A 548149-nucleotide genomic window follows, 5' to 3' on the forward strand; every position below is an offset into this window, starting at 1 on the left:
ATAATTAGACTTTCATTTTTATCTTCTTATGTTTCTGCTCTTCAACCAGGTTAAACCACCACTCCAGGAATACAGGTATATCCTAATATCTTCTTAAGTTGTCTTGGGCTGGACATCTGCTTTACTTTTAAATTAAATTACTTTTTAAAATTTTAACTTTTAATTATTTCTGCTGCTTTAAAGTTCACTTTGAGGCATTATTTTAAATAATTTGCATGAGAATTTGATTGATCCAAATTATTTTCTACTTTATTACACCAACTTCCCAGAATCCATCTCAATCATATTGTTTATACATTTAAAACAATTCGAAAACCCTATAATATCTGTTGATTCTTGGTTGATTGCTTGATGAGGATAAAGAGACTCTCCTTAAATCAGCATCTCATTTCTTTAAGTCAATGAATCAGTGAGCATTTATTGACACTAATATTTGCTAGGCATTGGAGTTATAAAAAGGTGAAAAAGAAAAAAGTAAAAAAGTCCTTGCCTTCAAAAGACATATCATTTTTTAAATTAATTTTTATTATTATATTTATCAACATGAACTCTTTCATATACAAACACATAAAATTTACATATGAAACTATTAATCTACCATGTATAGAATGATTTTATTTAAGTATATATTAATTCTAACAAAGAAAAAATCAATGCTGTCCCTATCTGTGGCTCCTTTTAAACATCCTCTGGTGCCTTCTATGTATTTTTCAACGTGTTTCACTGAAGCTTTTTTTCTCTTTTTTTTTCATTATTAGCTCTATTCTCCTTTCCACTTCCACCCATATCAGAATCTCATTTAATAGAGACTACCATATATTAGATTCATGTGTGTAGTTCTGTCTACCAATTAATTAATAAGCACTTATTTAAAATCTACTATGTCCAAAGCACTGGGAAAACAAAAACAAAAATGAAATAATCCCTACCTTCGAATCCAATTAGAAAGATACTGCAAAAGTCCAGGTAAGAAAGGATGAAGGCCTAACTATAGTAGAAGTTGTATGAGTGCAAGGAAAGAACAAATGTGAAAGATTTTGTGAAGGTAGGACTCCTTCCACCAAATTGCAATTTAGAGTCTTAGGGAGCTGCCAGGGCAAACAGCCTGTCAAGTCTTCCAGACACTGAAGCCAGTTATCAATCCATATACCATACTGCCTCTTTAAATTGGGACTTTCCTACAAATCCTGGAATCCCAGAATTACAGACTCAGAGATCATCCAAAATTCATTCATGTGTTCATTCATCAAATACTTACTTAAATACCTACTGTGTATATAGTAGTAAGCTAAGCTTTTAGGGAGATTCAAAGGTTATGTATTCCCATTCGCTGCCTTTCTTAGGACTTAGAATTGAAAGGTACCTTAGGAATCATCAGTCTTTTGATTTTATAGTTGAGTAAATTAAAGCTCAGAGAAATTAGATGAAGTAGCCAAAATTGTGCTGGAATAAAGGACAACAAAGCCTCCTGTGATGCTCCTGAAGTCTATATATGCTTTAGATTTACTTCCTTAAGCCCTTCTAATACTGTTGATTCAATGAAGCAGAATTACTGCTAGAACCCTAATGGAAATAGAGGATTTTCTGCATCAGCTTGAGCCCCCACTTTGGAACATTTTTCCCAATATCACTTGCCAGGCTAGTTAATATCTTTTCTATATTGTCAATACCAATTATTAGTGCCCCTTTATCAATTTAATCCATTGATTTATAAATATTATTAACTAATTAATATCAATTAGCATATTTATTGGAAAGATAACAATGGCCCAAGGTCAAAAACATTCTCTCCTCCCCTCCACCACCTCCACCTAATGGGATATACTTTGGTCCCTTGGAGAGTGATCCCAAGCTTAAAGTAGCAACCAAAGACATTCATTCCATTACAGAGTTTACTTCTGGATTTAATACAACTGATGAACAGATCACTCCTTACTTCTAGGACATGACATTTTAGCTGTCTGATCAATCTATTGCTAGGCTGAATTAAACTGATTGGTCTTCAGGGCTGGCCTGGTGGGCTCAGCCACTGGTGGCTCTACCATTCTTTGGAAATCTCATTAAGCCCATACCAAAAGAAAAAAAAGATATAAATTAAAGATGTTCCCATCACAAACACAGGCTTGCATAGGAAGTTCACAGATCAGTCTAATAGGAGAAGGGTACTCTCATCTCTCACCAGAGAATTCCAAGAGTTATACTTGCACCTTGTGGACATAAGGAGTGAAAGAGATTTAGTTTCCCTATTAGAATCTTTTATATTCACTCTCAGTACAGCTCAACATCCAATTTAAAGGAATTTTACCACATAGTAAATAGACAGGAAATAGTAATAGACTATCTGTACATGCTCTGAATCAAAGGCAGGGCTCCTTAACTACATAGCATCATGCACTTCCAGAAGCAATTTCACCAGAGCATATGCTCTGAAGATTGGATTCCCAGTTGGCCAGTCTCCACATTATATTATTATCATCCCCATTTTATAGATGAGGAAAATGAGGCAAAGGTTAAGAGAATTGTCCATGGATATACAGCTAATAAGTGGCTGAGGCAGGATTTAAATTCATCTCCCAGATTTCAAATCTGTTGTTGTTGCTGTTGTTCAGTTATATCTTCCTTTTTATGACCTCCATTTGGGGTTTTCTTGGCAGATAGTGGAGTGGTCTGTCATTTCCTTCTCCAAACCATTTGACATTTAAGTGGGATTTTTTTTATCTTATTTTATTTTATTTTTTGCTGAGGCAATCAGGGTTAAGTGCCCAGGGTCACACAGCTAGGAAATATTAAGTGCCTGAGACCAGATTTGAACTTGGGAACTCCTGACTAGTGCTCTATCCACCACGCAACCTAGCTGCTCCTCAAATGGGGTATTTTTAACTAACTTTTTGTAGAGTTTTGTTTGCAACATATAGGAATGTTGTCCTAGTACTTCACTAAAATTATTGTTTCAACTAACTTCTTAGTAGAGTCTTTGGGATTTTCTAAGTATTTCATTATATCATCTGCAAAAAAGATATTGTTTTATTCTCATTTCCTATTCTAATTTTTTCTAATTATTTTTCCTCTCTTATTCCTATTGCTAGGATTTCCGATACAAAACTGGATAATACTGGTGACAGTGGGCATGTTTCATGCTTAATCTTATTGAGAACTATTAATAGTAGTAGTGGTAGTAACAGTAGTAGTAGCAGTAACAGTAGTAGTAGGAACAGTAGTAATAGTGGTATTAATAGTGGTAGTATTAGTAGTAGTGGTAATAGTAGAAGTAGTAATAGTAGTGTTATTAGTAGTAGTAGTGGTAATAGTAGTGGTACTAGTAGTAGTGGTGGTAGTGGTAGTAGTAGTAGTGTTATTAGTAGTGGTAGTGGTAGTTAAATAGTAGTGGTAGATAGTGGTAGAAGTGGTAGAAGAAGCAGTAGTTAATAACAGCTGTAGTGGTGGTGATGGTAATGGTAGTTAATTAGTAGTAGTGATAATAGAAGCAGTAGGAAGAAGAAAGAAGAGAAAGAGGAGGAGGAATTAGCATTTAAAGCACTTTAAAGTTTCCAAAGTGCTTTATATATGTTTTCTTATTTGATCTCTGCCAAGCCCTAAGAGGAAGGTGCTATCCATTATACCACACTACTTTTCTGTGTGAATATTTTTTTTTGTTATTCAGTGATCTCAGTCATGTCCAACTCTTCATGATCCCAAAAGGGGTTTCTTGGCAAAGATACTAGACTGATTTGTCATTTATAGAAATGTGTATAAGAGAGAGATATGATGTGAATCCTGGGCAGAGGTGAACTATCATGGGCATATGACTCCTGAAGCTCCTCTCAATCTGTTAAATTATATCCCCAGTCAAAATAATTGTCCCCCCCTCCTTTCTGTCAGATGTATTTATCCAAACAACAATGACTCTGGATTTGATTTCTGTGCCCTGGAGTTGGTGTTAACTTAGATGTAAGTGAATTGATGTCAACCTGCCTCTGGAACTGACATCTAATGGAAAGATATTATTCTTAATTAAGCTTTTGTTGTTCCTCCTGTCACTAATGAGTTACCATGGTACCCTCTAATTTGTTGGTACTGGTGCTTTTCTATATTTCCGTAAATGAAATTATCCAGAAGAAAAAAGAAAGATCATTTTAGGAGAAACATTCTTTTTAATTCAACTCAAATTCATTCAAAGGAGCCTAAAGGAGACATGAAGTCATCTAGCCTGATAGTCTGCCTTCAGGAAAGAGTGTGGCTAAGGCCTCCTAGACAAATAAGTATTTCTCCTGTTTGGGTACATATGCCTAGAAAATAAGCAACTTGAGGGCAAAGAAGCTGTCTCTTCATATTCAGTGAGTGTAAAATATGTGAGGCATTTTAAAAACAGGACTTAATGATGTAAACTCATCAAAAGTAGACTACAATTGCTAATAATTAAAAAAAAGAAAAATAATACCTCAAACTAAATGGGCAATTATAGCAATGAGAGTCCATTTACTGAGCTCTTAAGGGAAAACATTAAAACCAAAGATCACAAAATGAGGAGTGAGCATGGAACCTAAATTTAGCAGCTTTCTTCACCTCAGAATTATACTGCCTCTAACCAGGAAAACTGACCCATCAAAAAGCATAAAACATAGAGGAATAGATTAAACAGATTGGTATGTATAAAACAGAAAAAAATCACCGTGTAACTTCCCTGCTCTTGACCCATGTACATCCTATCTGCCTCCCTAAAATATGCCTGCATAATTATCCAATGTATTAACAAATAATAGATTACCTGTTGGTCCCCTAGAGGTGAATTTTCTCTTTCATCTCAGGATATATAAATCTGATGGCTACTTTGTGGTTCTAAATATGAGTCAAGATATTATATAATCATAATCTTTAGTTTAAAAGTCCATTGAAAATATCCTAAAGTCACAAAAATTCTAGATGATTAAGGTCAGATACAAAGGGTAATTATGAGAAACAATATCAGAAGACAGGAGAACATTTAATTGTGCAAATTCTCTAATACTCCATTCTTGAGCCAAAACAACTTCTAGAACCATGTCTCAGTTCCATGCTCTTGCAGACTTTACTGGAGGACTCTTAGCCACTTCTATTTCTGGACTAGCTCACTCAATCAAACCTGCTCTCTCTCTTTAGCAATTCTGGGTTTCCCAAGAGGCACCACTATGTTGCTTGGACTAAAATTCTCTCAGGATTCTGGAAATTAACCTCTTGCATGTTTGTGCATGTTAGGGGGTCAGACAATTAGTAGTATATACTTCTACTGACCATAGTTCTTGATCCCCCATCGATGTGTTTCCCAAACACATAGAATCTGTCACACATTAATTCATAAACATAAAACATTTACTTAATGATAAAATAAAAAGAAGAATAATCATCAAGTCATCGCCCACTTAAAAGTCTGAATCACTTTTTCCTCTCATATATCCAATGTCTGTAGGATAAAGTGTTGTTTGTTGTTCAATCATTCACTCATGTCCAAATCTTTGTGATCTCATGGACCACAGCACTCCAGCTCTTTCCATCCTCACTTTCTGTCAAATTCTGTCCAAATACATGTGCTTTATTTCCATCTTATTTCCATCTTTCCATTTTAACATCATCCATCTCATCCTCTGCATACATAAAAACCTTTCAAGAAAATAAGTGGGTAAGGAAATTGATGAACTTAAAGCCATTCACAGTTCTGTACCGCAGACTTTAAATATCCTTGGTCCCTTCAAAAACAATCTGAACTACATAAGATCACTTCTCTGCAAGCTGTTCATCTGGTTCCCACTGCAAATCCTCTCCTTTTCTGGGTGCTGATAGCATCATTCTATCATAATACTAAGATACCTTAAGCCAGAGAAAGTTCCATACTTTGGCCTCCTAGAAAATTTAGACAGGTTCAACTAGCTCTTCACTGGATAGGATTTTGAATTATCCAATCATCTCTCAGCATCTAGTTACAGAAAAACAGATGCAAAATAAGAATTCCCCCTAAGTTTCTCTTTCTTAGGAGGAAATAAAAGTCAATAGCTCCAATGACAACAAAGTTTTGCTCTCTTCCAATCAATAGTCTCCAAATACAAAAACTGAAGTCTTCTTGTCAACTTACTCTCCTGCTATGTTCATGTTGCTCTTTCTGGAGTTAACTCTGCTCCATCATAGCTTTTTCACTTTCTGATTTCTTCACTATTCTCCATGACCCAAATAAGAGTTTCTTTCAACTCTGAAATTAAACTCAAGAAATATGCCTTTTTTCAGTTTTGAAAACAGTCTCATTTAATCTTCTCATAATTTCCAAAAAGTTATTTATTTACCAGTTTTAACCTCTCCAACTCTAAAAGCAGTCATATTCAAATGAGCTGAGAGATCACAATGTCCTAAGCCTCAATTATTTCCTTGCTCTCAAATAGGTCCTTTCATTTTATTCATATTAGAAGCTGTATTCCATATGGTCCTCCTAGAAATGTGCATCTCAATTTTAATGGAAAAGTTATGTATATTCACCGAGGGATTTTATAAGTTTTCATGTACAAAACTTATTGTTCTGCCCATTTCAGCAAACTATTCATATGTAAAAGGGACAACAGCAAATACTTTTAACAACATTTTGTTATCTGAAGAGTCTGTTGTGTAGTTGTTTGGTCACTTTAGTTGTGTCTGACTCTTTATGACCCATTTGGGATTTTCTTTGACAAAGTTACTACAGTGGTTTGCCATTTCCTTCTCCAGCTCATTTTACAGATCAGGAAATTGAGGCAAAAAGGATTAAGTAATGGAAGAAGTGAAATTGTAAAGTTTGTTAAAAAGTTTCATCACTCTGATGCCATAGTAGAAAAGAATGTGATAGAAGTTTTAGAGTCAGTAAATCCTGGCTGAAAAGAATTAAAAATTGTCTTGTCAACAGAAATAATCTTAGGTGCTGATTGAGTGCAAATGACCTGGGTTTATGTCACAGGCAAGCAAAAATTTTAACTGAGCATGTTTAATAAGCCTCTTCCTTTGAGAAGGAGATCCTATTCACCATTTTTGAACATATGATGATGTGGCAAGGAGAGGGGGATAGAAACATATCAAGGAGTACATGTATGCGAATGTCATGAAATAATGGATTTTGGAAGGGTCCTTTTGCTGGTTCTGGCTTCTGTAAATTGTGTTTGTGTCGCCTCAAAGGGATACGGTGCCTGCTTCTTGCAAGAAATATATAACACCTTCCTCCACTCACTCCAAGAATTTGATCTGAAGTTTTCATTTCTTACAAGCAAAACTTGCCAGGGAGCACACAGCTAGTAAATGTCTAAGGAGAGAATTGAATTCAGGAAGGTGAGTTATTCCAGACTCCAAGTCAAGCATTCTATCTACTGTACCAACTAACCATCCCACATATAAAGAGATCAGAAAGATCTTAGACTGATTTAGTGTTGAGGAAGTAGGACAAAGATCATCATCATTTCAGTATTTTTCAAATATCAATCTTTATCATTTGCATGTAATAGAAGATGATTAAGGAGACTGAAAGGAATTTTTAACTATCTCCTTTTCTCTTTGAGGAAGTAGAATCCTCAGAATATTTGTCCCAGATGGAGATAAAGAGGGAGTATGTTAAGAAAAAATTAAAATAGATCTCTGACCATAAATCTGATGAAAGTTAAATTGAAGAAATAGGATGGTACTGTAGAGCAAATAAGAGTTCAAAGAGCAGATGTAATCTTAACCTGGCCATCTGCTGCCTTGTATAAACAGCCCAATTGAGGAGGAAAGCTTCATAAGTATTAGCGGGAAGAGGGTTGTAGATCTCTCATACAGGAGAAACTTACTATCTGCAACATCTTTCATATGGATAATAGAAGGAGATATGCGCTGAATAACAGGGCAGTAGCCTTCCCTTGATGGAGCAGCTGGGTGGTGCAATGAATAGTGTCAGACTTGAGTTCAAATCTGCCCTCAGAAACTAGTTGTGTGATTCTGGGATAGTTAGGTAACACAATGAATAGAGTGACAGGCTTAGAATCAGAATGCTCATCTTCCTGAGTTCAAATCTGGCCTCAGATACTTCCTAGCTGTGTGACTCTAGACAAGTCACTTAACTTTGTTTGCCTCAGTTTCCCTATATGTAAAATGAACTGGAGAAGGAAATGGCAAATCACTCCAGTATCTTAAAAATAATCCAAAATGAGGGCATAAAGAGTCAGACACAATTAAAAATGACTAAACAATAGTATTTTTTCTCTGCAGATAAGAGACTTATCAATTATATCATCCATTGTTGATGGCAGAGCTTTAGGGGATTCTGAAGAAGCAGTCAAGTGGCACAAAAGTGCTGAGCCTGGAGTCAGGAAGTATCATTTTCCTAAATTCAAATCCAGCCTCAAACACTTACTACCTGTGTGACCCTGAGCAAGTCACTTAACCCTGTTTGCGTCAGCTCCTTCCCTATAAAATGAGCTTGAAGAGGAAATAGCAGACTTTTTCAGTGTCTTTGCTGAAAAAAATCCAAACTAGGTCATGTAGAGTTGGACCCACTAAAGAACAAAAATAACAACAGATACGATAACTGTTGGGGAGTATACAGGAGAGAATAAATCCATTTGTAAGCAGAATGATAAAATCATTAGATGTTACATATCTGTAGTAATGAAGATGTGAATTGTCTATAAATATGTATACACTAGTCATATATCTTCGCTGTATATATATATACATATATATATTTTATATGTCACATGTGATTTCTTTGCATATCTACTTTTTGCATATCTCTCTATGAGAGAGTTCATATTTTTGGAGAATATGCTCTAGTTTTATGAGGTCAGGTGAATGTTGAGTTTTTATTTTTATTACTATGCTATTTCATTGAATTATTTTTCTTTGAACTAAGGGCATCTTCTGGTTGGCAAGTAAAAGTAAACACATTCATCAGGGTTCATTAGCTATGATTCAGAGAGGTGTCTGATCTACAAAATAGCAGTAACTTCGAGTAGTGTTCTGGAGCTTCATGAATGGGGAGGGGAGGGTATCTCACATAGGGGAAATGGGTAATCAACTGGAAAGTATGGCTTAAATGCCATTAAGAAAGACCTTTCTATCTAAATAGCCTTGTCTGCAATTACAATTATCCCTCTTTTGATGTAAGGCATTAAAGGCAATTGCAAAAATACAAAGTTACATGAAAAGTAAGATGCATTAAGTCATTACTGGCAATTAAGACATTGGCTTAAATTTATCAGATTGATTAGCCTGCCACCAAGTTGGGCTTAGAATAAATGAGACACAGGACAAGTTTTGATGCAGATAGGGAAATGTACAGAGCATAAGAAATTGACTGAGGCTTGCTGAGCTCCCTAATGACAGAATTTGGTAGAGATGGAGCAGCATGGAGACACAGGGCAAGGTAATCAGAGCATAAGGAAATCAAAAAGGACTTGGGAGAACTGATGATTAAGGAATGGAAGAACAATAAAAGCAAACTTCATCTACTTCATAGTTTTGTCCAGGACTAGCCCTGCATGTTTAGGTATACTGATTTTTTTTTTGGCCACTATTTTTTATGTTTCTCAACATTGAGTTGCCATAGTTTTTGGAAGAACTATCTCTAGCTCTTTTGATCCAAGGAACTTTTTTTTTTGGCAGCCCTTGTGTACTTTTAAATTATGAGGTAAGAATTTCTGGATATCTGCCTTCTTCCTAGCACTCAACTCAGCAAATGACCTTTCAAGGGGAAAAAATGGGAACAATAAACTAATGATTCCCTAAAATTATTAATGTCCAGCTTGATTTGGAAAATATTCAGTTTTTTTAATATCCAATAACTCATTGCCATAGATCACAGTTCATCTATCTGCTATTGTCCATTGTCATCAAAGGTCACATGATAGCTGAGCTGTTTTGTAAGAAATAGAGCCAGCCCACACAAATTTTACAGGCCATGAGTCAAACTTATGTTGATTTTGGTACCTCTGAGTAATTTTTAATTGAGTGAAAAGTTGGTTCCTAGTTTTTCTATCATTGTACTAAATTCCAGAACTTTCTTCTCTCCAGTGATATAAAACTAATTTCAAGGCAGATATTGCCCTGACCAGAGAGAAAATATATACTGAATAATCCATACAGAAATTTCATCAATAATTAACAGGTAAGAATTAAGAATTTAATCCAGAACCACAAAGTCATCAATAGATATTACTTTGAATCTTAGTTATCATCTTTGTAATATTCTATATCATTTTATCCTTTTGGTTGATGATAAATAATAATAGTGACCTCTCTACAAATAACTGGACATCCCTGGGTGGGGGAAAAAAAAACTTCCCATATAGATCTCATGAATTTGCCTTTAAAAGCTCAGTAAATTATTTAATAATGGAATTCCCTACATCAAAATGTATTTGAAAGAGTTGAACATAGAAAGCCCTTTGGGAGCATTATGTATCACTTGGTAAGACAATACTAGATAGCCGGTTTTCATTTTGCTGAAGCACTGCTCTGTTGGAATATCACCTTGCATTTTTGTGCCTTTCTTTGGGCAGATAAGCTTTAACACAGATTAGAAGTGAAAGGATTTGGGTCCTATTCCAGAATTTGCTGTTGAGTAACTGGTATGACCCTAGATCAGTCACTTAACTTCTCTGACCTAAAGTATGTTCACTTGCAAAATTAGCATGTTGTATTAGATTCTCTACTTAAAATCCTACATTCCATAAATGACTTATTTTATGACCCCCTAGTTTACTATAAAGACTAAACCTGGGACATACAATCACATAATTTTTAAATTAGAAGATCAGAACTCATAGTTAAATAGCAATTCTCCTATAACATCCCACTTAAAGACCTCTCTAAAATGTAAAAGACTGCTATCTCTAGAGTCAGCCCATTCTACTTTTAGACAGTCCTAATTATTAGAAAAATTTTCCTGATATGAAATAAAAATAGAATTCATTTCATTCAATTCATTTTAATAGAAATCGATTAAACATCAACTATGTGTAAAGCACTATGCTAAGTTCTGGGGATACAAAGACAGGAAACATCAGTCTGAGTCCTTAAAGAAGGATAATTCAATAGTAATCAAAATATGAAACACACAGACACACAAATAAATATGCTACAAGATAGGATAGAATAAACAAAGGAAAGATCCTGATGAATGTTCCAAGAAAATCTGAGCGAAGAGAAACCACTCATTGTTACTAGTTCTGCCTTTTAAAGCCAGTCAGAATAGATTGATGTGTCAACCTTCCAGACAAACGGAAGACTTCCCACCTGTCTTTTCTCTTCCAGACGAAGTTTATTCCTTCCATTGGTCTTCAAATTGTTGTTGTTGTTGTTGTTCATCCTTCCAAAAAGGACCAATGATATCAGGAGGGTGATGTCTTGACTTGCAAGTGAATTGAATTTAAATGAGGCAAAACTGTGCAGTTATCACTTCTCTCCACCACGATCGCCAGAGTCCAGTGGCAATATAGGTCAGGATAACTTACCATAGCCAAAGACACAGTGGGAGACTTTGGCCTTTCAGTCTTAGTCTGAGGCAACACCCATTCAGTAATTTAAAGCTAGGTAAAATTTGAGGCAGAACATGATCTAAAGGCCTATACAAAAAAATCACTCTTGGAGGGGAAGACCAGAATAGAAACATTATTATTTGTACTTATTCTGAACCATCAGAACTCAAAACAATGGCAATGGCAGTCTCAAATTCCCATGACAATGTGAAAAATCCCTTCTTAGATACTAAATTTACAATGTCTTTCTAAAATGGGATTCCCAAAATTGAAAACAATGTTCCAGATAAAATCTCACTAGGCCCGACCATTATTTTGAGGAGTCTAGACATTCAATTAATTCAGAATCTTCCTAACTATACTGTCATATATTTTTTTCAATTTAGCAGAATTATGCCTTCCACAAACATTTCAAGCTTTTTGTAGTAAACTTTTGCTCATGTCCATAATAACATAGCCTCAATGCAGTAAACAGGTTTTACCAGGGTGGTTTGCGCTAGAAATTAGCCATAAGGGTAAAACATGATTGCTAACTATATGAGCAACAGAAAATTGAGTTTTTGAGTTCCCAAATAAAAGAGCAAGGTAAATTTGCTAGTGACCCTTATACTACATTTTTGTACTACATTTTTGTTTCTGTTGACATCATTGTAGAATAAAATAATTTCTAGAGACAAAGTTTTGAGATAAAGTATAATCAATTTTATTAATCACAACCAGTAAAGGATTGACAAAGGGGGGCTCCTCATCCTCTTGATTGTCAGAAGAAGCATGGCCAGTTCCTGAAGTTTATGTGACCTAGGACGAGAGGTGATCCAGCAAACTGTGATCAACTCTGACTGGTTAACAACTGATGAGAAGTGGACTTTACAAAGAGCTCGCTCCAATGAGCAGCTGAACGTGACATCATATTACTCTTGAACAGAGAAACTATCCCAATATCCAGAAAACCCCCAGCCTTGGGCAATTTAGACAAAAGGATCTATCCCCACTCCAAGTTTGAGTGAATGGAATTCACCTTGTAAGGTAGAGTGGAGTTGAATAGAGGAAAAATTTAGCTCAACCTTCAGAGATTGAGATTTTGAAATGAAGGTAACAGAAAAAGGGGGAACTCTGGATCTTCCCCAGATAATTATTAATAATCTTTTCTCTCAGCAAGTAACAGCTATATTTGTGTAAAATTCATGTTGATCTCCTAGGCACGAGAGGAAGTGACTTGTTTAAAATGATTCTTTAAATCCAAGTGTTGGGCTTTACAATTCTTTGTGTTCACTTTTATCAGATGCAATGTATTTGTGTAGACTATTATGACCTTTGTAGAGCCCAACAATATCATCCAATCTTAGATCTCAGATTGAATAAGTATGCCATCTATGCTTTCATCCATGGCACTGACAAAGATGCTGAAGAGAATAGGGCACAGAATTGATTCTCCAAGTACTTTCTGTAGAAGACTTCCCTTTAGGTTGACATTGATCCATTAATCATTATTTTGGGGAGTCTAGACATTCAATTAATTCAGAATCTCCCTAACTATATTGTCATCTATGTGCTCCTAAATTTCTGAAGCAGATGGATCAGGAAAAAAACTTGATAAACATGACGAGTACACATCAGCACATCAGTTTAAAGTATGGGTTCAGAACATAGTTATTTTTCAATTGTCTTTCAGTTGCTTGACTCTTTGTGACCCAATATGATAGGGCATGTTTTTCTTGGTAGAGATACTGGATGGTTTGCCATTTTATTCTTCAGTTTATTTATAGATGAGGAAACTGATTCAAGCAAGGTTAAATGATTTGCCCAGAGTCACATAGCTCCTATCTGAAGCCAGATTTTAACTCAACTCTCCCTGAATCCAAACCTATTCACTACCATTTGGAACACAAGTAACCACAATAACATTCCAAAATTATGAGATGAATCAAACAAGTAGTCAGCTCTAAAAAATACCCTGCTTCCTTCTCAATGAGTTCTACAATCTTTTTCTTTGCTTCCTTCTCTATTTAATGTTTTTTTTTTTGTTTGTTTGTTTGTTTTTTTACTTTCCAGCCTCCTGGCAAGGCATCGCTCTGTTTCTTCAGATTTCATTTCCTTCTGTTTTCCTTTTGAAGTACATCTTACATTCTTTCAAGAAAAAATTTCCCTCTATAACTTGAAAGCTGAGGCTCATCCCTCAAACATTTTCACCTTCCTTTCTAGTTGAGAGACCAACCTGCATTTTGCACAAATATAGTTCCTACTTTATGATGTATGTATATATATATATGCTTATGATGATTTTTGCTGAATCATTTTCAGGACCAAGTATTCTCTACCTCATAGAGTCTTTCTCCTAATGGCTACTTCCTCTTGGTTAATTGTGAGTTTCACTATAGAATTCTTCTTTACCCTTGTTAATTTACATAATAATTAGTATAATTTTGTAATCTGTGATGGATATCTTGTCTTGGTTGTTCCATGTCATGAACTAAATAGCTATTGTGATATTTTCATATAGTATTTTTTTCTATTTATTGCTCTCCCAAAACTATTTCTATTTACCCCTCCTGCACGTATTCTACCTCATCAATACTATGTTAAGACTCCAAAGTTCTTTCTCTGGATATGGACAGAATTTTCCATCATTAGTCTTTTAGAACTATCTTAGATCATTGTATTGCTGAGAAGAACCAACTCTAGCATAATTGCTCATTGCACAATATTGCTGTAACTATGTACAATATTTTCCTGATTCTGCTCATTTCACTCAGAATCAGTTCACATAAAAACCTCCAGGTTTTTCCTGAAATCTGCCTGCTCATCATTTCCTATAGTACAACATTATTCCATTACATTCATACACCACCACTTGTTCAGCCATTCTCCAATTGCTGTGCATCGCCTTGATTTCCAATTATTTGCCACCAAAAAAAAAAAAAAAAAGAATTCCTATAAATATTTTTGCACATGTGGATTTTTTTTCCCTTTTTTATGATATCTTTGGGATACATACTTAGTTGTGATATTCCTAGATAAAGGATATGCATAGTTTTATAATCCTTTGGGCCTAGTTCCAAATTGCTCTCCAGAATGATTGTATAAATTCACAATTCCACCAACAATGTGCTTAGTGTTCTAATTTTCCAACTTCTCCAGCATCCATAATTTTCCTTTTCTGCCACATTAGGCAATCTGATAAATGTGAGGTGGTATCTCAGATGTACAGATACATTTCTCTAATTAATAATGATTTAGAGCATTTTCTGTGTGTGTGTGACTATAGATAGCTTTAATATCTTCATCTGAAAACTGGCTATTCATATACTTTGACCACTTATTTATTGGCCAATGACTTGTATTCTTATAAATTTGACTCAGTCCTCTATATATTTGAGAAATGAGTCATAATCAGAAATACTAGTAGTAAAAATTGTTTCCCAGCTTTCTGCTTTCTTTCTAATCTTGGTTGCATTGGTTTCATTTTGCAAAACCTTTTTAATTTAATGTAATCAAAAAACATCTATTTTGTCTTTTATAATGTTCTCTATCTCTTGTTTGGTCATAAATTTTTCCTTTCTCCATAGATCATCTGACAAGTAAAGTATTTCTTGTTCTGTCTAAATTGCTTATGATATCACCTTAATATCTAAATAATATACCCATCTTGGCCATCTTGCATACAGCATGAAATATCTCTACTTTCTGTCATAATTATTCTCCAGTTTTCTCAGTAGTTTTTGTCAAATAGTGAGTTCTTATTCCAGAATCTAGTCCCTTTGGGTTTATCAAACAACAGAGTACTATAGTACTCTTGTGTACCTAACCTAGTCTACTGATCCACCACTCTTATCTTTTAGCCAGTACCAATAATTTTGAGGATTGCCACTTCATAATATATTTTACATTGGATGCAGCTGGCCACCTATCTTTGCTTTTTTTTTTCTTCATTAATCCCCTTGGTATTCTTGATCTTTTGTTCTTCCAGATGATTTTTAAGGATGTCTTCTTTACTTAATTTAGCTTTTCTTATATCTTTAGCTTCATTTTTATGGCCAAAGAATTTCTTCAGTATTTTATATATTTCCTATTTTTTATTTTATTTGAAGAAATATAATAAAAAACAAACAATCAATTCAAAATAAAATGAAAGAAATCAAAAGAAAACATTGTAACATGCCCATCAAAAACATCAGGGAAGTTTCAAAATATAAAACAATAAATACCAATTTAAGAACATATATATGTAAAAGAAATTATATTCATTAGTGTCAATCTTTTCTTTATTTCCTTGTAAATTGTTCTTTTGTTCTCTGCTGCATACCTTATTCACTTTATTCTTTTTTTCCTCTTTTATCTCCCCCACGTTCCCCAAGCAGGCTAAGCTATATTTATGTATTCATATGTGAATATATACATACATACACATACTCACACACACCCCACACATACACATGTGTCTTTCCTATTCCTGCTGACTTTTTCATTAAATTCTACTCCATATCTTGGTTTTCTATTACTTAACTTCCCCCAATCCAGGGATCCTTCCCTTGTCTTCTTTCCTCATCCTTTGTCTCCCTGTCCACCCATCCCTTCCCCCTTATTTCTTTATAGATTTTTACTATATCCTTCATTTACTATATACTATACATTGTATGTATAATATGTAGATGTTGCCTATTGAACCCATTTCCGATGTGAATAAGTTTTCAGAACTATAAACCCTCCTACCTCTTCTAATGCCTCTATGTCTATTCTTCTGCCCCTCTTTTGTTTTACCATATTTAATCTTTCTTTTGAGCTATCCTATTGTTGATGTGAATCTTAAACATATAGTATACATTTCCCATGTAAAAAAAAAATAATTTGTCCATGTTTAAACAGTTTGTCCATGTTGAGTTCCTTAAAGTTGATCTTTGATATTGGCTCTTATATGTTAAATTTTCTGTTAACTTCAGGTTTGGTTGAAAGTCCTGAAAATCTGTAAATTCATTGAATGTCCATTTTTTCTCACTCAAAAATATAGGTAATTTTGCTGGATATGATATTTTTGGCCATAGTCCTAGTTCTTTTGCTTGTCTATAGATAGGATTCCAGACCTGCAGTCTTTTATTGTAGCTACTGATAAGTCTTGCATAATTCTAATTGTAGCTCCAGTGTATTTGAACTGCTTTTTTCTTGTTTCTTGCAAAATTTTCTCTTTGATCTGAGGTTTTTGAAATTTGGCAATAATATTCCTGTGTGTTTTCCACAAAGAAATATTTCGTTGAGGTGATGATCTGTGGAGTTTTTTCTATTTCTACTTTCTCTTAATGTTCTATTCCCTCAGGACAATTTTCTTGGATTATTTCCTGCATTATTGTGTCAAGATTCTCTTTTTGATCACAACTTTCTGACAGTCTAATTATTCTTACATTTTCTCTTTTTGATCTGTTCTCCAGATTTTCTTATAAGATGTTTCACATTCTATTTTCTCATTCTTTATAATCTGTTTTGTTATTTCTTGGTCTTTCATAGCTTCACTGGCTTCCCCTTACCCAATTTTCATTTTCAAAGAATTATTTTCATCTTCAAGACTCTGTATCTTCTTTTCTAATAGGTTAATTTTTTTCATAATCTTGTTTTTCTTAAATGGTTTTGATTTTTTTCTTTACTTTTTTCTCAATGTCTCATTTGATTTTTGAATTCTTCTATAAATTCTGAGTAGGGAACCTTTTCACATGACTTTCGCATGACTATTTTTACTCCTCTGAAGATGAACCTCAGTTTTCCCTCTTCCCCTAACATGCTTCAATAGTAGTATTCTTTCTTCTTTGCCAGTTCATTTTTTTTATAAGAGCTACTAGTGTAAGCACCTCTAATAGTGGTGGGGGGATGGTACCTCAAGCTTCTCTCCAGCTTTCTACTCTGACCAGGAACCCCAAACCAAGAATTCCACTCTCCTGCAAGTGACCACAGTCAGCAGCACTCCTGCTTCTGCACTCACCAGGTGCTGATCCCTTCTTACCCAGGACCATAGTACGGCTGGTCTTGGCATTTCCAATCAGCTGAACTTCACTCTGTCTTCTTGGACTCAAACTCCAACTTGACAAATAGTCCAATAGGTCAAAGTCTCTGTGGTTCCTGCTGAGAATCCAGCCAATGCAGCCAATCTCAGATGTCCTCACTTCATATTTTCTAGCTAGTCTGGTTAATTCCCAGGATCTTTTTCCAGATCTTGTTGAGTTGTATCAGGAGGACTCCTTCTAAGTTTTCTTAATTTTTCATCAGTCTATGTTCACCTTGAGGCTCAGATTTGTTCTATTTGTGAGGGAAATCCGGACACCTTGAAATTTACCTACCTACTCTGCCATCTTCCCAGAATCCACCCTTCCTATTCTTTTTAAAACATGATTAATGTTTTTATTTTTATAATTTCTCTGTACATCCTTTGCCTCCTTCATCCCAAATCCTCCCTTTTTCACCAACTTTAAAAAAAATTTCAAACAATATTGACCAATGTCAGTCTATGTCATCCACATTCAAAGTCAATCAACAAATGAATTTAATATTACTCATTTAATTTATCCTCAATTTAATTTTTTGTTTGCTATTTGCCATATATGTTTATTATTGAGCTGGTATTAGGTGGGGAAGGGGTAAGACTTAAATATAGAGCAAGGGGATTCCCTTCCCTGTTCTGACCAAAATGACAAAGCAATAATAGTATTTGTACAATATATAAGGGAGCAAATATATTTAGATATATTTGGGATCCCCTCTTTCTGAAGAGAACAGAGAGATGTCCTCCAGCCTCAACTACTTGATTCTCTTTGAAGGAACTCTTGGAAAATGGTTGGGAAAGAAAAGGATGGAAGTATATATTCTGCCTCCCTTTGATATACATACACACAAGAACAGTCCCCTTACCACAAAAGGACTTTTCTATACATGTGGAGCCCCCGTTTTCCTCTCTAATCAATGGACACCCACTTTGTTTCTGGGTTTTTGCTGCCACAAATACTGCTGTTGCTATAGATATAGATAGATAGATATAGATATAGATATGGCTTTTATTTGCTTTTTCCTTTCTTGGCATACACTGTGAGATTGCAGAGCCAAAACTTATGAATAGTATAGTCATTTTTCTCAAATAATTCCAAATGATTTTGGACCTATTCACAAGTTTACTAGCATCGTATTTGTGTATCAGACTTCCCAAAGCCCCTATATCATTTCTCATCTTTGCTATTTTAATTAAAGTGAAGTAAAACATTTAAGTTGTTTTGATTTTTGCTTCTTCAAATGTTAGTGTTTCAAGAGCATTTTTCATATGGATTTCTTCTTCTGAAAAGCAAAATTCATCTCCATTCTTTGATCACTTAAGTCTTGGGGTTCTTCGCTATATTTTAGTGGCAATTTTTTTTATATAATAGAAATTAAGCTTTATAAGTTATGATTGATAAAAAGGTTATTTCCAAATCTTTTTCTTTTTCTTCCTGTAAATTTATTCATTCATGCAAAAGCTCTTTAATTTTGCTATAGAATTTTTTTATAGAAAATTTTGAAATTTTCTCTGTGCATTATTTGTTCTTCCCCTCTCCCCTCCCCCCTCCCGAGTCAATTGGGGTTAAGTGACAGGGTCACAGAGGTAGAAAGTGTTCAGTGGGGGGGGGACACATTTGGACTCAAGTCCTACAGACTTCAGGGCTAGTGCTCTATCCACTGTGCCACCTAGCTGCCCCTGTGCATTATTTATTCAAGAATTCTTCCCTTTGGCATAGCTATACAAGATGCAGTATCCTCTTTTTTTATGATTTGACCTTTAATGTTTAATAATAATATTTTATTTATTTACTATGTTGTTTTTACTATGTTTACTATGTGTTAGGCACTGTACTAAGCATTTTCCAATTTTTATTTTATTTGGTCTTCACAACAATCAGGGAGATAGAATTATTATTGTCCTTATTTTAGAGGAGATTGAGGCAAATATAGAATAAGTGATTTGGATACGGTTACAGTTAATAAGAATCTAAGATCAGTTTCAAATTAAGTCATATTTAAACTTAGCTTTTCCTGACTCTAGGTCTGACACTTCACTCACTTTGCCATCTAGCTGCCTAAGCTGTTTAAGTCCATTTTTCATTTATATATAGCAAAATTCATTATAGCATATGACATAATTTTCTGCCAAATTGCCTTCTAGTTTTCCCAGAAAAAAAAATTATTTGCCTTATTAATTTGCATTTTTAGGTTCATCAAACACCCAGGCTATTATGTTCCATTTATCCAACTTCATGCTGGTCCATTATGTTCCACTGATCTGCTTTTTAAAAACAATACCAAAATGCTTTGAGGACTACTGCTTTGTTGTATAATTTGTGATCTGATAATACTTCATTATCACATTTTACTTGAGATTTTTGACTTTCTCTTCCACCAAATGAATTTTTTCTTTATAGGAGGTCAATATAGCATTCAACCTATAAATTAATTTTAGCAGTATCATTTTTATTATTTAGTTGTACAACCTAATCATGAATAATAACTCTTCAATTGTTTTATTTTAGTACAAAATGCTTTATCTAAATCTTTACTATGTTTCAGTTTCTGTGGAATTTTCTAGAATAGTCAATATAATGGATTTTAGGGAAACAATCCCAATCAGCGGTGAAATAGTTTAAAAAAGAGAATTTTCAAATCCTGGGGAATTCCCGTTGTCTGCCTGGCTGGGGCAAAATGGTTCACGGTCCTCATTTGCGCAATCCAGCAGATAGCAGTAGAGAGTAGCAGCTAGCCCTGCAGAAGCTAGGTATTTTAAATCCAGCAGATTATTAGCGAAGAGCACAGCTCAGGAACCACGAGACCAATGGACCTCCAACGATAAAGACATAATTACAATCTGAAATCATTTATTCAGCAGGAATAATATTCCCCATAGAAAGTAGAGACAAAATGTAGGAGAGGAGGAGAGAATGCTACAAACCTTAGAACCTCAGGACCTCAGAAGAAAAACCCCAAATTAACCATAGGCATCCTATTTGTGCAGAGGGGTGCAGAAACAAGGAAATAAGGTTAATTTGCCGCGATGTGAACAAATGTAAGGGAACTTTTATATAAAAGCTGCTCTGACTACTCTGGCTTAAGAAATAATTTTGGTTTTTGTTGGTTTGTTTTAACAGAAGCAGTCTGATATGAGAATAAAAATGTTATATATTTTAGGAAGCATTCATTTGAGCACTATATGGGAGCATTGGAGATTTAAGTTGCCTCTGCCGTGATATGTCCTGACCAGACATATCCCTATATGTGTGCCCTCAATTCGTGCATCCTTGAACACACAGTTCCTTCTGCATGTATGTGTGAGAAAAAAAGAACAATCTTTTCTTTTCTTTTTTTTAATTGAAGCTTTTTATTTTCAAAACATATGCAAGGATAATTTTTCACCATTGACCCTTGCAAAACCTTGTGTTCCAATTTCCCCCCTTCCCCTCACCCTTTCCCCTACATAAAAGTGATCCAATATTTGTTAAACATGGTAAAAATATATGTAAACCCAATATATGTATACATATTTATACAATTATCTTGCTGCACAAGAAAAATCATATCAAAAAGGAAAAAATGAGAAAGAAAATAAAATCCAAGCAAACAACAACAAAAGAAGTGAAAATGTTGTTATGATCCACACTCAGTTCCCATAGTCCTCTCTCTGGGTGTAGGTGGATCTCTTCATCACAAGATCATTGGAATTGGCCTGAATCACCTTGCTGTTGGAAAGAGCCATGTCCATCAGAATTGATCACTGTATAATCTTCTTGCCGTGTACAATGATCTCCTGGTTCTGCTCATTTCACTCAGCATCACTTCATGTACATCTCTCCTTTTTGAAATTATCCTCCAAATCGTTTCTTATAGAATAATAATATTCCATAACATGTATATACCATAATTTATTCAGCCATTTTCCAACTGGTGGGCATCCACTCAGTTTCTGGCCTCTACAAAAAGGGCTGCCACAAACATTTTTGCACATGTGGGTCCTTTTCCCTCCTTTATGATCTCTTTGGGATACAGACCCAGTAGAGACACTGCTGGATTAAAAGGCATGCAGAGTTTAATAGCCTTTGGGGCATAGTTCCAAATTGCTGTCTAGAATAGCTGGATCAGTTCACATTCCATCAACAATGTATTAGTGAAGATGCTACTATAATAACATCTCCGACTTTAGACTATAAAGTCAGGCTTTATCTCTTAGAGCAATTCTGGGTAGTTGGTACCACAAATTTAGTAAAGACCAGCTTATTTAAGAATTAATGTCTAAAACATAAGAGAAATGGTAAAGAGACAGTAGAATGATTGATAAGATAAGCCCCTATTCTGAGCTCAAAATTGTAAATAGAATAGATATACCATCTCTGCCCAAGGACTTCAGAACATAAACTTCAAACAAACCATAGACATCTTGTCCAGTGCAGAGGAAATGGAAGGAAAGAAGGTTAATGTATTACTATGTGAGTAAGTGTGAGAGAGCCTATGTAAAAATTCCTCTTATTCCCATGGCCCAGAAAAAGAAGCATTTTGTTGTGTTTTTACATAAAACTCTGATATGGGAATAAATATGATATTTATTTTAGGAGACATGTATTTTCATGAACAATATTTTTTTAAGAGCATGATCTATTTGTTTTCTCAGTATTCAAAGGATTCTAAATAAAGACCACAGACTTTGTCTGTCAGGAATATAGTGATTTAACAGGATTTATTATGTTTGTATAGCTCTCTTCAAAGCTGGCATAATTTAAAGTGGCAATAAGAGCGGGGAGGGAAGATGACTGATTTAGTCCATCTGTGCTCTGGTCTCCACACAGAGTTTGGTGGAAATTATTGCAGAGTTGCCAAAGTCATTGTTATTTCTTCTAGGCATTTCAAGTGAATAGATACTGAAGCCAAATGTAGTCAGTTCTCAACTACTCAGTACCTGGTTATTCATTTTGTGTATTCATCTCTTCTTCCTCTTACCTGCCTTTTGGACTTTTCTTGTGAACTTTTTTCCACCAGAGAAGAGATGAAACTCAAAGTGGTCAAAATTATTACTGGTTTGACAGTATTTATCTATAATCTCATACCAGCATTTAATTGTATTAAGCAAATACAACATTAAGTTTCTACTGTGTTCAAAGAATTGGCCTCCGTGGTTTATATTAATGGAGGTATAGATAGCATGTTTATCAAATGTGCAAATGACAAGAAGCTAGGAAGAATAATTAATATATTGGATAAAAGAATTGAGATCCAAAAATATTAAAGTAAACTGTATAACTCAAAACTAATAAGATTAATTAAATAAGAATAATTGTAAAATCCTGTATTTAGATTAAAAAGCAACAATCAGTTCACAAATTAAAATTTAACTTGCATTTATTAAGCTTATACTGTGTGCAGAGCATTTTATTATACAAAATAAAATAACACTTCATGGAACTCACATTCCAGAAAGAAACTATTACAAATTTAATATATGTTTATACACATGCCTTCCCATAAACATAAGTAGTGTAAAATACAATAGAATACCACAATTACATAAATAGGAGGCAAACATAGTGTTATATAATATCCAACAAGATAAGATTTTTGCCAACAGGGATGAAAGTGAAAGAAGACTCAGAAATGGTTTCCCAGAAAAAGATAGCATTGATTTAGGCTTAAAACAATAGATAAAAAGTCTATGGAGTGAAGAAGAAAAGATTTTCCAGGCATAGAAGAAAACACAAGGCAATGAATAAAGGGTAGGAAGTAGCTCAAAGCATTAAATTAAATGCTAGAGCATTTAATGCATTAATCAGAGTAGCCTGAGCTAAAGTAAGAAAGATATGGTACTAGTCTGCAGAGCCCTTGAATCCTCACCTAAGGAGTTTCAACTTCACACAGTAGGCAGTCAAAAGCCATCAAAAACGTTTGAGCAGTGACTGTAACCACCACTGTGCATAAAAAACATTAGTCTGGTAATAAAGTGAAAGATGTGGTGAAGAATGGAGAGAGGTCTATTAGGAGGTCATTTAAATAGTCCAGACAGGAATCAAGTTGAGATTGTGGATGGAAGATGTAGTTTGAAAGCATAACTCACATGACTGTAAATTATTAGATATGAGAGATGAAGGGAAATTGAGTACATAGACTTTGGGAGCCACACTAGGACAAAGAAAAAGCAAGGTACCAGCTAAGTGATTAGAGAAGCAGAAAAACCATGTTTCCTTATAAAATCTAAAAGAATATTCAGTAGGAGAACAAGGGTTAGTTCTATGAATTTCTCAGATCTGTAGAGAAGAAAGGAATTTGTGGCCAAAGAAGAACTAGAAAACATTATGAAATGAAAAATGGATAATTTTGATTATATAAAATTTAATGTTTTTGTACAAACAAAACCAATGCAGCTAAGATTAGAAAGAAAGTCAAAACCTGGGGGGGGGGGGGATTTATATCCAAGGGTTCTGATAAAGGCCTCATTTCTAAAATATATAGAGAATTAACTCAAATTTATACAAGCCATTCTCCAATTGATAAGTTGTTAAAGTACACAAACAGACAATTTTCAGATGGAAAATTAAAGCCATTTCTAGTCTTATGAGAAAATGCTCTAAATCACTATTGATCAAAGAAATGCAAATTAAGACAACTCTGAGGTACCACTACACACTTCTCCAATTGGCTAATATGACAGGAAAAGATAGTGACGAATGTTGGAGGGGATTATGGGAAAACTGGGACACTAATACATTGTTGGTGGAGTTGTGGGCTGATCCAATCATTTTGGAGAACAATTTTAAAGGGCTATCAAACTGTGCATATCCTTTGATCCAGCAGTGTCCCTACTGGGTCTATATCCCAAAGAGATCATAATAAGGGGAAAAGACCCACAAGTGCAAAAAATGTTTGCCCTTTTTGTTGTGGCAAGGAACTAAGAACTGAGTAGATGCCCATCAGCTGGGGAATGGTTGAATAAGTTAAGGTATTTTAATGTAATGAATATTATTGTTCTATAAGAAGAGAAAGGAGAGACTTACATGAACTGATGCTAAGTGAAGTGAGTAGAACCATATTGATAGCGACAAGGAGATTATATGATGATCAACTGTGAGGGACTTGGCTCTTTTTAACAATGAGGTGATTCAGGTGAATGCCAATAGACTTATAATAGAGAGAGCCATCTGCATCCAGAAAATGGACTATGGGGCCTGAATGTGGATCACAACATGGTATTTTCACCCTTTTTGCTGTTGTTTGCTTGCTTTTTTTTTTCATTTTTTTCTCTTTGATATGATTTTTCTTGTGCAGCATGATAGATGTAGAAATATGTTTAGAAGAATTGCACATGTTTAACATATATCAGATTATTTGCTGTCTATGGGAGGGGGTGGGAAGAAGGAAGGGAAAAAATTTGGAACACAAGGTTTTGCAAGGGTGAATGCTGAAAACTATCTTTGCATATATTTTGAAAATAAAAAGCTATTATCAAAAAAAAGAAGAATATTCAGAAAATAAAGGATTGTGGGGATGGAAGCTAAATTTCAAAAGTTTGAAAGAATTGATGGAAAACAAAAGATTATCCAAAAAAAATTGGTAATAAGGGGTAGAAAGATGTTTATACATGGATGAAAAAGAGCCTATCAATGCAGTAGGATAAATTGAAATTGATGAAAACATGAAGGGCTAGAGATTTCTGGAACAAAGTCCTAGAGGAGAATAGAATTAAATTAAATTGATATCTGGAAATAGGAATATGGTTGTCCCGAAAATACGAAGAAACTAAAAGAGAATGGAAAATGATGCTAATAAATTTAGAGTAATAGAATGCCAAAGGATCGGTGTTAGGAGAGAAACTTAAAAGTTTCCTTCAGAGAGATGGCATTGTTTGATGTATACAATGCTAGACTCGGAGTCAGGAAGACCTAAGTTCAGGATCTGAATAAGTCACGTAACTTCTGCCTCAGTTTTGTCAGTTGTAAAATAGAAATAATAATAGCACCTACCTCCCCAAGTTGTTATAAAAATTGAATGAAATATTTTTTAAGTCACTTAGAACAGCCTGGCACATAGTAAGTGTTTAATAAATGCTTGTTTCCTTCCTTTCTCTCAGTCTCAATTTCCTCATTTATAGATTGGGGGGTGGGGTGGGGGGAGGGAAGGAAGGAGGGATAGATTGGCCTATTGGAGTTCCTTCTAGATTTAAAATTATAATCCTATGATTCTATGCCTGGCCTAAATTTTCTTAGTCAACTACGAAGGCTGAATGTGGCAAGGCAAGAGAGACATAGAGATAGATACAGAGATAGGGTGGGGTTGGAGAGAAAAGGGAGGGAGGGAAGGAGGGGAGAGGGGAGGTTGGGATGTTAAAAAGCTTTCAAGTGAGTCCTGCCAAACAGAAGAAAGCAAGTTAGTAAGTGAATGTTAGCTACTGTCTTCAACAGCCTTTTAAGCAGATGCTTTGCTTCCTAGTGGGTTGGTCAGAGAAGTATGAATTTCTAAAGCTAGAGCCCAGGAGGTCAGAAGTGAAATTTGGTTAGAATACTGTTGTGGTGATTTTCATCACTTTCTTCTCAAACCCAGCTATTAGGAAAACTCTGGGATCTATTTTTGTGTTGATGCCCAGGAGAATTTATTCAGAATTAATTTAAAACACTTCTATCCTTGGGGGAAGGGTTCGTTCTCTGTGTCAGACACAGCCCTCAGCATTCTATGGGCACTTAATAAAGGATAAATAATAGGGCTCCATTCAGAGGCTGCTAGTCACACTCAGGAAATACTGACAAGCAATCAGGGCACAAAGAGCAATTGCAGGAAAGGCCAAAAATAGGTTCAGAATATTTCTGTTGTGTATTTTTTTTTATTTCACCTGCCCATATAAAAATTTTACCAGTCCACCCATACTTACCAGGGATACCCCCTACACACATACATACACTTCTACACATCCATCCCCTCCTATTTTTCTCACATTCCTCAACAAGGAAAACATTAGCATCTGTCTACAGTGAAGTATGCTCACAGTATACCCACAAATGCATATTTCCTTGAAAATCTAATAGAACAGTGCTAAGAAAAAAAAAGATTTGAGATTAGCCAAGAAAATGTATTTCCAATGATATACTTCAGCATAGAGAGGAAGAATGGGAAAGACAGGGATTGGGGAGGGGAGGAAAAAGTTAAGTAAGCAAAGCAATAGGCAGTTTATTAAAAATTATTTTAGTGACACTGCCTAATATATTTTAATCTCACTGCCTACTTTTTTTCAGATGTAGTACAATTTTTAAAAATCCCCAGGCATGCTCATTTTTACTGTTGAAATAAACAGCAAGAATTAAATAGCGTTCTTCAGACAGATGGACCAAATTTCATTTACTTTGCTGTAGCGATATAATTACTTGCAGCCAAATACTTGGGCCAATTCTAAAACGACTTATTTGACTCAAAGTCCATATGAATCTCTCCTACCTGCAGTGTTCAATTTGGAAATGCAAATCAATTAGAGAAAAGTGGTTACCTCTTTTATCTGTGCCTCATATTACCTCTGCGTTAATTTAAATTCTTTAGCATCTTAGGTAATATGAACCTTACTTAGTTTTTTTGTTGTAAGAACATGCATCAAATAATGTACTCAAGTGTAGTAAATTAAAAACAGGCAAAATGGCTGCATTTCTCAACATTTGCAGCTTCTTGTGTTCTAATGGAAGAAAATAATTTTAGAAGGATTTTTTTTAATATCCACATTAATTTCTGGACAGTTAATAATGAATTAGATACTGTGTTTCTTTTTAACTACACTATTCTCAAATTTAAAAAAATTTTAAAAAGTAAATGAAGGAAAAATTTATTCCCAGAATTGTCATGTTTTTAAAGGTAGTAGGTATATCAATATAGAAATACACAAAAGAAGAAAATGGTCTGTTGAATTCAGAAATAGGATAGGGAAAGGAATGAAGATTAAGACATGATTTACATTTAAATTATATGTGAATCAATACCTCATGATAATACTTATTAAGCCACTGTTAATTATATTATATTAAGTAATGTAACTGTGAGAACCCCAAAGCAATTGTACCTACAGCTTAGAAAGTTAATAAAAAGAAGTTTCTTGATTTTTAAATTGTAAATTTTCTTAGTAATAGGATGACTGGTGAGAAACTGTCTTAAACAGCAAAATGATTATAAAGCATATTGAAGACTATCCTTGAATGTGAGAGAAGGAAATGTGTAATTCATAAACCAAAATCAATGGGAACCCATTGGCGTTCTTTACTTCATTTACATTTGTTTTTAACCAAAAATATCATTTTTGTAGTCTCTTAATTATTGACCACATGTCAAATACTATCACATCCAAGATGAGAAGAAATAACAGTGAAATAAATGCAAATGCTACTTCCATGAGATATAATATCATCCTTTCTTTATAATTCCAGGATAAAAATTAAGATTTTTTAAATGATTTTATATTGTTCTATAGCTAATAAAAATAGCAAATACAGATCAATATTAGCTAGAATTCCAAATATGGTCAGGTTGTATAATTTTGTCAACTCATCATTCTCACAATTATTGGCAATATACACACAAGGTCAATTTGATGGCACTTCCCCTCCCCCCAAAAAGGGATGTTTTATTGCATACACAATGAATTTCTCTTTTTACAAACACAAGTGTGGATTTTAATATACTTAAATTTAATATACTTAAGATTAAGCCATTTAACTGACTTAGTTTTAGATTTACATTAAATCATAACATATATTTCATGAATAAAAATTCCATTTGCTCATAGTAGAACAACTGTAAGAAGTGCGGGGGGGGGGGGAGAGGGGGGGAGTCAATCTTAGAGAAAGCTCTATTTGTCATCTCTTTTCTGGCCAAGGAGAAGTGACCTATCACCTTGCAGGAACCCAGGCAGATTGCATTATAACTTACAGTTTTAGGACACTGAGAGACCAAGTGATTGCCTCACACAGTCTGTACCTGTCAGAGGAAGGACTTCTAGATCTTCCTGAATCCAAGACTTTCCTCTATGAATGGCTTCCTATCCATAGTCTCTCATTTTCTGACTTGTTAATGTTATTCAGTCGTTTTATGTCTGATTCTCTGTGACCCCATTTATATTTTTCTTGGCAAAGATAATAGGAGCGGTTTGCCATTTCCTTCTCCAGATCAGTTTACAGATGAACAAACTGGCACAAACAGGGTGAAAAAACTTGCATCCCCTTCTATTTCTCTTCTATTCCTCAACAAGGAAAACATTACCATCTGTCTACAGTGACGTATGCTCACAGTATACCCAACAGATGCATATTTCCTTGAAAATCTAGTAGAACATGCTAAGAGAAAAAAGATCTGAGATTAGCCAAAAAAATGCACTTCTAAATGATATATTTCAACATGAAGAGGAAGAATGGGGGGAAAAAATAGTGAAAATAGATAGCTAGTGAGAGACTAAGGCCATATTTGAATTCAGGAAAAGGACTCCAGGTCCAGCATCCTATCCACTGTGCTCCCTACCTACCCCAATTCTCTAACTTTAGATAGATATAAAAATTCACCTTGATTTCAGGAAGTTCAAAAGTTTTGAGACTTCACAATATAAAGGGTAATAGCAATAATATTTAATTTTATTCTCACAGAAGGAACAGAAGAATAATTTCCAAACAGCATGATTTAAAACTATCATCTGGCCTTCACTACTTTTGAAAAAAAGGAATGGTTTTGGTCAGAAAGGAGAATGTAGTCCCCTTTGCAAATATCCCTTCAATGTTGTAGTTGTTTACCTAAAGTTAGCTTCACTGTAAAGTATCTCAAGGTTTGACTTGCTCTGTGACTCTCTTAAAATGGAAAGATAAAGTACAAATGGCAAATGAAAAAAACTGGAGAAAGATGCACTTAAAGGTGATGATTACTGCCTCTCAAGCAAGAAGCCTGAATTGTTTGTAGGTTTGCATTCTAAAACAGAAGAGTCCATGTGACCACATCATTAACAAACGTGTATCAAAGATAATGCATCTTGAATGACCCCTTTGCACAATGTCCCTGTCAAAGTGTTAATGAATTTCTCAAAGAACATATCGAGAACACTCTCTATACAAAATGGCAATCTTGTGCTCAGATGCATCCTTCGCATATTGTAGTTATGAGGACCAAATTGATATGCCCAGGAGCCACATTTATACCATAGATTCTCATCACATCGCTTCAATCTTTCAGAGATGAGAAATTCTTCTCAATATAGTTATATATCTTAAAAGCCAATGCTCATGGTCGATTTAGTAAGTAGCTAATGGATTCTGAGAATGAGGAGGGAAAGGTAGCTCAATGTTTCTTTCTCTGATCTCTTGGCAAGAGGAAGTATCTTTCTGAGCAGTTTTATAGTCCAATAAAATAATAGCAAGTTTCCAGTACATAATCAAGCTTGTATAGAGAAAGCTACAAACATTTATTAGCATGTGAGCAGCTAACTACCTAACTTTTATTATAGCATTTAAAGAGGCATGCAATTATTATTTTGCAACTGCAACAGAGCTGGGTTATTAGTCAAATTTATTATATTTAACTGCATGGATTTTCATAAGGATAAGAAAAGGGCCAGTGATTTCATTGCTATAGGCAACTCGCAGGTAAGGAAATTCTCTGTCAATGTAGGAAAATGTCTTCTCTGCAAACTCTAATCTTAGAGGATTGCCAAGAGCACCAAAAGGTTAAGGGTTTTTTTAGAGTCAGAAGACTGAACCCAAGTCTTCCTGGATGAATGCCAGCTCTCTATTAACAAGACCATACCTTCTCTCTAAGTTTTTTTTTATATTTAAATACAAAGTTTTAAGAAAGAGATTTTAGATTGAGCTCTTGGAATCTGAGTAAACTTTAGTTGCTATGGGTTCCTAATTTAGCAGTCTGGTGAAACCTATGAATCTCTTTTCCAAAAAATAATAATAATAATAATAATTTATTATATTTGTGTGTATATAGAGAATGTATAATATATACATATATTATATATGTATGTATGTATGTATAAAACATATGGAATTAAAAAGAAGACCAGTTGTACTGAAATACATTTATTAAAATATTTTATAACAAGTTAATGCTAATGTGGAAATGTTTAAGATGATTTTACATGTAAAACCTACATAAGATTTTTTTTGAAAAAAAAAAGGAGAAAAATTAGGAATTTAAAATCTTACAAAAATGAATGCTGAAACTATTTTTATACATAATAATGTTATTACTATTACTTTTAAATGAAAAAAAATAAGACTACAGACCTTTAATGAAGAACCCCTACTCTGGAATTTCTGGCACCAAGAGGTAAACCTTTTCCCACTAACCAGAGGAAAGCCACAAAGAAGAGTAGAAAATTGTGTGTGTGTGTGTGTGTGTGTGTGTGTGTGTGTGTGATATGTATGTGTGTATGTATATATGTGTACATAACATGTATGTTTGTGTACACGTATGTGCATGTGTATATGTTTGCATATATATATGTGACTTCTTTACTTTCCATGGAGCCAAAGAAAGTGGTCCCTCAAATTCCCCATCAGCAAGTCATTACCAAAATTCTCAATAATGGGAGGAACTTTCTCTACCATTTATTACAACACTATTGTTCACTATTCAGGAAACATTCCATAGACAGTTCTAATAGTGGAAGGAACTTTCCCTACCATCTACTACAATCCATGATCAGTATTCAGGAAACATTTCATAGACATTTCTAATAAGCTTGAAATCACCTACAGTTGTGAGGGAAGACTCACTATGTTCTAAAGTATCCACTTATAACTTTGAAAAGCTCTTAAGTGTCTGAAAAACTTCCCTAATTTGAAGATTAACTCTGTCTCTATAAAATCTTCACCCTTTCTTCTAATTCTTGGTCCCTTTGGGTCCAAGTAGGAAAAAGCAATCTTTCTTCCACAGGATAATCCTTCAAACACTTGAAGACAAGTATCACATTTTCTCCCCTATTCTAAAGAGATTCAGGTCTTCAGGCTAAACAGCTCTAGTTTCTTAAACTGATTCCCAAATTGTTGTTTGTCCTTTGTTCTCAAAGAGGATCAATAACATAAGGAAGGTGATGTCTTGATTTGCATGTGAATTATATTTAAGTGAGGCAGAGCTGTACAAAATCATCATTCTGTCCTCCAGAATATTCGAGTCCAGTGGCAAGACATAGGTCAGAGCAACTAGTGATGACCCCCACTGATTCCCATATGACTTGATCATTTAACAATATCCTAAGTTACACTCTACCCTTTCAGTGGTGACCATCCAGAGAGAGAGAACTATGGAGACTGAATAAGATTTGAAACACACTATTTTCATCTTTTTGTTGTTTGCTTTTTCTTTCTCATGGCTTTTCCTTTTTGTTCTAATTTTTCTTTCACAACATGCAAAAATGGAAATGTGTTTTAAATGATTGTACTTGTATATCAGTTTTTGCTGTTTTAAAAAAGAGGGAAGACATGGGGGAGGGAGAAAAATTTGGAATTCAAAAAATCTTACAAAAATTAAGGTTGAAAACTATCTTTAAATGTAATTGGAAAAGTAAAATACTATTGAAGGAAAAAAAGAAACTATAAGTAATAGAGCTTAGTGTTTTCACAAATAACTTTTTTCTATCATACTTTGTATATGGAAATGGGATTTGAGGATTCATTAAATTCTGAATAAAAAATTAAATTTTAAAATAAAACAAAAAATTAAACGTGATTGAGGAAGTTAGGTGGCACAGTGGATAGAACACCAGCCCTGAAGTCGGGAGGACATGAGTTCAAATCTTATCTCAGACACTTAACACTTTCTAGCTGTGTGATCCTGGGCAAGTCACTTAACTCCAACTGCCCCAGCAAAATTAAATAAATAAATAAACAAATAAATGAATGAACGAACAAATAAATAAATGATAAGTAAGTAAATAAGCGAATAAATGAATGGAGGGGATATTATACCCTATTTTTTGGACACTGTCTCTGAAGAGAGTAGCTAATAGTCCCAAGGCAGAGTTGGGATGGAATTTAATAGGGTGAAAATAGAAATTGCAAGCCTCGGAGTAGTAGGAAAGTGTGAAGAAATCTCAATCCATAAGCAACAATTCTCTACCTTCCCCTCATCGTTAAGTACATCATCTGAATTTATACATTCAATAAGCATTTATTAAGCAACCTATCATTTACATAGCACCATTAGATAAATTTTTTAAATATCTTGAAGAATGAAATAAAGCCAAGAAAATAACATACACAAAAACTTTTTTTTCAGTTGTATCTGATTCTCCATGACCCCATTTAGGAGTTTCTTAGCAAAGACATTGGAGTGGTTTACCATTTCCTTTTCCAGCTCATTTTGCTTATGAAGAACTGAAGTAAACGGTTGACTTAAACCAGGATCACACAGCTAGCTAGTAAGTGACTGAAGCCAGATTTGTCTAGCTCTGGTGCTCTATCCACTGCGCCACCTAGCTGCCTGTCGCGATTGCTACAATAAGACAAATGGAAACAAGAATAAAGCTGAATGAAGAGATACGAGAAAATGTCACTACCCCATCCCTTTGCAAAGGCATTTTGCAGGAGATTCATTTGCAAAGGTCCACAAATGCATTATGTTGCACATATTTTCTAATTTTTCAATGTGATGACAAGATTTGATGATTTTTTTTCCTCTTCCTTTTTTCTCATTTTAAAAATATTACTTGTTATGTATTAGCTCCCCATACTTGGGGAACTTGTAGTAATACAAAAAATATTAATTAAAGTTTTTCTTTAAAAAAAGAAAAACGTGAGACAGTTTTGTTTCTTTGTTTTGGAAGGGGGTCTTTTTGTTTTATTTTTCCCCCACCAGATAAATAGAAACAATTTTAGGGAAATAAAACATAGACACATGAGTAGTTAAATAATAATGCAAGGCAACAAATCTGATCAAATTCTGATATATTTGAGGCAATATGATACAGTAGAAAGAACACTGGGTTTGGGGGAACTTACATATGAACATCAACTCTTTAATTTACTAGTTATATGAATTTAGCAAGTAATTTTTTTTGTCCTCAATTCCTACATGTATAAAATGAGATTTGGTACTAAATTATGACTATAGAAAGTTCCCTTCCAATCCAATACACTCTGGACTTGCTATCCTGTTTTCCATCCCATGTTCTAAATATTTTATGAATAAGAATCCTCTCTAAACCACAGTTTTATTTTTTAACCTATCAACTAGAAGACAAATAGTTCATAACAAGAACATTTTAATTAAAAAGCAATGTAAATTTATAAAAAACAACGACCCCCTATGATAAATCTTGAAATTATTCTTCCATCAACATATACACACTTAACGGGAAGAGTAGATCGACATAAAAATTATGTTGGGGCTATCCATGTATGGGGAATACCTGCAATCAGGGCACACATAATGAAGAAGTAATTTATGTCTCTGGTGTGCAAAATATTCTGTCTTTCATTAATATCATTAGCTCTTGCCAACAGATGCTACTCTGTGGCCTAGCTGGTTATCCAGTTCAGCTATCTTCAGTATCACTTAATACTCTGATCAACATCACTATGGATAAAATGGTTACAGTTCTTTCATCAGTTCTATATATAGAAGATGGCAGCAAAGTCTGGTAATGAAGGATGAAGATAAAAGGTTGGCATGGTCCTGTAAGAATATTGTCGGAAATGGTAGCAGTCAGAATGAACCGAGATTGACAAAGAAAGCTAAATTCACCAAAGTAGAATTTTAAGCTATAGTCAAGAAAAGAGGATGATCAAAGAAAGGATGAGGCAATAATCACAGATTACAGAGTTATTCAATTCTATTTTTCTTTTCTTTGTTAAAATGATATTTGGACTTGAAAGAACCAACAAATGGTTAATAGAGAGTTAAAATACAAAATTAGTAGGGAGATAAGCAAGAAAGCACTTAATTGGATGTGATAAGTATATGTAACAGGATCAGATAATCTAAATCTTAAAATATCTTTAGGCCAGGGAGATATATCCATTAAGCCACTTTTAGAGATCTTTGAAAGATTATACAGAATGAGACTGATGTCAAAGGACTAAAAAAGGGGCAAAAGATTTTCTACTTTTCAAAAGTGAAAAAAAAAATAGAGTCTATAAACAATAGCGTCAACTTGATTTCAATTCCTAGTAAAACTCTCAACTATATTATTAAGATAGAGAATATTTTAGTGAAAATTCAGAAAAGGAAGCAGTGATAATAAAAAGAGGCCATGTTGTGAAAATTGGTATCAAATTTTTAAAGTTAAAGTATATATCTGTCCTTTTGTTACAATTAATGAACACAAAAATAGGAATTAATATGTATTATCAACTATGACCACCGTTTTAAATTATATTTCCTAATTACATTTATATAATGTACTTTGTGAAGTTATTTTTATGTTGATTGAGACATGTCTATTGAATCCAAAATTTTATGTCAATTTTTTTAAATTAAAGTACTTTAAAAAAATTTTTAAATAACAGATTAACCTGAATTCCTTTTTTGACATGAAGTTTTAAGAAATGCAATAGATGAAGCTCAACTATATTTCAGCAAAACATTTAAAAATATCTTTCTTGAAATTTTCTTTTAAATAAAATCTTGTTTAAATCCTAGTTTTGATAACACTAGAATTTCTCCCAGTCTCCTTCTCACAGAGAGGCATCTCATATAATAAATGACATTTTTCAAGAAAAATAAATGGAAAAAATCAGTAAAAATAATTATTACATTGAGAAATCCTGAAAATATAACAATGTTCTACATCTATGAATCTTTCATGTGAAAGTGAAGTGGGGGTGTTTTCTCAAATCTCTTCTTTGGGGTCGTTTGTTTTTTGTAACTTTGAAACATTAACTGCTGTTTATTTTGTGCTTATTCTTTCTATTTACACTGTTTAAGTCATTGATTATATGGTTTGCTTGGTTCGCTCTTCATCAGATCATGTAAAACTTTCCATGCTTCCTTATATTCATCATATTTGGGGGGTTTTCTTACACCACAATAATATTCTATTACATTTATGTATCATAATTTGTTTAGCCATTACCCAGTCAAAAGGCATCTACTTAAATTTCAGTTCTTTGCTCTCACAAAAAAAAAAAAATTGCTGTGATAGTTTAATGTATGCAAATCTCTCTTACAAATCCTATGGACAAATGGAAATATAGACAGCAAAGTGAGGATTGTGGATAGAGAGGACTTGGAATCAGAAATACCTGAGGTCATAACCCACCTCAGATTTCCTAACTGTAGTACTCTAGGGGATTTTGTGCTATTTTTAGACAATTTTTAACAATTGCTTGAATAGAAGTAGGGAGGCATTCTTACCAAATTTGCAGATGATACAAAGCTGAAAGAATTAGTCGACAAGCTGAATAACAGTCAAATTCCAAAAGACTGCTGATGGTATAGAATTGATTAAAATTTAATTGAGTTAAATGTATAATATTATGCCTGTATTTTAAAAAATCAGCTTTAGGAATTCATAAATCTAGCCTAGTCTAAATGGAAAAGAAGACAGAGTTTTAGTGAACTATAAGCTCGTATGAGTCAATATAATATGATGGCCAAAAATCTTGCAATCTTAAGCTAAATCAGAAGAAATATAGTATCCAAGATTAAACAAGTGATCATACTGTTGCACATCTCTATTGGTCAGGCCATGTATAGAATATTCTATAATGTTCTTCTTTGAGAATTAGTTGGAGTAGGGGCAACTAGGTGATTCAGTGGGATAGAGTACCAGCCCTGAAGTCAGGAAGACCTGAGTTCAAATCTGATCTCAGACACTTAATACTTCCTAGCTGTATGACCCAGGTAAGTCACTTAATCTCAATTGCCTCAAGCCAAAAAACAAAAATAAAAACAATAACAAAAAAAGAAAAAACTAGTTGGAACTGGAGGCATTTAGTTTAGAGAACTGAAGGATGAAAATGAGTTTGGATTGGAGAGGAAGAAAATACTTTTAAGTTTTCAAAGGGTTTCCTTATTCAAGAGAAATTAGATTATTGGAAGTTATTGTAGAAGAGGAATTAAGCTGCATTTGGCCTCAGAAGACTGAACTGGGAACTACTGGGTAGAGTTGCAAGGAGCATAGTTTGGGACTTAGGAAAAGAAAAATAATTAGAACTCTTCAAAGGTGGAATATGATGCATCAATTTCTCCTTAATAGAGGTCTTCAAGCAAAGGTCAGATGACCATTTGCCTCTATGTCATGAAGAATATTTTATCTGAGTTCACATTGGACAAGATAGTCTATGAGACTTTTAATTAGGGGATCTTTGTTATGTTGGGAATGTATAAAATAGACATTAGCTTTTTTTTTTCTCACCCTGTTTATTCCTACTATAACTGTAGCCTTTTATCCATTGCAGGTCTTTTCCCCATGACCATGCCTCATTCATCCTGTACGTGAACAATCAATTCTTTGAACTCAAGTAAAGAACTTTGTATTTATCCTTATTAAATTTCATCTTACTAGATTCAGTCCCATAATTTTTACTTGTTGGAGCCCTTGGAAGTCTGAGTCTGTCATCTCACAAGCTAACTATTCTACCCACCTCAATGTCCTTTGTAAGCAGGCCATCTCTGTTTTCATTCAAATGACTGATAAAAATATTAAATGCTCTTGTCCTCCACTTTCTTGAATAGTTTCATCATCAGTGCCAGAGAAGGGCCTAATTGAAGATACTAAAATGTCTCAGAACATTGTATTCAATTTTCTCAGGCTTACATCTAAACTATATTTCAAAAATGAAATATGGTTTTCTGGCTTAGTAAGATGCCAAGAAGTTAGTGAGACTTTACTAGATCAATTATGGTTTCTTTTTTTAATTAAATTAATTAAATCACTTGAATAGTTTAATTTTACATATGAATACATTTGTATAAGTAATATTAATAAGCAAATCTTTCACAAAACATTTTGCATTTGGAGAAACCTGAATTCTACTATTTATCACCATAATGCCATTTGTCAAGAAAATAGTCAAAAACAAGTCAAAGTGGTAAGTTAGATTTATCTAAAATCATCAGTAAGCACAATCTGTAATGGAAATAACTTAGAAGTCTTTCCAGTTAATATGGGGTGAAGCAAGGATACCCATCATCATCTCTATTACATCTCTATACATATGTAAGCTATAGCATTAAGAAAAGAAATTAAAGGAATTAGAATAGGCAATGAGGAAACAAAACTATCATTCTTTGTAGATGGATGATGTTATATTTAGAAAATTTTAGAGATTAACGTAAAAAACTACTTGAAATTATTAACAACTTTAGGAAAGTTACAGGATACAAAATAAACCCACAAAAATCAATGACAGTTTTATATATTACCATCAAAGTCTAGCAGCAAAAAAATAGAGAAATTCCATTTAAAATAATAGATATTATAAGATACTTGGGATCTACCTGTCAAGAAAACTCTGGGACTATCTAAACACAACTATAAAAGACTTTTCACACAAATAAGATTGGACCTAAACAATCAGAAAAACATTAATTATTCATAGGTAGGCTAAGCTAATATAATAAAATAATAATTCAACAAAAGTTAATCTATTCAGTGCTACATCAACAATCAAAAAATATGTTATGGAGCTAGAAAAAAATAACAACAAAATTCACCTAGAAGAACAAGAGCTCAAGAATATCAAGAAATCGGTGAAAAATACGTGAATGACTGTAGTCTCACTGTACCGTATCTTAGATTGTATTATAAAACAATATTTATCAAAACAATATAATACTGATTAAGGAACAGAGTGATGGATCAATGGAATAGATTTGGTACAAATTATATTATAGTAAATGATCATAGTAATCTAATGTGTGATAAATACAAAGGTCCAAATTTTTGAATAAAAAACTCATTATTCGCAAAACTTGCTGGGAAAACTGGAAAACAACATAGCACAGAAAAGATTAGATCAACATATCACACCACATACCAAAATAAGATCAAAGTGATTTATACATAAATTTATAGATACCTTTACAAGCAAAAAGATATAGAAAGCATTACAAAATATAAAATAACAAATTTTGATTACATAAAGTTAAAAAGGTTTTACACAAACAAAATCAATGCAACCAATTATAAGGAAAGCAGAAAAATGAGGAAATTTTTGGCAACAATTATCTCTGATAAAGGCTTCATTTCTTAAATATATATAGACCTGAATCAAATCAATAAAAAAAAATAATTACTCAAATGATAAATGGTCAAAGAATATGAACAAGAAGTTTTTAGACAAAGAAATCAAAGTTATATATAATCATATGAAAAATGCTCTCAGTCATTACTGATCAGAGAAATACAAATTGAAACAACTTTGAGGTTGTACACACGTATCAGGTGGCTAATATGATAAAAAAGAAAAAAAAGAAAAATATTAGATGTTAGAGGGAAAGTGGGAAAATTGGAACACTAATGCATTACTAATGGAGTTGTGAACTTTTCCAACCATTCTGGAGAGCCATTTGGAAATAGGCTTAAAAAGCTATAAACCTGTGCTTAAGCTTTGATCAAGTTTTATTGCTACTAAGTCTATATTCCAAAGAGATCACAAAAAAGGGAAAGAACCCATGTGTATAAAAATATTTACACCTATTCTTTTTGTGGGTGCAAAGAATTGGAAATTGAGGAGATGCCATTGATTGGGAAATAGCTGAATAAGATGTGGTATATGAATGCAATGGAATACTATTGTTCTATAAGAACTAATGAGCCAGATGATTTCAGAAAAACCTATAAAGATTTACATGAACTGATTTTGAGTGAGTGAAGTAATCAAAACCAGAAGAATATTTTACACAATAACAACAACATTGTACAATGATCAACTAGGATAGACTTAGCTCTTCTCAGCAATACAATGATCCAAGCATACTATTTGTCTCCAGAGAAAGAACTAATATTGTTTGAATACAAACTGAGTATGCTATTTTTTACTTTCTTTGTTTCATTTTTTTCTTTTATTAGAGTCTTCTTATACAAAATGACTCATATGGAAATGTTTTATATAACTGCATATACATAACCTGTATCTAATTCTTACCATTTCAGGGAGGGAAGATGAAAAAGAGGGAAAGAGAGAATTTGGAACTCAAAATTTTATATAAAAATGTTTTTAAAATTGGGGAAGGGGTAGCAGTTTATAGTGTTTATCAGTTTGTCATCAGATTTTGAATCAATAAAATAATAAACAAAATATAGGGCCTTGACAGAGAGTCAAAAGTATTAATAATGTTTTACAGAATTAATCAAAATTCCACTGGGGAAAAAAAAAACTAAGTTACCAAGAATAGTCCTATGACACACTAATTTTAAATGGCATCACAGAGAACAGTGGCTGGGCAGTCCTCCTCTTTAATCCTTGTCTCAACAACTTGGCACAGTTGGTAAGAGAATTAGAAGTTCATCCTCCTATTATAGGAAACAAAACCATTGTTATACTTTTTTAGGCAGATAATATGTTGTATTGCCTTTGACTAGGAGCATTTTGAAGGTTCAGCTGGCTTTGTTGGTTAACTATTGTCAGAAAGAGCAATTTAATATTAATCACACCAATATTTTGGTAGGAGGTGTGTATTCAACAGATTAAATCATAAAACTATTTTAAGATATACTTTTTGACATAATAGAGAAATCACTGTATCTAGAATCAAAAAAACTAAGCCTGAATTCAGGCTTTATCACTTAATGCCTAAATGACTTAAAGCAAATCATTTAACTTATATGAGCTTTGGTTTGCTCAATGAGTAAAATGATTGGATCAGATTATCTCTGAAGTCCTTTCCAGCTATAAATCTATGTGATCTTATTGTCAGAAAAAGCAAATAATGTAATTTCCTTTTTTAAGAAAAAAATCTATTATTGGTACCCTTTGTTTTTAGGTATATCACCTCTTTCTTCCTCTCCCAATGAGTCTTCTCATGTTGCCAAAAAAAAAAAAAGTAAAACAGCAATTTTTTCTAATAATTTATGCAACATTGTATACTCCATCTTTTCAACAAAAGAACCATAGAATTTGAGATTTGGAAGGGCTCCTCCGCATTCATCTAGTCTAACCCATATACAAAGAAAACTTTATTGCAAGGTATCCAACAAGTAGTTGGCCATCCTCTCCTTGAAGAGCTAAAAGAGAGGTCTACCATCTTTTAAGGCAAGCTACTTCCCTTTGGGACAACCCTAAATGTTTTTCCTGACAACAAGCCTAAATTACCTTTTTGCAGCTTCCACCCACTGTTCTTCATTCTGCCTTCCGGAGCCAAATATAACAAATTTAATCCTTCCTCCCATGACAGTTTTTCAAATACTTGAACACAACTATCATGAACCTTTTGAATCTTCTATTCTTCAAGTTAACTATTCTTAGTTCCTTCCATAAATTCAAGGCTCTTCACTATCCTAGATGCCTTTTTAGCCTTATCAATGTCCTTAAACCATGGAGTCCAGAATTGAATATAGGACTTCAAGGGAAGTATGAGATTATCAGCTCTTTTACTACTGAATTTCATTTTATTAGATTCAGACCAATCCTCTAGCTTATCAAAATCCTTTTAAACCATGACTATCATGCAGTATGTTAACAATCCTACTCAACTTAATATAAATTTAATGAGCTTACTATATATGACTTTAGCTAACTCATTGAGAAAAATGTTAACCACTAAATACTGATCTCTGGGTTACTCCAAATGGATACCTCATATCATATCAATACTGTATCATTCAATAACAATTACTCATTGGTTTGACAATTGTCAATGCTGTAAAGTTACCCATACATATAACCTGTAAATAAAAAGCTATTAAAGAGAAAGAGAGAGAGAGAGAGAGAGAGAGAGAGAGAGAGAGAGAGAGAGAGAGAGAGAGAGAGAGAACCAAACTTGGGGGAAAAAAATTATTCATTAAGTCTAGCTAACCAACTTGTCCAGAATGCATACAACTGTATTTTCACTTTTTCATATCTCTCCTCATCTCACAAGAATGATAATATATTACCAAGAGATTTGATAAAAAGAAGATAATCTAAATCTACAATATTACCCTCATTGGCTAATTTAATAATCTTGGCAAAAAGAGAAAGAAAGAAAGAAAGAAAGAAAGAAAGAAAGAAAGAAAGAAAGAAAGAAAGAAGAAAGAAAGAAAGAAAGAAAGAAAGAAAGAAAGAAAGAAAGAAAGAAAGAAAGAAAGAAAGAAAGAAAAAGAAAAAGGAAAAAGAAGACATGTAGTCTGGTATGAACTGTTCCTAACAAGTTATTTTATTTTTTGTGATCCTCTCTATTCCTCAGTCAGAGATATAAATTCTCCCTTTAGCCAGTAGCTGTGAATGTTACCTGATACTGTTCTTTTCTCATTGTTTTAATGGTGTAACCTTTTGATTTAGGAGGTTTATTCATTTTGATCTTACATGTAAAATAACAATTTTTGCAAACTACTAATTTTCCTAACAAATTTATTTCTGAAAATAACATGCTCTACAGGTTTTTATGTTGAAAAATTTCTAACACTTGCCATTTTAAAAACATAAAACAACTTGCAGCACCTACCCCCCAAATTTTCAAGCTAATGTAAATTTTTCAATTCTTTCAATTGATCAATTTATTGTCCTCTCAATTTGAATATTTTTCACAAATATTCATCCAATGATCAATTGTGATGGATGTGGCTCATTTCAACAGCAAGGTGATTCAAGCTAGTTCTAATGATATTGTGATAGAGACAGCCATCCATATCCAGAGAGAGGACTGTGGGGCCCAAATGTGAATCTACATAGTATTTTCACTTTTTTGTTGTTATTTGCTTGCTTTCTGTTTTCTTTCTCATTTTTTTCCATTTTGATCTCATTTTTTTGTGCAGTATGATAATTGTTGAAATATATATATAGAAGAATTGCACAGTTTAACATAGATTATTTGCTTCTAGGGGTGGGGTGAAGAGAAGGAAGGGAGAAAAAATTTGGAACACAAGATTTTGCAAAGGTGAATGTTGAAAACTATCTATGTCTATGTTTTGAAAATAAAAAGCTTTTAAAAAAACAAATATTTATCCAATTCATCTCATTCATTTTTAATTGTATGTAATAGTCAAAATAGCTCCTAGTGGTTTTTTTGTATCATTTTCAATTATTATGAATCCTTTATTTTCATTTTCATTACAATTAGATTTTTTCCCTTTTTTTAAATGACTAGCTAATTGTTCAAACAGCTCAGAGACCATCTAAGATGGCATAATTGAAAGCACTACAACCCAGTTGTTGAAATCTAAAATTCTAACCAACTTCTAAAAAAGAATGTCATACCAAGTAGTAAATAAAAAAATCTAAAGAGAAATTGCAATAGGTCATCTTTTCAGTCCAACCTCACAAATGTAACTCACAGGCAAATAACCCATACAGGAACTATGAGACAGAAGCAGACCAAGAGTGAAAGTCAGTAACAATATTTACTTGAAGTCAGGTGGAGAGAAGCAAAGTCTGCTTGATTCACTCATCAACGTATAGTGAGGTAAATGCTTTATAAAAAGTGAAATGGATTTGAGTGCACTCTCTTCATGTTAAAAGGATAAGTGTGCTCCCTGGTTTGGGAAGGAAATATTTTGTATATTTGTACTTTTAAGATCAAAGTATTGCTTCATAAAAGCTTTTAAAAAAGCAGCTTACGAAAAGTATAAAATACTTAGAAGTCTGTCTACCTACATACACCTGGAACAAAATACTCTTTATCTGAATAATGACATATCTAAATATTTAGAGACATATTAATTATTTATAAGTAGACTAAACCAATACAATAAAAATAATAATGCTACTGAAATTAATTCACTTAGTACTGTATGAATCAAACTATCAAAGGATTACTTCATATAACTAGAAAAATAATAACAAAATTCAAATGGAAGAAAAAAATGTGAAAAATATCAAGCAAAATGATGAAAAAAAATGGGAAAGAAGGGGGTCCAGAACATTCAAATCTCAAGCTCTAGTACAAAGTAATAATCAAAACAATTACTATATTAAAAAAAATGAAGTCAAATCTGTGGATCAGTTGAAATATACAACATAGGGTATTTAGTGTTTAATAAATCCCCAAACCCCAGGTACTAGAGTAAAGATATAGGAGCAGCTAGGTGATGCCATACTGTATAGAGTATAGGACTTGAAGTCAGAAAGATCCATTTTCCTGAGTTCAAATCTGAACTCAGACACTTACTAGCCATGTGAACCTGAACAATATACTTGAGTCTATTTGCCTCAGTTCCTCATTTATAAAATTTGCTAGAGAAGAAAATGACAACCCCCTCTAGTATCTTTGCCAAGAAAACTCCAAATGGGATTATAAAGAATTGAACATGACAAAAAAGACTAAATCAAAAGAGATAAACTATTCACTATTTGATTTTTTTAAAGATCCTAGGAGAAATTAGGTTTAAGTGAACAATTCATACTAGGATAAGCTCCTAAAATTAACTTGACTTAGCTGTTATAGGTCACATCTTAAACAACCTAGAAGAACAAAATAGAAATGACCATTCCAATATATGGACAGAGAATCACAAAAGATAAAATGGAACATTTTGATTACATAATATTTTAAAGTTTTTACACAAATAAATCCAATGAAGCTAAAATTAAATGGAAAATAAGTAATTGAGGGAGGGGGGAATGTAATGCATTTTTTCTAACAATCTTCTTTAAATATTTGAGAAATAAAAATAAAAACCATTCACCAATTGGTATAAATGATCAAAAGCTATGAACAAATATTTATAAAGGGAATAAATCAGTTATCTATATCATAATAAAAACATTACACAATACTAAATATTACAGAAAAATTAATTAAAGCCTCTCTAGGATTTAACCTCATAATCATTAGATTGTTAAAGTTGAAAAAAAAAGAAAAGGAAAATGACAAATGTTGGAGGAGTTGTGGAATAACAGAAATAAGATACACTCCTAGTGAAGCTATTAATTGTTATAGTCATTCTAGAAACCAATTTGAATACACTCTTGATGGAATTACGAACTGGCCCAACTATTTTGGACAGCAATATGGAATTCTTTCCAAAGAATTATAAAACCATGTATACCTTTGACCAAGTAATACCATTATTAGGTCCATTTCCCAAAGTGATGAAAGAAAAAGGAAAAGAACCCATATTCTTGTATTATAGTAACTTTCTTTGTAGTGGCAAAAAACTGGAAATTGAGGAGAATGGCTAAATAAATTGTGGAAGATGATTGTGATGAAAGAAATGTGCTATAAGAAATAATGGGAAGGTTGATTTTAGAAAATGACAGAGTTACATGAAATGAAAGTGAAATGATCAGAACCAAGAGAACATTGTATATCAGTGGTTCTCAAATTTTTGTTTTCAGTATCTTTATCCTATTAAAAATTATTGAGGATCTCTCCAAAGCGCTTTTGTTTATCTGGATTATATTTATAGACATTTATCATATTGGAAATAAAAACTATTTTTGAATTTGCCCTCTAAAAGGGATTCAGAGATCCCCAGGATTCTCTAGATCATACTTTGAGAACCACTGTTGTCTGTAGTAACAGCAAAATCATTCAAAGAATAACTTTGAATAATTAACTTACTTTGAGTATTATAAATATTCAAGTCAACTACAAAGAACCTATGGCAGGAAGATACTATCTACTTCCATAGAAAGAATTGATATATAAAAGTATGTAAAGTATGGTTTTATATATACATATGTAAGTTTGTGTGTGTATATGTTTAGGAAGTAGATAAAAGGAAAAATAAATGCTATAATTGAAAAGTAAAGGAATTTGTTTTACTTGACTATACATATTTGTTACACTGATTGGGACTTTTTGTAACTGATGGGGATAGGTGGAAGAAAAATTATTTTAACTTAAAAAACCAGAAAGAAAAAATAATAATAAATATAAAAGCACTGAATTTTATTTATTAATCAATTGATTATTTTGCTTTAAGTTGTGTTACTCAACTTGTATTACTCTCTTCTTTGATTTTCAGAATTTCAACTTTAGTATTAAGTTGGCGGTTTTTTAATTTGATATTTTTCTAGAATTTCCTTTAGTTACATACCCAAGTTGTTTATTCTTATATCTTTTTTAATATCATTTAGAGGTAGAAATTTTCCTCTAATCACTACTTAACATATATCCTTTAATTTTGGTATGTTATTCCAATGTCATTTTCTTTGATAAGATTTTATTGTTTCCATGATTTGTTCTTTGTTCCACCTATTATTTAGGATTCAATTATTTAGCCTCTAATTTTCAATCCTTTCTCCAAAAGTTTTTTTTCAATATAATTTATTGCCTTATAAAAAATAAAATGTTTATTATTTCTGCATTTTTGCATTTTTCTGCATTTTAAAGTTTTTGTGTACCAAGACATGGTCAATAATTGTAAAGGTACTTTGTTTAGTTGAAAAATATGTCAACTCATTTCTGCTCCCATTCGGTTATTACCAGAGGTTTATCATATCTATGTTTTTAAAAGTTCTCTTTAACTTCTTCCTTTAAAAATTCTTTAAAAGTTTGTTAAGTTTTTCCTAGGTCTGAAAGAGGTACATAGAGATCCTTTACTATTATCACTTCACTCCTGCAATACAATTAATTTTTCTTTTAATACTTTTATACCAGTCGTTCAGAGCAAATATATTTAGTAACTATTTTTTTTATGATATGGTCTCAAAGCCCTTGTTAGCCACAATTGTTACTGACCTCCCAGAAACATGCTAACCAGAAGTGAATAACAATTATTCTTTCATTTGTACATTCTCCAATTAATATTGCTACTAATTATGATACTATGATTACCAACACTTTTTTTCTTAAAACAGCTCCTATGTAGTAAGTGATGCAAATAATGTATTATCCCCATTTCACAGATGAGCAAACTGAAGCATAGAAGTGACTTGTCCATAGTTAGGCAACTAGTAATCAATCCCAACCTTAAAGCAGAAATAATAGTAAAAATTCCGATATTTGAAAACAAGCTCTAAGACAAATCTTCTTTTCTAGTCTAAATTTTTATTTTTTTCTCTTGCCCTAGACTCCAATTTGATCAACTTAGAGAACTCTGTATATAGAAATAGCCAGATTGGCAACTCCTCTTTAATCTATTATTTTAGGAAGTTGCCTGGTAAATCATGGCAGTAAATTATTTACCTGTGGTCATAGAGCTAACATGTATCAGAGGAAGAAATCTTCCTGACTTTAATGCCAGTCCCCTATCAATCAAAACATTATTAATTCTTGTCTAATTATTATGAGATTCTCCTTTTTCCCATCATTTTATTTTTTTCAAATTTTCTTATTTTTTCTCAGTACTTTACTAACACTAAACAAAATAAAAATGCCCATTACAAAGTAGAACAGAAAAGAGCATTGTACTCGAAGTTTAAAGTATTATGTACAGAGTACTTTTTTTCTTTAAACATAATAAATACAACATACTTTAGGCACAAAACCCAATACTTTAGGCACAAATATTTATTAAGCATTTACTACATATGAGGCAATGTACAAGGGATATAATGGCAGCATTTGTTATATCAGACTTCTCTTAAATTCTTTTAAACTACAAAAATTCACCGAAAAGCATCTTATCTATCTTTAGTACAGTATGTTTGCTTGTCATAAAGTGCATTTGAAACCTAAATTGTTAAAGTTTGAAAATCAATTTGTAAGTGGCATGCTCCTAAGAATTGGCGAGAAATTATCTAGACTATAGTAGCACAGATGAACATTAATCTTCTTGCTTTTCTGAAAAAATATCATCCTCAAAGAAATAAGAAGAGAAATTAAAGTGAGATATAAATAAGAAACTTTATAAAAATCATTTCAACTTAAATAGTTCTCTACCAAACTTTTTCATAATAATTTTAGACCAAAAAAATTGAATAAAAGTTGTTTGTTGTAAAAATGAAAAGTAGGTTGGTCATTGGGGGAGACAGTATGGTAGGTGGAAATAATGGCAGCATTAGCATTACATTCAAATATTCTGACACTTCCTACTCTTGGGATCTTCAAGTTACAACTTCTGGAAGCCTCAGTTTCCTTAGCTGTCAAATGAGAGGCTAGAACTAGATGATCTCTAAGGTCCTTTCAGGCTCTCAGTCTATTAGACTGTGTCCATATTTTTTCATACATTTTAATGTTATGGAGTATAAGGTATTCTAAAATTTTCCAATACAATAACCATTTTATTTTATGTCTATTGTGTGTATGCTTATTGAATTTCTCAGAAAAGTTAGAAAACATCCCATTTTGAAACCATTTTCAACATAAGTTATATTTTATATAGCAAGAAAGGGAAATGTCTTGTTATTTACATGAAAGAGGTAATTTGGTTTCTCAAGAGTTGAATTGCCTGGACTCCCTATTTTTTCATCTCAAGTTATACTCTCCTATTTATAATTTCAAAAGTATTTTCATAGCAACAATGGCACAAACAATTACCATAACAGATGAGGAACAAGAAATAAGTACAGACAAATTCTTAAAAGCATATTTCCTTTTTTTTTTATCAAGATATGTCCAGGAACTAAGAATTAGGGACCCAAAATAGACCAAGAACCTGTTATTCAGCAGCACATCTAATGAGATGTTATGCCAGCTTTTTTAGAAGACTCCTCAAGTCTTCAACCAAAAGCACACAGCTTTCCTCTGGCTAGTAATCAGCTGCCAATGAACACAGCCATCAACAGGCTGAGCAAGCAGCAACTGTGGCGGAAGGAGGGAGAGGCTTTTTCTGTAGGTGGGATCCAATTCCATTCTAAATCTGAGAGTGATACATTCTCCTGGGGCTGAGACAAAGGTTGGCCTGGGATAAGAGGAATCATTCACAGATCTTCAATGTCCTCTGCTGGAGAGGTCATCTTTTGACAAGACTATCTTAATGGTAGAGCCTTCAGGACATTTGGGAATTGTAAAGGAGAAAGCAATTTGGCTTCCAATTTTTCACTTTTAATAATCTGGTTCATGTTGAAGAAGAAAAATATTTCATTCTTATCATGCACATGTACTGAAATATGCAGGACATCACATTTTCCTTTCAAATATGTCAAAGCATGTAACATTTGAAGACCAAACAGCTAAATCAAAAGCTTCCTAATGTAGGTCCTGCTCCTCATCCTCAATATTGTTCATCCTCTTTCAAAGATTAATATACTAATTTTTAAAATATTTTTTAAAAAACTATCCAAGTTCATTCCTCTTCATATCTCACTTCCTAAGTCGAGTCCCACCCATTGACATTTTTCAAAGTCCCAACATATCTATACCTACCTTTCCCCTAAAAATAATTGTAGCCTATATATATTTTATTTTAAAAATGTAGCCAATAAATTATAATCTATAATTTTTTCCAGACCATCCTACAATAATCAGAATAAATAGTAATGAAATTTCTGATACTGATAAGCATCAGTAATAGAAAGAAGCAGAGTTCTAGTGAAATTCATTGTATTTTTCCACTTATATTAATACTTGCTGGAAGTCTTTTTTTTTCTTTTAATAATCATATAATCTTAGTCCCTAAGCCTATATATCCATGCTAATTTATAGCATATATTTATATATATAGCATATAATTTGTTACATGCATTTATATATTATATACTATATATTTACAATAATTGCTCTTTACATAAATGGTATTTATTATATTATTATAATGTCTATGTATATATTATATATATATGTATAATATTTATAGCATAATTGTCACTTATATCTGTTCCCCCTTGCTAGGGACTTCTCAATGGCCTTCCACTATACTGTATATAGTTTATACATACATTTTTTGTATGCTGTCTCCCCCTTAGAATGTAAACTAATGTAGGCAATATATTTTTGCTTTTCTTTATATCCCCAGCACTTAGCAAGTTGTCTATCACATAGTATACCCCCAACGAATGCTTAATGACTGACTTCCATTACCTTCCTGCTACCCACTGACTTTATCTAAATTTTTTTCTTCTCTTTAATATTATGAAACCTCCTCTGCAGAGTACTTCCTTAAGTAAATAGTCCTCTAATTATGGTTTCCCCTATAAGCAAAAGGAAGAGAAGGAAAATAAAAAGAGAAATGAAAGAAAATACTGAGGGAAAGCACATTACCAAAAAAACAAAAAACAAAAAACCTTACATAACAGAACCATTTTCTAAGAAAATCCATTTCTAACCCAATGACTTGGATGCAGATTTAAGACTTTTTCTGAAATTATTTACAAAACTGAGAACAGTATTTCTTAGAAATTAGAAAGGTACCATGTAGATTTCTACAGACTTGAGTCTGCTTGAAAGCCTACTGGTTGGTTTGTAGCCTAGTCTCTTACTGAAGACAACCTTGGAGAGCCTCCCCCAGGCAGAAATTATTCAAGGTCACCACGGCTTTAGTTAGGATAGCCCATGATCTCATTTCCTTCTCTTAATGAGGCAATTCTATGATGGGGACTTTCTAATATTTATCTGCAATCCTAAGTATATTCTTCTTTCCTGAGCTCTGAGGGCCAAAGAGGTAGGGTGATTTCAGGTCACCAGACAAAATCCTAGGAATAATAATAGCGGCCAAAAAGACAGTTTGGTTTTTTGAATTGTTTTTCTAATTACTACTTTATGATACCCTGCTTATGTCTGTTAAATTTATAGTTAGTAAAAGACAGAGTTTTATAAAAAATAATTACCCAGAGCAATATGATCAGCAAAATAATTAATAAGAGGCAGGCTAGGTAGTTAATAGGACTCCAGTTTGGGAATTAGATGGCTGGTATCTAATTCTTCATCTGCTATTAATTGACTTTGTGACCATGGGCAAAATAACCAATTCTTCTAGGCCTCAGTTTTTTCATCTCTAAAATGCTAATTATCAAGATTCCCTTCAGTTTTAGAATTCTAAATTTTAATGGGTCATTTATCTGAAGCTACAGTTTCCAAATTTATGAAAATGTCAATTCACTAAGGGATCCTTTGACCTCTTCCTATCCCACACTACTCCTTTCCTAAAACAAATACACTGAAACAGGATTTCCATATCTGAAGATGAACAGATAATAACTACCTTTCTTTTTTTAGCTCAGGAAAGTAACAGGGCTTGAAGGGGGGAAAAGGCAGGCCATAGCAGGTGACAAAAGCAGAAGATGATAAACAACTCTGCACAGAGATTAATAAATGCTGTTGACTGACTGTTGACAAGAGGGAGGAGAACAGAGGCCATCACTATTGGGGGAAAAGTTTTGCTAAGAAAGTTTTGAGAACAGCTGCCACTGTCCCTGAACAGCTGTTCAGAACTATCCTTTGGAATTTACCCACAATCTTTCCAGTCTCACTGGGGGTCATGACCCATACTTTAAGAAATGCTGTTTTAAAGTCTATCTTGAGTTAGTATCTCATTTACCTTACAATTAATTTGACATTTTAAAAATAAATATTTAGAGGGCATTCATGATAACCAAGCCACTTGGTTATCAAATCAAACTGACATTTAATAAAGCATAAGCTCCTTAAGACAGGTACTATATCACTTTTTGTATTTGTATCCCTAGTGTCTGATATGAATGTTGTTGAATTGTTGATATGATGTTGTTGAATGAAGATAAATATTTGAGATTGATTTTTACTGAAATCATTTCAGAGTTTTATCATAGATAGCCAAATATAAAAACAGGCTTTGATGTTCATGGAGAATTTCCTCCCACCCATCTCCTCAAAGCCCCCAAAAGGATATGTTAAATCTATAAAATCCCATTTGTCAGAAAAAAAAAAAAATTACAACTTGCTAACATACCTAGTCTCAGCTATTTATTTTCTTCTTGTCCACTAGGTGGCACCTACTACATACAATGATCTTTCCTTTTGTTGCAACTAAAATTCAGTGTCTAAGAATGTTTTATAATGCCATTTATGTATATGTATATATATTCACTTATGTATGTGTATATATCCATTCATGTATGAATTCCAAGTGTTCCATATGATTACACAGAATAATCAAATGTCTTCCATTACCCCCATCAATATCTTTTAAAAGAATTGGAGGATGTATTTTCATATGGAAAAGAAAAGCACTGTGAGCATGCAAATTAATTTGGAGACTGACTCTCAGATTACCACACATCTTGGCCTGTGCTTCAGATTAAGCATAGAGAAAAATGCAGATACTTTCAAGAAGTCAGGAGAAATGGAGCTAATTTCTGTTACCTTTCTTTTTACATTTGCTGTGCCTGAATCCCACAAAGAGACTATTCCTCAAAAGCTTCCAGTCAAAACCAACGATGCAAGGGGGAAAAAACCTTGAAATTTCTGGCCTAGTTTGTAAATCCTAATCTATTAGCTAATTTTTTTAAAGGATGTTCAGGATATCTAAAAAGAAATATGAATCAAGGGGCTTATATTGCTCCAATTCCACTTAGTCATTTGTTCTTCTTAAAAGTTTTTTCTGTACTTTACATGAGTGGGCAAACTAGATAAAGTCTGGAAGCATCCTGATTTTGGTGGGGAAGAGCCTAGATAGAATAGAAAGAACTATGATCTAACTAACCTATTAAAGAATTTCTACTGTTCAGACTCCCTCTACCATTCCAGAACTATAAATAATGTAATTTGAATTTGGGGAAAATTGCTTGACTATAAGATTAAGTAACCATCCATGGTCACACTAATAGTGTCATATGTGTCCGAGATAGGAGTATCCTTGACTCTGAGCCCGGCTCTCTAACCAGTGAGTTGACTCTCTCTCTTTCTCTCTCTCTCTTTTTTAATTATCATAGCTTTTTATTTACAAGATATATGCATGGATAATTTTTCATCATTGACAATTGAAAAATCTTTTGTTCCAATTTTTCCCCTCCTTCCCTTACTGGCAGGTTGACCAATACATGTTAAATATGTTAAAGTATATATTAAATACAATATATGTATACATGTCCATACCGTTATTTTGCTGTACAAAAAGAATCGGATTTTGAAATAGTGTACAATTAACCTATGAAGGAAATCAAAAATGCAGGCAGACAAAAATAGAGGGATTGGGAATTCTATGTAGTGGTTCATACTCATTTCCCAGAGTTCTTTCACTGGGTGTAGCTGGTTCAATTCATTACTGCTCTATTGGAACTGATTTGGTTCATCTCATTGCTGAAGATGGCCATGTCCATCGTGCTCTCCTGGTCCTGCTCATTTCACTCAGCGTCAGTTCATGTAAGTCTCTCCAGGCCTTTCTGAAATCATCCTGTTGGTCATTTCTTACAGAACAATAATATTCTATAATATTCATATACCACAATTTATTCAGTCATTCTCCAGTTGATGGGCATCCGCTCAATTTCCAGTTTCTAGCTACTACAAAGAGGGATGCATTGGCTCTCTCTCTTGAGATAACTTTCTAAAGTCTCAGGTTTTTCCAAATAGCCTAACTGCAGAATGTTGAAAAGAAAATCTTGTTTATGCTTTAATTTTCTGAATCATCCTATAAAATTCAAATCTAGCCTCATCCATTCATTTAACAAATATATATAATTTTTCCTGAATATCTACACATATTTAATTATACATGTGTATATATGTATATATACATAATCAAATAAGGAAAAAAATTAGCAAATTCTCAACAACTATATATATAAATCTTGGTGGCACATTATAATTATTCAACAGCATTTATTAAATATACCTGTATGTGTAGATGATCCCTGCATTCTGGGAGCTTCCAGGCTGCAATATTGATGAAAGCAATTATAAAGGACATAAAAATAACCAAACATTAAATATGAATTGTTCAGATTAATTCATATGTATTAACTCCATATGGCATGATAAAATATTGTGTATCTACTTCAGAGATGGGACTTTAAATCCAAGAATTAATAATGATAGTAACAGAAGATAACCTGTTGGTAAAAGGATTTTAAAACTTTTTCATTACCTTGACATATTTTGGATTCGTCATAAACTAGATAAAATTCCAATTTGCCTTTCAAAAAAATTTTAAGACCATGATGGAAAATGCAATTGTTTTTGTTTAGTCACTTTGTCATGCAAGTGACATCTTTATATGTCAGGTAACAGATGGAAATTCTGGAAATCCATGTATTTGAAAATTATTGCACTGAGAAGAAGCTGGATTCATTCAATGAACAGGAATGGATCAGATCCTATTTTCTGCCTCCAAAGCTATGGGGCATGACCAACAGGATTAATGCCTATGAATGGTTAAGTTAACATGTGTTGTACTTGGATCTGCCCTCTGTTCTTTCTACAACATACCTTCAATAGCACCCCTGCAGATTTTGCCCCCTTTTCATATTAGACTACAAATTTCTACTTAGTCAATCAGTCAAAAAGCATTTATTAAGGCTATACTGTGTACTAAAAACAACAACAACAACAACAACTTAGTCCCTGACCTCAAGGAGCACATATTCTATTGTTGTTTCAACATGCAGAAAATTATACAGATAGATACAGGGTAAATGGGAGATAATCTCAGAAGAAGACAACTGCAGTAGAGGAGTTTATAAAAGGATTCTTGCAGGAGGTAGAAATTGAGTGAGTCTAGAAGGAAGCTGATGAAGTAAGCAAGCAAAGGTGAGAAAGGAAGATATATCAGCCATGGGGATCAGCAAATGAAATGGCAGAGAGTCTGGGGACATAGTGTAGTTAGCATACAAGGAACAATAAGAAAGTGACTTTTGTTGGATCAGAGAATATGAAGGGTAGAAGTGGGGCTGGGAAGATGGATGAAAGGAAGTGTAAAGCCCTAGCTAGCTCCCTGGAGGCCTCAGAATCAGCCAGAATCAGGATAAGCAAAAGTCCTTGGCCTTTTGGGAGAGAAGTGAAGGAGATGAACAAAACTGCCAGGACTTTTACCAAGGATCCTTCCTTGATTCTAGAGTCCAGAATCTCCACACTTTTCTCCTCCTCCTCCTGAGGCCAAGTGAAGTTCTCTTGCTTCTCTCACTCTACCTTTTAATCCTTACTTACAATTCTCTTAACCCCAAGCATTGAGCTAGCATCAACTGTTTGAAGAGAAATTCCAAACATATGCTAATAGAGTTATTGTCCAATAGATAATTAGCCTTAAGTGCTCTGCTGTCTGATTCAAGCACACCTTTTAAGAGTTTCAGCCCTTTACAAGGAAGGGTTTAGATTGTAAAGTTCTTTAAATTTTAAAACCAGATGATTTAAAAACAGAGAAATGTTGTTCCTGTCTCATACTCATAGTTCCTTGCCCACTTGTTCTTTAATTATCATCTGATCATAGTAAAAATGAATAATAAATAGAAGGAACTGCATGAAACCTGGCACAGCAAACTATTAATAATAATTACTGACATTTGGCTAGCACTCTGCAAAATGCTTTACATGTTTTCTCATTTCATCCTCACAATAAATATGTGCTGTAGGTATGAGGTATCATGTTCCCCATTTCACAGAGGAGGAAACCAAGGCCTAGAGAAGCTAAGTGCATTAGTTGCCCAGGGCTACACAACTAGTGTCTGAGGAAATATTGGAACTCAAATTTTCCTAGTTTTGGGTCCATAATGTTATCCATTTTGCCATGCAAAGACACAGCGATCCTAATATCAGTTGTTAGGATTCTAGTAATCATATAAAAATAATTATTTTCTTATATTTCTAATTCTAGAATTTCTCCCAACCTTCCCCTATCACAATGCCTTCTATCCCACCTCGTATAATTCCATATATCTTTCAAGATCAAAGGCTATGTTTTCCTATGACATTTTCCCCTAATGATCTCTCCCTCCACAGCTATCTTGGGGCACTTTATTTGTACAGATTCTGGTCATTTATCCTACTCTCAATTATATTAGAATTTTCAGTTTGATTTTCTCAATTCCCCTACTAGATTGCAATTTGTTTGAGGTTGGGGCCATTGACCTATTTATTCCTGGTGTATTACCCAATGCTTAACATAGTGCCATGTGCTTAATAAAAAATTTGAGTAAGACAGTTTGTAATTTCATAGTTTAGAGAAGAAAAATTTGTATTTCTTTCCTTGCCCAGAATGGAAATTAACCCTCACAGATTTCCTAGGATATTGGAGCTGGTTCAGACCTTTAAGATAATCTTCAATCACTTTTTAGATGAAGAAATTAAAATGCAGAAAGATCACATGATTTGTCCAAGTTGTTCCAACATCTATTGGCAAATCTGGGACTAGAATTTAATTTTTCAGATTCCTTAGCCAATGGTACTTCACTCTATTTCCATGCTAAATGGAACCTTCCTGACTGATGCTAAGATAATAAAATATTTCATCTAGTGGAGTCCAAAGAAGACTTGTGTAAATGTATCATAAATGACATTTGAAAAGAACTAAAAATAGATAGTCAACAAGATCCTTGGGAAAATGTCTTTTTTATAAAGTTTTCTTCTTTCCTCTTTACCAGAATTTGGTATAATGTTTCCCTAATTGTTTTTGCATCCATTTTTTTTCTTAAATGAATCACCTTTATGTTACTTTTTCCCCAAATTCCTTTCTTCTCGCTCATGTAGATTCAGAGTCAGGTTCAAGTGAAAAATTTCTCTCCTTGGGTTTCTGTCTGATTTTCTGGCTATTTCGGCCCCTCTTTGAACATGACAGTGAACTTTAAAATCTGGGACTCAATGCTTGAGTAAGCAACTGAGGGATTTCTTTTTCCTCTAGACAACAGAAAGGGAAGTTGTGAAGTTCATTTTAGGTAGGAAATCAAAAAATAAAAGGAGGAGAATAGGACTGAACTATGTGAAAATTGGGTTTTTTTTGGGGAAAAAAAAACATTTTTCTAAAATTGAGCTCACTTCAGAGAAGATATCAGAACTGTATACATACTTTGCTTAGGTTTTTTTTTGGGGGGGTGGGGGGTGATTTTATTTAGTAGCTATTTTGAGAATTAAATCATTTATTATGAGCAATAGATCATTATCAAGGACTTTTTGAAAGTTCTAGATGGAATAAATCCTAAATAAATTAAGAGGCACCTGTCACTGTTACCCCCTTGCTTTAAGATAATTGCTCCAAAAGAACAAGTTGGATTTCTTTGCTCTCAAAGAGGCAAAAACCAAAACAAAGATGTCAATAACTATAAAATTCCCTCTAGTTAACAGAATACAGATGTAATTTGTTCTAGACACATAGGATCATAGATTTGGTGATAGAAATGAACTTAAAGATGATCTAATCTAAACTTATTATCTGAGGAAACTGAGTCCAGATCAATTAAATGGTGTGCCCCAAATTATCCACCCGATAAGTTGCAGAGATAGAATAACCTTATATCCATATAGCTTTCCACTACAGTTGAAATTGCAAACCTACCTCTTCCAAACTAATACTCCATAGAACTAAAAACAAATCACTCTGTACTTCCTAAATATCTACCTATCCCTGACTTTTACTATGTAATCAGATTTGAATGAGGATATGCCCAAGGAGATTAGATCAAACAGGCTAAATAGGCTGTTTCCTGAATGAGGCAAATAAAAATACCATCTCTTGAACAATTTGCGGTCTTCCATTTATTACATTAATTATCTCTATAACAAATTATCTCAATTTATCCAAATTTTTAAAAATCTAGGCTCTGATATGGGGAACAAGGAAAGGAATTGCCTACAGGAGTTGGGTGGCTCAGTGGATAAACCACTTGGCACGGAGTCAGGAAAACCTGATGCCAAATTCTGTCTCAGACACTTACTACTTATGTAACCCTGGGAAAATTATTTACTCTCAATTTGCCTCAGTTTCCTCTTCTATAAAATGGGGATAATCATAGCATCTGCCTCTCATGGTTGTTTGAGGATAAAATGGTATTTTTTTTATGTACTTAGCACAGGCTGGCACATACCATGTTTCCCTGATAATAAGACACTGTCTTATTATTTTTTTGGACAGAAAAACACCAGAGGGCTTATTTTCAGGGGAGGGCTTATTTTAATGAACATTGACAGCAATTTTAATAAACAGGTAAATGTGAACAAAAAAAAGTACCTTTATTCAATAATGATCATGTCATCTTCTTCAACAACATCATCATAAGTGTCCATACCCTGAATTCCATCCTGGATGTCTTGCGCCTCTATTTCCTTCAGAAGAAGTGGACCCAATCTGTCATGTCCAGCAATATAGCTCTCTTTAAATGAACACATCTTGTTCAGGTAACCTGCTCGTAGTGCCTTGACGACACAGCTGTCAGTAATTTTATCCCATGACTTCTTCACCCAAGTCATGACTTCTTGCAGACAGGGCTTCACAAAGTTTCCACGCTGATTTCTTTCCATTCTATTTTCAATGTAGTCATTGACTTCCATGCGCAAATGGTCCTTGAATGGCTTGTTTATTGCAATATCAAGGGTCTGGAGATAGGCAGTCATTCCTGCAGGAATTATTACTTGATCTATTCTTCTCTCTGCAAGGAAGTTCTTCATTTCTTTAGCGCGGTGAGAGCTGGCTGAGTTCTTTTATCCTCCATCATGCCCTCTCACTCCCGCTTATCTTTCAAAGATAAAATGTGTATTATATATGATAAAGATTTATATGTAAAAGCCCCTTTTTTTATTTTTGTTCTATTATGTATTGAGAAATGTTCATTTTATTTGGTGTTTATTAAATTCAAAATGAAAATTTAGATTTTTTTAAAGATGATCAACCCCTTGAGATAGATAGTATTTTATCAAGCACCTTGAAATTCCTGTTATATAGAACAAGGAAGGTAAGAAAGGTTTGTAATAATCTAATCAATATCATCAGCATAATTCAGGTAAGAAAGAATTCCTTCCATCAAAGAGTTTATTGCCAAATAAGGTAAATAAAATATAAATATAGAGAGCTATAAAACAATATATGATAAACAAATGAAAAATTCCCAGAATAATGTAAAATCTTAGGCATAAAGTCATTACTGTTCTGCAGCAGCAGGAAGGGCTTCTTGGACAATCATTTCTTCCCATTTAAGTGTTAAAACACTTTTTCAAATTTATCCCTCACCTTGGTCCTTTTGGCAAACAGTTGAATACCTAGCACTGAAATCCATCAAGATGGATTCCTCACAATTTAAACCTGAATCTCTGAAGGTCTAGATAGGATCCATGGGCTACAAATGCAAACTTTAAGAATACTACTTTGTTTACAGATCCCTGGTTTTATTATTTCCAAAACTGACTATACTAACATGAAGTCCTCAAGTTTTATATCAAAAAATAAAATAAATGTCTGTTATAAGTTTTGGGTACAATTTTTTTTTCCAATAAAAACAATAAGGTTTGTCTAAAATTATTACCTGCTTGAACGAAAAGCACATTTTGTCTCAGGGAAACAATTATGCTATTCAATTTGTGGCCACAAAGATGTACTGTAATATAAAGTAATAAAAAGAAAAACAATATAAAGTAAGAGTTAGACATATTAAATTACCTAATAGAAACATGAGAGAGAAGTAAATGTTGGTTGTTTTATTGAGAAATCTTTTACAAATCAATAATAAAGTTTATACTTCCTGTCGTGACGATTAAAAAATTCTTCTATTTATTAAATAACTTTACATTACTTTGAGAAAATAATGAAACAGCTGCAATGAATATAGGTGATCATTTTTCTTTTATAGAACTGACAGTATTCTGGACAAACTCTTCTGCATGTAGGTACTCATTTTCCCAAATAATGACCTTACATATTGAGGTTAGTTAAATTTATCCCAATTTATATCCCTGAGGAGGGGAAGAAATATAGGAATGGCATCAATTATTTTTAATTGTCTTTTTGAAATCACTGCATCCATGTCATTTGTTAAATCAAATAACATATCTATGATCTGAGGAAGTTTTCTACTCCAACCTGTAGCTACAATAACAAAGGGCTTTAATATACACACAAATTCAATATCTGCTGCTGGAGCTATGGAGCCTTTAGGCCAGGCTTTTCCAAATAAGACCCTAATTCACTCTCCAAAAGATGTTCAACTTGTACTTTTTTGAAATGTGGCCCAAACCACCAATTCCTCCAGGATTAACGCATTACAGCAGCATCAAGAACTTTATGTACAACACTAATAATGTTCAATTTACTTTCATAAAAGTAATAAAATTTTTCTTACCCAGAGCACCTTGATTTCTAGTACATGTCAATCAGTCAGTTGCCAACTTTCTATCTCCCCAACATCGCTCATAATCACACCTTTTTTTCCCCTCTACCATGTCTTGCCCTTCCTCAGCCATTCCGGCTGAAGAAATATGCTAATATACTGAAGGAACAGATCTGACCATGTCACCCTACCCAACTCAAAAAGGTTCTGTGCTTGTTCAGTCACTTCAGTCATGTCTGACTTTTCATGACCCTCATTTGGGATTTTCTTGGTGGAGATACTGGAATGGTTTGCTATTTTATCTCCAGTTCATTTTACAGATGAGGAACCTGAGGCAAGTAGAGTTAAGTGACTTGCCTGGTGTTACACAACTAATAAATGTCTGAGGTCAAATTTTAAACTCAGAAAGATGAGTGTTTCTGACTTCAGGCCTGGCATTCTATCTATGGCTACTTATTTCTTCTAAATTTTTGTCTGCCATTCGGAGACCTTCACAGAGAGGCTCCAGCCTACTTAAATGAATTTTACCTACTTCTACTCACACATTCTATGCTTCAACTGAAGTGGCTACTTGATGTAACATATATTTAATATTCCCTCTCCGATCTCCATGCCTTTGAACGTTCAACAGGTCATCTGACTTACCAACAGCTAAGAGGATTGGGAAAGACCTCAAGGAGATGACAGCACTTTGTCTGAGCCCTGATTGTAGTGGCAGGCAACAAGAACTATTGACACCATCTTACAAAATAGGGCAGACTCTTCCCTCTTACGGGAAGAACTTAGTCCAGTGGAAAGAACCCTGGCTCCCAAGTCATTGGACTTGGACCTATATTCAAATTCTACCTCTGGCATCTACTCCCTTGATTACATAGCTATGAGAAAGAACTTGGCTGAGGACTGGAGACTGAGTATCTCAAACCCACCTCATCTCCAGACTCCAGGAATCTGTCAACAACTGCCTTGACTCTTGGGCAGGACCAAGATTTTTCATCTTTTCTACTGCTTCCCCAATATCTCTATCCTTCCATCTCTTACTCACGGATTTATAATCAAACCAAATTATCACTGCTACTATGAAGAATGTGATGATCTATATTCATCTTCCAGCTCCATTCAGAATCTCTGTGATTATGAGGTATAGGCTTTCTGGGCTTAGGCGCTTCCCGGGCCACCACCACCAATTCCTTCATATCCATTTATATCACCTCATCCTTCCCCTATTCCTAGTCATTCTACCTCATCCTTCCATTATGCCTTCTAGAAACCCCACCCCATTGTTAACACACCATCTTTCTAATTAGGCCTGTGATTATCTCTCCCTGGAAACTAACTTGTACATATTTTGTATTTTTCTCTATACTTATTTGTCCTTCCAATAGAATAAAAATGCTTTGTCAGCAAGAACTGCTATATTCTCTTCCTTGAAATTCAGCGCCAAGCACAATGTCTGGCACATGGGATGTATTTGATTCATACTCATTGAATTGAGAACCAGGAGGATAACAATGTTCTCCTTAGCCCTAAGAGAGGATCCTTCTCTTTAGTACTCTAAGGCTGTCCATAAACAGAATTATAAAGTAGAGAAAGCCCAAGCATCTGAGCTAGTGTACTTTAAAGTGGTTTCTTATATTATGTTACTACATTGAGAGAAAAGAGCAAGAAAGATAGAAGATCTATCTTTAATTGATAAGATATAGCAGCTCTAAAGAATGGTTACATAGGTGTCTCTCTTACTTTGCTTGTTTGTCTTTTTCTTTGTTGCAAGTATCCCTGGGAAATATCTAATGCATCATGATAATATATATATATATATAAAATACATGTATATTTATGTGCATATATGTGTATATATAAACACACATACATGCATACACACATATAAATGCACAAATGGTAATACATTTATGATATGCAATATACATATAATGTAACATATATAATGATACAAAGTAGCAATGCAGCATATATATACAATACTATGTATTACTGGGAAATGTCTAACAAGGGTCCTCAAACTACGGCCTGCGAGCCAGATGCAGCAGCTGAGGACATTTATTCCTCTCACCAGGGTTATGAAGTTTCTTTATTTAAAGGCCCACAAAACAAAGTTTTTGTTTTTACTATAGTTCAGCCCTCCAACAGTCTGAGGGACAATGAACTGGCCCCCTATTTAACAAGTTTGAGGACCCCACTCAATCCATACAGTAAACTGCCTAAGATCTTAGACCCAGAATACACTCAAGGCCTTATTGATAAACATGCTACATCATAAAAACAGCAACAGCTGTTTCTTTTAACACCTGAGCCCTCTCCTTTTTCTGGGAGTGCCTGTGTTAGAACTAAAAGGACATTCACATACCCTTCCTTTCTTTGATCTTTTTTTCTGGCAGTGATACTAGCTCCTTCATGATGACCTTCTAAATATTTAGAATGGAAGAAGGTTTCATTTGCTAATATCTAAGTAGGATGACTTTTAATAGTATAGATCAGTAGTTCTCAAACTTTTTGTGATATAGATCCTCTTTACTATTCTGATGAAGCCTATGGATAACTTTTGAAAATAACATTTTTAACTGCATAAAATAAAATACATGGGATTATAAAGGAAACCATGTAAACTGAAATATAATTATCAAAATTATAATTTAAAAAAACAATTTCACAAATCTCAAGTATCCCAGTATAAAAAAGTGAAATCTATATACAAAATCAAAAATTTAATTCAGAGAATCAACTCCTTTCCCCTATCAAAGCTGTTAGGAGAATTGCATAGAACTGATTATAATTTTCCCCTTTTTACTTCTTTAAGCTCCCTCTATAGAGTTAGTAAGGAATAGTAAAACACACTTTCCAATCCCATCCTACCCCAGCCCACCCTAGCAAATGAATCAATTGCTAAAGGAAGACAAGGCAGAGTAATCCCTAACATGGTCAAGCAGACATTGAATAGCACAGAAATTCAAATAATTTTTGTTACCATAGGTTAGTACTTATTGCTTAGCACAGTCTCTCACACATAGTAGGTGCTTAATAATGTATATTAGTTGATTGGTGTACATCATGAAAAACTCTGGAGAATCTGTTCAAATTTCCAATTTTCCACTCACAGATATTAGCAATAATTTCTGCTTTTTTTTACTCCCTACCCTCTTCACATCTAGCTACATTTGGATGCACAACAAAAAGAGAAAAGCATTCTCTAAGGCAAGGATTTCTAAACTTTGGAATGTACACCCTTTCCTCATTTTATTTCATTATATGTATCTTTCTATTTCTTCTGATAATGATATGTGACATATGTTTTCTTTCATCATGTCCCAGGATACATAGTCATTTATCTCTTAGTGGTCACATGGACGTGAACTCAACTGGAAGAATAAGATTCAGACTTTAGGCTGAATATGTGATACAAAGTTATAGTGATTCAGCTCCCCTTCCTAGTATAGTGTCCAGAGAGGAAGGAATATTGCCTCCTTATCCCCATTCAGGGAGTAGCCCATTAGGACATGCCCAATCAAATCTAATGGGACTTTCCTCCATGTTGTCACATTAGGATGTGCTATGTCTTGGTTCTAGAACAATTCAAACATATAATATGGACCCACAGAGATACCTAAAGAACACACACTTACATACCACGTGGGCTTCTGGTCACTTCCCTCAGAGAATGTGCTTCCAGGCATACACACAAAAAAAGACAGAAGAGAAAGCCAAGCTCATGAACAGACCACTGGTGATTTGTGTGTTCCAGAATCCGCACATAGGGGAATCTATATTTCAGCTATTAGCCAGTTTGATGATTCACCATCACTTCTTTCAATTCTACCTGCAACACTCATACTCATGAATTCCTCTGTAAAGCTAGATGATAAGCATAACGGCAGATACTAACTAAAATCTGAACAAAATTGACTTCTTCCCCAACATCTTGCAGTTTGCTGAACAGTATTTGCATTTGTAAATGCTCAGAGCAGTAGGTCCTGGTCAGAATGAATGAATTATTGAATGAATGAATCAAGAATTAAAATTAAATGCCAACCTTGTGCAAAGCACTCTGCTAAGTTCCAAGGATATAAATAGAAAAGCAAGATAGTTCTTGCTCTCCACATTCTAATGGTAAAGAAAATAAATATGGAAGGTTTGAGCTGCACATCAGATGGAAAAGTCCCATGATCTGTAGGATACAGTGGCAAATCTGATGATAATGCTTCTTCTTTAACATCATTTCCACTAATAAAATCATGACAAGTTTCCTGATAACAAGACTTTCTTTTCTGCTTCTTCAATAACTATGGCTGTAGCATTGTAGGAGCAGTTGTCCCACTATATATCCACAGAAGTTGCTTCCCAGTGTGATGGCTGAGGGCACTGGGACGCAAGCACTGTTATTAGAAAGATTCTTGTATTCAGGGACTGTCTCCATGAGAATCCAGTGGTCAAAATGGTGGTTTGATTTAGCTGGCACATCCTGCCTCCTGTCTTTCCCTCAGGGTTGAATTGCTGCTTCAACTAATTTGGTCTGCATGCTTTGTGAGTGGTGATCCACCAACTGGTAGAGGACCCAGATAGTTCTGGATGAGAAAGTGAGACGTGATCTTGCACAGCCCTCACTCACTCAAATCTAGTTCACACGCATGTCATGGCATCACCTCCCTGATGTTAGAATCATCTTCTAGAATGAAGAATAAATATCACCAGACTTGCCTCCCCAGATAATGGCTATGAGGATTGGGCTAGAAGCAGGACTGGTGGGTTGAGGTGGGGTATGTGTGGGGGGACTGCCACTCTCAGTGCTCATTTTCTTATCTAACTATTAATGGAAGTTGGTCAATAGTCATATCTGGTGGTGACAGTGGGTCCCTTGTCCATGATGAACTCTCTCCTCAATAATAGCTGCAGGGAATTGTCTGGAAACAAGTAAGGGGACACTACTATTCCCTGAACCCTTAAATTCAGGGTCTTGGGTTGTCTGCACCAGGATCTGAGGGGAAATGAGGGGCAAAGTGATGAAAGTGATTTGTCTTCCCTGGCACATGATACCATCTATGTCTAACTAATTCATCCATATTAAAGTGGGGCAGAAGTTATGGGGATTGTCCTCCAGCTATGTTCCTCTTCTCCAAATCTCAATGCTCTCTACTAATACTTTTTTTAAAAAATTAAAGTAAATTATCTTTGTCTACAACTTTAAAATACCCCTGGAGAGATAAATACCAAAGAATATAGCAAAACTAGCATTAGGAACCACTGTTCTAGGGAAGGGGTAACTGCTTCTACTTAAATGACTCTACAAAGATATTTACAAACTTTTCGGCATTAAATTAAACATCTTCCCCTCAAAGTAAAAATCTGGATGACAGTCATGTTCAAGACATTCAGGATCAGGTCATAATCCGTTTTGGTGCAAATATGTTTATGTGTTTTTTGAAATAATTACACTTTTTACAACTGTCGCCTCTGCTAGACTTCCCCTAAAGACTAGGGGCAGATGAAATGGGAGACCCAAATATACAGTCTGCAGGAAAACTGATTTAATATCTATCACATAAAATCAGCATGCAGTTTTGTTATCTACTAATAAAACTTTACAATTTATTTTCAGTTACTTTTCCAGTTGAAATCTTAATTATAGCTACTTTCTAGTTTTCTTAAATATTTCTTTTCTATTTCCTATCTACTATCTTACTGTCTTGATCCAGATCCTCTATACAGAAATGTATGGCAAAGAGAAATTACAAAGCATGAAAGAAATCAGAAGAATAAGGATAGAAATCCAACCAGTGATAGAATCACAGCAGCATAAAATGTCAGTGCTAAAAGAAACCTTAGAGTTCATCTAGAATAATCAATTCATTTTACTTTATGAGAGTAAGAGAAATTAAACAATTTGACCAAGGTTACACTATTCTAAAGGGATCAGATACAAAACAGAAAATAGAAAAGTCTCTGGAAACCCCACTCAAATGCTTAATGGTATAGGTGAACAGGATTCAATTTTGCTTCCTATGTAAGGATTATTGAAAAAGATGAGATTAGTTTGTCCCAAAAGTAGAGCTGCTCTATAAGTCACCACCAGATGATATAGTATGAAAAGGAATATGACCAGAAAAGAACACTGTCAATTTGTGACTACACCATTAGCAGTACAGTAAGATCTCTTGAGCAAAGAAATACAAACTACAGAAATAGTCCTTTTATGAAATATTATTTTTATGACTTGCAGCATAAATCTATATCTTCTCTGCTGCTTCTATGATCTTCTGCATATCTATTCCCCAATAACTTCCCAATTCCATACATACTTACTTGCAATATAGGAAAATACCAGGATATTTAAGTCTAGGACATGAGTTCTTAAGTCTAGGACTTGGAGTCTTAAGATGCACATAAACAGCAAAGGAACCCACTTATCCAAGTTGAGAGCAAAACAGAAATCAGAAATTTGTTTTTATTATGTTGATAACTGCATTTCAATATAATTAGTTTCCTTTGTAATTCTATACATTTTATTTTATGCCTTTAAGAATATTATTTTGATTCTCTGGAGAAAACTAAATGAAGACAGAAAGGAGTACACTTTCTTCTCAGCAGTTCATGGAACCTATACAAAAACTGACCATATATTAGGACATAAAAATCTCAAACTCAAATGCAGTAAGGCAGAAATAGTAAATGCATCCTTTTCAGATCACGATGCAATGAAAATTACATTCAACAAAAAGCCAGGGGAAAATAGACCAAAAAATAATTGGAAACTAAATAATCTCATATTAAAGAATGGTTGGGTGAAACAGCAAATCATAGACATAATTAATAACTTCACCCAAGAAAATGACAATAATGAAACCTCATACCAAAATATGTGGGATGCAGCCAAAGCGGTAATAAGGGGAAATTTCATATCTCTAGAAGCCTTCTTGCATAAAATAGAGAAAGAGACCCAAAGTAGGGATTTTCTCAGGAAAAGAAAAACAACTCCCAGGAAAACAACAATGAGAGATTTGAATTAACCAACTTGCTGTAACATTAAGCATTTGTAGGCACCAGAAATAGAAAAGAGTTGATTGGCTTTGTACTGAACCCTAAGTCCACACAGCCTAGAATCATGTTTGTAAAACAGCCCAAAATGTGGACTTAAAGGAAGGTAAAATATACGTGTATACATGTCTGTCCATACAGATAAAACATATTTATGTAATGCATATGTATGTGGTGCACATGAGTACATATATATTCAAACTAAAATAACTAGGCTCATTAATTGAGCCAAGGGAATTGCACCATAGATCACCAGATACTAGAGTATCTTATGGTGGAGAGGCAGACTTAAATACTTTTCAACAGGGAAGCACAGCCTTTAGCTGCTAAAAGTTGTTTTGCATAATATCCAAAAGTCCATAGAGAAAGCTGGAGGAGACTGTGGGGAGGATTGGCATCTGGTCAGAACTGCAGGCTTTGTCTCTAGGTGCAGCAATGGGGAAACCGGTTTGGATCTGCACCAATTAAGGGATCAGTTGGGATCAAAGCCAGGTAGTCTGTCCCTTCTGATATCTGCATTCAACATTTTTTTAACTGGTTTTGATAATTCTACTGCAGTTGATTTCCATCATCCTCAAGCAACTGGTAGCTCTAGGATCAGTGGAAGTCAGCTGCCACATTCAACTGTGTGTGTGTGTGTGTGTGTGTGTGTGTGTGTGTGTGTGTGTCCTCTTTTCTATCCTTAACCTTCTCTAAGAGATACTTTAATTACTGCCAGGAATGGAAGCAGAAGTTTGGAACCAGAAGCTTAGACACTTTGCTCTCTTCAGAAATAGAGGGTACCAGGCTAGAATTATATCTAACTGCTTCTTTAACTATTGTTAGCATAAAAGACGTGGTTTTTCAGCTTCAAACTAAATTCTTGATCCTCATTTATTAATGGGAAAAAGAGGACCCAAACTTTAAACCCCAAATTTGACTCCCTTCCCACCAAATATCAGTTTCACAATGAACATATTCATATAAGTAGCAAAAGAATCCATTTATACAAGTTGATAGTAAAAGAAAAATCAGAAACAATATATGTAGCAGAATACATATCAGACAATACAGACTGAAGGAGTTTTCCTATTGGGAGTGGAATAACTCAGTTTAACCAAAAAAAAAGTCATAGATTTCACCCAAGGTAAAACTCCCCAGTCTTCAGTGTAACAAATTGGAATAGGGACATGATGGAGACTGTCACCTCTTCTCATGTTGGTTTTCCCCTAGCATCTTATTTTCATTTCTAAAATCTGAAGATTAACATCTTTTCTCCCTTAGAGCTCTCAGGAGCACCTTAAGTAACTACAAGGCCTGAAGAAAATTGAAGAAATTGAAGAGATTCCAAGAGACTAAAGAGATTTGAGGAAATGAAGACATTTGAGAGTTCTTCTCGCTCTCTCACCAACTCTGAAACACCTCTCTAAAGGTAAGAGGCATTGATTTTCACCAATAAAGAGAGAGCCCTATTTCAGATGGGCTTTGGGGCTCGGATTCCAGTTATAAAAGCTAGATATAAAATGTGGTAGTGATATTCCATAGGAAGGATATTCTAATGGTCAGGGTAAAATCAATAGGGAAAATATTGCAAAAGGAAATATAGTCTCTCAATCTAACAAATAAATTGAGACATTTATAAATAAGTACTTGAAAACAAAAGCAAATGATCTAATATTTGATAAGACAGAAGACTTTATGGAATTTGAGGAGAACATAGAACTACAATATGCAACTAAAAGAAATGGAAATTATGAGAGCATAATGTATGGCCTGCACTTCAAAAATAGTGAGCAAAATAGAAAAACTTGAATCTGTCCTAATATTAGGTAAATTTTGCAAAAATACTATGTGATGTTGAGAAATATGTATATTATTTAGAAAATGCCATATTTTTAACTTCAGTTTCTCCAGAAATTTATACTCTATATTTTGTCTATATTACATTCTTTCTGTTAAACATATCCAAAATTGAGAGGGATGTTGAAGTCTCCTGTCATTACTGTATTGCTGTCTATGTTTCTTTTATGAATTTGTATGCTAATGCACTTAGAACAGAGAAGCTTATTACTTATATTGCTTTGTTGACTATGATTCCTTTTAGTGTACTATAATTTCCTTATTTATCCTTTTTTATTTTTTGAATGCTTTTGCTTTGTCAGAGAACATGATTACAAGTCCTACTTTTGGGGGATTCATTAGATGCATAATAAAATTTTCCCCCCATCTTCTCAATTTTATTTTGTGCATGTCTTTGTCTCTTAAATGCGTATTTTCACCATTTGCCTCAAAATCTCCTTCCTGATTCCATGCCCTTTTCCTGCCTCACATGCCATTTACCCCTAGAAGTTCCAGTTTCTGCTTTCCTGAGGCAGAATTAATAGTCCTTTCAAGCACTAAATCCCCCAGATAACACCCAACACAAGGTCTCTTCCTTTCACAAAACATCCCTCCTTACCCATAAGAGCATCACTGGCAGAACCTCCTTCTACCACCAAACCAAAGTTTCCCTCTCTCTCTCTTCCACATCTTTCTCTCCCCTTCACCTCCAGATTGTTCTCTTGCTAAGAAACCACAGGAGTCATGTCTCTTCATTGACCACCACATTATATATAACGCTTTATCAAGACTCCTGCCTCCTTCTACTTATTATCCACTTTATTCCACTTCCATTTTGAAATGTATTCTTCCCGTCACCACCACCACCAAAAAAAGCCCAAACAAAAACCAAAAAAAACACACATCATCCCACAGGTAGAATGGCTCAAAGTTCTAATTATAATACTCCAGGTATTCTAACCTTCACTGATTTCCACTTTCATCCATTTGTATACATTTAGCAAGAAATCTATTACTGATCTCTATGCCCTCATATTCTCTCTCTCTCTTTCTCTTTCTCTCTCTCTCTCTCTTTCTTCTCTTTCTCAGTCTTTCTTTTTGTGGTGAGGCTATTGGAATTAAGTGACTTGTCCAGGGTCACACTGCTAGGAAGTGCTAAGTGTCTAAGGCCACATATGCACTCAGGTTCTCCTGACTTAAGGATTGGGGTCACTCTCTTGGAGTTGCTTTTGTCTGCTACATTTGTCTATCCCTCCCGCATTTCAATGTCTGGGACATTTGGGAACAAATAATCTTTTCAGGTCTGGTTTTCTTTCTAAAAATATTTTCAAATACCTCTTTATTATTGAATTTCCAACTTTTTCATATATGGTCAAGCTAATTGCAGGGAGGGTCACCCTGGGTTGCATCCTGAACCCCACTGCTCTTCAGAATATTATTCCATTCTCATCTTCACTTTCTTACAAGTACAGAATAGTTTTATGTTATTCAAATTTCTAAAAAGTTCTTTTAACTGTGAAAGGTCTCAGAAAAAACCTGAAAGAACTGTAAATAAATGGTATCACAGAATCCAAAGATCCCAAATTATATATGTTTATTGATTCACATGCTATTTTCTGACTATTTGCTATGTCTCTATTTAATTCTTTTAGGTTTATTTGCTTATTTTACTATGCCTATCGAATACCAAAATCTGTTAGCTATATGTTGTTTTGCTCATTATTTATTTGTGTATTTGGTCACGTTTATAAGTACATTGTTATAACTATATATAGTGTTTTAGCTGATTAGCACTTATTTTTTAATGACTATTTGTTTGAGTAGTATAGATATGAATATGCCTTTAGAACATACAAGGACTATCTTGAATGAAATCTAGATAATTACCAAAGCAGTCTATCAAGTGGTGTTTTGTATAGTGCTACATCTGTTTTATGTTCTGTTAATGCACATTTGTTCTCAACATTACTGTTAGATGGTACCTGTGATACTAGGATAATTATGCTTGTTATTTTTAAGTCTTGATGTTTATTTGAACTATATTTTCCAGATTTCAACTATACCACAATTTTTGCAAGGAACTAAATTTCTGGTCTGGAGGAGGAATGTAGCTCTGTGTTTCCAGACTCCCAGACTGGATAGTATTGCCATGGAGATGAGACACTCGGACACTAATTAAATTCACCACTTGGTGACCGCTATGGAATTTGAATTTATGAGACTTTGTTTTTGGAAGCTTCTGGGAGAAAGAAACCAGAAACCAAGTGGAATAGTCATTCTCAATCTCTAACAAAGAGGTAACACTGGGTAGAGTTGAGCAAAATGCCTAGTAACTGAATACAGTCTCCCTTGCCCTTTCCTCTACAAATCTACAAACCCTTGCCTTGTTGGAAATTTTGATCTGGAGAGTAACTCTCCTATCCCCGTGGCTGAAACATACCGGTGAGACTATAGAGCAACTGGAGAGTGCTTTGATTTTCCCTTCCCTTGTCCACTTAAGAGGAATTAGTTCAAAGCTCATATCTGCTTTAAACTAGTTGAGTTCAAGGAAAAGAGCAGATTCTATTCCTAGTTTCAAGCAGCTGTTTCCTTACAAATAATTTGTTCTTCAATTGCTTTCATTACTGTTATTACTCATGAATCTGTTCCCCCTCCTTGATATAAAAGAAAATATACCGGCTACTAAATCCTTGTCTATTATGATTAATGATGGCACTGGGTAGAGATTTAGGAAGGGGTTTTTTTTTTTTTTTTGCATCTCTGTATATGGCTGAGAAACATATCCCCATTACAGTAACACAAGAGGAAGAAAAGCAGACAATGATTCCATGTGGAAGATGCAGTGCAGTGGAGACAATATCCACTAGATATCCATTATCATAGACATTAACAGGAAAGACTATAAACTGAGGTTTACATACATATACATACACATATATTTATATATACATATATATGTATATTTAATGCATACACACACACACACATATATATAGGCAGGTATGTGTGTGTGTGTGTATGGGTCTTTGTGTGTTCCTGGATAATAGAAATAAGTACTTGAAGCTAAAGGAAGCCATATTTGGGAAAGGAATATACATGTTACTCAAGATGTGCCCACTTGCAATAAGGGAAAACTTTCCTTAAATTCTTTACAAATCTATACTTAACAAAAAGTATTTGCAAATGCAGTAGTGCTTTATAGAGCCTTGGGTAGTTTCTGATAAATCCTTTTGAACCAGTGCTTTGAGTTAGGAAGGGAATTACTCAAAACCTCACTTTATGATGTCAAGGTTGGTCTCTTGGTATCCAAAAATGTAAGTGGAAATTTTTCCCAAGCAAACAGGGCAAGTTTGAGGAATCTCAAAAAGCCATGCCTACAAACTTCCAGTCCGATTCAATTGTTCCTGTTGAGCAAGGCATTTGGTCAATTGTGTGAGACCAAAAGCCAGAAACACAAACTATGACAAGTACCATGAACTTTAGTTATATAGTAGCAAATGACAAGTTGATTTTGATGATGTGGAAGCAACTTTGTCACAAATTCTACTTTCTGGATCAGCCAAAATCAGAAAACAGCCACTGCATACATGCACATATGTATGTATGTATATATGCATATAAATATTGATTGGAATTTGAAGAGAATTTGGAGATTAAGTAAACCAATTGCCTTTTTTTTTTTTACAAATAAAGAAATTGAGTCCCAAGGTTTTGCTCAAAGTGACACAGTTATTGTTAGAACCAGGATTCAAACCTAGGTCATCTAATAGAATACAAGCTGCCTAAAGGCAGGGACAGTTTTGCTTTTGTATATACAGAACCTATCACAGTACCTGGCACATAGATGGAACTGAAGCAAATTCTCATTGAATTTATGAATGAACGAATGCCCTAGAATCCTATACCCATTCTACTATACTACACAGCCTGCTGCTATATTCCCCCAGGAAGAGAACTTTAAAATTAAAGTCCATTTCCCAGTCACTAGAAACCAGGAATATAACTTTAGGATCCTAGATTTTAAGCTGCATTTTAGAAGTCATCTTGATGTGATATAGCTTCTAGGGGAGACAGCAAAGATTTTGAGGTCTCCTGACCTTAGAGGGCTTCTGTTCTAACAATAAGTCAGTGATTCTAAGTCCTCTGGCTTTGGAATCTGGGCCTCGGGACCTCCATACCCAATCTAAGAATACTACTGATCTAACAATATGTCTGATTCTAAAGTCTTGTGGCCTCAGGAGTCCCACAGATCAAACTCCTCAGACAATGGTGAATAGACCACTCCTCTGTTTATTGCTAACTGTTAGATAGATAATCTGTTGGTCAGTGATAACCAAATTCCAGAGATCAGTCCTTGGTACTACCTCTCCGCCATAAAATTAACATATCTATGACATAAAGAACTAGATAAAAGTGGTCTCTTTGCTTCTGTTGCTTTGCTAAATTCTCTTGGAATTTCGACAGCTTCAATGGTGTTACAATTACAATAAACTTGCCCCTTGATTTGGAATGGGTTCAAGCCTGTAAACTCTTTTGAGATATCTCACGATACCAATCTGTGACTCCCTCACCCCCAACCTATTGAGATCCCCTTTCCCAACCTCAACAATCTTATCTAAACACTTAATTTTATGTAAAAGGAAAATGAAGTCTGGAAGTTTCAAAATCATGCCAATAATGATCGAGTTGAAAATTAAATCCAGATATTCTGATGACAAACCTAAGACTTTTTCCACTATATTCTACCACTAGCCTTTGAAGTGTCTAGGTAAGTTTAAGAATCCCAAAAGTCTTAATGAAGTTTAAAAAAAAAAAAAGTTTTGGTAACAAATTTCATTAAGACTTTTGAACACACTGTTAATAAAAATTGGGATCAGTTTCAGAAAGGGAAATTGTTCTCAATATCTTGAACAAGAGAAAAACTGATCACTTAACCCCTCCCCCTCAAAAAAGAGGAAAATTGAATCTCTATGTCTTTTAAAATATGATTATACAACATATATAGAAAGCTCATATTACTTTGTATCTAGTGGAGTGGCTAATCTTACTTCAGCCTTTGAAGTTTTTGTTTTTTGAAATGTTTCTTACAATCTAATGCTATTATTCCCCAAAATGTGAAAAATCTGGAATTCTTCTTATGACAGCCTATAAGTACTACAAGAAGAGAGAAGATAAGTTGCAAGGAGAGAGGTGGCAAATAACAGAGACTGAAAAGGGTCACTCTATAGGAAACTATCAGTTATTAGAAACTCATAGTTGTTTAGTTGGGGGTGGGAGAAAAGAAGACCTAAAGTTATTTCCAAATTATGGTCTGTTGTGCAAGAACAGGAAACTTAAAGTATAAGCATTGGATTGTACTCCACAAGATTTATTTGGATGCCAATGGAGGTCCCCCTGAATTAGTCAAACTGCCAAGAAAAGTTTGGGAAGTACTCAGCCAAATGTACTCCAGGAAAATATAGACACTTCTTTGTAACTAGGAGGAAGAAATCTAATCTTTTTTCCACAAGAAAAAGAATCACTATTGAAGAAAGTTCCTAAGTACTATAATTCTCTCCTTGGCTCTCAAGCTCTCAAATCAGGGATTTTGTGTAACCTTTCATAAAAGTTAGAAGACTAAAAAAAATAAATAAATAAATAAATAACAGGCTGAGAATCTCTTCATCTGCTTGCCCATAATAGCAAAAACTATGTCCTTTTATCCTGTTCCCCAGCTGCCCACCAAAAATAGAGCTACCCCAGCAAGCTAGATATCAAATGACATTCCCAAGTAGTATATCAAACCACATGCATACAACATAATTCTCATGTGGGTTTTTAGAGCATTTGAACATGGTCTACTTATAGCACAATATTCTGCATCTGTAAAATGGGGCTAATAATACACCTACCTACACCTCACAGAGTTGTGAGAAAGGCACTGGATAAATTTTAATTTGTGTCACATAAATGAGTCATTACTAAAGCTAGAAACTTTTTACTCCCATTTGGCCCTTACAGAGTCATAGAACAATGGTGATACAAAGGATCTTAGAGAACATCTTCATTTAACAAATGAGGAAACTGAAGGTCAAAAAAGGAAATGGCCTAAGATGACATGATTTTTAAATGTCAAATCCCACATTTGAACCCATGCTCCTTGGTTGAATATACTATTACCATAGGACAGATATCTTTATATTTACAGGAACTCTAAAAATTTCCATTTTTGAATGGGATAGTTTTGGTTTTTTTGTTTTTTTTTCCAGCCTCAGGTTATAAATTCATTATGGATGCTGTGGTTGTTATTTTCTTATATCAAATTGATTTATGTTAAAACTTTTGCTTTAAATGTTTTCTCCCTATCTCCATTTTTTCCCCATTCACAATTTAACTTTAGTGAACTCAAAAGAAATGTTTATGTTATTAGTGAGGACAAAGAAAAGTTAATTAATTATAGGAAACAAGTGTACAATTTAAGAAATAAGGAGGAAATGCTAGTATTATTATAAAAGTGATTTTCTACTCCTGTAATGTGGTAGATAATTTAGGAGAGTAGTCAACAATTGGCTTAATAGTATTCTTTGGTTTATGGTCAATAAGGAGCATAAGACATCAATACATATAACTATGAGAGAGAGATAGGGAGAGAAAGACAGAGACAGAGACAGAAACAGAGAGAGGGAGGGAGAGAAAAAGAGAGAATAATTAATAAGTACTGGGTAGGAGCCAGACACTGTATATATTTGTTTTAATATAATATATAATAATATAATATATAATAATAGTATAATAGAGAATTACAAAACAATTCTGGCAGAGAGAAGAGGTCATTAATAACTTAGGGGAATCAGAAAAAGCTTCATGTAAAAGATGAGAAGTACCACTTGTGCCCCCTAAGTCTTCAGATTCTTGCCTAAGACTTTATACTTCTATTTAAGACTTTTGCAATTGCAAAAAGGACTCTTCTTTAATGGACATAAATTAAGTGATCTTGTTTGTTAAAAATGTATACATGCATACACAGTTAAACATAGCTATAATAATACTTGAGGCTTCCTTCTCTCTAAATAGGGGATTCTTGTGCCTTAGAAGTTGGCTTCAGTTGTTCTGTTTTATTTTTTTGCTTTATAGAAATCTCTCCACTCCTAGAATCTTGGCTAGTATTTATTCATATATAATGACCCAAATGAAAGCTGCAAGCCCTTAGGACAAAGGACCTTTGTCCTTTCATTTGAGAAAATATTCCAGAACTCACTCATGGAAATGGCCAAGCAATTTTAAAGTGAACTCCTTGTAAAAATTGTACCCATACTATTTATTTATTACTTTGCATATTCCATATAGTTTATATTTTTTCCAAATTTTTTCTTCTATATTACTGAGGTCACCCACTATTTCTAAAAGTATGGCTTCACAAATGAGAGTCCACCAGTTCCCAATGATCTCATAGGATCTTGAGCCACAGATAGCAGCTTTTCTCATCTTTTCTAACCCCACTCTCCTTTGGGGGCAGGGGTGGGAGAGAGAGAAGAGGAGAGAATATGTATTCCAAATGTCCTTCCTACCATTTAATTAATTACAATTCTCAAAAATCCCATAGATTTCATAGATTAAAGAACAAATATAATATTTTGCTTTTCTACCTAGAATTCATAGGAAGCATGGAAAAACTGGGACATTATAGAAAAAGTTAAGAAGCTATCTTTGAAACTCCTTACCTTCTCTCCAATCCCACAGTAAATTGTATTGGATGCAGAATTGGATATTTGCAGCACTAAATTTTTAGCTTTCCTACGGTATTAGGCAACTATAAAGAATATCCTATAATAAACTTCATTTGAATATCTGAGTTTAGGGATAAGGAATACATCTTTTTCCTTTTCTAATCCCGAATGTTAATTTACAAAGAACTACTCATTAAAAAAGGAATTTACTGCTAAACATAGGAAGTGAAATGGGTAGGAAAATCTGATTAATTCTCATTCTAAGCAAAAATCCTAAGGACTTAGAAAAATAGCATGATTACTGTAGCATAAAGAATATATATACATATACAGATATATATAGATATACTTCAGAAAATGTATGCTCTCAATAAGAGATGGATCATCATATAGTAATACTATAGTATAACTGATAGATATTTTGCATACTATACATTTGAAAACTAGACTGTGGCCCCCAAGATGGGTAGCATCCTATTAAGGACTCACAGGAAGATGTAAACAGTGTTTAGAGTTGGGTGAGCACACCCTGAAGGAGCATTAGGGTACGAGTAGCAGTGATGCTCCTTCAGAATATACTCACACATGTAACCCATGCAGATATTCATGGAAATAAAGAATCACAGTGTGAGAAGAAGGTACGAATGACTTGTTATCTGTACTTCTGGAGAGGGTATCCATTTTAGTGAAAGAACAAATCCACTGAGGTATTTTTAAGTTTTATAAAATAAATGTTTAATAGTAAAAATTTCATGAATAAATTTTTATAAAATGCTATAGAATGCCAGTTATGAAACATTTGAGTAGAGGCAAGAGCACTTCTGTGTAGAGACAAATCACGAAGTGACTGATTCTAGTCTCCATTCTTCCACTCCTACAGTATATGATTAGAGAAGAATATACCCTAAGAAAAACATTATAATTAAACATGCCCATTACCCTAAAAACTACAGAGCTAGTCATAGCACTGAGAGGAAGATCTGAGCTCAACCTTATTCTCAAATACTTATCATGTGTGATCATGTACAAGTCACTTAACCTCTATCTGCAAAATAGAAATAATAATAGATACAATCTCTGGGTCTATATAGGCACTATGAGGCTATTAAGAACTTATTTGGTAAACCTGAATTGTGGAAACAGGGGGGAAGACCTCTGGTGATTTCATGGTATAAGGCAAAAAAGAGAGAGATAAAGATATAGAAACACATTTAACAATAATAAATCTCAGCATTGTTGCAGGATCCAATGACATATTGGTAAATCACTTTGCAAACCTGCTACCATCATCATCATCATTATTATTTATTGTTGTTAATACACTCAAGCAACACTATCTTGGGGAGTAGCATCCTCTCTCAGCCAGTTGATCAATTAACAGCTAATCAGTTAGTCAGGCAAATAAAAGAGAGTTGCATTGATGCATAGAAGAGAGCTTACCCTCTATTGGTATATAGTTCAGTATATAGTTTACCTTCACTTCCTTTTTCCCAGATTTGAAGGGAAAAGGAAGCTCACTATGTTATTCACTGAATTAAAATGCCAACTTGTCTACATGTATTGAGGAGGGGGAGAAGCTGAATTAGCTTGAGTAATCAGGTTGGCTTTGGATAGGAATGTTTAAAATGGGTCAGAAAGGAACCTGGAGATAATCACCTACTTCATATAACCCAATTTTGATTCTGTCATTCTGACTGTCATTAGGATATGGCAATTCAACAAAAAAGTTCACAAAACTATAGAAAGAAAATGTGTCTTGAATCATTTGCATCACTGAAAAATGGGAAATTATAAATGTTTGGAATGTATAGAAACTCATTTTTCTCCTATTGCAATTATTTGTTGTTAGCAAACAGAAAGAAGATTGGAAACTCAGTCAGTTCTTTCAGAACATGCCTATAGCGTAACCAAACAAGTATATCAGTGAGTAGTATTTTATATCCTCAACATCTGAAACCATTAAGTTGTATGTGATGGTATGCTTGGGCTTACACACAGAATTATACTGACACTGTTTCTGCCCTATATCTTTAATATTTCTTTTTTTTATTTCATTTCAACAAAAGACACATAAAAGCCATGTTTCTATAAGTTAAATGCATGAGAATGATTTGAAGTTCAGGATTAAGAATTGATTACATATTTTAGATACTGGAACTAGATAGCAATTTAAGTTAATGCCTTGGAGGTTAATAATTTCCTGAAATTTGCTGCTACCTGACCTCTTGAAACTATACCTATGTCCTTAAGATAATTTATGTTATATGGTGCCAAAAAAGTGGCTTTAACATTAACTGTTCTATTATAGTTTATTCATCCCATTTTGGCTTATTCGAAAAATTGTGTTATAAAAATTGGTTTATTTTCACAACTCAATGGTTAGTCTATGATCTGTTCCTCAAACAAGGTACCCTCCTTTGTATTAATATCTTCCATTAACATAAGTGGGAAAAGGATAGTAATTTATAGAATAGTTTAAAGGTATATACTATGCTGGGTTACACCTACTGAATCTTACTGAAACCATTTTCTAGTACCCTCTACCAACAACTTACTTTGATACATTGTGAAATTACAATGGATCCTATTGCACTGGAAAGGCCTTGTGTGTAAGCTCAGAATTTGGAGCTACCCAAAGATCAGTTTAGCTATATTATAATGATTTAATAGCAGACGTTTAAGAAATGGATGATGTATCATTTTGGCTACAGATTTACAAAGACCATCTATTGCTAAGGATAGAAGGGAGTTTTCATCCCAGTGAAATCATGACTCTTTTGAAAAATATCATTGAATTATTTTGTTGCATATTTGAAAGAAATAGTCAAGTTGTACATAGATTTCAGTTTCATAGGCAATCATCCTTTTAAATTGTACTATATAATGGAAAATTTGTTTTATAAATTAAAAATAAAATAATTTTTTGATCAGCTAATTACTTAAAATTTTATTGATTGCAAGATAAATTTAGGCTTATGTCTTTTATAATTTATTGACATACACAATTCACTCCCAGACATAGTGAAACATGTTAAATGCAATGAATCAGTCTTATTCTTCCTAATAATCAATCCCATAATAGTCATTTTTTGTGATTTATCTAATAAATCAATAATGATTTCCTCTGCATCGGTTTCTTCATCTGTAAAATGGGGATAATGATAGCACTTATAGTTGTAAAAAAACTTTCAAAGCTTAAAAGTACTACATAAATACCAGTTATCATCATCATCATTACTGTTACAATTATTGTTGTTTCTAGGAGTTATGTCCTAGGCACTAGGGATAAAAAAATAAAACCATCTTTGCTATTAGAGACATTGAATTCTACTGAGGGAAAAACATGTGTATATATATAAATAAACACAAAATATATTCAGGGTTTTTTTTAATATATGTTAAATCCAATATATATAAATATATTTATACAATTATCTTGCTGCACAAGAAAAATCGGATCTAGAAAGAAAGAAAAAAAAAACCTGAGCAGAAAAACAAAAATGCAAGTAAACAATAACAGAACGAGTGAAAATGCTATGTTGTGCCCACACTCAGTACCCATAGTCCTCTCTCTGGTTGTAAATGATTCTCTTCATCACTGAACCATTGGAACTGGTTTGAATCTTCTCATTGTTGAAGAGAGCCATGTCCATTAGAACTGATCAACTTGTTGTTGCTGTGTATAATGATCTCCTGGTTCTGCTCATTTCACTTAGCATCAGTTCGTGTAAGTCTCTCCAGGCCTCTCTGAAATCATCCTGCTGGCCATTTTTTACAGAACAATAATATTCCATAACATTCATATACCATAATTTATTCAGCCATTCTCCAGTTGATGGGCATCCATTCAGTTTCCAGTTACTAGCCTCTACAAAAAGGGCTGCTACAAACATTTTACACAAAATATGTTCAAAGAAAAAAATTTTTTTAAATTATGGGAGAGAAGAAGCAGACTAAGCTAGAATGTAGTCAGAAAAGGTCATAGGTAGGATTGGGTGGGATTTGAAAAAGGAAATGAGGCATTCTAAGAGGAAATAAAAAGGGTGTGAATTCTAGATATAAGGGACAGTCAGTGCAAAAGCATAGCAGATGGCAGGAAACTGAAGGTAGGGCATCTAGGTGGCAAAATGAATAAAGCATCAGCCCTAGAATCAGAATGACCTGAATTCAAATCTGACCTAAGACATTTACTAGCTGTATGACACTGGGCAAGTCACTTAACCTAATTGCCTGCAAGAAAGAGGGAAGGAAGAAAGGAAGGAAGGGAGAGAGGGAGGAAGATGGAAAGGAAGGGAGAGAAGAAGGGAGAGAGAAAGATAAGAAAGAAGGGAGAGAGGAAAGGAGAGAGGAAGAGGAGGGAAGGGGAGAGGGAAGGGAAGAAGGGAGAAGGGAAAGAGGATGAGTCAGAGTGTGAATATGGTTTACAGAGATTATAATACATTTATTGCCTGAGATGCAAGTTGGAGCTGTGAAACAAAGTTTTCAGCTACTAAAAGGGAAGGGGGAAAAGAGTGAGGCATTAATATATATTTGAGGTATTTATGTTTAAGGTATTCGTGGCAAAGCAAGGGTTTAAAAGAGAAACACAATAGATCAGAAAGTCAAAGAAGTAAGGATTCAGAGAGAAAACATCTAGAAACACCACAAATGAGAAAGTAGGATGTTAGCTGTTCTCTGAGCTGGTCAAGAATGTTTTCAGCAGTTGCAGGCTTCTCTGAGTTCAGCTAATGGTTATTCCCAAAGGATCACTAGTATGTCAAGCAGCCCTGAGCTTCAGACATCCTCCTAATTGGCTTGATGTTATGCTATTCTATTCTCTGATTCCTTTGTGAGAAAAAGGGAAGCTCTAGCATATCTAATTGTACAGTCATTACAGAGTTCATGTTCACAATATATATGGGACAAAATGGGAGATTTCAACAGAGAGGTCACTAATTTTAGAGATATTAGGAAATGATTCTTTAAAAAAAAACTGTATAATAGCTTTTAATTTTTCCAAATACATGCAAAGATAGTTTTCAACATTCACCTTTGCAAATCTTTGTGTTCCAAATTTTTTTCTCTGCCTTCTTCCTTCCTCCTTCTCTAGACAGCAAGCTATGGGTTAAACATATGCACTTCTTCTAAACATATTTCCATATTCATCACTCTGTGCAAAAAAAAAAAAAATCAGATCAAAAGGGGAAAAAACATGACAATTAGACTAGATTTCTGATGTATTTTTCAATTGTACATCTAATGAATTAGGCATATGATACTGCATCAACATCAGTCATTCATTCATTCAACAAGTATTTATTGAGTGTTAACTATGTACAAAGCACTGTGCCAGCCACTAGAGGGAAACAAAAATAAATTAGATCCTACTGTCAAAAAGATTACAATCTAGTACAAAGGATGAGACTTGTATATAGTTGCAATACCAAAAAGTTTTATAAGTATTAAAGAAGTGGTAGAAACAGAGAGCTATAGAAATTCAGAGGAAAAGATCACTTTGAGTAGCATTTGAGCTGAGTCTTGAAATATGGGTAGTCTTTCAAAAAACAGAGTTTTGAGAGCAACATTCCAGCAGAGAGAATAGCAAAAAGAAAGACACAAGAGTGGTAAGCATAAGGTTTTTATGGGGGGTATGATAAATAATTCAGCATAGAACCTTTATTTGGAGAAGGGAAAAGCCAACAACCATTCCCTATACTCTGTTTACATCTTTAAACTACCATCTGCTATATCTCCTCTTTACCATCATTCTTGAAAGAAATCTATGGTGCCTCCACTTTCCCACCATTCTCCATTCATTCCCTACATAATCCTTTGAAATCTGGCTTCTTTCCCATAGGGGGCTAAGCCTAAAACAAGCTGGTGGAAACTTGTAGCTTTCCTAAATCAATAATTAACAAAAAGTTTACTTAAAAATATATAAAAAAAGGATCCTTAATATCATTAAGCTAATTGATTGCAACTCCCCAACCTTCACATTTGCCATGGTGACAAGCACGATTAGAGTATGTGTTATGCTTAAGAAAACAGTGTGTGCTCAAGCACTGATCTCTTATCATAATTAGTAGTTAGACACAGAAATAGTTAGCACCTTAGCATTCTACACCAATTAAGTCTCGAGAATGAAACATCACCAAAGCAATGAAATTCCTCTTTCCCATAGAACCCCATGGTTCCCTGTCTTGAATAATCTGACTGGTTCTAGTTGAATTTCTCATCACCTTTCCTCCAGACTCAACTTAATTTCAGCAGCAGGTTTTCAGTGTCCTCATTCTTGCCTCCACTCTCTTTTTTCTTCCTTCACATAACTGGGCAAGATCATTTCTTTAAACCTCTTGTAGGTAAAGGGTGTTCACGACACTGCTCTTTCACTGACCCACTGCCTACTTGAAAAGTCCAAAATAATTTTCTTACTCCTCATCCTCTTTGACATCTTTGCAGCCCGTGGAAATGTCACCCTTAGAATTATAGAACCTTAGAGTGAGAAGGAATCTCAGAAGTCATCTAGTCCAAATCCTACCAAAATCCTGCACTTAAGCTACAAGGTTCTTGACATGCAGTGATTCACCCTCTGCTTCAGGAGCTTCAAAGAATGGGAAATTGCAATCCTGAGTGGATCTACTAATTCCGTTTTTAGATAATTGCTATATTTTCTTTTTGAAATTTTCCTCTCCCTTGAATTTATACGACCCTATACTTTCCTAATTCCATTTCAATCTCTTCCTTCTTCCACCTTATAAGCTTTTTGTTACCAAGGGTTCTGTTCTCAGTATTTCCTCCTTGGATATTCTTATCTACTCTTAAGCTTCAACCATTACTTACATGGATGACTCCCAAATCTGTGCCTCTAAGTCTGAAATTTTCTGCATACCAAATCAGCATATCTAACTATGTCCTAAAAATCTCTGCCAGGATGTCGTGCTGGCACTTCCAATTTCATCAGCTCAGAACTGAACTCATCATCTTCACTTTACCAAACCTTTGCCTCCTTCTGACTTTCCTTATTTTGGCCAAAGGTAGCACAGCACATCATACCAGTGACCACTTTAAATAATCAGTGCAAAAAAGTCAATTCAGATGATGAATTTACATCTATTTTTCCAACATTTTTCAACTAAATAACTACAGTTATTTTGAGCAAAATGGAAAGGAATTATTTTCTGTTTATTGATAAAATACCATTTAATCCCATAGCAGTCCAACCCTTTCAAGTTACTATAAAGGCTTCATTGGGTCTTTGATATACGTGTGTGTTGGGGAGAGGAGGGGAGAAGATTCCAAAAACTTAAAACTTCAAGGTGGAAAAAAAATAAAGAAGACCCCATATCTAGTTAATGGATCAATTTTATTTGGCTATGTTTACCTTATAGTTATTGTGGATTAGTTCTTGAACATGGAAATAAGGGCTGTACAAAAGAGAAATGAGAAACATTTTCTCTATTATCAACAATTGCTCTCAGCTGATAATTTTCAAACTACTACAACTTTATGCATGTGGATCCCATTTATTAAACACTAGAGATTATTAAACAAACAGCTCTGAAATTTAGATTTTCCCAAAGTGCCAAATCTTTCCAAGATTTATGAGATATTTAAAATTTTCAGGAGTGTCCATGGAATTTCTTTCTTTTTCCAAATACTTTTTTAGCAAGCATTACATGATATCATTCAACTTGCAGTTAAAATTTTCCACATTCAATATGAAAAGGTTCCTTTTTTTCTTATTTGGTATTTGTTCATCTGAATAGTGGCAAGTGGCAACCCCCTTTACCCTCAGCAGCTATTGCATTTTACATGCTCTAACCTACATAAATTCTTAATTTTTGACTATACTTTTTGCAATGGAGATGTTATTGGTAAGGTAATAAGAAAAAGCCCCAGTTCTACAATGTAATGTGCATTTCTGCACCTTATGAGAATATTGAATAGACTTCATTATTTTTTTCAATACAAGGCTGAATTCTACCATTTGATTACCTGAACCAAAAGCATTTCAATATGCCATCCATCACCCTGACCAGTGTAAAATGCTGAATATTCAGATTAAATTGGAACTTTTTTTCTATGAATAAGGAATTTGATTCAATTCTATAATATACAGTGTCTCTGGGGAAAGGAAATTGAGCTGAAGGTCGCTGAAGGCAAGTGAGAAAATTGTATTATCCAAATACAAAATTCTTTTCCTTATCATCAAAACCTGAAATACAGCCATGGGGAATAAGGGGGTCAAGAGAGAATTCAATTAGAGATGAAAATGGAAAAGGTGCATTTTTTAACTTACCTTTCATTTTTCCAAACAAGTGGCAGCGATGAGCCATGTGAGGACAATGAAATATTTGTCAAGTGACTTTAATTTTTTTAAAATACAAATCAAGAAACATTCTTGATTAGTTGTAAAGAGACCAAAAAGAAAAGTCTAAGGGGTTACAGAGCAGTTTAGAAGTATTCCATTATTTCAGTCAGCTATAAAAATCTGTTTCCTGTTTTTCCACAATCTAGAAAACACTAAATGATTAATGACATATTTAAATTATTTTTATTATTTCCATCTCTTTAGAATTTGTATAAGATATTGATGTGAGTATATCATTGTCCTAATTAATTTTAATAGATAGCATTGTGTGTCTGTTATTTTCTTCCATTAAAAAAAAAAACAAACCCTGATATTCAATCATCAATTCAAGCTGTTAGGAAAAGCTTTAAATCATGGGGAAAATATATAAAATATTGGATTTAGGAATTCTTTTCTTCTTAATCCAATTCTTTTTTATGGGCACAAATATGAGAGTATTCTTTGCTGTCTTTGGAGTATGAGGATTAAATACTTTTAGAGTTGTGGTCTACATTAATCAAATGTCAGATTATTCTTTCTTTTATACAAATCAAATCCTATAATTCTTCTGCTCAGAACTGTTCAATGGCTCCCCATTTTCTACATAACAAAATCCAAATTTCAATTCAACAAATATTAAGTGCATACTATGTGAAAGACATTATGCTTAGACATTGGGAATATAAAGAAAGATAAAACAAAGCAATCTTCAATCTCAAGGAATCTACAGCCAGGTATTGCCCCCCAACCACTAGGAACTTAAATTCATTACATTCCTTGCTATATGGCTCTTTGATTCACTTTCCACAAAGTCATTATTTTATAGAGAATTTAAGATTAGAAAAAAAGTAATAAAGAAACGTTATTTGCATATCAAACAACAAGCTTTGGCAGAATAAATTGGAATAAGTAAGACTAGAACAAATAATCCAAACGAGATATAGTAAGCGCCTGAGTTAAAAATGGTGACTGTGTGAGTAGAGAAGTTGCCTGAAACTGTTTGACAAAATCTGGCAACTAACTAGATATGTTGGGAGAGTGAGAGTTGGGAAATCAAGGCTAGTGCCCAGGTTATAAATCTGGGAAACTAGAAAAATACTGATGACCTTAACAGAAATAGAGTTTTGGGAAAGAAATAATAAGTTTTATTTGGGACATGCTATATTTGAGATTTCTTAAGAATATCCAATTTGAATGTTTGACAATATATTTAAATAACTAAATAAAGCATTTATTGGAAATACAAATAGAGAAGAAAGACAGTCAGATCTCGAGAAGTTCACATTCTATTGGAGAGTCAACATAAATAAATTTCATTTGCAAGTCAAATGGAAAGGTTTCATGGTCTATGGGATGCAGTGGGAAAGCAGATGGTGATAATGGCTTTCTTTAAGGTCAGTTCCACAGATAAAAAAATATCAGTTTCTGATATTGAACCATCTGATACTGGGCTAGAGTGCATTACTATTTCAAAAGCTCTTCAATTCATAGTTCTGGGCTGTCTCCATCATAACCAACAGACCCATAGATGAGTCAGAATGATGTCTACCCTAAGCATGTGAAGATATCTCCTAGCAGAATGAGCAAATGAGAACAATTTGTTCTAATGACTATGAAGGCAGCTACAGCAGGTACTATGGAGCACTCACAAGTTGAGCAATCAATGAAGATACCAAAGTCATCTACTGCAATCCCCAGTCATTCACAGCCATCTTGACTTTTGTCTTGCCACTAAACTCTGATGAATCTGAAGGAGGGATTGAGGCTTAACAACTTTATGCAACTCTGCCTTTTTAAATGCAATATACCCATAAATCAAGACATAACTTCTTGATATTATTGATACTCTTTGAAAATAAAAGATAAGCAACTATGAAAAACAGCTGCTTTGATACTAGGCATACAGCACTCCCCCAAAAAACAACAACAACAACAACAACAATTCCTGTTCTCAAGGAGCTTACATTCTATGGGGGAAGGAAGGTGGGGGAAGAACATATATTTATAAGCATATAGAGAATAAATAAAGGAATAAATGCAAATAAATATAAGGTACTTAAGTAATTGGAAAGATCAGGAAAAGTTTCATGTAGAACATATTTTAAGTGAGTCTTGAGGGAAATGAGGGATTCTTTAAGATAGAGATCCCTCTATTACAGGGATCATATTTGATTTGACTTTAAGTTTAAAAATTAGGTTATTAAAACCAAGTTCTGATAGCTTACCTTAGGAAGTCATGTTTGTATCCCCTAATTAGATGAAATATGTTGCTTTCTAAAATGTATATTGGGTAATTTGTAAAACTTATGAGCTATGCTTTAAAATTTTGTCAGCTCTCCTGGATGTATGCATAAGTTTTATGAAATTTGGTCCAAAATTATTTAGATATTAGCTATATTATGAATCTTAAAGTCTAAAAAAAAGATGATTTTAAAAACAAGGGACAAAAAGATTGATTGACAAAAGCAATTGATAGTTTGAATGGAACACCTAGTTAGAATATCACGAGGTAAAGTATTGATTTTTAAAATAACTTTTTAATTGGTATATATGTTAAAATTGGAAACAACTTAAATTACATGAGATTCCTATCCATTTTTGTGATAGGCTATGTTATGTTTATTTGGCTATCACTTATGAAAAATTGTGAAATTGTTAATTAAATTATTTGGGGTTATTGTCATAACATTGAAACCTAAAAATGTTAGATATTATGTGGGTTAGGTAGATACCAGATGATGATAGGCACCAAAGTTAGGATTCAGTCATGTAAGAAATTCACACTGGCCATTGTCTTTGGCAAAAGGTAGAGTTATTATGCAAAGGGAAAAGTTCCTAGTGGAATTTACCATTTGCCAGGGGAAAGGAGACACCCTGTGAGGTAGGGCATGTCCTTGGTTGATGGGCTGGATCCTGAGGGGGACTTGGCACTTTAAAAGAATTAGCTATAAGGAAAAGTGGGGTCAGGAAGCATGATGAAGTTAGAAGAGACACCATGTGGAGTGAGGGAAGGGGAAAAGGAAAGATCAGTTATCTTGGAAATGTGAAGATTCTTACATGAACTGAACCCTAACTTTGGTGCCTTAAATGAAGTTACTTGAACATTAATTGCTTTTATTGTTTAAAAATAGCTTGCATTTATACAGTGTTAATAACTAAATGCTTATTTTTATTTTTTAAGTTTATAGCTACTTTAAGGCAAGGTCATTTTGATGCTGCATCAAAGATTACACTGCTTAGCAATGCAAGAAACTTTTAAGAGGCTTGTTACAACTGCAAAATCTCTTAAAATGATTATTTCAACTAAAGTCCCTATTTGTCTTCAGCAAATTAGTTAATATTTATTTAAGTACATAGTGGTCTCCTTGTTTAATAAAAATGATAACAAATATGATCTATGGCTTTCTTGAAGAACCCAGAACAGAATTTTAACCTGATATCCTTGCACTAGTTTTGACTGTGTCTTGAAGGCACATTTGTTAAGCACAATGATTTGTAAGATTCTTTTTGTTTTGTTTTTATATAGACATGAAGCCCCTGACTAATGAAACTTGCTATTGAGATGAAATCTCTTAGGACTGTAACTAATATTATTTTGAGTTTCAAATTTGGATGATTGCCTGATGGATCATGAAATCAGTGATCCACCATCTGAAAGGGGGATACCTTACAGGTGGAAATTAGTATCTGGGCAAGAGCTGGGAGAACAACCTTAGCTTCTGCTTAAGATGGGATTTTTCTGACTCAGTTTCCCAGTTTTGTTTCTTTGTTCCCACCTGATTATTCCTGAGTCTGACTATGAGATGGAATTATAACTGTAAGATTGGTTGTCAGAGCTAAGGATGCTTTATCCTGTCATGTATGTACTCTCAGAGTGAGGCTCTGAAGAATCAGTTGTGACTGATTTTATTATATTATAATTATATCTCTGCTTTTTTTCCTTTTATAGCAAATTTCTCTAATCAGAGCAAGTGGTCAATGGAAGACCTGAGGCACAATACAAATATGAAGATATCTTGATCTGCATTCAGCTCTGGAGGCTTCTCTGGCTGTTGCCAGAAAACCCTTAACTTTCTTCCTGGGGTGAGAGTGTCTTTGTCTGAAGGCCCATTTTGCTTAAGTATTTGGGCCATCTCCCACCTCCAATTTGCTCACTAAGACAGGAAGCAGACAATCTTATCACAACCTGATCAGGCCAAAGTTTTTAGGACCTTGAAAGCTAAACTAATTTCTTGCTCCGACCTTAGTCCTACCTAAAGTACCTTTTACTTTGTACATTGATGGAAAGTGAGGCCAGGTCCTAGGCATCTCTGGAACTCTAAGATTCCTTACCTACTTCTCAAAGAAACTTGGTGTCCCTGGGGTGACCTTCCTGCCTTAGAGCTAGCTGCCATAGCCCTTTTAATTGAGGAAGCTCCTAAGCTTATCCTGGCCCAGTCTTTGGAGTTTCTGGCTCCCCACCAGATTTGGAGCATTTCTGCCTAAATCAGACCTTTAGAATTGGGGAAATATCTATATCTCAATATCTATACTGATTCCAAATACATTTTTTTATACTGATGAGGGCTATATAGAAAGAGGATTTTTGACAGCTAAACATTCCCCCATTAAGTATGTAGGGAAACAATTACTGCAAGCTGTCCATGGACCTAGAGAGATTTCTGTTGTGTTTCATAAGGAAGAGGGATTCATTTCAGGCCAAGGGAAACAGGATTGCAGATTCAGTTGCCTGTGCTGCTGCCTGTTTGCCCCTGATCATGGCACCTTTAATTCCCCAACTCCTGATCCCTGCATTCCCTCATAGAAGCTCTCAAGCAAGTAAATTCTGAAAGGACTATTAAAAAGGCCCACACATATGCCTCCTTGCAGGGGCTTCAAACTGTTTTAGGTTTTGTTTACACCTGTATTAATTAGGTAAAAGCCTTCCCTTGTAACACTGAATAATCTCTAAGATTTTTGCTAAAGGAGATCATACTCACTTTAGGCCACAATGTTCCACCCATTGCCCCTACTCTTTTGAGGAAACAAAAGGAGGAATTTTGGGAAAACATTCTTAAGTATTTATCCTAGGAAAGCTATCTGGATGAGAGACATTCGTGACAACTTCATCTTCCCCCCTAGTCTTCATCTGGGTAGGGCTGAGTTACTGTCCTTAGTAACCCCCATATTAACTCTACTTTTGTTTATTCTTTTTTTTTTTTTGATCATATTTAGTCCTTGCATTTTTAATCTATTTGTGATAGTTGTTTCTTTCAGACTCCAAGCCATGATCAACCACTTGGTCAACCTGAAATTACTTGATACCTAATTCTGACATTCAGCACTTAACGCTACTGCTATTACCTATCCATCACTTGTCTCCCCTTCTCAATTCGGACCCCACTAGGCAGGGCCAGCAATACACCCTTTGTCAGCCTGAAGCAGCTCCAGAAGATGAGAGCTTCGTCCCTTTGTCCCAAATGAATCTGGACTGCTTGAGGTGGGAATGATGGGATAATGGCCCTGAGCCCCCCAGGCCTCCACAGTGCTGTAGTTCTATGGCTGTCAGATGCCAGTCTGTTGATCTGTGATGATAGGGTTTCCAAGACAGATAATGGGAGTTGATGGAAGCTGGCTGAGGCCTGCTCATTGCTTTAAGTAGCAATATCTTGTCACCTTATGCACTTAATCACTAGAATAGTTCAAGATTTCTTAGCTAAAGTGGTTCCAGAAAGCTTCCACTGATGTGTGGGGGTTGATTCTAAATGGTAGTGGGTGGGGTACAGTTAATTCTGAAGAAAAGGACCAGCCTAAAGGCCCAGATAACAAGGATGCCCAAGTGGAAGAAATATATCAGGATTAGGGTGAGAAATCTTCAAACGTATGAAAAAGAGAAGGAAGTGAATGGGACCAGGGCAAGATTTCTGAAAAAGTCTATGGGATGGAGTGGGCCAGCCCCTTAGGCCTAAGCTTTAGGAAGTCATGAGACCCATAGGAAGTGGACAGCATTGCTGATCATTGGTCAATGGTTACTTTCTTTTCAGTCTATCCAATGAATCCAAGTCTTTTGCTAGTTAACCAAATTCATTATTTTTGGCTCACCAGGCCAGGTACAATGCTGGGAGATGGGAGCTGAGAGGCTCTGGATCTGCTCAACAGGTGTGCTCGGGCCTCTCCTGGCAAGAACTGAATAAATGCTTCCTGTTTGTCTTTGAAGATGCCTCTGAGTAGTCAGTTTGGGTTAAAGGGGTCTAGTACCCCTTCCACACACATTTCTTTTAAGAATTTGGATAATTTGAATTTTTGAGCCGACAGCACTGACAGCACTATGCATAATACTGCTTTTTGACATAGCAAATGTGTTGTTGGTTGCTTCTATAAATTTTTAAGCTTTTTCTGGTGTGTTTTCTGTATTGGTAATATTCTTCATTAATTATCGCTATTTTTTAAAATTAGCTCATAATTCCAGTTTGATTTCTTTCTGTAATGTTTTAGATTTTTCTCAAACTCTTCTTTTACTTGGTTGTATAATTTTCTAACCAATGCTAATTCATGGTTGATTTCTGTGAATATTTGATTTTTTCATTTGAGCACATCTCAAGAATTTCTCTAAGTACATATTGAATTCCTACTCCCAACTTTTTTCCATTTAATTAATAGTCAATAAACATGCATTAAGCACCAGGTGTCAGGTACTGTTGCTAAGCATAGGACACACAAATAAAAGGCAGTCCCTGCTCTCAAAGAACTTATAATTAAAGAAATGCATAAAAGGAAGCTGAGAATGCAAGAGGGAAGCAGAGAACACCAAAGAGTACTTGCTGCCCAGGATTCAAACCAAGAAGAGCTTTGTATATATTTATTTGCATGTTGTCTCTCTCAATAGATTTTTACATCTCCAATACCTGGCACATAGTAGATACTTAATTTTTTTTTTAAATTGATTGGGAAGCATGAGTCAATGCCAAGCAAAGTAGCTAATATTTTAGCTGATTCCTTTGCTTCATAATATTCTTTTAAAAATAAAATTATATCAATATTTCCCTTGCTTTTTGCATTTTAAAATTACAGAAGATTTTTATTGGTGTGTATTTCTTTAAATATTTTTCTGTTTTGTTCCTCTGGGGAGAGGGGGGTTAAGCACTACATGAGGAGCCTGGCTCTAATTCCTTTACTTTACCATCTGGTAATGGAAGTCTAGTATTTATATGTGAATAATAAAAGCTTTGTGTTTTCCATGTTGAGTTCTATATGTTTTCATGAAGTCAAGATCTGGAAATGTTCTCCAAATTATGGATGTGTTTTAGACAGAGGAGAAAAAGAGATAGGCTTGAGAAATATCTAGAAACAGATAGTAACTGAAATCATAAGTGGACCACTAATTTAAGTTAATTTAAAGAAGGCTACCTCCCAGAGAATTGTCTAAAAGCATCTTTCACTAGAGGAAGGGAATAGAGGCAGGAAAGCAAGTTAAGAAGACCTTGTATCTTTGGCTACACACATAAGAGAAGGAAGAATACCCTATTTGTTACAAAGCACACAGGCCCTGTGGATGACCATAGATTTTATGTGGTCACATGAATAGTTTTTTTAAAAAGGTATGATGTGGGAATGAGATACCAGACCATTCATGGGCATGAAAGAGAGGCTAACATTACTTTTTTTTAAGCTAAAAATAATATTTGTGTTCTGATTTGCCATGTTTTATTGAACAAACCTATGATTTTCTTTTCCCAGCTGTGTATTGTTCGCCTTTGTTCTCACCAATGAAAATGGGACTATTTAGCTATAAATTTACATCTGTTTGATTTCAAACGGCTTTGTAACAAAAGAATTAATGAGGATTTTGAAAAAATAGACTTACAACAATAGATTGTTTTTAGGTTCTTTTTTTGACCTGTCTTGGTAATGTCTGAGGTTTTTGTTAGTGTGTTCTTTTCATCATTTTTCTTTCCTTTCCTTTATTTTACTAGTTAGCAATTTCCCTTTAACCATGGTTTCATTTGCTGCTCAATAAAACTTGCTTTTGTTTGATATATTTTTTAGGTAAACAAATTCACTAACTTTCAAAAAACATTAATTATATATTTTGTCACAGAGAGGAACAAATTTTTGAGCTGATTTTGAGCTCTATTTTTTATGACCCGTAGAAGTTCAGTTTATTGTCACTGCTACATTCCCGTATCCTAATTGCCAATAATCTCTCTATCCTATTCCTATACCTGATTCAAATCAGATCACTAGTATAATATTTGAAGTAAAAATATTTTTTTTCATTTGACTAAAAGTAGGTTTTAAATATGGTTATCTCAGAGATAAAAGGATGAATCAGTTGAGCTCTTTTCAAGGCTCATAGCTTTACTACTTTAAATACTACAGGTTTCCAGAATATATTCAATGAAAAATAAATTAAAGGGTTTCATATCTGCACTATAGATTTTTGGAAATATGTAAAAGGTATAATATATTATACTGAGCCATAATATTTTTGTTTGTTTTTGCTGAGGCAATTGGAGTTGTGACTTTTCCACGATCACACAGCCAGGAAGTGTTAAGTGTCTGAGACCAGATTTGAACTCAGGTCCTCCTGATTTCAGGGTTGGTGCTCTAATCACTGCACCACTTAGCTGCCCCCCCTATACTTTTTTTAAAAGAACAAAATTATTTGAATCAGGGAAGGGAAATCAGACTAATATATAGCAATGCTAATCAAGCTAATATCACCCAGGAAGATGAAAAAATTTCCAAATCAAAATCAGACCAAATTGATTTAGGCAAGGATCCCTGAAGTATTTGTTATCCTTTATTTTCTTTGAATTTTACTGCTGTGGTCTAAACATTAGACATCAAAATCCTTTGTGGGAATCTTGTACAAGCCTTATTTTCATGGTTAAAGTTGAAGATCCAAATCCTGATATTAAGATAACTCCAAAATATGGATAATGCTCACAAACTACTACTACTATTACTACTACTAGTACTACTAGTACTAGTACTACTACTACTACTACTAGTGGGATATGGAGGGTGTTGAAGTGCAAGGGAATAGACAAATATGACAAGCCTGGGTGAATAGAAGGATGGTAGTACTCTCAAAGGAAAGAGAAATCTAGAGGACAAGAAAGTTTAAAGAGACTATCTGGGTAGAAATTCAGCATGTCCAAAATAATACACATCTTTTCCACCAAACCTACTCCTTTTCCAAATTTCCCTATTTCTGGAGATAAAAATGGACAATGTTAAATATAGAAAATTGAAATAGTTTATATAAACAAAACCAGTACAGTTAAAATTAGAGAAAACAATTAACTAGCAAAAAAAAAAAAAAAAAAAAAAGCTTTACACTAAATTTCAATGATACAAAAAAGCATGATATCCAATGTAAATAGCATGATGATTTAAATGTGTAAGAATTATTTTCTAGCAGATAAATGCCAAAGGATATGAACAGGCAGTTCGCAAAAAAAAAAAAAAGAAAAAAGAAAAAAGAAATGCAAATTATCAGTGATCATATGAAAATTCATTAAAAATAAGAAAAATATAAATGAAAACAATTCTGATGTTTCACTTTATAACCATTAGATTGGCAATGATGGTTTTTTCTCTTTTTAACTTTTTTCAATAGTATTTTATTTTTCCAAATACATATAAAGAAAGTTTTTAACATTCATTTTTATAAAAATTTGTGTTCTAAATTTTGCTCCCTCTCTCTCACTCCCCCAAAGATAGCAAGCAACCTAAAAGTTAAAAATGTACAATCTTTTAAAACATATTTCTACATTTGTCATGTTGTTCAAAAAAAAAAAGAAAGAAAAAAGAAAAACAACAAAGAAAAAAAGATCAAAAACCAAAGAAAAGTGAAAAAACTATGTTTCAATCCATATTCTGTCTCTATAGTTTTCTCTCTGGATATGATTGGCATTTTTCATCCCAAGTCTATTAGAATTGCTTTGAATCACTGTATTGTTGAGAAGTGCCAAGTCCTTTACTGACCATGACATAATCTTGTTGTTGCTATGTACAATGTTCTCCTGGTTCTGCTCACTTTACTCAGCATCAGTTCATGTAAGTCTCTCCAGACTTTTCTAAATTCAGTCTGCTCATCAGCCATTCCACAACTGATGAGCATCCAATAAATTTCCTGATTTTTTTTTTCTTTAAAGGAGAGCAAATGTTGTTACATGTTATACGTTGTTACACAAAAATGTGAGAGAACATATGCAGTTATACAATGTGATTTGTTCTAGCCATTCTTGAAACTAGTTTGGTATTAAATGCCAGAAATCATGAAATTGTGTGGACAGTATTCAGGATTAGCACCACTAGTGTAAAAGGTTGCTGGGCTCTTTTCAGGACTACTCATCCACTTTCGATATCTACCTTATTACCCCAACTCTCACTTGTGGCTCCCAAAAAACGCACTCTGGTAAACCATCTTGGCAGACAGGCTAAACCAGGTTGAGGGTAACAGGTCTCAAACTTGTTGGTGAGTAAGGGGGACATCTACCCCAAGCATGTGAAGACTTTCCCTGGCAGATGAGAACAATATGTTCTAATAGCCATGAAGGTAGCTGAAGTAGGTAGTTGTGAAGTATTTGAGCTTGGTCAGACTCCCAGGAGGCCAAGATCATCCACTGCATCTTGGACCACTGATAGCATGCTGATTTTTGTCTTGCCACTTGATCTGCTAACTGGAAAAGTGAGTGAAATTGATGACTTTGTGTAACTCTGCTTTACTTAAATCAAATTCACTCACAAGTCAAGATATCATGCCATGATGTCATCTTTGTCCTATTTAAAATTGAAGAAAAACAACACCTTTTGATCCAGCAATATTGCTACTTGGCACATAATCCAAAGAGAAAAAAGAAAGAGTAAAAGGACTTATATGCATAAAAAATATTTGTTGAAGCGATTTCTGTTGTAACAAAAAGCTAGAATCTAAAGGAACATACCAATTGGAAAATCACTGAACAAATTTTGGTATATAAGGAAAAGATAAAATCAAAGAAACATGGAAAATTTGTACAAATCTGTGAAGAACATAATAAGTAGAAGCAGTAAAACAATTTATATGACTAAAGCATTTTAAAGAAAAACAACTCTGAAAGACTTAAGAATTCTGATCAGTGGAATGATAAACAAGACTGCAAAATGTCAATTTCAAAGCATGCTTTTCAAATTCTTGACAGAGAGGTGATGGACTGTAAATACAGAATAAGATATACATTTTTAGCTATGGCCATGCATGGGTTTGTTTTACTTTACTATATTTACCTATTATAAAGGAAAACTGGGGTTGGAGTTGGGATTCTTGACAATAGAGCAAAGAAAAAATGAAAAGAATATCTATGAAACTTTTTTTAAAATGCACAGAATAGAAGGAAATTCAAATATAACCACAGTTAAGCAAGACTAACATATGAAATCTGTTGCATTGTTACATTAAAAAAAAAAGCTACATGTAATAAGAGATTCCCCCTTTTAATGCAATCTTCTTTTTTGTCCTTTGCATATTGAAGTTTTTATGGATATTTGTCTACATCTCAATAATAAATTTTTAAAAATTCCTTAATTAAAAACACCATCATTCTTCCAGTCTTCCATAAACTTGGTATTATCCTTAGCTCCTCATTCTCCTTCACCACACATATCCAAACAATTGACAAATCTAGAATATAATAAATGAATAAATGGGAGTAGATAAAGTTCACTAAGAGAAATAGAATAATGAAAAAAGTGAATCCAGGAAACAGTCATGGAGAGATATCCATGATTAAAAGGTACAAAATGGAAGTTAATTCAATAAAACAAGCAGAGAAGGAATGACATGATTGAAATGGAGAGCACCATCATAAAAGTAAAGGAAGGAGAGAGTATCCAGGAAAAGAGTATAAAAATTACAGAGATGTTTAAGAAGATGAAGACTGGGAAAAAGGCCATCACATTCAGTAGGTGAAAGATTTTTATTGATAATCTTTGATTTAAAAAAAAAAAACAGCTTCAGTAGATAGCTGGGATTAGATTAGTGGGAGAGTAAGAAATTATGAAATAAATAGTTGGTAAGGAAGTAGCAATATAGAAAGACTACTTTTTCTTGAAATCTAGTAATAAGCAGAAGACACAGGATCAAAAGTATAAGGGATTAGTAGCATCAAGTTAAGATTTTTAAAGGATAAATGAGATATGAACATGTTTGTAGGCAATATGGATGGAGCTAATAAAGAGGAAAGACAAAAAGATGACAAGACAGTATTTATATTTTATTCTGTGATAATTTCATTTTAGATGTCGATTTATGTTGTCTTTACTAGGAAGTTTAGGATTCCAGGATATGCAAAAATGGCTTATAATATCAATGACAGCCCATGTTAATGTAGTGCTTCAAAATTACAAGCCATTAGATATGTTATTTCATTCAATCTGCACAACATGTAGAGTAAGCAGGAGAAGATTCATTTTCTTTCTTATAGAAAACTAAAAAACAGGCTCATCAGGTTAAATAATTTATGTGCGAGCACCTATGTAGTAAATTATAGAGTTAGGATCTAAACCCAGTCATTTTAATCTTAAATCCAGATGCATGTTACATTTAAGAAGCAATCAAATCCAAAAATAGATAAAATAAGCAGAATTATATTCCTATTTGAGAGTAAGGTTCTGCCTGTCACAACTCTCTCCACTCCCTTCTTATCCAAGGAAGCAGGCTTAAACCCAAGACAGTACCATCTTTGTTTTCCAAGACCAACTGCCTTCACAGGAATCAGCCTCAAGTCCCTCACATGGTACAGGCTGAAGAGTGATTCTGTATTTTTTCCTTGGTATTTATTTCTGTTGTGTTGGCAGCAGCACAATCAATGCATTTTGGTTAACTAATGTGCCTGAGCATATAAAGCAGTCTTGTGCAGGCACTCAAAACAATTTTTTTTTCCAGCTGGGGGTAGGGGAGGGGAAATAATATTGATGAATTTAATAGTGATATGCAGCTTATTCTCAAGACCTTCAGTGAAAAGCAGAATTTGTACTGTGAACACATTTTGTATATAATAAACTCAAATGGAGATCTGTACTAATATTAATTGCCCTCTAGAAATAAAGCATCATGCATAGAAACATTTGCTTCTTTCATTTTTGTTTGCAGTTAATGAAGGTAACTTCACAGCCTTCTTACTTTATGGTTCAATCTTATTCAAAGATACATGGATTTTAACCTACAACTATAAAATATGAACCTAGTCTCAAACCATAATACTGTCAAACAAAATAAAGCTATGATTTAAGTATGAGAAGTTAGTATGTCTGGCTAGCTTTATACTGCTGAAATTCTGAAAGACTGATTCATAAATTCTTCGTGTTAACCTTTTAAAAGGTCAATGAACTGACAGAAAAAAAATTTAAAGCTTATGTTCAGGTAGCATAGGTAATCTGAATTAAATATTATATAGTCAGTCAGTCAACAAGCAATTTTTAAGCACTTACATAGGAAGAAAAGAAACATTTTACCCCGTCCTTCTCCAAACAGACAAAGCAAGTAATTGCAGCAGATTTTGAAATTCAAAAACATAAAAAAGAGCAATTAATAGACTCAAAGATGATGGTTGTTACATTGGTATTAAGAAATTTCAGTACTTTAAGTATATTCTGAGGCCTTAATATTACTTATAACTTAAAATGAAAGGTTAAATTACAGTTGCTAGCATGCATGTATAAAATAACAAAAATTCAAGGATGGGCAGATTTAATAAGGACAGGATGCAAATGAGGGCCGGGAACATGTTGATGCACAGGTATAAAAAAGAGAGAATAAAAGCAGTAAACAAAATAACTATTTCAAGGATTCAATTAAAATCTATTAAATGCTTATTTTGTATAAGCCTAGGCTTAAAGATACAAAGAGAAACTGAAAACATTCTTACCTTTTGGGAGCTTATCTTCTATTCCTTCACTAACACTCATAATAATAGAATTATTATTCTATTAATAATAGAATTCCTAATAGAATAGAATTATTTTATAAATTCTATGGAAGATTCTCTAATGGAGTTCTCTCAATTAATGGCAATCCTCACGAGCAGCTAGGGCTAGTCTTTTGAAAATTTTGCACAAAAATAAATTTGGTATTATGTGTAACCAAGAAAAAGCTTAAAACTGTTTTTTTACCTACCTATATTTTAAAATATTTGAATCTGATCATTTCTCTCAAATTACTAAATCAGGAGGCTAAAACCAGCAGTCTTAGTTTACCTTTCAATTGAAATGATCGAGTTACTAAACCAGCTTCATAAGCTATTCCACATCCTAAAATATTTACAATTGAACCCACTCATTTCAAAGCCATTTGTCTTAAATTCCATTGAAGAATACAATGGAAAGCAGACTAGATGTGAAGTTTGAATTTTGAGTCTCCTTCTGTAACTCTGGGTAAGTTACTCCTTGTATCTCGGATTAATTTTATTTCCCTATGTAAAAAGACAAAATTGGATTAGATAGCTTCTGAGCTGCACTCTAGTTAAAGTCACTTATACCCTAAGTTACAAAATGTTTCAGTTAAGCAAATCTTTACCTCTCAATTTCATCTTTTATAAAAAGAAGAGTTTGGTTTAGATAATCCTTCTGTGAGGTCCCCTTCCAGTTTTGATATCCTGATGGTTGCAATGGATGGCCTGAAAAGGCAAACAAAAGTGTTTGGCAAGAAAACTATACAAAGTGAGATAAAAAATTCAGATATTAGGATATGCTTTCACTTTGCAATCTTATCAACTCCCATACATTTCTTTTATTATCTTTTACAGATTATTCTCAGATCTATATATCCAGCCTCTATGTTTCTGTTCAGCTCTAGTCTACCTTACCTACTGGGCATATGATCTCAAATTCAGCATATCTAAAACAGAATTCCTTCTTTTCCCCAAACCTGCTCCTTTCAATCTTCTCTATTATTGTAAAGGGCACCATTCTTCCAATCAACCATAACTTCAATGCTATCTTCTATTCCTTCTTCCTCATCAAATATTCAATGCATTGCCAAATCTTGTAATTTATTTCTTCCCAATCACATAGCCACCACTCTTTGTCTGGATCAAGGCAATAGCATTTCTCCAGATTCCCAGCCTCATTTTCCCCCACAGATGCCAGAATGACTTTCCTAAAGCAAGTTTGACCATATCATTCCACCCTTTCAAGAAACTGGTATGCTTCCCTCTTACTTCTAGGATCAAATACAAACTCCTAATATTTACATCTCTAGACATCTCAGGCCCTTTGTCTCTTTCCAGTATTCTTAAACATTACTCTTCTTCATGTATTCTATGGTCAAAACATACTGTTCTAATTGGTTTTCCTCACACAGAATGCTCCATCATGTCTCCGTGTTCTGCACTGGCTTTTCCCATGTCTGAGATGTTTTCTCTGTTTAGCTCTCACTCTTAGCATCCTTAGGCTTTCTTTAAGATTCAGCTTAAATACTTGATGTAGGAAGCTTCCCTCTTCCATATACTTCCTCCTAAGTTACTTTATGTGCATTGATTAATGTTGAAATGGCAGAAACTACTACTGCTTTTACTCTCTTTTTTTGGCTGTCCAGACACTTAATTAGCAGCATCAGCACAAAGTTTATACTTAATGACACTTAATGATTAATTGAAAGGTAAAGTGACTTGCTCACATTTAAAATGTTAAGGAGAACAGGACCATGTAGAGATACTTCAGGCAAGATCTCATTCCAGGCTGGCACTGATCCTTTGAGATTCAGTTAGTCAGTCGGGTCTGTGTCTACATAATTATATTAACATCTAGCTCACATCCTTTCACTTTGTTCCATTATTATATTATCAGAATTTGTCAAATGTTGTGCTCAACTTTTCCTATCAGACTCTGTATTACTAAAAGCTGTTATTATGCACATCATTCATTGCTAGCCTCCAATCATCCTAAGTATTAATATTCTTGACATCACTTCTTACAAAATCATACTGTTCTTGGATTTATCATCAGTTACCTGCCCTTAAGTGCAAAAGGAATATGAAGTGTTATAAGAACAGATATAAAAACAAAGATCATTTATAATAAGGAACGATCAGTAAAGGCTTTAGTGCAGAACTGGTTTTCAACAGGCTGAGATATGTGATGAGTTTTAGAAGGGGTTTCAAAACATAAAGAAATGCACAAGAAAGGTTGTAGGTACATGTAGGTACAGCTGGGCATGATATCAGCAGTCAGCTAATGTGCATTTATTTAGGGTTTTCTATGTGTCGGGCACTGAGCTAAGCATTTATTTTTAAAAAGGCAAAAATATAAATCTTATGCTCAACTAGCTCTCAATGTAATTGGGAAGACAAAAGCAATTATGTACACACAAGACACAGATATACATAAAACACATATGTATACACACATATACATAGTAAATAGAGGGAAGAGTTTGTGGAGATAGGAAGTAGGTGAGGGGATGAAGAAAAGGCCCTATTGGGGCTGCTAGATGCCACAGTGGATAAAGCACTGATCTTGAAATCAAGAGAACTTGAGTCCAAAATCCCATCTCAGACACTTAATACTTAATAGCCTGACACTGGGCAAGTCACTTAACTCAAAATGCCAAGCCAAAAAATAATAATAATAATAAAAAGGTCACTAACAAAAGGTCTTGAAGAAGGCCAGGAAGCAGAGGAGAACACAGCCAACATGGGGGAGATGCAGCAGCAAGTATGAGAATAAAATTTAAGAACATTGTTAAGACAGAAATAGGCCAGATGGTGAAGGGTTTAAAATACAACCACAACATTGCTTATTTCATCTTGGAGACAATAAGGAACCAAACAAATTAACAAAAGAACCAAATAAAATAGGGGGCATGGAATAGTAAGACTTGTACTTTAGAAAATCACTTTGGCAACTGAGAGGAGAATAGTTTGGAGTTAGGAGAAATTTGAGGCAAATAACAATACGAGCCTATTACAAGAGTCCAGGCAGGAGGTGATGGTTGTATTTGTAGAGAAGAGGATGTAGGAAAAATATTGTGAAGATAAAAATAATAAGACTTGATGACAGATTGGCTATTTTAGAGTGAGATATCAAGGATGACACTCAGATTTTGAGCGTGAAAGAATAGTAAGCCATTGATGGCAAGAGGTTAGTTGGGGGAAAGGAAGGGTTTGAAGAGAAAGATGAGTTCTGATTTGGGACATATCGAGTTTGAAATGATTACGTAATATGCAGTTTGAGATAATCAAAAGGCAGCTGGCAATGTGGAACTGGAACCCAAAAGAGAGATTAGGGCTGTAAATAGAGATATGTGAATCATCTACATACAGATAATAACTGAACTGATAACTGATGAGATTGTCAAGTGTGATTGTAGAGGGAGAAATGGGATCAGGACAGAACCCTGGAAGACACTTATGATTAGTAAGCATTAGAATAGCTGAAAATCCACTATATAAGAAAAAATAGTCACAGGTAGGAGAAACAAGAAAGAGCAAAGTCCTGAAAACCTAGAGTAGAAAGTATTCATGAGAAAATGATCAACAGTATCAAATGTAATAAAGAGGCTAAGACTGAAGAATTAGAAGAGGGAAAAGGTCATTAGATTTAGCAGTTAAGAAATCACTGGTAACTTTGGAAAGCTATTTTAGTTGAGTAATGAGGACTGCAGAGGACTTTGAATAAAGAAAGGGGAGAGTAAGCACTTGAACTCAGTAGACAACTTTTTCATTAAATTTAACTAAAAAGAGAGATAGAATGGTAGGTAGCCAGGAGGAATGGCTGGATCGAGGGTTTTTTGTTTGTTTGTTTTGTTTTTTGTTTTAAGGATGACAAAAGCATAGGCTTGTTTTAAGGCAACCAGGAAAGAACCAGTTGATAAAAAAAAAAAAAAAAAAAAAAAAAAAAATTGAAGATTAAAGAAGGGCCAAATGGATTATCTGAACCATGTGGTATAAATGGAAAGTCTTTACAATCTGAGGATCTGAATTACATTTTTTTCTTTGACCACCTACTACTTGTGTGACCTTGGACAAAAAAACTCTTTCTCTCTGGAGCTCAGTTTTCTCATCCACAGAATGAGAGAGTTGGATTACATGATGGTTAAGATCCATTTACTTCAACAAACATTTTTCAAATTAAATTTTATTTTTTCCAAACAATCTGCCTCCTTTTCCTTCCACATTTTCCCATCCCGTCCTTCCCAAATTGGGAATGCAAGAAAAATAATGGTCTTGTTAAAAACAAGTAAAACAAATTCCCAATTCATCCATGTCCAAAAAACCTTCTATGTCTCTATCTTTGCACCCATTGACAACTACCTTCTCACATCCAAATCCAGCAGTTATTACCTGTGATCTTGGACAGATTATTTAATCTAAGTGCCCCCAGCAACTAAGCACTTAAATTAAAAAACTTATTGGCTGATGGAGGATGTTTCCAACATAGATGAAATCCCAGGCCCAGATGCACCCCTTATAAAATATGCAAAGCTTTGTGCTAATTGCAGGAGATAAGACACCCCCAACTACCCCCAAAAGCAGCTACAAATTAGATTGTTCTTTGTAGTTTATGCTCATCCCAAGACGCTCCCCAATGGTAGAGCTCCATCCCTCCAAAATTACTTTGCATAACTTTCTTTTTACTTTATCTGGGAACAAATTGGTTGCATGCACTCCAAGTTCCTTAAGGGAAAGAAAATGTTTATTTACTTAATATCTCCATTGCCCATAAGGGCTTAATAGATGTTTATTAAATTAAGTCATCAAATCAACAAATATGTATTAAGCACCTACTACATACCAGCGAAAGGGCACCTATACGGAACAGCGGATAGAACTAAGCCTGTAATAAACCTTGAGTTCAAACAGGCCTTAGACACTTCCTAGCTGTGACTCTGAGCAGGTCACTTCACCCTGTTTGTCTCAGTTTCCTCATCTGTAAAACATGCTGGAGAAGGAAACAGCAAACGACTCCAATATCTCTGTCAAGAAAACCCCAATTCGGGCGACTAAGAGTCAGATAATGACTTAACAAATACGCATACAAAAGAACAAAAAACGCGGGGCATATAAAAGGAAAAAAAAAAACCTGAAAATTTCTTGAGATGAAGAATTTAGTAACGGCATTAAAAAAAAATTCACCCCAGTGCCTCACTCTGCAGTGACTTCACTAAGTAACTGGAATGAATTAATTCACCCGTTAACACCCATTCCAATTACTTCCATCATTAATCGATTTAATTATTTAATTTCCCGGAAAGGTGTCTTTATCGCCAACTCTTCCAGTTCGCGCATGCCCAGATCTTCCCTCCCGCCTTGCTCCACAAGTAGAGAAATGCTTTGGCGAGTCCAGCACAAAATAGGTCACACTCCCTGGCTCAGAAAGAGCCTCCGAAACTACAAACATACAGACCTTCCCTAAAGCCTCTCCACGGGATAACGTAACCGCTGCCTGCTTGCCTCGGCTTTTTATATCTAAAGGGACGTTGCGTGATGACATCACTGATGGCGTACGACGACGTATAGTACGCTGACTCCGTGAGGCGGCCAGCGGCGGCGACATCCTTCTGGAGCGGGGCTGGGGGCGCCCGTTTTGAAGCTGCCCTGGGCAGGCTTCCTGTTCGCTTCCGCTCTCATCGGAGCCTCCTTCTCCTCCTCCTCTTTCGCGGGGCCCCTGGGGAAGCCAACCAGCCAATGCGCTCAGCCCCGCACCCGGCTCCGTTCCCCCGCAGCTGCCTCCGAAGTAGTCGGACGCTGTTGTCTCCTCTGGAGGCCCCGGGGCCGCCTGTGCCCTCGTCCGCTTGGACTGCGGTTCCGCCACGCCCTCCTTCGGGGCCTTCTCCAGCCCCTGTCTTTTGACCTCGTGTTCCCCCCCCCAAAACTCGAAATAGCCCCCACTTCAATGCCGGTATTCCGGCGGTGTCTTTAAGGAGTCGAGGAAGGAATTGGGGTCGTGGCCTTGAACAGCTTTTAATATAGACAGTCCGGCCTCCGTTCTTGGGACCAGAAAAAGTGGGTGCGGGTGGTAGTTGTGCTGGTGAAGGAGGAGGAGGGGAACAAGGGGAAAGGAAAGAAAAACAACAATAAGAACAAGTAAAAGACAAACAAAAATGCCAACTGGTAAAGTTCTGCAGCCAGTCCTAAAGATGAAAGTGGATGAATTGTTCCTGTGCTGGTTGAGTGAGACCAACACCCAAGTGATGCTCAAGGACTGCTTGAAAAGAATCAAGAATACTGAAAGGATAGAAATTGGTAGAGGAAATGCTGGAGAGAGTGAACCTTTCTTGACTACTAAAATCGCTAACTCCAAGCAAAATATATTAGATAATCTGATGGCTCCCTTGGTGACACCTTCTAGTCCTTGTGTTTCCACTGCATTGCCCCTGGGTACTTCAACTAGTTCCAGAAGTGGGCCACATGTTCGAGGGACTCGTAGATCTACAGGGACAAGAGTAGTAAGTTTTTCTTCTTAAACATTTCCTAAGTGATAAAATGCATAGGTCATTCGTTTGATTTGCACATTTGCTGTATGACTTGGAATCCGTGATTTCCATTGATTGAGTTAAAGTCTGACATAAAAAGGAAAAATAGAATTGAAATTTGTTCTCAAACAAGATTCTAAATTATTTCTTTTTGATTAGATTTTTGATTAGAAGTTTTAATGTATATGGAATTGCTCTTTATCATCTGTTTCTCAAGTTAGATGTTAATCATTTTCAGGAGAATATAATAATGTGGATACAGTTCAAGTAAATGAAGTAGAGATTTTCTTTACCTTGACAGAGGATTGAATATACAGTAATAAATTTTCTCTAGTGTTTTTGTTAACATCATTTTCTATTTGTAAATATTATATCTGCTGATTTGTAGTATGTATAGAAATAATTTGTCATTTTCAAGTTATCTAAACTTTGTTCTCACTGTTTTTGAAGTGTGTAGATGTCAAAGAAAATATATGATTTAATAAGTACTGTGTATCTACAGTATTTCTGAAGCTGCAGAATTGTTAACTCCTACAATTGAGCATATATGTTTCATTATTATAGTTTGGTAATGTGATATTAAATTACTATAAACTTTGGAATTAGACACTAGATTAAAAGTTTCCTCTTCAGCAGAAATATGCCTGACAACAAAGAGAAGTTGTTGTCAAACATTGGTTAACATTAAACTTAGCAGATTTTCATGTGTCATTCAGTGCAGTCAGCATCCAACTGCACGCAAGGTGGGGAGAAGAGAGAGCATAAAGACAAAAAGAAACTGGAAAAATAATTTCGACGGAATATCAAAAAAAAAGAGAATCATGGCATTTCAGAGATGGAAGGTTTCCTCCATCTCTAATTCAGTCATCCTATTTTACTGATAAGGAAACCAAGTTGCAGAGAGCCAGTTACCTCAGCTGGATGAGAGCCCAAGAAAGTTTTTTAAATACTGGCAGATTTTCTCCAAGTAATAGAATATATTTTACTATTAAATTCTAATCTTTTGTGTCTCTACTTACCTCAATGGTGTCAAAAATTTTGAAAGCAAAATTTATTTTAGTCTGTGATTTAAAAAGTAAATTGTTTTATAATAGTTATGTCCAAAATGGAAAGCCATATCAAACAACGATAATATGTCTTAAAATGGTTGTAAATTGTTGTCCTATACTGATTATAACTCAAATTTGTATAATATTTTAAGGTTTTCAAAATGCTTTCTTCTTAATCTCTCAATACAATAGCTACATATATCCCTATTTTACAGATGAAAACACAAAGACTTTAAATGATTTGCCCAAAGTTACATAATAAGTGGCAAAGCCAGGGCACAAACTAAGTGTTATGATTTGTGTTATGATACAGCCAGTGTCATTTTCACTTACAGCCCTGCCTTTGATAGTAATGGTGTTTTAAATTCATCTGACAATGGTTTGCTGGGTGGGAAAAAGAAGATTTAAAACCTTTTAAGTTGTCGAATTTATTGGGGTAAAATTGGGCAAAGTAACTCCTAATTATTGCTCTAATTTCCTCTTCATTAGTGGCGAGTATCTCCCTTTTCATTTTTAAGACTAACAATTTGATTTTCCTCTTTGCTTTTTTTAATCAGATTTACTAAGGGTTTGTCTATTTTGTTGGTTTTTTCATAGAACCAACTCTTAGTTTTATTAATTAATTCAATAGTTTTTTAACTTTCAATTTTATTGATCTCTCCTTTTATTTTTAGAATTTCAAGTTTAGTGTTTGACTGGGGGTTTTTAATTTGTTCCTTTTCTAGCATTTTTAGTTGCAAACCCAATTCTAAAAACTTTTTTCATTTAGTTCAGATGCAAGATAATTAATGACCAAACTGTTGGCTGCAATGAGAAATAAAAGTAAGAAAGCAGAGAAATTGTTCTGGAAAAAAAAAAAATCAGCAGTAACTGATTTGGTATGGTACATTAGATAAACATCACAGAAAAATTGTTGAATTTTTTTGAGTCAGGGTAACTGAAGACATAGTGGTGAAAATATAAATGGGGGAACTAATTTTGGAAAGAGAAGAACAAAAATCAGAAGATCATAGATCTAGAAAAAAGAAACCTCAGATCACCTAATTGAAGTCGTCCTACATCTTAACAGATTAAGAAACTGAGGCCCAGGGAGGTTGTGACTTACCAATTGTTGCACAAGTACTATGGACTAGATTTTTAAACTGCTCCAGATTTTTTTCAGAAAGAGATGCAAAAACTTGAACTTCAAGAATATTTTAGTAAGAAATTATTGTCAGCAAACAATGTATCAAAATACTCCTTTTGAAGTTCTAGAAAGCGCATCTAGATATGCTTTAATAAGAGTTTATCTTCTTAATAGTTAGAGGTAGATTGGAAAACAATAAAGGATGTTTCAGATAAACTTTAATATAGTGATCCCCTTCTTGCAATATATGTTCTTTAATAAATGGGAAATACAACTAGTGTGAATAAAGAATCCCTTGAAGAGGTTGAATAGTCAAAATTATAATTAAGTAAAATGTGGTATTTTGTTTCATCCCAATGGAAATATGCAGTACAGATTCAATTAATACAACCACTAAAGGAGAATTCATAATTAATACTAATTAGGAACATTTTATGCAGATAAGGCAGCTATATAGCAAAATCTTTTATTTTGACTTATTGTCCTTCTCTCCTGTTGAGCACTTCCATTTCAAGTGGCCTTCCCCTATTTAATAATATGAAGAAGGCCAGTCTGCTGAAAAAATGTATCACATTGTATTGCAAAACAAAATACAAATGGCAGATTTTGATTATCTGTATTCAGTTTTATTCCCATTAACTCATGATTTATGTATATGGAGAAAGATTTCATATAGGGGTTATTGCTATATTCCATAAGTTTTCCTTCTATAAGATCTTAGTGCTTTTTTTTCCTTTTTTTTTATTTGACCTATGAATTCAGGTGTGGGATTGATAGGTATAAGTAACACCTTATTTTAAATGGAATTTCACTTTCTCTTGCTGCTGGACTTCCATGGCTATATACAGAAGTGCTGATGATTTATGTGGATTTATTTTATATGCTGCAACTTTGCTGAAGTTGTTAATTTTGAGTCCTTTTTTAATTGATATTCTGAGATTCTGAATATATATATATATCATCTGCAAAGAGTGATAGTTTTGTTTCTTTGTTATCTATTTTAATTCCTTCAATTTTTTTCTTTTATTACTATAGATAACATTTCTAGCACAATACTGAATAATGGTGATAATAGACATCCTTGCTTATTATATACCTAATTGTACTGAAAAGGCTTCTAGCTTCTCCCCATTACAGATAATGCTTGCTGATGGTTTTAGATAGATGCTACTTATCATTTTAAAAGGAAAGTCCATTTTTCCCTTTGCTTTCTAGTGTTTTTGAAAAGGAACAGGTGTTGTATTTTGTCAAAAGCTTTTTCTGCATCTATTGAAGTAGTCATATGATTTCTGCTGGTTTTATTATTTATGTGGTTGATTATACTGATAGTTTTCATAATACTTAGCCAGCCCTGCATTCCTGGTATAAATCCCACTTAATTATACCATATGATCCTTGTGATATAATGCTGTAATGTCCTTATTAGTATTTTATTTAAAAATTTTCCATCAATAGTCATTAGAGAAATTGGTCTATACTGTTTCCTCTCCACTCTGTTTTAGCTTTTCCTAATTTAAGTAGCAGCACCATATTTGTATCATAAAAAAAATTGATAGAACTCTGCCTATTGTTTCAGAAAGTTTTATATAATACTGGAATTAATTGTTCTTTAACTATTTGGTAAAAATTACTTGTGACTCCATTTGCCCCTGGAGATTTTTTCTTAGAAAGTTCACTGTCTTTTTTCTAAGATAGGGTTATTTAATTATTCTATTTCCTCTTCTGTTAATTTGGACAATTTATATTTTTGACAGTATTCACTATTTTACTTAGGTTGTCGGATGTGTTAGCTTACACTTGGGCAAAATAACTTCACTAGCTTCATTGCTGGTGAATATACCCTTTTCATTTTTGATACTGATAATTTGATTTTCTTTTTTTAAATCAAATTAACCAATGTTTATTTTATTTTATTTTTTAATAAAACTGGTTAGTTCAATAGTTTTTTGATTTTCAATTTTGTTACTCTCTCCTTTGATTTTTAAGATTTCCAAGTTGGTCTTTAATTGGAGATTTTAAATTTGTTGGTTTTTTAGTTGTATGCCCAAATCATTGATATGTTCTTTCTCTATGTTATTGATATAAGTATTTAGAGATATAAAAGTTCTGCTTTGATCGAACTCATGAGTTTTTGCACATTGTATCATTTTCGGCATTCTCTTTAATGAAATTACTGATTGTTTTATGATTTGTTCCTTGACCTACTCATTCTTTAGGATAAACTTATTTAGTTTCCACTTTATTTTTAATCTATCTCTCCATGATCCTTTATTGAATATAATTTTTATTGCATTGTGATGTTGATGAGGTTAGTGGCAGGTTCAGGAACCAAATAAAGCGGTTTGGCTCCTTAAATCCCCCTAGGATTCAGCTCAGGATGGGGAGTTGTAGGAACCCTTTTCTGGCAGCACAGAGGTCCTTCCTAAAGGAATTTACAAACCTGAAAAGCTAGACTAGCAAAAAGAAGTTTATTATTGGCATTGGAAAATCAGCCTTTGCTATGCATGAATAGAAAGACTGAATTCCTTGGTGGCAAGGTCCGACAGAGGTATAAAGTCTTATTAGGGAAATAGGTGAGAAAGATAAAGAGAGGGTAATGCTGAAAGAGAATATCATTTCAGCGGGCAGGAGTTGCCGCTATGCCAGGTAGAGAGAAGTTCATTGGCATGTTAGGTCCTCTGTAAAGAAATGAGTTTAAAATTGCTGTTTTTAAAAGGAAATCTGAGACAGAAGTTACAAGGAAATGAGATTCCCTTAATGCTGTCACTGCCCCCAGGCCTAGATGAGTCCACTTACTAGGAGTGATTTTGAGCCAACAATAGGGGTCAATAGAAATCTAGATCTCCAGCTAACTGAGATTACTTCAACTACTTCCACCAAGATAAACCACTTTATCTTGATTCTCTGGGGTGGATCTCACAGAAGCAGGGTTCAAGGAGAATCTCTCCTTCAGGGAGCTTCTCAGGTGCTTCCCTTGTCAATATGATATTGTCCTTCATTCTTACAGAGAATATTTCAGCTCACACCTGTGCCATCTATTTATGTATATACCTTTTAATAGCCCAAATAATGATAAAGTTCTTAAGAGTTACAGGTATTTTCCAGGGATATATTATAGCCAGTTTAACTTTATTGAATCCCTTAAGTTTTCTCTTTCCTTTTTACCTTTTTATTGCTTCACTTGAGTCTTGTATTTGAAAGTCATATTTTCTGTTCAGTTGTGGTCTTTTCATCAGCAATGCTTGAAAGCCCTTTATTTCACTGAACTCCATTTTTGTGGGTAGGAAATTCTAGGTTATAATCCTAGCTCCACTGCTTTCCAGAATACCTTATTCTAAGCTTTCCCATCCAAATTAATGTAAAATCTGCTAAATCATATATAATCCTGACTTTTGTTTCTTTCTGGCTGCTTGCAGTATTTTTTCCTTGATCTGGGAAATCTGGAATTTAGCTATAATATTCATGGAAGTTTTCATTTTAGGATTTCATTTAGGAGGTGTTCAATGATTCTTTTACTTTCTATTTTATCCTCTTGTTCTGCATGATTTGTTATTTATATTATTAAGGCAGTTTTCATCGATAATTTCTTGAAATATGATACAGATTATTAATTTTTTTTGTTTTGGCTGTCTGTCCAGTAACTTTAATTATTCTCTCACAGATCTATTTTCTAGGTGATTTGTTTTTCCAATGAAAAATTTCACAATTTTTTCATTCTTTTTATTTTGTTTGTGTCTTTATGTTTAATTGAATAATTAAATTCTACTTGCCCAAGTCTACATTTTAAAAAGTTAAATTTTTAAAAATTTAGTGGGCTTTTTTGTCTCTTTTTCCATTTGGCCAATTATGCTTTTTAAAGAATTGTTTTCTGTAGTGGATCATTGTACTTCCTTTTCCTTTTAGCCAATTCTATCTTTTAAGAAGTTGTTTTCTTCATTGAATTTTTGCATATTTTCCCCTCACTTTTTTGTGCTTCCTTTACCAAAGTATTGGCTCTTTTTTCATGATTCTTCTGCATCATTATTATTTAGTTTTTTCTTGTGCCTGTCTTATTTGATGTTTAACATCTTTGAGTTCTTTCAAAGATTCTTTTTGGGTTTGAGACCAGTTCACGTTTTTCTTTGAGGCTTTGCATGCAAGTATTTTTGGCATTGTTGTCTTCTTCCAAGTTTGTGTTTTGAACTCCCCTGTCACTATGAACCTATGTTAATGTTAGTTTTTTGTTTGTTTTGTTTGCTCCTTTTTCCAGCCTATTTCATGTAATTTTTAAAGTTGGTTTTGCCCTCGGGCCCAAGGGACAATATTCTAAGCTTCTTATGGAAGTAGAGTGGGGCTTCTCATACATACTCCTATTCTGGGGGCCCAGGATAATGCAGATGACTTGACTCAGTGGGAGTCAGAGAACCTTTTAGATGGCCTGCTCAGTAGGAGCACGGGGTCTAGCTTCTGACCAGCTGCACCAAGAAATCAGGTCCTCACCATTAGTTTGCTACACTGGGGCCTGACCTGTCAAAAAGTGCTTTGCTGTTGGCTTGCCTGAAAGCTGCCTGTCCTGTACTGCAGTTTTCTTTTACATGAGTATATAATAGGGAGAAAATATAAGTAACCCTTAAGATAAAATTCCTATTTCTGAAGATATTAACAAGGTAGAAAAAGGTAATTGATTAATGAAGTAAATATGCAGTTTTGAAACTCAGAGGATTGATGATTAACCTCCAAACAAGCATAAGTAACTAGATATTGAAAATCATGGGAGAAATAAATTAGAAAGCAAAAGAATTTTTTTTAAGGTAAATAAAACTTAGAACTACTTTTTAAAGGTCAAATCAGTAAACCACTAACTACTTTACTTTCTTCCCCCTAAAAGAGAGGATAATAACATTTTCAAATTAATGAATATGGTGAATGCAAAAAAAAAGTAAATTGTGGACTTTATATACTTAGTTATATAAATTACAAAACTGAGAAATGTATAAATACCTATAAAAGCCCTAAATTAAACCAAACAATAATAGACATCTTAAATCTAATCTCATAAAGAAAATCCAAACAAGCAAAACAGACTATTAAAAGAAAAATTTCTATTACAGACAAATTTACAAATGAATTCTGTCAAATACTGAGTAAGCATCTAGTCCCTATGCTACATAAATTGTTCTCAAAAATAGAAAAAAGCATTCTGCTCAATTACTTTGATGAGAGAAATGTGGTCTTGGTGCCCAAATCATAGAAGACAAAAACAGAAAAAGAGAATTATAATTATACCAATAATACTAGTGGATGCTTGATGCAAAAAAAAAAAAAAAAAATTAACATAAAAATTTGGCAAAGACAATACAGCAATACAAATTTATACCAGAATGTGAAGATGGCTCAACATTAGAGGAAATGATAAATGAGATTTTTTTCTTTTTTCTTTCTTTTTTTTTTTTTTTGCTGAGGCAATTGAGGTTAAGTGACTTGCCCAGAGTCAAACTTCTAGGAAGTGCTAAGTATCTGAGATCAGATTTAAACTCAGGTCTTCCTGATTCAGGGCTGGTGCTCTATCTACTGCACCACCTAGCTGCCCTGAGATAGTCTTTATAAAGCACTTTTAGAAATGCTTTAGTTTTATGTTATTATGATAATTTTTCTTTTTTACACCTTTTGCCAATTACCTTTAAAAGTGGTTATTTATTTATTTATTTTTATTATTGTTTCCTAAGGCATCAAGATTCTTAGTAAATGCTGTATTTTTGTGGTGGTTTTAAAAATATTAAATAGGGTTATAAGAGATGCCTACATCATACTTATTTCCCAGTTTTGAAATTTATTTTAAACAAATATTCTTAAGTAATCATATTCTTTTAAAAAAAAATGATGGATATCTATTGTTTTTATATCACTTTTATATGACTATATCCTTTAACTATTCCCTACTCATGGAGACATCCTTTGTAACAGAATAAGGAAAAAAATACCAGGAAAAATAGTTCAGCAAAACTAACATAATAACTAAATCTTATAGTAGATACAATGTCTCATATCCTTAAATTTCCCACTTCTGCAAGGAAGGGAAAGAGTTCTCTGATCATTTCTTTGGGATTGCATTTGATCACAAAACATTCCATTTTGTTTGTTTGTTACTGTTCTCCTTTCCATTTAGTCATTATTTTACTGGTTCTGCTTTCTTCACTTTGCATCAGTTCCAATAAGCCTTTTAATCTTAATATTCATTCATTTATTTAAATAAATAAAAACAAAATCATAGATACATTCTCATTCTAAGTTTCATGTCTAGTGTTTCTTCGAATCTCCTCTTATTTGAGTGGTAGTTTTAGTACTTAGAAATTTTCATGCATAAAAATGCAAAATGATGTAATTTAATATTCCAAATATATTTTCCATAACTTCTGAACTAATAGCTCCAATTAGAGTTTAAACATTTTAAGTCTTCTGAATCCTAAATAATAGAAGCAAGTATACATGCCACATGCATGTGTGCAACCACATGTATTTACATGCATTGTGTAAAATGCTAGTAGAAGTAGAGTACACTTCATAAAAATTCTCTTTAACAAATACTTTTGGTGTTGGTTTGTGAAAACTGTTTTTTGTCAGCCAGATTTTAGGATAAAATAAAAGAAATTTTGGAGTTGGTTGATATAATTGTAAAATTTTATTGAGTATATTCATCACAATAATTATACTTTTGTGCTTTTCAAAAGTGTATGAATTTTACTCTATATTGATATGATCTTTTTATTTTCCTTTTAAAGTGTAATCTTTTATTTTTTCCTAAAAACTAAATTGTGGAAAGAAAAAAAAAAATTAAATTGTGGGCTTTATTACAAATTATTCCCAAATGTTTCTTTTCAGATCATCATATTGCCCAATTTGTTTATGTGACAGAGGCCACTTTAAGGGACTAAACAACGTAATAGAATTGCTATGTAGTAAGCCTTACTCTCAGTTGGGCACTTCAACAGGTTACAGTTTGGTGTGACAGTAATGAAACAAGCCACAACATACCAGAAGCTGCAAAACTTGTCTTTTTATATTCTTACTTTTCTTTTTTGAGAAAAAAGGTTAGAAGAATGACAATCTACTTTAATTGATCATTCATGTATGATTTAAAAAAAATAATGTATTATCTTTCTCTGAACTTGGAATGTGCGGAGTTGAAGGTCTGGCCCCCAAAGTGACTTTCCAGTCTGCTATGATTCCAGCCAAGTTCCCTTCAATGTATGGAGTATGCTAAGTTGAGCTGGTTCTTAGAATATCCCAGAACCAGAGTGCAGCTGCTGCTTTTAAGCAGCAGTGTGTGTGATAATAGGCTTTGCTATTTACTAGGACTGAAGTGCCTGAACTGGCACACGCAGACATTATATGAAATCTGAAAGCATGAGGATAAAGGAGATTTCCTTGCGGCAAGATCCAGATCTAAGAAAGGAATTGGCATTGTTGGCGAGAGGATGTGATTTTGTTTTACCTTCCAGATTCAAGAAGAGACTAAAAGCCTTCCAGCAAGTTCAGGTTTGCTTTTTTCCTTCTTCTTTTTTTTTTTTTTTCTCTTTTATTTTTTTATTGGACAGATTTGTTTTACTTTCTTTTGAGGTTATCATGTAAGAAGGGAATTAATTTTTAATTTGTTTATTTGACTTCTGTACTTAACTAATTTTTTTTAAAAAGATGCTAAACTATCATAATATTCTATGGCTAATTTGAAACTAAAATTAACTTGCTTCTATGAAAAGGGGTTAGAATAGAAAGCTGTAGTTTGTAAGCATTTGGGGTTTTAAATGTTGGTTGACATGTTGAATTAAATATGTAATTTGTGAATTAAGTACAGTTCTTTTTTTTTTTTTACTTTCTAAAACAAAAATGGAATTTGCATATACATTCTCTTATCCAAAGTTTTAACTCAGGCAATACAAATAAAATTCAAATTAACTAAAAGTAGGTAAAAACATCTCTTCTCCCTTTATATCATTTTCAAAATAAAAAAAAATAGGATCAACTATTCTATATTTTATAGTTGAACTTTGAATTGGTACAAAATCTCATTATGTAATGACTGTCACCCTTGCAATATAGTTGAAAGAAATTCATTTTTTAAAAAAGACTTGAGTATTTGAATGTAAAAGTCTGTTGCTCTTGAATTTTAGATTTTGATTTTACCTCCATTTTAACTATCTAGGCAAAGTCTTGCACCAAATAGCATGCATATTTTCTTAATCAGTCTAAAATTGGCATAATTTAAAAATAAAAAATATATAATTGGTAATTTGACAACAATTTTTTAAGTTGTAGATTTAGTTGTGTTAACTAGCTTGTCCTTAACTCACCCTTTTTATGTTTAGATTACATAGAGTAAGATTAGATATGTATAAGAGAAGGGCATATCACTGCCAAACAGGACCTTACATTCCATGCATACTGAAATTCTTTGCTCTGTCTTGGTTTAGGAACATATGATAATCCAAACACCTGGATTTTCCGTCTCCTTCTGTAATTAAATGCAATATATCAAATAAAAAGAAAGAAAATAATACTTTTTAAAACTTAAATTATAATTCTGTAACTTTCAGAATATTTTAAAGAATATTTCTGATTTATGTTTATGCTTTTTACATGTTGGAAATCTATTTGCCACGAATTCTTAATGAAGAACATTTTAAATTTTTAAGAGAAATAACTTTTTTGAAAAAGACTTAATTTTGAGAACTTAAAATTTTGACTTGATACGTTATTTCATGATAACATGTATGACATTTTCAAACCTTAAAACACTATATAAATGTTACTCTTTATATATATAAAAGCTATACTTTTGAAGTATATAGCTGATTAACAAATTCAAGATTTATTGCTGTTAGACTATTTACAGGAATCAAAATTCCTCTTGATAGTGACAGATTTGATTGATATTTCCTTTGTAGGATATTACTTATTTTTGTAAGTCAGTTTATTTTAAAATATTAGAGGTATCCTGCTTTAAGCAAGCTCAGTTTTATATATGAGTTTGAACTTTTTTTACATGCTCAAAAGAATACATAATAGAATTCCTTTAATAGTAAACTCAATATTTTTTAAAATCTATTTATAAACATTTGATTTAAACTGAACTGTTTAGGGCAAGGAGAACTTTTTTGTGTAAAGAAGAAATAGTTTTGTAAGACAGTGATTAAACTATCTCAGTCTTGTATGGTGTGCATTCTTTGCATCTTGGGAATACAGAAAGATAGAAATTATGGAGACAATGTATAACAATGCATATATATAATACAGTATAGAATTGCTTTTGGATAAATGATATATGCTTCAGTCTTTAGAACGTTTATATAGAATGTGTGTGTACTTATATGTGTGTGTGTATACACACATGTATATTTGTTTTATGGTTTGAATTTTGTTTTGTCTAGACTTGTGATTTTTATCATTGGAAACTTTCAGATATGGAAACTCTTTAATTCTCTGTAATTTATCTATCTTTTGTTTGATTTACTATTATTTTCTAAACCAGGCATAGTTAGTTTAAAATACTTAATTGGTTTTGTGATTAGCTAAATAAGGCTAATAGAAGAAATTTAATTTTGTGAGAACATATTGGTTAATCAGCCAAATAATATTGCAAAGGGGTTTCATGTTCTGATCGGCTTTTGGTAGAGTGTAGAAATTATGTTGGTCGAGGCAATATTGTGTGAGTTTTATTTGTAGTCATATATTTTTCATAACTTCTTCCTCCTTGATAGAGACATCTCAATCTTTCTTCATTTATTGCAGTTCAGCATTATAGCTGTGTTTATGATACCATACCAAATGCTTCTCTGCTGTCTGTTTCAAGTTTTGTTAATAATAAAATTCATCATAATGAAGTTTTTGATTTTTTACCTTCTTATTTGTCAGTTTTGGTGGTCACATTCTGTTGGCCAAGTTTAAAATCTTGGTCATAATATTCAAAATCTTCCTACTAAATTCAGATTCTATGTATCCTGTTCCCATTCCTGATGGATTCTAGCTGTTCCCATACTCCATTTAGTGAAAATCATTTGCTGTGTGCCTGTCATTATCTCGACTGTAATATTGTTTAGTTACCCTTCAGAAGCTCCTTGATGTGACACACTATCTCCTGACTCTCTGCCTCTCCAATACATTCCTTCCTCCCCACTGCCTTTTAGTATCTTTAGTTTCCTTTAAAGCTCATCTCAAGTACGCCCTTCTACATGAGACTTTTTCTTTCTCCTTCCCCCACTCCCAGCTGCTACTGCCTCTCCTATTACATTTATTTTTTGAAATACTTATATGTACATGTTCAATTTCCCAAAAGAATAAAAGCTCTTTGAGGGCAAATACTATTTAATTTGTGTTCCCAGTGCTTAACAATGACCTTGGTCTTTACTAGGCTCTTAAATGCTTGTTCATTGATGATTTGACTCATTGATTACAAATCTCATTTCACTTTGTTCCAGCTAATTTATTTGCTATTGAGTCCTGTTTGCTTTTTCCTTCCTGGCCTCTGAATCTTTGCTCTACCTGTCTGTTTTTTCCCCCCCTTCTTTTGCTAAATCTCATTTCTTTCTTTAAAGCCACCTACTTACAGAAATCAATCTAGCTGTTCTCTAACCCAGTAGCATAATATCTTAATGAAACATTTTGATTAGATTTTTTTTTTGCTTGCCTTGTCTGTATATAGTAATTCAGAAATTTATCTTAAAATAGTAATATATGTACAAATATATTCAATTTAAAGAAATTGCATTTGTTTTGATTATTGTACTTAGTAGCACTCCTCAAAATTCATTGCTTTTAAAAAAAATTTCTATGATCAGATTAAATTCTTTATCATTTAAAACTCTTTAAACCTGGCTCCTTCCTCCCTTTTCAATTACTTCCCTCCAGATATACTTAATTACCCTGCAAATCACTGACTCTAGGCTCCATAATCAAGGGTCTACTTGTTTTTCCACCCAATTCTCTATAAGCCTTTTCACAGTTTGCCTCCATACATGGATTGCACTCCTTCCCTTCACTTCCACTGTTTGAAATTCCTGAATTCTTTATAGACTCAGCTCAAAAACCTACCTTCTTTCCGCATCCTCCCTAAACTACCTTCTTTCCCTCCCTAAACTACCTTCTATTTATTTTGTATATATTTACATATGTATATGTTAACTCATAGTTCCTAAGAATAATGATACTTGTAATATTTGAAGCAGGGAGAAGATGCACAATACATTTTGAATTGAATATTTTGAGAATTAAAGATTAAGAATTTTTCCAGTTTTTCCACTAATGTATTATGAGGAATTAAATGAAAAGCTGGAATTTTATTTGGACTCCAAAAAAGTTTTCTGTTCTTTCAGGTCCAAAAGCCATTGCTTCAGCTTTGGTAACATAAGTATATTTATTTTTGTATTTCTGAAACTGTTACTTCTAATCATTTCACTGTAGTTGTTTTATTAAAAGACTAGTGTCTCTACTATTGTGAATAGCTATGAGTCTTGACAATGGCTGCTATCATCCTAGATCAGTCCTCTAATACTTTCTGTTCTATAGATTATTAGAGGACTAAAACTCCTAAAACAAAATTTTCCTCTCAAAAAAAGAAAAGGAAAGAAATGGAGGAACAAAACTCAACAATGAAAAACCGCCAGTGACATTCTTTAAATCTCAAGATAAGGCTAACATTACAGATATTTAAATCAAGACCCATTTTAGTTGTCCATCTTTATCCACCATCACTTCATCATTCTAAAGTAAATCTTCTATTTCAAATTGTCCAGTTACTTCATTGTCTCTTAAACAAATGTACTCATTCTGTCATTCTTTTGCCCTTTTTTGCCTAGCCAAATTCTCTCAATTTTCCTAAACTTATTCACAATGATTATCTTAGCTACATTAATTTCTCCTTTCTGTGAACTCCTGTTATATACATCTTACTCTTGTTTTTACATGTATTGTTTCATTTATGCCTTTTATTACCCATTTATATTGCAGATTATTTGAGGTTAAGGAGTCTGTATTAATTTGGTTCATATTTCTTTTGTATAACTCTTCAGTGCTAGTAAAGTTATATATTAATGCAAGATACTGAATATGAATAAATAATTGTTAATGAGTTAAGTGAGATAAGTATTTTAAGTAATTCCTTAAAGCCCAACTCTGAAAGAAAATAGCATTGGGTTTTCTGACAATTTAAATGCAAATAAAAAATTGTTATCAAATGATTCAAAACTTAATTCATTTCACCTTAGGTATAAAAATTAGCCTCATGAGTATACATGAGAGCAGATAACCAAGCAGGGGACTTTGTATGTTGGAAATTATGTGTTATGATGTAAGGTACATATTTCTTTTCTGAGAAACAGATGAATCTGGTGTAAGCTTAGAGAGAAAAAGCCTTGTAGATAGGTGTTTTGCAAAAGTCTCAATTATACCCATAACATAACATAATGATATGGTGTGTGAAACTGAAAATAGTTGAGTATTAGAATAGAATGAGGAAATTGGATGTTTTATTTATTTATTTTTATGCATGACCAAAATGTTATTTTGCTGTACAAAAAGAGTCAGATTCTGAAATATTGTACAATTAGCCTGTGAAGGAAATCTAAAATGCAGGCAGGCAAAAATATAGGGATTGAGAATTCAGTGTAATGGTTCTTAGTCATCTCCCAGAATTCTTTCGCTGGGTGTAGCTGGTTCAGTTCATTACTACTCCATTGGAACTGATTTGTTTCATCTCATTGCTGAAGATGGCCAGGTCCATCAGAATTGATCATCCTATAGTATTGTTGTTGATGTATATAAGGATTTCCTGGCCCTGCTCGTTTCACTTAGCATCAGTTCATGTAAGTCTCTCCAGGCCTTTCTGAAATCATAAAGATTGGACATTTCTTACCGAACAGTAATATTCCATAATATTCATATACCACAATTTATTCAGCCATTCTCCAATTGATGGACATCTATTCAGTTTCCAGTTTCTGGACACTACAAAGAGGGCTGCCACAAATATTCGTGCACATACAGATCCCTTCCCCTTCTTTATGATCTATTTGAGTGGATGCTTTATTAAGTGGATATATTTAGTGTGGACATACTCATTTTTTCTTTGAAGTATTGTTAATTCTCAGAATCCTAGAAATATTAGTATTTAAATGTAGAATAATAGTGTATTTTAAAGCTAGCCATAATTGAATTCTAATATTACTGTTTTATATCACTTGCTCCTTTCCATTTGAATTAATAATTGATCATTTACCAGACAGATGCTCTTTTTTAAAAAATTAATTTATTTTTAATAGCTTTTTATTTACAAGTTATATGCATGGGTAGTTTTACAGCATTGACAATTGCCAAACCTTTTGTTCCAATTTTTCCCCTCCTTCCTCCCACTCCCTCCCCTAGATGGCAGGATGACCAGTAGATATTAAATATATTAAAGTATAAATTAAATACAAAATAAGTATACATGACCAAATCATTATTTTGCTGTACAAAAAGAATCAGACTCTGAAATATTGTACAATTGGCCTGTGAAGGAAATCCAAAATGCCGGCAGGCAAAAATATAGGGATTGGGAATTCAATGTAATGGTTCTTAGTCACCTCCCAGAGTTCTTTCGCTGGCTGTAGCTGGTTCAGTTCATTACTGCTTCGTTGGAACTGATTTGGTTCATCTCATTGCTGAAGATGGCCAGGTCCATCAGAATTGATCATCATATAGTATTGTTGTTGAAGTATATAGTGATCTGCTGGCCCTACTCGTTTCACTCAGCATCAGTTCATATAAGTCTCTCCAGGCCTTTCTGAAATCATCCTGTTGGTCATTTCTTACAGAACAATAATATTCCATAATATTCATATACCACAATTTATTCAGCCATTTCCAATTGATGAGCATCTACTCAATTTCCAGTTTCTGGCCACTACAAAGAGGGCTGCCACAAACATTCGTGCACATACAGATCCCTTTCCCTTCTTTATGATCTCTTTGGGATATAAGCCCAGTAGTAACCCTGCTGGATCAAAGAGTATGCACAGTTTGATAACTTTTTGAGCATAGTTCCAAATTGTTCTCCAGAATGGTTGGATGTGTTCACAATTCCACCAACAATGTATTAGTGTGCCTGTTTTCCCACATTCCCTCCAACATTCCACATTATCTTTCCCTGTCATTCTAGCTAGTCTGACAGGTATGTAGTGGTATCTCATAGTTGCAGACAGATGCTCTTAATAATATGTGGTTTTAGAAGATAGGAGTAAATGTAAAACTGTTAGTTGTGATGTAATTTAGAGATTCATTTCCTAGTCTTCTAGCCAACCTGACTTCCTGAATGAAGAAAAGAGAACCTAGCTCCCACATCCAGCAAAAAATTCTTTTAATTATATCAGACCAAATATGATCAGGGACTGAGGCTGACCTTGGCACAAAGCCCTACTTCAGGAAGCTACCCCTGCTTTTTTGACTTCATCTGAAGCATAATAGTTTCTACTCCAGCCTTTTACCTTTACTCTGTATGTATCTCCCTGTTTTAAATGTGTTTCCTGTAAACAACAGATTGTAGGGTTCTGACTTTTGATCCAGTCTGCTGTCCGTCTCCTCTTTATGGGAGAGTTCATCCCATTCACATTTATGGTTAAAATAACCAATTCTGTATTTCCTGCCATCCTGATATCCCCAGATTATACTTTTCTTTTTCTTGCCCTCCTTCCCTTCTTCCCTAGTATTAAACTTATTGGTCCCACTAACATCATGCAGCTCTCCCTTTTTAGTATCCCTCCCTCCTCCCTTTGAATCCCTTCCCCTTTCTTGTACCCTTCCCTTATTACTTTTTCCTTCTCCCTTTTCCTCTCCCACTTTTTAATGAAGTGAGAGAAGAATCTCTGTAAAACAAAATGTAAATTGTTTCCTCTTTGAGCCAACTCTGATGAGAGTAGGTTTCACACAATGTTCCTCCCCCTCTCTAAGTTCCCTCATATATGAAAATGTTGGAGTTCTTGTTCTTCTCAAAACACAGCTAGGTGATAAAAGTTCAGATCTTTTATTGTCTCTAATATAGCCCAGTTAGCTTAGAGCCCTCCGAATATCTCCAAATCCAAGGGTTTTGTCCTTCAGCCTCTGCCTCTGCTTTCTTCTGCCTCCACCCAGCACAAAGATGGAATGAATCTCTTGCCTCCTTCACTTGGGGCTCGGCTAGCTTTCTGGTGAGTCTTTCAGACCAGCTTGGTCTCAGTGGGGGGAGTGCAGGAGCCCAGCCACCAACCACAGTGGTGTGAGATGAAGATGAATCTGGTTGTCCGCTGAACTCTGGACTCCTAGCTTCTTCCTCTGAAAACTCTTTCTTCCACCACCAGCCAGCCAAGTGGAAAATATTCCTTCTTGCCTCGGAGAGAGGGCTTCTGGCGTAATTCCGCTGAAATCTGACCGAGAGCCTCTGTCTGTTTCTTTTATACAAGAGGGAGGAATTGTGGGATATGAGGGAGAGGGATTATGGGTTTTCTCCCATAGTGCTCTCTGGCCCTAAGAGCTTTAAGGGAGGTGTGAATTCACAAAGTTACAAAGTTTACTTTGTGAAGCTGGCATACTTGTGAACTCCAATGAGTTCACAAGAGATAAGTAAACCAAAAAATATATATCTAGTATAATGAAGTGTTATAGATACAGATGCTCCAAAATCCAGCCAAGAAAGAGAGCGATGTCATGGTAACTACAAGCAAACTCAAAGGAAAAATATACTTACTGTCCAACAGTGCTATATGAAAATTCAGAAAAAAATGAAGTAATGGTAACATTAATTAATTTTTTTTTTTAAAAACTCTAGAAGAAAGATTGGAAAATAAAACAGAATGTGATAAAATTTAACCAAGTAACAGAGGCCCTTAAAGAATAGACCACATAAATTAATAATTCCATGAGAAAGCAAGGAATAGTAAACCCGAATAAAAATATTGGGGGAAAAAAAAAGAACGAAACATATAAGGTATCAAATATTTTGAAAAGCAGATGACCTGGAAAATAGAGAAACCTGATGCCCTCATCTCCAAAAGCCTTCTATGCAAAGGAGTCACAAATGAAAACTATCCAGATCTATTAAAGGGTAAAGTAAACAATTCACAGATTATCTTTTGATAGAAACTCCAAAAGGAGGTCTCAGGAATGTCATAATGAAGCCTATAGGAGCAGTACAGGTACCAAAAATTACCCAACACCTGGCAGCTTCTTCTTTAAATGGGACGAGATCTTGGTATACAGCATTCAAAAAGGAAAGATAAAAACTTACAACCAAAAATAATTTAACTCTGCAAAGTTTAGTATAATCTTAGAGGAGAAAAATATATAAAATATACCTTTTATGGAATTGCACTTGAAAGTATTTTTAACAAAATGATCAGAACTGAATAGGGACTTTAAAATGCTAAAACAATAGTTCACAAAACCTAAAGAGGTAGTATATTTGAACAATTTAAGGGGACTATGTGATGATACAGTGCAAGATTCTAAAAGATGGAGAAAAAACAAGTGTCCTATATGAAACTTAATGGCCTGAATGGTATTAAGGAAGTTAAATAAGAAAAAACAAAGGTTGATTGATTCGATTTTAAGAGGGTTTTTCCCCCTGAGGCAATTGGGGTTAAGTAACTTGCCCAGGGTCACATCTCTAGGAAATATTAAGTGTCTCCAGTCACATTTGAACGCGGGTCTTTCTGATGTTAGGGCTGGTGCTCTATCCACTGAGCCACCTAGCTGTCCTGAGAGGTTTTTTTTAAGAGGGAAAAGAGAAAGAAAGATAAAGGGAAGTTGCTAGTATGAAAGGAATAAGGGAATAGAATTAGTTATTTCTCTTAATTGGGGTACTTGAAAAGAAAATCATACAAACACAGAGGAAAGGGCAAGCACCAGTTGAATCCTCATTCTTATCTGAAATGGGCAAATGAGGGTTGAATATAAACATATACATACACATATGAAACACATACTTCAGGAATATATCATACTCAAATGGAAAACATCCAGGGTTAAAGAGAGGTGTGGTGTTCTTTTTCTTCTTTAAAATAATATAAAGGTTCTCTCTGGGGGAGAGAGCAGGTTTCTCGGGGAGGTTTTCTTGGAGGCAGCCTTAGTATCAGTTCAGATCAATAATTACCTCAAATGCAGCCAGGTGATAAAAGTTCAGATCTTTTATTGTCTCCAGTATAGTCCAGTTAGCTTAGAGGCCTATCTCTCTGCTTGGTTCCAAGAACTCTTGCCGCTTTGTCCTTTGCTTCTGCCTCTGCTTTCTTCAGCCTCCAGAGCCAGCACCAAGTTGAATCTGTCTTGCCTCAGAGAGCCTTCTCAATCTTCAGCTGATCTCTCCACTTGTAGCTTCTTCCTCTGAAAACTCTTCTGACTGGCCCCTTTGAAGCTCTATTTATTCAAAAGAGAGGAATTGTGGTATGCCAGAGAGACGGATTATGGGTTTCTCCCATAGTGCTCTCTGGTCCTAAGAGCTTCTAGGGAGGTGTGAATTCACAAAGTTACAAAGTTTACTTTGTGAATCTCCCATACTTGTGAATTCCAATGAGTAAAAGTGTAAACACAAGCATTGTATTAATTAGTTCTAGTACCTTGTTTCAGGTTCTGGCCCAAAACATCTTCTTGTAAAATCAGATCAATAATCTATCAACTCTAATGAGTTAGCAGTTTGTAAAGATTCCAACTGAGAGGGGTTAAAGAAAGGGGTTAAAGGGGAGGGAATAGTTACAAACAGCAAATATGCTGATTATTTCTGCCTTGACTAGGCTTATTTATTATGAAGCTTTTCTTCTTTGCTTTTCATTAAAAGTCAGCAAAAGAAGTAGAGTTTGGCTATTGTAGATCCCCAGCCAAAAAAGAAAAAAAAAAAATGGTCCTTGAAACATTCTTTAATATGTATAAAGGAAAATAAAAAGAAACACAGATGAGCAGGACAGCCTTGAAAATAAGTGCAATTTATTGTATGTATAGTTTTAAAATGCTGTGATTTGAAGTCATGGTTTGATATATATCCATTTTTGTGTTCTGCTGTATAGATAGATATGCTTATTTTTTAGTGCTTAAATTTAGAATAAAATTTTTAGAGAGAAAGAAACAAATGCCTAGATTATATAGTAAACTTATACATTTTAAATTAGAATCTCTGACTTGTATATTGTTCAATTACAATAAAATTACAATTCCTAATAATATGAAAGGCAATTAGGCATGGTAAATAGAGATTTGGCTTAGAATTTGGGAAAAATCTAACTTAAAAGTTTCCCCTCCAACACAGTGGGTGTATGATTCTAGGCAAACCACCTAACCATTCTCAGTGCTCTAGATACTACTTCTAAGACACAGAGAAGGTGCTTTTTCATTGGTAAAGGGAGTACTTGGGAGTACACTATATTAATGAAATAACAATTTCAATTCCTATTCTAATAATAATAAATTGTGTTCATTAGAGGCAGCATGCAATTGTGAAAAACAGATTGAATTTGAAAATAGGAAATCTGGGTTGAAATACTAGCCATGTGAGTTACAGAGCCTCTATTTCTTCATCTACAAAATGAAAATAAAATGTGCTACTCTTGGAGACATGAAGAAAAGAAAGGGAACATGAATCTATTAAGTGCAAAAAAAATACTTTTTTTGATCTTCACAACAGTCCTTGATGAGTGCTGCTGTTACCCCAGTTTTACAATTAAAGTACATGAGACAGTAAGAGGCTTACTGAATTACCTGAAGTCATTCAGTTAGTGTTTGAGGCTGGATTTGAAGTCAGGTTTTTAAATTAAAACTGGAGCCTCAGCATTTTTAAAAGTGCTCCCCCCTTCCCTCCAGTGCCACCCTGTTTTCATATTTTGTAAGCTAAAAAGCACTATATAAATGTAAGCTATTTTTTATTATTCAGAGTAGTTATCTTGTATTCATTTTATTTTATTGTAAGTTTATTGTACTCTGATTTTTTTGAAAGTGGTGATCTATGGACATACATGTATGTATACATACCAATATATGGTGGTTCTTCATTAAGATATATGATGAAAAGACAACAGTTAATAGAGAACTTGACATGCATTTATATCTGCCCATTTTCTACATATCGATTAGCATGAAAATGATGGTAATTATGAATTTCTGCTGAAATTTGAAAATAAGATGCTAATATTCAGCAATATTTCAGAGAAGAATGTCAGCAAATGTTTATGCAGCATCTACTATATATGTGCCAAGCTCTGTTAAGAACTTAGGTTACAAAGAAAGGCAAAAATTATTCATTACCTGTTCACAAGAAGTTCATAGCAACTATGTAGAAGCAAGAGATTATCTCAGAGGGAAGGCATTAAATTAAGGAGGAAAGGGAACAACTTCTTGCTGGAGATGTGGGACTTTAGCTGAGACTTGAAGGAAGCCAGAAGTTGAGATGAGAAAGGAGAGATTTCCAAGCATGAGAGACAACCAGTCAAAACACTAAGAATAGGGACATAGGGTGCCTTTTTTGAGAAACAGCAAGACGACCAATGTTACTAGATCACTGAGGGACTTGGGGAGTCAAGTATAAAAAGACTGGGAAAGTAGGGCAAGGTTAGGTTTTGGGTGACTTTGAAATGGCATGGAGATAACACAGAGCCATGAGAGTTTATTGAATGGGGACAGGACATGGACAGATCTGCACTTTTAGGAAGATCAGTTGAATAGCTGAATGAATCTATTGTGGAATGTGTAGACATGAGGCAGGGAGACCAACTAGCAGTCTATTGCAGTAATCTAGGTGTAAGATAATGAGGGATGGCACTGCTAGGGTGACCAGTTTTAGAGAAGAGAAAGGCATTGAAAAGATGTTACAAACATAGAAGCAAACTTGGCAGTTGAATAGATATGGCATATGAGAGTAAAGAGTTGAGAATGACACTTGGGTTTAGAACTTGGATGACTAGGATGGTGGTGGTATTATGGGGGACATTCTTGGTTAGTAGAAAGGGCATAGATGAAGATACAGCAAAAGAGACAGAAGCAAAAAATCAGAAATGAGAACCAGGAGAGAATAGTGTCATAGACTCCTAGAGAGATTATCAAATGGTTTATCAGTCAGAAAACATTTATTAAGTGTCTGCTATAGACCCAAGATTTTAATAAGTTCTGGGAACAGTCCCTACTGTCAAGGATCTCTTGTCTTATGAAGGAAACAGCTTGCAAACACATATGTACAGACAAGGCATATATACAGATAAATCTGAAATAATAAAAAGAAGAAGGCACTACAATTAAGAATAATCAGGAAAGGCTTTCTTGGGATGAGGAGATTTTAGTTGGAATTTGAAGAAAGGGAAGCCATGAGGTGAAGATAATTGGGGAAAATATATTATATATGTGATTATATACTATACATTTATGGATATTTTGATCAAGTTAGTGTCATTGGATTACTAAAAAAAAAAAAAAAAAAGGCAAGGGGCAGCTAGATGGTACAGTGGATAGAGCACTACCCATGGTGTCTTGAGGTCCTGAGTTCAAATTTGGTCTCAGAGACTTAAACTTCCTAGCTTGTGTGACTATGGGCAGGAGGAACCTTTGTGTGAAGTGCTTCATTTTTCTCAGTAAATTACAAGGCAAAGTTATGAGCTGAGATGGAACTATGAGAGGTTTAAAGGAGAAAAAGCTTTGGAAAAGTCAGTATGTATGTTAAGTGGGATACTCAAATAAGGAAATGTAAAAGGATTTGCCTTGCTTCAGTGAGTACCCAGTTGAGATTATGTAATGTAAATATGGGGTTTTATGATTTTTCTCTAGCTTCATTCAGCTACATATAAATTGGAGCAAAGCAGCAGATGGTGGAAATAATCCCAAACCTTGACTTTAGTAGGGTAATGCCTTTGGAAGAAGGGAAGACACCAGAGGAGAGGATAGTGTGAACTTTTAAACTATTGCATCAAGGAGTAAAGATGAGAGAGGGAAGAGAATGTAGCCAATTCAGAGGTTCAGGAAAGAAGTGAGAGAGAGAGATTGAAGGTTTAGGTATAGGATTTGGGATGGGAAGACAAAGTAGAGATAGTGTAATCACAGTGGGTTATGATTAATAAGGAATCATACTTCTTATAAAATTGATATTTTTCTAAAATCTAGAGATTTTTCCCTCATATTCCATCTGTGGTATTTTGTTATCTGAAAATCTTTAAGAAAAGCAAATGCTCTGAAAGCAGTTACATAAAAGAACTATAGCAAACCAAACCAACCAATCCCCAATATAAAGATACTATGTAATTGTGTGACATTACGTAACAGGTGTCATATAGTATGAAGACTTCAAACTCACTCATCCTGTTACCTTGGATTTCTTTGCTTGTATTCGTTTATCTTTATTATTGCATTCTTAAATCTTTCATTAGTGTCTTGGTTTGCATTCTTCATCTATTCCTGCTATTCTATGCCTAACTCTGTCCTTTGCTTGTTAGCAAGATTACCAGAAGGACTATTTTGTAACGTGGTTGACTTTTTTTCTTTATAACTCTAGCATTTTCATTTTGCAGTGGACATAATATCTGATTGAATCCGTACATTTGGCGGGTATATTTTTAAATTTTATCATTGGCATAGAAAGGGTTAATTGGTTCACTGAGACTTTACTCTTCAGCCAAGCCTATGGGAACAGAGGTGCAGGTCAAGTATCTGCCTGGGGTAGAGAATGTAAGCTGCTATTTGTGTATTTCTTAATTAAGATGTATAAAGTGTGCTGCAATTTTTATTTTTGGCTAAGGAAGTTGGGGTAAGTGACTTGCCTAGGGTCACACAGCTAGGAAGTATAAAGTGTCTGAGACCAGATTTGAAGTCAGGACAACCTGACCAACTGACCAGCTCATGTCGTCCTGACTTCAGGAATGATGCTCTATCCACTGTGCCACTTAGCTGCCCCTGCTATCTTCTAATATGTAACTGACAAAATTTTTGAGTATTGTACTCTAACCCCATTTCTTCCATAAATCCTATGATTTTTATTGTGCAATTTTGCCTAGTGAGAAGTTTTTTGGGAATGAATATGTCACATTATAGCAGAGCTGACTATATTATACATAGGTAACTTAGAGTAAAAGTTTTTCTATAAGCAGAATAGAGTCAAGATTTATGTTTTTTATATGGGGAAGGCCAGTGGATCACAGTACAAGGAATGTTTAAAGAAATTTCTGTTTTAATCCCTTGGATTTTAGTACTTTGAAAACAAAATTTCTTCTAACAGTCTTGGTAAATAACCCAGTCATATTCTTCCGTTACCCTAATAACTGGCATTTATATAACATTTCAGAGTTTGCAACATGCTTTTACATTTGAGCCTCACAAAGAGTCTTTTCGGTTATTATTCCTCTTTTATAGCTAAGAGACTCAGGGAGATGAGTGACTATCCTGTAGTAATATAATTATTGAGTGCAGTTATCTGAACCTAGATCTCCAAGCAAAGTATCTCATAGATTACTGCAATTCCAGAGATTAAAGAGTTTTGGAAGCAGTTGAAATAAATCTTTGAAGACCTGATAACAATACAAGATGTACTTTCCACCTTGTGGGAAGTTAGTTCCTGGCTCAGAAAGCAGATGAAACCAGCTTCCAAAGATAGCACATGGTATCTTCTAGACTTTTTCCTCAGATAGGAAGAAATCTTTCTGAATTGCAAGCCCCAGTGCAGATTGTTCATAGACTACTCTTGAGGATTACTCTTGAGCACAGGGTCCTTTAGGAAAGACTTTCACTGTGTGTTTTCTGCCTTTTAGAAAATATCCAGTATTTGATGTACACATTGAATCTTACTTTTGATCATATCCATAGTTGTGAGGGGTTTTTCCAGCATGATGAGAGGAATGGGGGGAAGCGGGGGAAAGAAAGGAGAGGAAAGGAGAGAGAGAATGTGTTTGTATGTGTACATATTTTAGGATTATTCAATACATTTTTTATTATAGTTTTTTATTTACAAGGTATATGCATGGGTAATTTTTCAGCATTGACAATTGCAAAATCTTTAGTTCCAATTTTTCCCCTCCTTCCTTCCACCCCCTCTCCCAGATGGCAGGTAGACCAATACATGTTAAATATGTTAAAGTATATGTTAAATACAATATATGTATACATGTCCATACAGTTGTTTTGCTGCACAAGAAGAATCACACTTTGAAATAATGTATAATTAACCTCTGAAGGAAATCAAAAATGCAGGCAGACAAAAATAGAGGGATTGAGGATTCTATGTAGTGGTTCGTACTTATTTCCCAGAGTTCTTTTGCTGGGTGTAGCTGGTTCTATTCATTACTGCACTGTTGGAACTGATTTGGTTCATCTCATTATTGAAGAGAGCCACATCTATCAGAATTGATCATTATATAATATTGTTGTTGAAGTATATAATGATCTCTTGGTCCTGCTCATTTCACTCAGCATCAGTTCATGTAAGTCTTTCCAGGCCTTTCTGAAATCATCCTGTTGGTAATTTCTTACAGAACAACAATATTCCATAACATTCATATACCACAATTTATTCAACCATTCTCCGGTTGATGGTCATCCACTCAGTTTCCAGTTTCTGGCCACTACAGAGAGGGCTGCCACAAATATTCTTGCACATACAGGTCCCTTTCCCTTTAAGATTTCTTTGGGATATAAGCCCAGTAGTAACACTGCTGGATCAAAGGATATGCACTTTTTGATAACTTGTTGAGCATGGTTCCAAATTGCTCTCCAGAATGGCTGGATATATTCACAATTCCACCAACAATGTATCAGTGTCCCAGTTTTCCCACATTCCCTCCAACATTCTGCATTATCTTTCCCTGTCATTCTAGCCAATCTGACAGGTGTGTAGTGGTATCTCAGAGTTGTCTTAATTTGCATTTCTCTGATTAATAATGACTTGGAGCATCTTTTCATATGGCTACAAAAAGTTTCAATTTCTTTGTCTGAGAATTATCTGTTCTATCCTTTGACCATTTATCAATTGGAGAATTAGCCAGTATATTTTTACAATTGTGTGATCCATATAATTCTAGGACCTTCAGTTTCAGGTGGTTAGATTCCCAAGAAAGAGAAGATCCTGGCTGGTGGACCAGGGAATAGTAGACAAATAGTGTTTCAAAGACATTTTTCTTAATCTGTAATATTAGAAGTGATTATGTAGAAAGTCATCATCTTTAGTACAGCCATGTGATGTTTATACGCCTGGTGCTATTCCTGTTCATGGTCACCTCTTTTCATTGATATATTCAGAACTATAAAGATTTGCCATTATTTAGCCACACGAAGACATATGGATTCTTAGAAGGTGGAAGGAGTAATGCAACGAGAGATTTACTCTTTCTACAAAAAACATTATTTCTTCTCCTACTTTATGGTTTTGCTACTTTTTAAACTTCTAAAGTCTCTTCTTGATATGATGTCTCCCAAAAATCTGATACAGCATTCAAAAGTTCTCTAGTGAACTCTGAAGGAAGGTCATTTAATGACTTGAAGAATTGACAATTTTTCCAAGCTGCCATCTTGATATATCCAAATCCATAGAAATATGAAGATTTAGGTATATAACTTTACCATAGTCTTTCATAAACCATACTACAACAATAACTCACTGATCTTGTGCATATTTTCCCCACAATTTAACTAGTCGAAGAAAGAAATATTTAACAAAGGAAAAAAAACTATTCACAAAGTTATATTTATTGTATATAGACACCACTGTAAAGGAGACTTCCCATTATATAATTCCATTCATAAGAAATTAGAGAAGTTCCAGCCAATACAGCAACTCAGTTCAGCAGAAGATTTTCTAGAGAATAGTTTCAACTTCAACTGTCATGATCTAAAACACTGCTTATCTGCAGGTACTTAGAAAAATATAAATGCCTGAATTTGGATACCTTGACAGATTAATCATATGACCTAACAAGCCCTTTAGTAAATTAGAAACTTTGAAACAACTACACATGAACCAGATCTAATATTCCAGTTAATGCTCTAACAATGAGGGCAAATTAGTATGCTCAGGTCCCTGATATTTATCCTCCAAATAAGCATTAGTTTTTTTTCCCCTGAGGCAATTGGGATTAAGTGACTTGCCCAGGGTCACACAGCTCCGAAGTATTAAGTGTCAGAGACAAAATTTGAATTCAGGTCCTCCTGACTTCAGAGATGGTGTTCTATCCATTGTACTACCTAGTTGCCCCCAGATAAGCCTTGATTATTGGGTTAATATCCATTGTGCTTCTCTGTATTAGATACTGTCCTAGGAGCTAGAGAAACAAAATGATTGGAACAATTTAGAATATTAAAGAAAGTTGCATTTTAGTGGAGGAAGACAACAAAGATATCTGTCTATCTATTTATAAATATATACACACATATAGGTAATAAGTATGAAGAGAATTAGTAAAAAAAAATAAAAATAATTTGAGAGGGGGCAGCTAGGTAGCACAGTGGATAGTGTGTCAGGCCTGGAGTTGGGAATTTTTGTCATTTCTTATCTGGACATCTTATACTAACTGTGTGACTCTGGACAATTAGCTTAATCCTTGTTTGCCTCAGTTTCCTCATCTGTAAAATGAGCTGGAGAAGGAAATGCCAAATGACTTTGCCAAGAAAGCCTCAAGTGAGATCACAAAGAGAACTGACTGAAAAACAACAAAGTTTGAGAGAGAAAGCACTAGCAAATTGAAAGTAAGCTTCATATAGAAGGTGGTTCTTAGGCATATCTTGAAGGAAGGGAGGGATTTTGTGAGGTGAAGATTGGGAAGAAGGCATTCTAGATTTTTGTTGTTGTTGTCCTTCATTTTTGAAGAGGACCAAAATGAAATCACTAAGTTAGAATTGACTATGTCTAATCAGACCAATATGAGTTCAGAGTGTTCTACTACAGGTTGGACACAAATAGTCCATATGAACATTAGATCAAGCTGCTGAACGGATTTTGGAGTGACAGAATCCACAAACATTCAAAATGTAATACTTTTCCTGCTTAAGATATCTTGGAAGAACTTCAGGAACTGTCTATCTCAACTAACAGGGAGGAATGCTGCCCAGCACAGGCATGGCATGGGGATGCCCAGTGTAAGGAAGCTGGCACAGGCAATCTAGCAGGAGGATCTTAGCCAATATACAGCAGCATTGGCTACTCTGTCCTGGTTTAGAAGGCCAGTAGATCAATAAACCATCTATGAAATCTCCAAAACAACCACAGAAGGCAAATTGTGAGCTTCCAAACCCCATCATAATGGCCAGGACTTGGCCAGGCTCACCCAGTGCACTGGAGAAGCCTGTAGCATAGTCAGTTACCCTGCAGAGGAAGCTCAGAATAATTTCCCCTGTGCCCTTAGAGCAGACTTCAATTTTAAAAAATAAACAAAAAAGCAAAAAGAGTTCTGACCATAGAGAGCTATTGTGGAGACAGGGAAGATCAGAACACAAACCCAGAAGAGGACAGCAAACAGCAAAAAATGCCTTCAGGTAAAGCCTCAAAATATGAACTGGTCTCAAATTCAACAGACTCTTAGAAGAGTTCAAAAAGGATCTTAAAAGAGAGAGAGAAGAAAAATGGGGAAAAGAAATAAGAACTTTGCAGGAGAGTATGAAAGGTTTTTTTGGGGGAAGCCAATACTTTGGAAAAGGAAACACAGAAATTGAGGGAAGAAAACAAACTCTTTTAAAAATAAACTTAGCAAAAAGGAAATATATATATACTGAAGAAAACAACTTAAAAAATAAATTTAGTTAAGTGGGGAAAGAAAACAACTCCTGAAAAAATAGAATTGATGAAAAGAAAAAAATTCACTGAGCAAAACAACTCTTTTAAAAGTACAATTTGGCCAGGTGCAAAAAGAGATTTTTTAAGAAGCTAACTAAAAATCAGAATTGGACAAATGGAAGTGAATGACTCAATGAGATGTCAAGAATCAGTTAAACAAAATTTTTTAAAAAGGAAAAAAAAGAAGAAAATCTAAAATACCTCACTGGAAAAACAGCTGACCTGGAAAATAGATCCAGGAGAGAAAAACTAAGAATTATTCTACTACCTGAAAGCCATGATGAAAAAAAAAAAAAAAAAGATCCTGGACAAATATCTTTCAAGAAATCATCAAGGAAAACTGCCCTGGTATCCTAGAACCAGAGTAAAATAATCCTCTTCTTGATCACCTCTTGAAAGAGACACCAAAATAAAAATTCCAAGGAATATTGTAGCTAAATTCCAGAATTATTACATCAAGAAGAAAATACTATTAAGTAGCCAGAAAGAAACAATTCAGATATCAAGGAATCACAATCAGGATTACCAAAGATTAGCAACTTCCACATTAAGGGATGATATGATATTTTGGAAAGCAAAGGAGCTTGCACTACAATCAGTTATCTAACCAGCAAAATTAAGCTTTATCTTTCATGGGAAAAGATAGACATTCAAAGAAAGAGGGGGTTTTCAATCATTTCTGATAAAAGACCAGAGCGAAACAGAAAATTCATTATCTAAATACAAACATAAAAAAGTAAATGGAAGAAAAAAACACATACTATATTTTCTAAAGATTAGAGTATTTGCAATCTTATATGGGAAGATGATATATATAACTCTTGAGAACTGTTTCTTTGTCAACGCAGTTAGGAGGAGTTTCCTTAGAGAGTGTAGGTATAAAATGACTTAAATATGATGATGTATAAAAAGAAATTAGGGATAGAAGAGGGGTTCCACTGAGAGAAGAGAGGAAAGAGAAGGTAAAATGAGGTAAATTATATCATAAGAGGCACAAAAGATTTATTACAGTTGAGGGAAAGAAGGGAGGGGGATGAGCATTGTTTGAACCTTAACCTCATTAGATTTGGCTCAGAGAGGGAATAACATGCATACTTAGTTTGGTATAGATGTCTCATTGACTTACTTAAACTGATGCTAAGTGAAATGATTAGAACTAGGAGATTATTATACACAGCACCAGCAAGATTATGTGATGATCAATTCTGATGGACATGGTTCTTGTCATCAATGAGATGATTCAGACTAGTTACAATGGTCTTGTGATGAAGAGAGCCATCTGCACCCAGAGAGAGGACTGTGGGAACTGAGTGTGGATCACAACATAGTATTTCACTCTTTTTTGTTGCTGTTTGCTTGCATTTTGTTTTCTTTCTCAATTTTTTTCCTTTTGTATCTGATTTTTCTTGTGCAGCATGATATTTGTGGAAATATATAGAGAGAAATTGTACATGTTTAACATATATTGAATCACTTGCTGACTGGGGAGGTGGAAGAAGAAAGGGGAAAAAATTAGAATACTTTTGTACAAGTGAGTCAAAAATGAACCATGTATCTATTTTGAAAATAAAAAGCTATGATTAAAAAAAAGTTTGTCTCATCCTATAAGGTAGTAGAAATGGAAAAGGGGACAGGAAAGAGAGAGATTAATAGAAGGAAAGGCAGAAGTAAAAGAAAGGGATAAGAAAGAGGGAGTGGCTGAAAAGAAGGAGGGTAGATTGAGGAAAATGATGATCAGAAGCAAAACACTGGTGAGGAAGGAAAGGGGGAATGGAGAGAGAAAAGTATAACTTGGGGAAAATAGGATGGCAGGAAATACAGTTAGTAATTTTAATTGTGAATGGGAATGGGATGAACTCTCCCATAAAATGGAAGTGGATAGCAGAATAGCTTAAAAGCTAGAATCCTGCAATATGTTGTTCACGAGAGACAAATTTGAAGCAAAGAGTAAAGGTAAGAGACTGAAACAGATTCTATTATGCTTTAGCTGAAGTAAAAATAAAAAATCATCAGCAGCTCATCTCAGATAAAGCAAAAGCAAAAATAGATCTACTAAAAAAAAGATAAGGAAGGAAACTACACCTTACTAAAGGATACCATAGATAATGAAGTAATATCAATAGTAAACATATGTATCAAGTGGTATAGCATCCAAATTCCTAGAGGAAAAGTTAAGTGAATTGCAAGAAGAAATAGACAATAAAATATACTAGTGGGGGATCTCAATTTCCCTCTATCAAAACTAGATAAATCTAATCACAGAATAAACAAGAAGTTAAGAAGGTGAATAGAATTTTAGAAAAGTTTGGCACGATAGGCCTTTGGAGAAATTTGATAGGCAATAGAAAGAATTATACGTTTTTTCTCAGTGGTACATGGCAAATACACAAAAATTGACCATGTATTAGGACATAAAATCTCACAGTCAAATGCTGAAAGAATAAATACATCCTTTTCAGATGATGATGCTATAAAATTTATGTGTTATAAAAGCTCAGGAAAAAATAGATCAAAAATTAATTGGAAACTAATCTAATCTTAAGAAAGAGTTGGTCAAGGCAGAGCCAAGGTGGTGGAGTAAAGACAGGAACTTGCCCAACCTCTCCCCCAAATTGCTCCAAACTCTTTCAAATAATGACTCTAAATAAATTTTAGAGCATAAGAATACCCAAAAAGATGTTCTCATTATTGTGGCGGTTAAAAGGAGTGTGTGTGTGTGTGTGTGTGTGTGTGCGCGCGCGCGCACGCGCACACAGAGGACAAGGGTATGAGTTGAATATGAAGGAATAATATCTTTTTTTAAAAATGATGAAATTAAGGAGTGAGAGAGGAATATACTGAAAGAAAGGGAAAGAGAGAAGTAGAATGGTGGTAATTTTCTTCCATTAAAAAAAAAAGGCAAGAAAAAGCTTTTACAGTGTAGGGGAAGAAGGAGGACAGGGGCAGTGACTTTCTTTCATCAGAATTGACTCAGATAGGAAATAACATACATATTCAACAGGGGTATAAAAATCTATCTTATCCTGCAGGAAAATGGGAGGGAAATGGGATGTTGGAAATGGGGGAAGGGTAATAAAAGAGAGGGCATAGTGGAGGAGGAAGTGGTCAGTAACAAAACACTTTTGAGGAGAGACAGGGTGAAAGAAGAGAGAGAATAATAAATGGAGGGGAGGGACATACAATTAGCAGTGGTAATGGTTAAAAAAAATTTCTAAGTAAATTTCTCTGATGGAATATTATTGTTCTCTGGAAAATGATGAGCAAGGTGCTCTCGGGGGAAAAAAAAAACAAACAAACCTGGAAAGTCCTCCATGAACAAAATGAAATATATTGTATACAAAGTAATAGTGATGTTCTGGGATGATCAGCTGTAAATACTTTTATTCTCAGTAATACAGTCATCCACATCTACTCTGAAGTACTTACAATGAAAAATCCTATCCAGACCCAGAGAAGGAACTGCTTGAGTCTGAATATAGATTGAAGCATTCTCTATTACTCTCTCTCTCTCTCTTTCTCTCTTTCTCTCTCTCTTTTAAATTTATTTTTTCTTGAGGATTTTTATTTTCATTAGGGTGGAAGATCAATATTTTCTTCATAACCTTTATGGAAATGTTTTGAATAATTTCATATGTGATTTCTTAATTGTGGGTGGGAATAAGGGAGAGAATCTGAAATTCAAAAAAAATTTTTTTTAATAATTATAACTTTTTATTGACAAAACCCATGCCTGGGTAATTTTTTACAGCATTATCCCTTGAACTCACTTCTGTTCCGACTTTTCCCCTCCCTCCCTCCACCTCCTCCCCCAGATGGCAAGCAATCCTATATATATGTTAAATATGTCACAGTATATCCTAGATACAATATATATGTGCAGAACCAAACAGTTGTTTTGTTGCACAGAAAGAATTGGATTCAGAAGGTAAAAATAACCCGGGAAAAAAAAAATGCAGTTTACATTCATTTCCCAGTGTTCTTTCTTTGGGTATAGCTGCTTCTGTCCGTCATTGATCAATTAAAACTGAGTTAGATCTTCGCTTTGTCAAAGAAATCCACTTTCATCAGAATACATCCTCATACAGTATCGTTGTTGAAGTGTACAATGATCTCCTGGTTCTGCTCATTTCACTTAGCATCAGTTCATGTAAGTCTCTCCAAGCCTCTCTGTATTCATCCCGCTGGTCATTTCTTTCTTTTTTTTTTTTTTTTAAATAACTTTTTATTGATAGAACTCATGCCAAGGTAATTTTTTACAACATTATCCCTTGCATTCACTTCTGTTATGATTTTTCCCCTCCCTCCCTCCACCCCCTCCCCCAGATGGCAAGCAATTCTTTACATGTTGAATAGGTTACAGTATATCCTGGATACAATATACGTGTGCAGAACTGAACAGTTTTCTTGTTGCACAGGGAGAATTGAATTTAGGAGGTATAAATAGCCCGGGAAGAAAAACAAAAATGCAAGCAGTTTATAATCATCTCCCAGTGTTCTTTCTTTGGGTGTAGCTGCTTCTGCCCATCTTTGATCAATTGAAACTGAATTAGCTCTCTTTATCGAAGAGATCCACTTCCATCAGAATACATCCTCAAACAGTATCATTGTTGAGGTATATAATGATCTCCTGGTTCTGCTCATTTCACTTAGCATCAGTTCATGTAAGTCTCGCCAGTCCTCTCTGTATTCATCCTGCTGGTCATTCCTTACAGAACAATAATATTCCATAACGTTCATATACCACAATTTACTCAACCATTCTCTAATTGATGGGCATCCATTCATTTTCCGCTGGTCATTTCTTACAGAACAATAATATTCATATACCACAATTTACCCAACCATTCTCTAATTGATGGGCATCCATTCATTTTGCAGTTTCTAGCCACTACAAACAGGGCTGCCACAAACATTTTGGAACATACAGGTCCCTTTCCCTTCTTTAGTATCTCTTTGGGATAATAAGCCCAGTAGTAGCACTGCAGATCAAAGGGTATGCACATTTTGATAACTTTTTGGGCATAATTCCAGATTGCTCTCCAGAATGGTTGGATTCGTTCACAACTCCACCGACAATGCATCAGTGTCCCAGTTTTCCTGCATCCCCTCCAACATTCATCATTATAAAATTCAAAAACCTTAAAAATAAATGTAAGAAAAAAGTTTTGTATATAGCTGGGGAAAAATATTAAATTTAAAAACACTTTTAAAAAAGAATGGGGGGGGGAGAATGAATGGGTCAAATAACAAATCATAGAAATAATTGATAATTTCATCCAAGAGAATGACAATAATGAGACTAAAGAAGGAACCCCAAAACTCTGAAAATCCTTAAAGCAGAAAATTTCCTTCTACTCTGCCTCATTGAGGGGACTTCATCCCGAAGCACAAACAGTTTCATCTTTGTTATCTGGGTGGGGTCAGCTCAGTCCTGAAATCCATTGAATTCAATTCAAATTCTAGCCCTAGCTAAAACCCAGCTAAGAGCCAACTTGGGACTCCACCCATGAGCCCCCCATCAGTTTGTAGCCAAAGCCCCCTATTATAAAAGAACCAAACTAAAACCCTCTCTTAGCAGAGGGTCCAAACATACGGAGCTATGCTATGCTTGGCACGCCAAGGGCCTCTGCCCACTGGAATACTGTTTCCAGTGCTATCTTCTCTTTACCCTCACCTATTTCCTTAACCAGATTTTAACCTTCCAGTCCCCATAATAAACCTCTTTTATCAAGCTAGGTTTTCGGGTCTGTAAATTCCTTTACAGAGAACCTATGCTTACACTGAATCCCAAAGGATTATAGGGGAGACAAACCCCTCCATTTGATTCCCTGAACCCCGAATCTGCCACTAAACCTCATTTAACTCCCTGATCACCCAAATCTAAACCTCATCAAGACAACATTACCAAACATACCAAAACTTATGAGATGCAGCCAAAGCAATTCTTAGGGGAAATTTCATATAATTAAATGCTTGCATGAATAAAATAGAGAAAGAAAGGATCAATGAATTGAGAATCCAACTAAAAAAGCTGGAAAAAGAAAAAATTTAAAACACGCCCAATTAAATACCAAATTAGAAATTCTGAAAATCAAAGGAGAGATTAATAAAATTGAAAGTAATAAGACTAATAAACAAAACTAAGAGTTGGTTTCATAAGAAAACAAACAAAATAGATGGATCTTTGGTTAATGTGATTAGAAAAAGGAAAGATACTGATACTAAATTGTCAGTATCAAAAATGAAAAGGGTGAATTTACCACCAATGAAGAGGAAATTAAAGCAATAATTAGAAGCTGTTTTGCCCAATTGTATGCCAATGAATCTGATATGTAAATGAAATGGGTGAATACATACAAAATTATAGATTGCCACAACTTACATGAACTGATGCTAAGTGAAATGAGCAGAACCAGGAGATCATTATATACTCAACAACGATACTGTATGAGGATGTATTCTGATGGAAGTGGATCTCTTCGATAAAGAGATCTAATTCAGTATCAATTGATCAAAGATGGACAGAAGCACCTACACCCAAAGAAAGAACACTGGGAAATGAATATAAACTGCTTGCATTTTTGTTTTTCTTCCCAGGTTATTTTTACCTTCTAAATCCAATTCTTCCTGTGCAACAAGACAACTGTTCGGTTCTGCACACATATATTGTATCTAGAATATACTGTAACCTATTTAACATGTAAAGGACTGCTTGCCATCTGGGGGAGGGGATGGAGGGAGGGAGGGGAAAAGTCGGAACAGAAGTGAGTGCAAGGGATAATGTTGTAAAAAATTATCCTGGCATGGGTTCTGTCAATAAAAAGTTATTTAAAAAAAAAAAAAATATATATATATATATATATATATATATATATGTGTGTGTGTGTGTGTGTGTGTGTGTGTGTGTGTGTGTGTGGTGTGTGTGTGTGTGTGTGTGTGTATGTAGATTGAGGAAATAAATTATTTAAATAGCCCCATTTTGGGGGGAAGGGGAGGAGGATTGAGCAAGTCATTAATTAACTGCCCAAGAAAATATCTCAAGAATCAGATGGATTTATAAGTGAATTCTACCAGGTATGTAAACTATTCTGAAAAATAGAGGAAGAAGGAGGTCTTCCAAATTCCTTTTATAACATAGATATCGTATTGATACCTAAATCATGAAGGGCCCAAAGAAGATTATAGACCAATTTCCTTAATGAATATTGATACAAAAATCTTAGATAAAATATAAGCAAAGAGATTATAGCAGTTTATCACCAGGATAATGACCAAATGGGATTTATACCAGGAATGCCAGGCTGGTGTAATATCAGGAAAACTATCAGCATAATTAACCATGTCAATAACCAAACTAACAGAAATTATATGATTATCTTAATACATGCAGAAAAAAACATTTGACAAAATACCACACCCATTCTTTTTAAAATGCTAGAAAGCATAGCAATAGATGGAATCAGTATTGAAGGAATTAGTTCTATTATTCTTTGCAGATGATAATATGATATTTAGAAAACCCTAGAGAATCAACTAAAAATCTACTAAAAATAATTTGATATTTGGCAGAGTTGCACTATATAAAATAAGCCCACATAAATCATTGACATTTCTATATGTTACCAACAAAACCCAGCAGCAAAAGATAAAAAGAGAAATCTTATATAAAATAGCTGTAGATAATACAAAGTACTTGGGAGTCTACCTGCCAAGAGAAAATCAAGAACTATATGAACACAATTACGTAACAGTTTTCACACTAATAAAGCTAGATCTAAACAATGGGAAGAATATCAAGTGCTCACGTGTGGTGTTCTCTTTAAAATATAATGGTTCTCTCTGGGAGCAGGTTTCTCGGGGAGGTTTTCTGGAGACAGCCTTAGTTTTGGTTCAGAGTAATAATCATTCCAAATACAGCCAGCTGAGAAAATCCAAATGTTTATTTTCTCCTTCCAAGTCTTATCTCTTTCCCTGGACTCGGTGAGCTTTCGTAGAGGCCTATCTCTCTACTTGGTTCCAAAAGCTCTTGCAGCTTGTCCTTTGCTTCTGCTTTCTTCAGCCTCCAGCCAAAACAAAGATGGAAGATGGAATGAATCTGACTCCACCTCCGAGAGTGGGCTTATGGGCTTCTGTATCTCCCAGAGTATGCTTTGGCCCTGAGAGTTTCTTGCTTACATGTTGTTCACTGAGTACACACTAATCATTATATCACTGGGAAACCATTATTTGTTGTATGATTAAATCAATGCTAACCTAGATTTAAACATTGTCTCCTCAATTCCACTTAATACCTTGTTTCAAGTTCTGGTCCATAACACTCATGAATAGGCCAAGCTAATATAATAAAAAAGACAATTCTATATAAACTAATTTACTTATTGATTGCCATACCAATCAAACTGCCAAAAAAAAATACTTTATAGAGCTAGAAGAAATCATAAAATTCATCTGGAAAAACAAAAAGTCAAGAATCTCAAGGGAATTAATGAAAAAACAAAGGAAGGTGCATTAGCTGTGCTAGATCTAAAACTGTATTATAAAGTGGCGGTCATCAAAGCTATTTGATACTGGCTAAGAAATAGAGTAGTGGAACAGTGCAATGGTGGACAATAGTCAATGATTGTATTGATCTACTGTTTGATAAACCCACAGATTCCAATTTCTGGGATTAAAAACTCACTATTTGACAAAAATTGCTGGAAAAACTGGAATACACTATGATAGAAATTAGGCATTAATCAACATATGATACCCTATACCAAGATAAGTTTGAAATGAATTCATGATTTGGACATAAAGGATGATAACAGAAGCAAATTAGGAGAAAAAGTAATAGTCTACCTCTCAGATATATAGAAAAGGAAAAATTTTATGGCCAAAGGAGAATTAGAGAATATTATGAAAGGCAAAATGGATAATTTTTATTACATTAAGTTAAAAGGTCTTTGCACAAGCAAAACTAATGTATCCAAGATTAGAAAGGAAAAAGAAAGCTGGAGGGAGAGGGGAGTTTTACAGCCAATGTTTCTGATAAAGCTCTCATTTTTAAAATATATTATTGACCCAGATTTGTAAAAATACAAACCTTTCCCCAATTGATAAATGTTAAATATCCCCAAATGATAAAAAAAATATGTATAGACAATTTTCAGATCTTCATCATTAAAGTCATTTCTAATTATATGAAAAAATGCTCTGAATCACTATTGGTTAGAGAAATGCAAATTAAGACAACTCTGAGGTACCATTTTACACCTCTCAGATTGACTAAGATAATAGGAAAAGATAATAGTGAATGTTGGAGGGGATGTAGGAAAACTGGGATCTTAATGAATTGTTGGAATTTGCTGGTCCTGAAGTCAGGGAGAGCTGAATTCAAATCCTGTCCACTACCATCTGTACAATCATCTAATTTGATCTTTACAATAACCCTGGGAGGAAAGTGTTGTTATGCTCATTTTACAGTTGAGAAAACCAAGGTAAGTGGGTTAAGTTACTTGCTTGGGGTCATATAAATGGAAGTATCTGAAGCAGGATTTGAACTCAAGTTTTCCTCACTCCAGGACCAATACTGTATCTTCCCCCTAACTGCCAGTGTGATTTTCATATTGTAATGTTGGAGAAATTGAGGCAAGATAGAGATTAGAGAGTTTTAAAATATTTTATTTGGATTTCTGAGAGGGAGAGATTGTGCTGGGGGGCATGTTGTCCCCAGATCTGATGTCTAAAGCATCCAGCAGTGAATGTGAGTTCTCAGTGACATATTTATATACAGTAACTAAACAATGGCAGGGGGGTGGAGTCCAAACTCTGGCGAGAGGGGAATCTCCAGTCAGGGACCATCAATCTGGTTCTGACAGGTTGGGGGGTAGGACCATAAATTCTAACAAACTGGGAATTAAAGAGGTATCTAGGTTAGAGCCAGGAAATCTGGACTCCCCCTTATCTTGAGTTTACACATTGATAATTAAAGTAAGTAGCCCTGAGTTATATCATTCTTAATGAAGGTGGGTGGGGGAGGAGGGGAGTTGCAATTAAGGAGGTTGAGGCAGAACAATTGGGGAAACTGAGTCAGGCAATAAAAGGTAATTGTGGCACAACAATATAGTGACATTAGAAGGAAAAATTAGGAAACCCTGGTATGCATAGAAATTAGGAATGAGATAGGTTGCAAAGAAATAAAAACAGAAAATTTGGATTATATTAGAGAAGGTTGGAAAAGAAGACAAGAGGAAAGTTTAGATACTGTGGAAATTATGCTGGATTTGGAATCAGAGGCTTTGGTTGAATCCCTGGATCTGCCACTAAATTCCTGATAGGAATTTGCACTTCACTTCCCCAGATTTTTATTTTTGATCTATAAAATGTAAGAGTTGGACAATAAAAATGTTTATGATTTCTTTTCTTTTTTAATAGTATTTTAATTTCTCCCACTTATATGTCAAGAAAATGTTTAGCATTCATTTTTTAAAATTTTGTTTTATTTAATAATAACTTTATATTGACAGAATCCATGCCAGGGTAATTTTTTACAACATTATCCCTTTCACTCGCTTCTGTTTCGATTTTTCCCTTCCCTCCCTCCACCCCCTCCCTTAGATGGCAAGCAGTCCTATATATGTTAGATATGTTGCAGTATATCCTAGATACAATATATGTTTGCAGAACCGAACAGTTCTCTTGTTGCACAGGGAGAATTGGATTCAGAAGGTAAAAATAACTCGGGAAGAAAATCAAAAATGCAAGTAGTTCATATTCGTTTCCCAGTGTTCTTTCTTTGGGTGTAGCTGTTTCTGTCCATCATTTATCCATTGAAACTCAGTTAGGTCTCTTTGTCAAAGAAATCCACTTCTATCAGAATACATCCTCATACAATATCGTTGTCAAAGTGTATAATGATCTCCTGGTTCTGCTCATTTCACTTAGCATCAGTTCATGTAGGTCTCTCCAAGCCTCTCTGTATTCATCCTGCTGGTCATTCCTTACAGAACAATAATATTCCATAATGTTCGTATACCACATTTTACCCAGCCATTCTCCAATTGATGGGCATCCATTCATTTTGCAGTTTCTAGCCACTACAAACAGGGTTGCCACAAACATTTTGGCACATACAGGTCCCTTTCCCTTCTTTAGTATCTCTGGGGTATAAGCCCAGTAGTAGCACTGCTGGATCAAAGGGTATGCACATTTTGATAACTTTTTGGGCATAATTCCAGATTGCTCTCCAGAATGGTTGGATTCGTTCACAACTCCACCAACAATGCATCAGTGTCCCAGTTTTCCCCGCATCCCTTCCAACATTCATCATTATTTTTTCCTGTCAGCCAATCTGACAGGTGTGTAGTGGTATCTCAGAGTTGCCTTAATTTGCATTTCTCTGATCAGTAGTGATTTGGAACACTCTTTCATATGAGTGGTAATAGTTTCAATTTCATCATCTGAAAATTGTCTGTTCATATCCTTTGACCATTTATCAATTGGAGAATGGCTTGGTTTCTTATAAATTAGGGTCAGTTCTCTATATATTTTGGAAATGAGGCCTTTATCAGAACCTTTAACAGTAAAGATGTTTTCCCAGTTTGTTGCTTCCCTTCTAATCTTGTTTGCATTACTTCTGTTTGTACAAAGGCTTTTTAATTTGATATAATCAAAATTTTCTATTTTGTGATCAGTAATGGTCTCTAGTTCATCTTTGGTCACAAATTTCTTTCTCCTCCACAAGTCTGAGAGATAAACTATCCTATGTTCCTCTAATTTATTTATAATCTCGTTCTTTATGCCTAGGTCATAGACCCATTTTGATCTTATCTTGGTATATGGTGTTAAGTGTGGGTCCTTAGCATTCATTTTTACAACATTTTGAGTTCCAAGTTTTTTTTCCTCCTTCCCTCCCTTTCCCTTTTCCAAAAATGATGGGCATGTTTGTAGTGGCTAGAAGCTGGAAAATGAATGGATGCCCATCAATTGGAGAATGGTTGAGTAAATTGTGGTATATGAATGTTATGGAATATTGTTGTTCTGTAAGGAATGACCAGCAGGATGAATACAGAGAGGACTGGCGAGACTTACATGAACTGATGCTAAGTGAAATGAGCAGAACCAGGAGATCATTATATACCTCAACAATGATACTGTTTGAGGATGTATTCTGATGGAAGTGGATCTCTTCGATAAAGAGAGCTAATTCAGTTTCAATTGATCAAAGATGGGCAGAAGCAGCTACACCCAAAGAAAGAACACTGGGAGATGATTATAAACTGCTTGCATTTTTGTTTTTCTTCCCGGATTATTTATACATTCTGAATTCAATTCTCCCTGTGCAACAAGAAAACTGTTCGGTTCTGCACACGTATATTGTATCCAGGATATACTGTAACCTATTCAACATGTAAAGGATTGCTTGCTATCTGGGGGAGGGGGTGGAGGGAGGGAGGGGAAAAATCAGAACAGAAGTGAATGCAAGGGATAATGTTGTAAAAAATTACCCTGGCATGAGTTCTATCAATAAAAAGTTATTTTTTAAAAATGATGGGCAGTTTCATATACTTTATACAAGTACTATCATATAAAAACATTTCCATATTAATAACAGTTGTGAAAAAAGAGACAGATTCCAGAGAAGAGGATAAGTGAAAAAATATGCTTCGATCTGTATTTGGAGTTCATCAATTCTTTATTGAATATGGATAGTATTTTCCTTCCTGAGTCCTATCATTCTAAAGTTTCTTTCAGCTCAAAATTGATGATCCTGTGAAAGAGAAAGGGAAAAGATGGTAGGTTGAGGGAAATAAAAAGGATAAGGGGGAATTTTTTTTCCTTTTGACTTTTTAAGATAGAGGCTTTGAGAAGAGGAAATCAGTCATTGGAAAGGGAAACATTGAAGATCCAAGAGAAGGAAGTGACAGTTACTGGAGGAGATGAGAGTCTCTAGAATCATGATCTTATGTGTAAGGCCTTCCTTTCAGATAGAGAAATAGGTTAAAAATGTTCAAATGGTAGGAATTTGGATTTGACAATTAGGAGGTCATGAGAAAGAGGTGGGAAAGGGAATAAGCATTTATTAAATATAAATATCTTATTTGATTCTTTTAACAACTCTGGACATTTTATAGATAACATTTTAAGGAATAAAGTTGAGTGTGCTCAATTAGGTTCTTCACTCTTCATAAAATGAAAGGCAAGGCTATCTGTTGAGAATTTGGTGTAGGGGAGAATTATGGAATAGATCCTTTAGCATTTGTTAGTCATCAGCACTTAATAACATGTGCATCCGTTGTCATTAGTTAATGTTATATCTTGAATGTGGAGACTGTCTTATGCTTAGTTTTTGTATCCCATAGCAGCTAGCAATGGTTGAATTATTATTATATTATTATTATTATTATTATTATTTGCTGAGACAATTGGGGTTAAGTGATTTGCCCAGGGCCACACAGCTAGAAAGTGTTCAGTGTCTGAGGCCAGATTTGAACTCAGATCTTCCGGACTTCAGGGCTGGTGCTCTATCCACTATGCCACCCAACTGCTCCTGGTTGAATTAATATTTGGGATTAAGTTGAATAACATGTCTAACTATACATCTATTATCTGTTAAAATAAATAAAGTTGATTTGAATGAATACAATTGAACTTGAATTGGTGTTTACAGAAATTTTATTTTCAAAGGTAAGAGAATGAAGTCAGGACTTTTAAATGGATTTGGTATAAATAGATTCATTGACAGCTTTGTCTTTTTTTGTGCTATAAAACATATTTCATGTTTTCAATGTGGAGCATCTCAACATGTTGAATATTTTACACCTTAGGTTCAAACAAAGAAAGAGGAGCCTCTACCATCAGCAGTGAGCCAAAGCATTCCAACATTTTATTTTCCTAGAGGATGTCCAAAAGAAAAAGTAAATATAGATGCTGTAATTACTAAGATAGAGAAGACTTTTTCTCAGTTTCCAAATGAGAGAGCAACTTTAGAAGATATGGGCAAAGTTGCAAAGGTAAGATTGTTTAACTGTGCAAAATGCTTATTACAATTTCACCATTGGTTGTTTTTCCTCTGCTGATAGCTAATGCTGTGTAAGTGTGTAAAAGGTTTCTATTTCTAAATAATTTCCAGTTTTTAAAAATTTATGTAAATGTGAACTTTCATTCATTCTGAAAACATTTGTTAAAGCTTTGTTTTGTGTAATACAAAGATAAACATGAAAGTACCCTAGGTCGATATGAGAAAATATTAATTATAGTCTTCTTTTGTTTTTGGTATAAAACTAAAAGGTAACTTCAGGAAATATCTATTAAAATATAAAATTATTATATAATTATTATTATTATAGCAATCCCAAAGGAAAATGGTAGGTTTAATATTTTTCCTAGGATTCTTAGAATATAAGTTGTTTAATAAGAACTTTTTCGAAAAACTTCATTAAATGTCACTTTTTGTTAAATAAATTTAAGTTTTCCTTTTAGGAACAATAAAAGCAGCAGTTTAGGTATCTCTAAATAACTAGTTTTGACAAGTTTTAACTAGTGGGTACTGAACTCTGAGTAAGAGTACATATCTGAAATAAGAACGGGAAAAGAGGAATGCATCTGAAAGCCATCCCAACACATTATAGAACTCATATTGGTTTACAATGAAGGTGAAATTAGTGAAAAAAAGTGAAAATTTGACACATTTAAAAGATCAACATATGTGTTTAATATTAAAAAATAATTTTATGTATAAACATATGTAAGGAAAAAAATTAAAGCAAACTTTTTTTTTTAACTTTTGTTACAATGTTCTGAAAGAATAGAGGTAATCAAAATATCCTAGCACTTTTGTGGGCATTCTGCATAATATATCATAACCTCAAATGATTAGAGAATCATTTGAAACCTAGGTAAATTCATGTCTGCAGCTATACATAACAGGTACATTACTATAATGAGGTAAGTGGGGAATGATTTTTTAAGATGCATGTAAAATAGGAGTCATTCTTGTTGTTGTTCTCTGAAAACCCAAATATACGGGTTATCCTGGTGTTACAGAAAAACTTTTATTAAACAAGAAGTCAAAAAAGCAGCCTAGTTTCCTGATACTTTATCCAATCTCAGCACTTTGTACTCCTTTTATGTACTTATTACATTTCAACTTGCATTATTTGTCTGTGTACATATTATATCCCCGTTAGATTGTAAACTCTTAGCGCAAGATACCTAATTATTTTTATTGAATGAAATAGAGGCAGTACTAAGCTAAACTTGAAACTACATTTTCCTCAGAATGTTCTTAGACTTAGAGAACATCATTTAGGAAACAGTAAAGTATTTGCCATTTTTTGTTTGATTTCTTATTAAACCCAATGTCATATATTTATTCTTTACATTTGTTTAGTATATATCATATCTTCAATCAATATTCTTCCATAAATCCTTCATAAATGAGTTATCCTATGCATTCAGTCTTTTGGACTTTTTTTTTCTTTAAATATTTCATAGATATTAGTGCAAACCTGTGACACAGTGATACAATAGAAAGAACACTGAATTTGATGCTAAGGAGCCAAGTTCAAATCAGTAATTCTATTCTAATACAATTTATTTATTTATTTATTTTTAATTTTTTAATAGCTTTTCATTTACAAGTTATATGTATGGGTAATTTTACAGCATTGACAATTGCCGAACCTTTTGTTCCAATTTTTCCCCTCCTTCCCCCAACCCCCTCCCCTAGATGGCAGGATGACCAGTAGATGTTAAATATATCCAATATAATTTAAATAGTAATTCTGTCATTACTTATTTGGTCAAATCATTTAACTTTTCTAGGCATGTAATAATAGGAGATTATACTAGGTAACCCTTTCTTTATTCTCACCATGACCTCTGTTATCTCTGTCACCAGGCTAAAATCCCTGTACTAGCTTTTCTTTCCTTCCTTCACTATCTTGACCTTTTGGTGAACCATTTCCATTCTCCATTATCTGTTTTCTAACCCCCTGGCCAGTTTGTCCTGTCAATGTCAAGCCTACCAAGTCCCAATATTAGATTATTTTCACTATCTACCTCCTTTGCCTCTCTTCATATACGCCCAAAGAGAGCTGGAGGAAATCATGAGATCATGGTGATTGGGGCCACTACAGATGTTATCTAACCTTCTGATCTCAGCTGGCTCTCATTTCAGCAATTTACTTATTATACTCCTTAATCAAGTTAATATTCCATTCTCCACAGTGAGTAGTATTCCAAACCTCATCCATTTCCTTTAGGTCAGTTGTACTTTTGATTCTTCCATTTCTGTAACAGGCTTTTCCTTTTCTTTAAGGCCTTTTTTTCCCCACTTTTTTTTGTCCTGTATCTTCATTACTTAGTTCTTATATAACATATTGCTTCACATTTTAGTAGGAAAGAGTTTTTATATCCAAAGTACTTTGGGGGAAACAGCATGTAACATGAACTATTGGGGGAAGAAGAGAGAAGTGGTAGTGGTGATTGTAGTAGTAAATAATTGGCATTTTATATAGTACTTTATGTATCTCATTTGATCTTCATCTATTTACCTGATGTAAATGCTGTATTACTATACACATTTTAGAGATGAGAAAACTTAAAGCTGAGAGTTGTCATATAGCTAGTAAATAATAATAATAATAACAACAACAGTAATATCTAGCATTTATAAAGTGCTTTAAGATTTGAAAAACGCATTACATCGATGAGCAAGCTGATTTTATTTATTTATACTTTTTTAACAATGAAAGGAACAAGCCTTTATTAAGTGCCTATTGCATACTGGGCGCTGTGCTAATCATTTCACCAATGTTATCTCATTTGATTCTCATGAATATCTTTTTTTTTAAATAATAACTTTTTACTTGACAGAACCCATGCCAGGGTAATTTTTTACATTATCCCTTGCACTCACTTCTGTCCAGTTTTTCCGCTCCCTCCCTCCACCTCCTCCCCTAGATGGCAAGCAGTCCTATATATGTTAAATATGTCGCAGTATATCCTAGGTACAATATATGTGTGCAGAACCGAACAGTTCTCTTGTTGCACAGGAAGAATTGGATTCAGAAGGTATAAATAACCCAGGAAGAAAACAAAAATGCAAACAGTTTACATTCATTTCCCAGTGTTCTTTCTTTGGGTGTAGCTGCTTCTGTCCATCATTGATTAGTTGGAAGTGAGTTAGATTTCTTTGTCAAAGAAATCCACTTCCATCAGAATACATCCTCATACATTATCATTGTTGAAGTATATAATGATCTCCTGGTTCTGCTCATTTCACTTAGCATCAGTTCATGTAAGTCTCTCCAAACCTCTCTGTATTCATCCTCCTTGTCATTTCTTACAGAACAATAATATTCCATAACATTCACATACCACAATTTACCTAACCATTCTCCAGTTGATGGGCATCCAGTCATTTTCCAGTTTCTAGCCACTACAAACAGGGCTGCCACAAACATTTTGGCACATACAAGTCCTTTTCCCTTCTTTAGTATCTCTTTGGGGTATAAGCCCAGTAGTAGTACTGCTGGATCAAAGGGAATGCACAGTTTGATAACTTTTGGGGCATAATTCCAGATTGCTCTCCAGAATAGTTAGATTCGTACACAACTCCACCAACAAGGTATCAGTGTCCCAGTTTTCCCATATCTTCTCCAACATTCATCATTATTTTTTCCTGTCATCTGACAGGTATGTAGTGGTATCAGAGTTGTCTTAATTTGCATTTCTCTGATCAATAGTGATTTGGAACACTTTCATATGAGTGGAAACAGTTTGAATTTCATCATCTGAAAATTGTCTGTTCATATCCTTTGACCATTTATCAATTGGAGAATGGCTTGATTTCTTATAAATTAGAGTCAGTTCTCTATATATTTTGGAAATGAGGCTTTATCAGAATCTTTAACTGTGAAGATGTTTTCCCAGTTTGTTGCTTCCCTTCTAATCTTGTTTGCATTAGTTTTGTTTATACAAAGTCTTTTTATTTTGATGTAATCAAAATTTTCTATTTTGTGATCAATAATGATCTCTAGTTCATCTTTGGTCACAAATTTCTTCCTCCTCCACAAGTCTGAGAGGTAAACTATCCTATGTTCCTCTAATTCATTTATAATCTCGTTCTTTATACCTAAATCATAGACCCATTTTGATCTTATTTTGGTATATGGTGTTAAGTGTAGGTCCATGCCTAATTTCTGCCATACTAATTTCCAGTTATCCCAGCAGTTTTTGTCAAATAATGTATTTTTATCCCAAAAGTTAGGATCTTTGGGTTTGTCAAACACTAGATTGCTATAGTTGACTATTCTGTCTTGTGAACCTAATCTATTCCACTGATCAACTAATCTATTTCTTAGCCAATACCAAATGGTTTTGGTGACTGCTGCTTTATAATATAGTTTTAGATCAGGTACAGCTAGGCCACCTTCATTTTTTTTTCATTAATTCCCTTGAAATTCTTGACCTTTTATTCTTCCATATGAATTTTGTTATTTTTTTCTAGATCATTAAAATATTTTCTTGGAAGCCTGGTTGGTATAACACTATTATATTCTGAGTCTTGATGTTATCAACAAAATATCATTCACAGATAGGAACATCTGAAGAATTTCCCCATCTCCAGAGAATCCCTTTTCTATAACAATAGGAGGTACAATTTTTATTTAAATAATAATTTAAATTTTACAAAGCTCTTTCCATTTCCTTTTGAATTTTGTGCATCCTCCATCACCATGACATACACTTTGTGAACATCTGCCCCTCTTTTATGTCTTTTTTAATATTTATAATTGAAAAATAATTTAATAAATTGTCTCTAAAGTTTTACCTGTGAAGAAATATTGTGTGATCCATTGCAGTTGCCTTGTTGGAGAAGAGCCTTTTTATCTGCAAACTATAATATTAGATGAAAAGGGATATATAGTTTGTGTCATCTTACTGTCAACCTGTTTACCACCTTAATTGAAATGGATGAATTTGCTACCATCTGTTTGCCTAAAATTTCAATTGTATTCCCCACTTTTTTTTTATAGGCCTGTGGATGTCCACTTTATTGGAAAGGGCCATTGTTTTATGGTGCTGGGGGAGAACGAACTGGATATGTGTCTGTTCATAAGTTCATTGCAATGTGGAGAAAGTAAGTAGTATTTTTTTGGTCACAGAAGATGCTGGGTTATTTCATTAGAACTTAGTGATATATTTAGGCTGAAATTGGCTGTTACAATGGAGTATTTGAATGTACTATTACAGTGTAAATAAACATTTTTTATTTAAAAAGAAGACAATAGTTTAATGTGATATTTTTTAATAGACTATTTATTATGGGTTCCCATTAACTGGACATGTGTTATCTGTATCTATGTAGGGCTGCATATGCCTTTGTTTATCTTGTGTTTATGAAGAGATAGAAATGATATTCTAGAGTTGACCAATTTGATACTCTGCATTTTATCTATTTCAGAATCCTTCAGAATTGCCATGATGATGCTGCAAAGTTCATTCATCTTTTAATGAATCCTGGATGCAACTATTTGGTGCAGGAAGATTTCATTCCATTTTTACAAGTAAATTACACGAACATTTAAATTGTATTATTTTGTATAACTTTTGGAGATTGCCTCTGTTTTATAGGGATCTGCCTATGTTTTATAGATATTATTTATTTCAAAGAATTAAAGATTATTACATGCAGAAAAAGCTTTTGACCAAAAAAAATTTTTTTTAAAGTTATTCCTATTTAAAACAGTAGAAAGTATAGAAATAAATGGAGCTTTCCTTAAATTAATAAATAATATCTAAAATCATCAGCATTATCTGCAATAGGGATAAATTTAATAGGAATATGTAATAAGGATAATCTAGAATCCTTCCAGTAAGATCAGGGGTGAAGCACAGATGTTCATTATCATCACTGTTATCTAAATTATATTAGAAATACAAACTGTGACAATAAGACTAGGAAAAAAAAATTAAAACAATTAGAATAGACAGTGAAAAAAAAACCCATCACTTTTTGCAGACAATGATTGTATACTTAGAGAATCAGTTAAAAAACTAATTTTAAAAACTACTTTAAATCAACAACTAGAAAAGTTGTAGGACATAAAATAAAACCACATAAATTATCATCAGTTCTCTATGTAACCAACAAAATCCAACAGGAAGAGAGAAAAGGGGAAATTCTCTTTAAAGTAACTGTAGACTATAAAAATCTTGAGAATCTACCTGTCAAGACAAATCCAGGAACTATATTAATACAATAACAAAATGCTTTTCGCGCAAATAAAGAAATAAAACAGTGATTTTGGGGGCACTTTGATTTTTTAGAAAAATGTTTATTATAGATATTTTGAATTAATAGGGTCATTTGAATTTTAAAAGTAAAAATGGAGATGATAAATTTGTAGAAATGGCTTACAAAACAAACAATTATTGTGTTATATTTTATGGGTAATGAATTTTTTCAAAGTGATAGAACAGTATGACAGTATAACATTTTCAGAATATTATTTTGATTTCCTATTTATCATTTTAAAAGTTTTAAGTTAACTCATTGTTTTGCCTGATAAAAAGTTATTTAGATCCAGGAGACAGCATTATAATTTGTGCATTATATTTATGACTCATTTTTAGTTATCTCAAAAAATTGTAACAACCAAGTTAAATATTTCTAATTTGGAGAATCTTGCATTCCTTTCCTCATTTAATGTGGAGCATCTCATTTACTTTTTTTTTTTAAATAAAAATCATGAGATAATAAAAAGGTAGTGGCTATGTAAGTTGAGAGAGTAAGTGTATACAAGAGATGATGTGAAAGTAAAAACAATAAGACAGCAATAAAATTGGTTGTGTGGATTATATATATATATATATATATATATATACAAGTGAGGAATCAAAGATGATGCCAAAGTCATGCACCTGAGTAACTGGAAAAATGATGGTGCCCTTGCAAGGAATTGGAAAATTAAAGGGAAGGGTGTTTTTTTTGGGGGGAGGAGAGGGTTGGAGGGAAAAATAAAGAATTTTTTGAACAAATTAAATTTGAGATGTTTATAGGGCATCTAGATAAAGATGTCCAAAAGGCAGTTGGTGATGTAGAACTGTAACTTGAGAGAGATGAATACATTTAGGAGAGATTTCAGTATTGTCGGGATTAATTTAATGAACAATAAATATTGTAATACAAATGCTAGCAATAGCAATTAGTCAAGAAAAAGAAATTGAAAGAATAGGCAATGAGGAAGTAAAATTATCACTATGTAGACAGTATGTTGGGATGCTTAGAGAATTTTTGGAGAACAAAGAGAAGAGTTGTACAAGATGAAAAAGCATATAGATGATGTGAATAGCCACAAAAGTGAGATCATCCATCAATTTCAAAGTTTTCTGAAGAATGGTTACATGGTTAGACTGTGTTTATCTATAATGTTTCCCCAATAGAATGCAATCTTCTTGAGGGCAGAAGTTTTTTCATTTTTCTCTTTGTATTCCTGGCACTTAATACATTATATTGTTAATATATTGTATTTGATGATACTTGCTCATCAAAGTAGAAGTTAAATAAATGTGTATTAAATTAATGAATATTGATTCTGTAAATATACTACAGGAGGACATTATAGACTACATGAGAAAATAGGCGTCTCATTTGCCTTTGTATCCTTCAGTATGTAACAAAATGAATTCTCAGTATTAGGCACTTAAATGGTTGAGTGAATAAATATAAAGACATAAAAGACTGACATCATTTTGTATAATAAAAGCTCCTGTGATCATTGAACTTGTAGTTTCATCACTAAAATGAATTGTAGAATATTTATTCCATGTATCTTTTAGATAAATTTTATCTCTTTTTTCTTTTCCTATAGGATGTAGTGAATACTCATCCTGGTTTATCATTTTTAAAGGAAGCATCTGAATTTCATTCTCGGTATATTACCACAGTAAGTCTTCTTTGTATGAAAAATTACCATTGCTCTATTTAGTATTCAGTATCATCATGTAAAGCAATTATAAAAGAATTATGAAAGAAATGGGATTTTTCTTTTTTATTTAATTTTAAAAATTTTAATAATATCTTTTTATTTTCAAAATACATGCAGATAGTTTTCAACATTTACCCTTGTAAAACTTGATGTTCTCTTCCCTCCATCCTGTCCCCCTAGACAGCAAGTAATCAAATGTAGATTAAATATATGCAGTTCTTCTAAACATAGGAAATAGGATTTTTCAAAAACAAAAACGTTTTATCTTTAATTTCTAGGTGATGCGTTTTCTAGGACTTAAAATTGAATGCTTCCTATATGTTGTCCCAAAAGTCTTAGTGCAGCTTTATGCCATTAAAGAATAAAAACTGCACTAAGATTTTTGAGACATGTATTACAACATGAACAGGAAATGTCTTTAATTGATTTGAATTGTATTTTCTGTGCAAAAGAAATACTTGGCAAATTTAAATACTTTTCTTTTAGTATGATTTTTCAGAATATCATGATAAAATTTTAATTTCTGATATGTCATGAGTAAATGTATATGAAAATTACTGTCTTTCAGCACAAATGATAATTAAGTCTATTCTTGTTAATCTAGGTTTACTTAACAATTCATGGTTTTCCTACTTGGGGAAATTTAGTTTCTAAACTGTTTTTGACTACTTCTGATTTTGAAAGGAAGCATGGCATAGTGGAAAGAATATTGGATCTGGAGCCTAAGAACACGGAACTAGTCTGAGAACCAGCTCTGCTATTTATTATATTATGTGACATCAGTCATGTCACTTCTATACTTTGTGGACCTCAGTTTCCTTATCTATAAAATGGAGTTCAATCTGACAATTTTTGCATTCCCCCCAAGCTCTATGTAATGTAGTACAATGATTTTAATGTGAAGATACCTTGCCAGTTTGCCTAGCCTCCAATGAGGTATGATGCTATTAGCCATGAGAATTCTATACCCTACTAAGTTCATGGAATCAAATATTTGGAAATAAGTAACATTTCTTTTGGCCATCTCTCAACTCATATTTTGTGTCAAGCCATTCATCAGTTTTATAATTAACTTTCATACTTACTCCCATTAGCCTTTACCTCATTTATGGTGGTGTAGTACAAGGTGAAAATACAAGGTACTGTGGCATATAATGCTGTACTGTGCTTTTATAAGTCAGTAAAGTGATATCTTCCCACAAAATAAGAAAGATGATTTATATAGGAGCTGATAGCTAGCAAATAGCTACCCATTAAATATATGTTAATATGCAGATTTCCTACCAAAAAAAGGATTGTATTCCAAAAGTTCACTTTTAAGTTTACTGGAACTTGAAATGTATTTTCCCAGGGAAATAACATAATGAATGGTGGTTAGATTCCTAAGCCAGTCCACAAAAATCTACAAAAAATTTCAAAACATCGTATTGTACTAGTAATATCATAGAACCTAACCACTTCCTACAAAATTGTTTCTTTGGGAAAATGTTTTGAGTTTTAGCATGAAATACCAGTAATACATCCATTGCCCTTATCCTTTGTTCTCTCTACCTTCCTATTTGACTCACAGTAGGAATAAGTACTATTCCCTGAATTCATTGTGATGTTGTCCAGGAAAAGCCAAGAATGAAATTCAGGAAGTGAGAAGGGATTAAGGAAGAGAGAAGTAGGCAAGGATGAAGATTTCAAGCAATAAGCATCTATTAAACACTAACCATGTACTAATTAAATTACTAAGCACTGAGGGCATAAATACAAGTCAAAACAAAGATATCCCCTGATCTCATGGAACTTACATTCTAATGGGGGAAGATAATATATAAAAAGGAGAAAAGAAAGGTGAGGATAGGGACAAATGCTCCTTTTGGGAGCTTGATAGCAAAGTTTAGAGAGCCATAAACACAGCTAGAAGAAAAATAAAGTATGGCCAACCAGGGGACCATCCTCAAAAATGAATGACCTGGAAGGAATTCATCAATGGAAAAAAGAGGCCAGCATACAGAGATATGTTCCACAAAGAGAAGGCTTCAGATGCTGAACAAAGTTCCAAGAAGAGAATGCTGCTGAGGCATGATGAAGAAGCTTGGAGAATCACAAGCTAGAATAGGCATTGGGGTGTGAAAAGAGTCCCCACAGTATTGGGAATACTAGAATGCTTAGTTATTTCAAACTAACTATCTCTCTTTCCCTTGTTTTTACCACAATCTCTTGTTTCTTCAAGATACTGTGACTCCCACACCCTCCTCCCCACTTGTAAGATAGGTGATTTCATAGCTTTATCCCCTACCCTTGTGGTTCCAAAGCAAACACATAATTCTTTTGATTTTTCCTCTACTCTTTTACTGCCAGTAGCAATGGAAAATGTATGCAACAGAAAAGAAACCTGTCATCTATGTTGCCCTTTTTCCTCCCCACTAATATAACAAAAGACATCTAGCTGATTTTGATAGATCTTGGGGTATATGAGATAAAGTAAGATTAATCTCCATTTCAAAAAACTCAAACTTGTATTAACCTGGATATCCTCTCATAAGATTTGGAAAAGGACTGTGGGATAAGCAATCACTGACATTTTTGGGAGGAGATATGCCATACCCTAATTAGAAGATGAGTTGGACTGATAATGTTGCTAAAGAGTCTATTGCCTGCACTGTTATTGGAATTTAGATTTTAGTAGTAGCAAGCTTGAGAAGCTACCATGTGAAGGCTCTGGAGGTAAACAATAGATACTAGTGATGAGTAGAGGGTTAAAAGGGAGAATAGCTCCAGACTGAAATGGAATTTGAAGGGAAGTGAATCCTGAACAGGAATGGTAAAGAGAAGGAAAATGCTAATGGCTACATAATTACCTGGTTGAGGCAATAAAGATAACTTGGTATATGTAGGATGTTCTAGGAGGACTAGCGCTTCTGGTGTGAGGACTTGCAAAACCCTTTTTACAGCTGCTTATCCACCTTTGACATCCACCTTTCACCCATCTACCCACCCACCTGCCTGTGGCTCCTAAAATGTTATAGTATGTGCAGTAGTATCCTGGTAAACTATCTTGGCTAAACCAGGTTGAGGGTAAATAACAGGTTCAAGCTTAATAACCATGTGAAAATTTCTCGTGGTGGAATAGGTTGAGAATAATTTGTCCCAGTGGCCATGGAAGTGGACTGAAGCATGCTGTGTGGTATGCTTAGAACTTGGTCAGACATGGGAGATGCCAAGGTGGTTATTCACTGCATCAGAGTCATCCTAACTTTTGTCTTGTCACTATACTTTGATGGCTCTGAGAGAAGTGAAGCTGCTGGTTTTGTGCAGTTCTGCCTCACTTAAACCGATTTCATAAGCAAGTCAGGACATCACCTTGTGATGTCATTGGTCCTCTTCAAAATACAACACATGTTTTCCAAACATTAAAGCATCATATAAATGAATATCATTATATTTGTTATTTTTATTAGAGGCTTTATGATATAGTGGATAGGACTCTAGATTTGGAGTCAGGATAGATTCAGATCTGTACCAGCTATCTGACTCTCTGCAAGTCACTCATTTTCTCTGTACTTATATGGAAAATGAGAAGGTGGGATACAATCTCATCCAGTATTAATTTCAGTTTTAAATTTAATTCTCTTATTATTTTTAAATAGTACCTTATTTTTTTCCCAATTGTATGTTGACAATTTTTAGCATTCATTAAAAAAAAAATTTATAGTATTTTATTTTTCCAAATACATGCAGAAATAATTTTCAGTATTCACCTTTGCAAAACCTTGTATTCCCAAATTTTTCTCCCTTTCTTTCTCTCCAATTTAGCAAGCAATTTGATATGGGTTAACATGTGCAACTCTTCTATCTATATTTTATTTATCTTTGCATATTTGTCATGCTGCATAAGAACAATCAGATCAAAAGGGGAAAAAACATGAAAAAAGAGAAAAAAAGTAAAAAAAAAAAAAGCAAAAAGGTGAAAATACTATACTTTGATCCACATTCAGTCTCCATAATTTTCTCTCTGGATGTAGGTGGCATTTTCCAATCCAAGTCTGTTGGAATTGTCTTGAATCACCTCATGGTAGAAAAGAACCAAATCATCACAGTTGATCACATAATCTTGTTGCTGTGTACAATGTTCTCTTGGTTCTTCTCATTTTACTTAGCATCAGTTCATGTAAGTTTTTCCAGGTTTTTCTAAAATCAGCCTGTTCATCATTTCTTATTGAACAATAATATTCCATAACATTCATATACCATATGACTTATTCAGTCATTTCCCAACTGATGGGCATCCACTCAATTTCTAGTTCCTTACCACTACAGAAAGAGTTAGCATTCTTTTTTTTTTTTTTACAAGATTCTGAATTTCATATTTTTCTCCCTACTTCTTTCTTCTGTCCCCTCCCTTCTCCTCTTCTTAAAATGGTAGGTAATTTGATAGAGGTTATATGTAAAATATTTCTATATGTAATCCTATTATTCTCAAATAACTGTTTACAAGTAAGGGACAAGAATAGAGATTTGCTGGGGAGAATTCTGGGAAGATGGAAGAGTAAGCTGGTAAATTTCAAACTGTCTCGATTTCCCCCACAAATAGAATGAATTTGCACCTCAGGGCAAACATAAACTGGTGAAAAATCAGGAAGACTTGGGGCAGAATAGGGTCCTCCCCATACAACTCAAGAAGATCTGAAGAAAGATGACAGTCTGAGGATTAACCTGTCTGAAGTGCAAACACTTCCTGGATAGCTCCAAGGGAGATACCAAGTAGGGATTGCTTGGGCTAGCTAAGTATGGCTGGAGGGTCAACAGGAACCATAGAGACTTTATCTCCCAGACAATTTGTAAAGTCAGGGTCTGAATTGGGGAAGACTGAAAGAACCTTAGCTATTTGGGAGTACCAGATCCTGCTGTGCTGTTGAGACACGGCTCTAGGTGAGAAGGAACCAGCACCTGGTGAGTGCAGAAATAGCATGGCAGGGATGATGCTGGCTGTGGGCACTTGCAGGAAGGTGGAGCTCTTGGTTTGGGGTTCCTGGTCAGAGTGGAGAGCTGAAGGAAAGCTTGACGCATCATTCCCCCACCCTACTATTAAAGATGCTTCCACTAATAGTTCTTATTTTTCAAGACATTAACCAGCAAAGAAGAAAGAACCCCACCATTGAAACATATTATGGGAACAGGAAAAGCTCCTACCCCAAAGAATAATGTGAAATGGTTCCCTGCCCAGAGAAAATTTATAGAAGCGAAAAAAGAATTCAAAAATCAAGAGACATTGAGGAAAAACTAAAAAGAAAAATAAAAATCATCCAAGAAAAAGAAGATTGTGGAAAAAAAACTTAAAGGAGTTTCAAAGATGAAAATAATTCTTTAAAATTAAAACTGGGCAAAAGGAAGCCAAGAAGACCAAGAAATAACAAAACAGATCATAAAGAATGAGAAAATAGAATATAATGTGAAATATCTTATAAGAAAAACTACAGATCAAGAACAGATAATATAAGAATAATTGGACTGCCAGAAAGTTGTGATCTAAAAGAGAACTTTGACACAGTAATGAAGGAAATAATCCAAGAAAATTGTCCTGGAGTGATAGAACATGAGGGGAAAGTAGAAATAGAAAAAACTCACTGATTACCACCTCAACAAGAACCTTTGTGGAAAACACAGGGATATTTATCCTTTTTTCCCCCTTTCAAATCGGAGAAAATTTTGCAAGAAACAACAACAAAAAAATTCAAATATGCTAGAGCTACAATTAGAATTGTACAAGATTTAGAAGTAGCTGCAATAAAAGACCGCAGGTAATGAAATCATATATACCAACAATCAAAAGAACTAGGCCTGTGGTCAAAAATATATCCAGCAAAATTATAATTTTAAATGAGAAAAAATGGACGTTCAACAAATGTTGATTGCATTGCAGATTTTTAGGGCTTTATATCAACCAAACCCAAACATAACAAAATTTAACATATAAGAGCCAATATGAAAGATGATTTTAAGGTATTTAACATAGACCAACTATTTAAACATGGACAAATTGTCTTTTATATATGTATACACACACACACACACACATACACACACCACACACACATACAGACACATATATAATATGTTTAAGATTCACATCAATAGGATAGCTCAAAAAAATAGTAATGTCATACAAATGAGGTGAAGAAGAAGAACAGACACAGAGGCAATGATGGGGAGAAGACCTCACATCAGCAATAGGTTCAATAAGCAATGCAACATATATACCATGAAGGGTATAGCACCCGCTAAAATCTCTAAAGAAATAAGGGAGGGAGGGAGGGATGGGCTGATAGGGAAGCAAAAGGTAAGGGGAAGAAGACAAATGAGGGATCCTTGGATGATGGGAGGTAATAGTAAGGCAAGTTAGGGAGCAGAATTTAATTAAAGAGTGCAAGGATAGGAAAGACCTGTGTATGTGAGGGAGGGTGTCTTTGAGTATGAGTATGCATGTATATTTCTTCATATATGTATATAAATATATCTTAACTGTTGCATGCCTGGAGGTGGAGAGGGATGAAAGGAGGGAAAAAGAATAAAGTAAATAAGGTGCACAGCAGAAAACAATTTACAAGGAAATAAAGAAAAAGTAGACACCCAGGAATATAATTTCATCTACTAACTTTCTTGATCTGGCAATTTGTTATATATTTTGAATCCTCCTAGGTCTTCTGCTGACAATGTTGTTCTCTTTTGTTTTGCTTTATTTTGTTTTCTATTTTCTATTTTTCTTATTCTGTTTATTCAAATAAAATAAATTTAATAACTTAAAAATTTGCTTGTAATTAATTTGGGGTCAGAAATATTCAATAATTAGTTGGTTTACTGTTGTAATATTTCCTATCTGTCCTTACAGAGCTGTAATTTTTTTCAGATGTGAATCTCAGTCAATTCATATGGAAAATGCAGTAGCAGTTAACTCAGAAAAATAATTCTTCTTACTTTCCATATGCTCTGTTTACCATCTAAAGTTCCTATTGTTTCTCTGTCTTAAGGTAGAAGCTAACATAGAAGAGAAGCACAGCCTCTTATTTTATTAGCAACAAATGGGGTATGACCGTTGTAGGGAGCCTTTAGAAATATTTGGAAAATGAACAAATATTGTTACGTAAAGGCTTAAATAAATTCCTAATTTTTAAAATAATACATACAAGTGTAGTTAGATTTTTTGACAATATTCTTCTCCTACTTTTGACTGTACATTAACAAAAGATAGGCAGTCGATCCGTTCCGAGGTAGGATTTAGCCTGGTTTTTCCTTTCATTTTTCTTTGATTTCTTTCTGATCCTGAGTCGAGGTGTAATTTCCTTGAGATGGTTGGAATACAATAAAATACAAAGTATACGCTGTCAAAAAAAAAAAAAAAAGATAGGCAGGTAAGTGAGCTGACACTTGAGTTAAAATAGGATGCCTTAATTTAAAAACATTTCTTTCTCCATTAACATACGGAGATCAACATTTTAAAGGCTTTTATGAAATATGTATTTAAACTTATTTTTATAGGTGGTTGCTTATTGTTATTGTTAATTTATCATCATCATTATCATTATTTGTTGACCTTTGCCTCCTATTCACCAGAGATTCTTTTTATCTAGTCTTGGATTCCTTTTATTTTGTGATATTTTTTGTGATATTCTTTATGTCCCATTACCTAGGATGGCTATCATAAATCTTAAAGCATTCTATAAATAGTAGTTGATATCAGCATGGTCAGTTCTTAATGAATTGCAAAACCAATGGAACATGAGACTAAAATTAATTTACTCATTTCTTATTGCTTTTACAACCTAGATTTTAATGATAAATATGTCATCATTTGGCAACATTATTATATCTTTTTAAACTCTTAAAATAGCTAGATGATATAATGACACATGGATAACATATTTTAAGGCATAAGCTAATTAGAAAATTTTGGCTTTGTAAATTAGAAATTATTTTACCCCTCTGTACTGTAAAAACTGAAGAACATATCTATGGGAATCTTTTAAAAAAAAAAAAACTTTAAAAGTCAATCAACTTAGATGGACATGGCTCTCTTAAACAATGAGATAATTCAAATCAGTCCAATTGTTCAGTGATAAAGAAAGCCATATACACCCAGAGAGAGGCCTGGGGGAACTGAGTGTGGACCATAACATAGCATTTTCACCTTTCTGTTGATGTTTGTTTGCATTTTGTTTTCCTTCTCAGGTTCCAATTTTTCTTGTGCAGAAAGATAACTATATAAATATGTATACATATATTGGATTTAACATATTTAACATGTATTGAACTACCTGCCATCTAGGGGAGGGGGTGAGTGGAAGGAGGGAAAAATTTGGAATGGAAAGTTTTGCAAGGGTCAATGTTGAAAAATTACCCATGCATATTTTTTATAAATAAAAAGCTTTAATTTAAAAAAAAGTCAAATCAACTTCAAGATTCAGATCAATATCAGATTTTCTTGTGATGCAATGGGAAATTTCCATTTTAACTTATATTGTAAATAAAATATTGTGAATGTTGTGAATAAAAAAGCAGTCTCCATTTTGTAAGAACTTTTGATCTTAGACTAAAATAAAGTTATAGGGTTAGATGTGAGCATTTCTTGGTTCTTGTGTTTTTTATTTAACTATTTCTGAACTGATCAACATGCAAATATTAAAGAGAGGTTGCATTTTTATACTTGTGTTTTAGAGAGATCTTAAAATAAGTTAAATGGTTACAGAAGAACAGAAGAGAATATATAAATATTGTACCATTATTTGAAGTCTAGATTTAAAAAAAAAAATCCTACTTATAGGAACTTCCAGTTTTTAAAGAGAGCTCATTTTAATAAAATAGAAATGATTATTCAACTTGAACACAATTGTTGTTACTTATTGCAGGTTATACAACGGATTTTTTATACAGTAAATAGATCCTGGTCTGGGAGAATCACTTGTACTGAACTGAGAAAAAGCAGTTTTTTGCAGGTATATTTCCTTTTTATGTCAATAACCAATGTAGTTCCTATTAATTCAGAAAATTTGTTGACACGTTACTATCTGTCTGAAGTCTATAGAATTTTGTGTTGCTTTCAATTTTAAATTTGTAAATTTCTGCATGGAAATAATGGCATTCACCTGTTTCATATCACTGTATTTTAAAACACCAAAAATATCAATTATTATTTTGGGTTGGTTGCCAGAACAGCCTCTTTTAGAGTTCAAAATCATGCAATCTTAGCTAAGTAACTTTCTGAGCTCAAGATTTTCAAACACAAAAGTTTAGTTTCATGGTAAAGTAAATGTTGTCCCAGAAGTTTTTGAGTTTCAGATTTAACCTCACCTGTTCCTATCAGAGGACACAAATTGTTTTTCAGCTTTAAAAAAATTTGATTATATAAATTTTCTGTTAGTTTACCTTGACAAATGCAACTATTAAAATATATAAGCAAGAACAGAAACAAAAGAACCCAGTCATCAATCAATTGTGCTTACTATTTGCCAGACACTGTGCCTGGGATATACATGCTATAGGGATACAAAGACAGAAGGCAAAAAGTCCTTGCCTTCAAAGAAGATAATTTCAGAGGAGAAATCTAGTAGCTCAGGGAATCCAGAAATGCCTTCTGCAGTCTTCAGATAAAAAGGAAACAGACAAAAGTAAGGAGGAGAAGCATCATAGGCATCATGGACAGCCAATACAAAGGAATGAAGGGTTACAGGTGAAGAACATAAAATAGGTCGTTATAGCTGGATTGTATAAAATTAATCTTCCCCCAATCCCAAAAAGATTATAACAAATTATGAATATATCTGTAAATTTACTTATTAGTTTTTGACTCCAACTTGAAGAGTGTGGTGTCTTCCTTTTCCTTTTTTTTTTTTTTTTTTGGTGATCCTTGTTTCCTTTTATTCCTCTAACATGGATATGTCACTTAACTTGTTGCTATAATTGCATAGCTGTCAGTGTGCATAGTGTCCTTTTGGACCTTTTTTCATCTTTTTAAGAATTCAAATGTCTTTTTGAATTCTTCATAATCATTTCTGAGAGTGCAATAATATTGCTTTATATTCATGTGATAATTTGACCAACTATTCCCCAATCATTGGAAATAGAGCCTGCTTCCAGTTTTTTGTTATTAGAAATAGAACTACTGAAAATATTTCAGATAAATTTTTTCTTTCCTATCAGTTGGAAATTAACAATAACCCATTACCTCTTTGGAACATTGTTCCAATAGTTTGGTTCCTGGGTCAAAAATTATATATAATTCCTGCTGAATAAATAATTCCATTTTGCTTTTCAAAAAGACTTAGCAAATTTCACTTTCCAACAACAGAATGTGTTTGCTTTACAATAATTGCCCCAACATTGAATTTTCTTTGCTAATTTGATGAGTATCATTGAAGAGTTGGTGTAATTTGTATTTCTCCAATTATTAAAGATTTTAAACTTTCTTTTTGATTGTTGTTTCTTTCTTTCTTTCTTTTTTTAAGAACTACTTTGCCAGATGTCTTAATGGTTATTTTTTTCCCTACAGAATGTTGCACTATTGGAAGAGGAAGCTGATATTAACCAGTTGACAGAATACTTCTCTTATGAACATTTTTATGTCATTTATTGTAAATTCTGGGAACTAGACACTGACCATGATCTCTTTATTGATCCAAAGGACTTAGCCAGACATAATGACCATGGTAAGATAAATAGAAGATCTGTAAGTTTAGTTACACTGTATTCACACTTTATATGCTCTGGCAACTCAATAATCACTGAGTTGTGTGGCAACCACAATCCAAGATGAATTCTAAAAAGAAACTTTCTATCATGATTCCATTATTGTTTAGGTAATTTTGATTTATTTCTACTCTTGTATTTTATCGTAAACCTGCTATGTAAATATCTTATCCAAAGATCAGGTTTTCATAGCTCCTTTTGTTTCTCCTATGGTATCCAATCCCCAAAACATATACAAGAATAAAGTACATAGACATAGACAGCTATTATAAAATGTACAGACAATTTTACAATTTTATTGTGCTTAAAGTAATTCAGAATACAAAGTGTTTGCAATCTAGTAAACTTCACATTACAAATTTAATTTGTCCTGCCATAAAATATTCAATATCAAAATTCTTGTTTTTCCTGTTTAACCCACTTCCAAACTTGTCTTTTTTTTTTTTCCCCTGTCCTTAGTTAATTCCTACCTTTTTTTTGTTGGTTTGTTCATTCACTTTTTCAGGACTCAATATTAACTCCCTTAAACTCTGGAGAAACTGGATATTTATTTTTTTCCTGGCATCTGAGGTCTTTTACTCTCAGATTATTTTTTAAAAATTACCCTCATATCTCCCTTTACATTGAGTCTTTACTTATAGAATTCCCTTTCTTAAAATAGTCTTCTTCCTTCAGTGTACTTAGTATCCTGATTAGCTTTCCTAAACTGAGCTTACATTCTAAGACTTAACCATTCAGCAATGTCTCTCACTTAAAGTTTTCTAATTTCTTACCTCTCTGTTTATTCTACTCATCTTAAATCCTTCATGCCTTCTCCTGTTGTCACCATTCTAGTATTACAGTTTCTTATCATAGATAACTAATTTCTCACTGTGACCTGTTCCAAGAAGTTACTTATTGAATACTTTATCTCAGAATGGCAGATTTGCATAAAGTGTTATTATATCTTCCATGTCATGCAAATTTGTGTTCCTTTTACCTGTCAGTCATAATTGCAATATTTTATTTGACCATTCACCTATCTAAAGTTATCCAGAAAGCTTTTTTAAAGATATTAATGTTATATTATCTGTTAATCATTTATATTTTAATTCCTCTTCCCAAATTGCTTGGATATTCTCAATCCATATAATATTTGGAGAGACTTTAAAAATTTTTCCTACCCTTGATATTAGAGGCTATTGTTACATTAATTCCAAAATTGATATGATAAATTAATTGTATAATTAAATTAAATTAAATAATATAATAGTTTAAAATAAAATATTTCTTTTATTAATGTATTGGTATGTTTCCCATTTAGTAGACACTTAGTAATGATTACTGAATCAGATTGTTGCAGAAACATCTTTTATGAGGGTCATTTTACCTTTCATATAATAGAATTCTAACAGTTCATTTTATTTTACTTTTTTCAATGGAATGTATTCTTAAAATCAGTTTATATAAGTCATATCATATTTTAGACTCCCAAGAGAAGTTTGAAATTTAAAGGATTCTTGTATTGGAGCCTTTACTAAAACAATAATTGTAATTTATTTTTTGTGGATGTTCAGATTTTGCCCATACCATAGATGGATAGAACTAAAATTAGCATTGTCAATCATCTAACACATCCATTCATTTTATAGATAAAGGAGCCAAAACCCAGAGTGGTATAGTAATTTACCCAAAGCTACTTAGATTCCCTTAAAATAAGCAGAGGCAGTATGGTCTGTGGGGAAAATTTAGCTTTACAGTTCTCAAACTTGAATACAAATCCTGATTCTTTCATTTTATATCTTTATGACTTAGATCAAGTCACTTAATCTCTCTGCACCTCACTTTCCTTATCCATAAACTAGAGTAATTAAACTAGATTGACTTCTTAAGTCACTTCGACCTTAAATCTAGGTTCCTCGTATGCCTGTAAATTATGGTTATGCTATATCTAGCTCAGACCAGCTCAAATTGGTAAGTGCTACAAATCTTGGTTTGAGTAAGTGTTTATTGATTGTCTGGTCTTAAAAAAGTGATGAGAAAAAGTTGATAAATGCATATTAAGCTTAAAAATTTAAGTGTGCTTCCCTTCTCCCCCACAAAGAGCTGGTTGTTAAACATTTATTAGCATGCCTCTGCTATAAATCTAGTTTCATAATGATTTCTTAAGTATACTTTTTATAAGTTTTTTATTGTAACATTTGTCAGAATACTTACAAACACTTTTAAAACAACCTTAGTTCTATTAATAACTGTGTACTGATTGATATGCAGTATCATATATTTTAAAGCAGAATTAAGATTCTGAATATTAAAATTAAACTTCAAATATACTCCACAACTGGATGCTCAAAGTATTTTGTGCCTGATCTCCCACTGTATATTTACCTTCTATCTTTTATAGAAGGTACCCACATATGTTATTTCCCCTATTGGATTGTACTGTCTCTGAGATAAGGACTGAATCTGGCACATAGTACCATATTTACATTTATAAAATGAATAAATATTGTTTATAGTGTAGTCTTTTATCTAAATCATAACATTTCCTACAATTTGTAACTTTTGTTGGACCTTTAAAATATACTCTGCTATTAAGATAAAATTTCTCCAGCTTCACAGAATTGCCTATGAAATTAATACTAAAGAATTAAGGTAGAGTCTTCTTAATGCTTGGTGTTTAGCTTCTTCCTTAGTTAATAATGAAGGAGCATCAATAATTTCTTCTTGGAAGCATTGTGTTTATTGCCTGAGATGATACAATTCTATTATTATACATTTCTCCAAGGTTTGAATTATATTTAATTATTATATTAATAATTATGACTAATATTTGATTAATTTATTTGTATATTTTTCTGTGTTTTTAAAAAAGTTTTCCACCAAGTTCTCAGAAAAGAATGATGCCAGATCTCTGTGTTCTGTATTGACCTATTATAAATGATAATGGAAATTTGTCTTTTAAAATAGAAATCAGGATAAATATATAATAAATATAAATAAGACATTTATTTATAAATAAATAAATATTTATATTTAATTTAAATTTAATATAAATTTAATTTAAATATTTATAAATAAAAAATAATATTTTTTAATATATATAACATATATATTAATATATATAATATATATAATATAATAAAAATATTTTACTTTGGAGGAATTTACCCCAGATGTGTTATGAAGGGGAAAAAAAAGCCTATCTATTCAAAAATTCTCACAGCTGCATTATTAAATGCAAAACAGAACAAAAATCCCAACTTAAATGTCCAGCAAGAGAGGTAGTTAAGTAAATGTAGCTGAATAAATTAATATAATCAAGTAAAGTAATTCAGTTAGTACTAAAAAAATATGAAGAATACAAAGAAATCCAGAGAGAATTTTATCCAATAAATGTAAATCAGGAGAAAACACTAAGCATAACCCTATGAGAGAAAAAATGAATGAGAATTAGCAAAGTATCTTAATTAGAACTTTGAGAGATAGAGAAGAAAGAACTGTTATGAAACATCTAGTGGAATTGTTTTTTAAATAAAATTTTAAAATGTAAAAAGTCCATTTAAAAAGATATACAATAATAATAGCTGAAATTTTTATAGTTTAATTTTGACAAATAAAGCACATTAAAATTTTATCTCATTTTATCCTCACAATAACCCTGGGAGATAGGTGTCATTGTCGTTTTTATTTTATAGATAAGAAAACTGAGGCAAACCTTTGCCCAGGATCAAACTGAGAATAAATGTTTGGGGCTGAATTTGAGTCTTCCTGACTCCAGGTCCAACATTGTATTGTCTTAACCACCTACTTCTTAATTTAACTGTTAAAATTTATCTGTACTATTTTACCTTATAGATAGTACAGTGGACAGAAAACCAGTTACATACCACTTATTGCTGTGTGACTTTGGTCATATTATTTAAAATCTTTGAACTAGTCTCCAATATTTTTTTTTTACTTTGTTTTTCTTGAAGTTTGGGGGGGGGTTTGGTGGGGAGAGGGAGGGAGATCTATAGTTTTTTTTTTTTTCACAACATAACTTTTATAGAAATGTTTTGCATAACTTCATTTGTGCTTCCTCAATAAAGAAGGGTTTAGGAGGAAAAGAAAGAATTGAATTCAAAAATTTAAAAACAAATGTAAAATATTGTTTTACATATAACTGGGGAAAATAAAAATATTAAATTAATGGACTAATCTCCATACTGTAAAATGGTTCTAAATAATAATACTGATGATTGTAGCAACGAGACCTAAGCAGTAACTTTTAACCTTAATTTTCTTATCTTTCAAAATGTAATAATATGTAAAGTTCTAAAACAATGTCATAATCAATTACTTTCTGAAAACATAAATTATTTTTTTACAGCTATATCCAGTAGGATGATTGAGAGAATATTCTCAGGAGCAGTGACAAGGTAAGTTTAATGTGTTTTAGTTTTTAATATTTAGTTCTGTAGTCCCAGCATTTCAAGTTTTCTTTTTAAAGGTTATAACCTTGAAATTCTTAATCATTTACTGTCAGTAAGGAAAATTATATTAGCTTCTTTGTAAATAGATGGAATTTTTCCTCCAAATTTGTTTTTACAAAGTGTCAGATTAAAAAGAAGATATTTTAGTTGCATTTACTATCTTTAAATACTCTCTTATTTATACCAGTGAAGTATCCTGGTAATGCCATCATTTCCCTTGTGGATTTCCTTCTGTTCTCATTTGTTTGTTATTGTTGTTAGGAATCATTAACACTTTTCTTTCATTTCAGTATCAGTCATTTCCATATATACTTCTTCATGTCTCCCCTACTGCCCCCTCAAACAAAACAAATCACAAAATAAAAAGCGATGCTATATATTAGTACATATAGGTCCCTTTCCCTCTTTATTTGATCTTTTTGCCTGATAGTGATTTCTCTGGGTTGATGAGCATCGACAGTTTAATGACTGTTGTTTTAATTACAATGTGGAATTTTAATTCTTTATATAATTCTAAATAGCTTTTCAGAATTCCTGCACTTCTTCATACTTTCATCAATAGAGAATTAATGTCTATATCCTTCTACATCCCCTTTAAAAAAGATTATATTTCTTTTCTCTCTCTCTTTTTTTTTTTTGTCATTTTTGTAATTTACTGGGCAAAGTGAAATCTCAGAGTTATTTTAATTTGTATTTTCATATTATGTTATTTGAGCATTTTTAATGCAATTGTTAGTAGTTGGCTTTTTTCTTTTGAGAACAGATTCCATATCTATTTAACACTTAGGTGATGGCTCTTGTTTTTATATTTGAGTCAGTCCCCCTTATATCTTGGATATCAGACATTTATAAGAGTTCATTATAGAGATCCTCCCAAATTAACTTTTTTCCCCTTTCATTTTATTCTAATTGATTTTATTTATGTCACAACTTTTCAGCTTTTATGTAATCAAAATTGATTTTTTTTTGTCTCCTGTGAACCTTCCTATCTCTGATTAAGAACTCTTCCCCTACTCACAGTTAGAAAAGATATCTCCTTATCTGCTCCTCTGATTTGTTTATATGACCTTTTATATATAAATTATGTGTCCATTTAGAGTTCAAGCTATTATATAGTGTTGGTAGATTGGCTTAAATCCAATTTATGCCAAAAAACTGCTTTTTCAAAGTTTTTAATTGAGTATGAATCCTTATCCAAGTATTTGACATGCCAATCAGTACCCAATAGTTTTGAAGATTATTGTTTGTAGGATAGTTTGAGATCTGGTACTACTAGACCATCTTCTCATTTTTTTTCTATTCCCTTTGGATTCCTGTGCTTTTCTTTTCCCCAGTAAATTGTTATTTTTCCTTCTACAAAGTAACCTTTTGGTATTTCAGTATAACTTTGAATCTTAAAATCTAAGTAGTATTATAATTTTTATTATATTTTAATGGTTCAACAATATGTAGTTAATTTCTCTTGTGGGGCAGGTCTATCTCACAACGATAAATAGTTCAGTTTTGAGACTGGGAAAAAACCTAGATGTTCATAAACTATCTTGCAGTTAAAAAAAAGAAATTTACTTAAGGGATAGTATAGAAAGTATATTTAACAAGGATATGTAAATAATTCAGTTGAGTGCAACTTTCTTGCTTATGTGTTTCCCATCATTTAAGAAGCCAGTTGGTATTCCTAAGCTATCTTTTGTTCTTAGAAAAACCACATCACTGGCTTGATCATTTGGAAACTTTATCACTTGTTCCGTTAGACCAACTAAGTCACAAGGCTAGTTTTGCTATCTTTTAAAGAAGATAAAAATTCCAGCCTGCATGGGATAGATATTGTTCCTACAGTATACTGCTTCTTGGTGGCAAAGATCCTAAAGCTAAATCTTAGAGGATCTACCATTTAAATGTTGTAGCTGCTACAGGTTTTTTGACCTGATCAGGTTTTTTTGAAGCCTAGTATAATTAGTACTGAAGGACAAAAAAGAAAACAAATAGATAGCCAAAAAACAACAACAACAACAATCCAAAAAGTAAAAGCCCCCTGAAGGAGTGAGGATTTGGAAAGAGAACAAAGGAAATAAAACCAGGAAATCCTAGGCTTTGCCTCTTAGTTTTGGAAGAACTAAACCCTGAATTTAAAAGACTCCATCCAAATGGTGAGTGATGCCAAATCTCAGCCATTTATCATATGTCTCTTGATATAAAGTTATACTAATGAGCAGAAGCAGCACCAGGAATATGAGGGCCACGAAGTTGATGATACTTCTGGAGTAGTAATCAATCCTTTTCATGAGTCATGGTCATTTATGGTGAAGTAGTTGAACAATAACAGAACTTGCCCAGTATGATTCTTCACCCTATCTTCCTAAATTTCCCATTCCTAGGGTGTTCCATTTGGAAGAAGTACCAATTCTTTATCCCTTTAAGACCTCTGTTATAAGGACTCTATTTTTTTTTTTTTTTTTATGCAGAGGCTTAGTAGACACTTTCAACCCCACTCCTCTGTCATTCATTAGAAAACAAGGCACCACCCAACAATTAACTCCTTTGTCTGCCAACCTGTTGAACTTTGGGTAATATACTGACAGCAGTGTAAAAGGACTTTATCAGTTCCAGATTACACTAGGTGAGGATTAGGAGAGGCCTGCCCAAGATACTGCCTCTGCTGTACCTACTCTTCTGGAGCTCATATCACTACATTGTGCTGCTGCTGACACCTGTAGCAGTACTAATGCTTCTGCTTCTGAAAGTAGAAATAGTTCCTGCTTTCCTACCTTGTCATTGTTGCTGCCAGAGTTATTGCCTATTCCATTCTTTTGAGGCCCCTTCAGGTACACGATTTCACTGGGACTAACAATACTATACATTATTGATTAGGTCTATTTTCCTGCCTATTTCCATTGGGGCCTGTGAAACTTCATTCTGTTTCTGGGCCTATGAATTCCACTGTGGTCCCCTTGTGTTGCCTAGAGATGCCTCCCTTTTGCCAAGATCTTAATATTCCTCTTATGCTTCAGTTAGGCACTAAAATGCACAGGAATATATATCTCAAAATCCCTATTCACCTTTATATGCTTGGGGAGACAAAAATAGAATGGGTAGAATACATGCTGTAACGTTATCAAAAAGTTGCTATCTCTCTGAGAATGGAGGACACATGGGGTCTATGAACTATTTCTTTGGGAGCCCTCATCCAGTTTGCATTGAAACTTCCAATAATAAAAAACATTACAGTTACAATTCACGTTTCAAAACAATAATGGAAATTGATTGTTGCTTTAAATTGAGACAGCCCTTTGGTTCTCAGCCAATAAACTAGTGTGCATTGTCATTTATCTACATACCAAATACTGGAAAGATCTTTCGGGGTATCCTTTCAAGTACTTTCTCCAAACTCCCCTCTTCCAAATTTACATCACCTTTTCATTCTTTCAGGTTTGTAGCTTTATCCTTGACTCCTTACTATTATCCCAATTAGTTACCAGATTTTGCCATTTCTTTTTTCATAAAATCTCTCACCTTTCTATTCATTCAGGTTCTCATTGATTCTCGCTTAAATTATTGCAGTGGCATCCTAATTAATCTCCCTGCTTTAAGTTTTCTCCACTTCTGCAGTCCTCCACAGAGACGGCAAAATGATTTTCCATAAGCACAGGCAGGATCATATCACTTCCCTACTTAGTAAGCTTATGGTATTTTCTTATATCCTCTAAAATAAAATATAAATTCTTCTGTTTTGTTTTTGAAGAAATTAATATGACCCATACTCATCTTACTAGCTTCATTGTACATTCTTGAAACTCTGCAATCCAGACTAATTGAATTCTCTTTTATCTGACATAGTTTCCATCTTTGTGCCACTGTACTAACTACTTAAAGTTCATTTCTCTTCTTATCTTTTTCTCATAGAATCTCTCTCATCCCACACATGTTTTCTTCTCCATTCAAAAATAAGCTGGTGAAGAGTGATTATTTCACTTTTTTTAATCTCCCCAGTACCAAGTAGAGATCCTAGAATTTGATACATATTAATGCATGATATAATATAATACTTAATAGTTGTTGACTAATAAAGTATATAAAAAGACCCAAGTGGTCCATTCATATGTAATTCTTATTATCCAAATTCCATTCTTTAGAGAGCCATGCTCTCTCACAACTGGTGCAATTAGAAATTACTATCACCCCAAATACAAAAGTTGTGCAAATTTAGCATATGACTCTTTATATTTACTATATTTAGGTGATAATTATTAAAGGCCCATAGCCCCTAATCTGCAAATGCTCATAAAGAATTTATCCTTGTAAACCCTCATCATAATATGGGCCAACACTATTAAAAAAGAGACATCAGTGCCACAAAATGCAGAACTTCTATATCAGTGCCAGGTACTTACCTTCCTTGTCACCCTTCTCCACCATCATTGAGGTCAATTCAGTCTAATCCAATCTTGGCCATTAAGAGCAAACTGTATAATTTATTCCCTAAGTTTTAATGTTCTTGTCTAATTCATTGTAAATACCTGCATTTCTACAGCTTTATCAAATGACAGTAGTGACAATACTTCCTTGCTTTACCTTATAGAACAGGGTGGGGAGCAGCTGATTTGCAGGCTCTATAAGGCCTGCAAAATTATTTGCTAAGGCAATCACAAGCAATGATGAGCTGAAAGCTAGGTACAACCACCTCCCACTACTTGAGTTCTGTAAGTTGATCATTCTGTTTGATCCACGAATGATGTTATAAATATCCAACTTATTTTATTTCCTTAAGTTAATTGGGATAAAGACTAAATTATTTGGACAAGTCTGCCACAATGACTTTCCCATTGTTAAACTGATGCTACATTTCTAGTATAAATATAAGATGTTACACTATATATCTTTTTAATGTTGTTGTACTTCCTTCACTAATATTTTTTTTCAATAATTTTGCATCTATATAGTTTTCTTGCTCTTTATCTCTCTCTGGTTTCAGTATCAGTATCATGTTTGTTTTATCAAAAGATATTGTTAGAATCTTTTCCCCATTTTTGCAAATGGTTTATTTGATATTGGAATTAATTGATTTTTTGATGGAAGTAATTTGTAAATATGTCTGGTTTTGTGGGTTTTTTCCCTTGAGTTCATTTGTCTTATTCTTCTTCTGAGATTGAATCCTTTAAATTCTTTCTTTCTTGTTCTATTTATGTGAATATTTTGTGTTTTATAATTTCATTTAAGTCAGTTTTGTTGATATGTTTGGGGAAAAATAGTTTTATTTTATTAATCTCTCTCCCCTCCCCTCCCCAAATGTTCCTTATTTTATTTATAATTTTAATTTTAGTTTTCTCTTTGTCTTCTTTGATTTTTAGAATTTCTATTTTTCTACTTGGTTGGGTATTTAAATTTTATTTTTATAATTTTAGTTGTATTTCTTAGTAATGGATTTTCCCCCCTTTATTTTATAGCTCAGTTTTTAGATTTAAAAAAAATATATATATAGAATGGTTTTAAGGATTACTGCTTTTGAGGATTAATCTGAAATCTGGTATTGCGGGATCTCTTACCTTCTCTCCCTCCCCCTTTTTTCACTCAATGTACTTACAACCCAGAGGCAGCAAGTGATTCAGTGGATAGTGTGCTGGGTCTGGAGTCAGAAAGAACTGATTTAAATTCAGCCTCAGATACTTAACTAATGATGTGATCCCAAGCAAGTGACCTAATGTCTGTTTTCCTCAGTTTTCATATGTGTGCAGTGGTCATAATAGAACTACTTTTTTAATTTGTTGTAAAGATCACTTAAGATAAAATTTTTTTGGGGAAAAGCTGGCACAGAGTCTGGCACATATTAGGCACTATACAAATGCTTTTTTTCCTATCATCTGCTGACTTTGCCCTCATATGCTGCTGGACAAGATCACAAAACCAGGCAGGCAAGACACATTACAAACTTATGTCATGTGATCTCAACTGGCTCTTATTGTAGCAAGGCAATCCTTCTACATCTTCTTAATTGACTATTTTAATCACTAAGAAACTTTTCTTCACCCTGAACCTTCCATCTCTCTCTCTGTCCTCATCCTCCCAGGTGAGACCTTTGACCTATATTTCACGTAAGGCCATTCTCTGAGAACTTCCTCTTCTCCCTTCCTCCTGTCACATCTCCCAGGATCTTTTTGCCATCATCTGCATGTTCATCCCATCTCACATGGAGAGGATGCCTTTTTTTTTTTGTCAAGACAAACCCACCTAATTGATCCCAATTTCAACCTGTCTTCTCTAAGAGAATGCCCACTTTTCACCCCCCTCTCCTTGTCTTTTGGTTGCTTACCTACTGCCTAAATGCATGACTGTCTCCCCATCCTCAAAAAACATACTTAATTCATCTGTATTCCTTAGCTTTTGTCCTTTATCAGTTCTTTTGTGGCTAAGCAGCTTGAGAATGCCATTGACAATTGATGTCTCTACTTCCTTTCCTCTTAACTCTCTTCTTAATACTCTACAGCAGTGGTTCTCAAAGTGTGATCTAGAGATTCCTGGAGATCTCTGAAACTCTTTCAGAGAGTCTTCAAATTTAAAGTTAGTTTTTATTTCTATTATGGTAAATATCTATAAATATTACCCACATTGAAAAAAAAAAAACTCTGAACAGCTCCTCAATAATTTTTAATAGTATAAAGATTATGAGAACAAAAGTTTGAGAACCACTGCTCTACAGTCTGACTTTCAACCACATCATTCAAATGAAATTGTTGTTATTAATGGCCTCTTATTTGTCAAATCCAGTGGCCTTTTCTTAACTCTTTTCCTTCTTCACCTCTTTGCAACTTTGATACTGTCATCCACTTCTCTTGGACATTCTTTGGATTTTCATGATATTGTTCCATCCTGCTTGTTTGACTACTTCTGGATCATAAACCATTTCGTGCCACACAAAGCTCTGGGCTTTATTTTTTTCTCCCTTTATATTATTTTAACTGATGAGCCAGTCAGGTCCCAAAGAAACTAGGGTTCAGCAAGCAGATCTGAGTGTCATTTGTATATAAATAATTGAATTCTTAGGAGCAGTTGATAGTTCTTTTATGTCAGTTATCATGTCTGAAAAAGCAATATTTGTATTTCTTTTTTGTTTATACTTATCCCCTCTATTTCCTTTTCTTGTCATAGCTACAATTAATATACCCAGCAGTATATCAAGGTTTTTTAACTTAATCAGTGAACTTGTTTTTTGAATGCTTTCTATGTAACGCTTTTTTTTTTTTGAACATTCAAATACATTCTAAGAAGGGGTACATAGATTTTACCAGATTGCAAAGAATTCATGTACCAACATCTTACACCATATACCAATATAAGGTCAAAATGGGTACATTTAAACATTTTTAACATAAAGATTTAAATATAAAAAGTGAACCTGTAAGCACATTAGGAGAGCAAGAAATACTTCTCAGATCTATGGAGAAAGGAAGAATTCATGACCAAACAAGATAAAAGAGAACATTACAAAATGTACAACAGCTGTTTATTATATTTATATAATAGTATAATATATTATTGCTGTAATATTATTATATTATAATGTTATATATATGTATTATTAATATAATTTTAATTATATCAAATTTAAAAGGGTTTGCACAGACAGAACCAGTGCAACCAAAATTAAAAACAGGAGGCTGGGAAGCAAACTTTACTATAAATGTCTTTGATAAAGGTTTTATTTCTCGAATATATAGAAAATTAAATCAAACTTATAAGAACATTTTTAAAAAATGTTTAGAACCCCTTTTGCGTTATTTCAAAAAACAGTGATGACAATTTGCTTTTCCTCATATTATCATTGATAAAATTTCTATTGTATCTCTATTATGTATAATACTAGCTTTTGCTTGAAATAGATGCTATTTATCATAAAAGGGAAAAGTCCATTTATTATGGTTTTGCATGTTTTTAACTAAAAACACCATTGAATTTTGTCAAAAAGTTTTTGTTTAATTTACAAATGCACAGTTTTATTGTTTTTATTATTGAAATGTTTCATAGTATAATCTTTTTTTTTGGCTAAGGCAATTGGGGTTGTGATTGCCCAGAGTCCCACAGCCAGGAAGTATTAAGTGTCTGAGGTCACATTTGAACTCAGGTCCTCCTGATTTCAGGGCTGGTACTTTATCCACTGCACCACATAGCTGTCCTCACAGTGTAATTTTTTAAAATATCAATTACCCAGGATTCTTGGTATAAATCCAACTTTGTTATAGTATATTATCTTTTTAATATATTATTGTAGCCTCTTTGCTAATATTTTATTCATTATTTTTGCAACAGTATTCATTGGTGTGTTGTTATACAGCAGAGGCTCTTAACCTTTTTTATGTCATGAACCATTTAGCAATCTAGTGAAGCCTATAGAACCTTTCTTAGAGTAATATATTTAAATGAATAAAATAAAATAAGATTACAAAGAAAATTATTTACATTGAAATAGTTAACTGAATATAGTTTTTAAAACACACACAACTTCACAATTTCATAAATTCCTGGTCTAAATCTGTGCTTTGACTTTTTAGTTTTTTGTTGTTGTTGTTGTTTTAATCAATATTATATTTGTATCAGAGAGAAGAGTTTGTCAGATTCTTATCCTGTTTTTGTAACCAGTTTACTGGTTTATTAATATTCAAATTAATTCCTTTCAAAAAATGTTTTCTTTGGTGTCTTTTGTTTTTTACATCACTGTAATTTCTTCCAGTTTCCCTCGCTCCCCCACTTTCATATCACAGAATATTTTTTTTAAAGAAAAGAAAAAAAGTAAAAATAATCAGTATAATTGATGAATACATGGAAAAATCCTGAAAATATATGTGACTTGCAATAGTTGTGGAACTCCTGCTAAGGTTGTCTTCTCATATCTCTCCCATGGAGTCATGCTTGTTCTTTATAATTTTGTAACATTTACTTTGGGGGGGGGGGGAGTTTGCATGATGTGTGTGGTTGTGGTTGTTCTTTCTGTTTACCTTATCATCATTGTGCATATTATTTTTTTTACTCTCTTTACTTTGCATTACATTCATCATTTCTTATAACACAATAATATCCTATTAAATTCATGTAATCTGTGTTTAGCCATTCCCTAATAGGATGGGCATCTACTTTGTTTCCATTTCTTTGCCATCATAAAAATTGCTGCTATAATTTTTTTTGGAGTGCATGGGATTTTCTTCTTTTTGTTAGCTGCTTTAGAGCATGAGCCTCAATAAGGTAATTTTTGGATTAAAATTTTCCAAAAAACATTTATTAAGCATCTACTATGTGCCAAATAGTAGACTAAGGGCTGGAATAATCCCTGCTTTTGGAGAGCTCACAATCTGATGGGGAAGACAACATCCAAACAAGCTACACATACAGGATAAAAAAGGAAACAATTCATTTGGGAAACATATTAGAATTAAGAGGGATTGGGAAAAACTTCCAGTAAAAAGCAAGATTTTAGCTGGCACCTTAAGGAAACCAGGCCAAATCAGAAAGTGGAGATGATGAGAGATAATATTCCAGGCTTGGAGAATCCAGTGAAAATGCTCAGAATTGGGACATAGGAGAAATTTGTTTAAGGAACATTGAAAAAAGTGTAGATGTTTTAGGCACTTAATTACACCTTGCTTTCTAGAATGTTTGTATAGACTATTCTATAAATATTCATTAAATGAAGAGAAAATAATTTAATGTACTAATAATGTACCAGTGTATCTAATCTCCTACAAGCCCTTCAACATTGATTATTGCCACCTTTTGTCATTTTTGCCAGTTTTCAGAATGTGAGGGTCATTTTGATTTGTATGTCTTATTAGTGATTTGAAGCATTCTTTCATATGCGATTTTTTTTTGAGAATTGTGTGTTTATTGTATATGTATACACACATTTTTTGAGAACTATTACATATATATGTATTTATATATTTATAAATATACACATATATATATAACTTGCTTATATATCTTCAATATTAAGTCCTTTCAAAGTAATTCTTATTGAATGTTGGATAAAATTCATTTTTTGTATTTGTACCTGGCCTTTTTTCTTTGGGGAGTTGATTTCAGACTTGATCATCCTTTTTCTGAGACTGAGTTAATTATATCAACTTCATTTCTTTTTTTCATCTAGATATTTTGCATTTTTATAGATATTCATCCATATTATTTATCAGTTTTGTTGGACTACATAGATGTAAAATAATTTCTATTAAATTATTTTCTCTTCATTTATTGATTTTTTTTTCCATTTTTGATCCTAGTGATTTAATTTTCCTCTTTTTAAATTCTATTATATTACAGTTAATCTAATTTGTGGTTGTTGGGGTCATTTTTAAACCAATAAAAACAGCTTCTATTTTTATTTTAAAAATTTCTTTCAGTTTTATTAAAGTCTTTTATTTTCATATTTTTTATTTCAGTGTTTGAGATTTTATGTATCAGTTTTTTTAGTTGAATGTTAATATTATTATTCACATTGATCTATTCTTTGTTTTTATTAAAGTGGTTTGGAGATACAAATTTTTCCATAAGGGTTAATTTGGTTCCATCCCAAAAGTTTTATGTTAAATAATTTCCTTTAATAAAATTAAGTACTATTTCTTTCTTCTTTGACCCAGTAATTCTTAAATATTAAATTAGTCTTTACTTATTGAGATGGAGCCAAATATTTTTCTACAGCAAAATGTGCATATATATATGTCTTAAAGCCTATGTAGAGGTCAATCAAGAGTTCATTGTTCATTCTTCCTCCCCACTTCCTGATTATATTCTCTTCATAAAACCATACCCTAACCTTATGTTTCTCTAAAGTCTACTCCTGTGGTCCTTATAGATAATGGAATTCTGAAGGGATATTTTTCTCTTCCTGTTGGTAAACATTTCATTACCACATAACCCCTTTCAAGTTGCTCAAATTAATCTAACTTTCTAGTTTTCTCTCCACTTCTGCATTCTCAGCTCATTTCTTTTCATCAGAAATCTCGACTCATTTCAGGTCTTTTCATCTGAAACATTTGAAATTCCCTGTTGTAGTAGAGGTCCATTTTTCCCTCTCATAAGACTATTTTTTATCTTTCAGTGTGAGTTTTACTTGATAAGCCTTTTTGAAAATTGCATTCCAATATTTTTTCTCCTTTATAGTAATTGTAGAAAACCTTCATTTAAGCATGGTTCCTTGGTAAATATGCTCTTATTTTCTTTCTATAGCATTTTTTTTTTTTTTGCAAAGTCTGGATTTAGGCTATGATATTCTCATTTTAAAGTTTCTTTCAGGAAAGGATTTGTAGATTCTTTCTCTTTTCACATTACCCTCTCATTTTTAAGGGATCTGGGCAGTTTTATTTTATGATTTCTTAAATAAGGTATTCAGATTTTTTTTTTTTTTTTTTGGTCATGGTTGTTTTCCTGACCAGTTTTTTTTTAGTAGTAGATACTTTATGTATATATTTTTAATTTTGACTTTGTTCAAATATTTCTTGTTGTCTCATTAAGTCATTGAGTTCTGTTTGCTTCATTCTATTTTTTAGGGCATCCACTACTTCGGCAAAGTTTTTCCCTTTTGTATGAGGGAGTTTATACTGGCCTCCCTAATGCACCTCCTCTCCTGCCTCTACCAACTTCTAGCTGGTTTACCTGAGTTTGAGCTGGCTTCCCTAGGACAACTCCCCATTCCCCTCCTCACTCCCATGGGCTTCCACATTTACCTATACTTGTGTTGTATTCCATGGTAAGATGCCTCCACCAGCTTCTGGCCATCTTTTTTGTTCAGTTCTGGATGAAAGCATTTACTTCTGACTCTTCTTAGTTTTTTAGGTATTTTGTTTTTTAAATTTAAATCCTTGGTCTATATAGAATTCTTTTCAGATATTCACTGGGGCTTACATGGATGATCTGTTAGTCATCATCTTACCTGGAAATCTTCATTAGGATTAACATTCAAATGCACAAAATCTATATTTTAAAGTGGAAGTTATCTGTTTTCTAGCTAAATTCATTTTGATATTAACTGTCTTCTATAGTGTAAACAATGAGGAATATAAAAATAAAAAGATCCCTGTCCTTGAACAAATATATATAATATGAGGTAGAACATGATATGGACAAATAAAGATTCAAGCTAATGTTTTACGTCATTTTAAAAAGGAAGAGAATGCTTTGAGTTGTTGATTAAGACAAGCTAGGGGCAACTAAGTGGGACAGTGGATAGAGCACCAGCCCTGAAATCAGGAGGACCTGAGTTCAAATCTGGCCTAAAATCTGGCCTTAAATCGGAACACTTCCTAATTGTGTGACCCTGGGCAAGTCACTTAACCCCAATTGCCTCAGAAGAAAAAGAAAAGAGCAAAGACAAGCTGTAGGAAGAGGTAACACTTAAAGGAAGAGAATAATTCCAACAGGCAAAGATGGAGCCAGTAGGATGACCTGCAGGGCTGTAGTAAATAGATGATAGGACAGGAAAAGGAGGAAATCAGCATTTCAAATCTGTGAATATGTATAATGTGAAACTAGTTGGAAAGGTAGGTTGGAATCACATTATAGAAAGTCTTAAATACTGTGGGGACGATTTTACATACCTATACTAAAGGCCATAGAGAACCACAAAAGATTTTTGAGTAGGGGAATGATATGGTATAATGTGCATTGAGACAGCTAGATGGCTCAGTAGGAAGACCTGAGTTTAAATCTGCCTTCAGACATTTACTAGCTATGTGACCCTAGGCAAGTCATAGGCAAGTGCTTTAATCTACTGGAGAAGGAAATGGTAAACCACCTTCATATTATTTGCCAAGAAAACCCCATGGACAATATTACAATGTGCTAAGATCCATGGGATTACAAAGAAATGGACATGACTTACTGTCTGGACAACAGCAGCAACAATGTGCATTAAAAGGATTATTTTGGCAGCTGTGTGAAGAATGTATTGAAGAGAAGTATTAGAGGCTATTAAAATTTCAAAGTTGGATGTGATGAAGAAGTAGTATACCTTTGTGAATGGATAGAAAGAGACATTTGGAAAAAGTGTTGTGAAAGTAGAATTAATAGAACTTGACAGTTGATTGGCTGTGAAAAGGGAAAGAGTAAAAAGTAAAAATGAATGGGGTTTTGGTTGTAATTGAGGAGGATAGTAATATCATTAACAGTAGTAGGGCACTTAGAAAGAGGGCCAAGTTTTGAGACTTAAGATGATCAGTTCAGGTTTGGGACATCCAGGTCAAGATTTCTAAAAGGCAGCTGAAGATGTAGGACTCAAAGCTTAGAGACAGAATTGGAACTGCATATACAAATTAACTTTTCATCTGTATTCTGTTGGGGGTGGGGTAGGAAAAAAGGTGGTAGAAGAGAGAAATAAATAGAAAAATATCAGGAAACAGAATGTCTTGTTCTTTCTAGTAATGATATAGTATTTTTAGTGTCTATATATATTTGTACCCTCTTAATTTTTCATTTAAAAAAATTTGAACAAAGCTTGAATGTTTTACATTATTATTTCAAAGGAGTCAGAGTGATAAGAGCCAGTGTACATCTTGCACAGGGTATAAGCAAATGAAAATAGGAACCAAGAACTCAAGGAAAAGGCAAAGTCAGATCAGCAAAAACAGAGAATAGGACAAATCTTTAAAGAAAAATGGCCCTTTGGGAGTTATTTAAGATCTCCTTTGGCAAATGGAATCTCAGATTGGATAAAATTTTTAAAGTAATAAATAAATCTAGTTACTACCAAGTATCCTGAACTTAGATTTTTACTGCTTCACCTTCATCATTTCATCTTGTGGTTTGCCACTTAAAACATGCAAAATTGCATATTGTTAAAGCCAACACATATATAAAAATTAGAAGTCTAGCTTAAGTTGGGATTGTTAAATTACAAGACTATTAGGATGTGTGTGTGTGGGGGGGGAGATAGCGAAATAGATACACATACAATAAACACACATATAATTGTATTTGGGGTAGTTTAAATCAGTTAAAAACTGAAGCATTCAAACCCAACATAGTCAGCTGTATTAAATTTTACTTTGAATAATATGGAAGAGAAATGAAAACTTTCCAGTGTTTGAGAGTATGGCACATAATTAGTTCACTAAAACCTGTCATTTACCCAGGGTTTAGGGTTGTATTTTTTTTATTTTTTTATAAAATATAGAATATCAGGAAGGGAACTACTTAACCATTTTAGCTGATGTTATTTGAAGTGCTAAGTGTTTTTTCTCACATTTTATTGTCTTTTTCTTAATTATTTCACTGAATTACAGGGGCAGAAAAGTACAGAAAGAAGGGAAAATTAGCTATGCTGATTTTGTCTGGTTTTTGATATCAGAAGAAGACAAAAAAACCCCAACCAGGTATTGTGTGATATATTTGAAAGATATTCATTATGATTTATTATGTGAGTAAGTGCTTGGGGAAGGCCAGATTTTCTTTTTTGCCATTAACGTAGCTATAATTTCAGTATCGAATATTGGTTCCGCTGCATGGATCTTGATGGAGATGGAACATTATCAATGTATGAGCTGGAATATTTCTATGAGGAACAGTGCCAAAAACTGGATAATATGGCTATTGAACCTCTACCATTTGAAGATTGTCTTTGTCAGATGTTAGATCTTGTGAAACCACAAAGTGAAGGTAACGCTGTTTTTCTGCATTCATTTTAGAGTTGTCACATCCTTTGTTTGGCAGGTATAGACTAGGTTAACACCTTAGTATTTCCAGAAAACTTATAAATTCATGACTTGTCCATAAGCATTATAGATAAGAACTCAAATAAGAACTCCAATTAAAATAAGTTATATAACCAGTGATATTATTCCTCCTTACTTCCACTTCATAATGTGTCTTGTTTCTTTCAAAATTCAACTTATAGTAGCATACTATATATCTGCATGAAGCCATTCTTGATTCTTTTCCCACCCTTAAAACAACTCTCTCTCCTTGTCCTCCCATCATCCCCCTTCCTATTACTGTTTTGTATATACTTTCTTTATCCATGTAAATGCTTTCTTTCCTAAGAAAATCAATGCTCCTATTGCAGGAACCTTTTCATTCTGTCTGCATCTCCAGTCCTAATGCCTAGCATCTGTTTGATACTGTTTTTTGATTCACTGCCATGGAAATAACAGATCACAAGTTACCCTTGGAATTTGAAAATGGGCATGAGTACTTAAAGGAGATGGCCCTATGAGGTACAAATGAGCAAGTCTAGCCTCATAGAAAATGCCATAGCTCCAGAACAATACTCAGGAAAGAGAGCTTTTATAAGCACAGTTGACTATTTTAAGCCTGGGGTAGATGAACAGCTGTTCTTTCCTGCAAAAGACTAACTCTCATTGGGAGACATTTAAACATTAAAGATCCTTTGGTCTCTTAATCTTGTAGTTGACACATGACAGTGATGACATGACAGATAAAAGTCTTATTAAAATTTGGGGTGCACCTTGATAATTTGAAACTTAAGAAACTATTTAAAATAACCATTGTTCCTAAGAACCCAGAAAGTTCAGAAACTGAGACAGGAGAAAGGTGTAACTAAGAGATTGGTAGGCCATCTTTGAAAGAAAAGTCTTTCCTCCTACTACTTTATATATATGTTTTAGAAAGAAGTAGCCAAACTTTGTTATTTTTTATAGTTAAAAACTAAATATAGTCTTATGACATAAACCTTTCTCAAACAGATTTGAAAAACACTGATAGTTTTGTCTTACTATTCTAATTTCTCAGCAGTCTGTTATCTTGGGACTAAATATGCAGTCATCCTTTGGGTTTTTAAGGAATTTTTTCTGATAGGGTTTCCTCACCCTGGTAATTCCCTAAACCAGTGAAATCACACTTCTGGTATCTATCTCTGTTTTTAATAATCACTGGAAAATGTACAAGAGAAGGAAGGAAGGAAAGAAATAAGTATTAAGTACCTATGTATGTTAGACCTATGTTAAGCACTTTATACATGTAATCTCATTTAATTCTCATAACGGTCCTGTGAGGTAGATATTGTTACCTTCATTTCACAGTTATGGAAACTGAAGCAGAGTAACTTGTTCAGGATCATACAGCTGATAAGGGTCTGAAGATATTCTGACTCTTATCTGGAGCTTTTTCTACTGCTCCCCCTAGTTGCCTGGGTGATTTAAATCCCAAGAGTTTTTAATAATAAAAGGGGAATATTAGACCTTTTCAGAAATTCTCTTCAGCGAATAGTCTTGGTCATCTCAAAATAAACCAGAAACAGAAATAGGCCTTCATATTTCTTAGTTTCCCCTTCTTTACTGACAGACCCATTCTCTTAATTATTTGCCTCAGCCAGTCTTTTCAAAAGATTTTTCTGGGCTAAAAGTTGGTCTGAGTACTCAGTCATTCTCATAGGGATAAAAATTTAATTCAAGGGAACTGATGAAGTCAGCAAGTAAGAGTTGAGAAAGAGAGAACATAAGAGGCTCCTAAACAGACTTTTTGTGGTACACCCGCATCTAGGAGGTATGCTAATGGAAGATAAACTAGCAAAGGAGACAGTGAAGAGGGGATTAGACTAGTAGAAGAAAATCTAATAAGAGAACAGTGTTACAAAAAAACCAGAAAGAGAAGATACTGCTGTCAGATTTGACAAGAATATTATTGTACTGTGAGAAACAACAAGCATCTTGATCGTAGAGAGAAGCATAGAGTTAGATAAACTGATGCAAAGTAAAGTAAGCAGAGCCAGAAAGACAAAAATACTACAAAATAACTGCAAGATAAAGCTACAGTATAATACAGTAACCATAAAACAATCAAAATTGAATAATCATATGTATAGATCAAATCTCCTTTGCATAGAGTAAGGCATATTGGTATGGAATGTAGTATACAACATCAGATTTTTTTTAGATATGTTCATGTTTTGCTCATTTTTTTCCCCTCTTTTTTTTTCTTCTTCATTTTCACCTTTTTTTTTTTTTTTTAAAGGGATGACTATCTGAGGAGAGAGTAGGATACAGGGTACTCCCTGTGATTGTGATTTAGGTGATGTGAAAACAAAAAATGTCAGTAAAATGTATTTTTAAAAGCCTTCATGTTGGTCTAATCTCCATACACTGAACTCAAATAAGAGACAATAAACTATCTAAAATTCTTTGCCGCTGTCACTTAATCAGTGAAAGAGAACATGGACTAATTTGTTTTGAAGATGCAAAGAATACTTAAAATCTGTTAAAGCATAAAGAACATGGGACTTCTTTTTCTGTTCATTCATCTGGCAAATTGACATTATCAGTTGAAACAGATAAGATATTCTGAACATGAAGATCTTCATTCATTAAAAATACAAAAGAAAATGCTCACATAATGGAATGGTCTCCTAGTGGAGAGAATTATGTAGTTGTCATAATAAACAATGTAGACATCTCCCAGCTTCAGATCCCTTAGTGGTAACCATCATTACTAAAAGGAGAATTTTTACTGTTACATTCTATTTTAATTCCATATTTGTTGGAGATTAAGTTGTAAACTTATCTAACTATAATTCACTAAATTGTCCCTATATTTTAAGCTCAACATGTTCTTATTAAAACATCAAGTTATAGTTTAATCAAAATATGAAGGCATGGTCAAAATAAGACTTCCCCATCTTTGCTATATGAAGACTTATGTGCCTTCAAATATATGAATGCTGTCCCCCCCAAAAAAAAAAAAGAAAACAGCACTTTTTGCTGTAAACAAAGAACAAGAGTCCAAAACTAGCCCTTAAAAAAATATGATTCAAGAGAAAAACACTAACAATCTGAGAAATTTGGTTGGACTAGACTAGTGCTAAACCAAAAAAATTGAAAGCCCAGTGTCAACCAAGAAAAGAAAATTGGAAGATATCTATAAAGGAAGAAAGTAAAAATCTCTAAATAAATCATTGAAAATTCAAGAAAAAAATTTAAAAGGAGAAAAATGAACATTAGTAACTTTAGAAAGAGAACAGTTTTAGTTCAGTGGTAAGGTTGAAAACCAGATAAAGAAAATAATTACTGAGAACTTTACTATTTATTAAGCACTTACTCTGTACTATGCTGAGAGCTAGAGATACAAATAGAAAAGCATAAGATATTCTCTGTCTTCAAATTTTAAGTTCATTGGGTAAAATATATATGGGATTGATAGCCAGAGACACATTTTGATCAGGAATAGTGAATTTGGGCATAGGAGAATAAATTGACAATAAGAAGAATTGCAAAATTAATTTGATCGTGGCTTATATTTTACAGTATTAGTTGGAGGAGAAGAGGGAAAGGTGTGCCATTTTCTTTTTTTTTTAAATAGAGTTACTGATATAATAGAACAGCCTCTGGCCTTAATCTCCCAGCCTCTGCTGCCATGTAAGATCCCCAGGGGCTTTGTTGTTGTTCACTTATTTCTGTTATATATGACTATCTGTGACCCCATTTGGGGTTTTCTTGGCAAAGATACTGGAGTGGTTTGCTATTTCCTTCACTGGCTCTTTTTACAGAGGAGGAAACTGTGCCCAGAGTCACACAGATAATGTCTGAGGCTAGATTTGAATTCAGCTTTTCCCGATTTCAGGTCTGAAATTTTATCCACTGTGCCATTTAGCTGCTCCTCCTCAGAGAGCATCTATCTACTAGTCCCTTCAGAATTCTAAGGGTAATCCTGAAAGTACTGGCTTCCTATACTGTTGCTCAAGAGCACCTCTTATTTTCTCTCTAATATAATTTAACTGTTTGATTATCTCCTCAGTATTAATCAGATAATAAAATTTTAGAAGGGAAAGTAGATAAAATAGATACAAACAACATTTTCTAAGAGTTGATACAACTTAAATGGAAATGAAAAAGATCCCTATTGTTCTTAGGTTCTCTAAATTTTTCTTGTTTGGAAAAGTATATGGCATTATACCGATTACAAGAACGTCTAAATTGTTATAAGTCTACTTTTGTTAAATCCATAGCAGAATAAGATTGACTAACCATGTGCAAAAAACAATAGATATGAAGTTATATTACTTAAAAGGAACTTGCTCAGTTCTAGTACCTTAAAATTGATGGGTAGGTAGATGGGCAAATGCTACAGATTGATCGTGAGATTGTTCTAGAACTGAATTAGATAAATTTTTGTAAAAGAGTGGTCATAGATATAACCTATAATTTCATTGATAGAAGATTTTGCTACATGAGAAAACTCCAGTAATGCGGGTCAGCATCTTTTCTATAATTTATAGCTTTAAAATTTTTTGTAGAGCACTGAAAGGTTGTAACATTTCCAGTCTTATAACTTTTATATGGTAGAGGAAGGAGTGAAACCTAAGTATTTCTGGCTTTGAGGTGGCCATCTGTTTGAAAAACATACCTTAACTACATATTAGAACTGTGCTAAAAACATTAAGAGTCTTTTTTTCCCCCCTTTCAATTATATGGATTTCATGTATTTAATAGAGGTCAGAATTTGAAGTTAGGAGATTTTCATCTCAGGTCATACAAGTGATCTTAGCTGTGTAACCATGAGTAACTTGCTTAAATTGTCTGAATCTCAATATCCTTATCTATAAAATAATGGTAATACTGGTAGTATGGGCCTTAGAGAGTTGTGAGAATTAGTGTGTGTACTTTGCAGATCTTAAAGCAGATTAGCTTTTAAATAAACATTTAAAATAAGCATTTAAAAGGAAATTTCCTTATTAGAAAGTTTATCAATAATTGATTTAAATATAATTTAATTGTAATATTTAGTTTTTTCTTGAAATATTAAAAAATAAAAGTTTAGGTCTTGCTCTGCAGAAAAATGCATGAAGTTCTCTTTGTGATAGTATGTGTAAAATAAATAACTATGTTTAAACCATAAATAAATATCTTTTTCTCCTCTCTCTTCAAAATTCCTACAGGAAAGATAACTCTCCATGATTTAAAGAAATGTAAATTAGCAAATGTTTTTTTCGATACATTTTTCAACATTGAGAAATATCTTGACCACGAACAGAAAGATCAGATTTCTGTAATTAGGGTAAGTGCTATGGAGACTGTGTTATGTTACATATTTATAAATGTCTGTATCATACTAAAATTGTCTGTGCTATTTAGGATGCTGAAAGTGAAGGCCAAGAGCTCTCTGACTGGGAGAAATATGCTGCTGAAGAATATGATATTCTAGTGGCTGAAGAAGCAGCTGGTGACCAATGGAATGATGGGTAAGAACAATGTCGTAAGGAATTTTAATAGAATTAAAGTTGAAAAATGTATTTCTGCAGGAGTTATATTAAAATGAAGGTAGCATAAAATATGTAAAGCAAGTGAACTTAAAAAGTTAAGTACCATTTGGATTAAGCTATTTTTCTAAATTTTCTTGTGTTCAAGTTGAATGTTTTAAGATAATAAAACCTTTTAATGCCTCTTTAATTAAAATTGTAGTCTGTAATATTTTGCTGAGCTTCAGGTGACATTTCATTTTAACCAATTCATTATTTTCATCCTTCCCAGTTCCCTTATCTTAAATATACAGGAACTCAACTAACTACCCTTGTTATTCAGAAAATGTTATGATTAGTAAGCTAATTTTAGCTATATTTTCATCACTTTATGTTGCTAAGCCTTTACAAGAAGTGACTAGCAGAACACCTGCTTATGTGTATATATGTATTTTCATGCCTGTATATCCAATATATGAAGTTGATAGGGAATAGGAGAAAACATTTTAGCACTTGATGTTGTTCTCCTAGGAAACTGTTTTTAGAAAGACCAATTTACTGCTTTTTAACATTCTATGCTGTCTTCTTTTCTTCCTTGACCCAGCTCAGTTTCAATTATTCTAGCTATTTTGCTAATTGATGCATGTAAAATTAGTATGCTCTGATCTACATGAAACAAAATTGATAAGCTCAACTATAGGTAATGAATGCCAAACTAAAATAATTTTTTTTAAAAAGAATCAACACTTTTGTTGAATGTAACTTCTTAATAGACAGCCATCTGTACTTCAGGGAATCCCTGTGATAAATTTTCTTCCAACTGCCATCCAAGATCATTCATTCCTCTGATTGATACTTTTTATTAAGCACTTTTATGATTGATAAGTCTATAGTGCTTATGAAGTACTGATCTTTAAGAAAATAAAAAGGAAAAATGGAAGTATTTCAATCTCTAGAGCATGAGGTTTTATTTTTGCCACTTGGAGCAGTACTCAAATCATCAGTGAATTTATTGTATCTTCCGATTTGAATCTAAAATATATGATTTCTACAGTTTATGTATACTTGATCTAACAAAAATAGTATGTTCATATACTATCATATGGAAATTGTTTTTGGAGGTTTTTATATTTTCTTCTGTACCAAATATTGACCTCTCATTGAAAATAGTTTTTCTCAGGCTGTCATCTTTGATATTTTCCTAAAGTCCATATCTTTAGAGCAGTTACCTTTGTGTGAGCAGACTGAATCTTTTCCAGTCTTCCTCCCAGCTCTGTTATGGACTGATTTATATCATTTAGGAAAAAAAGCAAACTAATAATATATCAATCTTTCTCCATCATTGTGCCAAAGTAGGAATGGTGAACAGAAGAACATTTATTAAAGTAACTTGCAGGTTTGCCCTAAGAGGACTAGCCTTCTCTGTAGTACATTGTACAGGTGGGAAAAAAAAAACCCAGGCTCATTGTATGTAGGGAATAGTTGTGGGTGGGGAAGGGTTAAGTACAATCTAAAGCCGCCTTCTACTCCTACATGTATATTAGTATTTAGGAATTTTAAGAGTTAAAAGTTGTGTTCATATCTACCACCTCCATTTTTAAAAATTAAGGATAAATACATATTCAGTATTAAAAGTTTTTTTGAATTATCTTAAGAGTAATGCACTAAAGTAGCAAAACACTGACCTTCCTTCTGTAACTATTGTAGGGATTCTGACTTCTCTGACTACTAGCCTGCACAAAGGTCTAGAGTAAGGAATTACTCAGGTAAGGGTATGCGTTCTGGCAAAGAAAAATTTATTGATTTAGGTCTGCATGTTATCTGAAATATTATATTGTCCTGAATCCAGAAATGATAACTTTTAATGTCCACTATTAAAACATTATCTCTGGATCACTAACTTTCCACTCTGTGGAATATACAGCAAATAATCCTAACCACATCTTCTAAAAGCTTTATATGGATAGTTTCTCTGTGAAGTCTTCAATTATTTTAATTTTTTTTTTGCTATGTAATTTTATCTCTCACCTCAAACCAGAAAAATCTTAGAACCTATCTTGTTTAAAGCAGGTTTTCTTTTCCAAAATAAAACTACAGTCGTCAGTTTGTTTAAAGTGTTTTACTGTGATCATATTTCAAATTGATAAATATGCATCTTTGTCATGTCTCATTGAAGCTATCAACAATGTTGATGAGATTCCATTCAAGAATTAGAGTCTTATAAGGGGAGAATAATTACAGGTTCAAATCTCTATATAATTACTATCTATAATAAAAATAATCCCACAGACTAGAAAAAAATGTCATTAGTACAACATTGCCAATCTGGCTGTAACAAGTTATCCATAATGAATAATCCTTTATATAAAAAGTATCCATTTGGTTCCCTGGCTGTACAATAGCTATTTTATATCAAAACTCCTTGATCCTAGTTGCATTTAAGATAGAATATGAGAGATAAAGAGAGAGAGAGATGATAGTGAAAGAGACAGAAGAGAGAGAGAGAAGAGACAGAGAGACAGAAAGAGATGAGAGAGAGAGAAAGAGAGAGATCGAGAGAGAGATCGATCAATTATTTTGTCATAAGACAGTAATGATTCGTTATTCTGATCTCGGGTAAACCATATTTATCCCTAACAGGAATAAAATATACCTAAACTTTAAAATCACAATTGAGAATAATGAAGCATATTGATACAGATTATGTAATAATCATTTACTGGATTTTTGTACTTGTGTATATTTGTGTTTTTTTTAAATTATCATTATATTCTGGGAAAGAGTGAGTTTCATCTTCATATAAATTTGTTATGGGAAAGCAATTATTCCTGACAATATCCTTAACATTAAAAAAATCATTTTTTGGAAGGAAAATGCAGGTTTTGAGTCATAATCCTCTTCTAACAAAGGAACATATCTTTATTTTCCTCCTTGGAGATTTTTAAAGAAACAGATAAAACAGTTTTAAATATGCATTTAGTATTTCAACATCTTTTTTCAAAAGATGTTATGATAATGGAATGCATTAAGAAGAATACTGTATAAGATGAATGTAAAGATTGTAAGGACCAGTTTGTAAGGAATTTCAAATTTCAAACAGAATTTATATTTGATCTTGGAGGTTATAAGTAATTACTGGAGTACATTGAATTAGGGAATTGGAGAAAATAAACCTATACTTTAGAGAACTCACTTAAGAGGTTGTATGCATTAGAGTAAGGAAAAACTTATGGTATAGATAGCAATTAAGCTAATGTATAATATAAGCCAAAAAGGCATAAGGACCTAAACTAGGATAGTTAAAACATAGTAATGGAAATAAGATGGGAAACTGATTGGATTTGAAGGAGGTTCTCTAGAGTTGTTATGCCACAGTTCTCTTTAACTGTCTTGACTCAGTTTCCTTGCACTAGTTTCCCTTGTCTCAGTTTCTTTAACTGTTCTGTGTCAATCCCCTAAGTTGTAAACACCCATCCACCCACCCCCGGTCTGACTGAGGACCTAAGGTTATAAATTGTTAGCAAGATAAACAAGAGAGTAGACCTCCTGACTCTTTTCTGTCCTCAAGAATTTACAATATCCCTCTAAAATATTCCAAGATATCTCTGTGTATTCAGACATCCTGTCTCTAGGTTTGTTTTTTTTTTTAGGATTTATGGCCTCCCCCATCCTGACAGCTTCTTACCCCTTCCTTTGTTTAGAGAAAAGGTATTTAAGAAGTTGGGGTTCCTCCATTCATGGCTGGAGGCTGATGGCTGGCGGCTGTATGCTGGACGCTGGATTCTTTGAGATGACAGTCTCCTCCAGCCCTGGGACCAACATGGATTCCTTGGTCTCAGTATATCCTTATCTCTGTCTGACTGGATAATTTGAGACAAGAGTCCTGTCCAGTCAATTTTACTCTCCCATTAATAAAATATTAAAAACTCTCTGATATCTCTCCTGCCTCAGTTTCTCCGGCATTACAGAATCCAAGGTTGTGAATGTGAATGACTGAAAAAATACTAGTGTATCCACTGAGTCTGAGATAGTTTGATGACCAGTTTGAAATGTCCAGTCCTGACTATACTCTGATCCAATGACCCTGACTTCTTGCTATATCTCATACGAGACACATTTTCTGACTGCATTTTCAGTGGCCAGCTCCCATGGAATTCTCTTCCTCCTCATCTCTTGCTTTCCTTAGCTTCCTTCAAGTCCCAAATAAAAAAACCACAAGAAGCCTTCTCTGATCCTTCTTAATGCTATGCTTGCTAATGGCTCTCTTCTGTTGATGTTTTCCCCGGTTTATTTTGCATATTGTTTTGTGAATAATTGTTTGCTTCTTATCTCCTTCTAAATTGTGAGTTCCTTGACATTAGGAACTGTTTTATTGCTAAGTTTGGGGAGTTGTTATTATTTTTTTGCCTTTCTTTTATCCCTACCACAGTTCTTGGCACATAATAGATAATTATAAATGCTTCTCAACTTGACACTAGAGCTAAGGAAAGAGACACTATCGCTGAGTTATAGATCTTGCAGTAATTTGCAAGAGATGTAAACTGAACTCATGGAAACTTGTGAGGTAACCAGATGAATAGTGAAGAAAAATAAAAAGGCACAGGACAGTCTTAGTTGTATATTCACATTTCTGAGTATGATATGGACAGTGAACCAAGCAAAGGAGAACGAAGAATAGTTGGGCAGGTAGAAGATATAGGAGAACAATGTTCTGAAAACCTAAATGTCCAAAAGGAAGAACTGGTCACTAGTATCACATTCTAGAAAGAAGTTAAGAAGAATGAGAATTGAGGAGAGGCCATTAGATTGTGCCAATAAGATATCACTGGGAGATTTCCCAGTCACATGAGCAACAAGATTTAGAACTAGATATTTTTTCCTAATATGTATGACCTCTCCAAAACAGAAATTATGTACCAAAAATAAAGCAACTTCAGCATTCTTCATTGCCTAGGACACCTAGAATCCAAAATAATGTTTTTGAAGACACAAAAACTTATGAACTCACACTCACTGACCTTGAACTCACTCAGCACCCCTCCCCCACTTACTTTACTATTAGCATTGAGGCTGCACTAACAGACCCAAAGATCCAAATGGGCTTACAATCTTGTACTCGGTCCTTTCCATATATAAAGATACTCAATTCCAGGCTGAAGAAGTCTGGCCAGGCCAGAGTAAAATATATGGGTGGCATAGTAAAAAAAAAAAAAAAAAAAAAAAAAAAAAAAGCATAATAGAAAAATTAGAATCTGCAATGACAAAGCTCACCAAAGAAACAAAAAAGAGAACAATAGAATGGGAATGCAAATTTACACAAGGACACAAGACAAAAGACATTAAAAGAAAATAGGCTCATGCTACAAGCAAAGGATATTTACCTCAAAGACAGGTTGTGTAGAGACAACATAAGGATCATAGGTCTTTGAGAAGAATAATATGTTAGGACAAAAAAATCTTAACATATTATTCAGGAAATGAATACCAGAACTTTTTAAACATAGACTATAAAATATCATTTAAAAGAATTCAGATAAACTTCAGAAAAAAAAATTCCCAAAATTCAAGACATAAGGTGGTTAAAATTTAACAGTTCAGTACAGAAAAGAAGTTCAAGCAAATGGGAGAAAGATTTTCAAAGATCTAGGAAAGGAAATTTAAATGACACAAACCATTTGCACCCAGTAAAAAGGTGCAGGAATGAATAGACTGTGGAGGAAGAGCAATGGAATTTAGGATGCAGCCCCAGGTGATATCCCTTGCAAATCTGAGCTTGATCATAAATGAAAAAAGGTAGACAATCAATAAAAAGATACATTTGAAACACTTTTAAAGAAAACTATGTTTAAAGAGATTGTTTATATCCAGAATACCCCAAACAACAAAAATGAAAGAGTGAATAAATAAGTATAGCAGCCAAGAACAGTAATAGAGTAGCAGCTGGTAATAAACTTTCTAAATTTATACAAGAAGACAAGGGTGAAGGCAGAAGTCCAGTGGAGATAAATGTGTAGAGGCAAACCCAGGACATTATGGACAGTACTTGAAAATATCCTATCTACAGGTGAATCAGTTTTTTTGTGTGGGGGATTATGTTGTATTTTGGGAGGGTTCACAAAGAAGAGAGAGGCCAAGGGCTAGAAAGGAATGGATGAAGTGCCTAAACCAAATCAAGTGAGGCAAAGATGAAACCTTGTGGTTTCAGAAACAAAAGAATCTATAGGGGAATAGGCCACTAAGAGAGAGACAGATAGGAGGAGGCCTGGCTTTGATAGTGGGAGGGATTTTCTTTGATGACTACTCCTCTAGGTAAAGAGGCATGATATTGTGAAGGGAGATAGAGGCCTAGCACTGGGTGTGGCCTAGAGATTTGGGTGCTTGAAAATTCTACTTGTTTTACTTCAGTATGGTGGAGAATTAAAATTCCTGGGGGCAGTTGGCACCTGGGAGGGTAGGAAAACATGAACTCAAAGAGATTTTGAGGCAAATGTAAGCAAGATCAGTGGTAGGCTGCATAATTCAGGATTGAGGGAGGAAGCTATCATTGGGCAGAGAGTTTTTGCTGGCACATAGAGAGATTGACCTTTTTCTGGAAGTCCAGAAGAGGAATCTACTGGGCAAACTCTACAAGGCAGTGGCAGAAACCACCTAGAAGGGAATGCCTAGAATGGATACCTCAGAAATTTTGATTACATGAAAAATACAGGAAAAGAAAAGAGAGCCCAGATAATTATAGAGGTCATGAATCAGAAAATAAGTATCTAGAGTAAACAGGATAGATAATGAAGAAGGTGAGAAAAATCTTTTTGGGGGAAGAAAGGTGACAGACTGTATGGGAAAACAAAGTCCCTACAATCTTTTGCTTACATGAAAAACATTTCAGAAACAAAAGATATGCACAAAATGAAACAAAGGGATGGAGAAAAAATTACTATACATGAAATAAATTCAAAAAAGCAAGAGTTACAATCATACTGTCTGACAAAGCAAAAACAAAACATTCAAAAAATAAAAAAGGATAAAAGAACTATAAATAACAATCTAGTATCAGTAAAAAAAACCCTTTTAGTTGTACAGTCATTTTAGTCACATCTGACTCTTCATGACCCTAATTGAGGTTTTCTTGGCAAAAATATTGGAGTAGTTTGTCATTTCCTACTTTAGCTCATTTTACAGATGAGGGAACTGAGGCAAACAAGGTCAAGTGATTTGCCCAGGTTTACACAGCTGATAAGTGTCTTAGACCAAATTTGAACTCAGGTCCTCCTGAATCCAGATCTCGCAGTGTGCTCTAAAATCCTTAGCAATGATAAAGGAAATATCTGAGAAAGGAAAGAAGATAGGCAGTAAAACAGTAGTGATAAGAAGCTTCATTATCCCTCTCTCAGTTTTGGATCTGTAAAACTGAAAAAATTGTTGGAGAAAGTAAGATTAAAACACTTACAGAATGTTGTAAACGAAATAGCAAACATACACATCAAACTTGTGAAAAAATGAAATGGCAGAAATAATTAATACATCCTTCACAGACCATAATGTAGTATAAATAGGAATTGGTTCTAGGACCATAAACAAAGAAGATACAGATCCAAATGGAGACTTTACAATGAGATCTCAAGTATTGCTTAGGTCAAAAAAAAAAAAAAAAAAAAAAACAAATCATGGAAACATTTAACAACAATGTAAAAGGAAAGTGATGAAACAACATATTTTTGGATGCAGCTAAAGCAGTCCTAAGAAGGAGGTGGGGGCGAATTGCAGCCTTACAAACATTAATAAAATAGCAAAAGACAATAAGCTTAATATACATTTCTAAAAATGAGAACACCATCAAACCTGAAATAAGCACAAAAGAGGATATTAAAACTGAGAGGGGAAACAAATAAATTGGAATCATAAACCCCCATAAAAATAATAAACTTAAAAGATGTTTTTTTTTAAAGGACTAATTTAAAGGCTAATTTAATTTTAGAGCAAAAAATTGAATAAAATAGCACATTAGCAAGATGAATAACAAAGCATAAAGAAAAATAATCAGCATACAAGTTATATGCTAACAAAACTGAGAACATCTAAGAAACAGAGGAATGCCTTAAAAAAATACAAACTACCCAAACTATTAACTATTTAAAGATCTTAACCAAATCTCAGAAAAGAAAGTATCTGCCTGTAAAGGAATTACCAAAGAAAAAACTCCCTATCTTAATAAGTTCACAGAAAAAGTCCATAAAATTCTTAAAAGTACTAGTACTTAGGAAGTTCTCAAACACTGAAAAAGAGAACATCCTATCAGAATTTTTTTATGATTCAATTTAGCCCCAATACCTAAACTAGGGAAAGATAAAACATGAAAAGAAAATTATAGGCCAGTACCAATTATAAACATTGACTTAAAAATTTTAAATTATTGAAAACAGATTATAGCAATTTATCCAGGCAGTCATTCATGATGACCAAGTGAGATTTATATCAGGGAAGCAAAAATATTGCAATATTAGGAAAAATTAATATAATAATATTAAAAACCAAAGCATCTGAAACCATATGATCATTTTAATAGAAGTGGAAAATATCACAGCAAAGTACATTTGCTTTTTAAATCCTACAAAGTATAGGCTTATATCCACACCTAAGAAAGAACTGATAGTGTTTGAATGCAGATTGAAGCATACTTTTAAATTTGTTTTTCTTTATTTTTCTTGAGGTTTTTTTGTCTGTTTTCTTTCACAGTATGACTGTGATAGAAATTTTTTTGCATGACTACACATATATAGCAACTGAGTTGCTTTCATTCTTAATGTGAAATGGAGTGGAATTAGGGAGGAAGGGAAAGAATCTGGAACTTAAAGTTTTAAAAACAAATTATTTTATATATTTAGTTTATATTTAGCTGGCACCAGCTCTGAAGTCTGGAGGACCTGAGTTCAAATCTAGACTCAGATACTTAACACTTCCTAGCTGTGTGACCCTGGGCAAGTCACTTAATCCCAATTGCCTGAGCAAAAAAAATATATATATATATATATATATTTTAAGCTGGAAAAATAGTAAATAAATTTTTAAAAAAGAAAAATAAATGAATAAAAAATACATAATAAAAACATGAATTAACAAATAAAAATAAATAGGGAAAATATAGGTTTAGAGGGATGCTTTTAAAATATCATAAGCATCTATCTAAAATCAAAAGTCAGCATTGTATTCAACAGGGATACAATAAAACTTTCAAAAAAAAAACAACAATATAGGAGTGAAGGAAGCATGCAACCTTAGTACTAAAGATCACTCTGTGTGTATGTATGTATGTATATATGTGTGTGTGTATGTGTGTGTATGTGTGTGAAAGAGAAAGAAACAGATCCTTGACCTTTCATAGTTGTGGGTACGAGATATAATTTTAATCAAAATAGATACTGAGGCAGTTATAATTTTAGGGGGCAGCTAGGTGGCACATAGGATCTAGAGCACCAGCCCTGAAGTCAGGAGGACTTGAGTTCAAATTTGATCTCAGATACTTAACACTTTCTACATGTGTGACCCTGGGCACTTAACCCCACTTGCCTCAGCAAAAATAAATAATTTTAATTACTTAAAACTGAAAAGCTTCTGCAGACAAAACATACATAGGATAAAAAGGGAAACAATTAATGGAGGGAAAAGTCTTGATATCAGATTTTCCTGATGAAGTTTTAGTATTGATGGAAGAAAGGGGAATTATATAGTGTTTATATATACTATACACACACACACACACACAATTCATGTATGTGTGTGTGTGTGTGTGTGTGTAAACAATAAGTACATGACAAAAAGCCATTTTCTAGGAGATAAATGATCATAGGATATGAATGAACACTTCTCTAAGAACTGGAAAATAGTATTCATAACCACATAAAAGAAATGCCCTCAGTCATTGATAATAAGAGAATTGCAAGTCAAAACAGCCCTGATGTTTAATTTTATACCTTACTTATTGTCAAAAACGAGGGAAAAATTGGCAGTAGTCAATTTGGAGGAGTTGTAGAATGATAGGCATACTAACTCATTGTAGCTATGAAATGGTACAATCATTTTGGAAAGCAATTTGGAATTATTCAAGCAAAGTAAATTAAATATTTATACCCAGAGATTTCATTATGAGGTTTATACTCTAAGGAAGCTATTCATAAAAAGAAAGTCTCCATATATTCTAAAATATTATATAGTAGCACTTTTGTTGATATAGCTTAGAATTGGAAACAAAGTAGATACTGATTGATTAGAGAATGGCTAAACAAATTGTGATACCTGCATGTTTTGGAATGTATCTACTAAGTTGTGAGAGATCCAAGAAAAGACAGAAATTACATAGAGAAAACAGAAAACTATATAGTAAATAGAACGACACACCAAAAGATGAAAAGTAAATATAACAAAATTATTAAGATCAGAAAAAAATCAAATGAAGAAATTGTTTACTCCCCCTTTTCACCCTTTTGGAAAGGTGGGAAGTTCAGTATATTAATCAATTGATTTTTTTTCCTCTTAAAAAAATACTATTTATCATATATAATGGATGACTAGGAGGGGAAAGTGGAAGGACACTTGTGTAATAATCATATTGACATAAGAACAATAAAAACTTATTTAAAAAATCATTGTTGGAGAGGAAGAAAATCACTTTAATTGATTTGTTGGAAGTCAGTTGTAGAGAATAGAACAGATTAATAAGAGAAAGTTGAAGGTGACTTTCTTAGTTTGCCTCAGCTAGGGAAGACTTAAGTATGCTTCTTAAGCAGTAGGGAAAGATACTAATAGGGAAATTTAAAATAAAGTAAGGATGATAGAGATAATGTGCTAGAGAAAATGAAAAGGAATGGATATGTGAAAGGAAATCATCCCTAAATTAAATAAGGTGAGATCATAAAATGATTAATAATGTAAAGTCAACACCTTAGTGTAGATTCTATGTGATATACTAGTTTAATGAGTCAGCTGCATTACATAAATCTGTCTGATGAGCATGTGTTTGTTTCTTTTGACCATATAGTTCATCAAACAAGTATTTTAAGTAATTGAAATTAGAAATAGCTGGAACTAATGGGTGAATCATCATAAAGTTTCTCCCTACCAATTCAGAATACCAAGGAAGTGCTTCTTAGATTACTATACTCATCCCCATTTTTCTCCATGTCAGTGATTTCCAGTTTATCCTACCATGAAAGTGTAGTTAAAATTGATGTATTAAATTCTAAAGCCTTTATCGTTTCACTATGCCATGCATCAAAAAAACAATTTAGGCAATTACTATAACTTCTTTTAATCTTAGAAATATTTTGACCAAAGTATTGTTCTTCTGCTATATCTTTTATGGCTGTGACATTTGCTGTTACTTCATAAATTTGATAGTGCCTTTTCAGTACTTTTTTCCTCTTAAAATACTGTTCTTACAATTTACTCACTGCCACAAGCTTACTGTGCTGTAAAAATCATAGACCTGTACTTCTGAAAATTCTAGGTCAAAAAAAAAAATTTTTGTTTTCATTTAGGTCCACCAGAATAACTTTTAATAAAATAAAATTACAATTTGTTATTTCTCACTATTCTTTCATTTTTCTTTTATCAGCTCACATTGAATTTTAATTTAAGCTTAAGGAGAATCCATTTGGTGGTTTGTGCTTAGCTTTAGGCTATCTCCACAGAATAGAACTTTTGAGCCTTCACCTTTAGCACTTTGAACTAATCAAAGGAAAGACTTATCCTTCCTACCAGAAGAACTCTTATTTTCTTTTGTCTGCAGTTTGCAGAAGAGAAAAAAAAGTGTCATTGAAGATGCCAGTGAGATAACCCCATATCCTCACAATAACTTTTTTTCATCCATTCAGGAGGAAAATAGTTCTCTATTTATTCTTTTCGACTTTCTACTTTCCTCATCTGTTTAGCTTATATATGCAATCTAATTTCTGAACAACTGTTGTTCACTTAAGGTAGCCTAAAAGATACAGGACCTATTATCATTCATTCCATCAGAGAGTGAAAATAAATGTGAAAATATTTGAGCAGAGTTGGCCTCATTTGATTTCAGTTCCCCAAAGGAAAAATGCCTGCATTAATGCATTTTAATCCAGACAAAGGAAATAAAACACCCAGTTGATTACCTCTTTTGTAGTTTTACCAAGGGAATACCTATAATGGTACAAGTATAATAAATCTTTTCATTATATGATATTTTTTTAAAGACAATCTTAACTGAGCAAAGTTTGGAGAATGTAATTTCTGAATTTTGTAATTTCTGAATCTTACCTATATGAAGAAAGTGGAAAATTTATCTTTCAAGATTTTATATGATCATATTTATATTTATTTGTGCACAACTAATAGGTTTTTTTTAAGTGAACAAAAAAGTCATTTGCCATAGAATTGTGGCTCCTGAGAAGCAAATCTTTAACCTTTTAAAAAATTAACTCTACCTATTCTTTTGAGAAAATAGAATATGTATGCAATTATTATATTATTTTCCAAAAGAAATCTCTCAACATAAGTGAATGAATGTAACCTTTACTAAGCACTTACTGTGGACAAAGCACAGTGCTAAATGCTGGGATTACAAAAAAAAAAGTACAGCCTTCCTCTTAAGGAGCTTACATTCCAACCTGGAAGATAACACATGAAAGGCTTCAGCTATAAATCAGAAAGGTCCCCTAGTCCTTAAGGTTCAGCAGCAATGCAGTTGATATTTGATGTCATTTTTATTGTTAAAAATATCAATTTCTGATGTTGAACCAGTTGCTAGCGCCAAGGATTCTGGTAAAAGGAACTGCTTTTCTGAGTATACCATAAATGTGGCACAAGTACCTGTGGGAGCAGTTTCCAAGGTGCATCTCCATTGTGATTTTTTCCCAGGATGATAACTGTGGACACTGGTTAGAATAGAATTCTATTCAAGTAGTAATAGAAGAATTGCTATTTGAAAGTCTCTTGGGTAGGAGTCCTGAGCTGTCTGTTACCTGGTGAGAGGAGACATGCTGCCTCTCTTTCCTTGGGCCCTGCTGCTTCGCTAGGCAGGATTGTCTGCCCAGTATCAGTTCGTGGACAGAGATGGCCTTTTCACTGAAGTTGCTTCCTCAGATGATGGCAGTGAGGGCTAGGAGAACTGGCGGTGTAGGAAGCAGCCTCACTCTGTGTGATGGTGGCAGTGGGTAATCATGCTGCTGTGTGATAAGTAACATGGGTCCTTTCTCTGTAATATCTCCCTTCAACGATGGCAGTGAGAGTTAGTTGGTAAGTAGGTTTCATGGTTTATGGCACTGAGTGGAATATTGTAAAGTCCAGGCTAGCTGTCTGTAGGATCTCGGAATTAGCCCGAGTCCTTAGTCTTATTGGAGGAGTGAAGGAGGCAGAAGGGCCATGTGACTGGTCAAAGATGGAGTCTGGAATCTGGCATCTTCCCTTGTGTCTGTGGCTGAGAGAGTTTGAGTCTGAGGCTCCCTTAATTACTCCAGTAGGATTACATCACTACCTCACACTGAACATGCACAACTGTAGAACATTACATCATCATATTACCCTAAGTATATGTCAACTAGCTTGATTACATCATTACATTACATTATGTGCTTAGAGAACTATTATCTCACATTGAGTAGGTACTTAACTATAAACACCCTGCTGTCCTAGATTTAAATACACCTTTTCAAAGTTTCTGCCCTCTACAGAATATTTATTAATAGTGTACCAGTTTGCCTTCTCAGAAGAGAGATTAGATTGATGCAGTATAACATCAAACTGATCTGAGATATTAAATGAAGACACAGCTGCAGTCATCTATTGAAATATAGGGTTAACAGGAAAATCAGCATGATTTGGCTGCCTTCAGTCATTCCTTTAATAAACATTTTTTAAGCACCTGGTGATGCTAAGGGCCTGTGCTAAGCACTGAGGATTTCTACCCTCAAGGAGTTCACAGTCTAATATCTGAGGCAACAAACAACATATACAAACAAGCTTTATCCCCAAGATAAATAAAAGGGGATTTGCTTTATGTGAGGTCGGGAAAGGCTTCCTAATAAAAGAAAGGAATTTAGTTAGGGCTTAAAGGAAACCAAGGAAGCCAATATCTAGAGATGAGGGGAGAGAACATTCTAGGAATGGGGGACAAAGAAAAAGCTCAAAGCTAAAAGAGAGTGTTGTTCATGGAACAAGAGCATCCAGGAGACCAGTGTCTCTAGACCAAAGAGTAAATGGCACCATAGTTACAAGCTGGGAAGGGATGAGGGGACTAGGTTGTAAAAGGCTTTAACATCAAAAGGGATTTTCTACTTGGTCCTGGAGACAATAAAGAGCCGCTGAAACTTGGTGTGGTTGTTGGGGGTGTTGTAAGGAGGTGTAGCATGATCAGACTTCCTCTTTGGGAAAATCATTTTGATGGCTGAATGGAAGCTGGATTAGGGTAGGTAAAAACATTCCACAAAGTTCAGGTCAGGGTGCTGACAGCGTCAGAGAGAAGGGACCCCATTGGATAGAAGCTGCCAAGGTGAAATTGACAGACCTTTGCAAAAGACTGGAGGTGAAGAGTGAGAAATGGTGAGGAATCCAGTAGGACTCCTAGATTGTGAGCCTGAGGGACTGGGAGGGTGGTAATGCTCTCCACAGTGATAGGGAATGGGGACAGAGAGGGAGGTGCTTTAGAGAGATAATGAGTTCAGTTTTGGACATCCAGTTCAAGATGTCTGAAAGGCAGTTGGGATGCAGTATCCAAGGTCAGCAGACTGGGACAGTATAGGTAGATTTATATCATCAGTATAGATAGTAATGAAATTCGTAGAAGCTGATGTGACTGTGAAATGAAGGACTAGAGAGAGAGAAGAGGGCGCCAAGACAAAAACCCTGTGGGACACCTATAAACAGAGGGTGGGATTTGGAAGAGAATTCCAGCAAAGGAAATGCAGAAAAATCGGCCAAATAATATTAGAGTATCAGGAAAAGAGAAGAGCTTAATCAGCAGTATCAAAGTGTTGGGAAGAAAATGCCAATGGATTTGACAATTAAGATATCACTGGTAAATTTAGAGAAAGCAGTTTCTGTGGGATAATGTCAGAAGCCAGATTATATAAGGGCTTAATAAAGAGTGAGAGGAAAGAAAGTAGAGATTCCTGTTGTAGGTTGCCTTCACCTTGGCTGTACTGTGCCTAGCTGTCAACTTTGTATGTCCAACTTTAATTTAATAATTAACTTTAATTTAATATATAATTACTGAGTATTTGTTACACACCTGCCATATATATATATATGATAGAGTTTAGCACTAGAAGCACCAAGACAGAAATGAAATATCCCTTCCTTCAAAAATCTTTATATTATTTTTAAAAATCATACTTTTTTACATTGTAATTACATATTTTTTTTTAATTTGGAAACTTCTCTTAGAGCATATTAGAGAAAATTTTCTACATATCTTTACTTCATTCCACTGTCATAAGTTGGAAGTATTCTCTGAGTGTATAGTATTGCTGTTAATCTTCCTTTTGTTATTTTCAGAAATTAGCACATGTTTCCATTAACACTTTTTTCCTAATTCTTTAATGGCAGCAAAGATGAAAAGACTGAATTGTAGTCATAGCTTTAAATACTCTTAAAAGTATTTTACTTAGCTGAAACACATCTGCCTAGGCAGTGTCTGCAGTTTAAAAAAAAAAAAAAAGACAGCAGCATTTTTTAACCCTGTGTATTCAGTACTGTGAACTAAATCCCTTTGGGATATAATTGGATAACATTGCTGATAACTGACATTTTATTTTTAGACTATAAAACAGCCAAATTCCTATGGACAAAGTTTTATGATTGCCATGAGAACATTCTTCCTGATACTTTGGTGCTAGATGACCTTTTCAACTGTCCTGCTAAAAATTGCTTTTACCTGCCTTTATCAGGGTGGCATTTGCAAAATAAATGCTTCTGATTGATAAATGAAGACTTAATAAATGTGTTCTTATGAGGACATTGGTTTATTCTGATCATCTGTGCATCCTTTGGCATATACATATTACTTTATAAATTTGGGACTTTTATCTCCAGTGCCTCCCACAATTCCTATTTGGCACATATAAATACTTTAATTAATGCTTATTGAAAACATTTTTTCCCATGGACCTCTGATTTACTAGCTGCTCTGAAAAAGAGTTGTCTGGGGTACTAAAAGCTTAAGCTATTTACCTAAGTCATTGACAGCCACTATATGTGAGAAGTGGACGTTAAATTCATTCTCTGTCATGTTGCATCATATATGTCACATGTGTATACATGTTCCCCTTGTTCCCCAATGTTGGCTTGCACAAAAGCCAAGTATAGCCTGTAATTATACTATTAGAAAGAAAATGACAACTAAGTGAAAAAAAACCACACAATGACAAATTGAAAAGCAACATTTTTTAATGAAAAAAATTTTTTTAAATGTTCCTACTAAAAATGCCTGTTTTATAAGCTAACAGATATAATTATTTTCAATAAATAATTGTGCCTTTCAAAAAGATCTTATTTTAGGACCTGTATTTGAATAGTACATCTTTATCTAAAATAGCAAATAGTCATATTACAAGTCATCTATTTCATAATCAAATTATATATGTACTAAGTCTAATCCTAATAATTTATAAAAAAAAAAAAAAACTGACAATGAAATATAGGAGTGCTTGAAAAACTGTAAACTATGTTTTAAGTTCTCTGTAATTAAGTACAATTAACAACCAAATAAACTTCCTGAAGAAACAACTAAAACATGGTTATCACTTAAAAAAAAAGAAGTGAAATTTGTGTTTAGGATTTTTGTCTTGTTGTGTATGATATTTTTCAAAACTGGTTTGGAGAATAGGATGATAAATCTTGCTATCACCATCTTTAGGAGAGGTCTGGGGCATCTAGGAGGCACAGTAGAAAAAATGCTGGGCCTAAAATCAGAAAGACCTAAACCAATTCAACCTCTGGCACTTATTGGTTGTCTTTGGGCAAGTCACACAATCTCTGCCTTGATTTTATCACCTTTAAAATAGTAATGATAGCACCTACCTTCCAGAGTTGTTAGAAGATCAAATGAAATAGTTGTAAAGAGGATGGCACAGTGCTTGGCACATAGTAAGTCAGGGGTCCTTAAACTACGGCCCGCAGGCCAGATGCAGCAGCTGAGGATGTTTATCCTCCTCACTCAGAGCTATGAAGTTTTTTTATTTAAAAGCCCACAAAACAAAGTTGTTTTTACTACAGTCTGGCCCTCCAACAGTCGGAGGGACAGTGAACTGGCCCTCTGTTTAAAAAGTTTGAGGACCCTGTAAGTAAGTGCTTAGTAAATTCTTGCCTTCCCCTTTGTACTGAATCTCCAAAGAAATAAATGAATCCTGATTAGAAGGTCATTAAGGAGAAATATAGCTAAGGAAGAAAGTTTGAAGCTGAAAATTAAAGAATTGCATAAATAATAGCAATTGCTAGCTTTTATATGGCACTTATTAAAACATCTCATATGATAAAGAAACTTGATAAACTCAGGAAGACATTTCAATGATTTTGCACAGGTTCACATAGCTAGTCAAAGTGTCTGAGGAAGGCTTTGAACCCAGGCCTACTTGACTCTTAGGTCTATCCACTGTACCTCCTTGCTGCCTACTAGGATATAAAGACTGAGCAGATTGATAAGATTTTTAAGAGAGAGAAAATAAGAGAAAAGAAAATCCAACTGAATATGATTGTAGGAGTCTTAAAACTGTAGAAACTCAGCATCCTCTTTGTACAATCAGTTGGGCCTAGTGGGCTTTTTGGTAAACATAAAACTATATTTGGCCTAAGAGTAGAACCTGTTCTGCCAAGGATCTTTAGAACTAGGATGATCCAGGGTATCTAGGTCACATCTTCTAGGTAGATCTCAACTGGTAACTTGGTTATTGAAGAAATACTATTTTTGTACTCTTGACAATTGAATGACATTATTTATATGACTCAAGCTGCTAAATCAGAAGTAAATGCAAATACTTAACAAATACCTTCATGCTATAAAGGTAACAAATATATAACAGGAGGGATAGATATAGGAAAAAAATATTTTATTTTTCTTGGGCTAATGGGTCCCCCTAACATTTCTTCTAGATTATAGGGCATAAGAAAAATTTATCAGACATAATATTTTTTAATCACTGTCCAAAGTTATGGCAAAAATGTGAAAAATAAGCACATTTGGGGTTTGCAAGAGATGTCATGTTTTCAAGGTTAACATTGTTTCAAAGACAGACTTGCCAAAAGAGCATTCACTTACTATATATACAAATGCTAGAGAATAGAAAGACCCCATTGTACCACCTTAGAACAATTTAGCACAAAAGCTTATGGAAATTATGCCTCTTAGTAAAAGTGTAGTTTCCCAACATGATTATTTTTCCAAGTACTTGTTCTGTCATTCAAATATGGTATGATGAGCTCTATTCCAGAACCCCTGTCTTTACTACTTTTCTCCATTAGTATGCAAAGTATGAGTTTTCACCTTCCCTGCCAAGGCTAACCCCCTCCAATAGTGTTCTAATTTCTCAATTCTTGCCTTGCCTCATTGCTCTTATTCTAGATCCTCTGCCAACAAATTTGCTTAGGGCTCCTGTTAATTTTTTTTTAAAGCAGTCAACAGTCAAAGAAGAAAAAAAACACAAATCTTTTCTAAACTGTGAAATGTTCACAAGCTATCACCCAACCCTAAATCTAAATTTTTAGGAAAAAGTTCCTTCAGTGCATCCACTCTTATCATAAATCTTTCAAACCTCTTCAGCCCTTCTCCCTCCAAGGTTATTTATCAATGCCTTTTCCTACTTTGTGTACTTGGGTGCTGTCTTATATATGTCACACTATGAACCATCTCCCTCCTCAATGTGCTCTCTGCTCTCTCATCATACTCTTGTTTCCAAGACAAAATTCCTTAACTAGTTTTTTCTTTTTTCGTTTCTTCCTACCCCAGAATCAGAGTTGATAGGTTGCATAGCTTAACAAAAGCTTTTTTTCTCTTTTTCATCAATAAGTAGTTCTATAACTTGAATATATCTGGTGAGGGAATCAGAATTATAGACTTACTTAGAGCTGAAAAGGTACTTTGAAATTGGCTAGTCTAATCCCCTCATTTTACAGAGGAGAAAAGCTGTGCCTTGCCCAGGGTCATAGACAGAAAGTGAAAGAATCCAGGACCTCTGGAGATCTCTTCATCCTAAGGAAAGCCTGTTCCTCTCTTGGATTTGACTTTCCAATAAGCCTAATCTCTGAAACCTCCCTCTTTACTCCTACTTCTGCTTTCTAGGGTCCACCCGAGTTCAGATTCTGCCATATGATGCACATTAATGATTTCCCATCACCATCTGAAATTCCATCCTTGCCATCAAATGCAGCAAGTTCTGCCTTGAATCTGTCCCTTCTCTGAACCCAATTCCTGCTAGAGGCTAACACACAAAGTCTCTGGATAGGATTGGTTTTCTCTTCCTGAGCATTGAGTCCCACCACAAGAGAAACAAGATTGTTAGTGGCAAGAGAAACAGGATTGGAATTCAGGTCTTGCATTTCAAATGACTACCTTTGGAGTAGGTAGTCTCCTCTGGCAGTAGTCTGCTTCTCTGACAGACACTACTGACTTCCAATGAACATTTCTGTGGAGTTAATGCCATTCTTCTGGTTCTTGTTCTCTTTTCCTGATTTTATCACCCACATTTTACCCCCCCCACCTTAGTAGGGCTGCTCCCCAAGGCTCTTTGGGGTCTCTCTTCTCTGTGCTGATGACTTTTATCACCTTCAATATGTTTATCTCTGTGCATATTATTTATAGATCTGTAAGTGCAACTCCAATCTCTCCCTGAGCCCAAGTCTTGCATCATTAATTGTCTGTTGATCATTCCAGAGATGAGTCAAAATCCTAAACATAATTCATCATTATTCCCAGACCCTTCCCTCTTCTAAACCAAATATAATAGCTTTAAAATTGTTGAATTTATTATATTTTTTTAAAAAAGACAAGCTGCTGTACATGTTGAAATAGCTCAGGCAATAAAGTTCAAGATGGCCATAGTAATTCATAATTTAGAAATAATTTATTTGTAACTGGCCTAGATGGTGTGCATGGCCAGGACGGACCTCCAGTAAGATTCTGGCGTGGTTCTGTCCCCAACTGAAGTAGGGGTAACCTTATAAGCATTCTTGTTCACCTTTGCTGGCACCTTTGACATTAAACAGTGACTTGACTTTAAAGGAGGAAAGATACAAAGGCAGATGTTTTAACATAGATAGGGATTAGGGTTAGGTAACCACCCTTACTGAACAGATATCCTTGGGAGCATTGTTGATCTGGCACTTTGAAGTGCAAAAGAAGTCCCCTAATCCAGCTGAGCAGACCTTTCTCTGCCAGCTCCAGACCCTAAGACTGAGGGAGGGGAGGAGAGGCCAGTCCTTTGTCCATTTCAATGTCATGGGTTCATATGCAATCTTTTTTTTTTCTTTATATATGGAAGTGTTTACTTTCTTGGAATTTATTAAGTCCAGAATAACAAAATCTTGCCCATTTCATTAAAAGTCACTGTGATTCTTCCCGTCACCCAAGTTGATAAGCTCAATGTTAAACTCAATTCTTTGTTCTTCCACCTCCTTCATAATAAATTGTTATATATCTTGCCATTTTTACCTCCACAATATCACTCATCCAACTCCTCCACTTAGTTCTGGTCTTCATCACTTAGTGAGACTAATACATTTGTATTAAATATTACTAATTACATTAGTCTCACTACAGCATTTGTCACCACTTCAGTTTATTTTCTGCTATTGTCTGTTATCTTCTGTAAGCACAGATCTATGTAACTATGTTCAATCTCTGATGGTTCTATTGCTTCTAAGATAGGATGTAAATTCCTGTTTAACTTTTAAAGCCAATCACAACCTGACCTCAACCTCACTTTCCAGTCTTTATATGTGACTTCACTTCTCAAATCTGTGATTTGGCCACCAAATCAATCTATGTAAACAGGATGTCCTAGCTACTGTTTCCACACCTTTATCAACTACTCCCCAAGCCTGGAATATCCTTTCTCTTCTCTTCTACCCCACAGAATCTCTTCATCCAATACAATTCTGCCACTGCCTTCCATTATAGAAAGCCTCTCCTAATTCCTCCCCCTCCAAACTACTATAGCTACCTTCCACAAACTACCCTCAATTTACTACTTGTATTTAACACCCTATTATATACAGGATATATTGAAAGCCTTAATGTGGTTTTTAAACGAGTTTGAAGAGTTTAAAACTATACTAAGACTTTAGGGACTTCCTCTATGCTTATATATACTTAACTCTTCCATTAGAATGTAAGTTCCTTGAGGTAGGGATTGTTTTATTCACTGTCTTTGTATCTGCAGTGCCTAGCATAGTGCTGGGCACTATCATGTATTAAATTTAAACTTGTTAAAATTTTAACTTTTGAATTCACAATACAGATTTAATTTTCATTCTACATATAGATATAATAAAATAGAATTAGTTGCTTAAATTTTCTCTATAAATTGATTTTTTAGCATTAGTATTCAACTTTTCAAAACTATAAATAGCACCTTACGGTCTGCAAAATACTTTGCAAATATCTTAATTCTCACAATCCTGTGAGGTAGGTACTATTATCCCCATTTTATAGGTGAGGAAACCAAGGCACAGACAGGTTAAGTGATTTGTCTGGAGTGATAGCTAATAAATATAAGGCCAGATTTGACCTCGGGGCTTCTTGCTGCTAAGTCCCAGCACTATGCACTGCACCACCAGCTTCCTGTTTTTAAAATTATTTAAAAAAAAAAAAAGAGAGAGAAACTAATCTAGTTTAGAATACATATAAAATTATTATCAGGAATGAGGTAGGTGTTTGGTTTTGAATGTCTGTCTAATCTATCTGCCTTCACCATAACCTTTTCTCCTTTCAGTTATGAAGCAGAACTGAATCCTATAGATCAGAAGGCCAGTGCATTAAAGTTTCAATTGGACAAAAGACCTTTCTTTGAAATGCCTTCACCTCTGGGTGATGTAAATTTGGATGAGTATGAAGATGATGTGGAGATATTATGATTATGACCCAACATAGAAAGACTGCAGCAGGTCTGCTACACCAGAAATGATCAGTGGCTTTGTTTCCAGTCGTAGTTTTTTTGTGGTACAAATTATTTAAAACCTTTTAATTAAGTGCATTTTTATGGAATGATAGTTTTGTATTTATCCAATATTCAAGCTTGTAAAATAATTTATTTTTAGATGGTGCATATCTCCTTAATTGGAATAATTTTGTGTTCTCTAAAGCCTCTGCTATCTTGAGTGAGTATGCACCACCCTTTCCAGTTAATAACATAATATACTGATACCCTGGAGCTGTAAAAGCTGTGAAAAACTACCCATATCCAGGAGTAAGAGGCTCCTTTTATTCAGATCTTTAGTGTTTGCTCCTAAAAGAGGGAAAAATAAATAACATCTTTCTGTAAACCTTATACACCTGGCAAAAAGGAAAAAATATGATGATAGTTTTATTTTTAAAAGCTGTCAATTGACATACTTTAATTTGAAATCTAAGCATTCTGGCCCACACAGGAAATTTTTTCTTAAAGTTTTTTAAAGACTGGTTTTCTCCTGTTTAAATGCAGTTCCTTAAATCAGGTTTACCTTATTGATGTATATCATAAAAGAAGTACTCCTTAACATTTGAAGTTGGTTAGCATTTATACTTGATATTCTGGCTGGATATTTTTGCTCTCTAGAAGGGTTTTTTTCCTTGGCTTTTTAAAAAACATATTAATGTTACTTGATCTGTGATGTGCACTAATATATTGTGGGCATTTAAGGCTTCTATTTCTTCCTCTTTGAAAGGTTAGTTATTGACACATTCCATAAATATATAAACAAAAGTGTCACAGCAGCTTGAATTTCTGCCACCTCACCTGCCTATCTTTATGGCAAGAGAGTGTGTAAAGGATGAGAGATACTTGTTTCAGTTTCATATATCATAAGGTTGTAGTGCCTTGAAATGTACATAACAGTACGCAAAGAATTTGGGTATAGAACGCCTTCAGCAAGTTTATTTGAACGTTTTCATGTAAAATGTACAAAAAAGATGTAAAGTTATTTTTGTTTGCTGTGTAGATCAGTTTAAAAATGTTTAAAAATCATGTTTGTATTTTCAAATAAAGCATTTAAAGATTTTCATCCATGTATCCACTTGTTGTAATATTACCACAGGTATGCCTACATGCAGCAAAGAATTTTACTGTTTCTGGACACATTTCATAGCTTTACATGGAAATATTAACACTGGGTAGAGTTTGACACAATTTTGGGGGAAAACATCTTGGCACCGAAACCAGAATCCTTCATTTTAATTTCCTGTGGAAAACTTTAGATGTTAAACTAGAAGATGGTTACCAGTTTTTGTTACATCTCTGATGATCCTATATGTAACAAACCAACCAAATCAAGTACATAAGGAAAGCATTTACTCTACCACTAACCTCTGGGTTGTACTGACTTCAGGGGCAAAGAGTTGACAAATAAAGATAGTAAATCTTTAGTAGTAAATGCATGTTAAAGCAACAGAAATATAGCCTTTGCAACCATTAGCTGACAATATTCTAAACTACTTTCAAGCTTTTACCACATTTTTTCTCACACCTCAAAAAAATCGCATTTCTCTGAATTTGGTTAAATTTTAAAGTCTCCTCAATATTTCCGTTGCAACTATGTGGACTTAGAAGACAGTCTGAGGATGATTCTATGTCATCCTTTTTTGCTGGCTGACTTTTTTTATTTCAAATATCATGTAGGAATTTTAGAATAGGGCCTAATGTTAAAGCCATTTATTTTCCTTAATTATCTCACAGGATACTTGAAACAAACTTAAATTAAAAAAAAAAAAAAGGTGTATACTTCTCCACATTAACACATATTGTAACTTCAGATAATACTACTATTTACTTGTTCATTAGAAGAACATTTACCAAGGGTAAACTTCATTTTGGAACACACCATTATGAATTATTGTCCTGTACTATTGGCAGGAACTTTATAGTAACCATAAATTGACAAGAAAAGTAACTATGCCACATGGCAACTGTTCAAAAAAATCCATCCAGATCAAACCAATCCACTTATGTTCCTATATGCAAAAGAATAATTCTTGCTTGCTCATCCAACAAAGAGAGGGAAACAATTTCTTTGATCAGAAATATCAAATAACTACATCTTCTAAATTTATTCTCCCTCTGTATCTTCTAAATTTATTCTCCCTATAGTTAAGGCAATGAGTCATATGGTCACTAATCCAGCAGCTGTCTTGTTGCTTTAAATATTACACGTGCGCCATGCGCGGACACACACATACACATTCTTTTTAAAGGGGAGATAGGGATAGGAACACAATACTTTGGCACAATAAACTAAAAAGATAAGGAGGACTCTACAAATGCAGAACACTGTTGTCACACTAACAAAATATATATAAACTATTTCATTTGTATATAAGCTGCTTCCTCACAACTTCTGGGAGTCATATTACAAGTGTATGAAATGGAGTTCAATATCTGGAAATATGCATGGAAGACCTTAATACAACAAGCAGTCATTCATATTTAAGTTCTTCCAGTGTGACAGAAGGACTTTTAAAGAACACGTTACCCTGACCTCCCTAGATTTCCTATCCTTTACTTCAAGAATCCATTATCATCTTATATAAATACTCCCTAGACTGTTGTAAATGGCAACCCTTAATAAATGATCTTTCTAAGTTACTGTGACTGAAATAATTTAAGTCGGCCTATATCTTAATTATAAACTCTTCTGATCTTAGCTAGCTTGGTCCTTGGATGACATACATGTAGTTCATTAAACATACTCAAAAAGTCAAATCAAGGTAGCTTAAGTGTTTCCTCCCTCCTCCCCACCCCCCACTGGTCTGTTATAAGCACCTAGTGTATAATAGGCACTTGATAAATATTTTATGATGATTATAAAACAACTTAATCACCAGAAGATCACAAAAACATGTCTATCATCAACAATAAGAACTGTGGTTTGTTTTGAAAAACAAAGTGCAGAGGCAGTCATGTCTTGCTTTTCCATCAAATAAAGAGTGAAAATGTAAATGAAACACTGTTTGACCTCAGAGTTCACAAGTAAAATGTGAAGAAAAAAACAGACAAACCCTGCCCTGGATACTTCCTGAAGAAATCCTTCCAGCTGAAATTTCAGGCATGAGTCAGAGTTCTCTCTCACCTAAAATACTTCATTCTTCTTTGTGTGCATGCTGTATAACATGGGGGTAAAATAGAAACTCCTTGAGTGTAGCATTGCTTTCATTTTTATCTGGTTCAAGTTATTTATACAAAGGTAACAAATAAATATTGAATTGAAACCACCATAAGTTTTCCTATACACAATGGTAAGAAGGCAAATTTCTGGTTTTGTTTTCCTTCAAAAATAGTTAATCTAATATTTATTAATTTAAAGAATGAAAAGAGGAGACGGAAATAGATAATCTTTCCTTTAGGTTGTCATTCTGAATTCCACCTATTGAATGACATTTAATAATAGTAACCAATACCTTATTGTTAAAAAGGGGAATTTTGCTTAATAAATGTGATTTCTGAATAACATTCTTAATATATAACCAATATCTTCTGTATTTGTTATAAATACCCATAAAAACAGTAACATTATTCCATTTATCACCCATGGTACTGTTCTGTCAAGATGTCATTTCAACTTATGTTTTCACTGAAAAAATAAACTTTAGGCACATTTTATGCCTGTACATAAAATAAGCCAAGGTAGGTGAAAGGCTACCTTGGAGTAAATTCGGAGGGAATTTACTTTTCTTTGGACCTGAAACTTTTAAAAGCCCAAAGAGCACAATGGTCCAGGATACAGGGACAGTCCCACTTCATAAAGTTGCTGTTTCCATTTGTACACATGAAAATCTGAAAAAATCAAAATGTTTTGGTTGTTTCCCAAAAAAGAGCAGTTTTTGATCTTCACCATTTTCAGCTTTTTCACAAGTTTCCCTACAAAAAAAAAAAAAAAAAAAAAAGATTAAGATAAAGTAAACAGTCAAATTAAAGTCTTTACAAAATGAAAATAAACCTCATTTTATTGTGGTCCATGTTGCAAGATCAGATTACAGGTGACCCCACTACATTAAAAGTACCCAGTATTTATAGGAATTAATTAACTTTGCTTAGAACCCAGGATGGACCCATATCATACCAAACTTTGAACCTAATAAAGTATAATATTACAATGTAATCTCACCTTAGACAACTGTATATATGAATGTTTATATATGCTAACATTATCAGTAAGTTTATTTTTTTAATTAGTAAGATTATTAATAATGCCATTAATAAGATTATTTTTTATCAGCAGCGAAACCCTGTAGGTTTCTGACAACATAATTAAAAAAGTTTTAAAAAAAATCTAACTTAAGGAACCTCCTAGATAATGACAGAAATAACTTCCATTATTCTGCTATACTTCAGAAACTACCTTTCTGAATGCTGATGTCAGGATTTGTCAGCATATGTAACCCCAGACTTAAATGGATCTCTGGTATCAGCGGTGTAGATACTCCTCCTGATTATACAAATTCATATATACCTGCTCATCCTGTGCTCATGTTTTTGTCTATGTTCTCTTATATTTTTATTGTGTGTAGGGGGGAGGAAGAGGGAAATTCTTTGCGTTTTCCTGATACTGTGAAAATGCCAGCAGAACACATCAGTCATCTGGTTCTTGCCATGTCCCTAGCAGCTATATATGGTCTTTTTCAAATATAAATTTTTTGATGACATTGTTCACTAGTTTTTATATACAATAGCCTATTCACATCTAACATAAGCCTCTTCACTGTCTCCTAAGTAATATTCATTTTAATTTTTCATAAAATAATTTTTCTTGACTCCCAATCAAACAAAATACAGTATAACGAAACTCTTAAAATGTTTAACATATGTTTCTAGGAGAAGTCTGAGATCAATAAAAGAATTTTGAAATTTCCTTAATGAACGCAATCCACCTTGACATGGTTCAAGACACATCCTGATGAACAAGATTATGACACCTGGTTCAACAAAGATAATAGGAATACCTGTAAGACCTCAATGTAGGACAAGGGATTTACACTTTTTTTCTATCATCAACTACATTAGCAGTAGAAAAACCCAAACACCTTTTCTCAGAATAATGTTTTTAAATGTATAAAAAACAGGATTACAAAACAAATTAATCTTAAATTAATTAATGTATTACATATTTCAATCATTTTTCTAAAGCTTATGGTTTGCAGCTTATGAATACCTGCCTAGGACAATGAAAACCTTTCACAAGCATATTATCTTTCAGCAAGTCAAAAACACAACTTTCTCTTCTCTCTCCAATCTACTCCTCCTCTGAGCTTGGTGATGCTTGTCAAGGATACCACCATCCATTCAGCTTGCAATGTCAGAGTCATTCTTGACTGTTCACTCCCTTTCACCCTAAGAATCTAATAGGATGTCAAATCCTGTTGATGCTACCTATACATGTCTCACAAATCCCTTTCTCTCCACTCACACAATCACCAAGGACTTATCACTCCTTTCATGCATTATAATTAATACATGAACCTCCTAACTTGTTTCTCTGACTTCACATGGCTCCCAGTTACTTCTAGGTTAAAACACAAACTCTTCTGTTGGATGTTTAAAACCCTTCAGAACTTGGCTACTTTTTAAAATTTATAATTTATGCCCTCTACTGTTGGTCACACATGACCCTCAACATCCCATCTCTGCACTAAGGCATAAGCTGCCCCTCATGCCTGGAATAGATTCCAGTTTCACCTCTCTTTCAAAGAACTCATAGTTTCCTTCACAGGTCAACTCAAAATCCCTCTTCTACATAAAACCTTTTGTGATCCTGCCAGTACCCCCCTCTCCAAAAACAAAACAAACAAAAAAAAAAAAAAACCAAACTTGAGTTTCTTTTCTATGTATACATAGATGTATATATGTGTATATCTCCTGCTTACAGAGAATGTGATATTTTCTTGACAAATTACCAATTATTTCACAATCATCTGTTTATGTGTAATCAGATAATTGATTCATTTGTGGACAATCATAGGTCAAATTAAATATGAAATTTGAAAAAAGGATAAAAATGAGAACTATTTCATGCAGTTACATCTGCTGCAAGCCTAACTTATTTTGAAAAATTTTCAAATCTGAAAAGTGGGAAATGAATTAAACCCATTGAAAATAATTATTAATATTTTTTAGTGAAGTTCACCTTATGCAAAATAAATTGGAATTATCTAGCACTAACTTTACATCCTTGTCATGGAGACAGACATGACAAAGCAGAATAACATTGACTTAGTTTTCAATTCACCTTTTATGAAGGTCTTCAAAAAATCTGGGGAGAGATGCTATATTATCAGTGTTTCACAGAGGAGGAAACTGAGGCAAAAAGACATCTTAAGTGACTTGTTCAAGATCACAAAACTAAGGCTAGATTTGAACTCTGTTCTTCCTGACTCCAGGCCTAGCAAACTGTTATCAAGTTGCCTCTATGTACATTATATAGTTTATTAGGCATACCAGTAAACTGGAAATACTGATAACTTTCTAAGTTTTCATTAAAAAAAAAAATCACGTACCACTACACACCTGTCAGACTGGCTAGAATGACTGGGAAAGATAATGCGGAATGTTGGAGGGGATGTGGGAAAACAGGGACACTGATACATTGTTGGTGGAATTGTGAACACATCCAACCATTCTGGAGAGCAATTGGGAATTATGCTCAAAAAGTTATCAAACTATGCATACCCTTTGATCTAGCAGTGTTACTACTGGGCTTATATCCCAAAGAGATCATAAAGAAGAGAAAGGGATCTGTATGTGCACGAATGTTTGTGGCAGCCCTCTTTGTAGTGGCCAGAAACTGGAAATTGAGTAGATGCCCATCAATTGGAGAATGGCTGAATAAATTGTGGTACATGAATATTATGGAATATTATTGTTTGGTAAGAAATGACCAACAGGATGATTTCAGAAAGGCCTGGAGAGAATTACATGAATCGATGCTGAGAGAAACGAGCAGGACCAGGAGATCATTATATATTTTAACAACAATACTATATGATGACCAATTCTGATGGACCTGGCCATCCTCAGCAATGAGATGAACCAAACCAGTTCTAATGGAGCAGTAATGAACTGAACCAGCTACTCCCGGCAAAAGAACTCTAGGAGATGACTAAGAACCATTACATTGAATTCCCAATCCCTATATTTTTGCCTGCCTGTATTTTGGATTTCCTTCACAGGCTAATTGTACAATATTTCAGAGTCCGATTCTTTTTGTACAGCAAAATAATGGTTTGGTCATGTATACTTATTGTGTATCTAATTTATACTTTAATATATTTAACATCTACTGGTCATCCTGCCATCTAGGGGAGGGGATGGGGGGAAAGAGGGGAAAAATTGGAACAAAAGGTTTGGCAATTGTCAATGCTATAAAACTATCCATACATATAACTTGTAAATAAAAAGCTATTAAAAAAAAATCATGGATCACCTCTATAAGATCAGACATTAGAAGATTTTTGTGGAGTTGAAATGTTCTGCTTCCTTACTAAATTAAGATATCCCTTCTTCTATTATCACATTATGCATCCATGCATGGCTCAGGAACCAGAGCTCCTTTTCTTTCTAGTAATTTTTCCTAAGAAATGTCTATAATCAAGGACTTAAAAGGAGCATAGGAGAACTAGGAGTAAAGGTACAAATCCATAAAAAAACAAATAAAGCCTTAAAAGATTCATTGACCTACTGTGACCTTGACAGAATAGGGAGCCAGCTGGAAAGGTGCCACTTGGAAGGTAAGGCAGAGAATTGAAAAAGTAAGACATGACAGCCAAGTCCCACAAACTTCAAAATCTCATAGAATACGATTAGCCTTTGAAAAGTTCATAAACCTCACTAGTTACCTCATCTATTTCAACAACATCAATATCTTCATTGAGGTCCTCTGTTTCTTCTTCATGCAGGCTTTCAGGTGAGTCTCCCATCCTGCAAAAATGCAACACTTTGATTTCAGACTATGACCTGTATCTAGGTCATTTTCTTCTCTGCTACAAAATGAAGCAATAAAAACCTTGGAATATTAGAAGTTTAGCATAAATATATATATATATATGTGTGTGTGTGTGTGTGTATATATATATATATACACACACACACACACACACACACACACATATATATATATATATATTTTTTTTTAAGGAGAAAAGCATGTCTGGATTTTTTTTTTTATGCTACAGTATTTCAACTGTGAATTCTGAACCACTACATAAATTGCAATTCAATGAAATATCTAGAGAATTAGTGGTATTTCAAGGTTCCCTTTTCTCTTCCTGGTTCTATGGGTATGGTTTTCGTTGGTGCTAAGGACAAAATGCTAAGCGTTTAATGTTAAATTTTCTAATGCTGCCAAAGAAGTCAGCCAGCATCACTGACTCCTTTTTCCTATCTTAGCCAGCATCACACAAAAACAAGTGTATTGGCTAGGGATACCAAAAGCTCCATTTAAACAACATACTGCCCAGCAGCTAGACACTCCAAATAATTCCAGCAGCCAAAGATTTCTCATCTGATCTAAGTATCCTCATCACCCACCACAAGTTAGGAAGAAAGAATTCTCCTGGTTGGCCCCACAATTTGAGCTTTTATCTTAGGCCAATAAAGTGAACTATAGCTTAATGCCTCAATATTAAGTAGAAAATGGAATATAGATGAATTGAAAGTTCTAGGAATGCACTCAGTGACTTCTGAAAAAAGTTTCAAAGTAGTAAATACAATTTTTTAAACTTAAATATGAAGCAAGTAAAAAAAAACCTTTTTCTAATGGCTCATTTCCTTTGCTTCTCTCCCCATGAAGGCTTTCCCACAATTAATAAGGCCTCAAACATAGGTCACTCTAAGATACTCTATATGCTGCTTTACAGTAAGGTTCCAATAAAGATATTAAGGAAAGATAGGTTTAACTTTGGGAACAATGTTTCCAGTGACTAAGTAATTGACTAAACAGTTCAGGCTGCTCAGGTGATCCCTGATCTTGATTGTTAAATCTATAAAACAATTTTTATTTTAGGCTTTTTTACAGTCTGATTCAAAAGAGACCAAATCGACTTACTCCTAAAAGCTGTAGGGAATCAGATTTCACTTTACTATTAAGGATTTATATTTTTCAGTTCCAGAAGCTGTCAAAAAAAACAAAAAAAAAAAACAACAACTAGCTATCTTGTGAGGAGGCAGACTAAAAGAGTTTAAGTAGTGGTTATTCTATTAAAAAAAATTTCTACAAAAATTAGGAAACTGGACTGGATTAATTCTAATATCCCTTGGCTAATCCCAAGAATCTATGCATCATAGATTCTTGCTTTGTGCTCAAGTCCTGCAAGCCTGTTAGCAAGGTAGATGGTCTGGTTTATGTAGGAGCTCTTACTTTATTGCCCTCTCCATCAATATAACTGAGAGGATATTTTATCATTATATAACAAACAAAAAATATAATTATTATAATATATAATTACACACACACACACACATCCCTGTGGTCAATGGATTATTTTCTAAAAACTAAAAAACACTTTGAAGAGGACTGTATTCTTTTTCACTCAGAAGCTGGGCTAATGCACTGATTCAGCATATTTCCCACCCTTAAACCAAAAGGTCCAAATCAGCATGGTAAAAGGAAAGTCATTTGGGGTGAATCGTCCCCAATACCTGGGTGCTATATCTTGTTCTGTGGGGCCTGGCTCGTCCACAATGTCTTCCGATGTCACTGTTTTACTTTTCCATGAGAAATAAGAGAGCTGTGAATCTGACTGTAAATCCATTGTTTGCCTTGAACTTCCAGGAAGTGAAATATCCATAATACTTCCTATAAACAAGTAGAAAGAAAGGAAATGTCAAAGATAGAAAAAAACAAAGTAAAATGGAACTTTCAAAGCCAAGCAAATTGGAAATGGTTAAAGTGTGGCTTCCTAGCGATAAAGTAAAGCAACTTGGCTCAACACAGTTAAAACAGAAAAAGTTAATTAGGCTTTTCACAGGATTGCCATTTGACCTTTACCCTCAAACTACTAAATTTTCATTACTGTATCTTCAATTGGGATGTACTAAGTAAAAGGAAAGTCTCCAAAATTAACTGGAGATAAGGGAAGCCAGGACACAGGATTCTGTTATAACAGAATTATGCCTAACCTCCCTATGACTTTCATGAAGAAATAAGTAAGGAAGTTGTATTACAACAATATTATGCCTTTTATTTTTAGGAAATAAAACTGTCCCTAAACAAGGAAGAGAGTTTACCATGCCAAAAGTCTGGGCCTGCGAAGAAAACTGACATATATTGGGAATATAATATGCAATGGCCCTGATCAGGATAGACTAGCTTTTGTCTCAATGATATTTTAAATTTCCTCCAACTTTAACTGGATCTGGGCAGGTTCGTAGTCACCTAGTATAAGATATCCAGAAAACCAAGGGGCTGAACCTTCTTGTTCAGACTTCTGATTGTAGATCAACAGAATGACCAACACCAGGCACAGAAGAGCTACCCACAGTCAAATCAAAGCTGTGCCCCTTTTTCTTGCTATGAATGTTCTTCCCCTGCTAGGGCAAAAATAACATTTAAAAACCTTTAAGTATCTCATTTTGTTCCAGTCTCAGACCAGTTCAAACCTCCTGACTACCCTGGTCCACTCTAACTATAACAACAGAGAAAATCAAATCCTTGTTAAAAGAAAACAATCTTGCTGATACCAAGGCACAAAGGAAAAAATTCAACTATTAATTTCTTTAAAATTCAAAAAAAGACTGATATCATAAGGATGTCTCTGATAAGAAGAAAATTCCCACATATAACAAAAAAAATTATTAGCAGCTCTCTAAGTCGTGGTAAAGCATTTGAAGCAATATAGATGCTCATCTCCTGGAGAACAGCTAAACAAACCATAGTTAGTGAAAGAAATGGAATATATACTATAAGAAATTACCATTATGATGAATACAGCATCATGGAAATGTCTCTGCAATCTGATTTAGAAGAGGCAACAAAATTATATGTGCAATAACTACAGCAATATAAACAGAAGAATCAAAACCAAAAAATAATCAAAATGATTATTTCATACATCAATAGTTAAGTGGTCAAAGGATGTGAACAAATATTTCTTAAAAGAACTGCAAAATATTCACAACCATATGGTCCAAGTTATGAATAATAAGAAAAATGAAATTCCCAAATAATTCAAGTTTCACTTCACACCCTGCAAATCTGGCAAAAATGACAAATGATACTGATAAAGTCTTTGTTGGAGGGGTTATGGAATGACAGGCATGCTAATAACACATTGCTGGTAGAGCTATAAAATGGTTGCAACCATTTTGGAGAGTTATTTAGAATTATACAAAGTGACTTAAATGTCCATAACCTTTCAATCAAAGACTCCATTAGAAGGCTTCTATACCAAGAAGAAAGCTGCAAATATTCTAAAATATTTACAGGAGTAGTTTCAATGATGGCAAAGAATTATATAAACATCCATTGGAGAATGTCTAAATAAACTGTGATACATAAAATGTAATGGCTTTTTACTGTGCTGTAACAAATGGCATATATGAACACAAAGAAGAATGGAAATCTCTATATGAAATGATGCACAGCAAAAAGTAAGCAGAGCCAAGAAAACAATATATATCAAAACTACAATTATACAAATGGAAATAATAATAATATAATATAATATAATGATACACCAAAAATTTATAGGTAAATGTAACAGAATTATAAAAATCGAGCCAAATTGGAATTAAGAATTATGAAAAGATATCCTCAACGTATCCCTTCATGAAAATGGAAGATCCATAAATGCAATCTTTTTACAAAGGTGTCAGTGAGTGAAATGGCCATAACTCTGTTAATAATGCAAAATCAGGAAAACAAGAATTAAGGGGCCAAGGATGAGTTAAAAAAAAGTCATGGTGTCCCTGACTACTAGAAGGAACTCTTATTTGGGTCTATAGAAAAATAATTACATTCTTATTTGAGTTCTGAGTTTGGGTAAATACATAAATGACTTCCAAGTCTGAAACATTAGGCAATATATTTCAGGATACTACTAGAACTATAATTCTAACATAGAACCAGAATAGCTGGTGGATATCTGACATTCTCTGTTCTCACCCTCTGATGTAATCTATTCATACTTATAGACAAAAAGTGCAAGCAAACAACAGGACAAGTGTCTTGTGAGTAAGCTTGAGAATAACTTAGCTCTATAAATAATCTGACTTTTAAAAGGTGAACATTTGTTCTTCAGAACTTAAGTTTATTAAAGGTTGAGTTGTTATATTCCCCCAAGGCAATATAACCCACAGTACTCATATTAAATTTGAAAAAGCCCATTATCAATAAACAAGGTCTAAAATACATGTTGATTATGGACCAAATTTATTAAGTTGCTTATCCAACTGCCTACTTATCTGGGCAGCATTCTTCATCCACTATGTTTTTCCTATGTAGATAGTTAGACTAAACTCTTTTGAATGGTTATTGTGCTTATTTAGGAGGCTGTATAATATTTCAGGATTTCATGAAGTCAGCATGTCATACACAATAATATCTAAAAGATTATTGTGGAAATCTTACATGACAGTAATAAATAACTTCAAGAAATATAAATCTTCCTACTTAATGCTTCAGTTAATATAATGATTAAATACAGAAAATTAATAATGAACCAGTCATCAAAGTTATCACTTCAAGAAATCCAGATTTTTATATATGCAGACTCTTCCATGAGTCCTATATGGTTGCAATTTCTGGAATATCAGTCTCTGAAGAATTAATGTAGCAGGTCTCTCAAAATACTAGTTACTACAAAAATATAAGGTAAAACAACTTTTGAGGTTCCACCTCAGACCTATGAAATTAGAAAAACTGATAATCAAAGGAAAAAGAAAAATGTTGGATACTACATAACTGTTGGGTACTACATTACATAAAAATGGTAATACTGATGGGACAATTGGTAGAACTGAATTGTTACTGTTACTGTTATCCTAGAAAGCAATTTGAAACTGTCAACCAAAATTTACTAAGCTGTATATATCTTTTAATATAACATTACCACTATATCATATAAAATACAAATTCCAAAAAAAGAAGACATATATATACAAAAAACATTTACAGCAGCTTTCTTTATGGTGGCAAGGAACCAGCAACTAAGAGAGTACCCATAAATTGGGGAATAACGAAACAAATTATAGCATAAGAATATAATGGAATACTACTGAACCAAAAGAAATAATGAAGGGAATGGTTTTAAAGAAAACTGAAAAAACTTGAATGAACTGAGATACAGAATGAAGTAATAACAAAGAGAAGAATTTATACATCAAAAACACTGATCAACCACAATTTTCAGAGAATTCATGATGAAACACGCTACCTTCCTGACAGAAGGGTGACAGATTTAAGAGGAAGACTGAATATATGTATTATCTAGCACATGTACTGATATTTGCAGAATGTCAGTAAATCTAAAAGACAGTCATCAGCATGTTACATAGAATCATGTGGAGGAGTCACACAGGATAAGAAGGTATGGGCAGATTATCATATGCATTGGTGGAGGCAGTATCTATAATAATAAAACTGCAGACTTACTGCAATGGGTATCAATTCAGCAGACTATGATATTACAATAATAGCAATCATATGGTATCTTTGGAAGATTCTACATGCAAAAAAAATCCTAAAATTGAAAGAGATACTCTGATGACTACTTTATAATTAATTTCACTGATACTAACCTGACCTCAATGATTTAGGAACCTGGGGGGCATTAAAGATTGTGATATTTTATTATGTACATTATAATTTACACAATGTTTGTGTGATTAGTTCACTTAATCCATATACTATCCCTAAGAAATAAGCAATACTGACATCAGGTAAAAAAAAAGCTCAGAGACTTACCCCAACATCTACACAGTTACTTAAGTGATAAAGCCAGGTCTTCAACTTCTAAATTTTAAATACCTCACTTTGTCCTGCTCAGAATATTTTAAAATATGTCTGACATAAAGGGTGGTTGAGAAGTACTCACCAAATTAGTTATGTTTTAAAAATAAGTTAATATGAACAAAATTAAAATTAAATACAAACCTTACTCTTTGTTATATAAAGAGTAAATATTTTAATATAAAGAAACCAAGGTCAGTAAATAATACTAACATAAATTTGGGTTTTGTTATAATAGAGGGAAAATACTCAAAACAGTAACTGTATATAGTTAATAAATTTCAATCGTCCTATATTACCTTTTAATGTCTGGTCATTTTCTATTTTATGTACGTTAAATACAAAAAAGACAAATTATATGGTTGGAATAATTAACGAATCAGAAGGCCCTCTAGTCCATCCCCTCATTTTACAGTATGGTAGAGTGGATACTTTGGACACAGAAGTCTTAAGTTCACATTCCATTTCTGTTGTTACTCAAAAACTGTGTGATTTCAGGTTAATCCCAAACTTACTGGGCCTGTGTAAAAAGTGGGATAAGATGATGGTCATTTCATGCCAGTGAATACCAGTGAGAATAAATGACTTGTCCAATGTCATCCATGTAGTAAGGACAAGGCAAAAATCCACTCTGCACCTCCAGTTTTAAACTCAAAAAATCTTTTTTAACGGAAATGTTTCTGGCAAAATATTTAAGTGAAAGGATATTACAAGCCAAGATACCCCTCATTATCTCATATTAATTAGAAATTATATCAAACTCCAAAGAATAACAACTAAAAGAAACTGCAGAGAGTCAAAGAAAATAAGTTGCTAAAAAACAACAAAACAAAAAATTACTATGGATAATGAGAATGCTAAGAAAAAATTCTCTAGAAGAAACTAAACTAATTCTGAAATTAGTTATACCCCATAAATAAGAATCTATTGGTCACAAGAACAAGAATAAGTGAAAAACCTAATAAAGGAACAAAAGGAGGATTTAATGAGTGAAATTGCTTTTAGTAAATCACTACTGATCAGAGAAATGCAAACGAAGACAACTCTGAGATACCACTGCACACCTGTTAGATTGACTAAAATGACAGGAAAAGATAATGACAAACATTGAAGGGAACATATAGGAAAACTTAATGCATTGTTGGTGGAATTGTGAACTGATCCAACCATCCTGAAAAGAAATGTGGAACTATGCCCAAAGAGCTATCAAACTGTGCATATCCTGTGATCCAACAGTGTTTCTATTGAGGTTATATCCCAAAGAGATCTTAAAGGAGGGAAAAGGCCCCCCAGATGTAAAAATGTTTGTCACTTTTTAGAGTGACAAGAAACTAGAAAATGAGGGGATACAATCAATTGAAAAATGACTGAATAAGTTGAAGAATATGAGTGCTATGGAATATTATTGTTCTATAAGAAATGACCAGCAGGATGATTTCAGAAAGATGTGGAGAGACTTACATGAACTGATGTTAAGTTAAATGAGCAGAACCAAGAGAACATTGTATACAGAAACAAAATTATGTGATGATCAACTTTAATGAACTTGACTCTTTTCAACAATGAGGTGATTCAAAGAAATTTCAATATAAGATAAAACACACACAAAAAAGAAATTGCTCTTAATAAAAAACTCAAAAATAAGACAAATTGATTGATTCATGAATTCAAGAAGGAGCCTAATATGAGTTAGACTATACAAAGGGAAAAATAAAATATTTCCTGACTTCAAGAAGCTTATATTTTATTTTGATTAACTGATTGATTAAAAAGAAATTGAAAAATTTTATCATGCAGACACCCTAAAAAAAGAATGTAGAAGACTAAGCTAAAAAGATTTTTAAATGCTACAAAAATCATCAGGGTAATATCAAAAGACAATATTACAAATACAATCAAAAACAACTGATAGAGGAAACAGGATTCCAAGAACAAATCTGAGAATCAATTGTCACCCAGGAAAAAAAAAAATGCTGAAACAAATGTGATAGAATTTATGGGAAAAAATTTAATATTTTAGGAAATAAAATTGGCACAAAAAACTAGCAAGCACAATAAAGATCAATGAATTAATAGGATAACCTAAAAGAGGAACCAGAATTGCAAATTACCCAGAAATGTGACTGTGAAGATCAAAAAAAGTAAAGAGTACTTCAAGCAGTTAAGAGATTGATAACTAAGAAATACCAATTGAAGAAAGGATTGTAGCTGAGATTTGAAGGAAGTCAGAGAAGCAGAAACAAGCAAAGAGAACATTTCCACGCGGGACAGCCAGTAAAAATGGACAGAATCAGGAGATTAGGCATTTTTCCAGTGTGAGAAATAGTAAATAGGCCAGTGTCAATTGATAATAGAATACAATACATGGAGGAGAATAAAATATAAGATTAGAAAGGTATAAAGGGACTAGGGTATGAAGAACTTTAAAAGCCAACAATGGACTTTATATTTCATTAGGGAAAGATTAAGGAGCCACTGAAATATGCAGTTTAAAATATATTTTTGAAATCTTACCAGAAAGATTAATGCATTGTTGATAAGAGTTGTGAACTGATCCAACCATTCTGAAGAGCAATTTGCAACTATGCCCAAAGGACTATTAAACTGTGCATACCCATTGATTCATCAGTGTCTTTATTGGTCCTGTATCCGAAAGAGATCATAAAAAAGGGAAAAGGACCCACATGTGCAAAAATATTTTGTAGGGGCTCTTTTTGAAGTGGCAAAGAACTGGACTGATGCCCATCAGTTGGGGAATGGCTGAATAGATTATGCTATATTAATGTTATGGAATATTAATGTTCTATAAGAAATGACTATCAGGGTAATTTCAGAAAGGCCTGGAGAGACCTGCACAAATGAATAGATGCTGAATGAAGAGAGTAGAATCAAGAGAATTCTGTACACAGCAATAAGCTTATATGATAATCAACTCTGATGGGCATGTGTCTTTTCAACAATGAAGCGATTCAGACCAATTTCAATGGTCTTGTGATGGGGAAAGCCATCTCCATCTACAAAGAGGACTATGGGGAGATAGAATGTGAATCATAGTATTTTCACCTTTTTGTTGTTGTTGATTGATTGCTTTTTTTTCCTTTCTTATTTTTTCCTTTTTGATCTAATTTTTCTTGTATAGCATGATCAATGGATAAATATGGTTAGAAGAATCGCACTTGTTTAACCTATAGTAGACTGCCTTCTGTTTAGGAGAAGGGAATGAAGGGATGAGAGGGGAAAAAATTCAGAACACAAGGTTTTACACAGGTGAATATTGAAAACTATCTTTGCAAATATTTGGGAAAATATAAAACTATTAAAAAAAAAAGGTAAAATTTTGCCACACATATACACCACACAAAATGGTTTTTAATAAAAATCTCAAAAATAAAACAAAATGATTGATTTATGAATTCAAAAAGGTACTTAATATGGGTTAGACTATCTGATTTTTTCTTGTGCAGCAATATGTCTAGAAGAATTGCACTTGTTTAATCTATAGTGAATTATTTGCTGTCTTCAGGAGGGGATGGGGGAAAGATGGGGAGAAAAATTTGGAAAATCAGGTTTTGTAAGGGTGAATGTTAAAAATAAAAGGCTATTTATTAAGAAAAAAAAAAAAAGAGGGAAAATGATTTTACCTTACAAAATTGAGTAATCCTCCAGGGCATAAAATAGACATTTTAACTTGCATCTTTTCTTGACTCAAAAACGAAGGGGAAAAAATTACAGTAGACAAGTAGGATTAAGGGAAACAAGAAATTGGGCTGGGATACAAGGGTTATTGAAGAAGGTAAAGTCTCAAATAAAAGAAAGCTGAAGAAGACTGCAATTTACTCATTCAAAAGAAGAAGAGGAAGAGAAGAGGCTACAAATATCTAATGCTCATGTTTTCTTTTTTCCCCAAAAAGGAACAGAAATAGGAGCTGAACCAGTGATTTTATTAATATAGAGCACTCCCAGATTAGAAAACTCATATCAATACAGATTGTCAACTTTTCTCAGTTATAAATAATCTTAGAAAGCTGCTTACATTGAGAGATTAAGTGACTAAGAGGAAGAGATATGAGACTTCTAGCTTCCAGGACATCACTTTATCGGCCAGCCATGCTACTTCTCTTTCAGTAAAAGAAATATTGCAACAAAATTGGACAGAAGATTGTAACTGCAACCCTGAATATTAATACGTGAAAATCTTGTTCAAAAAATTATCAAGCAAAAAAAAAAAAAAGGGGGGGGGAGATTTGGATATAAGGAGCAGAATGGATTAGAAAGCAAAATTTAACAAATTGCTATATAAAAGAAACTCAGATAAAAAGACTTATATAGAGTTAAAATAAGGAGTTGAAGTCTGAACTGTTTTAACTTTTAAAAGTAGAAATGGCTATCACATCTCAGAAAGTAACAGTAAACAGAGAAGTTGAGAGAGAGACTATATATAATTTATAAATCATAAGAACATTTATAATTTTCTTATAATAGTTGAAAATATAAATAATATTGTGTTAAGCAGATATTAATGATAATGATATCTTAAAGAATGAATAAGAGTTCTTCCTCGCAAAAGTGCAAAATTCACAGGAATCCAACAATGCATATATTGCCAGCTTTTTTTCCCCCCAATTTATGACAAGTTTGGGTGATTTTTTTTTAAAAGAAAAATCATCTGTCATAGGGGATGGCTATCTGGGAGAGGGAAATAAAAAAGGATATTGGGGAAATTTTTGGTAATATAAAAGACAACAAAATTTTATTTTATAAAAGAACAGGCTAATTTCTAGTTCTATAAAAAATTGCTCTAAAACACTATTAATTGGAGAACTATAAATTAAGACAACTGTGAGATAGTTTCACCTCTTCCTAGGTGAGACTTCACACCTCTCACATTGGCTAAAATGATAGGAAAAGATAATGATAAATGTTGGAAGGGATGTGGGAAAACTGGGACACCAATGCACAGATGGTTGAGTTGTAAAACTCCAAACATTCTGGAGAACAATTTGCAACTATGCCTTAAGGGCTACTAAACTTTGCATACCCTTTGATCCAGCAGTGTCTCTATTCCCATATAAACTCTCCTACTCATTAGGAGATCATAAAAAAGGGAAAAGGACCCAATATGCAAAAATAATGCATACATAGCAGCCCCTTTTGTAGTGAAAAGGAATTGGAAACAATGAATGCCCATTAGCGGGAGAATGGCTGAATGAGTTATGGTACATGAATGCAATGGAATATTACTGTTTTGTGAGAAATGATGAAGAGGCTTTTTTCAGAAAAGCTTGGAAAGACTTCCATGAACTGATGCTGAATGAAGTGAGCAGAATGAAGAGCACATAGTACATAGAAACAAGATTGTGTTATAATCAAGTGTTATGGACTTGGCTCATCTCAACAATGCAGTGATTTAAGGTAATTACAATGGAGTTGAGATGAAAAAAGTTATCTACATTCAAAGAAAGAACTAACTATGGAAACATAGTATTTTCACTGTTTTTTTTTTCCTCCCAGTTTTTTCCCTTTTGGTTCTATTTTTCTTGCACAGCATAAAAAGTATAGAAATATATTTAAAAGAATTGCACATATTTAAGCTATTAGATTACTTGCTATCTTGGGGAGGGATGATGTATAAGGAAAGAAAAAAAATTTGGAACACAAAATTTTACAAAAACAAATCTTAAAAACTATCTTTACATGTATTTGGAAAATACAATAATAATGAATTTTCTTAATGGGCTTAAGAATAAATCACAGGCATAAAATAACAAGAACCAGAAACAATAAAGAAAATGATAATTATGCAAAAAATTCCCAAATTTGGAGGACATTATTAAAGCAGTACTTAAAAGAAATCTTTATCTGATTTATACTAAAAATAGAAAGAGCAATAAATTAAGCATGAACTTAAAAAAAGTAGAATGTAAATAACAGGAAAACTCATGGTTGGAAGGGTTGTAGAAACACAAGCATAGTAAAATTCATTACTTGTGGAGCTGCGAACTGGCTGAGAACCATTCTGGAAAATAATGCAAGAATTATATAAGAAAACAAACATAAATGTTTATAACCTTTGAATCTACTCCAAGGAGGTTGAAATATGCACAAACAAGAAAAACAATTTACAAGAAGTAACTGATACTATACCCCAAAGAAGTGGGATATAAGAAATTATCCATGTAAAAAAGATCTTTTAAAAATGTTGATAGCAGTGTTGTTTGTAATAATAAAAAAGGTAGTTAAAATATGTATCTAATGATTAGAAAATGGCTGGCCAAATCAGAAAGTGAGCAAATGATGCAATATTATTGTACCACAAGGAATAATAATGATGACAGCGACAATAATAGTGACAATTACAACAATAATAGCAACAAGCATTTATGTAATGCCTACGATGTGCTAAACACTTTATAAATATTATCTTATTTGATATTCAAAAGGACCCTGGAAAGTAGGTCCTCATTTTACAGATGAGGAAACTGAGACAAACAGTTAAGTAATTTGCCCAAGGTCATAGGATTCAGAGAAAGTTAGGATGACTTCCATGAAGTGACACAAAATGAAGAAAGCTGAATCAAAATAACTGTGTATATGATGCTATGGTAATATGAATAAAGTTGATATGAAGAAGAAAAATTCTGGTCAAATAGCACTGTCAAATACCAACACATTATAAATGTATACAGTCCCTCTTTTTCTGTCAATAGATTATTTTTGTCAGGGAAAGGTACATTGTAAGGGGTTCTGATGTGCTGCTTAATGCATTCTGTAGCAAAATAAAATGTAACTAAAAAAAAGAAAATGCCAAAAAGGTATTTTCAACTCTTTGTGTTAAATAATAAAGACTAGAATGAGGGTTTACTAGTTCAGTTTTAAGATTATCTTCAGAACTACTCATTCAGACAGTTCTAAAACACTCAACTAAGCTATCTGGAATCGTGAGTAACATGAATATGACAAAGACAAGTGTCATACGTACCATCAGAAAATTTTCTCTTCGTGGCAAAGACTTTTGATTTGTCAGGCGGAGGCCATTCTCTAAAACTACTTGCTATTGTGCTTTCTGCATCATCATCAGTTCCTATCAGAGAGCTGCGATAACAGTACAATGGATGCCAGTTTTCCCCTTTACAAGTCAACAACATGTGGTCTGTAACAAATTCCTGCAGGTAGTAATACCTGCAGGCAAGAGAAAATGAAAGTGAAACATGAAGCCCACACACTCACTTGATAACAACTAGAAATGTTCACTAGATCATAGAATGTTAAATCTAGAAGGAACCCAAGATATTATCTCCTCATTTATGGATGAGGAAACTGAAGTTGAAAGATGTATAGTCAATTAATCAACAAGCATTTATTAAATGGCTCCTATATGCCATGTATTGTAGTGAGGACAAAGATAAAGGTAAAACAGTCCTTGCCCCAATGGAACTTCCATTCTATAGGGAGTGACAACATATATGCAAGTAAGTATATACAAAATAAATAGGAGATTATCTTTTGGGAAAAGCCTTACAAAATACAGGAGAGTAAGGAAAGGTTTCACATAAGATGTAGTGTTTGAAATGAATTTTAAAGGAAAATAATAGATTTTAAGGAGCATAGGTAAGAAGGAACTGCAGTCCAGGAATGAGGGAGAGCCTATACAAAGGCATGGTTATAGAAAATGGGAATTTTGTTGTTGTTTTTTAAGACAAACAGCCAAGAAGGCAAATTTGGTGGGATCACAAAATACTTAAAGGGAGTAAAATGTAACAGAACTAGAAAACAGGAATCTGATTGGAACCAGATGCTGGAGGGCTTTAAATGCCAAAGGAATATGTATTTGGTCCTAGGAAACAGAGCCACTGGAGTTCATTAAGCAGGGTTAGACTAACATGGACAAAACTGTGCTTTAAAAAAATCATTGTCAATTTAACAAATAGTAGACAATATAAGTGAGAGAGACAGAAAAGTTAGAGAGTAAAGATCACTGTAAAAGTCCAGGCAAGGTCATTCATATTAATCATATACCTGAACTGAGGTGGTGGCCATATGAATGGAGAAAAAATTACAGATTAAAAAAGAAGATGTGGAGGCAGAATCAATAAGATTTGGCAACTGATTGATTACTTGAGATGAAGGAAAATTAAGAAATAGAATGAATTTGAGCTTGAGGACTTAGGCTAGTTAGAAAGAAGTTTGTGCTCTCAACAGAAATAAGAATTCAGAGGGGCAGGTTTGGAGCAAAGATGAGTCTATTCTAGATATGGGATTTTTTACTTAGAAGTGATTTTTGTCTCATTCTTATTAGAACCCCCTAAATAAAATGGTGACTAAAGTTGTTTTCAATTTCTTCACTTCCTCTCTTCTCTTACAATTAGAAAATGAGTGAATTCAGGGAGGATTCCTCCCCCCATATAACGGATACTGGGAAAAGAAAAAGACTGGAAGGTAGAAACAGGAAAATTAAGAATCAAACTAAGATTCTATGAGACCACATGCCACAAACCTGTTCCTACATTTCTTCCATTATCTTCACTATCTATTATTTCCATCAGGACACTCTTTAAAGATAGTATATTTTCTATTACTCTTTATTATCATCCCTCAATAACTTTTTTCTTTCAAGATACACTCAAAATTACTTGTCAAGTCTTTGTTAGGATTGTGATTGAACAAAGAGAAGAAAGCTAGGACCAAAAATATGAGAAGTGTTTTATATGTACTGCTGTACCTCAATGACTTTTCCTCTTCAGAAGTCAATTCAAATTTGTTCTACTCCATTTCATCCTTGCTTCTGCCCTTTACTGAATTTTCACTCATTTTTCCCCCTAAAGGAGCTTAATACCTGGATTTTAGTCTTTCTAACTCATCCTACCATCATCATTAGAAGCTCCAGCAGTAACTTTGAAGATTTCTCCAATAACCTCTTTTTTCATCCCAATTCAACCATACACCAATATAATCATACCTTCCTTCTTCTTACCTTTTAAAACTCTGTCTCTGAGATATATTCCAATTTAGAGAAAGCCTATAGACCCTGGAGATGGTGGAATTTTAAGTTGTCCAGAACTATTAAGTCTACTTTATGAACATGACTTCCTATCCTTTTCTTACTCACTCATATTAAAAACTTAATCTTCAGCTTTACAACATCTGAAGGCTCAATTATTCCTTGAACCATTCCTTTTTTCTCATTCATCTTCCCCAACTTTGGCTTGGTTCAGCTTGCCTCCATAGTTTTGTTCTCCAGGCTTGGAAGATCTGAGTTATATTCTACCTCTCCCACATATGGATGACATCAAGCTAGTCACTTTTGCTCTGACAAATAACTAAATATATATGTTGAAGATTAAGTGATTACCTGAACAAGAAAGGAAGTATCATGTTAAAATGCACTTGGGGAAAAAGAAAAAGACTGAAAGGGGAAAGTACTATAAAGAGTAAACTCAGACTCGAAGAGATCACATCACAAAACCAGTTTCTATATTGTTTCTATTATGTCTGAAACTGTAATACCCATGTACCCAAAATTCTATAAAAATAATTTTCCCTATCTTTCACCTTTAATAATAGTTCCAAATATTTTTCTCAATACCTCTGTTCTATAATAATCACTATAATAATCACTAAATCCAATGATCTTTTGTCTTTACTCATTTCCTTGACTTTTTTATTTCTTATGATTCAACTGACGATCATCTTTGTCCTCCTACTATCAATTTATTTTCCCTTGTCATTATACTTCAACAAATGTTCAGTAAACTTCATAACAAATATAAGTAGTGACTCAAAGGCAAAAATGGATTTTTCATTGAAGAAATGAAAATATTAAAATAAAAGTTCAAGGAAAGAAACAAAAAGGAGAAAAAATATCTTAAAGAAACAACTTTATATGAGAAATACATTCCTTGAATACTAATGACTTAATAAGATAGTAAGAATAAAATTTTAAAATTAGAGGAAAAAACCTGAAGAAAATAAAACATCTAATGTGAAAAACTGACATCAATAATAGGGCAAGAAGAGATAATCTAAGTATCACTAGACTTTCTGAGAACCATGTTTTTTAAAAATCTTGGACACTAGTTTAATGAAAACTGCTTACATGTAACAAGAGGACAAAATGAAAACAGAAAGAATCCACGAATGACCCCATTAAAGGAACTCAAAAAAGAAAAGTCCTAGGAATATTACAGCCAAAACCCATAGCTTTCATATCAAAGGCAAGTAGGACAAGGGAGATTAAGAGGAAGCAATAAAAAACAAAACAACTTGCTGAAGTGGGGAAGAAACAGATTCTAAGGGGTCTCCTATGAATTGGGGAAATGGTCAAATTCTATCATCTATGAATATAATAGTGAGCTATTAGGGTGTCTTAAAAATGACAAAAGAAAAAACTGGGGAAGGAAGGGAGGGAGAGAAGAAAAGAAGAAGGGAGAAAGGGAAAAAAGGGAAGACGGGAGGGAGGGAAAAAAAGGAAGGAAGGAAAGGTTTTATATAAGCCTGTGTTGTTTTATCTAAGAGGATCCTGCCTCCTTAAGGGAAGAGAGTAACCTATTTTGTCTAAGGCCTGTTGGGTCTCTCTTAACAATTTGTCTAGTGTTCAATGAATAGCAACAACATAATGCCTCCAATTTCATACTATTCATTCACATAAAGTTGGAGCTATATTTTAAAAAATAAACAAAAGAACTAGATTTTTTTAACTATGCCAATTTGAAAACATTTCAAACTGTAATTTATGAAGCACTTAGACCTATAAATATATGCCTACAAAGAAATTTAATCTCCAGGCAATTCTGTAAGGTATTAAGGATTCCCAAAATAGAAAGAACTTCTTCAACAAATGATTATTTAGAAATATTTCTTGAACTTCAGGGGATAGCACAGCTTTACTCAGTACTCTGGGATTTCTATTTATAGTTTCCATTTGTTGCTTGTATACAGGTGGATAAAGCAGAAATAGCTGGAGCCACATTAAGATTCTCTGACTTCCTAAAGAACAAGGCCACTACATTTTTTTTCACTTCAGTTTCCACATTGTCACAGTAGTAGAGCTGCTAGATGAGATGGCATCTCAAAGGAGATACAAAGAATGGGAAATCAATCCTGGGGAAATTAAAATTCTAGCTAGTGTACTTTAAGTTTTGGGAAATACAGCAATCCACATCAATATGCTTCAAACAAAAGTACTCTAACAAAACAGACCACAGTACCATCAGTACTGTGGTTGAAATAGGTTAACCAAAGCACCCAAGTAAATGCTGGTAAAAAGAAAAGTCAATACGATTCAGTTGGAGAACCTAAACTCAAATTCGAGCTCTACTGCTTATTATTAAATTACTTCACTTTTCCAGGCCTCAGTGCTAAAATGAAAGAATTGGACTAGATCCTCTTTGAGATCCCAATAGGCCCTAAAAATCTTACAATCCTTTGTTAATAGGATCACAGATTTAAAGCTGGAAGGGTATTAAAAAACCATCTAGTCCAACTTCCTCAATTTACAGACAAAGAAATTAAGGCCACAGAGATTATATGATTTCCTCCAGAGCCAGATTTTCAACTTAAATCAACACAGATTCCAAATCCACTGACTTGCCCCTTTCTGTGCCATACTGCAGGCCTTACTGTCAAAAAATAGAAATTCACTCATTGCTATAATCTAGCCCAACCCTATTTTTCATTTTTCTATACTCCAGTCTATCAATTTTCCCAAAAAAGATCGTGTTTATTCTCTCCTTTGTGCCTTTCCTGATACTATTCCCTTCTAGCTATCTATTCAAATACCAACTCTGCCCAGTTCAAGTATTTTTATACTTTCCTCAAATATTCAAATCCAAAATGATTCCTTCCCTTCCCTTCCTCAAGTAAATTTAAAGCACCATTAATTTAAAGGTAGTACTAAACTTTTCAGTTCACTGTTCTAATCCTGTCATATACATGTTTCCTCTTTCTAAAATTATCAATCACTTGAGGGCATTTTTACATAATTGCTGGTGCTGTTTCTGATTATTCCCCTAAATAGCCAACACTTTGAACAGAGCAAGTACTCCCCCCAAAAAAAAGAAAGGAAAAGGGGGGAAAAAAGTTTTAAAAAATTGGGATAGGTTCCAATTCATCATTTTGCCTCCTTCAAAAGGCTAAATAAAAGATATAACAAGGAATCATTAAAGAAAAATGAAATCAAGTCCTGAAATGTAAGTTTGGCACTTTAAAGATATAAAAATATATAACACATTATGAATCATATCATCAGGATTTATTTACAAATGACAAAACAGTTCTAAAAAGTTCTAAAAGTATATATACCTAGAAAGGAAGGAAGAGACAAGAAAAACTGTTCATCTAGATACAATCTCCTTATCCTGTATAAGACTACAACACTGCCTCTGTAACCAAAATAAAGAGCCCACTGTTATTATCCACAGGAAATGATTCCATTTATTTATAACACACATTTCACACTGTTCATCTGACTCAAGTAGTCATATATAGTAGAAAAAGGAAATAAGGTTCCACAGGTTACAGCTGGCCTTAACTCAATTCATGTTTCACTCTTGCTTTCCTAAAATACATAATCAGCATAGTAAAAACAGAAAGCAGTATTTCAATTCAAAGAACATATTATCTTTATCAGAAGAGACCACATGATCCAACCAAAATAAGGATTTTCTCTAAAGCATAAATTCTTGACCTTTTTTGTTTAATGGACCTATTTAGCAACCTCCTGAAACCTACAGACCCCTTCTCAGAATAAAGTTTTTAATGCATAAAATATAGTACATAAAATTACAAAGAAAGCCAATTATAATGAAAGTTATCAAAATATTAAAATTAATGATCCCTAAGTTAAGAACCTCTTATACTCAAAATTTCAAAAATTGTGTGTAGTCACCCATTTGATTTACCACTCCTCAAGTGAAAAAAGGAGATCTCTAATTCCAACTAATATTCCTTCCCTTCTTACAGAATTCTGCTCTAGTAATCCCTTCATTTTCATACATTTTCAATCTCTCCTATCACAAATCAAATTTTATACACACACACACACACACACACACACACACACACACTCGCTTTATAAACCTTAAAGTGCTATTTAGAGATCATCATCATCACTATTACATGGGATTCTTCCTTTTTATCTTGCTGTAGATATGCTCAATCCTCTGAAATCCCAAAAACATATCCTTCTCCTTGCTATTTCCAACTTATCTCTTTCCTCCTTTTCACTACTTAAAAATATCAATCAAACTGTTTATATTCAGTGTCCACATGTCTACCACACTGTTAATCTCTCAAGGTTTATCAATGATATAATTCTCTCATTCAATGATTTTTTTAAGTTCCCCATCCTCCTTGATTCCTGACAGGTGAATACTGTTTTCCTTCTGGATATATTTTCCTCCCTTAATTTCTCAGATTCTGTTCTCTCTTGCTTCTCTTTTTATAACTCTCATGTTCCTCTTCCTCTGCTTTAGCCTCTTCCTGATCTTTTGAGGGTTTACTCCAAAGTTATCATGAATTTTTTTCTCAACTATTGCCAATCTTTTCCTTAAAATTTTCATTTCTTCTCTAAGTTTTAACCACCCACCCTCCATACAGATGGCTTCAAAATGTAAATATTTATATATACACCCTCATGTTAGTTCCAGACCCACATCTCCAGCTGTCTATATAAGACAATTCCACTAGCCCTAGAAACTCAACAATATCCATATTGTTCCATAGATCCATTCTATGCAGAATGAAATGCAGTATTTCTTTCTAAATCTTTTCTCTCTGATTTTTACATTTCTCTCAGGAACACCATCACCAAATCAGTGATGGCTAAAACTTTGATATTACCTTTGCTTCTTTTTGCCTCACTTGTCATTGATAATGTAAGGTTGACTGCAGCAAACATTGTCACAGTAGTAGAGCTGCTAGATGAGATGGCATATCAAAGGAGATACAAAGAATGGGAAATCAATCCTGGGGAAATTAAAATTCTAGCTAGTGTACTCTAAGTTTTGGGAAATACATCAAAGAGGGAGAATCCAAACCATTCCAGAAATGCAATCAATAATAACCTTATCAGACTAGCTCCCCTCTACAATGAAAAGGAAGCTCAAAAGTTTATTAGATTCTTCTAGTTCTAGAGAACCCACATTCTCCATTTAGGTATTTTCATAGCATCCATGTATCAAAGTAACAATACTCTTATCTCTTTATAACAACACTTTTAAAAAAATTTTATTTTATTTTATTTAATAATAACTTTATATTGACAGAATCCATGCCAGGGTAATTTTTTTTACAACATTATCCCTTGCACTCGTTTCTGTTCCGATTTTTCCCTCCCTCTCTCCACCCCTTCCCCTAGATGGCAAGCAGTCCTATATATGTTAGATATGTTGCAGTATATCCTACATACAATATGTTTGCAGAACTGAACAGTTCTCTTGTTGCACAGGGAGAATTGGATTCAGAAGGTAAAAATAACCTGGGAAGAAAAACAAAAATGCAGATAGTTCACATTCGTTTCCCAGTGTTCTTTCTTTGGGTGTAGCTGTTTTTGTCCATCATTTATCCATTGAAACTCAGGTCTCTTTGTCAAAGAAATCCACTTCCATCAGAATACATCCTCATACAATATCGTTGTCGAAGTGTATAATGATCTCCTGGTTCTGCTCATTTCACTTAGCATCAGTTCATGTAAGTCTCACCAGTGCTCTCTGTATTCATCCTGCTGGTCATTTCTTACAGAACAATAATATTCCATAACATTCATATACCACAATTTACCCAGCCATTCTCCAATTGATGGGCATGCATTCAATTTCCAGTTTCTAGCCACTACAAACAGGGCTGCCACAAACATTTTGGCATATACAGGTCCCTTTCCTTTCTTTAGTATTTCTTTGGGATATAAGCCCAATATAAACACTGCTGGATCAAAGGGTATGGGCATAATTCCAGATTGCTCTCCAGAATGGTTGGATTCATTCACAACTCCACCAACAATGCATCAGTGTCCCAGTTTTCCTGCATCCCCTCCCACATTCATCATTATTTTTTCCTGTCATCTTAGCCAATCTGACAGGTGTGTAGTGGTATCTCAGAGTTGTCTTAATTTGCATTTCTCTGATCAATAATGATTTGGAACACTCTTTCATATGAATGGTAATAGTTTCAATTTCATCATCTGAAAATTGTCTGTTCATATCCTTTGATCATTTATCAATTGGAGAATGGCTTGATTTCTTATAAATTTGAGTCAGTTCTCTATATATTTTGGAAATGAGGCCTTTATCAGAACCTTTAACTGTGAAGATGTTTTCCCAGTTTGAACAACACTTTTTTTTAATACTTTACTGTTTATTGTCGTGAATGGTATGATCCATTAGGAATATGTTGTGGGATATGGAGTAAAGTGCTGATTTAAACCAATTTTTCGTATGATTGCTTTGTAATTTCCCCAGTAATTTTGTCAAATAAGTTCTTTCCTAAGAAATGGTTTTCTAGTTCATTAGTGTATTATTGAATTTCACTGTTTCTGATCCTTCTTTGTCTAGCCTATTGCACCTACCCTTATTTTTAAATAACACCCAAGATTAATCTGGTCTCAATCACTTACTAGCTAGTTGTGTGACCTTGGTAAAAACATTTAATTTCCCATTTGCCTCAGTCTTCTAACTGAGAAATAGATCAAGATTTAAGAATCAAATGAGGTAACATATATAAAATATGCTGCAAATGTTTCTACTGGGCTTATATCACAAAGGTATAAAGGAATATTAAAGAAGGGAAAGGGACTTGTATGTCCACAAATGTTTGTGACAGGTCTCTTTGTAGTGACAGAAACTGAAAACTGAGTGGATGCCCATCAATTGGAGAATGGCTGAATTGTGGTATATGAATATTATGGAATATTATTGTTCTGTAAGAAATGACCAGCAGGATGATTTCAGAAAGGCCTGGAGAGACTTACATGAACTGATGCTGAGTGAAATGAGCAGGGCCAGGAGATCATTATATACTTCAACAACAATACTATATGATGATCAATTCTGATAGACTTGGCCATCTCCAGCAATGAGATGAACCAAATCAGTTCCAATAGAGTAGTAATGAATTGAAGCAGCTACACCCAGCAAAAGAAATCTGGGAGATGACTAAGAACCATTACATCGAATTCCCAATCCCTATGTTTTTTCTGTCTGCATTTTTTATTTCCTTCACAGGCTAATAATACATTATTTCAAAGTCTGATTCTTTCTGTACAAGAAAACAACTGTTAAGACATGTATACTTATGTTGTATTTAATTTATAATTTAACATATTTAACATGTATTGGTTAACCTGCCATTGGGAAGAGGGAATGGGAAGGAGGGGAAAAAGTCGAACAAAAGGTTTGGCAATTGTCAATGCTGTAAAATTACCCATGCATAAAACTTGTAAATAAAAAGCTATAATTAAAAATAAAATAAAATGAAATAATAAAACATGCTGCAAATGTTTAAAGTATATATAAATGCAAGTTACAGTCATCATAATTACCTCATTGTTTTCTTATATAAATTGAGATCTGGAACGGCTATTTTCCCTTACTTGCTACTTTTTTTCATTATTTCCATTGACATTCTAGACATTTCTCCAAATAAATTTTAATATTTTATCTAGTTCTGCAAAGTACCCTTTGGTCATCTGATTGCTACAGTATTAAAATAACCACTAATTAATATAGTAAATTTGGTAGCATCATTTTATTAAATTGTGTTTATTATATTTATATCATTTTTACTATATGAACAATGTTATGGCTATCAACAAAGAATATGTCTCCAACAATTTTAAGTTGTTTCAACAAGCGCTTTGTAACTGAATTTATTCAAAATATTCACTAATGATATTGAACTATAATCCTTGGCTTTATCCTTCCTTGGTTAGTATTAAGACTACTTGTCTCATGAAAAGAGTCTGGTAAGGTGTTTGTTGTTTTCTCAGTTTTTGAGAATGACTTGTATAATATGGTACTAATTGAGCTTTTAAAAGTTTAATAGAATTCTCCTGTGAATTCAAGAAAGGCAGTTTTTTCTGCTCCCTTTGGTAGTTCCTTTTCAGCTAGTTCTATGTCTTTTTCTGAGACTGTATTATTTAAGATCTCTATCTGCTCTTCTATTAATTTGGATTTACATTTTTAAATGTATTTCTTCATTTCTTTTGTGTTCTCAATTTTGATGGCATAAATGCATAGCAGATTCTTATCAATATTTTTATTCTGATTAGTTCTGATTCTCTCCTCTCTTTTTAATAAGGTTAGCTAAAAATCAATTTTGTAAATGTTTTTAAATAATCAGCTCTTAGTTTTTATCACTTCTGTAGTTTTTTTTTGTTTCCCATTTTATCTATTTCTCCTCTAATTTTCAATAGCTCTTTTGTACTTATTTGCTGGCTTTGTGATCCTTTTAAATGAATTTTAAATTAATTCTCTCTTTTTCCAGTTTTTAATGTATTTTTTCAATCAGTACCCCTTCCTGATTTTTTTTTACATATTATTTTTTCCATTTCAATCATAGTATAATGAAATACTTTTTAAATTAGTGATTAAGTTCAATTTTTGAAATTAAATTTTAAAACCTCAAATATTTATTGGACATTTACTATGTGTTCTGTTTTATATAAAAACTGCTATGCTATGGAAGCAAAAAAAATCTTAAACTGAGGAAAATAATAGGGGAAAGAACATGTAAATAACTAGATACATACAAAGAAGTGCTCTTTAAGGAAAAAAGAATTTAAATATAGATTGTCCTTGCTTAAGTGAAAGGGTACCAGTGCTATTCTTTTCCTTCACAAAGCTCTGTGTGGCCTTTCTCTCTATCTGTTTGAGAGAAAGGAGAAACCACTTGAATTTAAAAATGCGAATTTACAAGCTAGTGTTATCTGAAATGAAAGAATATTCAGTGCTCATGACTATTAAGTGCTAATATAATAAAAGGAAAAATACTACCAAAGTCAATTTATTTATCAAAAAAAAAAAAAAAACCAAAAAAGTACTTCTAAACTTCAAATCATAAAGCAGCAATCCTCAAAATCATCTGGAATTAGTTTAAAAAAACCACAGAAGCAAATCATTAGAATAGAATAGGCAAGGGAAAAATCAGGAACATGAAATTCAATATTCCTTTATTTACAACACATTATTTAGAACTTTCTGTTTTAGAAGGGCTACTGGAGAAATTGAAAAGCAATCTGATAAAAATTATGTTTAGACTGATACTTTGCATTACAGTATATAAAAATTCAAAATAAATACATGACCTGAATAATAAAAATCATAAAACAATTTAAAAGAGAAGATTATATATCATTCACAGCTACAGGTAGAAAATGTGTTCTTAACCAAAAAAAGGAGTGGGGGTAAACAAAAAATAAAATATATCTTTAAATATAAGGAACTAAAAAAGTTTTTGCACATACATAAATACAGTATCTAGGAAAAGCAAAAAAAAAAAAAAAAGTCAAATATCAAATTTTCAGAAAAAGATTTTGAATCTAAGATATTTAGATAAATGACATTTATATGAGGCCAAAAGCCATTCTTCAATAGATAAGGGATCGATATAAACAGTTTTCAAAAGAAAAATTGCAACCTATTAACAACTATGTAAAGAATGATCCAAAATACAAATAATAAACCAAATATAAATGTACAAACAAATCTCGGGCCTTAATTTATGGAAAAAGTAACAAAGAAGGGGAACAATCAATGTTGGAGTGGCTATAGCAAGACAGGTACACCAGTACATAGCTGATGAAGTTATAAATCAACATAAATCTTTGGGAAAGCAATACAGAATTATGCAAAGAAAATAACTAAAATGTTCACACTCTTTGATCTAAATATACCACTACTAAGCTTAAATCCCAAGAAGATGATCACCAACAAAAATAAAGTCTACATATGTAACAAAATATATGATAATAAAGAATTGGAAATATAGTAAATATCTACCAAATAAAGAATGATTCAACAAATTATGGCACATGATTATAACAATATAGACACATATGAAAACTTTTTCCATGAAGCAGAGCCAAAAAAATAATATACACAATGACTACAACAATGTAAATGAAAAGAAGCACAAAATATTCAAAACTGAATGCTGCAAAATTACAAAGAACAAGCATGACACCAAAGTGCAGATATGAGAAGACAACTCTTATTCTGCTCGTTTGCAGAGGTGGGAGATGAACAAAGGTGTTATACTGAACATATTTTTCCTATCTTTTCAACATTATGATCATTTTTGCTGATTTTTCCCCTCTTTTTATTTCCTTAAAAATATTATTATATATCATAGTTCTCTAAGATAAGAGATGAATAGTGGGGAAATTTTTGATGATAAAAGATGAAATTTAAAATAATAAAAAAAAATTTATTTGAAAAAAGTGAATGTTATAAAATTACAAAAGAACAGGTGTGACCCCAAAGAAGAGATATGGAAGAATATCTCTCTTTATTCCCTTTCAAGGATGAGAACTCCCCATGTATTAAACATTACTTTAAGACTTATCCAATGTAACAGTCAGTTTTGCTGACTTTTTTCCACTTTTTTTCCTTGATTTATTTTTAAAGTATTCTTCTGTATATGATAGTGCTTTGAAAAGAAAAAATTAAGGGATATAGGGGAAGTTTATGCAATGTAAAAATAAAAAATTTCAATAAAATATATATTTTTTTAAAATCCTACACATATATGGAGTTAAATAGAAGACAAAAACAAAATATATATTTTTTTAAAATCCTACACATATATGGAGTTAAATAGAAGACAGAAACAACTGGGGATAATCAGGTCAGGTTGTCTACAAAAGGTGGGAACTGCACAACATGATTAATATGGAAACTTATTTTGCATGACTACCATGCATAATATCAAATTGCTTCTCTTCCCAATGAGAGGTCCATGGGGAAGGGAGAGCATCTAGAAAACAAAGTTTTTAAAATGAATGTTAAAAATTGTTTGGAACTAAGGAAAAATAAAATACTAAAAACAATTTTTTTTTTTAAAGGCGGGGAAAAAAAGGTGGGAATTGAATGGAATCTTGAAGGCAGCTAAGAGGCATATATGAAGGAAAGCACAAGAGACAGCCAATGCTAAAGTACAGACATAGGAGACAGAATGTGGTGAAAAAGAGAATGCAAAGGTAATGTTTAGAGAGAAGTAAAAGTGTTAAAAGGTTGCAAAGTAAGGACGGTGTCAGGTTTTGAAGAGCTTCAAAAGTCAAACAGAAGACTGTGTGTATTTGAGCCTTGTGGTAGGACTACTTACAAGGAATTGAAACCATCCTCAAGACTTGACTGGCTCAACTGAAAAAGTCAAGACTGTTCAAGAGAATTCCTAGATTCCTGAACACAAAACAACCACAAGAAACTGTAGGTATTTTTTGATGTTTGGCTGGTAGAAAAATGATTGGCAAAGGTACAAAATCTACACTTATCTTCAATGCCTATCTTAAAAAAAAAAAAAAAAGCTATCAAGCTATTTCTATGATTAGATAAAGCTTTAATTGAATGAACTATGATTGTCTCATTTGATTCTACTTGTTCTTACCTTTCTAGTCTCAACTGTCCTGAGGTCTCTTCTCTGTTCTATCTATTGCTTGGTAATCTTATGAGTTCCATGAATTTAATTTTCATTTCTATGAGGATGTTTCTCAGATTCATCCTGAATCTTTCTTCTGAGCTAATCTCTCCATCATCAACTGGTTACTGGACCTCTTGAATTATTAATTCTACAAAGGACTACGAAATGAATGGACTGAGTCAAGCTCAACTCAATTATCTTGTAAGTACAAGGGAACTAATAAAAGTTGACTGCATAGATGGTCACATGATCAAACTGATGCTACAGAACATTAGTTTGACAGCTGAATGATTGGATACTTCCCACTCTCCCATTCTTTTCAGCTTTTTTGTATGTGTTTTCTTCTTCCATTAGAATTAGCTCCTTATCGCTTCTCGTCCTTTTGGCTAAGATCAAGTGTAGAATTAGCTCCTTGAGGGAAGTACTGTCTTTTTATCTTTCTTTGTAGGATAGCATTGAATTTGGTACAAATTAAGTGTTTGATAAGTGTTTACTGACTGATTGTAGAATCCATGATTTATAAAAAAATATACTTGAAACACAATTCATATAGAATTAAAATGAGGGCCTAAAAATGAATCCGTTGTATATGATTTCATGTAAATCTAAAAAAGCAGGGATAACATTTATGATCTCAGACATGCCAAGATTAAAGAGAGGCATGGTTAAAAAGGAAAATGACATTATACTTAAAGCTAACAAAAATAATAATTTATAAATAAGTAATAAAATATATAAGCACCAAATTGCACAGTAAAGAAATCCTTAAAGAAAACCTGCAAAACCAAAAGAAGATAAAACAATTTTTTAAAAACTGCATAGAGGATTCTGGGAAGATGGCGGAATAGGTAAGTAACTTTCAAGATCTCCATATTTCCCTCACAAATTTGCATTTCAGGATCAACACAGATTAGTGAAAGATCATGAGGATGGGGCAGAACAAGAGTCTGGGGATTAACCTGTGTGAAGTACAAACACACCTACAAGCTATCTATACACAAACACCAAGTGGGGAGCTCTGGAGCTAGCTGAGTTTGGCTGGCCCCTCAGCAGAAACTATAGAAACATCTCCAGGGCAGCTTATGGAGTTGGGGATCTGAGCCCAGAAAGACTGAGGAAACCTCTGCTGATATGGAACTCTAAGCCCAGCTGTGCTACAGAAACATAGCCCTGCCCAAGAAAGAACCAGCAGTCAGTGAGTGAAAAAGCCGTAGGGCAGGGATGTCGCCAGCAGTGGCACTTACAGGAGGGGGAAGTTCTTGGTTTGGGGTTCCAGGTCGTAAGGAAGAGGGATTATCCTCTCACCACAGGATTATAGATACTTACCCTAATACTTCTAATTAAAAAAAAAAAAAATGGACTAGGAAAGACAAAAGAACTCATAAAAATTTACTATGGAATAGTGAAGACAGGAATTCATCTTCTACCCGAAAGAATGGTTCCCTAACCAGAGAGAATTGATAGAAGAACTCAAAAGAGAATGTAAAAATCAAATGAGAGTTACTGAAGAAAAACTAAAATAAATAAATAAAAACCATCCAAGGAGAAAAAAAAAGATTATGGGGGGAAAAATAACTAACTACAAGACATAGAATCTCAAAGATAAAAATAACTCTTTGAAAATTAAAATTAGGCAAGAGGAAACCAGTGAAATCATAAGAGACCAAGAAATAATAATTTTAAAAAACAGAACACAATGTGAAACATTAAGAAAAACAACAGATCTGGAGAATACATCAAGAAGAGAAAATATAAGAATAATTGGACTACTAAAAACTGTAACCAAAAAAAAAAAAAAACCTTCACACAATTTTACATTAACAAGAAATAATTAAAAAAAATTTTTTCCTGGAGTGATGGAACATGAAAGAAAGTAAAAATAGAAAAAATTCACTGATCACCATCTCAAAGAAATCCTTTGTGGAAAACACAGGAATACTACTGCAAAATTTCAAAACCCCTAGGTCAAAGAGTAAATTCTGCAAGAAACAAGAAAAAAACAATTCAAATATATTGGAGCTACATTTAGTCAACCACACTAAAAGAATACAGGTCATGAAATCATATAAAGTAACAAACATGAGAACTAGGCCTAAAGCCAAAAATATCATACACAGCAAAATCATCCATAATATAAATTGGGGGGTGGGAGGGGTGGGGGGTGGGAGAGAGAGAAAAGGCCATTCAATGAACTTGCAGATTTTCAGGACTTTCTTTTCAACCAAACCTGAACTGAATAAAAAATTCAACATATAAAAACCAATCTCAAAGATCAATTTCAACATTAACAAATTGTTTATGGTTTTTACTTGGAATTGTATACCTTATGTTTAAGATTGACATTAGTAACTGGGTAACTTAAAAGAAAGATCAGGGCAGAGTTGGGTAAGTTCTTAAAAAAATAAAAATAAAAAAGTAAAACTGCCTAGAAAAAGGTAAAAATAGCAATTATATTATACAAATGACGTGCAGAAGAATAGACAGAGGCATTAGAGAGAGTAGCAGGATTCATACTTCTGAAAAACTACTTATATCATAAATGAGTTAACTAGGAAACACTATATATATGTCATCAAGGATATATAGCACCTTGCAAAATCTATAAAGAAATCAGGAGAAGCGGTGGGTGGAAGAAGATAAGGGAAGCATCCACAGGTTTGGGGAGGGGGGAGGGGAATTAAATAATAGCAAGGAAAGTTAAAGTATAGATTTATAGCAGAAGAATTAGCAGAGACAGAAGAAATAAATCAAATGTAAAGAGTTATTGTTATGCATTTTGAATCCTCCCTGATGTTCTGTGGGGTACCTGACAATGTCCTATTTTTATTTTGTTTTTCCTTTTTTTCTATTCTTTTAAAAAATAATATAAAAATTTAAAACTGCATACATAATAGAATTTATGAAATAGACAAATTATTAGCTAACTAGATTCCCCCCAAAAAAATGATTTTTAATTACAACAAAAAGGAGATTATTAAAAATTATTTTTCACAATTCCATGCCAATAACTTAAATAAGTGAATTATTTACAAAAATGCATAAGCACTTTAATAGAATGCAAAATAGATAATTTTAAAAATCCGAAAAAGAAGCTGAGGAAGTTATAGATGAATTCCCCAAACTCCTAAAAAAAAATCATGGCTAGATGGATTTATAAAATTCCATCAAACACTCAAAAACGGAATATTTTGCCAAAAATAAGAAAAAAGATGTCTACCATACAGCTTCTGTGAGCTACATAAGTTCTTGTTACCTAAATCAGGAGATAAAGTAGAGAAAGAAAAAAGAGACAAACATCCTTAATGAATATGAATGCAAAATTACTGAATAATATGAGCAAATAAGCAGCAATAATATATTAAGCAGATTATATATTTGGATGGTTTAATATTAGGAAAATTATAAACAATTAAAAGCAAAAGATTATATCAATGTAAGCAGAAAAAACTTTTGACAAAAATACAACACATATTAAAAATATAGGAATAATTACAGGCTATTTCCTAATATGGTAAGCCAAATCTACCTAAAACAAGAAACCATCATTACCTCTAAGGAAGAAAGTTCTTTCCAATTAGATCTGAGGTAAAGTAAGAATGCCCATTATTTCCATTATAATTTTAGATAGTACTAGAAATGCTAGTCAAAAGACAAAAAAAGCTAAAAACTAAGTATAGGGAAGGAAAAAACGTATCGATTTTGAAGATAATGTTGATTTACTTCAATGAAAAATAATTGACTCTATTAACAAATTAAGTGATGTAGGATATTAAAAGACCGGCTAATATCTTTAGTCTTTCTAGGCTTCTCTCCACTTCAATCCATCCTTTATCCAGCCACTAAAAGGGATTCTTCCAAGGCTCAGGTCTGATCATGCCCTCTCATATTCAAGGAATTCCAGTGGTTCAATATTGATCTAAGACAAAATCTTCTAAAATCCACAGAACTTTCATAAAGTATCCCCCTTCTATCTTATCAATCTTCTTATACCTTCCCTATACATTCTCTTCGATAAAATGACATTGACCACCTAGCTGTTCCATTTACAAGACATTCTATTTCTTCACTCAGCTATTCCCTGTTCGTGGCACGTTCTTCCTTCTTCAACTCTACTTGCTGGCTTTAAGACCCAAACAAAATGACACGTTTTAAAAGACAACTATCCCAAGCTCTCTTAATTCTAAAGCCTTCACTCTATTAATTATTTCCTATTTATACTATAAATAGCTTGTTTGCATGTATTTTCATTTTGTCTTCCTCATTAGATTTTGACCTTTATGAGGGCAGAGACTGTCTTGGACTACTTTTTATATTCTCTGCACTTCATACACATGGAAAGTACCTAATACATCTTTATTAATTAATTTATTGATATTATATAACACTGAAAATTTTATATACAAATTAATTTAGTCCTATTAGAATTAGAAGGGAAACAGGCCTCTCAAGAGGCAAAGCCAAGATGGAGTAATGACAGGAATTCATCCATCCTCTCCCAAACCATTCCAAATTCCTTTAAATAATGACTCTCAACAAATTTTAGAGCATCAAATATCCAAAAAGATGGAATAGACCAATTTCTAGTCAAAGACAACTTAGAAACTCAGCAGAAAAAGTTTGTGGCACCAGGGTGGAAGTCCAGCATGTAGTCCCAATGGAGGCTGTGCAGCCCCAGCCAATGAAGCAGAAAGAGAATTCTGAATCAGTGGGAGGAGGTATTGGTGGCTTCTAGACCTCTCAGCCCAGAGCACCAAAGAACAAAAATGATCTGTGGCAAGGATAGGAGTCCAGTGCCCAAAGCCAGTAAGTGCATTCCCAGCCCCAACCCTAGACTCTGTTGCTTCAGCACATTGGTTCTTACAGCTACAGTGGAGCAGAGACACACCTAATAGCTTCAGGGAAGAAAAGAGGTTTTGTGGTTAGGTCTCTAGAAGGATCTCTGAAAGTAGCTGCACAAAACACAAACTCAGGACCTTCCACACAGGAAATGGACCCCTACTTTAACAAAGACTTAAAAGCTGAGTAATAGGCTCGGAAAAATGAGCAAACAGCAGAAAAAATCCTAACCATTTAAAGTTATTATGGTGACAAGGAAGGTCAAAACACACACACTCAGAAGAAGATAACAAAGTTAAGGTTCCTACATCCAAAGCCTCCAAGAAAAATAAGAATTGGGTTCAGGCCATGGAAGAGCTCAAAAGGAACTTTGAAAATAAAGTAAGAGAGATAGAGGAAAAAGTAGGAAAAGAATTGAGAATGGTGCAAAAGGAAATACAAAAAGCTGATGAGGAGAAGATGCCTTAAAAAGCAAAATTGGCCAATTGGAAAAAAAAGGTACAAAAGTTCACTGAGGAAAATAATTTCTTAAAAATTAGGATTGAGAAAATGGAACCTAATAACTTTATGAGAAATAAAAATACAATAAAACAAAACTGGAAAAAATTGGAAAGTAATGTAAACTATCTCATTGGAAGAAGAACTCACCTAGAAAATAAATCCAGGAGAGTTAATTTGAAAATAATTATTCAACCTGAAAGTCATGATCAAAAAAAAAAAGCCTAGACATCATTTTTCAAGAAAGTACAAAGGAAAAAATGTCCTGATATTCTAGAATCACAAGAAAAAACAGAAATTGAAAGAATCCACTGATCACTTCCTGAGAGATCCCAAAATAAAACTCCCAGTTATATTATAGCCAAATTCCTGAACTCTCAGATCAAGGAGAAAATATTGCAAACATCCAAAAACAAAAGAATTCAAGTATACTGGAACCACAGACAGGATAACACAGGATTTAGCAGCTTCTACATTAAAGGCCCAGAGGACTTGTAATGTGGTATTCAGAGAACGACGGAGCTAGGATTCCAACCAAGAATCATCTACCCAGCAAAACTGAGTATGATCCTTCAGAGGAAAATGAAATACGGAATTTTCAAGTATTTGTGATGACAAGACCAGAACTGAATGGAAAATCTAATTTTCAAATACAGCACCCTGGAGAAGCATAAGAAGGTAATCAGGAAAATGTTAACAGAAGGGACTTCATATGGTTTATCTGTAGAGGATGATTCTTGTAACTCATTAAAATTTTCTCATTATTGTGGCAGTTAGAAGGAATATAGGCATTCAGAGGTGTAAGTTGTATATGAAGATAATATCTTTAAAAGAATGAAATTAAGGGGTGATGGAGAAGAAATGTCCTGGGAAAAAAGGAAAGGGAGAAGTGGAATAGTGTAAATTATGTACCCCCCTCCCCCCCAAAAAAGGCAAGAAAAAGCTTTTACAGTAGATGGGGAGAAGGGGGGTAGTGAATGAGTGACCCTTACTCTCATCAGAATTGGCTCAAAAAGAAAATAACATACACACTCAATATGAGTATAAAAATCTATCTTACTCTGCAAGGAATGTAAAAGGAGAATGGGATATGGAAAAGGGGAAGAGGGTGATAAAAGAGAGGGCACGGTCAGTAGCAAAACTCTTTTGAGGAAGGATGGGGGAAAGGAGAAAGAATAAATGGGGGGAAATAGTTAGCAATAGTAATTGTAAAAGTAATTTTGAAGTAAATTTTTCTGATCCACTACTAGGCATAAATCCCAAAAAAGAATTTTTAAAAAGAAAAAGGACCTATATATATAAATATTTATAATAGCATTTTTCTCAGGGCAAAAGATTTGGAAATTGAAAAGATGCCCATCAATTGAGAAATTGCTGAATAAATTATGGTATGTGATTATGATATAATGTTATTGCTCTATAGGAAATGACAACCAGGATGTTCTCAGAAAAACCTGGAAAGTTCTCCATGAGCTCATACAAAGAGAAATGTACTGTGTACAGAGTAATAGCAATGTTTTGGGATGATCAATTATAAATGACTTTGCTTTTCTCAGCAATACAATCATCCACAACTACTCTGAAGGACTTATGATGAAAAATCCTATCCATACCCAGAGGAAAAAACTGATTGTGTCTGAATGCAAATTGAAGAATACTCTCTTTTTCTCTCTCTCTTTTTTTTAAAGTTTACTTTTCTTGAGGATTTTTTTTAGGATGGGAGATATGTTTTCTTTTACAATATGACTTCTGTGGAAATATTTTTTAAAAAAGGAAAACAGTTCATTGGGAGAATATTGTAACAAATTTCTCTGATACAATTCTTATATTCAAGATACATAGGAAATTTATACAAATATATATAAAATCAAGAGTTTCTTGACAATAGGAAAATGTTTAAAAGATATTAACATGTAGTTCTCAAAAGAAAAATGACAAACTCCAACAACCACATTAAATAATGGACCAAATCATCAATGATAAGAAGAGAAAATATAAATTACATTCACTAACTTGATAAGAGTGACAAAATAAAATGATAACTGTTGCATGGCCAAAGGAAGGCCAAGCATAATAATTCACTATTAGTATATTAACACAATAAAAACATATTTTAAAAATATATATTAGATAGATAGGAGCACTTTTTGTTATAGAAAAAACGGGAAATAAAGTGGGCATTCAGAAACTGGAGGATGGATAAACAAATCATGGATTATGAATATAATCAAATATTATTTTGCTTTAAGAAGTAATGAGAGGGACAGTCAAAGATACCTAGAAAGATTTATATGAAGACACAGATTGAAGTAATGAACCAGAATAATTTGCAAAATGATTAAAATCCTAAAAAATAAAAATAATTGAAAAACTTGAGAACTATGATTAGTGCAATCAAGATTCCAGAATACTCATGTTTCTCAAAGGGAATCAGAGGTAAAAAATGAGATCTACATTCCCAAACATGGCCAGCATTTGGATTTGTTTTGCTTGACTACATTTGCTAAAAGGGAGGGCTTTGGGAAAGATAGATAGCACAGCAAAGAGCACTAATCCTGGAGTTAGGAGGACCTAAGTTTAAGTCTAGCCTCTCTCCTGGGCAAGTCACTTAATGTCAACTGCCTTGCCCCAAAATAAGTAAATGAAGTAAAATAAATAAAAAGGAGTGGTTGGGCTTTTTGGGGTTTTTTCCCCAAGGGGAAGAAGGCAAGAGGACCAAAAAAAAAAAAAAAAAAAAAAGGAGGAAAAGAAAATCAACGAAACATTAAAAATATACAAATGGAAGAAGATTCTCAAGGGAACAGAGGCAAGAAGTGCAATGTTGAACTACTATGTTAAATTTCATACTTAAAAACAATAGACTTATGTTGCTGTATACAAATTCTTATTATCCCTTATATGAACAAAAATTTACATTAAGCTCACAATAAAAAATATATTTTTTATTATTTATGTAATATTATAATTTTATAAGAAGCAGTTTGACACAATGGAAAAGACACTAGATTTTAAGTTGCAGAATTTAAATTTAAATCCCAATTTTCTGATGTTAGCTGTCTTTGCTCCACAATGGGACAGATTCTTCATATGTAAAATAAAAGAGCAACTTCTAAGTAACCTTTGAGCTCCAAATTTGTGATCTTAGGGTTATATTTTTTTCTGCCTACTAGCTGTCACAATGACACACATGAACTTTTATCATTTCCCTAAAATAGTAGATATTTAATAAATATTTCTCAAATTGAATTCAGGTGACCATGCAGACTCTGATGCCTTCCTGTGATGAGAAGTCATTATTTTTTGAGGCAGCCCTTTACACTTTTAAGTCTAATTGTCAACAAACTTTTTTGTTACACTAAGCCAAAAATTGTCTTTAACTTGTTTGCCCTGGTTAATCACAAATATTCATTATACAATGACAATTAAAAGCACCCTTGTTAATGTTATTTATCAGTTGCTCCAAAATATAAAGCAAAGCATCAAAAAATGTAAACTAAATTTCAATAACTACCATGTGCAGGAGGAAAAAAACCATACAATCTGGACCATTTTATGATTTAATATCTAAACCATTCCTGTATTTTTTATATTAGGTAATAAATATATTATATTTATATTATATTTTATATTATTTATATTCTAATCCGTGCGCTTTCCTACACAAGATTTTTTTTTAAAGATGTAACCATTGATGGCGACTGCCAACCACATGACAGGTGTGACCAATAAATTATACTCCCTTACTAAAGGAAAAAATCAATACTCCCCTGTTTTCAAGATATAGCCACTTAAAATGTATACAACACATAAACACATGAATTTTCAATGCTTTCTTTCAAAGTTTAGACTTTCTGGATATGTCTCAAAAGCTACTTCATTTCTGGGGGCTGCACATCAGGATTGTCTGTTCATATCCTGCCACACTTTCCTTACTCCTTGATGATCTATAAGAGAATCTTAACCTCAGGTCCTGGAACCTGTTTGAAGTTTGGTTTTTAAATATTTTGACAAATATATTTCAAAATAATTTGTTTCCTTTGTAACCCTGTGTATTTTATTTTATGCATTTAAAAAGTTTTCTGAGAAAGGGCCTGTGTCCATAGGCTTTACCAGATTGCCAAAGGAGGTCACGACACAAAAAAGGTTAAGAACTCTTAGTCTACATACTCTATGTTCCAGCCAAATTGGCCACCTTACTGCTGCTTGTACATGACAATCGAGCTCCTAATCTCTGTGCCTCATATAAATATAACAACAGTCTGTCTCTCATGACTGAAATGGTCTCCTACCTTACTTTTACCTCTTAAAAACCCTGGTTCCCTGAAAGCACAAAACCAATGCAACCAAGACCTCTAATCCAGACCTTCCCTGACATGTCAATTTGTAAATGCTCTCCCATCTTAAAAATCACCTTGTCTATATTCATATGCACATATGTTTAACTATATCCCAGAAGAATGGAAGTTCCTTTTAGACCAAAAACTGTTTTTTTTCCCTTTTTATCCCTAGCACCCAGCACAATTCTTTAATTAAATTTAATAAATGCTTGTTGATGAAGCTGAACCGAGTTGTTACGAGTAATTAAAAAGAGCAACAACTCTGCGGGATATATGTTGTCCAGTTATAAAACTGAAACAACACATTTTATTAACTTGGGAAACAAAAACAAAAAGAAAAGAATGCAAATGGCTATGAGAAAGGAGAGAGGAGGAGAGAGGGTAAGGAAAGAGAGGGAAGTAGGAAAAGAGAAAGAGGAAGAGTGGAGAGAGGGAGGAAAGAGGGAGGGGGAGAAGAGAGAGAATGAATAATTGTAATCTGGAAAAAATAAGAAAACTTTATGTAAAAATTACTAAAGAAACTGCCATCACTCAAACAGCAATAATCATACCAACATGCCTGAAAAATTAAGATTCAATGCACAGTCTTGCTGAGTTTCATGTGCCTTTGATTGTGGCACACTATACTCACAACCTATACAATATGGGCAATAACACAGATTATGATGCACATTTCAGACCAAGAACCTCATTTATACAGAGAAAGGTAGACACAAAACATGTTTTAACTCCTAAGTCCATTCACCTACAATGTAAGTTGGTTCCACACACAACCCCTACAAACTTTCCTGTTTCTTACCATTGTTTTATGTTTTGATAGGTCAAACACAATAATCAAACAACATAGTTAAACTTACACCAGCTTCTTGTCAGGTTTGAGTAGTTTATTGGAGAATTCACTGATGATTGCCAAGAAGGTTAGATTGGGAGGGAGGTAATAGTCTATATCTTGACTATCTCCATGAAATGCAAAATCAATTCCTTCTCTGTTAGCAAAAAGAGAAGAAAAAAAAAAAAGATAAAAACCAAAAAAATCCCTATAAAATCCAGGTTGAAAGCAGAAAAACTGCAAAGTAAAATAATAGTATTTGAAGTACATACTTGTGTATCATAGCTATCGATTCCCTGGAGTTCATCTGATCCCAGCCAAATGTGAGAGAAAATCGACGAGCAAGTTCTTTAATACTGGCAAAGGAAGCGGAGGAGTCAACCTGCTTTTTACGACTGTTATTGCTCCGATAGGTTGCCATGTGGTTCTGATATAACTGCAAAATCCAAATATCATCAAACATTTTTCACAGAAGAAAATCCTCAAGAAAATACCAATAGTATATTGAGATCTGTAGACACTGAGGATTTTTATATAGAATTTTAAAAACAGTGTTGGAAAATGATCTTACACCTTTTCCTTAACTACCCAAGGAAGCATGAATTCTATGACATCATAGGTCAAGTGGTCACCTACTAGAAAACCACTAGGTGACAGGGAATGCAATATCTACACAGCAACATTTTTGGACAGTACCAATCATTCCGAAGTAAAACACAAGCAAAACTCAAAGCAGGCCAAGAAATCCTATACTCAGAGAAAGCTGAGGTATATAGAATGCAATATACCTTTTCAGACAAGGCCAATGTGGAAATGTTTTACTTCAACTACATACTTGTTACAATGGTTTTTAATCTATTTTTTCCTCTTCAATATTGCAGGGTGAGGTGGGAGAGGAACTAAAGAAAAGGTGTTCCTTGCACCAAAAAGGAAAAAATATTAAGAAAAAAAGGAGTCATTAAGCATTTAAGGAAAAGCTCACAATAGTTAAAGGTTAACATGCTGAATGCATCATATACTTAAACAGAAAGGCAAGCTGCATGTAAAAGACTCACTATTTCATATACAATACTTTGTATATGAATTTGCTCATTTCATTTCATATAAAAGTTCAGAATAAAAGAGAGAAAAAGGAAGTTCAAAATGGGACAAAGACAAATAGGACAATTTTATTACTATTGTTTAAAGTTTTATAGGTTTTTTTTTAAACCTAATATATGTTTATAATGTCATATACAATCATCATTCTATTCTTTTATAAATTTTTAAATACTCCTATTTCTTAATGTTTACCAAGTTCACTTCAAAAAAAAAAGAGAAGGAAGGGGAAAATGTTGAGGAAGCATCATTATCTATGCTGAATATTTTTTTAAACATGATCTAATAATGGCCCCTTTTCCCCCTCCCATTAAAGAAGAACTATGCCAAGCCATTAAAAATCCCTCAGAAATAGACAATAAGTTCCATTTAACTTCAAAATCAACACAGTCAAACAGGGGTCAAGCTGAAATGATCTGTGTGTAATATATAAACACAGGGTTCTGACAGGCTGCTGTTTACCCTCACCTTAGCTCCTATTTCAGGGACTCAGGCCAGAATATAAAGCATCTGGCAGAATGTGAAATAGTAGCAAGGATTCATGTATCAGTCACTCTAGGAGAAACATGTTCTGCAGCTTAAAAACAGATATGTACAAGTAGATCAGGCTAAAACAGTTGCTAAACTAGATGTCCAGTTTCTCTAAATGATAGGAGCTCAGAAGTCTGAGGTAAAGGGGTTTAAAATTACTAATGAGATAGAAAGGTGGTGGGCAAAATGTAACATTTCTCTTTTCTTTACTATAACTTCAGCCTAAAATATAACAACACTAGCCTAGCTGATAATGAGCACAAACACTGTCAGGAACTAATTGGCACCCATCAAGTGAAGACACATAACCATTGTCCTTGAATAATAAGCATTCCAAAAGACAATCTGTTCCAGTAGGCACTAGTTCATCTCAGTTAAAGTTTAGAATTGCAGACTGTCAAAGAAACACCCCAAGTATGTAGCTGTCTACAGCCAGCATTTTGTTACCAGTCTCTGATGGAGAAATAATAGCCATTTACTTCAGGGACCTATTTGGCAAGCTAGTTAAAGGAAAGTAAAGAATTACTCAGAATTCAGAAAAATACTCTTTCAAGGGAATAGGCCAAAAGAAAAAACCAAGGTATGATCTTGGCTAATGAATTCAACAGTTGCTTAGTCCATGCCATTTATTGAGTACTTGCATGTAAAAAGTCTGAAAGACCACACCAAACACTGCCTTAATTTCACACTAGCGACATGAATATGTTGTTTCATGCCTATGTTTTCCTTAACTTATTAATAATGGAGCAATATTAGAGCACTCTGTCAACCTCAAATGAATGCAACAAAGTACATAGCAAGTACAGAACTATTAGATCTCTGCTTCTGAATCCAATATATTTTTTTTTAAGAAAAAAAGAAGTAAAAATAAGGGGGAGGGCAATCCAGCATCATAAACATACACCACTACAGATATAGGCATCAATTTGATGATGGTGTCAATTATTCAAGATTCTGGAAAAATTCCTGTAAGAGACGGCTCACCTTTCAGTAGTGTGGAAAATCAATCTCTACTTTTATATGTCAGAATTTTACAGCCAACATTGTTTTTCTTACCTCCTGCAAACAAACAATCAACGTCCTGGCACTCTCAATTTTATCATTGTGTCTCGTTCTGTTTATTGTTTCTTTAATAATATCACCAAAATCATGGTATGTCTAATAAAAATATGAAACAAAAGAACAAAATGACACCATTAGAGAAAAATAGTCACAGAAAAACATTCACAAACTAGCCACACTAACTTCTTATCAACTTTATACCAATTAAAAGGCTTATTTTAAAAAGTAAAATTTTATCTTATCATTAGCAGATTTAAAGTGCTTTCAATTCTACAGTCCATCTTAATAATAAATACAACTTATACAAAATAAAATTTAAAAACCAGAGGATACAGCATATCAGCCTATATATAAGCTAATGGCCCAAATACAAAACAAAGTAGTTAAAGGTTACTACAGAAGGCTATAATGTATAATCAGTAACCAATATGTAAGATTCAAGGACTTAGTCTTGGTCCTCTTAAGAAATTGGAACCATTAACAAAACTGAAATTTAGTTTCTTTCTAACAAGCCCTGGACAAATGGCCAAAGATTAATCAAGTCAAAGAGATTCAATTATCCTCAAACTGGAAAAATAAATCTTTAGATAGGAGAAGTTGTGATTACATAAACAGGATAATTTGGAATATAACATGCCAAGCTGTTACCCAAAGATCATATCCAATAATGTCATCCAGGCATTTTACATACAGCCTTGGTCTTGTGAAAAATCACTCTAACAAATATCAAAAGCAAAGCATATCATGAATTTAATCTATAGTGGAGAATCACAGTGACCTGCATATAATGCTTGTAGATTTCAACTGCCGTCATCATTTCCACCACATTATAAGCAATCAGTTTACAATATTCAGCCAGAATAATCCGTTTTCTGTATATTGAATCCAGTCTATGAGTTTCTTCTCTATTCATCTCTTCAGGCAAATCTAGGAAAAGAATTCAATTTATGCTCTTGATATATAACTTGTTGTTCACTTACACTGTATAAATGTGAGCAAATTGAACTTCCAACACATTCAATCTACCCACATCTCTTCCCCTCCTACCCAACACAACAGTTCCTATTTAATAGATACTAAAGGATATTTCTGTAACATTCTTTTCTTTTCTTTTTCTTTTTTTTTTTTTGCTGAGGCAATTGGGGGTAAGTGACTTGCCCAGGATCACACAGATAGGAAGTGTTAAGTGTCTGAGGCTAGATTTGAATTCAAGTCGTCCTGACTTCAGGGCTGGTGCTCTATCCACCTAGCTGCCCCTTTGTAACATATTTTCATGCAGGCTTGGCTTATACATAAAATAAGTCTATAAGTTTCAATTGTAGGAATGACTTCATAACCTTTACAATGCTTGATTCAATATTTAAGCAATAATTTGAAGTTGTTCAGTGCTTTTGGACAATAGCAAAATTATAAAATGAAAATTCCATTTGTCTTAATCAAGATCCTCTGCATCTTTATCAATAGTAGAAGGAGGAAAAGAAAGGACAATACTAACTACAAAGTAGAGTCAGTGAATATTGGTCTAAATTTAAAGGAAAAGAGGAAAGAAGAAGAATTTAACACTGATCTCTTTTCATCAAATCAATACTTAATAATAAATCAGACCTAAACCATTAAAAACAGAAAAATCCTAAATCTCAGCAAGTCAATTCTGACTAAAAGGTTTGAATAATAAGTTTAATCTACTTCATCTAATTCAAAATAAATTCAAATTTCCTAAGAAAAAGATTTCAATGAATTCCAAAAAAAAAATATCAAATATCAAAAAATGCTAGTATTTTAAAAGATAATGGTAGGATGCTATTAGGTTTTTTTCAATAGTTTCAATCATGTCTGAATCTTTGTGTCAACATTTGGGGTTTTCTTGGTAGAGATACTAGAATGGTTTGCCATTTCCTTTCTAGCTCAATTTAAAAATGAGGAAAAAAGACAAACAGCACTGAGTGATTTGCCCAAGTTCACAGAGCTAATAAAGCTGAAGCTGCATTGTAACTCATGAAAATGAGTCTTCCTGTGTCACTGTGTTCACTGTATCACCTAGCTGCTCTCTAGGATAAATTAAGCATTTTATAAAAAACAAGATACTGAGTGTCACTAATTATGACACTTTTAAACTTGGGTAACATTAAGAGGTTTGGAATTTTGATGGAGCCAGGAAGAAAAAACAGACGAGAGATTGTGGCCAGAACTAAGATCAACAGAAAAGAACTAGAGTAAAACAAGGAAGTACAAGGAGAAGAAATGGGTTATTTAAATATTAGGTATATTGGCATCAAGTCTGAAAACATGATCTAAAAGAGACATATTTGGATCTGATGTTATGATGTTATCATTGTGGAGTGCCAATGGCTGATGCCCATGTGGACATGCCCTTTCAAATATGACAAAAAAGGTATAGATACCCCCCCCCAAAAAAAAAAGATTACTTGACAACTCAGAAACTAGAAAATAAATTTATAATTTTCTGTTTATTTTTAAAAAGCCAAATAGCCAATATGCATATCTAATAAAATGACCTCTCCTAAATATGTACCTTAAACATTCAAGTACAAAAGATGCTTTGGGACTAGAAGTTTAAAAATATGTGGGACTGCTATAAAATTCTCCAGATCATGACAGCTGGTGGTGCGGTAGATAAGAGCACTGACCCTTAAGTCAAAATAACCTGAGTTCAAATCAAGACTCAGATACTTAATACTTATTAGCTGTGACCCTGGCAAGTCACCTAACTCCAACTGCCTTGCAAAAAAACAAAAGAAACCTCCAAATCTTTACTTCTGGTTACACACACCCCTTCTCTCCCATGTCTTTCCCTGGATTGATGAAGGCTCTAGAACTTTAAAAAGTATGATTCGGGGCTATACTTACTGTTCTCCCCAAAAACGTGATCCTTGACAAACTCGATCATTCGTGACTGTAGATCGTGATCAGGAAGAAACTTGAGCAATGAAAAATCTTCATCCTCATCCACACCTTGGTGACTTAAAACAATCAGCAAGTCACATAGTAGAATGAAGGCCTAAAAACATAAGCACACATACACAAACAACTTTAGAATCCTGAAGAAAAACACCACTAAATGTACTCCTCCATCTATCTACCCCCAAAATTAAAAAAAAAAAAATCTACCATAGATGTCATCCCACTTCCCATTTCTTTCTCCCTGAGAGACTACATCATCTCTAATAAAACCTTCAGTTTGAAGGTCTTAGTATAAGAGGACAAGATTCACTATAAAGAAAAAAGTTCTTAGAGTAAATAATTATAAGATACAGGCTTTCATTTTTGGTTTGGTGAAAGAAAATAATAAGTTCTAGAGAAAATAGACTGTTAACACCAACCTTTTCACTCACATCCTTATTATGATGGTTGAGGTATGATTCACATATCAAGCGGAAACATGTCATCTTTTCACTCAATTCCGCAAGAGTTTCCTGAAAATATTTTTAGGTCTCTTTAAAAATTAGGGAACTTCTTTCAGAACAAAGCACTTGTTTTATAATTATACTTTAATAAATTTTTTTCTATCAACAAAAATTCACCTTTCTTCCCATCCTATATCCAGCCCATCCTTCATTCTCCACCGAAATAAAAAAACAAACCAAAAAAAACTCTATTACAAACATGCAGAATCAAGCAAAATAACTTTCTTCTCTAGCCATATCCCAAAAAATCTTATTTTCTGAGTCTTACAAGCTCTCTTTTAGGGGGTAGCTAACATGTTTTTCATCATTTAGTCCTCTGGAATCATGGCTGGTCATTATACTGATCAAAATTCCTAATACTTTCAAAATTGTTAAGTTTTACCATATTGTTGACACTATACAAATTGTCCTCTTGATTCTGCTCACTTCACTTTGCATCAGAGAATACAATTCTTCCCAGAAAACAAATTACTTCTAAACCCCCTAACACTATCAACATAAGCTTGCCAAATTTTCTGTTATGCTCTAAGAACTGCATGAATTGCAAAGACCTACAAAGGGGACATCAAAGAAACAATGTTAAAATAAAAAAGATCTTAAAGTCATTCAAGTTCAGAAATTGGAAGAGAACAACAATCACCAAAGATTTCCCTCCTCCCCCAGATTAGAGTATTTAACAAGTTACAATGATATACTTTGTCATACTACAGCTCTAATTCTAAGTTCAAGAAGAACATGTCAAGTATTGTCTCTCAGGCAACTATGTTACATAATAGGTAAAGTCCTGAGCCAAGAATCAGAAAGACCCAAGTTTAAATTTGGCCCAAGACATTTCCTAGCTATCTAACCTTGGAAAAGTCACTTAAAGCTGCTTGCTTCAGTTTCCTTAATTATAAAATAGAAATAATAATGATAGCATATACTTTACAGGGTTTTTGTGAGGATGAAATGAGATAATATTTGCAAAGTGCCTGGCACATAGTAAAGTACTTTATTATACAGACTACTTATGCAAACTTTTTTCTGCAACTGAAAAAAGAAAAGATATCTATGCCAGTCATATAATTTACTAACATTAGCTGAAAATAAAAATTAGAATTTTCAGATTCTTCCTTTTCTTTCAGGACCTGAGGCCTTATTAGTGTCTTTGGAGGGGAAAAACAAAACCCAAAAACAACCAAGCAAAACAGAAAAAGACCCTTTCATCCTTATGGGAAGTATTCTAAAGTGAATTTCACTAACATTAATATCTGGGAAGAGAAAGGGGCAAAAAATCAAATTGCCAATGGTGAGGGAAAATGGAAACATTCCAGGTGGAAATAACCAAGAAATAGGGAATCAAAAATCCTTTTTTGAGGTAATATGGAAGGGATTTTCTAAAGTACACAAATTATTTTACCAGATCGGTTAACAAGTTAACAAAACAATAAATTTCACTTCCTTTGAGGAATGAAACTAAATATCATTATTAAAAAGCACTGAAATTGCCAAAAAGAAAGCAGAGAAATAAGAGACTAGAAAAATTCATAGAAATAATAAGCCTTTTAATTAACAAGATAATTGCAACAAAATGAATTTACTTGTGAAATTAAGAATGCCTCAAATTAAAAGTGTAGGTCATTGACATCTGTAGCACATGGCCCAAGATGTAACAAGTAATATTTTAAAGCATAAGTAAATAATCCCAGTATAGTTTAATACAAGCAGTTCTAAAATTTATTACTTTTAAAACTTCTACTTAATCACATCACAATATGATCTATTCCTTAATATACTTTGCATAACTATATATGTATAATTTATATCAAAGTGCTTATTTTCTCAAAATGGAAGAAGAGGAGGGAATTTGGAATTCAAAAATTATTTTTAAAAATGCTGAAAATTGTTCTTACATGCAATTGAGAAAATTAAAAATTCTTTTAAGAAAAATTACCTTCCTTATTCAATATATGTATCTAAATATATGATAATACAAAATAATTGTGATCTACACAATTTTCAATAGCCAAATTTATTGAAGCTTTTATTTTGTTCCTCTTCCTTCACCTTTTAGCTTTTCTTTACTATGATCTTTATTTTAATAACAAATTAAATTTGTTATATTCGCAGGATCACATAGGATCATAGACCCAAGGAATTGAAAGAGATCTCAAGTCATCTGATCCAAATATCTCATTTTATAGTTAAGAAAAATGAAGCCTAACATGGTAAATTCAATAATTTGCTCAAGATCACACAGATAATAAGCAAAAGTCAATTTGAAGTTGGGCCTTCTGATATTGCATTCTTTAAAATGTATCATCACTTCTCAAAAAAAAAACTTTTTTAAGTTTATACAAAGCCAACTGTGGCCTTAATTTGGTAATAAAGATACTTAATTCATAAACACTATATAATATTAATCACTAACAGAAAGCATAGTCTGTAAGAAATGAGATAAACCAATGATTCCACAATGTTCCTGCTAATATGAATACCACTGACTAAAATCACATGTTTTTGGTAAGGTAATTTTCTCAAAAATTTAGAAGAAAGCTTAATGTTCATTTAATCTATAAAATCCATTATTTTTCAGATAGGGAAATGATCTTTTTTTTTCTTTCAATCTTATCTCCTTTAAAAAGTATAACAGTATCTTACTTTTACATTACCTTTTCCTCCCAATGTCTCTCTTCCCTCCCACACCTAGAGTTCAATCCCTTTTAACAAAGAATAAAACAAAATCAGTAAAACTAGTAAACATATTAATTAATACATTCTATGAAATATTCTACACCCATTACCTTTATAAAGGAAAAAGATGAATTTTTATCTCTCTCTCTCAAAAAGTAAAATAATACAGTGGGAAATGAAAGGGACTTTTAGGGTCAGAGGACCTGGGTTCCACTTCACCTCTGGAATAGTGTATGACCTTGGACAATGAACCTCTCTGGGACCTCATCTATAAAATGAGGATACTGAACTACATGCCTTTCCAACTCTTTTTCTATGATCCAATCGAGGTCTATTATTCTTTGCGGCTATATTTGAGCATTGTAAATGTACATTGTTTCATTTTTATGTTTTTAGTCAGTGTCTATATTGTTTTCCTGGTCTGGCTATTTCATTTATGTGTCTTCCTATAATTGACTTTACTCTTTGTAGCCATTATTTCTTATAGCAAAGTAATACTCTATTATATTAATTTACCAGAACACATCCATCCATTCCTCAAATTGATGGACCTCTACCCTGTTTTTAGTTTTTTGCTACTTAAAAATGAGCTGTTATAAATACTTTGTTGTCTATGAGATCTTTCTATCTGTAATCATCTTTGGAATTAGAAGTTTGGTAATGGGATCAGCAAGTCAAAGTGTATGGACTTCTACTTATTTCTTAACAATTTCAAAGCAAGTTCCAGAATAGTTGGATCAATTCACAACTTTATTAAAAGCAATACCCATATCTATCTTTCCACACCATCTCCATATTTTTTTTGTCATTTCTGCCAATTTTCTGTGTGAAATGAGACCTTAGAGTTGTTTTAATATATATTTTTCTCTTGTTATGTTTAACTAAGAATATTTGTTAACATAGTTAATAATTTGCATTCCTCTTTTGAGAATTATTCTTTGTTTATCCATAGCCTTAGACTAGTTTAGTTATTGATCTAGCAATTCTCTAATTATTATTAAATAATAAGTAATATAATTATTAAACAATAATTAACTAATATTATAATGATTAAAAACAAGATCTTCCACAAAACTTTTAGCATTTTTGATCTTCTATAAAAATAAAATTCTCAAGATAAAAGATAACAGTCTGTCAGCATACCTGGGAGGAAGGTGTTTCAGTTACCAATGATTCAGTAACTAATTCCAGCTGCCATAAGAGAGCAAAGTAACTGCATTGAAGAGCAGGGATTAAAGTCTGAAAGGAGAATATTACCCTCTTAAACAAAAGCAAATTTAATATTCAAATAAAACCAAATAAAAATTTAGGCATTGAAATCTAAACAATGGAGAAGCACAAAGCATACAAAAGGCACCTTAATGGTTTTACTTTTCAACCACAAAAAAGGATCAACAAGAAATGTGTGTTCAAATTTTGAGAAAAAACAGCAATCTGAAGTAAATACACCACTCCCACCCCCTTCTGGATGCCTCATTCAAAAGGAGTATGAAGAATCTTTTCTATTCTTTGCAGAAGAAGGTAGTTTAACACAAAAATACTGGCAGAAAGAATCAAAACTGTTTTTTATGGACCCTTTTTCAAGGAATCCAAAATACTAATTACATTTTCTAATTAAACACCATTAAAAACTCATTCCTAAAAAATCAAAATTACACATGCACGTTACCTCAGCAGGCAAACCCCCATTTTCCTTCTCAAAATTCAGGATTTTCAAAGTCCAATCACCAATGTGCCACCTGGTGAGATCATGTGCACTAAGCCATAAGCAAAACAAGAAATTATTTTGTTGACAAAACAGTAATGCCTCATTTAATTCTAAAATGAATCATGAAGAAAGATCTGCAACCAGAGAAAGAATTGATATATAGAAGATTGCATACAATAATTTTATATATGTTTGTATGTATATACATATATACATCTGCTTGCATCTAATGATAGCCATTTTAGGGGGGGGATGGGAACAAAGACAAAAAAAAGAAATTTACACGATGACTTTATTATGTTTTTTAAAGGAATAGCAAGTTGTACATAATAAATTTGTAGTTTCATGTGCAATCATCTTTTTTATTATACTACATTATGAAAATGCTTGTTTTATTCCATAAATTAAAAATAAAATATATTTTTAAAAATAGAATCAGAAAGCCAGACAAAATTGAGTCTTAAATATAAAATACTTAATTTTTTAAAAAATAGTAAAATGAAATTTTAATCCTTTCAATAACTAAATCATTACCACTGAATGTGAAGAGCTGAGGGAAATTGATTTTAAGCATTATACAAAAGCCATTATATCATGATCATTATTCTTGTATCAACAAAGTCTCCTCTCTCCAGATTGAACCCTCCTTTTGTAACAAAAAGAAAAAAAATTTTCCTGATCTAATATTTCTTCAAAATGTGTGTGAAAATCTGCACTCAGAGGCGCCTGTGTCTACATCTTAAGGACAGATGTTCTACTACCTGCTTGTGGAGCCCTCTGTTGACTTTTCAATGGTTCAGGGCTGAATTTTTTCTTTAGTAATCAGACTCACTTATACTACCACAGTCACTGTGGGGTCTTGTCTTCTTGGTTCTGTTTATTTCACTCTTTCCATGTCTCTCTAAATTCCTCATTATTTCTCATTGAACAATCATAATAATCTTTTCCAGCTACTGAATGAGCACCTATTTGGATGCTGGATCTCTGCATTTATCTCTGACTGCCTTAGTAGTACATGTGAAAATAATACGTTTTGGGATTATTAGGTCAAAAGCTGCGGGGAGACAGGAATCCCTTTTCTTACCTAATTTCCAGTCAATATTCAGAAAACCGAACCACTTTACAGCTCCACCCACAAGGACAATTTTTTGTTTCTAGTCACTTTTCCTGAGCTGCATGGAATTTGGTAACAACTCAAGAGTTGTTTCAATATGTATTTAACAATAATAACAACAAGAAGAATAAAAACAATAATATGGTTTGCAAAGTACTTTACAATTATGCCACTCAATTCTCACAACAATCTGGAGGGTAGGTGCCATTATCATCCCTATTTTACAGAGAAAAAGCTGACAGAGATAGGGGTGAAAATAAGAGGGTCATACAATTAGGAAATATTTATGACAAGATCTGAATGCAGGTCTTCTTGACTCCAAGTCCCATGATCTACTCCATCACCCAGCTGCCTCTTTCTCTTAATGTCAATGATTTGTAACATGTTTTCAATTTAGCATTTTCATTTAACATTTACAATTCTTTGATAACTACTCACATTCTTTGACCACTTACCCACAGAGCAATGATTCTTAACCTGGGTCTGTGTCCTTTTTGAGAAACTGTCTTATAATTATAATCAACAAAACTGGTTTCCTTTATTATTATATGTATCTTCTTTTATGTATATAAATTTTATATATATATACATATATATGTATATACATACACACACATACATATATATAATTTATATATGCATAAATAAAACATCATCCTGAGGAGGGATTCAAAGGTTTCACCAGCAAAGGGGCCCATGACACAACAAAAGTCAATTGTCCTTGGTCTAAAAGAATGGCTTTAGATGTTACGTATTTGGGCCACTTATTTATTTTACTATGCATTTCAGATATTGGGCTTATTGGTAATATTTGACACAAATATTTTCTTCCTTTCTACAGTTTCTTTTCTAATTCTATCTTCATTGATTTTATTCATACAAAAGTTTGTAAATTTTGCACAGTATAAAGCATCTATTTAATTTTTTTATGCTCCAAACAATTTCCTTTTTTGGTTCAAAAATCTCCCCTACTCATAATGGTAAAAAGTAGTTAACTTTTCTTTCTAAATTTTTAAAAGGTATGACCTTTTGTATTCAGGTTATATATAGATTTTGAACTTACTGTGGAATTTAGTGTCAGATTTTGCTTGGGGAAAGCTACTTTAACAGAGAAGCAAGAATGATTTATAAGAATTGACTTTTTTGATAGTTAATTGTACTTAAGCTAGAAAAGAACATGAGGTGGCTTGAATATACAACTCTCATCTTAAAAAAACACAGTATTTTTCTAAAAATGTTGTTTGTGTTCCTTTATTCCAGTAAGTACTTTTCTTTATTTAAAAGCACACAGTTTCAGTTCTTATGCCAATTATCATAAATTGTAAATTGTAACTAATAAGGCTTTAAGTTTATACTTGTTTTTAGTTTTAATTTATTTTTCAACCTCACCTATTCATAGATTACACACAAAAAAATCATAAAACCATTTCAATAACAGGAATAATGGAAGGATTAAACAATCACAATACCTACTTATTAGTTACTACATTCAGTGATCTATGAATATCTTCAATCTCTCTGATTCAAAGTCTAGATGCCACTGGAAATTGTCAAACTTGGGAGAAATTTGATTATATCTGGAAGAAAGAGTGTGGACCTTCAAAAATGCACTTAGAGCTACCAGATGTGCAATCACAATCTTCACTAACTACTCACAATGCACAGTATACTGTCTGGGACAGCTAAACCCATGTTTCAATGATACTTAGGGAAAGAAAAAAGAATAATGATCCCTTCGCTTTTTGATTATACTATATAATAATGGACTAGACACACAGCAGTGCCTAATGTGAAAGGTTTTTGGGGGTTTTTTTTTGTTTTTGTTTTTTTACTACTAGCATAATTAAAACCAAGGGAAAATGATATATACAAAAGATAGGAGTTTCCAGCTATATGACAAAAGCTCTTGCAAATAAATTTATTTCACTGCATTACAGGGTCAATAAAAATTTTATGAATTCATAAACACCATAGGAATCCTAGTTTTGAGGACACATACAGAACGTATAAACAGACATGTTTTATATATATATACATAGATATAAGTAAATAACCCTCTTACTTGTGAAAAGCTGTTAGTTTTTTTAGGATGCAGGACATTCGAAAAATATGTTCTTCACTGATACCCAAACTGTCTTCCTAAATAAGTTATAAAAAATAGAAACGATAAGGAATGAGAACACACATATTGTTCTTCTGCAATCATCAAAATAAAAACAGGACTTGGCTAAGCTAATACTCTTCCCCAGAGGCTTTCATCAGAGTTTACAGTTGTAATGTAGAGAAGCAGAAATAATACTACTATCTTATACTTAAAGAATTTTTTAATTCATGAATACTTACAATACTTTGTTTACATTACTTCTGGGAAGTAAGTAATGCAAGCATTATTATCTGCCTTTTACAGAGGAATAAATAAATGAACAGTGACTTGAGCACCATACAGGAACATGTGGAGTCAGACTTTAGAGCAACTACAAGCTCTGTCATCTCTTAAGCTAATAACCAAAGGCAAGTATTTTGACCTCTCAGAGCATTTCAGTTTCCACATATATAAAATGCAGATTAAAAAATACCTACAATGATGTTTACATAACTACCTCTATCCTTCAGATTATGGGGGAACAAAAAGAAAGAAGAAAGTCCAAAGATATAAAAATAAATTCTTGTCAATCCTGCTTCCCCTCATCCTTTTCATGTCACACAAGGGGAAAAAAAAAAAAAGATAAAGAAATACAAGTTAAAATTACCCTGGCATGGATTCTGTCAATATAAAGTTATTATAAAATAAAATAAAATAAAATATTAAAAAAAAAAAAGAAAGAAAGAAATACAAGTTAACCTAACTATCAGATTTCTCTAACGAGAAGAGAATCTACTCAAGGTCCTAAAACCAATGTGGGAAAGGAGCAGGACGTATCTTTTATATAACTTAATTATCTTATTATAAAGAAAAAGCTGAAATAACAACTAAATCCAAATCTCACTCTCAATGCACTAATTTCACGTACAATGAATTAAATCTAAAATATAGTTAACAACAAATTTTTGAATATAAATTCCTTCCCTACCACTGTAGAGTGACTACCTATCAGAAACTAAACACTAAACATTCCAAAATAGTTTTCTTTCCTTCATGATGAATTCAGCCACACAGGGAAATTCGTGTCTCCCACAGCTATTTCTGCATTTTAAAATGAATGAAAATTTTAATCTAATCATCCTCAAAAAAAATTACTGCAACTTTTCAAACCTGGATAAATGACTGGAAGATGCTTAATAGACAACTAAAAATTAATCCATGGTCATAGGCAGAGATTTTACCTCCTTCTCCAAAGTAAATGTTAAAAATTTCATCTTCATGATCTACTATTTACTACACCATCATCACCACCCTCATCCCCCATTACATCCTTCTTCTCAGTTACCCACTCTGTTTGTACTTACCTCTTGGAAAAATTCACCTATTAGTTGGGAGAAGTCCATAACCATCTCATCTATTAGGTGGTGAAGCGCCTCAGACACAAAAGGGTAAATTGCCAGTTGTTCACCGCAGAGGATGCTGTATACCTTGGAGCAGGCCTCAAGGACATTAAGGTCAGTGTGTTTGTGCACAAGTTCTTTCATCTCCGTTAGCAACGCATCCAAGTACTACGAAGAAATGCAGGATCTCATGAGGAGGGCCAGGTCACCATCCCAATGGTTGCTTAACAACTCTAATCCAAGAAGGAAGAGCTAAGTTAACAAGCACTTGTTGAGCATCCAGTGAGCACTGAATATTGTACTAAGGAGAAGTGAGCAAATTTGAGGGAGGAAAAGGGGAAGAGTATGACAACAACAATTATGAGAACTAAAAAGCTCTCAGAATAATGTAGTGGAAGGAGCAATGGACCTCAGAATCAGAGAATCTGAGTTCAAGTTCTAGCTTCAATCTTGACTAGCTGTATAATCTTAGGCAAGTCACTTATCCTCATTGAGACTGTTTCCTCAACTATAACATAGGATAAAAAAAGTTGTGCTACCTACCTCATGGGGTAGTGTGAGGAGAGTGCTTTCTCAACTTCAAAATAACAAAAAAAAGTTATTATGCAATATTATTACTATATGAATTTTATTAACAATAGTAATGTCTCTGTTGCATTGTATATACTTTACAAACAAGCAATCATGAAGAACTGGAATAACAGGTGTCATTTTTAAAAAAGGAAAAGAACAAAAATGAGCTATGTGGCAAGAGTGAGAATGACCAGCCTACTTCCTATGCCCTCTTGGTATCCTTACAATGTCAAAAGATCAAGGAAAATCCACAGCACAGAAGGGAAATGTATGCAACCTTACCAAGAATGCCATCTTTGCTTAGCAAGTCAAGGAAATACCCACAATGAGACCACAAATTCATTCAAGTATCTAATAATTTTTAGTTTCCCATTTTCTAAAAACACAAACATATTTTATGTATTTACATACACAGGGGTACATGTATGTGAATATATAAATATATCTATGAATGTGTTCTTAGAAAACACACACACACACACACACACACACACACACACACACACACACAGACATAGGACCAGAGATTTAGAATGGCAAAAGACTCAGAAACACATCTAATCCAATCCCTTCATTTTACAGAAGAGAAATTGAGGTCCTAAAAGGTTAAGTGACTTACCTAAGGTCCCAAAGCTATTAAGAAGCAGAATTTGAAGCCAGTTCCTATGCCTCTAAACACAGAGCTCAGTAAAAGCCTATAAATCTCTCAGAGAAGAAAATAAACAGCACTTGCAACTGGACATCTATCTCAGGCAGGGTTCTTAACCTGGTGTACACAGATTCCTAAAGGGTCCTGTATTTCAAGGGGTTTGTAAACTTGCATGGGGAAAAAAAATCACCTCTATTTTTATTAACTTCTCACATGTAGACAACAAAGACAGCAGTATCAGAAGAATCTGTAACTTTTGTCACTAACAAATCATAGATATTTTCATATCACAGTGTTGAAGAATTCTTAAATGATCATTTACATAAATTTATCACTACTTTTGATTTCTTGCTATAAAATGTACTTCAATATCACTAGTTGCCTTTGTAATTCTATCTTATGCACTTAAAAATATTGTTCTAAGGAGACTCCTACAGACTTAAAAAGGAATCCAGGACATCAAAAAAGTTAAGAATCTGTTCTAGGGAACATGGAAGAATGGAAGGAGATATTGGAATAAAGAGAAATTGATTGAGTGTTGGAGATGAGATAAAGAAAATAGAGCAAGAAATCAGGTAATAATAGAAAAAGTAGAGGAGGGTCTTGAAATGTAATATGGAATCATTTTTCAGAATACAATTATTAGCTTGGAAACTTCTCTAGAATTCACCTTATTCTTCCCATCCCTACCCCTCATCCGACCTTATCCCCTAAAACCACAAGGTCAGAATCAGGATTGCTGAGTAAATACTCCCAAAAAGGTAATGAGCAAGCTTCAATTGGCTCCTAGTGACCACTCTTAATAACAAAGTTTTTGCTGGACATGCTTGTCTTTGCAACCAACCAACCAATCAATCAATCAATAAGTAAATAAAGACCTCCTCCCAAAAAAACCTGACAAAACATCACCTGTTACTTGCCCTAAATGTCCCCAAATAGAAGACCACAACACAATCATCACTTCTCTTTAATAATTATTCTCTTGCTCCACTTTACCTCTCAGTAGGATGTCTATATCTGCTATACTCTAAATTCTCTTAGCAGCTAAAAGAGAATCTCTAGGAAAGGCTTTGTAATTTTAATAGCAATTACTTTAAAGGGTACCCTAAAAGGGTGAATTCCTCACCATCATCCATACTGTCAGATCCTACAAAGCTGTTACAAGTGGTTGAGAAACGTAGTTTATAGTTTAAACAGAGTTTCCTGCATGAAAGTTCAAATCATCCACCAGGACATTCAAACAACAGAGAAAGTGACAATTTCATACAATAACAGAATTTACTGAAGATAAAGATTCTGAATTTATAGACATGTATTATATCTGAGGCAATAATTTCTATGATCACCATATTGTTACTTCTCTATCAACACTATCTCCCTGGATCTGCTGAATTCTCTCCAAAAAAAATTGTATCATCTCTCCTCTCCCTCTCTCTCCACCTCAAGTAACTCTCCCCCTTCTTCCTTATTCACCCACCTGCTCTAGATGTCCAGCAACATACACATTCAAATTATAATACTGAGGAATTTGCAGGAAGTTTGTCAGTTTTTCTGTATCTGATGAATACTGTGGGGAAAAAACCAACAACAAAACATGAGAGTGCTATAGGAATTCCAATGAAATATTTAACAACAATTCAGGGAGCAGTTGCTCATTACCTTAGCCAAGAGCTCAGGAAGCACTATAATGAAACGCTCAGTCATTCGGACACATTCTTCCATTTGAGTTTTCTTCTCCTTTGCTGTGAGGGTCTACAGAAAAAGCATAAGGCACAAGACAAAGATTAGACAAGGCTCAATATTAGCAACACTGATTCCATTTCAGAGTTTAAATGTTAGTTTGAATGAATTACACTGATAAATTAAATGGATAGATACTTTTAAAAAGAGAAAATGCCCAGATTAATAGGAAAAGAAAATAGAAAATTTAAATAACCTAATTTTTTAAAAAAAGAAACTGAGTAAGTCATAAATGAATTCCTAGGGAAAAAAATCCTGGAACTCAGATGGATGTACAAGTAAATTAATTATTGAATGGTCAAAAAATAATTAATTACAATATAACAAAAAAAAATGTTTAAAAAAGTAGGAAATACCCTTTTTATAATATAAATATGCTTTTTAAATCTTATGAGTAACACTAATGCACTATTAGTAGAGTTGTGAACTGATCCAACCATTCTGGAGAGAAATTTGGAGCTCTGCCCAAAGGGCTATTAAACTATGCATATACACTTTGATCCAGTAGTGTTTCTACTGGAGCTGTATCGCAAAGAGATCACAAAAAAGGGAAAAGGATCCACATGTGCAAAAATGTTTGTGGCAGCCCTTTTTGTAGTGGCAAGAAACTGGAAATTGAATGAATGTCTATCAGTTGGGGAATGATTAAATGAATTATGGTATGTGAATGTTAAGGAATATTCTTGTCCTATAAGTAACAATCAACAGAATGATTTCAGAAAGGCCTGGAGAGATTCACATGACCTGATGCTAAGCGAAGTGAGCAGAACCAAGAGAACACTATACACAGTAACAGCAAGATTACGTGGTGATCAACTCTGATAGATTTAACTCTTCTCAGCAATACAGTGATCCAAGACAATTCTAATAGTCTTGGGATAGAAAAATACCATCCACATCCAGAGAGAAAGCCATGGAGAGTGAATATGAATTGAAGCATATTATTTTCATCTTTTTTTGTTTGCTTTTTTTCTTTTTTCTCTGGTCTTTCTATTTTTCTCATTTTTCTTTCATAACATAACAAATATGGAAATATGTTTAAAATGAACATGTATAAACTATCTCAGATTGCTGTCTTGGCGAGAGAAGAGGGAAGAAAAAATTTGCAACTCAAATTCTTACAAAAACAAATATTGAAAACTATTTTTTACATGTAATTAGAAAAATAAAATAATACTGAAATTTTTAATAAAATAAAATAATTTAAAAAAAAAAGAAAAGAAACCTTACCAGAGGGAATCAAAACAGAAAGAAAACTATGGACCAATCCCAAATGATCATAAATGCAAAAAAATTAAATCAATTGTAGCAAAGAGGCCATAGGAACTTATTAAAAGATGATGCACTGTTAAAAGCTTATATTTATAACAAGAATGTAGAATTGGCTCATTATTAGGAAGACCATAAATATAAATATTAATGCCAAGAAAACCAAAAATAATATGATTATATCAACAGATGCAAAAAACCTTTTGACTAAATACAACATCCATTTTTGTGTAAAAAAAAATTTAGGAAAAAATGGACCTTTAACTTAAAACAATAATTGTTATTTATTTAAAATTAAGTTCCTGCATTATTTGCAATGGGGATAAATTAGAAGCTTCTCCAATAAAACTAGAAGTAAATATATATGTACATATATTTACTATAGTATTAGTGTGTGTGTGTGTGTGTGTGTATACATATATATATATATATATATATATGTAATCATTATAGCTATATGAAAAGTTCTAAAACACTAATTATCTCAATAAGACAAAAGAAATTGAGGGAATAAGTATAGGCAAATAGGAAACAAGTTATCACTTTTTTACAAATGAAATGATAATCAAAGAACCCTAGAAATTTGACTAAAAAAATTAAAACAATAATTTCAATAAAGTTATAAGATATGACATCAATTCACAAAAAACATCAGTATTTCTGCATGTTACCAAGAAAATCCAGAAAAAAAGACAAAAGAGAAATTCCATTTAAGATAACTATGCAATATATAAACTCTGAAATCTACTACCAAGATAACACATAGAGACTCTATGAATGCAACTCCTAAACACTATTTAACAACAGCTCGGGGATCTATATTAAAGAAATAACAATCTTGTGAGTGGGCCAAGCCAACATAACAAAAATTATAATTAATTATGTAAATAAATTTATGTATTCAGTGCCATAAAAATCAAACTACTAATAGTACACTTTATAGAAAAAATAACAGCAAAACTCAACTTAGAAGATCAAATGGTCAAGAATTTCTTTCTTTTTTTTTTTTTTTAAATTATAGCTTTTTATTTACAAGTTATATGCATGGGTAATTTTACAGCATTGACAATTGCCAAACCTTTTGTTCTAATTTTTCCCCTTCTTCTCTCTACCCCCCCTCCCGCAGATGGCAGGTTAAAATAGTCAAGTATTTCATGAGAAATAATGAAAAACAGTGATAAGGAAGCCTATCACTACTGTCTTTCCAATCAGTCTAGATATTTCCGCAGCTTTATTGTCAGTAGAAAGAGTAGACTACAAATGATTCCATTTCCTTACCTTCAATCCTCTTGAAATTAGGCTTCAATTCATAAGACTTTACTGAAATTGTTTTTTATTAAAGTCACTAGTAAACTCAAATAACAAATCTAATGGTCTGCTTAGTCCTCATCCTTTTTGGCTTTTAGTGTAGCATTTGCTACAAGTGAATATCTTTCTTTTTTCCCCTTGCTAGTCTCTCCTCACTTATTTTCTCCTGATTTTCTTCCTAAAGTGCTGACTTCAATCCTTTTCTCTCTTCCTTAACATGCTCATCCCTATTCCAATGGTTTTAATTTTCATCAATGCAGATTGCACCCAGATCCATGTATAATCCTAATGTTTCCCCCAAAAGTTCAACCTCTCGTTTCCCATTACCTGATGAATTCTGCTAATGGATAACACATGACACTTCCAGCTCAAGATTTCCAAAAGAAAACTAATCATTTTCTCCTCAAACCTGGATTTTCTTATCTGAAACAACATCCTGTCAGTTACTCATGTCAGAGTCATCTTTCATTATTATTTCCTATGCCTTCATAACCAGTTACTAAACTCTAACAATTCTATCTTCATCATACGTTTTCCACAATCTCTTTTTACTCAAAGTGCCATTATAGCACAAAGATGAATACAGAAAGGCTTGGAAAGACTTACATGAACTGATGCTGAGTGAAATGAACAGAACCAGGAGATTATTATACACTTCAACAATATTGTATGAGGATATATTCTGATGGAAGTGGATATCTTCGACAAAGAGAAGATCTAATTCAGTTCCAATTGACCAATGATGGACAAAATGAGCTACTCCCAGAGAAGGAACACTGAACTGTTTGCATTTTTGTTTTTCTTCCCAGGTTATTTCTGAATCCAATTCTTGTGCAATAAGAGAACTGTATGGTTCTGCACACATATACTGAATCTAGGATATACTATAATATATTTAACATGTATAAGACTGCCTGTCATTTAAGGGAGGGAGTAGAGGGAAGGGAAAAGTCGGAACAGAAGTGAGTGCAAGGGATAATGTTGTAAAAAATTACCCATTCATATGTTCTGTCAATAAAAAGTTATTTAAAAAAAAAAAAGAAATGATCCCTCTTTTTCAGAATCTTTCATTTCTCTCTGAAGGAACCTATTTATACTTTTCTGTCTTGGTCAGTTGTATATACATTATATCCCACTATTATAATGAAAATTCTTTCAGAATAGTGCTTTCCATTGAAAAAAGGTCTTCATAAATATTTGTGGAATGAGACTGCAAAAGGAAAAGTGATTACAAAATAATGTCACTGTAATGTGAAGTAATGTTACAAATATAAATGAATTTATATGTCCAAAATAGAAACCTTCAAAAAAAAAAAAAGTCAATTTAGGAAAGTATATTTTTATTCCAAGGATACCATCACTATTCAGAATAGTTTTCAAACTATTTTTTTATAAATGTCTTGAATAACAGAAGCATTTTCTCCTGTCTTCAGTATCAACCAATCTCCACTTTTAGAGGACAAACTTCAATTTGGGGAACTACCAAAAAATCATAAGCAAAAAGGTTAGTTACCAAACTGGGTAACTGCCACTATCAGGATTCTAAAGTTAGAAGGGACCTCAATGCCCAATGAGTCCTACATTATCAATTTCTAGTTGAGGAAAACCGAGACCCTGGAAGATGAAGTAATTTGCCTAAACACTGCAAATAAGCAAACTTAAAGAGAAAAAATTATGTGTAACAAATTGATTTTAGTTTTTTTCCTGTAACATGTAAAAATCTCAGAACAACTAGCCAAAGCCCAACATTGAGATACAGCATTTTTCTGGATATAATTCAATATAATCTGTGTGTGTGTCTTTTAAAAGTTGTATCATATAGTCATATTTCATACTTATTTTATAAATTTCCAAAGGTCTATGAACAGAGAAAGCACAAGAGCTTTGGGATTAGGTGAAAAGAAACTGCACTCACTTTTCTGCTTCCTCGGCCCACTGGAGGATGACCTTCTGCGGTTTGGCGCACTGCTGCTGCAATAATTTCCACAAGAACACTTTCCTGGGCATCTGTAAAGGCTGTGAACACATCAGAATGTCTAATTAGAGAATTACAAGGAGAAAAGGAAATTTATCATGCAATGATAAAGAAAAATAAAACAAATGTGGGAATAGTTCTAAACTGTTTTCCAGAATGGTTTCACCAATTCATAACTCCATCAACAGGGTACAAATATTCCAGTTCTCCACTAATCCCTACAAATAATTGATATTTTTCTTTCCTGGTTTCTCTAACAATATGATTGCTGAAAGGTAGAATTTCAGATTTTATTAATTTGTATTTCTCTATTAGTTATGAATTTCCATTTATTAATTTGAGAATTGCCTGTTCATATGCTTTGACCACTTCTATATTGGGGAAAAATTCATTCTTAAATATTTATACCAACTCTATGCAACTTGGATATTAAACCTCTATTAGAGAAATATGCTTAAGCTTTTCCCCAATTAATTATTAACAAATTGTACATAACAAAGGTATTGTTTCTTATATTCTTGGGTTGTTTATTTTGCATATTGAAAACTTTACAATTAAGATTACAATAAAAAAATTTTATAAAAGAAATGGGAGAAATGGGACGCAATCATGTCCAGACTTTAGCAAATGATTTTGTTAAGAGACAGCACTCATTTTTTTAAAATTAAGTTTGCAGAATTAATTCCTTTTGAAGGAGCGAGGAGTAGAGTGAGGAATCACTCTAATCAAGTTTCTTAAATCAAGTATATGTCACACCCAACCACAGCTTTACCAAGTATATTCCTGAAAAATTTAGTAAAGGAGAGAAAATAAATTTAATAGAAAGGATGCATACTTTTCCTTTATTAATGAAAGTAATAGTGTTTGATAAATGGAGGTGTCTTAAAATGCATCTAATCCAAACCCCTTATAAAGAAACTAAAAATCAGAGACTTTTTAGGTAGTTTGTCCCAAGTCACACAGTGCACACCAAAACTGAAATAAAAACCAAGTTTCCAAATTCCTACTATTTCCATTAGTTCTTGATTTGTTTTCAGTCATGTCTGACTCCTCATGACCTCATTTGGGATTTTCTTGGCAAAGATATTAGAGTAATCTGACATTTCCTCCCTCAGCTCATTTTACAGATAAGAAAAGTGAGACAAACAAAGTTTTAAGTGACTTGCTCAGGATCACATAGTTGAGGCCAGATTTGAATTCAGGAATATTAGTTTTCCTCAGTCCAAGTCTAGTACTCTATCCACTGAGCCTCCTAGCAATTTCTACTAGACCATGTAATAAATAGGGAATATTTTTCTTTCTAAGAAATACTAATTTATTGAATTTCTCAGGAAGTCAACCAAGGAAGCTATTCCTTTTCAATATCTCTTAAAGAATTAAAGTGAGAACAAAGCCTTAAAAAAGTCCATATTTTAGCAACTCTTCTAGAAGGCTGTGTCCTAAAGAAATGACAGGTATACACTTGTAAAAAGGAGAATTACTCAACTTAATCCATCAATGTAAATTTCTAAAATTATACATGCACTTGCTATATTAAGTCAGTTCTGAGACTACAGTATGAAGGACTACAATGACAAAGACATATAATACAGTGTGGCTCCAGTTATAACCAAGACCTAGAAAATCCCCAGGTCAGAACCAAGGAGAAAGATTCTGACTCTATGTAAACAAACCTGCTGCAAAAGATAGCACATGTGGAGATAGGACATGTAACAGAGTCAATAAGATAACATAGAAGGCAGCAAAAAGTAGTGAACTTCATTTTCCTTGCCTGTAGAATAATAACAAGTCACATTTATGTAATGCTTACAAAGTACCCTCAAAAAATAATAACTAAACATATAATAACCAGTTTGACTAGAAAAACCCCTGAGACCCACACATAAACATATATTTTCTGTCAATATATCCAAAATCCAAGTGTTCTATGAATATTCCACATTATTTTGGAAAATCCAAGATTATATGAGCACTAAGGTTCTGCTCAGCTCTAACATCCTCTGATTCTGTCAGTGACAAAAATTCAGCACTTCCACTGAAAAACAGACAGACCCTAACAGTTATTTCAATAAAGTAAATAGGCTACGGTATTAGTAAACTGTTGGAATCTTTACAAATTGTTAAGTCATTAGAGCTGATAGAGACAATAATTATCTAATTTAGCATGGTTCAGTATCATTGATCTGATCTTACAAGGAGATGTTTTGGGCCAGAACCTGAAACAAGGTATTAAAGGTCAAAAATGACAAATTTTGATCTGTAATCAAAAATGGTCTTTTATGCAATTACAACAGACTGGAATGGAAAACACCATCTGCATCCAGAGAGACTGGAGAGTATGGAGACTGAATATGGATTGAAGTATAGTATTTTCACCTTTTTGTTTGTTTGTTTTTTCTTTTTGGTCTGATTCTTCTTACACAACAAGATAAATGTATTAATATGAATGTTGAAAACTAACTTTTTGTGTATTTAGGAAAATAAAATAATACTGAGGGGAAAAAATTGGTCTTCCGTGGTATAACATCAAGTAGTACTTCAGCTAACAACTTTTTTGTCAGAAGAGGATATTACACAGTAAAAGTAACCCCAGGGCCTCACATGTTCTTTAAAGCTACTCATGTTTTAAAATCAAATAGAAAGTAGCTGAAATTTACACTTTTAGGAATCTTTTGGCCAATAAAAGTTTTCAAATACATATTAGTAACTCAGTGTAGGATGTATGTACTAAAAAAAAAAAAATTAACTTCGGTTTATAACAGCTAAGGTTTAACAACAGTTTACAGATTCAGAAAATGAAATTTCATAGAGATTTATCACCTTGTCCCATGCCAGGTCCAGAACAGTGAGGCTTCGAACTTAGAATGAGTATTCCAGTTGGATTCCATGGCTTCTGGATGGTCCCTGGATAGGATAAGCCATCTCCCCCTAAACTATTAGGAAAAGGCATTTAAGCAGACCCCAAAATCTTGTCTCTCACCTTCTTCCTTTCTCATGGGCTTGTCCCTTAAAAGATTTGTCAAACACTCCCAGTCTCTCAGCAAACCGTCTTCCCAGTCCCACAAGCTATCCACCAAGTAGGTGACATGTTTATGAAACTAAAAGAGAATTTTTTAAAATGATATATATAAGGATCAAGGGAAAACAATGCTACAAAAAAGTCTAATATTCTTTACAACTCTAACCCACACCACAGATAAGTTTCCCATCTGACTAGTCAGTACCAAAAGCAGACAGATTTCATGTTTCCATATATACATGGTTACATAGAAGCTAATATAGCATATCCCAAACAAGCAAAGAGGAACAACACTATCTTACAGGGGATTGTATGTTATTGCTTTACTCCAAACAAAAATTGACAAATCCCCGGTGTTTCTATAGTTTATCATCAAGATCGACTTCAAAACAGAGCAAGATGGTTCTACCAATAATATTCAAACTCTTTAAAATATTCTCAGAGCTAGTAACACCACTTCCTGGCAAACAGTCATAATTTTCCTTACCCCATGATTCAAGAAGAAAGTAATAAGTTTTTTCAGGCGCCTAAAGCTATAAACAAACTTATTTTTCTTCTTGGCATTAGGAGGCTCCTCTTCACCTGATGGTAGACAAAAAAGTCTGGAAAGAAAAAAAAAACTATCATAAGATTATTATTCATCTAAGTCATTTACCATAGAATTTGAGAACTCTGAAGTTGCTGGCTAACTTTTAAGAGTCCAAACATTGGCTAAATTCTAACATCTCCTGACATCACACAGTGCAAAGGATAGGGCAGAAAAATGTTGAGTAGCTACCAGTACATGGTCCAAATTGGCAGTGATGAAGTTTTATGTCAAGACTCCTAAGGATACCCCTCAGGAGTCAGAAGAATTTCTATATCTATCTTTTCTCCAGACCAAAAAGAGGACACCAAACATAACACAAATATGGGGAGAAATGACACAGTCAAAAAGGATTTTCCAAAAAAAAAAAAAAAATTCTTATTTATACAAAGCTTTTAGAATCAGCTTTTAAAAGTACCCAAATACCACAAATCCAACTGTGACAAATGATGTAACATGAACCATGATGATGAATCATTTCATATTATGTTGTTATACATAACCAGATGTTTACAAAAAGGTAGACTGAAAATCATGTGTGATGTCCACATGGACACTTTCTTAATTAAGAAGTGGACAAATATCAACCTTAGCTTCCACCTTTAGTAATAACCAAAGATAAATTAAGCCAGCAAAAGAGATTTTCATATATGGGTGAGTAGGGAAGATGAACACTGACAAAAATAACCTACTGTTGAAACTTAGAGCTCTTTCTCCTCTTTTCTCTTCTTAAAGATAAGGTCAGAAAAGAGCCCAAAGAAACAACAAAGACCCTGCTGACTGCTGATTCAGTAGATCAACTGACTACCAAAATGACAAATTTCAGATTAAGTCCACCTTCCATAGGATGTATACCTACAAGAAGACAAAGTCAATTTTTTTTAATTGTATGACTGAGAAAGATACCTTTTGCAGAGCAATTCTCCAGCTACTACAGCTAAGGGTCTATATGTCGCATAAACAAAATGATACATAGCTTCACATTCTTCTGATGATACCGTATTCTCACAATTCCTATGCAAAAGAAGAGAATAGAAATTCTAAGGTTGTAACTTAAAAGTTTTCAAATACCACACTTAATACTATTGATTCTAAAAAGTTCAATTTAGACAATCATTTATATAAAATGATACCAAAATGTTATCAGTGTTATTGTATTGTTTGATTTTAAACTAAATTTGCCATCTAAAATACAATTCATGATTCTAATAGACTTTAGGACTTATTCATCAATAAGTTCTTCAGAAAACTATTTCAATTACACAGTTTAAAAATTCATTATAAGTCTGCCGATTAGTCCATGATTTAGTATTATCCTAAGTCAAATCTGACTCCCAAAAACTGTGTATCATTTAAACATTACACAGTAATGAAGCCTGTTTCTTAACATAAAAAGCCACAGAGGTATTAGTCTTATTTCTAAAAATCACTTTTATAAACATTTGTTTGGTTTGTGTGTGTCTTTATAATAGGTATCACTATTATAAAAGGTATAATAATAAAACTCTGGACTACTGTACTTAAAGCCCTTTAAACATAATAGTTCTACATCATTATATTATAGTATAGTATACTTGCATGTCAGATCTTTATGCCATCTTTAACTTCTAAAGTAAAGTCATATCTATCATACTATAGCATTACTAAATTATTAAAGAAAAGATCACATGTAATTTTGTTATTTCAATAGCATTTAAGTTATTTCATATAGGAAAGGCTACTCAATAAAATACTGTAAGAGGACCAAGAATAAAATCCACAACAAAAATCCAAATAGTACTTCCTCTTTTAAAGCTATCACATTTTTAAAATCTCTTGGACAGAATGTATTCCCAGGGCTATTTCAATATGATCATCCTTTCCTGTGCCTCCACACTTTTCTCTAAATAATCTTCCTAAGTCATAGTCCTGATCAAGAACAGAGGTTCTCATTGATTAAGTAAAAATCTACTAAATAAATAATGCTAGATTCTGGCATTTAAAGTCCTTTAGAATCTACCAGAACCTAGTTTTCTTATCACACATCATCCTACATTTTGGCCTCTCCCATTCTTTCCTTCCCCTCCCTTCTCTATGCCTTTTCTCACCCCATTCCTAAAGAGGGACCTTTGCATTCCTCCACAAGTTGAAGCTTCTCCATTTTTTCATAGACCAACAGACGCCGCATTATCCATGAAACTCTGCATTATGCTGTACTTCTTCTCCCAGTGATCTCTTCCTCCTCCAATTTTTCATGCACTTTTGGTTAGACAAGTCTCTTTCAATTATTATTCTACCTAGTTATTTGTGGGCTTGTATTTTCCTGCCTCTGAAACTTCTAGAGAGTAGGGTCCATGTCACTTATTTTTATCACTGGCATACAAATTAGGCACTTAATAAATACTAAATGTAATATTCCTTTAATGGTGCTTCTCTATTAATAATTCTAACCTTCGGCAAATAAAGCAAAAATTTATTCAGCATGAGATAGTGATGGAAATGTGATTTGGAGTCAGAGGAGCTGGGTTCAAATCTTAGCTCTGCTACTTACTACCTGTGTGATTCAGGATAAGTCATTTCACCTCTCTGGGCCTCAGTTTCCTCATCTGTAAAATGAGGGAGTTCTTCACAGGAGCAGGACTGAGGATAAGAGTATATGGAAATTCTGTGGCAATCTAAGAAATGAGGGTGCACAAGGCATTAAATTATGAATGCCATTATTTCTGACCCAAAACCTACTTTCCATAAAGTGAAATGCATTTATAGTTGAAATAGTATTTAGATTATTGTGAAACCCACAATAATTCTTGCTGGTCCTCAGAAATCTTTTATTTACTTTAGAAAGTGAGACTTATCAAATCAAGTAGTGAAATAAAAGTAGTCACACTTTGGTATTTTCCTTGGGGGCAGTTATGACTATGAAATTGTTATATACAATTAACTCCAGTTGCTTCTGATTGCCTGTAGGATAAAATACAACCACTTATGTTTAGCTTTAAGTTCTTACACAATCTTAGCCCCATCTACCTTTCCAGGCTCACTGAATATTATTCTCTCTCCCATACTCTACAATAGAGACAAAATACATTCTCTCTGCTCCAACTCTTGTGACTATGCCTCCTCATGCTTAGGATGCTTTCTCTCCTTCCTCCCTCTTAGAGTCCTCGTTTTACTTAAAGATGTACTTCAAACTGCTCATCTTCTGCACAAGCTTTTCTGGTCCCTTCAACTGGTAGTGCTCTCACTGCCAACTTTGTATTTAACTACTTTATATATGTTTGCATTTATGTCTTCTTAGTATGTAAGTTATGTACATAAAACTCTTAGATTAGAAAGGAAGCAGAAAGTTGGGAAAAAATTTTTATAGTCAGTGTTTCTGACAAAGGCCTTATTTCTAAAATATATAGAGGCAGAGCCAAGATAGTGGAGTGAAGCCAGGAAGCTGCTACAGCTTTCCCCATTTCCCTCAAAAACCATATGAAATCAAGCTTCTGAACAGTTTGAGGGAATAAAAAACACTCTCCAGCTCAAGATAGATTAGGACTTTAAGAAACATCAGTCTCACTGGGGTAAAAGGACTATACAGCCCAACTCAGACACTCTGGGAAAGCCAGTGAGAGGATTAATCACAGCAGATCAGCAACTGACACTGTTGGTCCTGGCTCAGGAGTGGAGCAGACCAGTAGGGCACCTCGAGTCCCAGTTTGCTAGGCAAATTGCCAGCTAGGAAAACCAAGCTGTTTTCTGGAGAGAGCAGGTGGTGCTACCCAATCCTGTGAGCAAGACATAAAACACAACCAAGGCTCAGAACTGCACAGGAAGCTTGGGACAGCGTGCCCCCTGTACCCCAGAAGTAGAGCTAGACCTTAAAAGGCACAAAAGAGGAGGGGGAAAAAAAAGAGAAGGAAAGAAAATGATCAAGAAACAGAAAATAACCTTAATCATAGAAATCTACTATGGAGACAGAGAAGACCAAAGCACCAACTCAGAAGATGACAAAATGTCTACAGACATTTCCTCAAGTACTCAAAGAGTGATATGAAATAGTCTCGAGTCCAAAGAGGCTTTTTGGAAGTGCTCATATAAGATTTTTTTAAAGCAAATAAGAGAGATAGAAGAAAAAATAAGAAATAAGAGATATAGAAGAGAAAGTCAACAGATTGAAAAAGGAAGAAAAAAATTGACTAAAGAAAACAAATTTCTTTAAAAATACAATTGACCAAATAAAAAAAAATTACCTGAAGAAATCAATTCCTTCAAAAACGCAATAGGCCAAATGCAAAAAAAAAAAAAAAAAGAAAAGAAAAGAAAAAAGAAAAAAAGAAAAGAAAATCCACTGAAGAAAACATCTTGAAAAGTAGAATGAATCAAACAAGAGATACAAAAGCTAAATGAATCATACATTAAAAAGTAGAATGGGACAAATGGAAGCTAATGACTGTTAGACATCAAGAATCAGTCAAACAAACTAAAAAGAATGGGAAAATGAAAGAAAATGTAAAGTAATTCATTGAAAAAACAGCCAACCTGGAAAAAAAATCCAGGAGAAACTTAGATCCAGGAGAGCCAGTTGTAAAATTACTGGTCTACCTGAAGGCCATGAAAAGAAAAAAAGCTTGAATAGAAGTCTTCAAGGAATCACCAAGGATGACTGCCCTGATATACTAAAATAAGAGGGGAAAATAGTTATTGAAAGAATCCATCAAACACCTTCAGAAAGAGATCCCACAAGGAAAATCCCAAATTTTACTGTTGTAAATTTTTTTTATATATACAACAGTATATATAACTATAACAACAGTAAAATTTTACTGTTGTAAAATTACAAACTATAATATCAAGAAAAAAATACTACAGACTGCCGGACAAAAACAATTCAAGTATCAAAGAGCAACTGTTAGGATTACCCAGGATCTAGCAGCTTCTACAATAAAGAATCAGAGAGCCTGGAATCTAGAAAGCAAAGGGCCTAGGGATACACCAAAGAATTAACCACTCTGCAAGACTGAGCGTCATCTTTCAGGGGGAGGATATGGATTTTCAATGAAGTAAGAGACTTTCAATCATTTTCATTGAAAAAAAAAAAAGAACTAAAATTGTTAGAGAATTGACTCAAATTTATAAGAATTCAAGTCATTGCCCAATTCATAAGTAGCCATTTCTAATCATATAACAAATGCTCTAAATCACTCTTGATTAGAGGAAGACATATTAAGACCATTCTGAGGTACCACCTCACACCTCTCACATTAGCTAAGATAACAAGAAAAGATAACGATAAATATTGAAAGGGATGTAGGAAAACTAGGACACTAATGCATTGTTGGCGGAAATGTGAAATGATCTAACCATTCTAGAAAGCAATTTGGAACTACGCCCAAAGGGATATCAAACTGCACGTGCTCTTTGATCCAACAGTCACTACTAGGTCTGTTTCCAAAGAGATCATAAAAGAGGGAAAATGAACTATATGTGCAAAAATGTTTGTAGCAGTTGTTTTTGTAGTGACAAGGTACTAGAGTGAATGTCCATCAGTGGAAATGGCTAAACAAATTATGGTATATGAATATAATGGAATATTACTGTTCTATAAAAATGATGAGCAGAATGATTTCAGAAAAGTCTGGAAAAAAGACTTAAATGAACTGATGCTGAATGAAGTGAGCAGAACCAAGAGAACATTACACATTAACAAGATTAATTAATGATTAACTGTGATGGATTTGGCTCTTCTCAACAATGCAGTGATTTCAAAGCAATTCCAAGAGCCTTGGGATGGAAGATGCCATCCACAACTAGAGAGAACTATGGAGACTGAATGTGGATTGAAGCATAGCATTTTACCATTTTTGTTTGGTTTTTTTTTTCCCTTTCTCATAGTTTTTTCCCTTTTAGTCTGATTTCTCTCACACAATATGAGAAATACGGAAATATGCTTAGAAGCACTGTACATATTTAATCTATACCAGATTACTTGCTGTCTTGAGGAGAGAGAAAAAAAAATTTGGAACACAAATTATTACAAAAATTAATGTTGGGGCAGTTAGATGGCGCAGTGGATAAAGCACCAGTTCTGAAAGGAGAACCTAACTTCAAATCTGGCCTCAGACACTTGACACCTCCTAGCTGTGTGAGCCTGGGCAAGTCACTTAACTCCAATTGCCTCAGCAAAAAGAAAAAAAAATGTTAAGAACTATCTTTACACGTATTTGGAAAAGTAAAATTCTACTGAAAATTTTTAAAAGATCGTTTCTTTATAATTTGTTTCCTCAGAGCCAAGCAAAAGGCTTAGCACAAAGTAAATGCTCAATAAATATTTGCTGATTGATTAAATTCCTGAAACCAATTCACTGAAAATGAATCACTAGATATGCAAGGTACACCACTAACAGAACCTTAAAATGGACATTAGAATGACTAAAAAGAATAAAATTTTTAATAAACTAAACCATAATCAGCCCTTAAACTGCATTTATCTAACAAATTTTGTACAACTGCAAGAAATCATTTAGAAGGCAATGTTGGTATTGAGAAAACTATTCTGTAGTGTTTGTTTAAAGTTGTCTTTGATTGAAAAATCTTTGTCAGTCATTACTATTTTCTTCTAGACATGCTCCCCATTTATCTTACTGGGAAAATGTCCTGCTGTTATTAATAAAATTATCTCACCCTTACTGTTCCTCATTCCCCAATTGCATACCTCCACCACAGGTTACTAATAGAACACATTATAATGTGCACATATGCCACAATAATCATACATATCTCTGTGCTCCATAGTAGAAAGCAGACCAGCCTCCTTACTAAGCCTTTGTAAATGACAATTCTCATCTTACCCACAGAAGGAAGCTAAGGCTCAGTCATGCTCTACATAAGTAGAAGGTGCAACACCAATTTTTTCCTACTAATTATAAGCTTGTGGACAGCAGGACTTCCCTTCATAGCTTTGTATTCCTAACACCCAGTACTTTGAGAATGTAATAAACACTAATGTCATTTACTCCCTGTTTACTACAAGACACAAAACATCAATCATCCTCAGCTTTAACTTTTTTTCACCTTATAATGAAAGATTTCCACTAATTTTGTAATTCTCACAAGGTAAAAATAAATGCTTAGAGTTCATATTGTATAAATACAAATGTGTGTGCCTGCACACACACAGTCATATTATCACATGTAAAACTAAGCATTTGCCTCTTTGAAGCAAGATCCAGAGGATAGAGGCAAATGTTTTTATCTTTGTATACCCAGTGCTTAGGACCTAAAAGGTGCTTTACTGTTTAACATTTTGAAAACTGATTTCAAGTACCTTCATGGACCCCAGTTTCCTTATCTGTAAAATGGATAAATAATGATAAGGACTTTTTTCTTGATGTAACAGTCTGATATGCTATAAACTATGTTAGAGGTAAAAATTATGTTCTTCAATATACAGAGTAAATGTATAATATTGGCTCTTTAAAAAATTGATTAAAGGCTACTTGTCAATGACAGCTGAATATCCCATGACACAGTCAACACAGACAAAAGGAACACTGGCATCTGGCAAAATCATCTTTCCATTTATTGTGCTAAAATTCTGGTTGCATCCTGTACCTGATGGCTGTCTTTTGCAGAGTACATGCCTAAAAGGAAAACTCTTTTCTCTATCAGGCCTATTCACAGCCTCCAAAAGGATCACAGTTTTCCAAACTCTTCAATGCAACAACAGTACATTTTTCCAATTTGCCCATATGATCCAATTACATTCATTCTCCCAGTGAACCACTCAAAACTATTTTCAGAGAGTGGCAGATGGTAAATTAGAAACTCCAAGGAATTTTGCATCTAAGCATAACTTAACAGAGTTGTGGCTTTTCTCTTTAAGCAGAATAATTTTGAGGGAAAGAAGATCCCAAGTTATTTAGATCTATACTCTGCCAGATGAATCAATGGCTCCTTGTAAAAAATTGCTATATCACACATGCAGAAAATTATCTAATGGCAGGAATTATGATAAAAGAAAAAGAAAGAATGAGAAAAGATGAAAGTGAGACTTTCTTGAAGTGGGAAAATAAATTTGTTCATATTAGTGCTAAAGTCAGTCAACATTTCAATGGAAGTGTTTCGCTTAAAACATTTCAATCAAATTCAGTAATTATCAAATGTTTTATTATATACATACTTTGTAAAAGACTCTGGAGTCATGAAAATAATATAAGATACATATGTGGAAAAATAATAGTAATACAAGCAAAATGTGATACCTACAATACAGAAGGCTACAGATAAAGAATATTTGGGAGCAGTGGAAAACAGCAATAAACCCAGAGTCAGATTGGTAATCCAATCAGAAAATAATTTACTTGGGAAATAAAAGATGCATTACAATGGAGAGTTATTAGAATTAGAGAGTTATCTATCTGAAGATAATGATAGGCTCAACTAATACAATGGTAATAGGAATGAATAAAAGAGGTCAGGGCTTGGCAACTGATTAGATAAGTGAAATTAAATGGGGAGAGTAAAATGATTCTTTAATTTTCGATCTACAAAATAATGAAGATTTACATAGTTTTGCCTTGAGTGCCCTGTATTCTTTAACTAGCAAGGACTATAGTTCACTCGGCTTCAAAACTCTGGTGTCATTCTTGACTTCTCTGCTTTATTCCACACAGTCCGTCAATAATCAAATTTTGCCATTTCCACTGTCACATTACTACCTTCCTCCCTTACAAAGCAACCCCTACAATTGAGTCCCTTATCATAACTTGCTTAAACTTTTGCAAATAACTTCTAACTAATAACCCCCTTCAAGTCCCACAATTATGAAAGCCATTCTCTTAAGGATCAAGTATAACCATGTCACCTTCTTCACCCTCCTATCATCTCTAGGATCAAATCTAAATTCTTGTTGGGCCCTGAAAGATCTTTACCAGCTGACTCCATCCTATTTATATAGCTGCATTACACCTAACTCATATTGGTTTTCTGGCTAAGACTTACATAACACCCCATTTCCCACCTCCATATGTTTATATTAGCTATCCCTTCATGCCTAAAATGTCCTCCCACCTCACCTCCACCTCTTCACACTCAGCTCAAGTTGTATTTCTTTTTCTTTTGGTCTTTTTCTATCACCCCACAGATAGATGTTAGTACCCTCCCTCCAAGTCATCTTTTGTATATATAGAGAGAGATTTTGTATGTGTGTGTGTGTAGTCTCTTTGCTTATGATGTACACTCTATGAAGGTATAAACTGTTTCCCCTTTGTATCTCCAGCAGCAAGTCCAGTAGATATTTAGTAGATATTTAACATATGGTTGACCTACTAACAAAGAAAATAGCTATAAGAAGCCTATGGAAAAGGCAGAGTGCCTACCAGAGTGAACTTGAGAAATTCCAGTAATTTTCTCCTTGAGGATTTTGTCTTAATTCACACAAACAGACTGAAGATGAATGCATCAAGAAAAGGAAAAGAAAAAAAACATATCAATCACTTTCCTCCCTCAAATTCATACAGCACATTATACTTTTCAAAGCCCTGTTATACTATATCCTAATACTTTTTAAGACATGAAGGGGAACGTTCTTAAAAAACAGAAGAACAGGATATATAGCTCAGAGGAGAGCTTAGAGATCATCTAGTTCAGCACCCCTGGTTTTATAGACAAGGAAAAGGAAGCTAGGGAACATGAAGGGACTTGACTGAGGTCACACAGGTAGGTAGTAAGCAGCTGAGCCAAAATTCACACCTGGAGTATTCTTGACTCCAAATCCCGTGTTCTTTCAACTAAACTATATTGTTTAGAAATGATATTGCCCATGTACAATCTCATATATTTTATTACTCATCTTAGAAACCAAAGATTATTATGTTTAGAAAAAAATAAGGAAGGAATCAAAGACATAGTCTAAATAAGAATTTAGTTCAAAGTAGGACTGGTTATGAAATTACAGTGGGGAGTTTTTGATGTGACTGATCACTGTCTGTACTTTTTTCTTCAGTTTGACAGAATTTAGGACTTACTATATAAAGTGAAGATAGTTACAGACTTGCAGTACTTGCCCCATGAAACAGCCCTTATTTACTAAGTCCTTTAGCCACATAGAAGTGCAAAGGAATCCATCAACTGTTGCAAACAGCATGTTCTTGTTTACACATTATTATTGGAAGCAAAGGAAGATAGAGATGGCACCTAGGCATGCTGCCAGTCTGTCTCTTGAAGCATGAAAACTATCTTAGCCTTCTAATTCAATTCTCTTGGCAGCCCAATGAAAAAGAGTCACAGAGGCATGACAATCCACTCCTATCCAGCAGTCTATGAGCCAAGCCACTTGTTGACCATAACCATGTACAGAAAGTCTACTACCCTTTCTGTCCTGCTCTACAGCTGCTTAAGACATTCTTCAAATAAAATGAAACAACCCCTCAACTACCAAAAAAGGTCCTCGTCTCCACTCCTCCTCTCTACCCAACCAGCAAAAAGAGAAATGCATAAGTCTGTTTTCTCTCACCTTTGAAGTGTTGCCATCAGTTACGTGTTTGAAACCATGATTTCTTAGAGGGAAAGAAGGTAGGGGAACAGAATGAGAAGGATCAAAGAAGAAGAAAAAGCAGATTATTTTTCTTGGTTTTGAAGGGTGGGGAAAAAAAAAAGAGATACAGAGTTCCTTCTTTTTATGATACAATTAACAATGGTACCATTATTTCTTTGAGATACACACACAAAAAAAACAAAAGAATCAGGGCCCCTACAGAAAAAAACAAAACAACAACAAAAACCATCAGAGAGTAATAACCAGTCTTAAAGTTGAGGAATTCAGAGTGCCAAGTGTTCAATAAAGGTTAAGCCTCCAGGATTTAGGCTTCTAAAAATAAGCACCATTTCTGCATACCAACACGGTGATATAATAAGTGTATCCTTTCCTCCACAGTATAACTATGTCAAGGAGTACAGCAATGGGGGCCCTGGGAATGAGGGAGGAAAAGAACTCCATGAATTCATGTCTGATTGCCTCCCTTTCTCTTATCCCCATAGCAGTCTGCAGATCTTTGGCATCTTACATTCCAAGAAAGATGGCTACAACCCCCACTCTCCATTAATCACTTCTTAAAAATGCCCAAAACTACCAGATCTAATGATATGGCAATTCTCCACTCACAATTAACCTTCCAATAACTGCCAATAAATGCAATGGAGCCACCTTTGTCCCTCATTCAAAAATATGCTTTCTGCTTAAGATTTTCTACAGTAACTGTAAATAGAGCTTGTACACAAACCTACAGGTCATATTTCATACTGTGCCATCCATTAGCTTCTGGGAAGATATATGTGTATCAGAAATAAAAAATTATATGTCTTTCAAAATTATTATTCGTATAATTTACTTGGTGGTCACTACTACTGAAAAAAAAAGCTTCATTTGGCAATCTAAACACAGGTGGTTTCCCATATGATTGTATTTTCACATGCCCAGCTGGTACCTAAAAAAATAAACAAACCATACATTACCTGACCCAAAAGCAGGAACACACCATTCCTAATGCTGAGAAAGCAAGGTAAATCTGGTCAATGGATGGCAGGCCAGTAAAAATATTAACATTAATTTACACCAGCACACAAATCTGTAGGATTTATATTCATCCTATAATATTTTGACTTATATTTTATTTATATGAAAATAATTAATATAACCATGCTAATTGTATTCAAGAAGATAGGATGTCACATCCTAAATGTTGTGCCCTGGATATAAAATCAATGCCAGGAAATGCAACAATGGTGAAAATATATGTAGGCTGGCAGATTTTGAGAGATTATTCACAAGGCTAAATAAAAGCCAGCTTAGTTTTTAGCACTTGTTGCCTTATCACCAGGGTAACTTATACTACTTGATGGGAGCCACAAATCCTCAAACAAACCACCCCCACATCCTACTTAATTTGAACAAACTTAACCCAAGGTCAGGTAACACTACCTCCTTAATTCTTACAGAGGCTTGACTGCCTCTATTTTCTAACAAGTACCCAACCTAGATTCAAAACATTCCCATATTCACTCTAATCTATTCAAAGAAGCGGCTACAGTGGACACACATTTTACTTCCTTTAATCAGTCACTATCCTGAAGATGGAAGTTGTCAGTAGAAAATTAATAGCCTGTTTTCTCCATGCTACTTATGCTGCATGTAAAATTAGGATCACAGCAACCCCATTAAACCTAAAGGGAGTATTTTCCCTTGTTAGAGTGCAAAAGGCTACAGTTATTTTCAGCAGGAACTTGTGTGTCTACTAGGCAAGAAGAAAGAACCTTTATTTAAACATTAATTCTACCAAAAAAAAAAAAAAAGGAAAATTTAAAAAGACAAAAGTTATGAACATTTCTTGCTGCTTCTTCACATTATTTTGAGAAATGTTTATATGGAATTTTGAAATTCTAAACAACAAACATTTTGAACACACACTCAATTTTCCCCCATGCAATAATATCATGCTGTTACAGAATTGTTGGTAGAAATTACATGTTTTAAATACCAGACTCATATGAGCTCTCTCATCCAAGGGTTCCCATCCAAATCAGGTTCCCATTCTGTGCTTTTTTTTAAATAGTAAGAAATGCTACAATAAAGTACAATTCCAGTATGTTCTAGGGGGAAATTCCTATACAATTTCACTTATTATCTTTAATATTACAGCCCAGCAAATTTAAGTAAAATAGAAATGAGGCCTAAAATTAGGTTTTTAAAAAAGGTACTCCCCCAAGATCATGTAGGCTGAACAAAGGTAGAGAAATAACTTTACATTATATTTCAAGTATTAGAGAAATTCCTCAGGGATTTTCTCCCCTAAAAAATATACTGGTTAGAGTAAATTCTAACATCAGTGGGTGGGTAGGGAGGAGTAGAAAAACACAAACACATATAACACACACATACAAACACAAACACACACATTAATCTTGAATTCTTTTCGATCTAATTTCAAAGTAAATAACATATATGACTCATTATAACTGCTCACAGATATAGAGAAGAATACATAAACCAATCAACTTAATATACTATTGTTCCAGCTAAAACATTATTTCAATAGTGAATTAAAAAGATTCTAACCACAAAAGTCAGCTGATTCAACACTTGAAAAAGCCATTTCATCCAAATAGCCATGAAGTACTTATGCATTTGTGACCAAAACTAGCTTTGACAATGAGATTGGTCACAATGAAGTTCTCTAATGCTTTGTTGGAGGTCTAATTCTTGTCCCATGTTCATTTGCTAATAATCTAAATAAACAATTGGGCCTTCTGCTTCAGCCACATTCATAGCATGAAACAAAAATGACAGATGTGATCACCAATACCTGCCATAGATCAGTTAGCAGGAATCTGTTAACAAATGTACACTCAGAGGAAAAAAGTGTTATGGCAGCCTGCAAAATTTTCAAAACAATAAAATATTCATCACTAAGTTATTCAGAACCAGTTGAATGACTAGACCCATGAAACAGTAACTAATAAACTGATTCCATACAAATAACATAATGTAAGTTTACTAGCAAAGTGCCACAAGGCTTTGTCATTGGCCCTGGGGTGTTAATTTGATCAACAACATGAATAAAGATGAAGACAGCATGCTTGTGAAATCTGCATATGGCAAATAAAGCTAAGAGTTACTAACACTAGCATAAACAAGAACCAAAAGATATCTTGGTAAATTAGAATGATGGGACAAATCTAATAAAATGAATTTTAACAATGACAAGTGTATATACTTTCCATGTAAGATGATAAATGTGTAAGCTTTTCATGAACAGTCATCATCAATTACACAACTACAATATGGGGAACTAGATATTCATACGAAACTATTGTTCCCCCCCTAAAAAAAAAAAAAAAAAAAAGAACTAGAGGCTTTAGCCAACTGCCAGATCAATGTATGTCAATAGAATAATGTGGCAGCCAAAAACCCAAATGCACTGTTAAGCTGCACTGTTCCAAATGAAAGTGTTAACAGTGCAAATGTTCTCTCAGCTCTGTTCAGGCCACATCAGGAACACTATGTCAAATTCAGAGCATCACCTTTTAGGAAAGATACTGTCAAGTAGAGGAGAACAATCAGAATGAAGAGAACTAAAGGCAAGCCATACAAGATCAGTTGAAGAGGACAAGACAGCTGACTTCATGTCTTTCAAATATCACAGAGAAGTGGGATTATACTTGGTTGGCTTATTCCTACTATAGAATTAGTAAAGTATAAGCTCCCTGGAGGCAAGCATGGTTTCATTTATGTCTCTAACCATAACACTGAGAGCAGAGTGCTTTGCCCATAAGAAAGCGAGAAGACACAGTCTAAGGCATACTGGACTGGGAGTTGGGAGTGACCACAGATTAGGTCTTACCTCTGATAGGCCCTATCTTCATGCCTATAGGCAAGTCACTGAATTTCCCACCTTCAATTATCTCATCTGTAAAATGGAGGCATAACAACACTTGGATCACAGAGTGGTTGTGAAAAGCTTTGGAAACTAAGAAACCAGAAAAATGGGAGCTATTATTTGTTAGGCATTTTTAAATGTGTATTCAATCAAATTGGGTTCTGCTGAAAATTGAAGCGTCAGATTTTTTTGGTTTAATAGGTCAAAAAAGTACTAACAGTTATAGCTGTTCCTGCAGATGCCGAGTTCAACAACAGAGGAGGTCTTCCTGCAAGGGTTGGACCAGCTGTTATCAGGGATGTTTGAACCAGATAACCTCTGAGATTTATAAGCCAAATAGATTTTCCTTAATTATAAAAAGAAAAAAAAAATCATTGAACTTTGTGTCTAGGTTTTGTACTAGCAATCCAAGCCAAGAAATAAGCTTATCAAAATTTTCAAAAAGATTTTCAACAACTACAATGTAAACACAAAGCTTACTGGTTCCGGAATAGAACAAGGAGACTGACAAGAGCACATTACTGGGATTTAACAATGAGACACTACTCCTAGTACAAGAACAAATAAGACAAAAAGGGTGCTTTGACCTTTCATCATCCAGGCCTTTTATATTTACCAAAAGCCGAAATGTTCCAGTAGAAAAAGTATTGTAATATCCAAAGATTAGTTACACTACTACTGCTCAATTAAATAATTTTATGAGAAACGTGTAAAAAAAAAAAAATTCCATTTAGAGCATTATCTCTCATTGACTTTCCTAAAAATTATTCTATTAGAAGAGAGCTGAGATTACTGATATTTTCCAAAGACTGGTGTATTGGAAAGGAGCTAGGCACCCCCCAGTGGCTATAAATGCTACACACCCAATGATTTTTAGAAAACAGCAGCATCCAAGGAATACCTTTGCTTTTTTGGCATAGTGATATTATGTGACAAGTACTCAACTAATATATAGGAGACCTGTGGAAACCTGGTTTTGACACTGATTCAAAATATGACCCAAGAGAACATTTCTTATTTACTCTCTGGACCTCAGCTCCTTGATTTATAAAAGAGGCATTAAGAGTCTACAATTCTGAGCATCTGCCCTGAAGTCAAATCTGACTTCAAAGACCGAGTTCAAATCTGGCCTCAGACACAATACTTCCTAGCTGTGTGACCCTGGGCAAAGTCAACCCCAATTGCTTCAGCCAAAAAAAAAAAGATTCTACAATTCTTAGGACACTAAAGCACTATCAAGAACAGCAATTAGAATAATTTTACTGAAATGCTGGGCTTTCACGATTAGAAATCCATAAGCTATCATTTATATCTCAGAATCAGAAAAAGGCTTTATCACCCTAGATATTAAATTCTTCCAACTTTTAGGTTGTAAATTTTCTATCATACTATCATACTCTCACTTTTATGAGATGACAATTTCACCTCGAGTATATCTCCCCCTGAACCTCACCCTAACTTCACTCAAGATAACCCCAGTGCTATCTTTTTTTTTTTTTTTTTGACTGAGGCAATCGGGGTTAAGTGACACACAGCGTCACACAACTAGGGCAGTGTTAAATGTCTGAGGCCAGATTTGAACTCAGGTCCTCCTGACTTCAGGGCTAGTGCTCTATCCACTGCATCGCCTAGCTGCCCCCCTCAGTGCTATCTTTATAATGACACTCATAAATAGTTCAAGTATTAATTCCATTTAATAGATGAGAAAACTGAGGTTCAAAAAATTGAAGTGAATTACCTATGGGTGTGTCACTGGGCATTAAATAACGGTGAGTTGCCAGGATTTGGCCACTTTTCCTCACTCTAGGTCCAGTGTTCCGTTTTTTTTCACTATGCCACACTGCTTCCTGGAAGCATCTTAACCCAAATCACACTAATTCAGAGAATACAATCAGCATACTGTGTATTTGTTTTTCATTAGAGAGACATCCCTACTGGCCTCAATATGAATTGGAAAAAAGGAAGCAACACAAATGGTTAAAAAGGGTTTGTCAAAGCCTGTGTTCACTTAATGACTCATAATTGTCAATTTATTGTTCTTTAAAAAAAAAAAAAATCTTTTTTGTATAAAATTATATGGAATGTAAAATTAGTCCTAATCTGAAAGTTACAACACTGATAGTAGGACCTTTTATACAGCATTCTTTTCATTTCTTCTCCAACAAAGCTAATGCATCCACCAAATAAGAACCCATACTGTTCTACAAGCCAGAAGAAAAAACAGCTGCTGAGAAGGCAAGAACACTATCTTTTATATGATTTTGGCAGATTCTCTTCCTATCAACCTAGGCTGACCGAACAAAAGCTGAATAAGCCAGAAAGATACACAATTTGGCCACTAAACTCAGAATTGTTCAGAGCTACTCTACAAATGAAGGGCCCTTGGGTTGACAGTCATAATGTTTTCTTGTTTCCAATATGTTTCTAAAGCAGCAATTCCTTTTTTTAAAGTTCCTTAAAGACGTGTATTGGATTATGGATTTTCCAATAAAAACTTAATTAACCTCTACATTGATTTTTAAAAAGATAGGTTTATTTTTTTAAATTAAACCATCAATGTGATAAGCAATTCTTATTCTCAATTATAGACTATTGATTTGAAAGCCACATTTAGAACACTGAGGCTGGACTGAAACTAGCCAAAGAGAATAATAACCTAACAGATAAGACATTTTCCATTTTTACTACCCAAGTGACCATGAACAAGGCATTTAACCTCTCTAACTTCAGTTTCCTCATCTGCAAAATGGGAAGAGGTAAAGTATTATTGGACTACATGATGTCAAATATCTCGTCCAATTCTAAATTATAAAAATTAAAAATGAGTTTTCTAGATACTTGGGCTCAAGAAAAAGCAGAGGATGATTAAGTCACATGAATGAATGTCAGCTAGTTTCCTATCACTTCATAAAGTTATACAGTCTAGATTAAGAACCTACACATGCCTACAAACATTAACTCCATATATGCAGCTTAGGTTTGCAAGGAAATAAACTTCTCCACAGTTCGGCCACATGGTTTACTAAAACTAACTTTCTTAAATCCAATTTTTATGATTTACACTAGATTTTTTAAAATTCTTTTATCATACAAAATGACAAACTATACTATTATTCCATCAAGCTTATTTGCTTTGAAATTTTCCCCTGATTCTGATTTCTCCCAAAACCTGAAATCTCTGCCAAATTAATATGCATTTACTCAAATATTGCTTGGAATTATCCTTTAGTTGTTCTTTTTTCTTATTTATCCAGCTTATTTACCCATAATAACAAAATCACATAATCTTAAGTGCTGAAAGAAACCTCAGAGATCAGAATATCACAGATCTGTTGCTGGAAGGCACTCATTGGCCATTTATTTTAATGCTCCCTTTTTTAAATCAAGAAAACTGAAGCTCAGGAAGGGTAAGTGAGTTACCAATGGTCACAGAAATTGGAAGCATCAGAGGAAGGACCTGAACCTAGGTCTTCTTAATTCCAGTTCACTTTATAACTGAAGAGAAATCCCCACTGCAATCTCTCTGACAAAGTCATTAAATCTCAACTTGAAGACCTCTAGTGTTAAGAAACTAATGACCTACTAAGACAGACCTTTAAATAGCTCAAATTATTGGTTACTTCCTTATATTTGGCCAAAATCTACCTTTTTGCAAATTATTTATTGCTCCTAATTCTGACTAATGGGGCCTAAGAGAGCAAGTTTAATGCTCCTCTGCACAATAAACCCTTCAAGTACTTCAAAGGTAAAACTATTTTTTTTTTACTTACTAATGTCCTTGGATCCTCATAGTGTCAGGCCCATAGTAGGTCCCTAAATACATAATTATTGAACATTACATCAGACAAGAGGTTTATGGAGGCTACAAACTTTAGAGATGGGCCCAAAACCTTAGCAAAGGAGAGAAGACAGGCTCACACATAAAAAGATATTCCCCAATACACAGAGCCATACATTAACTATTTTCCATCATGAATTCTGCTGATGACAACAAACGCACACCTTGAAGTCTGAGAGTAAAAGCTTTTGAAAGATCCTTATATCTGGTAGAGCTTCTTAAAAACTAAATACAACAAAATAGCTAGAAACATAATTAATATATAAGAAGTAGAATAAAGTGAACTATTAGTATCTAATCACAAATCACTTTACTGAATTTAACAAGGAAAACTTTTTTAAAAAACTCAAGTGACAATAAAGTTAAAACCCATTAACTTTACCTATAAGCTGTTTGGCCTCCACCAAAGGTTTTACCACGTCCTCCCCAAAATGTATAAAAATCAATAGTTTTATGTACAGCTTACTATATGCTATAAGTAAAATTCTCCACTCTTTTATGTTCAAACCTATTTTCATTCACACAATCAAATATATATATTTTGAAAAGATATTTACAGGACCATCAGCATCACAAGTTTCATGGCTTCAACAGCTACTTCTGGTTCCTTGTCTGTAGTCATGGAAACAATTCGGCTCTATTTGATGCAAAATGACAAAGAAAAAAGAAAAGTAACACATTTTGCTCACGATAGTCTTTCAGTAACAAATAATATCTATTTGTCACATCAGTAACAAACATATTCTATACTACTAAATGGAAATTGTTTTAATTTTTTATTCCTTCCAAAATAACTACCACATAATTCTTAAACACAAAAGTTTATTGCAATTGTTCATAGATATCAATTATATTCAAACCATATATTCAAAACTGGACACGGGATAATATGCCTCAATTATACAAAATTTTACATGTATGTAAGAAAATCAATGTAACCAAAATTAGAAGACATTATAAATAGGACAACTATAAATTTGCATTAAATTAAATTAAAAATTAATATAATTAAATGAATTGTGAAACTAACCTCCAAGAGCATAGCACTAAGTTATGTCCGAAACAAAAAATCAGAAATAACTATTTCAGTTCAAAAATAACACATTTTGGGACAGTAAGGTGGTGCAGGGAATAGAGCACCAGCCTTGAAGTCAAGAGGACCTGAATTCAAATCAGACCTCAGACACTTAATACTTCCTAGCTGTGTGACCCTAGGCAACTCACTTAACCCCAACTGTCTCAGCAAAAAAATAAAAATAAAAATTGCAAATTTTAAAGCAATTTGGAATTAAGCTAAGAAAGTGATTAACATGTTTTTATACCCTTTAATCCAAACATTCCACAGCTAGACCAAGGAAATCAATTTAGAAAGGTCTAATATACACCACATATTGATAGAAGCAATTGTTGCAGTAGCAAAATACCATAAGGCATTACAGCAATTAGTGGCTAATCAGACATAGCATTAGGCCTGGAGTCAGGAAGTCTTGAGTTCAAATCTTATTTCAGATACTTATTAGCTTTGTGATCCTGCACACATCACAGAGTTTCTGTGACATTGAATAAGGCAATATTTGTTTTATTTTGGTTTTTAGTTTTAATTTTTTAAATTTTAATTTATGAAATAAAACAAGCAGCATAATTTTAAAAATCACACATGAAACTACAAATCTATTATGTACAACTTGCTATTTCTTTTAAATAAATAATAAAGTTATCCTGCAAATTGGTTACTTCCTTATATTTGGCCAAAATCTACCTTTTTACAAATCATATTTATTCCTCCTAATTCTGACAGAGCAGATTTTCTTTCTCCCCCCCTCTACCCTCAAGTAGATACATTAAATATGTGTGTGTGTTACACATACATATATGTAAAATCATTCTATATATATTTCTATTTACCAGTTTTTTCTCTGGATGCAGATAGTGTCTTCTTTCATATGTTCTGTGTAGTTCATTTGGTCATGAATAGTCAAAATGACTTACTCAAAGTTGTTTTTACAACAATATTGATGTTACATGGATCTACACATTTCACTTTTCTTGATTTCATGCAAATTTATACACGTTTTTCTAAGTCAAGACCATAATTTCTTAATACACAGTAATATTCCATCACAATCATATACCACAACTTCTTTAGCCAGTTCCTATTTGATGAGCATCTCTACAATCTCCAATTCTACAAAGAGAGCTACTAAAATATTTTAGAACACATAGGTCTTCTTTTCCTTTTTCCCTAATGATCTTAAGAAATAAGTCTAGCAGTGGTATTGCTTGGTTAAAGGATATAGGCAGAAAATGTTTGTGGCAGCCCTGTTTGTAGTGGCTAGAAGCTGGAAAATGAATGGATGCCCATCATTTGGAGAATGGTTGAGTAAATTGTGGTATATGAACGTTATGGAATATTATTGTTCTGTAAGGAATGACCAGCAGGATAAATACAGAGAGGACTGGTGAGACTTACATGAACTGATGCTAAGTGAAATGAGCAGAACCAGATCATTATATACCTCAACAACAATACTGTTTGAGGATGTATTCTGATGGAAGTGGATCTCTTCGATAAAGAGAGCTTTAATTGATCAAAGATGGACAGAAGCAGCTATACCCAAAGAAAGAACACTGGGAAATGAATATAAACTGCTTGCATTTTTGTTTTTCTTCCTGGGTTATTTATACCTTCTCAATCCAATTCTCCCTGTGCAACAAGAGAACTGTTCGATTCTGCACACATATATTGTATCTAGAATATACTGTAACCTATTTAACATGTAAAGGACTGCTTGCCATCTGGAGGAGGGGGTGGAAGGAGAGAAGGGAAAAATCGGAACAGAAGTGAGTGCAAGGGATAATGCTATAAAAAATTACCCTGGCATGGGTTCTGTCAATACAAAGTTATCTATAAATAAATAAATGAATGAATGAATGAATGAATGAATGAATAAATAAATAAATGAATAAATGAATGAATGAATAAATAAAATAAAGGGTATAGGCAGTTTAATAATAACTCTTTAGACATAATCCCAGTTGCTCTCCAAAATGGTAGGATCAGTTCACTATTGCAACAATAATGAATCAGTGTCCCAATTTTTCCACCTATGTTCCAAAATTTGTCATTTTTCCCTTCTATCATTTTGGCCAATCTGGTAGGTATAAAATGATATTTCTAGGTTGTTTTAATTTGTATTTCTCTAATTAATAATGATTTGCAGCATTTTTTCATATGAATATGACTTTTTAAAATTTCTTCATCAGAAAACTGCCTATTCATCTCTTTTGACTATTTATCAATTGGGAAATGATCCATATTCTTATAGATTTGACAAAGTTCTTTATCTGAGATATGAGACTATTAGCTAAGAAAAGCCTGTAAAATTCCCTCCGAATTTTCTTACTTCTTTCTGATCTTGGCTACATTTGTTTTATCTGTATAAAAACTTCATTTACTCAAAATTATCCATTTTATATCCCATTCTGCAGTATCTCATTTATTCACAAATTATTCATTTATTCACAAGTCTAATAAATAATGTTCCATGTTCTTCAAACATCCTTGTAATATCTTTAAATTTAGGTCATGTATCCAATTTGACCATATCTTGGTAAATAGTATAAAATATTAATCTATGTCCAATTTCTGCACACTGCTTTCCTGTTTCCTCAACAATTTTTATTAAATAATGAACTCTTATCCCATCATCTTAAGTCATAAAGTCAGGAAAATACAAGGTTACTATATATTTATTTGCTGCTATAAATTATACATCTACTGTGTTCCATTGATCTACCTTTCTATTTCTTAGCCAGTACCAGAGAGTTTTGATAATTACTGCCTTAAAATATAGTTTAAGATCTGGTACAGCTAAATCTCCTTCATTTCCCCTATTAGTTTCTTTGATCATCTTGATTTTATGTTCTTCCAAATGAACAATTTTTTTTTTAATTCAGTAAAAATAACTTTTTGGTCATTTAACTGGGATGGCATTGAATACCTCAATTACTTTAGGCAAAATTTTCATTTTCTTATTTTAGCCCTGCCTACCAATGAACAATTAATAATTCTCCAGTTATTTAAATTTGAGTTTATTTGTATAACAAGTTTTTCAGTTTTGTTTATATAATTCCTGGATTTGTTTTGACAGGTGTACTCCCAGGTATTTTATTCAGTCTAGTGTTATTTTAAATGGGGTAAGCTATCTCGTCTTGCAGGGTTTTATTTGTGATATACCTGAATGCTGATGATTTTTACATGGGCTTACTTTATATCTTCCTATTTTGCTAAAATTATTGTTTCAACTAACTTAAAAAATTAGTCTGTGGGATTTAGCAAATACATCATCACACTGTCTACAAAAAAGAGGTTGTTTTATTACCTCATTCCCTATTCTGTTTACTTCTATTTTTCTGCTCTTACTGCTACTGCTGGGATTTTCAATACAATAGAGAGAATAGGCATTCTTGTTCACTTGATCTTATGGAAAAGCTTCTACCTTATTCCCATTATAAATAATGCCTGCTGATGCTTTAATTTTTTTTATCAATTTAAGAAAAAATCCATTCATGCCTATATTTTCAAGTGTTTTTAATAAAAACAAGTGTTATATTTCATCAAAAGCTTTTTCTATATCTGCTCATATAATGATTTTAAAAAACTTTTCATAATTGATATAACAAATTATGGTCTTTTTTTTTTTTTTTTTAAATGTTAAACCTATCCCTGCATTCCGGTATAAATCCCAGTTGGTCACAATGCATAATCTTTGTAATATATTGTTATAATCTTTTCCCTAGAATTTTATTTAGGATTTTTGCATCCATATTCATGAATGATAATTGACCTATGATTTTCTTTCTGTTTTTACTTTTCCTGATTTAGGTATCAGTATAATATTTGTTTCATAAAAGGGGTTTGGTAGATCCCCTTGTTGTCTATTATTCCAGATAATCTATTTAACATCAGAATTAGTTGCTCTTTAAATGTTTGATAGAATTTACTCATAAATCTGTCTGGTCCTGGTGTTTTTTCCTTAAACAGTTCATTTATGGTCTATTCAATTTCTTTTTCTAAAATAGGTCTATTTAGATATCCTATTTCCTCTTCTGCTAATCTACAGGCAATTTATATGTTTGTAAATATTCTTATATTTTACTTACATGGTTAAATTTATTGACATATAGTCAAGCAAAATAACTTCCAATTAATTACTTTAATTTTGTCTTTGTTGGGGGTATATTTACTCTTTTCATTTTTAGTACCAGTGATGTTTTCTTCTTTTTTTTTATAAAATCAAATTAAATAATGGCTTGTCTATTTCACTGTTTTTCAAAAAAACAACTCCTGGGCAGCTAGATGGCATAATAGATAGAGTGCCAGCCCTAGAGTCTGGAGGACCTGAGTTCAAATCCAGCTTCAGACACTTAATACCTAGCTGTGTGACCCTGGGCAAATCACTTAACTCCAATTGCCTCAGAAAAAACAAAAACAAAAACAAAATTCATAGTCTTATTTATTAACTAATAATTCTATTCATTTCCTTAACTTGTTTCTTATTTATTTTTTGGTCTAAAGTCCCTTACTGTTACAGCAAATGCTATCACCACTGGTAATTTATTTAACTTTTCTTTTAAAAATTTAGATTCCCCATTATTTTGTGTGTATAGTTCAAGTATTAATATTGCTTCCCTGTCTACAGTACCTTTTATCAAAATGTACTTACCTTGTTTTATCTTTTTCAATTAAATCCATTTTAGCATCTTTGGTTCATCTAATTAAATCTATTTATCTAAGGTTCATAATTGCTACCTCTGCCTTTTTTGCATCAGCTGAAACATAAATTCTACTCCAACCTTTCCTTTTAAAGGTGTGTATCTCTCATACTTAAATATGTCCCTTGTAAAAAAAAAAAAAAAAAAAAAAAAAAAAAGCATCCCTTGTAAACAACATATTGTTGGATTCTGATTTTTAATCCATTCTGCTATCCACTGCCGTGTTATGAATAAAATTATATTTGTATAATATTTATCACAATATACACAACACATAGTAAGTACTATATAAATTTTCTCCTTCCCTCTCCCTCAATAAAGAAAGCAAGTACTCAACAACTGAGGAATAGTTAAGCAGGCTGTGGTAGCTGAACAAAACAGAATATTAGTACAATATAAGAAATAATGAATATGAAGACAAAGATCATATATTTAGAACTGGAAAGGGTCTCAGAAACCATCAAGTTCAACTCGTATTACATACGTGAGGAAACCGGCTTAGAATAGTTAAGAGAATTGTTCCAATAGACATAGCTACTAAGTGTCTGAGAAAGAGTTTAAACTTGAGTTTTCTTGACTCCAAAAGCATTATTCTATCCACTATACCAGGACTTCTTAAACTTTTTCCATTCATGCCCTTGTCTCTACCTGAGAAATGTTTACATGACCCCAGGTATATAAGTATATAAAAAGGTATACAAATTAAACATTAATTGATAATAAATCATAATTTCATGATACAGTTACAAGATATCATATGTAGTCATGAACTAACGTTTGAGAAGCTGGGCATTATACTAACCAAATAATCACAAAGCAACCTGGATGGTGAGGTCTAATAGTAGCACTAAATGAGAAAGCAAAAAGGAAAAACTGAAAACTGAAAGGTAATTGGTTTGTTTTCTCTAGTTTGTTTGCTCCTGGCCAAAACAACAACAACAACAAAATCTATCCATGAGGACTTCTCCAGAATCAATCAATAAGCATTAAACATAACCTGTCCAAGGCAGCTAGATGGCACAGTGGCACAGAGCACTAGCCCTGAAGTTCAGAGGACCTGAGTTCTAATCTGACCTCAGACACTTAACACTTCCTATCTGTGAAACCTTGGGCAAGTCACCTGACCCCAATTGCCTGAGCAAACATTGCCCCTCCCCCCTCCAAAAAAAAAAACATATCATGTGCAAAACACTGGAAATTGGCCCCACTAAGTTATGTCTCTATGTCAGATAGGATGTCTCTATGTCAGATAACCAAAAGAGAATAACAATATTCCATTCCAAAATTCCCACTAAAGTCAGAGGGAGCCAGAAACTGTTCTAAATTCTCATTTCCAGTAAATTGAGCAGCTAAATTTATTCTCAATGACAAGAAACAATGGAAGGATGAAGGAGAAAGAAACAATGTTGCTTACCTTGAATCTGGTATTAAAAAGGCCCATCTTAAAAATAAGTTCTTTGTGCTCATAAAGTCCGCGAAGTCCCTGAAGGCACTTTAGCCTCACTTCTGCCTGCTGTAAAACAAGAAGACTACTACCAATCACAACCAACATGGATAGAAACAACTTCTCATATTTACAAACACTTTAACAAATCTTCAAAAATTGTCTGGCATGAATCATCAAAGATGCTAGGCATTCTGCTAAGTATTTGGGATACAAGAACAAAAAATTAAATAGACTTAGATTAAGTTTAACTTTTATTGAGAGAGATTACATGTGTTAAATATACATGAAATAAATTTGGGGGGGGGGGGCACAGATAAATGGCACAGTGGATAGAGCACTAGCCCTGAAAGTCATGAGGACCTGAGTTCAAATCTTGCCTTAGACACTTAACACTTCCTAGCAATAGGATATACTGCAACATATTTAACATATATAGCACTGCTTGCCATCCTGGGGGGAGGGGGAGGAGGGAGGGAGGGGAAAAAACGAAACATAAGTGATTGCAAGGGATAATGTCATGTAAAAATTATCCTGGCATGGATTCTGTCAATACAAAGTTATTATTAAATAAAATAAAATTAAAAAAAAAAAAAAAAAAACACTTCCTAGCAATATGACTCTAGACAAGTCACTTGACCCCAATTGCTTTTCAACAACAACAACAACAACAACAAAAAAGAATAAAGAAAGAAAGATAAGAAAGGAAAGAAAAGAAAGAAAGAAAAGGAGAAAGGGAGAAAGGGGGAAGGGGGAAAAGGGAAAGAAAAGGGGAAAGGGGAAAGGGGGAAGGGAAGGGGGAAAAGGAGAAAGGGGGAAAGGGAAAAGGGGAAAGGGGGAAGGGAAGGGGGAAAGGGGAAAAGGGGAAAGGAAAAAGTGGGAGGGAAAAGGGAAAAGGGGAAAGGGGAAAGGGGAAAGGGGAAAAGGGAAGGAAGGAAAGGGAAAGGAAGGGAAGGGAAGGGAAGAAGGAAAGGAAAGGAAAAAAGGAAAAGAAAGGAAAGAAGGAAGGAAGGAAGAAAGAAAATAAAGAAATAAATATAAGGGGAGAATTGGGAAAAGTCATGTAGCAGGTGGCCGCAGTGGTAGCATTGATTTAGTCATTTTTCAATCATGTCCAATTGTTTGGTGACCCAATTTGGGGTCTTCTTGGCCAAGATACTGGAATGGTTTACCTTTTCCATCTTAGCTTATTTTACAAATGAGAAAACTGAGGCAAACACACTTAAGTGACTTGCCCAGGGTCATACAACTGGAAAGTATCTGAGGTCAAATTTGAACTCAGGATATTGAGTCTTCCTGACTCTAGACCTAACACTGCATTCCATCATCTACTGGCCTGCAGAAAGTAGTGCTTGTGCTTAATCTTGAAAGACATGAGAGATTTTATGAAGTGAAGGTGAGGAAGAAGCCCTTTGCTGGCATGAACCAAGGCCAGGACAAAGGCTTAGATAGGACCATGTGTGAGGAACAAAAAAAGTCATTAAGGTTGGGTCTCGGAATATTGTATAATGAAGAAAGTGAAGTTGGGACCAGGTCCTAAAGGCTTTAAAAGTGAAGCAGAGAAGTTTTTATCCCACAGGAAATAAGGAAACACTGGAGTTTTGCCACTGGTATCATTCTCCACAACCAAAATCATTTTTACTTTTCTATTTCGGAAACATATTCTTGATACTAGTTTTTAAATTATGTACTTGGATTTGTGTTTGGCTTATTTAATAACAGTAAACATTTATTAAGTGATTCACAAAAACTGGTCTGGGAAGCAAGAAAGGAAGAATAATTTAGATTTTTATTATTATTATTTTGCTTCTTAAAAGAAAAGGGGAGGGAGATATGAAATTTTTTAAACTTAGTTTTCCTTTCTTATCTGTTATACTTTTACACCTTCTCTGTTCCCCCACCCTTGTGTTCCACCTACAACAAGCTGCCTGCTTCAATAGATGTATGAATCAGACTTTTCTCACAACTGATCTAAGTTATAATGCTGCACAAGATTCCAATACATGAGGACAAAATGATTAACAAAAATCCAAGAAAAACCTTCAAGCAGGATGCTTTTTGATTCAATGAACAGATAGTTAATTGAAATAGTAGCATTTACTAGAAATCTTTCCAAAGAAACAAAATCTGAAATTAATCAAGGAAACAAAAAACACAAGACAGGAGTTATTAGGATCTTCCAAAAAATAGTCTTTGGAGTTGAAGTGGCTAGTCAATTTTTTTTTCTGGTTCATTGGTTTCCTTTTAAAGCAAATTTAAAAGTATCTATACAGTTGCCATTAGCCACAAAATAATGAGAACTTGCTCTGCTGACTTTATGGTATCAGTCTCCTACCAACCAAAGTAATCCAACCTCAGAGCCTAAACAGAACTATTTGGGAATAACCTAAGGTTTCAAGTTTTAATTTAATTTATATAGAGTTTTCCAGTCATCTCAAAAATGTAAATCTTGTCAACTTTATTGCCTATTCAAGACTGTAATCTTGATATAATGTAAACAGAAAGAAAAATAAAATGAAACTGAATACTTTAGCACCAGAGAAGACATAGAAAATGTACTCCCTTACTTCATTTCAGAGGTAAAAAATTACAGATATGGAATATTATGGTCAAGCATGACTACTGACTGGATTGGTTTTGCTTATTTCTTAAACTCTATTACAAGAGAAGTATCACTAGGTGTAGGAAGGGAGTTGGACACAGGAAGGAATTAATGTGATAGACAAATGACTTCAACTGAATCAATCTTAGTAAAAGAAAATTGTTTCATAGTGTGAAATCACATTTTTAAAGTTTTTAAAATAACTTCTACTTGTTTCATTTATTCAAGAAAAAAATAAGGAAATAAAACTTACCTTATCATATAACATCCAACCAACATATTTCAAGTAACTATCATTTAAAAACATATTTGGGTATAATTTCAGCCAACTTCCCATCTCCTCAATGCAAACGATTCTAATTTCAGGTATAACATCACTATGAAAACAAGGTTAGAAACACATTAAGATTAAAAAGCAATCATTTTATATTAAGTATAATTGAAAAAATTTAATAAGAGTTCTTAAGTGTGAAAACTTATCCAAACATAAGAACAAAACTCTTAAGTTTAACTTAGTCTTTATGTATTAGCCATGTCAAAGAAATTCTAAATACCAACAATCCCTTTCCTTTGATGTCAATCAAGATTCCAAGGACTGATAAAACAACAATCCCTAATTATTTTAAAATCTTCAACAGTCCTATAAAACAGCAACCTAAATAAAAAGTTTAAAGTAACCAAGTGTGATCAAGTTACACTGAAATGAAAGTACAGACAAACAAATGAAAATTGCTGTTAGTTTCAAAAATGGAGGAGTCACGGCTAAGAGAAGAAAAAGAGATAAAGGGAAAGCTTCTTTGGGAAAGATGGCATTTGAGATCAGACTTTTAATATAAATAAAGGGGTGGTATTCTAACTAAAAGGAATGATAGGAGCAAGGGAAAGGAGATGAAAAAATCTTAGATCTTGTTAAGTAAAAAGGTAATCCATTTTACCTGGATTGTAGGGAACATGAAGTGAAGATAAGAGAAGAATCAAGAAAAGAAAGTTTCTATAAGATTGTTTAGATCTTTAGATGCCAAACTAAGGAGTTTCAGCTTTATTCAATAACATCCAGAAGTGGCATGGCATAGTGGACAAGAAAACCAGCCTCAAAGCTAGGAAGAACTAGATTCAAGTCTCATTTGTGACTCTTCCTAGCCATGTGGCTTGGCCCTGGACAAGTAACTTAACTTCTCATTGTGCTAGGCAGATAAGACTTTTAGTGCACAGAAGGTAGTAATATATATTAGTAAAAAGTTTCCTCAAGAAGAAAATTCTCTACAAGTAGGAAGATACAATTCTGGTCTCTAGTCCTAGTACTTAAGTCTACCCTACATCCCTCATTTTATAGATGAGGAAACTTAAGGCCTACAGAGGTTAAATGACTTGCCCAGGGTCATAGAGGCAGGATTTCACACGGGTCTTCTGCTCAGTTAGGTTTTTTCCTACGGTAGACAATAAAGAATTAGGTTTTTGAATAAGATAACTGATGTGATCAAAGCTGTAAGGAAAATTATTTGATGTGAAAGACTGGTAGACACTTAATAGGTAAAAAGACTGGCTAAGATACTCTTGAAATCATCTAGGTAAGAGATAATGAGTTTTTATAAGAGGAAAAGTGGGAACAGAAAAGGTGGATGTGAAAGGAAATGAGCAAGACAAAAAGTAGGATTTAACTGTTTAAATAGCTATGGAAGATGATAGATGGAGAAGAATCCATCTCTATGGCATAAACTAGTAACAATACATCCAAATGGAAAGTCCTGGAAGACTGAAAACATGCTGTGCACGAGTTTGCTTTTAAAAAAATTTTAAATAACTAATATCCTTACCGATAGCGCTGCACAAAGGTCCCTTTAAAAAGCGCATTCATCATATTTTCAATTTCCACAGGTTTTTGCTGACACTGAAAGACAAAAAGTGTACCAACTACAATCCACCATCTTAGAGGCTACAAGATCCTGAAGATTTTATAGCAGCAAACTGGAAAACTCGACAGTGCTGTTTCAGTTGCTCTCAGTTGACCATTATGGCCTAGGTTTTATATTTTTTTTCTTCTCTAATCTCCTTAAAAGGCCTTAAAAGGCCACTGCTCTTCTCTCATCTGCTACCATTCTCCTTGGTGCTGCCTTCATATGTATCCTCTACTCCCACCTCCAAAAAAGGCTGCAGATTTTTCATGATTCCAGAAGGCTGAAGGTAATTTTGAATATTAAGGTCCCTTCTAACTCTAAAATTTAGACAACTAAAATTGAAATTAGGGTAAATTTGTAAAATGCAAAGGGATATCGTAGTGAAGTGGGACTGGCTTGAATTCTACAGACTTGAGATCAAACTATGTTACAGATGCTTATTACTAAGCTATCTGGCTTTCATCACAATTTCTCAGTCTTTTTATAATTGTTATTGTAAAGTTAACACAAGTTATTGTGAAGTACTTCACAAACTTTAAACCACTATATAAGTTGTTATCATTTGCAGGTAAGGTGTGGTAGGGAAAAGGGAGAAAAAAACGCTGTTCTTCTCATGGGATATACAACATAATAACTAATCAAAATTTCTATCATTTGATCAAAGTAGAATTTTCCCTTAGAATTTCAGAATTTTAACCAAGGTCCTAAGTGCAGGATTGATAGCATTAGAGTTCAACACTTCTAGCTTAGAGTAGAAACAGAAATGGTACTATGATTATGGAAATACTTAAGTAAAAAAGGATTGTAAAAAGAGGATCTATAAGCACTAATGTTTGGGGAACCATGAAATAAAATTACTTTATACTCAGATGACCACCACTATTTTTAAAAAATTCTATGTAAGTTAAAAGCTGACATTAACTAAACAGAGTGGTTATTTATTCTCCATTTCTCATTTTCAAAATCTCAGATCTACATTGTGGAGAGGCAATGTGACTCAGCAGACAAAGAGCCAATTACAGAATTAGGAAGACCAGAGTTCAAGTCCTGCCTCTGACAAATACTAAGTCATTTAACATCATACTGCCCCAGGCAACTGTATAAGATTATATAAATTATAGAATATTTGATTTATATTGTTAAAGAATTTCCTCATGGTGAGTTAATTCCCTATACCAATCACAAGTCTAAGTCAAAAGAAAAAAAAAAAGGCCCACAACTGAAAGGGAGAAGGGAGGTAACTGTGTACCCCAAAGAATATTATAACCCACAGTAAGAACTATCAGACCTCTTTCCTTTTTCTGTCAAGCTCGTCCAATCTAGGACCAGTTTCGCCCTCAGGGGTCCTATTCTTCTCTACTTCATAAAGCTGCTGAGCATTATGGATGCTGACATCAAGATTCTGAATTACACTCACAAGTGCTGTCACCAGCTTCATTGCTGAAATGCAAGAGATTTTTAAACAAACAAATGTCACTGAATTAAATGGTTTTAAGTATAAAAACTTCATCTCCTAAGCACCAAAATGTTATACAGGGAAGAAATAAAACAGAAAAGGTAATAGAAGAGACATGTCAAAGGTAAGTGAGCTGATCACAGAAGTCATTCTAAGATCAGTTTTAATTTAAAAATATACAATTTAACCAGGAGACTATTTAAACTAATTAAATATTCAGTACTGTGAAAAGAAATGATTTATTTAAGTATTAAGGAAGACCAATAAATACTTCACCACATCAAAGCAAATGTAGGAGCATCTTAGCTCACCAAATGTTTTTAGATAAGGGTCATATGATCACATGGAAAGAAGAATAAATATTAATTCTATAATAATTAAGATGAAAGGCAGGATGGGCCAGGGAAATATAATTCACTAGCCTTAAAAACAACCAACCAACCCTCTTCAGGGATTCAGATGACATTATTTCTTCTAAAGTCTGTTTCCTACAACTACAGATCTAGCCTTTTATCAAATAGTAAGATACTTTCCCCCAATTTGTCCCATTACACCAGAAATGTCATTTCCCCTCTCATTTTTATTAATAAGCTATCCATTTTATGATAATGAATTTAAAGCAAAATAGCTCCAAAATGAGATAATGCTCCGGACTCCCAAATAACACTTACATTTAGTTAGTAAATTTTTTTTAAAAAATAAAGAATCTTGTCTTAAATTCTTTCCAATAAATAAAAAATACTTAATGAATAAGATTATGCACCACTAGGCAAGATATTAAGGGGAATAAAAAAAGTATAAGAAACAGTCCCTGCCACTTGGCCCCAAAGAGATATGCATAGACCTTCCTTTCATCCTTAAAAAGATAGGGCACTTTGGTCATGAAAACCTGCATATGTCAAACCTGGTTAACATGTGAGCTAATTTTGTTAAACTAGGTTTTTATTTGTTTTGTCTTTCTCATTCTTTGTTACAGTAGATGGCTTTCTGGGAGGGAAAGAAGGACATATTAATAAATGTACATGATAAAAAAAATAGCAATATAATTTTTAAAGGAAGTCTCTTATTTCAATGAACTTAAAAAGGTATAGGGAGACAAGATCACATACACATGAAAAAGATAACAATGTAAGATCGTATATGATGAGTTCCAAGTAAGAAACACAAACAACAAGGGCAATAATTCAGAGAAGCCTACAATGGTAGGCTAGGATGGTGAAGGAAGGCCTCATGGAGGAGGTCAGACTTGAAGAATGAATAGAATCAGGATAGATAGAAAAGAGGTAAAGGCATTCTAGTGGAGAAATGGCATCAACAAAGGCACAGAGGCAAGAAGAACGTATTCAGGGTACAAATGAGTAGAACATTTTAACTTCAGTTAAGAGTTCATGCTATGGAGTAATATTGGAGATAAAGAAAGGCAGGGTGAATCCAAATGCTACCCTTGCCGAAGTTTGGCCATAGGAAGCACAGTTTGCACCCAGAACCAACTGACACACATTTATATCATCATAAGAAAGAAGCAAATTCATGTAAGGAAACAATACAAAAATACAAAGGATCTCCTCTGAACATGCAAGGATAAGTGCCACCTGCATGCCTTTGCTCACTCCATTCCTCCTGTCTAGAAAGGTTCTCTTTTCAACTTAGCTCAAGTCTCCTCTCTTCCTCCTTGCCTTACCACCCCACAATCCATGATAATATCTCCATCATTTTAAACTAAATCAATTTTTCTTTTGGCATTTGATCATAAACTGCATATGAAAGTGTTAAGTTTTCTAAAGTTAGTGCATTAGTTTTCTCTCCCCAATTAGGTCACAAACTTTTTGAAGTCAAGAATTGTGTCTTATTACTTCTCATTATATCTCCCACAACCGTGCCATAGTGCTTAAAAACACAACAATCCATGTTTTAAAATATATATGAATTGACTAAAAGAAAAAAAAAGGTTTCAAAGGTATCATATTCATCTTAAGGCCAACTCCATGTTAATGGGTCATAAAGATATTGATTCTAAGCCATAGTTAAGAGTCTTCCTTTCATAGATATAACTACCATAATATCTCAAGTACAATGCTAGACAAGATGGGTAAGAACTCACCTGCCAAGGTACTGGTATGCCTGAATGCTCTCACTACAGAACCTGTGAGTCCTGAGAGAAGGGAAGTGATTGTGTTCATCAGATAACCATCATAGAGAATGCTATATTGACATTGTTGAATTAACACGGCTGTAAATTCACAGAAATTAGCCTTAAATTTTTTCCAGTGGGGTCCAGGCTTAACAAGTGGATACCCCTCATCCTCCTGTGTTTGGGGGGGAAAGAGAGAGAGAAAAGATAAAATAAGATATTTCAAATGGGATGAAAAAATAATACATAAGAGATTAAAATTAAAAGCAAGTCATTTAGGTTTTGAATTCTACCAGAAAAGTTACCCTGGTCTAACTGCGAAACTAAAATTTTGTATTCAGAAAAGAAAAAAAAGCTAAACTATTGTCTTGTCATATCTAAGGTCTTACAGCCACTGCTTTTCTTCCCTATACCATACACAAAAGAATCCTGCATATCAGATTGGATAAAATCTATTATAATTAAAGTCACTAATAACAATGTGAGATATTGGCAACCAATTAAATTTCAACATTCGTTTCTGATTTTTCAAAATCAGTCAAAGTTTCTGAGAAGTATATACTATAGGCCCATTCCCCACTCTCCAAAAAGCAGAGGTACATGATAACACCGCTCAGAGTCAATTTCTCAGAGCTTATTTCCACTTCCATCTCCTCAAAAATCATTTGTTTACAATTTACTTTTTAAGCTTAAACATCTGTGTTATAGGAAAATGCAGAAGACTGTGAGTTCCCACTTTTGACAAGAATTCACTCAAAAATAAATAGGAATTATAGGTTTGTTTGTTTTTTTTTTCCCCATGCCAAAAACTACATTTAATGAAATAAATTACTAAACCATCATAAAATGGTTGCCTATAGATAGGGCAACCAGAAATATTGTTATGGAAAAAGTACAAGTTTAACAGTATGAGAAAACGGGACACATTTTAATCTATTAAGAACATTCTAAAATTTGGTTTTACAATTACCTTACAAGAATGACATTTAAACAATAGACCATCTTCTTGAACAAGAAGGCCTATCCAATTAACCAAAAGGAAAAGACTTTAATCTCTAAATCACCATGAATTTATCCACATTTAAGTTAATTCCCCTGTTAATGTACCACAGTTGCCTCACTGAAACAAAGGTAGTCATTCAGTTCTCAAAGTCAATGTCAACACAGCTAACAAACTTTAAGTAAAGGTCTAGTAACAAATAGAAAAATTTTCATCACCAAATTCTTCCTGATATGGTTCAGGTATCGGCTAATTCTGATAGAATGATTATTAGAGGATATAATTGCTAGTGATATCACACATAACCCAATAAACTAGGTTATATGTACTACAAAAGCTATTATGCATCTGGTAAACCTGCTATTAAACATCAATTCTCAGAGCTGATTCTCTAATTCCAGTTTTATTACTTTTGATTCTAAAGTATGAATAGAAGCTTGAAATCCTAATTGACCTTTTAGGCCAGGTTTGCACTCCATTATCTTTACTATTTTGTTCAGTAAAACAGGTGAAATATAGTTCAATTTGGAAATGATTATTATGGGCCAACCCAGAAAAGACATCCCATTTAAAATATAGTTGTTTTACTAAACTGAGTTTTTTTTTAAAAAAAAAAAAAGGGGGGGGGGAACTACATAATATTGTGGAAAGAGTGCTAAACTTGCAGTCAAAAAATAATTGGGTTCAAGTCCTACCTCCAATAATTACTAGTTATGTGACCTTAAGCTCCAGTACTAGTAGAACTTAAAAGTCATAAGGTTATTGGGAAGACCAAATGAAGTGACTTATGCAAAATATTTTGTAAACTTTGAAAATATATAAATACTAGCTGCTATCAATATTATTAGGTTATAATAATACTTTCCCCTAGAAAAGGCCTTGAAAAAACTTTGAGGGTATAGGTATGCATGTCTCTTTAATATGTTTGAGACACAATCAAATTATAAATGATGTTTAGTTAAATAATGTTAGGATAAATAATAATTATCACAATGTTTGTGCAAACTTTTAGGAAAGTAACACAAACCTAACTTGAAATTTATGTTATCAAAAAGCATTTAAACATTAAAATATGCATGGCACTATATGAGCTGCCACAGAGAGAAAATAATTCATGACATCTAAAATATTATAATTTATACTTATTGACATACAGGGAGAAAACAGTACAATTAAAATATTAATTCAATTAACAAATGGGCAGTAAAGAGGATGGCTATGTTAATATTTATTGAGAGTTGTGTAGTAGGGGTAAATGAATAGGGAAGAAGACCAAGAAGGTTTGTTGTTGCAATAAATAGAATTAGAGATATAAGTATAAGGGCTCATGATCGACCAAGATTATTATGTATAGATATTATTTGCTTGGTGATGAGGTGGATAAGTCAAATTTGTAGAATTTGGATTCGGTTTGGGAGTCAACGCTTAGGCATTGTAAAGATGAGACACAGAAATAGGATAATAACAGGTAGGGTGGAAATGCCTATGTTAGTAGGGCAGATGAAAGAGGCGAATAGATTTTCGTTCATTTTTTCTCTCAGGGGAGTGGAATTTCTGGAAGTTTGAATATTTCTTCTGGTGGATAAATATAAATTATTTCGATACCAATGATTTGAAGTTGAAATGTTCACCATTCCATTTACTTCATGTATACAACTATAATGTGACAAATATGTAATCTTTGAAGAGAAGGAAAATAAGCAAAGGTTTTACCAACTCCATTGGCCATGTCACTGTTAAGATCCATGGGCGAGCCATAATTCTTTTGTATTGCAACCCTGTTTCCTAGAAATGATTTACAAAAAAAGATTTTAATTTACATTTTAGGAGGATTAATTTGAGCCCTCCATGTTGAATTTTAAATACAAATTTACAGTAAAAAGGCAATTATACACATGTAAAATAGAAGTATAATCAATAAAACTAAAATCACAGAAAGTGAAATAATGTTTCTCCAACTGTGACTGAAGTGATTTTGTTTTTGTCAACTTATTATTATAAGAAATCTCCTGAGCTGAGACAAAGCTCTCATTCAATTTATCCTGAGAATTTTTTTTTTTCTATTATAAAATCTAAGCACATTCACAGCCCATAAGAAATTATAATTCCTAATAATAGCCAAACATCTATTTCAAACTGCTTTTACTCCTAAACTTTTTTCAAAGAAATAAGAATGCTCATTATTAAAAAATCTTTTGTTCATGTTAATGCAATATAGTTTTTGTTTGTTTTTTTATTATAACTTTTATTGACAGAACCCATACCAGAGTAGTTTTTTACAACACTATCCCTTGCACTCACTTCTGTTCCGATTTTTCCCCTCCACCCCCACCCCAAAAGGCAAGCAGTCCTATATATGTTAAATATGTCAATGCAATATAGTTTTAATAGAACACAAATATCTTTGTAAACCCTCCCTACAGAACCTAGCACAAAATGAGATTACATTAATAAGTCACTCAATTGTTCAAATAAAAAATCTAATTGAATTCTCTGAGATGGAGAAAGAATAGAATCAGGTGCCTTCAATTATAAACTTGCAAATAAAACCACTTTAATATTTCAATACCACTTACTTAAAGTCATGATGAGCTAAGTCTGAATAGGTAATCTACATCTTTACACATTGTAAAGGGACACAGAGAAAATCCTTCCCCTATCTTCTATGATTCTTTCTTTTCTTTTTTCTAAAGCAGCATGGCCTAATATAGGAGTTTTTAATCTCTTGAGTCATAGTTCCCCTTTGGAAGTTTGGTGAAGTCTAAAGATCTTTTCTCAGAATATTTTTAAATGCATAAAACAAATTACACAGGATTACAAAAGAAATATAGTCGCAATTGAAATTCTAAGTTGTTTCAAGTTCAGCACATAAATTAAATCTTACCTCATCAAATTTCTCAATCATTTTTTTCAAAATGTCAGAGCTATGTAAACTTTGGTACATCTCAGCAGTCACCATTCCTAGATACAATGAATTGAAAAGTAGATTTAAGGATAATGGAGTCAAATATAAACAAATAGGCAAATATTAGATATATGTATGAGGCAGTACAAAACAATGGAAAGACTGAATTTAATAAGAGAGGGCCTAGGTTCAAATTATAGCTGTATTTAATTCTAGTATGACCACAGACAAATCATTTAACTTGTCTGGGCCTCAGTTTCCTCATGTGTAAAATAAGAGGGTTGAACTAAATAAAAATGACCTCTAAGTCCATGGTCCTAAAATCTCTGGTGCTTATTTTAAGCATTTTCAAAGTTATCTATCTTTGAAGAGAATATTCACACAATTTTCAAAATGTCCCAAAGGAATCCTAAATTGTGTATAATTAATGGTTGGAAGCACTCAAAAGCCTGAAGACAAATAGCTGAAAAACAGAGAGAAGGAAGGTCCAAGAACATATTATGACTATGGAACAGCAATGAATGCAAAATTCAGCTGAGACCTAACAAAATATTCTGAAAGTGTATCTTACAAATGCCTGTAAGAAAATAATTACCTTGACAGCCAGAACATTGAATAAAAAAATTGATGAGATCCAGAAGTGCCAAATCCCTGTCTTCTTTATAGGCTTCAATCCAGTCATCTACCACTGACTGATAGGAAACAGTCAATGTTTAGAACAAAAAAAAAAAAAAAAAAAAATTGAATCCCTCTGAAATATTGGTAATGAAAGACCACCCACCTTAGAGACCACGTCAAATCAAGCTTTTATCCTACAGTTTACTTTTTCAAGGGACATTGAATTTTTTAACAAAATCTATCACAACCAAGTTTTGAATTTATTTCCTCCAGATCAGAAAAATCAACATTAAGAATGATAATTGCAAAAGTACAAGGATTATACAAGCACTATTTTGAACAAAATACTATCTATAACTGTTTCCTTTTCTCCATACATACATGCAAAATTAGTTCACACATGCTCTGAAATTTAGCTATTAAGTGACTAACACAATATTATATATTTATGTACTATTTTTTCAAACGATAAAGGGAAAAAGAGGATGAGGACTACATGAACCAATTCATGCTTATGTATAAAGAAAAAGTAAAGGGAGCAGATATATGAAGCATGACCAAATCTATAAAGAGAGACAGAGCTAAAGGACATACCAACAAACAGCATTAGGTTACCAAATGATTAATCTAAATCCAGATAACAGCATTTCAGCTCAAAGATGTACCTGCATAGCTCTCTTGCCCAAGCTGACCACCTCAAAGAGAGTGACTGCTTCCACCATTTCTTCAACTTCATCTTCAGTGTTCTCTGGCTGACTTGACCTCTTTCTTCTTGAAATATTTTTCTTTCTGACGTTTTCGCACTGTTCTTGCACCTTCTTTCTCTCTTTCTGAAACCAAAGTTTTACAAAGAATTATCATAAATCTGCTTGTCAATGAAACATTAGCCTCTTTTCCAGTAGTGTCTTCTGTTCTAACAGAAAGAAAAGAGACAGGGTCATTCCCAGTCAAATCTTTAACAAAATTCTGCAATTCCTCTGAAATTTGTTATTTGGTTGCCTGAATATGCTTAAAATATTAAATGGTAATCAATTAATTAAAAATTTTTTCAGGATTTTGAGTGGGAATAGGCTTTTAATATATCAGCCACGTTCTTCGTTTTATAAATGACAAAATTCATCTATAAAGCCCAAAGAGAGGAAATGGGTTGCCCAAGCTCACTCAGAATTTGAGTTCCTCATCTTTGTATCTAAAATATTACATAATGTTTAACCTATATTGGATTACTTGCTGCCTAGGAATGGGGGGTAAGGGAAGGAGGAGAAAGAAAAGTTTGGAACACAAGATTTTTCAAGGGTGAAGTTAAAAATTATCTTTGCATGTATTTTGAAAATAAAAAGCTATTATTTAAAAGAAAAATATAATATAATGTAAGCAGAAACCATTCAGTTTTTGTCTTTGTATCCCTGGCACCTGACACAATTCTTGATATAGTATGTGCTTGAAAAATGTTTAAATATTACTGAATTCTTTCAAGGTTTTCATTGTAATAAATCTGTCTATATAGAATTTGGCCTGTATTTCTTTTGTCGTCAACATATTAAGAGAAATAAGGAACAAAAGTCCTGAACACTGAACTAAAGAGCCTTTTTTTTCTCTTTTCTACTTCTCAGGCTAATTTCACCTTCTAATGGGCCACCATCATGTTCCTCCTGGCATGAGACCTTGCATGAGACCCACCTTAGGAATTAAGAGGATTACTGGCCACTTTAACAGAGTCCAGCTGGTAATACCAATTGGAGGAAAATCTCCCTCTATCAGTTGCTAAATTCATGAAACCACATGCTGTCAACTTTAAAAATGTAAATTGTTTTTCCATTAAAGAAGTTTTCAATTCTAGTCAGCAAGTGTTAAGACTAGAAAATATATTCAAAATTTCTCTATTAAACAAAGTCTTATTTCAAATCTACTCCATATGCTAGTTGTGTGACCTATTGAATATCTAACACATCAACCATTATTTCCACAAATACTTTCTTTCCAAGTACAAAAGATAGGTGCCTCTTTAATCTCTCTGTGCCTGTTTTTTTTTTTTTAATGTAAAATGAAAAGATAGGATAGATGATCTACCTCTAAGATCCCAGTCAGCTTTAAATTTCTTTTATTTATTTATACCATGCTTTTAATAATAAGACATTTGTACCTCTTCAAAATGATTTTTAAAAAATATACTAAGTTAACTTGACTTTCCCTTTTAAGTAAAGACCTTCCACCATAATATGTAGCATTAATGACAAGAAAATATTTAGTCTTATGTCCTTGGCAATTTAAAACCTACATATATAGTGTGAAAAAAAAAAAAAAAAACAATAAAAGGTTTTGCTTAATTCTTTAAACTTAAATCTTCAAATAATTTTTGGAAATAAAACTTTTAAGATATTTTAGGCAAACAACAAAATTTAGTCATATAAAAATTGAGATAACACTTATTTTTTTTCTTTTTTTGTTCCAGTCTCTGTATTAAGATCAATGTTCTTACCTATGCCATTGATGCCATTCTCTGCAATGTAGAAACTTAAACCATCTCTCATTTTCAGTCTTTTAATGTTTACTGGTTTCTACCTTGTTATTTGAAAACAAGCCAAGATCTCCATCCTTAAAAACCTTCACTTGAAACTGCCACCACATATTACTAGCCTGTTAATCTCTTCTTTGTACAGTGAAACTAGAACCTAATGTCAAGATCCTAGAGTCTATATTCACTATTTTCTCCCGTGGACCCTTCATAATCTGGCTTCCAATCCCATTATTTAATGACAATTGATTTCTCTCAGAACAAAAATGATCCCTAACTTCTAAGTCTAATGACCATTTCCCAGTCCTCACTGTGACCGCTCTACAGCTTTTCATGCTGATAACTACCCTTTTTTCCCCCAGGCACACTCTTTCCTCTCTTGGCTTCTATGGCACTAACTCTCTACCTACCCTTCTGACCACTCCTCTGCTTCCTCTGACAGGATCACCATCCTTATTCAGTCTCTGAAACAGTTTTAGCCCAAGACTTGATCCTGAACCTTCTCCTACTTTTGCCCTCTTAGTAAGTCATCAGTTCCCATAGGTTCAAATTTTGTCTCTAATAAGACTACCCAATCTATATAGCTAGTTCTCATCTCCTATATTGTACTCTTGCATTTCCAACTGCAAGCTAAACACCTTTACCTGGAAATCAAATAGCATCTCAAACTCCACATACCTAAAAAAAGAATCCATTATCTTAACCTTTAGGCCCCATCATTCCTCCAAATTCTTTTGTTTCTGGTCATGTAGATTTACAGACTTAGAATCATTCATGACTTTTCTCTTTCATATCCAATAGTTTTCCTCTACAATATCTCTTCTATCTATCCTTTCTCTCTATTCAAATAGCCATTATTCTAGTTCAAGCCCTCACACCTTTCGCTTATCAGACTATTACAGTATTCCAACTGTATAATGGATATTTCAAACTGAACGTCAGAGAGACATCAATTTCAACTTATCTAAAACCTAATTCATTCAACTTTCCATCAAAATCTTCTCTTCTTCCAAATTTACTTATTTTTGTCAAACACAATACCAACTTTGTGATGTCTTTAAGATTTGTAAAGTTGTCATTCTATAAAACTAGACTCCTCACTCTTCTTATGTATCCTATCAAGTACAAAATTTAGCCATTTATACCTTCTCAACATCTATTACAACCAACTCCTTCTATCCACTCATATAGCTACCATATTAATTCAAGCTCATATCCCCCTTAACTAGATTATTTTAAATCTTCTTAATTCATTTCACTACCTCAAATTTCTCCCCCTTCCAGTCCATGCTACACACTGCTGCCAAACTAATTTGCTTTTAAGCACAAGAGGCCCCCACTCAATGAAATACTATGGCTTCCTATTACCTCAATGATATAAACTCCTCTCGATTTAAAAAAATTTTTACAACCTAGTCCCAATCTATCTTTCCAGCTTCACTGGACATTAACGCCCTTAGCCCCCATACTCTTTAAGCCCCATACTCTTTAATCCAATCAAATTGACCTTTTCTCTACTGCTCATATACTTCTCATTTCTAGGACTTTGTACTAGCTATTCCCCATACTTTGGATTCCCTCCTACCTTATTTCCATCTTTGAGTTTTTCTCTTTCATTAAGATAGAGCTCAAGCACCCTCTTCTGAAAAGGCTTTTCTAATACTACAAAATGCTAATGCCCTCTCTCCCAAACTGTCTTGTATTTAACTACTTTGTATATTTTTGTACTTATTAGCTTTATTTATATGTGTTTATACATACTTGTCTTCTCTAGAATGTAAGCTCACTGTAAATCATTTCATTCTTTATCTTTTTATCCCCAGCACCTATCATTGTGCATAACACTTAGTAAAAGATTAATACTTTTGGACTGAATGATTTAATATATTTCCTGTTTTCCCAGTTGGCAAGTCTCTTCCCCTCCAATTCATTTTCTACATAGCTGCTAAATTGACTTCCCAGTTCAAAAATCTTCAGGAGTTTCCTATTACTTTTAGGATAAAGTAAAAAAAAAAAAAAATCTTCTGATCCGAATTTTTCTAGACTCATATGTTTCTCATCACATATTCTTATGTTCTTGTCATACTGGCTTATTTGCTATTCCCCTAATTTCACATTCTATATACTCTGTCTTTCCAGCTGCCAACAAACACAAACACACCCTTGTCTCTCCCATTCAATCCAACTATCTAAACCAACAATCATACTTCATCTGTGCTTCTCCTCTCAACTAAGCCATATGTGAAAAAACCTATATATTGATAGGTATGCCTCCATTTATTCTCCTGTCTTTTTACCCTTTCTAAATCAGGCTTCTGACCTCATTAATTTAAATGAAACTTCTTTCAGCAATGTTTGTAATGGGAATTCTCTGCAGCATTAACATGGTTGACCATAGCCTACTCACCTCAAGTCTCTCCCCACTCAAGTTATCAAATGGATCTCCCTAAAGAATAGGTATTACTATGTCACAGGTAGTACTCTCCTTCCAGTAAGTACATTCCACAGGTTCCCTATTATCTCTATATATAAATATAAAATTGTCTGATTTTTAAAGCTTTTCACAGACTGAACTCTTCCCTACCTTTCCAATCTTCTCACAATTTACTTTTTCACTTATTCTATGATCCAGTGCCACTATCTTTCTTACTATTTCTCACACACAATATTTCAATTCTAAATTCTTTTTTTACTACCTGTCTCCTATCCCTCCCTCTACTTCTCTATCGTCTGGTTTTTCTGGTTTCTTTCAAGAGTCTACTCAAATACCATCTTCTACAAAAAACTTTTCCCAGTAATACTATCCCATTAATATTAATGCATGCCTACTAAAATTATCTCCAATTAGTATTGTATATATTTGGAATGTATGTAAATATTTGTATGGATTCTTTCCCCATTAGAAAATGAGTTCCTTGAGGGCAGGGACTTTTTGTGCCTTTTTTTTATTCCCAGCACTTAGCACAGTATTTCAACCATAATAAGAACTTAATAAATGTTTACTGTTGGAATCTTTACAAATTGTTAAGTCATTAGAATTGATAGAGACAATAATTATCTAATTTAGCATGGTTCAGTATCATTGATCTGATCTTACAAGATGTTTTGGGCCAGAACCTGAAACAAGGTACTAAGTAGAACTAATTGATACAATGCTTGTGTTCACACCTTTAGAGAGCTCATATAAGCAAGAAGTATTTAAGTACTCATTGGAATTCACAAGTATGGGAGATTCACAAAATAACTTTGTGAATTCACACCTCCCTTAGGTGTGCCTCCAAGAGGAGGAGTCAACTATTGGCAGATCATATATAAAGAGGCTCTTAGCTTCGGTTAGTTAGTTACTTTGGGTTAGAGAGAGTTAATTCGGAACATTGACTGAGGTAGGAGAGGAGCACTCTGGGAGGAAGCCCACAAGCCCTCCCTCCGAGGCAAGAGAGATTCATTCCATTTTCCACTTGGCTGGCTGGAGGCTGAAGAAAACAGAGGCAGAAGCAAAGGACAATCTGCAAGAGCTCTTGGAACCAAGCAGAAAGATAGACCTCAACCAGGATATTTTGGAAGGAGAAAATAAACATTTGCATTTTTACCAGCTGGCTGCATTTTGGGTGATTATTATTGATCTGAACTGATACTAAGAAACCTCCCCAGAGGTTTCTCCCAGAGAAAACCATTATATTTTAAAGAAGAAAAACACTACAACTAACTAATCTCATGAATACTTCTTCTCCAGGTTTTTATGACATTGATCTATACTGGTTTTCCTATTTATCAGATCATTTCTTTTCAGCATCATTTGCAAGTTCCTCACACCAAACCCAGTGACTATACTTTGTCCTGGATCCTCTTCTGTGCTCTCTCTATAGTATTTCAATTGGTGATCTAATCACTTTCTATGATTTCAAATATCATCTTGAAACAGATGATTCCCAACCATAGTCTCCCTCCTGAACTAACAATACTTTAATACTCTTTACCTTTTGGACACCTCAAATTCAACATGTTGAAAATGTAATTCATTTATTTTTCCCCTCAAACCCTATCTTGATTCAAACTTTTCTATTATTATAAGGGGCAACATCCCAGTCACCAAGGTCTATCCTTAACTACCTCTCACCCTATGAAATCAATTTGCTTTCACATCTACTTTCACAATGTTTTTAATATATGTTTCATTTTCTCCACTCACACTAAGAATAGATTCTTAGTGTAAATGCTCTCATCAACTCTTATCTAGGGGATTATTGCAACAACTCTCTCACTGATCCTTCTGCTTCATGTCTCTCTCCATTCCAATTATCCATTCAATTTTCCTAAATTATAGTTTGACCCTGACACCCCTCTGTGGCACCAACATACCTCAAGAATTAAATACAAAATCTCATTTGATATTTAAAGGTCTTCAAAACCTGGCCCTTTCCTTCTTTTCAAGTGTTCTTATACTTTGAACATTCTACACACTCTATGATCCAACCATACTGGACTACCTTACTGTTCCTCACACACGCTGTCTACATCTCCTTTGCCCTTATACTGTCTATGCCCAGGCCTTGAATTCTCTCCTTTCTTACCTCCTTAACTCAATTTCTCTAACTTCTTTCAATACTCAGCTCAACTCCGACTTTGTTCACAAAGCTCACAATTGCTAAAGTTTTCCCTCTCTGAGATTACTTTCTATCTACTCCATATATATCTTGAATGTACTTAGTTACCGCCATATTTATCTCTCCTTTTAGACTGTAAGCTCCTTAAGGGCAGGGACTGTTTTGCCTTTCTTTGTATGCCCAGTGATTAGCACAATGCCAAACCCAGTAAGCACTTAATAAATTTTTATGGACTGCTTCTTTCCCCTACATCTAATATTCACTCAAGTCTCATCTTCTACCTCTCACAATTCCTAATTTTCAAGATTCAGCTCACATTTCACCTCCAACATGAGATCTTTTTTTTTCTAATCCCCACAAATCTATTTACTTATCTATGAGCTGTTTTATACAAAAGGTATTTTGCATGGCTTGCACCTAATAGAAACTTAAATATTTGCTTAACAGGAATATATAAAAGTTCTTTGAAAGAGGCAGAAATTATCACTGGTTTTTAAGTGATATTATATACACAGGCCACAATGAAACGTGAACTATATTAGGGGACCAATTTTAAGGGTTTCTCAGAGGCACCTCCAAAGGACATTTAAAAAGTTTAAGAAAACTAGTAAAAGTCAAAGTTAAGTTTATTGTTCTTCAGTCTTTTCAGTAGTGTCTGACATATGAATTCAAGATTCATCCTGCCTTCAGGCTCAGAGCTCTAATCATTGCTCCACCTACTGCTCTTCAATCCACCTAGAAAATTCAATTATTCACCAACAAATGCTTAATTCAAGTTATCAAAGTATAGATTTATTTCTCTAGCAATACCACACCTTCTTCACAATGTCACATGGAGAATAGCAATCAAGACAATGCACTGAATATTTTAGGCAACTAATAAATGTTTAGTCAATGAATAATTTCACTACTTCAAAATATACAGTGCAACCTATGAAAATGAAATCTATACCCTTATCAATCTATAAAAAGATTTTGATCAAATCATTAGGATGCACTTTTTTTTAAACAAACTCTGAAACTGAACCTAATGAGAGATTTAACAACAGATGAGGAAAAATCAAAAATAGAACAATATTCAAAAGGAAAAGATGGCATTATATATTACAACCCAAATCTAAAGGGAAAAAGAAAGAAGAGATTCAACTACAAACTAGTTAATGTAACCAACCTGAAAGAATGATTATTCATTAAAATGAATTTTTTAAAATGTAACAAAAATTTAGAAGTTCCTACCCCTAGCTGCTAGGCACTTTAGAGAACACAAGATTGAACAAAAATGGTTTTTGTCCAGGTAAGACTTATACTAGATTATGGAATCTAAGCACTGTGGCATATTTGTGAATTAAATATTTGTGAATTAAAATATTTGTGAATTAAAAAACAAAGTCATTTATACAATGTATCCATTTTATTAATCTTGCCTACACAGCTGTGCAAATAAAAAAGGATTATGTATACACACAAAGATGTCTATATATACACCCATGTACTCTCATCTAGTCACAAGAACTTACTGGTGTCGAGTTGCTTGAGTTTTTCACATAGCCACCATTTTGTACAGCAGATGCTGGTGCAGTTGCCTCTTGGCCATCATTTTCTCTATGGTATAAGAAAAAGAACATGGAATGAAAAGATAGTGCATAAGGCTCTACTTGTATATAAGCTAATGAAATTTCCAGGTAATATTTAAAGTGGTCATTCCCAACCATAATTAGGATAACTATTTTAAAGGTTTTTACAAAATTCTCAAAAACAAATTATACTTAATTAAATCATTAAACAAAGAATTCATCAAAGTACTAATGGACATATTTCAAAGAGCACTTTTTGGATAGTAATGGGTGGCCAAAGAGACCAATCAAAACAATAACCGCCCTCAAAAATATTCACTGACACTAAGGGAAAACAGTCTAAAATGCTTTTATAATTTTCTTTTTAAAATGAACTATTTTGAGATCCTAGACAAATTAAGGGGTAATTAAAAAAAAAAAAACCCTTATTTAAGGAGTATACTCGTTTCTACTATGGCAAAATAGCTAACCTTTAACAAGTTGCTTAAATACCTCTGAGATTCCATTTTCTCATATGTTAAATGAAAGACTAGAAATAGAGGTAATTAGAATCTGAGTTCCCTTCCAACTCAATCATTCTATGATACTAAGCATTTACTATTTCTACTATAGTTTGTCCTTTAAGGACAGTGCTTATTTTTAAGTTTTTTTTAAGAAAAAGGGCTAAGATTCTGAGTTCCAGAGAAAATCAAGTATCTATCATCCATCCACAGTGCTATCACCTGTCTCAAGTTTTTAAAGACAAAGTAATGAAAAGATTAAAATCAAATTAGTAAGAACAGAAATTCTTAAAAATATTGGAAGGACAGATTCAAACTCTTGTATTCCTGAGGAAATTAGCACCAATCCCCTTTGGTCTAGCCTTTAATTTCTACAGTCAAGACTTGAATTGTATTGCCCACTGGGTACTGAATAGTTGTGCATTCAGTACTTTACAAAGAGTTGTATTTAAATCTAAGTCAATAGGGTTATATCTACTTATATACTACCTGTTTCAAGGATATCTATATAAAAGGTTTTTGGGTATTTGCTCAAAATAACATACTAGCATAGTTCAGCAAAAACTCACTTAAACACAGATAATGATGACACAGATTCAGGTACACTGTATTTTGAGTCAAATCACTTTATTTATTCATTCAACAAAGATTTATTAAGCAACTGAAACAGTAAAAATTCATTCACTATATCAGTCACAAAAATGGACATAAAGATGAATAAATCTTTGCACACAAAAAATTTAAATCTAACTTGAGAAATAAGACATAAACAAATGTAAATAAGTACAATGTAAAATGAGATATATACACAAATCGTTTTTTTAAAAGGCAAGAGTTTGGAGGGAGAAAATTTTTTTTCCGTTTGGGGCTGGAAGGGCAACAAGTGAAAACAAAAAAAATCATGAAAGACTTAATGTAGTAGATGTCATGTTATGTCTGTTCCTGAAACAGGCAGGATTTCACCAGGAAAAATTGGAAGGAAATGCATTCCATTCACTGGGAATAATATGGCTAAAGTACTAGTACTAGAAAACAAGGTAAGTGATTAGGAATCGCATGATAAAAGACTGGAAAACAGGTTGGAGTTAGTTTATGGAGTTTTTGTTTTGTAAATACTTAAGTCAAAATCAATCATATGATTTAGTCAAAATGAACAAAATTTCCAACTAATTATTAAGCCATTATGTTAACCAAAGGTTTGAAAAAATTGTATATGGCTTTAGATCTCTTTAAGAATCTTCATATTCTACCAACTACTTAAAAAAATAAAAAAGATATGACTGAAATCTAACCACCATTAATACGAAACATTAGCTTATAATACAGTAACAATCCAATAGACTACAAGTGGCATTCAAAAGATGTTTTATCTCTCTCCTGAGCTCCAGGTACTATTACCAGCTTTATATATCTTTTTTCCCCAAACCATCTCTCCTAACTTGCCTATTTCTATTGAGAATGCCACCATTCTTCCAGTAATCTAGGTGTACTGACTCAGTCATTCTTGATTCTACCCTGCCTCATACCCATTAAGTAATCAACTCTTGGTAATTCTATTTCATCAACATCTGTCTATTTCCTTCCATCTACTCATACCACAACTACCCTAGTTCAGGCCTTAATGATCTCTTTCTGATTGTTATTCTTAGATATATCTCTCTCCAAACAATGGTTAAATTGATATCTCTAAAGAACTGGTCTAACCAAATTTAAAAAAAAAAAAAAAAAAACTTCCTAAAGGATAAAATGCAAACTTCTTTGTTTAGCATGTAAAATCTTTCACTGACTTCAACTTATCTTTCCAAACTGATTTAACATTACTACTGGACATGTACTTTACAGGTTAGTCAAACTGGACTTCCTTTTCCCCATACATAAAAAAGCAGCAACTTTTACTTTTGCATAAGCTGTCCTTCACATCTTAAGTGCTCCTGTTCTTTACTCTCCTGTTCCTTGCAATTCCTAGTTTATGGCCCAGCTCCTTTGTCACAAGTATTACTAATTCACAGCAGCACCCTTCCCACTAGAAAAGTTATTATATATTTACATTATATATTTGTTATATATATTTAAAATGTAATGTTTTGAAGAGTAGGAATCATTTTCAATTTTATCTTTATATCCCAGCACTCAGTATTTACTAGGTAATTAATAAATGCTTACCAAATGTTTATTGAGATTTACTATTTAGTCCTACTTTTCTTTCATAGTCCAACACCTATATTCACCTTCCACTCCACCCTCTTATCTTAAGATTAGGAAGGCACTAAGTACAGAGAAATCACATATAATTTAAAATAAGAATTTAAAAACATGTTAACCATATCAGTAAGTCATTTTAAGTTCAAATGAAGCAATTTGTGAAACTTTTGTAATATGTTAAATACTTTGTGAATGTCAGCAATAATATTAATAGTTAATATTATTACTATTAAAGGAGATGGATTTTAAAAACAGTAAATATGAGGAATTTGTATTTCTTTATATAAAAATAGAAAGAGGGCAGTGGTCCAGTGAGGCACATAAAAATTATTCTGGGCCTTTTTTCCTTCCAAGATTAACTTTTTATTTTATATTCATATGTAGTACAATGGACAGGGCACTAAATTTAGAGTAAGAAGACCTGAATTCAGATCTCTTCCTCTTATTCCTCTTGTTCCCTGTATAACCTTGGATAAGTCACTTAACTTTTGTGTGGTTCAGTCTCCTCAATGATAAAATGAAATTGGAAAAAATGACTTTTAGGGCTCCTCACATCTCTGTATCTAAGATCCTATAATACAATCAAAGATTAATTCTTGATCAAAGAAACTTAATTCTTTCACATATTGCTGACAAGTTTTAACATGTGATTTGTAAAAATCCCTTAAAAAAAGAAAGATGAAAGCTTCCTGAAGAAATACTTTAGCAACCATTATAATAGTGAACTAATCCTTGAGAGTAGTTTGCTTACTTTTAATCTGGACAAACCGAGGAATAAGAAGTGGAGGGCATGCCACACCTGTTCAAAACAAACCCTTTTCAAACCGTGGGTGTAACAAGGGGCTCTCCAAGACCTCACACAAGGAAGCCAGAGTGATTAAACAACATTTCTTTGTCTGGTGAGGGTCCCTCGTCTTACTTTTGGCTGGTGTCTGAGGCTGGGCTGGGCTCAGCTATCATTTCCGAAGTATCCCATCAGCAGTTGGGAAATCGATTTAACTGGGTCGTCCAAGAAGTCCTGCTCCGGGGGAGCCAGATGGATCCAAGGAAGCACTACTTTCTACACGCTCACCAGAGGAGCAGCTAAAGAAATTCTAGTAGCAGGGGGCGGGGCCGGGAAGGAAAAAGCAAATAGAAAAAAATTAGCAAATGCCAAAACCCCTACCAAAAAAAAAAAAAAAAAAACAACCCACAATAACCCCAAGCTTTTCTATCATCCCGAATACAGTCGCTACTTAACACATTTAAGAGCAGCAGGAAGAGAAGAGAGAAAAGGGAGCGGGTGCTAATCACCTCAAGCTGGAGGACAGTCAACTTTGGGGGGTGATAGTGTTTGTTTCTGGTAAAGGATTGGGGGATTTGTGTGATATTATTTGATTCAGTTTGGCTTCGCTTTCTCGTACATGGCTGGCAAGCGGCGGCTCCCCACCCCCCGAATGCGGGCGGGCGACCTGCGTGCCCCAGGAGCGCGGGCACAGACAGCGTGGGAACGCTCCAGGGCCAGGGCCTCCCTCGGGAGGAAGGCGGAGGGGAAGAAGACTGCGGCTGCCGAAAGGTGCCAGGGACCCCAGGACTAGACTGAGGGGGAACTGCGAGGGCAGGGGTGGGAGACTAGAGGGCTGGAAAGGGGTAAAGCTCCGGCTGGCGGATCAAACAGATGGGAGGCGCTGAGGCGCTCTCCCCACCCCCTACCTCGCCCCTACCCGCGGGGCCGGCAGCCGGCTGAGCTCGCGCCCAGCGAGCTCTCCTGAGCTCGTGCTCCCGCTCCGAAGGCGCCCTGAGTATTCCGTCTTCACTCGAAGCCCCGGGGGCCCAGGCCCCCAGCACTCTCCTAGCCCACCCCACCCCCACTTCCACTCCGACTCGGCCGCGCCAGCAACTGCCCTCCCGGCCAATCGGGGAAGAACGAACATGGATCACCTGGCACGATCCAGCCAATAGGAAGCCAGTTTAGATTCGCCTGGCGATATTGGCGCGGTGTTGATTCGGACTACCTCAAAAAAATTTTTCAAGACGTGGCTCTCGAGGCTCCGCCTACTCATCGTTCTGGCTCTGTCCCGGGTTCTAGCTCCGCCTTTTTCACAGGCCATCTGGGGCCCCAAGGTAGAAGGATTTATCCCCAGCAGGGATCTCCCGCTTGCAACAGGAACGCACGTTCCATATTTTTTGTTTCCGGGTGGGGTAATCTAAGAATGAGTACTAGCGATCTCCGTTTCCGGTGTGAACGGCGGTGGGGCAGCTGACGAGAGCGAAGCTGTGTGATGTGGACCCTCCGGGCCGCCGTCCGCCGCGGACTACCACTGCTCCGTGCGGCCTGTAGCTTCCGAGAAGGATTTGTGCCAGCCCCTCGGGGTCGCCGTGTCCGCGCGCTCTCCACCTTCGGCGGCAAGAACCTGGACAAGGGCAGTCTTCTTTCTGGGTCTGGAGGAGAGCCGATTGCCAGGAAAGGCTGGAAAGAGGAAGATGAGGAAGAGGATGAAACAGGAGAGGAAGATGAAGAGCATGAAGAGCTGCTGCTGGAGCGGGAGCCTTTGCTGCCCCAAGGGGCCCAGCGTGTATTTTTGCTTCACCCGGATGTCAAATGGGGAACTAAAAAACAGACTTTGACCCGAGGTAAATGACAGGCTTGGGGGCGGGGCTTGTAACCGGGAGGCAGACTTGCAAGAAGGGGACTGCGCGGGCCTCTGGTGAGCCGGGCTCAAAGTGGAAGGCCCTGGTTGCATCCCAATTTTATCTCTTGTCTTTGCTCTAGGCCAGCTTGTCAATTTAGTCGGGATTTATCTGTGTAAATCATTTTTTCCCTTCCTCCCATTCCCATAAAATTTCCTGAAATATGGAAAGGAAGGGGCAGGAGAGCAAATACTGTTGTTGTTGGGTTTTTTTTTTTTTTAATTCAAGTGAAGCGATACTGATCCTCAGGATACAATTTTTTTAAATGCCTACTCTGTGCCTGGCACTGTGTTAAGATCTGGGAACACAAAGACAGAAAGGAGACAATCCCTGCCCTGCAACGATTTACAAGCTAATATGGGAAGACAGTGTATTAATGGAAGTGGAGGTAGGGATCTTAAGAAGCACTCACACTCAGGATCCATATTTCAATTCAATAAATATTAAGAGCCAACCACTGTGCTAATTAATTAAGGACCCTCTCTACTGGACTAGCTGTTCTGCATATTCCGAATTCCATTTCCTACCTCCATCCATTCACCTACTTTGTGTCACCTGCCTTAATTGTATTCTTTCCATCCTCATCCCCCCCTTACCGCTTCAGCCTTTAATTATCTTAGTTCCAAACTCATCTTTACTTCCACCTATTTCATGAAGGCTTCACTAATTCCTTCCTACCCCTTCCCATTTATTAATGCTCTCTCCTCCTGAAAATGACCTTGTTTATTTATTTTATATATGTATTACCCTTTCCCTCTTTAATCCGCCCTTCAAGTATAAACTTCTTCAGTTCAAAAACCGTATTTTAGGGGTTCAAAATGAGAAGAGAAGTGCTTGGTTGTCCAGAAGATGACTGGAGAGTAAAATGAAGTAAAACTAGAGACTATCTATGGACCTTGTTAGCATTCACAAATTAGAACATCTGGGACACAGGGAGATATCCTTACCTGTTAAGTCCTCTGGGACATAGTTTATGGTCTTGAAGGTCAGGCAGTTGATAGAAGATAACAGGGGAATAAAAAAAGTTAGAGACAATTTTTAGTTTGATATAAGACTAGAATTTTGGAAACATTAGGTATGATAGACCTCTGGAGAAATTGAATGGGAATAGGGAAAAAAAAATCTTTTTCTCAGTGTTATATGGCATCTGCACAAAAAAATGGCCATATATTAGGGCATACAAACCTCACAAATGCAGAAAGGCAGAAATATTATATGCAACCTTTTCATATCATGATACAATAAAAGTCATGTCTACCTAACTACTATTCCAAAGGAAAATGAATTTCCCCAAAAAGCTGATTGAAGTAGAATTTGAAATTATAGTGAGAACATTTGGGTAGAGATATGCAAATAAAATGACACCTCTTTTCTGAAAGAAAATATTGATTAGGATTCCAATCCCATTATGGTTTCACTCTTGTCCTGATTTCATGGACTAAGATAATCTGATTTACCAGGGCCTTGATTTTTTTTCACAAAGCCGAACTTCAGGTGGCTGAGGCAAAAACTCTAGTGCATACCCTGATGAACTGGTCAGTGGAAGAGACAATGATCGTATCAACAAAAACCCCAGACAAGAAGCTGGTATTTGGCAAAGGGAATTTTGAACTTCTGACAGGTGAGTGGGATTAGGAAGCATTGATACTGGATTTTATGTAGTATTGAACAATGATTCCAATCTTTACTCTTGTGTATCCTTCAACTATGGTTATGAAAAGTCAAAAATAATTGTTGATTATCATTATATAATGCAAAAATTTGGTCTAGGATTGAAACCAGCTTCAATGAAACCAGCTTCAAAGGACTGGTATAAAAGTACATTAGAAGATAAAAGTGATACATGAATGTGATTATGTCATTAGCCTTTTCCTATATATCACCTGATACATTTAATTTAAAATAGAAACCTCAGATTGTTACTCTGTAAATTATTAACAAGATTTGATTACATGTTTATCATATATTTTTAATATCTTGAAGGAATACATGAAAAGTGTAATGTCAGCCAAAACTATCTGAAGTTTAACCTCTTTAATCATACTTTTGCATCGGAAATGGAATCAATCAAAAATATCCATTCTTTGGTCAACTTACCTTAAATTCAAAATCTATATCACTCTATCCCATTTTCTTCTTTTTTATCACTGTCCTGTTTCTTTCTGCTCAGGAGAGCTCCTCTATTTAACCTGATTCAGCATACTTTTCCCCCAGGTCTAGAACGACATTTATTTCCATTATATTTATTTTCATAATATTCCCTCCAAGTACAAATTCACTTTCTCTATAGAAACTTTCCTACATTAGGCAGTTGTCCTATGGTAGAAAAAACACAGGCTTTAAAAATCAAGACACTTAACTTATCCAAAATTGGATTTACTTCCTTCTTTCCTCTTTTTACCCTCTCCCCTTTCTCCTTCCCTCCCCCCACCCCCACCATGAGGTATTTATAATACAAAATTGTTGTGAAGAATAGATGCCATAATGTATGTAAAGAACTTTGTAAACCATAAAGCATTACATCAATGCTAATTGTGACTGCTTCACTACTTTATCTTGTTTCCATTTAGCCATTATAGCAGTTTGTTGATGTTATAATTTATATATTAAGAAAATAAGTTTCCAAAGTGTTAGAATGAGATCTCTGTAATATACTGTAATCCCAGAGTGCAAGTTCTGTGATTTGTTTGATTTCCTTTTTTCCTTAGAAAAAATTAGAGGATCACCACAAATAACTTCTGTCTTCCTGAATGTGGAAAGAATGAGTCCATTAACAAAGGTATGATAATTTTTTGTTTTTTAGAGGGATGCCTTGAAGTAAAACATGGAATAAATTTAAAACCTAATAAGTGTTAACTAAGTGTAAATTTACAAAGTATAAACTTTGAAGAAGTGAAGTTAAAATAAAATAATGCTTTTAGATCTAGCCCAAGGTCCTTTCCTCAGTATCAGCTATATAACTGTCAGCGCTTTGAATCAAGAAGATAGTACTTTTCCCCTTATAATTGTATATATTGAGGACTCTCTAGATTACAATATAGCTAGTGATCATCCATATATGTGGAAAGCAAAATATATAATTTCTATTTATAATTGATAATCTTACCTTTCATTTAACTCCCCTTATCTGTTGTCCCAAGGTTTTGGGGAGTCTTAAGTAATAGTTCTATTTGGAGTTCTTTTCCCCATATATGTTCAGAAAGAATTTTGTGGCCTTTTTAACTATGTGGTATATATCCTTCTACCTCTCACTTTTTTTTTTTTCATGTCTTTTTGTTTTTTGTTTTCTTAAAGAAAGAACTCGAAGCTGCCTGGGGAGTAGAAGTATTTGACCGATTCACAATTGTTCTTCATATTTTCCGCTGCAATGCTAAGACTAAGGAAGCTAAACTTCAGATTGCTTTGGCTGAAATTCCACTTCTCAGGTACTTCCTTATAATGGCCCTCTAAACAAAACCTTTATCATTTCATCATTTGCATCTCCCCTAAGCAAAACTAAGTAAAAATGTTCCTTCTTAAAAAGTAAAATGTCCATCCTGAGAGAGTCTCTCATTTTTTTCCTTTAATATGTTTGTGTTAACATTTCACTAACAAATTATTTTACGAAATAGAATCATTACGTTTTCACTAAGAATCATCTTAATGAAAGCAGATATCCATGCCAGTGCTTCATTTGTGGATGGTTATCTTGGTTTTCAAAAGCTATATAACAAAGCACAAGTTCTGTTTACAGCATGCTTTTAGTCTTCATTAGTGGTAGAAAAACCCATACTAACAAAATGACATCCTTTAAAAAAAAATATTATTTTTTGACATTTACTCCCCTCCCCCCCACCCCAGGCAATTGGGGTTAAGTGACTTGCCCATGATCATACAGCTAGGATGTGTTAAGTGTCTGAAATCAGATTTGAACTCAGATCTTCCTGACTTCAGGGCTGGTACCCTATCGACTTTGCCACTTAGTTGCCCCGGCATTTACTTTTATAAGATTATGATTTTCATTTATATTCTCCTCTCCCCAAAATGGCAGTCAATCTGGTATTGGTTATACAGGTACAATGATATTAAACATTTTCTTATTTTTAATAGTATTTTTCCAAATACATGCAAAGATAGTTTTCAACATTCACCTCTGCAAACCTTTTGTTCCAGTTTTTCTTTTTCCTTTCCCTTGCCTTCCCCAAGACAGCAAGCAATCTAATATAGGTTAAACATAAACACATTTTCACATAAGAAAATAATAGATCCTTAAAGAAATATTAAAGAAAATCAATGGCAAATGATAAAAATTTGCTATAAATCTTGTGACTAAGAATACCGTATTAAATTCCTTTACATTATCTGAGATAACATTGATTTGGACTTTCTTTGCATCCTGTGAAAGTCTTGCCCTTAAATTCATCACAGCACCTTAAAGGTTTTCCTTCTCCTGACAACAAAATCATCAAAGTAGTCTCAAGTAGTCTATCTGGTATCTCTCACCCTCATCATATGAGCAGTCTTTCTTCTATAATATATTTCTTATTTGTTAGATGAGGTACAGCTATTGTCCTCTGTGCAAGATTGATTTTTAGTTCTTTAAAAACAGTTTTGTTCTATAATAGGTATAACCTTAAGATTTTAATCTAAGGACCTCTGGATCATGTTGTTTTCACTCTTCAATTTATAGGTCTTTCATCAACCCTATACTGTACTGAACTTTTATATCTTGAGAACTGGGATTTTCTCAGCTTTTTAAATGCTTTACGTGATGGATCATTGAATAAGGGTTTCTCTATTGTTATATTTTTCTTCTTTTTTTTTTTTTAATAAGTTTTTATTGATAGAACACATGCCAGGGTAATTTTTTACAGCATTATCCCTTACATTCACTTCTGTTCCGATTTTTCCCCTCCCTCCCTCCACCCCTTCCCCCAGATGGCAAGCAGTCCTTTACATGTTGAATGGGTTGCAGTATATCCTAGATACAATATATGTGTGCAGAACCGAACAGTTTTCTTGTTGCACAGGGAGAATTGAATTCAGAAGGTAAAAAATAACCCGGGAAGAAAAACAAAAATGCAAGCAGTTTATATTCATTTCCCAGTGTTCTTTCTCTGGGTGTAGTTGCTTCTGTCTATCTTTGATCAATTAAGGCTCTCTTTATCGAAGAGATCCACTTCCATCAGAATACATCCTCAAACAGTATCGTTGTTGAGGTATATAGTGATCTCCTGGTTCTGCTCATTTCACTCAGTATTGTTATATTTTTCAAAGAATCTTAAATGATTTTGATATATGAATAAGACTTCGTGTGAGAAAATCGTCTTTAAAGTAGTAAGCAAACTCTAATTCTGACATGCATGAATATTTTCGTTGTTGTTTTCATTGTTGTTGGTTGCTTGCTATTTTTCTCTTTGTTCTGGTTAGTGTCATTTTTATTTCTTTAAGCACATCTAAGACTAATTTTAAAACCCAAGTGTAGTTTTTACTGTCTATAATAATGAAAAGTTAAGTATTTAAAAAAAAAAAACTTTGCAGGTCTTCTCCATTTTTCTTCTTTTGTAGTCCTACTTCCACTGTCATGCTTAAATGTACATCTTGTAGATGACTGTGTGATGGGATCTCTCTCTGAACTTTGTTTAACTGAGTTGTATCTATTAACAGCTTCTTCCTGAGAGAGTTTTGTTCATAATATTATTTTGAAGAGTTTCTTTGTTAAGGCTTTACCAAAAAGTTCATATTCGAAATTGTAAGTAACTTTGGCTCTCTCTCTTTCTATTAGGTAAGCAAGTCAAGTATTTGATAAGAAAACTGCTTTTAAGCTTTTTTAGTCTCCTTGTTATGATAATTGATTTATGATTCTTTTTTAAATTTCTATATAAAATTATTACAGTTTACTATCCATTAAACTTCTTTCATTATTGATAACTTATTTAGATCAGGATTTAATTATTTCAGTCACACACCTTTGCTTTTTCTCAATATAATTTCTTCTAGTTTAATACTAATTCTGTTCTTTGCTTTAACAAGTTGGTAGTCTGACAATATATAATTTAAGATTGCCATCAATAACAACTTGCTTCCTAACTTTTAAAATATGATCAGTTTCATTTTTTTGACAAAGACTTTGGCATAGTTAGCTCAAAATGATGTTTGATTATTTTTCATATTTAGAGACATGTTTAAACTGTTTGATTTGCTTCCATTTTTTTGTCACTTTCATATTTAGATTTTTATTCTGCCTTTTGACTAAAATTTTTATACTTCATATTATGAAATTTGTATTTCTGTGATCAGTAGGTAAACTTGCTAAGTATTTTAAAATAATTTCCCTCCTATTTCAATATCAGGTCAAATCTGAGAAATGAAGTTGCTCAATTAGATCAGCAAGGTGGTGGCTCCCGCTATATCATGGGATCAGGTAAAACAAAATACTTTAGGCTATCTGTGGCTACAAATGAAGCCAGTAGCAAAAGTATTTAGTGAACAAATAAATATATTGGAAATATACCTGACATTGTGACATTGTGAGTTTAGAATACATTCAAAATTGGAAAAAGATAATTCAAAATCACGTCATCTCTTATATGTCTTATATATCCCCAAACATATTGCTCATTAACAAAGTACAGTTTTGTCAAATACCTGGCATGTGTATTGCGGTGAAAATATTTCTCTGAGCTATGGATGACTTTTTTTCAACTTCTTTTAGAGCAGAAAGGTACTAGAGGCTATATAAGAAAAACAATAATGTCCTCTTGGTTACTGTGAATTAATAATTTAGAAAGGGATATGCTGATCCTATGTTTTTTTCTTTATAAAGACCTTTAATAAAAATTTTCTTTTTCTACTTTCATCCTATTCTTACTAAAAAACAAAACCAAACTTTGCTTTTTAGGAGAAACACTCATGCAAATACAGCAGCGGGTCTTAAAAGAAAAAGAAATAAAAATTAAGAAAGCCTTGGAGAAGCTTAAGAAAAGAAGACATCTTCTCAGAAGTCAACGTAAAAAGCGTGAACTTCCCATTATTTCTATAATGGGATATACAAATTGTGGTAAGGAGAAAGCCTAATATGCATAGGATTTTTTATTTGTTTTTAGGGTGGGGTTTGTTTTTTTTTAATGCTTCCTTGTATAAACTTTAGGATATTCTACGTAGAAACATTAGAAGATTATAAAGAATAAACTCAAACTCCTCAATGGGAAATTCCATTCTATTTGGACCAAATTAACATCAATCAAATATTCCTTAACCACCTATTTACTCTTTGCCTATCATTTAAATAGCCACTTCTGCATATTACTTTTTATGGATGTCTTCTGTTTTGAAATTTTAGGATTACTGGTATTTAAGTAGAACATTTACTAGAAGGACAAAGCCATCTTTTGAATTAATAAGATTTTATAGTCTTTTTTTAAGATTAATTATGTTCTTAAATTTATGTAAAACTTCTATAATTAAGGTTATTTATATAGCAAATGAAGAATAATTTATAGGACTAAATTTCTGTTTCATCTATGTTTTGAAAGCATAGTTAAGTATACCCCCAGCCTAAAAAAGAGGCCAAATGCTTGCTTGTTTGTATTAAAATGAAAGAATAAAAACAATTATCACAAGATTACAGATTTAGATCCTACAGGTCTTCAAGCCCAACTCCCTTATCTTGCAAATGAGGAAATTGAAACATGGAAGTTAAACAAGTATCTTGTAGCCACACAGACTGAGGCAGAACCTCATGCAGGTCTTTCTAATTCTAACTTAGTATTTTCCTCTACTTTCAGAACTCAAACATGTAGTTTCTCTCAGCAAGGTAGTTTTGATGCTATTTGAGTGGTCTAGAGGTTAGTGGCTATAAGAGAGTTATTAAGAATCCCCTTTAAATCAGCTGCAGGTTTTAGGAGTGAAAGAATTCACTTATTCCCAAATATTAGGTGCAAAATAAAAGTTTATTGTTAGATAGAAATCAATTTAACCAGAGACTGATTTCTATAATGGCAGATCTATGGAAAATGGAGTTTTGCTCTAAGAATGCAGTTCTCAGTGGACAGAGGGTCCTGGCAGTAAAGGGAGCTACTGGTCAATCTGCAAAGACATTAATTGATGGAAACTTATTATATTGGGTGTCTTGGTGGGGGCTGGGCCAACCAAAGCAGATCAGAACCAGTGGAGTCTAGGAGAGCCCAAAATGGTTCAGTCCTAATAGGGGCTGGGATAAGCCCTGATCTCCTATTAGGATTCAAAGGGATGCTTTTTGACCAGGATTTGTAATTGAATCAAAGGCTCTGGCATCTTGGAAAGACAACTTAATTTGTCTGTGGAGGATATGCCTCAGTCAAGAGGGGCTGGAAATCTGAAAGGAATCACAGATCAATAAGAAATACAGTTTCTTAAAGGGACCCCAACCCGCTTCAGTTTGAATCCCTCAAGGGCAAAATATGCCCTTTTATTCTCTCTTTATTTCTCTGGAGCATTACCTCTAATAAGTCATTTTTGTTCTTTCATGGCCTATGTAAAGGTCACTTTACAGAAGATTAAAAAAAAAAAAACAAGATTTGAGTCCCTCTATTGTTCCATCCTCCCTAAAAAGGGTCCCAACTCTTCTTTGAACTGCCTTTTTCTTCCAATTTAACTTTTTTTTTTTAAACAATTATAACTTTTTATTGACAGAACCCATGCCTGGGTAATTTTTTACAGCATTATCCCTTGCATTCACTTCTGTTCCTATGTTTCCCCTCCCTCCCTCCACCCCCTCCCCCAGATGGCAAGCAGTCCTATACATGTTAAATAGGTCACGATATATCCTAGATACAATATATGTGTGCAGAACCGAACAGTTCTCTTGTTGCACAGGAAAAATTGGATTCACACAGTATAAATAACCCAGGAAGAAAAACAAAAATGCAAACAGTTTACATTCATTTCCCAGTGTTCTGTCCATCATTGATCAATTGAAACTGAGTTAGATCTTCTCTTTGTTGAAGAAATCCACTTCCATCAGAATACATCCTCATACGGTATCATTATTGAGGTATACAATGATCTCCTGGTTCTGCTCATTTCACTTAGCATCAGTTCATGTAAGTCTCTCCAAGCCTCTCTGTATTCATCCTGATGGTCATTTCTTACAGAACAATAATATTCCATAATATTCATATATCACAATTTACCCAACCATTCTCCAATTGATGGGCATCCATTCATTTTCCAGTTTCTAGCCACTACAAACAGGGCTGCCACAAACATTTTGCCACATACAGGTCCCTTTCCCTTCTTTAAGATCTCTTTGAGGTATAAGTCCAGTAGTAACACTGCTAGATCAAAGGGTATGCACAGTTTGATAACTTTGGGGGCATAATTCCAGATTGCTCTCCAGAATGGCTGGATATATTCACAATTCCACCAACAATGCATTAGTGTTCCAGTTTTCCCGCATCCCTTCCAACATTCATCATTGTTTTTTCCCGTCATCTTAGCCAATCTGACAGGTGTGTAGTGGTATCTCAGAGTTGTCTTAATTTGCATTTCTCTGATCAATAGTGATTTGGAACACTCTTTCATATGAGTGGAAATAGTTTGAATTTCATCATTTGGAAATTGTCTATTCATATCTTTTGACCATTTACCCATTGGAGAATGGCTTGATTTCTTATAAATTAGAGTCAATTCTCTATATATTTTGGACATGAGGCCTTTATCAGAACCTTTAACTGTGAAAATGTTTTTCCTGTTTGTTGCTTCCCTTCTAATCTTGTTTGCATTAGTTTTGTTTGTACAAAGGCTTTTAAATTTGATATAATCAAAATTTTCTATTTTGTGATCAATAATGATCTCTACTTAGTCTTTGGTCACAAATTTCTTCCTCTTCCACAAGTCTGAGAGGTAAACTATCCTATGTTCCTCTAATTTATTTATAATCTTGTTCTTTATGCCTAAATCACGGACCCATTTTGATCTTATCTTGTATATAATGTTAAGTGTGGGTCCATGCCTACCCAACTTAACTTTTTTTAAAACAGCAACAGCCTTTTATTGTCTTTATGCTCTTAACATCCTTTAACAGGTTCATTTCATTCTGAAAGCTGACATCCCTATCACAATTTTTTATTAGCCTTTTGTTGCCTGACTATACTTCCATCTTTGGTACATTTTAAACAATTTGATTTGGCTTACTCCAGCTAAGAAATATCAAGTAATTAACATTTCTCAATAACTTCTCTTCATCTAGGAGCCAGAAGTTAAACCTTTAATTTCAGGTTAACTGAATACTGTTCAAAGAGTATCAGCAGTCAAGGAGTTCCAGTCATAGAGCCTTTTGTGGTCACTTCTCTACTCTTCCCCATTTAAACAGCTACCATAGCTTCTTCTCATTTGCTACCACACAGTAGGGTATGCCAGCTATATAAAATATTGCCTTTTAATGCAAAGTACCCCATTAATGTTTGTATGGATCTTTATTGTCCTATCAGTTTGTAAGCTTGGGGGAGAAATAGTTGCTCAGTGCTTTATGCAAATACATAATATTGTCCATTTTTTTTTATTCTTATGAGAATGATATTTTAGTAAGTAGGAAAAAATAAAATTATAGAGGCACAAAGGACCCTAAAGATTATGAAGTTCAAGCTCCTTATTTTACAGAGGAGGAAAAGAGAACTCATGGAAGGCTATGATTTACTACACACCTAGAGGCAACATACTTTAAATTGCTTTATGGAAGAGAGGCAGCAAGGTATAACAGCTAGAGAGCCAAGTCAGAAAGATCTCGGTTTAAATTTGCCTCTGTCATACACTCATAGGGTGTCCTGAGCAAATAATTAGCTTCTTAATGTTTCCACTGACGCTTTAAGACTATAAATTGTAATATAATTGCTGATTTGCATTGGTAGAGGCAGTTTGTTCACTAGAAATTTCCTATACTAATGAAATCACAGATCTGAATGAAGTCGAAAAAGGGGAAAGATAATTACCCAGGTTCCTAAATGAATATGTGATCTCATTAATCCAAGAATTTCATCAAAAGATCAGCTCACCAAAGGTATTTAGCCTCTCAGAATAATTCTAGAGTGGAACTCAAAACCCTCTTCCCATTTTCCTAGTCTGCTTTCCCTGTCCTCATCTCCTTCCTCTTAAGACAGTTCATTTCTTTTCTAAACAGCTCTGGTTGGTAGGAAATTTGACCTTATATTAAATATATCAGACTATATCAGATAACCTCCTTATTGAATGTGAATTTTAGAATGAAACAATCACTGACTTCTAAGCTTCCCATTCTATTTCACCAACTACTTCATCTATATTGTGCAGAATTAAGTTCAGAATAGAGGTTTCCCTCATTTCTCTCTTTCTGAAAGATGAGATTTCCAGTAAAGGAAGTCAGAAAGTTATCAGAGCTGTATTTGTAACAGGAAGAGATCTTTAACAGATGTCTAAATAGTTGGCCTACCCCTCTCTCCCATAACTACTATAACAGCTCTTTGTGCAAGTTTTGAGATCCATATAGGAATTAATCATCTTTTTTTTTCCTTTTAACTAGGCATGAAACTATGCATTAATGTAGTATTGAAAAGAACAACCCCAATGCTTCTTTTGCCATAGAAAAAAATATTTTAAATGGAAGTTTAATGTAGCTTAATATTTTGTTTTTATTAATACCATTCTAGTTCACAAACTCGAAATGAGGACAATAGAATTATCATTAAAAAAAAAAAAAAAGATGCAGATCACAAATTGTCTATATCTACCTATCCTGCATGATTGTTGTCTATGTCTTCCCAACATTGTGGAATTTTCCTAACCTTTTAAAGGTGCCAGTTGACCAGCCTATCTCTTTGCCTATCATTAACCCTCACTCTTCAAACAATCAGCCCATCTTCTCTTCCTCATAAAATTCCTTGATGAGATCTTTCACTCCTGCTTTTTAGATTTCATTATTGAATATATCTTTTAACCACCTTACATCTAACATTTACTTCCCCATCACCCTCTGCATGACAGTCATTTTAAATTTTAGCAACATGGATAAAATATTTCTATTGAAAAATAGGACCTTGCTTTCATGGGAAAATTTGCATCAATAAAAAAAGTCTTGTTTTTTTTCTTCAGGGCTATCCAACCTACCTTTGTGCTTCTGTTCAACTCTGGACCCATTTCAATATCTGTATCATCTATTCCAAATACAGAAAATTATAAACATAGTTAACAAAATTATAATTTTAACTCACAAATTAAAATTTTTGATTGTGTTAAAATATTTGATTTTGACTGCTCTTTTAGGAAAAACTACTTTAATCAAAGCTTTGACTGGGGATGCAGCAGTTCAGCCTCGTGATCAATTGTTTGCTACTCTGGATATTACAGCGCATTCTGGATCTTTGCCTTCCCATATGACTGTTGTTTATGTAGACACCATTGGATTCCTCTCTCAACTTCCTCATGATCTCATTGAGTCCTTTTCAGCTACACTGGAAGATGTAGCTTACTCAGTAGGTTAATATGATAAAAATTGCCAAGCAATGACAGTTTTCTTCCTTTTTTTTTTTTTTTTTTTTTTTAAGTTAGTAAATTTTGTAAGCATTTATCTCTCCAGCAGTTAGGTGACTCAGTTGATCAAATTCTAGGCCTGAAGTCAGGAAAACTTGAGTTCATATCCAGCCTCAGATACTTACTAACAGTGTGGATAAGTCTCGTAACTTGTTTGCCTCAGTTTCCTCATCTATAAAATGGAGATAATAATAGCACTTATCTCACAGGGTTGTTGACAGATCAAATGAGGTGTTAATTGCATGATGCTTGGCACATTTCAAGTGAATGCCAGGAACATCCGATCAAATTGTCAGTAACAAAGGGTTCTGAATGTTACATTTGTTAAAAACTGGCATGAATAAATAACTTTAAAAATCACCACAAACTTAATTAATCAAAAATATCAAAGAAATTAAAGGGAGTAAAATCTTCTTTAAAACCCTTGGTAGTTAACAAGATTAATGATTTAACAAAAAAAAATATGCTTTTGTTCTTCGTGTTCTTCCAAGTATTATCTGAAGTTCTACTATGCCTGGCTTTGTTTTATTGATCTTAATTAAATATCTTTGTTTTTATATCTTCTAATATTAGCATTTACATAATACCTCCTATGTGCAACATGTTATGTTACCTATTTTATAAATATGATCTCATGTGAGTCTCACAACAGCACTGCCAGATAGGTGCTATTATCACCCCCGTTTTACAGTTGAGGAAACTGAGGCAAATAGAGGTTAAGTGACTTGTCCAAGGTCACATAATTAGTATGTATCTGAGGCCATATTTGAACTCAAGTCTTCCTTACTCCAGGCTCAGAGCTATCCACTTTGCCACCAACTTGCCTCATTTTCACATATATTCTTCCTCTCTTCTCTTACTCAGAAAGCTATCTCTCTTAACAAAAATTTTAAAAGGAAGGGGAAAAAGCAGTTCGGTAAACAGCTTGTCTAATAATACATGAGATTGTACATTCTCATAGTACCCTATTTCTTCATTAAAGGAACGAAAGTTTTAGCTTTGTTTTACAAGTAACTTTTTTGATTCAGGCTTACAGGAACAAGTTCATATGATGTCTTTAAATCCCTTTTAGTACTATAAATATTCAAAATGCAATCTAATCATTGTGACCTTTTGAGACAGAGAACTAATCCTTTATTCATAGAAAAGTACATTACCATATGTCTGTTTTGTTGATCTTAGAGACTTATTATGGAAACTGTCCTCATGTAACCATATGTATTTTATAGGATGTAATAATCCATGTGAGAGACATAAGTCACCCTGAGACTGACCTCCAGAAAGCAAGCGTTTTATCTGTTCTAAAGAGTCTGAATCTGCCAAACCAGTTACTAGATTCAATTATAGAAGTTCACAACAAGGTGGACTTAGTAGAAAGGTAAGGAAAAATGCAGTGTTTTAAACTTATATTTTTTCCACACCCTTCTCTTCTTGCTGAAATTTTCCTTGGGAGACTATTTAGTACTCCTCTTTTCTTGAAACTTTTTCATCTTGAGTTCCTCCATTAGGTGGATTTCCTTATATACATGAAAAGAAAGGTCTGCTAGTTATAATATAGGTACTACATGGTATCTATAATGCCTTTCCCATGGATTAGTTTTTTTTTTCAGTCATGTAGACCAGGCTCTTTCACTCCTAAGATGTTAAAGAAATAGAGGTTTTTTCCAGCTGGCAAGGGTAGTATACAATGCTACCTGTTCATTATTTTTTCAGTTACCCAGGCTAATCTTCAATCTCACTCCTTTCTTCACATATATTATTTATTAGTTGATTAACCTAACTTGGTTGCTTCTTCATACACCTTTAACAATGCTTGCCAATCTTCTTTGTTTTTCAGCTATGAATCTATAGAACCAAATGCCATAACCATTTCTGCTCTTCTTGGGCATGGATTGGAGAAACTGAAAGCAGAAATAGAAAGTGCAGTTTTGAAAGCAACTGGAAAAAAACTTCTCACTCTTAATATAAAGCTGGAAGGAGCTCAGCTAAGGTAAATAGAGAGGTAACCATAGTTAACTGAGAATAATTGCTACAGTATCATCACTGGATTGATTTAAAAACATGACTTACAAAAAAGAAAAAACTTGATTAATAAAACCTAAAATAAACAACTGCTTAAAAAGCTTTATAATCAGATTTTGTATTTCCCTGGGAATAAAGGGAAAGTTCTTATGTCTCTGAAGGTAATTCAGTTTTGGAATCTAAAAATTGTTTTTTGGGGGGTTTTTTGCTGAAGCAATTGGGATTAAGTGATTTTGCCTAGGGTCACACAGCTAGGAAGTGATAAATGTTTGAACAAGATTTGAACTCAGGTCTTCTGACTTCAGGGCTGGTGCTCTATCTACTGCACTACCTAGCTGCCCCTAAAAATTGTATTCTTGAAGCAATCTAGGGCAGATGCCATACCATAACTACAGCAGCATCTCAAACCCTTGCAGAGTAATTTAGCATATGGACTAGGAAATTAAAGATAATATCTGAAATAGGAAATAGAAGGCAATAGAAAGTTGGTAGGAAAGGGCTGAATGAAAGTGTACTTGGATAAAGGGTAATTGACCCAGTCAGACCCAATCTTGGGGGGAAATTAACAAAGTTACTGATTTATATACAAATTTAATAAGAAGTAATCTAGAAGGCCAAGACTTCAGAACATCAGTTAATTATATTCAGGATAGAAAGTGAAATGTACAGAAGTCAGATACAGAAATGGAGAATGGGTTGGAGGGACCCAATTGTAATCATTCATTATTCAGTGTCCTCTAGGAAAGAGGTCTCCAGAGAATAGTATTATCAGTAGCTTGGGTAAAGGCATAATTTTATACTTCTTAGCCAAATAACAGAAAACTTGGAGGAATAGCTAAAACACTGGATGACAATCACAGACTTCATAAAAATCTTGACAGACTGGAACACTGTGCTCTAATCAGATGAATTTTATTGGAAATAAATGTAAAAGTCTTACATTTGAGTTAAATCAATTTCATAAACAATGGGGCAGGCATCAATAGATAAAAAAAGATATAGAGGTTTTAGAAGATGCAACTTAGTAGGGGTCAAGAATGTATTATGAATTCACTCCAAAAAAAGCATTTAAGTAGTGTCACTACTGGGGATACAGAAACAAAAACAAAACAGGCTTTGCCCTCTACTATCTTCTATTGAAGAGAAAAGCATCTCACAACTGAGGGCAAACAGAATAGTTGAACTTTGGAAGCTGATGAAATCACAAAGATAGAAGTGGACCCAGGGACAGAATCCTGGGGTATACCCACATAGAGGAGATGGGCTTGAATGATAATCTGGCAAAGGAAAGTAAGCGATAAAAGATAAAAGAAATAGAAAAAACTGTCACTAAAACTAGGAAGTGTAGTTTCTAGGAGGAGAGGTTGAGCAATGTTGTCAAATGCTGCAAGCAGTCAGGAGTGATGAAAGACCATTCGATTTTTGGAAACCTTAAGAGAAACATTTCAGCCAAGTTTTGAGGTTGTGAAGTCAGATGCTGTAGTGTTCTGGGTTGGTTTTCTGGAGGTCTCTCTGGACCAGCCTTCATTACAGTTGAGTAGTCACCAGAAGAATAACCAGATATTAAAGTCCAAATTCTTTATTGTCTCCTTCAAAGTCTAGTTTCCTTGCCTGGGGCCCAGCTAGCTTTCTTGTAGCCTTCAGGATGGGTCTTGGTCTCAGTGGAGAAATGCAGGAGGCCAGCCACCAAGGTGATGTGAGAGGAGTGAATCTCTCTGAGTCCGAGGGCTTGTGCTCCAGCCTCTGGCCATCACAGAGATGGATAATGGAATGAATCTGTCTCTGAATCCTTCTGAGTCTGTACCAGTCTCTCCCAAAGTGCAGGAAAGAGAGCCACAGGGGCCTGATCAAAGATGGAATGAATCTGTCTCCAAGTCCCATCCTGGCTCAGTTTGTCCTAGTTTATATGCTCTATTATAATTAGATCATTTACAGTATGCTGAGTATAAACCAGTCATTATATCACTAAGGAACCATTATTTGTTGTAAGATTAAATCAGTCATACTGAACTGGAGAACTATTAAGCACCATGCTAAACTAGATAACCATTGTCTTATCAATTCTACTGACTTAACTGATTGAAACATCCTTGTTTCAAGTACAGAGTTCTGGCCCCATAACAAAATGCTAAAGTACAGACAATTGGTTTACAGGATGTGATGGAAAGGCAGTTTCTGTAGACAAGCTTTAATGTAATGTTGGCTGTGAAATGATGGAGAGATCTAGGACTGATAACCTCTTTGAAACTATAGGTCATTTGAAGAATCTTCTAAAGATAACAAATACTGGGCATATTTGTAGGCAACAGAAAAGAAATCAAATTGATAGGAATTCTTGAAGAGTAGAGGGTGGGGGAATGATTGAGGAAACAAACTGCTGAAGGATATGGGCAGGGATAATATCAAGAACTTAAATAGAATTAATCTTTATGGTGTCCAGAAGACCTACTCCTTCCTTCTGTGATTAGAGAATAGAAAAGAGGGGGCAGCTAAAGTGGCGCAGTAAATAGGGCACCAACTCTGAAGTGAGAAGGACCTGAGTTCAAATCTGGTCTTGGACATTGAATACTTGCTAGCTGTATAATAACTCTGGGCAAGTCACTTTAACCCCAATTGCGTCAGAGGGGAAAAAAAGACAGTTGCTAATGAGAATAGAAGAGAGAACAGTAGAAAATGTCAAAAAGTTTTAAGATTTATAATAGAGAATAGAGAGCTTATGATAAATGGCATATTTTCTCTCTTCTGAGAGGGAAGCATACTGTGAGTGAATGAGGAGAGAAAGTATAAAACAATCCATGTGAGGAGTGTGTGATTTAATTATGAAAGAAAGTAAAAGGATTATTTTGATACAGTGAGGATCTAGTTGAAATTTTAGAGTGTAAAATTGTAATGGACATAGATTTTGTGATATTTAGTTATGTTATCGTGGAAACTCCTCAAATAAGGGTTAGGCTAGATGGGTACTGCTAATTTTTTCAACTTTGAATTTCTCATGCTGTTTAGCAATATATTAGTAAAAATAGAAAAGAGGGGTGGTGAACAATTCCAGGCTTTGATTCTGGCAAGGCATTGGGTGGCAATAGAGCAAAAGATTCAAGAGCAGAAAATAGTTTATGCTTGAACTAGTTAACTATAGAGTTATGATTAGGAAGAGATGATAAATGAAACCAGAGCATTGAGAAATAGAGAAACTAAAGATTCCAATGAGACAAAATAATAGTTTTAGGAGGAGTAAGTTACAAGGACAGATAGATAGTAGATTGTGATCTAATTGAGGAATTCTTGATAATAAGGTAAAAAATCACTCAGCAAGTGATGATATCAAGGATTTAGATTTTCTTATATATAGTTGAAATGAAGTGAAGGTATTAGTCAGGGGACTTGAGGAGGTTAATGATGTGGAAGACCAGAGTGCTTGAGAAAACATCAGCATGTCTTATGACATCCCCCAGGTAGAAGGGCAAGTATTAGAGCAGACCAAGTCTATGACCTCGGTACTACATTGCTTGTGACAGGAAAAAAAAAAAAAAAAACAGCTTAGAATCAGAAGTTTAATTTTGAGGAGTTCCTGACACATACACAAAAAAAGATCCCTGATTTGGACAGAATAAAGCTCAAAAGATTCCTTTGGTTCTTTAGTGACATCAGAGGGAAGATCTAGAAGCATGTCTACTTCTCTTCCTGTTCCAGAATGAGAAAATCAGCATGAGAAAGAGTATGTCTGATACTGGAGGGAGTAGTTAAGGATGTAGTGTTTTTTAGGAGGAATATGGTCACCTTGAGTTTAGAATATAGAAGCAAGTAATACAAAGAAAAAAAGGCCTATGATACATTAACAATAAATAGATCAGGGGTAGAGGGGGTTAATATAATATTACAATAATATGTAATACATATATAATGACCAGTTTTAGGTAGATGATCTTCCCACTGTATTATATTGTACTCAGACTATAGCTGACATTGTCATTCATTTTAGGAACCACAGTTAAATTAGAGAAAGGTCCAAAAGAAGGAAAAGATGAAGGACCTTTTGTGCCTTATAAAGAATTAGACATATTTAGGCCCAAAAAATAATATACTCTGAAGAAACAAAGACATATTTAAATAAACTTTTTAAAGGCTATCATGTAAAAGAATTAGTTTTATTACACTGGACCTCAGAATCTAGGACTCTTAAGTGGAATGAGTAGAAGAATAAGCAAAACAGAAAAGAAGCAAAGAAGAAAATAAGCAAATTTAGACAACTTTCTAACATTTATAGTTATCTAAAATATAATAACTTCCTTTCCTCTCATTAATACACTTTAAGCAAAGACTTACTGGTATTATTGTACAATACTGGTAGTATTGTATTCCCTAATTTAGGGAAGGACTGGAGTCAGTTGATGGCCTATAAGGTCCATTCTAACTCTTGCAATTCTATTCCCTTCAGTGTGCACATGCACATACACACTCACATTCAAATATGAATTGGAATAAAATTAAGACCTTTTATCCTAGCACTAATGCTTGTCATATAGTAAATGCTAAAATGTTTTTTCATTGTTTTATTCATTAACCAAAATTGCAGAATATTTATTTTTGTCTGAGTTATAAAAAGACAATAATCATCTCTCAAGATGTATTTAAATTTATCACTAGATTAAAAATGGACATGTGTAGTACTTTTTCTCTAAAACTTTATGGAAAGATAATCCCAATGTAAACATTCTGGTTTAACCTATTTTAAAGACTGTAGCTCTGTAGCTTTTCTTATTTCCCTGAGTCTATACAGTTACAACTTTTTTCCCCCAAGGCAATTGGGGTTACACAGCTAGGAAGTGTTAAGTGTCTGAGGCCATATTTGAACTTGGGTCCTCCTGTCTTCATAGCTGGTGCTCTATCCACTGCTCCATCTAGCTGCCCCAGTTACAACTTTTAACCAGCTTTATGTTTTAAATACTGATTTTACAAATGATCAATTTTTAGCTCAAGCAAATGACATTTTCTTACTTTTAAGAAAAAATTACTTAGAGACTGAGATTTTAGAGGAAAGGTTTCCAACATATCTAATAAATAAATGAACTAGTATATGTATCAGCTCTTTTTAAATATTCCCAAATCATTTATATATTTTTAATAATATATTTTCAGGGCAGCTAGGTGGTGTTGTAGATAGATAGAGCACCAGCCATCAAGTCAGGAGGACATGAGTTCAAATTTGGTTTCAGACACTTAACACTTCCTGGCTGTGTGACTCTGGGCAAGTCACTTAACCCCAATTGCCTCGGCAAAAATAATAATAATAATTCATATTCATAGAGCTTTTCTGTTTTCAAAGCACTTTTACATAAACTGACTTTAGTCAACAAATACTTTCTTAAATTACTTTAATGCATAGAACCAAATGAAATACAAAAGAAATCTGAGACACAACCCCTCCTATATGAATTCTGGGGGAAACTGTTCTTTCTCTCTTTTTTTTTTATTATAGATTTTTATTTACAAAATATATGCATGAGTAATTTTTCAACATTGCCCCTTGCAAAACCTTTTGTTCTAGAGTTTACTCTCTTTCCCCCAACCCCCTCCTCTTAATGGCAGGTATTCCAATACATATTAAAATATATGTTAAATCCAATATATGTATACATATCCATACAGTTACCTTGCTGTACAAGAAAAATTGGATCTAAAAAGAAAAAAAAAACCTGAGAAGGAAAACAAAAATGCAAGCAAATAACATCAGAAAGAATGAAAATGCGATGGTGTAGTCCACACTCAGTTTCCACAATGCTGTCTCTGGATATAAATGGCTCTCTTCATTACTGAACAATTGAAACTGATCTGAATCAATTCATTGTTGAAGAGAGCCACATCCATCAGAATTGATCATCATATAGTCTTGTTGCCATGTACAGTGATCTCCTGGTTCTGCTCATTTCACTTAGCATCAGTTCATGTAAGTCTCTCCAGGCCTCTCTGAAATCATCCTGTTGGTCATTTCTTAAAGAACAATAATATTCCGTAGCATTCATATGCCATGACTTATTCAGCCATTCTCCATCTCATGGGCATCCATTCAGTTTCCAGTTTCTTGCCACTACAAAAAGGGCTGCCACAAACATTTTTTGCACATGTGGGCCCCTTTCCTTTCTATAAGATCTCTTTGGGTGACCCTAGGCAAGTCACTTAACCCCAGTTGCTTCAGGAAAAAAAAACTTTCTTTGGGATATAAGCCCAGTAGTAACACTGTTGGGTCAAAAGGTATGCACAGTTTGATAACTTTTTGAGCATAGTTCCAAATTGCTCTCCAAAATGGTTGGATTTATTCACAGTTCCACCAACAATGCATCAGTGTCCCAATTTTTCCACATCCCTTCCAACATTCATCATTATCTTTTCCTGTCATCTTAGCCAGTCTGAGAGGTGTGGAGTGGTATCTCAGAGTTGTTTTAATTTGCATTTCTCTAATCAATAGTGATTTGGAGCACCTTTTCATACGACTAGAAATAGGTTCAATTTCTTCATCTGAAAATTGTCTGTTCATATTCTTTGACCATTTATCAATTGGAGAAAAGCTTCATTTCTTATAAATTTGAGTCAATTCTCTATATATATTTCGGAAATGAGGCCTTTATCAGAATATTTAAATGTAAAAGTATTTCTCAGTTTATTGCTTTCCTAATCTTGTCTGCATTAGTTTTGTTTGTACAAAAACTTTTTAATTTAATGTAATCAGAATTTTCTATTTTGTGATCAATAATGATCTCTAGTTCTTCTTTGGTCACAAATTCCTTCCTCTTCCACAGGTCTGAGAGGTAAACGCTCCTATGTTCTTCTAATTTATTTATAATATCATTCTTTATCCTTAGATCATGAACCCATTTTGATCTTATCTTGGTATACAGTGTTAAGTGTGGGTCAATGCCTAGTTTCTGCCATACTAGTTTCCAATTTTACCAGTAGTTTTTGTCAAACAGTGAATTCTTATCCCACAGGCTGGGGTTTGGGAGTTTGTCAAACACTAGATTGCTATAGTTATTGACTATTTTGTCCTGTGAACCTAACCTATTCCACAGATCAACTAGTCTATTTCTTACCCAGTAGCAAATGGTTCTGATGATTGCTGCTTTATAATATAGGAAAACGGCTCTTTTTCAAGGTAAAAGTTTTTAATGTAAAATGTAAGTTGGTAGCATATAACATCAAATGGATTAATGATTTTCATAAAATGTTATCTTTTACTTATAGCTGGCTTTATAAAGAAGCAACTGTACAGGAAGTTGATGTTATACCTGAGAATGGAACAGCCAATGTAAAAGTCATCATAAGTAATTCAGCTTATGGCAAGTATAGAAAACTCTTTCCGATATAATAATGTATTCATTATAGTATGTAACTACTCAGCGTTTTAAGCATTCTGAAGGAATGTTGCCTAAATACCAAAATAGCTACTCCACTCTGCCTTTCATTTAAGATATGTTTGCTGCTATGTGAAGTAACAGCTCACCTTTAAAATGGATGTCAGATTATGTTAAATCTGAGTTGCTTTATATAGATAAAAAATATACTGGTTGAATCACTTTCTAGAAATTTGTTAGATCTAGAGTGCTGCCTTCACTTGTTTTTTAATCTGTAAATAAATATTTATGTTATTTTTGAGCTTTTTAAATCTTGGGGATTTTGTTTGTTTTTCTTGGGAGAAGAATCATGATAAAGAACTAAAATTTGCTTATCCAGCCATTATATTTTACATAATATTAAACTTTTTTTCTCCCTCCCCATCCATGGCAATCAATGTTTTCATGTGAATACAGTTTCACCATTCAGGGGATTTGAAAAAAATATTTCTACCTCTACCTCCTTAAACATTCAACCTATCCCAGCTAACTTATTCTTTTTTAAATAGAAAGATAGAAAACGGTTGTATTTCAGGGTTTATGGTAGATAATACCCTATCTTGTTTGTTTTCCAATTATTTTCTTATCTAGGTTCAACTATTATTTTCTTCATTCTTTTTGTTCTTACTATGCATATTACTCTATCCTAATCTTAAGCATTGGACTTACTGAGTTTAGATAACTTAGGCCTTGCCTTCAGAAAACTTGCCTTTTACTAGGACTAGGTGAAGAAGTGGAGGAAGGACATAAACATTTTATAAAAGTTAGAGAATGATGAGGGTATATCTTCACCACCACCCTTTTGCCTACTCTCAGATCCCCAGACAAAACAAGATTGTGTTTCTTGTTTTGAGATTGTGATTCTTTCTCTCTCGCTCTCACTCTTGCTCTCTCTCCTTTTTCTCCTCCTCTTCTTCCTCTATTTTATTACTATTAATGGTAATAGATGGATTGGGAAGCTATGAGGAGAACTGGGAATATAGCAGATGAGAAAGGAAGAGAGTGGGAAAAAGGGAACTAGAAGAAAAGCAAAAGATACCTCTAGAGGCAAATATCAGTGTTAGTAGGTAATAGAGTTGTAGAGTTTATAAGGCTATTCAGTTATCTATAAATTCCTTTGACTCCTTTACATTTTAGGAAAACTTGATTATACTATAGATCAGATTATTCAAAAAACAGATAATGTGTATCTCACCCTCCCCCTTAATTTGGATTTATAAACATTGTCTGATAGTCATCAAACAACTAAGAAAATGGATTCATTCCTTCAGTTTAATGATTTCCGACAAAGGGAAAAAAGCACATTTTAGGTTTTCTAAAAGGTTGTAGTATTTGAGAAACAGTAATTAAACATCTAATGTTTTTGAAGCGTTTCCCCCTTTTTTTAAGTCAAAGCTGCTGTAAGTATATAATAACTATATTTGCTGTAATGAAAAAACTATAAACATTCAAAAATTCATCCTCATAAATTTCTGTGAAATTTTAAATGGTTCATTTTAGCAAACAGTACTGACAAATAAGATGCTTTGGTATAAAATTCATCTTTTCCTAAGATAGGAAAAATAGGAAAAAAAAATCTTATTAGTAAATTATTTCTCCTCCTAGCTTTAAGCTTCTTTATTCCATTAGTTCTTTATGGGCATTATCTTTTCTGGTTGTACTTAATCAGCAAATAATCAAATGAGATAAGATTTGTAGAGCACTTAGCACAATGTTTATAAACACCTTACTTCCTATAAATTACTAGCTGTTACCTACTAGCTGTGTGACCCTAGGCAAGTCACTTAACCCTGTTTGCCTCAATTTCCTCATCTGTAAAATTAGCTGGAAAGGAAGGAATTAGAAGGCAATGGCAAACCACTCCAGTATTTTTGCCTCCCGCCCAAAAAAAAAAAAAAAAAAACTCAAATGATATCAGCCAGATACAATTGAAACAACTGACCCACAAAAAATAAATAAATTTGCTTTAATAACTTTAATAAGTTTATGTGTTGACTTTATTCTTTTAAGTACAAGGATGTCAGTTATTTACTAAATGACTCCTCTGATACGATAAAGTGTTGTTTTATTTCATTCATTTCAATCATATGTGAAGTTGATCCCTTTGGGGGTTTTGTTTATTTGCATCTATCATGCTGCCCTTCAGGTACCTTGAAGTATCCTAAAAAATTACTAATTTGATTCTAAAATGAATCAATTATAGTATTAGAAGTTTTAATACTGTTGGACTTCAGCTGGATATTAGAAAAAGTCTTACATCTCACGATCATTCACTGAACAACAATATATAGTATTTAAGATAACAGTGGCAATTATTATATATTTCTAGGTATCTTAAATCATTACTCTTTTTTTATTTTAATTTTTTTATTGTGAACTTGGCCAATATCAACAAAGATTTCCATTTACTGTAGAGGGCCACAGATAGTAGAACTCTGGGTGAGGTATAAGACCCTTCAGCCCGGAGGGAACCTGATGACAATGTCTGGTTTGGCTTCCCATCTGCCCTAAGGGCTCTCAGTCTTCCTGAGAAGTCAGGGGGTAGTGACTACCTGTGTTGTGATTGAAGCAGAGTGATACCAAATGGCAAACTACATATAATAGTAAGTTGTTTGTATGGTCCCATGTGCGCAGTATATACTTAGCGCATGCCCAGTGTTGTTTTGGTTACATAAGGGTATTGGGGTATATAAAGGGAGAAGACTTTAGAATAAACAGACTCCATATTTTAACCATCTTTGGAAGTCTCGCCCCATCACTCCTTCACTGGTATGGGGGCTCTAGAAAGCACAGTATAATTTGTCACCCCAACTTGGGGGCTGTAGAAAGCAGGACACAACAATTTACAATGAAAAACACAAGAGAATCCTATATGAAACCATGAAGTTGTTATATGCAGCTTATTTTTTAAAGTATATAATAAATATAACAGTAACTCCAATACCAGCCTTCTTGTCTGTGTTTCTCTCTAAATTTCCTTCTGCTATCTTCTGTGTATTTTCTAATTCTTTTTTCCCCTTGGTTCAAACTCTTTCACCTAATAAAATCTTTATCCCTTATAACAACCATCATCAGACAAAAGGAACAGATCCACACATTAGTACTATCAGAAGAATTTGCCTCATTCTGTACCTCAAGTACATTACCTCTATCAAAAGACAGAAAGCAGGCTTCATCCCTGATCTTCTGGAGTCATGCCTACAACATTCCTCTTGTGAGGAAATTGAAATAATAAATATTACTTGTATTTATTCCACTTTTAAAAACAAAAGCACTGTGATCACAACAGCTTAAAGCTGCCGAAATACACCAAGGTAATGCAGCCTTTTCATTTTTTGAAATTTGGACATACAGATAAGTATGCGAATACAAGAAATGAGTGCTTAACAAAGAAATTGCTTGCAAGATGATAAATAACAGATCTTATAAGCAAGGGGTTAAAAAATAGCCTTGAAAAACAACCAAAATAATGAGGGCAGAATCTAACTTTAGATAGAGAACACAGAGCTCAAATTTGAGGACAGAAAGTCTTAGAACATTATGTGAACAGCAAAGGGGATCAGTAGGGTTGCTTAGGAATTCGTAGAAAGCAAGAGGATTTGAAACAACATAAGGTCATATGACAGTGATAATTAGAGTCCAGGAGGAAATTATCAGGAGAAAAAGTACCTTCAAAAACAAAATGAGAATGGGATTCGAGAAAGAAGAAAATTTCTTGAAGAAATAATGGACACCACTACCATGTATTCATATACAGGAGGTATATGTCAGTTATTTTCATCAGTAATCTAGATGGATATGCCAGAGTTTAATGAACCTCTGGTAAATTGCAATGGGGATATGTTTCAAATATTGTTTATAAAATATGATAAAATTTCTAGGAAGAATAAGTATATTAATATCTTTAATCTGTGTAAGAAACTGTTCTCAAACATCCCAAGAAATATGTTCCACTTTACCACTAGAAACACTGAAGCAAATCAGTCAATCTAGTGGCAAGCCTTGAGGGCCAGGGAAGAGGAAAGCATACAGGGATTTTTAATGAGGCTAAAAAATAAACTACGAATATAAAATTCTGAGGAAGAATCCAAAACGATTGTATTTGTTCAACAAGAATATAAAAAGCTTTTCGTATTCATTTGGACCTGTGGATTCATGTTTTGCGATTGTCAACATGCTATTCTGATGGTCAGAATTGTTATATTGTTCTTTATAAATATATATTGTTCTTTAACAATATAAAAGTATAAACATATGAAAGTATACAATGGTGAGTTTCTTTTACCCTAAGGAATCTGCAGTATTTAGCATGATTCAGAGAATTTAGATTCACACTGACCTAAGGAGCTCCAGATGGTTCACCCTCTTACCAATGTTCCATAATTATATAATCATATCTTTCTATTAAAGTCCCATTTGGATGCTACATTGTAGAATGTTAGTGATTCAAGTTTTGTTTTTGGTTTTTTGTTTTTTTTTTGGTTTTTTTGCTGAGGCAATTGGAGTTAAATGACTTGCCCAGCTTGACAGCTAGGAAGTGTTAAGTGTCTGAGGCCAGATTTGAATTCAAATCGTCCTGACTTCAGGGCTGGTGCTCTTTCCACTGTGCCAATTAGCTGCCCCAGTGAGCTCAACTTCTTGAGGGGCAATCTCTGGCAGCTTAAAATGTTTTTAGAACAAACTCAGCAGTGATCTAAATTTGGAAAGGCATGATCAGAAGGTGACTGCTAAAAAAAATGAATTTTTTGTGAGCCACAACAAATTATTAAATTGTCTATTAAGGTATGGAGGAGTTGCAATCTGGAGAAAATATCCACACTAATGAAATTATATCCTTAAGTAATTAAGTAATTTTTAGGGATTTAGTCACTTGGTAAACCTAAATAATCAATTTTAAGATTGATTCATTAAAAAATTTTAAAAAACATGATCATTCTATAAGAAGTTTTTGATTAAGAGCAATGACATCACTGACAAAACTGTCAGATCCTATGAAATCTCCAGCAATGATATTGGTACACTTTGTTCCTGGCCCAGGACATTGTTTCTGAACCCATGCATCCAGGTATGGGAGGCTGGGCAAAGTCATCTTCTTGAGTGATCCAGATGGATGAGCCATGATATATTGAAAGTTTTCAGTAAGGTTAATTCCTGCAACAAATAATTCATCTGAAATAAGAAAACATTAGAAAGTTATGCATCTATAATGAATTGAACCAGCTACACCCAGCGAAAGACTGGGAGATGATTATGAACCACTAACTACATAGAATTCCCAATCCCTATATTTTTGTCCACCTGCATTTCTGATTTCCTTCACAGGTTAATTGTATACTATTTCAAAGTCTGATTCTTTTTGTACAGCAAAATAACTGTTTGGACATGTATACTTATATTGTATTTAATTATTTAACATTATTGGTCAACCTGGGGGAGAGAGTGGGGGTAAGGAGGGGAAAAATTGGAACAAAAGGTTTGGCAATTGTCTGTGCTGTAAAATTACCCATGTATATAACTTGTAAATAAAAAGCTATAATAAAAAAAATCACACTGTAGACATATAATCTATCACAGAAGGCTCTGTTGAGTGCTTCCATCAGTGTGTGCTTGATAAAAGAATGATATGAAGTTGAGTAGTGTGGTATAAGGGAGTGATAGACATGAGTTATAGGTCCAGTTCTGCTGTGAGCTGTGTGACCCTTGTCAAAGTGTACCATGTATTTGGGTCCCATTTATCTCATTTGACACAACAAGTTGACCTTTAAGGACCTTCTAGTTCTAAAATTATATAATCTGTATAGTCTTGTATCGCAGTTTTCAACTGGTTCTCTAGTGACGGTGAGCAGTCAAGAACTTTCATCTATACTTCAATGTCACGATATTGTTCGAAATTGGCAAGGTTTGTTGTGTGTTGTCTTGGAATTAGTTTTGGGGACTTTTTAAATTTGTTTTTAAAATATGTTGATCTATCTAATATTGTTGACTCTAGATTGTGCATGGAATAGTTTTAGAATTATCAATCGGTAGTAATATATATTTAGCTACTTCATAATATGTTGTCCAGTCAATTATGTCCAATTCTGTGACCTCATGAACCAACAAACACCAAGACTGTCTTGTGGGGTTTTCTTGACAAAAATCCCAGAGTGACTTGACCAGGGTCACATAGGTAGGAAGTGCTAGGGCCAGATTTGAATTTAAACCCCTCTGACTGCACGACCCATGCTCTATCAACTGAGCTACCTAGCTGCTTCCTACCTAACTCCTTGCTTGATGCATAACAGAGATCCTTAAACATAGTAGGCACTTGGTGACTATTTCTTATTAATTGATGCCTGAGATTAGGTGAATGAGAATGAGAATGGTATAGTCCCACATAAACTTTGGATCTACTATAACCTTTTTAACATTCAAGTTACTGTTAATTTCATCATTACATCAAATTAGGCAACTCACTATTTCAGAGAAGATTTCCCTTCTCAAAAACATGCCAACATAGTTTACCATCCAAACAATTAAAAATCGGTATATCAAAAAACACCAGAGTATCCTTGAAGACAGTATAAAAATAAATATTTTAAATATTTTACCTGGGCGTCCAGATTCTTTCATTGATTCCAAAAAACAGATCAGATCATTTGTTTTCACCTTATTTCCCCACCAATAGGGAATTCCAGGCCATAGCTCCTTATGACTATGCACAGCACTCTCATTTTCGTATGAGACAATAACCCTATAACCGTGTCTCCAAAGTTGCTTCAATGTCAACAGTTCCTAAAAGGCATTCAGAATTTGGAAAGGTTACTGATAACCAGTAGGCTTGGGTTTGGAAGAGTTTCAACTCTCTTGACTTCAAAAATTACTACACCTGTGTTGACAGTATTTACCTGAATCTTTTTGTTTGTTTGTTTTTTTAAATTAACAATTTCAGGCACATATTTACAAGAGAAATCGCTTTTTCAAAAAGATCACTATTAGAAATAATACTTGTTTTTATTTATAGCACAATATAATGCAGATATCAATGTCTTCTCAATAAAGTCATGCTTAAAAAACACCAATCTTTCCCATTTTCTACCCCAACATTTGTTAGATTGTATACTTAGAACAACTACCAAAAAACAGCATTGTTATAATGAAAAACTTAAGCCTCCTAATGAGTAATACTCTAGAAATGAAGAATGTTGGCATTAGACATCTTAGATTCGGAAGAGATTTCAGAGGCCATCTAGTCCAAACAATTCCTACACAGAAATTCCCTCTACAGCATTCCCAGCATGGAGTCATCCAGCCTTTGCTTTGAAGATGCTTGAAGAATCACTACATCCCAGTTCTTGCCTTTAGGTTCAAGATTGATGCTAAGAGCATGAGTATGGCTCATCCTTTGTTTTGACAACTAGAGTTATTTAAATATAAGCTTTTCTTATAAGAGTGGCAACTGTGAAGGAATGATAAGAACACTGAATTCTTAGAGTTAAGTTTGAATGTTGGTCTTGAAACCTGCTGTCTGAATCTCTTTCCTCACCTGGGAAATTTATCAGCACCTGCCTTATCTACCTGGTGGAATTTTTGTGAAAGTCAAGCAAGGTAATTTATTTAAAGTACTTTGTTTATTGTAAAGGGGAGAAAAAGAAAGGAGGGAAGGAGGAGCAAAAGGAATGAAAAAAGGAAGGGAGGGAAAAGGAAGAAGGAGGAAAGGACTTATTAAATGCTTGCTTTGTGCCAAATAATCTTAAATAACAGATATAATCTTATTTTATCATCTTTCCAGCAGGATGGGAGATAGATACTGTGTTTTCCCCCATTTTTACAGTTTGGGAAACTGAAGCAGTTTGCTCAGGGTGAGAGCTAGTTCCTGAGGCTAAATTTGAAATCAGATCTTCCTGATTTAAGGTCTCTGGATGCTCATAGGGATTGGACATGGGATTACACTAGTATATAAAATTCTTCTAGAAGAACAGGCCAGCATCGTCTCTACTATTTATGATCTTAGAAAGCTGAATAAAAACTGAGAAATTAAGCAACTTTCCCAGAATCACAGAGCTAGTGCACATTGGAGGCAAAACTTGAACCGCTCTGACTTCAAAGTGAACTCTATCCACTATGGCTCACGGTCTATCAAACTATAAAGTTCTGTACAAATGTAGCTATAATTATATAGTATAATGTACAGTATAAATATGAATACAATATATAACTATACGTACAATTATATAGTATTTCTTATTATCAAATCCAATTCATTTTATGCATTTCTGCTTATTTTTTGGTCTCTTATTAGCATGCCAAACCACCTTATTTTTGTCTCTGTTTGCACCTAATAATTAGAAGATAAAAAATATATTCAAAAAAAGCACAAATTTTCATATTACATGTGGATAAAAAAAAATCTTATTTCTAATATCACTAGGCCTCAATGAAACTGCTTATCCTTCCAAAGCATAAAAAGGACTATTGTTTTGTTGGGGGAGAGGGGAGATATGTATATGTGCTTGAATTTATACAAGGGATAGGAACACTACATCATTCCAAGTCACAGTATATTTCATTTTGATCCCATTCGTTTAAGAAAATTCTAGACATGAAATGAAGAAAACCTCAAATCTTAAGGAAGAAGGACTGTAACTCTGCTGACACCTAAATTAGCTATTGTAATAAACATTAGCCTCTGGGAACTTTTTGTTTATGCAAGAAGTTTTTGAAAGCCTTCAAAAAAAATCATAGCAACCTATTTAAAAAAGTTCATGCAGAAAATTGACAAGAGAGAACAGTATGTTCACATTTTTGGAGCTTATTAAGCATATTATGCTGTATCTTTATGAACTTTGATTAAACATCACTATAAAATGTGATAGGAAAATAATTTCATGTGTTCAATCAGCTCTCAAAAACTTTTGTGTTTTATTTTGTTTTTTAATCTGGGTTAACAAATGCTGCTTTTATTTAGGTTTATGGATCATATCTGGAGTACTTTGCTTAATTACTTCCTTTGTGGTCATAGCCTCCTGAGATTTAGAATTGAAAGGGATCTAGGAGATCACCTAATCCCTCTTTCATTTTACAGATGAAGAAAGCAACCTGGAAAGTTGAAATGACTTTTTTTAAGGCTACAGAAGTAATATTTACAAGCAGATATAGCACATTTTTTCTTAGAAGCTTTCTGTGCAGGTTATATATCTAGACAAAGTCTTTCCTAATTCCTGCAAATGCTAGCCCTCCCCCCACCAAAAAAAAAGTACCTTGTATTTATTTTGTAGATATTTAATTATATGCAATTATCTGCATGAAACTCTTTAATCTGATGGCACAACTTCACCACCTAACTCAGTGGCTTTGCCCCCAGTGAGTCAATAAGGCTGCTATGTGCTTAGCATTATAGTGTATCCTTGGAAAAGTTAAGAAGCAAGAGAAAGGCAATCTAATCATAACATCCTGCCACATCAACTAAAAACAAGAGGAATTTTTTTTTTAAAAACACTGAGAGGATCCCAGGAAATAGGGTGCACACCAACAAAACATAGCAATGTCTTTTGAAGCTTTGGTGCAATGCACCAGGCCTGAAGACAGGAAGACCTAATCTAACTTCATTCTCTAATCTCTGGGATCCTGTGTCACTTTAACCACTTTGCTTCAGTTTCTTCAACTATAAAATAATACCTGCTTCACAAGGTTTTTCTGAAGATCCAATGAGATAAGCCATATATATGCTTACTCTCTTCCTCTTTCATTTATGCAGGTTATTTGTATAATTAAACATCTAAAAATTCAGAAGTTTCTATCATTTCACATGTATAGGTACTTTTACTACCAAGGAAGGTCCCTATCTCTCTATTCCATATTTCATGGCCTTAGTGCCTTTAAACATGGGCTTCATGGCTTGCTGTGGCAAAAAAAAAAAAAAAAAAAAAAAAAAAAAGGATCACTTCACAGCCATCATTCTGGTGACAAAATTTTCTGTCCTAACTTGTCTGGTTCACCAATGATAAACACAGATATACAGCAGTACATCACCAAGCCTAAACTTTAATCCTTTCTTTATTGGGACCTGGCAGGACTTAGATTCTACTACTAGTTTTTGTGAACCCAGGGTTTCTTCCACAGCATTATGAGGACTTCAGTAGAAAATTGTTCAGTTACTTACTATAAAAACTTTGTCTATCTTTCGGAGATTGAGTTGCTGTCTAGGTTGTTGAGGGTTTTATCCCTTGAAGTACTAAAAAAGATTGAGTTTTAGTCACTTGAGATAGCTACACATATACACATCTAACAAGCAAATTAATAAAACTGAGATTCCTAAACAAATTTGAGCAACAATGAAAAGAGCACTGGATTTAGTCATAAGGTATTTTCTTTGGGCTTCTATATTTTTCATATGTAAAATGAGGGGGTTGTAATAAACTCTAAATTCTATCTCTAATAATGTGTTCTATGAATAAATATGTATTTGAATTTTGAATTAAATTTTTAGGTTCATAAAATCATAAGTCTATACCTGGAAGGAACTCAGAAGCTAATTCAACTCCTTCATTTTAGAGATGAGGAAACTAAGGTCCAGGAAGGTTAAATCCAAGATCACTTAGTAAGTATCAGAGGTGGGATTTGAACACAGGACCTCTAACTCAAAGACATTGCAAATCATATTGCTTCAAGTTCTACTAGGTTTTACTTGGCATCCAATAGCTCAACAACCTTCTCGAAAAAACAAACTTAACGTGAAGATTCTACATCTGTACTTGCCTGGGGAAGAAAGAAAGGAATACATTTATTAAGTACCTGTTATGTACTAGGCACTCTGCTAAGCACAAAAGCCACCCGAGTATTTAACTCTATATACTTTCTTCATTCTTCTTTCTTCAAGCTGGGCCCTAGTTGTTCTAGAGAAACCAGTGTCAATTTTCTGCATGAACTTCTTTAACTGATTTGTTGCTCTAAACTTTTTTTTTTTTTTTTTTTTTTGAGAACCATCAGAGACTACTATTTATCACTATAGTTCAGGAGTTTAATCTTGGCCTAAGAGAGAGTTGCAGATATTCTCATAGGAATTAAGGACCATTCTGCCTTCTATCTTCTTTATAACTTGGGATTTTCTTTATCTCACATCTGGAGTTTTCTCAGCTCAGGTTTTTTTGGGGGTTTTGTTGTTGTTGTTGTTATTGTTTTGTTTTTTACTCACTCAAGGGAAAAAAAGCTAAACTGGAGGAACATGAAATATTTCACTTACACCTCTGGGACATAGTGTTTTTCCAAAAATGTTTTTTATACAGGTGACAAGATACTGATGAAGTTCATCTGTCATTCCTTCAAAATTCCTGCAGGCTAATATCACCACCTCCTTAGGGTGATTCTGTAACCACTCTGAGATGTCTGTTAAGGTATCCTGTGAAAGAAAAAAAATTCAAAATAAAATGTTGTAAAGTACAAATAGAGCTCAATATTGAGAAGATAATATTCTTGCTTTTAGGTTGAAACTATTAAATAATTTTAAATCTTCAAACTATCAAATTGCTGTCCTTAAAATAAAGAAATTATATTTTTGTATAAACAGGTTCCAACCTAAGCAATTATATTTAACTATAAAACACAAGGTTAGATTGAAAAATAGTAATAGGCAATTATATAAAATTAAAATTGTGCCAATCTTGCCACTCTATCAAAGTCAGTTCTGTTAAAAGGATTTTGCATTGAACCTTGAGAGGTCAATAAATAGAAATATATTGACTCGTGGCAATGGATAATTCTAAAGACCTACATAGAAAAAGTTCTGAGTACATTTCTTCAAAGTATCCACATTAGAAACAGCAAACAATTCACTGAGTTTTGGCATCAGTCTAAAAGATATAGCCAAATTTGCAGGATCTAATCCCTCTTTTCAAGGCATGCAAGAACAGTCTTGGAAATTGTACAAGCCTTTACTGACAGGATATTGATAAGAAAACAAAAAAACTGATGCCATTTTATTTCAACCATCCAAACCTTGCCATGAATAGATTTTACTTATGAAAGAAAATGATAGAAAACATAACCCAATGGGAACCAGATTTCAGACTGGATGAGAAATTCTTTCTTTGCTCTCCTACAAATACTTTTTTTGCTACCATTTTTTCTACTAAATCCCCACTTTCATACTAAGAAAGGTAAAAGGAGAAAGAACATTTTATTACCTGAGCTGAGTAGTCATTATTCCCATGCTGACCATTTCTAAAGCCATCAAGGCCAGTATTTCTTCACCTAATTCTCCAAGCCAAAGAAAGCCACATAGTGGGTGAATTTATTGCTCCATTTAGCCTCTCTGCTACTATCCAGAGAAAAAATAACTATCTCCTCTCCTCCACAAGTCTATTTAGACTCAGAACAAAGAACATTCATCACAGTTCTTTTTCTTTTAGTAGATTAGAGACCTCATAGAGGTCTCTCTAATAGAGACCTATTTATTATAATAAATACAGGCCTATAAAAGATACTTTGCATCCTAAATCACTTAATTTACTATCAAAGAAGAGCTTGAACATTGGCATATTATTTTTAAAAAATCAGTCTTTTGTACATGAGACTTATTTCTCTGGAAATCTGTGTTGATTTAAGAACTATGTTTGATTAAAAGTCAAACCAAAATGGATGAATCCAAACCTAGATATGGTTTCCTAGCCAATTCAAAATTCAGTTTATAGCAAGTCAGCTGATCTTAACACTTCAAAGGTTTGCCATTAAATTATACATTCCATATTTTAGTACCTCTACTAAAGCTGTTGTATATATGAGATGGACAAAGTGCAAATTCTTCTCAGAGCCATCAATCATGTGAGCAATCCTCAGATCAAAATACCGAATGCCGGCATCCAGCTGCTCAGTTATATTCAGTGCCTACAAGGTAGAGATCACCATAAACATCTTGGTTCACTGCAAGGAACATCGAGTTCCTCATATGATCAATTGCATCATCAGGAGTCTGTGAAACAGACAAAACAATTTTAGGTGCCTTCATGAGCACCTTTTAAGCATTAGGGCACACAGTATTATAAGAATAAAATAGTAATAATATTGGCTACTGTATAAATAAATATCAGAGAACTTGATCTGTGAGATAAATCACTATCTTAATGATTCTCAGAGAATCTGTGGTCAAAGAAGGCTCAAAAATGGGCAGAGAAGTAGTAATAATGATACAAAAGAAAAAAAACTTAATGAAACATTAAGAAAATACACAGAAAAGAGGGGAAAGAAGTTCATAAGGAGATATGAACACTGCAATTATTAATATTATGATGAATACAGATTTCAAATAAAACAAGTCAAACATTGTAGAGTTTCAAGGTTTCAAACACATACAATCCTATTTCCATTCTTTTTATGTTGAAATGTAGATGTTTGTTAGTGTTCAGTAAGATCATAATTTGAAAAAAAAAATTAAGCACTTTAAGCAAACAAAAATACCACCTAAGCCTATGGAATTTCCTCATCATTTGCTTACCAAAAGATGCTCCCAAGATCCCATGGAGTAGCATATCTAAGATATCTGTGGTGAACACAGCAAGAATTAGGAAAAAAAAACATTTGGATTGGAGATAATGTCTTAACCAGATATTATTAAATAAGGAAAAATCTGAACTGACGATTTACCCTTAAGGTCCTCCAGCCACATATGAATGGAAAAGAAAGACCTGATTGAGAGATAGCCCAGACAGATAACTTACACAGAGAGTAAAGATCACACTTTTGTATAATAAGTGTGATATAAGGAACCGCTGATTTACTGTAGTGGAGGACACATCCCAGAATTGGACATGACTCTTGGTTCCTTTCTGAGGAATATCACCCTGATACATTTAAAATTAGAGATCAGTCTCTTGTCATATGAGTTTCTGACATGACCGTTTAACTGAAACTGCTCTCTCCAGTTACCAGTGATACTTTAATTGCCTAATCTAATGGGATTTTCTCAATCTTTATCTTTCTTGACATCTCTGAAGGCTTTCCTAGATTCTTTTCTCTCCATGATTCCAATACTGTCTTCTGCTAGTTCTCTTACCTTTATGACTAATTCTGTCTCCTTTGCTAAAGCTTCATCTCTGTTACATCGCAATTAACTGTAGGTGTCCCCAAGGGCTCTGTCCTGAGTCTTCTCTCTATATATCATCTCATTTGATGATCTCATAAATTTCTATGGTTCTAAATATCAACACTTTACAGATGATTTTGAGATTTATACATCTAGCCTTAATCTTTCTCCCGAGCTACAATCTTGCATCATCAAATGTCTTTTGGGCATTTCAAACTAAATGTTCCATAGGCAACTCAAAACAGAACTCAGCTGCACACATATCCCTCTCCAAACCCTCCTCTCTTCCATACTTTCTTATTACTGTCAAGCAGATTACTATATTTTCAGTCACTTAGGCTAACCATCTCTATTCCTCATTCCCATTCACCTCATATGACCAATCTGTTGCCAGATCTTGTTTCTTACCTCCCAGTTCATATATGGTCCCTTCGTTTCACTTGTAGAGTCACCAATTTAATTTAGAGGCTTTCATTACCTCTTACTAAAATATTGCAATATAGCCTTCTTATTGTTGTCCCTGTCTCCTCTCTCCTCCATTCAATCATCAAAGTGATTTTTATAAAATTTAGGGCTGACCCTGTCACTTTTCTACTCAATAAACTCCAGTAACTCTCTATCACCTCCAGGGTCAACTATACACATCTTGTTTGGCATTCAAAACTCTTCACAACCTTGACCCTTTCTTCCTTTCTTATCTCATTACTATGTGGTAAAATGGCTTCTGGGTGAATTGCTTACCCTATTCCAACTTAGCAGCCAACCAAAAACCATAAAGTAATTAGACAAAAAAGTTACACAATCTAAAATGGACAGCAGAGTCTACTTTTAGGCTTGCTTGGAAATAGATTTACCTAAGAAAAAGGACTCAGAGAGGAAGAAGGATTTCCTAGAATCAAAGAGAAAAAGTGACCCAGATGTCTAATATCAGATACAGGTAGAGGGACATACAAAACATGAAAGTAACCAGTCAGATGGCAAAGTAAATAGAGCACTGGAACTAGAATCAGAAAGGCTCAAGTTCAAGTTTGAACTCCAACACTAGCTGTATGACCTTGGGCAAATCACTTAATCTGTCTGTCCCAATTTCCTCATTTATAAAATGGAGATAATGACATCATCTATCTTCCTAGGGTCATTGTGAGGATAAAATGGGATTATAATTGTGAAGTGGTTTGTAAACCCTAAAAGGCCATATAAATGATAACATTATTATTATAATGATTGATAGTGTAAGGAGTGGGGAAAAAAAGAGTCAAAAGGATTCTACCCCACAGAAAGAACTAGGTTAAAGGAAAGAAGAGGGTAAAAGGAACACTGAATAAGGTAAGAAACAAAGTAGATGAGCCCACCTCCTAATACAACCCCCAGGTCTGTCTCAGCCTCACACCTTTCCTCTGATCTTCTTTATGGGGGTCAAAACATCTCTACCATAAGCCCAATTTGGACAATTAAATTGCTATGTGATCCCAAAAGAATGGCAGCCATGTTTGTAATCTCACTAGCCATAAATGCCCAAGCCAACACACCACAGGAGCACAAAAACATTAAAAACCTTTTTACCTGTGTTGTCGACCATTTTAATATCACTGGATGGATGATGCATGGAAATACTTTATTTAATACTTGCAGCAGCTTTGATTGATTTTGAGATATTGGAGATTTCTTATTCAAGCAGTAGGTCATTGTATCATGGCTCCCTGTAAATAGGAATAAATTCTTATCTCCTGTTTTTGGATTAATTAAAAAAAAACATGTAGTAGCCTACATATTATGGCTACATAGGTAAATAGATAGCTATAGACATAGAACAATAATTATACATATGTATGTATTTGTATATATGAGTATATGTGTGTATGTGTGTACACATACATACACATATAGTCTAGTACTATTTATAATAGGGTAGCAGCTAGGTGGCAAGTATAAAGTGTAAGCCCTGAAGTCAGGAGGATCTCAGTTCAAATACAGTTTCAAACTTTTTTTTTTACTATGTAACTCTAGATAAGTCACTTAACCCTGCTTATCTCAGTTTTCTCATCTGTAAAATGAACTGGAAAAGGAAATGATAAATCATTCCAGTATCTTCATTAAAAAAATTCCAAATGGGATTACAAAAAATTGAATATGACTGAAATAACAACCACCACAAAATACATAACAGGGAGGATGGAGCTGAACATGTATCCTAGCCTTTTCTGATACATGTGCTCTGAACTCTTCATCCCTGCTATATATACATTTGTTATTAAATTTTGAATATCATAGTTTGAATTTATATAACATGACATCTCATACCTGTGAAAGTTCTTTGCTCTGTGAAACTCTGAGGTAGATAGTAGAGGCATTATTATCTCCGTTCCAAAGAGAAATGGAAAAATTTGGCTTCAATCTCTTTTCGAGACAGATATAACATTACTACCCTTTATACATTTCAACCAAAGTGACTTCTTGTTCCTCTAACTCAGCAATCCATCTCTCCTAGGTCCCTTTACATGAGCCATAACCTCCTTGCCTAGAATATACTTTTTCCTTACTTCCCATCTCATAGAATCCCTGGCTTCAACCAAATTTCAGCTCAAATGCAGCCTCCTTCAGGAGCCTTTTCTTGATCTGTGCAATTAATAGTATTCTCCCTCCCTTTTAAGCCCCCCCCCAAAAAAAAAACACCAAATGTTTATAACTTAACACTAATAAAAATAGGTAGTGAGGTTTGTGACAGTAAATGGCGAAGATGGTGTCAAGATATTTAGCGACACCCTGTTTTTAGAGTCAAGGCCCAGCAAGCAAGCTGAGACCTCAACTTGGCAGAATAATAATTCTTTGTATTCACATTCTGGATGACCTCACCCTCTAGCAAGATGTATTGCTTTAACCAAGCACCATATTAATCAATATGATTTTCATATTAATAATATGAAATATCATTATAATTAGAGTTTAAAACACTGAAAAAGATTAAACAATTTTCATACTTGAAATAAAAGTCCCAGTAAGCAGACTAACTGCCACTTTAGGCTTTCTGCAGGAGATTAGATTATAAGAAAAGAGGAAATAACCATAAAATACTTTTTCCCTGTCATTTCAGCTTTGGCTACGTTGGAATTGGTTGGGATGGTACAAAGTCAGGCCAGCAAAGTTTATGTAATTATTAAAAACATCTGTAGAATGTGTTTTAAGGAAAAACAAGGATTAAGTTTTATAAAAGTTTTTCAAGGTAAATGACAAGATTAATAGCTTCATTGTTCTAGGGCAATGAAGGAATGGAACTAGTTTACAAGTGATCCCAGAAAGAAGTAAGAAAAAAAAAAAATGATTTGTATTTTATACAGTCTCTTGTTAACCCTTCCCTGACTTTGCAGTTTTTATCTTACTTTGTTAATAATCTTAATCCACCTATCTCTAAACAAATTAAGCTGATAGTTTCTGATTGGCAACATACTCAAAACCCAAACTTTCATAATAGATAAATTTTGGAAGCCACTTGTATACAGATGTATACCATTCTTAAAGTAAATAGTTTAAACCTTTTGCTTTTCTAAAAATTTACTATTCCATTTAATTAGAAAACTTTTACATCTTTATTTCATTATCTTGTCTAATCATTTCCTTTTAGGAGAATATCATTCCCAATTTGAAAACAAATATAGATTAAAATTGTAAGATACTTGTGTCTGTCTTTGCATATCAAAGATGTTCCAATATCAAACTATTATTTAATAGATTTAGTATTGCATTTACAAAACTTCTTGATTATAGAAATTTACTACAAAAGGAAAAAGGAAAGACATAATTATAAAACAATGTTATATATTACAGCAGCAGGGAAAGACTCCCTAGCTCTATTTGATTCCAGGCACAACTCATACCTGGCAGCTAATCAAATAGTTACAGTGCATCAAAAGCAAAGCTTCCTTTTCAGAGAGGAAACAGCACAATAGAGAAATAGATTTTTGACAATCCTACCAGGCCATGCCTAAATCATTTTCCAAGCACAGACATCCATGTTCAGCAGTTTCCAAACTGCAACATATGTCATTTTTCTATAATTGACTTCACATTAATTCAGACAACTATCCTTGTAATCAAAGCTCAAAACAATAGTAAATTATAATCCTTGGAATTTTTACCTTAAAGAGCAAAATGTCACTGGCCACAACTTAGGGCTTGAATATCTTTCCTGACGTTTCCCCAACTGTTAATACTTCATTTATCCTTTACTTATAAATTAAAACTACCCATATTCTGGGGTTTCAATACATCAGCAAATACCTGATAGTTGACTCATCATTAATATGTTGAAACTACATCTTTAAACTACCTTATATACTTTTATAATAGCCAAGAATTTTCAAATGAAAATTTGCTATTATAGTAAACAATATTATCTGTTTTATAACAAAATATACTTTATTAAATATTTAACAATTTAAAAATATTTTTATAACGTCCTTTTTAAAAGGCCTAATTCATGTGTAACAGAATCCAGATTAAAAAGTTATTTTGCCTAATAGCACTTTTGTTACAATGGTCTCTCAAATTTTATAAGAGAATTTAGAACTACTATACAATATAGAATGCAATAACAATGTATATCAAACATGACAAAACTTCAGATGACATCAAATTAACTGCATCTCCAAATTATCCCATATAAAAACCATTAATTTTATATTATCTTTAGCATTTTAAAACCACTTAAGAATTATCAGATTTAGAACTGTTATATTCAATTAAAGAAATAATGTAATGCTTAGCACATGCCAGTCATTGTGTTAAGCACTTTACAATTATCATATTAGTTTGATCTCACAACAACCCTTGGAGGTAGGTATCATTATTATTTTTCTCTTTACAGATCAGGAAATTGAGGCAAACAGAAATAAGATAAGTTCTCTAAGATTACACAAGCAATAAATTTCTGTGACTGGAACAGAGAAATATGGGCTCACTAAGGGCAGAGGCCTCTGCCCAGCAGTCGGGCAGGGCCTGCCCTGGAGAATGGGCTTTGGTAAAGGAATGGCTACAGAATCCCAAGGGACCTGCCCATTGGTGGTCGTTCCAGTGGATGCTGGCCATGGAGCCTGACCACATTCTCCTCCCTAAGAGCTGCAGCTCTGGAACCAGACAGTGCTGGGGCTGGGGCCACTTGCAGTTGCTAGGGCAAAGTGGGCAGGATGTTCTACACCTGGGTGATGCTCTCAAGCTTGTCTAGAGGGAGGGGCTGCCTATGGGCACGGGGCTCTGGGGGCCAATGCCAGGGAGGAGCCTGCTGCAACTGCTGGCCCCCTCCATCTAGTGAGGCAGAACGTAATTCCAGTTTCCCTACCTTTCTCTAGGATTCTTTTTTAAAAATCTGATCTGAGATGAGAGAGGTTTACAGAGAGATATGGGCTATACTGCTCTTTTTAGCAATGCCCTTAACTGAGAAACTCTTGTGACTCTGTGAGAAGTGGAGAAGACAAAAGCAGTTTATTATATAGAGAGGGTCACAGGGGGGTTCTAGAAAGCAGGACACAACAACTATAGGCATAAATGATTTTTTTTCTTTAAGCTGATAAAAAGCATGTTTTTCCTTGCCCTCAGTAAGCATTATTTGTAATAGGAATAAGCTAGAAGCCTTATTAGGTATGAAACAAAGATGCCCACTGTCACCAGTATTCCTATAAATCATAAAAGCCTACAAAAAGAGATAGCAAGAAATACCCCCCCTTTAAAATGACTCTAGACAGTATAAAATATCTCAAAGTACATCTGCCAAGAACAAATCCAGGAATTACAGAAGATTTAAATAATTGGAGGACCAAATTCAAGTGGTTATACTAAATTCTACTAGCATAATTAACCTAGAAACCCCTAGGTTTGGAATTAGAGAAGCAGAGCCCCCTTTACAGCTGTCCTAAGAATAAGACTATTATTTAAGAAAAGGTATCTAGGGACTGGATAACTACATGAGACAAATGGGACTCAAACCATGTTGTTAAAATGGATATTGAGAATGGATTACTAAAATACAAGGAGACTTGATGTTAGTAGATATTGGTGATAACTAATGTATTGCTGTTGTCTTTTGTTTCAAAATGCTTGTGTTAAGTTTTCTTGATTACTTGATTAACTTGGTTACCTTGGTGAGAAGTAAACCTTCCTTCTTAGAACTAGTCCATTAATGAAACATCTAAATAGTTTGACCTGCACCTGACTTAATTTAATTATGCAATTATGGAAATTGTGAAAAGAAAACTTTGTTGCACTGTTTGAACCTAGCCCTGTGTGGCTGAGAAAATGAATTATCTCTAGGTGTTGTTTAGAGACTGTAAATTAAGGTTTTATGTTATGCTGACCAGAAACTCAAATACAAAGATTGATTCAAAGAGTTTTCTTATCTGAAAACTAGTCCCACACTGATCAAGCATTGTGTCTAAGGGTCCCTACCAGGCCCTTTTGATTTTTCCCACAACTGCCAAATTTATGGGTATGAACTCCTACTTCTGAGTAGACAGCAGAACCCTCCAGGGACCTCAAGGTTCTCCTAGTATGGACCCAAAAACAGCCAACATCCAGATGAGATAGTTTTCCCAAGATTCCAAGGATGTCTGAGTATATTGTCCTATTTTTAAAAATCTTCCCTTTTGTTATGTACCCAATCACTAAGGATATTGGCATTTTCTCTTCCTACAGTCTTGGACCCCCTTTTTTCTGCTTGCAAGCAAACAATGGCTAGCAAAGATACCTGGGACACATTTCCTCAATAGGTCCCCCTCAAGAAACTAACTTCCTGGGCAACTTCTCCTGATCTAACTGGCCTTTTGGGGCTTCTTGCCTTATATCTGCTTCTCCTTTATTGGCCATATGGATAGGAGCCTTTCGGTCCTCTTCCCTTTAGCCAAAAGGGGGAAAATGTCAAAATATTTGGGGATACCCTATGTTCCTTCCAGAGGCCTAGCAAGCAAGCTGTGACCTGAGCTTGGCATAATAACAATCCTTTGCACTCACACCCTGGATGATCTCACTCTCTGGCAAAATGTATTGCTTTAACAAGCACCATATTAACCAATATTACTTTCATATTAATCAATAACTGTTTAGATTTATTAGTGTTCCCTCTATTTTTCAAGAAGCCGAGAGCCAGAAGTAGCTGACATGCTGCACCAAAAAGTTATCCATCATATTTCCTGACATGCTTATAATCCCTGTTTCTTGTAACTGATGAGTGAACCAAAACAGATACTGCTCTCCTGATCTGCCATACTAACTCTGGTTCTGTATTCCACTAAATGGTCAAAAGCTTCAGTGACCCGAAAGACCTGAGACAATCACAAGGCTCAGTGATTCCCACGGGATCTGAGAACATCTGTATTGTTCTCAGAAACAATATGCCAAACAGGGCAGCTGTTTACTCAAGATCTAAGAATGATTGTGTGGTGGTCTACCTTCCTTTTAGTTTTTAACATGTAAAAATCCTACCATTACCAGAAGTCACAAGCCCTCTTCCTCAGGAGAATTTCCACTTACAAGCATTTTCCTTCCTTTGAAATTAAACTTCTATTTGTGTCTTGACTTTCCTATCTCTAGCCTGCATTGTTTGGCTGGCTCTGACTATCCACAGATCAACAGCTGGTTCTGAATCGAGTTGACAATAGAATCGGAAACAAGACCTTCTGAATTAAAGTTTAATGAGCTTTCCATTTTACCATGATGCTATAATTCCTCAGATTTTCTTCTCCCAAAGACTTTAGCTAAGACAATAGGAATGACTATCAACTCCTACAAGTTACTTCTTTGCTAATGTTGAGACATCATTTTATGCTCATAGCAGAAGAGTAATTAGGTTCAGATCATCATCATGAGTCAAACACATATCAAGCTCAGGATGCTCTTCCATTTCTCAACCAAAAGGCATCTATGTGGCTCTAAGTCTTAAAATAGATCCTTATCCTCAGGTCAACCAACTCAAAGGTTCACATTTCTTCTCTTTTTTTCATCAGAATATAGGAAACTTGCCATAACCATTATCATCTCTTTTTCTTTTGTAAAGCAAGAAAACAGAACCAAAAGAATAGAGTTCACCCAACCTTCAGTCACATAAGGAAACATGAATGAGAATTAATGAACAAAATATATTGAAATTAATTTAAATGTAAATAATTACTAAGGTATTTAACTGTTTATATAGATGTCCATTGTTGTTTCTAATGAAGGCATTTAATTTTTTTTTAAGTATTCAGATCTATATCCATAGCAGCACAATTCTTTATTTCCTATTCCCTCTTTCCTCTTCCTGTGTTTCTAATGAGGAATGAGTCCTAAGAAGACAGAGTCCAAAAGAAGAGGACAAATGGGCAGGAGGACCTCAGGCAGGAGAGGCCCCATGTCATTAATAGAGAGAAATAGTGTTTTTATTAAGATCCTAAAGTCCTTTCATAAAGTTAATTGTTGTTTTGTTGTTCAGTCATGTCTGACTCCTCATTACCCCATTTGGGTTTTTCTTGGCAGAGATACTGAAATGTTTTGTCATTTCCTTCTCCAGCTCATTTTACAGATGAGGAAACTGAGGCAAACTGGGGTAAGTAATTCCCCCAGGGCATCTGTGACCAGATTTGAATTCAGGAAAATGAGTCTTCCAAACTTCTGTCCCAGTACTCTATCCTATGTATCACTTAGCTGACTCTTCTCTCATGAAATAGAAACCAAAGGAAAATGTCCCCAGAAGAAAGGGGGATAAGCACTGGTTTGAAAGTCAGAAGAACTGAGTTTTAGTTCCAGTTCTTCCATTAAAAACCATGTGGCCTTGCATAAATCATTTAATTCTTCTGAGCCTCAGTTTCTTGATCTATAAAATGGGGGAAAGAGAGGGGAAAGGAAGTTTAGATTACTTTTGACTTCTAACATTCTAACATCATAATCATCAATGAGTACTTAATTCACAAACTATCTGCTCTTTTCCAGTCATTTCTTTAAGAGGATGAATGTAAATCCTCATTTTTTAGAAAGAGAATTTCTGACTTACTCCTCTCTCCCTCTCCCCTGTTATGCCTCAGTTTCCCTTAATTGTAATACCTCAATTTCCATGCTGCAGCTTCCCTGAATTGTTCTGCCTCAGTTCCCCTGGTGGCAACCCCTACTTCCTGGCTATTAGGACTGAGATAATTAGGGCTGCGGGGCTCTGGTCACTCTGGCATTCCAAAGAATCATTAAACTCCAAATGATTTATTTCAAATACCTAGATGGCACCTTCTATCATTTCTGGCCCAGACTTCTTGTCTCCTGCTTGACCACCTTCTTCACTCCCAACTTATCAGAATTTATTGTTCTTCCTAGAATTTCCACTCACCCAGTGCTCTGCCCCACCTTGCCTTTGTTTCCCTGATAGCTGGAGCCCTATAAAAATCTCTGGAATTAATTGCTACATGCTGGATACTTTGAGACAAGAGTCTAATTCAGCTGGCTGGCTATAGATAGTATGGCTTCGCTACTCCAAATTCTCCACTATTAAAATATTAAAAACCCTAATCTCTGTCTTGCCTCAGTTTTTCCAGCATTATACTCCCTCCCCATTGCTGTCTCTCTTTTTTCATTCTTTCTCTCTCCCTCTCTTCTTCCCTCCCTCCCTCCCTTTCTAATCCTTCCATTTCACTTTGGGTTATCATCTGCCTATTTCCTAATCTCCTACTTAGACAAAGTAGTCAGGTGTCTTGAAGCACCTGTTCTCAAACCCCCTTTTACCTCATGCACTTAGCAAATCTTCCCATGACCTAAAAGATCTTGCCAATAATCCTATTACTGCCCAATGACTGAGAGCTCACTCTTTGTCTTCTGAGTAAGGTCACAAGGCCAGGAGAGCCAAGGTGCAAGGGGAAAGGCAACCTAAGGACTTCCTCTCTAAGTGCTCTTTATGCTTAGAAATGATGCTTGAATGGAAACTTGAATTGTGTGTTTTGCTAAGTGGTGGTCATTATAACCACACAAAAGTCATTTAATCGATACCCAATTTCTCAAGAGCAGAAATGATTTTTCACTTGGAAAGAATCTACTCACTCACTTCTCTAGCATCAAAGCTGGGAAAGAATCAGGAGCAAACACTCCAAAATGCTAAAAGCTAGGAAGTTAGGTTGCTCTGACTAGAGGAAAAAGAATTTAAGTGGGAGTGCTGAATACAATGAATTTAGATTGCAAATGGAGCATGACTAAAAGCAAGTGGTGTTAATCCTTACAATAAAAAAAAAAAAAAAAAAAGTGGGGGAGGAGGCCCTAACATATCTCATACTTAAAACCTAGGGAGTGGAGGTGGGGTAGATTTTTCTTCTCACTGAGTGTTTTGAGCAGTACCTACATGGTCTCCTCTGCAGTAGTCCTCCTCCCCTCAGGGAAGACAAATCTTAGAGTCTGACTCACACCAGCTGCATATTCTACCAAACACTGAATCTCCCCATCTGCTGAGAAACATCTGCACTTTCTTCCTTCTGTGATGACACAAAGAAAGGAAGCAAACTATAAAACAGGCTGTTTTTTAAATTTTTGACATGAAGAGGAATCAATCCTTGAGAAAAGCCATGCTACAAATTTGTTGTTGTTGCTCAGTTTTTTCAATTGCCTGACTCTTCGTGATGCCGTTTGGGGTTTTCTTGACAAAGATAATGGAGTGGATTGCCATTTCCTTCTCTAGCTCTATTTATAGATGAGGAAAGTGAGGCAACCTGAATTAAGTGACTTGCCTAGGGTCACACAGTTGGTAAGTGTACCAGTCTGAATTTGAATTCAGGTCTTCCTAATTCCTGTGCTCTATATACTGTGTCACCTACCTGCTCATCACACATTTAGTTTAGAAAAAATTGCTACTTTTAGCAAAGAGAAAGAAAATTGATAAGGTCCTGAATAATAGATGTGTTGGGCAGAGAGAAACTGGAGAATTGATAAAATTGATATCTGAGTCAGGCAGGAAGAAGGCCCTGAGATCAGTTTAGCTCCATCATCCTACCCTCTGGGAAGCCCATCCTGCCAGAAAGCCAAGTTATGTGGGACTCCTGAGGCCCACCTTCTGTAGGGCTCCTGGGCAGCCTCACCTCCTCCTGTCCTGTCAAAAATCCCAACCTTGTCTCTGAGGTTACATTTTCCCTATAATATATACTTATGGCCATGCCATCTCCCTGCCCTCCTCTGGGTCAGTCCATCCTCTTGGTATCTCTCTCCTTAACACGAGGTATTTCCCCTAACACCACTATGCTTCTCAACTTTATAGCTTCTCCTTCTTATAGCTAATTAACTCTTTTAGAATGTTAAGTCTCTTTCAGGATTTAGCCGACCAGCTAAGGACAGGCCTCAGAGGTTGCGTGTTCTCTTTCTACTGGGTAATTATAAGGTCCACTAAGGAACTTGTATTTCATATGTTTTCTTACTCTATTTCATATTTACCATTCCTAATATTGTATTCCATCATTTTGTCTGTAACCTATTCCTCTAAATAAATCTACTTTTTATCAAAGAGAATGGCTACTGTGAATTCTTCACATGACCAAACCCCAACTTTTGATGCTTCTCCTAAAGCACATCATCTGGTGCTTAAATAACATTTGGTGCTACATCAGATACATCAAAGGCTTTGTGGTAAAGTATAGATTTAGATCTGAGACATCAAGGTTATCTGGTACAGCCTCATTTTACAGACGAGGAACTGAAACCTGTAATGTTCTTGGTGGGTTTCTGGAGGTCTCTGGAGGCAGCCTTTGTTTCAGTTCAGTAATCACCACAAGAATAGCCAGGTGTTAAAGCCCAAATCCTTTATTATCTCCTTCACAGTCTAGTTTCCTTTCCTGGGGCCTGGCTAGCTTTCTTAGAGGCCTTCTGGGAGTCTTGCTTTCAGTAGAGAAGCTAAGAAGGAGCACCTGCCACCAAGGCGGTGTGAGATGGGATGAATGAATCTGGCTCTAAGTCCCCTCTGAGTCTGTGTCTGGCCCTTCTGAGTCTGTCTCTGGCTCTCACTCTGGCTGAGGCTCCCAGCTTATATGCTCTATTTTGAGTATAAACCAATCATTACATCACTAGGAAACCATTATTTGTTGTAAGATTAAACCAGTCATACTGACCTTAGAGAACTATTTATCACCATGTTAAACTAGATAACCATTGTCTCATCAATTCCACTGAATTAGCACCTTGTAAGAATCCTTGTTTTAAGTACAGAGTTCTGGCCCATAACAGGAGCCCAGAAAGATTGTTGTTTTGGGGTTTTGTTTGTTTATTTGTTTTATAAGAAAGTGAGTTGCCTACCATCACACAGATCACAAATTTTCAAAGGTGGGATGTAAACACGTGTCCTCTGACTCCTAGATAGTGCTTTCTCCAACGAATAGCATTTCCTGTTCAGAAACAGCAACACAAGCCAACTGAGTGTTTGCTTACCTGGAATAGATAGATGGTGAAGTGGGATGTCCCAGAGTTTGGGAGGCAGCTCAGACATCCATTGTGCGTTGGTAGCACTCATGTTCTCAATGCAGGCTAAAGAGCTAACCGCCCCAACTGTTAATTCAGATCCTGCCTCCACAGATCAGATTTGCCCTGAGAAAGGAAATGGAGGTTTCACTTGCTAAAAATAACAGTGGTAATTGGTAAATGGTCAAAGGATATGAACAGACAAATTTTCAGATGAAGAATAATACCATCTATAGTCATATTAAAAAAAATCCTAAATCACTAGTGATTAAATATATGAAAATTAAAACCACTCTGCAATACCATCTCATACCTCTCAGATTGACTAAAATGATAGGAAAAGATAACAATCAATGTTGAAGGGTATGTAGGAAAACTGGGACACTAATGCATTGTTGGTGGAGTTGTGAAATGATTTAACCATTCTAGAGAACAATTTGGAACTATACCCAAAAGTCAGTACTACTGCTGGGTCTGTATCCCAAAGAGATCTTAAAAGAGGGAAAAGGATTCACCTGTGCAAAAATGTTTGTAACAGCCCTTTTTATGGTGGCAAAGAATTGAAAAATGAGTGGATGCCTATCTATTGGGGAATGGCTGAATAAGTTATGGCATATGAAAGTAATGGAATATTATTGTGCTATAAAAAATGATGAACAGATTGATTTTAGAAAGTCTTGGAAAGATTTAGATGAACTGATGATGAGTGAAGTGATCAGAACCATGAAAACATTGTACACAGCAGCAATAGGATAGTGTGACAATCAATTATGATAGACTTAGTTCTTCTAAGCAATTCAATGATCCAAGGCAATGCCATAAACTTTGGGTGGAAAGCACCAACTGCATCCAGAGAGAGAACTGAGGAGACTGAATGTAGCTCAACACACAATGTTTTCACTTTTTTTTCCTTCTCTTTTTTTTCTCATCATTTTTCCCTTTTGTTCTGATTTTGTTGTCCCAATATGATCCATAAGGAAATATGTAAAAAATGAATGTACATGTATAACCAAAAAAAAATTGGTTTTTTTACATGTAATTGAGGAAAATAAAAATAATAATGAAAAAGAAAAAAATGGCAAACAAAAAATAGCAGTGGTACAAGTGAAAATTCTCTTGACATAGGAGACTGCCTCTTTTGAAAAAAGTCCTCCCAGCTCACTAAGAGAACAAAACATATCCACCTCTTTTGAACAAGAATTTTGAGGAAACTTTGGAGTCTCCTACAAAGACTTCACTTAGCATTTAATGAATGTATCACTTGGTACCATTTATATATAATTTTATGATCCATCATCTTAAAAAAGAAAAGTTTTTTAAGAAAGAACTGATGAGATTGATGTAAACTGTGTCCCTTTTAATCTTTGCGGGGCCCTGATGTAAACTCTGCCCCCTTTTTGGGAGAGGGGGTCCGAAAGGAACCTTTGGGAAAGAGTGCTCCTGACTCTCAAACCCTCCCAGCCTCTGGGAGGGACACACCCTTCCCAGACAACTCACAGGTAAGTAATCTCATTCAATTGGAAATCTTGTCCTGGGGCATAGTCACTCAAACTGCTCCCTAGCTCCAGGCCAAGATTAACCCCATAGGACCAAGGGTTTGTCAATCCATTTTTACTAAATGCCCTTCTGGACTTAGCACACTGATGAAGATATTTTCTTCTGAGTGTAAACCCATCTTTGCTAAATTCCTAATCAGGAATTTTCTTAGGTAAATAAACCCATTCTTTGCCACAAACTTTGCACCTGTATTCATTGGAGTTGGTGAATTCTTTCACAAAGCCTGCCACTGGCCAAGAGGATCCCATTGCTGATGGGGGATCTCTCATCCTCAATTCTCACACCTCAACAAGATTAACTAATATGATCCCCCCAAAATGACAAATATTTGGAATGTGGGAAAACTGGGACAGTAGTGCATTATTGGAGTTGTGAACTGATCCAACCATTTTTGGAGAGCAGTTTAGAACTAAGCACAAAGGTTTATAAAACTGCATACCCTATAATTCAAATACCACTACAAGGTCTGTATCCCAAAAAGATTTTTTTAAAAATACCTCTTTGATACCACTACACACCTGTCAGATTGGCTAAGATGACAGGAAAAAATAATGATGAATGTTGGAGGGGGTGCAGGAAAACTGGGACACTGATGCATTGTTGGTGGAGTTGTGAACAAATCCAACCATTCTGGAGAGCAATCTGGAATTATGCCCAAAAAGTTATCAAACTGTGCATAACCTTTGATCCAGCAGTGTCTCTACTGGGCTTATATCCTAAAGAGATACTAAAGAAGGGAAAGGGACCTGTATGTGCCAAAATGTTTGTGGCAGCTCTGTTTGTAGTGGCTAGAAATTGGAAATTGAATGGATGCCCATCAATTGGAGAATAGTTGGGTAAATTGTGGTATATGAATGTTATGGAATATTATTGTTCTGTAAGAAATGACCAGCAGGATGAATACAGAGAGGCTTGGAGAGACCTACATGGATTGATGCTAAGTGAGATGAGCAGAACCAGGAGATCATTATACACTTCGACAGCGATATTGTATGAAGATGTATTCTGATGGAAGTGGATTTCTTTGACAAAGAGACCTAACTGAGTTTCAATTGATAAATGATGGACAGAAGCAGCTACATCCAAAGAAAGAACATTGGGAAAGGAATGTGAACTATTTGCATTTTTGTTTTTCTTCCCGGGTTATTTATACCTTCTGAATCCAATTCTCCCTGTGCAACAAGAGAACTGTTCGGTTCTGCAAACATATATTGTATCTAGGATATACTGCAACATATCTAACATGTATAGGACTGCTTGCCATCTAGGGGAGGGGTGGAGGGAGGGAAGGGAAAAATCAGAACAGAAGCGAGTGCAAGGGATAATGTAAAAAAAATTACCCTGGCATGGATTCTGTCAATATAAAGTCATTATAAAATAAAATAAAATATTAAAAAATATATATTTTAAAAAATACCTCTTTTACGGTGCCTAAGAACTGGAAATCGAGGAGATGTCTGCCAATTGAGGAGTGGCTGTATAAACTTGAGGTATATGAAGTATTATTGTGCTATGACAAGTAGAATAATTTCAGAAAAGCCTGGACTTACATGAACTGATGCTGAGTAAAGTGAGCAGAACTAGGAGAACATTGTACATAGGAAGAGCAATATTGTAAGATGAAGAACTATGAATGGCAGCTATTTTCAGAAATACAATAATCTAAGATAATTCCTAAAGACTCATGATGAAGCCCCTTGAGGACAAAGACTATATCTTGTGTGTGTGTGTGTGTGTGTGTGTGTGTGTGTGTGTGTGCATTTCCTGGAGTAGGTCTTTCATTATAGTAAGAATTTTTTAAATGTGAATGATAAAAATTAGAAACCTAGGATCTGAAAAGTCATAATGAGAAAAGCTTATTGCCTTGAAAGATCGCATCAGCTTTGATAATTGCATCTCATCATCATCTCTGATTAGAGGGTGAAGCCATGAATTCCAATACTTCCACTAAGGAGGGAACTCAGATCAAAAAATCTTCTCCTTTCTCAACTGATTGTGATTGTAATATAGTTTCTAGGGGAACCAGCAATGATTTTGAAGTCCCCTAATCTTAGAGTGTTATTTCTCTGTCTGTCTAATATGTCTGTCAATGATTATAAAGGTCTTCTGGCCTAGGATTAGTCATCTTGAGACTTTCTAATCCTTTGTCTAACAATCTGTCTATCAATAATTGTAAAAGTCCTCTGGCCTAGGAATGTAACAATTTTTCTTCCCTTAGATTTTAGGAAAGATATATTAATCTTGAAGCCCTCTGACCTAAGAGAGTGCCCTTGTTCCAACAATTTGTCAATGATTCCAAAGTTTTCTGGCCTTAGAATAGTCCTACAAACATTACTGACTGTCTGATAGATAAACTGTTGGTCAGCGATAACCAAGTTCCTGAGATAATAATGAAAAGACCACCCCTCACCCTACTCGTAAGACATAAAATTAGCAAATAAGTAACATAAAGCTGTGACCAATTTGCCCTACAAATCTATCTCATTTCTCTTAGGTCCCCGCTAGTCTCTTCTGAAACTTAGCCCAATTCAATTGTCATTACAATTACAATAAAACTTTGCCCCTTGACTTAGAATGGGTTCAAGCCTGCAAAGTCTTTTGAGACACCTCACACCACCAGTCTGTGAGCCCAAACTTTTGGAGTCCCTTTCTCAACCTCAACTATTGTACTTCTTTGAGTCCTCTCTGACTTTTCTATTGTATTCCCATGTAGGGTACTTCTTTTGCCCCCTCCACATCGCCTAATTTTTAGCCTCCTTTTGTGTGTTGTGTGTTATTATGTTGTAAAATCCTTGAGAGCATGCTGTTTTTAGTATCCTGTGTCTCCAGTTCTTAGCATAGTGCCTGGAATTATAATAGATAACTTGATAAATATTTGTTAACTGACTAGGTTGGAGAGGGGGAATTTTTAAATGAATTAATTCATCTTCAGTATCCTCCTTCCCCCTTATACTTTTCTGTATCTTCCTGACTAGAAGTAAATTTTCCTAGACTCTTAGAAGAATCTTCAGGAGTCATCTAGCCCAAAATGGACCTGAAGAAGAATCCTTCTACAATATCTCTGACAAGTAAGTGGTCATCCAGCTTCCATCTCAAGGCCTTTGGTAAAGAGAAGCCCATTCTACTTCTGAGCCATTTGGATTATCAATTTTTCCTTCACAATGAGCCAAAATCTCTTCCTCTTCAACTTCCATATTTTTTTCCTGATTCTATACTGGGGCCAAACAGACTAAGTCTAACCTCTTTTCTAAGGAAAGCCCATCTAATTCTTGAAGACAACCACCATGTTTCCTTAATGTTTTTCTTCTATAAGCTAAACATCTCCAGATCTTTCAAACAATCTTTATAAAGCACCATTCAGTACCTTCTTTTGAATACTCTACAGTTTATGAATGTCCTTCCTAAAATTTGGTGCCCAGAATTGAACATAATATTCCTGATCTGGGGCTAATACATCAGTTATCAACTTCCTTATTCTGAATAATATGCCTCTATAAAAATTGTTTAAGAACAAATTACTTCCTTTAGTTGCCATATTACCCTATTGATTGATATTGAACTTTTAGTCCACTAAAACCCCAAGATGTTTTGCATATAAATTATTTTCTAATCATTCCCTCCCCATACTTTACCTGAAAGTTGATTTTTTCAACTCACACAAAGGACTTTACATTTGCCTTTAATAAAGAAATAAAAAATTGCTTGGGGCAGCAATTAAGTGTGGTCAGAAACAGCAATACCATACAGAATTTATTTGTGCCATAGCTTTGTCTAATTACCTTGACATTGATATAAGCTTGACTCTCCTCCCAAGTTGTAATAGACCAATATAGATCCGTTTTTGAGATAAACTAACCATGTCATAATCCACGTGTCTGGGGAAGTACAACAGTAACAAAAAAAGGAAGTAGATGATACTTGTCATCTGTAATATTACCCATTCCTTTCAATATCCACTTGTGCTTTTTTAGTATGTGTCTGCTCTGCCTGTCAAACCTATTACCCCTCCAAAAGCACCCAGAGCTCTTCATCTACTTCCTGGAGCCCACCTCTTTCAATCAAAATTTACTTGTCCTGTATCTCATCCCATAGATGGTATCCTAACCACAATAAAAAGAATTATCAAAAAATTTCAGAGATCAAAGGAGGCTCTAAACATTATAAGAACACTGATTTCACATTTCATATGACTCTTTATCTTAACTACCTAAAATCATATTTGGATGTTAGTGTGAATGCCAATCATACATGCTCTAGCTCATGAATAATTCTGACTTTGTGGGAAATGGACTTTCAGATTTAAATTTGCCAATATTTTTAGTTACTTATTAAGAATTCCCCTGGTCTCTCGTCTCCTAAGATTTTAAGGCCATGTGTCTACATACCTAGAAAGAACTGGAGATGAGAAAAATTTCCATGTAATTATAGATTCATAGCATTAAAAGTCCTTAGAACTTCTCTAAAATAACCAGGGAAAAACTTTCTGAAATATCCTCAAATGATTATTCAGCCTCTGCTTAAATATTTTTAGTGATGGGGAACTCACTAATTCATAAGGCAAATCTTTCCATTTTTTAAAAGTTTTCTAATTATTGGAAAGTTCTTCCTGATTTTGAGTCAAAATATCCACATTTTCCCGCCACAAAGTTTTTTACTTGTTTGTTGTAATTTTTCTTCCTGGAATAAAAGAGACAAATTCAATCCCATTTGTTCTTGGCAATCCTTCAAATACTTCTAGACAACTTCCATGTCTTTCCTTACTCTTCTCTTCTTCAGTATAAATATTCCCTGACCCGTAAACTGTTTCACATGATTTTCATGCCAGTCTCTATGTTGATCATCTCTCTAATTTCTTAGTGTCTCTCCTAAGTCATATGCAGAATTGAATATAGCATTAAAGATATCATTGGATCAGCACAGATTACAGTGGGGCTATAACATTCCCTGATCTGGACATTACTTGTCGCCTAATGCAACTTTGTGCTAGCTTTTATAGCATTAACACCTCACTTTTGGCTCCTATTTGAGCTTGAAATCAACTAAAATCACAAAATCTTTTTTTCCCCCTCAATTTCTACTAAGTCTTACCTTTCCCATCTCAGACTTTTGCAGGCATTTTTAGATCTAACTACATCTCTATCAGATTTAATTTCACTTCAAATTAGTATTTGAATTTTTTCTATTATATTTACTGTCCTTTTAATTGGCATTATCTGATAAACATGATTTCTAGATTCTCATGCCAATCAATAATAAGAATATTAAATAAATCAGGGCCAAGACAATACAGGAATGTAAACTTTTAAACTTTGTAAACTTTAAACTCTTAAAAAGGAGGATCTGTTGTAGTTTTTGGCTCCCGGACCTATTATGACCATAAGTATTTTCTCAAAGATAAGGGCTCTGGGAGAGGATCTTTCAGAAAAATACTCCACTAACATCACTTTTTTTTTTTCTTCCCCTGAGGCAATTGGGGTTAAGTAACTTGTCCAGGTCACATAGCTAGGACGAGTTAAATGTCGGGAGGCAAATTTGAACCCAGGTCCTCCTGACTTCAAGTCTGGTGCTCTATCCAACTGTGCCACCTAGTTGTCTCCTAACATCACTTTTTGAATACTCTTGTTCAGCCAGCTAAGATTAAGTCATGGTATGTGAGTGGAGCCTTTGATATACAAATATTTGAATTACAGGTGATGTGTGCAGTTATCTCACAACAAAGACTTCTCTTACAGCAGTGAAAAACAAGTGCTTTCCAAATTCCAAACTAATGGCTTACAGATTAACTTTGTGTCACAAATTATTAGTTGTCTAATGAGTAGATTATTGTCCATGAAAAAAAAATTGTTTATTCTTTCTATTTTCTGCCTTATCTAATTTATATTAGTTGTTAATGTTTTCAATAATGCCCAAATCTTTGTGACCCTATTTGGGGTTTTCTTGTCAAAGATCCTAGATTGGTTTGCCATTTTCTTCTCCAATTCATTTTAAAGGCGAGGAAACTGAGACAAATGAGGTAAAGTGACTAGGCCATGATCACATCGTTTTTAAGTATCTGAGGCCAGATCTGAACATATATTAATTCCAGACCAGCATTCTATCTACTGTGCCATCTTATTCAGTCGCATATAGGAGCTCTGAAAAGCAGATGTTAAAACAAATAAAGATGCTTTGTCTCTGAGCCCTGGTATGAGTCTTCCAAGGGAAGAAGATAATGATCTTTGCCATTAAATGACAAAGATCCAAGCCAGGGGAAAGGGCAGAGGAAGGGAAAGAAGTTGGAACTGAAAATCAAAATGAAAACAACAATAAAGACCTGTGTCCTACTTGGAAATCAGGCACTATGTAAAGGAGTTTCCTAGTTCCTATTGGAATTTTAATTTTCTGTTAGGATTTATCCTAAGAGGATGATGATGATAAATTACATGACATCTCTAATGCATTTATAATCCTGACTAAATGACTGACAACCTATAGCTCAGAAACATTTTTTAAAAGTGTAGGCAACAAGTTACAATATTCTCATCTACACTCAACTCAAGAGTACAGCTGCCTCATTTGTGGGCCTTCTGTGCTTTCTGCAACCACTGAGCATTCTCCCTGAAAATGATTTTACCTATTAGTATGTTATCTCCATGAGACTGTGCATAGGGAGGAAAAGATGCTCAGACTAGCCCATTTTGCTTTTGAATAGCAAGTTTGCTAAAAGTTTGATCAAAGAAAGACAATACCATTAAAATAGAATTTTGGTATTATTTGTGGATTTCAATCATCCATGTCAATCATTACTCTTCCTAGTAGGTATTCAATAAAAATTTGTAAGAAGAAAATATTTCATGGTAGACTCATATATTGTAGGTTTCTACAAGCAAGGTATTAAATGAAATGATATTTGTAAGGCACAAAGCAGTATTTAACACATGGTGCTTAATAAATACCCGTTCCCTTTCCTTCCTCGTCTTTTCTCTTATTCTCCCCAGCACCTAGCACAATATAAACATATGATAATAATTAACAATCAAACAATTTAAGGTTTACAAAGAGATTTATGTATAGCATCTCATTTACTATTTACAACTTTTATGAGTTATTATCCCCATTTTACAAATGAAGAAATTTAGGATGAAAGAAATTTAGTAATTTGCCCAGAATTTCACAGATAATAAATATCTAAGGCAGAATTTGAATTCAGGTCTTCCTGACTCCAAGTCCAGTGCTCTATCCACCATGTTATCTAACTGCTTCTTATACAAGTTTATATAAAGAAACAAATCATTTTGAATATTTTATCCCACCCAAAAGAAGCTAGGTGCTCCATAATCCTTCCATCATGCTTCTTGTGAGATCACAGGATCTTGCGCTATTGACTGTGCTCCCTAGTCCCTGAGAAGGATTGATAAGGACAACTAAAGGTCAGCTCCACGGCACAGAGGAAGACATGAAGGATAGATAGGCCTGATGGGAAGAAGTCTCTTCTCCCTGAGTTCAAATCCGGCCTTCAACACTTACCAGCTGGGTGACCCTGCCAAGTCCTTAATCCTGTTTGCCTCAGTCTCCTCATCTGTAAGTGAGTTGGAGAAGGAAATGACAAATCATTCCAGGATCTTTGCCAAGAAAGCCCACATGAGGTCATGAAAAATGGGACTTGACCGAACAACAACAGGGCAGCTACTTCCAACACTCAGACAATAGAACACTGGCCCCGAAGTAAGGAGATCCTGAGTTCCAATCTAGAAGACTAGGTCTGACTCTTAGCTCTTCCACTTGCTACTTGTGTGATCTCAAAGCAAGTCATTTTCTATTTCTAGCATTGAACTTCCAGCCAGTGGGGCACTGGTAATTGTTTAATAAATTTTTACCTTTTACTTTGAAAGGGGGGTGATGGTTTGGCAGGAAACATATGAATGACACATTTTAAAGTTTTATCTGTGTGATTGACATTTTGTCAATCACTTCCTAAAGTCTGGACCAGTGATGTCAAACTTAGATAAAAAGAGAAGTAAGGGAGGTACTAAACTATACATAAGGATCCCTGCCAGCTGCATATTAACTTAGAAAATCACATTTTATGGACTCATAGGGCTGTGTTTTTCTCTGGAGAAGGGTCATCAGTAGGTAGCCTTATTCCTAGAGTAATGAAGATGGATAAAGGTAGTGCTTATGGAAACTTCTTAGAACTTATAACTTGATATTATTTAGGAAAAATCAAGCAAAGAATAGAATTGAGTGATCTAATCAACAAAGAAAGACTTCCTGTTACAACACAGACTTCCAACAAAAGAGACCTCACAAAACATCCCAAATTCCATTCTATGCATAAAACCCTATAAATGTAATGATTTTTTCATTAAAATCCTTGTTTGTCATCACTTCTTAGTGATTCTTGCCATTCGTAGATTATAATAATTTCTTCAGCTATTCCTAAATAACTCATTTTGTTTCCTATTATTTGCTGGCACAAAATTTGTATAATGTTTTGGTTACTATTGGACATTTATTAATTTCTATAGTGAAACAGCTTTTTAAAGCTTTAAACAGCTATGTGGCGGACTGGATGAAGTACTGTGTTTGGAACCACAAGGTCTGATCTGTCTCAGTTATCTCTCTTAGTTATATGTCCCTTGGCAAGGCAAGTCATGAGATCTAATCTTACCTGAGTTTCTCCATCTAGGAAATGGGGATAATAAGAACATCTTGGAACCACAAGGCTTGAATTCCAATTCAGTTGCTGGCACTTCCTAGGTGTTGATCCCTGGTGAGTCATGTAGCCCTAATTCTGCCTCAGTTTCCCCATCTGGAGAATGGGGATAATAAAAGTATCTTCCTCCCAGGGTTGAGGTGAGGGTTCAATTCAACAATATTTGAAAAATTCTTTGCAAACATTAAATTACTAAGGAAACATTTGGGGCTTATTATTCCTTTGGTCATAGATCTCATAACAAAGTCAGTTTACTAAAAACATGAAAAAAAAAGCACATTTTAATATTATTTATGTTCTGCTGTATTTTTATTTATTTTGTTAAATATTTTCCAATTTCATTTTAATTTTATTCAGGCAACATGGGTTTGACTAATCTAGTCTGTCTAAACAATTAACAAAACAATAGGGGCAGCTCCAGTGCTCCCACCTTGAAATCTGGAGGATCTGAATCTAAGTCTGACCTCATATACTTACTGACTGATCCTGGGAAAGCCATTTAACTATGATTATCTCAAAAAAAAAAAAAAAACCCAAACCAAATCAACCAAACAAACTAACTAAAAACCAAAGCAAGCTCTGATTTGTAGGATTTTCCCATTTCTGAGGTGTTCACACTGAAAATTGAATAATTTGCTCTTATGGGTCATCAGACCTTAGCATATCCCTGTTTTCAGCTGTATCATTTTATCATTCTTAAAAAAAAAAAAAACCACAAACACAAACAAACCTGAATGCCACATAATTATAAGGCACAAGCCTAGCACCAAAAATAAAATGAAAAAAACATATACTTCCTTCCCTTTTTTGCATGTGTGTGTGTATATTCAAGGTGTGAAGGGAAAAAACTAAAGAGGATAATAATCATTCGGCTATAGATAATTGTCAGATATGATTGATATTTTGGTTAATTTTCATGAATTTTTTTTCTCTTTTTATAAAAAATAGTTTGCTGGGTAGGAAAGGAAAGAAAAGATATATTTGCAATCAATGTAACATAAAAACAAAAGATTTTAATACCAAAAATTCTATAGCTCTTTGGCAAAGTAGAACGCTAACCCTCCAATTTGCAAACATTTAAATTCTTATGTGCCTGGCTATGTACATGGCTTATATGCCATGTTCAGTACTAGGCACTGGGACAAAAAAGACAAAGAATTAAACAATTCCTAATCTTAAGGATTCTAATGAGGAAGACAATGAATAAAAATACAAGGATAAGTAGATAATAGACAAAGATAGGGATGTAAATATAGAAATATATGTATATAGAAAAATAATGTAACAATATATTACATAAGGGTTATCATAAAATAATTATAAAGAAAATCAATACAAAGTAAGTAGGGGAAAGGAGATATTAGTCTTTGGATTTATCAGGAAAAGCTTTATGAGAATGTAGTGCCTGTGCTATGTTTTGAAGAAAGTCTGAGACAGGTGAGCAGGGAGTGCTTTCCAAACATTGAGTATGGATAATATAAAGCTATGGAGATGGGAACAAAAAAGGCCAGCTTCACTGGATTGTAGAATTGGTATTGTAAAAGTTTTTTTATTTCCTTTCTAACTGGTTCCAGCTCAGCTATATTATTTGGAAAGAAAATCCTCTAACTGGCCAAAAGTATGGAATTTAGTTGAGACTTTCATTTATTCACCTCAGGATGATTAACTAGTTAGGGTTCAGTTTAAGATACTATTTGTAAACTGTAAATTCTTAATTCCTATTTAGATTTCTTGATCAGTTTACAACTTGATCTGACATAGTTTTTCTCCTGTTATATGTAAACCTCCTTTTTCTCCATTAGTATAATATAAATTTCACAAATGTATCTTTGAAATATAGTTCCTAATTGTATCTTCTTTTTTCCTTGATATAATTGAAAATTATATAACTCTTGGGAAAACTTGATTTTAAGGTCAGTGGTAATTAAGAACCCTGAGCCAATGATCTGAGTATGCATAATAAAGACCAATTCTTAAAATGTCTTTGCAGATTGATAAATATGATTGGCAGTGGTACCATCTATCAACAAATCCTTGGATATTTTCATATCAGTGAGAAGGGAAGTGATGTTCAGATGACACTGTGGAGGTTGTGAAGAACTTTAAAAGCCAAAGAGGAATTTCTCTTTTATAGGAATAATAGGAAAACAGTGGAGTCTATTGAGTAGGACAGTGCCCTGTTCTTATCTGTGAACTGATCACTTAGAAGCTGTGTTGAGGATAGACTAGAAAAAGTAGGAAGAGATTTGAGGCAAAGGGATCAATTAACAGGCCACTGAAATATTCTATGTAAAAAGATAAAGCTTGTACTAAGGAGATGACCTTAGTGGAATCAGAAAGATCTGAGTTTGAATTATTCCTGTCACACTAACTTGTTGTGTGGTATTGTCAAATTATTTATCGTCCCTTAGCTAGTTTCTTTTTCTCTTAAAAAAAAAAAAAAAAACGTAGGAGTGGGGGTGGTGGGGGAGGGGGGAATAATACAGTAACAGCACCTACTCCATAGTGAAATAACATGGTCAGATAAATGTTTGAAGAAAATCACTTTGGCCGATGTGGAAACCTAGGACTAGGGAGATATTTGAGGCAAAGAAGCTTCTACTAGGTTTCCACTGAAATAATCTAGCAGGGAGATATGGTGGCAGCCATGTGAGTAGAGCGTGGGGATCAGAGAGAAGTTCATAAAAGATACAGAACCTGCTCTCGGCACAGAGGATGGCAGAAATGTCTTGTATGTAGGTAATATTTAGATGCATTTCCTCTAGACCAAAGAATAGAGGAAGAATATTAGACAAACTGGGAAACATCAACCAATCATCAAAGACACAGAAGAGAGAGCAGCATCAGGAAATGCAGGAGTCAAGAGAAAAGGAGGGACAATCAGCCTGGAAGACTTGAGTTTCTATTTCAGAGATAGATAGATCTTAATGTCAAAAGCAAAGTAAGAAATGATACAAGAAGTATTCAAACTCAGAGGTAGGAGATTCAGAGATCAAATCCAAGGTTTCCTGACACCATGTATCATGTCACACTGCCTCTACCATCCCTATACCATCTACCTTAGTAGATGACGTTTTTGTTTTCTTTTAAGAAGCTCTGGTGAGGGGCAACTAGGTGGCTCAGTGAAGAGAGCACCAGCCCTGAAATCAGGAGGACCTGAGCTCAAATCTGGTCTCAGACACTTAACACTTCCTCGCTGTGTGACTGGGCAAGTCACTTAACTCCAATTGCCTCAGCAAATTTTCTTTTCTTTTGCTTCTTTTTGTATCAACTGCACTTAGTACAATGCCTAGCACATATTAGGTTCTTAATAAATGTTTACTGCTGATTAAATGTCAATGTACAATCAATTAGTCTATAATATACAGGTTGCATAGCATCAGTGAAGCAGCATTAAAATAGCTATGCAGATCTCATTAATGAATTGTTACATCATTCTTTTAAACTGATAAACAACTCTTATTGTAAGCTAATTGCTTACAATAAGCAAACTGAATCCATGCTGCTTTTAATAGTAATAATAGTCTCTCAGAGAATTATGTCTGGAGACAGAGTATAATAATAGCTATAGTAATAGTTAGATTTATGTAGCATTTTAAGATTGCTAAGCACTTTACACATATTAGTTTGTGATCCTCACAACCACCCTGTATGACAGATGCTATTATTATATGTCTTATAGATGATGAAACTGAAGCTAAGAGAGCTGCAGTGTCTTTCCCAGTCACCCAACCAGTAGTCTGAGGCAGAATTCACTCCCATTTTCCTGACTATTAAGCTGAGCATTCTAACCATAATTCCTAGTATGTTCTAATATTCTTTCTGTTCCAGTAAACATACCCATGTTTAGGTGAGTTCTCAATCACCTACTTTCTCCAGATAAGGATTATAGGATTTAGAACCAAAAGGATCCTTTGAGATCTTTAGTCTACCTCCTTTATTTTACAAGGAAAACCAAAAGAAATGATTTGAAAGGACCTAGGACCTATGTGTGTGTGTGTGTGTGTGTGTGTGTGTGTGTGTGTGTGTGTGTATGTTAACTTTGTGAACTTGGGTAAAATGAGGTAATTTATTGTCTCATCTGTAAAATGAGGGGGTGGGAGTAATTCACCTTTAAAAGTACAATGAGACACCTAAATTCAAATAGGTTACCTCAATTGATGATTAAGTGATAGCTTTCCATTATAACAAGCTACATCAACACTAGTGACAATATTCTAGTGGTTTTCAAACTTTTTGGTCTCAAGCCTCAAGATACTCTTAAAAATTATTCAGAATTCCAAAGAAATTTTGTTTATGTGGATTATTATATCTATTAATATTTACCAGGTTAGGTATTAAAACTAATAAATATTCATTCTAAAATAATAAGCCTATTTTATGTTACCATAAATAATGTATTAAAATAACTATATTTTCCAAAAAAATAGTGAGAAGAGTGGCATTAATTTATGTATTTTCATGAATCACTTTAATTTCTGATTTAATAGAAGCCAACTGGCTACTCTTCTCAGTTTCTGTATTCAATCTGTTGCCATATGTTGTCCTGTTTGAAGTATATGGATAAACTACAGCCTTAAGCAGATATGTAGTTGGAAAAGAGGAAAGTATTTTAAGAGGCAAGTAATATCTTCTTATTACTATGAAAATAGTTTTGACCTAGAAGACAGAATATACTTTAAAAACCACTGCTCTAAACAAACACTTCCTCTCTCCTTTCTCCTTTCCTTTATCTTCCCCCACCCTTAGGAACACATAAACTTTTACAAATTGTGCTTAAATCCTTGTGCAAACTTATTATCCTGGTAATTACAGGATTCTAAGCTTAAATTGGAAAAAGACATTTTAAATTTGAATTTCACACTTACCTCACAGGGTATTCAGTTCTCAGTGTGAGTCTATCTTTAAGAAAAATAAAAAGATTCTACATCGCAGCTTCAGTGCCTTATTCTCTTCTTCCTCCTACTCTGCCATAGGTAATCCAAAGCCATATTTCTGGACTCCACTTCCTAAAAAACAAACATGCCTTCAGCCTCTCTCAGTCTGTGATTGGCCAGTACTCACAACACCTACTCCCTCTCCAGGCATGAGGGGAAAGGAGGAGCTAGTCTGGCTGAAGCATTCAGTTTCCCAATGTATTGACATTTCCAAGTTCCCTGAAAGTAGAAAGCACTATAAACCTGTCCGTAGCCAAAAGTTTAGGGAAAACAGTCCAGGAAAGTAAACAATAATTTTCATCTTTGGGACTTGAGGTTTACTTGGTCAAACATAAACTCCCTGAAGCACAACTCTTCACTGTTGCAACATCTGGAGCTGAAGCACCTCGGGGTAAGGGGAAATTTAAGCAATATTTTAATTACTAAGCAAATCTGATCCAGGATTTATTCTACTGCTCTCTTTGTGGTAAAACTTCAAAGACTCTCTAGGGGAAGCAAATAAATGACAACTTTTAGTTCTCAGGTTTCAAGGGGGAAGAGAAATAATAGGTTACCACTGTTATAAAGCTTATATCTGTAAAGGGTCTCAAGAAAAACTCCTAAAGTTTTAGAATGGTAAAAGAACTTCAATTGGATTTAAGATCATTCTAAAACCCATTTTTACATGTGAAAACTGAGGCCCCTAGAAAGGGGGAAATGCTAGGGCTCAAGTCCAGGTCTTCTATCTAAATGAGAGAGATTTTCCTTTATGCTGTGTTTTTTCTCACCATCCAGTCCTGGTTTTCAGTACATGATTTATTATATGTTCTGAATCATTTTAATTCTACTGTTTTTCCATTCCTCAGATCTAGTTGTTGTTGTTTGACTGAAATAAATTTCAATTATAAAAAAAAAAAAAGAAATTCAGTAACCTGAGGGAAGGAAATCATTTTTGTTTAATTTCTAAGAAAAAAAATGTTATTGATGATCTTTTCACATTTTCATCATTCCCCAAATACCACCACCAGATGGAATGCTCCCTTATAACAAAGAAGGGGAATTAAGCAAAACAGTTTTCAGCATTGAAGCATCTGACAGCATATGGCTCATTCCATACCTATTGTCTACCATCTTTGTGCTTAGAGAAGGAAGGCATGTTTCATGTCAGTCCTCTGAAGTCACGATTAATCACTGCATTAATCAGGATTCTGAAGTCTTATACAATTATTTTCTCTTACATCATAGTTATCATATAAATTATTCTCCTGGTTCTGCTTACTTCACTCTGTATCATACAAGTCTTCCCAAGTTTCTCTGGAAAACCAAGTATATAGTCATTTCTTATAACAAATATATAGTCATTTCTTATAACAAAAATAGTCATTTCTTATAACATAATACTATTTCAACCCCATTTCCCAAATCACAGATGGCCCACTTTTCTTCCAACTTTCAGAGAAGCTAGAATAAAAGAGTATTGAACCTGCAGTCAGGAAAACTTGGTTCAAATCTGACTAGCTCTGTGACTCTGGGAAAATTATTTATATGCTGTCTGCTTCAATTTTTTCAAGTGTAAAATAAAGATAATAGTAGAAATTTTCTCAGAGTTGTTGAGAGAGTTAAATAAGAATATTTGTAAAAAAAACAGTCCTGGAACATAGTAGGTACTTTCTAAATTTTTCCTCTTTTTGGTAATACAAAAAGTGATGTTATTGAGATTTTTTGTGTATATGGAACCTTTCTTTCCATCGTTTATCTTCTTGGTATCATTTTGTTAGAGTTGTAAAAAGTTGAAGTATATGACTTCTGTCTTTTAAAGTTAAATAGATCCATCTGATGAAATCACTCTGTCATCTTGCACTCCCCAGAGGAGTTCCCCTCTTAACTTCTCTATTTTGCTATTACTCCAAGTGACCTCGGATCAAAAGTTCAGGATCAGTTTTGACTCTTCCCACTCCTTTGCTCTACACAACCATGACCAAGTTCTGTTGATTCTACCTCTGTAGTGTTTTTGTGTAGAGGATGTAATTACTTTGAATCCAGCCATTCAGCCAATCCCAAATCCGTCTAATTGTACTATCCATCTCTTCTATCTTATCTTCAAGAACATCATGTGACATTTTCATGAAACATTTTTATCAAATTCTTTGTTGAAATCTAGGTAAACAATATCCAATATGTCACTATGACATGATTTGTTTATAATAACAAGTATTTGGATAGTGCTTTAAGATTGACAAAACACTTTACAAACATCCCATTTTATCCTCCCAGTAAGCCTGGGATGTAGGTGCTATTATTATAATACTCATTTTACAGATGATGAACCTGAGGCAAATAGACATTAAGTTCCTTGTCTAGGGTCACACACCTCTGTCTGATACTGAATATGTCTTCTTGACTCCAGGTGTAGAATTCTATTCATTGTGCCAAACAACTGTCTTTGTGTTCTTGATAAAGTTATCTCGGTATCTTTTCTATATTTCACTAACCATGACTTCATCAAAATGTTCTAGAATATTGCCAACAGTCAAAGTCAAGTTCACCAGCTTAAAGTTCTCAGACTTTATTCTTGGCCCTTTTATTTTTTTTTAAAGCTTGATATTTGCCTTCCCTATCCTATGCCTCTCTCCCATTCTCCATATTTGTTCACTTAATATCTTTCAGTTTCAGTTTCCTCAATGAATTATATTCACTTCAAGAAATCTTTATCAGATACCACCAATGTTCTGGGAATTATACAAATGATGAGTTCCTAGGTTACTATGTAGGACTGGCAGAGAAAGCCTGACGTACTAAAAGGATTATTTCCTGAGGCAATCAGGGAAGGGCACTGATAGAGATCAGTTCAATCTTATAATCCCACCCCTGTGGAAGTCTGAGTAACCCCATATTACCATATCCTGTCAGAAAATCAAGTTATGTTAACCTCCTGAACTTAAATTTCCCCTATAAATCTGTCCATAGTCCACATTACTTTCCCTTTTGGGTTAGCCCAAGATACTTCTTGGTATCTTTCTCCCCATCCCCTGCCTCATTCTTCAGGGTGTCTTTCTCCTGACTCCTCCCCCAAGCCTCATGATATATTTCTTGTTTTTATAGCTAACTAACTCTTTTAAGGTGCTGAACTCCTCCATGGATTTAGCCTGCCAGTCAATGACATAGTCCCACCTCAGGGAGTATATCTCTTTTTCCTGATTAATTGTGAGTTCCACTGGGAAATTTGTCTTTTACATTGATAATTGTTAAAAACCAGTTTCTTGCTAACTATATGTTCTCCCAAATCTATGTCATATTTACCATTCCTGATGTCTATTGTATCTCTTCATTTTCTCTGTAATCTCTTCTCCTAAATAAACTTAAGGCCATTGTGAATTTGTCTCAAGACTGAACCCCAACATGGTGACTACAGCATTTCCATCATTTGGTGCAGATTGCTCTCCTCAATCTCATCATTAGTGCTGAACCTCATCTCATCAGTAGGATCATCTGTAAAATGGTATATAACATTTGTCTGGGACAGAGATCCAAGTCACATGCAGTGGATCACTCAAAGTTTGAGTGATAAGCAATCCATTTAATAAAGATATATTCAAACACTCTCTAGTAAAACCAGTCCCCAATGCAATTAAAAAAAAAGTTGTAAAAAAGAAAACAAAAACAAAAACAAAGAGCAGATAGAAACCTCTAAGGAACTTCAAAGCAAATGGCAAAGAAGTGTTTTGAGACCTAAAGAACTCCAGAATTTTGATACTGACTTTAAATCCTCTTTGCCTAAAAGGGCTTACAGGCAAATCCCAAATTTTACTCATTAGCAAAATTAACTCAAATGATCATAGGCCTGCTGCTCCATAATTTTGCTCATAATAATCTTAGCTGGTTTTGTGAGACTATGGGAGTTCAAATTGTCCCAAATCAACTGGGAAATCAAATTTCCCAATTCCACTAGTATCCTGAATGGTTTAAATAAAATCCCAACAAAGATCTGGTCCTCGGTAGCCAGGTGGGCTAATAAGCAGGGGCATTAATAAGAGAAGGTGGGAATTATTGTTTACAATCAGGAATTGAACTACTTCTTGAGGCAAGCAGTAGGAACATTGACAGAATTATTTTGTCCTTAAGTGGGCAATGGGTCCTAGTTGAATTCCTTGAGTTGACAAAATTAGCGTAACCTCAATCAAAAGGTCAAGATATACATGTCAACCCCTGAGCTTATTTTTCTCCTATAAAATTACCTATTGGTACCTAACTCCTTTTTGGGAATTTAGCCTACCAGTGTCATCCACCAACTCCTTTAGGAACTTAATCCACTTACTAGAATATCATAATGGTTGGTTCATTAGAAACTTTGCCTCCTTACTGTCACAATGGCTGTTTCATTAGAAACTGCCCATCTTAAGGCAATAAGTTTTCTAGGAACTTAGCTGTCCCTGCCTTATGGCATCTTCCTCCTTGTTAAGGTGAGTTCTGCTAGAGAATTTTGCTTTCCCCTAGTTAATTGCTAATTCCCTTTTTTGGAATTTAGCCTGCCAGTCAACAGCAGAAAAAAATCTTTGTCTTCTTGATTTGGAGATGGTCTAAACCTAGAAATTCTTTGGAAACACCTTGTGACACTGTTCTAAAAACCCAATACATTTGAGGGATTCAACCCCTGTGTCTCTTACTGATTTACAGTAACAATAATGATAACCTTCACTGCCTACTTCATAGAATTGCCTTGAGGATAACAATTTGTAAACTATGAAGTTCTTTGTATTTCATGACTCCAGCTTTTATAGGAATGATGGACTTGGGTAGAAATACATACTATTTCTAACAAGGATTAATAGAAATATATGCCTGTAGTTTTTGGAAAGGATTTTTATCAGTTAAAAGGATCTTAAACTGAAAAAGAAAAGATGAAACTCATTCACCAGAGTAGATATCCCAAAAAGGAACTACAACATAGTGAGAATAGCACTGGAGATGTCCAGAACTTCAAAGGAGACACAAATCCAGGAAGGAAGACAGAAATAAAATCTATGACCTCAGAAAACCAAATACACAAAATACATGAGTTCAGCACTACTTGAAAAATCAGACCCAAAGGATAAATGGTTAAATGTTAATTTGGAAAGGGATAGAATAGAGGCTCTGATATAGAGCTTGTAGGCCATATACAATCCATAACACTCTCAAGTGTATCTTGACCAAGATTAAAAAGTAACTGGGAAATGTTTAATAAAATAAATTAAAATATAATAAAACATAGGTATATTATATTTAAAACTAAGTCAATATGGGGCCCACAGTGATACTTTTGCATGATCATAATGACATGGGTCTCTATTTGAATTAGACACCACTGGGATAGAGTATCAAAAAAAATCTGAGTTTGGCCCTTTGTAGTTTAATAGTTTTATTAGTTTGTAACAAGTAAAGACAACTAGAGAGCCTTGCAAGATAAATTACCCAATGGTAATTAACTCAACTCAAATGACCCCAGGTCTGCTGCTCCATAATTTTGCTCATAATAATCCTAACTACTTCTGTGAAACTATGGGTGTTAAATCAAATTTCTCCAGTTCCACTGGTATCCTGAATGGGATCAGAATCATGATTAGGATATGTCATTTAAAAAATAGCACTTACTAGAGATTGCCCCATGCCCAGCTAGTACCTTCCCTTAGGGTATGGGAAAACATGAGAATGAATTCCTCCTATTCCCAAAATAACATTCATGGGGAGAATTGCAGTGCTTTGTTCTACCTTTCCCTTCTGGGAGGGAAGAAACCAGGCTATATTAGCCCCTTAGCTCTAGAGATCAATCAGCTTGCCTCTCATGGCAGGGTGAAAGATTCCAAAACCTAGGGATTGGCATGTGGCATGTACCCAAGTCTGGAATGTAACTAAGAGTAGTTCTGACAATTTCTCAGGGATGAACATATCCCCCCAAAAACCTTGGGTGCTACTGGGGAGGCAACATTCTCAAACCTGCTTTACCCGAGAACTAAATGGACACCTGTACACCAATTCAATTGGTTATTCCTTTTACCTTGGCATTCATGAAGTAAGAATAAATCAGGAAGAATTAGGTCAAGGATAGTAACTGATGAATTCAAGGCTAGAAATCTGGAGAGAGAAGCCGTGAAGGAATAGCAAAGTAGTTAGATGGCATGGGAAAACAGAATGACTCTAGAAAGGTTATTGCCAGGAAGAGGAGGAACATGTATTACAACTGGAAGTAGTTTCACTCTTAGTAACACCATATCAGAAGAATTAGCAGAGAATTCAGAGATTAATTATCCATCCCATCTAAGGAAATCTGTGCAAGGGTTAATAGACTTTTATGAAGTGGGATGTAAAAAAGTATAGCCAGATTTGAATGGTTAGAAAAGGATGTGGAAACCAAATTATTAAAAATAAAAAAGGGGGATTTGTGAGAAATGGGCATTTTGATTTCCACAATTATGAAAATCAAATTGGAGAAATGAAACTTAAATTAGAAAACTGAAACCCACAAGGACATCAAGGAATAATCAAAGGTGGAAATTAACTTTTCCCCAAAAAAATAAACTCCTTGGAGGCTGGGACTGGCTTTTGTAATTGGGGTGGTGACTTGAAATTTGAAAAGAATCTTTAGTTCTTTGCCCTTAGCTCTTAGTTAGCTTTTCCCTTCTAGAATGCAAGCTTCTTGGGAGCAGGGACTGGCTATATAATGGGGGGTGGAGATTCATGTTGTGTAATTTCTGTAAATCCAATTAATGAGGAGTCATTAGGAGTGCTTCAGGAAAGAAAATAAAATGCTACCTTGGAGTTTCAAAGATTTCTCTACTCATTTAGGTATTCATTCCTGCAAGAATGTAAAATAAATCTTTCCTGCATTCATCAGTGAAAATAAAATAGCATTTACTAGGTGTTAGGTACTAGATTAAGTGGTTTATAATCTTATTTAATCCTTACAACAGTACTGTGAGGGGGATGATATTATTATTCCCATTTTACAGATGAAAAAAAACTGAGGCTAATATATATAACTTGCTCAGGACAAGTTAAAGTAGGAGGAGCAAGTAAGTGTATGTATTAAGAAGATATTATGTGTTGAAATCTAGGAATCAGAGGGAGGAAGCAGGGTAAAGAGCATTTTGATGAAAAAAACAGAAATGATACTATAATCATGGTATATATTATACTGACCAGTTGGATAAAAAGAGGAAATTAAGAAATTATTGCAAAGAAAAGGAACCTAGTTAAGTTCACTCTTGGTCAAGAGGGAAACTGCTAGTGATTATTTTCCTTGCTTTAGGAATAATTTTAATCTTCAAAAATTGGAAGACCAATAGAGGAGCTGCTATTGAATTTCACCAACAAGAAGGAGATTGGTTAAGATGACAGGAAAATATAATGATAAATGTTGAAGGGGATGTGGGAAAACTGGGACACTAATGCATTTTTGGTGGACTTATGATATAACCTAATCATTCTGGATAGCAATTTGAAACTATGCCCAAAGGACTATAAAGTATGCATAACCTTTGATCCAGCAGAGTCACTACTGTGTCTGTATCCCAAAGAAATCATAAAAGAGGGTAAAGGACCCATATGTGCAAAAATGTTTACAGCAGCTCTTTTTGTGGTGTCAAAGAATTGGAAAATGACTAGATGTCTATCACTTAGGGAACAGCTGAATAAATAATGGCATATGAAAGTAATGGAATATTATTGTTATATAAAAAATAATGAATAGGCTGATTTTAGAAAGCTTTAAATGAACTGATACTGAGTGAAGCAAGCAGAACCAGGAAAACGTTATACATGGCAACAGCAAGTTTGTGCAATGATCAACTATGACAGACTTGGTTCTTCTTAGCAGTTTAATGATCCAACGCAATCCCAATTCACTTTGGATGGAAAATGCAATCTGCATCCAGAGAAAGAACTATGGAGACTGAAATGTAAATCAATACATGATATATTCACTTTTTTTTTCTCTTGTGGTTTTTCCCTTTCATTCTGATTTTTCTCTCCCAACATGATTCATAAGGAAATATGTTAAAAAGAAAAAAAAGAAGAATGTATATGTATAACCCCCCCCCCCAAAAAAAAAAGATTTTTTTTTTAACATGCAACTGGGAAAATTAAAGATTTTAAAAAGAAGGAGGAGGTAGTAATTAAAGAAGAAATGATGGGAACTTTGGGAGAAGGAAACTGCTTCATTTTTGAGATTGTGATAGAGATGTAGAAGGACTTGAGTCTGACATACACCCCAGATTTTGAAGGAAAATATTTCAAAAGATTCAGAAAAGAAATAGAAAGAATCCCATGTCCATAATTCCACAGGACATGTCAACCTGGGAGAGATAGGAAATTCTTAAAATTTCTTTAAAATAAAGATAGAAAAACAATTCTTAAGATGAGGAAAAGGGTGATTTGTCTGTGGATACACAAGTAATGAGAATGAGAAGAAATGGATGTCAAGGTCCTATAAATAGAATAGTGTTAGGAATACAACTGCTCAGAAAGGGCTCAGTTTAGGGAGAAAAGATTAAAATAACAACAACAAAAATTTCTTACAATTATATTGGGGAAAGAAGGTTCAAGGAAAAGGAAGTATCACTGCTTGTAATAAGTAGGTCAACGAAAACAGATGAGGAAGAGAAGGCAGGTGGCTTCTGTTTTCTCATGTACATGGCCTAAATTTTAGGGCAAGAAAGTTGGTCCATAGGAAATTGAAACCTAAGATAAGTAAGGAACTGAGAGCGTTTAGCTAGCTTTAAAGAGTTCATTTCATCAGATCCAGCCAAAATGCATCTTAGAGTATTGAAAAAACTAATGGATGATATTGCTGAGTCATTATCAGTGAGCTTTGAAAGATTTTGGAGAATGGAAGAAATCCATAGGATTGGGGAAGGAGAAATGATCCAATTTTTTTAAATTGAGGGGGTGATTGGGGGCAGAGAGAGTAGAGTCTTCAAAGTATAGCCCAATAAGGTTGACTTTAATTCCTTTTTTAAAAATTAATTAATTAATTAATTTTTTCATAATTATCACTTTTTACTGACAGAACCCATGCCTGGATAATTTTTTACAACATTATCCCTTACATTCACTTCTGTTCTGACTTTTCCCCTCCCTCCTTCCACCCACCTCCCCCACAGGGCAAGCACTCCTATACATGTTAAATATGGTTTGACTTTAATTCCTAATAAAACTCTATGACATATAATCAAAGGAATGGTTAGTGAACCTCTAGAAAGGTAATCGGTGATACCAGAGTCAACATGACTTCATCAAAAACAGATCCCACCAGACTAACATCTTCTCCTTTTTGGACAAGGTTATTAAACTTGTAAGTGAGAAGAATATAGCAAATAAAATTCACCTTGATCTTAACAGAGCATTTTACTAAGACTCTCATGACATTCTTGTGAAAAAGATGTAGGTTAGATGAAAATACATTTTAAGTAGATTCAGCATTGTCTACAAGGTAAGTTGCAAAGAGAAAATAGTTTGATGATGACTTTAAGTGAAACAAATTGTCAAAGGGATTGATTGGTGTTTGCTCTCTATTTAACCCTTTTTTAAAAAATTGGTGATTTGAATAAAGACAGAGGTGGACTCTGTCAAATTTTCTAATGACACAAAATTAAGGGGGATAGCTGACATCTAGTGAAAGAGTTAGTCACCAAAAAGGTTTTGACAGAGTAGAACGCTGGGCCAAATCTAATAAAATGAAATTTAATCTGGTTAACAGTAAAGTGGATAAAAGACTGACTTGGCTAATAGTATAGTGGATAAAAGGCTGACCTTCAAATCAGAAAAACAGGTGTAATTCCTCCATCTGATATATATCGATGCAGGTGGGCAAATGATGCCCCATGTGTGCCCAGGGTGGCAAATTATAGATGAGTTATCAATTTGAATTTCTAAAGAGAATTTGCATACCAGCATTTCTTTATATTGAGGAAATCATAGGTTTATATAAAAAATAAAAATAAAAAGATCATTTCTGATACAAGTTTAAAACTCAACTTCAAAAATATAAAATGGAGGCAATATGATTCGACAACTACTCATCTGAAAAAGATATGATACAATATAATAACCATTTAAAGTTGACTATGTGCAGACAATGTACTAAGCCCTAGGTAAAAAACATCCAGAGGACTATGGATATGGTGGGAAAAGGACTGAAAAGCTTTCCAAATAAGATCTGATTAAAGGATTTGGGAACATTTAGCCTGTGGAAGAGGAGGGAAAAGCTGCAAATTCTGGAGATTAAACTCAAATCTTGCTTTTGTTGCTTGCTATCTGTATGATGCTGCACTTCAGTTTCCTTATCTATAAAATGAGAGAATCGGACCACTTGGTATCCAAAGTTCCTTTCAGTTCTAAACCTAAGACTAGGTGAGTAGAGGGGCAAGGAAAATGATTGCTGTCTTCAAGTAATTAATGGAATTACATTTAGAAGAGGGATTAGGGTTGTTATGCTTGATCTCTGACGACAGGGGCAGGAAGGAAGTGAAAGAAAGGAAGATTCTGGCTACATTTAAGAAAACATTTCCTAAAAATTACAGTTGAATGGACTGCCTTGGGAGGTAGGAATTTTTGCCAATTATAAACAGTAATGGCAATAGTTTTAAGAATAACTAAGTCATTTTGACTATTAAAAATACTCAAATTAGCTACAAAGGACATATAAAGAAAGATTCTATCTGCATGCAGAGAAAGAACTGAATACAAGTATATTTTGAATGGTTTTACTTATATATATACATAATTGTGTCTGATGGTAGCCATTTTTAAAGTGGGATGGTAGTAGTAAAATATGGGAAGTAAAAAAGAAAAAAAAGGGGAAAAAAAGTTATTGATACCCATATTGTACTCAGATTTTCCATGATAAAGTTGGGGACTTTATTACCAGAGAAAGAATTGATTAATACAAGTATATTTAGGATGCTTTTACATATATATGACTAATGGTAGCCATCTTTAAGGTGGGGTGATGGTGGTAAAGTATAGGAAGAAAAAAAGAAAGAAAATTGTTGATATTCATATTATACATAAAGTGTCCATGACCAAGTTGGAGACTTTATTACCCATATTTGAGGAAAGGTAAACATGATCGATATCTAATTTGGATATTTTCCTGGCATAAAATTCTGAGGTAAGAAGACACAAACCAAAGAAAAAAACTGATTCACTTTATCTTAGATTACCAGGAGTGGAATTGTTCTTTAGGAATCCAAAGTCCCTGGGGAGTTGATCTATAGAGAGTTGAGCTTTTGGTGATGTGTTACTGCTATGTAATATTGTTTAAAAAAAAAAAAGTACTTTTTTTTTCTTCATCCCTGATCCCCCAGCCAGAACATCATTCTATACATCTTTTTCTCTCTCCATCCTAAGCACTCCCTTATGGTTTCCCTTTGCAGCTTTTGAGCAAGGATACACATAGATCAGCAATCCAGTAGTTAACCATTTTAGTCATACTTTAAAGATGAAGTAAAAAGAAAGATAAGTAAATTTTTTTGATAAGTAACCTTTTAAGAAACAGATAAGTTATAGAAAACTGACATATGTCCTTTAGGGAGAGAAGTAGAGAAAGGATGAAAAATAAATGAATTGATGCCTTGTGAGTCAGCACTTCAGAGGAGTTATAGAAACACAGTAGTAAAAATTATTACTTACAATTATTATCTCACATCAACCCTGTAGATAGGTGTTATTATTATTCCTAATTTAGTGGTGAAAAAACTGAGATTAAAGAGTTAAGTGACTTGCCCAGGGTAACACAGCTGATAAGTTTCTGAGACAAAATTTGAACTCAGGAAGATGAGTCTTCCTGACTCCAGGACCAACATCCTATCCACTGTGCCACTCAGCTGTCTAATACACCTTTTAAATAATCATCTGCTTCCCCAATCCACAGCTCCACTGTTTCTAGTATAGCTCCCACCTCTCAATTCTATGGGCTGTTCTGGTGCTGGCATTCTCTTTCAACTTGGCTTCAATGGTCCACAGTCCCCTGGGTTGAAGAGTGGGTCTGTAATTACGTCAGCCCACCCTAACCAGTCTCCAGGTTATATCAAATTTGCAGAAAGGAATGGAAATTAAAACAACCTTGAGATAGTAGATTAATTAAAATTATTGAAGAAAAAAACATTAAATGTTGGAGGGGATGTGGAAAGTTTGGGGCATTACTTCTTTGTTGGTGAATTGTGAACTGACCCAACCATTTTGGAGAGCAATCTGGAAATTATGCTGAAAGAGTTATTAAAATACCTGCCTTTTGACCCAGTAATAACACTACTAGGTCTGTTTCCAAAGATTACTTTGGGGGGGGGGGTTTCTATGTTCTATAATATTTATAGTAGGTGTCTTTGTGGTTGCAAAGAACTGGACATTGATACCTGTCATTTGGGGAATGGCCAAACAACTTATGGTGGATGATTGTGATGGAATACTACTGTGCTACAAGGAATGATGAGATTGATGATCTTAGAAAAATATGGATGAACTTGCACAAAACAATGAAGACTGAAGTGAGCAAAACCAAGAGCATGTTATATATGCAGTAATAGCAATATTGCTTTAAGAGCTGAGCAACTCTGTCATTTTGACTGTTCTAAATACCCACATGAACTACAAAGTACCTATGAAGACCCTATCTGGATGCAGAGAAAGAACAGATAAATGGAAGTATGTGTAGAATGATTTTACATATATATTACATACACATGCACAACACACATATACACATATTTGTGTTTAATGATAGCCATCTGTGGAGCAGGGGAAGGGGCTGGAGGAAAGAAAAAAAAGAAATTTACATGATAACTTTATTATACATTTAAAAGGAATAGCAAGTTGTACACAATAATTTGCAGTTTCATGAGCAATCATTGTTTTTTTTTTTTTTTTTTAATACTGTGTTAGAGACATGTAAAAGATTGCTTGCCATCTAGGGGAGGGAGTAGAGGCGGGAAGGAGAAAAATCAGAACAGAAGTGAGTGCAAGGGATAATGTTGTAAAAAAAATTACCCTGGCATAGGTTCTGTCAATAAAAAGTTATTATAAAATAAATATAAATAAATAAATAAAAGCAAAGAAAGACTAAAAAAAAAAATACTGTGTTAGAGAAATGTTTGTTTTATTCCCTTGTGCCAGACTATAGGGCACACTATTCTCCCTAAATGGAGCAGACTTGCCAGGGCCACACATACCAGTCTTTGGAGCCTACATGGATAAACATGGAGATGAGCCTATCAGGAGGTGCAAATAGTTTGTCTTTATTCAGTCACCCACTCAGTGGGGATAGCAGGAAGTAAGACAACGAGTTCCATTCAGAGCTGTCTATTTATGCTTCCTCTCTTCCAGGATTACCTGGGCCCAACCCACTCAGCATTGCCATAGGTGGAGTCACAGAAGGGAGGCATGTAGAATGATGTTGCATCCAAGGAGGAGATCTAGCAAGAGGACATGCCCCTCACTACCTCAAGGAACCTATTAAAAGTTCTTATAACTCCTTCAAAGTACAACCTCCCACCTCAGAGGCCATGCCCCTTTTTACCACCTGTTCTCTCCTGCCAAAGCTGACATGGCATACAGGCTATGTGACAAATGTTGGAGAGAAGAATTCTTCTATGTCCCTAACATTCCATAATTTAAAAAAAAAAGACTGTCCCCATATCTCTTATTAACTAGCAATGTGATATTAGAAAAGTAATTTAACCTCTATGGGTCTCTGTTTCCTGATGTATAAAATGAAAGGACTGTCTTAGATGGTCACTAAGCAGTCCATTTTTAGATTTAGGTAAACAGAATAGGGCATCTAGGTAGCACAGTAGACAGAGTGCCAAGTCTAGAGTCAGGAAGACTCACTCATCATTGTGAGTTCAAATTCAGTCTCAGACACTTCTTAAATTCCCTGTTTGCCTCAGTTTCCTCATCCATAAAATGAGCTACAGAAGGAAATGGCAAACTGCTCTGATATCTTTGCTAAGAAAACCCCAAATCAGGTCACAAAGAGTTGGACAAAGTTGTACAAGAACAAGCAAAACAGATGTTATTATTCCCCCTTTTTATAATAAGGAAACGGAGTCTCAGAGAGGTTAAAAATAATACTCTCTATACTTTAACATATTTAACATGTATTGGTTTACCTGCCATCTAGGAGAAGGGATGGGGAAAAGGAGGGGGAAAGTTGGAACAGAAAGTTTTGCAAGGGTCAATGCTGAAAAATTTCCCATGCATATATCTTATAAATGAAAAGCTATAATAAAAAATTTAAAAAAGAATGATATGCTCACAGTCAACATAACTAGTAATATAGGAAATGAAGTAAATAAACTGTCCATCTTATATGTACAAAAATATTTATAACAGCTCTTTTACCAGTTTATCAACTGAAAATTGAGAGAATACCTATCAATTGGACAATGGCTGAATAAATTGTGATATGTGATTATGATGGAATATTGTTGCTTTATAAGAAAAGATGAGCAAGATACTCTCAGAAATACCTGGAAAGTCTTCCATGAGCTCAAGTAAAGTGAAATGTAGAATGTACAAAATAATAGTAAAATTATGGGATGAACAGCTATAAATGACTTTGCTATTCTCAGCAATACAATGATCCAAGACTACTCTGAAGGACTTACAAAGAAAAATGCTATTCATACTCAGAAAAAGAACTGATTGTACCTGAATACAGAATGAAGTATACCTTTTTAAAACTTTTTTTTTCCTTCAAGTTTTTTTTTTTTTTTTTTTGAGGGGGGAGGGAATCTATACTTTCTTTTGCAACATGACTTTTATAGAAATGTTTTATATAACTTCACATGTGCCTTTTCAATGGGAGGAAGGGAGAGAATTTGGAACTCAAAGTTTTAAAAACAAATGTAAAAATTGTTTTACATTTAACTGGGGAAAATTAAATATATTAAAAAGAAAAACCTAAATAAACAAACAAACAAATAAATAGATAAACTGTCCATGGTCCAAAAATAAGTTCTTGGGATAGGATTTGAACCCAAGAGTCTTGACTCTTTCAACATTGTTTCCACTATTAAAACTGCCTTTCCCACTAAAGACTTCATTCCCTATTAAAACATTCTTTGGAAATGGTAGTTCAAAACTCCCTCATATTAGCAATTAGTTCACATTATTGTGTCTTATCTTTGAGAATTTCATGCCAAATTTTATCAAATACCTTGTGGAAATCCAAATGTATTTTCTTCTTTCTTGCTTGCTTGCTTGCTTTCTTGGTTGCTTTCTTGCTTTCTCTTTCTTTCTTTCTTTTCTTTTTTCTTTTTTTTTGGCTGAGGCAATTGGGATTAAGTGACTTGCCCAGGGTCACACAGCTAGGAAGTGTTAAGTGTCTGAGATCAGATTTGAATTCAGGTCCTCCTGACTTCAGGGCTGGTGTTCTATCTACTATGCCACCTAGCTGCCCTGGTCTAACAATTTTCTAAGAGTTAACTAGGTCAAAATGTAAGAAGGAATTTTAAGTCCTCAGAAAACTGATTAAGCTGATAAACAATTTAAAATTTGGAACATTTTAATTAAAATTATTAGTATCTTCACTCAACCCCTGACCAGATTGAATGGCTTAAGAAAATGATTTTATAAGATAGCTAGTATTTTTTATATCTACTGTTTTTGCTTGATGAATCAAAACTACAGTAATTGAATTTTCACCTGAACTCTTTAACTGTTTTATGTTATTAGGGGATTTTGTCTTTGTTTCAGAATACTATAAATTGTACCTTGAAAATGGCTTATGTCAAAGGTAGATTATTAAAGGCAGAATAGATTTCTGTCCTTGTGGATTTCTTTCTCTATAGAGATTCTTAGATTGTTGTTGATTCTTCATAACCCCATTTGAAGTTTTCTTGACAAAGATACTAAAGTAATTTGTCATTTCTTTCTCTATCTCCAAGGAAACAGGCAAATAGGGTGAAGTGACATGCAGGGGGAGAGGGGAACCCTCCCCTTCCCCCCAAACAGCTATGTCTGGATTTGAACTCAGGTATTCTATGTTTGGATTTGAACTCAAGATATTCCTGACTCTAAGCTAGGTGTCTATGCACTAGACAAAAACAAACAAACAAACAAATAAAAACAAGGTATCTGTTTATGACACCTATGTACCTTAAAATGTGAAGACTGGCTCCCAAAATTTTAAAGTTAGTATTGAGACCATGGACAAACAATAGTAGCTTTTTTTTTGTCTCTTACAAAAGTAAGAGACCTTTCGTTTACTATTCATACATACCTGATCCAGGAGACAGCATATCTAAATACTCAAAATTATTGCTGTACGGATAATGACCTTCTTTGGGGAAGTAGTGGGTTCCCTTTGTTCTGAGAGTACCCAGATAAGGAGTCTCCCTCACTCTAGCCCAAGGCTTTGAGTAAGTAAGCAGAAGGTCAAGCATTCCAACGTGAGGCCAATTGTCTCTGTTCTTCAACAATCACTGTTTCATCTCCCTGAACTATAAATTCTGAGGCAGAAAAGCAGACAAAAGTTAATAGACTTTGTTTTTGATACCTCTTTCTTATATATGTACATTTATTTTTTAGATATTTCTGGGTCATGTTGGGAGAAAAAAATCAGGAAAAAAAAAGGGTGGGGGAATAGTGAAAATAGTATGGTGTTGATTCACATTCAGTCTTTATGGTTCTCTCTCTGAATATAGATGGCATTTTCCATTCAATTTATTTGAATTGCCTTGGATCACTGAACCATAGAGAAGGACCAAGTTAATCATTGTACAATCTTGCTATTGCCTGGTTCTGTTCCCTTCACTAAGCATCAGTTCATGTAAATCTTTTCAGGCTTTTCTAGTATCAGCCTGTTCATCTATTTTTACAGAACAATAACATTCTATTGTTTTGTATAACATAACTTATTCAGCTATTCCCTAATTGACATCCACTCATTTTCCAATTCTTTGCCACCACAAAAAGAGTTGCTACAAAATTTTTTGCACATATGTTATGCCACAGTTTTCTTTAACTGTCCTGACTCAGTTTCCCTGTCTCAGTTACCTTAACTGTTCTGTCTCTGACCCAGTAAAACTAAGGATTGTTCGCTCTTGGGTTATGAATTAGCAAGATAAAAGAGTAGATCTCCTGATTATTTTATGGATTTACAATATTCCTTTAGAATATTCCAAGACCAACCCATGATATCTTTACTTCTTTGTTTCTGGAATTTTTAGGTTTTATGGCTTCCCCTCCCTGATAAAAAAACCTTCCCTCCCTTTTTTTTTTTTTTTTTTTTAAGAGAGTTTTTAATATTTTATTAATGGGAGAGTAAGATTGACTGGACAGGACTCTCGTCTCAGATTATCCAGTCAGACAGAGATAATATACTGGGACCAAGGAATCCATATTGGTCCCAGGGCTGGAGGTCCCAAAGAATCCAGCGTCCAGCATACAGCTGCCAGACGCCATTCTCCAGCCATGAATGGAGGAACAACTTCTTAAATACATTTTTGGAGACAAAGAGAAAGGGAGGGAAGGTTTTTTTATCAGGGAGGGGAAGCCATAAAACCTAAAAATTCCAGAAACAAAGAAGTAAAGATATCATGGGTTGGTCTTGGAATATTCTAAAGGAATATTGTAAATCCATAAAATAATCAGGAGATCTACTCTTTTATCTTGCTAATTCATAACCCAAGAGCGAACAATCCTTAGTTTTACTGGGTCAGAGACAGAACAGTTAAGGTAACTGAGACAGGGAAACTGAGTCAGGACAGTTAAAGAAAACTGTGGCATAACACATATGGGTTCTTTTATGATTTCTTTGGGATACAGACTATGTAGTGGTACCTATGGATCAAAGAGTACATATACCTTTGGGAACAGTTTCCAATTGTTCTTCAAAAAGATTGGATCAGTTCAAAACTCCAACAATGCATTCGTGTCCCAGTTTTCTCACATCCTCTCTAACATTTATCATTATCTTTTCCTATTATTTCAGCTAACCTAATCTGAGTGATATCTCAGAGTTGTCTTAGTTTGCATTTCTCTAATCAATAGTAATTGATTTAGTAATTTATAGGATTATAGATGGCTTTAATTTCTTCATCTGAAAATTATCTGTTCATATCCTTTGACCATTTAACAATGAGGAATGACTTGTATTCTTATAAATTTGTCTTAGTTCTTTATGTATTTTAGAAATGAAGAAATTATTTTCCAGCTTTCTGTTTTCCTTCTAATTTTCACTGCATTAGTTTTGTTTGTGCAGAATCTTTATAATTAATGTAATTAAAATTAGGCATTTTGCACTTCAAAATGTTCTTTATTTTTTGTTTGATCATAAATTCCTTTCTTTTCCAAAGATCTGTTAGATAAACTATCCCATGATATCTTTACTTCTTTGTTTCTGGAATTTTTAGGTTTTATGGCTTCCCCTCCCTGATAAAAAAACCTTCCCTCCCTTTTTTTTTTTTTTTTTTTTAAGAGAGTTTTTAATATTTTATTAATGGGAGAGTAAGATTGACTGGACAGGACTCTCGTCTCAGATTATCCAGTCAGACAGAGATAATATACTGGGACCAAGGAATCCATATTGGTCCCAGGGCTGGAGGTCCCAAAGAATCCAGCGTCCAGCATACAGCTGCCAGACGCCATTCTCCAGCCATGAATGGAGGAACAACTTCTTAAATACATTTTTGGAGACAAAGAGAAAGGGAGGGAAGGTTTTTTTATCAGGGAGGGGAAGCCATAAAACCTAAAAATTCCAGAAACAAAGAAGTAAAGATATCATGGGTTGGTCTTGGAATATTCTAAAGGAATATTGTAAATCCATAAAATAATCAGGAGATCTACTCTTTTATCTTGCTAATTCATAACCCAAGAGCGAACAATCCTTAGTTTTACTGGGTCAGAGACAGAACAGTTAAGGTAACTGAGACAGGGAAACTGAGTCAGGACAGTTAAAGAAAACTGTGGCATAACACATATGGGTTCTTTTATGATTTCTTTGGGATACAGACTATGTAGTGGTACCTATGGATCAAAGAGTACATATACCTTTGGGAACAGTTTCCAATTGTTCTTCAAAAAGATTGGATCAGTTCAAAACTCCAACAATGCATTCGTGTCCCAGTTTTCTCACATCCTCTCTAACATTTATCATTATCTTTTCCTATTATTTCAGCTAACCTAATCTGAGTGATATCTCAGAGTTGTCTTAGTTTGCATTTCTCTAATCAATAGTAATTGATTTAGTAATTTATAGGATTATAGATGGCTTTAATTTCTTCATCTGAAAATTATCTGTTCATATCCTTTGACCATTTAACAATGAGGAATGACTTGTATTCTTATAAATTTGTCTTAGTTCTTTATGTATTTTAGAAATGAAGAAATTATTTTCCAGCTTTCTGTTTTCCTTCTAATTTTCACTGCATTAGTTTTGTTTGTGCAGAATCTTTATAATTAATGTAATTAAAATTAGGCATTTTGCACTTCAAAATGTTCTTTATTTTTTGTTTGATCATAAATTCCTTTCTTTTCCAAAGATCTGTTAGATAAACTATCCCTTGTTCTCCTAGTTTACTTACAACATCACTCTTTTTTTGTGTGTTGTCTTTAGTTTTTTTTTTTAATATTTTATTTTATTTAATAATAACTTTGTACTGACAGAATCCATGCCAGGATAATTTTTTTAAACAACATTATCCCTTGCACTTGTTTCTGTTCCGATTTTTCCCCTTCCTCCCTCCACCCCCTCCCCTAGATGGCAAGTAGTCCTATATATGTTAGATATGTTGCAGTATATCCTAGATACAATATATGTTTGCAGAACTGAACAGTTCTCTTGTTGCACAGGGAGAATTGGATTCAGAAGGTAAAAATAACCCATGAAGAAAAACAAAAATGCAAATAATTCACATTCGTTTCCCAGTGTTCTTTCTTTGGGTGTAGCTGCTTCTGTCCATCATTTATCAATTGAAACTCAGTTAGTCTCTTTGTCAAAGAAATCCACTTCCATCAGAATACATCCTCATATAATATCGTTGTCGAAGTGTATGATGATCTCCTGGTTCTGCTCATTTCACTTAGCATCAGTTCATGTAGGTCTCTCCAAGCCTCTCTGTATTCATCCTGCTGGTCATTTCTTACAGAACAATAATATTCCATAACATTCATATACTACAATTTACCCAGCCATTCTCCAATTGGTGGGCATCCATTCAATTTTCAGTTTCTAGCCACTACAAACAGGGCCAGCATCACTCTTCACATCTAAATCATTCACTCATTTTTGGCTTTATTTTGATATAGGTTATGAGATATAAGTTCTTTGCCAAGTTCCTGAAGTACCATTTTCCAGTGTTCCCAGTAATTTTAATCAAATAGTGAGTTCTTATCTCAGAAAGAAAAGTCTTTAGCTTTCTTAAACAGTAGATTACTACTGTCATGGTGTCTTGTGTACCTAACCTATTCCACTGCCGGTACCAAATGGTTTTCATGATTGCTGGGTTATAATAGAGTTTTAGGTCTGGTACTGCTAGACTACCTTCTGTTACATTTTTTTTTTTTTTTCACTAATTCTCTTGAAATTCTTGACCTTTTCTTTTTTCCAGATGAATTTTGTTATTATTTTTTCTAACTCTATAAATAGTCTTTTGGTAGTTGGATATGACATTGAATAAGTAGACTGATTTAGGTAAAATTGTTATTTTTGTTATATTACCTAGGCCTACCTATAAGCAATTTATATTTTTCCAATTGTTTATATCTGACCTTATTTGTGTAGAAAGTGTTGTATTATTGTGTTCATATAGTTCCTGGGTACAAGTTCATTTATAAAAGCCCCTGAGCCAAACCATTGTATCAGTTACTTGCTTTCCATTGATTGATGGAGGAGCTCACCTTCTTTGTAGAGCTTTAAAGATTTGTCATAGTCTCTGGAAGCAATTGTGTTCTAAAAACTCTTCCTCCTCATCATGAACCTGGTTATCTGTGGATACCTTTCAATGATCTATACAATTTTTGCTTGTGATTTGTTTTTTATTTTCTTTTTTGGTATGGTTATTGACCCATCACAAAAATCATTATCCACTTAGAAAGCTTTTGCTGCTAAGAAAGCTTTTGCTGCTAAATTGGGGGGAATGGATAGAGGAACTTGGTTAGACTTTCTTCCTTCCACTAAGTCTTGTGCCCTATCCCCTAATTAAAATAGTACCAGATATAAAATGACTTGGACTGACTTCCCCTCAATTTCAAGTCCTCAAGCACTTGAATCAGGGTAACCTTATCATAAAATATGTTAAGTAAAGATAGGAGTCAAAAGAAGACTAAATTGTTATTCACGATGACTAAAAAGATTAATTTATTCTCCTAGTGTTTGGTATTGAGCTACAAAAAAGAAGTAAAACTTTTGTCCTTGACTGCAGTACGATGAAGATAAATAACTATTTCAGTGACTAAAAAATCCAGAGAACTCTTAATTCAAATTCCAGAAAGCAGGAGATGGGTAATTGCATTAATGCTCTGGAATTATGGTTAATTATTGTACTGATTGGAGATCTCAAGTCTTTTAAAAAGTTATTTCTTTTAATAATGTTGTAGTTAGAGATGTATTAGAGCTATTTTGGATGGGAAAGTTGATTGTTAAAATGATGGGGATATGTTAATAATGTAGATGAAACTTAAAAGTGTGTCTTGTGTTCTTTTTTTTTTTTTTGGAAAGCCTATTAAACATTTACCAACACACTTCTAGTAGTGCTCATTGTATGAATTGTTCTCTCAGTTTCTCATTTCATGTTACATCAATTCATAAAAATCTTACTAAGTTTCTCTGAAACAATCCCTTTTGTTGTTTTTTACAACTTAATAGTCTTCTATTACATTTACATGCTACAATTTGTTTAGCTATTCTTCAACTGATAGGCTTGAATAACAGATTTTATATAGGGCATTGATAAGTTGTGTAGGGTCAGCTAGTTGATGCAGTGGATAGAGCACTAGGCATAGAATCATTAAGACTTATTTTCATGAGTTCAAATCTGGCCTCAGATACTTAGTAGTTGTTTGATCTTGGGGAAGTCATTTTTTACCCAGTTTGTCTCAGTTTCTCATCTGTAAAAAGCGGGAGAAGGAAATGGCAAACTATTCCAGTATTTTGCCAAGAAAATTCCAAGAGTCAGAAACAACTAAAATGGCAGAATAATAACAAAAAATTGATTGGGGCAGCTAGGTGGCGCAATGGATAGAGCACCAGCCCTGAAGTCAGGAGGACCTGAGTTCAAATCTGACCCCAGACACTTAATGCATCCTGGCTATGTGACCCAGGGCAAGTCACTTAACCCCAATTGCCTCAGCAAAAAAAAAAAAAAAAAAAAAAAAAATTGATGAGTTGAAGAGCATCCTGAATGATAAAGAGTCTTGGAAATCAAGCCATATGAGGATTAATTAAAGGATGTAGGAATGTTTAATCTGAAGATCAGAAGACTTAAATTAGAAATGATAAGTGGGCTTTCAAGATTTGTCATATGGAAAAAGACTAAGATTTGTTCTTTCCCTTGGAGAATAGAAAAGAGAAATGCTCAGTAGGTTTCAGTTAAATATAAAGATATCTTCCGAAAATTTTGAACTATCCAGAAGTGGGAATAACTTCATTAGGATGCAGTATCTTATTATCTCCTCTCCTTACTAGAGTTTTTCAAGAAAAAGCTGGATGGTCATTTGTAAGACACATAGTAGAAGGAATTATTTTTTAGCTATGGGTTGGACTAGTTGCCCTATTAAAACCCTTCCAACTCTGACAGGCTATGATTTTGTGATTCCTGAATTCTTTGAAATCTGCTTTCCTTGAGCAGTGGCTCTTTTTTCTTTTTCTTTTAGAGGCAATCAAAGTTAAGTGACTTACCCAGAGTCACACAGCTCTTAACTAACTGAAGTCAAATTTGAATTCAGGTCCTCCTGACTCCAGGGCCTACACTGTGGCACTTTCCTGGAATGCATATATATACATACACACACATACATATATATATATATTTTTTTTTTAAATTTATAATATATTATGTATATGTAACATATATAAGCCTCACAATATAAAACATAATTTATATATTTAAGTAAATAGAAATATATCTACATTATAATTATATATGTATATACATATATGTACATACATATACATACAATTCATTTCTTTCCTTCTATTTTCTGAAAGATATAAATGATTTAGGCAAGTAAAAAATGTACCATTGCTTGTACTTTTGCAAACAGAGGTACCTTTTGTTTTACAGTGGAAGTCCCATTATCACAACTCTACTCCCCTGCCATGACAGTTTTGTGATTTGGGTTTGGGATTTGTTATACTATTCCTCCAGCTGGCTCGTCATTCAGCAGCATCCATGTTCAGCCCTCACACAAATGCTCTGTCCTGTATCCACCACTAAGGTTTATAGATACTAATGATCATACTTATGAAATACAATGCTGCCTCACCTCTTCCTAACTAATTTCTTCCTCTTGAACAAGGTGTATCCCTCCATTCCCATATTCCAGGCATGAATCACATCTCATCAATTCTGTCCTTATGAGGTTATTTTTACCTCTCCATACTTAGTTCCTTAGTAGTATTACATGCATTGGCGTATAGACATCTCATTCAATGAGTATTATTTCTCTTCCCTGTCATAGTTTCTAGGTACTGTTGAGAACCCTTAGGGCTATTTATTTTCTAGGTGTCCTACATGATTTTGAATGTCTAGTTTATAAACAATCTTTCTATTGTCTTTCTAGTATCTACCATCTATCAAATTATTTTTCTACCTACTTTTGCTTTCTCAGTTTAAAGAAACCAGATCAACTTATCTCTAATCAAATAAATTCCTCCTTCTTGTTACTCCACGCCCTGAACAGGAACTCTGACTCCTGGTATCTTACACTATGCTTCTCCAAAAGCTCAAGATTATTTTCTAAGGAATATTCAGAATGAAATATTTACTGTTCATATCCTCCTGTCTTTTCTTAAATCCTTGAAACACCTCAAATCAAGGTTGAAAACACATACTTCTACAAGCTTCCATTTCCTGCCCAGGACTTCATAATTAAATTTTATAGTCTTTTCCTGTCAACATTATTTGTTCCTCCATAGATTGCAAGAGATGATAAAATGGTCCTCATTGTTTATATCAGGTTGACACCTTAGGACCTCTCAGCAAGGAGATGCCTACTACCATGACATATTTGATCTTTCTGCCCTCACTCTTGGCTCATTGTAGTCTTTGATTAAACAGAAAAAGTTATTATCACCACAGAAGGTGAAGACTTTTTGAACTTCTGCTAGGTAGTACTAATTGTACTAAATTATGGACATTTCACTTCAGGCCCCCAGACCTTGTTTTTTTTATCTGTAAAGTAGGGAAAAGGAATGGATTTGTAATTTCATAGGTATCAAGGACTCCCTAGGGCTACCATGCAAGTTAGCACCTTTTCTAAAATTTATAATGTTAGGAGATTGCCTAGAAATATACACATGTATAAATGAAGGAGATATGACAAAATATTTTCTGAAGACTCTTAACATTCTGATGTCATGAATGTATAAATAATATATTGGTATTCTCCCAGTCTAGCATCATGGCATAAATTAGAAAGCAAGTGGATAAATATGAGTTATCCTAAGATAATGGCTCAGTCAGCAAACACAAAGACACATATTACTGATTTCTTTTTCAAAGAAAAATATTAATACTGTATTCTGCCTTTTAAGCAAAGATCTAATATAAATGATTTTATTTAACAGTATTCTATATTTATATGCTTCTATTCTAGAAAGAGATGTCCACTTTTGGCATAGTCCCTTCTCCCTGGCTGTATTCCTACACAATTTTAGCCATTTCTAGGACTCCTGAACAAGTAAAGATCACAATATGTTATAGGACTCCTGAACAAATAAGATCACAATATGTTAAAATACAATCTTGAGTTAACACACTAGAATAGTTGATTAGGAAAGTTACCCACTTATGCCTTTCTGGACCACTCCCCTCAAAGGAAATCCTTCCTCCAAAGATCTGTTAGAATCCCCTCTGAAATCTCTTCTGAATAAAAAAAAAGAGGGATTTTCCCTTTCTAAGGGATGGTTTCTAGAATGGGTTTTAGGCTAATCACTTTAGGGGAAAATGAAGAAACTGACTTTAAAGATATTAATTTGATCTTACCTAGAAGAGTTCAATACCATTATTCTTCTAAAGAAAGGCCTTTCTACTGACTTTCCTAAAGGGTCCCACCCTTATTTGTACAGTCAGCTGAAAAACAAAAATATAACTCAAGAGCAATCTCTACCTTCTGTGATCCCATATCCCAGACTAAATGGTGAGCCCTCTTTTCATCAGTTTCCCTCCTCTGTTGTCTCAGTCTTTTCAAAACCTAGCTTATCTTATATTTTCCTGACAAGGGCTGTATGGTGTATCATCAATGAGAATAGGAAAGAAAGGAAGGAAGGATATTATCATTCAGTATTCACTGTTACCAGAGTCAGGCAGGTAGTTTAGTGCATAGAATGAAGGGTCTGGAATCAGGAAAACCTGAATTCAAATCCAACCTCACAGCATTAGTTGTATGAAGGGCAAGTCACTTAACTCAAAAGGAAATGGCTAATCACTCTAGTATCTTTGTCAAGAAAATCCCATGTGGGGTGTGGACATGGATTCTGTAATGAGCATAGTAACTTGTTAGATATGTTGGAACTTCCCTTTTTCAGAGGGAGTTACACAACAACTAGTCAATTAGAAGGATTTCTAAGGTTCAGAGCTGCTTGACATACCAGTGATCCTTTTTGACTGAACACTAGCCAAATTTGAAAATGATTGTAGTTGCCACAGACCACCAAACCAGACATGATCTGCTCATGATTAAGAGTGAGCAGAAATTCCAGAGTCAAGACATTGCCCAGAATTTTTTAAACATCCCATTTACCTTGTTATCTGTTCTTGAGCCTTATATTTGCATCATTGTGCAAAAAGTCAGTGCCCCTGTTCCGAAATTCTCTACTCCTCATGTCTGGGATGCTCTGTCCAAAACACTTTTCCTTCTTAAACCAGTCCATTTCCCATTTTCTGTTGTTAGAAAATTATATAAGCTATTTCTCGCTTTTTCCAAACTGAACTGTTTCAGCGTTAGGCAGGCTGCTCCACATGATCATGCTTGTACTTAATAAAAATCAATCTTGGTTTTTACAGACACTCTGTCTTCCTCTGATTTTCTTCCCTTTGAGAAAGAGGGATCCAGGTCCCATAGGGTTCCTGCCTTGATTTATAGGAATCACAAACAGTTGGGTAAAATTGAACAACAATAATCACTGCTACCACCTTTAATCAAAATTACTTATATCCTATAAATCTATGAATACATACACACACACAAAAATAACCAAAACAACCTTTCATATAAAATGAGAAGTATCTATTCTGTTAAATAGAAAGATGAAGGTTGGGTCAAATCATGAAGGATTTTTGAACAACAAAACCAGTAGTTTGCTTTGTCAGAAAATTTGAGGATGAAGAAGAACTAAATGAGTATGTAGTGGTGGTGATAGGGACCAAGCCTTTGATCTGACTTGTTATACAGAACTCCCAAGTGAGGAAACTCTCTACCAATGCAAGGTGATGCCTTCTCTGCAACCTACAGTTTTAGAGTTTCCTAAACACTGAGAAGTTAGATAATTTGCCAAAAGTGGGATTTAAACCTCCTGTAACTAAGCCTGACTCTCTATTTAGTATTTCATGCTGCTTTAGTATTAACAATAATCACAATGAGCATTTATTAAATGCCTGTTATTTGTTAGGCACTGGACTTAGCAGAAAGGATTCAAAGGAAACTTGTAACCTACCAATCATGATGTACAACAAAACTGCATACAGGTTAAAGTTGGAAATAATCAAGACAGTAAAGCACAGGGGTTAAGAGAGAATGGAAAGGCTTCCAGTAGAAACTGGGACTTGAAGATAGACAGGGAAGCCACTAGGAGGAGATAAAGAGGAAGAGTAGTCTATACATAGGGGATAGCCAACAAAAATGCCCATTGTGGAAACAGAGTAGCTTTTGTTTTTTTAATGTTTAATATACATTATTAACATTTTCTTCATTACTTTCTTATATTTTTTAATTTAAAATTTTTTGAAATAATAGTTTTTTTATGTTCAAAATATATGCAAAGATAGTTTTCAACATTCACCCTTGCAAAATCTTGTGTTTCAAATTTTTTCTCTGTCCTTTCCCTCACTCCCTCTCTTAGATGGCAAGTAATCCTCTATATGTTAAACATCACAATTCTTCTATAATTATTTCCACAATTATCATGCAACACAAGAAAAATAGGTCAAAAATGAAAAAAAAATGAGAAAGAAAACAAGAAGCAAGGAATTAACAAAAAAGGTGAAAATACCATATTGTGTTCCACATTCAGTTCCCATAGTTCTCTTTCTGCGTGCAGATGGCTCTTTCCATCACAAATCTATTGGAATTGGCCTGAATCATCTCATTGTAGAAAACAATCATGTTCATCAGAATTTATCATCGTATAATCTTGCTGTTGCTATGTTCAATGTTCTCTTGGTTCTACTCACTTTACATAGCATTAATTCATATAAATCTCTCTAGGCCTTTCTGAAATCATCCTGATGATAATTTCTTATAGAACAATAATATTCCATAACATTCCATAACATTCATATACCATAATTTATTTATATACCATATTCATATACCATAATTTATTTAGCCATTCTCCAATTGGTGGGTTTCCATTTTCTTGCCACTATAAAAAGGGCTGCCACAAACATTTTTGCACGTGTGGGTCCTTTTCCCTTTTTTTATAATCTTTTTAGGATACAGGTCCAATAGAAACACTGATGGATCAAAGCGTATGCAGAGTTTGATAGCCCTTTGGGCATAGTTCCATATTGCTCTCCAGAATGATTGAATCACTTCACAATTCCATTAACAATGTACAAGTTTTCCCACATCCCCTCCAATATTCATCATTATCTTTTCCTGTCAGTCAATCTGGGAGGTATGTAGTGGTGCCTAAGAATTGTCTTAATTTGAATTTCTCTGATCAATAGTGATTTAGATTTTGATATGACTAGAAATGGTTTTAATTTCTTCATCTGAAAATTGTCTGTTCATATCCTTTGACCATTTATCAATTGGAGAATGGCTTATATTCTTATAAATTTGAGTCAATTCTCTATATATTTTAGAAATGAAGCTTTTATCAGAACCCTTAGATTAAATTTCCCCTTCCAACCCTCTAGTTTTCTGCTTCTTTTCTAATCTTGCCTGCATTGATTTTGTTTGTACAAACCCTTTTTAACTTAATATAATCAAAATTATCCATTTTGCATGCCATACTTAAATTCTTCTTTGGCCACAAATTCCTGAGCCTTCTCCACAGATCTGAGTAGTAGACTATCTTTGTTCTTCTAATTTGCTTATAGTATCACTCTTTATATCTAAATCCTATTTCAACATTATTTTGTAAAGGGTATTAGGTGTTGGTCAGTGCCTAATTTCTGCAATACTATTTTTCAATTTTCCCAGCAATTTTTGTCAGATAGTAAGCTCTTATCCCAGAAGCTGGGGTCTTTGGGTTTATCAAACACTAGATTATTATAGTCATTGGCTACTGTGTCTTGTGAACCTAATCTATTCTATTGATTAGCTACTCTGTTTCTTAGCCAGTAGCAAATGGTTTTGATGACTGCTGCTTTATAATATAGTTTTAGGTCTGGTTCAGCTACGCCACTTTCTTGCATTTTTTTCATTAATTCTCTTGAAATTCTTGATCTTTTGTTCTTCCAGATGAACTTTGTTATTTTTCTAATTCTATACAGTAATTTCTTGGCAGTTTGATTGGTATGGCACTAAATAATAAATAAAATACTAATAAATTACTAAAATTAATTGGCAAATTAAAAAATGGATTTAGGTAGAACTGTCTAGTTTAGCCTCTCATGAGTACTTAATATTCTTCCAATTGTTTAGATCTGACTTTATTTGAGTGAAAAGTGTTTTGTAATTGTGTTCCTGACTTTCCCTTGGTAGGTAGATTCCCAAAAACAATTATTTTAATTAATGAATTAAAACCCCCAAATACAATTACTTTAAATAGGATTTTTCTTTGTATCTCTTGCTGCTGGACTCTGTTGGTAAGATGTAGAAATGCTAATGATTTATGTAGATTTATTTTGTAAACTGCAACTTTGCTAAAGTTATGAATTATTTTTAGTAGTTTTTTCGTTAATTCTCTAGGATTGTTATGATTATATGCCATCATATCATCTGCAAAGAATGGTAATTTTCTTTCCTCATTACATCCTCTAATTCCTTTTATTATTCCTTTTTCTTATTGCTAAAACTAATATTTCTAATACAATATTAGATAGCATCTTGTTTCATCCCCTAATCTTATTGGGAATACTTCTAATTTATCCCCATTACATATGATGCTTGTTGATGGTTTTAAGTAGATTCAACTGATCATCTTAAGGAAAATATGGAGTGTCCTTTTTGAAGAATAACAAAGAAGCCAGTGTCACCTGACAGTGGAGTAGATTGGGACAGAGCCATAAAGAAAGGAATGGGGAAGAGAGCCATGAAATAAGACTGGATAGATGGAGGTTGGGACAAATTATGAAGGGTTTTGAACAACAAAAAAAAGGATTTTCTGTTTGATCCTGGAGATTATAAAAAGCCACTAGAGTTTATTGAATATGGGTTGACAGAGCTGTTCTTTAATAAGATTGTAATGTACTGTAATGGGAAGAGCCTTGAGGTAGGGAGACCAACCAGTAATTTACTGCAAGAATCCAATTATGAATTGACATGGGTCTGCCCCTGGTTGATGGCAGTAACACAAAAAGGAAGAGGGGCACTTACTGGACATTTTACAAATATAAAATTGACACGTCTTAACAACAGATTGGATATGGATGTGTGTGAGAAAATGAATTTAGTTTTTAACATATTAAGTTTAAGATGTATATAGAAGGACATCCAATTTGAGATGTTTGAAAGGAAGTTAGAGGTGCCAGATAGGAGGTCAAGGGAGAGAGGAAGACTAGATATCAGAAAGTTAATAATAAAATCTATTATTTACTAGTTATGCAAGCTTGGATAAGTCACTCTTTTATTTGAATCTGAGTTTCATCATATGAAAAATTGCTAGATAACAATGTTAAATCTTATGATCCTGAGTCACTTTATTTCTCTGGGCTTTGGTTTGCTCATCAGATTGGCAAAATTGACCAAAAAAAAAAAAAAAAAGAAAAAGAAAGAAAGAAAGAAAGAAAATGATAAACATCAGAAAAAACAGACTTATTAATGGTGAACCTGTGAATCTAAAGATTAAAAGAATCTTAGGATCATATGTACCTTTGTACTTAGGATCATAGTATACCTGAGTATTCCAATTATAGAAAGCAATTTAGAAATATTCATGAAAAGTTACTAAGCAGTGCGTGTAGTTGACCTAACTACACCACTGCTAGGCCTATACACAATGATATTAATGAAAAAGAAGGGCCTTTATGTATACAAATATTTATCATAGCTCTTTTTTTTAAAAAAAATAATAACTTTATTTTTCAAAATACATGCCAAAATGGTTTTCAATATTCATCCTTGCAAAACCTTGTGTTCCATATTTTCCTCCTTCCCTCCCTATCTCCCCACTCCTCTAAACAGCAAGTAATCATGTGCAAATATTCTAAATATATTTCTACATTTATCATGTTACACAAGAAAAATCAGATCAAAAAGGAAAAAAAAAAAGATAAAGAAAAAAGTAAGCAAGCTAACAACAACAACAAAAAGGTGAAAATATTATGTTGTGTTATGCATTCAGTTCCCATGGTCCTCTATCTGGATGCAGATGGCTCTCTTCATCAAAAGTCTGTTGAAATTGACCTGAATCACTTCATTGTTGAAAAGAGCAAAATCCATCACAGTTGATCTTCATGTAATCTTGTTGCTGTGTACAATGTTCTGTTAGTTCTACTCATTTCACTGGAGTCTTTCTCTCCAGGCCTTTCTGAAATCCTCCTACTGATTGTTTCTTATAGAACAATAATATTCCATACCTAATTCAGCCATTCTCCAACTGATGGGTATCCACTCAGTTTCCATTTTCTTGCCACTAAAACAAGGGCTGCCACAAACATTTTTGCACATGTAAGTCCTTTCCCCTTTTTTAATGATCTCTTTGGGATACAGGCCCAGTAGAGACACTGCTGCAAAAAAGGGTATGCACAGTTTGATAGCCCTTTGGGCATAATTCCAAATTATAGCAGCTCTTTTGGAAACTAAAAGGGATGTCCAGCAATTGGTTAAAGTTGAACAAATTCCAAAGAACTGCTAGAAGCATTTTATCCATTTTCAAATAATGGACCTTATATGTTATATAATTTGGACATAACCAATTAGGGAATTTGTTTTGCTTGATTATTCATATTTTGTATCAGGATTTTGTTTTGCTTTCTTTCTTTCTTTCTCTTTTTTTTTTCCAATAGGGAAATAGATGAGATGAATAGGAAATAGATTACTATTAATTTTAAAAATAAAAATTAATTTAAAAAAGAGGTAGTTGGACTAAATGATGTTTCACAATTTTACAATCAAAGGTTCTGATAAAGGCCTCATTTCCAAAATATATAGAGAATTGACTCTAATTTATAAGAAATCAAACCATTCTCCAATTGATAAATGGTCAAAGGATATGAACAGACAATTCTTAGACAAAGAAATTGAAACTATTTATAGACATATGAAAATATGCTCCAAATTATTATTAATCAGAGAAATGCAAATTAAGACAACTCTGAGATGCCACTACACACCTGTCAGATTGGCTAGAATGACAGGGAAAGATAATGTGGGATGTTGGAGGGGATGTGGGAAAACAGGGACACTGATACATTGTTGGTGGAATTGTGAACACATCCAGCCATTCTGGGGAGCAATCTGGAATTATGCTCAAAAAGTTATCAAACTGTGCATACCCTTTGATCCAGCAGTGTTTCTACTGGGCTTATACCCCAAAGAGATACTAAAGAAAGGAAAGGGACCCGTATGTGCCAAAATGTTTGCGGCAGCCCTGTTTATAGTGGCTAGAAGCTGGGAAATGAAAGGATGTCCATCAATTGGAGAATGGTTGAGTAAATTGTGGTATATGAATGTTATGGAATATTATTGTTCTGTAAGGAATGACCAGCAGGATGAATGCAGAGAGGCTTGGAGAGACTTACGTGAACTGATGCTAAGTGAAATGAGCAGAACCAGGAGATCATTATATACCTCAACAACAATACTGTTTGAGGATGTATTCTGATGGAAGTGGATCTCTTCGATAAAGAGAGCTTTAATTGATCAAAGATGGACAGAAGCAGCTACACCCAAAGAAAGAACACTGGGAGATGAATATAAACTGCTTGCATTTTTGTTTTTCTTCCCTGGTTATTTATACCTTCTGAATCCAATTCTCCCTGTGCAACAAGAGAACTGTTCGAGTCTGCACACATATATTGTATCTAGGATATACTGTAACCTATTCAACATGTAAAGGACTGCTTGCCATCTAGGGGAGGGGGTGGAGGGAGGGAGGGGAAAAAATCGGAACAGAAGTGAATGCAAGGGATAATGTTGTAAAAAATTACCCTGGCATGGGTTCTCTCAATAAAAAGTTATTAAAAATAAATAAATAAATGATGTTTCAAATCTCTTCCCACTGACATCCTGTAAGTCTCCACCAAAAAACTGTTGCATAAAATGAGAAGTATTCTATCAGATAGAAAGGCAGAAGTTGGGGCAGATCGTGAAGGATTTTGAACAACAAATAGCAGATTTTGCATTTGATTTTGAAGATGACTTAGTCTAGCATAGTCAATTCTCCCATACCTGTCCTTTTTAAATCAGTTTATGCTTCTAGAGCAAGGCTTCTTACACTTTTCCTATTCATGACCAGTTTTTTCCTGAGAAATTTGTACATGACCCCAGATATTTGGTATGTAAAATAGGTATACAAATCATTTACTGATTTTTAAAAAATCAAAATTTCATGACCAATATGGTTCAGTTATGAGATTCCATATAAGGTTGTGAATCACATTTTAAGAAGCTGAGCTTTACAAAATATCCCAGCTCCTCTGAGGAAGGTCATTCTAACCACTACTTGTGATCCTTTTATGGAACTAATCCCAGAATTCTACACTAACAGAACTAGGAGACACCTTAGAAATCAGAATCGAATTTACACCACTCATTTTCTGGATGAGGGAAATGACAACTAGAGAGGTGGGAACTTTTAAAAACAGCTTCATTTGGCCTGGTTGAGCATACCCAGCATCTTATTGATGATAATGGTTAAGAATAGGTAATATTGGGGCAGCTAGGTGGCGCAGTAGATAGAGTACCAGCTCTGAAGTCAGGAGGACCTGAGTTCAAAATCTGATCTCAGACACTTAAGACTTCCTAGCTGTGTGACCCTGGGCAAGTTATTTAATCCCAGTTGCCTCGGGGGAAAAAAAAAAAAAGAAAAAAAAAAAAGAAAAGGTAACATATATAGTGCTTAGGGGTAGTTAGGTAGAGCAGTAGATTGTGTGCTGGGCCTGGAGTCAGGAAGATCTGAGTTCCAATGTGCCCTCAGACGCGTTCTAACTGGGCAAGTCATTTCATTTTGTCTGTCTCAGTTTCCTTATCTCTGAAATGAGCTGGAGAAAGAAATGACAAATCCCAAAAGTTAGACATGATTTAAAATGATTCAATAACATATCGTGTTTACTATGGGCCAGGCTTTGAGCTAAGTGCTTTTCAGTTATATCTCTTTTGATCCTCACAACCGCCCTGGGAGGTAGGTACTATTACCACCCCCACTTTACAGATGAGAAATCTGCAGGCAAACAAGTTAAATGGCTTGCCCAGGGTCACACAGCTAGTGAGTGTCTGAGGCTGCATTTGAATCCAGGTTGTCCCGACTTCAGGTCTAGCACACTATCCACTGCATCACTCAGCTGCACGTCGAGTGAGCCGGGGAGGGGAGAGAAGGAGAGGAAAGGGAAAAGGCAGTTTTCCTTCATCCCCCAGACTTCCCTTAGCTTTCCTGTGGAAGTTAAAGTAAAAACAGTATCCTTTCATCCTCCTAATTTGCATAGGGGTCACACAACTCACAACCAATTAAGGCTTTGTACCACTAGGTGGAGCCAAAGCTTGTTACTCGAATCTGCCCATCACTAGGGCAGATGCCAAAGAATCTTAGAATCCCAGATGCCAGAGCTCGTTGGACTTCAAAGGCCACTCAGTCCAAAGCCCAACTCTGTCTCTTTCTGGTTCTCTCTTCGTCTCTGTCTCTCTCTGTCTCTCTGTCTCTCTGTTTCTCTCTGTCTCTGTCTCTCTCTGTCTCTGTCTCTGTCTCTCTGTCTCTTTCTGTCTCTCTGTCTCTCTCTGTGTGTCTCTCTCTGTCTCTGTCTCTCTCTGTCTCTGTCTCTCTGTCTCTTTCTGTCTCTTTGTCTCTCTCTGTGTGTCTCTCTCTGTCTCTGTCTCTCTCTCTCTGTCTCTTTCTGTCTCTCTGTCTCTCTCTGTGTGTCTCTCTCTGTCTCTGTCTCTGTCTGTCTCTGTCTCTCTGTCTCTTTCTGTCTCTTTGTCTCTCTCTGTGTGTCTCTCTCTGTCTCTGTCTCTCTCTCTGTCTCTCTCTCTCTCGCTCTCTCTCTCTCTGTCTCTGTCTCTCCCTTCTGACTCCCTCCACTCTCCTTTCTTTTTCCCTCCCTCTCCACTTCACCTTCTGTTTCTGTCTTTACAATAAGGAAACTGAGACCTGGAAAGTTTAAGTGTTTTGTCTAAGTGTATGTAAGAAGGAAAAGGAGGGAGATCTGACATTTTTCTGACTCTATCAATCAATCAACCATCAAACATTTATTAAATGTTCACTATGCGCCAGGCACAAAGGGTACAAAGAATAGAATAATCCTTATTCACAGGGAGTTTACATTTTAACTGTCTCAATCTTATGCTTATGTATAATGAAAGTGGCAAATAATTCTCTTTATTAAAACACATTTAGTAAATGGTTTGACTTGTAAGGGATCTTTTCGTTCCTTTTTAATGAAAATACATGATATATGTATAATGTTTTCTTATGTGCTATATATTTTTATCTTCATGCAACCTTGTTTTGTAGAGTTGGCATAATTACTTCCATTTTACATATGAAGAAACTGAGACACAGAAAAATTAAGTGATTTGCTTAAGAATCCACAACTAGTGGTGGAGTTGAGATGAAAGGCTCTTTTCCATGGATGAAATCTCTATCTCCTTCATTTTCCCTCCCAATTTTTTTTTAAAGACTATTGACATATAAAAGGTACCTAATACTTCCAGTCTGTATGTGGGAAATTAGTCAATTTCTAAAGATATTTGATTCCAATTACATTAAACGGAGTATATTTAGTTAATTTTGTTTTTTATTTTCTTTAGGAAAAAAACTAAGTTGGTCAGTTTAATGGTCCTACAAGAGCTCTCTTCAGTACCATGATTTAGAGACTCTTTTTGGGAAATTAATCTTTTGCTTAGGAATCCAAATTTAAATTATTAATCCAACCACCTCATTTTACAGATAAGGAAACAGAGACAGAGAGAGCTTAAGTTACTTGACCAAGGTAACAAAGATAGAAAGTGGAAGAGGTAACTTTACTAGAACCAGAAGGCAAGATAGAAAGAAGATATCCACTATTTCCTGAAAAGTTTCAGATATGTCATAATCAAAATCCAAAGCTTCCATCTCTAAGAAAAGTAGCAGGATCAGAAGGAAACTGTTCAGATACCAAGAAACCACAGTTAGGATCCTAAAGACAGCTTTAACTATAAATGAGAGATGATCTTTGAATAAAATATTCCAAAAGGCAAAACATATGGACTTACTAGAATAATTTACCTTGCTAAGCTGAATATAATACAGTTATTATTGTTGCCATTCAGATGTGTCTGATTCTATGACCTCATTTGGGGTTTTCTTGGTAAACATACTAGAATGATTTATCATTTCCTTTTCAGCCTCATTTTGTTGATGAGGAACTGAGGCAAACAGGGTTAAGTGAACATGCCCAGTTTCACAGAACTAGTAAATATCTGAAGTCAGATTTGAAATCAGGAAGATTAATTTTCCTAGCTCTAGGCCTAGTATTCTATTTATTGTGCCTAGGAACATAATCCTATAAGGAGAAAATATGGATCTTTAATGAACTAGATGATTTTCAAGTATTTCTGATACTCAAAACACTGAAATTCAACTTGATTCTGGAGAAACCTAGAAAAGCAAATTTATTTGAGCAATTGGATTCTCTTTCTTTTCTTTTAGGCAATTGGAGTTAAGTGACTTACCCCAGGTCACATAACTAGGAAGTGTTAAATGTCTGAAGTCAGATTTGAATTTAGGTCCTCATGATTCCAGGGCTAGTGCCTTATCTCCTACATCATCTAGCTGTACCTAATTGAGCATATATTATTTAGCATTAGATTTTTAATAGAAGAAAACTATTCAGAGTTCCTTCAGACATTTACTGTCTCTCCATATATATGACATTATAAATATTATTTTGTTTATTTTTAAAAGTTTTTATTCTCTAAACATTTTTATTCTTTTAAAATATCTATTTTTGTGTATTTACATAATATAATTGTATAATTGTATATCTATATGCGTAATATATATGTATATATACATATATATATATAAATAAATTAAAAATAAATAAATATATATTATTATTCCTAGGGATGTGTGACCCAGAAAGTATGAAGACCACTAAATTAGATGACCACCAAGGTTCTTTCCAACTCTAAAATTCTGTGATTCCTTGAAATCACTCCTCTGGCACCTAATAACATGACTCTGAGCAACTCAATTTCCCTGAGCTTATTTCCTCATTTGTAAAACAGAAGTTTTGTGAAACTCAAAGGAGATAACATATGCAAAGTATTTGCAAAGATTAGTGCACACTATCACAATGATTAATTATGATGTTACTGCTCCTCTCCTTCCCCTTAGTCATTTATTCAAATCCTACCCATCTTTTAAATCCCCTAAAGTTTTTTTGTCCTAGCTGAATCTAATAGCATTTTAATGTTCATGCTATTTATTTGGCACTTATTGTGTGCTGCTTGCAATTTGCATGAATGTCTATCTGTCTCACTCATGTCAACTTTCCACGCCTCTCCAATTCTGTTTTAAATCACTTCAAAGATGAGATAGACCTTGACTTGTACCTATGATCCTATTCCTTCCCATTTCCTCCAAGAATTTAATTCATTCCTTCCCTTGTCTCAATTTTGATCCTTTCCTACTTACAAAAATGAACATATACACTTTTATCCTCAAATACACCAATATTATCCAACCATCCTTTAAAGGTATCATCCTATATCTCTCCTCCCTTTCACAGAAAAACTCCTTAAAAAACCCATCTATATTTCTTACTTCCACTTTCTTACCTCTTCCTTCTTATCCCTTGAAATCTATCTTTCTATCACTCATCTGAAACAGATCCTTCTAAGGTCGTTAATGATTTCTTTTTTTTTTTTTATTTTATAATAACTTTTTATTGACAGAACCCATAATGATTTCTTGATTAATAGATTTAATAGCTTTTTATTGCTTCTCATTCTTCTTCCCTTTTCTGCAACATTTGATACTGTTTACTACTCTCTCCTGCAAATTCTTCTCCCTGTTTCCTTTAAAAATTATTTTATATTTCAATTAATAAGCATTTAGTTTCTCTCCCTCCAGCCAAAGAAAAGGAAAACAAAACAAAGTCTTTATTACACATATGCATAGGCAAGCAAAACAAATCCTTACTTTTTCCTTGTATAAAAATGTATGTCTTTTATTCTGCCTGAGTCCATCACCTTTCTGTCAGTAGGTAGATAGTTTAGCTCATCATTTGTCCCCTGGAGTCATGGCTGGTCACTGCATTGAACAGAGTTCTTAAGATACTCTGACAGAGTGATGATGGACTTGGAGTACAGAATGATATATATATATATATGTATTTAGGACATGGCCAAAATGTGAATTTATTTTGCTGGACTAAGCATTTTTGTTACAAGGATTTTGCTTTTCTTTCTTTTTTTTTTTTATCAGTTGTGGGAGATAGGAGAGAAAAGTTGGGGTTTTTTTTTGTTAGTTGAGGAAAAGTTAATTTAATTTTAAAAAATATTTGTATAAAATAATAAAAATATTCCCAACATCCCTCAGTCCTTCCTTCCAACTGGGAAAAATGACACTTCCTAACAGTCCCTTTGCCAATAAGGGACTACATTATTAATCTATAATAAGATGAAGGCATGTAGCAGAAGTACTTCTGTTGCCATGGAAATGGATATAAATCTGTACCATTTCATTGTATAGCTAAATACACACTTTGTGTATGAGTAGGCTATTGGAATCAAGCCATAAGGGAAATTATAATTTATTCAGTTCAGGATATTTGTCAGCAAAGTAACTGCTTCCCTCATCTGAGCTGTTTTACAATAACCTATAAAACTACCTTGGTGGCTGAACAATTTCTGGCATACTATACAGATGTGCTTGAAAGCAATTTACTTGAGTTAATATAATTTTCCAAATGATGAGATATAATAAGGTGTCATTATGTGCACAAAAGAAATAAAATATATAGGATATATTCCTCACTGTCTTACCACACCCAAAGATTGCTGGGCTGGGGTGTGGAATGAAGGGAGGTCCCATCAAAAGAGACAAGTCCCAGCAAACTTTCTTTTTGTCCCCCTTCCATTTCCAAATAGTCCTGTTCCAACTCTAATAAATGTCAGGATAGGAAAACATATTGGATATAGATCCATAGCAGATTTGAGTCAAATCTGTTAGTATAAACTGGCCCAGGTTTGTACAGGGACAGCCCAAGTCTGTTGTACAATGCGTCCTGATTCTAAGATGGACTTGAATCTGATTTAGCCTGCTGGTGTCTCTTCTGATTAAGGACATTTCAGGACAAGAGAAAGTAAAGGAGGAAGGAAATAAGTTTTTATAAAACACCTACTATGGACCAGGCTCTGTACTAAATGCTTTACACATTTATTATCTCATTTGATCCTCATAATAATTGTGAGGGGAAAATGCTTTTATTATCCCCATTTTAAAGTTAAGTGACTTTTCCAGGGTCACATAGCTAATAAGTATCTAAGGCTAGATGTTTTTCTGACTTCAGACCTAGCTCTGAATTCACTGTGCCCCTTTGTTAAAAAGACCAGCAAGAATTCTCTGTGTCTGACCCTTGAACCCAAGAACTGGGATACAACAGATTATCCCTTGTAGGTAAGGCATAGGAGGCAAGGAGAAAAAGGCATAATTTACTAGTGCAAATCATTCTAGGAAAATTGATGAGACACTTTCAAATGTACCTCCCCTGAATTCTTTCACTAATTTTATAACACTTTATGACATTTAAGACTACCATCTTCTTTTTGAGTTCCAGGGAAGTAGTAGGATAATGTTGCATTAGAAATTCAGGTGTTACTAGTAACAGCGTTATCTGATTCAAGATTAAAATGATTAGCTGGATTTTCTCCTTTTCTTTGAGGGAAGAGGACAACAACATGCCTTCCCAGGAAGCCAGTGAAAGGAATCTCCTTCCTTTTTGCAATGATGTCCCTTCATCCATTTAATTCTCTGATAATTGCTGATATCTTTTAAGAATCTTATAAGTTAAAAAAAATACATATTGCTATCTTTTGCTTTTACATCACCTTCATTTCTTTGCTTATTCCCTTTTGCCTCCCCACTGAACATGTAACAGAATAAAAAAGAAAGCAGTTCAGCAAAACCAACACATCACAGAAACAACAAATGTGGCACATTTAACTGTATAGCCAAACACTCATAAATTCCACTTCCAAAAATAAGGGAGGAGGTTGCATTTTCTCAACTTTTCTCTAATGCCAAACATGGTAAATTTAATTATATAGGTTCTCAGTTTCATTTTGTTTTAAAATTTACATGTTTGTACTCAGTGAATGTGTCATTTTCACGGCTCTGTTACTTTGCTTTGCAATAGGTCATGCCTTCTTTTTTATGTATTTCATATATATATATATATATAATTTTCCCAGTTATATCATTTTAGCTTTCATTTTAAAGAAATGTTGAGTTTTGAATTTTCTTCCTTTATCTCTCCCTCAACCCTTGCTCCCTAAGATGGTAAGCAATTTGATATAGGTTATATGTATTGAATCATGTAGAACACATTTCCATACTAGTCACTATAAAAGAAGAAATAAAGTAGGTCATTTATTCTTTGAACCCTCCCTATTCATTGTTTCTGTTGATGCTTTCATTATATTCATGGCCTAAAATGTGTTTAGTCATTCCTCCGAACAATGGATACCTGATTTGTTTCTAGTGTGATATAATTTTGAATTGAGGTCTCCTGCTAAATGTTTAAATTCCCTTTTTTAAATGGTTATAACCCCCCAAAAGACTGCACTGGTTGTTATCTCCTGTGGAGCAAGTCGCACCTGACTCAATAATTCTTGGCTTTTCAAACTCATGAAGTTACTTACAGGGTTAGAAACAACCATTGATAAACTGTGCTTATAAAAGGAAATATAAAGCAGAGGAGGCAGACAGATATTTGAGATCTAGTTAGTCAATAAACTTTTATAAGGTGCCTATGCTAAGGTTATATAAAGAAAGGCTAAAGATATTCCCTGTTACTGAGAAGTTCACAATCTAATAAGGGAGAAAAGAGATGAACAATTCTGTACAAACAAATTATATATAGACTGAGTTGGAAATCTTCTACAGAGAAAAGGCATTAAAATAAAGGGGAATGAGACAATGCTTCTCAAAAAAATGGGATGTTAACTGTGCTTTTAAGGAAGCCAGAAAAACAAGTAGGCAGACATAAGGAGGGAGTGCAATTCCAGACATGAGGACATCTAAATGAAAATGCCACAAATTTGGGAATAGAGTATCTTATTTGAGGAATAGTAAGAAGGTCTATGTCACTGAATCAGAATATGTGGTTGAAGGGGTATAAGAAGACTGGAAAGATGTGTATGGAGGGAGAGGTTTAAACTCTAAATGGAAGATGTTATATTTGATCATAGAGGTGATAGGGAGCCACTGAAGTTTTTTGAGTGAGGGTAGGGTGATCCACTTTAGAAAGATCACTGACAGCTGAGTAGATGATAGACTGGATTGGAGAGAGACTTGTGGTGGACAAAAACCAACCAACAGGCTATTGCGATAGACTTGGGATCATCTAGCCTGGCACATGTTCTCCCTGTCAAGTGCTACATCTGTCCCACCATTGTTGCTGAAAATTGGGAATAGAAGGAAAGTGTTGATAAAGGGGTTAAATCACTTTCCCCTGGATAACAGTTTAAATGGGAGATCTTACTGAATTCTAAAGCATCATGCTCTCAAGATCAATTTTTCCTTGCCATTTTTTCTCTCCATTGTTGTAGTTCAGTCATATCCAACTCTTTGTGATCCCATCTGGGGTTTTCTTGGCAGAGATACTACAGTGCTTTGCTATTTCATTTTCCAGCCCATTTCAAAGATGAGGAAATTGAGACAAACAGGGGTAAATGACTTGTTCAGGGTCACACAGCTAGTGTCTGAGGCCAGATTTGAATTCAGGTCTTGCTGACTTTAGACCCATACTGTTCCATTCACTGGACCACCTCAATGATGCTTTTCCTCCCAGAGCTATTTCATTTGTATCTTTCAAATTCTTCCAGGCACTTTTGGAGTCCATTGCTTACATTCTTTTTCTCTGAGACTTTATTTAGACTTATAGAATTACTCTCTTTTTCTGGGTTTATCCCTTGGGCTTCTCTTAAATGAAGGTATTTCTTCGTTGCCTTTAGTGTTATCTTCTGTTTATTAATATTTCCAGCTTCTAACTTCTGGGCTTTTGAACAATCTTGTGCTTGAGTCAAAATCTACTTTCAAACTCCTAAATAGTTTTGGAAGGTCTTGCTTGATCTTGTGTTCAATAACTCAAATTAGGCCCCATGTTATTCAGGAATTATCTGGCCTATACGCTACTTCAAGGTTCAAGCCCAGGCTGCTTGGATATTGGGTTTCTTGTAAGCTATTAAATTCTGGTATGGCTCTTTCTCCCACAAATGATGGAACATTCAGGAGGATATCTCCTCCTCATTAAACCCATGGGAATTGATAAGAATAGCAAGGGAGAGAAGAAAAGAGGAAAGAGATAAGTGTCTGTCTTGGGGGACAGAAGGTAGGGAAATACTTACACTTTGTAGAAACAAAATAAACCAGCAAAGAATAACAAGAATCAAACAAGAGGAAAACTGTTCACATTTTCAATTGAGATCATTATTTTTTACATCTCATTAAAAACTTTATTTTTTCCCTAATTACACATAAAAACAATTTCGATATATTTTATATATATGTACATATATATATATATTTAATAATTATAACTTTTTATTGACAGAACCCATGCCTGGGTAATTTTTTACAACATTATCCCTTGTACTCACTTCTGTTCCTACTTTTCCCCTCCTTCCTTCCACCCCCTCCCTCTGATGGCAAGCAGTCCTATACATGTTAAATATGTCACAGTATATCCTAGATACAATATATGTGTGCAGAACTGAACAGTTCTCTTGTTGCACAGGAAGAATTGGATTCAGAAAGTAAAAATAACTCAGGAAGAAAAACAAAAATGAAAACAGTTTACATTCATTTCCCAGTGTTCTTTCTTTGGGTGTAGCTGCTTCTGTCCATCATTGATCAATTTTCTTTGTCAAAGAAATCCACTTCCATCAGAATACATCCTCATACAGTATCATTGTTGAAGTATATAATGATCTCTTGGTTCTGCTCATTTCACTCAGCATCAGTTCATGTAAATCTCTCCAAACCTCTCTGTATTTATCCTGCTGGTCATTTCTTACAGAACAATAATATTCCATAACATTCACATACCACAATTTACCCAACCGTTCTCCAATTGATGGGCATCCATTCATTTTCCAGTTTCTAGCCACTACAAACAGGGCTGCCACAAACATTTTGGCACATACAGGTCCCTTTCCCTTCTTTAAGATCTCTTTGGGATAAAAGCCCAGTAGTAACACTGCTGGATCAAAGGGTATGCACAGTTTGATAACTTTTTGAGCATAGTTCTAGATTGTTCTCCAGAATGGTTGGATTAGTTCACAACTCCACCAACAATGCATCAGTGTCCCACTTTTCCCGCATCCCCTCCAACATTCATCATTATTTTTTCCTGTCATCTTAGCCAATCTGACAGGTGTGTAGTGGTATCTCAGTGTTGTCTTAATTTGCATTTCTCTGATCAATATTGATTTGGAACACTCTTTCATATGAGTGGAAATAGTTTCAATTTCATCATCTGAAAATTGTCTGTTCATATCCTTTGACCATTTATCAATTGGAGAATGGCTTGATTTCTTATAAATTAGAGTCAATTCTCTATATATTTTGGAAATGAGGCCTTTATCAGAACCTTTAACTGTGAAGATGTTTTCCTAGTTTGTTGCTTCCCTTCTAATCTTGTTTGCATTAGTTTTGTTTGTACAAAAGCTTTTTAATTTGATATAATCAAAATTTTCTATTTTGTGATCAATGATGATCTCTAGTTCATCTTCAGTCACAAATTCCTTCCTCCTCCACAAGTCTGAGAGGCAAACTATTCTATGTTCCTCTAGTTTATTTTTAATCTCATTCTTTATGCCTAAATCATGGACTTTTTGATCTTTTTGATTTTATCTTGGTGTACGGTGTTAAGTGTGGATCTTGATATTCTTTTTAAAAAAGAATCTACCTCCCATTTGGGGAAAAAAAAAGAAAATAACCTATATGTACAAAAAATATTCAGAACAGCTCTCTTGTCAGGGCAAAGAATTGGAAATTAAGGGGATGCCCATCAATTGGAGAATGGCTCAATAAACTGTGATTATGTGTTTGTAATAGAATGTTATTGCTCTTTAGGAAATGATGAGCAGGATCCTCTCAGGAAGAAAAAAAACAACCTGGAAAGTCCTCCATGAAGGCAAGGAGAGTGAAACAGACTATATACAAAGTAATAGCAATGTTCTGGGATGACCAGTTGTACATGACTTTGCTATTCTCGGTAATAAAATGAATCATTACTCTGAAGAACTTTTGATGAAAAATCCTATCCATACCCAGAGAAGGAACTGATTATGTCTGAATACAGAGAGAAATATATCTGTCTGTCTGTCTGTCTCTCTTTCCTTTTAACTTGATTTTTCTTGAGTGTTTTTATTTTTATTAGGGTGGGAGATCTATGTTTTCTTTTATAACTTGATTTTTATGGAAATGTTTTGCATAACTTTACAGGTGGTTTCTTAAGTGTGAGTGGAAATAAAGGAGAAAATCTAGAGCTGAAAATTTAAAAAAAAATGTAAATTTTTTTTGTTTTGAATGTAAGTGGGGAAAAATATTAAATAAATAACATTTTTAAAAATCCTCTGCCTCCCTTTCCTCTCCCTCAATTGATGGATATCCCCTCAATTTCTAGTTCTTTGCTACAATTAAAAGAGCTGCTATAAATATTTTTGTATACAAAGTTTCTTTTTGTATAGTTTCAAATTGCTCTCCAGAATGATTGAATCAGTATATAATAGTACATCCCCAGTACATTAATGTTTTAATTTTCCCACATCTCCTCCAACATTTGTCATTTTCCTTTTCTGTCATATTAGCCAATCTGATAGGTGTGAGGTAGTATCTCAGGACTTGCTTTAATTTGCATTTCTCTCATCGATAGTGATGTGAGTTTCTTAAACTTTTCCCTCTTGAAGCCCTTTTTCACTCAATAAAGTTTTATGTGACCCCAGGTATATAAGTATATAAAATAGATATACAAATCAAACATTTACTGATCAAAGGGTATGCACAGTTTGATAACTTTTTTAGTATAGTGTCAAATTGATCTCCAGAATGGTTGGATCTATTCACAACTCCACCAACAAGCATCTTGTATTTGAAAATCAAATTTTCTATTCAGCTCTGGGATGCTTGAAAATTCTCTATTTTATTCAAGATCCATTTTTTCCCCTTGAATGATTATATTTTTTTGAGTAAATGATTAAGTTTTTCTGAGTAGGGGATTCCTGATTGTAATCCTAGTTCTTTTGTCCTCTGGAATATCATATTCCAAGTCTAATATAGAAGCTGCTAAATGTTGTATTATCCTGGCCATGAATACACAATATTTGAATCTTTTTTTTATGGTTGCTTGAAATATTTTCTTCTTGATCTGGAAGTTCTGGAATTTGGTTATAATATTCCTAGGAATTTTCATTTTTGCATTTCTTTCAGGAGGTTTTTGGTTGATTCTTTCAATTTTTATTTTACCCTTTAGTTTCAGAATATAAAAGTCATTTTCCTTGATAATTTCTTGAAAGATGATATCTTGAAAGATGTCTCTATTTTTTTTACCATAACTTTTAGGTAGTCAAAAAATTCTTAGATGATCTCTCCTGGATCTATTTTCCAGATCAGTTGTTTTTCTAATGAGATTATTTCACATTTTCTTCTATTTTTTGATTTTTTGATTTTTTTTTTCTTGTTGTCTCATAAAGTCATTAGCTTCCACTTGTCCAAATTCTAACTTTTAAGGAATTATTTTTATTGGTGAGCTTTTATACCTCCTTTTCCATTTGGGTAATTTTATTTTTAATGACTTCTTCTCAGTGAATTTTTGCATATCTTTTTCCATTTGGCCAGTTTTGCTTTTCAAGGCATTCTTCTCTTCATTTGGATTTTTGTGCCTCTTTTACCATTTGGCATAATCTGTTTTGTTTTGGTTTTTTTTCTGAGGCAATTGGGATTAAGTAACTTGCCCAGGGTCACACAGCTAGGAAGTGGTAAGTGTCTTAAGTCAGATATGAACTCAGGTCCTCCTGACGTCAGGGCTGGTGCTCTACCCACTGCACCACCTAGCTGCCCCATAATCTGTTTTTTAAGGTATTATTTTCTTCAGTATTTTTTATGTCTTCTTTACTAAGCTGTTTACTTTTTATTGTCAAGATTTTCTTTTATCACTCTCATTTCTCTTCTCAATTTTTCCTCTACCTTTCCATGTTTAAAATTCTGTTTGAATTCTTCCATGACTTCATTTCACATTTTTCTTTGAGGCTTTTGGATACAGGAATTTTGACTTTGTTGTCATCTTCACAGTGCATGTTTTGATTTTCTTTTGTCACCATAGTAACTTTCTTTGATGAGAATTTTTTCTGTTGTTTTGCTCATTTTCTAGCCTCTTGACTTTTAACTCTATGCTAAATTGGGATTTTGCTTCCCAAATGAAAGGGGCATTGTCCTAAACTTCAGGTTTTTTTGTACAGTTGTTTTCAAAGGTAATTCTGGACACCTGTAAGTTTTTGGCTCTTTCAAGTAGTATGATCCCGGGAAGATTTGTTTATGACTTTTCTGCATTGCGCATTGGTTTGTGAGCAACCACAAGTACTCTTTTCAATTCTGCACCATAAGCAGGGACCCTGTTTCTCTGAGGCCTCAAACTCTGCTATAAGTGTTCTTTCTCAAACTGGGACTGAGACCTAGGACTGTGTCCCAGATCCTAGTATAGGCAATGCAATGGAGTCCTGTCTCCAATGCTAGCAAAGGGACACATTAATCTCTTTCTGACCTATTGCCTTAGATTTGTAATTGGTTTCAAATCAAACTTTGACAATTATTTATTATTTCAGTTTTTTCATTTATTAAAAAAAAGTATCATAATTCTTGTATGATCTTCCTTACAGGTTTCTTATGCTGAAAGCACTTTGTAAACCTCAAAGTACTATATAAAGATGACTTTTAAAAAGTTATTATGAGAGAACTGAGAAAAAATTTAACAAGACACTGAAAGAGGTAAGGAGACTAAAGATGGGAGGAGCATGGGCATTAAAACATCCTGAGGGACTTGCAAGACAGAATTAAAGGAACAGATTTTCTGTTCTATTAAATTGTACATAAGTCATAATAACTTCTTTCATTATGATACAGCAAATAGATCTGTGTTTTTAGGCTACTGGAATCAGGCAATTAAAAAAAATAAAGGTTTATTATTCAGTTCCAGGTATTTGGCAGCTAATTAATTGCTTTTTTAATCCAAACCTTTTTATAGCTACCTATAAATTTGGTGCCTTACTTGCCATGTGTATGGATAGCATGTACTGAACAATCATGGGTGTGGCTGGCCCAGGAAGCCCCTAGTACTTGTAAGGGGGATCCAAGAAAAGAAGACAGTTACCTTTTCCTTGAAGATGTGAATATTTCATAGTTAAGAAAAGGGGAGGGTGTCCTCCATGATGTTTTTGCTGTAGTGTCCAAAACTCAAACATTTGCTTCTAAATGGCATTCTGGACAAAGAAAAGGAACTTATCTGTACCCCAGTATACTATTTGGAAGCAACTGTTGAGTTAATATAATAATGAATTGCTTGGGTATGCTATATTTACTAAAAAAAAAAAATTAAGAATTCAACACACCCACTATCATCTCACTGCAACCACATGGCTTTATAACAAATTATCAGTCATTCATCACATAATAAACATACAATGAGGATATTATTTTTTTATTTAAAATATTTTTAGGTTATACATGTTCATTTTTTACATATTTCCATATAATTTATATATTTCCATATAATTATCAATTATATATATCATATAAATCCTTCCTTCCTTCCTTCCTTCTTTCTTTCTTTCTTTCTTTCTTTCTTTCTTTCTTTCTTTCTTTCTTTCTTTCTTTCTTTCTTTCTTTCTTTCTTTCTTTCTTTCTTTCTTTCCTGAATCAATTGGGATTAAGTGACTTGCCCGGGGTCACACAGCTAGGAAGTATTAAGTGTCTGAGGCCAATTTTGAACTCAGGTCTTTCTGACTTCAGGGCCAGTGTTATCTAGCTGTCTCCCTGTTCATCATTTCTTATAGAGCAATAATATTCCATTACATTCATATACCATAACTTATGCAGCTATTCACCAATTGATGGGCATCCATTCATTTTCCAATTCTTTGCCACCACAAAAAGAACTGCTGCAAACATTTTTGCATATGTGGTTCCTTTCCCCTCCTTTATGTTCCAGTGAGAATATTATTAGGGCTTTGTATTCATATAAAATCCAAATATTACTCTTAGAAGAATCAAGTTTTAAAAGACCATTAAAAAGTATTTTGATCCAATGAAAAAAGTTGACATCTTTAATCTATAGTGAATTGCTTGTTGTTTTGGGGAGGAGGAAGGGGAAGTAGAGGGAGGAACATTAGGAACACAAGGTTTTATATATTGAAAACTATCTTTGCATGAATTTGGAAAAATAAAATAGTATTTTTTTTTAAAGAGAGAAAATAGTGTTAGACCCAAGAATATCTGGGTTCAACTATTTGCTTGACATGGATAAGTCACTTAACTTCTCAGCCTCATTTTGCAAATGTATAAAATGATGGCTTGATGAGGGAAAAAATAGAAAATATAAAAATTACATGGTGGAAAATCTTACTTAAATGATAAATTCCCTGAAAATGTTAAACAAAAGCCAAGACTGCAAGACATATTAGAGCAAAATCAAAATATTAAAAAATAGAAGAAAATGCAAGGTACCAACTTTCAAAAAACAACCGTTTTAGAAAACAGGTTGAGGAAAGATAATTTAATAATCATCTGACTTCCTAAAAACCATAAATAGACAAAAACCCTCTTCCAGGACAAAGGACAACAACCAACTAAACAACCAACCAACAAAACTCTACCATAATTCAATCTACATACAACCAACATAACTTTCTCAAGGTAGTACCTGGGATGTATCCAGATGATTTGAGATTCTATAAGGAAATTGTTGGGATCAACAAGAAAGACTCTGAAATACCTAAATCCTCTAGCATTTACTGGAATGCCAACATTGATTGGAATTAATTCCATTTTTATCCCCAAAATTCTAACATACTGCAATTATTTAGAATGCAATACTTAATAATAGTAGTAATAGCTAGCAATTTGTATAGTTTTTTAAAGTTTACAAAGGGCTTTACAAATATTAATTTTATCTTTTCAATAGTCCTGTGAGGTAGGTGCTTTATAACCTCAATTTACAGACAAAGAACCTGAGATAGATTAAGATAAAGTGACTTCTCAGAATTATACAGCTAGTAAGTATCTAGGGACTTTGAATTTGAATTTAGGGCTTCCTGACTCCAAGTCTAATATGCTATCCATATGACACTGAGCTGCTTAGTTTACATCTTTGCTTACACATTTTTATCATCCATGTACATAGAGCAGAGGCTTATAAGAAGATAGAGACACCCGGTGTCAAGAAACATTATAAGAGTGCTGATAATTCAACCTCTGAATGGATCTTGAGATATTTAATACTGAAGACTTGCCAAATATCTCAAAGTTGAGCCTGACACACATAAAGATAGCAGTGTTGTTGATGCATGAGGGTGAGGGAGGATTTGCTTGAGGGACAACCCAATAAATCCCAGCTTATAGATTTCCAACTATCAGAAATATCTAAGAATCCCTGAACCTATGATAGAAAATCTCAGAAATCATCTCAATGAAATGCTAGTTAATAGCATCACACAGAATCCAGTGGTTTTTATATGTCACCCATAGTGATAATATTAAAAAGGAACAGAACAATACAAATATATGTAGCCTTGAATGAAAAAGTCAAAATGAACTTTGCTAGAGGTTCAAGATGTCCTGGATTGTCTATCTGGCAGCTAGGAGGTTTAAATTTTGGATTTGAATGATAAAAACTATCAGATTCTTTTGACAAAAACTGTCTTAGCAGCTTTTTAGTGTTAGCTTTTAGCTTTAGCTAGATTTTTTTGAGTGTATATCCAAAAGCACCTCAGGAGCACTGTCTGATTTCCACCAGCTGATAAAATAATTGCAGACTTGATCTACCTAGAAGTGTTAGTGTACTTTGATGACATCATTATTTTTAGTAAATACTGGATAATGAGAAAAGACCAATGAAAATGTTGGATTGTCTAGAAGAAACTGTTGACAGCTGCCAATTCTGTTGTACTTCTTTAATACATAGGCCAGATCATATCCCCCCCTCCATCCCTCCCCCCACCCCCATCAAAATGAGAAACTAGAAGTTGAAGTGGAGCTTGAGACTTCCTTCAGAGAGAGTGTCAAGGAGGATTCTGGGAAGACAGTGGAATAGGTTGGTAAATTTCAAGCTCTCCTGATTTTCCCTACAAATAGAACAAATTTATACCTACAGGCAAACATAGACTGGTGAAAAATCAAGAAGACTTGGGGCAGAACAGGGATGTTCCTGATACAACCTGAGAAGAACTGAAGAAAGACCCTGGGCTGGGGATTTACTTGTCTGAAGTGCAAACACCTCCAGGCTAGCTCCACAGACAGGAGCCCTTGGGCTCTTGGGGTATGGCTAGAGCCTCAGCAGGAACCACAGAGACTTTCACCTCCTGGACTATTTGTCTAATTGGGAATCTCAGTTGATTGGGAACGCCAGGGCCAGTTGTGCTGCTAGTACATGGCCCTTGTCAAAAATGAACCAGCACCCAGGTGAGTGCAGAAGCAATGGGGCAGGGACACTGCTGGCTGTGGGCATTTGCAGGAGGGGTGGAGCTCTTGGTTCCTGCTCAGATTCAAGATGTTTACACTAATACCTCTCATTTTAAAAAAAAATTTGCAAAGAAGAAAGAAGCCCACCATTGAAACTTATGGGAAGACCAGGCTTCATCTTCAGAGGTGAATACTTTAGTAAAAAAAAAAAAGCTTCTATCCCAAAGAATAACCTGAAATGGCTCCCTACCCAGAAAGAATTTATAGAAGAACTCAACAAAGAATTCAAAAATCAAATGAGAGACATTGAGGAAAAACTAATAATAAAATAATAATAATAACTATACAAGAAAAATAAGAAGCTTATGAAAAAAATTAACTAACTAGAAAAGGAGGTATAGTGTCTCAAAAAGGAAAATAATTCTTTGAAAATTAGAATTAGATTTCGGAGTCTGATTCTTTTTGTACAGCAAAATAATGGTTTGGACATGTATAGTTATTTTGTATTTAATTTATCCTCTAATATACTTAATATGTATTGGTCATCCTGCCATCTGGGGGAGGGGGTGGAGGGAAGGAGGGGAAAAATTGGAACAAAAGGTTTGGCAATTGTCAATGCTGTAAACTTACCCATGCATATAACTTGCAAATAAAAAGCTATTAAAGTTTTTTAAAAAAGAAAATTAGAATTGGGCAAGGGGAAACCAGTGGAGCTATGAGAGACCAAGAAATAACATAACATTATAAAAATGAGAAAACAGAACAGACTGTGAAACATCTTATAAGAAAAATGATAGATCTCAAGAAAAGAAAATCAATAATTGGACTGCCAAAAAGTTGTGACCAAAAAGAGAACCTTGACACAATAATGCACGAAAAATCCAAGAAAATTGTCCTAGAGTGATAAAACATGAGGGGAAAGTAGAAATAGAAAAAATCCATTGATCACCACCTCAAAGAGATCCCTAGTGGAAAACCCATTGGAATATTATCGCCAAATTTCAAAACCCCTAGATCAAAGGGAAAGTTTTGCAAGAACCAAGAAAAAAATTTCAAATAAATAGGAGATACAATTAGAATTGTACAAGATTTATCAGCAGCTACAATAAAAAATCTTAAATCCTGGAATCATATCTACCAACAATCAAAAGAACTAGATCTGTGGCCAAAAAATCATATCCTACAAAATTATCTCTAATTTTAAATGAGAAAAAAATGGACATTCAGTGAACTTGAAGATTTTCAGGACTTTCCATCAACCAAACCCAAATTTAATAGAAAATTTAACATATAAGAGCCAATATGAAAGACCAATTTTTAAGGAATTTAACATGGACAAAAACATAGACAAATTGTTTATGGTTTGTTCTTTATGTGGGAAAATATATACTATATATTTAAGATTCACTTCAACAATAGGGTAGCTCAAAATAAAGATCGGCAGATTCAAGATAAAAATAGTAATCATGTTATACAAATGAGATGCAGAGGAAGAATAGACACAAAGGCATTAGAGGGGGAGGAGGGCTGGTAGTTCTGAAAACCTACTTAAATCGGGAATAGGTTTAATAGGCAACACTACATATATACTATGAATGGTATAGTACCTTCCAAAATCTATATAGAAATAAGGGGGAAGGATGGGCAGCTGGGGGAGAAAAGGGTGAGGGAAGAAGACAAGGAAAGGCTCCTTGAGGGGGGGATATGAAGTGATAACAAGGTAAATTATGGAGCAGAATTTAATTAAAGAGGCAGCAGGGACAGGAAAGACATGTGTGTATGTGTGGGTGGGTGTGGGTGTGAGTGTGAGTATTATATCAGATGTGACTGATCCCACATGGAACCAAGAAGTAGCTGATGATATCCATAGCACATGAATGTCTTACATAATACTTTCAGACATACAGTGCAAGGAATTAAAAAAAAAAAAGAAATGATTTGTAATAGATTTCCCTGGCCCAAGATAATTGTATTGTTGACACTTTGATATTTCAGTTGTGCTTGACTCTTCATGAGTTCTTTTGGGTATTTTCTTGGCAAAGATACTGGAATGGTTTGCCATTTTCTTTTCCAGCTCATTTTACATTTGAGGAACCAGGCCAACAGGGTTAAGAAACTTGACCAGGGTCACACAGCTGGTAAGTGTCTAAAGTCACATTTGAACTCAGATTTTCCTGACTCCAAGAATGATGCTCTACTACTGTACTACTTAGCTGCCCAAGATAGCTATAGGTATTATCAAGAAGTGTAAATCTTGTGCTACATTTATACAAAGAAAAACATTACTAATCATGCTATATATTTGGAGAATATAAATACTAACAAATCTTTGAAACTTATCTCGATTGACTTTCTATTTCTGGAAGCAGATGATAAAATTGTTAGTTGTATCCATATGGTCACTGAGGATTTCACTATGTTTGCACAAATATACCCAACAAACATGGAAGTATCTATTGTTGCCAAAACATTTTAGGAAATGTCTTTTTCAGCGTGTATATTTTTCTGACAGGATCTACTATGACTTAAGTAAAGAATTCAAGAACAAGCTATTTAACACATTTTAATCTTGGAACGTATCAAAAAGTTTAGAACTACTTCCTACCATTTAGAGGAAGATTCACACAGTCTAAATGGTTCTATTGAATACTGTTGAACATTTTAGAAACTTTGAGAACAAAACAAAAATTTCAGTAGAATCATCTCATGTCATTTCTAGCAAATATATAACACTCCACCACAAAAGATGTTATAAACTTGCTTGTGCTTGGATAGAAACTACATCTATCTATTGATTCATGATTTGGAATTTCAGATGAAAAGGATAATACAACTCTCACTCTCTATATCTTTCAATTGAGAGAAAATACTAAAGAAACAAACTATTTGTGACCAGTTTAGAAGAGCTGTCATAGAAATAAGAGATAGTATTAAGCAAGACTTTTTTTACTTTTTTGTTTTAGCTTTTTATTTTCAAAACATATGCATAGTTTTCAACATTTATCCTTGGAAAATCTTGTGTTCCAAATTTTTTTTCTCTTCCCCCAACTCCTTCCCTTGGACAGCAAGTAATCCAATATATGTTAAAAAATATGCAATTCTTTTATACATATTTCCACCATTATCATGCTGCACAAGAAAAATCAGATCAAAAAGGGGGAAAATGATAAAGAAAACAAACAGCAAGCAAACACACAAAAAAAGTGAAGATACCATGCTGTGATCCACATTCGGTCCTCACAGTCCCCTTTCTGGATACTGATGACAATCTCCATCACAAGCCTATTAGAATTGGCCTGAATCACCTCATTGTTGAAAAGAGTCACATCCATCAAAATTGATAATCTATGCAAGATTTAAAAAAAAGAATTAGAGTTCTATTGAAAAACCTTGGCATTATTCTCCAATTGATAAATAGTAAAGGACAATTTTCAGATGAAGAAATTAAAAGCCATTTTTAGTCATATGAAAAAATGCTCTAAATAATATTGATTAGAGAAATATAAATTATGACAACTCTGAGGTCCCACTTCACATCTCTCATATTGGCTGACAGGAAAAGATAATGATAAATGTTGGAGGAGATATGGGAAAACCAAGACACCAATACACTGAAGAGAGCAATCTGGAACTATGCCCAAAGAGCTGTCAAACTGTGCATACTCTTTGATCCAGCAGTGTCTCTACTGGGTCTGTATCACAAAGAGACCATAAAAAAATCATAAAAAACATATGCAATAATGTTGGTAGCAGTCCTTTTTGTAGTGACAAGGAATGGGAAGAGCTGAATAAGTTATGATATATGAATGTAATGGAATATTATTGTTCCATAAGAAATGATGAGTGGGTGGATTTCAGAAAAGCCTGGAAACACCTACCTGAACTGATGCTGAGTTAAATGAGCAGAATCAGGAAAACCTTGTACATGATAATAAGGTTATGTGATGATCAGCTGTGATGGACTTGGCTCTTTTCAACAATTCAGTGATAATTCAAGGCAATTCTAATAGATTTGGAATGGAAAATTCCAATCACATCCAAAGAGAGAACTGTGGAGATGGAATGTGGATCAAAACGTAGTCTTTTCACCTTTTCATTTGTTTTCTTTCTCATGGCTTTTTTCCCCTTTTGGTCTGATTTTTCTTGTGCAAAATGACAAATATGGAAATATGTTTAAAAAAGAATTGCAAATATTTAACCCGTATCAGATCTGTTGCCTTGGGGAGAGGGAAGGTAAGGGAGGGAGGAAGAAAAATTTAAAATGCAAAATCTTATAAAAATGAATGTTGAAAACTATTCTTACATATATTTGGGAAAATAAAATACAATTTAAAAAAAGAAAGAAATAGCCCTAGAGAATAGAAGGAGGTATAGTGGCTGAAAGTGACATTTTCAGTGAAGAGAACTATTGTCTATTATAAGGCCATGGCAACTCCGTTCTTACCTAAAACTGTTGCTACAGAGACTCACAATGTTCATTGGAGAAGCCATAGAGAACAAATATATTTCCATCCAAGCTGCCCCTCTCTATATGTAGACAAACACCAAGTGAAGACAAATAAGTCTATAATAATCCTTCTGGTCAACTCCTACCATATACTACCTCAGCTTTAGTTACAGAGATAGTCCAAATGACAAGGGAACTAGTTCTACAAAACCAGTCACTAGAATGACTTGCAATATTATAGGTGAACTTAAAGAAATAGTCACACACATAGTTGAGCAACATTATCTTTTGCCTGGTCTATTGCAATAAGAGACTGTCTACAAGTCTCTCCCTATTCCAGTCCATCCTCCATTCAACTGCCAAAATGATTTTCCTAGAAAAAACACAGTTCCAACCATATTACTGCCACATACTTTGCAATCCTGTTGGCCCCCTCATTCTTCTTTAAATAACATGTTTTATCTTCCAAATATGGTCATTTTCATTGGTTGCCTACCATGCATGGAATGGGAAGAGCTCTGTCTGTTGGCTTCTTCAGCTTCTGTCAAGTCCTCGTTAAAATCCCACCTTCTGGAAAGGGACCTGTATGTGCCAAAATACTTGTGGCAGCCCTGTTTGTAGAAGCTGGAAAATGAATGGCTGCCCATCAATTGGAGAATGGTTGAGTAAATTGTGGTATATGAATATTATGGAATATTATTGTTCTGTAAGGAATGACCAGTAGGATGAATACAGAGAGGACTGGTGAGACTTACATGAACTGATGCTAAGTGAAATGAGCAGAACCAGGAGATCATTATATACCTCAACAACGATACTGTTTGAGGATGTATTCTGATGGAAGTGGATCTCTTCGATAAAGAGAGCTAATTCAGTTTCAATTGATCAAGAATGGACAGAAGCAATTACATGCAAAGAAAGAACACTGGGAAATGAATATAAACTGCTTGCATTTTGTTTTTCTTCCCGGGTTATTTTTACCTTCTGAATCCAATTCTCCCTGTGCAACAAGACAACTGTTCGGTTCTGCACACATATATTGTATCTAGGATATTCTGTAACCTATTCAACATGTAAAGGACTGCTTGCCATCTGGGGGAGGGGGTGGAGAGAGGGAGGGGAAAAATCGGAACAGAAGTGACTGCAAGGGATAATGCTGTAAAAAATTACCCTGGCATGGGTTCTGTCAATAAAAAGTTATTTAAAAAAAAAAATCTCACCTTCTATAAGAAGCCTTTTCTCATCCCTCTTATTCTAGTGCCTTTCCTCTGTAGATTGTTTCCTTTTTATCCTGTAGATAACATCTTGTACATAATTTTAATATGTGGTCTCCATAGAATGTGAGCAATTTCTTTGAGAATGTCTTTTGTTTTTCTTTGTATTTCTAGCACTTAGTGCATAGTACCTAGCTTCTAGTACGTGGTTAATAAGCGCTTATTGCCTGATAATTTATAATATCATTATTACAGTTATCTAAGTCTGCTTTATTAGTCATGTTTTACTATGATTGCCATGTACTACAAATATATATATGCACACTTAAACTGTGAATGTATTATGTCCTAAATGTAACTCAGACATGTGGTTCCTTGTTCATTGAATATACTAGTTATGTGTATTTGTTTTAAATAAGGCCATAGGTTGTTTATGTGGGAGGCCAGAAAAATAATTTTTGTTATTTTAAAGTGCAAATGTTTGTTTTGAAGCTGAATAGTCATAGGTTTCAAGTTCGTCCCTTTTGATTTTTGCAAGAAACTACAAAAAATTTTGACCCATGGGAGGAATGTAATAATACTTGTCCATGCAGGTTGGGTGGTTTGCTAAAGATTATTTGTATACAGATGTATGCTGTGCTGCCTATGTGTAAGAGGACATGACTCATTAACTGGCTGAAAAATTGCTGAGCTCATGATGATGATGGGGGTAAACCCTGGAACTGTGTCCCCTTTAATCTGTACAAGAAGGGAGATTTGGAGTCTCAGGTTCTCCCTTGGGAAAAGCATACCTTTCCCAGACAACACCCTCCTCCCCAAGTTAAAGTTGGAGATCTCAACCTGATATTCCTATTGAGTGGCTCAAAACTCCAAGATAAATAATTTCTTTTCAACTGGAAATCTAGGCCTGGGACATTGAAGCCCAAGCCTCAGACTGCTAATAAAAGACAACTCTGAATCCCAAATCTTTACAGAAGTCCAAAACAAGATTATGCTTGCAAAGGAAGCTCTCTTCTTGGAAAAGCTGCCTGCCAGGACTCTTGCCCACTGTGAAGATATTCTCTTCTCAGTGTTAACCTTTGTAATCTCCCTGACAGGACCTTTTGCCATTAAAAAGTCTGTCTTCCTAGCAAGGCTGCTGATTGCCAAATTCCTAATGAGGAGTTTTGCCCATTAGGAAAGCTTCCTTCTTAGTAACCAATAAAATTCTCTTTCTGCCACTCAGATTTTCAGGTTTGTGAATTTTTTCACATTGGATCTGCACCAACCAGAGGGGATTTCCTACCCCAATTCTCGCACCTCTTCACTGCCACTAGCCTCATCATTTATACCCCATCAATGATGTGTAAGGTAGATATATATATATATATGTATATATATATATATATATATATATATGATATTATTTCAAATTTTAGGAGGGCATTTGAGGGAAGGAGTTTGGGAAAGAAAGTTTGAGAGAAACAAGTGTAATTTTTGAATGTTAGATAGGTCTCCTAGGAGTTATAGACATGTGGGGAACTGGTCCTCAAATGTCCCTTGACTGGTAGCTCCTCCAGTACTAGAAGTTGATATCTTTATCAGCTTCTCACTCTTATGAAATTATTCTGTCTTCTAAAGAAATTCATGTACTCTTGTTTATCCTTTTAAATTTTTATCTGTATCATTTCTCTGATTTATTTTTGCAGTTTATTTTGATAAAGAATTATACTATTTGTGAAATCCTGTTGTGTAACTAGTATCTGATGGGAGGGAACTAAAGCTGCCCAGAATAAGCTAAGTGTTACATTCCCTTTGAAAACAACCAGGTGAATGACTTAGCAATTCTGAGCAATATAATGATCCAAGACAATCTCAAAGGATTAATGATGAAGCACACTGTCTCCAGAAAAAGAGCTGATGTTGTTTGAATACAAATTGAAGCATATTATTTTTCATTTTCTTTCATTTTTTCTTTTTTTTTAGTCTTCTTATGTAAAATGATGAATATGGAAATGTTTTATATAATTTTATATGTTTTATACAATTGCACATATATTAAGTTAATTACTTACCAACTCAGGGAAGGGGAAGGGGAAGGAAGGACAGATAGAATTTGGAACTCAAAACTTTAAATATAAAAGTGAAAAAATTGAAGAAAAAAAAGAACAATTAAGGATAGCAGATTATATTAGGAATCTTTTATTGTAGCCCTAGAATATAGATATTTGATATGTGGTACATAGGTATAATCCTAGTTAGATACCCCTCCTAAGGATAAAAGAATGAAGGAGAGATTGCCCAACCATAGCAGTGCTGGATGTTGACAGCTCCTCAATGCCATCATGACCCTTCTACTCCTAACAAAGTTGGAAATAACAATCACCCTTGAAAATGAGGTGTGTCCTTCCCATAGCATCTACCCATGCTAGGCTAAATACAGCTCAAACACATGTGTTCATGTCAAATGAGGTTATTAGGCTAATGTCTTCCAAAGTTCCTTTTAGCTCTAGGTTTTGACTTTATCATCAACATAATTGTTATTATCATAATTATTATTGTTATTGTAATTGTTGTCTCGTTAGTATCCTCTTGAATCCTAATGTAGGGGCAGGAAACCTGAAGCAAACCGGTCTGGTTCTATTATGATGGATAAGAGTACAGCTTCTTGCCACCCTAGTTGTGGGAACATCAGAGTAGTATAAACCATGAATCCAGTCTGTCATAACACTGCTGAATATCTCATGCCAGTTTCAATGTTGTCACAAGAGAAACACAAAACCTAATCCTAATGGTAACCACCCAGGGTACCTTACTCCACTACTACGCTTTCTAGTTTCTACTTTTCCCAAGTCCCAATTCCCTTGCCTCATCAAATCCCATGAGCACCAAGTTCTTGTATCACCAAGGCTGATTTCTATCTACCCAAATCATATGCATTTACTTCATACATGTATATCTTTAGAAATCCTGTATAACTATACCAGTAGAATTTCCCATGCTAACAGCTTCCACTTACCTCAGTTGCCCAAGGTAGCAGTGGAGAATCCAAGAGAGTTCTTTTCCACAAAATCTGTATCAGCCCCTGTCTTGGCTACTTGCCTCACATGCTTTGTCTTCTGTATAGTTCATGTCCTGAGGAGATCAATTCAATAGAAGAGAGAGAGAGAGCATACTGGCAAATGATCCATAATGAAGAGCTTGCTAAATATTAATAGAAAGATTTGTAATAAAAAAATCTAGAATCAAATCCTACATCTGATACTCATTGCCTAAAGATTATAGGATATATATATATATATATATATATATAATTTCACAAATTGAGATATGGACAGAGTCTTCAAGACCATCTACTCTAAATCCATCATTTTATATTTGAGAAAACTGAAGCCCAGATAGGGTTAAGTGGCTGGCCCAATGTTATTGCTTATTGTTCTGTTTATCAATTATTCTCATGATTTGGGTAATTAATCCATACTCTATCAGGGGTCCTCAAACTTTTAAAATAGGGGGCCAGTTCACTGTCCCTCAGAGTGTTGGAGGGCCAGACTATAGTAAAAATAAAAACTTTTGTTTTGTGGACCTTTAAATAAAGAAACGTCATAGCCCTGAGTGAGGGGGATAATCTTCCTCAGCTGCTGCATCTGGCCCATGGCATAGTTTGAGGACCCCTGCTAGAGTCTTATCACCACTGGATAGGCTAATTACGTTGAGTTCCTGGGCCTGAAGAATAGAATCTTGATCTGAACTAACACTACCAATGAACTGATAGTAGAAGAGGTCTAACCTAAACAGTCATATAGCCTTTTTCTTTGCCAGATTATCTCCGTTTGAGCTTCCATAGGTAGGATACTGGGAGTGTCCCATAATAGGCCCTGACTTCATGATCCATGATAAAAATTAGATGGAACAAAGAAGTAGAAAGAAAGAAAAAGTGATAATTGGATGCATAGTCACTCTTGGTCCATAGAGTTATCATGTACATGGCTCCCTCTAAGATCTTAGGAATAAACTACAATGGTGTTATGGAATCATGACCCATCAGAGTCATACAGTACCACAGTCTGAGATTAAGGATTTAATTGTTGACACAGCTGGGTCTCCTGTCTCCTCATACAGTTCCTTTAAATTGTACCTTGTTATTCTTTTTAAAAATTAATTTATTTAATATTTCCCCCAGTTACATTTAAAACAATTTTTGCATTTGTTTTTAAAACTTTTGACTTCCAGATTCTCTCCCTTATCTCCATCCCCCAAATCCCTTTAAGAAACAATATGGAAAATAATGCAAAACATTTCCATAGAAGTCATGCTGTTGTTTTTTTTTTTTTTAACATAACATGTATTGGTTTATATTCAGTCTCCATAGTTCTTTTTCTGGATACAGGTGGTGTTTTCTACCCAAAGTTTATTGGGATTGCTTTGGATCACTGAACCTATATGAAAAATCAAATCTTTCATAGTCAATCATTGCATAGCTTGCTGTTACTATATACAATTTATTCCTGGTTCAGCTTATTTCACTCAATATCAGTTCATGTAAATCTTTCTAGGCTTTTCTAAAATCAGCTTGTTCATCATTTATTATAGAACAATAATATTCCATTACTTTCATATACCATAACTTATTCAGCCGTTCCTTACTTGATGAGCACCCACTCATTTTCTAAATCTTTGTCATCACAAAAAGAGCTGCTACAAATATTTTTGTACATATGGATTTTTTCCCCCTCCTTTACGATTTCCTTGGGATACAACAATAGCACTACTGGATCAAAAGTCACATCATGGAAAAAAAAACAAACATATATCTCCAACCCTAATTAAAACCCTCAAAAAGGAGAGAGATACACACTTAGAGACAGAGAGAGACAACAGACAGAGTATGCTTCAATCGGTAATCAGACACAATCAGTTTCTTCTCTAGGTATGGATAGGACTTTTCATCCTAAGTCCTTCAGAGTAATTGTGGATCATTGTGCTATTGAGAATAACAAACACATTTACACTTGATCAACCCAGAACATTGCTATTACTTTGTATACAGTACATTTCACTTTACCCGAGCTCATGAAGGACTTTCCAGGTTTTTTTCTGAAAGCATCCTGATCACCATTTTTTTTCTATTTTATTTTATTTTATAATAACTTTTTATTGACAGAACCCATGCCAGAGTAATTTTTTTTTTACAACATTATCCCTTGCACTCGCTTCTGTTCCGATTTTTCCCCTTCCTCCCTCCACCCCCTCCCCCAGATGGCAAGCAGTCCTATATATGTTAAATATGTTGCAGTATATCCTAGATACAATATATGTTTGCAGAACCGAACAGTTCTCTTGTTGCACAGGATGATTCAGAAGGTAAAAATAACGCAGGAAGAAAAACAAAAATGCAAATAGTTCACATTCATTTCCCAGTGTTCTTTCTTTGGGTGTAGCTGCTTCTGTCCATCATTTATCAATTGAAACTCAGGTCTCTTTGTCAAAGAAATCCAATTCCATCAGAATACATCCTCATACAATATCGTTGTTGAAGTGTATAATGATCTCCTGGTTCTGCTCATTTCACTCAGCATCAGTTCATGTAAGTCTCGCCAGTCCTCTCTGTAGTCATCCTGCTGGTCATTTCTTACAGAACAATAATATTCCATAACATTCATATACCACAATTTACCCAGCCATACTCCAATTGATGGGCATCCATTCAATTTCCAGTTTCTAGTCACTACAAACAGGGCTGCCACAAACATTTTGGCACATACAGATCCCTTTCCCTTCTTTAGTATCTCTTTGGGATATAAGCCCAGAAGTAGCATGGCTGGATCAAAGGGTATGCACAATTTGATAACTTTTTGGGCATAATTCCAGATTGCTCTCCAGAATGGTTGGATTCGTTCACAACTCCACCAACAACACATCAGTGTCACAATTTTCCCGCATCCCCTCCAGCATTCCCGATCACCATTTTTATAGAACAATGATATTCAGGGCAGCTAAGTGGTGCAGTGGATGGAGCACTAGCCCTGAAGTCAGGAGGACCTGAGTTCAGATCTAGTCTCAGACACTTAACACTCCCTAGTTGTGTGACTGTGGGCAAGTCACTTAAACCCAATTGCCTCAGCAAAAACCAACCAAACAAAAAGATATTCTATGACAATTACATATCAATCACAATTTATTCAGCCATTCCCCAATTGATAGGCATCCCCTCAATTTCCAATCTTTTGCCCTGAGAAGAGAGTTGGTACAGATATTTTTGTACATATAGGTCCTTTTCTTTAAAAAAGAAATCTCTTTTGGTATTCATGGCTAGTAGTGGTATTGTTAGATCAAAGAACATGCATTAATTTTGCAGCTCTTTGGGCATAGATCATATCTTTTTATCTTTTATCATTTGGGACATAGCTCTTATTTTTTTTTTTAATAAATTTGACTCAGTTCCTTCTGTCTCTGAAAAATAAGGCTTTATCAGAGATACTTTCTTCAATTTTTTTTTTACAATTACTATTGCTAACTGTATTTCCCCCATTTATTCTAGTCTCTTTCACCCTGTCCCTTCTTAAAAGTGTTTTGCTACTGACCACTCCCTTCCCCTGCACCTTCTTTTTTAACATCCTTACCCTTTCCTGTTTCCCATTCCCCTCCTACTTTCCTGCAGGATAATAGATTTCTATATACATATTGAGTTCCCTTTTGAGTCAATTCTGATAAGGTTTACTCACTTTCCTCCCTTTCTTCTCTTCCCCTCCACTGTAAAAGCTTTTTCTTGCTCCTATTTTATGGCAAATAAATTATATCATTCCACTTTTCCCTTTCCCTTTCCCTTTTCCATTTCCTTATAAATGTGAGGAATGTGGGAAAACCTTCCATTTCAGAACATGTCTTTTCCTTTTTCAACTCTTTTTTAAAATCATTTTTAAAAGATATTATTTCTTTATATTCAATGCACACCTGTGCCCTCTGTCTATATATACTCTTTCAAACTGCCATAACATTAAGAAAGTTCTAATGAGTTACAAGTATTATCCTTTCATGTAGGAATGTAAACATTTCTTATGATGTCCCTTATGATATCACTTTCCTGATTACCTCCTTAAGCTTTTCCTGATTCCTCTATTTGAAAATCAAAATTTCTGGGAAGGGCTCAGCCAGCCTGGGAGCCTGGCAAGGACAATGGCCCCTTGACTTCCCCTAACCACTGCTCTTCAGGAATTAGTGACATTAAAGGATGTGGACATAAACTTTTCCTCAGAGGAGTAGAGACATCTGGCCCCCTCTCAGAAGGAGATGTACCAGGAGATGATGCTGGAGAACTATAGGAACTTCATCTGCCTAGAGACCTTGCCATTTCCAAGCCAGATGTAATCTGCCAGTTGGAAAAAGGGGAAGCCTGTTGGATACCAGAGGGAGATGTCCCCTAGATCTGCTTTGCAGATTCAGAGATTATTCCTGAATCTTTGTAAGTTTGTCACTTCTTCCAAATAATCTTCTGAACAGCTCACAGAGAATCATTGCTGTTTCTCCAAGCATAAGAAGCTTCAGAACCTAATAATGTCAGGTTAAAAAGGAATTGTCATGATGACATCCAATCTAGAATTCATACTAGAGAGATACCCCATAAATGTGATGAATATGGGAAAGTTTTACCCAAAGTCTCACAATTCATTGCACATCGTAGAATTCAAACTAGAAAGAAACCTTATAAGTAAAATGAATATGGAAATGCCCTTTAACCAGTGCTTATACCTTGATGGACACCAGAGAATCCATACTGCAGAAAAACTACATAAATATAAGGAATGTAGAAAGATCTTCAGATGAATCACAGAACTTACTCAACATCAGGGAATCCATACTAGGGAGAAACCTTATAAATGTAATGAATGTTGGATGGCCTACACATAGAGTTCACAATGTATTCAACATCAGAGAGTTCATACTGGATAGAAACATTATGAGTATAAAGAATATGAGAAAGTTTTTGAACCTTCTCTCCCAATTGGCCAATTTTGCTTTTTAAGGCATTCTTCTTCTTATTAACTTTTTGTATTTCCTTTTGCACCACTCAATTCTTTTTCTATTTTTCCTCTATCTCTATTACTTGATTTTCAAAATCCCCTTTGAGCTCTTTCACGGCCTGAGCTCAATTTTTATTTTTCTTGGAGGCGTGTAGGAGCTTTGACTTTGTTATGTTCTTCTGAGTGTATGTTTTGATCTTTGTCACCATAGTAACTTTCTACACTCAAAAACTTTTTTTTGTTGTCTGATCATTTTCCTAGTCTATGATTTGGTTTTAACTCTTTGTTAAAGTAGGGCTCTGTTTCCAGGGTGTAGGGTGCACTGTCCCAATCTTCAAGGACTTTGTGCAGCTTTTTCAGAGATTCTTCGAGAGACCTGACTAAAAGCCCTCTTTTTTGCCCTGGAATTGTTAGGAGTGTGCCCATTCTACTATAGCTATAAGATGTATGTGCTAAAGCAATAGAATCCTGCTTTACTGACACTAGGGCTGGGGCTGGAGCTTATGCTGGGATTGTGCATTGAACCCCCACCCCATTGCCACAGACCTTTTCTGATGACTTTCTAAACTGGCTTTGACCAGAAAATATTCTCCATCTTTTTGAGTATTTTGATGCTCTAAAATTTGTTTAGTGTCATTATTTAAAGGAATTTGGAGTGGTTTGGGGAAGAGGTTGGTCCTGCCTTTACTCTGCTATCATGGTTCCGTCTCCCTCCTATCTTGTTATTCTTGAGAAAAGTTAAAGATAATTATTTTTCTTTAAAAACAATTTTGTACTGATTTATTTTGTTTCTGCATCATCTGAATTCTTTTCTTCCCTCTACCAGAAGGCCACCTATAACAAATATATTTGTTAACAACATTATAACTATATAATATATATATACAAATAATTAAATATATATGTATATATATAAAACAAATAATTAAAAAGAAAGAGATAAAAAGGAAGGAAAGAAGGAAGGGAGGGAGGGAGGGAGAGAGGGAGGGAAAAAAAGATCCAAACACTACTTGTCTCCTTCAGTCTTGGGAAGGTTTTCCTAGATATTCCGCATCCTTTCCATATTTTTAATATCCTATTAACAAGCTCTCAGTAAAGGAAGGAAAGAAGAAGGAAAAAGAAAAGAGGAAGATGAGGAAAGCCCTAGCAAAACAGATCAATAGATGAGGAAAGAATCTGATAATAAATACAGATTCCTACATTTATGTACCCTTCATCTCTCCAAAAGAATAGGGGGAGGTATCATATATAAAAAAAGGTTAATGACCATGATACTTGAGAGAATTAGAGGGGATGGTGAGAGTAGGGGTCCCATCACTCCTATTTTAAGGATATAAGGGTAGCTCTTTGCAGCATGGCAATGCTGAAGGTACAGAAGGGTGTAGAAAACCCTAAGAAAAATGCTTATTTCTTCTTACTAATTAAGTTCCCTAAAGTTACAGATTGTGTGCCAATCAAATTTTGAATCTTTTTTAGTGTAGAGCAAAACTTTTTAAACTATGAATCGAGATTTCATTTGGGGTGCTGTAGCTGAATGTGGGGATTATGAAAACAGTAAAAGGTATCAAATATTCTGCCAAGATTTAATTCTTCAGGGGCATCTAGGTGGTGCAATGGATAGAGCACCAACCCTGAAGTCAAGAGGAACTGTGTTCAAATCTGATGTCAGATACTTAAGACGTCCTAGCTGTGTGATTCTGGGCAAGTCACTTAACCCTAATTGCCTCAGCAAAAAAAAAAAAAAAAGATTTAATTTTTCATGTAAAAATAAACAAGCCCATCCATCTCATTAGTATGCAAATTTGATTTCATCTTTAAGAAATAGTAAAATTATATGCATACCAAAATTGTTTTAAAATAAATTTCTTTATAGCTTATCATCAGTAAATATTTGGTTTGTATACTTATTTTATTTATCTATGTACCTGGGATCATGTAAAATTTCCTTGGATGAAAATAAGTCAGGAATATAAAAAGTTGGAGAAACCCTGGTGTAGAATACAATAAATATAGAAAGGATTTAATAAATATCTCTGAGTCTTATATGATGTAGTAGATAAAATGCTATTCTTAGAATGAGTTAGATCAGAGTTAAAATATGCCTGTGATATTTACTACTTTTTTACTACTTACTACATGCAGGTCTGCTGGTCTCAGTTTCCTCAACGTACAATGGAGATAAAAATAATACCTGTCTTTCAGGATCTTGTAAGACTCAAATGAGATATTTATAAACCATTTAGCAAAGAGCTGGGCACAAAGGAAGGACTTAATATACCCTTCTTTCCTTTTCTCTCTCTCTCTCTCTCTCTCTCTCTCTTCTCTCTTTCTCTTTCTCTCTCTCCCCCCTTTCCTTCCTTCCTTCTTTCCTTCCTTCCTTCTTTCCTTCCTTCCTTCCTTCCTTCTTTTCTTCCTTCCTTCCTTCCTTCCTTCCTTCCTTCCTTCCTTCTTCCTTCCTTCCTTCCTTCCTTCCTTCCTTTCTTCCTTTTTTCTCCTTCCTTCCTCTCTTCCTTTCTTCTTTCCTTTCTTCCTTTTTTCCTTCCTTCTTTCCTTCATCCCTCCTTTCCTTCCTTCCTGAAAAATATTGAGAAGAGAAGGCAAGAGATGATAACTATGTTCTCTTCTTTGTGGTTTTAAAAAAATACTTAGTAGGCTCCCTGTTTTTAAGATTCAGCTTCGTGGAACTATAAGAAATGAACAATGAAATTGAATGGTGTTTTGGACAGAGAGAAACTAAAGAATTGATCCCTGAGGCAAGCAGGGAAAAGGCACTGAGAGAGATCAATTTAGCTCTGTGGTCCCGTCCTCTAGGGAAGTGATCCAGTCTGAAATCCAAGATGTCAAACCCCTGAGGCTCACTTTCTGTAGAGGTCTCGAGCAGTTTCACCTTGCTATACCTGTCAGAAATCCCAGTCATGTCCCTGAGGTTAAATTTTTCCTATAAAATCTATTTATGGGCCATCCTATGGCAGCTGCCCTCCTTTGGGTTAATCCACCACGACACTCTGCCTTGTAGTCTTTTTCTCCTTATCCTTTCTCCCTCTTCCCATGTGATATCTTTCCTAACTCCACTCTACTTCTCAATCCCACTTCTCCTCCTTATAACTAATTCTTTTAGAGTACTATGTCCATTTCAGAAATGCTCTCCCAACTCTATTTCATATTTACCACTCCTGGTGTCTTATTATTTCCCTTCATTTTGTTGGTAACTTCTTCCCCTAAATAAATCTACCTTTTGCCAAAGAGAATGGCCATTGTGAATTCTTCACATGACTGAACCCCAATTTTTGGTGCTTGCCATCATCTGGTATTTACATCAACTTACTTTAGTCCTCAAATCACATCAATGAAGATAAACCACTTCCTCCAGAAGATATAAACTGGGGATGAAGGGAATAGGGGAGAGAGTCAAGAGACGAAAGCATGGATTCCAACTCCAAGTTTCCAAATCCTTTTATTTCAAGACCCACATTCCAATCATAGAAATATGTTCATTCTTTTGAAAGACTGGTTTTATTCCTTCTGGCAACTGAACTGGGAGTTCCCTGGCCACAAGTTTCTCTCCACCATCCAAGACACCACCCAGTCAAGTACAGACCCTTCCCGTTGTATTTTAATACAGGGCATGTGGCTCATTTCAACTCTAGTTTAATAAAATGCAAACAACCGATTTCTCAATTTCTACTATGTTTAGAAAAACTGCCCTTCAAAACTTGTTCTCCATGGCAGGCCCAGACACATATTAAACAACTGGCCCTATTCCACTGTGTGTATTTTTTTTTAAAGAAATAATTCTCCTTAGCATACTTCTCAGAAATTTCTAAGCAGAGAAATATAAACATAGGCAGAAAATATGGAAGCTTAACCTATTGTTAACTTTAATTCAAACAGGGGAAGCAAACTAATGAATTGAATTTGGTAATGGAAGTGGTTGTATTTTTCATTGACATGATTGTCCTGTTATTAGGCTGACACCTGCTTTTCTGAAAAGGCACCCAGGCTGCTTCCTCCATAAACACAGTTCCACCCCATTTAAGTCTTGAGTTACTGATTCATGAAAAAAAAAAAAGAGAGAGAAAGAGAGAGAGACAGAGACAGAGAAAGCATGACCAAAGAATACCAATAAATCAGATTTTATGAGGCGTCTTTCACACGACCAGATTTATGGCTTTGTTGCATTTGCAAAGATTTATAGCATTAATAAAAAGAAAAGAAAAAAAATTCTGTCATTGACAACAGCTGCAAAAGAAAAAAAAGTGCTTCATGTCCTATGACATGAAGGGGAAAAGTGGTGTATAAAAAGAATAAAAAGCTTAAAAATATAAATAATCATACAAAAAGGACTAAATATATATTATTTATATTTATACATTTACATATGAATGTGTAAATATAAATATTTATAGTTAGAGGTACTAAATATGAGACAAAGAGAAACAGCATCCTACTGGATGCTAGGCACTGTGATTATCACTCACAACATCCCTGGGAGGTAGTATTATTCTTATTTTACAGTTAAAGAAACTGAAGCAAACAGAAGTTAAAGAAGTTCAAGGATCACATAGCTAGTCAGTGTCTCAACCTGAAATTGAAGAAAAGTCTTCCTGACTCCAGGCCCAGTGCTTTAATCACTATAATACTTAGTCCCCTGAAGAAGCAAATGAAGTATAATAAAATAAAATAAAAACTACTTGATTTAGAGTCAGAATTCTTGTTTTTCAATCCCAGGTTTGCCATGATGCAGCCAGAGGATGAAAGATTTAGAAATGGAAAGAATCTTAGAGAGACCAATGAATTCAATCCCCCTCATATTTATTCTAATTAACATTTTTTTGGTATTTGTATACCTTAGCAAGTATCAGCATTTCAGCATGCACAGAGGAAAGAGAAGGAAATGATTGTACGGAAAATAGTTATCTTAAATATGGCTTAGGTTTTTATTTTTAAATTTATATATATTCATCATTTATTTATTTATTTTTTGCTGAGTCAATTGGGATTAAGTGACTTGCCAAGGTCACACAGCTAGAAGTATTAAGCGTCTGAGGTTAGAGTTGAACTCAGGTCCTCCTGACTTCAGGGTTTGACACTCTAGCTGCTGCACCATCTAGCTGCCCCTTGGTTTAGGTTTTTAAAACAGCAAAATAAATTCAATATGTTAGTTACAAAGCTGTGTTTAATCTGTCTGAATCTTTTATTCTCTTCTGTGTATTTTTTAGATGTTATAAGAATCCTCATTTCTTTCTATTGTTCTTTTTATTTTGAAGTATACCTATCACTGGTTTTCTTTCTCTTGCAAATCACAATCCTTCAAAAAAAAAAGCCCAAATGTCCCTAAACAACAACAACAACAACAAAACCTTTCTTGTAGCAATAAGCATAATAGAGCATGATAAATCCACATATTGGCCATACTGAAAAATCTGTTTCTGCTTGTTGAGCGAGTCAGGTTGCTTCCTTATAGGTTGAAATAGTAAAAGTCCTTAAGATTTTCAATTTTTTTCTCTTTGTAATACTCTTTTGTTCAGTCATTTCCCAGTGGTGTTCAATTCTTCATGACTGCATTTATGGTTTTCTCAACAGAGATACTGGAGTGGTTTTCCATTTTCTTCTCCAGCTCATTTTACAGATAAGGAATAGATAGGGTTAAGTGACTTGGCCAGGGTCACTCACCTTGGTATCTGAGGTCTAATTTGAACTCAGGTCTTCTTAATTCCCGGTCCGGCAGTCTATCCATTGTGCTTCATAGCTTTCCTCCTTTGAAATTAGGGGCTACTTGAAAGAGAAGAATTAAAGGGCCATGATGGGATTTGAAGAGCTATCTTGGGGAAGAGGATTTAGATTTATTCATAGCCCCAGAAGACATAATCAAGGATAGCTGTTATTTGTGTGGAATAAGTGGGTTGTTTTGAAGAGGACTAATGACACCATGAGGATTATGTCTTGATTTGGAGGTAGTGCGAGGAATTTGCAGAGACATGGACTAGATTCTGTGTAAGAAAATAAACTTTCAATTAGTGTCATCTCAAAGTTAAATGGGCTGCTTTGACAGATAGGGAGCTCCCCATTAATGGAAGCAAAGGCCATGGATAAGGACAAGAGGTCAGTAATATTGTCACGGCATTATTTTTTCAGATCAAGGTTGAATTTCTGAGTGTCCTTCCACACTCCAAGATTTTATGGTCTCTTTTGCTTCTCTCAATATCACTGTAAATTAAGAGAGCAGGTACAGTAAGACCCACATTTTAAGAATGGATACACTGAAGCTCAGATTGTTGAAATGAATTCAGGGTTCTTTTTTATCTTTATGTACAGTTTCTTGTGTCAAAGACCTAAATAGCAACTCCATTGAAGTTCCGAAGAGAACACAAATCAGAGTCAGATACAACTTAAAAAATGAAAGACTTTCCAAGGAAGTCCACAAGAAGTAGACCTTTTCAAAACTCTGGATGTATTCAGTGTTTACTTTTTAAAGTAAATTTTTAGGTATATTTTATTTTCCCAAATACACGCAAAGTTAGTTTTCAACATTCACCTTAGCAAAAACTTGTGTTTAAGATTTTTTTCTCCTCTTCTCTCCTCCCCACTCCCCAAGACAGCAAGTAAACATATGCAATTCTTCTAAACATATTTGTTATGCTGAGCAAGAAAAATCAGATCAAAAGGGGGGGAAAAACCACAAGAAAGAAAAAAAAAAAAACAAGCAACAACAACAACAATAAAGTGAAAATTTGCTTTGATCCACATTCAGTCTCCATAGTTCTCTCCCTGGATGCAGATGGCTCTCTCCATCAAATGGCTATTAGAACTGGCCTGAATCACCTTATTATTGAAAAGAGCCAAGTCCATCACAGTTGATCATCACATAATCTTGTTACTGTGTACAGTGTTTTCTTGGTTCTGATCTCAGTGTTCATAAAACAAAAGAAATCTTTCCTCAGCTTTTTACATGAAGGCCCAAATATTAAATGGTATTTCTTCCACTTCCTTCTATTCAGAAAGTTCTAGTCAGAGAGAAGAATATGATGGGGAAGGAAAAAGACAAATCAGACATTTTCCAGGCCATTAACTGTATGTTTCATTGCTAATCAATAAACCAACAAGCATTTTAAAAATACTTACTATGTACAGAGTGTTGTGCCAAACTTTGGCTACACAAAGAAAGGCAAAAAGGTCCCTATTTTTAAGGTTCTCATAGTCTAATGCAAATTCCTACATTGGTTGTCTCTAAACATTCTCTATGGCACAGGCCATGAACAGATTTGGTTATTAACTGAAAGTTTGTGCTTGGAGCCTAATAGCCAAATGTATTAAAGGTCCACACTAGGACATGGAAAGATTATTGGCCTAGGATTGGAAAATATGGATTCAAATCCTGGCTTTGCTTGGTATTTAATGTCCTTTGCAATCTAATCTTATATTTCCAGTCTAATTGTACATTGTTCCCCTTCCAACACTAAAATTTAACCAAATTAGAGTTCTCACACATGTCACTCCATCTCCCACTTCTGTCCTCCATACTTGTCATGAGCTCTTTTCATCACTTTCATTTCTTAGAATCTCTAGTTTTCTTCAAAGATTTACCATGAAGCCTTTCCTGTTTCCCCAAAGGCTAGTTTCTTCCCCTAAATTATCCCATATCTCCATAGTATAGTCTTCAAATATGTATATTACTTGGTTTACTGCTCTTTGAATATATCCTTATGTCTATGTGATCTCTCAGGTAGAAATAAGCTTTTCAAAGGCAAAAATCTCTCTCTCTTTTTTTACTCCAATTATTAGCATAGTGCCCAGCACATAGTAAATACTTAATAAATCATTGTTGCTTCACATATAACCTATATCAAATTCTTATTGTCTCAGAGATAAAGGAGAAGAGAAAGGCAGGGAAAGTATTTAAAACTCAAAACTAAAAAAAAACCTAACAAATGTTTAAAAAAATTTTTTCACAGGTAATTGGAAAAATAAAAATATTTTTAAAAATTATGTGGAAAAAATTGATTCTTGATAATTGTTATTACTTTATATTTATGCAGCTGTGATTTAAGTCACCAAACCTCTTTTTGGCTTCAGTTTCTCCATGGGCAAAGGGGTTTGATTTAGATTGTCTCTAAGGTGCCCTTTAGCTTTAAAGCCCACAATATTTATCTGCCTACCTTTCTCCCAGTAAATCATAACCTTTCATGAAATTCCTATAAGGATAGACAATTCACAGTCAAGCTTAAGAACCAAATTCCTCTGGAGACAGGTAACACACGGAGTTATATTCACACTTAAATACAAGTATTTCATGTCCTTTCCTAAAGGAAATTTTTATAAGAGATAAAGAGAAGAGTCTGAAGGGAAAGGAGCCAAGAAAAAAAAAATCTAGCAAGAATAATTTACATAATTTTTTAGAATTTATAGAGTACTTTCCTTACAACAATTTTGTGGGTTAAATAGTGCTGGTATTATTTCCATTTTATAATGGAATTATACATTTTATAATTGGGGGGAATCAAATCAAGACTCAAGTTCATATGGTTAGTAAGTATGGGAGCTGAGCTGTACTTTGAATGCATTCCTCACTTGTCTTTCAAGTCCTGGATCAGATGCCATCCCCTCAAGTGAAAAGTATTTTCCCTTCTTTGCCAAGATTTGTCCTCTACTTTGAACTTAATGCTTAATCTTGATCTTTATGTTTGAATTCACATTCCAAGTATGGACAGACTTTTGAGTTTAATCTATATGGTTAATGTTTTCTCTGGGTAACTAAATGGTACAATGCATCAAACCTGTAGGCAGGAACTCAAATCCATCCTTAGACATTTATTAGCAATATGAATCTGGGTAAGGCCTTTAATGTCTATTTATCTTAGTTTCTTCGTAAAATGGGAATAGTAACAGCACTTTTCTCCAGAGATACTGTGAGAAACAAATGAGATAATACTTGCTATGCTTTATGTTTTCTTTCTTTTTAAGTAGTATTTTGGTTTTTCCAATTACTTGAAAAGATGTATTTTAAAATTCATTTTTAAAAAATCTTGAGTTCCAGATTTTCTTCCTTCTCTCCTCCCTCCTTAAGACAGTAAGCAATTTTATATAGATTATACATATGCAGTTACATAGAGTATATTTCCATATTAGTCATGTTGTGAAAGAAGAAACAGACCAAAAGGGGAAAAAAACCACGAAAAAAAAAAGTTAAAATATCATGCTTCAATATACATTCAGATTCCATCACTTCTTTCTCTAAACGGGAATAGTATTTTTCATCATAAGTCCTTTGGAATTGTCTTGGATCATTGCATTAACAGATGAAGAAACTCAAACCCAGTGACTTAAGAGGCAGAGTCAAACTTTGGATCCAGGTCTTCCTGACACAGGCTGAGCACTCTAATTACTGTACTACATAGCTAATTAAGAACCCCCCCAAAAGATCATCTAGACTAACTTCTTCATTTTACAGAAAAGGAAATCAAATTTTAGAAAGATGAATTGACTTAGACATTTTGACATAGTGGGGAAAAAAAACCTTAGGCCAGAAAAACCTGAGTTAGAATACTAGTTCTGCCACTTGCTGGTTATGTGATTCTGGACAAAACTTTTTACCTATTTGAGCGACATCTATAAAATATTTGTATTTTGTATAATATTGTACTATGTACTATGTACAAATGTATAATATTCGTACTATTTACCTTATAGAGATATCAAAAATGTTTTATCAGCCTTAAAGTTCATTAAAATCTGAGTTACTCTTAGCAGGTTGTAAGCTTCTTGAAGACAGGAATTGTTTTTGGTTCTTTTTATCTCTTCAATACTAACCACAGTGCCTGGGAATAGTAAGCACTTAATAAATGATTATTGATTGACTGAGAGTAGCAGAAAAGAGGCTCTTAACTGTTAGAACAATGCTCTGTCTACTATCCCATTTTCTCCAGATCTGTGTAAACTTCACATTTAATCAAAAATTTCAAAGAGTTGGGATCTATAATGGCCTATACGTGATTTATAAATGTTTATTTATGATAATAGCAATATTTTGACTAATTGAAGAATTCTATTTAAAGAAGTGTGACAGAAGACTAATCATTGAGATCCCTTTATTGGTTGAATTGACAGAACAAATCAGATATGGGAAGATGAGAAATATCAAATAATCAAGTGACAGTTAAGTGTAAAATTTGTATCAGGCTAATACTTTTAACAGTGATAGTGGGAGTTCTGAAGAGGAGAAGGTTTTTTGGGGAAAGATTTTGAAGTCCATTTTGGACATGTCAAATGTAGTATATCTATAGGACATCCAATTCAAGATGTCCAAAAGAAAACTGGCCACATGAGACTGGAGATCAAGATAGAAGTTAAGGTTGGAAAAATAGATCTGAGAATCATTTACAAAGAGATGATGATTTAAATCATTGGAACTAATAAGATCATCAATTTAAAGAGAATAAAAGTAAGAGACCATGCATATTATGCCAATTTTTTTCAACATATTGGTCAATTTTGCAAAAAAAAATTCCTTTTATCCTTTGTTATAGAGGTGTATAGCCATATCAGAAAAAGTATATAATAAAATATAGCAATACAATTTACTTTAAAAATAAAACAAAATGCCAACTGGAAATCAATGTGCCTTAGGGGAAAGAGGAGAAGAAATGTGATATTCATTTCATGACATATGAAGCCAGACCAAAGCGAGAGTTAAAATGAGAGCTTCATTTGGAACAGCTTTGGAGGGATATAGCTATGAAAGCAAAGGAGAAAGGAATGACTCTCCCCACCCCTAAGTACCCTGGAGCCTATAATTGAGACTACTTTGAGCATCAGAGCTTTTGCTCTTGTCTCACCTCATCTCATGGGAGCGTAGGGCAGGCTTTACTGTGGGCATGATGCCCTGACTCAGTGAAATCATTCTCATATTCTGTTTTTACGAAATCACGAACCCTGGGATTCTCAGGCACAGAATGAGACAGCCAAAGCATCAAACAGTGATCGCTAAAGCACCCACAGGTCCATGGCACCCATCCAGGCTGGATTTCTTTATTATGGAGGGTCCTCCAAGGGCATGATAGTACTGTGAGTCAGTGAGCACAGGGTCAACTTATAGGAGCTTGTGATTGATGACACACTTTCAGGTATATCTTCTTATAAACTCAGGTCATCACACTACCCACCCATGGGAATCTAAAAGTAATTAGTGCACTTTGGAAAGCTTTCTTAGGCCCAGAGAAAGAAGGGATGCTTGTCATCATGACGTATATTTGCCTCATTTTTTATATCTCATATCCAATAAATACTGGGTAAATGACCTTTATTTCTCTAAGCTTCAGCCTCCTCATCTGTAAAATGGGCATATAATAATAGTTGCACTCCCAGAATTGTTGAGAAAATAACTTAAAAGCCTGCATGCTCTATGCAAATGTGAGTTATTGTTTAGAGATGATGTCTTGTCCATGGCTACAAAGCAAATTACCCTCGTAATCCATGCTACCATCTCTACCCTAATCAGGTTGGAAATGCCAAGGCTCTAAAATGAAATACACATTTCTCTTCTCTACCTACCATACATGGTACAAAAAGGAATTTAAGAGGATCATGAGATCGTTGATTTTTTTTTTTCAGATTTTGTGGTTCAGTTTCAGTCTCGCCCAACTCTTCATGACCCACTTGAGGTTTTTTCACAAAGATACTGAAGTAGTTTGTTGTTTCTTTCTCCAACTCATCTACAAATGAAGAAATTGAGGCAAAAGAGGATTAAGTGACTGGCCCAGGGTCATATAGCTAGGTGTCTGAGGTTGAATTTGAATTTAAGATTAGTGTTCCTGACTTCAAGCCTGGTATTCTAACCAATGTGCCTTCTAGCTACTTTGTAAAAATTAAATTTTATTTTCAGTTCCAAATTATCTCCTTCCCTCTTTCCTCTTTCTCATTTTTTGAGAAGGTAAGAAAAACAAAACCTATTACAAATATGTATGGTCATGAAAAATAAATTCTTTCATTAGTCATGTCTAAAAAAACAAATAAAAGAAAGGAAAGGAAACTTTAACCCTCATTCAAGTCCATCAGCTCTCTATTTAGAGGTAGATAACAAGTTTCATCATAAATCCATAGAATCTTACATTAAGGGATGGAAGATACCTTAGAGACTATAAATTTCAATTTCCTCTTTTTGCAGATTAGAAAACTGAGGCAAACAGAGTTGAATGACTTGCCCAAGGTCACACAGATAGTAAATTTTGCGGCTGGATTTGAACTCAGATCTCCCTAACTCTAGTTTCAATGTTTTATCTGGTATGCAATGTATCTATCCCTTTCTCTGGGCATGCTACTGTTTATTAATGCACCTCTTCAAATGTGGTAGATCTGAATGCAATACTTTGACTTGACAATTGTAGAATACAGTGAGACCATGATTTGCCTTTTTGTGAACTGCCAATACTTTTTATTAGTCCATGTTCTGTCACATGGGAATGGTTCTCTTAAGTTAAGAGACCTAGTGTAATCACATGGTTTGATAGGCACACGACTTCATATATTGCTTGGTTTTGTTTTGGGGGATTTTTTTTTTTTTTGCTTTGCTTTGTTTTGTTTTGTTTTTACCACCAATACCACTAGTAGTTCTATTTCCAAAGATGATTAAGGAAAAAGGAAAAGAACCTATATGTTCTAAAATATTTATGATAGCTCTCTTTGTGGTGGCAAAGAACTGGAAATTACAGGGATGCCCATCAGTTGGGGAATGGCTGAATTTTTATGATGGAATTCTACTGTGCTTATAAGAAATGATGAACCTGTTGATCTTAAAAAAGCATGAATAGACTTGCATGAAATAATGAAGAATGAAATGAACAGAACTAAGAGAATATTTCAAAGAGCTATAATAAAGTCAAATTAACTACAAAAGATATACAAAGGAAGACATTATCTGAATTCAGAGAAAGAACTGATAAAAGTGTGTATAAAATATTTTTTCACATACACATAGATATACAGATGTATACATATTTGTGTCTAATGGTCGTCATTTCTAGGAGGCAGGAACAAGGGAAGGGAAGAAAACAGGAAAAAAGAAGACTGATAACTATTATACATTTAAAAGACATAGCAAGTTGTACATAATAGATTTGCAGTTTGATGTACAATTGTCTTTTCCCCCCTATTCTACTATGTTATGAAAAGTAAATGTTTTTAAAAATGCACATAATCATGTACATAATCATAACAACTGGCTAAATAAAATGTGAAATAAGCTGGAGAAGGAAATGACAAATCACTCTAGTATCTTTGACAAGAAAACCCAAAAAGACATCATGAAGAGTTAGATGTGATTGAAAAATGACTAAACAACAACAATAAATGTCTAGAGAAGAGCAAATGAGACAAAGCATCTATAGGCTATGTCATACAAAGAATGGTTTCATAGGGATAGTGGTTTAGAAATTAGAGAACTCAAGTTCAAACACTGACACTGATTATTTGTGTGACCTTGAACCACTTCTCTTAAAATGAGGGGTTAAATTCAATGACATCTAGTTCTTAATCTGTGAAATATAGATAACAAGCCTAGAAGGGAGAAGATTTAGGGAAGTCTAAGAGCAGTTTTACAGTATTAAAAAAAAAACTTTTATTAGGAAGAATTAGATTTATCATGTGAAGCATTAAGGGGCAAAAAAAAAGATTCTTCTTGAGAAGAAACTGAAGAGGCAAATCTTGGCAAAGAATGAAGGAGAAGGGGCAGCTAGGTGGTGCAGTGGATAGAGCACCACTTCTGAAATCAGGAGGACCTGAGTTCAAATCAGACACTTAATACTTCCTAGCTGTGTGATCCTGGGCACTTAACCACAATTGTCTCAGCAAAAAAGAAGAAGAAGAAAAAGAAGAAGACGATCCTAACAATCAGGAATGCCTCATTGGGTAGTGTTCATGTATAGGGCAGATTAACATTTTATAAGGATGTTGTGTTGGGAATTAGGAACTGGCTAAAGGTAACAGTAGTGATCTTTAAGGTTTTTTTGAACTCTGAGATTTTTGACAGATTTTATGAACTTATATAATAATCTCTGGACAAGAAGAAGGATGACCAAATCTAATTTTGATGAGTTAAAAAAGACATGAGGGTTGGGATAAGTTTTCTGTCTGTAAGTAAAGTCAGAGAGGCATAATTTAGAGACCATAGAGAAGTCAAGTCAGGAATAATTAGGTTAAAATCCTGCCTTATATACTTATTATTTATATGACTATATAGACTTTCTGAGTCTCAGAAGTTTTTTAATCTGTAAAATGAGAGTGATAATAGCACCTATCTTTAGAGATTTGTTGTGAGATTCACATAAAAAAAATGGATAATAGTAACAAGATTGTGATCACTTATGATAGATTTAGCTCTTCTCAGCAATGTGGTGATCCAAGACAATTCCAATAGATTTGGGGTGGAAAATGCCATTGGCATCCAGAGAGAATTCTGAAGACTGAATGTAGATAGAAGCATACTATTTTCATCTTTTTGTTGTTGTTTATTTGCTTTTTTTCTTATGTTTTTTTCCCCTTTGGTCTGATTTCTTCTTGCACAATATGACAAACATGGAAATATGTTTAAAAGGATTGTACATATATAATCTACATCAGATTGCTCGCTGTCTCAGGGAAAGGAAAGATTAGGAAGGGAGGAAGAAAAAATATAGAGCACAAAATCTTGCACAAATTAAAGTTTAAAACTATCTTTACATATATTTGGAAAAATAAAATACTGTAAGAAAAATATATATGTAAGCATTTTTCAAACCTCAGAACCTTAAATAAATGCAAGTGATAATTATTCCTTTCCTGTAGATAAGGGTAACATAATTGTAAACAAAATGATGGGAAATGTCACTCTGTGAAAAGACACAATAACCTCCCACCTGATTGAAACAGTGTATATGAAGACTTGGTTGAACAATCTATTGCAGATTATAGTATTTTCACTGTATTTTCTTTTAATATTTCTATCTGGTACTTCATGGTCCATAGTCACTCAAAAGAGTTTGATATAACTATCTTCACAGAAAAAAACAAGTGAATTAAAAATGCCTACTGTTTGAATCATGATATGCAGTTGGATGGTCAGCCTATAAATCTAGTCATTTGTCCATGTATCTTGGACAGAAAGTATATTGGGATAATAAACTAGATACAAAATTGAACAGGAGAAAGATTGCCTTAAAAAGTCTGAAATTATGAATCCAGAGCTTACACACACACACACACACACACGCACGCACGCACACACACACACACACACACACACACACACACATGCATCCTCTCCAGCCTTCACAATGTAGATGTCTAAATTCTAATTCTTGTTGTTTGTCCTTTGTTCTTGAACAAGACTGTGATCAGGGAGGTGATGACATGACATGTAAGTGAATTGGATTCATGTAAATGAACTGAATTTAAGTGAGGAAGGCTGTGCAAGATCACCCGCTCCACTTTCCCCTCCAGAGCTATCTGGATCCAGTGGTCAGATATATAGGTCAGGATGACTGGAGATGGCCCTAGATGAAAGGGCAGACCTGAGCCTTTTTAAGTAAGGTCTTCAACAGGTCCAAGTTTGACTGAGGTAGCACCCATTCAGTGATTAAGACAAGGTAGCATTGAGACACAATCTCCTCAAAAGGGCAAATTCTAATTAATACCTACACTTCAGCATCAGTCCCATGTGGATTATGAGTCAGAGAGGCAGTAGGCAGCAGAAGAAGGTGATTTTGAGTGGTGGGATTAAAAGAAACCTTGACATTGTTGATAGACCTATTACCAGCCACTCCTGATCACTAATTCCTTCTTGGCTTATTCACACACAGTTTAGCCTGCTCTTGTAATAGTTCTTTTCCTTTTTTAAGGACGCCCTATTGATATTGTTAGGAGTTAAAGTAGGAGAGCCAAAGAAATCAGATAAATAAGATGGAATTTTAGAATTTCCTGGCTTTTAGAAGTTTATGATTAAATTCCTCTAAATATTTAGACCATAGAATTTTTTTTAACTTTTGTTTTTGTTTTAAAAGGGTGGTCTACTGAATGATTTGGAATGTGTTTGCTTGCTATGGGGAAATATTTCAAGATGAAAGAAAGGTGTCAGTTCAAACTTGCTTCAACAGCTTTTCTACAAGACTTGAGCAGACTGAATCATCCCCCTTCTAAATTTGAAGAAAGCAAACAAAATAATTAAGTGTTCATTGTAGCTAACTAGTTTTAGATAGATCAGACTCATATGCTGTATCTGGCTTATAATACATGTGCAGACTTTTGTAGAAGCTATGCGATATATTTAAAACCATTTTATAAGACAAATCAGGAAGCCAGTACATCATCAAAGAAAGTACATTTGATTGTTTGCTGTCTAGGGAAAGGAAGAGGAGGGAGAGAGAAAAATTTGGAACACAAGATTTTGTAAAGGTGAACATTAAAGACTATCTTTGCATGTATTTGGAAAAATAAAAAGTTATTAAGATAAATTTTTTAAAATCTTCAAAAAAAGAAGTACATTGTACATCCCCCAGTAAGATAGTAAAAAGGTAGTTTTCAATAGAACTATGTCAATGACCAATTGAAAACATGCTTCAAATAATTTTATATTAATAAAAATACAAATTAAAACACCTCTAGGGTTTTACTTTGCACCTAGCAGACAGGGGGAAAATAACTTAAAAAAAAAAAAGGAAACAATAATTATTGGGGTATTGTTGGAAGACAGGCTATCGCCTCCAGTCCTCTTGTCTTCTCTGGCTCTGTCTCCTAGCCTCTCGGTTCCCCAGGAAAGCCACTAAGAGCCTGACAGAAGATGGAATGAATGTGTCTCTGGGCCCATTCTGAATCTGTGTCTGGCCCTTCTGAGTCTGTTTCTGGCTCTGAGTCTGGCTTAGTTTATCGAAGCTTTATAAGCTCTATTTTGAGTATAAATCAATCATTATATCACTAGGAAACCATTATTTGTTGTAAGATTAAATCAATCATACTGAATTTAGAGTACTATTAATTACCATACTAAACCAGACAGCCATTGTCTCATCAATTCCACTGAATTAACATCTTAGAAGAATCCTTGTTTCAGAGTTCTGGCCCATAACAGGAATTATTCTAGAAAAATGTCTAATCATTTATACTTTTTGGCTCAAAGATCCTTCAAATCTAAGGTCAATGACAGAAAGAAAGGTCTCATATATATCAAAATATTCATAGCAGCACTTCTTCAATAGCAAAGAATTAGGAGCAATCTAAGTAGGTGCCATAAACTGGTTTATGGCTGACAGGCTGAATGTATATGATTATAATGGAATATTAATGTACAATATGAAAGACTGAATATAAAGAATTCAGAGAAACATAGGAAGATGTGAAGGAATTGATACTGAGTAAAAAAGGACAAGCTGAAGAATGTAGATAACTATGATAATATGAATGAGAAGAATACTAAGGCTATTGGTCTAGGGCTGGAAGGGATAGGATTAAGGAAGTTTTAGTGATTTGTCCAAAGTTAGAAAGTGATATTGGAAACAGGATTTGAACCCAATGTCTTTTGAATCCAGAGTTAGAGCTCTTTCTGCTATACCATGAAGTAAAACTGGATGAATGGAATAAACAAACTCTCTTCTAGAGAACAGATGATGAAGAGAAGTGGGAGAATATTAGGGCAGAACATTCCTAAAAATGCCAGAAAGTATTTCTGTTGCTTCGGTTTAATTGTTTGTCATTATTATCAGGAAAGGTTCAATTGCAATATAGAATAGGAAGAAAAGAAGGAAGCTTCAGAATTATACATTACAACTAGAAGAGAACTCAGAGGCTATTTATCCAATTCTGTCTCTCCTTCCCCTCCCGTGTGTGTGTGTGTGTGTGTGTGTGTGTGTGTGTGTGTGTGTGTGTCTTCTCTGGCAAGACAGTTGGTGTTAAGTGACTTGCCTGAGGTCACACAGCTAGTGTCTGAGGCCAGATTTGAGCTTGGATCTTCCTGACTCCAGGTCCAGAGCTCTAACCACTTTTTTACTTAGCTATCAGAAATGATAATGATAACTTAACATAAGATATTAAGAGGATATGAAGAAGGAAAAAAACAAAAATGAATGGATCTCAAAAACCAGAAGTTCTAGTCTCTAGTCCTGGTTCATTTTTCAAGCTTAAAGGACCTCGAGGAAGGTTTTCCCTGATTGCAGTTTCATCACCAATAAAATAAGAGAGTTGAATGTTCTCTAATTATTGTGGTAATATATAGTTATTGTATTTTGACTTTTACAGCATATTATTGGTCTGACTTGTAGGCAGTGTAGATCAAGAGCTGGTCTTAGGGTCAAGAAGATGTAGCTGGAAACTTGCCTCTAACACATACTAGACTCATGGCTGTGGCCAAGTCACTTAAGCTCTCAATTCCTCTCACAATTCCTCTCACAATTTTTCAGGATAAGATGCAGAGCAGTTGCTAATCTCCTTTGGCCAAGGGCATTTCCTTCAAAGGAATTTCCTACATCAGGAAATCATGAGTCTAGATGAAAATATATCTGATTTAAATGTAATCCATAATTATTTCATTCTATGGGGAGATGGACAAATGTGATTTTCTTATAAGGCTGAGGGTGGAAAAATAGGTATAGTCTTTACTTTATAATCATACTAAAAAGAGCACATGTATACATACATACATACATACATACACACAAAGAATTCAATCATACTACTATAGTAAATGGATTTAGTTGATTTATTCTTCAATTATTTAATGGATCTGTAAGTTCACCAATGTGGAATCTCAATATAGTTGCACTTCAATCACACATTCATCAATCAACAAGTTGATTGATGATTTATCCGTATCAGTCAACAATTTATTAAGTGCTAGGCACTAAGGATACAAATACAAAAGTGAAATAGTTTCTACCATAAAGGAACTTACATTCTAATGGGGGTATACTTTATACAGGGAAACTGTGGGTAAAGTTGACAGCTTTGGTTTATGAAGGCAAAGGAATTCAGGAGTGGGGGGCATCAGGCAGTGAATGGTCTCACTCTGATGGAAATAGTACTATTATTTGATTATTGTTCCCATAATAAGGATAAGAAATGAAATGGTGTACGGGATGGGCATGATGTGAGAGTTTGTGTGTGAACAATAAGGCAGATGACAAGATATCTATAGTAGGTTGGCTCTAGTGTCTTGCTTGGTAGATGGTTAGATAGAGTGTGAGACATGATCTGGAACCAGCTAAAGTGGTTTAAGATGGATTTTCACTTACTTCACTTACTCACTCACCAATCAAGACTGTTTAATTCCAGGGCAAAGTCCCAAACCTAAATGGATTAATTCCATTAATCCTATTTGGAGGTTCACTGGTCTTGGTGGGTAATATAGATATAGCAGCAGGGAAGATGGAAAGATGCCATGCTAACTAAACTGTTGTTTATGTCTATATGGCTGCCTATAAATAAAGGATTCTTCCACTGCATGGAAATTGTGCACAGTGCAACATAGATAGCGCTTGAATATTACATTCTTGTACATGCCTTCAACAGAGCATAAATGTATATTGGGATAGCAAGCAAAAATAATAAAAAGTAAAGAAGAATATAACGGATGGGAAAGATCTTCACATAATGCATATATCTTTATTGTCTAAATCTGTTAAGAAGTCAGGAAAGAGATAGAATACAAGTACAGAAATAATCACCACACAAGACTACAGGACTGTGTTACAGGTTTAAATCCCTCTGAAATATGAAAGACTTCTTGATGAAATTTTTGTGACCTGAAGTGTTCAACCTGCAAAGGAATACTGAGGGATTCCTTTCACACCCAGTCCAGTTACCTGTTAAAATAAAACAGATTAAAATGTAAATCATTTCCTTTAATTCTTTGAAATCGTGAAGAATTATCATGTCATGTATTGATTTTAAAGCCAAAGATACAACTGATAACAAAACAACTTAACTCAAACAACAGCCATTTTCCCAGCTGCAAGGTCACCCTCTCCCCCCCCCCCCCAACAAATCTGTGATATGCCCTACCTGAAAGTGGAAATCTGTAATTCACAGAAAAAAAAGAATCAGACCTATTTCAGTCATGTCCCACCCTTCAGCTCCCTGTCTGGGGTTTTCTTGGCATTTTACAGATAAAGAAACTGAAGCAAAGGCTAAAAGACTTGCCAGGATTCCATAGTTAGTAAATGTCTGAGACCAGATTTGAACTCAGGAAGTTGAATATTCCTGACTCCAGACCTGGTTCTCTGTCCATTAGGTGAAGATCTCCTAGACTCATTCATTCGAATGAAACCTACATGAAAAGGAAAAAAGGTCTATCTATATGATTAATTAAGAAGTCTAAAATAGAGAATATTAAAAAAAAAAAACTAAACAACTTTATTGGCAGTGTAATTGCATAGTGTATAGAGGGCAGCAGATAGTGTGGGAACTCTGGGTGAGGTATAAGAACCTTCAGCCCAGAGGGAACCTGCTGACAATCTAGTTTGGCTCCTCGCCTCCCTTTGGTGTTCTCATCTTCCTGGGTGGTCACGCCCTCCCTGACTTCTCAGGAAAGGTGAGAACACCAAAGGGAGATGGGGAGCCAAACCAGACATTGTTAGCAGGTTCCCTCTGGGCTGAAGGGTCTTATACCTCACTCAGAGTTCCCACACTATCTGCGGCCCTCTACATATAGTACAATATTATAGGGTCATGGGAAATTTCTGCCATATTCCCTAAAATGAATAAAAAAAAACTCAGACAGAAACATCATCCAAGAAATCTTTTGTGTTTCAGGGAGCATGTTTTTTGCTCAAGATATTCTTATTTGACTGATAACTAAAAGCAAGTAGATACTTTATAAAATGGATGCTTTGGGTTCCAGAATCTAAACCTATATTACTAATACTATGAGAAATGGTGTAGCATTAGGAAGCTCATCTCAAAAGTAGAAAGATCTGGTTTTAATTTTCAGCTTGACATATACAGGCTCTGTGATCCTGGGCAAGTCATGTAACCCCTTATTGCTTCAGGAGATTGTCTAAGACTAAGTTGGGGGAGAGAAGAGGTATTAAGACTGACTACAAAACTAAAGGTCTGTAGAACCATTGTGCTGATCTCATTGTTGTTCACATGTCTGTGAAACCTGGACATTATACCAATCCCATGCCAGGAAACTGAATTGTCTTAGAAAGATTCTGAAGATCACCTGGTAGGATAAGATACCAGACACCGAAGTCCTTTTCTTTAATTAAACTGCCAAGCATTCAAATTCTTATTGCAGACAGTGTAAATCAGTTGGGCTGGCCTCATTATTTTAATGTCAAATGTATTTTTGCCAAAAAGATCATTTTATAGAGAACTCACGTAGGGCAAGCACTCACAAGGTGATCAAAAAATGATACAAGGACACTTTCAAGGTTTCTCTTAAGAAGTTTAGAATTGAATATGTGACATGGGCAACAATGGCACAGGACTGCCTAGCATGTGCCCTCATCTGAGAAGGTGCTGTGCTATATGGGCAAAGCAAAATTGAAGTAGTTCAAAGAAACAGATATGTACAAATTTAGAGAATTCATCCCAAATGTTCAAATGGACCATTGGTGCCTTGACCTGTGGTAGAGCATTTTGAGCTCATATTGGAGCAGCCACAGCTGGACATTTGGTAATTTGATTCTAACTTAGTGATGTCATTTTGATCCTCTTCAAGAATGAAGGACAATAACAGACCAAGTTGCAGAGGTATCAAATTGCATTGACTTTGGGAGTTTCTTATAATATCAATTATATCACAAGTTTACTATCCATCCCTATTCCAAATATTATTCATTCAGAATTAATACATATATTAAGGAGTTTAACCACTCCCCAGGATATGATTTATACTAATCATTTGTTCAACAACTTCATTTTTGATAGTATAAACATAATGTAGACAAGTTTTTCTGGGGAATTATCAGAAATTCCTAATTAAGAATATGAATAATATTATTTTTCATACTATTATTCATAATAATAATGTTCAGTCATGTCTCATTCTTCATGACCTCATTTGGGGTTTTCTTAGCAAAGATACTGGAGTGATTTGCTATTTCCTTCTTCAGCTAGTTTTACAGAGGAAATAGAGGCAAAAAGGATTAAATGACTTATCCAGTGTCACATAGCTATAAGTATCTGAGGCTAAGATTTGATCTCATATCTTCTTGATTTCAGGCCCAGTTCTCTATCTGCCACGTCACCTAGCTGGCTAATTACATAAATATTAAGAACTAAATAAATGTGTGTTACCTTCTTGTTTATATAGAATTTTATATAGTACATTTTTTTTTTAAAGTAAGAGCCCAATTAGAGGCCCATTTTGCTATATAAATGAATGAATAAAAAGATCCATGGTCTCACTACCTTGAAAATCTCTCCTGCATGTGGTTCTTTTGTCAATTCTTCTTGGCTCAAGCCATCAGAGGCTGAAGTGACATAGAGTTCAGAGTAATCCTTTCCACCAAAGCAGCAGGATGTAATCCTAGGAGTGGGCATCTTCACTGTCTGCAGTCTTTTTCCTATAAGAATAATGGTAGCAGCTTAAATTTGTATAGAGTGATAATTAGACCTTGGAGCTCCAGGGAAAGCTGCCTGAGAAGTATCCTTAAATAAGTCTTCTAATTCAGGGTATGATAATAACATGAGGCAGAATAGCACAAGGTAAAGGTGTCAAATTTTTGTATGTAGGCTACAAGCAACCCACAAAATTCTGAGAATAGCCTGAATCATGTTAAAATGTAACTGGGAAATGTTTAACAAAGTAAATAAAAATATAATAAAACATAGATAATGTTAATTTGTGGTTTTCTAAGCCAATATGTGGCAAAGATCTGTTTCTATTGGGGTTTGACTCCTTTGGTCTAGTGGATCCCCCAAGGGGGATAGGGAGGACAGATATAATCACAGAACTAGTCTTCGTTTGAGGTAAGAGTGGACCTCAGGTTCTAAAATTCCAAATCCATCATATATCTACCAGGAAGCACCAGTACTTAGGAAACAAAACATTTCTTCTTTTGTTGCTTCTGCTTTGAAAAATTTAGTAATAAATTTATTCCTCCCCAGCAGGTTGCTTATCACAAGCAAAATAGCTTCTTGGACTTTTAAAAGTTGTGATGTTAAAAATTTAATTAATTAATGTTAAAAATTAAAAAAAAAATTTAAAAAACCAAAAAAGGAAAAAACATTTTTCTGATGTTACAGCTAGCCTTTGGTAACATTGTGAAGTATACAAATTATCTTTTAATTGTACAGTCTCTCCCTTTATTTAGCCTTTCTCATCCACTTTGATATCTTATATATCTTTCAGGACCCACAAAGCTGTGGTCTCTTGTCTCTCCCTGATATCACTCCATACTTTCAATACTTGTTAAGTGTACTCTAGTATAAATTTAAGTCCATATATCTTCTCTTGAGAAATACAAAAGACTAGAAAGAATGTGATACTTAGAGATAGAAACCCAAAGTCAAATACGAAACCTGACATTTATTAGTTATGTTATTATAGAAAAGCCTTTTATATTGTTTCCATGTCCTTATCTACAAAACAGGAATATAAATATTTATATATTTACCTTAAATGATTGTTGCAAGAAAAGCATTACATAAATGTTATGCATATTAAAATATTAAATATTTTAAATATATTAGTTTAATATATTATAATGCAAATTAAATTTGCATTTAAGTTTTATTGGTGATGGCAGAATGAAAGACTTGATCCACTATTAAAGAAGTTCTGACTATCAGAATCCAGGTTGGGGGGGATATTTTTATGTGTTAAGGAATCTTTACTGCTACTTCCTATTTTCTTTCTACTGGTCCAAGTTCAGGTGATATCACTCACACCCAGGCAATTAACCTCCTAATTTTTCATCCCTCTTCAGCTACTCCTCACTCATCCAGCGGCAGTATTTTATTTTATTTTATTTTGTCCCCCTCACCCCACCTTTTTTTTTTGGGTTGAGGCTTCCGCCTATCTTCTCTGGCTTCTGAATCTCCCCAAATGAATCCTGGTTGAGGTTCCTAGCTTATGTGCTCTACAATGAGTATAAACCAATCATTATATCACTAGGAAACTATTATTTGTTGTAGGATTAAATCATTCATACTGAACTATACTAAACTAGATAACCATTGTTTCTGTCAATTCCACTGACTTAGCACCTTGTAAGAATCCTTTGTTTTAAGTTCAGAGTTCTGGTCTATAACAAAGACCTATAAGTAGTGAAAGAGTAGATGGTAAAGTCTTTATTGACTCCCATCTTATTCAAGTCTTGTGGGCCATTAAGCTGCTCAGGCAAAGGAGGAAGGCAGAAGAAAAGGGCATCCCCAGTGGGGACAAATCTTTTTTTCACCTGTTGTCCCAGATGAGTTCTAGGATGGCATGGGACAGGGCAAGGGGGATAGGGAGGACAGATATTGTACTAGAAAGTCTTTAATTTCCATTCTAACTCTCAATCTTATTATTATTATTTTTTATGTAGCTTTTTATTTACAAGTTATATGCATGGGTAATGTTACAGCATTGACAATTGCCAAACCTTTTGTTCCAATTTTTCCCCTCCTTCCCCCCCACTCCCTCTCCCAGATGGCAGGTTGACCAATAATGTTAAATATGTTAAAGTATAATTTAAATACAATATAAGTATACACGTCTAAACAGTTATTTTGCTGCACAAAAAGAATCAGACTTTGAAATAGTGTACAATTAGCCTGTGAAGGAAATCAAAAATGCAGGCGGGACAAAAATATAGGGATTGGGAATTCTACGTAATGATTCACAGCCATCTCCCAGAGTTCTTTCGCTGGGTATAGCTGGTTCAATTCATTACTGCTCTATTGGAACTGATTTGGTTCATCTCATTGTCTCAATCTTATTATTTAGACAGCTAAGAAATGAAATGATTAGAGAGCTGAACTTGGAGTTAGGAATACCTGAATCCAAATCTTCCCTCAGACACTTACAATCTGTGTGACCATGGGCAAGTTAATTGACTTCTCCATGATTCAGTCTTCTCATCTATAAAATAGGACCATGATAACCAGATCTCCCAGGAGTATTATGAGGAACTAATGAGTTAATCTATGTAAAGCATTTTGTAATCCATAAGGTACTATCTAATTTGAGTCATTTTTGAAGAGGACCAATGTCATCACCGGGTGATGTCTTGACTTGTACATAAATTGGATTTAAGTGAGGTAGAGGTCACAAAGCTGTCAACCTCACTCTGTCTTTCAGAATGGCAAAGCAAAAGTCAGAATGACTAGCAGTGGTCCAAGACTTTGGCTTCTTCAATTTCTGACCAAGCTCTAACCACTCCTCAGCACCTGCTTCTGCCACTTTCAGGGATGTTGGAATAAATTGTTCTCATCTGCCCATTCCTTCAAAGGAAATCTTCACATGCTTGGGGTAAACATCCCAACTAACTCACATCCTAACTCACCCACAGTTTTGAGACTTGTCAATGACTCTCAACCTAGTTTAGCCTGTCTGATGAGATCATTTTGTCCTGGTATGGTTGCTGCACATACTATAGCTTCTTGGAGTCACAGGTGAGAGTTTAGTGACAAGTAGACACCAAAAATGAATGAACAGCCCTAAAAAGACCTCAGCATCAGAGATACTATTCTTGTCTGAATACTCCACGTGCCCCTATTTACTATTCTTATGCTTTGCACACAATAGATGCTCAATAAATATTTGTTGATGATGTGAAAAGAGGGCTGCATCCTCTAATGAATTAAAAATTTGATTAGCTTTAAGTGAAAATCATTTTGCCTGTGACTTTTTTTTTAAAGCTGAGATAATTTCTTTTTTCTTTTAATTAAAGCTCTTCATTTTCAAAACATATGTATAGATAATTTTCAAAATTCACCTTTGCAAAACCTTGTGTTCCAAATTGTTTCCTTCCCTTCCCCCACCCCCTCATCAAAGTGCAAGTAATCTAATATGCTAAACATGTGCGATTCTTCTATACATCTTTCCACAATTATCATGCTGCACAAGAAAAATCCTTTCAAAAAGGAAAAAAAATGAGAAAGAAAACAAAATGAAAGCAAACAATAATTTTAAAAAAGGTGAAAATTCTATTTTATGACCCCACAATCCTCTCTCTGGGTGCAGATGACTCTCTTCATCACAAAACCATTGGGACTGGCCTGAATCATCTTACTGTTGAAAAGAGCCACTCCTGTCCATCAGAATTGAACATGGTATAATCTTATTGTTGCTGTATACAATGTTCTCCTGGTTCTACCCACTTCACTTAGCATCAGTTCACGTAAGTCTCTCTAGTTGCTTATGACTTTTGAGAGATATTGGTCCATAAAAAAATAACCTGGTTTGAATAATTTCTATTTTAAAGAAGTGAAAGACTGTAAGACTAGTGAGGGCAATTATGATTTGATAAATCACTGACTTCTCTTATTTCTGCCTTTCTGAAGTCAACATATCAACATGTTTTTTCTAGCTGGAAATTCCATTCCAAAAGCAATCCCATACCTGACAAAAATTTTTAGAATTTCATTTGCAGTATTTTACCTGTCTCGGGATCCAAGCGTATTATTCTCCCACCATCAATGCAGGCCACCCACAGCTTTCCTTCAGTGTCAATGCACATACCATCAGGCATGTTTTCTTCCTCTTCCAGCTTATAGAGAAGCCTTCTATTGGCTATAAAAAGAAGATGAAAGGAGAATTTTATAAAATCATAGATTTATAAAATCTTATAGTAAGCATTTGATAAATGTTTTATTTATTCATTATTTTTCTGAAATAAAAATTTAATTAATTCATATCATTTTCCTAAGACACAGTTTTGATCATATTATCCCCTGTTCAAAAATCTTCATGGGCTCCCCATTGCATAAAGAATGAAATCCAACTCTGATATCTTTTTTATTGTTAGGTTGAACTATTGTTTAAATCTTGCATAGTTATTTAACTTTTTACTTATGTGTTTTGTCTCTATTAGACTGTGAGATACAATTGGGGCAGGATCTATTTTTTTGTCTCTTTTTGTATTCCCAAGGCTTAGCATATTTCTTGATGCAAAATAGGCACTTAATAAATGCTTACTAACTCATTGATAATTTTTCCTTCCATTCTTCCTTTTTTCTTCCTTTCTTCTTTCCTTTCCTTCCTATTCCTTCCTCTTTCCCTCCTTCTCTCTCCCTCCTTCCCTTCCTTTATTCCTTTTTCCCTTATTTCCTTCCTTCCTTCTTTTCTTCCTTCTCTTCTTTCTCTACCTCATCTAGCCTAGAAGTTTAACATTACCCACATAACTAATCTGAGAGCTCTTTAGGGTGGATACTTTGAATTTATGATTTGAATTTGTTCACTCTTCCTTAGAGGATGAGCCCCCAGAGACTCACCATATTGGTGCCAGACTTAGTATGGGCACTCAATTAGGTTTAGCCCATTATAATTCAAAACTCCAAAGATCACATGACCCACCAACACCAACCTCCCCAGAAACAGAGATTATAGCACTACTCCCAATCATTTTTCTATTCAATTCAATAAGCATCTATTATACAGTAAACTAATGTGTGCCAAGGAAGAGTAAACAGCTAATACAAACTGAGTCAAAGAATACTGTTTAAAAAAGCATGATCATTGATCCCTAGTATCATGAGTTCTCTAACAATACATCAACGTAATGTTCTCTGATGTTTAAGTAGCATATAGACTCACAGAATTTTAACCCTAAATTGAATTCATAAGTTATTTAATTTAATCCTGATTTTAGAGATTAAAAAAAATTCTTTCTTAGAAATATAACATAATTCACTAAGTTCAAATAGCTAGTTAGTAGTAGAGCTAGAGCTTGAACATAGATTTTTAAACTATAAACTTAAGCTTCCTTCTATAACCCAACCATTGCCATAGCAGATCAGAACCATGACAATCCAGTGCTCTGTATATCACAGTAGCACCAAGCAACATTATCATCAAAAGGGTTGTGGTCCTTTTGATGGGGATGGTCTTACTCATTGGCAATGAAGGCAGCTGTCCATCTCATGGCTGTCAGCAAGGTTTCTCTACCCTAAATTATTTCCCCTATTTATTCCCCTATTCCCTCAAGGAATGGGGAGAATTACATAAGAATTCTATATTAAAAGCCTAGAGGCTTTATTTTAGAGAGAGAAAATAGCCCTAGAAGAAGTGTTACATAGACAAATTCATACTAAGAGTTTTTTAAAAATGATTTTCCAAAGGGCAGGTTTTACTAGGGGAAGGGAAAAAAAGAACCTGAGGATACTGAGTGCTTTAAAACAGGTAAAGTGGTCCCAGAGAACCTATAAATGACTCTATGTTTATTATAACAGGAGTTTTGTTTTTCTTTCTCTTCCCTTTCCCTCAGGCAATTGGGGTTAAGTGACTTGCCCAGGGTCACACAGCTAGGAACTGTTAAGTATCTAAGATTAAATTTGAATTCAGATCCTCCTGACTTCAGAGCTAGTGCTCTATCCACTGTGCTACCTGCCCCCTTACTTTCTTTCTTAATTGAAGGGGAGGTAGGAAACAGAGAAGGTGGATTTTCATTGATTAAAAAAAGCTAATTAAATGAAAAAATTCTCCTGTTTCACAATTTGTCCATAATTCTTTGGCCAGATTTGTATAGTTACATCAAGGCTAATGTATGCACCCTAGAGTCTTGGCATGTTATCTCAATAGTCTCTCATAATTCCACTATTCACCAATTTGTTAAAACCATTTAAAATTTATTTTCTTGAATTAATCTCTTAGAGAAATAAGTTCTATAAATCCATTAGCATCCATATGAATTATTTATCTTAAATGAACCATTGGAGAACAAGTCCATTTTCACATCACCTGTTCCCATTGGGTTAATAAGAGTGGCTTTCAGTATTCAGTATATTCAGGAATACTGAAATAAAAAAAGATTATAAGATCATATTCATACCAATCTTCCCTGATTGTAGGTCATAGTCAAAGGCATGCACAGCATATGTCAGGCTATCAATGTGGTAGAATATTTGGTGATCCAGAGACCAGTCCAATCCATTTGAGATGCCTAGTTGGTCCAATTGCTTCACCACAGAGCAATCTGAATAGAGAGTATAGAGAGATCCTTGTTGTTTCTCCCACACTCCTGAGACAGGTTCTTTAGGCATTGTACCTACAAGGATCAATCAATCAAACAATCAATTAATATTTATTAATCACTTATTATGTGCTAGATAATGGAATCAAAAACAAAAAATAGGAAGCCTGGGTTCAAATATTGCCCTAGACATTTACTAGTCTCTAAACTAGAAACATTTCAACTTGGAATAATATAAAACTTAACAAAATTGTTTTTGTCAGATTTATGCCCGAAATTAAGCATATTTTTTTCCCCAAAACAAGTTGCTTCATCATTCTAAGTCTCAATTTTTTCCTCTGTAGAACAGGGATAATATATTCACTACCTATCTCACAAGGTCATTGTGAAGCAAGCACCGAGTCAACTTTAAGAAATAGTATAAATAGGAGCCATTATCATTATTTCCATCCTTACCAGCCACAAATCTTCCAGCTGGGTCCACTTTGCCATCATTGAACCTATTGTTTGGTTTATCTTGCTCAACATGAGAAATAGTGGTCACTGATTGGTTTTCCCAGTTCAAGAGACCAAACCGGGTTCCAAAGGCTACAACATAGTCCCCACACTCTCGGAGGGCCACACACCCTACATGGGCATCTATAAGAAACACAAAAGGAGAAGATAGTGAAGAACAAGAATAACTCCTAGTTATACAGGGCTTTGAAAATGTATCTGGTCCAACCCTTACACATGATTCTGGAATAAATACTCACCCACAACTTTCACTTGGAAATCCTCTAAGATTGGGGACTCATTCCATTGTTTTGGAAGCTTTTCCTTACATTGAATCAAAGACTTATCTCCCTATAACTTCCACCGTTGGGTCCTATCCTTTGGGGTCAAGCAGAAAGTCTGATCCCTTTTCCATATGATTATCCTTAAAAATATTTGAATGAAACTTCAAATATTTATATTCTCCCTTGCCTCTTCTTAATCTTCTTTTCTTCAAGTTAAATATTCCTAGTTCACTCAATAAATCTTTACATTGTATGGTTCCAAGTCTCCTCATCCTTTTGGTTGTATTTCTCTGGATGTCAATGTCCCTTGCAAAATGTGATGCCCACAGTTAAATACTAAGCTCCAGATATGGTTTAACTAGAATAGAATATAGTGGGTCTATCATTTCCTTCTCTTCAAATACTATGTTTCTATAGCTAGTAGTTTCACAGAATATGAACTTAGCTTCTCTGCTTGATTCCAGCCAGCCACAGTTGTTTACTCAGGAGTTGGTGCTTAGAGATTACAAAATTCTTGGATGCTCTTAGCTACTCATATGTGACTCAGCATTAAAGGTTGTTTTGGGCATGATGAAACAATCTCCTTATTAATCACTGAGGCAGAGGACCATTAAAAGGAAAGGACCCACCTTCTTTTGTTTCTTTCTCTTTTCTGCTACAAAGCACATGAGAGCCCTTCAATCTTCTTGTTGGAGGGAGGTGGTTCTGTCACGCTTTCCCACCCACCTACTCTCTCTGTTGACCACTCCTACATGGCAATTAGAGATAGAACAGGGCATTCAACTAGGTGAGCTTAAGCCCGAAACTTTGTCTCCCTGTTCTACTATGTGACTATTTGATAGTAAATGACCAATTGGTGTTCTTAAGATGGTTCTGTCTTGTGATTTGAAGAGATTAAATCCAGGGTCCATCAAAGATGACTAGAAGGGAATTTCTTCATTTGACAAGATGACCATTACAAAAGGCTGAGCCCAAGCCCTGCTCTGTCTTGCCAGAAGATACACTTGAGCCTAGATGAAATTTGATAATGCCTGTTCAGCAGTTCCACAAAATCTTTCTTGTTTCAATATTCCAGCAGAGTATAACAGTAATTAGTATTACTGCTTGTTTAAGTTTCCACCAATACATGCTGAATGTAAGAATATCACAAATTACTGTAACCTGTATTAAGTTTTGTCAGTGTAAACTGACAAAAATCATTTAGAACGTGTATGTGTATGTGAGTGTGTGTGTGTGTGTGTGTGTGTGTGTGTGTGTGTAAGAAATAAATACCTGTCCTATACCTGACTTATATTGCACATTTTATAGTTTTCTACTCCTCACTTTGGGGAGAATTTAAATAAGAACCAAAACTACATTTAAGTAATTTTCACCTAGGGTAAGAAGAGCCTAATTCCTCTCATTAGAGGTCAAACTCCTCTAATACCAAAGCTCATCGAGAGGGTCCTCTTAGGGAGGCAGGAGATAAAGAGAGACAGAAAGAGAAAAAGACAGAGACAGAAACAGAGAGACGGAGACTCCAAAAGAGAGAAGATGCAGCCTCCTAATCCCTTCCTCCAGTAGTGGTTTGTTCATTGTTAGATTCATATTAATGTAGTCTAAGATTCTATTAATTTTTTATCTACTATGTCATGATGCAGAATTTCATGGAGATTCTTTATTTGAACTTTTTAAAAACCATTTTCATTTTTTAAGAAATGTAAATAGTATTTTATTTTTTCATTTACATATTGAATTATATTGCATTATTATATTATATATAATGATAATATATTATTAATAATTATATCACATATATCATTATATTACATATAAGACAATTTCCAACATTGATGTTTTATAAGATTTTGAGTTCCAAAATTTTTCTTCCTCCTTCCCTTTCCTGGTACCTCCCCTAGACAGCAAGCAAGATATGAGATAAGTTAAAATGTGCAATATATAAAACATATTTCTCATGTAAACTACTTTGTACTCATACGCCCCTGTACTTGTGTATAGTAGACTCACATTGTACAATAGAATTACTTTCTAAATTCAGTATGGTAAGCATAAAAATCATATAAAGTAGCAATTACCCCAAAAAGTCCCTGAAATCACCTATAAAAATAGTTGTTTAGCCATGTCCAACTCTTTTTGATCCTCCAGAAAGTACTGTCCATGGAATTTTCTTGACAACGATATTGGCTTAGTTTACCATTTTCTTCTCCAGTGTATTAAGACAAATAGAAGTTCCAAATTGTCCATGGACACATAATTAATAAATAATCAAAGCCAAATTTGAGCTGAGATCTTCCTGAGTCCAGTGTTCTATCTACTGAATCATTGAGCCACCTTAAAATATAAAGTATCTTTAAATAGTTGTGACTAGGAAAAAGTTCATGTCTCTTTCAAAGAAGGCAGTTTGTACTAGAGAACAAATGGCTCTGAAATGGTTACTATAGAAACAATCAAAAGTAAATTTGAGGTTGTTTTTTTTTTTTTTAAAGTAACACCTTATACCAAAACTTTTACTTGAATAGAAGAAAACAAAAAATAGACAAAGCCTTAGTTGACAGGAAAACCAATAACAGGAGGAAAAATAATCTGGAAATTGATTCATGTATGTGTGATTACACAAGGAGGTAATCTTACTATCACATAACTGTTACTTTTTTCAGTCTCATCAGAAGGCAAGAGAAGGAATCAAAAAAGTCAAAATGAACACAAGCAGGGTCATAAGCTCACTAATAATATCAGAAAGAACAACTAAAGCTGTCTGTCATCTCTTTCAATTTGACTAGAATGAATATCAATGGTCTGTCAATATGATAAAGAGAAGATTCTAAAATTATATATGGCAGGGAAGATGCTCATAACAAGAAGGCATAACTGAGACTTGCTGAGAGAACAGACTTCTATCCCAACAACTCATCCTAAAGCATAAATTAAACTTAAGTTAAATGCACCTGTGATTTCGTTCCTTTGTAGATGATTGTTTTAAGCCCAAGGGTAGGATTTTTACATTTATTTTTTACTAAATTTTATCTTACTAGCTTCAACCAACATTGTGGCTTGTTGAGAACTCTAGGATCTTAAATCTATTGTTCAGTGTATCAGCTATCCTTCCCTGCTTCTTGCCTACTCCTTCATTTAAACACATAGTCTTTTAAAATGGTTAAAAGAACAAAGCCAGGTAGATAACAGATTGCCCCAAACTGATTGTCATCCATCTCTTTCACAGGATGTGAGCTTTGCCTTCTTCTCTATTAATGGTCATTGGGAAAAAATGGATCTATTTTATTTTTTCAAATTTTTTCTATTTTATTTCCTTTTTGAAAAAAATCTAAACCTAAGAAATAAAAGAAGCATTTTCTTAACAAAATGGAATAGAAAGAAAAAAAGAATTGCACCTGAAAGTGCAGGTTTATTATATACAATTCGCTATTCTCTTTAAATATATAACAAAGTTATCATGTAACTTTCTTAGTCCCCCCTTCCCTCCCATCTTAAAAATAGCTACCATTGGATACAAACATGTGTGTGTGTTTGTGTGTGTGTGTGTGTGTGTGTGTGTATACATGTGTACACACCAATTCTTTCTTTGGATACAAGTAACATCTTCATACAACCTTTGTAGATAATTTGGGTATTAATAATAGAATGATTTGGTCCCTCTAAGTTGTTCTTAAAACAATATTGTTGTTACTATATATAACATTCTGCTCATTTTGCTCTTCATTATTTCATGCAAATCTTTCTGTGTTTTTCTAAAATATCAAGCGCATCATTTCTTATAGCAAAGTAATATTCCATATTCCATTTAGAACAACTTGTTCAGCTATTCTTCAACTGACAGGAATCCTTATAGTTTCCAGTTCTTTGCCACCACAAAGAGAACCACAACAAATATTCTAGGATACATAGATTCTTTTTCTTTTCCCCTATTCATCTTGGGCAACAGACCTAAAAAGTGCAATTTCTGGGTCAAAGGGCATAGGCAATTTAATAATACTTTGGGCATAATTCCAAATTCCTCTCTAAAATGGTTGAATCAGGTCACAGATCCACCAACAATGAATTAAAGTCCCAATTTTTATGCATCTATCCCATTTTCTATGGAGAAGGAAACTTTGCAAATCTTTCAAAATATAAAGACCATCTTCAAGATTCTTTAACCAATGAATTTTTCAGTTTCATTTATGATAAATTTGTTTTTGTTTTTGCCAGCACTCTTTGATACAATCTTCATGAAGCTGATAGGACAAAATTTTACAACATAAGAGACAGAAGGTATTTCCCAAAAATTCTGGTCCCTTGCTGCCTTCAAATATCAATCAATCAACAAATATTTATTAAGCCCTTTCAATGTGTCAGGCACTATGTTAGCCTTTGAGGATTCAAGTACAATGGGAAGGATTCCCATTCCCAAGGAGTTTACATTCAAAATACAAGTTACCCTACAGTACAACAAATAAAAATCTAATAGCTCTCTGGTGAAGTCTACCTTAAATTTACCATCAAAACTTGCTAATGCTTTCTGTATAGATTCAAACATACCTGCTCTCTTCCTTTCTTTAATAACACAATACCAGCAATAATAAAAATTAGCATATAGAGAGAGCTTTAAGGTTACAAAGTATTTTACATACGTTAAATTGTTTGATCCTCACAATAACCTTGTGAGAAAAGTACTATTATTCCCATTTTACAGAAGAAACTGAGGCAGATAGAAATTAAGTGACTTGTTCAGAGTCACACAGCTTGTGGCTCAGGCAAGTTTTGAACTCAAATCCCAGACCCACATGATTTTCTAAAAAAGATCATTCAACCAACAAGTTATCTACTGGGTAGAGGTAACTGCCCAGTGATAACACAAAAGTAAAAGATAGAATCCTTCTCCTCAAAAGGCTTTCTATCTAGTTAGAGAAATACTCTTGTTGTGGTTAGGAGGAACAATGATATTAGAAGAGTGATGTCTTGATTTGCAAGTGAATTGGATTTGTTTTATTAAAGCAAAACAATTCCAAAGCTCTAATGATGAACATAGTATCTGCCTCCAGTGACAGAACTGAAATTGATTGAATACAGGCTGAAGTATGCTATTTTTCATTTTTTTCTTTTATTCAAGTCTTTTTTGTACAATATGATTAATATGGAAATGTTTTACGTAATTGTATATGTATAACCTATTTCTGACTGTATACCATGGCAGGGGATAGGGAAGAAAGGGAATGAAGGATAGATTTTTGAAACTCAAAACTTTAAATAAAAATGTTTAAAAATTGGGAGGAGGGAAAGAATGTAAACTTTATGAGGGTAGGGATTATTTCACTGTTATTATATTCCCACAACAAGTGCTTAATAAACACTTAGAAATGCTTTTTTTTTAATTTGATTTAACTCAATAGGCCTAGAGTAATCAAGGAAGGCATTGTGGGGGAAATGAGATTTGAAGCAGACCTTGAAGAATGGGGAGAAATTGAACAGGGATATTTTAGAAAAAGAGAATTGTAAGCAAAGACAGGATGGCTAGGATGAATATCATCATCTGTAGATAACATTAAGATGGTGCTTTAAGATTTGTTCCTACTTACCTTGCTTGTTCCTCTCAACAAGCCTGTTATCTCCATTTTTTAAAAGAGGAAACTGAGATGGAAAGAGATGAAGCATTTTGTTCCCACTTAAGATAACTAGCAAGTATCTGAAGCAGGATTTGAACCCAGATCTTTGGGTTAACTAAAGGAAAAGGTACAAATCAGGAATAATAAAGAAGTAAAATCAGCTAGATCACATAGGCCAGGTTATGGAAAATGTTGAAAAGAATTTTTTTAATACTAAAAGTTAGAAGAATCTGAACTTGATATTATCAGAAACAGCTTTTTTTTTTCTTTTCTGTTTCCCTTTCACTCATGTATTGTGCTTGCAAGATACTATTCTGCCCTAGTAAAGGAATACATGGACATTAGTAAATCAAGAAAGCCCCTTTTTTTCATGTAGGAAATTTTTCCAATAAGCAGCTTCTCCTACTTACCCAAAGTCACACTCTGTACTTCCCCAGTGATTGGGTTCCATCTGCAAACTTTTTGTGCATTGATATCCACAAAAACAAGGTGACCAGTCTTTTCATCCCACACAGGACACTCTCCCATCCGGTTCTTTTCCTTCAGAACAGTTTCTATCTTAATAGAAGCCATTACCTGAGAAAGAAAGTGAGTAAATGTCAGTAAATCCATGACTGAATCTCACAGTTGTTGGGGTTTCCCTTACCTTTTAGGCAGACTGAATATGTACTTGTCATCTGTTTATAGCACACTCTTTAAAGGAAGACACTGAAAATTCTATTTGGGGAAGGGAGCCGAACTTATTGAACATTATATGTCATTATTAAACAATCAGTTTGTGTAACCATGTATTATTATGTATTAAGCATCTACTATATGTCAGGCATTGTATTAAGCTCGAGAGATACAAAAAAAAGCAAAAGACATTCCCTGCCCTCAGAGCTCACAATCTAATAAGGAAGACAATATGCAAATACATACAAACAAAGTATATACGTTATGAGACAGAATTAAACACCTAGAAGTGGAAACATCTTTAAAAACCACATAATCCAAACTTTCCCCCCATTTTTTTTACAGATGTTAAAAAATGAGGTCCAAGAAGATTAAATGAATTGCTAAAAATCACAAGTAGTATTAGAATTGAGATCTGAATCTAGATGTTCTCCCTTCCAAGTTAGTGAGCTTTTGATTGTACCATCTTGCTCCTCAGTTGATGATGTTTTGTAAAATGTCTTAAGATAGTTTCATTAGCTTAAAAAATTTTTTTATGCTGTTTAAAATTTCATGAATTGGAAGGTACCTCAGACATCATCTAGTCCAACCTCCTCATTTTTCAAATAAGAAACTTGAATCCCAGGAACATTCAATGACTTGAAATTTTTATTTTGATATTCTTTTCCTCATAAATTTCATTATCTAATTCTGTACTTTATTTTTTATTTTGTTGATACAACAGGAGTTAAGTAGCTTGTGCAGAGTCATACAGATAGTAAATGTTAAGTGTCTGAGTTTGTATTTGAACTCAGGTCCTCCTGAATCTAGGGCAGGTATTCTATGCAGTCTGCCATCTAGCTGCCTCTAAGTTTCTATTTTTCTTAAAAAAAAAAAAAAAAAGAATTAGTATTTAACTGAGGTTACATTAGATATGTAAATTAATTTGTGCAGTATTGTCATTTCAATACAACTGAACTATGAACACTCCAAATATTTAGGTCTGCCTTTATTTCAGACTTTATATTTTTACAAGAGATAGCATTCTGTAGAGAAGAGAACAGATTCAGGAAAACTTGGGTGCAATACTTTCTCTGACATATACTGACCATATAATACCGGACTCTAGGCAATTCTCTACTCCCATAAATAGCAGTAGAAGTGCTCATCTACATTGAGAATGTGTTTCCCATGGTGCAATGGATTGAGTACTAGGCAGAGTCTGGAAAATCTGAATTCAAATCCAGCCTCAGATACTATCTGTGTGATCCTAGGCAAGTCATTTAACCCTATTGTCTCAGTTTCCTCATCCATCTGAGCTGGGGAAGAAAATGGCAATTCACTTCAGTATTTTTGCCAAATATACCCCAATGGAGTCATGAAGAGTCAGGCACAATTGAAGAACTACAAGCACCACCTTTGTAATCATTAGTCAGGTCCCTATCTTTATTTACTTTATAATTTTTTTTTTTTTTTGGTAAGTGCTATGGATCAAAGCTTCTTAAACTGTGGGTCCATATAGGATCATGTAATAGGGGTCACAAAATTATGATTTATAATCACTAAATGTTTGATTTGTATACCTATTTTATATACCTATATACCCAGGTTACATAAAAATTTCTTGGGCAAAAAGGGATTGTGAAAGGTTTAAGAAGCCCTACTATAATTTTTTTTTTAGTCTTTACTATAAATTGCTTAGTGGATTAAATCACAAGTAATTGGTGGGTTTTGTTGTTGTTGATATAAAGGTTTCATTCTCATGTAACTCCCCAATCTGTCTTCTTATCCTGTTCTGCTCTCTCTTTCCACTGTGCCCTCGAGAACAAAATTCGTCTTCATCTTATACTCATTTTTGTACTTATGAAAATTTAGTTCTTCCTAGAAGACTGTATTCCCGACCACTCTCTCTAGTATTGGATGAGCCTTCTACCCACCTATCTTTCACATTGGTTGAGTTCTGGGATAGAGTATACACACTTCTTGTTCCTCACTGCCACTTCCAGACCCACTGCCACTTCCAGACCCTTCTTCTGTCCTCATCCACTCACTATTCTTTGCAGGAGCATCCCATCAGTCTCTTCACTCACCTCTAACTGAGAGACCACATGGTACAGAGGAAACAGCACTGGCTTTTGAGTTAAAAGGTCAAATCCTATCTGTCATTTATTATCTGTATGATATTGGACAAGTCATTGAATGTTCCTGGGACTCAAGTTCCTTATCTGAAAAATGAGGAGATTGGATTGGATGATGTCTGAAGTCCTTTCCAATTCTACATCTATGATCATATGCAGATCCTTATGATAAATTATCTACTAGCCTCCTTTCCTGTTCCCCACCCTCTTCCCCATTCCTCGGAGTTCAATACATTGACAGTGTTTCTCTCCTTCCAAAAACCTTTTCCTCAGACTTGGTGACTATAATATCTCATGTCTCTTCAAACATCCTGACCCAACTCATTAAAATCTTCCATTCTCATCACCTTAATATCACTTACCTTCAAGTCAATTCATCAGAAATCTTATAATCTGTATTTTCCTATCAACTGAAACAGTCAGCAATCCATGGTCTGAAATTCCCTTTTAAAATTATACTTTTGTTACCTCTATCTCTCCTTCTATCTCAGGGGTTCTTAACCCATTTAAAATTTTTAAATCTAATTTTTAAAATCTAACCTTTCAAGCATTCTAATTTTTCAGGCATTCATTTTCCCTCCCAACACCCCCCAACCCATAAAGAAGGGAAGGAAAGAAGGAAGAAAAAAAAAAGAAGGGACTGAGGGAGGCAAAAGGGGGAAGGAAGAAAAAAAAGAAGGAAGGGAGAAAGAGGGTGAAGGAAGAAGGGAAAGGGAGAGAAAAACTCTGTATTACAAAAGCAAAGCATATTCCCACATTGATCATGTTCAAAAATGAATTTCTTGTTCTTCATATTAAACCGTAATTTCTCTGTCACGAGGTAGGGTAGCATTATTCTCTGGAATCACATAATTAGAGCTAAGCCTTTCAAAGTTGTTCATTTTCCTAATATTGATAGAATAAGGTAAATTTCTCTTTTAATTCTGCTCAGTTCACTCTGCATCAATGAGAACTTCCCAGTTTTTCTAACACCTTTGTTCCTTTCTTAGAGCGCAATAGTACTCCATTACATTCATACATTGTGATTTGTTCAATTATCTTTCAAATGATGGGCATTCCCTTAGTTTTGATTTTTTTGCCATCACAAAAATAGCTGCTATAAATATGTTTGCAATAAAGTATCTTTCCCTTTTACTATGATTTATTTTGGATATAGATCTAGCAGAGGAATAGCTGGATAAAAGAGGATGCACTGTTTAGTAATTTTTTGTGCATTTCCAAATTGCTTCTCAGAATTGTTAGACCTAATCACAACTCTAACAGCAATATATCAGTGTGTCTTTTCTTCAGCTTTTGTAACTTTCACCAATCTGAAGGATGGTGAGGTCAAACCTGAGAATTGATTTAATTTGCATTTCTCTAATTTTGGAGATTTTGAGCATTTTTCCCCACATAACTATAGATAGCCTGAGTTGTTTTATTTTTTCTCTTGAGAATTGCATTCCAGTGGTTCTCAAAGTGTGGTGCAGTGAATCCTGAAGGGTCTCTGAAATCCTTTCAGAGGATCTACAAATTCAAAATTAGTTTTTTTTCTACTTATGATAATATCTATTATGTAACCCATATAAACAAAAACTCTTTGGACATATTTGTTAATACCATAAAGATACTGAGAAGAAGAGTTTGAGAACCACTGCATTGGACCATTTATCAACTATGAAATGACTTTTAAAAATATTTGTATTAGTTCCTCATATATCTTAGAAAAGAAATATCTTCTCTTAACTATTATGGTTTTTTTATTTTTAAATTAATTTAACCTTTTAATTCCTAAAATCTGTCCCCATTCCAATCCATTCCATACATATACTGTTAAATGATTTTCCTTAAATTTAGTTTCAACTGGGTTTCTTGTTCCCTCGTTTTTCAGTTGTTTTGACTTTTCATGATCCCACTTGTGATTTTCTTGGCAAAAATGCTGGAATGATTTGTCATTTTCTTCTCTGGTTCATTTTACAGATGAGGAAACTGAAGCAAAAAGTGACTTGCTCAAGATCACATAGATAGGAAGTATCTGAGGCCAAATTTGAACTCAAGAAGATGATTCTTCTTGACTCCAGGCCCAGCCTTCTACTTACTGGCCTCAAGTACATCATTATTCTATTCAATAATTTCATGTTTTATTATTGTCTCAAGGTTAAAATATGTATTCCTGCTTGATTTTAAAAACTTTTTATAATCTGGTTCCAATCTAATTTTCCAGCTTTGTTATATATTATTCTCCCTTTCTAACACTCTGGTCTGGTTTGGCAGTTGCATGGTGGAGTGGATAGAGTGCTGGGCTTGCAGTCAGGAAGGCCTGAATTCCAACTCAGCCTCAGACACTTAATATTTGTGTTTTCCTGGGAAACTCATCAAACTTCTGTTTGCCTCGGTTTCTTCTGGTGTAAAATGAGAAGAATGATTGCACATACCTTGCAGAGTTTTTGTGAAGATCAAATCAAAGGATATTTGTAAATGCACTCAGCACTGGGTCTATACATAATAGGCACTATATACTTGCTTATTCTTTTCCCTTCCCTATAATACAAAGTTACTAACATTTTTATTTATGTTTCAGAAAGTATTTTAAAGTTATTCTTAAATTCATCTGCATTATCTATAGTACCAAGAGAGATAAATTTGTACTACAAATGGTTCAATCATTCGAAAATATCACTTTAACATTAAACAAATAAAATAGATATACAACAGTGAAGATCTCTGTTCTCCTAAATGTAGCTTCCATATTTTTGGGAGACATATTTTTTGCATAAAAGAAGTGGTATATAAACTTAGACAAGTCACATAATATCGCTAAACCTCAATTTCCTTATATGTAAAATGAAATGGTTGGACTAGAAGATCAATCAATTCTTTTCCATCTCTAAAATTCTAAAAATTTTATGATTTTCAGTTAGATATTTGATATCAGCAATTTATATCTGATTGATAGCTTTTGTTTTTATATGATCATCATTTCCAAATGCATTCTCTCACACAAAGAGCCTTTCATAACAGATAAAGAAGAGGAAAATAGGTCATTGCAGCAAAATTAGCTACAAAATTTTATATCAACTGAATCTGGTTGTATATATAGAATTCCATATCCATAATCTTCCACCTCTGCTAACCAAGGAGACAGATGCATTTTCTCATCTCTTTAAGGTCAAGGTTTATTATCAAAATTAGCTATCAGTTTTGTGCTTGTGGATATTCTTTTTATTTTTAAGGGTATTCTTAATCATGTGTTTTCTGAAAAGTCAAATTAATCTTCCTTCTGTGTCTTTCACTAGTGAATTCTAAGTGGCCCAATTTACCAAGTAAAACTATAAAGCTGTTGCTGTGATGGCAAACAAGATACTTCTAATGTTTGTATAAAAATGGAGAAAAGGAAAAAAATCCCCTAGCTTCTTAAGACTTTAATTTGAAGAATCGTGCTCTTACAAGGGGTATTTAATAAATATTTATTGAATGAAAATCCCCCTTCTCGCAGGCAGAAAATAGTTGAGGACATAATCCTAATGGTCATAGTCAAACAGGACAACAGTGTCAATACTTGAACACAGATCTGCTGATCCTGAGTCTGGAACTTTTCCCACAATGCCTCTTAGAGTCTAACAAAGCAATCAAGTCCTGAGGCACCTTTACAATTATTCCGATGCTCTTCTGGCATTAGAGAAGGGCTGTGTGGTGATAAGGAACAAGGATCTATATAAAGTAAAGTGAATAACAGAGTAGATGCCAAAGGTTTTTTTAAAAAAAAACACACCTGGGGCAGCTAGGTGGAGCAGTGGATACAATACCAGCCCTGAAGTCAGGAGGACCTGAGTTCAAATATGTTCTCAGACACAACACTTCTTAGCTGTGTGATCCTGAGGCAAATCACTTAACCCCAATTACCTCAGCAAAACAAATAAATAAATAAAACCCTAAACAATTTCTAGCATATTAATTCAAAGATGATATGATAAAGTCATTCAAAGAAAGAAGTAATAGTGAGTTAGCAAAACTGCCCACAGAGTGCATGTGGTACCTGAAGAAGCAGATATCCTAAGAGCTGAGATGCCCTGGACTCTGAGGAGTCCATAAAATTATGAATAATAATTTTTAAAAATTAGAAAGGATAGTGTCTTCTGTTCTTTTAAAGCTGGTAGTTCACCTATTGCTAAGAATTTGGCAATGAAGGAGTAAATTACTGAATGGAAACAGTGCCCAGATAATTTATGTAGCACAACTGGAAGGAGTGAAAGTCCTCATTCAGCATTCTCTTTCATATGGGTGTGGACTGGCATTTGGGTAAACAAACCTGGCTGTTACTAAATGAAGCCCAAGGTCTTCGCTAAATAAAGAACTTAAGGAGAAGTAATGCTGTTGTGAAAGAAAGATAATGGGATCAGGTCTAATACTTCAGGTAATCAAATGTCCATCATATGAATGTACTTTTGAAGGTTGATGGACATCATAGGTGTCAACAAAGAAAACATAGAGGTTCTACTCAAGGGCTATGTCAGTAGGACACAAGCTCTCATAGATCCCACTTAGCTGGAAAGGTTTCAAGGGTGAGAATATTTATTATTTAAAGGGTTGTGCATTTCAACATCAGGAAGCTAGATAGTATAAGGAATAGAGCACTGGACTTGGAATCAGAAAGACCTGTCTTCATGAGTTCAAATCTGGCCTCAGATATTTACTAGCTGTGTGACCCTGGGCAAGTCACATAACCCCGTTTGCCTCAGTTTCCTAATTTGTAAAATGAGTTGGAGAAGGAAATGGCAAACCACTCCATTATTTCTGCCAAGAAATGGGATCATGAAGAGTTGAATACAACTAAAGCAGCTCAATAACAACAACCTCAACATGAAGGTTTTCTTGATGCCTCCCAACTACCTAGTACTTTCTTAATATTATTTTTGTAGAAAGTATGCACATTCTTATATACATATTCTATACGGTATTCAATAGAACACAAACCTTCTGAGGGCAAGAACTGTTTCTTTTTTATCTTTGTGTTCCCATTGCTTAACACAGTTCTTAACACCTGGTAATAAGAGAAACAATTATTTCTCTCACATATTAATAACTATTTACTATTGGGGACATCCAGGATTGTATCCCTTTTTATTTCCTTATTTTTTACTAGATCAAATCCCTGCCCTTGGAAAATATAGCTAAAAATGAGATAGGATTTTAACATTCTCTTCAATCTTGTTTAGATTCTACCCAACTGAGGAAAATTAGTTATGACTCAAGAGTAAAATAATTTAATCTAGGCAAATTCTAGCCCATTTTGTTCTACTCAGACTTGGTGGGTCTGGGGTAGGAAAGAGGTAGATCTTTTATCTAGATTGCTCAAGGTTAGAGATAATCTGGGAGTAAGTCAAGTTCCCTCATTAAAATGGACCCATCTCAACCCCCAGGTGCAAAAATGATTGTGGCAGCCCTTTTTGTAGTGGCAAGAAACTGGAAACTGAATGAATGTCCATCAGATGGAGAATGGCTGAATAAGTTATAGTATAAAAATGTTATGGAATATTATTGTTCTATAAGAAATGATCAGGAGAATGATTTCAGAGAAGCCTGGACAAACTTGCATGAACTGTTGCTGAGTGAAATGAGCAGAACTAGATTATTGTACACAGCAACAGCAATAATATATAATAATCAATTCTAATGGACATGGCTCTCTTCAACAATGAGATGATTCAGACCACTTCCAATGATCTTGTGATGGAGAGAGCCATCTACACCCAGAGAGAGGACTGTGGGAACTGAGTGTGGTTCACAATATAGTATTCTCACTCTTTTTGTTGTTGTTTGCTTGCATTTTATTTTCTTCATCATTTTTTTTTCTGGTTTGATTTGATTTTTCTAGTACAGCAAGATAATTGTATAAATATGTGTACATATATTGGATTTAACATGTATTTCTACTGTGTTTAACACATACTGGGCTACTTGCCATCTAGGAGAGGAGGGTGAGAGAAGTGGGGGGTGGAACTGGAACACAAAGCTTTGCAAATGCTAATGTTGCAGAATTATCCATGCATATGTTTTAAAAAATAAAAAAAAACTTTAATAAAAAAATTCTTCTAAAAAATAAAACAAAATGGGCCCATCTCTCATTATAATATCTATTCTCATTAAATATTAAGCAATTAGAATTGATTTCTGCCTGTTGGAAATACCCATTCTTCTAAGGGCATATAAGCATTAAGAGGCCACCATGATGCATCATCGGTTTAAGAGGCACAACTAAATGACCATCCTTTTATAATTACTTGTAAGAGATGACTTTTATGAAAATGCATGTGCCTTTTCAATGAGGGGAGATAAGGTGGAAAGAGAAGAAGAGAGAGAATCTGGAATGCAAAATTTTATAAAACAAATGTTAAAAATTATTTTACATTTTTGAGAATGATGTAACTGAAGAAAATAAAATATCAAATAAATTGGAAAAATTCTAAAAGTTATTTGCTAGCCATAATTAATAAAATAATTACCCAGAAATCATGTTTCTCAAACATTTTGTATGTCTCAGTTAATACTGACTAAATCCTTATTGATTAATTGAAGACTGCCTGATGCAGTGCAGAGAAGCTGAGGTTAACCACCATGTAATGACTTTTTTTTGGCCACAGAAACTTATGAAACTATTAAGGTAGAGAGGTGCTATGTGATTTGTTTGTGGAAGGAGTACTCATACTAATGAAAAATATGTTTGGGTAGTCTAATAACTAACTCACTGCTCATCATGAATTTGAGATGAATTTTTCTTATTCTAGATTCTACCTACACAGTTTATGTTGTACACATATTCTACTTACACAGCTAGATGGCAAAATGTTAAGCATTTAAGATTAGGAATCAGGAAGACCTGAGATCATATTTGGCCTTCAACATCTACTATTTATGTTACCTTGGGTAAGTCACTTTAATCACTGTCTGGCTCAGTTTCTTCATCTGTAAAAATGGAGATGATAATACCATCTACCCCTCAAAATGAGAAAACAAGCTATTTGCAAAACACTTTGCAAACTTAAAAATGCTATATAAATGTTAATGGTTGTTATTATTTACCTAAGAAGGAATATAGTAAAACCTATTTCCCATGCCATCCTATTTTCCATGCCATCCATCATTGGTCCTTCCCTGATGCAATCAAGTCTAAAGGATTCTTCTGGCCTTCCTCCCTTTCTTTTTGCACTATTCATCAATACTCCTCTCCTGGCTCTCCAGGCTACCAAACCTGCCAAATCACCTGGAATATGGTCATTATGAATCCTATCTATATTATCGTTGGTTACCTATTTGGAACTTGATTCCCACATACCATACTATCATCTCTTTTCCCAGCACCATGATTAGACCCTATCTCATAAACTTGTAGATCTTGTGCTAGAAGAAAAGTCAAAAGTCATCAGATCCAACTCTCATTCCATAGAATACTGAATCCTAGAAAACTGAAATCTCTGGAAGTAAAATGATTTTATCTACATTCACACTGGCAATAAATAGAAGAGTTGAAATTCAAATCTAGATAAACCAACTCCAAATCTCATTCTCTTTTCATCTTTGCTAGGGTGATGTTTTGACTTTCCTGTCAATTAGATTTAAGTAAGGCAGAGCTGCAGATATCAGCTTCACTCTTCCCTCCAGAGTTATTGAAATCCAGAGTCAAGACAAAAGTTAAAACATTTGGTGATGGCCAGGATGCAATGAATGACCTTGGTCTTTTTAAATTAAAGTCTTACTCAGACCTTAGTTTATCTGAGGCAACACCCATTCAGTGATTAAGGTCAATGAAAATTGAGACAAAAGATGGCTTAATTTGCCATCTCAAAATGTCAGTCTGGAAGACAAAGATCCCTTTCTGTTCTGGGAAGAACAGAAAACAATTGCTAATTTAGACTCATCCTATGACGTCAAAACCTAAGCAATAAGCCAAAGAAGCTTGGAAAGGTGCTATTATTGGCCATCTTACCAGCTGCCTCTAATCCTTATGATTTAAAATTCTTGGGTTTCTAGTAAAAAAATCTTCTCCTGTGTGATCTATACCCATCTTTATCCTTGTTCAGTTTAGCTCTATCACTCCTCTCCTTAACTCTTCTATGATGGTCTCTTAAGTCCTCATTCAATCATTAGCAAGCTTCCCTTCATTCTCCATCTCTTCTTCTTATACTCATTCCATCTCCTGGTACTAAATGAAACCTTACCTTCTATTGGAGACACCAATTTCTTTGTCATTCAATAATAGAGCCAGAAGTGTTAGCACACTCCTTCCTCTTTACTGCTTCTCCCAGACATTTGATCTTTTATCATTACTTCAGGCTGCTGCAGTCCTTGTATTTCTTGTCTTCTAGAACATGTTCCTATCTTCTCCAATTATTTTAGCATTAGGAATATAGTTTTCCTTTTTGCCCTAATTTTTGCCACCATTTTCTGTGATTTCAATTGTCATTGTGATGACCATCCTAATACTCAAGGGTAGGAAGGTCTTTTTATCCCTTTACCTGATAAATACTAGGCTCTCCATAAATGCTTGTTGATTTATTAAGAACCACCCCCTCCAAAGTTACCTTCTTTTTACTTTGGATATATCTTCTATGTATTTGTTTATTCACATCATGTTTCTCCCATTGAGATGTAAGTTCATTTTAAAAATAGGATCTATCCCACTGTGATTACTATTTTTCAGTAATGAACTAGAAATGTTAGCTATAGCAATAAGAGAAGAAAAAATTGAAGGAATTAGAACAGACAATGTGGAAAGAAAATTATCACTTTGCAGATGAAAAATGGGTAGACTTACAGAATACTAGAGAATCAACTAAAAAACTAGTTGAAATAATTAACAATTTTAGCAAAGTTGCAGGATATAAAATAAGCCCATATAAATCATCAACATTTCTATATATTACCAAAAAAAAAAGTCCAGCAATATGAGATAGAAAGAAAAATTCCTTTTAAAATAAGTGTAGACAATAAAAACTATTTAGAAGTCTACCTGCCAAGATAAATCCAGGAACTATATGAATACATTTACAAAACATTTTTCATGCAAATAAGGTCAGATTTAAACAATGGGGGAAATATTAATTGTTCATGAGTAGATTGAGACAATATAATAAAGACAATGATTCCACCTAAATTAATCTACTTATTAGTACCTATCCATTCAACCTACCAAAATTTTTTTTACAGAGCTAGAAAAATTTTTAAAAATTCATCTGGAAGAACAAAAGATCAAGAATATCAAAGGAATCAATGAAAACAAAAGTGAAAAAATGTGTCTTAACCATACCAAATCTTAAATTATATTATAAAGCAATAGTCATCAAAACTATCTGGTATTGGCTAAGAAATAGAGTGTTGGAATTCATTAGGTACAGAAAGCTCCAAAGTAAGTATGATACTTAGGATATAATAAACATTTAATAAATGTTTGTTAATTAATTGGTAGATTAACATTTACCAATTGTGTCTTTGACTCTTTTTTCTCTTCTCTCTTTTGGTAATCTCACCAGTTATCATTGCTCAATTATCCTCCTATAAAAACTATTCCATAGTCTAAATGTCTCACACCTGATCTTTTACAAGAACTCCATTGCAATATTTCTAATTACCTCCTAGACATCTTAGTCTCACTTTCCTTTGTTTCATCTACATTCAAATAATGACCACTAACTCTGGGTGTCCATAAAGGCTCTGTTCTGAGCCTTCTCCTTTCCCTTTATTTTATCCCATGTAAGGATTTTATCAGTTCAGCTTTCATCTGTATGAGCTCTGGTCCCATATTAACAGCTGCTTTTTAGATATTTCCAACTATGTGTCCTGTAGATATTTAAAATTCAACATATCCCAAATAGAATTTGTTATTTCCCCCTCAATCCCATGGCTCATCCAAATTTCCTTATTACTATAAAGGGCAAGATCATAATCCCAATCAATCATATCTGCAACTTTGGTATTATCTTTACTGCCACTTATTGTACATATACATTGGTAACTGACAAGCTTCAAACTCATCAGTGAGTTAGGGGGTGTCTACTCCAAGCATATGAAAACTTCTCCCAGTGGAGTGGGTGGATGAGAACAATTTGTTCCAACAGCCATGAAGGTAGCTGAAGTAGGTCTTGTGGAGCACTTAAGAGCTTGGTCAGACATTAAAGATGCCAAAGATTATCTACTGCATCCTGGGCCATCGCCAGTCATTTTGACTTTTGTCTTGCCCCTGTATTTCAATGACTCTGGAAAAGTAAATGAGGTTGATGGCTTTGTGCAACTCTGCCTCACTTAAATCCAATTCACTCATGAGTCAATGTTTCACCATTGCAATGTCATTGATTTTCTTTGAAAATGAAGGACAAATAGCATATCTATTCATTTGTCAAAATTTGTTCATTTCTCCATAGAATCTTTTATATATCTCCTTCTCTTCAGTCACACAGATGCACCCCTTAGTCAGGTCCTCATCACTTCCTGCCCAGACAATTGTAATTATTTTTTAGTTATTCTCTCTACTTCAGGTCTATCTGTCTCTTTCCCATACACATACTCAAATCCATCCCACACACAGCTGCTAAAGTGATTTTTCTGAGGGCAGAGCCAAGATGGCAGAGAAAAGCCAGGAAGTTGCCTGAGTTGTCCTTGGTTTCCATTGAAAACAACAGTAAATCAAGTCTCTGAATGGATTTGAGAATGACAGAATCCATAAAAAGACAGTGAAACAATTTTTCAGCTTAAAATAACTTAGAACCACTTCAGAAAAAGTCTGTCTCACTTGAGTAAATGGGTAGCACAGCCCAATACAAGCACTGTGTGGGCAATCTAGTGGGAGGCTCTTAGCTGTAATACAGTTCAGCAGCTAAGGCTCCTGGATACTGACTCAGTAGGTAATGACACAGCAAGCCAGAAGTGAGATCTCTAGCCCCAGAACCCTGCCACAACAAGTGAAATTAAGCTGGGCCAATCTAGCACAGTGGACAAGTGAACAGCATCTTTAGCCCCAATGAGGAAAATCAGTGATAAGGGCCCTGTCCCACAGCAAAAAGAAGCTATGAACAGTGTCCCTTGCACTCTAGGAGTAGAACTCAGCTTATAAAAATGAATGAAGAAACAAAAAGAGCCTTAACCATAGAAAGCTAATATGGTGACAGGAAAGATCAGAACACAAAGTCAGAAGAGGATAGTAATGGCAAAATGCCTATGTGTGAAACCTCAAAGATAAATACAAATTGGTCTCAAGCTCAAAAAGTTCTCTTGGAAGAGCTCAAAAAGAATTTCAATAATCAAGAAGGAGAGAGAGAAGAAAAATCGAGAAAAGAAATGAGTTGTACAGGAGAATTATGAAAAAAGAGTCAACAATTTGGAAAAAGAAGCACAAAAATTGGTTGAAGAAAACTCCTTAAAAAAAAAACTAGAGTTGACCAAATGGAAAAGGAAGTAAAAAGTTAACTGAATGCTGGATTCTTGGAGACGATAGTCTCTTTCAGCCCTGGGACCAAACCATGGATCCATTTGGTCCCAGTAAATCTCTCCCTTTCAGATAAAATATTTTTTTAAAAAAAGCTAACTGAAGAAAACAATTCAGTAAAAATTAGATTTGAGTTAGTGGAAGCTAATATCTCTAGGAGACATCAAGGATCAATCAAACAAAATCAAAAGAATAAAAAAAATAGGAGAAAATGTAAAACATCTCATTGGAAAAACAACTGGCATGTGAAGTAGAGAATTTAAGAATTATTGTACTTCCTGAAAGCCATTACCAAAAAAAAAAAAAAAGAACCCAGATAATATCATTTAGGAAATTATCAAGGAAAACTACTCTAACATCCTAGAGTCAGAGAGTAATTGTTTTAGTCATGTCTAATGCTTCATAACTCCATTTGGGGTTTAACCATATCTTTTACTGTTGTTTTTCTTTCCCATTGGAGAGGCAGCATGATAAATTAAAAAGACTCCTAGACTTGGAGTCTTTTTAATTGTTCTTTTGTAATTGTACCTTGTTCTGGTAAGAATTTTTAATTGATTAAAATATATATGAGTCATACTACTTCAACCCAGATTTATTAAAAACGCCCACCATATGCCAAATACTATATTGGAGTATATGGGGGGATGTCTGCTACTTGAATGCACTAAAAGGTACCTTCAATGCAATTGAATGTTTTAGTTAGAGATCTGTCTAGAGGAGCAAGAGATTAAATAACTAGCCCATTAAGTTACAGTCACTATATGTCAGAGGCAGGATTTGAACTGAGGTCTTCCTGATTCTGAGGTCAGCTCTCTATCCATGCACAAAGTTCTTTGGGATCATTGTAAGAATGTTGTTAAAAAGTACCAAAGCACCTACCCCTCCAATTGAGTTTACCGTTCAACTCTGGGTGCAATTCATAGGTCTATCCATTGTGTCCAAGACATAGGTTCTGATGGACCAATTCTATATATTGTCCATCTAATTTAATATCATAATCAGGATGTTTCTCATCCTTTATCCAAATAGCTTTTTAGGTATGGTAAGTTAGGACAAATTATTTTAATTGACTATATAGATCTTTTTTAGAAGGCTCTGTAATATTCCAGGCTTTGGTGAAATCAATACAATTCTATTTCTAAACTGGAGAATTTGGAGGACTTCTCAATTTCTCTTTCATTGTGGAATGACACTAAACTGGATATTTTCCATGACAGAGGCAAACATCTCTGATAAGAATATATCTCTCTGCAAGCAGATTTCAGGAAAAAACTGGAAAGGCTTACATAAACTGATACAAAGTAAAATGAACAGAACCTGAACATTGTACAAAGATAGTGACAGTAACATACTCAACCATTAATGGCTTAACTCTTCTCAGCAATAAAATTCCAAAGGACTCATGCCAAAAAATGTTATCTACATCCAAAGAAAGAATTGATAGCCTATATGCAGGTTGAAGAATACTATTCTCACTTTATTTTTTTTTCATGGTTTTTCCCTTTTGTTCTGTTTCTTCTTGTATAACATGACTAATGTGGAAATATGTTTTACATGATTGCACATACATTACCTATATCAAATTACTTACCACTTTAAAAATTAAAGAAGAAGGAAAGAGGGAGGAAAAATTTGGAATTAAAAAAACTTAAATGGATGTGAAAATTGTCTTTAATTGGAAAAAAAATACTATTTAAAAAAAGAATATACCTCTCTGTTTTATGCACTTGATATTAAAAATCAGAGGGCAACTAAACAAAATTCTATTGTTACACTTTCAAGGAATTTTGCATGATTTTAATATATACATGGCAGATACTTTATTTGAAGAGAGTCTTTAAGGAAACAATTTGCAGTTAACAAACAATAATAGAGAGCCAGATAGCACAATGAATAGAGCTGGATTTAGGAAGACCTGAGTTCAAATCTAGCCTGAAACACTTCTTAGCTATGTGATCCTGGTCTCTTAACTTCATTTTGCCTTAGTTTCCTCAACTGTAAAAAATAGCACCTATCTGGTAGGGTTGTTGGTCAAGTGAGATAATGTTTGCAGAGCATTTAGCACAGTGCCTGACACAGAGGTGTTCTATAAACACTTATTTTCTTCTCCTTCCCAATAAGCATATCAGGATTTTATATTATCTGAATTTTTCAAACAATTGATATTCTTGATATTTCCTTAATAACTTTTCCCTGTAATACTATAGTCTGATTTTTTTCTGAAACATTTGGTTTGTTGGAAAAATTTGTTTTGGATACCTTTCAGACATCACAGAAATCAATTCTCTAACATCCTGAACACTATGCTGCTTCCAACATGAACCTTTGCTATGTTTATTTGATCTGGTATAGCTGCTCTTCCCACTTGTTTTCTTTAGTATTATTTTGACTTTATGCACATCACACAGTGATGCTAGAATCCAAATTTTGTGTCTGCACAATCATTTTTAGACTAGTCTTTTCCATTTAGAAAAATCTCTTTGGTTGTCTTCCTTCTATCCTTAAATGCTCTGAGGATGATTTTGCTAACCAGGATCTCCTGCCAATTTTTCTACAAATTTATTTTTCCTTCCACTACTTCCATCTATTTTATGAACTCAAAACTGCTCATACGCTTCTACTATTTTCTTCCATAAGATTTCCAGCAATTTGAAAAGTTTATCTTATAAACTACTGTTGCCCCTGGTTGCCCTATCTCTCCACTTATAAAAGAGACCAAATGCTTGCTGTTGATGGAGGTTAATAGCCTCATTTGGTCTCCTTGTTATAATGATTGGTTACATCAGTTAAACTTCCTTAGGAAATATCAATGTCTATGTCAATCCATCTTCTTTTATTGATTTCCCATTTTTAGTATCAATAGCTTGTTTAAATACTCAGGCTGGAATTGCTTCAATTGTATACATTTTCTTATTTTTCTAATTTTATTACTATTTTAATTTGATATTGATTTGATCCCTCCTCTAACCAGTTGATAGTCTCATTATAAATGAGCAGTTTGTTGAGAAATGACTCTCACATCAATAACCAATGAGTCCTCATCTGCTATGTGCTCATTGTATTGGCCACCAGTCATTTCCTGTCTTTTAGAATATATTCAACTTCATTTTTTGATGTGTTATTATTTGGTGTTCATCCAGTATTTCCTAACTCGCTTCAAAGAAAGTTTTCATGATACATAAGTAGGAGGTTTCTGTACAATCCTCTGACCATAAAAAGGGAGTAACAGCAATTCACTTGAAGGTGTACAGAATAAATACACAGGAGATGGGGGTGGGGGAGCCACCCTCCTTTGGAATGAAGGCTGTCTTTCCGAAAGGAATCCAGAAGAAATCTTACATTGGTAATAAACTTGATTTTTATAGAGAGCCCTAGGACATATTTGAAGTAGAAATTAAGCAATTTTAAGGAGGAAAAAAGTCAAATTGGCAATGTCACACCTCCTATAAACCTTTACCATTTTTCTATCCAAATGGTGTTATTATAATATTGAATATAATGACACCTTCCATTTATATAGTAGTTTATGGTAACAAAGTTCTTTATATACATTACTTTATTTGAGCCTTACAACAACCCTATGAGGTAGATGGGACAAATTACTTTTTCCATTTTTTAGATGAAGAAACTGAAGCTCAGAGAGGCTTATTAGGTGATTCAATGGAAAGTACGCCAAATTTGAAATAAAAAGATACAAGTTCATATATCAGCACTGTGTAACCTTGATTAAATAACTTAGGGTGAGGCCCTTTCTCTGAGTCTCAGTTTCCTCATCCATAAAAATTTGTAATAAATAAATAAATATAGAGATTGAGTGGGATAACCCTTAAAATATCCTCCAACTCTAAATCTGTGATACTTTGTTTTCCCAAAACAAATTTTTAAATGGCAGGCAGGACTCACACCCAAATCTAGGACTTTTCCCACTATACTATACAAAACATATCCAAGCCTTTCAGATTTGAAATCTTCCCCAGATTGTTTTAAAATCATATTTTGGAAAAATTTTTTTTGGATTCCTAGAAACTCAGGATAGGTGAATATATTTTTAAATTACTCAAATGATCTTATTTATTGACTCCTGTAATCCCTAGCATTTATATAGCTCTTGAAAGAAAAGTACTTTACATGTATAATCTCATTTGAGAACAGAAACTTTGAAGTAAACGCTCTTATTATCATTATCTCCATTTTATGGATGAGAAAACTGAGGCTAAGAAAAATTGAGATTTGCCCAGAGTGCAAAGTTGAGAGGCAGGATTAACTCAGAGCTTTTGGACTTAAGTCCACTACTCTAATCATTTCATTATTTAGTTAGTCTTTTATACTTAAACGAGGGAGCAATGATTTTAGTATGGGAACTCTCTCAAACAACACACATAGCAATTTTTCTCTGATATAAGTAGGAAAATCCTAAAACACGCCGCCCTCCACCTCCCCTTATTCTGAGAAGTTAAGTCCAATATCACATAGTGAGTGTCTGCTATGGGATTTGAACCCTTGCCTTCTTGACTTGAGTCAGGTGCAGCACTACACTCCAAACTGTCTCTACTGTCGCCTACGTCTTCAACATTTTCTTAATGTTTCCTCCCTTCCCCTTTTGCAGCATTGTAAATGCAGGAAGCTGTCATTAGCTTATTTAAGAAAAAAAATTCCCAGAATTCTCTATGATCACGTTCTGTTACCTGGGTTCTCTTGAGTGGTCAGAGCCTGAAGAAATCTGCCGACTCGCTACCCAGGCAGCCTAAGTGAGCAATGTTGCCAAGGCCGGGACGGTAACATAGGCAGCTCTCCTGATTGCCTCTCTATCAGTAATAAAACGGTGTAACTCATAATTATGGTTTCAGGAGGAATTAGCCAACGATCACAATTTGACAGCCTTGTCACTTGAAAATTACCAGTACTTCATCTCCTATAATAAAGAGTCATTTTAAGGCAAAACCTTCCTAGAGTGGAGAGAAACCACTTAGCGGAATAATTGCCACACTCTGTTGTCATGGTAACCTATCCACTTTAATAGAGAAGAGTGTTTGGGGGCAGGGAGAGAGGTGGTAGTTGTGAATTTGAACTTCAGCCGAACTCGAGTATCTTTTAAAGAAAAACCTTCTTTTTAGGCACTTTTATTGTTGGAAGGCTTACCTCCTTGAAACTATCCCCTATTTCCTTTCCATTTCTAGCAACTAATCCAACTATAGCGACCTAGAAATTGCTTCTTTCGGCAAACTTGTTTTTTTTATTTTTATTTTTTATTTTGAGTTCCAAATTATCTCTCTCTGCAATTTCATGTGCAGTCATGCAAAATATATTTCCATATTAATCATGTTTCCAAAGAAAACATAAATCAAAAAAATCCCAAGAAAAATAAAGTTTAAAAGATGGTGTGCTTTGATCTACGATTCAGACTCCATTAGTTCTTTCTCTAGAAATGGAGAACATTTTTCATCGTGTCTCCTCTGAAACTGCTGATAATAGAGAAGTTATTTGCAGTTGATTATAGTGTGGTCAGACTAGGCGTTAAGAAAATCACTTTAGCAGCTGGATGGAGGATGGATTGGAGAGGTTTTATTATTGTGTTGTTAGAGTCGACCCCATTTTGGAATTTTCTTGGCAAAGAAACTGGATTGATTTACTATTTCCTTTTCTAGCTTGTTTTACAGATGAGGAAACTGAGGCAAATAGTGACAGGTTTTCCTGTGATTTTAATATCACCTTTAAATCCAAACTCTTAGATTCTAGGCAATTCATTTAGTCTTTTAATTCTCAGGATTTTTCTCCATCTGTAAAATGGAGCTACCTACATTGGTGATCATTGTAAGGAAAGCGAAAAGTCTTGAAAAATCATAACAAGTACTATAAGAATGTGTAGTAAATAGCAGAATGAGAATGAAATTCTAGGTCTTTCCTTTCCAAAAGGACAAAGGATGAAACATACTATCCATCTCTAGAAAAAGAATTGATATTGTTTGAATGTAGACTCTCATTAGATTTCAAGCTCCTTGAGAGCAGGGTCTAGCACCTTTTTTAGTATATTGAGCATTTAGCACAGTGTCTAGCACATAGTGGGACTTAAATGCTAGTAGAGTGACCCTCTGAATCACCTCTCTCAAAGTTCCTTCTTCAGTTAACAAGGAGTTTTGTGTCTTTATGCTTACACAATACATTGCCTTCACCATTGCCAGGATTAAGGGCATGGGAATTAGAGGTATGGCACCCCAGCAATTTGGAAAATTTGCATAAAATTTTTGGCTTACTCTTCATACCAGAGAAAATGTCTGAATTACATTAGAAATAAATGAGAAAATATGTTGATATTATGTAATTCTATGCATATATTTTATGCATTTCTGAGTTTCTAAACTTTTTTTTTTGGTTTGTTTTGTCTGCTGGCTGCCTTCATATGTCATCTATGGCTTCCACAAAACTCCAAAATTCCCACTTGATTTCTTATGCTGACTTGCAATATATTAAAACCATGATCGGAAAATTATGATGTGGAAGGGATAACTGTACAGTTTAGTCACAGAATTGTCCTTCCAGAGTACTGCTCCTCCTAAACAGGGAGATGAAGGTGTAATGTATATATATATATATATATATATATATATATATATATAGTATAGTGGATAAAGATCTTGTGGCCTCAAAGCCAGCAAGACCTTTTGCATCTGACACATGTTAGGTGTGTAAATCCTTTTTTTTTTTTTTTTTTTTTTCAAGGCAATTAGGGTTAAGTGACTTGCCTGAGAGATCACACAGCTAGGAAATGCTAAGTGTCTGAGGACAAATTTGAATTCAGGTCCTCCTGACTCCAAGACTCCAAGACTCTATCCACTGCGCCATCTAGCTGCCTCTAAATAGAATTTTTTTTGGGGAAAAAAATTCTGGAATTAAAATGCCTTTTAATAGAAACAGACATCTGCTGATACCAGAGTGTAGTTGAGGCAAATTTTCAGTAATATTAGTGTGTCCAAAGAAATATTTTCCCCTTGCTGATGCTTTGTTCTATGTGTATTGTACATAGCCATAAGAATAAAATATAGGAGAGTGGCAAGAATAACCTGTGTTAAATGTTCTTTATAAAAATGAAACTCAGTCTGAAGAGACAGGATATAGAATACAAACCCCTCAGGCTCTCAGATGGCAAATTTCATCAGTCATAAAATCTAAACTATTGCCTCCCTTTCAATCCCCATTGTTATCTAGAGGAATACCAGGAAGGGTTTCTCTATGCAATGATGCATCGTCCTAAGCATGCTCCATTTGCAAAGAGAGCTAAGGGAAGCTTTTTGTGCTCTGTCATGCCCTCTAGAATTATTGCGGCTAATAGAAACACTGACTCAGGCAACATGTAATGAAAACACAGAGTCAATGACCCTAAACCAAGTGCAATAGATTTTTAAAAAAACAAGTTTTTTTCAGTGATTAAGAATATGTATTTAAATAGGGATAGAAACTAGACCTATGATTTCATTCATATAGGGAACTCCCAGGTGAGGAAACCTTTCTAAAGCAGGTGAGCACCTCTTTCTTCACCTTATAGTCTTAGATGTTTAGAACACTTCACTGACTTGCTCAGCCTGTATGTGTCAGAGGTAGGGTGTGAGCTTTCTATCTACTACATCACTAGAGAGAGACAGAAACGGAAACACAAAGAGAGAGACAGAGACAGAGAAACAGAGAGACAGAGAGTCAGAGAGACACACAGAGAGATGATAGATAGATAAGACAAAATTATTGATAGGAAAAAGATTAGATGATAAAGATGATAGATGGACAGATAGACAGATAGATATAGTATTATACCAAAAGTCTTAGTGTAATCTTAAACTTCAGTAGCTTAAACTTTTTAAAATAATTTTTTGGGGTCTACCTGTATAAATATTAATATATATTTACATATAAATGACAAATAACCAAGAATTAATCATTAAAATTGTAGGTTAGAAACTTAATAACCGGAAACTGAGTGGATGTCCATCAGTTGGAGAATGGCTGAATAATTTATGGTATATGAATGCTATAGAATATTATTGTTCCATAAGAAATGATCAGCAGGATGATTTCAGAGAGTCCTGGAGAAACTTACATCAACTGATGCTAAGTGAAATGAGCAGAAGCAGGAGGTCATTGTACATGGCAACAGCAAGATTACATGATGATCAATTCTGATGGAAGTGGCTCATCCAAAGATCTTGTGATGAAGAGAGCCATCTACACCCAGAGAGAGGACTGTGGGAAGTGAATGTTGTTCACAACATAGCATTTTCACTCTTTGTTGTTATTTGCTTGCATTTTATTTTTTTTCTCATTTTTTTCCTGTTTGATTTGATTTTTCTTGTACAGCAAGATAATTGTATAAATATATATGCACATATTGGATTTATCATATATTTCTATCATGTTTAACATATACTGGACTACATGCCATTTAGGGGAGAGAGTGGAAGAAGGTGAGGAAATTGGAACACAAGGTTTTGCAAGAGTTAATGTTGAAGAATTATCTGTGTATATGTTTTGAAAATAAAAAGTTTTGGTAAAAAAGGAAAATTAATGCCCAAGAGGATTTAGATAAGATTCAGTCCCACCCTTTCAATAAAATTCAATTAATAAAAACCCTCTCTGAGAAAGCCATTTCACATTTTTCTCTTCTAAACATGCTATGCTCTAGTCAAACTAAATGAGTCTGTTCCCTGAACAGTTTCTGTACTTCCTTATTCCTGAAGGCCCCTCCCACACAATTTTTCTTCACCCCTCTTGAATTGTTACCAAATACTATCTTCTTTTTTGGAAATTATTTTCTCATTCACTTGGTTGCTAATGACTTCCCATTTAACCTTATCCTCAAATAGCAATTTTTTGGCTCTTCTTTAAGGCACTCAAATAATATTGTTTTAGATTATAAGTTTTTTGAGAAGTGATCTTTAGAATATCTATTGTAGTGTCACTAATCTAGCATAACACCTTGAAAATAGCAGATGCTTAAATACATGTTTGTTAAACTGTATATTTAGTATCTGTGTATATACCCTAAACTTCTATATCACTATAAATTCTGTAAAGGACTTCAAGTAAATTTGATATCTCCCCATAACCTGCCACAGTGCTATACAACTAACAGATGTTTAGTGAATTGAACAAAAATAACATTGGTACAAAGAAAGTTAATTCAGTTTTCATTTATTAAGCTCCCACTAGATGCATGGCCCAAAACAGAATATAATAGAAGTATAAGGCAGAATCCATGCCCTTCATCATTTCATTCCAGTTGTCACGCAGACAGAAGACAATTAGTAATATGGTTATCAGTGATGTTAAAGTTGATATTTCACCATTAGAGATTTTATTACTTTAAGTTAAGAGATCTAAAGTCACTCTCTTTTAACAAAATCTGGGGGGAAAGATCACATAAAACTATCGGTCATTAACTCTTTTGTTAGGAATTAATTAATCAATCATTTCAGGTCCCAAGAGGGTATTGACCAAATAGGAGGGGCGAAGAGGAAGAGAGAGTTATGGAGCCTACTAGAGAGAGGGCAGGGTAGTCTACATGGAATGTTTTAATAGAGACCTTTGGACAACATAAAGGTTTACTTGTTTACCTGAATTTGTGCCAGAAGGAAGGAGAGGTCAAAGGAGGGAGAAGTGGGAGGACACTAGTCATTCAACAGACATTTTATAATAACAACTGACATTTATATCGCTCTTTATGGTCTACAAAATATTTTATACATACATATTACTTCATTTGATCCCAAAACTCTGTGACGTGAGAACTGGTATTATAATTCCATTTTATAGAGGAGAAAAGATATAAAGGGCATAAAGATACAAAGATAATTAAGAATGGTCCTAGACATCACAATTTTATCTAGAGAAGACCTATTTTGAAGTTCTAAAAAAAAAAAAAAAAGCAAACTTATCATTTCTCTTCTGTTAATTTAGAATCTTCATGGAAGAGACTTGTTTAAATAAGGGAAGACAAAAGGCTTACTTCCACACAAATTTCCAAAAGAAGGATAATGGAGAGAGATAGAGACACCCAAGCATAATAATTTTTAAAATTGTATTTATTTCAATTAGCAAGCATTTATTTTCTCTCCCTCCCATCCCCAAAAGAAAGAAAAGCAAAACCATTTAGCAGCTAGATTATAGACAGATTAAGAGTGTAGACTTAGGGTCATAGAGATTTGAGTTTGAATTCTGCCTCAGATACTAGTTGTTTGCCATTGGGCAAGACATCTAAACTTTTACAGCTTCGGTTTTCTGAGAAGAAATCCCAAAAAGATTTTTAGAAAAAAATTTATTGTTAGAGGGAAGAGATAGAAAAAAGTATGGCTCTCTTATTGTTGTTCAGACTTTCCATGGCCCCATTTGGGGTTTTCTTAGTAAAGATTCCAGAGTGATTTGCATTTCCTTCTCCAGCTCATTTTGCAGATGAAGAAACTGAGGCAAACAAGGTAAGTGATTTACTTAGGGTCACAAGCTTGTAAGTGATTGAGGTAAATTTGAACTCATGAAGCTCAGACTTTAGGCTAATTCTATCCACTGTGTCACCTAGCAACCTTTATGAGTTTTACGTTATATAGAATTTGAAAAAGGGAACAAGGACAAGCAACTGAGTTAACTATACTTAAGTAATTTTAAAAATAAGTCTGTTTACAGATAAGCCACATAGATTTCTTGAAATGTATATCAGCAGACAAGTCTAAACATTCAATAAGATTTGGGAAAAGTCAAAACACAAGTTTTTAAGTGAAATCCCCAACTCAAGACCTGGATGGAATCAAAGTATTCCTTATAACAATCTGGATCCCCTGGAGGGGAATCTAAGGTCAGCATGACATAAGCATCTTGCACATTCTGGATTAAGCAATATCTAACCACACAAAACTAGATTCAAATAATATATAAATAATATAAATAATGATGGTAATATGGATTATTATTCCTAGCAGACTATCACCGGGGTTGTTTGAGATAACCTGTATACAGTGCTTAGCAAACCTTCAAGTACCATAGCTTATAAATACTAGCTATAAATAAGGATGCTTAGTCAAACAAAACAAATTCCCATATTTGTCATATCCAAAAATTCATATTTTGTCCAGTACCTCTCTGGCAGGAGGTAGACAGCATCTGTCCCCTGGAGACATGATTGGTCCCTAAAATGATCAGGATTCTTCAGCCTTTTAAAGTTGTTTGTCTTTACTATGTTGTCATCATACAAATTGTTCTCCTGGTTCTGCTCAGTTAACTCTGCATCAGTTCATGCAGGTTTTCCCAGTTTTTTTTCCTTTCTGAAACCATTTCCTTTATCATTTTTATAGGACAAAATTGGCAATTTATTTCAACTATTCTTCATATTATGGTTACTCCTTTAGTTTTCAGTTCTTTGCCTCTATAAAATAAGTTGCTCTAAACCCCAAGTACAATATTAAAATACAATAAAACATAAATAATATTAAACTTTAAAACAAATCAATTTATGTCCTCAGAGATCTTTATGTATGAATTAGTGGCCATTGTTTCTATTTGAATTTAATATCATCAGTCTAAAACATGTCAGATGAAGGGACTGTTAAGAAGATTAGTCTGAAAGGAGCTGAGAAATCAAAGGAATCAGAACCACAGAATTTGAGATTTGAAAGGGAAATTAGCATCCAATTATTCCAACCTATACTCCAAAGAAATCTAGATTATGCCATACCCAATGAGTGGTCATGCAGCCAATTTGAAAAATCTTCAATAAGAGATCTACTAACTCCAGAGCAGCCTATCTAACTTTAACTTCTAAGAAGTTACCCCCCACCTCCAACATCACTCCTCAATTTGCCTTTTTGCAACTTCTACCTATTTCTCCTACTTTTGCCTCCTAGTCCAAATAAAACAAATTAAATAAATATCTTATCTAAATCTCCCTCCCATCAAAAATTTGATCATACATCAAAAATTTGATCATACATCAAAAATTTGATCATAGATCAAATCTGTGTCATCCCCTTCTTCAAGTTTTCTTGCTTTTCTAGGCTAAATAGTCTTATTCTCTTCAATCTCCTCAAGATCTTTCAACATCCTCATTGTCCTTTTGACATTTCATTTTATCCAAGTCCTTCCTAAACTGTATTATCCACAATAAAAAAAATCCTTTAGACATAGTCTAGCCATCTCAGAGTATAAAGGGACATAAATAATGGTAATAATAGTAACTATCCTCTTATTTAATTTAAGACAAATTACTTTTCTATCCTCCATCTTGGACTTAGCTGTAACCCATTTAAATGCCTAGATCTTTTTCTAAGGAAAAATGTAGATACTTAAGTCTAATGGACTCACCATCACAAGGCCTATGTTCTAGTCTTAGATCCTCACACTTGAGATAAACACCATCTCAAGAAAAAACAAAAGATGACATTTCAGGGTTTTCTTTCTAACCAAAAAATACATTTTATATTTTTCTCTTCCATGAAGGTTTTGTACTATTAACAATCAAAGGTCCTATCTTCCACATCAGACACTTTTCATGAATTTGTAAAATTCATTTTTTATCACCATCTCTGACACAGTTCAAAGGTATACTTATAAATGTTTAACAACTAGTCTTCCAGAGGGAAAGAGTAAATACATGTGACAGACTTTAATCTACATTGTTATTATCTTCGCCTTCACTTTCTTAAATCTAGAAATCAAGACAACAATAAATCAAGCCCTAATTTGTAGCATTTGCTGATTTTCTGAGGTACAAATTTTCACACTGAAATTTTAACAATTATCTCTCAAGAGCCAGTTGGAGCATGTCCCTGCTGAATTATACACCATCCTTCTCATTCGATTCTCACCATTTTCCTGGCTCTTGGATAGGAAATGTAAAGACTCAATTGTAACATGAGGGGAGGTCAGACTATATGATTTCAAGGTGCCCTCCTCATCAGACATTCTATGAACCTCTGAATTTATAGCTGCTGTATGACTGTGAGTCATGAAATACTACAGACTAAGCAATTAATACTGAACATCACTCCAAGAGCAATGGAGGAGGGTACACTAGGTATAAGGAAATCTTGTTATTATCCTTCATATATTGTATGATAGTAACAAAGCCATGGTCTACTGCAGAATATCACTTGTAAAAGCTTATCTTTTTTCAATTATACACTAATAAAATATATATTTAAAGCACATATACATGATTTTCATTAAAATTTTCTATAAATGGGAAAGTAGGGATGTAGGTTGGTAATGATTTATATTCTTTTAGGACCAACAAGGTATATATATTTCCACATTGTTGGCCTTATTCCATTCTCAGCTATCTTGTGAATTGATCTCTCAAGACCTTTATACTTGTGCTGCCTCTAGCAAACACCTTATCAAAATAATTGTTCTATGTTTAATTGCTTCCCCACTTTTTGTTATCTTTAGGGACATTTCTGATCAAATAATTCTAGAATTTAACTACAATAATCCTTGGAGTTTTCATTTTGGAGTTTCTGTCAAGAGATGATTGGTGGATTCTTTCAATGACTATTTACCCCTGGGTTTTATGATATCAGGACAATTTTCCTTAATGATTTCTTGAAAAATGTTGTCCAGGCTCTTTTTTTAGAATCATGGCTTTCAGGTAGTCCAATTATTCTTAGATTAGATCTTAGATCTCCTGGATCTATTTTTTAGATTAGTTGTTTTTCTAATGAGGTATTTATATTTTCTCCTGTTTGTTCATTTTTTTTTTTTTTGGATTGATCCTTGATGTTGCATTGAATAATTCACTTCCATTTGTCCAATTTTAATTTTTGATGAATTATTTTCTTCAGTTAGGTTTTTTTAAACCTCCTCTTATATTTGCCCAATTGTACTTTTGAAGGAATTGTTTTCTTGAGTCAATTTGTATGCCTCCTTTTCCAAGCTGTTGGCTCCCCCAACCAAGATTTCATAATTCTCCTGCATAGGTCTCATTTCTTTTCCCCATTTTTCTTCTGTCTCACTTACTTGATTTTAAAAATCCTTTTTGAGTTTTTCCAAGAGAATCTTTTGAGCTTGAGAGCAGTTCATAGTCCCCTGTGAGACTTCACATGTAGTAGGCATTTTGCCATTGCTGTCCTCTCTCAGTTTGTGTTCTGATATTTTCTGTTTCCATAGTAGTTTTCTATGGTAAGGCTCTTTTGCTTTTTAGCTCATTTTTAAAAGGATGTTCTGTTCCTGGGAATGGAGGAGATTGTCCAAAGCTTTTTTAGCAGAGGTACAGAGGCTTCTCACTGATTTTCTGCACTGGGGCTAGAGTTACTGCAGGCTTTTCCATTGCTCTTGATAGGCCTGGCCAGTCCTGTCTGTTATGCTAGGGCCTGGGGGCTCAAAATTTGCCATCTTTGGTTGGATTGAAAGTCTCACAAATACCTGCTGGCCCTCTGAATCAGGACAGAATAGCTAGCACCAATGTATTGACTAAAAACCTGCTGCTAGATTCTCAACACTGCATCTGTGCTAGGCCCCTGTTCTTCCTACTCAAGAGAGATAGAGCTTTCCCGAAATCCTTCCAAGAGATTTTAAGCTGGAAAATTGTTTCACTCTGAAATGTTTGTGGGTTCTATCACTCCAAAATCTGTTCAGCGGCTTGATCTAGGTTTGATTCTGAAGGAAGCTGAGGAAAGCTCAAGCAATGTCCTTGCTTATCTCCATCATCTTGGTTTCATCCCTTTGGAGCCATTGCTACCTTCTCTGTGATATTCATCATTAATGGTGAAAGAAATTCATCATAAAAATCTCTGCAGATTTTTTCTATTTTTCTTCTGTCTGTCCTTCTATTTTCATCCTTGTAATAATTTTACTTAGTTTGGTCTCTCATTTAAATTTGCTTAAAATGTTTTTACCTTTTATTGCTTCTCTCTCATTAAATAATCTTATATTTAAAAATATATATTTTACTTCTTTGGTAAGGTTTTACAGGAATTTATATTCTACTCTGATGTTGACTTTGGATTCTATTTATCTCCACTTGGCAAGTTAATTAAGCATTTTCTGACTGAAATACTTTTTAGGTTCCTTTGCTTTTTTTGCTGTGGAAATTGACTTGTTTTAGTTAAACTTTGATATGAAACTGTTTATATTTGTATCCTTTCTTTCAGTTACTATCGTTTTCAAGTATGTCCTATATCTTTTCCTTATTTTTCTTCTTCTAGATTTGAAGTGCTCATAAAGGGAAGCCCGAGTGGGAATGAAAAAAACATGGTAGACCCATGACTAGAGAAAACAAATCATAGAATCCTAATAGGGACAATGAAGCATGCCAGCACTTAGTATAGACCTAGGAAAGGAAATGGAAGACAGTGGCAGGATCTCAGGAAAGCAAGAAACAAGCCAAAGATAACCTGACCATCTATGCTGTCCATGGGAACAAGAGCAGGCAGACACTGGCACAAAATCCTGAAGATTTAAGGCTGAAGATATAAGTAAGCAGAAGATACCAAACATCCTGAAAAAACATCATGTTTCAAGGAGCATATAAGAGAAAAATCCAACTTGGCCTAAGGACTTTGAGTATCTGAAAATCATAAAACAATTATTGAAAAATAAAATTATAAATCAAAAAGAATTAGAAGAAATAGCATAGGTAGAAAGTAGGAAAAAATTACCCATCCCTGAAAAACCAAACAGCACTCAATGATTACAAGAAACAAGAACTGTCTAAATAAAATCCAAAGATTTTTTTAAATAGAAAAATAAAAACCATAAGATATCTGCTGTCAAAAATGACTCACCCGGAAAACTGCATGAATATTATGAACAAAAAATGGTCACATACCAAAAAAATCACAAGTTAAAACTGCCCAGACTTATTTAGAACCATATAGCAAAAGAAAATGGAAAGAATCTATTAGCTACTTCTTGAAAAACCACCCAGAGAAAGGTCATAGAAAAAAAATTCAGAGCTTCTGAATTAAAGAAAATGTTACAAACAGCCAAAAAAATAGTCTTAATATCAAAGACTTAGTCAGGATTACATAAGACTTGGCAATCACTTCATTAAAGATGAGAAAAAATCAGTATACAATATTCCAAAAGACATAAGATAAAGGTTTGTAAGCAAGAATAATTTAACCCACAAGAAAATGGGGGAAATGGACCATTTTTACAATATAGCATTTCTAAGCATTCATGATGAAAGGAGCACACCTGAGTAAAAATTTTGAAATGAAAACACAGAAATTAAGCATTTAGAAAGATAATATATTTTAGCAATTGATAGGGACTAAATTAATATAAAATGTTTACTTTCTCACAAGAGGAAAAGAGAAAACTAGCCCTTTAGAATCTTAATAATTTCATGGGTCATATAGGGAATTAATGACAAATAGAAGAACAAGGGGTTGGTTTGGGTTTTTCATTATTTGGTTTTTTTTTTTTTTTTTTTGGTCTGTGTGATTTTCAATTTTCTTTTTTGTTTTTTCCCCATTTAATAATATTTTTTCCAATTATATGTAAATCTAGTTTTCAACATTTACTTTTATAAAATTTTGATTTCCATTTTTTTCTCCCTTTCTCTCTTCCCCTCCCCAAGATGGCAAGCAATCTGATATAGGTTATACATATACAATCATACTAAAAATATATCTACATTAGTCATGAAAAATCAAAAGAGAAAAAACACAGGAAAGAAAAATTTATAAAAAGTGAAAACAGTATGCTTTGATCTGCATTCAGATTCCATAGTTCTTTCTCTGGATGTGGATAGCATTTTCTATCAAAAATCTTTTGGAATTGTCCTAAGTCATTGAATTGCTGAGAAGAGCTAATTATATAAATGTTGATTATTATACGATGTTGCTATTACAGTGTGCAATGTTATCTTGGTTCTGCTCACTTCACTCATGAAACTGTTCATGTAAGTCCTTCCAGGTCTTTCTGAAATCTGCCTGCTCATCATTTCTTATAGAAAGCAGTATTTCATTACATTCATATTCATCACATTACATACATACATACAAACACAATTTGTTTGGCCATTCCCTTTGCTGGGCATCCCCTCAACTTTCAATTCTTTGCCATCATAAAGAGAGCTGCTATAAACATTCTTATACATTTGGGTCCTTTTCCATTTTATGATCTTTTTAAGATACAGATCTACTAATGGCATAGTTGAATTAAAGGGATGTACACAGCCCTTAATGCATAGTTCCAAATTTTTCTCCAGAATGATTGAATCATTTCACAACTCCATCAGCAATGCATTAGTGCCCCAGTTTTCCCACATCCTCTTCAACCTTTATCACTTTTCTTTTCTGTCATATTAGCCAATTTGATAGATATGAGAGGTAATGTCTCAGAGGTGTTTTAGCTTGCATTTCTCTAAACAATAATGATTTAGAACATTTTTCCATGTGACTATATATGGCTTTAATTTCTTCATATGAAAATTATTCATATCTTTTGATCATTTATCAATTGGGGAATAACTTGTATTTTTATAAATTTGATTCAGTTCTCTATATATTTTAGAAAGGAGTCATCTATCAAAAATATTGGCTGTAAAAATTGTTCTCCAGTTTTCTGATTCCCTTCTAGGTTGCAATAATTTTGGTTATCTAAGACCTTTTTAATTTAATGTATTCAGAATTAGTGGTTTTGTATTTCATAATGTTCTCTGTCTTCTATTTGGTCATAAATTCTTCTCATCTCTATAGATCTGATAGGTAAACTATTCCTTGCTTTCCTAATTTGCATATGGTATCACCCTTTATGTCTAAATCATGTACCTATTTTTAACTTATCTTGGTAAAAAGTGTGAGATATTGGTCAATGCCTAGCTTCTGCTATTTTGTAATTTCCTTCACAGTTTTTGCAAATCGTGAGTTCTTATCCCAGAAAATGGAATCTTTAGATTTAGCAAACAGTAGATTGCTGTAGTCATTGTGTTTTGTGTATATAATCTATTCTACCAATCCACCATTCTATTTCTTAGGTAGTACTAACAAATTTTGATGTTTGCTACTTTATAATATAGTTTTAAATCTCATATCGGTAGGCCCCATTCATTTGCATTTGGCCCCATTCATTTGCATTTTCTCCCATTACTTCCCTTGATATTCTTGATCTTTTGTTCTTCCACATGAATTTGGTTATTTTTTCTAGCTCTATAAAATGAATTATTTGGTTTGATTGGTATAGCACTGAAAAATAAATTACTTTAATCAGAATTATTATTTTTATTATATTAGCTTGGCCTACCCATGTACAACTGATATTTTCCCAGTTATTTAGATCTGACTTTATTTGTGTGAAAAGTGTTTTGCAATTGTGTTTATATAGTTCCTGAATTTGTCATGACTTGGTAGTGGTTTTATCCCATTTTGGGGATCTTAAGAGAGGGAAAAGAAGGGAAAGAAAAAAGAATATAATAGAGAAGAAATAAGGAAGAAGAGGGTGGAAAATACTACTCATATTTGGGTTACATATAGAGAACATATAAAGATTAGGATAAAGTAGGAGAAGTTGTCATCACATGAACCTCACTCTTATCTGATTTGAGAAAGAACAGTTGAATACATGTGTTCAAAGAGTTTGGTGGTGTAATACATTAAACTTAAAAGGGAAAGAAGTGGGGGAGAGGGAAAAGGAAATTAGATTTAAAAGCAAGGTTAAAGTTTAGGAGGAAATTTTCTTAAGTAAAACAAACTTCAGCTTCAAATAGTGAATTGTAAAAGGAAAATTATAAGAATGAAAGTGTAAGAACTAGTGATTAGGCCATGGAAGGGGAAAAGACAGGAGTGGCAGTGGAGTAGAGCTCACCAGTGTCAATCACATCTTTTCTCTTTCATTACTTTGTTCTTTGTAAAGAAGAGAGAAATGAAAGAGGGAATATATAAATGGCTAAATCGAAGAAATTAATCAATTAACAATCATAACTGTAAAGGTGAATAAGATGAACTCATCAACAAAGTGGAAGAGGATAACAGAATAGATTAGAAAGAAAATTCAACAATATTTTGTTTACAAGAAACATACTTGAAATATATTCACAAAAAGTTAAATTGAGGAAGTAGAGCAGAATTTATTGGGGCATCTAAACTAACAAAGAATAAAATTAGGGATAACAATTATGGTCTCACACAAAAAAATGAAAATAATCCTGGTTAAAAGAGATAACTCGAGAAATCGCATTATGTTTAAAGACGCTATAGACAATATAAACACTATATTTGTGCATATATATTATATATATAATGTTTATATTACATGCATTATATATACATTGAATGAAATAAATTAAAATTATTCAAGGGAAAAGTATATGGTGAAATAATGAAAATATAATAGTTGGGAATCTTTGCAGAAGTAGAAAAATCTAGTAAAATGATAAGAAAGTTTTGAACCTAGTTAGAACTTGGAAAAAGTTAGATATGAGAGCTCTCTGAACAATAGTGAAGGGGAGTAGAAAAAAATTTAAGTATTTTCAGCTGTGCATGTCATCTTTATAAAAATTAATCATGTGCTAGAGCATAAAAACTTAATAATCAATTGCAGAAAAGCAGAAAGTTAAATATGTTTTTTATAAGCCAGAATTTATCTACTGGGCCTGCATTTCAAAGAGATCATAAAAAGGGAAAAGGACCTGCATGTACAAAAATATTTGTTGCTGTCCTTTTTGTAATGGCAAGAAAACTGAATGGATACCCATCAGATGGGAAAAGGCTAAATAAGTTATGGTACATGAATGTTTAGGAATATTATTGTTCTATAAAAAATGATCAACAGGATGATTTCAGAAAGGCCTGGAGAGTTTTACATGAACTGATGTCAAGAAAAGTGAATAGAACCAAGAGAACATTGTATTCAGCAACAAGATTATGTGATGATCAATTCTGATGGATGTGGCTCTTTTCAGCAGTGAGGTAATTCAGGACAATTCTGGTGGACTTGTGATAGAGAGAGCCATTTGCATCCAGAGTGAGAACTGCCAGGATGGGGTGTGGATCACAACATATTATTTTCATCTTTTTTTGTTGTTGTTTGCTTGCTTTTTTGTTTTTCTCATTTTTTTTCCCTTTTTGATCTGATTTTTCTTGTGCAATATGATAAATGTGGAGATGTGTGTAGAAGAGATGTAAATGTTTAACATATATTGTATTGCTTGCTATCTGGGGGAGGGGATGAAAAGGAAGGAAGGGAAAAAATTTGGAACATGGGGTTTTGCAGGGATGAATATTAAAAACTATCTTTGCATGTATTTTGAAAATAAAAATCTATTTTTAAAAACCCAAATTTAAACAATTATAAAAATAAAGGTTCTTTGAAAAAAGAATACAAATTTAAATGAAGACTAAGTAATTTAATCCTAAAGAACTGGTGGGCTTCTAAAAAATAAACCACAAAAATAATAGATAATCTCATTTTTAAAATGACAACAATAAGATAATATGCTAAAACTTTGGGATAAATCAAATCAGTCTGGACCAAATGGAAACATTATATCTTTAAATACATTTTATCAATAAAAGAAAGAATAAATCAACAAATTCAGTTTGTAACTGAAAAATCTAGAAAAGCCACAATGAAAAAAAAAACAACTAAATAAAAAGAAGGAATTGTGAAAAAGAAAGGATTTCACATCATTGGAAGTTTAAAAACAATTGAACCAATAAAAAAAACTAGGAAGTATTTTTTGTGGAGAAAATATTAATAAATAAATAAATCACTAGCAAATTGATGTTTCAAAAATATTGCTATTATTTGTCCTTTGTTCTCAAAGATGAATATGATATCTGGGAGATGATGACAACATGCAAGTGAATTGGATTTGGTGAAATCAAATCACTCAAGGTGTGTGCAAGGTCACTAATTTCAGTTTTTCCTCCAGAACCATTTGAGTCCAGTGGCCAGATATAGACAGGACAAGTGGAAATGGCCCTGTATGCAATAGGAGACCTTAGGCCTTTTTAAAGCAAAAGTCTTGCAAAGGAAATGCTAGCTGTGGCAATAAGAGTTGAGAAAGAGATTAAAGAAATTAGAGTAAGTAATGAGGAAACCAAATGATCACTCTTTGCTGATGATATGATGGTATACTTAGAGAACCCCAGAGATTGTACTAAAAAGTTGTTAGAAACAATCCACACCTTTAGCAAAGTTGCAGGATACAAAATAAAACCACACAAGTCATCAGCATTCTTATATATCACTAACAAAATCCAACACTTAGTTACAAAGAGAAATTCCATTTAAAGATACTGATAGTATAAAATACTTAGGAATCTGACAAGGGAAAATCAGAAACTTTATGAGCAAAACTACAAAACACTTTCCACACAAATTAAGTCTGATCTAACCAATTGGAAAAATATTAAATGTTCTTGGATAGGGCGAGCAAATATAATAAAGATGACAATACTACCTAAACTAATTTATTTATTTAGCTCTATACCAATCAGACTTCCAAAAAACTATTTTAATGACTGAGAAAAAAATAACAACGAAGTCCATATGGAAAAACAAAAGGAAAAGAATTTCAAGGAAATTAATGGAAAAAAAATCAAATGAAGGTGGCTTAGCTATACCAGATCTAAAATTATATTATAGAGCAGCAGTTACCAAAACCATTTGGTATTGGCTAAGAAATAGATTAGTTGATCAGTGGAATAAGTTAGTTTCAAAAGACAAAACAGTCAATAACTTTAATACTCCAGTATTTGACAAACACAAAGACCCCAGCTTTTGGGATAAGAACTCACTGTTTGACAAAAATTGCTGGGAAAATTGGAAACTAGTCTGGCAGAAACTAGGCATTGATCCACACTTAACACCGTACACCAAGATAAGGTCAAAATGGGTTCATAAAGAATGAGATTATAAATAAATTAGAAGAACATAGGAAAGTTTACCTCTCAGACCTGTGGAGGAGGAAAGAATTTGTGACCACAGAACTAGAGGTCATTATTGATCACAAAATAGAAAATTTTGATTATATGAAGTTAAAAAGCTTTTGTACAAACAAAACTAATGCGGACAAGATTAGAAAGGAAACAATAAACTGGGAAAACATTTTTACAGTTAAAGTTTCTGATAAAGGCTCATGTCCAAAATATAGAGAGAATTGACTCTAATTTATAAGAAATCAAGCCATTCTCCAATTGATAAATAGTCAAAGGATATGAACAATATTCAGATGAAGAAATTGAAACTATTTCTAGCCATATGAAAAGATGCTCCAAGTCATTATTAATCAGAGAAATGCAAATTAAGACAACTCTGAGATACCACTACACACCTCTCAGATTGCCTAGGATGACAGGAAAAGATAAGGCTGAATGTTGGAGGAGATGTGGCAAAAATGGGACACTGATACATTGTTGGTGGAATTGTGAATACATCCAACCATTTTGGAGCGCAATTTGGAACTATGCTCAAAAAGTTATCAAACTGTACATACCCTTTGATCCAGCAATGCTACTACTGGGCTTATACCCCAATAAAATCTTAAAGAAGGGAAAGGGACCTGTATGTGCAAGAATGTTTGCGGCAGCCCTCTTTGTAGTGGCTAAAAACTGGAAATTGAATGGATGCCCATCAATTGGAGAATGGCTAAATAAATTGTGGTATATGAATGTTATGGAATATTATTGTTTGGTAAGAAATGACCAACAGAATGATTTCAGAAAGGCCTGGAGAGACTCACAAGAACTGATGCTGAGTGAAATGAGCAGGGCCAGGAGATCATTATATATTTCAGCAAAATACTATATGATGATCAATTCTGATGGACCTGGCCATCTTCAGCAATGAGACGAACCAAATCAGTTCCAATGGAGCGGTAATGAATTGAAACAGCTACACCTAGCAAAAGAACTCTGGGAGATGACTAAGAACCATTACATTGAATTCCCAATCCCTATATTTTTGCCTGCCTGCATTTTTGATTTACTTCACAGGCTAATTGTACAATATTTCAGAGTCCAATTCTATTTGTACAGCAAAATAACGGTTTGGACATGTATACTTATTTTGTATTTAATTTATACTTTAATATATTTAACATGTATTGGTCATCCTGCCATCTAGGGGAGTTGGTTGGGGGAAGGAGGGGAAAAATTAGAACAAAAGATTTGGCAATTGTCAATGCTGTAAAATTACCCATGCATATAACTTGTAAATAAAAAGCTATTAAAAATTTTAAAAAATAAAGTCTTACAAAGGTCTCAATTTAACTAAGGCAACTACCCATTTAGTTATTAACACTAGATAAGAAAGAAATGAAAGAAAATCAAATGACAAATTTCAAAAGTTAAAAAGCAGGATTTATAAATGAAAAAGAAATAAAGAGAATTATTAGAAATTAGTTTGACCAACTGTATATTCACAAAATTGATAACTTTAGATGAAATGGATACATATTTAGACTATAAAATATTCAGATTAATATGTATATGTTGTTTTCCTATTAGAATGTGAGCTCCCTGATGCTTTTCTATTTGTATCCTCAGCTTAATATGGTACTTTCAGAATAAGCATCTAATAAATGCTTTTTTCCCCATTCATTCATTTAGAGATACAAGAAAAATGTATAATTGCTTTCACTTTGGTGACATTATTCAGTGCTAATCATGAACCATAACTAACGGTTCTTTTCTTGAAGTATTCATGATTATAATCAGGAGACTTTGGATAATATACAAACTCTTGCTTTCTCATTCTTTATTCCTGATCCATGTCTGCTAATACATATCTTGCTATTCTTACCCATTCCCACCTTTGAATTGAAATCACCAAGTATCAAGATATATATTGGTTGAACTTTTTTCTTCCAGTTTCTTTTAGAGTTCAACATCTTTTGTTTGGTTGAGATAAGAGTGAAGTTTATGTGAAAGCTACTTCCACTACTCCTTCCTCCATATCTATATATTCTTTATATGCATCCCAGTTATGAGAAATAGTTCTAACCCCCTTCATCCTCACTTCTCTCCTAATATCTATTTTCCTTATCTTTTCCTTTCTCTCTTAAAGACATCAAAATAGAGCAAATCCACAATTAATCCCTGTTTATCAAATCATGGCAAATAAATATAATTCTGTATGGTAAGAAATGATAAATAGAATTTAAAAAGAGAAGCATGGGAAGACAACATGAAATGATACAAAGTCAAGTGAGATTGCTTCTTAAGGACCATGCCTAAGTGAAGGGACAGGTCAATTCTCCAAGACCTCCACATAATATCTGAATCATAACATTTGAAGAAGTTGCAAAACAGCCTTTACTGACCCAGGTATTGATTATGGACTGGGAATGAAATTAATAGGAGGCAGAGGGAAGAGGAGAGAAGTCAGACAATGCAACAACCCCTCAGTAGGGAGGTCAGAGAACAGCAACTGCCTCTCAGTCTCCTTGTATCATCAATCATCAATCATCATTCATCAATCATCATCATCCTCTCACATGAAGAGATCCATTCTACGGGTCTGAATTAGACCTCCAGCAGGTGGCTCCCATAGCACATCAATTGCTAAAATTCATTTCCTATATTGGTACATCCAATTAGATAAAGATCCTACAGTTAGAGGACCATCAATCAAGTTAAAGTTTATAAATGGTCATGCTGAACTTGGAAATTTTCTTGGCAAAGATAACTGGAGTAGTTTCCTATTTCCTTCTCAGGAAAGGAAATCAAGGCAAACAGATTAAATGGCTTATCCAGGATTATACATCTAGTAAGTGTCTGAGGTCAGATTTGAACTCACAAAGCTAAGTCTTCCTGATTTCAAATCCAGCACTCTATCCACTGTACCACCTAGTTTCCCCCATAGATGGACTAAAACCCCATCAATCTTATTACCATTCTCTGCTCCTTTTCTTGCCATTCTACCATCATTACTGTAGAAGTGGAAGGGAGCAACATGGTTCTGAGACTGTTGCTTATATATTTCTTATTCCTTGGTTTGCTACGGTCAAAAGTTTCATTGCTGACTGGTTAGCCTCTCTGTCTTAGCAACACTGGTCTTCAGAAAGCAGACATAATCATCTGTCAAGATTGTACTCAAAAACTTTGCTGCTGGGTAGAACCTGTCAGAGCTTGTGTTCCACTGATACAGTCTTCAGGAACACAGGATTACTTCCATATCACAACAAAGCATCAAAAAGTGGTGTTGCAGAGCAAAAATACACAAATAAATAAAAAATACATATATAAAATAAAAACAGTAATTTCAGAGGGCAGTGACAACTAGTGGAAATCAGGAAAGGAATCTTTAAGAAACAATAATATTAGTACTAATGATCATCATTATCATTGACATTTATGTTGTTCAGACATGTCTGATTCTTTGTAATCCCATTTGGAGTTTTCTTGGCAAAGATACTAAGGTGGTTTGCCATCTCCTTCTCCAGTTCATTTTACAGGTGAGGAAACTGAGGTAAACAGGACAAAAACAGGTTTACAAAAATTCTCTTATTTGAGCCTCATGACAAACCTGTAAAGCAGCTACTACAGATATTTTTATAAGCTCAGTTGCACAAATGAGGAAACTGAAATTCAGAGAAATTAAAGGACTTGATCATAGTCACTTAGGAAGTAAATTTCATAGTTAGATTTGAACCTAGTTCTTTCTGATTCCAAATCCAGAACTCGAGTCATCATTCCTAGATGGAGCAACTTATTTAGTCAAAAGAAAAAGAAGGAGGAGAAAAAGGAAGAAGAGAAGAAGGAGGAGAAAAAAAAGGAGGAGGAGGAAGAAGAGGAAGAGGAGAAAAAGAAGGAGGAAGAGGAGTAATAGGAGGAGGAAGGAAGGAAAAGGAGAGGAAGGAGAAGGAAGAAGAGAAGGACCAAAAAAATGCCCAATGACAACATTTCAGATGCTGTGACAGCCAGGTGGAAGAAATGTTTTTGGTCAGCATGATTTCCCATTGATCTTAAAATTATTGTACCCAAACGGCTCATCAAATTGTGGTATATAAAGGCAATGGGATGTAACTACATTGTAAGAAAGGATAAATATAAAGAATACAGAAAAGCATAGTATCCTTAAGTGAAATGATTCAAAATGAAGTCAGCTGAATCAGGAATATACTTTGAGTACGATGTAAATGGAGAGAACAACAACAATAAAACTAACACTCTATAATTATAGTGACCAAAGTTGGCCCTGAAGAAGACATGGAAGGGGAAATTTACCTCTCTCTCTTTTTTTTTTTTAAAGATGTGGGGAACTATGGGTGTTGAACCTTCATTAAACTGCTAATTTTCTCTTTTTTTAATTCTTTGTTATAGGGTTATGGGTCTTTGTAGGGAAAAGGGTGTTTTTGGAAATCTAGTTGATATAAAAACAAAATCCACCAATAATATCATCATAAAAGACCCTTTCACATAGGTATAACTGGACCTCTCTTATGAGGTTACTGACATGCAATCGATGGGGAGAAAAGTGATTATTTTGAGTTTGGGTAGAAGTCTAGAGGTTAAAATAGAAAATTTTCTCAGGACTTCATGCATGTTTCTTTTAATAGAGTCTTTGTCAATCTCTTTGTTCAATTTAAGAATTAATTCAAATAATTCTTCCATATAGAGAAAGACAAATTACTTTTATATTTACTTTATACTTCACATGACATGATTTCCAGACCCACCCTCATCTTCATTATTTTCCCCTAGATGAGTTTTAAATGGTCAAAGCCCCTCTTAAAAGGCGGTATCCAGAACTGGACACGATATTCCAGCCATGACCTTAACCATCACAGAGCATACTACATTGGTATACCATATCTCTATTAATAGCCCTTCCAACTTCAAAGTTATGTCCTATGAGCACAATTTAAGATTACTGACTGGCCTTTTTTGAGAGAATACAAAGGCAGTTGCTATCTACAACTTGGCATTGGAAACATTGGCTCTTACCTTGAAAGTACGTGTCAATAGCAGCTGGAATCTGAGTAGATATTTGGTTTAATATCACTTGAAGAGAGAGAGTAACTTCTGTAGGAGCTGTAATAAAGAGAGACTAGATAGAGGCTTTTTAGATCAGCAATAGTATGCTGAAACCCAGAAATAGGGTGTTTCCCTGACAGCTAAATGTTGCATCACCATGAGAGCTTGTCAGCTGTGGCTTGAGGCTTCTGGCAAATAAGCCTTTCCAAACTGAACAGATAGGGGAGGCTCAAGGACCCAAAGGAAGCCTCCAGAACTGGCACTGTGTAGATTAGTACCAATAGTTACATCCAGGATATTTCTTTCACTGACACAGACATTTCAGTGTATCAAATATGCATCTGAGTGTAGTAGATTCCTGGACTAAAATTCTAGTTCCAAAGGTGAAGTAATATCACCTAAGGTTAGTGAATTCTCTCCTCCTAGGCTGCCATTGAAACCCCAAAGAGTTAGTTGGGTAGTATTTGGCTATCTGATATCATTATAGTAAAAAAGCTCTTTTCTAATTTAGCTTTCTGGCTTATTATTGCATTTGTTACAGCCAATTAAAAGGGTCTATAAAATTAGCTTCCATTTATTTTTATATTATTTGACATATTTGTATCTATGATTTTTACATTTATAATTCAGACTTCACATTAAAAACCAATAATTTGTCTCTGCTAAGTTAAAAAAAAACATACACACACAATAAAAATATAGCAAATGTTTGCCCTTGTGCCACAGAATTTCCCATAAATTTCTGTATATTATTTTTCCACTTGGCTATCCAGCTATATCAGTAGCCCAACCATATTATAAGACACCAAGAAATTCTGTTGAAAAAGTCACCTTTTGCTGGGTTAAGATCTCTGTACAAGGTAAAGAAAGGAATTAGGATCTCATCCACTTTAGTTATCATTGGAAGAAGATATATTCCAACCCTCTATTTAGCTTAGTAAAATTCATCCTTTTAACCAACCACTCTATTACTTGAATGACTAAAAATTTGAGAATCGATTTCAATATTTTTACTATTAAAATTTAGGGAATATATACTCAACTAAATTATGAGATCAAATTATCTAGTGAGATTTGTCTGGAGGGATTTTGTGCCATTAGGCTGAGAAGATGGAGCTAAACTAGCTTAGACAGAAAAATATCACCCATCACAAGAATTAGCCTAATCTTTTTGGAGCTTGTCCAGCCCTAGAGAAGAGTAGCTGGTAATTCAACATGTTGCATAACCTATTTAATTTGCTCTGGTAATATTAATTTACTGTATCTATATGTCTATGAATCATGAATCAAAATTTCAAATGAGCCAAAAGTCAATGAAAGGACATATTTTCAATGACTTCTTTTTAAATTGTTTTTTCAATGAAGAAAAAATTTTTTCCTCACTATCACTCCCCTCATTGAAAAAGAAAAAGAAAATATTTATAACAAATACAAATCATTAAGCATAGCAACCTCCTGCCCAAGTGTTATAAAGTGTTATAAAAGAATGTTCATATCTGGGAACAAATGTTCATATGAGTTGGTCATGTGAAGAGAGCAAGGCATAATAGATGGATGGCCTTAAGGCTGCATTGATATCTGTGAACTCTTAAAAGATGTAGAAAGAATATGAGCAATGAACAATATTTGATTCCTGAAGACTGATTCATGCCAGAAGCCTGCTTCCTGCCTTTTGAAAGAAAGGTGATAGATTAGAGGTGAAGAAATTAATGTGCATTCTCAAACATGGTCTGATTTGTATACCTGTCATAAATTGTTACTAGAGATAAGTTTTAATCTGGAGAAGAAATATGGAGATAATGATAACCAAGAAGGAAGAAGGAAGGAAAGAAATATGAGTTTATTGATTCAAACCTATTTCTTGGTTCAAAGAGCCAATTATATGGAACTTTCTCCTTGTTAATGGAGATTGTTTACTAAATATCTTGAGCCTGTTTGAAGGGGAAAATTGGGGAAAAGAGGGAGAAGAGAGATCCAAGGTTTTCTAGGGTTTCAGCTTCAAGGAAGGAAACATACAATTCCAACTTCTCTTCAGATTACTAAAAACAGAGAAAGATTGGAAAAAAGCCAACATATAGAGAATCAGTCTCCATCATGTCCCCATTCCCAGTTTGATACACAAGAAATTTTGGGGAATTTCATTTTGGGTGAGATCTGTGTCTCTCTTGGTTGAACTAAGTTATCTTGATCCCAAAGGAAGAGCTAATTCAATGTGTATTGTCTGGCAAATACATGTATATGTATACTTTCTCTGAATTATGTTTTTCTATTATTATCTTGGATGAAGGGATTTTTTTCATTATCTGTTATAGATGTCATGGTGTTATTGGCATGAGAAGGAATTCAAACCTTGGATATAGAACTTAGGGTCTTTCTTTTCCTATCAAGAAATGGTAGAGGGAGGATTCCGAAATGGTGAAGTAGGTTGGCAAATTTCAAGCTCTCTAGCTTTCCCCACAAATAGAACAAATTTGCACCTCAGGGTGAACAAAGACTGGTGAAAAATCAGAAGACAAGGGCAAAACAGGGGTCTTCCAGGTACAACCTGAGAAAATCCCAATAAAGACCCTAGGGCTTGGGATTAACATATATGAAGAGCAAACATTTCTGTCTAGCTCCACATAAACATCAAATGGGAAGTCTTGGGGCTAACTGGAGCCTCAGCAGGAATCACAGAAACTTTCATCTTCTGGATTATTTGTGGAGCTGGGGTCTAAATCCCCCAAAACTGAGGGAACCTCCACTTATTGGGAACACCAGGACCAGATATGCTGCAGAGACACAGCCCTGGATGAGAAGGAGCCAGCACACTCATGAGTGCAGAGGCAGGGAGACAGGGAAGCTGCTAGCTATGGATACTTGCTGTGGAATAGAGCTCTAGATTTGGAGTTTCAGGTCAGAGTGAAGAGCTCAAGTGAAGTTAGAGGCACCACCCCCACCCCACAATTAGAAGTGGTTACACTAATATCTCTTATTTTAAAAAATGAATTGGCAAAGAAGAAAGATGCCTACCATAGAAACTTACTGTGGGAACAAGGAAGATTAGGATTCCTCTTCAGAGGAGGACACTGAAACAAAAAAATGCTTCTACTCCAAAGAGTAACATGAAATGGCTCCTTGACCAGAGAGAACTTATAGAAGAACTCAAAAAAGAATTTAAAAATAAAATGAGAGACACTGAGGAAAAACTAAAAAAATAAAATAAAATAAAAACTATCCAAGAAAAACAAGAAGATTATGAAAAAAAAATTAACCAACTAGAAGAGATACAAAGCCTCAAAGATGAAAATAACTTTAAAAATTAGAATTGGGCAAGGGGAAACCAGGGTAGTTGGACACCAGTGTAGTTATAAAAGACCAAAAAATAACAAAACAGAGTATAAAAATGAAAAAATAAAACAATGTGAAATATCTTACAAGAAAAACAAAAGATCTGAAGAACGGATCAAGAAGAGAAAATACAATAATAATTAGATTCCTGAAAGTTTTGACCAAAAAAAAGGACCTTGATACAATAATACAAGAAATAATCCAAGAAACTTGTCCTGGAGTGACAGAATATGAGGGGAAAGTAGAAATAGAAAAAAATCCACTGATCACTTCAATGAAATCCTTTGTGGAAAGCACATAGGAATATTCTAGCCAAATTACAAAATTCCCAAATCAAAGAGAAAATTTTACAAGAAAAAAAGAAAAAAAAATTCAAATATGCTGGATCTACAATTAGAATTGTACAAAACTTATCAGCAGCCATAAGAAAAGACCGCAGATCCTGGAATCATATCTAGAGACAATCAAAAGAACTAGGCCTGCAGCCTAAAATATCATAGCCAGCAAAATTATCGATAATATTGAATGAGAGAAAAATTGGACAGTCAATGAACTTGCAGATTTTCTATCAACCAAACCCAAAATTTATTAGAAAATTAGAAAAATTAATAGAAAATTTAATATATAAGAGCCAATATCAAAGATCAATTTCAAGGAATTCAACATAGACAAATTATTTATAGATTTTTTTTAAATTTTTTTTACATGGGAAATGTATGCCATATGTTTAAAATTGACATCCACAATAGCATAGCTCCAAAAAAAAAAAAAAAAAAAGACTGGAAAGAGTTAAGGTTGAAACAGTAATTTTGTTATATCAATGAGATACAGAGTAAGAATAGACACAGAGACATGTGGGGGGGGGGGAAGGGAGGAATCATAATTCTGAAGACTTCCTTACATCGGGATTAGTTAAATAGGCAACATTACTTATATACCATGAAGGGTATAGAACTTTTCAAAATCTATAAAGAAATAAGGGGGAGGGAAGGGTTGGTCAGATGGAGAAACAAAGGGGGAGAGAAAAAGACAAGGGAAGGATCCATGAGTGAGGTTTAGTAATAGCAAGGCAAGTTAAGGAGTAGAATTAAAGCAAAGAATCAGAAAGCACAGGAAAGATATATGTGTGCATATATTTGGGGAGGGTGAGGTGTGTTTGTATGTATATATCTACATATGTATACATAAATATATCCTTTTTTAACAATGGCCTGGTTGGTGATGGCAGAGAATGAAAGGGGGAAAAAAGAAGAAAGTAAAAAAAAAAGTATGGAGTAAAGAACAACAAAAAATAGTTTATAAGAAGGTAAAGAAAAGATCGACAATCATAAATATAATTTCCTTTATATATACTTTCTTGAACTGGTAATTTGTTGTTAAATATTTTAAAAGCTCCCTAATGTTCTCTTTTATTTTATTTTGTTTTGTATTCCCTTTTTATTTCTCTTTTTTTCTTATTCTGTTTTTTTTTAAATAAATTCTTTTTCTAATAGCTTTTTATTTACAAGTTATCTGCATGGGTAATTTTATAGCATTGACAATTGCCAAACCTTTTGTTCCAATTTTTCCCCTCTTTCCCCCAACCAACTCCCCTAGATGGCAGGATGACCAATACATGTTAAATATATTAAAGTGTAAATTAAATGCAAAATAAGTATACATGACCAAACCGTTATTTTGCTGTACAAAAAGAATTGGACTCTGAAATATTGTACAATTAGCCTATGAAGGAAATCAAAAATGCAGGCAGGCAAAAATATAGGGATTGGGAATTCAATGTAATGGTTCTTAGTCACCTCCCAGAGTTCTTTTGCTGGGCAAGGCTGGTTCAGTTCATTACTGCTCCATTGGAACTAATTTGGTTCATCTCATTGCTGAAGATAGCCACGTCCATCAGAATTGATCATCATATAGTATTATTGTTGAAGTATATAATTATCTCCTGGCCTGCTCACTTCACTCAGCATCAGTTCTTGTAAATCTCTCCAGGCCTTTCTGAAATCATCCTGTTGGTCATTTCTTACCAAACAATAATATTCCATAATATTCATATACCACAATTTATTTAGCCATTCTCCAATTGATGGGCATCCATTTAATTTCCAGTTTCTAGCCACTACAAAAAAGGCTGCCACAAACATTCTTGAACATACAGGTCCCTTTTCCTTCTTTAAGATCTCATTGGGGTATAAGCCCAGTAGTAAAACTTCTGGATCAAAGAGTATGCACAGTTTGATAACTTTTTGAGCATAGTTCCAAATTGCTCTCCAGATTGGTTGGATGTGTTCACAATTCCACCAATAATATATTAATGTCCCTGTTTTCCCACATCCCCTCCAACATTCTACATTATCTTTCCCTGTCATTCTAGCCAATCTGACAGGTGTGTAGTGGTATCTCAGAGTTGTCTTAATTTGTATTTCTCTGATTAATAATGACTTGGAGCATCTTTTCATATGGCTAGAAATAGTTTCAATTTCTTCATCTGAGAATTGTCTGTTCATATCCTTTGACCATTTATCAATTGGAAACTGGCTTGATTTCTTATAAATTAGAGTCAATTCTCTATATTAAATAAAATAAATTCTAAAAAATAAAAAAATGGCAATCAGGAGTATAGGTTGAATCTAAAAATTATCTCCTCTAGATTAACAATATAGGATCTTAGATACTGTGACATTTTAAAAATTTGAGAGATATAATTTTCTGGGTAATTAATCATTTTATTAATATTGCTAGCATATTACCAATACAGTGGGTCAGTGACACTCCTAAATGCTAAAGATCAGTCATGGTGGTGGGTTTATATTCCCACTTATTCCCACACAAAGTGTCAACCACAATGGACTTCCCCATCTAGATGATGTCTGAACAAGATTGAGGAAAAAATTAATTCAATCTCATTATCAGCAATATCTTTCAGAGAATGAACTACTTAGAGGAGTCTGAAAAAATCCTGGTCCTAATTCAATAACTGAGTATTAATATGAGAGAAATAATTATTTCTCTCACAATATTTGAGGGAGCAGATATATATATATATATATAATTCTAGCCTGATACTCTCTCTCTCTGAGAACAACAAAGTGGCCAATTATAGACCTCAGTCTCCTGTTTATCTTTCTAGCAAGGATTAAAACCTCCCTTAGAGAAGAATAGGGGAAAGAGATGTTAGTACTCTTGCCTCTCCGTAAGCCACTGCTAAACAGAACCAGGGAGACATACATAACATACATGGGTACCCATAGTACTAATAGACCATCCCTACAAAGGAAATGTAAGGGAAGGGATGTGAAGAAAGGGAAGAAAGAGACGAGACAGAATAAAAGAGGGGAAAAGAAAAAAAAAGAGTGCAACATAAATAAAATATTTTCACAGAAGAATAAAAGAGATTTAAAGAAAATCCAAGACAAGTAGGATACTTTGGGGAGTTAATATGTTGAATTAACTGAATTTACCACATATTTCAAAGAAAACAAGAGATAAATAATAATTATAATTTTACATTAAATATTTATACATATATACAATATGGTAGTGTATATGTTTA

At 34.1% G+C, this 548149-nt stretch overlaps 5 protein-coding genes across 11 annotated transcripts; 2 read left to right on the forward strand and 3 right to left on the reverse strand.

Moving 5' to 3' along the window:
• Positions 1 to 104562: 104562 nt before the first annotated feature.
• PPP2R3B (protein phosphatase 2 regulatory subunit B''beta) lies at positions 104563 to 214406 on the forward strand. 4 transcript variants are annotated; one of them, XM_051984615.1, is made up of 14 exons: positions 104563 to 104918; positions 147684 to 147869; positions 152901 to 153004; positions 153329 to 153431; positions 155739 to 155813; positions 164747 to 164833; positions 166387 to 166543; positions 170935 to 170983; positions 185293 to 185382; positions 185490 to 185665; positions 190896 to 191014; positions 191092 to 191198; positions 192903 to 192961; positions 213140 to 213229. In XM_051984615.1, the coding sequence occupies exons 1-13, from the start codon at positions 104574 to 104576 to the stop codon at positions 192925 to 192927; spliced, it is 1623 nt and encodes a 540-aa protein (XP_051840575.1). In that variant the 5' UTR covers positions 104563 to 104573; the 3' UTR covers positions 192928 to 192961; positions 213140 to 213229. The 4 variants fall into 4 exon arrangements, with proteins under 4 accessions (XP_051840575.1, XP_051840576.1, XP_051840574.1 ...); XM_051984616.1 differs by lacking the exon at positions 213140 to 213229 and adding an exon at positions 194897 to 196426; XM_051984614.1 differs by lacking the exon at positions 192903 to 192961 and having other exon boundaries at positions 213140 to 214406.
• Positions 214365 to 336144, reverse strand: LOC127553697 (cohesin subunit SA-2-like). Of its 3 annotated transcripts, none has more exons than XM_051984610.1 (34): positions 336056 to 336144; positions 335055 to 335229; positions 331377 to 331461; positions 323406 to 323570; positions 322718 to 322814; positions 322102 to 322178; positions 320931 to 321002; positions 318188 to 318392; positions 315919 to 316070; positions 314550 to 314623; positions 312989 to 313112; positions 310104 to 310202; positions 303472 to 303551; positions 285584 to 285691; positions 284579 to 284693; positions 284053 to 284170; positions 281013 to 281113; positions 276440 to 276532; positions 276258 to 276347; positions 273523 to 273726; positions 272138 to 272214; positions 268923 to 269010; positions 268397 to 268492; positions 267232 to 267279; positions 264497 to 264589; positions 264024 to 264174; positions 261934 to 262082; positions 261150 to 261251; positions 258737 to 258900; positions 258493 to 258621; positions 234316 to 234515; positions 223028 to 223184; positions 221227 to 221308; positions 214365 to 217255 (listed from the first exon to the last, which is right to left on the reverse strand). In XM_051984610.1, exons 2-34 carry the CDS (start codon positions 335093 to 335095, stop codon positions 217244 to 217246), a joined length of 3648 nt encoding a protein of 1215 aa, XP_051840570.1. In that variant the 5' UTR covers positions 335096 to 335229; positions 336056 to 336144; the 3' UTR covers positions 214365 to 217243. The 3 variants fall into 3 exon arrangements, with proteins under 3 accessions (XP_051840570.1, XP_051840571.1, XP_051840569.1); XM_051984611.1 differs by lacking the exon at positions 336056 to 336144 and adding an exon at positions 335839 to 336035; XM_051984609.1 differs by lacking the exon at positions 336056 to 336144 and adding an exon at positions 335828 to 336035.
• A 251-nt stretch (positions 336145 to 336395) lies between these two features.
• GTPBP6 (GTP binding protein 6 (putative)) lies at positions 336396 to 359006 on the forward strand. The gene is made up of 10 exons (XM_051984618.1): positions 336396 to 336748; positions 338289 to 338426; positions 339514 to 339584; positions 340100 to 340230; positions 343138 to 343208; positions 343686 to 343844; positions 349061 to 349269; positions 350557 to 350705; positions 351165 to 351317; positions 358586 to 359006. Exons 1-10 carry the CDS (start codon positions 336397 to 336399, stop codon positions 358707 to 358709), a joined length of 1557 nt encoding a protein of 518 aa, XP_051840578.1. The 5' UTR covers position 336396; the 3' UTR covers positions 358710 to 359006.
• A 982-nt stretch (positions 359007 to 359988) lies between these two features.
• On the reverse strand, positions 359989 to 400471 carry PLCXD1 (phosphatidylinositol specific phospholipase C X domain containing 1). Its single transcript, XM_051984623.1, has 7 exons — positions 400340 to 400471; positions 385190 to 385345; positions 374354 to 374490; positions 371467 to 371595; positions 369956 to 370111; positions 365325 to 365508; positions 359989 to 363903 (listed from the first exon to the last, which is right to left on the reverse strand). The coding sequence occupies exons 2-7, from the start codon at positions 385269 to 385271 to the stop codon at positions 363665 to 363667; spliced, it is 927 nt and encodes a 308-aa protein (XP_051840583.1). The 5' UTR covers positions 385272 to 385345; positions 400340 to 400471; the 3' UTR covers positions 359989 to 363664.
• An 83794-nt stretch (positions 400472 to 484265) lies between these two features.
• On the reverse strand, positions 484266 to 541427 carry LOC127553704 (regucalcin-like). 2 transcript variants are annotated; one of them, XM_051984621.1, is made up of 7 exons: positions 541240 to 541427; positions 500536 to 500701; positions 494203 to 494385; positions 493606 to 493821; positions 491217 to 491348; positions 487040 to 487194; positions 484266 to 484485 (listed from the first exon to the last, which is right to left on the reverse strand). In XM_051984621.1, exons 2-7 carry the CDS (start codon positions 500696 to 500698, stop codon positions 484435 to 484437), a joined length of 900 nt encoding a protein of 299 aa, XP_051840581.1. In that variant the 5' UTR covers positions 500699 to 500701; positions 541240 to 541427; the 3' UTR covers positions 484266 to 484434. The 2 variants fall into 2 exon arrangements, with proteins under 2 accessions (XP_051840581.1, XP_051840582.1); XM_051984622.1 differs by lacking the exon at positions 541240 to 541427 and adding an exon at positions 519058 to 519668.
• Positions 541428 to 548149: the final 6722 nt, after the last annotated feature.

Source organism: Antechinus flavipes, chromosome 3 (assembly GCF_016432865.1).
Source record: "Antechinus flavipes isolate AdamAnt ecotype Samford, QLD, Australia chromosome 3, AdamAnt_v2, whole genome shotgun sequence".
NCBI classification, from domain to species: Eukaryota; Metazoa; Chordata; class Mammalia; order Dasyuromorphia; family Dasyuridae; genus Antechinus; species Antechinus flavipes.

What these genes read in the sequence shown, in the direction of transcription:
- LOC127553697 (XM_051984610.1), bottom strand. Translation starts at nt 335,095, where the DNA reads ATGATAGCTGAGCCCAGCCCAGCCTCAGACACCAGCCAAAA. An exon ending in GGAGAATTGCTCTGCAAAAG is followed by an intron (nt 284,694 to 285,583) that starts GTATCTTTCTCA and finishes TTTTCTTTCCAG; the next exon opens with ACTTTTTTGTCTACCATCAG. An exon ending in TTGCTGGACATCTAGAGCAG is followed by an intron (nt 273,727 to 276,257) that starts GTGGGTGAATAA and finishes ATTTCTTCGTAG; the next exon opens with TACTTGGATGCGTTGCTAAC.
- GTPBP6 (XM_051984618.1), top strand. Translation starts at nt 336,397, where the DNA reads ATGTGGACCCTCCGGGCCGCCGTCCGCCGCGGACTACCACTGCTCCGT. An exon ending in GCTGAAATTCCACTTCTCAG is followed by an intron (nt 340,231 to 343,137) that starts GTACTTCCTTAT and finishes TTTCAATATCAG; the next exon opens with GTCAAATCTGAGAAATGAAG. An exon ending in AAGGTGGACTTAGTAGAAAG is followed by an intron (nt 350,706 to 351,164) that starts GTAAGGAAAAAT and finishes TTTGTTTTTCAG; the next exon opens with CTATGAATCTATAGAACCAA.
- LOC127553704 (XM_051984621.1), bottom strand. Translation starts at nt 500,698, where the DNA reads ATGGCTTCTATTAAGATAGAAACTGTTCTGAAGGAAAAGAACCGGATG. An exon ending in AGCTGGAAGATTTGTGGCTG is followed by an intron (nt 493,822 to 494,202) that starts GTAAGGATGGAA and finishes TGATCCTTGTAG; the next exon opens with GTACAATGCCTAAAGAACCT. An exon ending in CCTACAATCAGGGAAGATTG is followed by an intron (nt 491,349 to 493,605) that starts GTATGAATATGA and finishes TTCTTTTTATAG; the next exon opens with CCAATAGAAGGCTTCTCTAT.
- PLCXD1 (XM_051984623.1), bottom strand. Translation starts at nt 385,271, where the DNA reads ATGAGTGCTACCAACGCACAATGGATGTCTGAGCTGCCTCCCAAACTC. An exon ending in TAAAATGGTCGACAACACAG is followed by an intron (nt 371,596 to 374,353) that starts GTAAAAAGGTTT and finishes TCTACCTTGTAG; the next exon opens with GCACTGAATATAACTGAGCA. An exon ending in AAACACTATGTCCCAGAGGT is followed by an intron (nt 365,509 to 369,955) that starts GTAAGTGAAATA and finishes AATGCCTTTTAG; the next exon opens with GAACTGTTGACATTGAAGCA.
- PPP2R3B (XM_051984614.1), top strand. Translation starts at nt 104,574, where the DNA reads ATGCCAACTGGTAAAGTTCTGCAGCCAGTCCTAAAGATGAAAGTGGAT. An exon ending in ATTTCATTCCATTTTTACAA is followed by an intron (nt 153,432 to 155,738) that starts GTAAATTACACG and finishes CTTTTCCTATAG; the next exon opens with GATGTAGTGAATACTCATCC. An exon ending in TTCTCAGGAGCAGTGACAAG is followed by an intron (nt 170,984 to 185,292) that starts GTAAGTTTAATG and finishes ACTGAATTACAG; the next exon opens with GGGCAGAAAAGTACAGAAAG.